This window comes from Podarcis muralis, chromosome 8 (genome assembly GCF_964188315.1).
Source record: "Podarcis muralis chromosome 8, rPodMur119.hap1.1, whole genome shotgun sequence".
Taxonomy (NCBI): Eukaryota; Metazoa; Chordata; class Lepidosauria; order Squamata; family Lacertidae; genus Podarcis; species Podarcis muralis.
This window is the reverse complement of record NC_135662.1, coordinates 59,480,244-60,026,558: the sequence shown is the minus strand read 5'-3', so window position 1 is coordinate 60,026,558 and position 546,315 is coordinate 59,480,244. Positions and strand designations below refer to the sequence as shown.

The 546,315-nt window shown below is 41.9% G+C and overlaps 11 protein-coding genes, 2 long non-coding RNA genes and 1 other non-coding gene across 40 annotated transcripts; 8 read left to right on the top strand and 6 right to left on the bottom strand.

Moving 5' to 3' along the window:
• The first annotated feature begins 10,091 nt into the window (after positions 1-10,091).
• RNF182 (ring finger protein 182) lies at positions 10,092-27,980 on the top strand. Of its 2 annotated transcripts, none has more exons than XM_028737635.2 (3): positions 10,092-10,942; positions 23,832-23,934; positions 25,178-27,980. In XM_028737635.2, exon 3 carries the CDS (start codon positions 25,412-25,414, stop codon positions 26,147-26,149), a length of 738 nt encoding a protein of 245 aa, XP_028593468.2. In that variant the 5' UTR covers positions 10,092-10,942; positions 23,832-23,934; positions 25,178-25,411; the 3' UTR covers positions 26,150-27,980. The 2 variants fall into 2 exon arrangements, with proteins under 2 accessions (XP_028593468.2, XP_028593469.2); XM_028737636.2 differs by lacking the exon at positions 10,092-10,942 and adding an exon at positions 21,449-22,781.
• Positions 27,981-47,207: 19,227 nt separating this feature from the next.
• On the top strand, positions 47,208-59,724 carry MCUR1 (mitochondrial calcium uniporter regulator 1). 3 transcript variants are annotated; one of them, XR_003707678.2, is made up of 10 exons: positions 47,211-47,729; positions 48,481-48,597; positions 49,188-49,291; positions 50,036-50,137; positions 50,599-50,640; positions 52,092-52,163; positions 53,520-53,573; positions 56,541-56,655; positions 57,206-57,447; positions 59,470-59,724. XR_003707678.2 is itself a non-coding variant. In XM_028737634.2 (9 exons), exons 1-9 carry the CDS (start codon positions 47,450-47,452, stop codon positions 57,259-57,261), a joined length of 942 nt encoding a protein of 313 aa, XP_028593467.2. In that variant the 5' UTR covers positions 47,211-47,449; the 3' UTR covers positions 57,262-59,724. The 3 variants fall into 3 exon arrangements, 2 of the variants coding, with proteins under 2 accessions (XP_077789371.1, XP_028593467.2); XM_028737634.2 differs by having other exon boundaries at positions 57,206-59,724; XM_077933245.1 differs by lacking the exon at positions 53,520-53,573 and having other exon boundaries at positions 47,208-47,729; positions 57,206-59,724.
• A 14,082-nt stretch (positions 59,725-73,806) lies between these two features.
• RANBP9 (RAN binding protein 9) lies at positions 73,807-100,067 on the top strand. Of its 2 annotated transcripts, none has more exons than XM_077933242.1 (14): positions 73,807-74,668; positions 79,820-79,931; positions 83,478-83,530; positions 84,551-84,718; positions 86,161-86,183; positions 87,399-87,583; positions 89,001-89,113; positions 90,625-90,733; positions 92,343-92,533; positions 93,151-93,298; positions 95,167-95,240; positions 97,733-97,884; positions 98,516-98,627; positions 99,103-100,067. In XM_077933242.1, the coding sequence occupies exons 1-14, from the start codon at positions 74,212-74,214 to the stop codon at positions 99,231-99,233; spliced, it is 2,028 nt and encodes a 675-aa protein (XP_077789368.1). In that variant the 5' UTR covers positions 73,807-74,211; the 3' UTR covers positions 99,234-100,067. The 2 variants fall into 2 exon arrangements, with proteins under 2 accessions (XP_077789368.1, XP_028593459.2); XM_028737626.2 differs by having other exon boundaries at positions 73,810-74,668; positions 95,167-95,288.
• Positions 100,068-100,260: 193 nt separating this feature from the next.
• Positions 100,261-107,277, bottom strand: NOL7 (nucleolar protein 7). Its single transcript, XM_028737633.2, has 8 exons — positions 107,056-107,277; positions 106,025-106,085; positions 104,769-104,827; positions 104,305-104,336; positions 103,555-103,636; positions 101,641-101,762; positions 101,487-101,564; positions 100,261-100,741 (listed from the first exon to the last, which is right to left on the bottom strand). Exons 1-8 carry the CDS (start codon positions 107,232-107,234, stop codon positions 100,674-100,676), a joined length of 681 nt encoding a protein of 226 aa, XP_028593466.2. The 5' UTR covers positions 107,235-107,277; the 3' UTR covers positions 100,261-100,673.
• Positions 107,278-108,002: 725 nt separating this feature from the next.
• SIRT5 (sirtuin 5) lies at positions 108,003-119,058 on the bottom strand. Of its 4 annotated transcripts, none has more exons than XM_077933243.1 (9): positions 118,833-119,058; positions 116,523-116,654; positions 114,934-115,067; positions 113,350-113,575; positions 112,106-112,193; positions 111,534-111,587; positions 111,246-111,363; positions 110,075-110,190; positions 108,003-109,732 (listed from the first exon to the last, which is right to left on the bottom strand). In XM_077933243.1, the coding sequence occupies exons 2-9, from the start codon at positions 116,635-116,637 to the stop codon at positions 109,657-109,659; spliced, it is 927 nt and encodes a 308-aa protein (XP_077789369.1). In that variant the 5' UTR covers positions 116,638-116,654; positions 118,833-119,058; the 3' UTR covers positions 108,003-109,656. The 4 variants fall into 4 exon arrangements, with proteins under 4 accessions (XP_077789369.1, XP_028593463.1, XP_028593464.1 ...); XM_028737630.2 differs by having other exon boundaries at positions 118,867-119,058; XM_028737631.2 differs by lacking the exon at positions 118,833-119,058 and adding an exon at positions 118,647-118,825.
• Positions 119,059-121,951: 2,893 nt separating this feature from the next.
• Positions 121,952-195,171, bottom strand: KIF13A (kinesin family member 13A). 12 transcript variants are annotated; one of them, XM_028737615.2, is made up of 40 exons: positions 194,335-195,166; positions 192,843-192,936; positions 180,587-180,599; positions 178,227-178,287; positions 176,387-176,479; positions 174,595-174,775; positions 168,506-168,593; positions 167,792-167,926; positions 166,395-166,507; positions 165,048-165,159; positions 164,273-164,485; positions 163,800-163,910; positions 161,753-161,887; positions 160,208-160,338; positions 157,112-157,198; positions 155,427-155,593; positions 154,768-154,978; positions 153,864-154,026; positions 153,291-153,431; positions 151,035-151,184; positions 150,228-150,392; positions 149,488-149,661; positions 148,211-148,362; positions 147,702-147,834; positions 147,472-147,618; positions 145,786-145,827; positions 143,799-143,898; positions 143,291-143,417; positions 142,414-142,469; positions 141,817-141,941; positions 138,857-139,033; positions 138,188-138,280; positions 137,843-137,995; positions 137,443-137,520; positions 136,973-137,017; positions 135,834-135,945; positions 133,863-134,011; positions 133,293-133,397; positions 124,965-126,030; positions 121,952-123,523 (listed from the first exon to the last, which is right to left on the bottom strand). In XM_028737615.2, exons 1-40 carry the CDS (start codon positions 194,387-194,389, stop codon positions 123,240-123,242), a joined length of 5,937 nt encoding a protein of 1,978 aa, XP_028593448.2. In that variant the 5' UTR covers positions 194,390-195,166; the 3' UTR covers positions 121,952-123,239. The 12 variants fall into 12 exon arrangements, 11 of the variants coding, with proteins under 11 accessions (XP_028593448.2, XP_028593449.2, XP_028593450.2 ...); XM_028737616.2 differs by having other exon boundaries at positions 124,965-126,027; XR_003707671.2 differs by lacking the exons at positions 121,952-123,523; positions 124,965-126,030 and adding exons at positions 130,333-130,477; positions 131,528-131,760 and having other exon boundaries at positions 194,335-195,171.
• On the top strand, positions 139,652-149,570 carry LOC114600866 (uncharacterized). The gene is made up of 4 exons (XR_003707673.2): positions 139,652-139,757; positions 144,596-144,656; positions 145,332-145,421; positions 149,466-149,570. It is a non-coding gene; the product is annotated as an uncharacterized LOC114600866 (long non-coding RNA).
• On the top strand, positions 193,901-197,660 carry LOC114600867 (uncharacterized). The gene is made up of 2 exons (XR_003707677.2): positions 193,901-194,239; positions 195,835-197,660. It is a non-coding gene; the product is annotated as an uncharacterized LOC114600867 (long non-coding RNA).
• Positions 197,661-204,429: 6,769 nt separating this feature from the next.
• NHLRC1 (NHL repeat containing E3 ubiquitin protein ligase 1) lies at positions 204,430-210,985 on the bottom strand. The gene is made up of 2 exons (XM_028737607.2): positions 210,688-210,985; positions 204,430-207,708 (listed from the first exon to the last, which is right to left on the bottom strand). The coding sequence occupies exon 2, from the start codon at positions 207,187-207,189 to the stop codon at positions 205,936-205,938; it is 1,254 nt and encodes a 417-aa protein (XP_028593440.2). The 5' UTR covers positions 207,190-207,708; positions 210,688-210,985; the 3' UTR covers positions 204,430-205,935.
• Positions 210,986-211,127: 142 nt separating this feature from the next.
• On the bottom strand, positions 211,128-224,652 carry TPMT (thiopurine S-methyltransferase). Of its 2 annotated transcripts, XM_028737612.2 has the most exons (9): positions 224,512-224,650; positions 221,933-222,088; positions 219,989-220,081; positions 218,277-218,406; positions 217,468-217,520; positions 216,368-216,442; positions 215,162-215,247; positions 212,816-212,860; positions 211,128-211,497 (listed from the first exon to the last, which is right to left on the bottom strand). In XM_028737612.2, exons 2-9 carry the CDS (start codon positions 222,070-222,072, stop codon positions 211,385-211,387), a joined length of 735 nt encoding a protein of 244 aa, XP_028593445.1. In that variant the 5' UTR covers positions 222,073-222,088; positions 224,512-224,650; the 3' UTR covers positions 211,128-211,384. The 2 variants fall into 2 exon arrangements, with proteins under 2 accessions (XP_028593445.1, XP_028593446.1); XM_028737613.2 differs by lacking the exon at positions 219,989-220,081 and having other exon boundaries at positions 224,512-224,652.
• Positions 224,653-224,836: 184 nt separating this feature from the next.
• Positions 224,837-250,314, top strand: KDM1B (lysine demethylase 1B). 3 transcript variants are annotated; one of them, XM_028737605.2, is made up of 22 exons: positions 224,838-225,014; positions 226,646-226,690; positions 230,687-230,780; positions 231,469-231,593; positions 232,259-232,348; positions 233,469-233,580; positions 235,289-235,405; positions 236,197-236,235; positions 236,899-237,103; positions 237,579-237,757; positions 238,533-238,709; positions 239,142-239,216; positions 239,689-239,826; positions 240,546-240,717; positions 242,225-242,352; positions 242,435-242,566; positions 243,566-243,640; positions 244,094-244,210; positions 244,732-244,857; positions 245,221-245,343; positions 246,657-246,809; positions 248,003-250,314. In XM_028737605.2, the coding sequence occupies exons 3-22, from the start codon at positions 230,691-230,693 to the stop codon at positions 248,084-248,086; spliced, it is 2,457 nt and encodes an 818-aa protein (XP_028593438.2). In that variant the 5' UTR covers positions 224,838-225,014; positions 226,646-226,690; positions 230,687-230,690; the 3' UTR covers positions 248,087-250,314. The 3 variants fall into 3 exon arrangements, with proteins under 3 accessions (XP_077789365.1, XP_028593438.2, XP_028593439.2); XM_028737606.2 differs by having other exon boundaries at positions 224,838-225,057; XM_077933239.1 differs by lacking the exon at positions 239,689-239,826 and having other exon boundaries at positions 224,837-225,014.
• A 708-nt stretch (positions 250,315-251,022) lies between these two features.
• Positions 251,023-267,570, bottom strand: DEK (DEK proto-oncogene). 3 transcript variants are annotated; one of them, XM_028737609.2, is made up of 11 exons: positions 267,430-267,570; positions 265,610-265,747; positions 264,012-264,113; positions 262,648-262,757; positions 260,540-260,634; positions 259,090-259,210; positions 257,407-257,592; positions 256,282-256,417; positions 255,235-255,383; positions 253,041-253,109; positions 251,023-252,660 (listed from the first exon to the last, which is right to left on the bottom strand). In XM_028737609.2, the coding sequence occupies exons 2-11, from the start codon at positions 265,734-265,736 to the stop codon at positions 252,649-252,651; spliced, it is 1,107 nt and encodes a 368-aa protein (XP_028593442.2). In that variant the 5' UTR covers positions 265,737-265,747; positions 267,430-267,570; the 3' UTR covers positions 251,023-252,648. The 3 variants fall into 3 exon arrangements, with proteins under 3 accessions (XP_028593442.2, XP_028593444.2, XP_028593443.2); XM_028737611.2 differs by lacking the exon at positions 267,430-267,570 and adding an exon at positions 267,193-267,312; XM_028737610.2 differs by having other exon boundaries at positions 251,023-253,109.
• Positions 267,433-341,963, top strand: RNF144B (ring finger protein 144B). 4 transcript variants are annotated; one of them, XM_077933240.1, is made up of 10 exons: positions 267,433-267,563; positions 268,759-268,878; positions 270,749-270,846; positions 310,955-311,142; positions 325,790-325,894; positions 332,893-332,953; positions 333,722-333,926; positions 335,055-335,199; positions 336,440-336,529; positions 336,638-341,963. In XM_077933240.1, exons 4-10 carry the CDS (start codon positions 310,978-310,980, stop codon positions 336,776-336,778), a joined length of 912 nt encoding a protein of 303 aa, XP_077789366.1. In that variant the 5' UTR covers positions 267,433-267,563; positions 268,759-268,878; positions 270,749-270,846; positions 310,955-310,977; the 3' UTR covers positions 336,779-341,963. The 4 variants fall into 4 exon arrangements, with proteins under 4 accessions (XP_077789366.1, XP_028593435.1, XP_028593434.1 ...); XM_028737602.2 differs by lacking the exons at positions 267,433-267,563; positions 268,759-268,878; positions 270,749-270,846 and adding an exon at positions 291,870-292,525; XM_028737601.2 differs by lacking the exons at positions 267,433-267,563; positions 268,759-268,878; positions 270,749-270,846 and adding an exon at positions 291,907-292,585.
• Positions 341,964-531,231: 189,268 nt separating this feature from the next.
• On the top strand, positions 531,232-531,305 carry TRNAK-CUU (transfer RNA lysine (anticodon CUU)). The gene has a single exon. It is a non-coding gene; the product is annotated as a tRNA-Lys (tRNA).
• The last annotated feature ends 15,010 nt before the right edge of the window (positions 531,306-546,315 follow it).

Below are 546,315 nucleotides of genomic sequence, written 5' to 3'. Positions count from 1 at the left end.
ACACTTTTTTAAAAAGCACACCCTCAAAGGACCTGACCATATGACATACCCGGTACTTAAAAGTTCTGGGACAGGGGTAGCCAATACATGCCTTCCATGTATTTTGGACTATTTTGGTATAGGGGGAGGCAGCGGCAGCGTGTAAGGGCAGCTGGCAACAGGATGGTGTGTGGGGAGGCAGCGATGGTGGTGCATAAGGACAGCCAGTGGTGGGATAGTGCCGGGGGGGTGAGGTGGCAGAGGGATGGTGCAGGGTGGCAGTGGCGGCAGAATGGTGGGGGCGGGGAGGTCATGTCCCGATTTGCCTTCCCAGGATGTTGGAGGGTATGGTAAAAATGTGCAGGATATTTCAGTGACTGAGTTTGGCCTATGTACCTACTGGTATGTACGGTGACAAGAGTTACCCACCCATTGGACAGAAAAACTGAACAGCAGTGAATAACAACAGTTACAGTTTATAACCAATGACACTGTTAGCGAAATTCTGCTTAAGTGAGTGGGTGATGTGAGAGTTTTAAAGGAGAAGCACTGACTGCTGACTACGTAGGTGGTTTTGGAAACAGAGACTGTGTGTGGGCGGATTAACATTTAATTTATAAAGAAGTGGGTACTATAAACACATTTTGTAATAAAAACAAAAAACCAACCAAGCATATGATCAGGACTGGAGTAAAGTAGTTAGAGACCTTAATCCAAACTACAATTGGGCAAGGAGGTTTGACTTGCTGGTGTAATCATTTGAATACAGCACAACCGCATCTTATGCAAGGGTTCTGCTCCTAAAGGTAAAGGTAAAGGTACCCCTGACTATTAGGTCCAGTCGCGGATGACTCTGGGGTTGTGGCGCTCATCTCACTTTACTGGCCGAGGGAGCTGGCATTTGTCCGTAGACAGCTTCCGGGTCATGTGGCCAGCATGACTAAGCCGCTTCTGGCGAACCAGAGCAGCGCACGGAAATGCCGTTTACCTTCCCGCCGGAGAGGTACCTATTTATCTACTTGCACTTGACATGCTTTCAAACTGCTAGGTGGGCAGAAGAAGGGACCGAGCAATGGGAGCTCACCCCATCGCGGGTTCAACATATGCACAAAAATAGCATAGAGGAGGGGAGAGAGAGTCCACCATACTCCCCGAAGCCCATGTGCCAAGCAAATTTCACTCTGGGATGCTCACAAGAACCCAAGTGGACCCACTGCATGGATAACTTTTAAGTTCTCCACCTTGACTGGATTTAACTTGCCCAATTTCAGCCAGCATAACTTCAACTGCATATGGTTGAAATTGTGCAAGTTAAATGTGCATAAGATGCAATTGTATTGTACTTCGTGTCTGCCTTCATACTTTGTGTTGGTAGTATTGTTATTTTTTAAGAAAAAGCTTTGTAATCTGTATTGGGCAAAAGTCAAAAGCATTTTCCCATTATAAAATGCCAATTAATAATATTAGTCTGAATTAATAGGAAAGATGACCCTCGGGGTCCCTTCCAACTCTATGATTCTATGTTAGCTGAGATATTTAAAAATAGGGGAGTTATCATCAAGATTCTTTTTTAAAAATACCCTAAACCAACTCTAGATGGCAACAGCACACTGTATACTTTTGCCATAATATAACAGCTGTCTTAAAAGCTGGAGCTAACAAAACTTTTCAGGAAAACCCCATCTTCAGAAGCTTCTGGTAAATAACAGTAGATTCTGATACTTTGCAAAGGCAGTAAAAATAGAATCATGTTTGATATTTCTCTGCAGTTCCCCCACATTTGGCATATAAATGAGAAGTACTGTAGGATTAACGTGTGATTATGCTAAGAACTCAAATAAACAGTAAATTTGGATCTGCAGTTCTTTGAGTTTGATTCAGTTCAATGGAGGAAGCACATATGTGTGTATGTATATGCCTTTGCCCATGCATGGAAAAGATATCTGTGCATATCTGAGTGCATATAGGGCTGTGAATAAGGGTGGTAATTTTCTCATGGTTTTACCTTATTTTAACACAGTTACAGTGCAATCCAATGTGTGTCTCCTAAGAAGTCCCATTTAGATATACAGGGTTTACTCCCAAGTATATATAGGATTACAGCAGCAGGGTATAGTATTATAGCCTCAGTATGTTTCAGACTACGTATAACTTCTATCAGCTCCAGCAGAGCTGTCTGAAGGGCACCAGGATATCAAAGGCTGGTCTAGACAGAGAAACTTAAATATGCTTTGTTTGTATAAGGATTGCTTTTTTGTAAACCAACTTGTTCCTTAACAGGCTGACCTGATTTTAAATAAACTCTTTAGAACTTCAGGAATTCAAAGCCAGCTCTGGTTAACTGAAAGGAGACTGTATGAGAAAGAGAACTTGATATCAATGTAGACAAAACCGGTTGCTGCTTTTAGAGGTAAAGGTAAAGGGACCCCTGACCATTAGGTCCAGTCGTGACCGACTCTGAGGTTGCGGCGCTCATCTCCCTTTATTGCCGAGGGAGCCAGCATACAGCTTCCGGGTCATGTGGCCAGCATGACAAAGCCGCTTCTGGCAAACCAGAGCAGCACACGGAAACACCGTTTACCTTCCCGCCGGAGTGGTACCTATTCATCTACTTTCACTTTGACATGCTTTCGAACTGCTAGGTTGGCAGGAGCAGGGACCGAGCAACGGGAGCTCACCCCGTCGCAGGGATTCGAACCACCAACCTTCGGATCGGCAAGTCCTAGGCTCTGTGGTTTAACCCACAGCGCCACCTGCGTCCCTTAGTTGTTGCTTTTAGGATGTGTATAACTCTTTACAAACCTATGAGTTGCGAAGACAAAATGAAAACTGATAAATTGGTGCCTGACCAGGAATGAGACCTTGTGTTGGTAGTGAATAGCATCAACCCAGTGTTTCAGCCGTGGAAAAGGCAAGTTCCATGTGAGGGATTATTAGGAAAGGATTGAATCATATTTGGCTTATCAAGAAAAGAAATTACTAGCTATAATGGCTATGGTTTACCTCTATTGTATACCAATTGCTGAGAACCACAGATGGGGAGAATGCTGTCACACAGGTCCTGATGGGTCTTTGATCTGAGCCAGTAAGATTGTTCTTATGGTCAGCTGAAGAAAAGAACTAATGACAGCAGGTAGAGTTTTAAACATGAATACAACGTAATGAGCTAAACATCAGGAGTTCACTTGTTTTAGCTACTTGTTGATGATCATTTGGCATTTATGTTACTTGTTTAAAAAATGTAAACCGTGTAATTGAAAATATATAAGCAGTATACATAGAACAGTATAAAACAATTATAAATAATACACAGATAAAATCAGTATTGAGGGCAATATTTATCAGGAAAGATTTGCTATGAATATTCCAAACCAATTTTACTTCCACCACTGCTGAGAAATTAATTTGTTTTTTGTAAGAGCATAGAAAAAGAAGGAATGTTTTGCATTTCTCATACAGCAAGCAGAACCAGTCTAATCATATTTCAAATCTCAATCACAAATCAACAGAAAAGATGTGTCAATCCTTGATTCTAGAAAAGGACTTTAGCTACCTGAGAAGTTAAGCTGCAGGTTGTAATAGGCTGTGAAAGCTTTCCATTCTTCTGGGGAATGGCACAGATAGCTCAATATTCAATTTACATAAATAATCAAAATGGTGTGACATTCTTTCAACCTGTCTGCATGTCTCATGGCACCGGTAATCTAGTTATATTATTATGCAGCCTGTCTCTTGATCCCAAAGTGTATGCATAAAATTTTATTTAACATCGGTGCTGCCTCCAAAGTTTACCACAGAATTTTCCAGAAGTCATGACATCAAAATAATAATAAAGGAAGAAAGGAAAAGAAAATTGAAATAGTCCAGCTTCTTAGTTACTACTCACTGAATTTTGATTTTTTTGGGGGGTGGGGGGGTGGGGGGGTTAGTTAAATGCACAATACCAGTAGATGTGGGCAAGATTTAAGGGTAGAATCTGGACTCAGATCTAAGGATAATTAAGGCAAGTGCCAAATTAGGAGAAATTGATTGTTTAGTAATTTTGGAGGTCAGATAAAATGCTTTCCCCCCCCCCCCCCCCCCGCCTAAAGTACCTTTTCTGCCTGCCTCTTGATTGCTTCTGTTTAAGTATTATCTGTAAAGGAACAGAGCATCCAGAAATAAAGACATTTGCCCAGGTGCAGGAAGAGAAGTCTGCATGCATTAGAAGTCTTCCCCTTGTGCTGCCAGTGTGGATCTGAAAATACATTGCAATGCCATTAGGGCCCTTCTTGAAGTGGTAGGATGAGTCTTTTGAGGTGAATGGGGATGATATATGCATCACGGGCCACCACTGGTTATGTCTGATTAGCTGCTAACAGCTGAATTGGGATAATTCATTGCGGTACAGCCAATTTCTAGGAGAATTCCACAGTAATTTCCCCAACACATTTATTCTAGATGTCTTCTAGACGCATACAAAAGAACCCACCTATCGTTCTACTATAATCCATCTGCCCCACAAATTTGGCCTGATTTCAATTAATTATTGTACAACCTTTTTTGGACCAGGGAACAGCTAGAAGGGAAACAATTTACTATTTTATGTTGAAAGCAAAATAGTCAAAAGATACTACTGTAGCCTAATATAAATTAGGAAATGATTTACAAATTAAAACCCACATCCACTGACAATCAGAATCCCTTCTGATGCCCTTATTTGCTTGCTAATAATCCACAGTTTGGGCAATGTGCAGCCCTGGGAGTGCAGCCCTAAGAAAAGATGGGAGGCAAATACATCCCAAATGGGGAAGAAGCTGGAACTTGCTTTACTATCCAATTTGCAATCTTCCTACATGTCTTCTCTTCGGCTTTCTAACACTGTTAAGAACAATCACATATGCAGACAAATACTGTGGGCCCTGTGTGAAAAGAAAATGCTTTTAATAGTGCAGACTCCAAGATTGCCTTTCCTCTCAGTAGATCTAGCCAGACGGAAGTGTCCTCAGCTTGCAGACAGTTCGACTCTATTTCGACCTCTGTGGAATGAAATTTATGCAAATGAGCCTCCTATTGAGTTTGTATCTAGCCTCACTGCCTTACAGATGTCACACGTGGCACCTACAAAATATTGCAGTGCAGAGTGCTCTTGTACAGGATATCCATTCCCTCTTCCTCCTGGTTTTTTTACACACACCTTACACAATGAGTCAGCATTTTGTGACCTTGAACACTGAGCATGCTGAGTCCTTGTGGCAGGAGAGGGTTTTTTACCCCCTTACTTATTTTATTAACAAAACTCAACTTCCCACCCTCCAGTGTTTTGTTTTTTCTCTCTAAAAATGTACTGCAGCCAGCATTTAATATCACTGGTAACTGTGGGATATAAGCCAGCCAGATGTAGTTACTTTATATGATAAAGAAATCAATGTTTATTTATTACAAGATGATGTAGTTACACAAGCTTATGTGGTTACTTGAATATACTGCTGTCTATTTAAATCAGGGGTTGGCAAACTGCGGGCTGGATCAGGCCCAATTGCCTTCAGGATCCAGCCCGCGAACTGTCCATGGATCGGTGTAGCGATACTGTTCGTTTGGGCTGCACCATTCCCCCCCCCCCCCGTACCATTCCATTTCCCCCCTTCTCCCCCACGCACACCGTGGTGGCGCCTCCACCCTCCCTCCTCCTGGCTTCTCCCCGCCCTGCCTAGAGGAGGAAGGGGGCTGGGCTGAGTGCCATTTTAAGCAGCCCCTCTCTGGAGCCAGCCCTTTCATGCTGCTCATCTTCCCTCCGCCGCCGCCACCCTGGTGCTCCTGAGAGCCAGAGAGCGGAGCGGACGAGCTCGTTCTGCCTACCCACAAGAAGCAGCAGTGGTGGCGGCAACCCCAGGGAAGGTAAGCGGAGCGGCTGGGGCTGGAGGGTGGAGAGGAGAACTACTTGCCCCCTCTCGCCTCTTCTTCCAGCTCTCCCCCCCATGCCGCTTCTCCAGCCCGCCACAAGGTCTGGGGGACGGTGGACAGGCCCGTGGCTAAAAAAATTTGCCGACCCCTGCTTTAAATAAATATGCACTTCGTTAACATGTTACTTAAATGCAGCTTATTTTATAGTATATGGTTTATTTACACAGATATGCAACATGAGCCTGCGATTGGAAGGGTTCACAACATGAACACCCCAATAAGGTCTTGCTTCTCCCACAGCCTTGGATCCCAGCAGAGATCAGGCCTGGCTCTCCCTCTGCCTTTCCAGGCTGCAGCTTTGCTTCCAGCTTCTAGCTCAGAGCTTTCCAAACTTTTCATGTTGGTGACACACTTTTTAGACGTGCCTCATTTCGCAACACACTAATTCAGTTTTACTAGGAAACTGGAGGTTAAATGAACCCCTTTCCGGTCCCATGGGGAGCATTTGCGCGGCACACCTACACACGCTAACGTGTCATGACACACAATTTGGAGAGCTGAGTTCTAGTTCGTGTAACTGAGCTCTCCACTCTGGCCTTTCTGTCTTCCTAACTACCAGAGAATTGAGAGAGGGAGGCCTATCCATTTGTTCTCTGGCACAGAGTCACTCCCTTTGTTACCTTAGTGACCCATACTTAGCTTGCCATTACCAGGGTCGCCTGGCTATTGCAGATTTTCATTTTCCTTATGTAAAAAGTGAGTTAGCTGCACAAAAGCTCCAAATTAATTTAAATTAGGTAACCTGAATTTGCTAGTATATGATTCTTAATTATTGCTTTGAATGTATACTTAACTTTCTTTAGTAATGTTCAATTCTGGATTGTTTTATTTGATCTTTTAATATAGGTTGCAAACCACTTTGAGGTTTTTTAATTAAAAATATAAAATGGTATAGAAATGAAATTAATAATAACAATCACCACCACCACCATCATCATCATCACTATTATGGGGTAGGGTCAAATATGGAAGTGCCCATAGTATAAACATTCTATATTTTTTCCTCTAGTACCGTATTGGCCTGAATATAAGCTTCACTTTCCCCCCAAATTATGACCGTGAAAAGTTAAAGTACAGCTTATATTCATGACCTTATGGTATCTAGCCATGAGTGTGGGCAAACAGTACCAGGAGTGCGGCAAAGCGGCGCCAGCCCCGTGTGTGGTTCCCCGGCCTCTCCCACAAGGGCGGGAAGGGAGAGAGCAAGGAAGGGGAAAGGCCGCTGGCAACACAGTGCACCCCCCCCCCAAAGTATGCAGCCAGGAGCCCCCCCTCCAATTTTAAAGGTGTGGCTTATATTTGGGTGCGGCTTATATTTGGGTCAATATGGTATTCATTCTGCTAATTCCCTTTTTGAGTAGAAGGAATCTCATAGATTCTCTCTCTCTCTGCCCATATGTTCGCCCTTCATTATTATCGGCCTTTAGTTAGTTGAATAATAAGTTTCTTCCCATTCTGACAGCTGGTCAGAGTAGGATCGCCTTCCTTGCTGCAGCTACCCTACTCACCCTGGCTGCTGCCACTTACAGGTATCTTTCAGGCTGTTCCTCTCTTTTGTAATATGCCAAAAGTTTTGTTCTAAGCCAGGTGCTGTCTAGAGGGCATGTGGAACATTCCTTATTTTGGCCACATGCACTGAAGGAATGCATAATCTACAGTCCGCAAGCAGCTTTTGGCAAAGAATCAATTCCTCTGCAGTGACTTGAAATGCTCCTACTTAACAGTCCCCACCAGTAACTGAGTTCAGTGACAGCAGCAGCTAAGATTTATAATGCACCTTGAGAGTTGTGGTGTGTGTGTGTTCCTTTTCTTCCCACTCTGATCAGTACAATGCTGAGAGAGCAGTTCATCAATATAAGCAAAGGATGCAGGAGAGAGAGGTATCAATCTTCCTCAAAGGATTATTATCAACCTCTATTTCGGAGAGAAGAAGCAAGGGGGAAGGGAATCAAACAGACCAGATCCTGATATGTAGCTGCCAGCATAAAATTAAGCAACGGTGAAGGGGAAACTAAAGACCAAAGAAGAAAAAATGTACTCCGTGTGCATTTGTACACACAACTGAAGAGCAATGAAATTAGGTAAAAGGAAGATACCTGACGGAAAAGCACAAATAACTCAGGAGACACGTTAGGTTACACTTTAAGTCTAAGCTATTCAGAAGTCTAACCCTTTAGGAGTTTGCCATAGCCTTCACACATCAGTTCCAGGTATTCCTGTGATTTTGTTTGCAAGGTACAGTGGCAGTAGCAGCTCCCTTAAATTAAATGCCAGCATATCTGCTTTTTATTTATTTGAGACATTTTTCATTATTTGTTTTATTTAGTTATTTTCTGTCCATTTCATTTTCTTTCTGTCTGTTCTGTGGGGTTTTTTTTTGGGGGGGGAGGGTTGCTTAAACTCCCTGTTACTTCTAGATATTGAAACTGATATCTCTAAGGTACATTTTGTAATTATTTTAATGAATATTTAAGTTGTAGTCTCACTTGCTAGTAAAGTTGAATGAATGTAAATATTCTATTGATATTTATTTCAGTAACTGTAATGGTCCAATCCACTAATTCATTATAAAATAGGTACAGAATAAATGTGTGATTTTCAGACACCAGCTTATAGTCAATACCAGGCCTCGTGTCAATTCAAAGCCATGTTTACATCACTAGCTCTGTTCGCTCAAAGAGTAAATGGATTCAAATCCATAAACCTGCAGCAAATGAGTGAAAATGTCTGGCTTTTTATTGCCCTTGTATGACTCTGATCTCCTGTACAAACAAATTAGTAAAGCACATTGTGAGACCTTTATAAATTAGTGGAGCACATTATGAGATCTTTATAAAATGTTATTGAATGGGCATCCTGTAGTCTCAAAAAATCGTGTGTGTGTGTGTGTGTGTGTGTGTGTGTGTGTGTAAATGAACCTACCTGCTTGGAAAGGGAGCATAGGAGGAGGGAACTGACTCATTTGTTTGCTTATGTAAATAAAAGTGCTTACTCATCAGTAGCTGCTGCTAGAAAATGTTGGTGGTTGTGAAGGGGAGGCGGGCAATCCCTTAATAAATACTATAGCACAGGGTTGACAGTGAAGTGACTGATGAAGAATTTGCCCCCTGGTGCATCCCAGTGAATTTGACAGGTAAGACACTTTTCCCTCCTAAAATATCCAGAGGTCCCTTAATATAGAGTAGTATGCACTTTAACATACTGTAACCACTTGGCATACTGGAATGCTTCTGGGTGGAGTGCCGTAATTCAAGTTAGTGGCTGTGAGTGTGAAACCAGAAGAGTTACATCCTGGATTGATTAGCAGGGTAAACCATATACAGAGCTTAACTATTTAGTGGTAAAGAGCCTGGGCTATGGTGTCTTTGGAAAAAAAGTCAAGCTCTCATGGTGCTTCTTAAGGCAGGTCCCTACCCCCACCCCACTTCCAGCGCCTTTGCGAGGAAGGACAGACGCAGCCACTGCAAGCATCTCCCCCGAGCAGAGAAGCTCCTCTCTCGCAGCCTTCTCTTCCGCTCTAGGAACGGCAACTCCTCTGCTGCTGTTAACCCTTACAGAGCCGAGCGGCAGGAACCCCTTGGCTGCTCCGGGCAGAGCACAAAGAGAGGCGCAACAGACACTGAATTTTATTGCGGGGGCCAAAGGTATCTGGCCCCTTGGAGTTGGTGCCTGTGCGCCAGGGAGCATACTGTATAGGCTATCCCTTCCCTATCATGCAGTATCTTACATGGTCCGCAGAGTAAAGGGGGTGGGGGTGGGAGAGGAAGAATTGATTCGTCCACTCTGCTAAAATATATGTGATTTTAATATCAGCTGATCTTGCTTGAGATAGGTTAAAACTGCGGGTATGTGACACTTGCCGGTATAGGGCGGTATGCAGATTAAATAAATATAATAAAAAGGGGGAAAACCCTTGAGGAACTAAGTAGAAGCATAAACTGGTGAAATTGGCACGGTTGGGATTGCAGTATCTGGAGACACTCAGTTATCAGCACATGAAATCGACAGCAGAGTAGGTTGAACCCAACCAAAAGAATATATTGAAAGCAATCAGAACAAGGCGCCTCGAAGCTTTTGCAGCAGAACGTGCCATTTACATTAGGATGAATTGTTGAAATTGTAAGGCGCTTTGAAGCCTATGTGAGAAGTGGGATGCCCCTCCAAAAAAAAGGTATATAATGGCTCTACATAGTGACGTTTTGGCTCACCACACTGGGCTGTGGGTTGTAATCAGATAGAGAGCACCAAAACAACAACAACAACAACAACTAGAGCTAACACAAACACATGGCGAGGAAAACAACTGAACTCCGCAGCATTGGCTGTTTGGGTCCTTAGGGCACCTCCAGTCACCTTCGTTTTTCACACTGCTTGTCAAGATGTGACCTTGCCTATCCATTGGGGCCGGGGAAACGACAAGCCGATACTTTTGGGGTTGAACGACAAGTCCTCTCTCTTCCCCATCACTGGGAAGGCGTTTGGAGAGCGTGGCGGGAGAGGACGGTCGTTTCCCCCCACCCTCTGCCTCATGAAGCGGCTGCTTCCCGGCACCTGCTGGACAAAGTACAGGAGGGAAAGTCGTTGGGGGGGGGGGGAGCGTTTCAAACGGTCGTGTGAGGTGCTTGTGTACGACAATATATAACGGGCGCGGGGGGGGGGGAGAACGACGACCGTTACCTCCGCCTCCTCTCTCGCCCTGTTTTGAGGGCTGGGCTGAGGCGGAGGGAGCGGGAGGACGTTTCTTCAATGAATGGCGAAAGGCCGCCTACCCCCCACCCACCCCCTCCCGTCAGCGTCGCTGGCGGCAGCGGGCAGGTTGCCATGGCGACGGCGCTGATCCGGGGCTCCTCGCGGTAGTAACGACAAAGCCTGGCAGCCCTCTGCTCTCTGCCAAACACTCGCTGCTGGTGGTGCTGCTGCTGCGGAGCAAAGAGGCGAGGGGGAAAGAGCGCCGTCTGCAGAAGAAAGCCCGCCTGCTTGCCTGCCTTCCCGCCCGCCCGCCGGCAGGGACTCAAGCGAGGTACGGTGCGGCGCCCTTCGCCCCGTCAGCCCCCCCCCCACTCCCCCCCCCAATTTCGCAGAGTCTGTCAACTCTGTCTGCTTTATTACTGCACCAGTATCTTGTCTCCTCGCGAAACGGGGCTGCTGCTGCGGGGGGGGGGGGGCGGGCGACGGCTGCAGAAACAGCCCTGCCTGAGGCGGAGGCTCCTTCAACGTGCAACCTGACACAGCCTCTCGTGCACTTTCTGTTGGTCGTCGAGGGGCAAACTCGTAGGGTCGCGGTGGGGGGGGGGGGCAGCCCTCCCCTCGGAAATAAATGTGACTAAGGCTAGGAGTGGGTGTGGGGAAGACGAAGCCTTGATGGAAAGAAGTGAGGAAAGTTTTGTTTTTGTGGGGAGTTCAAAGGCTGTAGCTCAGGAGAGGTGGGGTGGGTACTCCTCGCAGCCCCTCTCTGAAATCAGTGGCAAAACAGGAGCTGGGCTGCATTGCAAATTTGCTTTTCCTCAGATGTATCGAAAAGTCTACACAGGGGGTGCCTTGTCCAGGTTTATTGGAAGCGATGGTTGAACGGGAGCGTAAGGTCCGTTGTTGCTTGCTTTCTTTTTTTACTGTCCCTCCCAGAAGGGGGGGGGGGGGCGATGAAAGTGATCCGCCTTCAATTGTGCACTTCCAGCCCCTTGACGATGGGGGTCACTTTTTTTCTGATAGGGTTATAACAAGTTGATTTGCTGTCGTCCTTGCAATGATTTCAAAGATACCAGGGGAGTGATGCTGACGGGTTTGTGCCATTTTCATTGCCTGCAACTGGTGGACCTCGCTTCTCTCCTTTCTATTGGGAGCTATGTTCGTTTCTATATTTAAACATCCATGGCGGGGTAAGTTAGCGATAGACTGTCAAATGGGGGTGGGGGGACATGTTTTCCTCCTGGACGTTCTCTCCTGTATCTGGTTTGACTTTTGACCTTATGAAAAGTGTATTGTGGTTGGAAGTGAACTGTATAATCAAAACACACAGAGATATGAAAGGCTGAAACGTGATGTGCCTTATTACTCTGTTGGGTTATTGGGATTAAATATACACTTAGACCTATTTGGGAAGTTTATGTGAAATACCATCTTATGCATAAATTTAATTTTTATTTTAAAAAGGATGAAGTCAAACCAGAAAGGAATAACTTTGCCACCTGGAAAGTGAAATAGCTGGGTTATTTGTTCAGTGACAAAAAGGAGCAAAACCAGGAATGATTTACAACTTTCTACAAGTTTGCAGTATGTTAGTTCTGATAATACAGTTAACATTAATTTCTAACATCACTACTGTTTTACTCCTGAGAAAATCCCAGAGTGCTTAATTCTGGAAGCCAACTGGAACTGAATAATTTAATACTTCACTGGATCATATACCAAGTAGTTTTACATTACTGTGATCATTTATGACATGGTTCAGTGGTACTATGATTTAGGACAAGGGCAGCCATCTTTCTGCACTCCAGGTATTGTTAGACTCCAAATCCCATCAGCCTCAGCCAGCATGATAAATGATCTTCACTCATGGGAAGTGTAGTGCAACAAATATCTGGACAGCACTTCGTTGACAACTCTTGATTTAGGGGAGTTTTATTGGACCAGAATAAAATTTTACCAGTTACATACCTGAATATTTGGATGCATGTGGTAGATATAATATAGAAGAAGACAGCATGGGGCAAAAAGGATAGCTAATAGCAAATATCAACCCAAGAACCAGAATTCTGTGTACAGTAATTTTGTTCATAATCCAAGGCAAGAAATATATAATAATATATTTGTCAGAATTCCTTTATCTTTAAAGGTTGCATGACAACAAGCATCAGTTTAGCAACTGAAGCTTTTTCTAGTATGGAAATGTAGTAATGATGTAATATTTCACCTGTTGAATTTTGTTTGTCACTTGGGTATTAGAGGCTCTAATAGAGCTCTAATTTAGAACCTTATCCTCGCTCCTAAAAGTTGGCAACTAATATTTCTTTAGCAGTTAGTAGCATGGGCATCAGCTAAGCAGTGGAGTCCTATATATGTACAGTGGTACCTCGAGTTACATATGCTTCAGGTTACATATGCTTCAGGTTACAGACTCCGCTAACCCAAAAATAGTACCCCGGGTTAAGAACTTTGCTTCAGGATGAGAACAGAAATCGTGCTCCGGCGGCGCGGCAGAAGCAGGAGGCCCCATTAGCTAAAGTGGTGCTTCAGGTTAAGAACAGTTTCAGGTTAAGAACGGACCTCCGGAACGAATTAGGTACTTAACCCGAGGTACCACTGTACTTAAAAGTACTAATTAGAAGTAACCCCGCATTGTGTTCAGTTGGACTTTTTCCAGATAGATATTTATAGAATTGTGGCCTAAGAGTTTATCTGTTTCAATGAGATGCCAATCCTAAGTGAGTTTTCTTATGAAATAATAATTATTAGGGTTTATACATGAGTACACCCCAGTTTAAAGATGTCACATCCTTCCTTTAAATACGTATGAAATTATGACTGCTGAAATACTGATTAGTGAGAGAACAAAATACACTTGGTAAGATTGGTTTTGTGTTGTAGCATGCTCTATGTCAATGATAATTTTCTTTAATTGTCCATCATAGTGCACTTGGCTTGTTGAGAAAACTATTTCCTTTCCCGTGCCCTTTGTTCTTATGTAACATTGTGATACCTTTTGTGTTTGTAAAATTCATTGCAACAATGACCTGTGTTAGTATTGTAGCACAAAAGGCCATGATGTTGCTAGACCTTTTCCTAAAAGTGATATTAAACAGAATGTGCATATCTGGATGGTGAAAAAACAGCTCAGTGTATGTTTTTTCACTAAACCATGGCCCTCACCAACTGCATGACACAAATAAAGGAAAACGTAGGGACCTAATAAAAATTCAAATTTAAAAACACAAAAGAAAGTCACAGCCTCCCCTTTCATATCACAGCAGCCCAATTCTGTGCTTCTTCATCCAAATATAATTTTCATTGAGTTCAATGGGAACTTACTCAAAAGTACCGGTAAGTGTGCACAGGATCGCAATCTACCATACTGTAACAATTATATAGAGTAATAGCTCTGAAAGCTCTGTTGGTCTTAAAAGCAAGCATGATGAAAACCCAGAAAGAAAATGAAGCAAACCTTCAGTGATATCATTATAAGCTTATTGCTTGCATGTGTATAATAATTCATGTGTATATGAATAAAAGCAGATATTACATATATGGTAAAATTGCTAGTTGATATCAAGAACCGTATACAGTATGTAGGATTGTCCAATACTTTTTCAAGCTATAAGAACAATATGGTGCTCAGAATGTACCTAATTTCTGTACTTCACATTATTGTACACTATCTATATCTTTTAGAATACAAGTAAAATATCCATCTTATCCATGATCTTCTGAAATGTCTATTCTATACCCTCTTGACCCCATCCACCTGACAATCTGTTTGGGTGAAGATAAGAAGGCATGGCTTTGAAATGTCAGTAAGAAAGATGTAAAGTAGCTGTTAGAAATACAGTATCCTCCTGACGATTTGGGTACCTGCCAGAAGCGACTTCAGACACATATTCAGACACTTACCAATGACCCCCTAGAGACTGTGATTTCATTGTTGCTATGGCGCACTGATGGGACCTAGCAGTAGGTGTCTCAGGAAAATCTCCTGTGGCCATTATAGACATTCTGAAGAGTAGTTACTTCTACCTATTTATTTATTTATTTATTTAGTCAATGATGCTGCAGCAACAAGCTATTGATATACAACTGCATCATAAGGTATTTTTCAAATAGGACACAGAATCAGCTTGTGTCCCTGTTTTAAAACACTGCTCTGTTCTGATTTCATGTCTGAAACCATTTGTTCCTTGCTGAACACCAGATGTGTCTTAAATTTAGTGGCATCTCATATTTTAAGGAAATGGCCCTTAATGAAAAACATCACTGTTCCAGAAGAGTTCCATATTTCAGAAAATTACATCTCTACAGAACATCAAGTTCACAGTGTCTCTCATTTTTGACATTTTGATCTGATAACCGTAATGAAAAACAACAGAGTGCTTGACTAGTCTTGGGTATTTATGCTGCAATCCTAACTCCACTTACCTGGGAGTAAGCCTCATAGAATTCAGCAGGATTTACTTCTGAGTAGACATCGTTAGGCTGGTGCTGTTAGCTCTGCTTTTTCTCAATAATTCCTGCCCAGAAACCACTGAGCTAGTTCATGCGCACAAATGAGAACACCCCACCTCTAGCCAAGAGGATAAACTGACCTGATATTTTGGTTGATTGGTGCTCACTGTTGGCCATTACCTAACCGAAAGATGGGTTGCAACAGCAGCACTCCCACCATACATAGACATCTGTGTTTTTTTGTTTTTGTTTTACCATGTAAGACCCCAAGATGCACGTTCAGGCTAGAGATGGGTCTTGGGTCTGAAAAGACTGAAACTACTGAATATGATAAGCCACTTTAAGCAGCAGAGAAGTGGGATATATAAATAAATAAAATTAATATACAAATAGGGTAAAGAGTTGGTAGAACTTATTCTGGCTGGGCATTTGCCTCCATCAAGCTCCCCTGCAGTAGAGCTTATGTTTAGAAGAGATTGTTGAATATGTTCTTCTGTCTTTAAGGTGTTTTTGCATGACATGAAGTTATATGATACTAATATACTACATTCACAAGGGCAGGACAACCTAGTGAGTAGTATAGGTGGCTGGACAATTAGACTGCTCTGGAAAACCCTCAAGTGTGGAACACTATTGGCATTACCCTAGGATCTCAGAACAACAATCTGGTGCAGGTTTCACCCTGCAGTGTTCCCAGTTGCTGCTTATTCTGTTGGCTCCATTCACATACAGAGCAAGGAAAAGGAACAGAAAAGGAAAATCCTTAAGGGGAACACAGTCCTCCTTCATTACTAAAAAGCATGATATGGAGCATAGGCAGCAAAATTAATTTTGCCCTGGAGTGGCAATATAACTTGAGATAACTCTATATGTTAGTGATATAAACCCCCACCTTCCTTGAAAGATGCATCTAGTTTTGGTGAAAGATTTATTTGATGCTTTTCCTGAGTTGGAAGCTCCAAATTTGCATCCAGTTTCACATTAAGTTAAATTTGGCAGCAATGTTATGCACTAGAGCTGGCCTTCTTTTGTGTTTTCAAAGTTCTCATATCAGTGCAATTCAGGGAAATTAATTCCTGTGAAAACGAGCAAGTATACATCCAGGGAAGAAAAACAGTAGCCCATTATAACTCCCTGGGATCTCTTCAGAAGGGAATGCATGAGGCCACTGTGTGGCAGGTAGTGAATGGAATTGGGGGCGATATCTGTAAAAGACAATACAATCCTATCCATGCCCCTTTAGAAGTATATCATTGAGTCCAATAGTGCTTAATCCCAGGTAAATGACTATAGGATTGCCACCAGAGGCACAGTGGAAGAACTGATGTGCTGCATTACCTAACTGCTGGTTAAGAAAGGTGGTGTTTGCCACAAAACCACTTGGAAACCTAATCTTCCACACTGTCAATTGTTTCAAAGTAGTAGGTGTGTGATTAATGAAGTGCAAGCAACACATAATATTTGGGGTGAGCAAAAAGCTGTGGGAGGCAGTGTTTTATGGTATCATAATCAATGTCCTCCCTTTGACCCTGGCTATTTGTGAACCATGGCTACATGTTTGCATGAGCCATCCTGTGGTATTGTTCTCTAGGTACCTCTTGTGGTGCACCTGCTTGTTACAGTGTCATTTGAATGTCATAGGATGATTAGGTATGGCAACAGTCCTGCCTTTGAGCAGAGGTAGAGTTGCCAGCATTTTTCTGGCAGAACTGCTTTGCCTTTTCACAGTTGTGTAACCAGTAGAAATTTAACTGGCCAAGCTTTTCCCCTCACTGCATCTATGAGGTAGGAAAACCTTTTCCAGTGAAGTTAGTTTGTTACCCAACTGTTAATGGAATAGGAATCCCATTAAAAAGATTGTTAACCATAAGGAATTCCTTTAGACGACATTGTAGCTCCCTCCAATTCCGAAATGTAAATTCTTACATATTTATTAAATTTGTATATTATGTTTACAGAGATTATATTTGACACTTCTGTTAATGCATTATAGTATGATATTGTTCTTGACTATACATATATACTGTTCAGACTAAATTTAGACATATATCCATTTTTTTACTCTAAATTTAGTCTTGCATTGTGACACAGTCATGCACAGAAAGAGGCTACTGCATCTCAGTGATTGTGAGTCACTGCAGTCTTGTTAGTAAAATGCTATTAGGAAGGGACTGCCAAGAAGGCTTTTTTCAAATCATTCACCTCATGTTATATGAATTATAAGTTATGCCTTCAGTGCATTTTTAACAGAAGATAATATAAATTGTCTATTCTGGGGCAGAAGTGGACATCTACATACAAATCACTGGATTGTTCAGAAAGGAGGAATGGGGTGGGGTGAAGAAGTGCACAGCTTTTCACAAGTAGTTTTAATACAAAATAAATGTTTACTGGTAAGATCAGAGATGTAGCCTTGAGACTGAAATTTGCACACGTATCTGCCAATATATCTCATGTCTTTCAACCCTTGTATGCCTATAATATTTCAAGGTTGACATGTAATTTCACACAATGTGATAGATATCACAGTATATTTAGATACCTGAGGCCAGAAGAAAATACACACCACTACACAACTATAAAATAGTAATCTACAACTGGGAAACTGTTTAACAATACTTTTCCACTGTCTTCCCTGCCTCCCTAAGATCTGAATCTCCTGCTTTTTCACATCCTTAATGCATTTATTTTGACTGAGTTCACTGGTTAAGAGTATTAAAAATGCTGATTCAGAAAGGCAGTTTCTCTGCCTTGAAAGTGTTATTTTATTTACACACGAGCAATATCAACTGAAGCAAAATTGAAGGAAATCCTATTCTAAGCCTCTAATCCTTTCAATTCCAAATAGTTCTGGGAGGATTGTGGTGAAATTAGTTTGATGATATTACAGGCTTTGGGAATGGGACATTAAAGAGAGAGAGAGAGCACATTCTGGTCATTCAAGTACTATATTAAAAAGCCATAAATTATCACTATGCACATGGTTGAGTCAAAATATCCACTACCAGGGCAAGAAATGTAAAATATATAACATGTGGTTAATAAACTGTGCACAAGATGAATATTACCCAACCACTAACCTCAGTGTCCAAAAAAGTTTTGAAAATGCTTTGAAAGCTTTTTGATTTTAGAATATAACAAAAGGTGCTTATCAACAAAGGTCCCCATGTGACCCCCCCAATGCCCACCATTTTAATCAGGGGTGCCAACTTGAATAAAGTATTGTGGGGGCCCATGTAAGCCCCGCTTCACATAATCGATAACTTGATGCAGTGCACACACTGCATCAATGCCCATCAACTTAGTGGGGGCCTGGCCTCCTCAAACATTTTATTGTGGATGCCAAAAACCCCATGGCCCCTAGGAGCTAGTTCCTATGATTTGAATAATATTTTATTTCTAAAATCAGTTTTTCTTTGGTCAGTATGTGCTCCATGTTTTCAACATTTAAATGAATCCATAAAAATAACAATATTTTTTAAAGTGTGAACAGGAGTGAAATGGATTAGACTAGAAGATGCTTGCAGAAATGGCTAATCAATTTCTCTATTTGTAAAGAATGGTTTGTGTGGAGCTACATGATGTGCTGTTATGGGGTCTTAAGAAAATGGTTTCACTCTTACAGGATCTTGTGGTGCAGGAAGTATTATCCAATAAAACACGGAGACCTAACTGAATCTCAAATATAAATCATGGGATATTCTCTCTCCTACACCCTTGCCCTATTACACTTGTACAGTTATACAAAAGAGGTTATGAGGCCAGTCACCACTAGACCACTCAGGGTAAAGACCTCTACAGAAATTGGATGCTCTACAGAAATAATTGCCTCAGCAGATGCAATTCCTTGAAGAGAAAAGGTTTCCGTCCTTTATGATTGAGACTCAATTAGAGTTCCCTGTTTTACCAGAGAATACTCTGTGTACCGCATAACCTTGTAAGAGTGAAACTAGCTTCCTGAACAGGGTTTTCTTTATAACTTGCCTTTCTGTTCAACCCAACACTCCTATGGAAATGAGCTGCTAGTTCCCTTTTTAAAAAGCTAATTGGAATTTGATCCATGGTGTTAAGAACAGCTGACAGTCTGGAGTTTTTCTAATATAGCTGTTTTTAAATAACTTGCAGTATTCAGCCTTAAAAAATAATGAACACTAAAGATTACAGCAATAACCTTGCTGCAGTTTGCCATCAGTTGGATGCCTTTCAGACCCCACATAGCAATGGAATCACTGTATATTTCACATAGTGAATTTATAGATGTGTTTGAGGGTGTAGAATAATGGCTTTTTCAGGCACAATACAATGTCAACACGGGAGTATTAAATGGTTCATTTAGATGATACTGAATTGCAGAGTCCTTCAGACTTGAAGCCTTGCCAAAAGAGCTGCCACAATTCAAGAATTCATAATGATTTCACCAATCTCTTGCCTGTTGTGTTGCTTCACTCCAAATTATGAAAGTGAGAATCATTTTCTATAGCACATCCAACTCTGCAGAATACTGATGGAATAAGCAGGATTCCCAAAACTGATATTGTTGCACGCCACCCCAATCTCTGAGTGGTGGGATATTCCAGAGGTTCCAGGCACTTACATAGGGTTCAGTTTCCTTGGAATGAGCGACAGCAGAGACTGTGGTGTCTTTATGATATATGGTTTATTTACACATATATACAATCTCCCATAGCCACAACTGTAGATTTAAGCAGAAATCAAGTGTGGCTCTCATTCTCTGGCTTCTGTCTGCTTCTAGCCCAGCTTTCATCTCTCACACACTATTCTGACTTTTATCTTTCTCACTACCAGCCAGATGAGGGAAGAGGCCCACCCATTTGCCCTCTGGCACAGAGCAATTTCCTTTGTCAGACTTACAATCATACTTAGGTGGTAACTATGACCCTTGCCTGGCTAATTCAGCAATGGAATCCTACATTAGATTTTAACCCTTGCTGTATCCAGGACCTCAAGAATTAGAAGGGACTCAGGCATCATACAGTCTGACTCCCCAAACTCACACAACAATATTATGAAGCATGGAGTGACAGAGTGCAGACCAACATTTAACAGCATTTTAAACTGGAGTTTATGCTTTAATTTTTATTTTATTTTTAGTTTAAAGCCATCTAATCTAGTGGAGGACGCGGGTGGCGCTGTGGGCAAAACCTCAGCGACTAGGACTTGCCGATCGCATGGTCGGTGGTTCGAATCCCCGCGGCGGGGTGCGCTCCCGTTGCTCAGTCCCAGCGCCTGCCAACCTAGCAGTTCGAAAGCACCCCCGGGTGCAAGTAGTTAAATAGGGACCGCTTACTAGCGGGAAGGTAAACGGCGTTTCTGTGGGCTGTGCTGGCTCGCCAGAGCAGCTTCGTCACGCTGGCCACGTGACCCGGAAGTGTCTTCGGACAGCGCTGGCTCCCGGCCTCTAGAGTGAGATGAGCGCACAACCCTAGAGTCTGTCAAGACTGGCCCGTACCGGCAGGGGTACCTTTTAATCTAGTGGCCATCATCCACATATTGCGGAAGGGAATTGCATTGTTTAACTTCTTTCTTCTTTGTTGCTCACTCATAGCCAAGTAAGATTGTCTTCCATGAATATGGTCTTAAGTGACAGTGTCTGTAAGTGACTGTGGAGGCCAATTCTGGTTCCGCACATCCTTCCACAGTGGGAACATAGGTTTCCGGGTAGGAGCTGATCATGGTGAGGATTTGTCAAGCGTGCCTTACTCTTAGCACATATCTCCCTTTCATCCTGAGTTCGTGCTTTCATCCTGAGTTCCCTTTCATCCTGAGTTCGTTGTAAACCATATATTCATAATCTGTATCTGAATTAGCATAAAAATAAAATCAATGGGAGCTTTGCCATTGGCTTCAGTAGAGTGCAGACTACACCCTATGTCTGTTGTGAACCTGGAATTATAGGAAATCACAACTGTCTTTCTGTCAATACACATTCATTTAAACAAATGTCATTCCTGAACTGGTATGCCGGTATAGCCATGGGGGGGGGGGTTTAGAAATGGTTGAAGTAAACTAAACTGAATTAATAGTTCAAACCTTCATGCAACATATCTCCTTCAAAGCTTGAAAATCATTATATAGTATAAATTGGATTGCTATTTGAAACATGACACATTTTTAATCTTGCCAATGAATTTTATTGGCTGAGAACTGCAGACACTCCAAGTGTCCCTATTTTCCAAGCTCAGTACTGGATTTACAGAAGCCCCCCTGGTTTCTGATTTGATCCTGGAATGTCCTGCTTTTCCTAAGGATATCCCTATTTTTATCACATAAATGTTGGAGTGTATGGTAGGACCTTCGTATTTTCATTGAAGAAAAGTTGGAGGTAATTGAGTTATGTGACCCATGAGTCAAGGAGATAAGTAACTATAGAACCTTTAGAAGATATCTGAAGGCAGCCCGGGGCAGGGTATAATTAATAAAATTATCATTATCATTATCATCATCATGGAATAGGACGTTCCTATTTTCATCAGAGAAAGGTGGAGGGTATGGAACTGAATGCTTGCAAAGGTACAGTGATACTAATATGCCTATTTCTTTTCGTGTTGGGATAATGTGGGACCCAAACACACACCTCAATGAGGGACTAGTGACAAAGTTGTAAGAAGATGCTTTCTTGAACTCAAAAGTGCTAATTATATCTGAGAAGCTGGAAGCTGAAGAGGACTTCATTTGACTGAGTGTTCCTTACTCTGCTTTTTATATAATTTATATATGGCTCTTCCTTCATCTTGAGTATTTTTATGCTACTGTATAAAATAATATTTTAGGTTCCCAAATTTGATGAAAAAGGTAATATCAATGATGTATATGGTGCAGCTTTTCTTTAGTAAACTGCAGGTTAATTTTACCCTTATGAGAGACTGCCCTTTTTCTGACAAGACCATCAGAAAGTCATGTTGATTGGAATTTTTGTAACATACACATTTATTTTATTGACATAAGGATAATTAACCAAAATATTTTTATGTACCATGAAATGTCAGTTTCAATGCACTTAATATTACCCAGGGTGGTGTTAATAGCAATAGTTTGATCCATTGGGTAAGGGAAAGCAAAGGCATTGCTGACCATATCACCAAACTTGTTATCCATGCACCATAGACCATAGAAAATGGTGTGTTCTGCCAGTTCAGGTCCCATCAGATTTGTTTTAATATTTCAGTAACCTAGCAATATTAAGTATTTTTGACACAGTAATAAAATGTAACACTTCTGCTGCACACACTGCTGATGCTGCATTCTTCCACGTGCATTATATTTTGGGTGCTCTTTTGAAGGCATTAAAAAAATCCTTTACTGTTTTCTGCCAGTAAGAATCTGTTTATCATGCGAAGAATGTATAAGGCCATTTTCCTTCTGACTATGAACCAAAAGCAGATCAATATGCCATGTCCTGTAACTTTAGTGCAATGTAACACATTGATTAAAACCGACAGGGAAATGCCTATTGTTGAAAGCTGACTAAAGCTAGCAGAAAATGTTGCATGAAACAGGTTGAGCAAACACTTGCTGCTAGGAATGTGTGTATACAAGCATCAGGATGAGTAAAGCAGCTTTAAAAGTTAGTAACACAGTGTGGTTTTTTTCTTCTGAATCAGATAAGACTTTTGAACATGAATGCAGCAATCTCCATGTGCCCCAAACATATCAGACTTTGATTTTTATAGGCTTGGACTAAGGAGGTGTGTATCCTCTAAAAACAGAGGGTTTCCCCCCTTTTTTTGTTTAGAACCATTGGTTAATTTGTACAAATTTAGTCAATTAATCTATTAGACATTTGAAACCATCAACTAAGATTTCTTTAATTGGGTGATAGTCCTAACTTAAATGTAGTCCCATGACTGTTTCAGTTGTCAATGGTGCTTCTGATTACAGAGTTGAAGATGTAGGTGAACATCAAGATAATTGTATCCAGAGATTATTACTGACACAATAGATGTTGCACGATTTCTCCCTGAAAATGGGCTTTTTTCCATCATGGCATCAAAAAACCACACATTTTGGAGTGCTATGCAAGATCGCAGCCCCCCCCCCCGTGCTTTTTTTTGGGGGGGGGGGGAATCATAGTGCAAAATTGAGCAAGATGGCCATCATTCTCTCGCAAGAAAAATTTGGATGTCCCATTTTTTCTGGGACATTTGCAGGGTTTAGCAGCATGGCACATATGTATGGGATATATGTATGTGTGTTTATTTAAAGTACTTATATTCTGCATTTCAGGATAGGCCTCCCAAGGCAGCTTACAAAAAATTATCCAAAATTTCCATCTTACTATTTAAATAGTAAGCACTTCGTTCTCAGCAAACTCATGTGAAAGAAGAGGTTATTGGTTATGAGGTGATTCTGTGCTGGAAGAATATATATTTTTGGCACTTAATGAAAATGACTGGTTCTGCTATCTTAAAGAATGGGATTTTCTGCCAGGCGTAAGAGAAACAGCCATGGAAGTTAGAGAATGATTCCTGTCCTGCACTTACTGTGCCTTGGGGAGCTTCCAAATTTATGAATTTGTTTATGGCAATTTATATAGTCAAACTGCCTGAATCCATGTCACATCAAGAGAGTGGAAAATGTAATGGGTTAGAAAGGGGAGGGGAGCATGTAGTCCAGGGTGCCTGTTATGGTTGTCAATTCCACAGCTCCAATTGACCCATGTTCTGGTCTGCCACAGACACACATATTACAGCTCTAGGTGAAAGAACCTATTGTAAATGAATTGTTTTGTTTTGCAGATAGCAATGAGACTGGGATATCATCTAAAGAAGTGGCTGCCCACATGAGGACTCTTCTAAAGTTGTTCTTTAGTCCCTGCCCCATATCCATTCAGGGTCTGTGGTAAGACTTAGATTGCAAAATACAGTGCTGATGGCATTAGGCACTTACTCTTTTTTATTTTTTAAAAGTTGTAATCTTCAGCAGGATACACGTTGGAGATTTCAAAACAGATATGATGCACATATTTTAGAATGGTGCACAAGTAAAGCCATTCTGGAGATCTTAAATATAATAAATGATATATTTGGGAGGAATATAGCATTAAATCCAAAGCAAATGTTACTTGGTTGTTCACAAGGAACTGTTAATGATGTAGACCTAGAACTCATACAACGTTATTAATAGCAATGAAACTAGTAATATTGGGTAATTGAAAATCTAATAGACCATATATAATGTAGCGGTATATGAAAATCTGGAATATAGTTATTTTCAGTAAGTTAACATATAAATTGTGTAAGAAGTGATGTGCTAAGAAATTTATCAAAGTAAGCAGTTTGTTTATAAGTTACTAGAACTTGAAATATCAAGATAATTGTCAATCATATGTTTAGTTTAACTTAATTTAAACTGATTTGGATTCTTTTCTTTCCTTCTTCACAACTGATTGAGCTGCTGATCGCTGATATTCTCTTAGTTATTTGCTTATCACCTAGAATTATAAGCATCATCTTATGTAAATATTATATATAAATATAATGTGAATCTATATGAAACTATTAAATGAATATTTTAAACTCATATACCATAGGTTTTTTTTAAAAAAATCTCCTCTATAACTTTAAGAATTTGTGCCCGTGGGTTGCATCCCATTTGCGCAAGACATGTTTGTGCAACAGGACTTCTTTCACACCTCCACACGCACTCCATCCCTCAATCTGCTCCAGAGAGTTTGGAAAAACTGCAAAAGAATGTTGGAGGGTGGTGTGCAGGGGGAGGAGAGGAAGTTCCATTGCACAAGCAGAAGTATTTGCATGAACAGTATAAGTTTGCTGGATACAACCCTATGTTTGCTTGCTTTCATTTACCCACCTCAGCTCCATTGCCTTTTCCTAAGCAGTCTTTAAACAGAAATCAAATAATAGCAGCAGCAGCAACAACTAGGGAGACATGGGTAGAAATACCTACTCAGCCTTGGGACAGCTAACTGGTTACCTTGATCTAGTCACCACTTCTCAGCCTAACCTTACTCTGAAAGTTGTTTTGAGACTGAAAGAGCAAAACCTTGAAAAATAAGTAGCTAAAATATAAAATGGAACATCTTTAATTGAATTCGTGTATTTCTTTTTCTTCCCCTTTACAGAAACTATATATTATATGGAAGCTATGTATATGAAAGACACTGAAGAAAAAAGCAGATAGTCCTAGTAAGAGGTTGAAAATTATGACTGTTGGTACTCCTCCCATCCCTGATTGATTTGAGTACTGTGGTAATCTGAAAGGCACTCTAAACATCTTTCTTTTCACAAAGAAAGAAAGACAAAGCAACAGCCTTTGTCTGACATCACCACAAGTCTAAAGCACATTGAAAAGAAAAATGACCAGCCTACTTCCAGAAGATACTGTGGAGTCCCAGGGCTCAGATGAGCTTGAATGCAAAATCTGTTACAACCGCTATAACATGAGACAGAGAAAACCTAAAGTACTGGAGTGTTGCCACAGAGTATGTGCCAAATGTCTTTGCAAGATCATAGATTTTGGGGATTCTCCTCAGGGAGTCATTGTTTGTCCATTCTGTAGGTTTGAAACATGCCTGCCTGATGATGAGGTCAGTAGTCTTCCTGATGACAACAATATCCTTGTAAATTTGGCTTATGGAGGCAAGGTGAAGAAGTGCCTACCAGACAATCCCACAGAACTCCTGCTGACTCCCAAAAGGCTGGCCTCTCTCGTTAGCCCCTCTCACACTTCCTCCAACTGTCTGGTTATAACTATCATGGAGGTTCAGAGAGAGAGCCCTCCAACCCTGAACTCAACCCCTGTTGTGGAATTCTACAGGCCCACAAGCTTTGACTCTGTTGCATCTGTGCCTCATCACTGGACGGTGTGGAACTGTACATCCTTGCTCTTCCAGACTTCAATTCGAGTCCTAGTTTGGTTGCTAGGCTTGCTATATTTTAGTTCCTTGCCTTTAGGGATCTACTTACTGGTATCAAAGAAAGTCACCCTTGGGGTAGTCTTTGTCAGTCTTGTTCCCTCGAGTCTTGTTATTCTCATGGTTTATGGCTTTTGCCAGTGTATATGTCATGAGTTTCTGGACTGTATGTCTTCTTAATAGCAATTGAAACGAAACATGTGAAATTGCCATAGATGTAGCACTGTTAACTTAAATTTCTTGTTTGTATTTTTTATTTTTATCCTTCAAGGAAAATAGGAGTGCTGACAAGTTTTGTGGTCCTTTTATTATTTTAAAGGGTAATTGAATGGTTGGTTTCTTCTGCTCTAGCCTGTATTACCAATGAATAAACAAATATCATTTTTTTAAAGTCTAAGCAATAGAAAGAGGGTGAGGGAAGTACAACCACCTAACTGGGTGCCTGATCCTATGCTGCAGTAATATTTTTATTTTCAATAGATTATTCATATAAGAGAACAGTTAAGATTACTGGAGTCATTTCAGAAGAAATGCCTGTTAATATTTTAAAATGTCTCTTATTTACGTGGGTGAGTAACATTGCTCTGGGATTTAATCAGCTGTGACCCTCTAATAATTAAGTCCCATTGAAACGGGGCAAGAACAGAGATCTAACAAGGTAATTGGACATTTCATCGGTGCCTCTGATCTTTAACATGCACAAAGAAAATAGGTGCTACCATCACATCAGAACTTTTTGCCAGGCTTCCAGACAGTGAAAGAGACTGAGGAATGGATGGTTGCTTTTAACTAACCGAATAGGTAGAAAATTGTAAAGGAGGCATACGCGCCACAACAATACATGGATGTATCTTTGTTCACTGTTAACATTTCTTCTCAAATATGTTTTTGATTAAAAGCATTACAAAGCCTTACCTGTGACTATCTTCTGCATGCAGAAATATGAAGAGCTGCTATTTTCCTTGTGCAAGAAAAATCCAGCTGCATCCTGAAGAGTCTGTTCCTTGTGTGGTGACCTGTTTAGTATGCCCATAGCTTGTGCACAGTCTTACACAACCATGCACATTTCTTATTCTGCCACTTGTGGACCTCTGGATTGCAGTTGTGGTGTTGTAATATGCATAAGCTAAAATAATAATAATAAACAGATAGAGGGTTGTTATAAAGTGCTTGGGTTGGTTTAAACTAAGCTTTCCCTAGAAAACAGGTTGGAAGAGGATCACAGCCTTGCCTACTTAACCTAATAATTTTGAACTTCTTTTTATGAGGCCATACAAACCTCATGGTTTATACAATCGAAACCAAATCTCGTTATAGCAATTAAAACTGTGGTTTCAGTTTTGCAACATAGTCTCACTTTTGTTTACATCCAAGATGAATGACGTATTGAAGTGTGAAAATGCATTAAGCTGTATAATTGTTTGCCCTATTTTTTATTATAAGTAAACCAAATGATATTAACATTTAGAGATCTTTAAGGACTTCATAAGAGGCATATAATTTTGGGGATGACATGCAGCATGTCATGGAAGGAGAAAAGGCAAGTAGTGCATAATAGCTGATGCAGGAAATAACTGGTGGGATTCAATTAACAAGTCCCATTAGGACTCTCTCCCCCCCCCCCCAAAAAAAAAACACCCTGTATTTTACAAAAGAAAGCACTCAAAGCACATCTAAAGAAGTGTTACTTTTGTCCATTACTAATGGCTAGCATTGAAAACTTAATATTTCATAGAATGATCTGTTACTACTACTTTAAAGTGCTTGCAACAAGGCATGGGTAGTGGCATGGCCAGCACCAGTAAACCGCAAAGTGTAACTAATTTGTGACCCCATCAGATACGAAAAAGTCCATCTAAGAAAATATATGTTTTATAGTGTCTGTAACATTTGTATAATTTGTTTGTGTGCATACATGTTACAAGAATTTATATATTTGTAGGGAATTCACATTCAAAATTGTCCAAGCTGTACTATCTCCTAATAAATGAGTTCTTGACGTAGGATGGAATGTAGGTATAAATGTGTATCATTTCTGTACATGACTGTGTACTGTGCTTGTTGTCATCTCTGATGCTTCTATCAGTCTGTGTTTAACCTGTATGTTTTTTTAAGATCTGCTATTGATGTAGTACACATACTTTTTATGTTTTAACACATGTCAAATGTTTATAATGTCTACTCAGAAATAATACTTGATATTTGTAATTCATTTCAAGTGCTCAAAGTCTTCACATAGCCTTACAACAACTCTTTATGGCCAGCACTATCACAGTATTATACTGCAGATTGGGGAAACAGGCAGAAGCTGAGAAAATAACGACATGCCTAAGACCACCTCATCACCTTGTTATTATAGTTCTCCTCTCATTCTGCCCCAAATAGTTCCTGAAGCATTGTTTTTTAATACATAACAGTATCAGCATTCCTTTCTACAAACTGCATAACTAGTTTTGAATAGCAGAATGAGTCAAAAGCCCTTCCCTTTCAATTTCATGACATCCCGTGGGATGGCCTTTGGATTGTGTAAACAAATCTGAAGGCAGAGGTGTGTTCAGATGCTCCTATCATGAGATGCTAAAGTAGTCTTTCTCCAGCATCATAATCGTAGACACTGCACAGGTGAGACATACAGTGATAAGGGATCGGAATAGAGAGAAGGGAGTAAACTATTCTCTGTGCACTGAAGTCAGAAGTCTGATAATATGAATGTGAGTATAGGGGGGAATGCTCAGAATCCTTGATATACTGCATAGTCTTAAATATTTTGCCACCTATGACAGAATAGTGTTGCCATAGTTGCCACTGCAATACCAGCCTGATAACATACTCTGAAATTGCAGTGAACACTTGACAGAGCGAGCCTTGTTTGAGTTTATCACTCTGTAACTGCAATGTGAAGTCATGAGTTGGATCCGTAACACAACCACCAGAGATCCAGCATCAGAGATGGAGTTTTGGTTTCAACTCGCATCACCTCAAGCACAATTCTGCCTCCGTTATTAAATGCGTCTTATAATTGTAATGTATTTCTTCCTTTGCACTCATGCATCATCCACCTTTGGGTGCATACAGACATACCTTACAGGAGCCAGATTGTTTTTTCTTCTGCGGAATAAACTTGGCTCCTCCCTGGACCATACATCTGTGGTTCCAAATGCAGCGCAGATCCAGGCAAATTTTAGATTCAAAAAGGAAAACTCAGGTGCCTGGAATCTTAATCTAGTTGAATGTTTCTGCTGTCCTTTATGTAAATAAGAAAAAGAGCCAAACCATTTTTTTCTTGACATGAAACACCATTCTGTGTAGGGGTGGCGGGTGTAGCTTCAAAATTAAAGGATAACCCTTCAAAACTGCACAACAAGCATTGTGTTAGCAGGGGCCATGTGACATGAGATGCCAGTGGTATTTAACCCGGTCATATAAAACCACAGAGTCAAAGTATCTGATTCTGGTCCAGCTCTGCTTCAGATGGCCTTAGTCTACTTGCCAGTCTCTCAATTGCCTGGTTTATTGTTCAGATGTCTTGGTAGTTTGTTTTTCAGAAGTTTGTTCCTAGAGGGGCCAATTAGAAACAGAAAAAGGAAAGAGGAAGCAAGAGGAGGAAGAAAGGCGTTGGAGGGCAAAAGAAAGAAGACAGAAATGGTAAGAAACAAAAAAGGAATGAAAAAGCAACTTTTTCTGATTTCAATATCTGCCTTCTGGGTGCTTGTTATGAATAGGGAAATAAATTGGTATGTAGTAGAAAGTCATTATTTAAAATGTAAATAAAAATTATTGGTGGAGGAAGCTCATGTGTATTTACAATAACAAAGATCCCACTCCCACATAAGTGACTGATGGACAAAAGTGAGATGCGGTGAAATGTGCCTTAGGTCAGATTGGATATCACCAGTTGAGTTCTTCCCACAACACTGTACAAAAGAATTATACTCTCCTCAAGTACAGAAAATGGTGCACATCTTAGCTGGAAGTCTAGGAAAAAACTGAAGGGCAACAACATTGTGAGAGTGAGTAGCTTTTTGCTACTCCTTGTAGCACTGTGGAAGAGCAGAGTATTTATTTATTTACTTACTAACTAACTAACTAACTAACTAACTAACTAACTAACTAACTATAGCATATTTTTCTCTTGGTCATGTGTGGTGCATTTCCATCAACTGTGCTGATGTCATTATGACAGATTGAACAGAACTTAGCAAAAATAGAAGCAGATAATTCCTTGTATCCAGCTATGACAATTTATGTATTCTGCCACAATCTGAGTGTTTTTGCCTAGTCTGGTGTTTAAATAAAATAACTCAAGCTGTTGGCTTTCCCCCAGTTGTATGAAGAGATCTATGGCACAATCTTATACAATATTAAGTGACCAGAATATGCTATTCTTTTTCTCAATAGGAGGCCCATACATTCTAAGTGACACTGCTCATTTTATTTAAAATGAAATGCATTTTGTGCATTGGTTTTTATCTTGTTCTGATTCAGTGGTAAGCAGCAGATTTTCTCAGAGGGAAAGTGGTGCAACATGCAGAAGTGTGGACAAGCCCTAAAACACTGCCATCCTTTGAGGTGTGCACCTACCTGAAGTTTTCTATAGATTTCTCCAACCAAAAAAATGTTTGCAAAAATGCAAATATTGGGGAAAGTGTGCATAAAAATGAATATATTAGTGGAAATGACATCCTAAAATTGCATTATATTAGGAGACATTGCTTGCAAAAATAATGTCTATTACTTGAAACTGTATTCAAAATTGGGTTTGTTAGGGGCAATTAGCATTAAAATGCTGGAGAATTTTCATGAGGATTTTTTAAAAAGAAAATTTGCAAATTGCTGCCAAAATGTGGAGAACCAAATTTAAGATTGGAGAAATGAGAAGTTGATAGACCCTTCCATCCCCAGTTAGAACAAAGGTGAAGGGAAGTTAGAAAACAAATTGTTTATTTTTATTTATTAACATACTTTGTAGCTCATGCCATCAATGTAAATTTATATTCTCTGGGCAGCTAGTAATAAACAAAAGTCCTTTAAAAAATACAAGCAAACTAAAAACAACAGTTCATTCCAACAGATATTAAGATCAAAGCAATCCAAATTAAAAATGTTATCATTGGCTTTATGTTGACAGTTTCTGTGTGCATCTATCAATTTTTTTAAAAAATCCAATAATGCTTGTATCCCATCATTCCTCCTGGGACCCATGATGGCGTATATGGTGCTCCTCAATATTTTATCCTCACAATATATATGTGAAGTAGGTAAGGCTGAGAGATGGTAACTGATCCGACGACTCCTAGCAAGCTTCATGGCTTGGTGGGGATTTGAGCCTGAATCTTGCCAGTTAATGTCCAACACTAACCACCACTCCACACTGGCTAATAAGTCAACCAAGCATTGGCTTCCAGACAGCAGACCATAGGTTTGCCGTGCATCTGGAAAATCCCTGCCATGTCCTTGTTTTTGGGTGTAAAAATGGTGGCCAGGGCAGGGCAGGGGGCAAAATGTCAGGGAAAACCTGGATGTCTATTTTGGGTGGAAGTTCCCCCCCAAAAAAACTCAACAATTTGGGTAGGTTTTTTTTTACAAAGCTGAACACCTGTGGGTCTCAGGAATCTTACTTTTTGAAATATGGCAACCCTAGCAGACCATTGCGCTGTGATCCTTCTCCCCATACTTGCTTTTCTCGTTAAAGTCCCTTGCAACCCATCCTTCTATCTTTGACTGCAGCAGGGAAACAGAAATGAATAGTACCAATGCATAACCTTAGTGGCAGACTTCAGAAAGAGAGCTCTCAGCAAGGGAAACCAGCAGCAGCTCAAGACGTGCTCCCTTTAAATGATTCCCCCGCCCCTGGCTGGTTGACATTTAATCAAACTGAAAAGGAGGGGGAGAGCCTCTTACCTCCTACCTTGACTGACTTGAGGCTTGATTGTGCAAAATTGAGGAAATCATAGGGAACTGCAGGTGGTCAGTGCAACAGAAAATCAGAACCTGCTTAAGCAGATTCACCTGGCAACTTTCAAAATGCTTAGCTATTATGAGCAGCAACACAAGACACTAACTTCCTCCCAAAAGGTAAGCTTTGGCCAGGGGTCCAATTGGTGGAGCACAGGTTTGTCATATAAAAAGAGCCCTGCTGGGGTCAAAGGCCAAAGGCCCATCTAGTCCAGCATCCTATTTTTACAGTGGTCAAGCAGATGCCTATGGGAAGTCTACAAGCAGGACTTGGGCTGTCCAGCAACAAGCCTTCAACTTTTAGTCGTTATTTTTAAAAGATCTTGGTTGAAATAGGCCTGGGACTTTATTGGAGACCCTGGAAAGTTTCTGCTGCAAATAACAATGACCAGGGCAGGCAGGGGGACAGGTAGGTGTGTAAAAAAAATGAAGCCAGGAGAAGGTTTAACCTTCTTCCCCCTGTGTTGTGGTCCAGCTGGGGAATTTAAAAAAACAGAAGGTGAATCTGAGGCATGGAATTCAAATAAATATTTATTGTAACTCCAGTCAGACCTCATCAGAGTACTCATCAGGTGGACTGTTATGTACTAAGCTTGGATCCTAGAACAATAGGCAGGTAGGATCCTAGAATGCAACAGCTGATTGGCTTGCAGGAGAAGACCAATCAGGCTGCAGGAGGGAAGCAGAATCAGCCAGTCAGACGGGACTCATTGTGTAAATAATATATATATAAAGGCCTGAGGTTTGGGGGGAAATGCAATCACTGTTTTACAAGCTGCAATAAAGAGCATGAAATCACTGCAGGACTCCGAGTACAGTCATACCTCGGGTTGAAGTAGCTTCATGTTAAGCATTTTCGGGTTGCACTCTGCGGCGGCCCGGAAGTAATGGAGCGTGTTACTTCTGGGTTTTGCTGCTTGTGCATGCGCAGTTGCTCAAAATGATGTCATGCGCATGTGTGGAAGCAGTGAAACACGATGCGCAGACGCATGTTACGTTCTACTCAGGATGCGAACGGGGCTCTGGAACGGATCCCTTTCACATCCAGAGGTACCACTGTATATTTCATGGACCAAACTGAATCATCTGTGGTAAGGTCCCACAGTTCTATAAGGAGTTAACTAATCTGTATTTTACTGTCTTCCCAGGACTTCAAAAGCAAAACAAAAGACAGTGGAAACTGAATGGCTCGTTGAGCATCCAGCCAACCATACATGATTGGTGATCTGCATTCCAATTAGCAGGTAGTAATAATAATGCCACTTTTCTTCCATGAAGATCAAGGTGGCATGCATGGTTCTCCACCCCAACCCATTTTATTCTCACCTGTCCCAGTGGTGGCAAACACGTGCCAGAGGGGGCACTCAGAGCCCTCTCTGTGGGCACGCACTCCATCACCCCAGCACAGAGCCGGCAGAAGGCAAGGATGTTACGTTGAGTCCTCAGCTCAACTTGGGCAGCCGGAGTGCCATGTGCACAGGAGCAGAATGCGCTGCCTGTCAGGGCGCCAATTTTCTCCAAAACAGAGGTCGCAGCTATTCTTTGGCCTGAGTTCATAGTGCCCAATTGTGCAAAGGCTTCTGGAGCATATTGTGGCAATTAGTATTTTGCACGAGCGGGTTGTGAAATAGCGCCAGCAATGATTATGGTGGGCCCTCAGTTTCGGATGCAGGGCAATAAAGAGCCGAAATCCCCAAACTGGCCTGTCTGCTGCAGTGCCTTTAAGGCTCCTTTTGCTCAGCCGCTCAGCGTGGGATGCCCAGACCGAGAAGGCGCCCTCGTAGCCAGGGAGGCGCAAAGGGAAGCTCCGGGTGGGGCATTGGTCCCATTTGGATACGCCCCAAGCAGGCACTCATGTTGTTTTCAGAGGCTGGGCGTGGATCCTGGGACTTGTGTCCGAGTAGAAGTGCCTCGGATGGGTGCAAAATGGAGCCACAACCCCCAAGGTGTGCATTTTCCCTTGGGGAGCCTCCACTGTGGGTGAGGAGGGTGCAGCACTCTGTGCATGCTCAGAGCTGTGCTGCTGCGTTGGTGGTCCGCCGAGAGCTCCCAGCAGGCACCTTCCTCCTCCTCCTGCTGCTGCTGCTGCTGCTGCTGCTGCTGCGAGGTTGAGGTTTCACATTCAATGTTCAAAAGCATGCCAAATGCAAACTTTTACCTTTCAATAAAAAGTGGTTTGTATCATTGAAAGCTCTGTCATTGTGTTTTTCTTTTAAGACAAAAGATGTTAATGTATGAGTTGTTTTTTCTAAACTAAAACCTCAGTGTTCAGGTTAAATTGCCGTGTTGGCACTTTGCGATAAATAAGTGGGTTTTGGGTTGCAGTTTGAGCACTTGGTCTCTAAAAGGTTCGCCATCACGACCTATCCACTTTATCTTCACAACCCGGAGAGTTGGGCTAGGGTGAAAGACAGTGACTGGTCCAAGGCCACCCAAGTGAGCTTCATGGCCAAGTGCGGATCTGAACCCTGGCATCTCAGACCCCATTCCAACACCCTTAACCACTGCAACACATTGGCTCTAGGTCTGCAGACCTGAACAAAAGGCTTTTGGACACATTTGGTCACAATCCAGTGCACCCAGTTATGGAATCGATTGGGTTTAAACTTGTATAAGCCAGTAATGGTTTCTGACCATTCTATATTACACCTTGGCTATTGTTCCAAGACAACATGTTGTTCCAAGAAGTCAAGGGCCAAATTGCATGTTGAGACTCAATGCTCTTGCTTTCCTTTTAATTACATGTGAAAGGGTGATTGCTATTGGAATAACAGTGTATAAGGAGGGAGGTTTTTCCCTTCTCTACCCTGCCAGCAACCACCCCCTCTGCCAAAAACTGTGGTGTGCAGCTGTGTGGCTTTGAAAAAAATGTTCTCATTGGTGCCAACACAAACTTGTTCCCAAGTCTCATAGCCATACAGAGGGATTGGTTTTCAGGTAGTGACTATTAAGGAGAAGAAAGGGGCAATCCTCATCTTCTTGTGCACTCAGTCACAGTAATAATTGCCCCCCATGCTTGTAATTAATTAAAGAAAAACAAGAGCTATAGCTGCATGCTGTGTATTAAGCATAACATGTAGTTTGCCAAGGCAGAGGCAAACAGTAATCCATGGATCGTTCAAGTGTTTAACAATCATCTGTTTAAACAATATTGTTTCTTTTCAAAAATCAGCCAACTAGCAATTTATATATGAACACTAGTGTTACTGTTCAGACTTGGGCTGTGTTAATTTTTGATAGCTTGCCACCGCAGATGCTTAATTGCTGCTAAGCATAAACTGATTTTCTTAAATGAAACATGTTAATATTTCTAAACTCTTTCTAATATTGCATAAGCTTTTCCTAAATGCTAGCTGCTGTTGACATCAGTTTCAGCAAATATATTTAGCACAATACACTAATGTGTTGGCGGTAAGCCTCTTAATGAGTCTTAAGGGAGCTTTCTTTGATTTGTTTTAAACTGCAGTCACAACGAAGAGAACAATTACCTTTCAAAGATACGAGCACTGCAGTACTTCCTAAAACATGTTCCTTGCCACTTTAGCACAGCCGTGTAGCCCTTACAGCTCAATAAACAGCTGATTATACTAAGGATACAGTAAAACTAACCTGTACCCATTGCATTCTTGTACATTCTACACATTGGGCATGCCTAATCTAGCTGTTATTCAAGATGGAATCAGCTGTCTGTCCATCTTTTTAATCAAGGTGAATGAAAGTATATACAGTGGTACCTCGGGTTACAGACGCTTCAGGTTACAGACCCTTCAGGTTACAGACTCCGCTAACCCAGAAATAGTACCTCGCGTTAAGAACTTTACTTCAGGATAAGAACAGAAATCACGCCGCGGCGGTGCAGTGGCAGCGGGAGGCCCCATTAGCTAAATTCTTAACCTGAGGTACCACTGTAGCAAGTTGACAAACATGCAGCACCTATAGGCTTTAAAACAAGGGTTGCCTAAAATATGAAACCCCCTATGGTTCTCCTTCCTGCATGTTGTGAGTGGGGATTCTGTTGCAACAGCATTTCAAATAAAGATCTGGCTTACTAGCCGCCTTACTTGCTTACTTGGTTGCAAGTGTCTCGCTTCTTCCCAACTGGCAGAGAACCCTCCCCGGGAAATTCTGAGTGCTGGTAGAATGACTCAAATTGGTTCTCCCTGGTGAGTTTATAACACTCCCAACCCTACCTAAAGATTCCAGAGATTGAATATCTGCCTCTGTGCATGTATTTGGATATGTGTTTTTGAGAGCCATCTAAACAAGTCACTCCTTTAAATAAATACCAGTTCTTATAAATTGATCCTGACTGTGGTAGTTACAGATAAAAGCAACCATGAAGAGCAGGGGGTGGGGAATTTTTTTTCTGGCTGGCAGATCAGATGCTTATATCCTCCCCCCCCCCCCCCGCCATGGAGGCGGACAAGGGTCCCCACCTGTCAGTAAGCATCACACCTTCAAGTGCCAGTTGTGTGGACTTCAAAGCCAACACAGCAAAGGTTTTCAGACAAACGCTCAAGAACAAAAACTCCACACTGAGTCAATCAGGGTGATAGCAGGGACAGTAATAGTGGCTTTGGAATAAACAAAACCACACAGAGCACTGCAGAGTTCAAACCCCTTTGCAGCTCCTGGCCTTCCAGTTTTAATCAGCACCTGCTAAACACTTTCTGGTTCTTTGGTAGCAATCATCAGTTCTTGGGAGCTGAACTGAAATCAATAGGATTTAATTTCCACATGCATGAAGACACTACTACAGCCTCCACTTAATAAAGCTTATTGGGCAAACGAGCCGTGCTTCTTTTTGCTAGCTTGGAGATTTGGGGCCTGTGTTAGCCACACATTTTTTTTTTTAAAAAAAGGCTTTCCCTTCCTTTGTTATGAATCTTGCCTTTAAACCAGGGACAAGAGTGAACGCTGACAACTTGAAATCTGTCAGTGTTGGCAAGGTTTTGCCGATTTGGGAGTGCAGAGGGGAAAGTCACTCCGACACTGTTCCTGATCAGGCTGATGCAGCAGCAGTAGTAGAGAAAACTCTCTGTGAGCGACAGTGACAGCGCAGCGAGTGATTGGGTGAGCCGTCAGTTCATAGCCCTGCATATCTTTCCTGTGCTCCAACTGGTGACAAAGGGATTGTTTAGCAGGCAGGCAGCTATTGCCCACGGCAGAGCCTCCATTAGTAAGCTGCTGGTGACTTCAGCCTCATACTTCCAACCATCCAAGAAATGTAGAAGCAGCATTTTAATCATCACTCTAGTGAAGCAGCTGAGTGCTAATTAGATTATGGCTTATGAATTTCAAATTCAGGGAAGACTGCCTAAAGCTGTCATTCTCTCCCTGCATGACTTCATGTCTCCCTCCTGCTTCTGTCTGTATGCTCACCAGGCCCATTGCTGGGGCACTGACATTCAGGGGGCAGATGGCACAAAGGGGGTATAATTATATTGATGGAGCACATGCCCTTGGCTAACTACAAAGTCTCAATCGAAAATAATTGGAGTATTGTAACAAATATTTAACTGTTCGAAAGTTTTACATCTGAAATGCAATGGTTCACTTTAGGGGATTTTAAATTAAGAAATATATTATTTGGGAAGAAGGGTGGGATACATACTAAATAAAAGCTGCACCTGTTGACCTGCACATGACAATTGCCAACATATGCATGGACAGCACAGTCGTAGCATTGATTGCATTTGCATCCCACCATTTCCCCCAATGAGCTTATTGTAGTGTACATGGCCTGAGTTACACACACTGTCATTGAATTGCTTGAGACTACCCAAGCTCCAAGTCTGCAGGGATTTGAACCTGGTCTTCTAACATCCAACAACAAATGCCACCTCACCATTCCCCCCCCCCCCCCCGTAAAGGTGCTGGATTCCCCTCTGATACCTCATGTGGTCTGCCATCTGAACTAGTGCTAAGATCCTCGATCCTTTCGACACTAGACAGCAGCATTTTCCAGAGATTACATTAGTATGACAGAGCCATTGTTGCTGAGGTGTACATACTTGCTTCCCTTGTCCCACTATCATCTCATGTCAAACTGATTTGACTGGCATTTGAAGTACTTGTTGTTGTTTAGTCATTTAGTCGTGTCCGACTCTTCGTGACCCCATGGACCAGAGCACGCCAGGCACTCCTGTCTTCCACTGCCTCCCACAGCTTGGTCAGACTCATGCTGGTAGCTTCGAGAACACTGTCCAACCATCTCATCCTCTGTCGTCCCCTTCTCCTTGTGCCCTCCATCTTTCCCAACATCAGGGTCTTTTCCAGAGAGTCTTCTCTTCTCATGAAGTGGCCAAAGTATTGGAGCCTCAGCTTCACAATCTGACCTTCCAGTGAGCACTCAGGGCTGATTTCCTTAAGAATGGGTAGGCTTGATCTTCTTGCAGTCCATGGGACTCTCAAGAGTCTCCTCCAGCACCATAATTCAAAATTTGAAGTACTACAAATAGGCAAAACCTATTTGACGGAGACCATAGTGGCATATATATTGTTACACTCCACCCCATTGTCTGAGCAATGTGAAAATCCAGGGGTTCCAGGCGCCTACCCAGGCTCCATGTTTCCTTTTGGAAATGAGGCACAGTGAAGACTGTGGTGTCTTTAGGATATATGGTTTATTGACACTTATATACAACCTGAACCTGTGATGGAGGGGCTCACAGCATTAACACTCCAAGAGGGTCCTGTGTCTCCCATTGCTGCAGTCTTGGGTTAAAAAAGAAATCAAACATAGTTCTGACTCTCTCTCTTGCTTCCTTACTTTAACAGACTGCCACCCCCCCACCACCACCACCACCACCACAAGCTCTCATCCCAGCCAACTGCTATCCTAAACAACTGTTCTCCTTCAAACTAACTCCTGAGGAGGGGCCCCTCTCTCTGAAAAGATTCCTAATGGCTCATCACTTGCCTTTTATTCTCCTTCATGGTCCATCTTAGGCGATCTCTTGAAGCCAGTCTGGCTTGAATTTAGCTTGCTAAATCTAGTGTCTGACACCCAGGAATTAGAGCAAGGTCCAGGCACCCCACAACCCAGTGGCGTAGCGTGGGGGGTGCAGGGGGGGCCAGCCGCACCGGGCGCAACATCTGGGGTTAGGGCAAATCCACAGGTTAGGGGGCGCAAATCCACGGGTTAGGGAGCGCAAATCCATGGGTTAGGGGGCGCAAATTACTTGCTTGCCCCGGGTGCTGACAACCCACGCTACGCCACTGCCACAACCTCATCTCTCTCTCTCTCAATGTATACCATGAGCAAGGATGGCTCTCCCGTACCATGTTTGAGTATCTGAAAAATACCATTTGTACCAGCTAGAAAAACCTGGATTTGTTATGTATGGCTGTATGTATGCTGCACGTTCATATGGTTGAAATCTGCATCCTTAAATCACTTTCTAGACTCCAAATTCTTTTGTTATTCAGCTTTTCTTCTCCCCATCAGACACACTTGATGTTAAATGAAAAGCTGCAACATGGTTCATTAACAAAAGGCAGCCTGTTAGCTTTCCTCTTTCCACTGCAAAATCCATTAATAATCATTTAGAAATTGCCTTAGTGTGCTTTAGGGAATGTTTGTGTAATTTTCAGAGAAGCCAGGTTCTAACGAAAGCCATTGCCTAAAGAAAGAGCGGTTGCCAGTTAATTTTTGTTCCTCTTCTCGCTCTGAATAGTTACAGCCGTCTTGATTAGAGATTGGAGACACTTTCTCAGCAGGCTCTCTTGGCTCTGGTAACATTCATTTAGGAAGGAATTCTGGAGGTTTGCCAGTCAAATGGGAGGTTGTTCAGCACGCCGATTCTTTAACTGGTGGGTTTTGGTAGCCTGGGGGGTTTCCCAGTTACTTGCCAGTACTCAGTATTTGTAACAACAAAGCTCAAGGGAATGAGCTGCTTTTGCTTCTGGGTAGCAGTGGTGCATGCCTGCCAGTCTCAGACAGTGCTTGGTTGATTATCCTTCTGCAGAGACTCCCCAAAATATCCCAGACTTATTCTTTCCCTGACTCAAATTGGTAGTCAACATGGTAAGTGAAAGTGGACCGTCTCTACATGACATCCCCACTCCCTACAGTACATGCCCCCAGATCACTCATAATATATATTGCCATGTAGCCAATTCAGAAGGGATCAAGATAATCTGTTGTCATTGGAAATAACCCAATGACCATCTGGGGGAGCTTAATGTAAATTAAGGTGAGGAATCACTTATGGCTAGAAGGCCAGGTTCAGACATGGACCACTTCAACAAGTGGGCAGGGCCTTCAACCTTCCATCACCTGACATCAAGTGATTCTTTACAGCTTCAGCTTGAATTTGGCACTGTACAGGGCAGCAGAAAAAGTTCCCAATTCAAAAAGCAGCAAACACGAGCCATGGCCACAAAGGAAGTATTGGGAGTGGCCTTTAGCCCAGGAACATCCCCTTGTGTGGAGGAGCTCTACACACTCACCCTGGTGCATGAATAGGGTGGGTCCCTTTACACAATTATTGTGTGTGGTGCTTGGCTGGCAGGCACACTAGCCATGGGAGACCATAGCCAGCAAGGGCAGTGTTGCTCCATGCAACACATGAAGGTGAACACCAGGGCCAGCCTGACAATGAAGCGACGTGAGGCTATTGGCTCAGGCGGTGGATCTGCACGATGCCTCATGACACCACCCAACCACCGCCACTAATGCCCACCCCCTTTTACTTCCCGGACCGCCTCAGGCAGTGTGCATGTGGTGCATGTGCATACATGTAGCATTTTTAATTTTGCCTAGGGCAGCAAAACGTCCTGGGACAGCCCTGCTGAACACCTCTCTTGAAAATTCTCTGTTGGAGATCCATATTCCCTGTGCAGACTTACAGTTCCTAAGAGTCATTGGGGAAAGGAAATATTTCTTACACTAGTCACTGCTGTGTCTTAAGTACATGGAGCAGGTAAGCTTTTCCCCAACTTGGTGCTCTGGACTAAAAATCAGGAAGAACTTTCTGACAGTAAGAGCTGTTTGACAGGGGAACAGTCTCTCCCTTGGCAGGTGGTGGACTCTCCTTCATTTAAGCAGAGGTTGGATGGCCATCTGCCATGCATGCTTTAGCTGTGATTCCTGCATTGCAGGGGGTTGGACTAGATGACTCTCGTGGTCCCTTCCAGCTCTACAATTCTATGATTCTATGACTGCAGCATCCATCAGACCTGACCAACAAGGCCAATGGTCAAGAATGATGGGAGTTGTATTCCAAAACATCTGGAGGAGACCAGGTTGGGAAAGAGCACTATAGAGTCATCCAAAGATTTCTATTCACATGTCCCATATTCCCAGCAAAGCTGACTGTAGAGTTCCTAGCTCAGCAAAGCCAGCTGTGGGTCTCACCCAGTTGCCACAGACCTTTTGGCTTCAAACATTTTATCAAACGGCTCTTTTTAAATTTCTCTGTGATGGGCAACCAGCTGGAGAGAACATGAAAGTATCATCCTAATTGGCTTCCTTTTTCCATTTCCCCCTCTCTTTCAGCTATTTTCTGTCATATCAATTGCATCCACTCAGAGTACAAGGAACACATTACTGGATTGTGTGTAAGAATAACATTATCTCACAAATATTGAAAATGGAAAGTTTGCCTCTCTCGCAAGGTTTCAGAAACATGAATTTGAACTTCATTAATCTAAAACGATACATCTTGTCTTTACAGAATTGCTTTGGATGTGGTGAGTATCTACATTCTGGGATGTAATATGACAGGCTAAATCTCTGTTTGATCTGCCACATTCTTCCTAATAAAGATGTTCCTTGCTTTTAGTCAGCTTGAATTTTTTAGTATAAAACCACTGGCTGCCATCCAGCACACAATTACATCCATCAATTAAATGTGCATTAAGTTGCCGGATCATTCATCTACTATAATCAGGCTATCCAAGGAAAAGAAATCTGAGTTGGGTTGGAGGAAAGAAAATATATTTGTTATATTCCTGCCCCAAATTTCCTCCAAGGAACTCAGGGCAGTGTATGCAATTCCCTCATTTTATTCTTACAAAAAGCTCTGCAAGGTAGATTATGCTGAGTGTGTGTGACTTGGTCCAAGTTACCCAGTGTGTGTCATTCCTAGCTCTGGCCTGATGCCACACTGATTCCTTTGAGGATGAAGCAGACACTCCCTACAGGTTGATGACCTTGAGAAGCAGGCAGAGCCTCCTGAATTCAATGCTGATGATCCTTTGGGGGGACCTTCAGGTTACTATCTGATGAAGAACCCCTAGAACTGTCAGAGGTGAAACAACCACCCCAGTTCTTGAGAGCACCAGCAGCACCAGCTTTGGGTCCAGGCCAGAGAGCAACGACATACATACGTGTGTACGTGTGTGTGTGTGTGTGTGTGTGTGTGTGTGTGTGCATCTGCATCTTTCCAGAGTCATCAGCCAACTTGTGAATGAGCAATCCCTAATGCTCCTTCACTGTCAGCAGCTGTTGAAAGGGTGGGTTGAAAGGCTGGGTTGAAAGGGTGGTTTAAGGGTCCAAAGTATATAAGGCCTCCCTCCCGAGTCTCACAGTTGCTGTAAAAAGCACAGGTCTCTGGCTTCTTGATCATGCTTCTGGTTCCCCTGCCTTGGTGAACTGGGTTGTTTTCCAGGCCTTGCTTCCGGATCATGTTTTGGACTTGGGCTGATTCTGTGCTTGATCTCGGCTAGCTAACGTTGCATCTTGTACCCTGCTCTCTTGGGTGTCTCAGTAAAGGGCTTTTATCTCCTAGCCCCTGAATGTAAAGCTATACTAAATTTCATGTGCTGCTGAGCTAAACAACTGAACTATGCTAGCTTCTCCTATCATGCCTCGTGTGATGGAGTAACCATTTCTGAAGATGACTAAACTCCTGAACTGCTAAGATGCTCATGCAGATCTTGGGATCTCAGGATCCTTGACAGTAAAATGGATGGAGTTGTGTAATTATGCACTGTAAGTGTGCATGGACACTGTGCCATTATAACAGCTCTTTTAGCTGTTACTGACCATTTTGCTGATTTCAGGACCATTCCAGACTATTGTTCATCATCATTGTATCATTTATATAGAACTCCTGAGTATTCAAAGTACATTCTGTCCTCTGTTTCAGCTGTTCTTACAACAGTTCAATAGGCTGGCCAAATGAAAAAGAGTATAGGGTTCCTGTATCTCTGATAGTTCTGCAGCATGACAAGCTCCAACTCCTGTAATTTCCCCCCTCTGCACAACTATTAAAAGAGCCTTGCTCTCTTTTCCATCTGGCCACTCTACAGTGTTACTGTAGATTGCAGAGAGGGCAGTGATAGCAATAGTAATAGCTCTCTGGCATTGATGTAACTCAATTATTATGGAGAATCCAGAAAGATTTGTTGTCAAACTGCTGCATTCCCTTGACCCCTGCTGTTGGTGACCATTACTGTTTGGAATGATGTACAAGATGGTTAGAAGCTGTGTGAAGCTGACCAAACACGTTAGAGCACATTATTGTTGCTGCACGGCAGCAAGGACGGAAAAAAGACTTATTTTGCTTCCTCCAGCACATCTTCAAGTAGCTATCCAGCAGAGCTTTTGAAGGTGGACCATAGCCTACCGCCTGCTGTGAATCTTTTGTTGAACATTTTGAGGATAAAAATGCTCATCTCTACAATGATCTTGGTACCACGCTTGTCAGTGCACATGCCGCAGCTGTCAAGACAGGTGCCAAATGCTACATCTGGCCCTGTGTTTTGGGATCAGTTTTGGCTATTGTGGCCTGAGGACATGGTCTAGGTGCTTGCCCTAATATATCTGACCTGTGCTTCCTCAAGCTGTTCCTCTTGGTCAGTTAAAGCTAGCTGGGGTCGGCATGGCTGGATGGGTCCAAGGTGTGATAAATGCCGTGTTTCATGAGGGAGAGGTATCTGCTGCTTCCAAAGAGGTGGCAGTGTGCATCCTGAAAAAGTCCAAGCTGGACCCCCTTGCCTACAGCTACTAAAGGTAAAGGTAAAGGTAAAGGTAAAGGTAAAGGTACCCCTGCCTGTACGGGCCAGTCTTGACAGACTCTGGGGTTGTGCGCCCATCTCACTCAAGAGGCCGGGGGCCAGCGCTGTCCGCAGACACTTCCGGGTCACGTGGCCAGCGTGACAAGCTGCATCTGGCGAGCCAGCGCAGCACATGGAACGCCGTTTACCTTCCCGCCAGAGCGGTACCTATTTATCTACTTGCACCCGGGGGTGCTTTCGAACTGCTAGGTTGGCAGGCGCTGGGACCGAGCAATGGGAGCACACCCCACCGCGGGGATTCGAACCGCCGACCTTTCGATCGGCAAGTCCTAGGCACTGAGGCTTTTACCCACAGCGCCACCCGTGTCCCTCAGCTACTGCCTACAGCTACTACCTGGTTGTAAATGCCTGCTTTAGGGAAGGTGCTTGAGATAAATGTGGTGGAGCAATTGAAGGTATTCTCGGAGGGGGAAATAACAATATATGGTAAGAAGTACAGCAAGATCTTTGAAGAGATGTTAACAATATATAGCAGTGGAGATATAGGAAGTTGTGGCAATCAGCTCTAGGAAAACCAGGAGGTTTACCGTGCTACTGGGTAATGCTAAGGTAAAGGGACCCCTGACCATTTGGTCCAGTCATGACCGACTCTGGGGTTGCGGCGCTCATCTTGCTTTATTGGCCGAGGGAGCCTGCATACAGCTTCCGGGTCATGTGGCCAGCATGACTAAGCCACTTCTGGCGAACAAGAGCAGCACACGGAAACACTGTTTACCTTCCCGCTGGAGTGGTACCTATTTATCTACTTGCACTTTGACATGCTTTCAAACTGCTAGGTTGGCAGGAGCTGGGACCGAGCAATGGGAGCTCACCCCACCGCAGGGATTCGAACCACCAGCCTTCTGATCAACAAGCCCTAGGCTCTGTGGTTTAACCCACAGTGCCACCCACGTCCCTTGGTAATGGTAGCAATGGTCCCTGGTAATGGTAGCAATTAGGAAAATTATGCGGTGAGGTTATGCAGCAGTTGTTTGGTTAATCTATATATGAAATGTGAGCGGGATAAATATCTGCTTGGACAGCCCAGTAAGTGATGTGAACCAATGGAACACCAGTTTCAGGTGAGAAGCTACAATTTAGAAATTTCCTCTCAATGTTTGACTTTTTGTGTCCAAAACATTCATTGACCTGAAATAGCCTTAGGAGACAGCTTTGTAAGAAACTGCTGCCATCTATGGGTGGAATGATAGCAAACCGTATATATTCCATACATGGTTCACAAGTGAGTTACTTCATGAAGCATCAGTTTTCTTTACAGAATACCATGTGGAAAACCTGTTTGTTACAACCAATATAACAGTATGTGTTGAGAAGGGAGAAGCAGCAGAGAGACAGCATATAAACATTCTTTCTGAGGAAGGTGGGAAAGTTTTGGAACAACTGAATGCTTATACAAGACAGATTAGCACCAAATCCACTAGGTTTTGTTCTCTTCACTTGTCTCTTCTCTTGGAAAAACAATTGCATCTGGTACGTTTCCACTACAAATATTTCATCTGTGCTATATTTCTGCAAGCTGGGGTGGGCAGAATTCAGGCTTGCAGGATCTCCCTTGTTTTTACTAGAATCCTGATGTCCACCAGCGAGAGTCAGGGCCAACATAGTGAACCTCTTGGTACGCACCACCAATTTAGTTAAGTCCGCTATTCAAGAGAGCAATGTATGTGCTCAAAAGCAGAACCCAAATGCCCCCCTCCTCAAAAAGGTCAATAATCTAAAAAGTCTTAATATACTATTTAGATTCCTAAACAATAGAGAAGGTTTGCCTAAAGCAAACTGTTTCAACTTGCTGCATAGCAGGACTGGCCTTCACATTGTATTTCAATTGATAATATGGATAGTGATCATTATAATGAATCAGAATTTGAAGTTCTCTTTATAATTATTACATTTTACATTGGGGAGGAAGGGTGGGATATAAATTCAATAAACAAAACAGTAAGTTTCCCCTTTTTTCTGCACGATAGAAATTCAATAGATTGTGCTTTCCCTTCCTGGAAGTTTCACCTGTTTAACTTTTGCCTGTCACAAGTCCATAGAAACATTGGCCACCTTATGTTGCTGTTGTGTTTGTCATCTCTGTCTTGCATACAATCTGAGAGCATGCAGATGATGTGAGCTTCAGTCGTTGCAAATGTCTTTTTTATAGTCACAAGCAGTGAGTGATTCTTTGAAGACTAAATATCAAAGGAAATCTTCTAACATCTAGTAAAAGGCTCAGACTAAAAAGAAAACTACATGAAAACTCATACATATCAAAAATTACTGCCATTACTTAATGGTATTAAGAAATGTTTTAATTGAATATATACAAAAAAATTGTAAATTGTAAATTGGCAGGATTACTGCAACAACCTGCTGCTTCATGAGAGTAAATAAAGTAGATGAATAAAAGAATAAGTTAAGTTAATTTAGAATGTGCAGGAAATGATAAATATAAATTTAAGGAACTGCAGAAAGAGGAGGAAGGTAGTCGAGTTTTGAACTGTTAAAATGACTGTAAAACTATTGAAACGTTTATAACTGAAAATCACATTTTTTTTTAAAAAAATGTTTTAATTGTTTCAATATGCTAAAGAGACAATAAACCGATTCTTCCTCACACCTGTGCATATCTTTTTACCTTTGCAATATACAGGGGTCATGTTTGCAGTATGAAATAAGATCGAGTAAGAAAGATCATAAACTCCCATCCTCGTTGCCACTTTTCGCAGCAATTCACTTCTCCCCAATAACTGAACCCAGAAGTTACTTCTGTAGACTGTGTGTTCTTGTCTGTGTGTCTATAAATATGTACACATATATAACTGAAAATCACAAATAACTTTTTTATACACAGAGAGAGAGTGCATTCCCCCCCCCCTAAATTTTTTTTTAGGGGTACTCTCATTTTCCTACTCATATTGAAATACTGCCCCTCAATGAGGTCAAACTTAGATTCACAAAATGTTTAGGGGGTATGCGTACCCCCAGAAAAAAGCACTGTATACGAAAAACCCTGAAAGGGGAGAGGAGACGAAACAAACCAAGAAGACAGTGGCCGTCCGTTTTCCCTTCTGGAAAGGTTTAAGCCTTGCTGTCCCCCCCATTAAAGCTCATGGGAACACGGCTTGCACCTATTCCTGGAGGGGCCCCGCGGACGCCCCGGAACAAGCAGCGGGTTAGTTTTCTCCCTGGCAAACGTCAACCTCTGTCAGCGAGGCTGAGCGAGCTGAGCAACGCCTCCCTCCTCCTCCTCCTCCTCCCAGTCTCCACCCCTGCGAGGAGCGCCGTGTGTCACAGAAGCAGCACCACTTGAAGTGGGTGGCGGCGCGTTATCAGCACCCTCCGAAAAGAGCCCGTCTCCTCCGCGGCCGGCGAGGAGGGCGGAACATGTTTGTGCCGGAACCACTGCGCCGCTGGGTTGGGCAGCCAGACGGAGGGAATGACGCGGCTAGGAAACGACCAAGGCGAAGCAGCCCTTAGGCCTTGACCTCGAGCGGGAGGCGAAGCGGGGTGATGGTCAGAGGTCAGGCCGCGGCCGCCGCGGCGGTGGATAGCGCGAGGAAGGGCTTTTTGGCTCCGCGAGGGCCGCGCGGCTTCGTCCTCCTCCCGTTCCCGCCGGGCCCCGCCCGCTCCCGCCGTTGCCTAGGAGACTGGAAGCGCACCGGCTCCCTCGCGCCGGGACTCGGGCGGGGCGGCGGCGGCGCGAGCTCCTTCCCGGGAGGCCGGCGCGGGACGGGGCTTCGCTTCCTCAGCCTGGGCGCGGGGGGCCGGTGCCCAGCCGCTGGGGCGCGAGGTGAGAGCGGTCGAAAGGCCAGCCCGGAGCGGAGGGGTCGGGGAAGGGGCGAGGCTGGGGCTTCACGGCGACTTCTGGGACTCGGTTCTCAGGGCTGCTGTCAAACTCGAGAGAAACGTTTGCCTCTTGAGCGCCGCCCCTGCTTACTTTGAGAATAAAATACGTACATGTTTGTGAAATGTGTTTTGGTTTCAGGGCCTTGTTGCCCATCCAGTGCCGGATTTACGTATAAGCTCAAGAAGCTAAAGCTTAGGGCCCCACTCTATTGGGGGGAACTGGATGTGCATTTTCAAAATATAAGATAAAAAACAAATAAAACCTACATACAGCAACAGTGTTTTCCCATACAGTATTTTCTACATACAGAAAACAGTGTTTTCTGGGTTTCCCCAGATAGGGGAACCCAGCCAGATGGGGGGGGGGTATAAATAATAAATTGTTGTTGTTGTTGTGTAGGCTCCTATGATGTAAGTAATTTAAGAAATTCAACACAAAAAACAGCGACAATTCGTTGTCAACAAAGGACAGCTGGACATATAAAGGGCCCCATTACCTTCAGTAGCTTAGGGCCTCATCAAACCTAAATCCGGCCCTGCCTATGTTGGGTGTTTGTGGTGGGGTTGGGGTTGGATCCTGTAGAGTTGTTCAGTAAACCAGGGGAGGGATTTGTAAATTACATATATCAGTATGCTATTGTTCTACTGTTGACACTTAACTACTTTTATGCATTTTCCTTTTTTTTTTTAATTAGATGTGAATATCCATGCATCATATCCACAACTTGAAAACAAGAGTAGTTTTCCCCCATCAGGAAACAGGAAGCTTTATTTTGACACCCATGCCTTTGTATGCCTTCTAGAAGAAAATGGTAATTCTTTTGCAGTGATTGTTAATATGTAAATTGTAAACATTGATATTAGTAACTGTGGATCCCCCCCCCCCGCAAAAAAAATCTGTTTCTCTTTAATCAAAAGTGCAGTCACTTTCTATGCATGTTGTTTTGATTATGGGCATTAGCTCTAACTGAATGAAATGTAACTTCACAAAAATGTTTCCATGCAAAAACTGTATTTTCCTCTTCTGTCTGTGCCAGTACTTTCATGTAATTTTTGTGAAACTGTTGAATTTTCCTCATGTTCCAATATTGCAAAACTCTTTGGAGGACTAGATTTATTTATACTGCATTCCTAAACCCCTGCTAATGGGGGACTTCTGAGTACATGTCCGTGAGATTATGCTGTTAGATATGTACACTTGTATAGGACATCAAATCTTCATAGAGGCTCTAAAGAAGCTACAATCTTCCATTTTAAACTTCAGGCTGTTCTGTAAATAATTCCTACAGCAGCCTTTGTTTATGTGAATGTTATGTTTCTGTTTAGTTATATATGAAATGTATATAGCTAATGTTTAGCAACATATAGAGGTTTCTGAATTTTGCAATATTCTGTATTCTAGGATTCACTACTCAGCAGTCTGAGATTATTGTGTCTGCTTTAATAAACATCATAAATAACAACATGAATGTGATATACAAAGACATGGTCACAAAAGTGCAACAGGTATAAATGAATGTGGAAATTTCTTAAATATTTATTGTTAATTGCTGTTTTAAAAGCTGGAGCAAAAACAAATCCCTTTGTTGTTAGCAATTACGATATGTCCTTTCTAATAGTTTGATATTACTTCATTTTCTGTCCAGTGCTAAACCCCCTTACCTTTGCTGCGCTACACCCAGTCAGGCAATAAGATTCTGACAGCAGTAGCCTGCAGTGACCCTTGGAAAGGGGTGGTTTCAGGGTGGGATGCCAGCAGCTGTGGATCCTCTGAGGGGCTTGATCATTGGTCTCCTCAGCAACACCAGTGTATGGTCTGGCTACTGATGTAAAAATGTTCATGCATGAACTGAATAGACTGCCTGAGTGCAAGTAACCTGTAGCTTTCCGGATGGTGTTGGATTCAAGCTCCAATCAGCCTCCGCTAGCATGGACAATGATGAGGAACAATGGACATCTGGAGGGCCAAGGGTTCCCCACCCCTGACCTAGTTCATTGTGCAGTATGCTACTGCACAATAAAATTTCTACCTTTCCACCCATATTATCCCCATCCTTCTCTTCCTCTGAACATTAGCTGGGAAGACTGGGAAAAACAGGGCTCTCTTTGAGTTTGGTTGGGTGCTGGATGAAACCTTCAGACAGAGCAAATACTGGAGTACTAGTTGCTTAGAAGATTTGCTGTACAGTAGAGGAAAACATCTTATTGGCATTGGTGATATTAGACTGAAGTAATTTTTTTCTTTTAAAGGAAATTGCTCTTCAGCAGATAATGTCTCATATTGGTGGTGTGAAAAAAGACATGATTATTTTGGAAAAGAGTGAATTTTCAGCACTTCGAGCAGAAAATGAGGTAAAGGCAAGCATTCTTGGTAAAACATCCAGGTCTATTTATCCAACATGCATTGGATTAGATTGTGAACCCCCTCAACCCACATCTAGCAGTAAGGGGAAATATTGTAGTTACTGCATTTTAATTAACCTTTGATTTAGTAAAGCATTTGGGATGCTTGGAAGAGGAAATATCACAGTAAAAGCAAGAATAGAAACCAGTATGTGGAGATGGCTTTTGAATTTAACAGGAACAACTTATTGGGTACAATGTAGAGAAAGTGAGTTGAACCCAATCCTTGCAAAATAGGCAAAGTTGTTCACTGATGATGGAGATATTATCTTTGGAATTCCAAAGTCTCCACTTGCTTAGACCCTCTGTAACATCAAAACAACCAATATGTATGCATTAGTATTTTTGTATTTTGTACTTATGTAGTTTTAACATGTATTCTCTCTCTTTTTAATGCAAAAATAAAAAAGAAAATAAAACTTCAACTTTACCAGCTAAGAAAGCAAGTAATGGTAAGATTTTTTGGACTTGAATAATATAACTACACTGAACATAATATTCTAGTTAACCATGTCTGATCTTTCTGTAAGAAGATATTTTAAGACTACCACTGCTTTTGAACAAGTGTCAAAGGTGATGTTCTCGACTAGCTACCTGCTAATCCAGGAAGGAGCACAGCACATGCACAATGCTAGATTCAGGATTTTTCTCCTGGGTGACACCTATGTACAGCATTAGTCTAGAAAACTGAACCACATAAAAGACGACTACAGGGGATGGGCTTATGACCCATCGTAGCTGCTTTCTTTTGAGCCAACATACGAAATGGAAAAAATCTTATCTGGCTTGCTTTTTAATCCAAGCTGGAGAAGTTGGGTTCATAATACTTGTCTCTCCCTTTGAGACTAACCCAAGCTTCTTTCTGGGCCTGAGGCTGGTGAACTTCAGCAGTATCTCTATTTATAGTATTTTTATACTGATTTTCAGACCAGACCTTTCAGAGCAGTTTACATAAGGTTTTGATTGCTGTTTTTAAAGTATAATACAACAAAAACAGGATAATGGACATAAAAGAACTAAAAGCCTAATGAAATGGATTTTAAAGCGCAATAAAACAGAGCTAATTCTCTCATCCCTAGACACATGCAGTCCTGTGGCCTAAAGGTTTGGGGTAGTTATTGTTGAGAGGTAGAGCATGGCAATAGCAACCATCTTTCTTGAGACAAGCATGTGCATGAAGGGATGCCCTTTGGATGTGCTCCCTTGCCCTCTTTTAGTTCACTTCTTTGTCTTCCTTGCAGTATTACTGCTCTGCTCTTGTCACACCACTTTCTTCAGTTAAGTTCTCAATGTAGCCTGTATCCCCTTTGGGGATCAAAATGTGGGTTTTTTTGGAAATGAAAACACTTTAATTGTATAAAACAGTATAATTTCATGAACTCCTGTTTATGTGTAGTCTGTTGTGCACCTTTATGGTGGCATTGTCGGTTTGTTGGAACCATTGTTCAGGTGTTAAACTATAAAATACCATCTCACTGAGCTGAACCATTTATAGCTGCTAAATAAGTAACTCGCTGACTGGTGTTTCTGTAACTGAGGTAACAGGAAGTTGTATAATAGCTGCAGTCACTGTGTTTTGAGCTCAGAATTATGGCAGTTAATTTCTAAAGTTGGATCACTTTGTGTTAGAAAGATAGACCCTCACTAGCTGTATTGATACGAGGATCTAGAGCCACCCATACCCTTTATAAACATTTGAGTATAGTTCCCAGTTAGGCACTTTTGCAGTCCTTGGTGTTGTGGGAGTTCAGTTGCAGAAAGAACTTGGTAGGGCTAAATTCCCCCCCACTCCCAAACATCTGAAATAAACCAGTGTAGGCAAAGATGGACAGGTAAAATCAGTGGTGCTTTACTTAAGAAATTAAGAATTTGTATGTCTGTTTATTGTTTAATCTTTCTGTAGGATGAAGTTTCCAAAGTTCGTACAGACAGCAAGCTAGATTTCAACTTGGAAAAGAGCAGAACAAAAGAATTGGTATGTAGTCTTTCTTTAAGATGTATTTATGTATTACATTTATATTCCATTTTTTTCCACCAAGGAGCTCAAAGGAGGTGTACGTGGTCTCCTCCCTGCACACAGTTTATCTTCACAACAACCCTGTGAGGTAGGGTTAGAGTGACAGCAATTGACCCTAGGTCACCCAGTCAGCTTCATGGCTGAGTAGGAATTTGAACCCTGATCTCCCAGGTCATAGTCCAACACTAACCATTACACCACACTGGTTGTTCAGAATCTGCCATGCTGTATAGTTTAACTTTAGGCAAAGTATTATTTTTAATCTGTTAGCCTTTTTGTCTTAAGAGTTATAGCAGTCATCTGTGGGAATGGTGTAGAGTGATTAGACATAATGCTGGATTTAAAACCAGATTTGTTTGTAGAATGTCAGTATCTTGCAAAATATGAAAAAAAAACTTGATGTGTGTACATTTTAGGATCTTTAGGATGAGTGTTTTGTAACACTGAACTTTGTCAGTACTGCATTTTTTTTATAAGAAAACTTGTCTTTTGCTATCCTGTAAATGCTTCATAACAAGCAACGTCCAAAAATAACCTCTGACACATATTGAGGGGCATTTGTAATTCATTGTAGGTTTGTAAGCGTTGAATGTTAAATCTCAACAGCTGATATTTTGGGTGATGGTTAACTTGTTATGTTTGCATGGCCATCACATGGGGGTAGAGAAACACACACACAGGGTCAAATGCAGCCTTCCAGACCTCTTCATCTGGCCCATTGAACTCTGTCCAGACAATGCCCCTCTTCTCTCCCCCCCCCCCAGCCATACCTCTCATCAGCAAGCCTCCTCAAGTACTTTTACCTGGCTAGATTGTGTCCTTTAACTGTAGGTCTTCTTGCTTCTCTGGATGGAGGTGTGTGTAAATATAAACTTCAGATTTTCGTACAGCTGGGAGGTAGCCTACTGTATAAAAAAGCAAAACACCTGTTGCTCTGCCTGCTTTTGCCTTTGGCCATGCCACCTTTGTCATGTGAGTCCTGGAAGGTTTGCAACAAGGGAACATGGCCCTTGCTCTGGAAAAGGTTATCTACCCCGACACAAAAGAATCAGAGAATTGTAGAGTTGGAAGGGACCCTAAGGATCATCTAGTCCAACCCCCTGCAATGCAGGAATATGCAGCTGAGCCATACAGAGATCAAATCTACAACCTTGGCATTATCAGCACCGTGCTCTAACCAACTGAGCTATATTGCAATGAGCAGTAGAAGTTGTTCCAGTAATACTGGAAGGTGGGTTAACATTCATAGATGCGCATGAATGAAAGGTGTTGGTTATTTTACACGGAAGGTAATCCATTGTTCTTAAATTTCAGTATTCGCTTAATGAGAGGAAACAGTTGAAAATGAGAACAGAAGTAGTGGAATTGGTAAGAACGATGAACTTAATGCTCAATCAGGGTAATAGTCCTCTTCACATCTGTTGTATAGGCCTACATGCATACCACCATTATGGGAATGGCATTTAAATATCCATGTGGTAGAAGTAGAAATAAGTGCAAAATGGCAGTTAACTGGTGCTTAAAGTTTGATATTGAATTGCTATTAAAACCATGTAAGCACAATGGGTTGAATCCAGCGCTGCTGGGTGTGTGAGCAGAATGGACTTCTCCTAGGTCTATGCTGGATTCAACTCAATATGAAACATGAAGCTTAGATGGGTTTGAAACATGCAAAACTGGAAGATTAATTTTATGCACAGTCAGCCTTAATTTTTTTGTATATTTCAGAATTTTGGATTTGGACAAATAGCTTAGGTATTTGCTTGTGAATTAAGCCCAGTAAGTTAGTGCAGTACTGTACATGTTCAAGTATATTTTAACTCATCAGATTAATTCATAATACAAACATACTGTATTTTTCCGTCTGTATAAGACATGGGGGACTCCGATTTAAGAAAATGGGGGGAGATGGCCCCCATGTATAAGACACCCCCTATTTTGGGGGACTCTGATTTAAGAAAATGGGGGAGATGGCCCCCATGTATAAGACGCCCCAAAATTTTGGACACTGTTTTTTAAGAAAAAAAATCTAGTCTTATACATGGAAAAATAAGGTATATCCACTAGCAATATGAATGAAAACCTCACAGATTTTTGAGAGTTTCTAGTAAAAAATATTTGAAGTGAATGTGGCTGGTCACCTAACTACACACTTACCCTGAAGTCTATAAAAGATCCCAATGAAATATATAATTATTTGATGTAGCCGTATTTTGAGATATGAATAGAGAAAAAGCATAAGCCATCTGGTGTGCTTCTGTTGTCAGTGGCTTAGCTTCAACATGCTGTTTACAGTTCTAACTTTTTCCTCTTGGGAGCTACCTTTAGCCTGAATAACACCACCATCGTTCCTTTTGCATTTACTGAGCCTTTGGGGGCATATAGAAGGAGGCATAATTGCAGATAGTGTGCTTTACTTGGCACTGTCTCTGTTTGAACATGAGATGCTTTAAGTATGTGGGAAGGGTGCTTTTATGTGTGTGAAAATAAATCAAATTGGGCTTGTTTCTGCTTGTTCAGCATTTGCGTGTAGGAAGCATTTATTACAATCAAACTAGCCAACAATGAAAATTTTTAAAAAATCATTTTTTCTTTAAAAATCTAAGCATGCAGGTTCAGTTTTAATTACTTTTAATCTGAAGTATGTCCCATTTGAGATTAAAAGAGATTACATCCAAAACAAATGACTTAAAATTGCAGCCATAAATAAATGATCCACTGCATCTGTTTCAGACAGAAGGTGAGATTTGCCTAAGGAGCCCCGCCAGTGGAAGCTGTGCACACAAACTTACACAGCAGGGTTTCCCCACTTCTCCTCCTGCATTCCCTTCCCCCCCAAAAATTGGCTTGCAGGGATTGAGAGAACCCCTGGATCAGTGTAAAAGGGTGAAAGCTGGAATGCTTGAGCAGATGAAGCATTCATAAAAGTGTAACCTTTAAACGTGCCCAGAGAATCTTTTTTCAGCTCAGCTTGGCGATAGTGGAGGTTGAAGCAGGGGCATTTTTCCATGTGTAACATGCACCTCCATCCATCAGCTACAACCCTTCCCCTTAAAAAGTGCTCTTGCTATAACAGCAACATTCACATTGGAGTGGGGGTGTTACTCCATCCATATATAGAAACATAATAACTTCTTAGGTTCTTATTTTGTTTTTTGGGTATTCTCCGAGAAAGCTAATTAGATGATACTACTAGGTTAGGTGCTGTGGTCTAAACCACAGAGCCTAGGGCTTGCTGATCAGAAGGTTGGCAGTTTGAATCCCTGTGACGAGGTGAGCTCCTGTTGCTTGGTCCCAGCTCCTGCCAACCTAGCAGTTCGAAAGCACTTCAAAGTGCAAGTAGATAAATAGGTACCATTCCAGCGGGAAGGTAAATGGCGTTTCCGTGCGCTGCTCTGGTTTGCCAGAAGAGGCTTAGTCATGCCAGCCACATGACCCGGAAGCTGTCTGTGGACAACCGCTGGCTCCCTCGGCCTATAGAGCAAGATGAGTGCCACAACCCCAGAGTCATCTGCGACTGGGCTTAATGGTCAGGAATTCCTTTACCTTTACTAGGTTAGGCACACAAGCTATATAGTGTGTGGGGGGGGGGAGCCTCTGACCCATTGGCTAAAGGTGGTCTGCCCTACTGGACTTTCCCCAGCTCACAGTCCTCAGTGTCCCTGTTCTAACTATCATGCTGGCAAAACTGTGTGTGTTATCCCTGTTTTGTGAGGCCAGTCAGCTTCAGTGTTGAGTGGTAGAAGTGGCTTCACTCCTGCAGTGGCGTCTAGAAGTAGATCACATTGGTGAAGCAACGACAGAGTGCTTTGCTCTGCTTTGCTGGCCTGATTGCCTATTGCTTCCATCCCACAAGGTGAGAAGGAAATCCTGTTTCTTACTGCACAGCATGGAAGTGAGGTTTGTGTGTGCATTATAGTCTTAGCAGAAGTGACTTTTAAAGCTAATTCCCAAGTGGAGTGGAGAGAATCTACCAAAAAGTGTCCAACCATAATATAATGTTGGACACAAGCAACTGGCAGAGTATTGCAGAAAATAAAAACCTTGCCTTCATCAGAAAAAAAGAGTTTTGGGGAGGGGAAAATTGCAGAAGCAGCCCAAAGACGACTGAGCATGTTTAGTGGGCATGGAATACTGCCTGCCTGTTGGAGAGAGGGAACAGAAGATCATGGTGAGAGAGAGTGCAATGGAGGAGCTGGAATGCTGAAGGGGGAGCAACATTTTGTTAGATGGTCTCACTCTGTTAAAAGTTACAGTACTGTATTGCTTTTTAGAGATGTGAATGCAGTGTTCAAACTGTATTGAGATATTGTTCCCTTTTCTTCTTTTTTAAAGCATGCCCAACAGGACAGAGCTTTAACACAGACGTACAGGAAAATAGACACTGAAGTTGCAGGCCTGAAAACAATGCTTGAATCGCACAAACTTGACACCATTAAATATTTAGCAGGTATGTAGTTCTGTCATGGTGCAGATGCTTAGTAACTGTCTCAGTTGTCTGGTACTCATATGCACGTGTTTCATATTCTTTGTATCAAGTGTGATGGCTTTTGTGTCTAAGAGTTACTAATTATCTTGTGGAGTTGTATCCATTGATTTTAGAACACGGATACCTCTGGTTAGTATCTGGATATTAGCATCTTTTGCTGCTGTTGTGTGCACCTGGAAAGCTTGGAAAGCCAACACCACGCTGATCCTTTTAATCTTCTTTCCACACTAGTGCAAGGAAAAGTCTAGGGTAGGGGCACACACATAAGAGCAGGCACAGCAAGCCCCGCCACTCTTTTGCCAGGGGCACGTGCCCCATCTCGCCCCTGCCCCCTTGATCCAGCCTGAATCATGCAAATCCTATCGGTTTCCATGTTGTCTAACAGTGCAGGCAAGATCCAAGTAAAATGATTAAGCGTTAAAAATACTTTTCTTTAGCCAGACTTGCATTTTCAAAAGAATTAAAATCTGACAGTATGCATTCTTTTTTCTCCACCCTTATTTTCTTCCAGGTTCAGTATTTACATGCCTTACAGTCGCACTGGGGTTTTACCGTTTATGGATATAACAAAGCATCTCTCTTGAAAGGACTTGTACTATCTTGCCTTACCAAACAAAAAACAAACAAAAAAACCCTACAAAGAAGTATTGTCACTTTTTTTGAAATAATGTAGTCTTTACTTCAGAGTCACTGCCATTTTATTTATTTGTTTAGACTACAGAATGTAGCCAAAGAATGTGCCTCAGAACAAATGTAAGTACTGAAATACTGATAGAAACATAGCCTGGAATCACAGGCAACTGTATTTTGCACATCAGAGCCCACTCATCTAAATTTTTGTGTGTCTCTGGGCTATTGTAAAACTAAAATGTCAGGTTATAAACATATCAAGCATGATAAGTTATAGTAGAATGTACTAGGGTTTTATATGTCAAGTACCAAGGGAGGAAAAAATATAAGCATTCTTTTTGACACCATTCCTTCAGAGGTGAAAAATTATTTAATTAAATTGCGAGTTATCTTTCCACTAGTGTTGATAAAACACTATGGGTGGAATTCAACATCACACTTTTCCAATCGTTCTATCTACGCGATTGTTCCAGTCTGCCAGCTGGAACAATGCCTCCCCCTCTCCACCCCACACACTTACTGTTTGGGAATTCTCCTGGTCTCCCCAGAACCAATTTTGGGGATCACAGGGAGAGGGCAGGGGAAAGCCCCATTGTGCAAACAAAAATCCTAGCACAGGGCTTCCACAGATGGGGCTGGTTAGTTGAATCACACCCATTGTAAATATTTTATTGTACTTTAATAGATTGACAGGTTTTATTGTGGTCTGCTGTTGTAAAATTCCGTCCAAATAATAATGTTTTACGAGCAGATGTAGAAATATCATGTTCATAAGCAAATGCCAAAGAAACGATAGACTAGAAACCACCACATGCTAGCCGTTACCTTGATATAAAAGTGGAAAAAATAAAGCTCAGTGAGATACATGAGCTTTTTATATAGGCACTGAAAATTTCTTGGTTGATAGAAGAGAGTGGCCTCCATTCAAAAATTTAGGAAAACTAAGGTAGAGTTCATTGAGGGAAAATAAGAAGCAGATAGTGCAGTCTTATACATATCTACTTAAAACCACTTAGAAGGCATTTTGGTAAGTAAGCAGTGTATAAAGTAGTGATAATCATATTAATAGTAAGTTCTGATGAGATCATTGGAGCATGAAAGCAAACTCAGATGCAGCTCAGTAGTAGGAAAATTCACTAGAACGATTGTCTTTTGTGGGGTGTCTTGAACAGTTTGAAAATATTAATAAGTACTTCCTAGTGTTATTATTGAGGAATATCTATATGTAGACTAATGGCTGATGAATGTAACCTTTTTTTAGAGCAAGCCATTATAAATAAATAAAAAATGCAGTAGAACTGGGAATTGCAGCTAGAACATATTTTTTAGGTCACAGTTCTCAAATACTTACCTGAAAATTAGTTCCACTGAGATTAGGAGAACAGACTTGCATATAATTGCTCTGACCCCGAGACGCTTGTGTACAAACTGCCTGCAGAGACTTTTGGAATTTTTTGAAACTTTTGCGAAGAAAGCAACTAAAATATGATTAATAATAATAATTCAGTGCTCTGATAATCTTAGTGTTAGATTACTGCAATGCATCATACGTGGGGCTGCTTCTGAAAATGGTTTGACTGCATCATACGTGGGGCTGCTTCTGAAAATGGTTTGAAAACTTCAGTTAGTGCAGAATTCAGCAGCCAGGTTGCTCACCGGGACAAGATGGTTTGAGCATATTACTCTGCTCCTGGTCCAACTGCATTGGCTACCAATTAGTTTCTGGGCCCAATTAAAAGTCCTGGTTTTGACCTATAAAGCCTTAAACGGCTCAGGACCGCAATACCTCAAGGACCGCCTCCTTCCATATGAACCTACCTGGACCCTGAGATCATCTTCTGAAGCCCTTCTTCGTGTGCCTCCTCCACGAGAGGTCCAGAGGATGGCAACACGAGAACGGGCCTTTTCTGCAGTGGCTCCCCGTTTGTGGAATGCTTTCCCCAGGGAGGTTCGCCTGGTGCCTTCATTATACACCTTTAGGCGCCAGGCTGAAACTTTCCTCTTTAACCAGGCCTTTGGTTGACTGACGTTCAGTGCCCTTATAAAATGTGTTTTTTTGGGCGGTAGTTATTGGGTTGTTTTTGTTTTTATTTTGTTTTTGTTTTGTTTGTTATAAAATGTTTTATTAAATTTTCTTTCAAACAGTCAGAAATTTACAGAATAAAGAAAAAAGAAAAGAACAAAGAGAAAAAGAAATACATAAAAACCAACTTTCCAGAATATTTTTGCCATTCCAACTGGACTTCCCCACATCTTCCGAACCCTGCGTTCTTTGCAATAAAAACATCAGCAATTAGTTACCTTTTTTCATGTCTTACTGTATCTTTCAAATATTATGTTTCTAAAATCAAAATACTGTGTCTCAGTTGTTTGTACCTTAAAATAAACATAATATAGTTATTTCATGTTGTCCACCTCGTCTTTCTTATAGCTTAGTTTCCAATTCACCTAATCTAGTTGCTGAAGCAAAAGTTTCCTAATCATACACATTCTTAACATTCATACAGCTTATAGTTTTTGTTTTTATTTTGATTCTATGTTTTTATATTGTGATTTTAGCCTGCGAACCACCCTGAGACCTGCGGGTATAGGGCGGTATACATATTTAATAAATAATAACAACAATAATAATACAGAATAGATACATCCCCGAACAGAAAGAAATACATGGAATGGACCGTAAGAGTTTGCTTAGTGTTCTTCTTCAGGCTTTCTGTAGCGGCACCTCCCAATACCACTCATTTTCTATGCTTAACCATCCCCGTTTCAGGGACTGAAATGTTAGCACTGCCTCCAGAAAGAGTTTAATTCACATACTTAGTTTGCTTCAATACATGCCGCCCCGCCCCCCCAGTTTAGTTACTGTATAGTGACTTTATTGTTGGCTGCTACTTTTACCATTTTAATTAACATTTAAAAAGCAGTAAAATAGACAAGCAGAATTTGCTAAATAATACGAGTGAATATTCAACATGCCAAAAAAGTAAGCACTGAAGATATTGACCTCTTTTTTGTTGTTGCCAATATGCTGCATGCACAATGGGTTTCTTAAAAGAATTACGTAACTGCAACCTGATCCAAAGCCTCTTTATATTGTAAGCTGATATATTGTACAAGCACTTCCAACTAAATTCCATCTAATATAAACCAGTGGCAAAGAATATTTTGTAAACAGATATCTTCCTGGACCAAGATACCCTAAAAAGCTTACTTGGTTATAGTTCAGTTCTAGTTAATATAAATCCTCCATATTTAAGCTTAACAGTACCTGTGATCCTGTATGTAGCTGTTTAGAATTATATCCCATTGATTTCAGTGGAATGTACTTTTGAGCAAGATGCTTAAAATCACACTCTGGTGTCCCATGGAAGTTTGGGGATTTTGTGTGACCTGATTCCAAGTAACCAATTTTAACACTGGGATCTACATTGATTTTTAGAATATTGTACTGAATTACATTAGAAGCTTACTTTGTTATAGAGGGGTGGGGGAGATTAATATTTTTATCTTTAACACTGTCTTGGTGTGTGTATGTGTTAGATTACTGCATCATGTTTATTTTCTTCCAGAACCTTGTGATCCCAAGTAAGCATTGAGGTTCTGAGATATAAATGGGGATGGAAGGATAACAGTTTATTGCTTCATTGGCATTTTTAATGAGATCCTCTGTGCTTTCCCGCTCCTTTTCTATACTTTGCTTTCTGTGCTGATGCTAAAGCACCTTAATCCACATGGACCCAAAAAGTTTATCCTGCGTTGTTTGGATAATCAACTTAGGTTGCTTCTTTTCTCTGTTTATTTAAACAAGCTTTATTGCAAGCAAAGATCCAGGTACCAAGCCGTGATGTATTGTCTCTTACTTTCCAAAATGGTGTGTAAGGTTCATGTGTGAAAACCACAGGTTTAGTAAACAGATGTTTAATGGTTAAACCTGTGTTTTGAGAATTATACTGCATATATATATAGAGAGAGAGAAAGGTTAGAAACATGGATTGACTTGATGCCAGAATATTTCTTTGTGAAATAAACTTTTACACATGAATATATTATTATTCAGGATAATGTGGTCTTTTTGCTTAGTATTATATACTGTCTGTATCTTCCCCAACTTAGTGCCCTTCAGATCATTTGGATTACAGTATCCATCAGAACCAGTCAACATCTCCAATAGTTATAGGAATGACAGAATTTTTGTTGTCCAATCCAATCCACTTTTATTCTACTAGCCATTGGCCATGACAAATCCAAATCCAAAATAATGACAAGCAAAGGGATGCCTCACCAAAATATCTGGAGGACACCAGGTTGGGAAAGGCTGGACTTGATTTAATTTGGAATTTAAATTCCTTGTATCTATATCTCCCTAGAATTCTCATCACTTTGTGTGCATAATGTAGGTTTACATACTTCTACATACTTTTGCTGTGGTGAAATCTATAAAGTTGATTTCTATTCCTCTTTAATGCATATGTTCATTTTAGGAGAGCAAAGCAAAGAATTTTTTTTTAACCCAAGCCTCTTAAGTTCCCATTTAAATTTTCAGTACAAACTATTAATTTGTCTCCATTGAGAGCTGAGAGATGCTGTGGAAATGTGATGTTGAAGTCTTTCCCCAACTCTGGTGCTCATGCCACTCCTGTCCTTTACAGGGCTTGCATTTAACTTAGGAAAAATAGCGCCCCTGCAGAAAGGGCAGATAGACTAATTGCCATTTGGTGTGGAGCTTCTTACTTAGTGTTCCAGTTTTATCTCTTTGTGTTCCATTTGTGCTCCAGGATTATCATTTTGCTCAGAAGCAAGAACTGCAGAGGGGCTGGACAAGAGTAATGAATGCAAGTTGTGCAAGATCTATTCTGGCAGATCCTGTCTATGGTCAATTTTAGTTCAATTGAATTAAAGCACATGGTGGGATATGAAAGTTTTTCTGAAAAACTGAAGCATTGGAATTGCAATAGATAAAAGTAAGGATCAAATTTTCCAAACTGGTTAACTTGTTGGCTCAGTAGTGATGTGCTCCTCATTAGAAACATATGGGACTGTGAAAACTTGGTAAACACGAAGCAAGGCAGACATGGGGAACCTGTGTCCTTCAGATGTTGCTGGACTTCAACAACTCCAGCCAGCATTGTGACTGGTCAGGAATTACCAAGCCCAAGAGTAAGATGTATAACTGAATAGTGTATTCAAACATATTGAATATTGTGCAGTGCTGTATGTACATTATTACTCTGTTGACCTATTACTTGCATTTTCCATAGTAACACTGAAGACAGGAATGCTTGAGAAAATGTTCCTACACTCTATGGAGGGAAGGCGAGTATTGACTTGCACTGTAATAACAAAGCACCCCCCTTGGTTGAATGGTTCTACTTAATCTGTGCCACTGCCACCATTCAGACTCTCTCCTTTCCGCTAAACCCTTACCAATAACCTTGTAACTGTGGGGTACAAGCATAGTACAAAGCCTGTCATATACAAATGCTATATTTAACAAAGGTATGTATGTTTATTACAAATTTAGGACAAGCTTATCTGGCTATTTTAAATAGTACTGTATCATTAAATGAGTATGAACTATGTTAACTTGTTAATGTCAGTTTATATACCAACAGCTTCTATTCAACTATTAATGTTAAGCTAAGGTGGGACGTGGGTGGCACTGTGGGTTAAACCACAGAGCCTAGGACTTGCCGATCAGAAGGTCGGCGGTTCGAATCCCCGAGACGGGGTGAGCTCCTGTTGCTCAGTCCCTGCTCTTGCCAACCTAGCAGTTCGAAAGCACGTCAAAGTGCAAGTAGATAAATAGGTACCGCTCCAGCCGGAAGGTAAACGGCGTTTCCTTGTGCTGCTCTGGTTTCGCCAGAAGCGGCTTAGTCATGCTGGCCACATGACCCGGAAGCTGTACGCCACCTCCCTCGGCCAATAAAGCGAGATGAGCGCCACAACCCCAGAGTCAGTCACGACTGGACCTAATGGTCAGGGATCCCTTTACCTAAGGTGGTTTTAAGGAAGCAGCTAGTTACCCTATAAAATTTGCCCTTTCTACCCACCCCTCCACCCCAGTCAAGCCTCACCAACACTATAACTGAGGGCTCTGCTGGAAGCCTCTTTCCCCAACCCTTTACTGACCTATTGAAATGCAACTTTGCCTTTCTGTACTTGCCCTGGAAGTGGTAGTCATCCCTCTGGTGTTTCTACTGCCAGACACCAGTGACCTATACTCCAGACTGCTTCTCACTTCTCCTCTAAGCACTTCAGGTTCTCCCTGGTTTCTTCAGCCTAAAACAGCTTAGTCACTTCAGCTATACCCATCAAGTCTTAGGCCACCAAGCAACTCCACGTGCATCTTTAGGTCTTCCGTCTTCTCCAATCATCTTTTGCTATCTTCTTCTTCTGGCTGACTCCACAAGCACCAACAACACCAACTCCCCTCTGCTGACCAGCACTTCTTCTGGCCCCTCCAGTTCCAGCCAACCACACTGTCTAACTGAAAATTCCAAACCTGCCCCCAACAATCAAAATATGCAAATCTTATATACTTTGCATACTGAGAATTCTAATGCCAACCCTTCCTCACAGCTGTCAGTTAAGGCCCCAAGCGACAGTTAAACTTACATTCATCAGGCCAGACAGAAACCCTCCAACATCAAATACACTTCAATGTACATTACGTTACAAATGTCAGAGCACATCGCACAGTTTCCATTAAAACTTAATTCAGATAACAGGATTTCTTCACACGTTCATTCTGAAACTGTTTACTGTGCTTTCTGCCCTTCCCCAAACTTAACACGGAGATTGCAATAAAAATACAAATAATAATAATAATGGGGGGAAAAGTTACATGGAAAAAATACAAGAGAGAGACATTACACATACTTCTGTAAATCAAGAAAATCTTTAATAGAAATACAAAAACACAGAGATCGCAATAATATATAGTATAACAGTACAAAATAAATAGTCCAAGTAGAAACATGCTCAATGAAGCAGCAGACCCATAAAAGCAATTGACCAGACCAATGTAGTGCCAGAAAAACAAACTCAGTTAAGCCAACAGATGAAGACATTGGAAGCCAGGTGAAAAGAGAGGACTTCCCCTATCACCTGAAGAAGACATTAAGGCAAATTTCCCTGCCAAAGTTCAACAGGTGGGGCACAACTGCAGAAAATGCCCAGTAGCTGATGGTCACCCACTTAACCACTACAAGCATTCAAGTAAGGTTCCCTGATTACTGTTTTGGCTGCCATACAAGGTTCATGCAGGAATAAGTGATCTTCAGGGTGCCTGTAGTGAAAACCAGACCTTGAATTGGGCTTGGAAATAGCACAGTTTCTTTAAAACTAGTGTAATATATTCACAATGGTGAGTTCCTGCCAACAGCTCGGCTGCCATGTTCTAGAACAGTTGAAAGTTTCTGAACCCTTTTAAAAAGCATTCCCATAAATAGCACATTACAGTACTAAAGCCTGGATGTTACTAAAGCATGGACAACTGCCCAGATCATTCCATTGTTGAAGGGTATAAAGCAAGTGTACCAAGTTGGAAAAATCTTGGTACAAGCTCAGCATAGCAACATGAATTTAGAGACAGTAGAAATACTGGAAGTATTTTAACCATTGAGCTCTTTCACATGAGTAAAAACAATAATCCTGAAATGAAAATCAATTGTGTATTGAATATTTCAAGAAGTATTTACTATAACTATTTTTATGTTGCCTTTCAAGAATAATTCCTAGTTTGGGACAAATACATTCAGCGTCTAGATTCTTTTGTATTCACTTAGCTTTTTGTTGGGCCTGACTTATTAATAAACAAGAGATAGGGATTTGCTCCTAGAAACAAATATGGATCTCGTGTGCACATGGAGTGTATCTTCAGATTAGTAGGCAAAATCGATAATTGTATACAGTAATGTAATCAGGGGTTTCACTGAAAAGAAACTTCCTATATAAAAGAGTTTAGTTTTTGTTTTTGTTGAAAAGAAGAAACCAAGGCAACTGGTAAAGGCATGAAAATAGAACAGATGGGCCAATTCGCTGATCGGTTTAGCAAATCCGGTGTGTTGATGGTCTTTACCCATTATAGAACGACAGCACAGCATTTTGGAACTGACATGTAATGCAAGTTCCACTCACTATTCAATTGTAGTTGGTCAGCTTTCCTGCTAAGACTAAAAAACAATATGTACTATGCAACATTGAAATTAAACAACTGGTCCGTTTCCCCACTCTGATATAGCTACTCAAAATTAACATTACATCATGAAACACATTTTTATTTACTGTGCTTGGAAGATCTTGTCAGCAGCCTTCAATGATAATTATGGTATGTTACACTTACATCCCATTTTTCCTCCAAAGATCTCAATATTGTGTACATGGTTCTCCTCCCTGTTTTAGGCAGATGCATGGAATGGAATTTTGAATCCAGATTATGATCCAGAGCCAGTGTGGTGTAGTGGTTAAGAGCTTTAGATTCGTAATCTGGTGAACCGGGTTCGCGTCTCCGCTCCTCCACATGCAGCTGCTGGGTGACCTTGGGCCAGTCACACTTCTTTGAAGTCTCTCAGCCCCACTCACCTCACAGAGTGTTTGTTGTGGGGGAGGAAGGGAAAGGAGAATGTTAGCCGCTTTGAGACTCCTTTGGGTAGTGATAAAGCGGGATATCAAATCCAAACTCTTCTACTTGCGATGGCAGAAATATTTTCAAACTGTTATGGTAAGAAGCCCTTCAAAGAAGGATAGCCTCTTGAACAGACCAGGACTTTAAAAAAATAAAATATTTTTTTAGCAAGCTAATGAAAGAAGCAGGGAATGAGTGGGAAAACTGAGATAAAAGAACACAGTGTTTTTAATTATCTTAATGGGCATCATTTTTCACTCTGTGGGCTCACCAGTTTGCCTTCCATCTTTGTGATTACATGGAAGAACTGGGTCACTTGGCTGAGGTGCGGGTTTATTGTTCTAGGTCAGGCTGCTGGTTGACTTTTAAGTGTTTGTGTGTGTCTTCCTATTGGATGAGCAAGGGAAAGCAAAAGCAGACTTCAAAGCCAGGTCTAAGAGAAGCAGCATTGTTAAATATATGTTGATTTATAAATGTAGCTCACCTCACAGCGTAACCTTCAGAAAAATGATCACTCTTTAAATGGAGAGAGCAAATGCAAAACATTTTTTCTTGCTTTATGACGTTTTACGTTCAAAATGTAACTGTCTTTCCATGTGTGTCCTGTGAAACCTGAAAAATTTAGAAGTTGATGTGCAGAGGATGGTGACCAACTAGGCAATTGGAAGTAGTATTGTCCAGTCTTCTGTATTTTTAACAGCTGCATAGCAGCAGAAATGCGAAAGCTAATTTCTGTTCCCAGTCTTCCTATAAGCAAAATAGTCTTGCTGTAAGGGAAGAACCATAGTGCTTGAGGGGCAAAGGAGAGGATGTGTCCTTCAAAATGAAAATGAAAAGAAATTATTCATGAAAACTGTAGACCATTGCTGTCATGGAAGGGATAGTCTCACACTTCAGAAGCACTAAATCGGGAGTGTAGAATCAGCACCTACCACTGCAAAGCTCTGGATTGCAGATGGGAATATGAATTTAATGACACAATGATTTAATGATTCAAATGACCATTGGTCATGCTGCCTGGGATGGATAGAAGTTGGTAGCTGAACAACATCTGAAGGGCCACAGGTCCTACTTCCCTCCCACGTTGTTATGCAAAATCTTTTGCAAGTATTTCCCATGCTGCCTAGGCATGAGGGAGAGGGAGATTTGCATAATTGTTAACAGCATCAGTAAATGCTGTTAATAATTATTTATAATAGAAGCAATACTTGTTGCAGTTCTTGAGGTAGGGAAGAAAAGGATTGTAGCCTTAGCAGGAACCTCCTGAAACATTATGAAAATCAGAATTAGAAAATCAGCTGGCCGGTAGTGATGGATGTACAAGACAAAATTAAAAGTGTCATCCAGGCAGAAAAATGAGGATGTGCGTCCATTTAAAAAACTCTTAAATCTGGAGTACAGTAACTTGAAAAGAATTTACTAAGATTTTCAATTTCTATTAAAATTATGACATTGTGAGCTCTTTGTAGGTATTCTTTTTTTACTTTGCTCTAGATAACGTTAAAAAGAAGCCCAACAGTGTGTTAAGAAATACTTTCATCTCATCCCTGTCCTTCAAATTTGCAAGAAGGGGAGGGGGAAGTAACCCTCTGCTCATTAGAGGCTCTTAATATTTTTTTTGCAGCCTAGTTAAAACAGTCTGATATCGCTAAGAGAGGTGGTCTTTTATTCTGCATGAAAGCAATACTGTCCTTAATGCTCTTGCATGACAATAAAAGTATTGAAGCATGCAGGCGCTAGACTGCCATTAACTGTACATATTTTAGAATAGCATTGAACCTTTACATAATGCACCTGGAGAAATAGTTTGATTTTTGCGTAAAGGTATACCAGTGTCATTTTTAATGGCCTTTGCTTTATTTCTGTCGACAGCTTCCTTGCCACACTGCTGTTTGGCATATGCACATGCTCATGCAGAGATCAGTGAAATGACAGCTTCATATGTGTCTTTGGAATATGGGCCCATTCAGATGTGGTCCTGAATAAAAGCACACCAAAAACACATAACCATTATACATCAAATTGCTTGTTCCTTTTGTCTCTCTCCCCAAGTTATAATTGCTGGCAGTCTAGCGCAACAGACTGCTTGAGCATATTAGAGAAAAAAGGTTAAGAGCTGATAATTGTATGGTTTGCCTTTTGGAAACTTCCACTTTCACATTTTTTTATTTAAAAAAATGTTATTTTATGTATTCACAACCCCATTTTTCAGAGCTCAGAGCTCCTGAGTTAAAGTTTTCAATCTCAGAAATATTTCTTTATTAGATTTATATTATATGCTGCCTTAGCAAGAAGCATTTGTGGTTCTCTTCCCAGCCCTATTTTACCCTCACAGCAATCATGTGAGGAAGGTTAATCTGAGAGATGGTAACTGCCTCAGGGTCACCCAGTGAACTTTGTGTCAAAGGGAATTTGAACTTTGGTGTGATGCCACTGGAGTCCAACAACGATCAAGATTTTTAAGATAAAGGCTGCAGAATTTCCAGCTTAAGAGTTAAGGCTCAAAATCTGCATTGGATGGTGGTTTTGTCTTGATTAGAACCCTTGCCCATAAAAATGTCGCTGCTGCAGCTTTTTCTGGCAGGAAGAAAAGTAGTTGGAGAAACTTCTCTTGTTAAATTCATGTTTGTCAGGCTGTTGTTAAAGGTTAGGAGCCGCAATGGGGGTGATGTGGAAGTAGGAGTAAGTGGAACCCTATCTTTGAACCATGTTATAATCATGGGAAAAATCTGGGCTACAGAACCAGTGGTATTCCAGTTTTTAGAACAGGAGTGGGGAAACCAGTGGCACACTAGATGTTCTTGGACTACAATTCCCATCATCCACAAACAGCATGGCCAATGGTCACCAATGATGGGAAGCTGATCTCCATCCCTACTTTAGAATATCCTCCTTTCACCAATGCCACTTCCACCTGCTATGGCAGAGTAATGAACACCAGAGCCTCATGCAATCTGGTCCCAAAAGCAGGGCACAGTGACCCAACACAAATGATCATATGCACAAGCCCCAGCTTGACTGTTACCCCTCTATCTGTTGACAAGGTGTGAGGAGTGAATATAATCGTTGCTGGGAATATGCAGTGTTGTTGCACTCACATGCCACAAAGCTGGCATTGTACTTGTGCAGTGAAGGGAGAATATCTTGCCTAATGTACCAAGGCACATGATTCTACCAAAGCCAATCCCGTACTGGAAAGTTGTTTAAATTGTACGCTTTGAAAGTTGAAAGGATTTGAGTGAGAATGTAGCTTGTAGGGTGAGGCAAAGGGGTTGTTTACAGATGTGCGAGACCCTGCCTAACTTCTAGCTGACTCGCCATCTGTGATCGCCAGGCATCTTTGACAGAGTTTTCACAACAGTTGAAGTGTTGCTGTTCAGAAGGTGTGGTGCACATTCCCTTCTCCCTACTAAGCATAATGAGAGAAAGAAGCCTGCCCCCCCTCTTGAGTAGGTTTTTGGCAGTTACGGTAGGTAAATTTAGTGCCTGGGTTTCAGTCATCTAGGGGGCAGAATGGAATATTCAGCTCTATAGTATGTCCTAAACACATGACCAGGCATGCTCATTTGAAACAAAAGAACTTTGGCATTACACAAAAGGACTTTTCTTTTTTAACAGAATATTAAGCATATCAGAACACCTGAAGCATTTTTCAGATGGAAAAGATGTTATTTAAACTGTGGTTGGGATTTTGTTCTGTTGAGCCTAAGGAACACCCTGCTTCTCCGATCTGGGAGGAATGACAAAGTGTGCTATGATAGATGGGATGTAAGCTGGGTAGACTTTCTTGATGAGAGACAATGTCAGCTTTGCTTTCTGCCCGGGGTAGGTACCATTGCCCACTCTGTGTTAATGGGGTCAAACTCCAATCATCACCAGCCAACATCTGGAGAGCCACAATTTCCCCATCACTGCTTAAGTGGTCACTAACTTGGAAGCTGGTTACTACTACAAATCAGGCAATGGGGGCTTCAGCATTCCATATGGTTTATCATTTTGCTTTAGAATAGATTATCTATGAAACATGCAAGTGCCTCTATAGGCAGGCTGGAGGCAGTATCATTCTGAATACCAGTTGGTGAAAACTGCTGGAGGAGAGAATGCTCTTGTGTTTAGGCCCCGCTTGCTGGTTCCCCACAGGCATCTGATCGACCACTGAGAGAACAGGAAGCTGAACTAGATGATCCATTTGCCTCCTCTTCTTATGTTCTGGTCTGGACCACCTTGACTGATCCACCTCTTTTGTAATCTGTGCAGCTGCTGTCCATGAATGGACACTCGACTGTGACCACTGGTGGTAAGAGGAACAGCAGTGGGGGAGAAGAATTAACAACAACACCCTGCGCTTCCTGGTAATTCTAACTGGCTTATTGTACCACCTGCTGACAGAAGTGTCTGAGTAGAGGTGTTGCTGCACTCTGGGACTAGGACACCAGTATTTCCTATAGATCTATACTCTCTCTGTGGCTGTTCTTCCTAAATGGATACTGGACTGTTGCCAATGCAAGAGGAATGGGAACGGGAGAGAGGAATCACTCAGTCTTGCATTTGCTTTTGATACTTACCTAGGAGGCTGGTTCAGAGAACAGCATTTGGGAATTATGTCTTGGCCCCTGGTAGTTATCCTGTGTGGTGCCACGAGGCACTATTTTGTCCTCAATGCTACTTAACAGCCACATGAAACCATTGGGAGTGGTCATTATGAGATTTGAAGCAAAGTGTCATCAATATGCTGATGATGTTCAGCTCTATTTTTCTCAAACATCTGGGCCAAGAGGCCTGGATCCAGGACTGCACCTGATTTATACAGGGTTGCACTTCTGCTGAAGGAACAGGTACATAATTTGGAGTGCTCCTATTTCCATTGTTGTCACTGAAGGTCAAGTGACTTCAGTGGCTAGAAGTGTCTATTGTTGTTTCTGGAGAGGGTAAACTGAACTATTGTAAGGTACTTTATTTGTGGTTGCCCTTAAGATTGGTCTGGAAGCTGCAGCTAGTGCAGAATACAACAGCTGTGTTGCTCAGTGGGCGTTTCTACCGTATGCATATAACACATATACTTAAAAGAACTGCAGTGGCTGCTAGTTTGTTACTGAGACCATTTTAAGGTTCTTTTATCAGTTACAAAGACCAAATAGTTCACCAGGTTACTTAAAAAAATGCCTTCTCCTTTATATACCTGCTCTAGCACTCAGATCTGCAGAGGAGGCTTGGTGTTCATTGTATGATAGTACAGAAAAGTTCCTTCTTTGGGGCAGTGTCTACCCTATGGAGTGACCTCCCTGTTGAAGATGAGGCAGGCACCAACTGTTATGGGCTTCTTGCAGGCCTTAAAAACTTACCTATTTGCTTGGCCATTCATCCCAGTTTTTAGCGTAACTGATGTCAATATTTTACTGATACATTTTTCCATATATGTTTTAGGATTCTGAGGGTGAAAGGCTCTATAGAAAAAGTTTTATAGTGAAAAATATTCCTATAGACAATTATAATTTCAATTATAATTTGGTGTACTGAGTGCATGGAAGACTAGGCTAAGCATTTCCAGTTTCAAAACACAAATCAATGCAGTATCTCACCACATTAAAAACAACAACAAAACAGAACAGCACACACCCCATGTATACACACAATATCCAAAATGGACATATCCTAAATGCACAAAATCATGGTGTTTTGACAGTGGGGAGAGGGTTGTTGGCTGTGTCTGCTCTGTTTAAAAGGCCTCAAACTAACCTCTCTTACATAATTGTTACCTAATTGGAGCCAGCTGAATTGTTGCTCCCTCCCCTCCCCCCCCCAAGACGTTATTATCAGAACATGATACTTCAGGATGATTGCTCCCTAAGTACAATTGGCAAATTATTTTCAGTCCTTACTTTGCATATCCTCCCCCCCCCCCAAAAAAAATGCGGTAGCAGAAGCCTGAGTGTTCACAAGCCTCCTTTTAGTGTTTGGATGATCAAACAGGGCTCCAGCTTATGTTGGGTTGGGATAAGAGAGGCTTTCTTGTATCTTGGCTTTGAGAGGCTGCAAATCAATAGAAAGTAACACAGGCCAGCTGAGTTCTGCACTTTACCAAAGGAACACTTTGGAAGAGCTAGCATGTCTACATCTGAAATGTTATCATCCTGATATCGTTCCACAAACATGCATCCCTCTGAAAGGGATTCCAGCCTTCCAGAGGTGCACCTGGGTACAAAGGAGCTTCTTCCAGAAAGTGAGAGAGCTTTATTATTATATTTGCTTTAAGCAAGGTGTACTACATCATGCCACAGTTCACCAGAACAGGTCTAGTTGAGGTTGAGATCAATAAAGTAACAAACCCAGTATGACAAGTCGTTCTCCCTATAGGAACCATGACTTAAAGAGGCCTGGCTGGTTTCCCTTCTTTGGCCCATTTTTTAAAATGACATATGCAAGCATTTCAGGTTTTGCCTTTCACTGAATGTGCAATAAAAGGCAAGTGTCCAAATGGAGAGGGATGACATTTTCTAGCTGTGGAAAGCAGTACCTGTGAGAAAATATGTTTCTCTATTACTCATAACTGAAGGATTGGACTTGGATCTTAAAATTAGCCCACACCGGAGGTAGTGATTATCTGTATCACAGTGTTTTATACTGAACTCCCACGGAATGGTGCTTATCCAACTGAAGTGTGTTGTATGATTTATTCATTTATCTTTAGAAAAAAAATAATGAGTTTTATAGGTTTCTAGCTGTTATTTTTTTATTTTATATGGATATCATTGGGACCCACTCTATGTTTGTTATTTGTTTTAAACTTTGTAATATTGTGTTTTAGATTGCTGTGACCCATCCTAGGACCTTAGGGCTAATGAATCAAGTTAATAATACTAAACATATATTTTAAGACTGTGACATCATCATATTTTGCCTAGTATTGAAAAGATTGCTTAATCATTGATATTAGTCCATCTTTTGAGATCCCAGCTTAACTTGGATTTTGTGTTTTTGTTTTCTTCTGTGGGAGGAGAAAAATAAAGTAACAATAAACCCAAGCTATCTTCCTTTTCCTTTTAAGGCTCACCCTCTGTTAAGAGAACAGAACCAATTCTGACCCCTCCCTGCACCATGTTCACTATATAAAAGAATGTAAGTTTCCCCACCCCTCCTCTCTCTTCTTCCCTGACCACATACTGAGTACAAAATTAACGTCTCATATCAAATGTAACTGATTTGTAGAAAATACTTTACAACCTGAAAAGGAGACAATGCATGTACTTACGTAAACCAATAAAATATTTTTTTTTAAAGAACCGATTCACCTTTGGCAGCAACCTAGCACATTGAACAGCGATCTTTATTTTCCTTAAAATACCATTTATTGGCAAATCCTGCGAGAGGGAGGCAAGGAGTCTCCCACCCATCCCGTTGCTGGATCCTTATGGAAGTAATAACTGGATTGTAAATTGGAATTAAAATAAGGCTGCGACGGTGAGTAGGCATACTTTAAGCAAACGTCTAAAAATAATAATAAGCAGGGTTGACTGCAGAGAAAAATGTGTTCCGGATGGGAACGTTGATGTGAAATAAACACTTTAAGTTTCTCTTTCAAAAAGGAAACGCCGCCCCCCACTCACTTTCCTGCTCTGGCTTCCCTAACAGTTACGTCACTGGATCCAGCCCCCTTTTCCACAGGTGACACGGGGCTGGAGGGAGGGAAAGAGGGCTTTACGCACAAAGGCAGCCTCCCAGAAGCGCTCTGGGCCGGCGCCGTTTCTCCGGAGGCGCCTGAGGACCCCCGCCCTCAGGTTCTTCAGAAAAGAAGCTCCGCCCCTCGGCTCCTTACGCCGCCACGCAGCTCAGCTGACTGAGGAGGACGTTCTGCTGCGGCGGCCACCGCACAACCACCGCCGTTGCTGGCAGCGTCCGCAGCGCAATGTAACAGCGCCTGGTGCTGCCAACTCTTTCTCTCTCTCTCTCTCCCGCCCCCCCCCCGCCCCCAAGCTCTCGCGCGCCCCGCGTCAACATCGCCGCGCGCAGCTTCCCGAGCTCGAGGCCAGCAGCTGCACGCACGCGCCGGCTCGTCATCGTCTGTTTCCAACCCCCCTGCTCGCCTTCGCGCGAGCTCAGTCGGGTCGCTCAGCCGAAGAAGCGGAGCCTCTCTTCGCCGCCTCTTCCTTCTTCCCCGGGTCTCACTCCGGTTTGGGGCTTCCTCTTCCCGTTTTATATTATACTACACCTCCTTCAAGCCTCCTCTCAGTTCACTTGGGACAGCGGACGAGGAGGAGGCCGGCATGTCCGGGCAGCAGCAGCAACAACAGCAGCAGCAGCAACTCCCGGCGACGGCTCCTCAAGCCCCGGGCAACCCTACTCCCTCACCGGCCCCGGCCGCCCTCCTGCTCCACCCGCCGCCGCCTCCCCCGCCGCCGCCGGCCACCTCGGCCCCGCCGCCGCCCCCTCCTCCGCCCGCTATCGCTGCCGCCGCCGCCACCACAACAGCCGCCGCCGCCTCAGCTGGGCCCATGCCTGCCGGGAGCGGCGGCGGCGGCAGCAGCAGCAGCGCCCCGGCGCCCTTCCCTCACGGCGGCGACCCGGCCCTGAACGAGCAGGAGAAGGAGCTCAAGCGGCGCCTCAAGCGGCTCTACCCGGCCGTGGACGAGCAGGAGACGCCGCTGCCGCGCTCCTGGAGCCCGAAGGACAAATTTAGCTACATCGGCCTCTCGCAGAACAACCTGCGCGTCCACTACAAAGGTGAGAGGGACGGAGGGAGGGCGAGGCCGCCGCCGCCGCCGCCATCCCCAGGCCCCCTCCGCCTCTTCCTCCGAAAGGCAGGCTGAGAAACTCCCAGGGAAGCTCTGAACGTCTCCCCCCGTCGGGAGGCTTCGGTTGTTGCCTTTCTCCGCCGAGGTCGGTGGACCCCGAGCCTAGGCTTCCTTCCCGCACCCCGCACACCAGTTGGGCCAGTACATATTCCCCTCCCGTGACTGGAGCGGAATAGCCCTTTCTCTTCTTCCCCAACCCTTGTCGTTGGAGGAGTCCCTCAGTCCCCCCCCCCAAACATTATTTTTCTTTCCATCCCTGGCAGACAATGCTGACGCCAGTCCTGCAAGCTCCCCAACTCGCCCACAGATAGATCTGGTGGCACCTGCTCTCCCCCCTTCCCAGTTAACTCCTTCCTTGATCCTTTCTGTTTTTCTTTCTCTACGCCCCCCTCTCCCAATACCACCTCTTTGAGCAATCAGGCCTGTTCCGGAAGCTAGGCCTCGGATTACCTTTTAGTCAAACCTTCACTCCTATAATCTTAGGGTGGGGTGTATATATGTGAGTAAAGAAAGACATTTGGGACTTTAATTTGAGGTCATTGCTCTTCTACCCCACTCCCCAAATCTCACATATCCTTTCCTTAGTGGGGGAACAGAAGCATCTTGAGAAGGAACCATCATGGGGGAGGGGGAAATGTAGAAAAATAGAACAACAGGAAATAGCTCTCATTGGGTCTTCCGAAGAATTTAGACAGCCAAGTGGAGACAATCTGGCTTTATCCCTCCCTCCTTGCTTGTCTCTCTCCACTGGTCTCAAATGTGTAAGGGACACTCGAAGGATCCTTTGCTTTCTGGTTTGGGGGAAGAGGATAAACAAACTCAGCCGATCAGTTCTCTTGTTGAATAACAGCTTGGGGTCAGGGGAGGAGAAAAGCAAGTCAGTCACTGTGACGTGTCCAATTAAAAATAACCAGTTATGGCAAGAAATGTGTGTTTGTTTAGCAAAAGTGCAAAGGTCAATACAGGTTGGAAGAACAAATGTAAAACTACTGAGCATGTAAAAGTGAGGAAAATAGGTTAGAAAAACATTGTTAGTTTCCAGGAATTCAAAATGTTTATCACATTACAAGTAGCCCCAAAATATATTTTGACAGATTTCTCCCCCTTATGTTCACAAGCAACAGTGGGGTGTATTACTTTATCAAATAAAAGAAAATGAATTTTCTAGTAGGGTGGGGGTTTCTTGTAACAGATTGTTTTTTTTCTGCAGCTTCTGGAAATGGCATACAAAACCCAGATAAGATTTTAAATAGAGGAGGTGGCTGGTTAATGTGAATCTAGAAAAAAATATGCCTATTGTATATGAAACTGTTTTTAGAGTTGGCAATGAAAAGCAGGTTCTTCTTGTAAGATTAGAAGATGAGTATAGAAGGGCAGTGTGAAGCCTTCAGTGTAGTTAGACTTTGAAGAGTATAAAATGTTAAAATAGAAGTAAAATTACTGATGAACACAAAGGAATCTAAACCCAGAATCTAAAATTTCCCAAGCCCTCTGCTTAGGATGAGTGTCGTTCTGCTTTGGTTTTTGTGTGTGTGTGTGTTTGTTCATGCATGCATGCACTGTGTTATTTGGAAGTGCTGTGTTGTATGGAAACACTGTATATAAGAAAGTTGCAGGCATTACTTTGAACTTCCTGTTAGGTTCATGTGTGTAATGCTTTTTTTGCTTGCTAAGGTATGGTTATTATGTAGTGGCCTACACTTTGGGGATTAATTTGTGGTTGTCTCAACTATCACTTTTGTTGTTGCTTTGTGTTACCTTGTGAGGTACTTTCTTAGTATAGAATACTTATGTCTTATGGCTTGACTTAATGTAAAGCTATATTTAGTGGCGTCTTTTTTCTTGTGCTGTAATGCTCAGAAATAGTATAGCACTGCACTGCATTGCTCAGAAATAGTAGCATATTTCTCTTTCTTCAGAGCTTACAGTGAGCTGCGATCACAACTGTGGAGAAAAAGGGACAGCTTCATAACTTACTATTCATAGACCACTTTGTAATTACTGTTATTGAAAAATACCTTCAGTTTACTGAGAATGTGGAGGGAAGGTCTTTGAAGCTTTGACTAGCTGGGCAGGTAGGCATCGCTGAAAACCAAGGGCCTGTATCTGATAAGACTTGATTTGCTTGGACCTAAATAAGAAAATGGTGAAATGCTTTTCTTTTTCCATTATGTGGGATTGTGATAGTTCTCGTTAGAAAAGCAGTTTCTTCATGCAAGCAGCAGCCCCACTGTCATTTAGAATATTTAGAAAAATAACTTGCACAGTGACTCAAGTGTTAGAATAATAGAGAATATCTATTAGGAGAAAATGGTATTTGAGTTTTGCATATAATGAAATTTCTGAAAAGTTCAGTGCTTAATCAGTTATTGCTTTGGCGGTTAGTCATATCAACTTAAGGACAAATTTTCTAAAAGTAAACTATTATAACAGCATTCTTTGCTAAACTCTAGATAGGATCACATAAAAATATGAAATTGGTCAGTGGGTGAGACCTCTATTGCCAGGTTTTCATGTAGAATATGGCTGGGATGGATAGTAGTGCAAGAATTTATCAATCTGTTCCTGTGCAGCTATGTAATGTACAGTAGTGAGGAAGTTTGCTCATCTTTCAAGTAGTTAGTTAGAATTGCATGAGTTCTATATTTCATGGTGCCTACATTAATTTTCAGATCATTTAAGTGTAAATCCTGTTTGTTAAATCCTATCCATCTCAGCATTGACTCTTAATGAACTGATAATATAATTAGCTTTGGGACATTCATAAATAAAATGAAAACACTACTTAAAAATTGCATTCTACTTTATATAGTGTAGATATTGTAAATAAAATACATATATGGAAACAGGTGCAGGGGGACAAGTTTCTTCTGCATAACATAACATAAATAATGCATTTTAATACATAAATTACTAGGCCCTGAACTGAATGCTGATTGTTTTGCTGTAATTTGTGTGGGCTGCCTGCTCTGTTTTTGTTTTCTAAAGTACCCACATGCTATGTGCTTAATCATTTGGTGTTTTATTTTTCTTTTAGTTTGTTTTACACCTAATCGACTCCAAAGGGGTGGGGGGGGGCGAAGCTTTGTAAGTGTCACATGTCTCAACAAATTAGCCTTTTCACAACCATACTCATAATAAATGGAGGAGAGGGTCTTCCTAATGTGACACAAGAATTGACCAATCAGTGCTGTGTAATCTACCTTTAGCTCCAAACTAGAATAACAAGTTTGCTCTAAGAACAAGGTACATGTGTTTAAGTACAGTGATTACCATTCATAGTGGGCTTGCACAACCTATGCATGTCTTCTTGTACCCTCAAGTTGCAAACCTGTGCCTACTTACCTAAGAGTAAGTACCATGGAATTTTGCAGGAGTTACTACTTCTGAGTAAACATCCATAGGATTGTTTAAGTTGTAAATCCAGTAATATGCTTGTGTTAACATTTTCTAAGTTTGCTGAGACACAGCTGAATAACATATACAAAAATGCATCTTTGTTGGATGACATGCTGAAATATTATTTGATTGATCAAAAAATATATTAAAATAAGTATTTTATTTAACCCTTTCTTCACAGTAAATAAGGAACTCTGGAGAAACTTGATAATTCATTGCTGATAAACTAATGATTTATATCTGTTGAACTACTAATTTAAAAATATTTGATGTTCAATGCTGATGGAATATTTTTATATAGCAGATGTCAAAGCGAAAGATGATACAAAACTTAGTGGCAGTAGTCTTCTATGTTTTGCTTCGGACAAAGTTCCAGTTCACTCACGTTACTCTGGTGCAAAGGAAGAAGGGTTGCAATCAGATATCAAAATAATAAAACATTTCCAGACTGGGGCAAGGGTTGCCTATGTGGTGCCCTCTAGATGTTGCTGCAACTTCTAATCCCTGATCTGGGACTGATGAAAGTTGTAGTCCAACAACATCTGAATGACACCATGGTAGCAGTATTCTTAAGAGCATTTCTTCTCCAGTCTTCAGAGTGTAGCTGGAGGTGGGGAGACAGAAAAAGGTCCTTAATCTCAGGGTTGTGGGTTTGAGCCCCAAGTTGGGTTAAAGGTTCCTGCATTGCAGGGGGTTGGACTAGATAACCTTTGTGTTCCCTTCCAGCTCTACAGTTCTATGATTCTACGCAGTGCTTTTTTCCTGGGGGTACGCAGGGGTACGCATATCCTTAAACATTTTGTGAATCTTAAGTTTGGTCTCATTGAGGGGCAGTATTTCAATATGAGTAGGAAAATGAGAGTACTCCTAAACATTTTTAAAGAAAAACACTGATTCTACCAGAGCTTTTCATAATACTCTTGACAGCTGATGCTTAGGTTCACCTTTGAAAGTATATGCAGATGTGGGAGTAACCCCAAATTTCATTTTTAAGATTCTGTATTTCTGAGTGAGATGATACGCAGGTATCAAAGTAACTCCTGTGTCTGCAAATACATTCAGTGATCAGTCAAGATACTGGTCTGGGAAATACAACAATTTGCTTTTCTTGGTGGCAGGTGCCAATGCCTGTTTTTCTGCCAAGGCAACTTAAAACTCATGTTCTCTAATTTGACAAGTCCTCGATGCAGAAACCAAGTGTCACAATATCAATACACTAGGAGTGCAATCGTGTGCACAGCTGGGATGATTAAATCCTGTTGAAGTCAGTGGGATTTAAGCAGCATATGTGCACAATTGCAGCTCAGATTATTAAAAACCATGTTGCATAATGCAGATATGTGGTTAAGCAAAATGTATGATCAAACATGATGAAATTTGGACTAGAGATTGTCTGATGTGAGGCTACATATCAAGTGGGACCAGACTTGGAGCAATGGAACTCTGTAAATAAACTTTCAAATCTTACCAACCTGCACATTTTACTAGCCTGCTAAGAGGCTAGTAAATGGACCAGTCATTTGATCAGTTTTGCAATGGATTTAGTATTGATTCCTAGGCAGGTGCCAATAGGATGTCTGGAAATAGTTAAGTGGATGTTTCGTTTCCTAACTGTTTCATTTACAATCACACTTCTTATATTATATGAAGTAGTAAATGTGTATTTTAATATATTTTTCAGGCCATGGAAAAACTCCAAAAGATGCTGCTTCTGTTCGAGCTACTCATCCCATACCTGCAGCTTGTGGAATATACTATTTTGAAGTTAAAATTGTCAGCAAAGGAAGAGATGGGTAAGGTTTGAGTGCACCTTTGTTTCAGAAACAATTTAATTTATACATCTATTTCTGCTAAAACAATAATTTAGTGTTCATGTTGAAAAATGTCCAGATTCTACTTTCTGTTCAGATCTGGTAAAAGTAGTAGGTATTTAATCAAGCTCTCTCCACATGTTTAAAATTTAATCCTAGTAATTGATTTTAGAGTTGCAGACCCAAGTTTCCACAAATAGTCTAGAGAAATCAAATTCTCGATTCACTTTTGGCATGAAAGGTTACAATTGAATTTTAAGCAGACAATTCATTTCCATTGATAAGTATTTACTGTAACAGTCTGATGGAGTCCAGAATTGCTTGAGTTGTATTCTTTGCTGGCCTTTATGAACATAGGAGCAGCACTTGGGCACTCCTTAGAGTGTTAGTAAGCAGAGTATAGTATTCTTTGGGTTTCCTTTCACTGTGATAATATTTTAGTGAATTTAGATGTTGCCACTCCTTTTAAATAGTTTACTGCAGTGTAGAATGTGAAAATTCTGATCTCTGTGATTGGAATTGATATGTCTTACTCTACAATCCTGCTTATCTAGCATGCAGAAAGTTAATATCTAGGACACAAATTGATCATAGCTTTCACAGATTGTTTTGGTGGCATCTTTTTCTGGGGCACTGATGTTGAAAAGTCTCAATTGCTGCCTGATTTAAAGAACCAGTCTTAGAAATATTATAACTGGAGTGCAGAACTGAAGTTGTTGATAATTCCAGCATGGGCAACAATGAGTTTCAATTAGTAATTGCCTTTGGGAGAATCTCAAAGAAGTAATCTCGGAATAAGACTTATTCTGACTAAAAGGCTCTCTATGCCGATAAAGCCATTCGTACTGCAATGTTTTAACACCTTAATGTTTTGCATTGTTAGAGTCAAAACTTGCATCTGTGGTGGAGGCTATAATATGAAGTAACTGTTTTAGATGGATTTGGAAGACCTAAGTTGAAGTAGGGACGCGGGTGGCGCTGTGGGTTAAACCACAGAGCCTAGGACTTGCCGATCAGAATGTCGGCGGTTCGAATCCCCACGACAGGGTGAGCTCCCGTTGCTCGGTCCCTGCTCCTGCCAACCTAGGAGTTCGAAAGCACCTCAAAGTGCAAGTAGATAAATAGGTCCCGCTCCGGCAGGAAGGTAAACGGCGTTTCCATGCGCTGCTCTGGTTCGCCAGAAGCGGCTTAGTCATGCTGGCCACATGACCCGGAAGCTGTACGCCGGCTCCCTCGGCCAATGAAGTGAGATGAGCGCCACAACCTCAGAGTCGGTCACAACTGGACCTAATGGTCAGGGGTCCCTTTACCTTTACCTTTAAGTTGAAGTATGGGTCTGGTGACTATGGTCGATTCCAGATCTTCCTATCTGCAAAATGTGAACAGATAGGATCTGTTGCAATGTGGTTACGACAGTGGTTGAGGGTGTGACAATAGGTTTGGATTGTAAAGTGCTGTATGGATGACACAATAAGCACCTATGTATAATTCACAGCTTTTGTAGATATGGGCGAGTGCTAGAAAAGCTGAAAGTCAGTACAGTCATACCTCGTGTTGCGTCCGCTTCATGTTGCGTCTTTTCACGTTATTTCCCGCGGCAACCTGGAAGTACTGGAATGGGTTACTTCCGGGATTTGCTGCATGCGCAGAAGCGCTAAATCATTCTTCGTGCATGCGCAGAAGCGACAAATCGCAGGTGCAGCACTTCAAGTTGCATTTCACATTATGGGCGGGCCTCTGGGACGGATCCCATCCGTAACATGAGGTACCACTGTATGGCAATGCTGATTTTGGACTTGGATCTTAAACATTAACTTTGGTTAGCCTGGATTCAGTGGGTATACCTGGTCAGTTTGCTACCTTCCATCCTGTATTTGTCAATGGTGAAACGGGAATATGTGAACTACAGTGGTACCTTGGTTCTTGAACAGCTTAGTTGTCGAACAAATCAGTTCCCGAACACCGCAAACCTGGAAGTAAGTGTTACAGTTTGCAAACGTTTTTCAGAAGCCGAATGTCGGATGCAGTTTCCGCTTGAGTGCAGGAAGCTCCTGCAGCCAATTGGAAGTCGCGCTTTGGTTTTTCGAACGGTTTCGGGAGTCAAACTGACTCCTGGAACAGATTAAGTTCAAGAACCAAGGTACCATTGTATATCAAAGTAGCATTAAGAGGCTGAATAAGATATGGATATATTTTGAAGAGTAGAATTATTACTGAAATGAATTTCCTGTTCCTATAGTTTATTGCATTTATCTGAAGAAAATTGATTAATCAGACATGAATTGCCATAGTGATTGTATCTAGAGGTATACTTGATCAGCTATTGGAGCTTGATGTGTCTGATTCATGCCAGTTTTTACGTAGCTAACAGTATGTGGATCATAGACTGTGGGTTAGGATCTGGAAAGAACTACACTCTCAAAGGTTCCTGATGTTTTCTACAGCTTGTTAGAAATTGTAATAGGTTTGCCTAAAATGCCTTGTAATTGTGTAATCCTGCATGTTTACTCAGAAGTCAAACCCACTGAATTCAGTCTGGCTTACAAGAAAGTAGGTGTAGGATTTTAACCTCAGTAGTTTAATTTTTACTCCTTTTTATTGTCTCCTATTCATTGCATTTCACAATGTCGCTATACTTCCAAGAGGTATTACATAACTTGTTTTCTTCATGCTAGAATATGTTCCCTTGTTAGGAAGAAGCTCCTTTACTCTTTCTCTTCTTCCTTAGCTTATTTTCTCTTAAGCTATAGCCTTACCAGCTAACAGTCCATGTTTGATGATGACACTTTATCTTAGAAATGCTGACATGCTGCATTTCATTTGTGTATTGATCTTGCTGAGACATTAGGCAAGCTCTTTGAGGAAAATGCAGAAAACCCTGTTTAGCTAACAGAGTAGTGGGGAATCAGAGCTTGATGGATAGGGATGTTGGGGACCCCTAAACAGCTTTTCTTCTCCTGAAGGTATCAGTTCCTGTTGTGGATATTGAAAAAATAAAGTAACAGGTGGCTTTGTGCAATTTTTTCTTAGTGTTGGTTTGCATCCCGCTGGGTCTACAAAAAAGTTACAAGAAGGAATAAGCTTTCCATTTCCCCTTCCTGTTTGTAGTATAGCCTACTACTTTGGCCAGTCCAAAGAACATTTTGGCCAATCCATGCCCATCTACCAAATCAGCTCCTATTGGGTTACAAAAGCAGTGTAACCAAAATGCAAGTTTTTTCTCAATATTGTTCTTTTCACATGCATAGAAACATCCTGCATTTGCATTGGCCCAAGTTTACAGAAGCCAGTCCAGATTGCTTACACCACAAATCTAACTTCACACCTCTCAATGAAATGTGTATCTAGTACCTGTCAAAAGAGCATGTGTGATATATTGTGCTATATGAAAAACTGACTGTTAGGTTGTCATGCCAATCCATACCTCTTTAATTCAATAGTAGCGAATAGATTTTCTTGCAATGTTGCTGTTTTGAAGTGGTCATTTGAAATTCAAAAAGGATAAACTTTTTTTTTTCAATATTACAGTTATATGGGGATTGGGCTCTCTGCTCAAGGTGTGAATATGAACAGACTACCAGGTATGATAAGAAATCATTGTTTTGTTTTAAAACATTGCTTTATTCCTGTGAGATGCTGATCAGTACATCTTTTTTAGATACTAATCCAGATAACCTGTGAAAACCTTAAAATCCTGTCGCTAGCATTTTGTAAGTTACGCCCTGTAGGGTTTTGTAAAAATGCTCTCCAAAAAAGAAAAATACTCCAGCTGACACACCCATCACTTAATAAAGTTATCCAAACCTGATCCCACCCTCAAATAGTTTCTTAAATTTCCCTCCATAAGCAGTGATGGGAAGGTTTATCTTTCTCCTCACCCCAAGTTCCATTTCAAAACAGTTTTTATTTTCCTCCTCCTATCCACATTCCAGTACAATTCTATATATGTCTACTTAGGGGTAAAGTCCATTAAGCTTAAATGAGCTTACTGAAGGTGGTGCTGGCTGAAAGGCACTTTCCCCATCCTCCCAATCTAGTATCCCGACACTTCATGGTTTCATCCTCTATCTCTGCATCACCTATTGCTGCCCCAGGCTTTAAAACTTATTCTCTCCTCCAGCCTCACAAATATGCTACCAAACACTCCGAAGTCTCATCTCTGTGCTTCTTTGTATTGCTTGTTCTATGATAAGAGGCCTTTGGATTTAGCAGCTTGCTGCTGCAGCTCTAATGCTACTTTGTAGTCCTTCTAATACAGCAAAGCATTTATACTCTAAAATTTCATAAATATGCTGAAGTACAGTTTTATGTTCCAAGTCACATACCCATATATTTCATGTTTTTAAAGTAGTAAAGTAAGTTTTAGCTTGATAAGAAGATAAATATTGCATTACATCTGAATTTCCTTCCAGCATTCCAATACTCTTCTCCTGTGCTTGCCCCCCAGCCCTGAGGTTAAGCTGTGTTTCCAGTTTATGCATAGTCTTATGCTTATTTTAGGCATATGCCTATGGCTTAACCTTTTTGAATTCAGTTGTGTTTATTTTCAGATGCATCATCTGATGTGCTGCAAAGCTAAATGCTACATGTTTTGTTTTAAGGTTGGGATAAGCATTCATATGGGTACCATGGAGATGATGGACATTCATTTTGTTCCTCTGGAACTGGACAACCCTACGGTCCAACATTTACAACTGGTGATGTCATCGGCTGTTGTGTAAACCTTATCAACAATACCTGTTTCTACACAAAGAACGGACATAGTTTGGGTATGAAGAAGAGTCACTGATAATTAAATGTATATCAAGATACCTAATGAAATGGTGATAGTACTCTTTCCAAATCTAAGATGTTACGTATTACTTTGTTGTTGGAGCTCAGCACAGAAAGAAAACGTTAAAGAAAGTTCAAATACTGTTTCCTCAGTTCTAGGAGGACACTTGTCAGGGCTCTTGTCAGTAGCTCTTTGGGGTTTCAAAAGAGCTCCAAGTTTGCAAACGTTAATATACAAAATTGCTCACTTCAAAAGTGGAAGAAAATCAAATTTAAAATAAACATTCAGCCTAGAGGCAACTTACCGTATGACTTTCTATATCTCAATAATTAGGATCATATTTTCTTTCTATTCTGTTGCTCCCCAAGCCAAAATTCATTTTGCACAGTTCTTACGGTTTTTATCAGCAAAACATAGAACAAAATTAATATAATAATGAAAACTGTAAAAATATTGGTAATCTGGTACAGTCATACCTTGTGTTGTGTTAGGTTCATGTTGCGCATTTCTGGCTTGCTAATGCGGCAAACCCAGAAGTGTATACTTCCGGGTTTTCCTGCATGTGCATGCACAGAAGCATTCTGTGCGCTTTGCACATGTGCAGAAGCGCTCTATCGCGCTCTGCGCGGAAGTGCTACTCTAGTTGCGGACTTTTCGGGGTGCAAACGGCACCCCGGAACGGATCATGTTCGCAACTAGAGGTACCACTGTAATAGCTTTGCAGTTGTTTGTATCTAGGCTTCACTTCTGCTGTGGCAGAAGTTAGAGAGGTAACTTTTGCCAGTTTGCCTTTCCCCTTGCAGCACTGTGCTCCTTCAGGAAGTCTGCTCCAGAGGGTTGGAATACTCTGTGGAGCAGTGTGGGAGTTTGTGCTGGAGGCTGATGGGAAAATTGGCAAAAGTCAATGTGTTTCCCCTGAGTCAAAAGCATTTTGTGGATAGAAGAATCCCTTTTGCTCGTGGAGGTGAAATCTAGCTCTAACCCATGGGCTGGTTATTTTAAAGTAAAAAACAAATTCTCAAATAAGCTACATACTGTTGCCATCTCCCTAAAACAGATGCTGAAAGTTAACTTTTATGTTAGTTCATTCCTTGGCAATACAGGTTTCTTAACAAGTTTTCCTGTAAACTCTGTAAACTATTATTTACCTGGTAAAACAGGAGTTGATAACCCCCTTGCCAACTCTGCATCCCTGTTTTTATTGCCTTTTAATGTTGCATTATCATAGGTACACTCTGCCTGCTTCTTAACTGCATAAGAGTACACCTAAGTAAATTCTAAAAAGTGAGAATAACTAACCAGTAATATTTCCTGTCCTCTTGAGATCTAAGCTGCTCAACTTAGATTATATGAACACTAAGTATGTTGTATGATTAAAATACATTTTTCTATGTGACTGTGGCAGCACAAGTCTTAATTTATGTCTCTTGATTACAGGTATTGCTTTCACGGATTTGCCGGTAAGATAAACATACTAAAAAATTCAATAGCATTCCAATGTAAAATACACATTTCCCTACTTGTATAATATGTGTTTTTCCTTTTTTTGTATTTTAAAATGACAACCATGGTAGCAAAACAACAATTTGCAATTGGAACAAATGTTTCTCGTTTTTACTGGAGGTTTTTATGAAACTTCCAATTTTCACAAGAATATTGGCAAAATGCTATAAACATTGCCTTCCATTTGGTGTGTTAGTACATTGTGTTAGCATTTATGACTTTTGATGCTTCAGCAAATATTTAGATTACATAGGAGTCACAAGTATGGGGACATAAGTTAGTAGCAGAGCTCATCCTTTGCATGCAAAAGGTCCCTGATATAATCTCTAGCAGCAGAAGGTAAGACTTGGAAAGACCTCTGTTGAAACCCTAGAGAAGTGGTTCTCAAACTTTTTTTCTCTAGGCCACACTTTCAGAATAAAAATTTGCTCATGCTCCACCAATTTTTTTATTGATAAGAAATACATTGGAAAACAAAAAGAAACAACTCCTAGCAGTGCTTGATTTATAACATAGAACACAACTGCTTTTTAATATGATCATGGGGCATTCAGAATGTATAAAACAATGCAGCTATGTACGAACATTAATCATTCCCAAAATATAATTATAAATGAGCCTCTTACATACGTACCTTAAGTATATATTCAAACTCAGTGAGAGGTGTGAGCTTGCTTTTGCGGTAATCTCATTTATATTTGGTCTAATTTGAGTCAAACTCTCGTCTCCTCAACAACACAAAGAAACCTTTCTCTTTTCTGATTTTTCATATTTGTCAGTTGAAATCCCTGTTCACAACAATATGTTGTGGAGATGTAGAAGAAAAGGCAATGCTCTTGAAGAGAGTCGTGAATACTGCTTCTGGTTGTGTGTATATAAAATTTCTTCTCTACTAATACTATACTATACTACACTACATTGAAATGTTTAAATATCACTTAGATTGCCCTTGATTCTTCCCGCCACACTTGCCATCCTCTTCTGCCACACCAGTGGGTGAGAACCACTGTCTTAAGAGAATGGGTGGGCAAGTGTGATTCAGTTTTGTTTTCTGCTAGTGGCACTTGCAGTCATTTTGTTGCTCTGTATATCCAGTAATTTGCTTTCATGCCAGTTTAAAGTAGATTTGGATTTTGAGAGATTAAAGTATGTATTGCAATTATCTCTTGCAGCCAAACCTGTATCCTACAGTTGGTCTTCAAACACCAGGAGAAGTGGTGGATGCAAATTTTGGACAGCATCCATTTGTGTTTGATATTGAAGACTATATGCGAGAATGGAGAACCAAAATTCAAGCTCAGATTGATCGATTTCCTATAGGAGATCGGGAAGGAGAATGGCAGACTATGATTCAAAAGTAAGCATTTGAAGATTATAATAAGTCCTTCCTAAATTTCTATTCAAATTTAAGAGATTTGATTAGTCTCTTCAGTCTTAGAAATCCTAGTCTGCATATATGTCGTTGCATACTTTTATGTCAGTGGAGGTAAGTTTGCAATTGTTAAACTGTCATTTTTTTTGTCTGGTGACATTATCTTCATGTAGAATAATGTTTCTTCTTGTGTAGTGAAGGGGGCTAGAGAGAGGTACATGGATGTGAAAGCAATGCCTACTGGTAACTGCAATAGCTTTTTCTCTCAAACTTCAGCAATGCAAAAATCATCCCATGCATCTTGATTTTTAAAAATCTGTGTCATGACAGTCTCCTTCAATATGTGTAAATTTGGATTAAGTAATATGAGAAGTAACTGTTACCTTTTGTCAATCAATGATTCTAGGTCTGCTTCCTATATATAAAACAATTAAAAGACTTGCACACTTTGTGTCATGCCAGTATCTGACAATAATGATAGAATGATGACATGCACATTAATTTCTGATTCAGTGCTATCAGTTTATACTAGATTGTGCCAGTTAAACAACAAAAGCACCTGACAATATCTCTTTTTGCTATAGTAGTAATGATGCCACCATACAAACTTCAAATACTGTTGTTTTTTGTCTCTTGAGTAGCTTCTGAAAATCTTGGCCATGTGCATATAATTAATTGATTGATATATTTATTTGCCCTCCATTTTGTATGGACATGGTGCTCCAGTTTTTACTCTGTTTCTGCTTTGGATGAGGAAGGGAGGAATGATACTGCACATGCTCTCCGTTCTGTAAACACAAAATTAACATACCATTTATCAGCTTATTTATACCTTGCAGCTGAAGATGCTAAAGTTTGCACCAGCAACCTTAAGTGCAGTTTGTTTGCCCCTCCAGGGAACTGCTGATTGCTCCTCTTCTGTGTTAATATCCAGAACTGCCTTAGGTTTCAGAGCTTAAGAAATTTCCTATGCTCAGTGCTGCTTTGTATGCCTAAATTAAATATTTGATTTAGCAGCAGCATTAAATCACTTAACTCTTCTAGACTAGCTCCATTGTCTTGTATAGGAAGTAAGAGCAGGGGGTCTCAGGGTTGTTACCTTGGCCACTCTCATGTTTTGTATCTTCAGTATCCTAGTAACAAGCAGCCAAATAAATGTTGCTGCATACTTAAAATATACATAAGCATACATGTTTCATTTGAAAACATGAAAAAGTGGTAACTCTGCATGGAAGTTGCTTGTTTAAATTAATTTGTAGTGCTAAAAGTGAATATTAGAATATTATCCCAGGATATTTCATAATGTAAATTTACCAAAACCACTTCTCAAGGATTTTGAGTTCTTTGTTTGAAAAGTTGCCTCCAGGCTATGTATTTACTTGCATATGTTCACTTTTTACAGGATGGTTTCATCTTATTTGGTACATCATGGGTACTGTGCAACAGCAGAGGCCTTTGCGAGATCTACTGATCAGACTGTACTAGAAGAATTGGCTTCCATTAAAAATAGACAAAGTAAGTCTGAAAAATACTGTAATTTATTTTTTAAAATTCATTTTTATTGAATTTTCCACTTTAACAATCCAATCAAATCACATTAAATATTCCAAATTATACATATCAAATTGTCTGAATATTTTACCAAATTATAAATTTTTAATAGGACTTCCTATGCTTCAAGTTCAGAGGGTTCTGATCATCTCATACTTCTACTGCTTTTCATAGTAATTTCCAATGGTTCCTCTAATTCTTTCTGTTGTTGACCTTCATTCTTTCACAGCCTCTGAGTTGTTCCCACACGCGAGTTAAAACAATGATGTGTTTCTGTGTGGATTTTATGTCTATGATTCCCCTCTGTAAGTTCGCAGCGTCTCACACGCTGGTGTTTCTGCCGAATCAATCCGAAAGCCTTTTCGCTGCTGGCAGCCGCCATCTTTACTCAGTTCCGCTAAAATCAGATCTAAGCGTCTGCTTTTCCCAGACCGGTTGCAACAAACATTAGCCTTTCTAGGGGAAATTTACCAAATCAAACTGGAGAAACAAATATAATGACATATTAAAGGCTTGCCTCCCCCTATGACGATTTGTAATTCTGCAGCCCGGTCTTGACTTCCAATCATGGTGGATTTCCAAATTAAAAGTGTGACACAGCTCCCACACAGATTCCAGAAAACTGTCCAAGGTTTTTTAATGTCTCTCCAGCAGTTAATGAGATTCTGCTTCTGTCTGATGTCCACACGTTGGAGAATCTTTTATCCTCTTCCAATCAAATCAAAGATCAAAAGCCCTAATTATATAGTATTATTATTTTCACACAGTTTATATATTTAGATCCATATTATATTAACAAATACAAAACTTTCCAATCTCGCTTGTTATAGTTAATGTAAACGGTTCTTCGGGGGGGCGGGTTTGCCAAATAATATAATAAAGCAAAGTACAGTAATAAGAGAGGCTCCGCCCCCCCTTTTCGTTCCATTCCAACATACCAACTTAGATGTTCTGAAAAATACTGGATTTTGTTGTTGATTTGATTGATTGATTGATTGATTGATTGATTCAATTTATATACCTCCCTAAACTTGGAGGTCTCAGGGCGGTTCACAGTTGATGTAAAGTATTTGTTGCAAACGTGTCTAGCAAAACCTGGTGGAAGTTGAGGACTTTTAACAAGAAATGTTTAACTACATCAAGGGTGTGGAACTATATCAGGGGTGCAGGGATTCCTCTGCTGGCCAAATTTGACAGGTGAGTAGGACTACACACATCTGTCAATCACCTAATGCAACAGTGGCATCAGATGATAGACCACTGTCGGGTGATCTCCGTAACCACAGCGTAGCTTATGAATGGTTACATTGGTCTCTTTTGAAGGTACTCTCCCAGCACCATTCAGCTGATGGTTGGTGGAAGCGTTGCCTTCAAAGAGACCTGCTGCATTAGACAATGTGGGTTGCATTGAAAGAGCTTGCTAAAGCAGAGGGGGAATGTACAGTTCTTAATCTGTTTCTTCTTTTTCTCCACAGGAATTCAGAAACTGGTTTTAGCAGGAAGAATGGGAGAAGCCATTGAAACAACACAACAATTGTATCCAAGTTTATTAGAAAGAAATCCTAATCTCTTATTTGCTTTGAAGTAAGTCTTAAAGTAAATTGTTAGTACTGTAAATTGCTGTCTAATCGTTAGGAGTTTATGTGGACACCCTTACGACTTTCAAGCTTCCACAGTAGTGAATGATCTTATTGGTTATGTTAGTGCAGTGAATTGCAAAAAGTTACTTTGAGTATTAACTTTTATTCCTCAATCTTCAGAACCTCTTAATTTAATTTTATTTTTTAAAGAGCACAGTTATAATCCTGAAAGTTCTGTAGCAGAACTTTTGGAATGTGAAGTTAATATCAGATTATACAGTGGTACCTCGGGTTACAGGACGCAGGTGGCACTGTGGGTTAAACCACAGAGCCTAGGACTTGCCTATTAGAAGGTCGGTGGTTCGAATCCCCGCAACGGGGTGAGCTCCTGTTGCTCAGTCCCTGCTCCTGCCAACCTAGCAGTTTGAAAGCACCTCAAAGTGCAAGTAGATAAATAGGTCCCGCTCCAGTGGGAAGGTAAATGGTGTTTCCATGCACTACTCTGGTTCGCCAGAAGCGGCTTAGTCATGCTGGCCACATGACCCGGAAGCTGTACACTGGCTCCCTCGGCCAATGAAGCGAGATGAGCGCTGCAACCCCAGAGTCAGTCACGACTGGACCTAATGGTCAGGGGTCCCTTTACCTACCTCGGGCTACAAATTTAATTCGTTCCGGAAGTCCATTCTTAACCTGAAGCGTTCTTAACCCGAGGCACACATTCCCTACATAGGCCTCCTGCAGCCCCGGAAGCGGATTGCGTTTATATCCCGGGGCAAAGTTTGCAACCTGGAACACCTACTTCTGGGTTTGTGGAGTTCGTAACCTGAAGTGTTTGTAAGCAGGAATGTTATTACCCGAGGTAGCACTGTACCTGGTTTCTGTGAAACTGCTAATAACCCTTCACACATCCCTGCCTTGGACAACTCTGTATGCCTGTTGCCCAACAATCTCACAGAAATCTACTTCTTTTTTCCTTCTATAATTTCAGCTTCTAACCAGGAAAAGAGAGAGGGAGCAAATGCCCCTCCCCACCCCCATTATCTGAGAATGAAGTACATAAATAAGTCTGTGCTAATTTGAAATACCTGGACCGGATTTTTAAAATATGGTGAAGTGCTGTCATGTGGCACTTTAAGAATTAAAAATAGTCCCCCTATTACTGGGGATGAGCAATACAATTCACCGCTTTCTCCTTCAACACTGGAGTAGTCTTTTTCTTGTACACTAAGGTGTGTGAATCTCCACTACTGGCCATGTAATCCACTTAAAAAGGAAGAATTAAAAACCTGCTGTAAAGCTTATGGGGCTTGAGGAAGCAGCTGCAGTTAGGAATTGAGAAAAGGCCCTTCCTCTGCTGCAAAGCTCCTTCATTTATTCCCCAATCTTCTATTTTTGAATGGTTTCCAAGTGGCAGTTACTGTTACAGCTGTGGAAAGGCGGGGGAAGAAGTAGATGCTCTCATTCTGCAGTAACGATTATATGTTTCACTGACCTTCATTTGTATTAAACAGCATCCAAACTACTATAATGCAAATTATTAATAATACTGAGAGCAATTAGATTGTTGAAATTATATTGGCTTCATAAACTAACTCTTCTCTCACGTTTCCTAGGGTACGGCAATTCATAGAAATGGTCAATGGTACAGACAGTGAAGTACGATGTCTAGGAGGTCACAGTCCAAAATCTCAAGATAGCTATCCTGTTAGTCCTCGATCGTTTAGTAGTCCTAGTATGAGCCCCAGCCATGGAATGAATATTCACAGTCTAGCAACAGGCAAAGGAAGTAGCACACACTGTTCTGGTGAGTTTGAGCTGGCAGAAGCTGGTGTTATACAGAGGTGTTTCACTTCTGAATCTTCAGTTTTTCATCCGTCAGCATATGAAATGCTTTGTGTTGTGGCTGGTGTCCTACAGTGTTGCCACTCAGCTCCTTGCTGGCACTAACAACTTTTCTTCTGCACGTGTCTTATTTCTAACAATAGAGACAGACATGTCCCATAGTGTATGGACAAGTGGGCCTCTCTTTCAATTAACCACTGCAGCTATTGCCACTGTCATAATTTTATTTAAGAAGCAAATAAGGATCAAGCAAAGAGATTCTTCCAAAAGTTTAAACCTCATTACAGTTGTCTCGCAGGCAGAAGGAATGGTTTCTCTTGCTGCATCCCATGCTATCTAGACCACAGTAGATCAAATAATGGACAGCTTCTTCATACTACTGCTGGGGAGGGAGGAGAGATGATGGGAGGAGAGTCCTTTCAGGTGCCGAAAGACAGAAACCATATTGTTTTGAGGTTAGCTTGCCTTCTATGCAAAACCCATGTTGTATGGAATTATGAATATTCAAAATAAGCACACATTTGTAAATTCAAACACTAGATTATTTTTAAAAAGAATTTTTTGCTTTTTGGGTTTTAGGTTTTGAAAGTAGTTGCAGTAATGGAGTGATATCAAACAAAGCATATCAGTCTTACTGTCACAGTAAACATCAGTCCACCAGTTTGAATGTACCAGAGCTCAATAATATAAATGTAACACGATCACAGCAAGTTAACAGCTACTCCAGGTAAGTACACTCATTCCAACCTGATACCACTGTTCTTCATCCACCACTGTTCGTGATTTATGTATTGTACTGATTTTCTAGGACAGGTAACTTGCATCTTATGTGGCGGCTGCGTTCCTAGCCATCACGCATATAAGCGAAATTGCATAAAGCCAGGATCCCCCAGAACTGGGCTTCACTGCAAGGTGGAGAGTTGCTTGTCCAGCTTTGGGAAGGCAGCACAAGGGTTTGAGGATGCTGCCAGAGCCCTTGCACCATCTTCCCAAAGTTGGGTCCCACGATCACAGCTTTGCATAGATGCAGGGGAGTAAGTAAATTGGAGAGTGGGTTGTTTTCCCCACCCATGCAAAGTTGTGATCACATAAGTAAGATAAGTGCAAGTTGTGAGTTACCTGTATAGGCTATTAATACACACTTCAGTGCCTCCATATCACCCTAGTGGGTGGACTTCAAATATTTTTCTCTCTGCTTTTAGTATGGGGTATGCACTAATCAATCACTACTTTCCCCACGTCAACCACTTACTATTCAGGGACTTTTCTCCCCAGTCTCATATCAACTGTAGGCAGCCACCATTCTCGAAACTGCTGTACAGCACATACTTCTCTGTGAAATCCCTTTCCCTCTCTTAACCCCCTGTACAAAGAGAGAAAGTTTAGAGGAATCTACATACCACCTCTAATGTGAATATATTTCAGATGCTCCATCTGAGAGGAGAGAAACTGGACAATCCCATACATATCTATTTTTAAAAAATTAAACACACACATGAGCCACAAATAAAATATTTTTTGCATTTCTATATTTTAAAACTATTTTAATTCTTGCCTGCCTGGAACCAATGTGGATAAATGACAAAGTCTAGCCCTGCTGATGTATTATCCTATTTAGGTCCTATCTATGTTGATGTGGTGGAGGGTCATGCTTTTAGCATGGCTCCCAAAATATGTACGTCTTTTGTGTGGTTGTCTGCAGAGAAATCCCAGTGTTTGAAAATCATGAATATGACCAAAGGTGGGAATATACTGGATGTACTCTACATCTGAATGGGGCTTATATTTTACTTGGTGCACCAATTTCTGATAGACTAAGAAAATGAGCTGCATAGGTTAAGTGGTCAGGAGCAACAGGGAAAGCTGGTCCTGTTTCCTCTAGTTATGTATCGTGCTATTACAAGAATTGTTGCAGAATAAATAAAAAGTGGTGACTTTGGAGATTCACAGCCCACACTTAACTTTTTAGGAGCTCATGTTCTGGCTTTTAGACAGGCCTGGTGCCAGAATATGGCATATTTGGGCAACAAGTGCCACGGTCCCTGCAGGCTTCACCACCACTGGACTGCCTCCACCATGTGTTTCTGTGAGGCCCATGATTGCTTAGCTTGCTTTCTCAGCTTTCTGAATAGTACACCTACATACATACCACCCACTGCCATGCCACCCACGTGCTTCTGTCAGGGGCAGCATAATTAAGATGGCAGTGCCAGCAAGCTCAGGCTTATGGGAGCAACCTGCTTGAGGTGGGCTTGCTTTTATACTCTTTGATCCACGCTTTATTAAGGAATCTTCATAATGTATTGAATTCATAATGAAATTCAACTTTCTCATATTCCAATAGTAATGTTTCTTACAACACTTTTGGATGCACAAGCTCACACAGAGAACTAGACTATCCAAGGAAGAGCTCTGTCACCCCATCAGTCAAGTGATTATTTTATTTTTTTACCATAAGTCAGATGCAGATGTGTGGTAAAATAGGTTTTTATTCTTCCCCAGTTGCATTGTGGGACATAGTGAGGTGCACATTTAAAAATGAGACCCCCATTCCAACTCTTTATACACTTAATGATGCATTTTTCCTCTTCTCAGCAATGATGTAGACATGGAAACAGATCACTACTCCAATGGGGTTGCAGAGACATCATCCAATGGCTTCCTTAACGGTAGTGCTAAACATGATCACGAAATGGAAGAATGTGACACAGAAATGGGTCTGCAGCAAAATTTCTTACATATTTAATATTACTATCACCATTTTTTTGTTTTGTTTACTTGCAGTTATTTCCAAATGATATTTAGGCATACCTAACCTGTTTTCAGGCTGTTTATATAGCTCTGAAGTGCTATAGTCAGTGGAAAATCTTTATATGTAATGTCTGCATTTATAATTTACTTAGTTTGCATTGGATTATTTTCACTCTGCGGTGCTTCACTATGGCTTGAAAGACTCACACTTCCTTCCCATTGTTGTAAAATATCATATGAGTTTGCATAATCTTGGAAGAGATGGAATTGTCACACAGAAGTTGCTTGAAATGGCTTCAGCGTTACACCTTTTGCTGACAACAACTCCTAAGTGGTTCTTATTGTGTGGAATGTCTTCACACCAGCACCACACTTTTCCTGCTAATGAGTAAAGCCGAAACAACTACATCAGCTTTGCCTCAGCCCTCCTGATGTTTTAGATTACAACTCCCATGAGGCCGAGCCAACATGGGCAATAATTAGGCATGATGAGAGCTGTGCTCTAAAATATCTGGAGGGCACCAGGTTGGGGAAAGTTAATCTGCATAATGAGCTATGTTACTCATTTTCCCAGTGTCATAGACCAATGAGGTACAAGGATGCTGTCTGCATCTGCGTGATTGAGGTAGTGTGCAAGTGTGCTTTTGATGTCATTCCCCAAATCCTTCCTATCTTGCAGCCTTATAGAGCATTTAGGTACAGAACAAACTTAATTTGTTTAAATGGATCAGATAAAGGAGAACTACATGTAAAAGAGAGCAGAGCAAATTTAGCAAATGTCTGTGCTCCATTCTGGATAGTTTTTGTAAATTTTCATCATACTTTCCCAAGTTGTACCTTGAAAAACAAAACACACACCTACTAACACTACTGTAAGAATTTTTGATTAGCTATTGTTGTAGGTGTGTATCAAAAAGTGTCTGTGACAATTAATGTACCTCTTCTATCTACCCCCCCCCCTCCACAGTTTTGGCACTACTTTGTTAAAAAACAAATTCCTGGGAATATCCAAATATAAGATTCAGAAGCACTTTCATAAGAAAAAAAGATTGTTTTCCTTGCAAAAAGCAGTTACATTTCTATAGCTACCAAGCCTGAATCAGGTCTGGAGCCATAACCGTGGTAAAGGGAGGCATTTCCAAGAAAGGAATATATTTACTCAGCTGAAGTCCAAGAATCGGGAACAGTTAGTGAATATCCTTTGCTTTAAGAATTATGGGTGCTTATTTCTATAATTTTAGGGAGGGTGTACTGTAAACACATTCTGGTATTTCTCCATAGTGTGTCAAATTACAGACAGATGTTTATCAGGTTTTATTTAAAATAAAGGCCCACTTGTTTGTAATAAAACTTCCACCACCATGATTTGGAGGAGATCCAACCCAGCACAAGGACTTCTAGACTGAAGGGGAAATTGTCACCACTTTCATGCCCTGTAAAAATGTTCATGCACAAAAAGGCATCTTCTGTGAAACCCAGCGTCTGTCTACAAGATTAGCATGATGCCTTGCTATGTGGTGAGCCCAGAATATCTCATATCAAATACTTCTTTAATGCATGAGCAAGTTGCAGAATCAGTTGCATGCTTTAAGATAGCTTATCACAGAATAGTATATTTAAATTCATTTAATCAATACAAACTTGCCGAATGAGAAATGTTTATTACGACTGGCTAAATTTAAAAACAGAACACACACAAAAAACAAAATTAAGCTTGCTTCGTTACATTTGCAGTAATATTTACAGTGGTCAGGATCCAGTTTCATGAGCCCAAGAAAGTCTTGCTTACCTCATAGACAACTGCTTCTGAATTTGAGGGAAGTTTCAAAAGCAGTTGATATGACTTGGATGACTCTCTTCCCCTCCTCCATCCTCTGGGTTAGTATAGACACACTAAACAAACCTAAATTAGTTTTTATTTGAGTCAGCAGACCTTCCTTGTAACCAAAGTCTATCTTAGATACTTAAACAGCTCCGGCTTGTGTTTTTATTAGACCACTGCTATCAAGACTTGTCAGCTACTAAGAATAATGCACTTTTGGCATTGACCTCAGTTTTGTAGAACTTCTTCCCAAGGAAGCTTTCCAGATCCACATTCTTGGCTCCTTTGGAAGAACAATAAAATCATCATTCTGTCATACCTTTTGAATTTGGGTTCTGTGCGGTGGGTTCTGTGTGTGTGTTTTATGTGATTTTATCTGGGCTGTTGTCACTTTTATTGTATGCTGCTTTGCAGAGTTCTCAAAGTTGAAAAATGGATTAGAAATTAAAGTCTTAAATCAGAAGCCCAAACCCTGAAGTGATCAACCACAATTATTACTTTGACCTAATTCATTGAGTTTGTGTGTAGTCAAAGCACTGTGTTCTCACTGCTGTGCTGTTTAGTGATAGTGCCTTATCATTCTCACAGAGGTTGATTCCAGTCAGTTAAGACGTCAACTGTGTGGAGGTAGCCAAGCAGCTATTGAAAGAATGATTCATTTTGGCAGAGAATTGCAAGCCATGAGTGAGCAGCTAAGAAGAGAGTGTGGCAAAAACACAGCAAATAAGAAAATGCTCAAAGTAAGTTAAAAGGTCTTTCCAGTAAAATATGAGCTTGCGCTGATATCCACACTGATGTGCAATCCAGTCGATGCCAAGGAAGAGGGTGATGTTTGCAGTTCTCAGCTCACTAGCTTGTTATCTGTGAAACATTAATGTGCTTGCACCTATTTGTGTCAAATAGCCACGCAAATAACAAAACTAGTACAATGTGCAGCTAAAAAGCAGTTTGATTTGTTTTTGGTAGCTAGAATAGCTTTGGTTTTTAATTCTGTGTGGAGGAATGAATTGGATCGTACTTAAGGAAATGTAGTGGAAAATGACTAAATTAAACCAGAGAGTCGGAAACGATTAAACAACAACAAAAAACCAGTTCCCTTTCTCATAAGCACTTTCTGTCCCACCACTGCTCTGATAGTGAGCACTTGATCTCATATTGTGTAGTTGTTAGGAACTGTGGCTTTTTACAAATGTAACAATCATTTTCATGATTTTAAAAGAGAATTTGGAATTTACATTTGGCAAATAATAAATAGTGCCCTCTACCAAAAGCTCAATTTTTTTAGCAAGATAAAAAAATAATGCCTGTGTACTTGATTTTAATCGGATGATAATTTGTTAATGACAAAATTAAGCCCGGATTTCTCAACAGGATGCATTCAGTTTACTTGCATATTCAGATCCCTGGAGCAGTCCAGTAGGAAATCAGCTGGACCCCATTCAGAGAGAGCCTGTGTGTTCAGTTCTCAATAGTGCAATACTAGGTAAGGCTTGCCAATTTTTTTCATAGCACATTTATTATTGTAAGTTAACCTAAAGTAATTATGGTGTTGTATGCCAAAAACAGTATTGTTGAAATTGCAATGGCAATTTTTGGCACTTAACCAAATCCCTTTGCCGTAAATGTCAAAGTTACACACTCATTTTCATTGAAGGATTATTTTTTGTATGACGTGGTACAGCAAATGACATAAATCTTAAATTCGTCCAATTCTTAAATTCTTACCAATCTTGACTGGTAAGATTCACAAGGTTTTGATACCATATAATTCCTGTATGGTTTATGTTATGGTAAAGTCTTGTGATGTGAAATATTCAGTCTCTTTTGGGATGCTGGGAAGAATTTAAAGTCCAGTTTGGTAACTGCAGAGGCACAATATTTTTGTAGGAAAAGTATCTGATAAGAAAGATTTCCCCCTCCCCTGGTCTTAAGTATAACATATTATGTAATCTTTCCAGAGACACACAATCTACCAAAGCAACCTCCACTTGCTCTTGCAATGGGACAGGCTTCACAGTGTCTAGGATTGATGGCCCGGTCAGGAATTGGATCCTGTGCATTTGCCACAGTGGAAGATTATCTACACTAGCTATGCATATGATGATGTCCAAGGTGTATAATGTGGCTATATTCAACATGAAAGTAGACCAGCTCTGCTGAATGGAGTTTGGATTTTTTAAATTATGTACTAAGGACAGGTCTGTTGCTTTACATTGCTTCCTAGTTTACAGCATGACGCAAATGATTTTCTAACCTACTGTTAGGATAAATTTTCCATCTTTAACCAGAGTTAAGTATCATTGGTAACATCAGATTGACAAACCCTTGAATTGTTCCAGACAAACCAAAAAAGTCCTGCCTTCATGGAAGGTTGGACAAAATAGATGATGTTGTGGATGTGTTAGTATGTGGGTGATGTAAACTTCAAGCAGGATAATTTGCCAACTTCCACCCCCATTATTACATAGATCAATCAGTGTAATTTGCAAAATGCATAAGTACCTGACAGTTTGGCTGTATAGTATTGATGGGAAGAAATATTTTTAATGTGTACTGTAAAACTTGAAATACTCAGGAGCTGAGTGAATATGTTTGTTGCTACTTACAATCTCAACCTGTTTCCTAGTGGTTTTTGTTTTAACATGGTCTTTTCAACTCTGTTTCCTGTTTAACTGCAGACAACTTATGTTGTAGACTCACCTGTTTAACTGTTGTATTATAACAGTATTATATGTCAACACAGTGTGGTTATGGCCTATTTATATAAAAACCAAATATTTAGTCAATTTCAGTCTTAATTTAATCTTTGTACACCCTGCATTTTTAAAAGTGCTTAAATGAGTACTCTATTGCAATAAAATGTAGTGATACCATAATTAACCAGCCATTAAATACTTCTACATATGGTAGGATGGCTACCTTACTTTGCTTGTGTTGTGTTTTGGACTTGGGACTAGTTAATTAAACATCTCTAGGTTCACTTTTTGTCATACACTGCTTTAATATTAACTGAACACCAATGGGGGTGGCATAGCTTTATCAGAAGTATTTATTTTCACAGTGCAGCTTGTATGTGAAAGTTCAGGGCCAAGAAAAACTTGATTTTGTAATCCGTATTGGTTCTTTTACATTTTTATTTTAGCAATTGAGATTCCAGCAGATATTGTTTACAAGCGTATATGCAATTATTAACCTAGAGATTTGTTAAAATAAAAACAATTATGAAAAAGCTGTCCTGCAGAATTGTAACCCTGCAGGAGACATTCTAATCCTTTAAGGATTTAAGGAATAGAATTGCATTTCAGCATTAAATTTAGCTTAAATGTGGAAAGCTAATAAAGTACACTGCACCATTTAGAGGAGAAAAGCAGGATAAAAATATGACAGTGCCCTTAATACTTTATAGTATTTACAGAAGTTGGCTTATATGAAGCCTCTCTTCAATATACATGTAAGAAATCATATTGAACAGCTCTTACTTAGAAACTCCAATTTATTTTCCACAACTTGTCAAAATGTAGTCTGTCTTTCAGCAGCTTATCTTTGAAGAAACCCAGTGCTTTGTGAACTTCTTAGCCTTTTGCTTTTCCATTTCACCTGGTAGGAAAGAAAAAGATTTTATTAAGTAACAGCTCCTGCCAGGTCCCTTCCAAATTGTCTATGAAAGAAGCGCCAATCTGCCCCTTCACCTCTGGGTTGAGAAAGCCACAGCAACTGAGTACATTAAGGCAGACAGTTTTTGGCTTAAGTCTCACATCAACTTATCCACAGCACTAGGTGTGATACCATTCTCTCAACACAGTATCTAAAAAAACATTATCTTAGGAGGCCTGTTTGATCTGGCTAATAATACCAACAAACAAGGTGCTTTGAGCTCCATGCTCAGGACTATATCAACCCTTATTTATATAAACATGTCCAGCCAATCTCCCGCAAACAAGAAAGCAAACTTCTTTAGGAACATAGAAAGCTGAATTGTCTACCAAGATGAACCACTGCTGTCTAGCTCAGTATTGTTTACACTGACCAACAGCTCTCCTGGGGTTTCAGGCAGGGGAACCTTTCCCTCGCTTATCTTGAAATACTGGGAACTTCAGCAAATCGTGTGTTCGACCACTGAGCTAATTACACTTCATTCTGGCCGGGTTTTCTGCTTTTTTAAAACACTTGTCCTTTAAAGATGGATGAGTGTCAAACCTGAACATGACACTTACAAGCACTGTCCCAGGAAGAAAACCTCCTTTACATCGCTCCTACATAACAAACAGCTCCATGGGGGATTGTATCCATACCACATCTTCATTACCCACATAGGATGCACATTCAAAAAATAAACACTTACCCCAAGACTTATTCACAAACTGGAATGCAGCTTTTTTAACATCACTTCTCTTGTTTCCAACAGAAAAATACTGGTTTGCTGAAAAGACAAAGAGTCAATTAGCATAAGCTACATGTATAACTCTACAAATGTGTTAAGCAAAAGGCCACTGTACCTGTTGTTCGGTGGCAGCCTCTTCCATAGAGGTGTTTTTGTAGGAAGTCTTTGGCCACTTGCTGCTGCTTGTTGGTTAAATCCTGATCTTTTAGCTGCACAGCCATATAGCTTTCTTGGAGCCTAATGATAAAATGATACTTAGTTCTCTGTAATGTAACTTTTCTTACTAGAGCAGACCTACATTAAGAAAGTTTTAGTCAAATGATTTCCAATTTCCCTTTTTTCCTAGTAATCTAATGTATGTGATCAAGTTCTCATACATAAAGCTAATTTAAGTGACAAGTCAAAAATACCTAACAGGTATTGAGGTTATTACTTAGTGGGCAGTCCTACTTTGCGTACTATTGACAGTCTTCACAGGATACTGTTGCAAGTACAGAAGCTGCCTCTAAGCTTGGCTTTGTATTAACATGGAGATGTCTTTTGTGAAAACATACACTGTCACACGTGGTAGCATATTTTAAAGCTTGCATGATTTTAGAAATGGCTTGTGGGGGGGAAATAATGTTACAACTAAAACCTTGATTTATCAAAATAAAATTAAATAACTCCTCAGCTTCACTAATAATAATAATAATTCAGGCTTGTTCAAAATGAACAATGCTAATTCATCAACAGTATAAAAACCTATCGGGGTTATAAACTTTCCTAAGTAAATAAATAAAAGATGCCTTATATCAGTACTATCTATTGTGACTGGCTGTGGGTCTCCAAGATTTTTTAAAAGGCAATTGTAGTAATAAAACCCAGGATCATCCTCAAGCCAAGCACAGCAGTTTCCTGAGTCTTACTGAACTAATGGACAGAAATAGCCAAATCTTGTACATGGAGAATCCTGCAATACAATGGACATGCAACACTATCTGTGTACAGTACTTTAAGCGGCTGGACCTGAGATTTTGTGACCAAATACCGTATTTTTCGCTCTATAACACGCACCCAACCATAACACGCACGTAGTTTTTAGAGGAGGAAAACAAGAAAAAAAATATTCTAAACGAAACAGTGGATGTATGATTTTTGTGGTTCATGCTGTGGCCACAGACATGTGACCTGACGGTGAGTTTGGGGTAGCCCAATGCAAAAATCCTGAGGATCCATGTGGATCCATGCTTCGTAACCACATTTTTGCACCACTGCAGCCCCAGGCAACAGTGGGTGCGTGATTTTTTTGGTGCAAGCTGTAGCCATGGACATGCTATGTGATCTGATGGTGAGTTTGGGGTGACCCAGTGCAAAAATCCTGAGGATCCATGTGGATCCGTGCTTTGTAACCACGTTTTAAGTGGGGAGGGAAGGAAAAGCACTCAAGGGACAAGGGACAATAATGCAGAAGAGGGGTATAAGAGGAGAAGGCTCCTCACCTCTCCCACTTTGCTCCTTTAAAGAAAGCAGGCTCTGCTTCTCTCCCTCCTCCCCGGCTTGCTGAAAAACTTTGCTGCTATTTAGCCAGCTGAGTGGGGAGGAGAGAGGGACAGAGAGCCTGCTTGCTTTAAAGGAGCCAACCGGACAGGAGCCGCTTACACTCGTGTAAGCGGCTCCTCTCCTCTCCTGCTTTGCTCCTTTAAAGCAAGCAGGCTTTCTGTCCCTCTCTCCTCCCCACTCAGGGGCTCTTCTCCCGCTTTGCTGTTTCAAAGCGGGCCACGGAGGAGGGAAGGAAGGGGAACCATGGATCCTCTGCTCACGATTGCAGCAGATCCCCCCGCCATCCGTAGGCATTCGCTCCATAACACGCACAGACATTTCCCCTTACTTTCTAGGAGGAAAAAAGTGAGTGTTATGGAGCAAAAAATACGGTAAATGGTTATGGCAGAGCATGGAGCAATAAGAACATCATATGCACTTGCAGAACAGATCAAATAAATGGGCTTTTCTTACAACACTATGACATGTAAGAATCGCTCAGCCATACCTAGTTGCCAAGTTTTCTTCACTGTCTTCCTCTGTATCTTTTTGGCCATTCTCACTTTCAGAATCATCTTCAACATTCTGACCTGTAAAAATAATGGAAACTTTCATTGAAACTTTACACGTCAATGGATACCATGCAGGACTATACAGTGGTACCTCAGGTTACATACGCTTCAGGTTACAGACTCCACTAACCCAGAAATAGTGCTCTTCTAGAACTTTGCTTCAGGATGAGAACAGAAATCGTGCTCCGGCGGTGCGGCGGCAGTGGGAGGCCCCATTAGCTAAAGTGGTGCTTCAGGTTAAGAACAGTTTCAGGTTAAGAACTGACCTCCAGGACGAATAAAGTACTTAACCTGAGGTACCACTGTAATACTTTTCAACTAGTTGCAAACCTATTCCAGTTGTTTTTTTAGCCTCTTTAGCAACTAAACTATTCACAAATGTATGTGGTAAGAGAAAGAATGACCACTGTTATCAGACAAACAGGTGCAGCTAATTGGGGACCCAGCACATTTATGATGAATATGTGAATTAAAGAACAAAGTTTACTGCACTAATGCATTTTGTGAGAAGTGAAAGTATTATTTCAAACTATAAGATTAATGAACAACACAAAAATTGTTAGCATGGTCGTTATTATAATAGTCATAATATTTTATGGGCATTGTCAAGTAGATCCTAATATTTATGGCATGATACAAAGTACATAATAAATGCAATGTAATCGTGGGCAGAACCGTACACATACCTTGCTCTTGCATGGCTGATGGCTGATTTTTGCTAAGGAGAAATTAACATTGGAAGACATTTAGTAAGGAACCTTTTGATCAATTATTCACAAATACAAAAATGGCACATTCATATGGAACCTATTAAAATACGCACAGCAATTACTGTTAATAGCTGTGCTTACCTATCATGAATCTAATAGCAAAACTAAGATAGGAAGGCTCTGCAAGCACCCAGTAACTCAACTTTCCAATTCCCTTACTATTTAAGAGACATTTTTAAAGGTAGGGCATACACCAGCTGCATATTATGACACTTGATTCATGTGCTGCTCTCCCCGTTCTGGCCATTGGTGATGGTTGGAAATTATAAATTCATCAGTGTAGATGGGGGTTAGTCATTTATGGGTATTGCAGCCAAAGGAAGCATACAACCCAATCTCACTGAAATGTTTATTGGTGCTCCAGAACACACTTTGCTTACCTAGTCTGTGTTGATGATGCCAACTCCTCCAACACATTTTCAGGAAGCAGCTTTCTTTTCTAAAAGAAACCAACATTAGCAAATTATTAAGCAGCCCCTCTGATAATGCTAGCAGTAATGGTATACCATGCCTAGCTGACAGCTGAGTGGAAAGTTTGGTATCTAACCATGCATTAATTTGGGAAAGGGATAAATAGGCTTTGCCTTGATATCTCATTTGATCATTATGATTTTGTGACTGAATGACCAATGAGCTGGGCTATGTACAAGATCTTTAGTTAGGTTCAGTATATCCCAGATTAAACTTCCAGACAAGTCTTGCCATGGGAAGAGGGAACAGGACACTTTGTAACTTTTCAGAGGCATCTGATTGGCTGCTGTTTAAGGACACTGAACTAGATAGAGCTTTTGTCTGACCCAGAATGGTAGAGCTTAAGTCGTTAAGCTTGCATATTTATATCCTGCCTCCACTTTGTTCATGGGTCCTTATAAAACCATACAAACAGGAACCACGTAGGTTTGAGCAAAGCAGCCTATGCTGTACCCAAGATGTGCATTAAAAGGTATAGTGAAATAAAGGTAAAGGTACCCCTGCCCGTACGGGCCAGTCTTGACAGACTCTGGGGTTGTGCGCCCATCTCACTCAAGAGGCCGGGGGCCAGCGCTGTCCGGAGACACCTCCGGGTCACATGGCCAGCGTGACAAAGCTGCATCTGGCGAGCCATCACATGGAACGCCGTTTACCTTCCCGCTGGTAAGTGGTCCCTATTTATCTACTTGCACCCGGGGGTGCTTTCGAACTGCTAGGTTGGCAGGCGCTGGGACCGAGCAGCGGGAGCGCACCCCGCCGCGGGGATTCGAACCGCCGACCTTTCAATCGGCAAGCCCTAGGCGCTGAGGCTTTTACCCACGGCGCCACCCGCGTCTAATTTTCACCCCATGAAATAGTTTACCTCAATAGACTGCAATCATTAAGATAAAAAGTGGTGCAAAACTGAGTATGTGTAATATTTCACTTACATTTAAAAATGTTTGGGAACTCTAGAAAATTAGTTTGTAGATAACATTTGTATATTACACATGTAAATCCCTCACACAGGTATCTGCAAAATAACACATTGGGACTGAATTTTGATATTATTCATGGTGATTTTCAGTCTTATGGTGTGCAACTGCAGGGGCAGTATGGTACAACTGCTAAACATTTTCAGAGCGTGGAAGTTTGCTGGGCATGAAAAATAAAACTTCAACATTACCTTTTGTTCCTTAAATAGTTCTTCTTTCTGTCGTCTCTTTTCTTTTAAGGTAGCCTTTTCTCTGAGTAAATAAATAATAAGATGTTGTTTATGAAGAGAAGACATGGGCATGGGCACAAGAAGAATGTGTATAGTCAATTGTGAGTGTTTGTTCCAAGTGGAAAAGAAGAATGTATTCTCACAATGGCCACAATTGTCTACGTTTAGAAGAGAGGAGGGATAAACACTTAACTATTACGTGAACACAGTAAATTGTCCTTATAAATATGAATGACTGAAAATTTACTTTCAGTAGACAGCATTGTATTATCAAATCTACCAAGAAAAATCTCTAATACATTCCCTTAGTTTTGGACTAAGACCGTAGAAAATTCATCAGCCAGAGGCCTGGTGGAAGAGGATTAGGGAGCCGCAGCAGAAAAGCCCTCATGGTCCAGGTCAGTTTATATGGGGAGAGGTGGTCCTTGAGGAATTGCAGAACTGAACCGTTTAGGATAGAATGAAGAAAATTCAAGCGTTTCTCCAGGTGGAATCACACTACCAAATCCTGGCTCTTGTTTGTCTGAAGAACTGATACTCTCTTCTCTCTAGCATGCAGCAAACTATTCTCCCAGCAAACTCCACCTACTATTTTCCTACCGAAGTAAGGGATACTTTCTCACAGCTGAGGCCTATCATGGACAAATTCGACCTTTTACGCAAAGGCCATTTACAACACTAGAAAGGGACGAAGACACGGGGATAACAAGAAAAGAGCGCAGCAGCTCCTTGAAGCCCAAGATGCAGCTACGTCAGCTTCTCTCTTTGGTTCGGGCGCCTCAGTCCTGCCGAATGGCTCAAATTTCCCACAAAAAGGCTCTTGGCGTTGCCTCTCCCCCCCCCGCCCGCCCCATAGGAGGAGGAGGGAGGGAGGGAGGGCAGGCGCCGGTCAACTACGACCCCCGCCCTTCCCCGCCACGACGAGGCTGACCCCCGAAGCGCAAGGCGTCGTTCTAGGCGCGGGATGGAGAGAGTCCCACGCCGAGCTTTACCTGCGCACGCGCTCCCCCGCCAACCGGCGCGCCTCCTCGGCCGCGGCGCGCGCGCTCTCGAAGGTCACCTCCTCGGGAGCCTCGTCACTCTCCTCGTCCTCTTCTGAGGAAGCGGTGGCGGCGGCAGCCTCCGCAGCGACTCTTTCCCTAGCCATCGAGCGAGTCCTCCGCGCCACCATCTTTCTCCACTTCTCGAACTTCCGGCTGACCCTTCGTCCCTTTGACCCGGAAGCAGCCTGGCGGAGCGGGGACTTGCTAAGAGCGGACTCGGCGCGCGAAAATAAGCTTCCGGGCAGGCGGCGTTGGCCGAGCGGCGAGGTTCCGAGGGCGTTGGAGTTGCCCGTCGAAGCCAAAATAAGTCAATTAGTAGGGATGTTGTTCTTCCCTCGCTCGCCCTCAAGGGATGGCAACACAGTAATATATCTGTTACTCTTTCCAGCTTGGTTCTTATTTCTTGTGGAAACGTGATTTTTTTAAACCACGACAGTTGCAACGTTGCTGCAGTCAGTTACTGGATCGGGGCGGGTTTTGCTGCAGCTTAAGGAAAGTTTGCGCTGAGGATTTTATAAGTAAAGCAAACTAGCCTCGACTCTTTAATTTGCAACATTAAGGCTGAGTTTGCACAGCGAAGCGATCATAATCCCCTCTCAGCACAAGCTTCCCCCCACCCTGAAGTACGGGTGTATTTAAGAGTTTGCATCGGGATTGTTACAGCAAATGCCCCACCCCAACACACATGCCCACACAACAGGACCCAAGTTAGAAAGAACAGAAAGTGCTATTTGTTGCCAGTACATGCTTCTGGATGGACACCCTGGTGTCCAGTCACAGCTACGCTTAAAGCTTGGATTCCACCTCTGGACAGGGAAAATGCAGAAAGAGGTGAAAGGGGCAGTCTGAGTTCCATACGCAGCAACCAAGGGATTCGGTCAATTAGATACCAGTGATTCTGTTTTCGGATTAATACATAGTTTATTTTCTTTTGTGAAAGAACAGTACAAATCACATAATTTCCCCTCGCATTCTTAGGGCATAAGGCGTCTGCGCAGCAGAAACCACTCCATTTCTGATCCGCTGCCAAAGATTCCAATATCCAGAATGCAACTGCACTTAGGCACTAGCCCAAAGAAACATGTGGCAAAAGCATATACTAAAACAACACAAGCCTATCCATGCTTACCCAAATGTAAATTCCATTGTGTTTGCTCCCATATAACCATGTAGAATGCTGCCCAAATTGTTACGTTTTTAAAAGGCGCCAGTCCAGTGCCCTTCTACAGCTTTTGCTGCAAGAAGTTGCCATCTAACATTTCTTCAACATGATTGTTCTAAGATTGAGGGTGGTGCACATCTTTGAGCACCAAACTGGCATGAATGCACCATGTGCAAGGCTATACTCCTTTCTCATTCTGCCAGATGGTGCCCTGCTGGCTTCCCCTTCTAGGCCGTTTGTTTATGGGGGTTGGGGGATGTTAGCTTAAACTGACTTCAAATTTTGAGAGAGCTTATATTCCTTGCAGCTCCAGAAACTTTGCTCATGACAAAGCCTCTTACAATTGATGGATAATGATAATATATGTGAAGCACACTGATTACTCCAAAATTCTTCTATATATTATATATTAATATTAAATTTAAAAAAGAAAACTGCAGACCCATATTATAATCAAAAAGTTGAAAGTTCTGTTTCACAGTACTCAGCATTGCGTTCTATTCCATTTCCCAGTTACTGATGTTTTATCATAGTTGAGAGGAAGTGCAAACATGGTTAGTGTGGTATCTAATGCAGCACTAATTATATAATGAGATCTGCTAATATATATTGATGTTTTGATAGGAAAACTGCTTTGGAACAAAACAGACAAAGCATTGGTTTATCTTATCTTATCTTAGTGACAAAACAAGTAAAAGACTAATAAAACAAACCCACAGATACATTCATACAAGTCCAAGAGCGAGAAGAAATTAAGCATGTATACTTTGCACATGGATGCTGCTACCTATGTTCCTTTAATTATTTTCTCACACTGATCACCACAAAGAAATGTGCACCATCCTGGATGGAAGTAAACCTTTTAAGAGGATTGCACTGCTTCATGAAAAAGACCACCTTGTTTACCATTTTCCTACAAAAACTGGAGTGTAGACTATATGAAAAGCTGTCATTTGCCCCATCTGGTTACTCTTACCTTTCTCAGAATTTTACAGTTGGTTTATAAAATTATTTTGTGTAGTCACAAAGAAGTGTAACGTCATGATGAAGTCCCTCCCCATTATGATTTGCCAAATATGTAGTCTAATATTTCAGGGCACAAATGTCTTCTTTTGAACTGTTGGCATTTTTATGCTCTCATTTCACATAAATCGTTTTTGTCTAACAAAAATGTAACCGCTTATCCAATGTCCTTGACCATGACAACTCTTTTGCTTTGCTCATTTTTGTAACCAACTGGAAAATCATGATCTATTTTCTTCAGTGTCACCCTTAAATCCTATTGCTCACTTGCAGGCATGATGTTTTCTACAAGTCCCACGTTTCTCTTATGTTTGCACCCTGATGAATGAGCAGCTGGGTTTTTCCTCTGTGTTGCTGATAAATGTTCATGAGATTATCTCAGTTTCATGGCGTGCAAGTGCTGGGGGCAGCGTGGTTCCACAGGGACCTGAGAAATGAAACCTGAAACAGAATCGGGATATAAATAGTATTTAATCAAATATACTTGTACTTCAGCAAATAATTCCAAAACCCTAACCCTAAACAAATATCAGAACATTGTTAGTCCTTTTACCTATCCCCCCTTCCATAAACCAGTAAATCTTTTACATTTGTTTGATATCCCATTTATTTCTATGGAGTTTAAGAAGTTTAATGGCAAATTTGCAGGTCTGCAGATTAGGCTGCAAGTGAGAAAATTGCATTGCCTTTGCTAGCAAACATTTTAGATACAGCAGGTTTTACATTTTAATTAATTCTGCAGATAATGGCATTTACTAGTTCTAAAGAATATTAGGGTGCTACCTGAACCTATCTGTGGCCGGGGTGCTTTGCATGTTGAATTCTGCAACTGCCACTCCTCTGGCAGATACCTGGGGAGCAAACATAGCAGCAGGATATACTATAGAGGACGTTCCAACCTGAGAAAGAGAAGAAAATGCAGTGGTTCATTAGCATTAACCTAGCTGCCCAAAACTTTGGCTTGTTGCAGCTATCACATTTTTTCAACCAGACATTGGGAGCGCCCTACATTTTTCAACATTAATCATACTATAGCTTGAGGACTGCATTGATCTTTTTTTAAAAGGGTTTGTAAACCAGCTGCGGGACGCTGGTGGTGCTGTGGTCTAAACCACAGAGCCTAGGGCTTGCCAATCAGAAGGTCGGCGGTTCGAATCCCTGTGAAGGGGTGAGCTCCTGTTGTTCCTGCCCACCTAGCAGTTCGAAAGCACGTCAAGTGCAAGTAGATAAATAGGTACCGCTCCGGCGGGAAAGTAAACGGCGTTTCCGTGCACTGCTCTAGTTCGCCAGAAGAGGCTTAGTCATGCTGGCCACATGACCCAGAAGCTGTCTGCGGATAAACGCCAACTCCCTCAGCCTATAGAGTGAGATGAGTGCCACAACCCCAGAGTCGTCTGCGACTGGACCTAATGGTCAGGAGTACCTTTACCTTTACCTATGACTACTATTACACCATTGCAGACATATCTGGTTGGATCAAAGATTAGCACAGTTTAGGATGTTTCTGTGCGCCCTTAAAATAAGTATTGTGGGTAATGTAAAATAAGTTATACACATGCCACTGAAAGCCACTGGTATGTGATAACCTGCCAATTCTACTGGAAACTGTAAATTTCAAAATATGACAAGAGCCTCAATGCAAAGGGAACTTCACATTTATTGGTAATTAATTTCCTTTTGTAATCACCACAAGTTTAAACTCTGTTGAAGCTTGTTATTTTAATGAATGCTTTAAAAAGATCTGACCATTCGTTGACAATATTTGAGCCATCAACTGAACAACTCAATTGGACCACTCAAATGCCCAACCTTGTGCTATGTGAAAATATTGACATTTCATGTCTGTTATATTTGACAGTTAACTTCATGAATCCTTTCCTAGGAAGCATGAGCCGATACTAAGTTATAGGCTCTAACAAATTAAAGACAAAGAAACAGAACAAAAATCACTTACCACCAAACAAAGGTCACAAATCTCAAGTTCTTTTTCAACCTCTGTAAGAATATCAGAATCCAAAGTTTCTCCGAACCATACAACGTGAGGGCGCAAGAGGCCATTGCATTCTTCACATCTGCCAAGAAAAATTATGGAGATATATGTTAGACTGCCACAAAGCTGGGAAGAAAGCAAAGCAATTAAAAATCTTCATCTAGTTTATTACAAATTCTGCTGCAATAAGTTAAGTAACAGAGCATCTCCTTTGCATGCAATTTTTGAATGCTTCAGCAGCTCAGCACTCACCGAGGAAGATCTTCTACAGGAATCTGGCTGTCTTCAGCATCTGGATCTGGAGCACTATAAATGCAAATAAAAATTGTGAACATTGCAAGTGTAATAATAATCATCATCATCATCACATGGGGTGGAACTCAATGTCATGCTCTTCCAATTCTTTTTTCTGTGCAAGCACCACAGCTTGTGAGATGGAACAAAGCCCCATAAGCAAGCAGAAATAATTGTTCAAGGCTTCTGCTGATGGGCCTGGTTAGGTAAATCCTGCTCATCAAGTGGGATTCAATGCTGGTCCTACTCAGAGCAGACTACTTAAACTCTATTACTGGGATCCAGACTGGTGTGAAAGGCAGCTCTACTCCTGAGCAGGACAGGAGCTTTTAATCATTCCCTTTAAGCATCAGCCCCCACACCTGCAGGAGGAAAAACCCCTTCCAAAGGTTGAAGGGCCCTCTGGATCAGTAACCTATGAAGTATGCAGTATCTTACCTACTGAATGTTCACCTAATCTGACAGGAGAAAATGTCTACATTGGGAGCCAACAGACACAAACTGTAGGTAACACAGCACAGATCCATTACCCTTTCCCATCCAAAGCAGGACAGATTGGACTCTTGTGATTTGCTGTCACAGTTCCACAACTGGTGCATCGGGTTTTGAATAAGCTACCTGTAAATAACAATCCCATATTTTAAACATGGACTTCACAGTTGATAATACAAAACTTCTAACACATCATACCAGCAGTGTGATTCTCATCCCTCTTACAAGAACTGAAAATTGCCTAATTCAGCACTTTGAGCCTGGAAGAATATTATATATTTATTAGTGAAACAACCTACTGGCTATTTGTTCTTCTGACTACTTGTCATACACACAGATATTCTATAATTCTACAAAGTACATAGTCAACAGCAGATTTAGTAAGGCTACTTTTCTAGCTTCTAAAAATCATGCATTGTAGAAGCACTAAACAAACTTCTTAAAAGAAGTGAATTAAATACTACAGCCAGAATCTGCAGAATCCCATTCCTAAAGCAGGGGCACTGCTATTTTTCCCTTTCTGATGGAGCCCCTTGAATGACCTCCATCCTTCAAGAATAGCTCAGTCGGACAAAGGATGTTTCACTGGGAAAGGGAAACACCTCAACATGCTAGTACAGGCATAGGAAACTCGGCCCTGCAGATGTTTTTTGGGACTACAACTCCCATCATCCCTAGCTAACAGGACCAGTGGTCAGGGATGATGGGAATTGTAGTCCCAAAAAATTTGGAGGGCCGAGTTTGTCTATGCATGTGCTAGTACATATATGAAAGGCTGTGTATGACCTTCTGGGCCCTGATTTGTTTACTAATTAAGTTCCTACCCTCTATGGTAATTTGTAATGTGCCTTTCAAGGCTGATTTACACATTATACAGGAGAACTATTATTGAATTTCCCAGTGTTTTCTTTTTTAATGAAATGCAGCCATGCAATTTCTCAATTTGATTAAAGCAGCATTGCTGCTTAATACTTCCTCCACCACAACAAATATTGTTTCCCAATCAAAACCCCTCCTCTGCTTTTAATTCAGTAAAGGAAAAATACAGGTGCAATCCTTCTCTATCACATGTTTACTCTGAGTCTTCCAGCTGCAATTAAGCAAGTTCCATCTTATGAATGCCTTCAAAGAAATCTGAGAGAGGAACTGGGAAGGAAAATGTCCCATCATAGCTAATTCTCAGGTCTTTAATTTCCATGTCTTTATGATTGGAAATATCAATAAACATCTATAAAGGATAGCTGAATGAGATATCTGTAACACACTGCTGGGGATTCCTTACCATGGATTTCTAAGAGGTGCCTTGTTCCTGCTTTTCTGTGGAGCTCATCAATGTTCTGCGTGATAACCACAACACTCCTTCCTTGCTTGCTTAGCCTGGCCTCACACTCTGCTATGGCAGTGTGTGCGGGGTTTGGATGTTTACTCATCATAAGCTCTCTACGGTAATGGTAGAATTCCCACACCCTCGAGGGATTCCTTGCAAAAGCCTCTGGAGTAGCCAGTTCCTGTGGGGTAGAGGGGGAGGAATCATTGGTTGCTTTGTCAATAGAACGCCCATACCTGATTATAAAGCCTCACATTCATTTGCAAGCAGCCATAAGCACAATATTTGGCATTTATATACTGTGATTCAGTGTGTTCAGTACTTCACAGACAACAATGGCGTAATCTAGATCGAGGTAAGTCTTTTGGGTGGTATTAAATTAAGTTATACTCGGAGAAAACTCACTGAAATTAACAAACCTAACTTAGTTGTGTTCATTAATTTCATTGAATCTACTCAAAGTTAAAACTTAAATGAATGCCGCCCTTTATTTGTTTTATATCACACGCAATAACAAAGCAGAAACTCAATTAAACAATATAAAACACGGGATCAGAACACTACTTAACAATTCAGAACTGAGAAGCCAATCAATAGGGCCTTTATACAATGCAACATTTAGATCAGAGTGTCGCTATAACACTGAAATGCATTCAGCTTCACAAAATCCCTTCCACTGCCACTGTAAATATATCCACTTTGTACAGTAACTACTTTGTCTTTTATCTAACATGCCAACCAAAATCAACCCCTAGCTTGGCCAATATAAAGACTGCTAGTTTCTATTAATTTCTGCTCACTGCCTATCTGTAAATCTGTGTGTTTTGTTTAAGGTATGGGACCGATTTGGAATGCAGCCAGACTTTACATTCTTAAAAATAGGTTGTAGCCAATTGTTTCTTTATCCCAGAATCCTAGGTGTATAACCTGATATCTAGAAAACACCTAGCACAGAGCTTTCCGTGACACATTAGTGTGTTGGCTGCAGTGTGTAGGTGTGTCCCACAAACGCTCCCTGTACTCTTATAGTAAAGCTGAATTACTGTGTCACAAAACAATGCATGTCTAAAAAGTGTGTCACCAATATGAAGTTTGAAAAGCTCTGACCTAGCAGATACTTATTTAGCCTGAAATCACCATTTTGGAACCAAGTCTACAAGATGACTTTATAGCTACAATATCCAACCTTAACTAAGCCATAGTTTGGTTTACCATGTTGTGCAAACCAGGCCAGTATCTCCGAGCCTTAACTACCTCCTAAGGTTGTTGTGAGGATGAAATGAGGAAGGAAAGGACCATACACAATACCTTGGGCTCCCTGATGAAAAGGAGAGAAATAAACGTTTTAATAAACAAATAAAACTATGTCCTTACATTCCCTCAAAGCTACTAGGGTTGCAGTCCTATGCTTATTTGGGAGCAAACCTCATTAAACTCAGCAGGGTTTAGTTATGAGTAAATATGTGTAGAATTGCACTTAAAGGCTATTAAGTAGCAGTATTTAGCATCCTGGGGGGAAAACGGGTCAGTAGCACACACCTGAGCTTGCCATTTCCTCCAGTAGCCCCCTGCACCTCGGAAGGTCGGAACACCACTCTCAGCACTGACACCAGCCCCTGTAATAATAGCTATATGCTTTGCTTTAGCAAATACTTCTCGAAAATCAGCCATACCTTTAAAAAAAAAAGAGAAGATGAAAAAGTCAGATTTATTTCTAAATGACACATTTTAAGCACATACAAAAGCTATTTTTTATCTGAAAGTGGAAAACCAAAGTTTGAAACTCCTCAGCTTTAAAGATGTCTGGAATGGATGACCTGGACAAATCAGTCTCTCTGAGCTTGACTAGTTTTGCCTGTGCTTAAATTTTGTATCTTAAAACTTCTGCAGACCATAATCAGAAGACATGTCTGACACAAAATTATGTTTACGTGTTGACCCTGGAAACATTTAAGTTTGATGAGTCTTAAAACGGAGGGTTTTTTTTAAAGCAAAACTGTAGCACATGAATAATTTCATTCATGACGCAACTCGGTGTGCTGAAGTATATACCCTATTGATCTTTAAAGGATAGCCAGTTCATGATTAAAAATTAAATAAAATGGAATGCATGCTTTGCTTTATGAGGCCTCCATTTCAGCTCATTAAGGAATCTTACATAGCAAAACTAGAAAGTGCTTAGAAACAAGACCTGACCTGCTGATATTCAAAACTGAAGTACTTGGTTATACAGACTCTTGTCTAAACATAACAGAATACAACTTCTCATTTTATTTAAGGCGTTTAAATGTAAAAAATAAGTTTAAAAAATGAAAGTTGTACGGGTGAGCTCCTTTGTGTGGATCTAACTATTTTAACTGATTTATTCTTGTAAAATTAGTGATGCCTTCTTAGGATCACAATTTAGTGGCCTTCTGGGTTACCTCCCATTATGATTGCATTTCTATATTCATGGCTAACACAATGCAGTACAGTTTTAAGAAAAGTAGCAGGACCACAAATTATGTTGAACCATAAAAGCAAGACCAATCTCAAATGGATTTAGAAATAAAGAATTAGCAACTTACAGAATTTCCAGACATTGGAAAAAGTAAGCTGTCTCACATTGGTAATATCCTATTGCACATTATGAGGAACACAAATATTCTCCCTCCTCCATCTTTTTTTTTTTTTTGTTATTAAATCTAGCTGAGCTCTAAAACCAGAAGAAAGCCCAGCTGTTGGGAAATATTTGTAAGGGAGAATTTTTCCTTTTACAGAGTCTCCCTTACAATTACTCCCTTTTTCCACAGACGGACTTGAGGCACACACATTTGTAAAGACAGCATGCAGTTCTACTCTTAAACAGGAAGGTGAATAGATGTCTCCTTAATATCTCCTTAATGTCCCCTTATATTTAATAAGCTACATTTTAAAAAAATAGGAGTAATTAAACAAATCTCATCATCTGTACAATCATCTTCACCAACATAGCTCTCCAAACCCAAGTGATTCAAATGGAAGGTTTCAAACTTTTAAGATTTCAAGATTCATTCTTTACAACAGGAACAAAAACAATCAGTTCACAGAAATCATATTGTGTGTGGACACGAAAACAAATATACACCATGGGCAGAATCTTATCTTACTTGAACTTGGTCGGGCCATTTCAAAGCACGTCCTTTGTTTCTTGGAAGAAGCAGGTTTCAGTCCACAATATACTTGAGAAACCAGCCTTCTTGTGGTAAAGTGGAAAAGATTCATCAGGATTCCTTACAGTCCTAACATGGAAGAAAGTTAAATTAAAAAATCTGAATGTATTTGACAAGATGGCAAAGGAAACTCCATCTGCTGTCTGCCTCTGGAGTTATCCGGGACCCCACTTCCATTGTGATTAGTGTCCTGCTTCCTCATTGGGTTGTTTAAATACTTGCCACTGTGCTCAGAAAGAGAGAGCTATTTCTGCAATACACTTTAACACTTAACAGCTGGAGACTTAGCTGAGGGAAGACTCTAACAGGAAGGCCAGCATGAGTGGTAGAAGAGCAACACTCATGGTACTGACAACTTCTTTAGGGCTAGAATGGGAAGAAGACTACCTACACTTCTGTGTGTCTGTTGCTAGTTGCAATTGCTGCAAAATTGAAGAATGTGGACTTTGAATTGCAGGCCATAGCAGAAAGGCTCTGTTCTTTAACCTAGCCTTTGACAACAGTGGTGCCAAATTAACGTTTTGTCCGCGAGTTCTTTAATCAATTTCACTCTGGGGCATGGATTAAACAAAGTATATGAGATGATTCTCAAGTGCTTTTCTACAACACTTTACAGTATGTATATTATCTTCACTGGGACTATTAAAATTCCATTGTAAACAGGAATTCTCTTCTAGTCCTAAACTGCCTGTGTAAGCAAAGTTTTTAATTACATATACCTTTCAACTGGATATTCTCCAGGCATATTTGCCACATTTCACAGAAACTAAGAGTTGCAATTTCCCCATCCTGATTGATTCACATACAAAAACTCTACCAGGCTTCCTAACCTGATGTTCCCCTATCCCAGGAGTGAGCTGCCTTGTTCTGGAAAACCTTGTCTATTGTCTGAAGGCAATACTATTATGTACTGATTTATACAAGCTGCTAGAACATTTTAAAAACTATTAGTTGAGCCATGCAGGTCTCTCTAGGCTAGGCAAATTGGATCAAAACAAACTCTGAAGGTTTGCTTGCTACAAAGATCTCCAGCTAATGATACTTAGGATGCCAACTAGCATATAACAGATGAAAAGAGTTTCACCATATTTAATAAAGTCTCATTCACCAGGACTTGGGCATTTCTGCTCTCAAAACATTATGTACTAAGTACAGAGCACTTTTAACAGTAGCAAGGTTACATCCCAAACAGTTTGTTTCAAGTTTAGGGTTGGGTGGGGGGAGGTACATAGCAGAGGCCAGAGTGGGGCATATTCTGGACGTGAAACAAGCCACCGCAAGCCAAGTAAGCCTGAATCTACTTAGTATCTGGATGGGTAACCACCTGAATTATTTGGAAGGCAGGATATAAAAACATAACACTGCTAAGAAAAAAGAGAGCAATACCTGGAGATCCATGTTAGCACTGGTATGCTTGCCTCTGAAACTGGACCACAAAGACCTATGCTGAAATCCAGTCTCAACTCTCTATATATCGGGTTGGAAAAAACTCTATTTTGTACCTGTGCTAGTTTCCTTAGCTACATACACAAAACAGAAGTAACAGCAACTGGATCTGCAGAGCCAAGCCTACCAAGCCCTTTTTATTTTTACATAAGCGCCCCTTTATATTTAGGATCTATACAGCTGATGGACCCCTTTCGATGTAAAATGAGGAGAGGGGGTGGGGGGGTACACACAACGAGAAGCACCATGCCTTTTATTAGAGCAACTTCTGTTCCTGATGAAAGAGCGAAGGAAGAGGCCTGGGGAAACAACCCCCCCCCCCCCGCCACACATTCGGGGGTGCCAACTTGAATAAAATATGGGGGGGGAGGAAGGACAGGTAAGTCCCACCCCACATAATCGATTACATGACGTTGCACACACTATTGGAATGGCAATGCCCATCAACTTTAGGGGTGGGCAGCCCCCTCAAATATTAGGGGGGGGGGCGTAGGGACCTCAGTCCCTAGGGAGTATAGGCTCCTATACTCACAATGTGTGTGTGTATATACAAACACACACACACACACACACACACACACACACACACACGTATATACATACAAATACACATACACTTCCTGGTGGCTTCCGTGAATATCGGGGCGAGGAAACTTGTTTCCTCCCATGTGTTTCCTCCGCCCTGAAGGTTACTAAGGAACGGAGGGGAAAGGCGCGAGGCCCGCCGTCGCCACGGAGGGAAAGGCAGCTGGCCGAGGAAAGCAGCCGAGAAGCTGCTCTCCGAGGGCCTGAGACCCTCACCTGCGCCCCTCGCCCTCGGCCCGCCGCTACTCACCACCGCCAGCACCGCAACCCAGCCGCCCGCCTCGTGAGGTCCCGCCCCGCCAGGCCGAGCAGCAGGAACAGGAGCGGCGACGACGGGCGAGGCGAAGGGAGGGCCCAGCCGCCGGAGCGGCCTCCGAGGGGCGCGAGGAGAGAGGCCTGCGTGGAGCCCGGCACGTCGCCCTCTCCCGGCTCCGGGCCTGACGAGAGGTTACTATGGTGCCCGAGGCGTCGGGCGCTGCGGAGGCAAAGCCCACCCGCCCCCTCCTCTTAATTGGCACGTATAGGGTTGCATTGGAAATCGCGTTAGAACTCGCTCCCAGAGGCTTTTGAAATCGATGTGTTTTAGAGTTTAAAAAACACGTTTTACAATTACGTTGGAAACAAGCACATTGTTATTATTAATCCATCTTTGTATACCGCCCTATACCGCGCAAGTCTCGGGGCGGTTGCAACATAAAATCACAACGAAATGCGTAATTAAAGTAAAAACAAGAAACAAGTCAATGAATAAACCACTCCCCAGCACATTTTTAAAGTTGTCACAGCCAAAAAGGCCTGGTTAAAGATCTGAAAGTGTATGCAAATATAGGGATTCATATTGCTTAGCTCAATACTGAAAGATTTGCAGCCCGAATGTGTTGGTGAGCTGTTTACAATACATATAAACCATTAAATTATTGGGGTGTGTGTGTTAAAAACAGGTATTAAACATATGATTAAAATCAACAATAGCTATGACTTCTACATGTGTGGGTAGACTAAACAAAAATGTTAAAAGTGGGCACGTAAAAGATTACAGTGAAGATGCCTGCCTGATAACAATAATCCAGAAGCGCTGCCAAACTCCGTACCTGCTGCTTCAGGCGGTGTGCAACTCCATCCAGGACAGGCAGTGGACCAATTTCTCTCACATGGGAACCACTCTCTCATAGTGCCTGTCTTGTTAGGATTCAAGCTCAGTTTATCTTCTTCATCCATCCCACCTCCATGGATGTGGCCAGCATAAGCCGCTTCTGGCGCAACAGAACACCGAAACCAGAGCAGCACACGGAAATACCATTTACCTTCTTACCAGAGTGATACCTATTTATCTACTTGCACTTTTTTGTGTGCTTTCGAACTGCTAGGTTGGCACACAGCTGTCAACGTTTTCCTTTTTTAAAGGGAAATTCCCTTATTCCGAATAGGATTCCTCGCAAGAAAAGGGAAAAGTTGACAGCTATGGGTTGGCAGGAGCTGGGACTGAGCAACGGGGGCTCACCCCGTCATGGGGATTCGAACCACTGACCTTCTGATCGGCAAGCCCAAGAGGCTCAGTGGTTTTTATTATTTTTTACTTTTTGAAATATGGCAACCCTAATTTAGGGTAGTAGGTTACCAGACACCACATTTTAGTTAAAATGGAAGTCATCTAGTTGAAATGAATCTGCATTAGTCTTAGATAAACACAGCTAAAGAAACAGACTCCATAGTTTCAAGGACAGTGGAACATTGTTTGGCTTCTGCTGTCCCATAGCTGCAAATTGTCAACTTTTGCTTGAAAAGAAAAAAATGAAGAGGATGAAGTTCACAAAGTCTGTAAACTCTGAATTAGAATTTGTTGTGACATTATTTTTGAATTGTTAAATGGTCATATCTATTTTTTGTTAGCATGTCCCCCCCCCCCCAAACCTTTGCCCCCTAATGGACCAACAGCCTCAAGACTAAAAAAATTACATAGGTTACCTATTCCAACAAAACAAATTATTGTGTATGCAAAGTTTGAGTGCAAAACATAACTGGTGCATTAACTAAAAGCAATCTTTCATGTAGTGTAGTAATTTGACAATTTTTAATCTAAAGCTCTTAACAAAGTCCCAGCTCTGCATAATATAAATAGAATTGTGTGCACAAACTCTATGCCACTTTGAAGACTTCTGCCAAAATCAGGTTTAGAAACATGCTCAAGTAATCTGAACACTAAGATCACTAAAGCAGTCATCATTCTATAATTTGCAGTACTCTCTGAATATTTATTACAGATTACAAAATATTTTTGTTTCAGTAGAACTGTGCTTTATACTGATGTATTCATACCTACCTTCTCAAAAAGCAATCTATTTCAGCAATAAAGGACTTCATCACAGTATGCTTGACATCCAAATGCATCCAAGCTACACTGGTACCTCGGGTTAAGTAATTAATTCGTTCCGGAGGTCCGTTCTTAACCTGAAACTGTTCTTAACCTGAAGCACCACTTTAGCTAATGGGGCCTCCCGCTGTCGCCATGCTGTTGGAGCACGATTTCTGTTCTCATCCTGAAGCAAAGTTCTTAACCCGAGGTACTATTTCTGGGTTAGCGGAGTCTGTAACCTGAAGCGTATGTAACCTGAAGCATATGTAATCTGAGGTACCACTGTATAGTTTAGTAAGACATGAACAAGACTACAGTCTTCCCTCTACCCCACACATGGCTAGGAGGGTTTCAGAAACGTTCACTTCTACTTTCAGTTAACCACAGCTTGTTGAATTGTCTAAACTATGAATTATGCTTATCATTAATTTTGGTTTGTTTAAATAAACCAGTTTTACAAACATTTATTTGACATTTAAAATAAGCCAATTATCTAGAGTTTGTCACGTCTGAACAAGACAAACCATACTTAACCAAAACCAAAAGTTTCCAAATGCCTCCTGGCTGCATGGAAGGAGAAAAGAAGAGCATCAGAGTTTCCGAAAAATGTTAGAATTATTCAGGTCAGTTTAATGCAACATCCAAATATGACTAGTGTAATGAACAGTAGTAGTTTACTCCACATTACACTGATGTTGCAGCCAATATAGAAAAGAAGTATGGCTAAATTTATTGTTGGAATGAAGAACTGCTAATGGAATTGTAGCCATATTAATAATCTGAACAATTCATAAATTGAAAGTATCAAGCATTATATATTTCCCATAATTTATGTGAAGAACATTTACTACCTGGCAGGGGCTTTTGATGAGACCAGTGATGAATATACCTCATTTAATACTGTATTATCTTTTCAGTATGTATATAAAAGGTAAATACAGCATATGTGAAGCTATGAATTAGTAACCAATTAAGCAATATATCTGTTCAAGTCTTATATTACAGAATATGAAGTCAAATAGGCAGAAACATTTATAAAATCTGAAGTAAACCATCTGTATTCTAACACACAAATGTTCTGTACCAATTAAATACAGTATAGCAGAAATATAATATAAATTACACTTTACAGTAATTGCAAAATACTAGGAGTTAGCTTACTATACATATAAATCGAAGAACAGCAGCAACTTGTCTGTAAGGTCCCATTATCTCAATTTCTTTCTAAAATATAAAGAATACAGCAGGCCATTCTTATATTTCCTTTTTACCATTTTCTACTTTACAAATATTCAAGACAGTATCTATACATGGAATAGTTCCCCCACATTTCGAACACATAATACAAATCCACAATTAAAAATGAACTTTACAGATTAAATCACTTCTGAACATTTCATCTGAGATTGGTCATTGCCAGTAACAAACAGTGCATGATTTGTAGTTGTGATCCACTACTGCTGCTTTGTATTTCCCCCATTAAAAAAAAAGCCATTTGTTGAAAATTTTGTCCACCTTCTCCTTTGCAGTAATACTGTTTCTGCATCCAGATTACCTGGTTGGCACATGAAAAATGCCCAACACATAAACTTTAGGCATTGTTAATATTTTCAATAAATGTCAAATTGGCACAGTGGCAGGCCTATAGGAAGACAAAATAGAAAACAAAAATGATAGCAGTCTCTTCAGTGTGCTTAATAAACACAGGATATAAGGCAGCGTGGTGCCTGGTGTTAACTTGTAGAAATATGGCACCAAGCTATCAAGTAAAACAAACATATACAATACAACCCAAGATATAAACAGCAAGTGTATCATTCTAATACATGTTCTTTGGTAAGTAACAGCATATGGTAGATTTCCCCTCAGATACATATTTACATCCCATTGCCCTCCCACACAATATTTTGTATGATCTAATGTGTTAAGTAGCAAATAGTCAAGTACCTCACAGTTTTATTTACAAACAGCACAATCCTTTACATTTCAATTCAGAAGTAAACCTACTGAGTTCAATGGGGCTTGCTCCCAGGTAAGAGAATTTAGGATTTCAGCCTGACTTTAATTTAGTGTGCAGCCCTGTTTGCCTTTAGGCAGGCAAATGATACACACTCAATATATATATATTACTTATTTTTTTAAAAGAACCAGAGAATTATGCCCATGACTCAAACATTCAGTAACAAATTAAAAACTATACAATTACTTTGAAAATATGTCTACACAGTGATGTGTGCAGCAAGTGCAAAAACAAGAACAAAACTGCAGCTTCAGTTAATCCAAGACTTCCTGATCTCCTGTTTTCTAGAAAAAGCAGAAGCTGCTGCATCTCCTGATTGACAGAAGGATTCTGCCTCTGCTTTGGAAGAGGGTGACTTCTGCAGAACTGAACTCTTCCGTGTGTCCATGGTGGATGATACCTGAGATCGTGAACTGCTACTGCATATCTTTGTTGGAGCTGGTGTTTTAGTGACACATTCAGGACGAACAAATATCCCATGTCGTGGTTTGCAGCGGAAGTACTCTCTGCCTTTTACAGTTCCATCATGTTTCCCTTAAATAAACACAAATAATTCCAGTAAGAATTTAACAGAAGTTTGAAACCATGGGAGGAATTATTAAATTTTTATTAAAACATAGAGACTGATGCTAGCCTTCACCATGGTTAATGCTTACAAAGGCTCACTCTTTACTGTGTTGTACTAACCAGTTGGTTAAGAGGAAGTAATGGTAAGTGTTAATCATGGTTGATCAGATGTAAGCCTCAAGCATGGTGGAAGAACAAAAAACATCACAAACGGGATGAAGCATGTGATCAGAAAACACACACAAGAGCCTCAGTTAACTATCATCTGGGCACATTGAAATGGCACAAAATTAGATGCAACTGACATATTGTGGCACTCATATTTTCTGTAGTATGTAAAGTGGTTTGATCTGAAAAATGTGGAAGCTGCAATTCCTACTCAACTCCTTCATGAGCCAATTGATTGAACAGCCGCACTAAAATAAAATTCCCTGGTTGTGCAAGTATTCTGGGAGTATTGTGACATGCAAATACATAATATCTTTGAAAGTCTCTGATATGCAGTAGTAATCAATGGCTTCATTTGCATGACACAATAAGTCTGTTTGTATTGAACCATTGTTTAATTGTGAAAGTGCCTCTCTTCTGCCATGCAGGTCTTTATGCAGTTTCTTCCCCTTCCCCATACTTGGTATATTTCTGACTTGCTGCTGATGGTTTATTTTCTTGCCTCTGTTGTTTATCAATGTTTCCCTCTCATATGGTGAATTAAGGTCCAGAACATAAAGTGAGATAATCTTGATTAAATTCATTTATTTAATCATTAAAATTTGTAAGAAAAAGTGTTGGAATTAAAGATGTTTTAGAGAGGTATGGCTATATTTGATTATCTTATGAGAAGAGCTTGCAAGAAATTTGTGACTAGAGTCCAGTCTATTTGTGGTTTGTTTGAAAACACAATAAGCCATAGTATTCCTTGTTTGAAACAAGGCAGGGGAGACACATGCATCCAATTAAACCATGATTTAAGACAAATGAAGGCTTACTGTGACATGCAGATTGGGCCAGTATTGGAATATTTGGAGTATTTGACAGCTCCTCACTGCACATCAACACTCTACACCCACGACGATGGAATCATCTGCTTGGTCCTAGCAGACACGCGACAGCTTTCTCTATTCTTTATCAACCAGCTTTGATTACAACAGTATTTTTGTCCGATTATCCCAGGGTTTGGACCCAACCCCACTTTGCACCCCTTCCTCTAGGGTCCCCAATGAAATGCCTGTGTGTGCTGCCTTGAATTTCATGAAGGAAGAAAGGTGGGATGTAAATCAATAAAAGTAAACAGGCGTTACTAATTTCACCAGTTGGACTTCTCCAGTCCTAAAATACTGGGATATACAAATATCACCAGACGACTTGTATCTAGGATTCTAAATATATAATGGAAAGGACCATATCTTACCTGTTTGAAAATGTAATTCAATGCCAACCCAGGTACCAGATGAAAAATCAACAGGACCGACATATCTTACTATGCCTGGCTTGTTACTACCAATATACACTTGTTCCCCCAATTCCATCCAACTAGGGTGTTCTTCAGAAGTAACATCTTCACAATGAGAGACATTTAAATGATTTTTTCCAATGAAGTCATCTGCTAGGAAAGAGTCTGCATACATCTGACAATATGAAGCCTCTTTTATTCTGACAGACAATGAAGGATTCTCAGTACTGTTTGACCGCTGATATCCCACTGGTGCAGATTGCAAATGGCTCAAAGGATTGTCCTGGTTGTAAATATTATCTGAGAAACCAGAGGCACAATTCGTTCCAGCTGTTGAGACCTTTTTCTTTTGACTAGAAGAGCTGCTGGAACAGAACTGTGGACCTACAGAACATTCAAGTTCCTTTCCATCTTCAGCACCCATGAATTCTGTAAATGCGTGATCCTCAAAAACATTTGAAGTGTGTTCAACTGTTGCTTCTCGAAATGGAAATTCAATCCCATGTGGTGTGCTTTTATTAGCTGAGGAATCCAAACCTGTGCACTGTAACTGTGTGGGAATGGTAGTAGTACTTTCATACATTGGAACCTCTGCTGCTAAGGCACTGTTTTCTTTAACTGGTGACATGAGCACCTTATATTTTGCCAAGTCTCTTTCTGGTTCTGAAGTCTCCTTGTTTGAAGGTCTTAAATCGTGAGTTAGATGGGCTACAGAATGGTCATTAGAATCCAAATCCCTCATCTGATTGGCTAATTGATCTGTGCTATCACTACAGGGAACAAGCATATCAGACAAAGTAGCATTAGAGGCACTGTGGGAAAAGTAGCCACTAGTAATACTGCTAGTGGTAGGACTACGAGATACTTCTTTTTCAACAACACGAGAGTTTACAAAGTCTCCTTTAGAGGATAACCATTCCCTGTTTTCCAAGCTGGCATTGTAGACACTGAAGTCAGCAAATTCTTCGGGCACATAAGGCTTCTTGTTAATGGCCTCCAACTCATCGTCATCCTCAGAGTCCTGCTAAAATTGTAAAGATTTACAGTTACCACTTCTGCATTTTAAACAAAGGCATGACAAGTTATCACTGAAGGATAAATAAATGCCTGCCCACTTGTGCAATGAGTATTCCTTTTCCTCTTGCCTCCCCTGCACTCCCCTGTGCACCCCAAAGATATGCTCTGGAGGGTTTCACCAACCCTCCGGAGCAGATTTTTAGGGAGGGGTTGCAAGTGGGAGTAGAGAAGGGGAAGTTCTGCTGCACAAGCAAAAATCTGCTTGGGTAATGCTGAATGTTGCCAGAACTTGGCTATTTTAAGAACACTTGCCATTCACTTTATTCTAAGAGTTTGATTATCAAGGAAATTAAGGTGTGTGTGTGTGTGTGTGCGCACACACACACACACACACACACACACACGTATGTGTGTGCACCTTATGATTGGGATCCAATTTGCTACTTAAGAATTTGAGCACATCCAATGAAATGCTCTTACCTTCTTTTACTAGCCAACTCCTCATGCCATACCCCACACCCAGTTTTAACTGAGGTATGGCAGGTGGAAGTGGGGCTCAGTATAGCTGAAAAAACCCAAGTCTAAAGCTATTTTGGGCTAGTGGTACTAGATACCCCATTCCTACTAGATACCCCATTATCAAGGAGTTTAATCCCTACATTTTAAGCAACGATGTCTGATCCTAACTCAGGTCTCACTTGTTGGTCCAATATAAATATTGTTTCACTGGCCGTGTATAGATTGTAGTGCCAGTTATTTTTTCTTATACAATACAAATAATTTGTTTTTGTGCAACTCCATTTTTAGCCACCTGCACAGCTGTGTTAAATTGAATAAGATAATGATTAAATGAGCTTTATTAAAATTCCTGCCATGTGTAATGATTACAGCAAAATTCTGTCAGGATTCTAACTGTGGTGAAGCAGGATACAAAATATTTTGTAAAAGTCTGATTCAACTGCAACCCCGGTTTACATCCTAATCACCATACTGCCATATACACAATATTTAGAACCAAACATCTTTCTGCATCTATCATAAGATGCATGTGGATTTTAAATCTTTGATACAAGAAGGGAAGGTAGTATAGGAGTAGTCTATTAAACTAGTCCTAGACTATGTGTTCATAGACAAGGTGTTAAACAATAGGTAATACTGGCATAGTTGAAATAGTGGAGTTTATGAGAAATCTACCAGGCACTAGGAAAAACATGTGTCTTTCCATGGAACTATTGGTCTGCATTGCTTTGCTTTTAAAGCAATGAAATGAGTCCAAAGTCTGTACTGCTGAATTATTTGTCTTAGCCAATGGCTAGTACAATAAAGTTATGTGGATTGGATACTGCTGAAGTTATGTGTTATTTAAAGCAGCAGCATAAATAGTCGCTCTAGTTTTTTAGTTTTCTAGCAATGCAGAACAAGTAATCGGCTCTCATTAACATATGATGTCCTGCCCGTTCAAGTATGCAGTGGAATGCTTCTGCTCTTTCTGTACTACTTCTAGTAATGCATGTAACTTTTATAATATTTGTGTATATACCTTCTATTATCTAGCTAAAATTGCTATCTATCTGTGGGTGGAATTCAAAGTAGTGCTAAGTCACTGGTTCCATTAGTGCAAGGACTCCCCCCACCCTTTCCACCCCTACGTAAATGTGTTATACAAGTTTCCCCAATCTTTTGGAGATTTCAGAGTTCCATTATGCAAATGGAAATCATTCTGCTCATGTAATTACTTAGTTTAATACCACTCTATATTTTACCTTTCTTTGGATTTCTTTCTTTCTTTGAATTTCTTTCACCCACCTGCTCATTGCAAAGCTTCTTCTACACTTTAAAATTATGAGTATCTAGACCAGGCTTCCTCAACCTCGGCCCTCCAGATGTTTTTGGCCTACAACTCCCATGATCCCTAGCTAGCAGGACCAGTGATCAGGGATGATGGGAATTGTAGTCTCAAAACATCTGGAGGGCTTAGATTGAGGAAGCCTGATCTAGACAAGCCAACTAGTTCGTAATGGTAATGCAGATGAGCTGAAAATTCTTATTGCTGATAAGCAGTACACACCTGTGTGCTAGCCAGGATTTTTGCGAGAGCATAATGGGATTAAATAGAGCTTCCTAGGATTTCTATATTGCAAATAATATATACTAATCAAATATTTGTTCTTTAATCAAAGTGGGTTATGCAAGACTTCATCCTCATTGCAAGTAGACAGAAGGTGGTGATCCTATAAAATTACACCTAAAGTAAAAACAGGCAAACTATATAGAGGCACTCTAGAATTTGCATCCAAAAGGTATAGTGTACAAGCAGAAGGCACTTCCATTTAACCAAATAGTCATACCACCTGCTTCCTACTGCAGTCCCCTGTATCATATGCTATGCTGATTGGGAGAATCCCCTAAGCATCAGGAATAATTTTCAGGGGGCTTAGAAGAAAACCCACTCTGTGAAAAGGAACTCCATTCCATCCATGGAATTGATGTTAGGACCAAAGCCCAAATCTTTACATATATCACACATTTTCAGTTTGCAGAATTTGTTTCAGTAAATTATGTTGTCCATTTCTGTGTAACAGCAACTCTTAAGTGTAACCTACTTCTATCAGTTGTTGATGGGATTTTTTTCAGATAAACCATCAGAACTGGCCAGGCTATCTGAAAATGGTTATAGGAATTTCCTCTTGTGTTTAGTATAAATAACAAAATGAAGTACACATTGAGAAGCCTCAACAAGCTGCATTTCACAAATAGCAATTGCTCTGAAATGATACTTCTGATATAATTTCTCAAGACAGAGTATGCATGATTTGGAATCGACCACATACAGGACAAAATGTGTGAAATCATAGAAAATAACCTTCAAAAGCATGTTATATATAATCAAATATATATATAAAAATAGAAGAGTGGGGTGTTCTGCTAACTTTATTATAGAAATACACCCTTAATTTAGTTTGGATAATTGGAGTGGGGTGGTCATGGCAAGCTAAATATTAGTTCTTGGTATCGTGGGGGTTGATGTGACATTATTTGCACACAGTGAGCTAGTCAACTGTTTTTGCATTTGTGTCTGCTTTGCGCCAAGAATAATTTTTGCAATAGTGTATCACAATTTATTCTAAAGTACTTGTAATAATATACAAACAGCATGAGTGTGAGGAACTTTGCGGGCATTAATCCAACTTCTGCAGTAATACAAACTACTGGAGCACCATGTAGGGTTCTAAATGTAGATCTTAGAAATTCATTCTATGAAATTTCTACATGTTCCATTTCTGTTAATCTCCAAATCTCAGTTCAGTAAAACAGCTGGGAGGGGACTTCTGCATAACCAAAAACAGCATGCAGTGCTCTCCAAGCTTTATACTTAGTAGAGATTTATTCAATGGCTTCACTATCAAGTGGCCATTTATGGTGAGAGAGATATTTTCCAAAGGCAAAAATACTTGTTTTAGCATAATTAACATAATAATAATTTATTATTTATACCCCGCTCATCTGGCTGGGTTTCCCCAGCCACTCTGAGTGGCTTCCAACAAAATATTAAAATACAATAGTCTATTAAACATTAAAAGCTTCCCTAAAGAGGGCTGCCTCCAGATGTCTTCTAAAAGTCTGGTAGTTGTTTTTCTCTTTGACATGTGTTGGGAGGGCGTTCCACAGGGCGGGTGCCACTACCGATAAGACCCTCTGCCTGGTTCCCTGTAACTTGGCTTCTCACAGCGAGGGAACCGCCAGAAGGCCCTCGGCACTGGACCTCAGTGTCCGGGCAGAATGATGGGGGTGGAGACACTCCTTCAGGTATACTGGACCAAGGCCGTTTAGGGCTTTAAAGGTCAGCACCAACACTCTGAATTGCATTTGGAAATGCACTGGGAGCCAAGGTAGGTCTTTCAAGACCGGTGGTATGTGGTCTCAGCGGCTGCTCCCAGTCAACAGTCTAGCTGCCGCATTCTGGATTAGTTGTAGTTTCCGGGTCACCTTCAAAGGTAGCCCCACATAGAGCGCACTGCAGTAGTCCAAGCGAGAGATAACTAGAGCATGCACCACTCTGGTGAGACATTAAGTTCTTCTCACTGATATATCAATCTAAAGTTGCACAGCAACAATTTTAGCACTACATGGGCAGGATATAAAGTCTGAATATAATGATACGATCCAATTTGTGGAACAGTGCCAATACTGAAAAGTCGTTTGAGGTGTACTGGTTAGAACTTGAATGAAGTTTTACCCACTAAAAATTGATTTCTATGACATAGATTGAGTAATTTGTAAGATAGGGCTCACCATTCATTAGACATTTTTAACTAGTCCAATATGGTCTAATCATTTCAGAATCTTCTTGCTTATCCTCCACTAGCTCAGTAATCAACAGTCAGCACACTACGTCCAGTCAATGTCCTTGAAAAGTGAAAATTTCTTGCAACCTTTTTCTACACTGAAGGATCCTTTCAGAGAAAACATAAAAGCCAGGGGAAAATTAGGTTTGGGCAGTATCAGGTGAACACGACAATAAGTAACTACTCTGCCATCTATGTGGTTTCTATACCTTGAAGAAAACTGTTTGTCGACATTTGAAAATAACTGTAATTTTAACAGTGAATGTAACTGATGTTTTTATACCAAAAGAAACGTAGATAATTTTAAATATAATCTTCCACTAGTGAAGTGCAAAATCCTCTCAATGCTTTCTCTGTACATTCTTTGTATAGAAATGAATTATGCTGTGCAGTAAACCAGAATGTATTGCTGTTTATATCTACCATAATCAAGTTCACTTAGCTGTCTACAAACAAAGCATAACATAAAAGGATAGTGGCAGCTCCATGTATCTGCTCACAGACAAATCTGGGACCTAGGTCCACTGCACTGACACAAGGTAGTGGTGAAACTGGAATAACCACAGAATATTTGTTAATTAAATATGATTACATTTTGAGAAGGCTATGCTACAACTCTCTCATCAGGAAAAAGATAAAGGTAAAGGACCCCTGACAGTTAAGTCCAGTTGCAGACGACTCTGGGGTTGCGGCACTCATCTCGTTTTACAGGCCGAGGGAGCCGGCGTTTGTCAACAGACAGTTTTTCCGGGTCATGTGGCCAGCATGACTAAGCCGCTTCTGGTGAAACCAGAGCAGCGTACGGAAACACCATTTACCTTCCCGCCTATTTATCTACTTGCACTTTTTTGTGTGCGCTTTCGAACTGCTAGGTTGGCAGGAGCTGGGACTGAGCAACGGGAGCTCACCCCGTCGTGGGGATTCAAACTGCCGACCTTCTCATCGGCAAGCCCAAGAGGCTCAGTGGTTTAGACCACAGTGCCATCCGTGTCCCCTCATCAGGCAAACTTTAAATCAAAAACCCCAGAAAGAGAGATCCTCATTAATATAAAATAACACGGCACCATTTATAAGGGCAATAATTCATTTACAACTGTTCATGCCTATTAAGTGGCTAATTTATTAAGTGAAATAAGGTTAGAACTAAGGGTTACCAACTTTTTCCCCTAACCAGGCTCCTGTGTAATTTAGAGGGTTGACAACTTTTCTGGCTGCTTCTTTGCCTGCAACAACTGGTTCACTGGGTGCCATTAGCAGCGAGTCATATTGATTCCCATGCCCTACAATCATCCTGGCTGATTTCTCACATTGTATAGATGTTAAAGATATGAAAGCAGGCCTGTCTATGGGGTCTTCAGGTCAATTGGCAAGCCAAGCCAAGCCAATAAAGGCTGCAATGGAAAAAGAGGAAACTTAGAAGATAAAGCACACCCAGGCACACAATTGTTCCCTTAATCTCCCTCCACACTTCTCCCCCCAGGGCTGAAGGTTTTCCTGTGCTTTCAACAGCTAAATGTACACCTCAATATATATTTTTTCCTTGCTCCCACCACCCAAAACCTCTCAAATTATTTTTTTACTTATCTCTTCTGATTCCTACTCCTCATCTCCTTTTACACTTAACTTCAAACTTTCTGGCCTAGCTTCACTACATACCATTCTAGGCAGAGATCTGATCTCTAAGAATCTTGCCAGGTAACTGCAAGCTTATCTGCTTCCAGAAGCCAAGATTGGCCATAAATTGCTGTCAAGTAGCATCAGAATAAGCAAGTACTTTGACTATGAGTGGTATACCAATGTAGTTAAATTATCTTGGACTTAACCTGTTCACAGCTTTCATATCCTCACAAGGGCTTTGAACCTGGGCTGGTAGCATATAGTGCAAATGATTTAGCCTTCAATGACAAAGATGTATCCTAGAGCACCTCTTGATGTTTAGAGGGAGCATAACCCCAATCAGAAGAGGCAACTGGCTTATCATTTGGAAACGAGAACCACCTATTCAAAGAGCCACAATCTTCACAAGATTTCAGCACAATTTATTGGCCTGCATCCAGTCTCTGGTCCAGGGCTTGCACAATCTCTCCAGATTCAGATGTTATGGATAGAGCTGCATATGATCAGTGTACTGCTCCAAAACTCCTAACGACCACGCCCAACTACTTCATATAGATGTCAGAACCCCAGGGGATAAAGAACACTCCCCCAATGATATTCTCTGGACTTAGCTATGCAGGTAGGTGTGGAACCACTGTAATACAGTGCCTCTGATACCCACCCCACACAGTTTATCGTGGAGGATACCATGGTCACTGGTATCAAAGGCAGCTGAAAGACCAAGCAAGAGTAACAGGGTCCCAATTCCATCTACCTCTTGGTAAAGGTCATCCATCAGTGCAACCAAAGTTTATTCAGTCCCCAAACCACGCCTAAACCCAAGACTGCAGCATATCCAGTTCAGTGTCAACGCTAGGTATTCAACACTTTATTTTATAAAGTTGATTGTCTATGTGAGGAAGCCAAGAAAGGTGGACATTTCAAATATATGAAAATGAATGGCAAGTCTGTTTTGCTGTACACTTCAACATTTACATTTTTCAGTCTAAACCAATCTACAAATTAAACATGTGGAAGTACTGGAAAGTTCATGAATGCCGACATTCTGAATTTACCAGTGAATAAGCCCTACAAAGTTCTACCTTTTCCCTTGAAAACTTATATATGAACGATCATTTCAAAATATATGAATGATTAATTTAATAATTGTAACAAATTATGCATTTTGCCACATATCTAAAAACCAACATGTACATTGTATGCACATCTTGTTTTCTTCACTATTACAGTATAGCAAAAATTACACCCCATGAGAGGGCCTTAAACCACCACCAGGCATTATGACAGAAACCAATGCAAAACTTACAATATTTTCCTCATGTATGCTATTGTGTTCTACTGGCATGCTACTGGCATTACTTCCTGAGGGCACAACACAACCAGCGCTATGTACCTGAGATGATGGCATGCTCTGCAAAGGTTAAGACACACAAAACATCACACAAAGAAGGTATTTACAAACCCATGCATGTTAGTAAGACAGGAGGACACATTTTTAAAACAACTCAGGCAAGGAGGTTAAATGGCTTAATTACAGAAATCCATGCAACACCACATTTGTCTTCAGTTGTGGAAAACATGACACCGTTTCCCAAAATGGTGCTATAGCCTAATAAAAGAAATTGACAATTCAGGACAACTGTTTTACACAGACAATGATTAAGCAGAAACACACTCCATGCTGAACAAAAGGAGACAAAACTGAAATAGGATTATCATTCCAGTACAGAGAAAAGGAATTGCTGAATTTTAATGTAGGATTCCGAATTCTCCATATCACAAATGCAAGCTGCAAGTTATTTACTGGCAAAGACAATAGCTACTTGCACATAAATTAATCAAGATTAAGAAACTATAATAGTTCTTAACTACCTACCTCTTTACTAAGTAGAGGCCGACTTTCAAAGGAGATCTTTTTATGTTCTTCTTTTACTGGCATTAAAGGTTTGAAAAACTTGGGTGGCTGTGGAGAAAATGCTTTAAATGGGCTGACAGTTGATGCATGAGGATTCTCTGATACAGAACCTTGGATAATGAAAATAAACACACACAGAAATAGGTTAGTTATTCTAACATCAACTGCAAAAATAAGTAAAAAATGAAAAAGAAAGTGATATAAAGCACCACAGGAAATAACCATGATGGTGAGCATATTAGATCCTCATTTGTGCCATGTTATGAAATATGTTCATTTCCCTGCTTACCATTCATGGTAAATGCTGTTTGTACAAGGAAATAACAGTGGAGTAACAGAGCGGGTTGGACCCAGACTTTATCACCATGGAAAAAGGCTTTTAATTAAGCGACGGGGAGTGGGAATGGCAACTTTTGCTTATTTCCCTTCCTCCTGTAGCCACAGTGCCATCTCTCACACTGTTTGAAAGGTTTGCTCAAGGTATAGGATTATATGCAAACCAGTCCAGCATGTCTCAAAGCATGCTCTCTGCTATTTGTAAAGTAAACATACTTTATCACCTACAACTCCCTCCTTTTGCATCAAGAAGGTTTTGCTTAAACGAAGTTTAGCAAAAAGCTTGTCTGCAATTCAGAACATACTTCAAAGAGAACTAAATATGAGCTGTGGATGTCTCAAATGGAAAAGTCTGCCATTCTTTTGTAGAAGTAAGGTAAAGGTAAAGGAACCCCATACCATTTGGTCCAGTCGTGGCCAACTCTGGGGTTGCGGCGCTCATCTCGCTTTACTGGCCGAGGGAGCCGGCGTACAGCTTCCGGGTCATGTGGCCAGCATGACTAAGCCGCTTCTGGCGAACCAGATCAGCGCACAGAAACGCCTTTACCTTCCTGCTGGAGCGGTACCTATTTATCTACTTGCACTTTGACGTGCTTTCGAACTGCTAGGTTGGCAGGAGCTGGGACCGAGCAACGGGAGCTCACGCTGTTGTGGAGATTCAAACTGGCAACCTTCCAATCGGCAAGCCCGAGGCTCTGTGGTTTAACCCACAGCACCACCCGCGTCCCTTCGTAGAAGTACATAGTGGTAATTATTTACATATGACTCGTAGCATCACTAGAATTTCAGTGCAGCTGCTGGTTAATATAACCCAAGAGAGAATGATAATGTACCTGTCAGCATAAGGTAACAACTCATATGTAATTTGGCAGTTTGAAACAAAGTCACAAAGCTACAACATTAGTACTAAAACCAAATTTTAATCACTTGTTCCCTAAGCAGTTATTCTTTATAATAATAGTAACAGTAATATTAGTAATAATAATAATTGTACCCTGACCATCTGACTTGATTGCCCCAGCCACTCTGGGCAGCTTCCAATATAATTTTTTTCTTTCCTTCTTATCACTAAATCTCCCTCCTCTTCCTTTATGCTGTCATGAATATGCATGTGCACATTTTCTTTTCCTACTTCTCTTTCCTCTGTTTCTGTAAACTCCTCAGGGGAGAAACTGTCTTACTGCTCATATCACTACATAAAGCACTGTGTGCATTGATTCTACTATATAAAATAATAATGCTTGTTCTAGGAGATAAAACTTATTGGTATATGATCCGAAGTGCTTGGTCTGGAGAGGCACATCCCATTTTTACTTCTGAACCTTCTTAAAGGGTGCTGGGATAGTTGTTTTCGGCCCTTGCAGCACCAAAGCACCCACAAGCTAACCTTCAACATCATGGGAGAAGTAGCCTTTGCTAGCAGATTAAAACACTGTATCACTTAGGACTGAATGCTGCTTTACACATGCACATTTACCACAAGAATTTAAAGACAGTAAAACAGGGGGAAATACCCTTTGCATCACTGAGATATATATATATATATATAATTTCATATATTGACCCAATTAAAACCAAACACAATAAAAATCTTACCACCAGCATCTTTACTTCTGCGAGGAGAATCTCTGGGTAAAGTACCATAACATGATACATCTTGATAACTGGAAGAACAATCTAATACATCTAGATGACCTTCTGACCAACCCTAAAGTCATAAACAACCAAGAAAAGAAACAGGAAAATGTTCATTTTCAAGCTACAAAAAAAAAAAAAAAAAAGAGTTCAGATCCTTTCAAAATAGTCAATGTTCTCTCACACATACATGTTTTTTATTACTACCAAAACTTTTCAAATTTATTTTATGCAACTCAATCCTGGGCATTTTATTCAGAAGTATATCCCCAATGCTTTCAGTGGTACTTGCTCCATGGTGTGTCCAGGAGCAGTGTCTTATTTTGTTAAAATCTATTACAAAAATACCCCATAATCTCTCCTATTTCACAGGAAGATTCCTAGGACTTTTTTGGTAATTGATGCACTACTAACTACCCTGAGAAATTTATTGCACCCCCGCATGCCCCTTCACCAGAGAAATAACTGACAGTCTTTCATATTTTATTTTGTGAAGCACCCTGAGATCACCTCAACTTGATTTTCTCGAGTCAGTAATACATCAAATTACCGTATTTTTCGCCCCATAGGATGCACTTTCCCCCCTCCAAAAATGAAGGGGAAATGTGTGTGCGTCCTATGAGGCGAATGCAGGCTTTCGCTGAAGCCTGGAGAGCGAGAGGCATCGGTGCGCACCGACCCCTCTCGCTCTCCAGGCTTCAGGAAGCTATCCGCAAGTCTTGTGTGCCTGGCGGGAGGTCCCGCCGGGCGCGCGAGGCTTGGGACGGCAGCCTGCAGCCCGAAGCACGGGGAGCCCTCCGGAGGGCGCCCCGTGCTTCAGGCAGGCGTGTGCAAGGCTTGGGGCGGCAGCCGCGGCTGGGGGGGAAATAATTTTTTTTTATTCATTTTCCCCCCCAAAAAAACGAGGTGCGTCCTATGGGCCGGTGTGCCCTATAGGACAAAAAATATGGTATACATTCCTGTTCTAAACAACCTGTCATTATTACTGAAGACTAAAGTTAAGGCTTTCTTGTATCAAATAGGAAGGAAAATGCAATTGTATTTGACTACATTTTCAAAAAGGTGCCACCACATCTGTTCACTTTTCTTAATATTCATACCTTATCTTCATCACAGCCAGAAATATCTAATCGACTACAGGATACCTAAAACACAACAATAAATAAATATGAGCCCAATGAATGCTATTAGCTTGCTTAGCAGCAGGGTGGCCTTCACATGAAAACCACAGTCTCCTCACCCACTGTTAAGCCTAGGCTGCATTTGAAATAAACAAAAGACTGACAAACATGGCAATAGAACTTCATGAACACTCATGTACTGTATATCCTGCATTTAAAGGAAAGGAGGGTTATACTTGCATGTTGGAAAGGAGCATTAAACCTAAATTATCCCTGACAATTACCCCTGACAAATAACTACTGGAATATGTAGAATATGCCACAATTTCCTTTGTCTACTTATTCTACTGATTAATCTCAATTTCTCCAGGGTCAAAATGAATACGTTTGTCTACAACCTTAACATTTTTAGTAATATGTGAGTCTTTCACCTTGAAAAATTATCTTACATTGTGGACGTTTGGTGTACTGACACTCCGCTGCATGTGTCGAGTCTTAGTAGAAATAGCCTCTTTGACTGTGACTGCCTGTGTTAAGATAGAATGAGTAAATTGAAATCCCTAGTTTCACATAGAGATCTAGGCAATTAAAACTCACTTCAGAAAGTATATATAAAGGTATATTTATTAATACAGAAAAATCATTTTTACTTTAATCAGGTTTGATGTCTCTGAAGACACATCAAGAATGGAACATTATATCAAAATTGCATCCCAAGAGCAAGTTCACATTAAACGTTTGCCAGCATTCTGATAGTAAAGGTAAAGAAAATGGAAATATGAGACATCCCTTGTGGCAATTGTTTTACAATAACTGAACTAATTTGGCCTGAAGCTTTTTTCTACTCACCTGTCTTAATCGTTCAAGACTCAAAATGTTTTCTACCTGCAGCACTCCACGAGTATACTTCTCAATGTAAGTTTCACCATCAGATGCACCCTCATTTTCATTTCTGGCTGCCATCAGAGCCAGTGTCTCCCGATCTTCAATTTCTTCTGTGGCCTAAAAATTAAACTGTTTCATTTAATCTGTTTAAAACTGGGACACAAACAGAATGCAACGTTATGCAGTCCTTACACAGATGCCACTTCAGAATGCCTAAAACAGTATTTTGAGGATGCAGTTTACAGGAATCTCTTTACTTTGATTTTTTCATTTATTCTAACTTATTGAAAAAAGTACGGTAGAATTTACCTTTGGTATATTTGAAACTATTTCATAGGCCACACCACAAGCATACCATATATTCTTCAAAGATATTCTTCGTTTGAGACTCTGGGTAAAACTCTAGGGGGGAATTAAAGAATAAAGTATTCATATGATGAATAGTGTGATTAAGCAAGCTAAGAAAATGGTTTCTTGCAGGTTCATTTCACATGCAATGGGGTAGGGGCTAACTCTCATCCTGGCATCCCAATTCAGCCTCCTTAGCATATTTTTCAATACCTCACTGGGAATGGCAAAAAATTAAAAGAAACATGGTATTATTTTACTTTGTAAAAACAATTGAACATTGTTTTCACCCTCCATCAACACATGCAACACTATGAAAAATACCTTTATTTGATTGCATAAATTGGAATGTAAATTACTACAACCATAAGCTAACCTTTTTATTTAAACATTTATCAAGCTTTGTATACCTTCCTTTGTTTATGTTCCTTTTGTTATTCTGCATGTTACTTTAGTAACGAAATGAAACATCGATAAAACATTTCTGTGGTTTTTTATTTTTTAAAAACAGCATTGTATGTGCATACTTCCTGGTTTAGTTTATTATTTCTAAATTTTATCCCAACAGTTAAGTCAACAAAAAAGAAATACAGTCAAAACAAGATACATTAAGCAGAATTCACCCATCACCTGCTTATTGTAAATATTTGCAGCAATTCTTTTACGTAACACAAGTTCCATTGCAGCAGGGTGGCTGAGTTGGACTGTAATCTTCACAATCAAATAGATTCTCTCATTTTGAGGTGTTACCCTATTCAAGTGCACTGAATCATGCACAGAAGGGTCCCATGCAGCAGTGGCTGAAACCTAGGAGCACAATTTGGTAGAATATTATAAAGGAAACTGGTCTGAATTGCTTAAATGTTTACCCTACCCTTTTAACATTCCTGAAATACAGAAATGCTTAGACAATTAACACAACATTAACAGAAGCAATTAATGACCATGACTAAAGTCCCATGGTTTCAATACGTTTAAGTAAAACTGAGTAGAATAGTACCTCTGTCAATTTTTTTTTGTAATGTATTTGATGGGGAAAGTGCTTTGCCTGATCAGGTAGCAGTTGGTTTAACTGTCACTGGGGGAGCTTAACAGACAGCCAAGGAAGGGTTGGAGACAGAACTATCAGTATGCAAAAGAAGGATAAAACGTACCCACATTTTGATTGGTGGTTGCAGGTTTAGAATATTCAGTTAGACAATGTGATTGGCTGGGGCTGGACCAGAGGGGGCAGAAGAAGTGAATATATGGCAGTTAGGGTCAGTTAGGATTAGTCCATGTTGCTCAGAGAGGAGTCAGCATTTGTTGGTGCTTGGTGTTCATGGTGGGCAGCCAGAAGAAGAGAGCAGAGGAAGAAGATTAAGGAAGAAGAGGACTTGAAAGGAAGACTGGGGTAGCTGAATTGGCTTGGCTCAGGCTGAAGAGGGGAGAAGAAGTGAGAGGCAGTTTCGAATGCCAGGCTCTGCCTGGTGTCAGGTAGGAGAGAAAGATTCCAGGGCAGAGCAATGGAAACAGCCCTGTGCTTCAACAGGTCAGTACAGGTCAAAAGAGAGCCTTCAGTAAAGGTCCTTAGTTATAGAGTTGGTGAGGCTTAACTGGGGTGGAGTAAATAGAAGAACAATCTGGCAAAAGAATCTTAAATTAGGTCCTTCAAAGGTGACTTAGTTAGTAATAGTGTAAAATAAGCTGCATTTAATCAACATGTTAACAAAGTGCATATCCATTTAAGTAGGTAGTATAAAGTAACTGCATACACTTGTGCACCGCATAATGCAATAAATAAACATTGATTTCTTTGTCAAATATAATAGCTATACTTCATCTTCTTCGTACTACATTGATATCAACAGTTACTCAGGTTACTGATAAGTTAAGGGAACTAAGGGTATAAGTAATATTAAATGGTGGCAGGACTATGGGTTTGGGGAAACTGCTGGAGCAGAAGGTGGTTGGTTTTTTAAAATAAAGTGAGTAAGAAAATATCCCCTCCCTTCTCACATTAAGCAACCAAGAATAAAATAGCTAGGGATATCTTTATCAATCAATATTTCAAATCTATTATAAACCAACTGCTTGTCCATATTGGGACAAAGCAAAGAGGGTATGTATAGATTGGTAAAATTACTAATTTCATTGTCAGTAAAAGCAAACATTATAAAATGAAGATTCTGCCTAAGATCATATTTATTTTTCTATTGCTGATTTATAACATATCACTGAAGAATCTGAATAAGCTCCAGCCTGGATGATTGATCTGCACCAAAAATTAACCATTATCACCATGTGCAATATTAGTTGCACTAGTACATGGTTTCACAAGTATAAAGACATTTTGCCATGGAGGAAGAGGAGGGAATCAACTTGTTATTTTCTAATATGCTCAGTTTGCATAAAACAAACCAAATGCTAAATTGCCAGTCTAGAAGCCCAATAAAAATGTTATAAGAGGAACAAACATAAGCAGACTTCTTCCATATTTTGAATTATTATCAGAAATCTACAAGAAACAACTAATAAAACAAAATTCAGAGAAAGAAATCATTGTTAGAATGACAGGTATAGAATGGCATTATATATAGAAATAATGAGCCAAAAACGATTTTACTTTGTGTGGATTCAATAGAAACTTTTATAATATATTGTATACAGTAGTACCTTGGTTCCTGAACTCAATCCATTCTGGAAGTCTGTTCAACTTCAAAAACGTTTGCAAACCAAGGCATGGCTTCTGATTGGCTGATTGGCCCCAGAAACAATGCCGACAGTTGAAACGGATGTTTGGCTTCCAAAAAACATTTGCAAACCAGAACACTTACTTCCGGGTTTGCGGCGTTCGGGAGCCAATTTGTTTGGGAGCCAAGCTTTTTGGGAACCAAGGTTCCACTATACATGGAATTATATCCCTGTAAGAATTGCAAAAATATATCCCAGTGTACCTATCTGATTCATGTTGAAGAAGCAAGGAAATATTGGCCCACTTTTGGTAGAAATGTATCAGGTTAATAATGGATAGATGTTTCACAGGGTATCAAAAACATAATAAGTGAAGATATTAAATTAAATCCATAAACCATCCCTTTGGGACAACTAAAAAGGTAAGTGAGTGGAGCACACAGGGAGACAGCTATGGATATATTAACTAAGACATTTTTAATGCTAGCATGGAAGTCAGTGCATTTACCATTTTCTAAGGCTTTGGAGAAAGGGTGTGGAATATTACGTTACTAGCTGTAAGTATCTATGAGAAAGAAGGAACACCTACATAGAGACTTTAAGAAGAAGTTGGACTTCATTTATACAGTTCAAGAATATTAAATGTTTATTCTTCAAAATTTAAGTATTTCAACCCCACATGAATTAAAAGCTAATCAAAGATCACTTTGTTAAGATGTTATTCTGAATAACAATAAACTATACATACTTGTTCAACAAAAATCAAGTAGAAAAGAGTAAACTCTAATTCAAGGTTCCAAAGATATAATGTAGCATTAAATGTATTGAAAAAGAAAGAAAATGTATTGGCAAAATGCAAACAGTAAAAATATGATAGCCACATATCTACTGTACAGAATAGCTCACTAGAAATTTACCTCATCTTTGCTGTGTTTTATGATTGGCAGATAAAAGAATTGACTTCCATGCTCTTTTGGTAGTATTGAATTTACTCCTGATGCATGTGGACCTATAAGCTGTTCATTGGCACTGAGGTCATCAGCTAACAAAAAAATAAAATGAAGTTACAAGACATTTTTTTAGCTTTAATTATTTCCTATGTCCCAGTCTTAAACATATTACACAGAAATCGTGCATAATTGAAAACAATGCTTTGGATAGGAGAGACTTATACTTCTCATGTTACATTTGTATACATTAGCTTAATAAAGTTTGTTACCCCACAATGCAGCAAATACAAATCATTGCAAAATATCATTTTGGAACTTTTCATGAAGATGTTTAAGAATGTGTCTTTACACATGATGGAAGAACTCTAATGCCCAACAGCTGTGCTTCTTTCAATACATTCAATAAACAAAAAAACTGAATTATTTAAAAGCCATCAGATCCAGATCTGAAACACTTCAGATTCCCACACAGCAATAAAACACCAGCAATACGAAAGCATATAAACACGTCGAGCATATTCAACGGAATTCATACTTCCACTCCCTTCGTAAGCTGCAACTTACCATTCAAATCAAGGAAAAGTACAGGTATATGTGTTTCCATTCCAGAAGGTGGGATCCTAACAGTAAGGAAACACCCCAGTTAATAAAATAAACCATACCATGCACAGATATTTTAATGGAAAACTGAAAGTGTTTAAAAAAATGACATTAACTAGGGGGAACCTACAACAAAATGTTACAGTGTATCCTCGGATCCTAACAGGAGAGCTCCTAGTCCATGGTTCATAAAAGAGAAAAGAATTCACAGGGGTGGGGTGGTGATATTTTCTCCACCATATCTCCTAAACAGTCCCTAGTTTTATGGAAATGAAGTGTTTGGAGCTGGATGCAAGCCCTGAATCTAATCGTCTCAATGCATAATACAGCGAAATGTGGAGACAGGAGAAAGTGTGTCTTTTTTACTTCAGGACCCCAGTACAGGTGTTAACACCTACTACAAGCATTAATACAACAGGAAATGTTATGGAATCTGTAAATGAACTTGTATATAAGCCCCAGTTCTACATTATTACATGACTGTGCATTACACCACCAGAAACCATTTTTATTTCCTATTTATTAAAATATTTATATCCTGCCCTTAATTCAACCATATCTGGGTGAGATAAATCTTCAGGATACATAGACCAGCAATAAAACAACCAGTTCACTTCAGCAGTTTTATTTCTAGTTGTAATATGTTTCTAGCTGAACTAAGGGCACTAATGTTCTGTGTTGTGGAATATAAAGGTCAATTAAAAAAAAAGTGAACACACATTTAGCATTTTAGCAGCTTATTCTTCCCTCAGATCTTTACTATCCTGTTAACTGCATACAATATTCACTCAAAAGTTGTTTTGCAAGCAAGCTGAAATATAATGCATTTTAGTCAACCTACCAATTTGCAGGAGCACCTGGGATCCCACTGTCTGGTGCTGGGACTAGCACAGCATTTCTTTCTTCTGTTAGCCCTACCCACTGTTCTACAAGACGTGCTTCTCTCTCCATGTCATCGTCTGTTTTATCTATAATGTGATATGGGATATGAAGAGTGGAATATTGGTCACATATTGTGGAAGTACTTTTTCCAGGGGCATCCAGAAAACAATGGGTTAATAATACATTTTCCAATTATTTAAGAGTAGCAAAGTGACAGGTTGGTTTTGGATTCCAATGAATGCAGATTAGATCCAACAAAGCTAATGAAAATTCTGCTCTCAAAGGTGGATTCACTTTGTAATGAGCGAATTATCCTAATTTTTCACTTTGTAACAAGCTGAACATCACAAAAAGCCTTTCAAATACAAATAACTTTTAAAAATAAATCAGTAATACACTAGGCTAAGACTCTTTTTTGATAAAAAGGAATGCAAAGTTCTTATAATTAAATCACAAGATCCACAAACCTTGTTTATTGCTGATTTTTTTAATCTGTTCATCTAGATATTCTCTGCGTTTTATTAGTGCCTCTGACCACCTCTCTCTCACACAATTTAAGTCTTCTTCCTTTGGAAAAAGAGAATTTCTTTTTTTAACATATACAACATACACATTTAATTTTATGCAGTTTTCAACTTTGATTGGAAGATGTTACCCAATAGTGTTCATTCACATTTACATCAGATAGTACATAACCCAAGAAGGTAAGCTCACCCAACTTGCAAAGAGCATAAAGAATGAAAAGCTGAAATTGCACCACCCACTCCATAGTTAGAGCTCTTTGTGTATCTTGTCTCTTGCAAATTTGTGATTTAGATCCAAGCAGAAAAATAATGCATTGGCCAACAAACTATTTAGTAGCATATGAAAGTGAAAACAATTAAAGAGACATCAACATATATACCCTTAAACCTGTATTAACTCCATTATGAGAAGCTGTTACCAGAGTAACTAAATCATCCACATGCAAACAAAAACCCATCATGCAATCATGCTTTCTGGTATTAAAGGAATGTTTGATCCATTCTTCATAATTCATTACCAGGAAGTGCCATGAACCGCTTGAAGCAAGTTAGTAGCTAATTCAGGCTCAAACTACTGTTGACAGCAGGATGGTGTATTTAAATCTGGATCTGCCTAACTTATGGAAGTACTATAATTACGGAGGTGGGGGTCCTCCTGGGTGGGAAGTGCAAAGCCTTCTCTCTCCTTGTGGTTTATCTACTTGCAGTTTGTTCTCTGAAGCCATTTTCTCCTCATCCAGGCTAAATACCAGAAGTGCCCCTATGTGTGAGAAGAGTGCTTGGGGAGAAGGTTGCAAGAAGGTAAGCAGTGTGTGTTGAGTTGCCTCTGGTGTGTGGATGTGGGTGTTTAGCACTGCTCACCCATTTATTCCTTATACTCCTAAATTGGACTTCTAGTTTCCTTGTTTCACAGGACTGGGTCAGAGAGGAGCTTTAGGCATTTGAATCAGCCATCACCTGTAGTTTGAGCTGTAGGTTTTTGGAACAACTGTACAACTTACTAGGGTATTTGCATAGATACCTACATTTATACAACTGGTGTTTTGTTTTTGTTTTTTGCTGCTTGTTAAAATTTTTTTTTAAAACCCTTAATATTGGGAAGCCTTCATACAGAATTCATTAATTCATAAATCTATTAAAGCTGTAGGCATCAGGAAAGCAAAATTTACAGGACTAGCTTTTTATTATTAAAAAATGGTTTAACAGTACAGTACACACAAATATTTGATGCTTTTGTTATTGCACTGAACAAAATGTGATTTAATGAAACCTGTAAAAATTATGGATGACAAATAATTGTATGTAAAAATTATTATGATTTCAAACATTATTTAGTTTAAAAAATGAAGAATTCAGCTTTTGGCCTCAATTCTATCATATAAGAGATGTCTATAGATCTCTCTTGTACGTCTCCCTTGCATTACACCAACGTCTGAATTTGACACACAATACAACTTTCTCTGTTGCCCTGCCCAGGCTCTGCGGGACTTCCTTCCTAGGGAAGTCTGTTTTGTCCCCTTTTTGATGGACTTTCATGAGTGAGTGAAGACATTCCTTTTCTGGCAGGTACTTGACATGGTTTTTAATCCTCGGCTTTTCCCTCCCTGAAATTTCTTTGCTATTTTGTATCTCCTGCATCTGTTTTACATTGTTTTATTGACAGTTGTTTTAATTAAGTTGCAAGCCACCATGCTGTTTCTTAATTTTCAACAATCTAAATAAATCATTAATATATTGATCATTAGAAATGTCACATGAAAGAGCATAGTGTATTGTCAAATTAAGCTGAGATGCTTGTTCTTTAAATCAGTGTCTTTTAATGCATAAAGTTCCAAGAGCAAATTCTTTCAGTAACTTTTTGGAGTTGATAACTATTAGCATTAGCTGTGCCCCATGCTATGTGATTCGACAACAACAGCAGCAGCAATACCTGATAACTATCCATATCACCATCATCATCATCATCTCCTCTCTGGTAGAAAAAAATAAACTTTATAAACATAGAGAACATGCATTTTTCTTGCTAACAAACTCCAAATATGAGCACACATCATGGACACAAATTAGAACAAGACAGAACAGAAAGCATCAAACCTTATTTTATTTATTTTCTTTGTTTATATAAAGGTTTAATGACCCACTAGTATGTGCTGCTCCTCTTTACCACTTACTCTAAAACGGTTTGAGAGTCAGGACCTCCAGGCTAATACTTAATCACGTAGAAGCAAAATTCATGCAATGATGCTCCCTTGCTTTCTAGAGTCATAAACTATGTATATGATATCTTCATGCATTCAAGCATTGGGTTGTTGTTTTGTTTTAAATTAATTAGTTCACTTTTTGAAGCACATGACTGATGGGAAAAGTGTCCACCTGTTCTTCTACATGAGGTTTATCTCTGGTAATTTATGCTGGATCTTTATTATTATGCACTCCGTCTACACATCTTTGATATAACAGTGGGCATTCAGCAATCACATAGTAGCCAGGTTCATGTACAATGTTAAACTGTAGCTTAAAATAAGCTCTGTTTTAATGTGCACAAACATTTTCCTCCTTCCTTCACACCTGACTGTGCCATGCAAGAAAGGAAAGAAGCCACAATCTGTCTCGTAGTGACATGCAAACCTGGGCTCATGGCTTGTTTCTTTCCAAATAAATCATGAGTGGAAGCCAATATTTGTGTTTGGCTTACCACTTTTGATTTATACGGAGAGATACAAATCATGAGTCCAGCTTTGCCCACCACCACAAGGCAGATTCAGGCTTGTGTCCTACCACATATCACAGAAAGGAGGCTGCTGAAATTAGGCTTGAAAAGGGGGCGGGGGGGGGGGGGTTGCCAACAACTATTTGTCTGGTTTGCAAATGTGCCTATGGGCCCAAAAAGGCTGGAGAGCCCTTCCAGAGTTGTTGTTGTTGTTGTTGTTGTTGTTGTTGTTTTAACTATGATTTAAGGTTACATGCAAACAAGGCCATTGTGGGTGGAGGGAAGACTTGGATTCAGTCCCTCCAAAGCATATCATGTGTCAATCACTTCTTAGTAAACAAATGCAATTATTCACAGAGCCCAAGAGGTGAGCAAGTGGTTGTTGAGGGGAAGGACTGTAGCTCAATGGCCGAGCATCTGCTTTTGCATGCAGAAGGTCTCAGGTTCAATTCCTAGCATCTCCAGGTAGCCCTTTCAGTCTCCTCATCATGCTTACAAAAGAGGAAGAGATTGTACCTGAGGCTTGCGATGACTAGTTTACAATAAACTTTTAAAATCAGCCTGCTCCAACTTGGTGTCCTCCAAACATTTTGAACTACAATTCCCATCAGCAAACTTCATCTACTCAGCATTCAGTTTATGATAATGGCGAGCAAGATGCCCCTGAAAGATTACAAGCCCCTGAAAGTCACCAATTTGATATTGTTTCTGGCATTCAAGGGATACCAATTCAAGACATGATGTTCCATTTAACTGCCATTCCTAATGGTCCTTGAGAAGCTATCATCCATGCCTTGCTTCAAGTGTACATACAAATTCCACACAGTAACCTTCAAAGGCACAAGTGAAAACAACAAATCTGCACCACAATATAATAATTTAGCACTTTAAAGCCACTTATCCTACCTGGTAACTGTCCAACCCCCGTTGCAATTTGGTTGATCTGGCAGTCACACAGCCAATGGAGACAGACAGAATGGCTTCTACCATAAGTGGCAATGTTCCCGAATGCTGTACTGGTTTAACCATCACCTGAACTCTGCGAGAATGACCCTAGTCATATAAGTAGGGAAACATGTAAATTAATGTAAACACACATTGGTATTCTTATCTGGGAGGGATAAAATTAATTGTACCTGTCGAAGCTGGAAAATCCCTCCTGTATTTACATCCTTTGCCTGGTGGAGCTCCACAGCTGTATAGTCCCCCAGTTCATTCAGTTCTTGAATTGAAACCCACATTTCTATTCGACGTGTCACTTCATTCCACCTAGAGACAATCCAAAAAGCAATAAGAGCAGTATGAATACTCCTCCTTACACTTTAGTGGAAATTTGTAGAGCCATTCATTTTATCTACTTTTAGATTTTTATCCCACCCTTCTTCCTAAAGGTGCCAAGGGCAGGAAGCAACAATACAATTAAAACAATTTTTAGTAATTAACAAATCAAATATTCTTGCAACAAAGAAGACAATGAGAAATCTCTTCTTTGTACTCAATTTCTCTCTTCCCACCTCTACAGGCACACACACCCAACACCCTCTAGCTCTCAATTCATCTCTGGCACATGTGCTGTACTTCCTCCTTTCTCCCTATATTTGAAGTGAGGCTTCACTACTATAAGGAAAATACAACCTAGGTTTACCTGTCTCTCAAGGTCCTGGTTTTTGCATGAAGAGTATCCACCTCCCATATGGAACTGCCGTTTCCAGCACATCTGTGACCCCATACCTCAATAGCAAGTGCTCCATCTTGAATGAACTCCAGAAATTCTTCTGTTACATTCACCACATAATCCTAAAAAATTGGAATACTTACTGCAGAACACTTAAAGCATGATTTTTATCAGCTCTATGATTAAAAAACCAGGTGAATGTTCAAATGTTCTTGTGGGCAGAAAAAAACTCCCAATGAAGATATTAATTCCATGAACCAGGTAAAATGCAGAATTTTGTATAATACTGAACAGACCACTATTTTATATTAATACTTCTCTTCAGTTATATTTGCACAGGTAGTCAAAATTCCATATTTTGTGTTGATTACTACAACATATTTAATATTGTAGTCCCTATTCTAATGAGATATATTGAAATAAGCATAACCACAAAATATTTTAGGAATAACAAAGCTCCATTTTCAGAGACCAGAAAGTTTGCCAGACTAACTCACTCCTAATTAATATAAAAAAAAATTCCTTCCAGTAGCACCTTAAAGACCAACTAAGTTAGTTCTTGGTATGAGCTTTCGTGTGCATGCACACTTCTTCAGATACCTTCAGATACCTTTCGTGTGCATGCACACGAAAGCTCATACCAAGAACTAACTTAGTTGGTCTTTAAGGTGCTACTGGAAGGAATTTTTTTTGTTTTGACTATGGCAGACCAACACGGCTACCCATCTGTAACTGATCCTAATTAATATGTTTTTGTGAAAGAATGAATGTTTCATTTCCTTAATCCAATCCCATTTTCCATAACAGTGAATGGGCTGGTCACACCTTCTCTCTGACTAGGTTTCCTAAGAACCAAGTTGTATGTTCTGTCTTCCTTTCTCTTTCCACTGGAAATCACAAATAAAAGTAACAGGAGCAGGTTACACAACTCCAGCATTCAATGCCACTAATGACTTGCAGAATTCTGTTTAACCTATGCCAGGGTTCCAAAACTGTGGCCCAGAGTGTGTGTGAAGAACCTGGTGGTCTGCCGAAAAGGTGAGTGGAATGGACTGAAGGTAATTGGTGGGGGAGGCACTTGAAAGCAGTGGAAAGGAATTTTTGTTGTTGTTTAATGCAGGTATTAGAACCCCTTGTTTCATCTCCATCTCACTGTACAGTAGGATGGAATCATGTGTATGTGTGTGTGTGTGTATAAAATATGGACTCAAATGTATTTTTCTAGCATTCCAACCAAACAAAATTACCTTACAATGAGCAAAAGTCACTGTAAACTGGACATCCTTGGTCAGAGGTGAAGGCACATCTGGGTCTACAACTGGTGCTGCAACAGTTGACTCACACTGATCCCAGAAGGTGTATTGACAAAAGACAAAGTTTGAGAGATTCAAAGGTAGTCCTGTTGCTTCTTTAATTTTTACCTAGACAACAGTAAAACTGTAATTCAATATACTGGCATATTTATATTAACATATTCAGCTATATTCAGAATATTCAGTTAGACAATGGTTGACTAAGTAAGGCCAATTTTATCTCACAGCTAGGCTCATAAAACAACCTAAAAATTAACACTTAATATATACAATATGTTTAACAAACAAAAGCATTGTAAGATTATTTGGTAATCCTTGTCCACACACATGTACAGTACAATGCTGGACAAGCATTGAAAACTTCAACTGCTGTAAATTAACTAATTCCAATGAATGGCTTACATTTTTAAAATTGGTTGACTTTACTTGTAAAACAAACTTTAGACTTGTCTAAAACTTCCATCCAAGGTGCTGACTATAGTATGAACATAAGACAAATAAAGATGAACTAAGATCTCTGAAGCTGTATGAAAACCAACTGGAATTGGATGAGTGACAAGGTATTTCCCATTGCAGATTGTAAGACATGCAAAATGTTTAGAGTATTATATTGGTAAAATATACGTATACCCTATTAAAATATTAATACACACACACACACACACACTCCATACCCTGCAGGTGAGTTTTTTTGGCCTGTGAGTAATTTCTCCATTGTTGTCCATGATTTCTATGCTTCCACTTTCACTTGAGTTTTCAGAAGAATCATCTCCTTCCACTAGGCGTTCTGGGACAACACCAGTGACACGCATCACTTCAACATGCAGACGCCCTGCAACCTGCACCCCAAAAATATTAATATTGAAGACCTTGTAGTACTACATAGCACCAGTAATCCACATACTTACATATATAAATATAATTGTAGCTTCAACAGAACAGAAAAACAGCATGCAGATAACAATTGCACATTACATACGACCATTCTCAAATCTGTCTCAGATCCAACTTGACACTATGGAGGTTCACATGTAAGATGCGGTGCTCAGTATCTAACCAGTAAAATTCTCATTTCCTTGCTCAGCTATTATCCAAATTTACATATTTAAAAATAAAATGGAAGTTACTGATAGTTGTTTTGAATTGCCTTCTGTGTACTCACAACTTTCCCCTTTGATTTGACTTCTAGATTTAGAACACCGGGGGAACAAGTGAACTGCAGTCAAAAATTTGGTTGTCAGTACATGAAATTCAGTGGCTTGGTCATTTGCCCTCTACTCAAAGCATTTCTATTTAATGTTTCAGTGGCACCAATCTTTTCGTGTCCCTAGACTGTGTGCCCATCCTGACTGCTGTCTTATTGCAGGTGTATACAGCAAGACATCATTGATGCATTAATAGTGGATTTATCGTGCCTTTCCTTCCTTAATACATACGTGCTGCTCATAGCAGAATAGATGACACCAGAGACTGAAACTTACCTCCCCCTGCTGGCTAATTATTGGTACTGCATACTGAAGTTTAACATCACAAAAAAGGCACTCCAAAAAGACATTCGCCACACCAATTAAATTGTGGTTTTCTTGTGCTTCATAGAAAGGGTCACCTCTTTTTCCAGTGAGTCGCCTCATCTGTTTTAAAAAGACAATTAAAATTTCAAAAACAAAAATGATTTAGCATTGTGATCCAACATGGATGTGCTAAAAAATTATGAGCTATGTCCAATAAAGTCATATTCAAATCCCCATTTCACCACTGTGCAACATGTCTAAAAAAGGCAGGTCAGATGATAGCAGAAGACAAGAGTACATGTAGAGCACTAGAGTGTATATAGAGCACCTGCCCTGGGCCTGTTGTTGTTCAACCTATTTCTAAATTACTTGGATGAAGGTATTGAAGGGATGCTCATCAAATTTGCAGATGACACCAAACTGGAAGGGGTAGCCATTGCTGCTGAAGACAGAATCAGGATGCAAGATGACCTGAGGAGACTGGAGAACTGGGCCCAAACTAACAAAATGTATTTCAATACGGACACGTGTAAGGTTCTACACTTAGGCAGGAAGAATCAGCTGCACAAATATAAGATGGGGGACACCTAGCTTGCCAGTAGTACACGTGAAAAGGATCAAGGGCTCTTACTGGTCTGCAAGCTTAACATGAGTCAACAGTGTGATACAGCAGCAAACAAACCTACTGCTATTCTAGGAAGCATCAACAGAAGCATAGTGACCTGATCAAGGAAAGCAATAGTCCCACTCTATTCTGCCTTGGTCAGACCACAACTGGGGTACTGTGTCCAGTTCTAGGCACCATAATTTAAGAAGGATATTGACAAGCTGGAATGTATGCAGAGGAGGGTGACCAAGACAATCAAAGGTCTGGAAACCAAACCTTATGAGGAACGGTTGAGGGAACTGGGTATGCTTAATCTGTAAATGAGGAGATATAACAGCCATCTTCAAATATCTAAAGGGCTGTCACATGGTGGATGGAGCAAGCTTGCTTTCTCCGGCTTTGGAGACTGGGACCCAAACCAATGGTTTCAAGTTATAAGGAGATTCTAACTAAACATCAGAAAGAGTTTTCTAAGAGCTCTTTAATGGTGGAATGGTCTCACTCAGGAGGTAGTGGACTTTCCTTCATTGGAGGTTTTTAAGCAGAGGTTGGATGACCATCTGCCATGCATGCTTTAGTTGAGATTCCTGCATTGCAGGGGGGCGGATTATATGACCCTTGAGGTTCCTTTCAACTCTACAATTCTATGATTCTATTATTCTGTGTATACAAACCTAACTCTTATTAACACCAAAAGCTTATTCCTCATTTAAATACTGTAAATGAGTAGCAACACTTTCAACAAATTTGTGTTCCTTACAGAAGACCAAAATTAAATTCCCTGTGTGCAAAAATACTAACAAAACTGTTTGTACTAGTTTTTGATGCAGTCAATGAATACTACATTGCACGAAGTACTATGTTGATCATCATGTTCAGGCAGATAGCATTTCATGTTGAAACAACCATATAATTAAATCCTGAATTACATTAAGTTGTTATCTATTCACTTAAAATAGTAGGACTCAATGCTGATGTGCTTTGAAGAAACAAACTATGGAAAATCTGATATTCCTTATAGTAGGTCAAATATTAGCAAACATTTGCATTAAGATTTCTGATGAATACTAAAAATATTGCCTCACTTACACTAAAAAAATACACTTACCTGTAAACATGTCCAAAAGCACACTATTTTAAAATCTCATATGCAGAGCAAAATAAATTGCAGGACGATTGCAACTGACACAAGTTTAACATGTGTGATTTCAGCTTTACACAACTGAAGGCTGACAGGTTGAAGTCACTCAAATTAAATGCACAGAAGCCAGAGCGCTTAAAAGCACTTTTTGCACACAGTTTCGCCAGTGCAGAAAGAGCTTCTAAGCTCTCTGCCTTGCTTATTGGGCTCTGGAAGGCTTTCACATAAGCTGGCAGGAACACGGATGGCCTGAGAAAGAACCTCCCAGACCCTAGTCATTGTAGTCTGTTCCCAGACATGTATAAGGGAAATAAACTACAAATATTAGGATAAACATACAACTGAATGTAGCATTGCTGTTTGATAAACATGTACCCACATTAACATGCACAGCTGTGCTATATAATGTTTATAGAAATATTCTGTTTTTATTAAAATAATAACATTTTGGCCAAACTGAAAAACTGAGGTTAAGTACCTCATGGGCTCTTTCCTTCCATTCTTGATACAGATCTCTCATGTCAATTAACTTGTTTTCCAGCTTCTCTATGGTCCATACTTGAGTACTTTTCCCTTTTCTTCTTACTTGAATAGCTGGTTCACTTACTATTGCTCCTCTCTAAACAAAGACAAGACAAAGTATCTTAAGTAGATAAAATATGCATTTTAACAAAGTGATTCCATTTTTCAAATTTAAACTCAAACAACATATGCTACATAGCTATGTTAATATTTTGGTACTCCATTCTCTTGCATTTTCAAATTATTTATATAATGGTGGCTGAGAACTAAAAACCATAACTGACTGGAGACATATCAAGATAGCACAGGCATGAATGTCCTGTTTCTACTGTATGTATTACAGGTATTATAATATCGTATCAGCTCAGTGAGATAGAAAGTTTAGAGAAGCTATATCTATTCAGTCCGTACAACTCCTTTAATTTATGTGCCATTTTCTCTCTCTCATGCACTCGTTCATTCTCTACTTCTGGACTCAAATGACTTCCAAGGGCTTTTACAAAATAGTTTCAATTATCAATTTTCTTACCTTCCTATTGGCACTCAGGTTAGCAGCAGGAATCTGCAGTGTCACTTGATAATCTGTTAGTTTGCTCATTTCTTCAGCCAATAAATTTGCTTCCCTCACTAATGTGTTGGCCTTAACTATCTGCTCTCTTAATTTTGCTAGGCTCTGTCGAAATAACTCATCCCTAGGGGTGGGAAAGAAAAATGGAGAGTAGTAGTAGAATATTAATTGGGAAATTGAGAACTTGGTAAAAAGACATTGTCAGAAACAATGAACAAGGTTGTAAACATAATATTAATTATTCCAGATTTTTAAAATTATGTTCAAATATTTTAACAAGAGACAATAATAGCTTTAAATGAGAGAATGCTTCCTATTTTTTTAATACATGTCAAGGCTATCTTGGAAATGCCATTTGGTAACAAAACAAATCCCGCCATGCTAATCCATCTTTATAGGTATTCTGAGAAAAATTATATGTATACCAAGATGAAACCTACAAGTTATACAAGAGCTATAATGAGTTTCCCTTGAAAGCCCTGCAGTAATTCTGACCATATGGGCACTGCACAATGCCTGTGCTATGACATGATTGGTCCTTAACTGAGAAGACAATGCAGATAAGACCAAATCAGTCAGAATCACTAGATAAGCAGGACTACATTCTAGTTATGGAAGGTACATAACAAATGCCCGGGCCCCAAGGAGTCATGCGTTTGAAGAATTTAATTGGTAGTAAGTTTTACAACAAGCAGTTTGAGTACGGTTAGCTTACTCATATCACAAGTTTGCAGGAAGGATGTTCTAAAGTTATTTGGGATCTGGATGAAAGATTGTCCTGGACAGATTCACACACAGAATAGTATTTTTCTTCCGTCACTCATTCTCTCATAGTTACTTATGGTTTTAATATCAATGCTCTCACCTCTCTTCTGACCAGAGGTTCACTTTCTGCTGAGCTGTCTGGGCAGCTTCTGAAAGCCTGTCACTAGAATGCTGATACCGTCTTTCCGGAGAAAGCTGCTGTCGGAGTTGCTCCAGCTCACGCTCATACATCATCCTCTGCTCTTCCAAAGCGCTACGCTTTTCTTCCAAGTATTGTTTCTCCAAGACCTGGACCACGTTTTGTACTGGATCTAGATAAGGAAAGCACCAGCATATCTTAAAATTCATTATCTACATTGTTAATAATTCCGCTTTGTTACTTCTTAACACAGGAGAGCACACAGTTCTACAGCCACAGTGATCAGAAGGTGAAACAGACGGTGAGAGACAAAAGATCCAAAGTACCATTTTCTGCTGCAGGGTCTATATAAGAAAAGATGAGCATGAGGTAAATCCCATAAAACTCCACTTACTTCCTAGTAAATATAATTGGGATCAGTTGGTCATACTTGATTTACTCCTCCACAGTCTCTATTCCCAGAAAGTCACAACAGTTATTGAACACAACAAAATTATCCATTCCTTATTTACAACCATCAGGATAAGGGAACAGATTAAAAAAACTATCTATTGCCAGGACCTTGAAATTTATGTGCTCCTGTCTGACATTTTCAGTGATGCTGAGCACCAGCTTCTTACCATTGCTATTCAGTGTTTTCATTATGACTTCCATTTGTGCAAACTCATAGTTATAGTCTGGTTCCGAAGAAGCTTCGCTGGCTGCATCTAGATCATGTTCTGCTAACTGCTGCTCTTTTTCAGAGTCTTTCAACCAATCTCTTCGCTTTCTCTTAGGCAGATTGATTCTGTTAAAAAGTTGAGAAAGTAGTTATGAAATACCTTGGTAAATCCATTTTAAAAATGCTGGATTCTGTGGATAAGAACTTTCTACATTTAACAACCCATGAGCAGGGAGGAAAGGCATGCTGCAGGCTGTTCCAAAACAAAGGAAGCTACAGTGTTGACTGTAAATTAATAAGGAGACAAATATGTACAACCTTCACTGAATTTAATTTTAACCTTCTCTAACAGACAAAGCCAACTGACAAGTCTTGCTCTTAAGATTCTATTCACCTTAAAGGTACAGTAACATATATGTTTTATTTATTTATTAAATTTGTATACCGACCATAGATCTCATGACAGCTCACAGCATATAAATACAAGATAAAAACACAAAATATATAAGAAAAACAAGAACAAAAACAAAACAAAGCAAAACAATAACCTCCCGCAAAACACATTTAAAAGGATATAGGATGTTAGTCAGCCAAAGGCCTGGTTGAAGAGGAACGTTTTCACCTAGCACCTAAAAATGTAAATTGAAGATGCCAGATGAACCTCCCTGGAGAAATCACATTCCACAAACAGGGAATCACTGCAGAAAAGGCCTGTTCTTGTGTTGCCACCCTCCAGACCTCTCTTGGAGGAGGCACATGAAGAAGGGCCTCACGTGAGTATCGCAGGGTCCAGGTTGGTTCATGTGGGGAGAGGCAGCCCTTGAGGTATTGCAATCCTGAGCAGCTCAAGGCTTTATAGGTCAAAACTAGCACTTTGAATTGGGCCCAGAAACTAACTGGGAGCCAGTTGGGCCAGGATCAGTGTAATATGCTCAAACCATCTTGCCCCAGTTAGCAACCTGGCCACCAAATTCTCTACCAGGTGAAGCTTCCAAACGCTATTCAGAGGCAGCCCTAAGTATAATGTGTTGCAGTAATCTAGCCTAGAGGTTGCCAGAGCAACTGTAGTTCGGTTATCCCACAACTAACAATGAGTCACAACAGATTTATCTTTTTACTGAGACATTGTTCTCCCCATGTACAAGGGTACATATAACAATGACTTAAAAGCAACAAATTTCTACACTACAATGTAGTATTTGCCAAACACAATGCAAGCCAATTTGCTTCCATCTTCCGTTCAAGGCTGTTCATGTCAGGATGCATAGCTCCTGGTACTTGCTCTAAAGCAAGTGATTGGTATTTAAGGCTGGATTGATTTCAGTTTTATGAAAATATGCTCACAAATTCAAGTTCTATACAACAGAGTATCATAACAGGAGAAATATTATCTTAGAAGATACTGTGTGGACTAGATGGAAACCTAGACAGACTAGTTGCCCAAAAGCTAACACTAACGAAGAAGTTCATCTATTTAGCATCATTCTTTGGAAGCAAGATTCTTCACTAATAATATTTGGACATGGCTCTGTAAATAAAGAAGTGGGAGGGAGGGAGGGAGGGAGGGAGGGAGGGAGGGAGGGAGAGAGAGAGAGAGAGAGAGAGAGAGAGAGAGAGAGAGAGAGAGAGAGAGAGAGATATTACCTAAAGAAGTGGTTGTTTCCCCATAAGATTCTATCTCCATGCCACAACTGTGTCACAGAACACACCAACGTGCCATTTACACAGGATCTGAAAGCAAAGCACAAGATTGAAAAGACTGAAATTATCCTTTAAAACCTGAGTTCTCCAACAGCAATTCCCAGTAGTCACAAACCATTACTCACTCTGGTCCACGGGAATTGTTATATAAGACAGAGATGCAGAAGGGGACAAATTCTCTCCTACCCACTGGTCACTCTTGCTCTTTGGTCCAGCAGGGACAGTGAAGAGTGTGTATCACCTAGCTGCCAGGAACCATGTTATAAAATATATTCTTACTCACATGAAACACATCAGGAGAAGCAAGGTGGTTTTTTGTTTCTGGGCTCAACCAAGGCACATACAAATACTTTGTGAGAAGGGGCAAGCAGAAATATGCACATTCAGCAGTGCAAACACATGTGCTTTCTTCATAGCCTCTCATTTCTACGGTTCTCAAAGTGTGAGGTGTGCTTCTCTGAAGAGGCATGAGAAGTTTTAAGGATAGGAAAATGGCCCTTTACAATTTTCCATTCCAACCTGATGGTGTGTGCTAAACAGACCAGGTAGTGAAAAGTCTACATACTGAGCTCCAACAGTTACAGTTTGCAATTACTTGATTTTGCAGAGTGTGCCAAAGAAGTACCGTACTTTTCGCTCCACAAGACACACTTTTTCCCTCCTAAAAAGTAAGGGAAAATGTGTGTGCGTCTTATGGAGCGAATGCAGGGGGGAGGCAGGCAGGAAAAGCCCCCAAGAGCCGCGCACAAGCTCCACGCGGCTCTTGCGGGCTTTACCCCAGGAGGGAGAAGGGACAGATGTGGCCAGTCAGTCCCTTCTCCATCCTCATAGAAAAGCTTGCAGAAGCCGCACGCTCCTTAAAGGGTGCGCGGCTCCTGTGGGCTTTTGCAGGAGGTGGAGGAATTGCCATAGCCGCGCGCAGCCTCTCCCGGCCGGAGAGGCTGTGTGCGGCTATGGCAGAAGCCAAGACAGCCAGCAAGATGCATCCCGCTCGCTGTCTTGTCTTCTTTGCTCTTTGGGCTGGGGGGGGGCGGGCTTCTTGATTTTTTTCTTGATTTCCCCTTCTAAAAACTAGGTGCACCTTATGGTCAGGTGCGCCTTATGGAGCGAAAAATACGGTAATTGCCTTATGAGTCTTAGTGGGTGTTGCAGATACTCCAATAGACATGTGCTCTCTTTTTTCCAGCCAGCTTGTTCCTAGCTCACGGATAAAAGTGTCAATAGACACTTTTAATTTGTATCCCATCCTTCCTCTCAAAGGTGCTCAGGGTGACAAACACAGAAACAATAAAACAATTAAAACATATTTTTTAAAAACTCTTGCAATACAGATGCAGACTAGGAAAGCTCTCTACTTTTGGATGAATTACCTATTCATTTAACGTGGAGAAGAATGAAGAAGTGTTTTCTCTTGATTCAGCACCACAAAGGCCTACTAACAGAAACCCCTAAACATGCATAAAATGTGTGAAATAAAAGTCATGAAGGCTGTAACAAGAGCCTGATCTCTACTGACAAATTATTATTGCTGCTGCAGCACCTCTTTATTGTATACAGGACAGACAGTGGCTTGGTTTTAGCAATGCAACATGCAGCATATACGTTTAAGTAATTGGGTCACAGGCTGTTTACCGTAAGCAGTCTGCACAAACCCAGTTAAAACCTCCTTAATGAGACTTGTACATATGTTGCTCCCAGAGTTTAAAAAAAACAATCTTCCAAAACTAGGTTACTCTGATTAAAAGAAGTTTATTTCACATTAGCCACAGCAGAAAGAACACATTTTTGGTGCAGACCTTAGAGGAAACGTTAGAGAGGCAGCTTTGTATACGTTTTCACTGCCCTTAAATTTAGGCAAGCAGAAACAGGGAAATTAATCATTGTGCACCTAATTTTGTTAGAAAGGTAGCGTTTAAAACAGCTGTCTTCTATTTCTTTCACTGCTGAAAAAATTCTCTGGGTTCCAAGTGTAGTGAATGAAAGTGAAACAGTATTTTAATTCATCTCCATATCACAAAGAAGTTACTTTCAATCTCCATGAGAATCAGCAATGAAATGATTCAATGTACTGTCAGTTGTAACTTTGGTAACAAGGTTTGCGCCTATTAAGGCATTTTGGATGAAGAACAAATTAAACAAAGCCTATTTAGTTATAAATTTTTTCCAATGACATGCTTCTTTGTTCTTGCCAGTCAAAATGACTAACTCCTGGCAATGTAATTCTATCATAATAACACAGAACACCATCTGTTTGGAATTTTGTTCTTATGGCTACAGCACTGGAGTATAACACACTAAGGTATACCATGCAAAAAGTATAAATAAAGCTTATGTAGAATACACTGTGCTTATTTCTATACATTTACATTCCTAATTAGTCCTTAAAGCTGGCATCATGTCTTCAAAGAGATTTAGGGTTAGGTTTATTTGGACATGGTGATATTGGTAGGAATCCTTTACCTTAATAGTATTCAAAAAACTTACTCTTAAGTACTCCACAAATTTGTATTATTAATAATTGGTGTATGGAATCATGATTACAGGATATCTGTTGCACTTATCATGTTGCTAGTACTGGCATCAAGAAGTTATGGACACTCCTTTAAACTGACTGATTTTGTTGTGGTTCACCTCTATATTTAACATTTGTTTTTTCTTAGCATTCTTTTTTGGCAATGCTCAAATATTTCCAAAGTCAAACACCTAGAAAGAGTACAGAGAAAAATATTCTGGGACATAGCTTTGTTTTACCTTTTATTGTTGTTATATTTTTAAGGTAATTTATGTACTGCTCCATATTTCAAAGAAAGGTCTGAGCAGTTCAATTCTCATATGATATGAGAAGCATCTCTCCCGGTATGCTTATGCATCAAGAACAGCACAAGCACTTATTTTATTGCTCTTATCATTTTGACGGTATCAAAACTAAATATGTGAAGTTTTCCTCTTTTCTTATCAGGGTGCTTTTCCATAAATTTCTCTACAAACATGAATGCTGCCCTTTTTTGTAGGTTGAAACTGATTTTGCATTTCTCTTACCTTGCATTTTCTTTTGGTGAGAGAGAAACTTCCCCATCTGGTGCAATGTCTATCTCGCAATGCTCTGGTTGGATCCCTATCCCAAATAGCTGTATATCCTGAGAAGTATCTGCACCAACCCTAGTATGATCCTGGTTAAGACAATTACAATGAAAATAAATCTGCTGCTTCTATTGACATAGGCACATACTTATTCATCACAAAGTATGTGCAATCCACCCTGGAATCCCATGACCATATTCATTACACAGTGAAACTATTGCTAGCCTGGCAGAGGTAACAAGGCCCCTGTACAAACTCTCTAAAACTGATCTCACAGAAATATATGCCCACACTTAATTATTATGCAAAGATTGAGACATAATGCTTTACATGGGATTAACCTATTGCCTTTGCAAACTAGGAATATTTTCACAGCTTAATTGTTCACAGTAATTTCTGCTTATAACATTAGAAACATTTGGTTGCATTTATTATATAGGTCTAAGAAAACAGGTTCCTAAGAACAAAGATAAAAGAGCTAGGTTTAATTATTACAATAATTACCCATCTGAAATCTACTGATAGCAATCCAATTTAACTATAACAAAAAACCTGAATCAGTGCTGAGTACTATATACAAGAAAGAAAAACTTGGCTTGAATCTTAAGAGATAGAGGTCACTGAATGAAAAAGCTATCTTTATACATTTATTAGTATGCCTATCAATAAATTGAATACATACAGCAAACTATCTCATCATTTTATTTTTTTGCTGAGATATATGAACTGATTCTCAAAATTAAATTCACAGCAGTATGGACTATGTGCATAACAAACAGCAGAAGTTTACACAGAATCTAAATTTCTCCTTCCAGGACCAAAATTATGATAAAGCCTTAGAAGTAAGAGCACATGCTTACACAAGAATTCATATTAGCCTTTTTGACCACTTACAAGGATGGGTTAAACTGAGAGAAATCATAGTGAATGATCAGGTTAAAGAATGGAAGGAGCAACAGATTTTCTGCAATGTCTTTTAGTTTTTGCAAATAAAGTACTGACTAAAAATTTTTTTATTAAAAAAAAGTAAGGAAGTTTCAGTCCCACACTTTAAGAACCAATGTAGATATAAAGAGGTAAAGGTGAAGGACCCTTGACAGTTAAGTCCAGTTGTGAACGACTGTGCGGTTGCGGCACTCATCTCGCTTTACTGGCCGAGGGAGCCGACGTTTGTATGCAGACAGTTTTTCCGGGTCTGGCGAAACCAGAGCAGCGCACGGAAACGCCGTTTACCTTCCCGCCGGAGTGGTACCTATTTATCTACTTGCACTTTTTGGTGTGCTTTCAAACTGCTAGGTTGGCAGGAGGTGGGACTGAGCAACAGAAGCTCACCCCGTCACAGGAAATCGAACCGCCAACCTTCCGATTGCCAAGCCCTAAGCTCAGTGGTTTAGACCACAGCACCACCCGTGTCCCTAATGTAGATATAGTCCCACAAATTCAAATTTAGCACAATATTTCAAGGGAAGCTCCAAAACACTATGGAATTTAATGACTTTTTACCTTTAAATAGTAAACCAATAATTCATTGAGTGCAGGATCTGCATTTAGATTCACCAGGTAGCACTTATCTTCCCCAACCTTGATGCCAGAAGTTTCAAGGGAAATGCCCATACTCTCTAGCTGTCTTTGTCTCTCCTGTAAAATACACAGGAAAAAAATGAATACATCAGATCTAAGTGCCAATAAACCTAAATATTATGACTTGAGACATAATCACGGGCAAAAGAAAAACAGCTGCTGACACTGCTCTACGAATCTTTACACAAGAATTCGCATAGCACTATAATAGGTAGGTTCCATATCAGTTTCCATGCTTCCACTTTTCCAGAAGGTGGTACAAGGGGGAAAACCTATTTGGATTTAGAACTCACAAACTGCTCAACTCTGAGGCATAAAACAAACTCTTCTGTGAGCAGAAGCAGCCTTCCTCATGTGAAAGGGTACCATTGGAAATAAAAGCAGAGTTACCATTAATCTGCACCCAGTTAAAATAATAGGTCTAGAACAGATAACAAAAGAGGTTGCACAACTATGAGTAACACTATCCAGTAAGCCTTTCATCTATTATGACTCTTGATCATCAGTCAATGAAACAGACTAGTGAAGTCATGCATACAGTCCTATCAGTGCCTTTTAAAACAATGAAACATATTATTACAATTTATAACATTCTTATAAACTGTGGGTTGGACAACGTGCCACAATAAAAATATTTTTTAAATATGCATTTAGAATGTAAACTAATTCTTCTAATCTTTGCTGTTTTTTTCACTTTCCTTCACAATAACCTACAACAAAATAACTTAGAACAACAGAAGTACCAATGAACATACAACTAGATTCTGGCCGGAGGAAAATTAACAGTCATGAGAATGGTCCACTGAGCAGGAATTAATGGACAGTTGTTGCAGTGGCGCTAAGTAAGCAGTGGGTTCCTTCACAGACCTTTATGGAAATCAGTGCTTTTTAACTTAATCCAAAAGGATCTGGAGTGAGCAATAAGGTGGCCAAGTTTTCTGATGACACCAGTGGTAAAAAACGAAAGGGGACTGCAAGGAGCTCTAAAAGGATCTCTTCCGACTGAGCAAATGGGCATTAAAATGGCAAATGAATTCCAATGTGAGCAATTATGAAAAAACCTAACTTCACATCTATGCTAATGGGGTGGAGAAGGTGACTGCGGAAAAGTTCTCTCCCCTCATATAATACTAGAACCCAGGATAAAAGGAAGTACTACCTCACACAGGACACAATTACTTGCCTTACTTCATATTCTCTTGCAAAATTTGCTGATGAAACATGAAGGAATACAAAAATACACTGAAACACCACTCATTTAGGCCAAACTAAGCCATATTAATACCAGGCCCTCAACTTTAGAACTCCTTAGCCTTGCTTCAAGTGAGCATGCTCATAGCAATACAGTGACATGTGAGCTGTGACAATTATTTGCTGTAACAGGGAATGTTTGGGTAGCTGCCTACTGTGACTGTAGGTTTTAATCCAGCTGTTATTTCTGCAGCCACCTACAGAATGAGCAGCTTTGTTTAATACCTAAGTAAAGCCTATGCAACCACAGCAAGTATACTAGCATTGTGTGACATCAATATAAACTGTGTTAATTAACCTACTTCCTCGGGATTTTCTTAAACTTTATATTTTTTGGAATTTTCTTTAGTTTTCCAAGTTTTTAATTTGCATCTTGTCTTGTTGCATGTCACCATACATATTTGTTGGTTTGTTGCCTAGTTTTATTCACACTATTGTAAACTATAGTGGACTATTTTAATGAAGGACAGTAAAGAAATATTTTAAATACATAAAATCCAGGTGAATGGCAAGAGCCACAGATTTTCAGGAAACAGTATGTTGACAGCCAGATCACTTTTGGAAATATAAAACTTGTCCATCTCTGTTCCATAGACTATTATCTTATTATTATTTATTGAATTTATAATGGCCCTATATTCGCAGGTCACAGGCTAAGTACTGTAATGCAAACTTACACTAATTAAGCATTTAGCAGGAAAAGTACTTAAAAGAATACCTGTGCAATTTCTTCTGTTTTCCTTAACTTCTCCTCCCAAGTGACAGTCAGTTCTTTTATTAGTTTCTCAGATTCCTCCAATTTTTCCTTTAACTCTGGTGCCTTCATAGCCTTCATAGCCAAAATATGTCAATTACAAACATTTTATAATTCTCAATTTATCCACGACAAATTTTAATCCCGTTCCGCTAGTCAAACAAATTAGGTTGTGAACATAATCACATACATGGGTGCAAATACTTAGAAGCCCATACTACTCTTTCATTATGTTTAATTGTGCTCACCATTTGTATTTCCCCCTTCCCACAAGAAATTCAGATCATCAATTCATCTTCAAATAAATCCTGTTGTGATACAAATTTTATAGCCAATTCAAAAACATTAACCTCCCCGCCCCCCTTTGTAAAATGTGTATGGAACTAATAAAAAAGACAGCTCACTGAATCCCACCAGTAATATTACCATAAATTTACCTCTGCCTGAGAAAGTTGTTCTTTTAGTTTCTCTACTTCTTCACGTAGTTCTCGGATGACCCTGGCATTTGGATCTTCATTTACTATAGCATGATTAACTATCCTTTTAGCTCTGTCTGCATATCTCAGTGTGGAGAGTGTTTCTTCATAATTATCAGCTGCTGGACTAATTGTAGCTATCATAGCTGTTTGGCTGTTTCCTCCCAAGTTGTCCTAAAGAGTATATTAAGGAATTCATAAATATGTGAAGCAATTTGAAAACATAGCCCTTCTCTAAATGCACAATTTCACTACATTTAGCATACAAAGGTTTGCACTCACTGAAGTCATTGCACAAGCAGAACAACTTTCACTTGCACAAGGGAACTTCCCCTCCCCCTTCCCCAACTCTCCAAAGCAGATCTAGTGGTGGAACAGAGGGCACATGGGGGATGGAGAGGAAAGAGAAGTTCTGTTGCATGGGCGAAAGTCATTCCATTCACATAATGATTTAGTTGAATATAATGTACACTTTTAAAATCAAGGTGCATTGCTTTCAACTGCATCTGACCTACAACACAGCTCTCAGCATTACAAAGTATCATGCAAAAATCAGAATGGCAAGTAAACAGTTGTGTCAAAAGGTTAATATAGCAAGAGAAAGCATGTATCATACCAGGAAGAGGTTGCATCTGGAATATTTCTTAATTAGTCAAAAAAGTTTGCACACTGGTGTGCAAGATAGCATATCAGTCCATGACACTTACACCTAGAATGATGCAGTGCTATGTCTTACCTTGAGAAGCCAGGTGAGTACAGAGTCTCTGTAAGGCACAAATTTGTTTTTCCCCTTTCCTGCTGCTTGGTCTGCAAGTGATGAGATAACCAAACCTAGTGTTGAGAGTGACCTAGGAGAGCAGCAAATTGTTATCAGCTAGAACATGTAACATACAATTTGTCAAAAGCTGCAATGAAATTTAATCTTGAAAAAAAAAAAGGTAGCTTCTGTGGGGTGTAATAAATTCTAGAACTTGTGAAGATTTAAAAAGGATTTCAAGAGTAATAGAACTCTGTAGAAGAATAAAACTGCTCTGTAAAGCCTATGGAGCTAAATACTAAAAGGTGTTGCATACAGGTCAAAATGAGCAACAACAGTATTAAAGGGTGCTTTGTAGCACTACAGTCAAAAACACAAGCAAGCAAAAAGTGCAAGCATAGGAAAAGGCATATTCAATTTTCAGAAGGAAAGAGCACATTCGACTATGAAGCTATGTAAATAAGAGTTAATTATCTGCCATTTGTTTATTAAGAAAATAGATGGATAGCAAAAGCAAATTTACTGCAAGCAAATGAAGCAGCTTTTAGAATTCTTATTTGGGAGTCACTGTAACTACTTGTTGCATGATGATGATGATGATGACGACAATATAATATATATTATACCCTGCCCACCTGACTAAGTTTCCCCAGTCACTCTGAGCGGCTTCCCGCAGAAAAAATAAAAATAAAAATAAATCAAACATTAAAAGCTTCCTGAAACAGGGCTGCCTTCAGAAGTCTATGGAAATTTATATAGTTCTTTTAACTCTTTGACATTGGCTGTGAGGGCATTTCACAGGGCGGGTGCAACAACTGAAAAGGCCTTCTGCCTGGTTCCCTGTAATTCCACTTCTTGCAAAGAGGGAACTGCCAGAAGGCCCTTGGAGTTGGACCTCAGTGTCCAGGCTGAACGATGTGGATGAAGACGCTCCTTATCTAGTTAAGACCAATACACTGGAGTGTTTAAGAAAAGCAGCAAGTTTACTGAGAACTCTGCAACCATTAAAACCCTACTCTTATTTAGCTGCTGTTTAATGCAATATCCACAACTGCTTGGGAAAATGGGTGTGAAGAAATTACAATGTGCAAGCACCTTTTCATTCTATAAAGTGCTGCTGTCACTTCAGGTTAAAGATTTCACATTAGTCACATGCCTGGATCAGAAATGGGAAAAAAATGCAGAAAAGTAAACCTAATGTAACATTCAGAATTTTGAATGCTATTTGAATGTAGTCTGATGAGAAGCTTGATTTAAAGGGCCTTCTGATGAATACAGCTAAACTGAATGTTTATTTGGATAATTTAAATTCACTCATGCCCTTACTTGTTTATATTGCTGCCTTCCTTCAGACGTTCTCCTGCTGCTCCTGTTTTAGATACTCTTTCACTACCAGCCAAATCTACCAGGCTGACTTTGCTCACTTTCTCTCCAGAGTTCTAAGCAAAAACACAAACATACAAAAACAAATCACAGTGCAAGAAACCATAAAATACAGGCAAATAAACTTGAACAACAGCAAGAGGCAGTTGTTGTGATATTTTTAAGTCACTTTCATATTACTGTTTAGTACAGACATCTTTAGAATTAACAGTAGCAAATCTCTGTAAATACTAATAATAACTGTGCCCAATTTACATTTAATTATATACGCCATATTGGCCTCACAATTCCCTGTAAGGGAAAAGCTGAAAAACACCAGACAATCATAATAAAGATGCATGCTATTTCATTACCAGGAAATAGGGGTCTAACACATTTGTAAAAGTTACTCATTGTATATTCATGCAGATTCATGTGCAGGCATGATAAAGTCGGTAGAAACCTTTTTGGAGGTTTGGGATCTATATATAGCATCTCTGTCCTTCTACTTAGTGTAGACATCTCCAAAATATTTTAGTTTTCCATGTGTATGAAAAATTTCATGAGGACACTTCCACACAAATGATCACTATGTCCATTCTGATGAAATTTATTTGGAGAGTTCTGTATTACATACTCTTCTTCTAAGGATCCCTCAAGTAGCAGTCGATATCAGTCCCTAATAGAGGATGTTAAATTTTCTGACTTGCTGGAACCAATCCTAAATCTGGTTACCAAGCAACAGATCTCTGGTCGTGTTCTATTCCAATACCTTTATTGACCATATTACATTTCTCTCCCCGCCACCATACATAAGGTGGGGCAATCTGATATATATTGACTGTCATGTCTTGATGAACTACTTCCATAAGGTTTTGGCGGCTGGTTTGTACCTGCCCATTCCCATGTCTTTATTACCATGAAGACACATCAAACCAAAGGAACACAGGAAGTGCTGTACTGGATTTTTACAAACCTCTATAATCTGTAGAAGAATAACAAATACAGTGTCTAATAGTAATGTGTGTCTACAAATGACATTTGAAATTTCATGTGCTCTTTGCTGGAATCTGCTTGGCATGCCATCTTAGATCATCCACCATCGTGTTAGCTTCTCATTTCAGATTAAGGAATACTACTCCTATGTGTATCATAGATTTTAATTTGGGACTTAACCATATTTAGTACATTTCCATTAACATTCTTCTGCACTGTTAATCTGACATCCCTATTTTAAACACATGTGTCTGGGACTGGGGCGTCCCTGAAATCAACGGGGAGGAATTTACAAGTTCACATACTTAGAATCACATTAGTCACACAATAAAATTTCCAAAGGCCCTTAAACTCAATTCGCTTACGCCAGACTGCAGGTCATAAAGGGTCTGAGTTACTATAATATTAAATACAGCATGGGAGCGGCTGCTTTCCTCATTCATGTTGGTTGCTGCAACTGTTCGGGACTTGTTTCCCTCTGACATCAATGATTCAATATCCTGAAGCATAATGAAAACAATGGATGAAACAAAGAATTTATTCTTTCCATTCACAACATTTCCACTGGCTCAAAGAGTTGATTCACCTACTACCTTCTCCATATAAAGCCCAGAACCAATTACATCATCCTAATCACAGGCTTACCCCACCCACAAACAGTTTATAAAATATCTTCAGCTGATTAATATAATGTAATTCAGAATAACTGAAATCAGTCAATGGCTTAAAAACTGCTAATATGATTTCCATATTGAATTTCTTTAGAAAGTTCTTTTTTTACTTTAAAATACTCATCAGCCCTGAATATACACAAAGTCTCTCCTTTAAAATGTATTTCTATGCCACCTGTGCTTTTTCTTCAACCAATCTTTAATATTTACTTATGTATTTATTCAATTTTGGGTAAGACAAATTGTTTTCATCATATAAATTGTATATGCATTTGTTTCTTTTCTCAGCTCACAGTGCTCACAGCCTGTAACAAAGCAGTGTGCCATGGCTGCTGTATAAGCGCCATCCCCATCCCACCATACCCTAGGAATACTATTAATATCATTAGATATTTGGTTTTTACCTACCTCAAAACTAGTAACAGCGAGTTGAGACAAACCATCTACATATGGGCCCAAAACTTTGTGCTCACGAACTTTGAGGGACTGTCGACTCCTTTGAAAGAAAAAATGGTCTTAGTCTAAATTTTATCAACCAACTTCTAAAAAAGCTCATCTGCTTGAAATGTCAAGGGTAATTACCAATATAATTATTTAATCAAATAATTTTTAATAACATTATAAAAAGACTTTTGGTATTTTTCTCCCTATAACTTGTTTTAACCTCTAACTTGCCCTCCTCTTCATAGCCTCAATGTGAAAAGATTTAAGAAGAACCTGCTGTAGGACCCATATAATCCAGCAATCTGTCCTCATAGTGGCACATCAGAAACCTATGGGAAACCCAAAAGCAGAACCTGAACTCAACAGCACTCTCCCCACTTGTGATTTCCAACAACTGGCATACAATTATCCAAGGCTGGGGTAATACTCCCCCTGAAAGTACAAGTTCATACAGTGGTGCCTCGCAAGACGAAATTAATTCGTTCCGCAAGTTTTTTCTTCTTGCGAGTTTTTCGTCTTGCGATGCACGGTTTCCCATAGGAATGCATTGAAAATCAATTAATGCGTTCCTAGGGAAACCGACTTCAGACCAGGTCCGGGGACAGTCTGTCCCCCGACCTCTTCTGAAGGCTGGGGGGGGGGACAAGGGCTTTTCTTCCCACCCCCAGCATTTTAAAAAACCCCGGGACAGCGGAGGGCTTCTCCGCTGTCCGGGGCGATCTTAAAATGCTGGCGGGCGGCATTTTAAAATCACCCCGGGACAGCGGAGGACTTCTCCGCTGTCCGGGGCGATTTAAAAGCCCCTGGGAAGGCAGGCAGGGGGGACAAAGACTTTTGCCCCCCGCCAGCCTTCAGAAGAGGTCCTGGACCTCTTCTGAAGGCCAGCGGGGGGCAAAAGTCTTTGCTCCCCACGCCTGCCTTCCCGAGAGAGCGGAAAAACGCAGCGCGTTTCTCCGCTCTCCCGGGAGGGCTTTTAAAGGCAGGCAGGGGGGACAAAGACTTTCGCTCCCCCCCCCGCCTGCCTTCAAAAGCTGTCCGGCCAAGGCTTCGCGGACCTCTCCGCAAGCAGCGGCAGTGCTGCCGCTGCTTGCGGAGAGTTGCCGGCATGCCGAAGCCTGCGCGCGCTGAGATCAGCGTGCCCAGGCTTCGCGGCCCCGCCGCCCGGCTTCGGGGCATCGTCCCGATGCCGGGCGGCGGGGGGAGAGGTTCCCGCCCCGCCGCCCAGCATCGGGGCATCGGGGCATCGTCCCGATGCCGGGCGGCGGGGGGAGGCGTTCCCGCCCCGCCGCCCGGCATCGGGGCATCGTTCCGAAGCCCGGCGGCGGCGGGAGGAGGTGTCCCCGCCTTGCCGCCAGGCTTCGGAGGAGGTCCGAGGACAGTGGGGAAGACGCGCTGCGCTTCCCCGCTGTCCCGGAGATTTCCCTGTGGGCTGTTGTCTTGCGAAGCAAGCCCATAGGGAAATTCGTTTTGCGAAGCGCCTCCAAAACGGAAAACCCTTTCGTCTAGCGGGTTTTCCGTCTTGCGAGGCGTTCGTCTTGCGAGGTACCACTGTAGTCTGAGGGTGCTCCTGGGCCCATCTCTCTCACTAAGAGTCCAAATTACCTAAATGGTTGGAAGGCCCTTTACCAGCTTCAGTTGGTAAGACAGCTACAGCTATTCTGGCTCAGGATAGCCCAACTAACATAATCCATGCATTGGTAAACTCCAGATTGGATTACTGAAATGCACTCTATGTGGGGCTGCCCTTGACCCAGAAGCCATAGTTAGTTTAAAATATAGGAGCTCACTAGGATGGAAAAACACCATCACACTGCAGCACTACTGAAAGAATTGCACTCGTTGCCAATTAGCTACTGGGCTTGGTTGAAGGTGCTGATATAAACATCTTGAGACCAAGCTATCTAAAAGATTACCTCATTCCCTACATAACCTACCAATCATTCTTCAGGAGATGGCATATTGTAGGTATGATCTACAAGATCAACAGAAGGTTGATTTCAGGATGTCAGAATCAACTTTTGGTGAGGCAGCTCCTACACTTTGGAACCTCCTCCCATTGAATACCAGAGAGGTGTCTTCTCTATTTCCTTTTTTGTGCTTACTAAAGACATTCTTCTTTCAATAAGCCTTCTAAATCTTTATCCCAATTGGTATCTGTTTTGGGTTTGAGTTTATTTTATGAATGTGCTATTGCTGTTTTAAATGATTTTCTATTTATAATTAAATTGCAATTTAATATATCAATTTTACTAGTTTTCATAACTATAACTACTTAATAATATTTTTGTTGTTGTTGTTGTTTAGTCGTTTAGTCGTGTCCGACTCTTCATGACCCCATGGACCAGAGCACGCCAGGCACCCCTGTCCTCTACTACCTCCCGCAGTTTGGTCAAACTCATGCTGGTAACCTCGAAAACACTATCCAACCATCTCGTCCTCTGTCGCCCCCTTCTCCTTGTGCCCTCCATCTTTCCCAGCATCAGTGTCTTCTCCAGGGAGTCTTCTCTTCTCATGAGGTGGCCAAAGTACTGGAGCCTCAGCTTCACGATCTGTCCTTCCAGTGAGCACTCAGGGCTGATTTCCTTAAGAATGGATACATTTGATCTTCTTGCAGTCCATGGGACTCTCAAGAGTCTTCTCCAGCACCATAATTCAAAAGCATCAATTCTTCGGCGATCAGCCTTCTTTATGGTCCAGCTCTCACTTCCATACATCACTACTGGGAAAACCATGGCTTTAACTATACGGACCTTTGTTGGCAAGGTGACGTCTCTACTTCTCAAGATGCTGTCTAGGCCTGTCATTGCCCTTCTCCCAAGAAGCAGGCGTCTTTTAATTTCGTGACTGCTGTCACCATCTGCAGTGATCATGGAGCCCAAGAAAGTAAAATCTCTCACTGCCTTCATTTCTTCCCCTTCTATTTGCCAGGAGGTGATGGGACCAGTGGCCATGATCTTCGTGTGTTTTTTTATGTTGAGCTTCAGACCATATTTTGCGCTCTCCTCTTTCACCCTCATTAAAAGGTTCTTTAATTCCTCCTCACTTTCTGCCATCAAGGTTGTGTCATCTGCATATCTGAGGTTGTTGATATTTCTTCCGGCAATCTTAATTCCAGCTTGGATTCATCCAGCCCAGCCTTTCGCATGATGTATTCTGCATATAAATTAAATAAGCAGGGAGACAAAATACAGCCTTGTCGTACTCCTTTCCCAATTTTGAACCAATCAGTTGTTCCATATCCAGTTCTAACTGTAGCTTCTTGTCCCACATAGAGATTTCTCAGGAGACAGATGAGGTGATCAGGCACTCCCATTCCTTTAAGAACTTGCCATGGTTTGCTGTGGTCGACACAGTCAAAGGCTTTTGCATAGTCAATGAAGCAGAAGTAGATGTCTTTCTGGAACTCTCTAGCTTTCTCCATGATCCAGCGCATGTTTGCAATTTGGTCTCTGGTTCCTCTGCCTCTTCTAAATCCAGCTTGCACTTCTGGGAGTTCTCGATCCACATACTGCTTGAGCCTTCCTTGTAGAATTTTAAGCATAACCTTGCTAGCATGTGAAATGAGTGCAATTGTGCGGTAGTTGGAGCATTCTTTGGCACTGCCCTTCTTTGGGATTGGGATGTAGACTGATCTTCTCCAATCTTCTGGCCACTGCTGAGTTTTCCAAATTTGCTGGCATATTGAGTGTAGCACCTTAACAGCATCATCTTTTAAAATTTTAAATAGTTCAGCTGGAATACCATCACTTCCACTGGCCTTGTTATTTGCAGTGCTTTCTAAGGCCCATTTGACTTCACTTTCCAGGATGTCTGGCTCAAGGTCAGCAACCATACAATCTGGGGTGTACGAGACATCCATATCTTTCTGGTATAGTTCCTCTGTGTATTCTTGCCACCTCTTCTTGATGTCTTCTGCTTCTGTTAGGTCCTATCCACTTTTGTCTTTTATTATGGTAATCTTTATACGAAATGTTCCTTTCATATCTCCAATTTTCTTGAACAGATCTCTGGTTCTTCCCATTCTGTTGTTTTCCTCTATTTGTTTGCATTGCTCGTTTAAGAAGTCCTTCTTGTCTCTCCTTGCTATTCTTTGGAAATCTGCATTCAATTTCCTGTATCTTTCACTATCTCCCTCGCATTTTGCTTGCCTTCTCTCCTCCGCTATTTGTAAGGCTTCGTTGGACAGCCACTTTGCTTTCTTGCATTTCCTTTTCATTGGGATGGTTTTCGTTGCTGCTTCCTGTACAATGTTACGAGCCTCCATCCATAGTTCTTCAGGCACTCTGTCCACCAAATCTAAATCCTTAAACCTGTTCGTCACTTCCACTGTGTATTCATAAGGGATTTGACTTATATTGTATCTTACCGGCCCAGTGGTTTTTCCTACTTTCTTCAGTTTAAGCTTGAATTTTGCTATAAGAAGCTGATGATCTGAGCCACAGTCAGCTCCAGGTCTTGTTTTTGCTGACTGTATAGAGCTTCTCCATCTTTGGCTGCAGAGAATATAATCAATCTGATTTCGATGCTGCCCATCTGGTGATGTCCATGTGTAGAGTCGTCTCTTGTGTTGTTGGAAAACCGTGTTTGTGATGACCAGCTTGTTCTCTTGACAGAACTCTATTAGCCTTTACCCTGCTTCGTTTTGATCTCCAAGGCCAAACTTGGCAGTTGTTCCTTTTATCTCTTGATTCCCTACTTTAGCATTCCAATCCCCTATAATGAGAAGAACATCCTTCTTTGGTGTCACTTCTATAAGGTGTTGTAAGTCTTCATAGAATTGGTCAATTTCAGTTTCTTCAGCACCAGTAGTTGGTGCATAAACTTGGATTACTGTGATGTTAAAAGGTCGGCCTTGGATTCGTATCGAGATCATTCTATCATTTTTGAGATTGCATCCCAGTACAGCTTTCGCCACTCTTTTGTTGACTATGAGGGCCACTCCATTTCTTTTACGGGTTTCTTGCCCACAGTAGTAGATGTGATGGTCATCCGAACTGAATTCGCCCATTCCCGTCCATTTTAGTTCACTGATGCCCAGGGTGTCAATATTAATTCTTGCCATCTCAAACCTACCTATTATTAAATTACAATCATATTCTTAAATCTCCCCTAACAGAAAATATGGATTCGCTGAGTCTTGCACTATTCCCACACTTCTTGTGGAAGTGAATTCCATAGTTTAAGTATGTTTGTTCAAGAAATACTTTACTTTGTTTGCTTTCAGCTTCATTTGATGCCAACCTTTAGTATCATGAGAAAGGGAGAAAAACTTTTCTCTATGCACATTTTCCACATCATGCATAATTTTATATACCTCTATTATGTCTCTTCTTACTCACATTTTATCTAGCTCATAAGCCCCAAACTTTAATACACAGGACAATGACAGACTCCCCCCCCCAAAAAAAACACCCACACACCATGTTCTCTTATTCATTTCTGCTATTGTACAGATATCCAGTTACCATAATAGCCACGGAGCAGTAAAAGTCACTCCCATAGCTCATTTTGTTCACACTCCATGAAGTAAATTCTGAAAACCAGGTTCCTTAATGACCACCAATCATAGATGGTTGGCATTTCACTTTGGTAAATATAGCTCTCTCTAGTAAGAGCAGACTAGTTCACACTAACACATGGAAGTGACAGATGATAACCTTATGGGACTGACTGGATCTGCTTGATGGGTGGTGATGTGCTATTTGAAGCATGCAGATAAAGAGAGCTGAATCTCCTCTTTCCTCCCCCCACTCACTACTATTAATTCCAAAGTTGACCCCTCCAAACATTTTTATCTCTACTGAGCTCCGATAGCAGAAGTGAGCCTGGTTGGTGGTTGGGAGAGAACTCCTGGAGGAAAAGGGTTGCAAGTGGGAATGCTGTTGTCAGAAAAGGTTTCAGTACAAACTCTGGTCCTTTAAATCACAACCTTCACACACATCTGAAGCACAGTCACATTTAAAGCAATCATGTATAGTTTGGGTCTCAGTGCACAAAATATACTCTCATTCCTAACCTGTTGTGTTGATCAACATTGAAAACAAGTTCCTTACCCTTTAGGGTCCAGTAAATCTCTGACCTTCTCATTATAGATTTCCATATAGGACACTTCAACTTTAAAAGTATGTGAATCATTTTCTTCTGAAGTGATTCTTTGAAACAATGCACAGCAGAGCCGTGGGATCAGACCCAGCTGTTCTGCATTGCCCATCATTGAGAAGGATTTTCCAGAGCCTAAAACAGAATATAGAAAAGAAACATGTATTATAAAAGCTCTACTTGCATTTTCAAATTATTTCCTACAAAAAGTGAAGGCAGTTTGCATGTAAGTCAATGGAACATGCAATTAAGGGTTCTCCATGCAATTAAGTATTTGGTTTGGCCTAAGTGCTGGATTTGACCTGGGAAGAGGTCTGTGAGGGGCAGGTTAAGAGGTCCCACCTCTGGCCTACAACATTAGCAGTGGCCTACAGTATAAGGGCTGCTGGAAGCTGCTCTCTCAGCACAGCCCTGCAACCTACAACAGGGATGTTACAGTGAACTATGTCACAGGATTATTATATACTACTCTCTCAGCCAAATCTGCAATGTAGATAACGATTCTCAGCTTCATCCCAACAACCAACCTTCCATAGGGATCTCAGATTATTAGCCTTCAACTGATGGGTCAGAATCTATTATCAGGTCACACAGCCTGATGTAAGGTGGGTTGCGAAAACATCACAAACACTCTTTAAATATATGGCAAAATATTAAGAAATGGGTCCCCAAATGTATGTTTGGATTAAAGGTGGGTCCCAGGTCTGAAAAGATCAGAAACTACTGCTCTAGACAATACCATAAACTACTTAGAGGCTGAACTGCAGCATATAATATGAACTACACTGCAGGACTATCCTAAGCCATTTTTTCATATCTGCAAACCTTAGGGTTACTCTGAGCATGCTGACGCCTCTTCTTTTGTACACAGGTGGTGCAATTTTGACTCTAGCTCTACAAACACAAGGCAACTCACAATGGCATTAGTGTATACGATGATGACAGTACAGATTGCTTTCTCAACCTCATCTGTCCACCTTATGACTGTCAGGTTATTTAGTTTAACTATTATGTTGTGAAAATATATAGATGCTTCTTTTGTGGAAAGCATATGCAAAACAAGTAAAAGAAAAAGCTGGCACCTTGTCGTCTGCACATAACTTTGTGATTTTTCATCAAATGCATGTCTTGCTATATTTAATAGTGTTTAGAGGAATATTTCAAGTAGAGCTCTCAGTTCCTCTGACCTATTTGCAAGTGTACAAAAATGAACATGCAACTGTCTTAGCACAATAATTGGTGCTCTCCTCTTCTGAACTAAGTTCATTAGATTATACATACACAACCAAAGCATAATAGTTTGAGAAGGCATCTGTATAGTCTCAGATTTCAATGTTGTTATTAAGAACCTGTCTGTATAGAACAGTACTGATCCCACAGTTCAAGATTATCCTTAATGAAACTAGGCTTGTTTTTTCAGATTAAGGATGTGAAGCTTTGTCTATTTACTGATCATTTGTCTCAAAGTCAGAAAGATCTACAACCAGATCCTGAGTATATTTATTCAGGAGTATGCTCTATTAAGTTCAGGTAGATGAACACAGGAAGACAGTCATGAGTGCTATTAGGTTTTGAGTTAAGAGGTATTAAGAGAAAAGTGACTGGGATGTGATGCAAGAGAGAAAATATATGTGGCAAAGGAGAAGTCCAACACTGCACTCAAGGAGAGGTTCGGGCTGAAGAAAGACATTAGTTAAGTGGCACTCCTGGAACAATAAAAAATCCCCACTTGTAAAAACCTCTCACCTGTTTGTCCATAGGCAAAAATGCAAGCATTATACCCCTGAAAGGCCTTCTCAAGAATCCCTTCACCAAGGCACTTGAACACTACTTGTTGACCTACAAAATTTAATACACAATTGAGAAACCAAAGCCTCAAAATTAAATAAACTAAGTTTTATCACTACAAGCAATTTAAAAAGTGAATAATAAAGCAGTTGTGAAAAACTTTGCTTAGATTGCTTAAATATGACATCTAAATCTATATCTAGTTTTTAACACAATGATTTTCTAACCATATCAAAAGTAATTTTTGGCTTGTATCCAATGCATCACTAAGTGTTTCATCGGTGCAAGAATTCCCACTTGCACAACAAGACTTTCCCTTTCTCCTACCCCATGCACACCCCACAACCTCCCCAAGTCTGCTCCAGGGGTTGAAGCCCCAGAAGAGATTTAAGGGGTATATTGGGGGAGGAGAGGGAGGGGAAGTCCTGCTGTACAACCACAAATCCTTGCACTGGCAAACCACTTCCTTAGTGCTGCATTGGATAGAAGCCAGTGCATCCACATTGGCATAAAATTCATCATTTGGTTGAGTATTGGATATATGTGTACTGGTACCAATCACATAGGTTGCAATCACTTGATAGGATCCAGATACAAGTCATGCTGAGAAAAGTCCCACTGATTTCAATGGACCTAAAGTTAGTAATGATGAGTACTGATGTTAATATGTCTACTCCAAGCATGATTTACAGTGCAACCCTGGCCATCTTTACTCAGTGCTGCCAAATTCAATGATACTTACTCCCCCACAAATAAGCTTCTGATTACCATCAAAGTCTGGATTGAACCCTCTATTTTTATCAGTATTGTCTCGAGAGAGCTTGACAGCATTGGGTTGTCCTATACCAACTTATTCTGTTGTAGCACTGCCAGAACAGCTGCTTCTAAAATATTGATCCACTTGTGAGTCTTATGATATATATAAAATTGTGCTGTTTTGATAACTGTCGCTCTGTCTAAACCAGTATTTTCTTTCTCACATGCATACAGAAAGTGGATTATGTTTTTAAATTAAATAATGCTGATAATGTGTCTCCTTAAAACTCTTTTTAAACATTGTGAATGAACAGCACTAATTTGTGCATTCATGAAACATAAAAACTACAGGGCCCAAACCATTTTATTATATAACAAAACTAAAATTGATTTCCCTCCAATAACTAGCAACAAGAGAAAAATAGCTTTGAAATATGGGTCTAAATAAATAAAGGAGAAAGCGCCAGCTTCTAAAAAGCAGGTATTGTCAGCACTTTGAAGTAAGCATTTCAGATGCAGTATTTCTACCATCCAATTAATTTTTCAAGTAATCTGCTTTTAACAGAATCTTTGATGTATTTTAAGTGAATATTTCTAATACGATAGTCAGTTTTCTCTTCCCAGTCCTATTGAGAAGGAAATGTAGAAATGAACACAATCTGGATGGTTTCAGTGTTGCTTCATCCTGCTGTTTCTTTACTGTCTAAAGTCATGAGTTCAGTGTGGGTAAACCAAATAGAATAAATATAATTAGAAAATTAAGATGACTACAAGGAAAGGACAGGGTGTGTCGCAGTGAAAGAATACTCAGACATGCACTAATCAACCCACAGTGGGTTTGTCTACAGGTTCTAAAACACTAACAAAAACCATGGATTTTCTGTCAAGTACATAACCAAATCACAATGGACTTAGAACTCAAAATAAAATTAATAACTTTGTAAACAGAGAAAGCAAGAAAATGTGGGTTCCGTTAAACATGGGGAGGGAAGTAGAATTTTATAAATCATCAGCCAAGCCTTGTAGTAATTACAAACCATACCTGCATATTTTGCAGTATTTGATTCATCCATAGACCAGAAGCAGTAATCAAAGGCAAACACCTGCATATGAATAGAAAAAAATAAATTAAAAACTTCCAAAAAGTATGAAAACTCACACCATTTTGAACAGCAAACGCAACATTTGCAATTTGCAAAAGAAACCATTTATATTCAAATGTCTTTTTAAAAATCCTAGATCTTTCTGATTATTTGCAGTTAGTTTCTTCTTATATGAGGTACTAATTAACAACTTGTTAGTGGGCTTGGAAAGTGACCATCAGCAGCAGTAGCAAAAGTAATCCACAGTTAATTGTGGCATGCCATGACATACAAACTGAGCCATTGTGGACCACTCCCATAGCCTTTGATCATTGACCATGTGGGCTGGGGTGTATGGGAGTTGCAGTCCAAAGTATCTGGAGGGCACTGGGTTGGGGAAGGTTGCAACAAACTTTGTTGTTGTTGTTGTTGTTTAGTCGTGTCCGACTCTTCGTGACCCCATGGACCAGAGCACGCCAGGCACTCCTGTCTTCCACTCCCTCCCGCAGTTTGGTCAGACTCATGTTTGTAGCTTCGAGGACACCATCCAACCATCTCATCCTCTGTTGTCCCCTTCTCCTTGTGCCCTCAATCTTTCCCAACATCAGGGTCTTTTCCAGGGAGTCTTCTCTTCTCATGAGGTGGCAAAAGTACTGGAGTCTCAGCTTCAGGATATGTCCTTCCAGTGAGCACTCAGGGCTGATTTCCTGAAGAATGGATACGTTTGATCTTCTTGCAGTCCATGGGACTCTCAAGAGTCTCCTCCAGCACCATAATTCAAAAGCATCAATTCTTCGGCGATCAGCCTTCTTTATGGTCCAGCTCTCACTTCCTGAAACTGTTCTTAACCTGAGGTACCACTTTAGTTAATGGGGCCTCCCGCTGCTGCCGCACCACTGCCATGCGATTTCTGTTCTCATCCTGAAGCAAAGTTCTTAACCCAAGGTACTATTTCTGGGTTAGCGGAATCTGTAACCTGAAGCGTCTGTAACCTGAAGTGTCTGTAACCCGAGGTACCACTGTATGTTGTATATATTTAATAAACATTTTAAAGTGCTTCTTGCCATATCATTCTCTGTATGCACACTCTTTAAATACATTAAGAGGATAAAATTACTCAAAATTCATGTCAGTTGTGAGGTTCAGGTGTTTATTGTCTAAAGGTCTAACCTATTTCCCATCTTTTCAGGCTGAAAATGTATCAGAGCCAGACATAATGCAGGAAATTGGGCATTAGCTCTCCTGACTATCACTTTTTTAAAACACACAACATTTTCTTAAATGCAGCTTTGATGGGCTCCAATTTTTATCGGAGTACTGGCTCTAGGAAAATAGTGTTTATTCCTCTGCAGTATTTTCTAAACTAAATTCCCCCAAGCTGCTATTAGCCCTACTAGAGGAAAAATACAGGTATCTATATATTTCTATTATAGCAGGACCATTTTAGGTTTTGAAAACTGTGCAAAGGGAAGGGTTAAAAATTCCTTCCTCCTAAACTCATGCGTCAATAAAAACGGGAAATCCACTTTAAAGCTGTTTAAAAAACAAAATTAGTGTTGGGAGATCTGATCATGGATATCCTATATATTGTGTTTGACCCTCGGCTACCATTCTCACATAGAGGAGGGCGTGGACATACCGTATTTTTCCGTGTATAAGACTAGGGTTTTTTTTTACCCAAAAATTAGGTTTGAAGCTTGAATTGAAGCTTGTTTTATACATGGGTAGTGCTGAGGACTCAAAATTTCTTAATTTTGAGTCCTCAAAAACAGGGGATGACTTATACATGGGGGTGTCTCATACATGGAAAAATACGGTAGTTACTAAGATTATGTGAGCCTGACACTTCCTAGTGGAAGATGGCAATCTGGGATGGAATTCAACATCACACTAAGGTGATAGTTTCATTCATTTGAGACACTACTTCCTACACATGCAACCTTGGGTCCCAGATCTACACCACATGTATGTTACCACTGGGTCAATGAAATATGAAATGACCCTCAGTAAAATGTATATAATTCTGTATGTATGCCTGGCAAAGCAGGTCTGCTTAACATGCACCTCAGTCTTATGTGACTGTCAAAAATTCACAGTTGAATGTATCAAATTCATATTACAGAGACAGACCAGAGCTGACAACTTCCAAACTTTTTCTCTGCACCAGGTTGTAGAAGAAAATTAGATAGAAATAATGCAGGTTCTAAATCCCATTAGAAAGCAAAGCTATTGAACTGAATGTGGAAAAGCATGCTAGATACTGTAAGCAAATTATCTTTATTTTGATAAGGAACAGTATTTTAAAAGATCAGTCACTTACCTTAGGAGACTTTCTGAGGAATAGAAATACAGCAATGGCAGAAAAGGATTGTCAGTATATCATCCACAGATTGGAAAGCATTAAAAAGAAAGGGAATATATGGTTAGTGCCTGAAACTATTAGAACACTCTGTATACACCATAAATTATTCTGGTTGGAAAGATCAGTGAATTCAATATTTAATGACTTAGGAAAGCAATAATTTTTTCTCTTCCAAAAATAATGCATACTAACAAGATTTTAAGAAGAAACACACCTGTACAACTTACAGGAGAGAATGCAATTACAGTATTAATTCAGGAATTCCCCCCTTCATTCCCATGTTGTTGTTTAGTCATTTAGTCATGTCCGACTCTTCGTGACCCCATGGACCAGAGCACACCAGGCACTCCTGTCTGCCACTGCCTCCCGCAGATTGGCACTGCAAAGAACAGTGCTGGAAGGAAGAGGTGGTTTCTGCTTTTCTTTCACTGAGCAAAGTATGATGCTATTGCCCATCAGTTGATGAGCAGTTGGGAGTATGCCTTGTTCAGAACTCCATTTTGCTAAGGGAACTCTGAAAAAAGTCAGCATTTTAAAAGGAAGGCTTTCTTCCCTTACCTCCCCCAGCAGGAAAGGGGGACTGAAGGAAAGAAAGAATTCTCCCTTTCATACCCCTCCCATGCTGCTGCTTGAAGTGGCCTGCACATGGACCTTCAAAGAGCACTGTTGGGAAGGGGAAATGGTTTCCATCAAACAGAAGCTGCTTCTCCCTCTTTGAGCAATTTGCACTCCTCTGGCGGGAAGCACACCTTGTTCTATCAAACTGGAGCCCACTTTAAGTTCCTGATTGCTCTTTTGAAACCCCACCCTTACCTGCCCCACACCTGACTAAATGTATGACATCAGGTGTAGGGTGGGGGGCAGGGACATGGCTTCCCAAAATGGCTTTGGAGGCCAAGTGGGAAGGCCTGGTGGACCAGGTTTGCCTGGTGGGTCAGAAGCTCCCATTCTAGTTCTATACTTCCATATGATGTAAGTATCCAGAACTTCCCACAGCAAGTGCTGGTAGTTCCTGAACAAAATAGTGTTTTTCTATTAGATGGAAGGTAAATTTCACGTTGCTTGATTGGCAGAGACAAAGATACTAATTTTTAATGAAATTTAAAATTATATTAAATATAATTTCCATAGCTTAGTTAGGGGACATAAAAATGTAAGTGCTGGATAAATTATTAAGAGTGTTGGGACACCAGGATTCAAATCCCCACTCAGCCATGAAGCTCACTGGGTGACTTTAGGCCAGCCACCATCTCTCAGCCTAACCTACTGCTACCTCACAAGGTTGTTGTAGGGATTGAGATGGGGAAAATATGTGCAGCATCTTCAGCTCCTTGCAATAAACCAATAAAATAAAATATATATATTTTGATGCAGATGTCAATCTTCAATCCCATCTGAGGCCACTAGTTCTTCAAATAAGTAATTGCACATAATTAGAGAGCTGCATAAGGGTGAACAACTACACAATCAATTTATGACTTGTATGTACAGCATATAAGCAATATTCTTTTGTGGTTTCTAATTGAGATTGCAACATATTGCAAGCACATTTACTACAGTGTGTCATGCTTTGGTCAGTTTTGATCAAACAGCAGTCAATTTGCTCTGCATGCATCCATTGCGATCTTAGGCAGAACTGGTTTTCTCTGTACATAAGACTGTGCATGGTAGCTGGCTGAGACTGTTTCAAAAGTATGTGTTGTGACATGTCATGGTACCTTTCTACTGTCATTAATACATTGTATTCAGCTGATTGGATTTACTGGGCTAGTTATCTGTTGGGACTGTTCTATTTACCTTGGTTGTCCTAAGATGCTAGCATGTTTAACTGATATAAAATCTATTTGGTTTCATTTTTTAAAAAGTGACTTGTATGTACAAAACTGCCTTCACAGAACACACACCACAGGCAGAAGTTTTGTATCACCTCAGAACAGACACTTAAATTAAGCCAAATCAGCTGAAATATCTAGTGAGATATATGAATGCATGGACCAGCCTTTAATGATATTTCCAGAAACGGTGTTATAACCACAACAGAAGAAATAAACATTCCAAGTCTCATGTTTCCACACAACAATCTCAATTTCCTGAGCGATAATGGAAACAACACTTCATGTGTTATTCCGGATAGACACAGTGACTAGGAATTCTGCACTGACAAAGCAGAAGCATGTGAGAGAACTGCTTGAGATGAGCAAAACTGCTGTTTAGACAACTATTTCAATTACATTCACATTAATAAGCTAAATTCACTTTTACTGGTGGTGGAGTGCCAACAAAGGCTTGGTCTACTATTTGTCTATTCTTATACACTGAACATCTGAAAAACAGGATCTAAATGAGGAATGTATTCTCTAGTGGGATTAGATATCTATCTATGTAGGAACTATATCTGGATGCAACCACAAAAGGAGCAACCACCATAGGTGCCAACTCAAAGTGGTTCAGACCCCTCTGCCCCCGCAAATGTTTTGGCAGGCTGGGGACACCCAAAACTGACTGTGTTGAGCCACCTCAGCCTCCTTCTCCACCACATGAAAGCACAGATAAGGCACCCAATCACACACCTGTCTCCCAGGGTGCCCTCCCTCTGTCCGTCCTTCCTGCAACATTCCAGGGGTGGGCAGCCTCCCCAAATATTTTATTCAAGTTGGTGCCACTGACTTCGTCATAAAGCATATACTTTTCATGGACAAAATCCCAGTTCCTATATATATAAAAAAATCTTAGGCAGCATGATCTAATTCAGTATATGGCTGCTTCATAAGTTCAAATAGCATAGTTGATAGCTTGAAACTCTGAGTAACCATTTTCTATATTTATAAAAGCTTTCCACCAAAAAAGATATGACTACTACAAAACTGAAAATGCTTTCTAGCAGAACAATGTGAAGCTAACCTAAGGGCAAATTTTCCTGGTATAGTGGCAGCTTCCTGTGTAACTTTGTATAAATCAAGGATGGGTCAATCAAGGTCAACCAGTAGACAGATTATTCTGCCTCAGTGCCTAAAGCCTCTCTTCCCATTGTTATTATTAAACACTGCTCATTTTACACATGCATAGATGTGCATGTGTGTGTGCTGTGAAGCAGTAAACCTCCAAGTTGTGTATGCATGTGGAACTGCTTTCACAATTTTTGAAATAAATATCCCACCTTTATCTCTTTGATGCCTGCTTGGGCATTTCCAATCTATCTCTCACTTTCAGATTCCTATTTTGGGAATTTGGGGCAAGCAGCTCAGCAGTGGAGGTGTAGAAAGAAAAATAATGTATCTGAACCATGTAAGCAGGTGGGGCTTTCCCAGTGCTGGACCAAATAATAGTCCAAGCAAATGTGCACAGCACTACTGAATTTGCTAAAAACCAATGGTAGATATCTCAACAGTAGAAAGTTTCATGTGTACAATGTATTGCCCTCTGGTCCCTGTCTCCTCAGTGCTTCTTTCATGTTGTCCTCTGATGCTTCATCTTCTATGTGCTTGCTGTCCTAAGTTCTGTGTCCCTACCTCTCATACTTTCTGCTTTGTTGCCTGAGTTTTGTAAATTATTTGATGGTATGTTAAAACCTGCAGCCTCAATATATACATTTTATACATATTACTTCAATTGTAGTCTATATCCTGAGTTCTGTTCTGCATGTGTCTTGAGATCCCTGTGAAGATTTGCTGACATGGTCAATATGCTGAAATATGTGCATAATACCAAAATTATACAGGACCAGCTTACCTAAAAGACCATCTGTCCATCTACACACCTATTTGATTCCTACAGTCTGCTAAGGAGGCCCTTTTGATGATGCCATACACTTTATAAAACAGCAAACTATTTTTCTTTTGGCTTTTGCCTGGTCACTATTTCTGTTTGTCACACACAATCAGGCAAGTGCCTAGTTATGCCTGAATTTCATCAATATTCAGCAAGACCTAATGCCAAGACTAAAGTTGTACCAATGGCAATATACTTCACAACATAGATCACTCTGTTCAGTTGCACACCCAGTGTACAATCCATCAACAGCACAATGCAGATTGCAATGGATAATTTATATACTATTGTCCCCTGAATGTGGAATAAGCACATTGATTCTTATTTACCCAACATCCTTAGTTTCATCCCTCTATATAAAAAGAAGCACATAATTCAGGCTATGAGAGATGGCAGAGATTAAACAAAATCAGCTAAGGAGCTAGATCTTACATACGAAGAAAACCAAAAAAGGCTTCCTATGCATTTCTACAGCAAGCATAAAAATAATCTCCTTCTGGAAAATACAGAAACAAGCCAAACTACACAAAAACAGAAAGGATAAATAAAAGAATACATCTGTACACTTACTAGAGAAGCAAATCCAACTGAAATAAAATGGATTTGGACTTCCAACTAAAAAATGGATAGTACTACATTCCATGTTCAGTTATGACAAAAGTTCAATTCTACAGCAGCTCTTCTGTTTTTGTTCAGCAAATATCATTTTTTCTTGCTCCAGAGTGACTAGTGTGTTGCCTTGACACATATACTAAGAATCTCAACTTTCACAGTAACCCTGAAAGGCAATAAAAAGTCACGGAAACCACAAAAAGAAAAAATCCAGTTGTGGTTGCAAAAAACAAAAAAGAATTTTTGAGATATTATATATGAGGAATTGAAAAAAATGTTTAAGCAAACTTTCATAAAGAAACCAGAAGCCTCCCTCTTAGGCATTTTATATTCAGATATTTCAAATTTAAAAAGAGAATATTTTTATATGCTACAACAGCAGCAAGAATATTAATTGTCATAAATTGGAAAGGAGAAGTAGTACAAACAAAAGAGGAATGGCAGGATAAATTTTTTGAATATCTCAAACTGGCAAAAATGATGGAGACACTTAGGAGATAGCCAAACCAAAAGTTCAAAAAGGAGTGGGAAATTTATAAAGAATATTTTTAAAAAACAGTGCCTTCAAGTTAAAACCTGGACATGCTTCGATTAATTTTCGCAAACCACAATATGGATTATAAGTATAGTATTCAGATAACAGAAGAAGTGATGAAATGATTAAAGAAGCAGTTTATAAAACAGATAAGACAGACCCGCATTCAGGAAGATGGAAGTCTATTGGGTAAGATAAGGAATTGGGAATTAAGAACATGGTGGCATAAGTTCTTTTGTAAGAACGTATGGATTTATGGATGGTGTTTTTTTGTTTTGTTATTATATCGTTTGTGTGTGTGTGTGTGTGTGTGTGTGTGTTAAGTTAAGTAAGAAAACTAATAAAAAGCATATTAAAAAAAGAAAAAGGAAAAAATCCCACTGTGAACTTTTTTTATGTTCATAAAACATAACAGTGTTTTATGTATGGAGAGCCAGTGTGGTGTAGTGGTTAAGAGCTGTAGTCTCGTAATCTGGGGAACCGGGTTCGCGTCTCCGCTCCTCCACATGCAGCTGCTGGGTGACCTTGGGCCAGTCACACTTCTTTGAAGTCTCTCCGCCCCACTCACCTCACAGAGTGTTTGTTGTGGGGGAGGAAGGGAAAGGAGAATGTTAGCCGCTTTGAGACTCCTTAAAGGGAGTGAAAGGCTCTTCTTCTTCTTCTTCTTCAGTGCAATCCAAACCACATTTACCCCTAAGTAAATCCTGCTGAATTAAATGGGGCTTAATCCCAGGTAAGTAGGGTCAGGATTGCAGCCTGAATTATTAGTGTTACATCCAACACTGCCTATGTACTTGTACAATGGACATTACCTTTCTTTCTTTCCTTCCTCTTGCAGCCTTCCACAATCTGCTCTGAGAGGATTTTGGATATGCATGGGGAAGGAGTCTGCAGGGTGGTCTACACCCATAGTCTTGCTTTGAGTTTTTTCTTTTAAAAGCTTTCAGCTCTGATTAATAATTCTGAAACTGGTATTATGTACTAGTTTGGGTTTTTTGTGCAATGAGAACAATTCATCTAATAGTTGCAACCATTTTCATCAATTTTTAGAGTACCCCAGAAGACTAATGGCAAACTGCATGAACAGAATAAAAATGTGCAATTGAATTTTTCATAGTCCCTATTTTCACCCTGCAATGAAAGAAGGCATTTTCTCAATGTTATTTTATGGGTGTATACAGCAGCATGTAGACAGTATAAATATTTATATCTGGTTTGCTTAATCTTTTCATCAAAAATGAGTAACAAAGTAACAATTAATGCAAACAATAATCCTGAAGGATTCACAAACTAAAAATGTGTTTTGTAGGACATGAGGATTTTCCAAATGCAGAGGCTCTTGAGCACTAGAAGATGCAGGAAATGGAAATTAGGCAGGGTTAAATATATATTTAAGCTATGTTTGCAGCAGCCCATTTCTTCCTGGTGAAGGTAGGTGACACTTCATCAAATCTATGCATTCCTTCATCTCTCTCTATAATAAAAATTAAGTATGTCATAGTGCAGCCACCATTACAGGATTTGTAGTGCTGCATTACAATCCTGGATTTGCATTAAGTCCGAGTGAGATAAGGGAACAGAAGTGAAGGAAGGTTGCACAACAACAGTGGCCATAGCATGGAAACAAAAATGGAAAGGCAAGGGGGGGGGGGGGAGATGGTTTAAAACAAAAGTTTGAGTAAAGCAGGAATGGAGGGAAATGAGAGGAAACTGGCAATTTTAAACAATGGCAGAGGTTTAAATAAACTGCTATGGAAGGTTTGAGGGCTCCATATCCTGTGATGTACACATATGGGTGATTGCTAGCGAAAGAAATATGTATTTTAAATTACTACATTCAATAAGGAACTTCCATGCTTAAGAAGACAATGGATGTTACCAGAAGTGAAATACACTGTGTGAAGGACCTATGGAATATCTGAGGGCTCCAAATCCTTTAACTCTCTTACATGAAGCAACTGAGGAATGGAGGAGGGAGAAGTTTGACTATAGCGAGAAGGGAGAAAGCAGCTGTTTCAAACAGTGGCAGGGTAAAGCAGAAGTGGAAAGACACTGAAATGATGTTTTTAAAAAATGGTACAGTGTTGAGTAAAGTATGGATAGAGAAACACAAAAAGGGAAAGTGGCAAAGGTTTGAGTACAGCTAGGCAGACAACAGAAAACCAGGAGAAGGGAGAATGGAATGGAGTAGGAAAAGGACATGGAATGCAAGCTGCCATAATGAATAGGAAAATCTGCACTGCAACAATTGCAGTTGCAAATTGCAGTTGCAAATTGCCCTGGTAGAACTATAATTTGCTCACTTATTAAGCAACCATTTGATAATACTTTTGAAATTCTGTACACACAAATTTCTGATTACAGTGGAACCTCGTGTTACGTACCGTCCTCCTTGCGAACACTTCGGGTTACGACTCTGCTAACCCGGAAGTAGATGCTCCCGGTTGCGATCTTTGCTCCGGCAGTGCGGCAGCAGCGGGAGGCACCATTAGCAAAAGTGTGCCTCGGGTTATGAACAGTTTCAGCAGCAGGAGGCACCATTAGCGAAAGCGTGCCTCGGGTTATGAACAGTTTCGGCTTAAGAACAGACCTCTGGAACGAATTAAGTTCGTAACCGGAGGTACCACTGTAGTCCACTTTTCACAAACATGGAGGATGGGAAGTCTTTTCTAAAACAAATTCTATGACCTGTGATCTTCCTAGAAGGTCACCTGAAAAAATACTCCCACCATGTGAGAGTTGAAAGCCACATCACACTACTGACTTCAAAACCAAAACAGTCCAGTAAATATTATTTTACAGCTTCACTGCGAATATTTGCCTAAGCTTTCAGTACTAAAGATTACACAGCATTCCACAACTAAGAAAGGGGGGTGGTCCACCAGAGATGTATTAACACAAGGGGGGGGGGGCGTGAAGCTCTTGGCCTTATTTTACACAGATGGGGAGAGCTTGGAGGGAGAGAAGAGGGCAAGATAGGAAAACAAGGTCAAAATGAATGGAGAAGGGAGAGCCCTCTACAAGCAACTGGTTCAAACCTCTGGCAAGAGTCATCTATGCTTTCCCCAGTGGCCCAGTAAATGGGTAGGGATGTAGTTACCAGACGACCCCGGATTTGCAGATCTGTCCCCGGAATGTCCCTAGATTTGCAAATCTGTCCCTGGGAAACGTGGCAGCAGCAGCCTCAGCAGCCCAGAGCCAGCCTGTTAGCGCAGTTGGCTCTGGCTGGCTTCAGGAGCTGCTCGCTGCCATGGCGCAGGAAAAATGGTGGGCGCCAAGTTAGCAAGCAGCTCCTGAAGCCAGACAGAGCCAACTGCACTACCAGACTGGCTCCTCCTGGGCAACGGCCACCCGCCCGTGACTCCCAAGCCCCCCCTAATCTGTCAAAACAAAGGGGGAAGGAGATCAGGGAAGGCTCGGGAGTCACTGGCAGGGGGCGCACTGTTTCCCTTTTTTAAAAAAAACCTCTGAGCATTTATGTTTCACAGGGTGCGAAAGAAGGGCTTTGCACCTTTATACAATACGCATACGTGCTTGGGCCCAGGGTCTTTTGCCTCACCATCCCCACTACTGACTCCCTGTTGCTACTCAGCCAAAAAAAAAAAAAAGTGTCCCTGGATTCATTGAAAAAAATCTGGTAATGCAGAATGCAGAATGCAGAATGCAGATCACAATGGAAAGAAGGCTCCCCACCCTTGCACTAAAAACTATGAAGTGCTTTATAAATCAAAATCATATGGAGGTGCATATAGCTACTGTAACATTAAAACTTTAAAGTATCAGAATAGGTCTTTTCTTTTTTACTATTTACTATTTTTTACTATTTACAGTGCCTACGTAACAAGCAGAATGCTAAATTTAAAACTGTTCCACACCTCTAATGATCTGTCTGAACTGCAAGGATAATAATCAGGTATAGGTATAATCAACCCTTCTGTAGCCACATGTGTTAATTATATTAAAAGGTTTGCTAATCTCTCACTAACTACAACATGCTGCATAGTTGTTAACTTTGTAACTAATTAATGAAAACAAGATTCTTGTTAGTTTTCTATTTGTTTCTAAAGTTTGCAAAATTAATGTAATATTTCATTGGATCAACTTTTGCATGCATAGTCATGAAGATTTTCTATTACACAGAAGTATTAAGAAATGGTTTTAACTGGCTTATCACTTGACTGTTTTAATTGATAATGACTTAATCCATTTTAAACACTTAATTATTTATTGTGTCATTATTTTCTTTGCTCTGATATTTGGCCTTGTGTAAACACATAAACTATTTTTTAAAGGTTTTGTGCTCTCAAGAGCTTGCAGATCCCATTACAACAGAGAAATCTCATTTTCTCATTCAAAAACAACATGAAGAAGTCTTTGTCAGAAATCTATTCTCATATTTCCAAATCTGTAGAAGGAATGTGTCTAGTTTCTCTGAACAGAAAAAGAGCAGCTGGAAGTTTACTCATTGATATCTACAGACACATTTAAAAAGTATGCATGATACTTAACAAGAACAAGTGAGAGTTCATTCCACTTTGATTTCATATGTATCAGAAACACTACCACAAACCTGTAACCTGAACTCTGAGGTTTTAATAATGCACAGTTTTAGGAGGATAGTCTACTGGAATAGTATCTAGGTCACTAGCTAGAATGAGATTAGTGAAACACTGCTAAAGCAGTTCATAAATGTTTTTTGTCTATATCTATATATCTCCTACTCACATCAAAGCTAGCACTTCATAAGCTGAACAATAACTTCCACCAGGAAAGGCAATTTTTAAAAGATCAAAATCAGATTTCTTTTTTAGTTTCCTATAGACAAAGACTGTTGTCAGCTGTTATCCTATCTGCTACCTCATGCAGGTAATATTAAGAGCGCCTGCCTAGCTGTTTCTTTCCTGCTGATAATTCCTTTGGATAAAACAGACAACTGGTAATTGTCTCATTTCACTTGACACTCCATTTAGATAAGTTTCAGTCAAGGCTTTTGCAACAAACACTAACTCCCTGGAGTTGGAACCTTTCCCTCCTAACTTCCTCTAAGGCTTGAAAGAAAAGAACAAACCTCTTCAGCTATCATAAATGCCACTGATCTGTTTGCATTGTCATTAACAGCCTTTTTGTTCTTCGACAAAAACCAAAATATATCCACTACACAATATATAAAACTATCTTCCTTCTTCACAAAATAATTTATCCATATTAGGACAATCTTTTTCAATGTGTAGGTGGAAAATTGAAGAAGAAAAGTTAGAATCTTAATCCTAAAGGTGGGTGAAATGGGATGCAACAGTTGCAGGATCCTGATGGAAGTCCAGAAAGAGGTTCACAGATACTATACTGTATCTAAATTCTACAGAGTTCTTCCAAAGGCTTCATGGAAAAGGTGGGTTTTCATGAGGGATTTGATGGAAGAAGGGGACTTGTGGATGACATCTGGGAGGTAGCTTCAGACATAAGAAAGGAAGTGAGAGTGGGCATCATGTTTTTTGGGATGCAGCCAGGATACCTTTGGATAACTAAGGGTCACAAGCAGGGATTTCTTAGAATGCAAGAACAGAGAGATACAGGTTGTAGGGAAAAGTTTTCAAGATAAAGAGACATTTACACAGCATCAGAAAGTGGACTGCAGCCAGCACAGGGATTTAAAAGAGTTTGTACTGTTTATTGATATAAATTATACTTTTAGCATAGACAGTAAGCCACTTTGAGGGCTACTTGTAGGTAGAAAATTGATTATTTATAACTTTTATGTATATGGCAGACAACAACCAACTATATATAATCCAACATAAAAATACAAAACTGTTGTTTTTAAGGGATTTAATATACTTTCAGATTGTTACTTGACTGTAACCTTTGGGATGAAGTGATCAATGAATCTAACAAACATATAGGCATACAGCAACACGGGTCAGTTCAGTAAAATATCTTGTATGTGCTGCATATGCAAATAATCCCCAGTTCTACTCCAATTTTATTGCCACCAAGCCTTGGTTCTGTGCTGTAGAAGACATAAACATGACACCTGTCTACTTTATCTTAAGACTGGAGGCTGCTGTCCACTTGAAATTCTAACATGTCACAAGCTGCACTGGCTGAATCAGTTGTGGCACTTTGTGCTGTTTTAATGGCAAACAGGAGTAAGCCCAGGGCTTTTTTTCATCTGGAACTCACTGGAACTCAGTTACGGCACCTCTCAGATAGGTGTCACTGCCTTATAAGAGAACATGAGAGGTGTTCATGGTGAGTTCCAGCACCTCTTTTTCTAGGAAAATAGCACTGAGTAAGCCTATCTTTATTGTTTAAAAATGAAATTAACCAAGTATGTAGTTTCATACACCTTTATTTCCTAATGTCAAACTTTAAAATAAATATGCCAAATACAGGAATCTGTGCATCAGTTTGCAAGTAAAAGCCCGACAATTAGACAGCTCTTCAACACTATCATATATTCTGCCAACCTTCCTCCGTTCTCAGTAATGAATCCTGCTTCTCAACTAACTGTTTCAGTAGAATAGTACACTGGCACCTATACTATGTGAAACGTTTTCCTATTAAAAAGTAATTACAACACTCAAAGAAGACATTCAGAGTGAAGTACTTATGACAATCAACAGATCGTACCCACCCACCGAAAAAACACAGACAACACTAACTTTTCCTTCTATGTCTCTTCTGAACAACCTCCCTCCTGGCCCCTTATGAAGAAAAAAATCTGATCTATTTTTACAGTCCAGCACATTGGTATTTTGGATATTTTCCAACAATTTTTTTCCAGGCCTTTACAAATAAAAGCCAGATATGATTTAGTTCTTCACTCTTCATTCATTAAAATAAGCAGACTTAATAAAGAATCCAGGAAATACATCTACTCAGCTGTATGTACACTGAAATCAGTAACAATTTTCACTGCTGCCGAAGAATCCATAGTATTCTATCGTTCCTGAATCAACGAAGAATACTACATTGGGGGAGGGGAGTGTGGTTACAAGGTAACTGTACTTAAACCTACAGTGTTTTGATTTCCGACATTCTTAGTAGCTTATTTTACTAGTTTATCATTACTATTCTACATTAAGTCAGAATCCATAACTATTTTTCATGCAACTCAGCACTCAGCTTGTTGAAGGTTAATTGTAATTCTTCCTTTTTTATATGGTTGTGAATCAGAGAAGGATCACCTCCCAGAACTTTTTCCCATGAGTAGAGACAAGTTACAGAAACAGCTGGTGCTTCCTTAACAAAGCACACAAATCATTTATCTGAATTGAGAATATAGATTTGGATGTTTACCTGTTTTCTCCCTGCTTGTTGTTTGAAGGTGGAGGATGCAACACAGTTTGATTCCCTTCCATCTCCACAATGCACTTTGTATTCAGCTCCAGCTCTGAAACATAATGCAACTGAGAATTTCAGAACGTTCCCTTACAAAATGATATATACAGCTCATCCCAAGCCAGCAGGGCTTTTCCTGTTTCTTTCTTCTTGTGTCTAGAAAACAACTCCCTTTTGCTGCTAAGAGTGTAGGAAATGGCATGGGCGTTGCTCTCCAAAAAAAATGTGGGGGAGGGAAAAAAAAGGGGGGGGGGAGGACAATCCAAGAGCAAAAAGTTGGAGACCTACAGATTGACAGAGGCTTTCCACCAGTGCCCAGTCTCATTGCCTGGCTTGTATGTTCTCCGCATGTTACCCATGTGAAATGATACAGCCAGCCATGCACTAAAAGGGTGGAAAGAAGACCACTCTCTTGCTTTCATTAACCACCTTTTGTAACAACAGCTGGCAAGTTAAGGCAACCAAGTCACCCTGAGCGGTGTTGAAAATCTCCTCCGCCCCCCAAAAAGTGACCATGTAAGCCATTTCAGGGCACCATCTCCAAGACTAGGAGATGATAGTGTCAGATCCTCCACTGGAAGTGGGGAAGAGAGAAGAAGATCCACAGCTTTTAGTCAGCTGGGACAGCTCAGTCGGCAGATCATGAGACTCTTAATCTCAGGGTCATGGATTTGAACCCCACATTGGGCAAAAGATTCCTTCATTGCAGGGGGTTGAATCCTTGTGGCCCCTTGCAACTTTATGATAGGTTGCATAGAAGCCAACTCCTAGGGGCCAAAGTCCGTCTGAAAAAAATCCGGTAACTTTACTTGGAAACCCCCATTAAAAAAATCATATACCCCCTCCCCCCAAGTTCATGGGCATTGCCATTCAAACGGTGTGTGCTGTGTCATGTGATCAATTATGCGGGGCGGGGCTCATCTGCCCCCCCCCCCGCTCCATAAATGTTGGCACCCCTGACAGGTTTGAGAAATCGCCCCAAAGCCAGCCAGCTTTCCCCACCCACCCAGCGAGCGAGCAGCCCAGCTCCAAACAGATTTACAAGGAGCCGACGGGGTTTGCCCTCAACTCCACGCCCCTCGCTGCAAGAAAAGGGAGGCTGCGCTCCAGCGGAGAAAACCAAGGGAGCGGGGCTTCATGCTGCTCACCGCGGGGCTCACACCCCGAGCTCCCCGCTCCCGAGACTTTCGCCAGCAAGGGCTAGGCAAGAGCTTTGCTCAAGCCAGAGGGGACACCCTTCCCTTTTCCTCGCCCCGCCGCCAATCCAAGGGAGAGAAAAAAGTTCAACTCTGCAAACAAGTTGGAGGGGCGGAAGGGAGCGAGGGGGAAAGGTGCTTCTGAGGGGTGAAGACGGGGTTAGTGGGGACTGCTGAGAGGCGAGTGTGAGCCATCTCCGTCCCATTATTATTATTATTATTAATAATAATAATATTATTAATATTATTATTACCTCTCCTGTTCATGGGCCGGACTCTGACGGCCACTTTCACCTTCGTATCCGACATCTTCCCTGGCGGCGGCGGAGGCGGAGGCAGCGCCGGGTGTCCCGTCCCCCTCAGCAGCCAGCCAGCTCCCTCAGGGGTCGCCCTGCCGCTTCGCGACGGAGGGCAGAGAAGCGAGAGCGAGTCTCGCTCGCAGGCGGCGCACGGCGGAGCCCGCCTCTCCCCTCAGGACCGCGGCGGAGCCTCAAGGCGAGGACGACGAGGCTCCGTCGGCGGGGGAAGCGCGGCGGCGCCGACGTCCATCTCACGCCGGCGGGGAAGCGGCGAGTCGGGAGGAGGCGTACCGGCACCAAGCGGCGGCTGAGGCGGAGAGAGAGGAGCTTCCCGGGGACGCGGCGGCGGCGTTTCCCTCAGCCTCGCCTGCGCGAAGAGCCCCGCTGCCTTTTCCCACAGCCCCGTGCCTGCTGCTGCTGCCGCCTCCGCCTCCTTCTCCCCATCCCAACCGCCATCTTCCAGCCCCCGCGGCGGCGGCTCCTGCCTTCGTTTCCCTCCCTCCCTCTCTCTCTCCTCAGTCTCTGCTGAGATTCCTGGGTCAGGCAGACGGAGCGAGGGCGGGCGGGCGAGCGGGGGGGGGAGAGGAGGAGGGAAGGGGCGCGTCGGAAAACGACGGAGATAGCCGAGCGTCTTCGGCACTGAGGGGATCGGGAGTTGGGTAGCCGGGAGCTAGGCAGGTCCTCCTAACGGTCATGCGCGAGTTCTCTCGGGACCCTCCGCTCGCCAGGAATAGGAATTCGCGCAAGCGCAGATTGAAGCGCTGACGGGGAGGGAGGGTAGAGTGTGTTTCAGGCTTGCTTCTCCAGCGGCGGAGGCTTGTTTTCCTCCTGCTCCGCTTCCCCCGCCTCCACCCTTTCGAATTTGGTGTCAAGTTGAAGAGTGGGAGGAGGCGGCAAAAAGCGCACGAGCCCTCCGGGCAGCCGCCGCCGCCTCGCAAGGCTAAGTTTAAGGCAGCAGGAGGGTTGCTGAGGCAGCAATGGGTCGGGATGCGGCCCCGGAGGGAAGGAGCAGGTTGAGATGCAGAGGAATGGGAAGCCAGAGGATGAGAGCTGCCCATTTTAAGGACGATCGCAGCATCTTGAATTATAAAGCTACCCGAGATACTCTGCTCCACTCTGTGCTTTTCACTTGCGCCCTTTCTCAGCACGGTTTAAGAACTGTACTTTTAACATGAATGACAGGGGCTTCCCAACTTTTTGAATCTTTAGCGGTTTAAGAACTGTACTTTTAACATGAATGACAGGGGCGTCCCAGCTTTTTGAGATCTTTAGCCCCCTTCCTGCAACATTTAACCCATTTTTTTATCTTTCTATTTTCCTCCTTTCTCCCCTTTCTCTTTTAAATTTATTTATTGATACGTATTCAAAGAGATCCAAAAAGACATACCCCTTACAAAGTATCATTTTATACTGGTTATATATAATTTCAACACAATTCTCTCTGATTACTCCCAGGCCTCCCCCAAAATGTTTCCTGCTCCGCCAGCTTCCAGTCCCTATATTAAAGTCCTTCCATACAACATGGATTAAATCTTGCCCCACAGAGAAAGGTGGCAAATTCAAAAGGAAAAACTAGGAGTGCATTCAAATGTATTTTCCTTTTGACGATTCAGTCACTTGATAGCGAGGCCTACCCAAGACATTTTGCACCTGAGCTGAATTCCAGAATGATGGACCCCTCGCTCCCAGCCAAGGAAGAAGAGATCTACACTTTATTCTTGCTGAACTTCATTGGGACAATTTGTATCGTATGTTCTTTGGTGTTATTTTTTAAACTGTATATACAGATTTGAGTTTGACTATTGTAATTAATAAAAGTTTGTCTAATTGTTGGTGATTCAGAGTTCATCTACATACTCCGAAATGTTAAAAGCAGCCTTTTAAAGTCACAATAATTTTTGAGGTAGGATCCATCATTGCCCGTATCTTTCTGAGGTCTTGAGGCAATTAGATGTACATCTTTGTAACATCTTTGAACTAATCCAGCAATTGGAATGAATTTGATCTAATCTTAAATTTGCAGTTCTGCACACACGCAGGAGTAAGTAAAGGGATTTAGCACAGGATTAAGCATGTTAGTCACACATTAGTCCCATTTAAAGCAATTGGACAAATTAGTCATATAGCTAACAAGTCCTGTTTATTTCAGTGGAATTGATGACTAACAGTGCAGACATCTGATAGATCATACATAGATCCTTCTGAGTTTAATGGGGCTTTCCCCAGGTAAATGGGAAGAGGACTGCAGCCTCCTTTAGTCTGGATCCAAACCATTTTGGATTTTGTGGTGCATTCCAGTTAACATGCAGCGCAACAGAAAAGGTACATAAACATGTTTTGATAAATACCTCTGCATGAATTACTTATTTTAATGTTGTTGAATTAAAACTCTGTAGAAAATAACCCTATACTCTCAAAATAGTAAGAAGAAACAATGATACCCCCCCATTCTATTATTAAATCTGACAAAATGAACTAGCTAGTACTAAATTATTCTGGCACCTGCAAAGGTACTTGCTTCTCAAAAACAATGTTTTTCTCATTTGATCCCAGTGCCATAGGCAATGTAGAATTTGTTTTAAGTAGGATGTGAAACAATTTGAAAGCATTTCACATCCAGAGAAATGAGGTTTTACTGATGAGTAAGATGTCATGATAAAATTAAATATTTATTATAACCTTGTTTATCAATGGAAAATTTGTGACTTAGGCACTGGCCCAAACCATGGATTATTTCAGTAAGGGGCAGGGGGGAAAGTGATTTCTGTTTATAAGCAATGTACAATAAACTTATTCATATGCAATATTGATCACATATAGAGAGAACAAAGTTAAAGGCACAGTCCAGCTAAAGTAAAGCATGTTAAAGTTCAATTTTGATTCCACTTGTCTTGACTTTACTTGCCTTGTGCTACAAGCAATGGGGAATCACTGTGTATAGCTTTAAAAGTTGTGTGTTGTTATGTCATCAGAAGGTAGTTTGATAAATATAACTGCATTAACCATTTTGCATCAGGCACCCCTGATTTGCTTAAAGTACATGTTTACTTAAATGATTTCTTTGCTATCCCAGGGATGAAACAACAACAAAGCAATTTTTTGGCATCAAGTGGTGTTGGAAGGAGAATTGCACTGTACCTCTAAACCAGTGTTTCCCAACCTTTTTTGGGCAAAGGCACACTTGTTTCATGAAAAAAATCTCGAGGCACACCACCATGCCAGATGGGGAAAGGTCACTTTTTACTTATGTAAAAAAATAATAAAAAAATAGTAACTTCCAACGAATTCTGTAGGTCTTGTTTCTGAATCATTAAAGCTGCATTTGGGAAGGATTCGTAAGGGCGCGCAGCAACTCAGTCCCACCAACTCCACAGCAGGGTTCTCAGGTTCAGTGAAGGGCTCCCTCAGGGGGGCACATTTATACACCTGGGCTCCCGAAAAGCTACCGCAAGAGCCCTTCAGGAGTTCACATAGCGCAGGCCTGAAGGCTGCAGCTTCCCACTTAGCATCCCGCCAGAGGAGGAAACCTCAAGTGGTCGACCTGTTTTTTCCCCCTCCCGCCTCCCTTTTGGAGCGCAGAGTTTTGAAGGCCGGCATCAACTCCGTTTTCCCGGATACTTCCCGCTCGAACCGAGGGCTGGGTGAAGCAAGGGCGGCGCTGCGCGTTTTACCTCCACGGCGCAGGGGCTCTGGCTCGCCTTCAGCCACCGCACGACAGCGCTGGCTGCCACTTCGTCCTGCAGCAACAGCTCCAAAACAGCCGCCATGCCCACCTCTCTCCTCCTCTAGCACTACCGCGCGGGCGAGCCTCCGGGGCGGGCGCACAAGGAGCGTGGGCGCCACCCCTTGACGCCGTCCCAAAAGCCGCCAAAAAGCCCTAAAAAAAGAGGAGCAGCAAAAAAAAACACACCACACACGGGGGGCGTGTTCTAATTCACTTCTAACTCCGGGTTAGAGCGCAGCACGTGGAGGATGGGTGGGGAAAGAGAGAGGAGGCGCACTGATAGAACGCCAGGCACGGGGGCTGCCAGGGAGAGCCAGCGCGCGCCCCACCCCGGACGCTCGCGGCCACCGCCGTCCCTCCCTCCCAGGGAAGGCGGGATTAGAGCAAGCGCCCGGGCAGCAAGAAGCGCGCGCGCGCGCCGGCCCTGCCCTGGATCCCTCAGAACCGCCAGTCTCTGGGAAAGTGGGCGTGGCTTCAGAACTCTCAGGCAGCAGCGCCCGCTGCCCAGCAAGGCTTCCCATTGGGAGGCGCGAATGCTTTAGTGGACGGGGATTGGTGCAAATATAGGCAGGGCGGGCTGAGAGGAGGAGCCGCCGCCGAGGAGCAGCGGCACCAGCAGCGTTTCCTCTCCCCCCTCCCCTCCCGTGTCAACAAGCGGGGCGCCTGCGCCGGGGGGTTGCGCGTCAGGCAGGCAGCCAGGCAGGCAGACGGCGAGAGCCCCGCACTGGGCGGCCTCTCCTCGCCGCCGCCTCCCGCCTCTCGCCGACTCGCCCGCCTCCCTCCCACGGCACACCAGGCAACGTCTGGCGGCACACTAGTGTGCCGCGGAACACCGGTTGAGAAACACTGCTCTAAACTGTCAGATTTGTATAACAAACAAATGGGACCTGCAACAAAACGTTGCATTGGGGAGTGCTTGTATACAAGGTTTGCTTTGGAAAGCATTATGCCTCTGAATATCAGTTGCTGAGAATCATAAGCCCGGAGAGTGCCATTGCACTTCTATCCCGCTTGCGGGCATCCCATAGGCATCTGCTGAACCACCCTGAGACCTGCGGGTATAGGGCAGTATATAAAGGCAAATAAATAAATAAAATCTGGTTGGCCACTGTGAGAACAGGATGCCGGACTAGATTATATGACCTACCAGGGCTCCTCTTATGTTCTCTTTTTTCCTTCCTCCAGTCTCTCATTTCCTTTTAGTTTCTGTCCTCAATGCCTTTTCTCCTTGTCCTTGCTGTCTTCAGAAGCAACAACTTCCACAAGTAGGTTGTGCAGTGCGACCAGCTGCAACAGACTCAAAACATGCTTACCAACTCCACCACGGGCATCTGAATCCAGGGAGAGAACAAGGAGCAGTTGAGCTGTAGGACACCAGCATTCTTCCCTCTCCACTTTGACAGTGACTGGGTGGGCCTTGGGTGTTCCCACAAATAATTTCCCCAGGTGGTCGCAAAAAGTCAGGGAGGGGTCTTTTCTGGCCAGAGGTCTTCAGGCTAACCTTTATCCAAGCCACACTGCTTTAAACTATTTCAGGATGCAGCAAGAATGTTATTTAGGATTTAACAAGTTCTCAGATGGAAGCTAAATAGCTTTGTGGTGTTTGGTTCTTTTTAATGTCATTTGCCAAGCCATAAAATGAGGTTTTCTTGATTCCTGCAAATTACACATCAAAAATCTTCAAGTTTTTTTAGGAACTCCACCAACAAAGTTTTACAGTTTGTAACAACAGTCAGGCACACACAGTTCTCTCAGACAACAGGAGAAAAAAAGGACAGATTTCTTTTGTCTAATCAATAGTTTAATCAGTCCCGTAAATGCCACTGTGGTGGTATGTTTTATGATGGGCAGACAGGAATCATAAGTGAAGCATTGTGCGAGAGAGAAAGAGAAAGGAGGATATTGACTCTCAGTCGCCTTTTCTTCTAATGTAGAACACAGTGATTACCTTTGGAAAAGAGATTAGAGGTTCAAAGTTCCTATATTTGAGGCTCTTTGCCCTACCACATTCACTCTAAGTTCTCATTTCTGCACACCCAGCTCTGGAAAATGAATTGCTTACCCCCTAAAAAGCAATTAACTGCCACATTCAGTTTGTGACATGTACAACATAAATGAGCATGAGCTGCGGAAAGGACAAGCCTTCCATTATTCGCCCCTCCCTAAAAAAGCATTCACTCTCTTCATCATTACAATAAAGAATGTCTGGTATGCAAGTATGGCTGAAGCAGATCCCCACAGTTCTATTGTGAACATGAATCCTGAATTGAGATGAGGGGCTCCTGACAAAACAAAGCAGGAGGCCGGCTGGTAAATACTGTTAGGTTATTATTTATGTATTCGGGACAAATTTATTTTTTTTTAAATTTCATTTTCAGACAGCAATACATAAGGAAGGAAATTGTACAACTTTGCACTTTAAGAATGACCTGTGAAAAGCTGTAGATCATCCTGAAAGCTATCATTCCAAACTATAATGAGCAAGCACCAGCTTTCTATAAAATGGGCAGCCCATTTGCTTACCTTCCTGGATTAGCAAATAAGTAGTAAAGTTCACCATAATGGTAGCATCCCACAATCTATAAAGCTACTCCAAATGTGGCAGTATGCGTGCCAGTATCTGTCCACACACAGAGAGATAATACATACATTGCTGCTTCTAGCTACTTATAAACTTGGCTTGCTGATAAGTTCTCATAAATATCCAGATAGAGCATTCACTGGCTGTTTAGGTATTGTTTCTGTATCTGCCTCTTACTTTGAGTTATTAAAAATAAGATACCCCACACCTTAAAACTACAAGAGTTGTCAGGGAAAGCAACAAATACACCACAAATACTCTTTTCATGAATAAGGGTCAAAGTACATGTATAAGGAAGCCTGAATATATATTGGAAGGCAGTTTCAAAAGAGTGATTTTGAGCAAAGCAGTGAGAAATGAAAGGGTCTTTACCTAACCCTTTCCCTACCAGTCATTTTCTGTTCAAAAGCGTCTGGGCCATCCCCTAAGCAGCTCTCTGGAGATTCAGACAGGGGTTTGCCAAAGGAAGCCTGTTGGCATTCGTCCCTGATGGGTTGGAGACACTTGAGACACTTACACAATATCTTATTCTTCTAAAGGCCATTACTTGGCAACTAAGGATGAACTTACAAAATTAAATAAAAATAAAGGTCAATTGGCAGTCCTATTCCCAAATTCTATTTGGAGCTTAGATCTCTGCTTCTTGGAACTGCTGCCACCTGAGAGCTGTGCTGTAGAATTTTAAAGTCTTTGCATTTGTTAAATAAGTACTTTTATGCAGTATTCTCTGTGTAGAACACATCTTCTGTTTCTGATATAAAATTTGCACCTCTTAACAGCCTTCACGGTTTAAAGGATCATGGGGAATAGGCAATTGGTTTCTGGGGTGGTGTACTTCTTCTTGGAGCTCAATTTCTCCCCCTCTGAAGGATAGTTTTCGTGGCAAGGGGGCATGAGCAATAACACAATAAGTGCATCAGTGGTGGATTTATAAAGGATCCCCCCCCCACGCCAGTCCACTTTATTAGTTGTTCCACAATATCCCCTGATGTTCCTGCATTGCTGTCTGGCAAGTCACACTTGCTCTATAGTGCAACTAATGTGGGACTAAAGAAAATCCACAAACCATTTGTGGTATGAAATTCAGCAGAAAGCTACTGGTCATACACCAACTGGAAACAAAGGAGCTACGGCTGCCCCCGAACTTTTGTAGGAAGAAAGAGTATTGACCATCCCGATACCATCATAAAAACAAATCACTGTAAATGCACAATAGGAAGGACATCTGTGGTGGGGTTCTGAGACAGTTTAAATGACTGAGAGGCAAATCAGACGTGTTCTGTCTACAGTGTGTTGCTTTCAGCAGTTCTGCATTCACACTCTAGCTTGTGGATGCAAATGTGCATCAGGACATGCACCTGAGCACTGATTCCACTGAAAGCAATGCAGGATGTGCAAAACAGCATTCATACTGGGATGGGAAAGTGGATGCAGATCCCATTTTGAGCCATGGTTCCTGATCTAGCAAATAGTATGTGCAGGGCAAGAGATGTGCTTGCTGGAAAAAGCATGTTACGTTAGTTGGATCAGGTTTGCAAACATGGGTTTGGGTGGTGGGAGGCAAAATATCCTCTTTTCACTGCCCATCTCTTCCTCCTCCTCCTGCAAAACTGCAGATTCCTCCACTTGCGTTCAAAGCATAGTCAACGCATTAGACTAAGCCACTTATTTTCATTAAGAGTTGATGCGTTGCTATGCCTGCTACTAGCTCTTAACAGAAAACAATGTGATTTGAAACTCAGTGAATCATTTGTATGTGACAGGGTGATGAAGATAACACTCAGTGGGGAGGGGAATCACTGTTGTACATGTTGTCTTGCAACATACAGTGCTCACATTTATCTGGAGTTCCAACAAACTTAAATAGACCAATAGAAAGGCATGATAATGGTGTTTTTCCGATGTACAGAGAAAGCTGGCCATAGATGGAGCATCTGACAATACAAGGATCGAGGCAGCAGCATCCATCATTTTCATGGGGCATCCACAGTACTCCCAAATGCACTGGGAGACATAAAACATGGAAGACTATTCTAAGAAAACAGAACTGCACATTCATAAATAAAATTCATAATGTAGGTGTGAAGGCCTTACAGATTTCACGGCGGGGGCAGTTTTTAGTCGGATGCTGAAAGATTCAAGTCTTGGGGATTATTTCAAATAAAAACAAAAAGTCCTGCGATCCAGTTATAGATTCCCTCACATCAAGTATATTTCAGCCCTGAGCTACTGGACAAGTTGTATTAATAATGTTGCCATAGTTTATCTTGTGGGATATTTAAAAACAACTGTAACAAATCGGGGGAGGACTTTGGTTTTTCAAATTTCAGTGGAGCCCTGTGCAAGGCCAAAATTTGGTGCCCCCCACCAAATGCAACATAAGCCATGACTCTGTTCATCCCATTTTTTCAGTAGCTATTAAGTACAACTAACTTAGGCTCCAACTTTTAAAAAAAATATATAATTCACAGTTTAATCTTCCGTATATCCAAATCTCTACCCTTCCTACCACCATCTCAATGGTGTCTATTTTGGCTCTCAGTGTGTAGAAGGTGAACTGCTGAGTCAGCCAGAGAAAAGTGCTTCCTAATCAACAACAGCATGGCATGATACAGTGACAATTTCATCATTAAAAAGATCACGTTTGCAGATAAAATGGAAGATACACCCCAGAGTTCATTGGGTCCTTTCCACGCTAATGTAATTCCACAATTTTTTGCCACAAGTAAGTACTGGACTTCCAACATTTTCCCCACAACCAAAGGAAAAGAGAAAATGACTATCTTTATTTCATTATTAAACACAATGAGATTAAAAAATACCGTAATAATCTCACAAGGTCCTAAGTCATCAACATCTTGATGCATTAAACCTTTCCCCCCAGGAACCTGTAATGTTAAAACTTTTTTGTAGTATTTCAAGAGTTTTTAATTTATTTCTTCCTTAATTTATCAAAGAGTAAGGTAACAGTTCTACCAGAAAAACCAGTGGGGAAAAGGCACTGCATTCCCCCCCCCCCCCGTCCTAACAGCCTGATTATCCCATGCTGATTATCCCATGATCAGAGATTCTTTAAGCTCATCTCAATAACATTCTAAAAACACTTCTATGTTATATTTAAGAAAACAGAAATAAATTGTGTCTAGTGTTACTAGCAATACACTGGGCCTTCTGTTTCTAACAGCAACAAAAATTATGTATTGTAGTGGGGGGGGGCAAGATGCAACCAAAGGGATCTTTCTTTCTGATGTGTATGATTTTAAAAAACTAAAAACAGCCTTTGAGGCCACAAATTTCAGTCGAAAAATGGCAGGAAGGAGGGGTTATGTAACTTTTCTGCCAGCTGCCCCCCCCCAACTCAAAATTAACCCCAGGTGTGTTTCTCTGTACAGTGGTACCTCAGGTTACATACGCTTCAGGTTACACACTCCGCTAACCCAGAAATAGTGCTTCAGGTTAAGAATTTTGCTTCAGGATAAGAACAGAAATCGTGCTCCGGCGGCCCGGCAGCAGCAGGAGGCTCCATTAGCTAAAGTGGTGCTTCAGAGAACGGACCTTCGGAACGAATTAAGTACTTAACCCGAGGTACCACTGTACAGGAAATATTATATTGGCACCTGTATTTTTTCTTCTATGGAATTAAAGGGGATGCGGTGCAGAAAAACAGCCAGAAAGGAAATGGTTAAGCAGCCCTCCCCCCCCATTGTTTTTTAACTGAAACTCATAAAAAAGAAGCACAGCTGTGTGTAAGGCGCAGTTCGGCACTTTACATTCATCAAAATAAAGAGTTTTTACTTTTTTATATTTAAACAACAACCCAAAAAGTACAATTAAATCACAGTTTCTTTTAAATCTGCAATGGAAAAAATATATAACCAGCCAAACAGGCACTCCTTCTATAAATATGTGTAGTTGCAACGGTCACTGACAAACTCAGAGGTATTCAGAGGTATCCGATATAAAGCAGATGGAGATGATCTGTTCTATAAAATATACACCCAGCGGAACACCCTTGAAAAGGCAGGTTTGCACTAGTTTAACTGGCTTCAAGGTGTGTGGAAAAAGCTGGTTTAATGGCATGGCCATGAGTCATTCCCATGCCTCCACCATCCTGAACATGCCCCTTCTCTGCCCCGCTTTGTTCTGCTTAAATGCTGTGCAGAATGACCTGGCAACACATCTGGTGAAGGCATCTATCCCCAGTGTAGCAGCCCTGACTAATGCTGCCACAGTGTTGAATTTCTTGGGTCAGCTTACAATGGCCAGTGCAATGTCATAAAACATGACTTCCTAAATCTGGTATCCTCCAGATGTTTTGGACTGCAACTGTCATCAGTGCTAGATGGGAAGACGATGCAGCTGGAGTGAATGGAACCTGTGGTCCAAAAGACCCAGAGGGCACCAGGTTGGGGGAAGACTGCACTAACAGATGCTGTCCATTCTCTTAAACACTCATTTGCTTATGCAAAGGGGGGGGGGGCAGTCATACATTCTGGCTGAAGGTGGGCTTTCACATGTGCCATCGAAAATCCAAGGGAAACACAAGCCTGTCTACAGCCCAACATAGAAAGTTACCAGGATTATTCACATACAGCTTCTATAATACCCAACTGCAGTAACTCCTTTGGCAATGGCCAACATAAACGTCCAGCACCTTAGTTCAATGGGATTTCCTCACTAGTCTGTGGTTACAGTACGTATTACAGCCTTAAGTAGTCTAGTTCACATCCGCTGAACTGATTCCACAATACACAACATGGATAAGACTCATATCAGCTTCTCTCTCTCCCTCTCTCAATTTATTTATTTGGTTTTTCAGATTAAAATTTTGCCGTCACATATCCAACATACAACATAGAAACAAGATTCCAAAGAATCTCCTGGACTTCCCTCCTCCCCTTTGTGGGTCCTATTGTTAATCATTTCCTCCTGCATCTTTTATAATGATCCAAATCTTTTACCTCTCCGTTGTGTTCAAAATTCACCATTAAACTACAAACGTTACTCCAATCCTACTAACGATTTTAACAATGGCTTTTAAGATAAATTATAATTTTTCCCCATTCCTTATTAAAATTTTGGTCTTCCTGATTTCTAATTCTTCCAGTCATTTTAGCCATTTTGGCATAATCCATCAACTTGATCAGCGATCCTTAGAGAAGTTGGGGTGTTAGGCACAAAGAGCTTCCACATACTCTCTGTTAAGCTGTGAACTGGATCAGGCAATGTGAAAGCAGCACACCCCCATATTTCAGCTAGCCGTGAATACTTTCAAAGAATGATCTCCACCATCCAAGACAATCAGAGAACTGTCTGGTGTGAAAGCTAATGCCAAAGGGTAAGAAAGACCCTGGGTAATGATAGGTTTACACATAGGGAACTCTTCAGGTTTTCCAAGGCAGAAGACTGCTTGGTTATAGCCATCGGTTACTATTACTTGACCTTCCCTGCTGAAGGTCACATCACTGGCATATATTTTGGAAGGAAATACTAGATTCAGGCCAAAAGTGTCCACCTGGCTTATGAGCTGCATGTCTGCAGCAAATACTTTCAGCATGGTGCAGCCGCAGCTTGGTCCTTTCGCCATCGAATGCTCTATGACAGCAATGGCCCCCGAGGCCTGAGAAACAGCCACTTTCCTCGGGTTGCACAAATTAGAACAGAGTTTTTCCACCCCCTTTAATTCCCCCCGCTTAAAGTCCGCTGTCAAGCGATACAGAGCACCTGCCACTGAATCAGTCATGATCACATCGTTCTGAGGCGTGGTATCCAGACCCCAAGGTAAACCGAAGGACTCGGAGATAACTAGCTTTCCCCTGCCGTTGAAGTCGAACACTTTGACAGAACGATCCCCGCTGTCCGTGACTGCGATATGGCCATCCAGCGTGATGGTGACATCGGTCGGGTACCTGATGTCATTTCCTGCCTGCCCTCTTTCTCCAAACTGCTGTATGACGCGCCCGTTGAAACTGAACAACTTAATTCTCTTCTTGCCGTCGTGAGCCACCGCTAGGCAGGCAGACCTCTGGCACACAGCAATCCCTGTCGGGTTGACCAGGGTCCCCCATCCTCCAAAAGACAGGTGAAATGTTAAGACCTGAGATCCTGGCATCACCACATCCTCAGCTGCTCCAACGGTCCTTCCTGAAACCGGAACACTGTTGGATGAAGAGCTCAAGATCTCCATCAGGTGCAACAACGGCAAGCAATCGCTGGTCTCGGAAGATTTGCAAGCCCTGCGGCAGAAAGGGCACTCTAGCTTAAGACTCCGGGGATGGGCCAGTGATGTGACACACTCCAGGCACATGACATGTCCGCATGGCAAGTTCCTGGGCCGGTGCTTTTTCTGCTGGTTGTATTTTTCAAAGCACACTTTGCATTCGAGCAGACTGTTCTCTGTCTGGTCCAGCAGCTCTGTCGTGGTCTGCATGCTGTCACTGGCCTTGGCAGACATTTGTGCAACTCTTAAGAGGATTGTTGCTCTGCTGGTGGTGCCCTGTGCCATCTGGTCATGTGGGTGCAGTCACATGACCCTCTTACATCAGAGAGAGAGGCCTTCGTGCAGAGTGAGTGCAGTGAACTCGGCAGTTATATTCCACAATGGCAGCGTTGGTTGTAGTTTGCTGCCCCCTTGAGGAAACTTTACGATAAAGCAGCGGATTCACAAGGGCACCTGCCATTCATGTATTCGCCTTCTCTTTCCAGTGTTTATTTTTAGCTTGCGTGAAAATGGGAATAAATATGCTCCTGATTCAATTGCAATATGAACCTGAATACTGGTAAGGTGCCCATCTTTACCTGTATAAATTGAATCCAGCATGTTTGGGTTTACTGTACCATTCCACTTCTCAAGGAGCACTGTTCAATTAAAGCCCACAAAAACAAATAAATGGTGGGGGCAGAGGCAGGTTGTAAAGTTGGTTTCAAAGACTGTCTTGCGGACTTCAGCATGAGAAACATTTATAGATTTACTAGAGGCTCTGCCCTCAGGTATAACCAAAGCCAACCATTTTGGTAGTGTTTTCTAAAAAAATAGGGATTATTAATTATTTAGAGAGAGATCAGGTACACCATTGACCTAAGGCTGCCCTTGTGGCTGACTCCTATTTATTTTGCAAATTTGCTGTCTCACTTTCTTCTAGATCTACTTATATCTAACTCTGTCCTCTCTTTCCTGCTGCTGGTGCTTCCTCTCCCCCAGTCGCTGCCCCCCTTTGTCCTCCTGACTTCATTCTCCTCCCATCCCCATGGAGTGGCTCCTATTGTTCAGCCCGGACACTGAGGTCCAGCACTGAGGGCGGTTTCCTCACTGCAAGGTGAGAATACAGGGAACCAGGCAGAGGGCCTTCTCAGTAGTGGCTCCCACCCTGTGGAACTCCCTCCCATCAGATGTCAAGGAAATAAACAAGATGTCTTTTAGAAGACATCTAAAGGCAGCCATGTTTAGGGAAGTTTTTAATGTTTGATGCTTTATCACACTAATAATAATAATAATAATAATAATAATTCTATTCTTTTAACCGTTGCATAGCAGACAGAATATTTGTGTGGGTGTGAGTGCAGCTTGACATGTTCTGGATTGCTTCAGATATATTTTAATTGATTAAAAATCACAGAGCCTCCTCTGTGTGTGTCTCTGTGTGTGTCTGTGTGTGTTTTAACAAAGCTTTTGGGAGGTTGTACATAAGAACCCTAGCCATGCCTGTGTACCTTAAATTCCCACCCCTTTCCCATGGACAAAATACTATTTCCATGCCTTCTAAGGGACCTTCATAGTGGGGTTGAGTGATAATGGTTTACCAATCAACTGTTCTTTTTTTAAAAGAAGTCCTGCCCTGCCTCATTTAAGTTGCCATTCTTGACAAAATCTCAACTTAGTTTCTCCTTCAAGCCAAGTGACCACCCCAGGCACTGTTTTCAAATGACAGGCAGCCCTTTTTTTCCTCTTGCGAATGTTCAAACTGTTAAAAAAAGAAAATAGCATGAACACCATCCCGCCCTTGACAGAATGCTTCTCCACTTTCCTGTGCAAAAGCATCCGGATGGAATACAGAGGGGGGAAAGTTCTCTCTTGCTACATGTGCCACCAGCTGCTTCTCCTGGCTGGTGCCTCTCAGTTCCCCCTCCCCAAGCAAAAGAAAGGGTTATTGTGGCAGCAGCTGTTTCTTCAGCTGCAGGGTTTTCTTCACAGTATGGAAAAGACGCTTGTAATAAAGGTATGGAATGGCAGAAGCAGAGGGAACAGCTGAATCAGAAGAGTTCATATAGACACAAGGCAATTCAGGTAATGAATGACACCAGCCATTCTGGCAACTGAACTAATAATGCCTACACTGCCCTGTTCTATTGGTTTAAGCCAGTGGTTCCCAAAGGAGGCCGCTAAGAGGAAAGGGGACAGTGGGAAGGTGCCAAAGTCATTTTAAGGGGAAATCTGCAAGATCGGCACTGCTGACATGGGCTGACATACATCCAAATTTCCCCAGACATTTGACTGATTTCTGCAAGGACACTGCTGACAAATGCAGCATTCTGGATATGTCCAGATGTGTGGCAACCCTAGACTATCAGACTTTGAATAGCTAGTATCACTGGATCAAGTTAATCAATTTTAGTTTTAACTGGATTCTGAATCCAATGCTGCAATTAATTATCCCTGTTTTGAAGTTCATTGTGTTATTATCTTCCTAGTGGGATCCTTACAGGGTCTGAATAATGCTTTTTATAGGGTAGGGGGCAATGGGGATGAGTTTATGGAATCAAGCAAGTAAAAAGGTAAAGGTAAAGGTACCCCTGCCCGTACGGGCCAGTCTTGACAGACTCTAGGGTTGTGCGCTCATCTCACTCTAGAGGCCGGGGGCCAGCGCTGTCCGGAGACACTTCCAGGTCACGTGGCCAGCGTGACAAAGCTGCATCTGGCAAGCCAGCGCAGCACACGGAAACGCCATTTACCTTCCCGCCAGTAAGCGGTCCCTATTTATCTACTTGCACCCGGGAGTGCTTTCAAACTGCTAGGTTGGCAGGCGCTGGGACCGAACAACGGGAGCGCACCCCGCCGCGGGGATTCGAACCGCCGACCTTTCGATCGGCAAGCCCTAGGCGCCGAGGCTTTTACCCACAGCGCCACCCGCGTCCCTGTCAATCAAGCAAGTAGTGGGCCCCAAATAAATTGGGAACGCCTGGTTTAAGTGATAACTCAGTGAGGCAAAGGAGGAGTGGCGATATACCTCATGTGGTTTGATCCATTCAAGGTTTCTGAATCAGAAGCACTTCACACTTTTATATGGCTTTCATGTTTCCTATGGCTAAACTATTTCAGGAAACCTTAGTGAAAGTACAGTAAGAGGAGCAGACATACACACCAGGAAGCCTTGATTTGCTGCTGTTCCCCTGAAAATGCTCACTGTGTTGTCAAGCGGCTCTGCTGAGAGGCCAGCTCTGTTTGGCTCCTACACTCTCTTAACCATTGTAATAATGTTGTAACTTTAGGAGCTGGTGCCTGACTTTGTTGTCTCTTCCCCCCTCCCACCCTTTACTCCTCATCCATTTCTCCTTTTGTATCAGGTGCTTTCCACTGTAATTCTGTGGGAAGGAGCTACTTTTTATGATTAAGCTTATGTCTGCTGTACTGAGAGGCTTTTCTGACTGAAGAGTGGTGTAAAAAGGTTTCAAACAAGCAGAACTCTCTCTACCCTTACACATTACATGTTTGCTGTAGGAAACGCTCATGTACCCATAGCAGGTATGAATGCCACATAAAGTATGTATCTTGAGAAGTGTGCATGCACACAAAAGCTCATACCAATAACAAACTTAGTTGGTCTCTAAGGTGCTACTGGAAGGATTTTTTAAAATTTTGTTTAGACATAAAGTAAAGCAGCTTCCACTAGGATGTGTTCACTACGCCTAGACTGTACCCTGAAATTGACAGCTTGAAGTTGTCTCCATTGTAACCTACAGAAATCATACGAGTATAAAGTTTTCCACTGCTCTGCTAATAATTTACCTTCAGTATTGCTGATTTTGGTGGTGACATGTGGGGCTAGGAATTTCTCAAATATTAGGGATGAACTGATGCTGTCACAAAAGTAGTGCAATCTATCTGGGTGTGTGCTTGCTTCCTCCTGCTCAACCTGTACATTTGTAAACAAAAAACGGTACAAAAAACAACAGCAACAACAACAACTCTTAACTCCAGTATGTCACCAGTATCCTTTCCTTAAATTAAAGCAGACCTTGTGAAAGGATCTCCTAAAACTGGAAAGCTGGCAATTACATAACAATACATCTCTCTGAATATAGCAACCCTATACATGTCTGCTGATGAGCATTAATATGGCTAAGGAGACTGCTTCTTTGCATTATTTGAGGACTAGATAGAAAAAGGTTGAGGTTGGCAACTTTACAAAACTGTATTTATAGTGAAATAATTCAGAAGGCAAAACAGACAAAAATAATGTGATTTTTATATGGAAATTCACATAAAATGAGTTTGAAGTACAGATTTTATAAGTCAAATCTAATAGCTAGAGAATTATTCATTTTGAATAATGTTCAAATGTTTAGTAATTGAGCTGCACCCTCCCACCTTTAACAGGAAAATCTTATACATGTTTACTCTGAAGAGCTCTCCATTCAGTGGGACTTATTTCAAGGTAATTGAGTACAGACCTGCAGCCCAAGATGCTTATTATCTTTCTTGGCTATTTTAACACAAGCATGTATAGCACCTCCCAAAAGTAATCTAACCCCCACTTCTTAGGCCTCTCTGCTAAGCCATCGACTTTTTCAAGACATGTAATATCACAGGATTTGCCTGAAAGGAAAGTAAGAACAAGAAATTACTGATCTAGAGACGGACAAGTAAAGCTTGCTTTGTGCTTTGCCAGGGATAAATTTTGGTAGAGACAAAGTCTTCTCACTTGGGCCATTCATTCGTTTAAGCAAGTAGAAGTTAAGCTCTTGCAACAGCCATGAATGGTCTCATTTGGATGCCACGCTAAAACAAAGTTAGTCAATGTGGCGCCCTCCAGAGGTGATGGACTACAACTCCCATCATCCCATGCTGGCTGGAACTGATATGGGAGTGGTAGTCCACAGTACTTGGAGAACACCACACTGGCTACCCCTGAGCCAAATAATAGTTGAGCATGATGAGAATTAGCCACATCAAGTTTAGTGTGCTCCCCACCTTTTTCTTCTGTGTAGCCATGAGGAGTTTGGAAGCTTTCCCTTCCAGTTTAGATTAGCTGCTGCTTGTCAGGTCATCCTTCCCCAACAAACTGTGGTTAATCTAAAGGCAGGTGAAATATGTTCCTTTGCCTGCACAGTTTGACTCCAAATCACGCGAGCAAAAAGGCACGCTGCATTGCTCACGCATATGATAAAAGGGCTATGGGATACAAACACACACAGTGAGGCTGCATTTACAAACACTGTGATACTTGTATACAGTGATCACATTACCCTCTGTGCACATATTGTGCAGTAAGAAACCAGAGTAGGCAGCCACAGCACTCCTGGCAGTGACAGGGATAGCAGAACCAGTATTTTTATTAGGGTGTAACTCCTGCATCTGCTGATAGCAGTGGAGAGAATTGTGTGACGATGTGCAGATTGCACAGGCTGGAGCCAGACTTAGATGAAACTGAAACAGCACCACCATGCTCAAATCCACAGAGCAGGCATTGTCTAAAGAAATTAGGGAGAAGCAAGATGAAGGATGCCACCTTTATGTGCAGGTAGGCAATCTGAAACATTTAAAGAGAATAAGGAATGGTCCAAGAATTTAGGTTAAATTACTAGGGCTCCGTATTGAAGGTAACCTTGCATCACAAGGGGACAGGATCTGTTAGACTAGACGGGCAGGTTCAAGTTTCTTTTCCCTAGCACAAAATAATCAGCAGAAAAAAGAAATTGGGGAAGTAATGGTTTTTGAGGGCTCTGATACATTTCTGGTGTCTATTTTCAGACTCCAATGCCATCGGATTCTGCTTAGGAAGCAAACATTCTCAATCAGCGTCACTGTCTTTTGTCAGTGGAAAAACACCCAGTTTGCTCCTACATCGTGAATGCACGCTAGGTCTGCCACATGCATTTTGACAGAAGTCAAAACCATTGTTCAGCTGACTCACCAAATAAACGTTTCACTTCAGAATCAGGAACATAGAAGGGTGGACCTGAAAAAGAAACCAACCAATTAATAAGGAGAAATCAAACTAAGTATGGCTATAAACTCACTTTAAGAACCCTACACAAGTTTACGTATGCAACCTGTTCAATTTCAAGCCAGTTTAGTGAGGGCCACTTGTACCGCCAAACCTAGTTAAGAAGGATGGGTGCAATTTATGAGAAAGTGGGAAATTGCATGGGTAAGCCTTGTACAGTGGCTTGCTCCTAAATATTAACCTTAGTTGCATCTTTTTGAAATCAACTGGCAGTAGAAATCCACAAACACTTGGACTGTGCATTCTTTTATGTTGTTATCCCTTGACCTGCTATCTTGTTTTTGCATTGAATTAGGAACGTAGAAAGCTGCCTTATGCTGAGCATTGTCTACAACATCTGGCAGCAGCTGTCTAGGATTTCACACAGGGCCATTTCCAGCCAGGGATTGAACTTGGGACTCTCTGCATGCAACGCAGATGCTTTACTGCTGAGCTACAACCTTCTCCGTTGTATTTTAACTAGAATTTTTATAAGTTGCCTGGAGCCCAATTTTAGAATGAAAAAGTAGGCAAGTAATAATGGAGAAAATCAAATGTGCACTGGGGTCACAGACCAACAGACATTTGGGAAACCTGACTTTTCAGTCTTGCTGAACGTGTGCTGCCTCAAAATCTCATGTTGGGCCCATGCCTGAGTTTCATAATCATCTCTAGTCACAAAAGGTCACCCCTTCCCAAGAAACCAGGCTGCACCTCCATACAAACACCTTTCTGAGAATCAGGCTAGACAATAAAGGCCTAGTCTCCAACCCTATTACCACCACTAGAGGGGTAAGACAGGGTTGTCTATTGGCCCCAGCATTGTTTAGCTTTTACATTAACTCACTGGTGACTCACATGGCCAATGATGCTTTCCACCCCCCCAAATTAGCAGGCCGATCTCTGAATGTTCTTCTGTATGCGGATGACGCCGCACTTCTTGCTAGATCCCCTAATGGACTGAGGAGAATGTTGCAAGCTCTACATGAATACTGTGATCAGCATGAGCTCCAACCCAACTATGCTAAGACCAAGATCATGGTCTTCTCTGCCCGACCGAGACTCCATCGATGGTCGATGAACGGGATCCCCCTAGAGCAGGTTAACTGCTTTAAATATCTGGGACAAGTAATACGGTCAAATAGGTCTTTTCTGGCCCATAGAGACTATATAACAACTAATGCATCTAAAGCAGCCACCCAGATTAGATCTCTATATGCTAAGAATCAGGCTCAATCAGTGAAGATAGCTTTGAGACTCTTTCAAATGAAAGTCCTCCCCCTTTTTTTGGTGGGCATCTCTTTAGGTTCCCGTAGGGATTTTTTGAAACTGGATTCTATCCAAACGCGATTCCTTAGAGCCATCCTTAGGATTCCCCCCTCGGTAGCGGGTGCGGTTATGAGATTAGAGGTTGGCTGGCAAGCTCTACGGTATGTGGCCTTGAAGACAAAGCTCTGGCTATGGCTCAAGCTTTGTTTTAAACCAGTGGGTATTGCCCCCTTGATATTGAGGGACGATTTCCAATCATCGTGGGAAAGGGAGGTCATTAACGAGGTTCAATCCTGCGGATTGTCTCACCTTTACTTTGAGTCTATGACGTACAATCAAGCTAGAGCTGTGATCTCCCGGAGACTGAGTGATATTGCCAGACAAGAGGACATAGCCCAGGTAAAACCAGGGATGTTCCTAGGGGACCAGATTTATCGGACCATACCAGCCCCCTACCTTGCAGAAATCCACTATGTGGAATACCGCAGACTTCTTACAGCGGCTAGATTAAATGTCCTTGACTCCGCGATATTGTGGGGAAGGTACAGGGGCGTACCATATGCCCAGAGAACCTGTCATTGTTCCATGGGTGTGGTTGAGTCCACCGAACACATTCTCTTGACTTGCCCTTCTTATGCAGAGCTTAGACAAAATTTTATAGACCCACTCCTATGTCAATTTAGCTTCCTACCCGGAGAAAACCAGGTTTTACACTTGCTGAATAATGTCACTAGAGCTATACCTTCCTTGGTGGCCAAATTTCTTTTTTTAGCTTTTAAGCGTCGCAAGACTATAATTGACTGTATTGATATGGGGCTATCTGTTTAGCCCATTTTAGTGTTGGCTAAGTTCTAAAATCTTCCTGGATGTTTTAACTGTGTATTGACAAATGTACTTTTTTCTGACTGATGGTCGAATAAAAGGTTGATGATGATGAACCAGGCTGCATGATTCATAAGTAGGATTTTCACAATGTCAAGATGGAGTTCAGTCATAATATCTTACCTTTATGTTTGCTTGGGTCATATAAACAGGTTGCTAGTAGACAATGACACCTGCTGTCCATTAGTGATAATATCAACTGGCTATAGCTAAAAAGAAAATTAAGAAGCCCAAACATTGTGTCACTTCAGGCAGTGGATTTTAACACATCACACAGTTCCCACTTCCCCAAGCAGTAAGACCTTCCTGGATTCAGTTCCCTTTGGAGGAGAGGGAACTTGAGTTTTACAGCCTTTTCAAAATACTTGATTTATTTACAGAGAGATAAATGCTAACTGGAGAAAAGCAGCATTTGCACTTCTATGGAAGTAGTAGATTTGCTACTCCACTCAGTTTCTTCCTTGCAAACCTATCTGGGCATTTGTTCTCATCAAGGAAACATGCTCATTTTGGGCCATTAACAAGCAATCTCCCTAACAAAGAAAGGATTGCCCCAGCACTGTAACAAATCTCCATTGCAGGGCCACTGTAACAAAGCTCTATTATCTCCCAAAATCTAGCACAAAACTTTGACATTTGTGGGTTCATCTTTAGTGGAGCTCTGTAACAACAAAGTACAGAGTATTGTTACAGAATGGGAAATGGACAAACCTGGGCCTCTGCCTCCAATTCACCTCTCGTAGGCCCTGCCCCATTTGCAAAACCAGAGTCCCTTAAAAGGTCAGGCCTTCTGGCCTGAAAATGAGCACTTCACCCACACTCCATGTGGCCCCTTGCCTGTTGGATTGGTGTGTGAGGCAACTGCTTTAGGCTTAACTTCAACAAGCCAGGGATTTCCATTGCTATTCCATTTACAGTCATACCTCGGGTTGAATGTGCTTCAGGTCGAGCGCTTTCAGGTTGCGCTCCGCGGCAACCTGGAAGTAACGGAGTGTGTTACTTCCGGGTTTTGCTGCTCGCGCATGTGCAGACGCTTAAAATGATGTCATGTGCATGTGCAGAAGCGGCAAAACGCAACCCGCGCATGTGGAGTCGCGTCTTACGTTCTATTCAGGATGTGAATGGGGCTCCAGAATGGATCCCGTTCGCATCCCGAGGTACCACTGTATTATGGAACTTGAGTAGCCTCAAGTGGCAGAGTGGCTTGTACAAGTTATTCAATGATGCCAAAGAGGAAATTATTCTTTCCTTAAAGCCAGAGGCTTTAGCAAAGGACGGAGAGTAGCTCTCAACATCAACAGAGCATAAATTTCAGCGATAGTTACTAACCGTTCTCTGTCACAAGGGTTAACAGCTACTAGAGATCCCCTATCCCAAATCGCATCGAACTTGCCAGTGATGGTGCTACAAGGAGGAGGAGAGAGGGAGGGAGGAAGCATTGCATATCAGAAGCTGTAACAACCAGTGTTTTACGATCTAGACAGGAAAGACAGATGTTGCATAAAAAAGGCATGGGGTTTTAAATTACTGCACAGAGCTCTCAGTCTGCTTAAGCAAGAGCCACCCAGATGATGCAATTGGGATTTTCATCCAGAGCATTCAATGAAGCTGAAGGTCAAAATGAACAGGCTGCATCCTGTAAACATGGGAAAGCAACCGCCCCATATGAAAGTGTCCACGCCTTCCATGAACAAAAACAAGTTTGTGGAATGAACTTTTTCTGCTTTTGACTTATCCTTCCCCTTTCAGCAATCCCCTGTGTTCCACCCCACATTGTTCAAGAGGATGTCCAGTCCTCATTAGAGGCTTTTTGGGGTGTGCAGAGCATGCAGGGAGCTGCTGGGGTGAGGAGGAGATGGAAACTTTCATTCCAGGAATCTCCTTAAGTTACTAAATGGAATGAAGAGAGTAAAACTAATACAATGTTATTTAAAGATCTCATGTTGAAACAAAGGAGATGATCATATTTCGATCCACCTAATCAGTCCACTCTGTTTAGGAACAAAATTGACTGATCAGAGATTTAACCCCAGCTAGGGAAATTTGTCTATCGGGTCTGGGGGTGCAGGCCACATACTACTCAAGTCAACAGTAAGTTTTACAAAGATTATGGGCAGCACCAAGAATTCTTAGCCAATAGTATTGCAATCTGTGTACATGTAACTGCACTGAAGCACTTTCAGTGTTCACAAGAGATATTTAATCTTGCAAACTGGAAATTGAATCATAATTAATTTGAAACATACCTCCCTGTTCTGGAAATAATGATGCATCAGCAATTACCACATTAAGATGGAAAATATGCTCTATCCAGCATATTCTGAACATTTGTCCTTATTTCTTAGGAAATATTTGATGGGTTCAGATCAAACAGAGCTTAGCACCATTCTAATTTGCAGAAATATTTAGAGTCATCATTTTGTTTCTACCTGGTGAAGTCAAAAATACTGCAGCAGTACAAAGAAATATTTCCAGTTGTGCTCTACAGTGAGAAATGGGGATAACATTGAGTTAGCATTATTTAAATAAAACAAGGCAGAAAGAACAATTAGTAAGATATTTTAATTGAAAATTAACTGTTATCTTATTTGTTAGGCAACCATAAAACAATCTAATGCATGGAGTTACTTAAATCCATTTCACCTCATTTCTGCATCAGTTTGTGAATTATTTTTTGAAAAATCCACACAAAACATTGTATGCATTTTTGTTGGCATTTCTCCTAAAATTCATATTTTTGTGTGCACTTTTACCTAGTGTATGCATTTTTGCAAAAAATGTCTCCTGATAATGCATCCCTGTACAGTCATACCTTGGGTTGAATTAGCTTCAAGTTAAGTATTTTCGGGTTGCGCTCGCGGTGACCCGGAAGTAATGGAGTTACTTCCGGGTTTCGCCGCTCGCGCATGTGCAGACGCTCAAAATGACGTCACACGCATGCGCAGAAGCGGCGAAATGCAACCTGCGCACGCACAGTCGCATCTTACGTTTACTTCAGGATGTGAACGGGGCTCCAGAACGGATCCTGTTCGTATCCAGAGGTACCACTGTACTGTATATTATGTTTACTAATATATACATTTCCATGCATACTTTTGCTCCCACAAACTGCACCGGGAAATTTGGAGAAATACAAATTTTCAAAGAAAGTTGCATTTCGGTTCTTGTATTGATTAAGGGAGTGTGAATTAGGTATATTCACATTAAAATGAAAATCTCCTCGATCCCAAATACATACCTTCAGTAATTTACCAGGGATGCCTGGAATGGGTTCTTCCGAAAATGAAAGTTTTTGTTCTGTGAAAAAATCCTTCAGTGCACTTTCACTGATTTCCACACCAACGACTTGGTGCCCCATGTCAGCTAACCTACATGTTGACAAGACAGCAAGTTTATTTATTACTGTTTTTTAAAACAAAGACAAAGAAAAAATGGTCAAAGTCTACGTGGCTGGTGCTCTGCAGGGCCACACCTCAACTACCAGTGTCTGAGGATAGGCAAGTATGTGCAAGAGAACCCCAACACAGGACTGTTGCTTTTTAAAGCAAAGAAGTGTACCACTGGGAGTAGGGAATTTTAAGCAGAGAAACTATGAGTGATGGTGTCCACCTCCTTTTCTGTTCTCATGCAAGCTGCTTTTCTTTCTGAGATTATACTTTCTAAGCTGACCTCTTTACGCACTTGCTAGTCATGTTTAGTTAGCCCCCTGGGCATTCATGAAAATGATGCACACATCTATGACTAGGAGAAGACATGTAAAGGCAAAGAATCTCAAGACATGGGCTCTCCACGTTTCCCTGTGGAGACGGGAAGGCTCCATGTACAGAAATGCTTACATACAAAGTATGGTGGTGACATCTTTTCTGATTTAAGGACCACAATGAAATTTGGCTAAATCATTCTCTTTTAAATTTTGAAAGTCACTTCCCTATCATCTAAACCAGCTCTGTTCCATGAAAAAAGTGTGGATGCTTGCATTACTTTCCCAACAGTGGAAGACCCTGGGATGCCAAAATTCAGTGCCCCTTTGCCTCTCACACTCCATTCTAAATAACAGAACCTCCTGCAGTGCCCCTGGGCTCTGCACCTAGTGCGCACTCTCCTAAATCTGCCTCGCATCCCAACATCATGGATGTTCTTTCTGAGTGTTTGCCTATGCCTTTCAGATATAAAGTGAGATGTATAACAAGCTGTGCAAGCGTCTGTGGCTTACAAAATAAAATGAAGAGATTCATTTGGGTAAAAACTTGATTATGAACCCAACACCTTAATGCATCCCAAACCCATTTGCATCTGGATGGAATGAAAAAGTCCAGCATCACAACAATTCGCCATAGCCAAACTTACAGTTTTCAGGTTACCATTTGTTCCAAACACCAGGAATCATACCTATCTATGGTTGTGGAATGGTCAGCTGAGTCCTATGGATACCTGCTGAGAGCGTGGCCTGAGTGCTTATAATCTTGCTCATAATCTCATTCATGTCAATGGGGAATGCACAGGATTCCCTTGTGGATTGACTAGGCACAGCATTAAGGCATTTAAAATTGCAGCAGTATCCCCTCCAACTCAGTAAAGGTAAAGGGACCCCTGACCATTAAGTCCAGTCGTGGCTGAATCTGGGGTTGCGGTGCTCATCTTGCTTTATTGGCCAAGGGAGCCGGCGTACAGCTTCTGGGTGATGTGGCCAGCGTGACTAAGCCGCTTCTGGCAAACCAGAACGGAAACACCGGAATGGTACCTATTTATCTACTTACACTTTGACGTGCTTTCGAAATGCTAGGTTGGCAGGAGCAGGAACCGAGCAACAGGAACTCACCCGTGGTGGGGATTCGAACCGCCGACCTTCTGATCATCAAGCCCTAGGCTCTGTGGTTTAACCCAGCAGAACCCCTTTAAAAAGCAAGCTACTAAGATAAAGTTTCTGAAAGCTAGAGGTGTGTCGTTTACCATTTCATTTCAATGGTTTTGCCACAAAGTGGAAAAAATATCTTCAGTCCACTCCTGCCATCGAGAAATATATCCATATACTTCTTTAGGAGACTGCAGAAGAAAATAAATTATTTTAAGAGCATATCTTATTTTTACTGACTGAGTATACAAGTGGAACATAATCATAGCTAGTGAGGGGAAAGTTTAATTCTTTAACCACTGCAACTATTGCAAAGGACAGCTTCAAACAAACAATAAATGAAACCATCCAGGTTACTACAACGACTACTATGACTAATATTTAAATGCCACCCATATGACTTGAGTCATCCCAGCCACTCTGGGCAGCACCCAACAAAATATTAAAACATAATATTAAAAACATAATACAACATCAGACATTAGTGCCCCTCTGCCTCTCACGCTCCATCAGACATTAAAAACTTCCCTGTGGTTGGAGAACTACAGCCAGTTGGGCAGGGTATAAAAAATAAAATAAAAATTATTATATAGGGCTGCCTTCAGATGGCTTCTAAAAATCAAATAGTTGTTTATTTCCTTAATATGTGATGGGAGGGTGTTTAACTGGGCAGGCGCCACTACCAAGAAGCAGAACTCTGCTTGGTTCTCTGGAACTGCCAGAAGACCCTTGGAGCTGGACGTTGGTGTCTGGGCTGAACGATGGGGGTGGAGAGGCTCCATCAGGTATACAGGACTGAGGCCGTTTTGGGCTTTAAAGGTCAGCACCAACACTTTGAATTGTGCTTGGAAACAAGGATTGCATTTGTGCAATTGGGCTATTAGGAGAACACATTGCAACTATACTTGGGACACTCTGGAACAGGGGTGAACACAAGCACAGGAAGGTGATTTGAACTGAGCCAGACCATTGGTTTGTTTGGCTTAGTATTGTCTACACTGACTGGCAGCAGTTTTCCAGGTTTTTAGGCAGCCCTAACTCTAGATGCCAAGCATTCAACTTGGGAGCTTTATGCATGTAAAGAAGCTCCTCTACTGTGTGTGTTCTACTGATAGACCTCTCTGTGGTTTGTGATAGATTGGCATGAGTTCCTGACTTCTAATCATTTAATAATAGCAACAACAAAACTTTTTATTATTATTTTCTGAATGAGCCTGCTGATGTTATTGTTGTATAAAAAAAAGGAAAAGTCGGGAGTTGATTTTTGTTCAACAGGGGTGTGGGTGTGGGTGTGGGTGAGAGAGAGAGAGATGAGAGGGAGAAAAGGAGGGAGGGAAAGGAAGGGATGTGTGATATATGAGAGAAAGAGAAAGATATACAAACAGAAAGAGGCAGATATAAATGTATGGCTGTGTATATGTGTGAGAACCATGAGTATGAGCACATGGGTGAGAAATGGACACACAGAGAGAGAAGCAGAGATGAATGTGTGCCTATGGTCTGTGGTGTGAATGTGCAGTGTACAGCATTTTACTGTGAGTGTGGTGTGGTCACATGGCATATCTTTCTCTTTCCTGGTACAAGGGATAGACAACAACAGCATCTGTGTGTGGGTGTGTGAAATCAATATCTTATGATATCCACAGCTAGGACCAGCAGGACATAAGGACTTCCCCCTGCAAGCATGTGGTTGTCTAGGGCTGGGGGAGAGCTGTGGTTACAAGATTCTAATTTTGTGTTATGCCATGCCTCCAGGGCATGGCAGCCATTTTGAGACTAGTGTCCACAGAACTTCTTCAAAACTGAAGAAGTTTTGGCTACAGTGCCAAAAAAGTTGGAGTCCCCCTGCATCCTGTGATTCAGTGAAGCAAAAAAATCTGATTTGGATTAGTCACCTTGAATTAACAGACTTCAGAACAAATTGCTGTATTGCTCACAAACAAGTCCTCAACACAGTATTTTAAACAAGCCGTGTATGTGAGAAAGAGCCAAATACCTCTACAAACAATTTTTATTATAAAATGCGAGGATAGAATACATACGGATGTCCTTGCTCGTTATGAAATCCAATATTATTAGTTTCCCATTTCTGCAGCCATTCTTCTTCAGTCACTACTCTGGATTCTTGTAACTTGGCATCAGCAGAGTCATCCTTTCCAAATGTATCTGAAGAACTTTCCATGGCACAAGCAACCTTTCTACAAAGAAAAATGAACAGCAACTACTTGTGAATCATTGACTGAACGTTCCAGCCTTCCCATTAAGCCAGGAACTTTGTACATGTTTACATGCTTCCCCACCCCTTGCTTAAGTTCATAAAATAAAGTTTATGGAATGTCTGTAAAATATTGCATTGCACAATCTGCAAAGAAGCATCATTTGTACCATATAACAATAGCTTCTCAAAGCACAGCCTGAGTCTTCTTCCTAGAATGTGCCTTTCGAAGCAAAATACATTGTTTGAAAGTCCTGCACAATGCTCTGAAGTCCTGACAAGTGGGGCTGATGTTTGTATGATGTCAGGTAACTGACAGGTGGTCTCTTGCATATGCAGGAAGTGAGTGGCACTATTTTGCTTCCAAGCAGACATTAGAAGTCGGGCGTCAGAAGGAACAATGGGGACTTGCAGCAAAATGTTGCATTACATCCCCAACAGCCTTATAGTGCTGTTTAGGGTTCATGGGAGGGTGACACACCTCCTTTTCTTCTTCCTCACCCTCCTGAAACCACCTCATTTCATTCAACTGGCAACTTCAACATTCCATGGCTCAACTGCCCTTACCCTTCCATAGGTCCTAGTAGTTCATTGAATATACAGTAAGTCCTTCTTGGACTATTTTTTGACATTAAAAAAAACCTGCTTGCTATTTGCAAATGTTATAAGAACTTTAAGGTCTTAAATATATAATAAATGTTCATAAACGTACCAACCAAGCACATACATAGATCAGCACAGGAAGACGGACCTAAAACCATTTTTGACTCCCAAACTGACCAAATGTTTTCTCTGCAAGGAGGGAGGGGGTCAGGGAACCTTCCCATTGTTACAGGAATTTAGATAAGGCATTATCAGATAACCCGACAGACAGGAAAAACAACAACGTTCAAATTTCTGTTGTAGACCGCCTTTTCTGTGATGTAGGTATGATGTTTGAGGGGGGTGGTCTTGGGTTACACCCCTTCTGTGATGTATGCATGATGTATGGAAGGGTGGTCTTTAGCTCCAGGTCAGGGAATTTAAAATGTCTATATGAGGGCAGGCACACCTTTGTTTGGGGTCCTCCTCCTTTCCTGCGTGTTGCAACACATCAATAAAGATCAGGCTTACCAGCTGCTTTGCTTCTCAATATTCTCTGGTTGGCCTCTGTTATTTTTTCCTACCAATAGGGAACCCATGTAAGGACTCTATATGGGCTCTTGGACCTATATGGTAGAAGGGCAGATTTTGTTTACAACTGAAATAAGTCCCCCAAATTCAGAAATCACTACAGGGAGGTCCTGCTTCAGTTCTGAACTGATGCACACACAGGTGTAGCCAGAATTTATGCTGGGGGCAGGCTTTGTGTTGGGGGTGGTGGCAGAACCTCAGTTAGTAAAGTATTTTGCATTGATTTAACGTGATGGGTGGAGGCCCCTCCCTGACCCCCCTTGGCTATGATCATGTACACACATCCAACTTCATTATCAGAAGGAATGAGGGCGGTAGTGATAGTGACTGACTTGACTTGAAAGACTATAAACTCTTATCGCTGCCTTTGACGATGGACAACTGGATGAGCCCAGGGAAACTCTATGTCCCTAGGACAGGGGTCTGCAACCTGCGGCTCCGGAGCCGCATGTGGCTCTTTTACATCTTTGCCGCGGCTCTGGGGCAGATACTAGCGAGGGGAGGAGGCGCATTGTGCTCCCCGACACTCCCCACTGTGGCGGGTGCTGTACTGGCTGTGACGTCGCATGGGGGCGGTGCGTGCGTTAGTCACGCACCGTCCCGACGTCACCTTCCCGCCCGCTGTCAGATCGCGGCTCCGGAGATATATTTGTTTTAAATGTCGCAATGGTTTTGCGGCTCCCAGTTGTTGTTTTTTCTTCGGAAACGGGTCCAAGTGGCTCTTTTTGTCTTAAAGGTTGCAGACCCCTGCCCTAGGAAGTGGCAAGCACAGGTTCAATTATTGATAAGCATTACGCTGTCACAAGGCTGCACATGACATTTATCCATTTGGGGACTGGGGCAAAAGTAGAGTTTTTGGTGTCCCCAAATAAAGGAGCTAACTCCTAAGGGCCGTGGAGCCTTTGGCCCCCCACAATAAAATATTTGATGAGTCTGGGCCCCCACAGAGTTGATGGGCATTGCTATTCAAACGGCACGTCATGTGATCGCTCATGCCGTGCGCGGCTGACCTAGGCCCCCACAATATTCAAGTTGGCACCCCTGACCCCCAAATAGCTTTTTTTTTTTTTTAAAGGAAAATGCCACGAAATAAACTAAACCACATCCAAGTGCTGAGGGAAGAAGCAATGCCACGCTCAGGTGCGGAGGGCTTCTGCTTCACCATAAGACAACTGAGGGAGTTCTCCGGACAGAAAAACAACCACCACCATAATAATTTATTAAAAAATGAACCTTCACGAGGCAGGACGGCCCAGTCCAGGTGAGGGAGGGGCTTCGCCGGCTGCCGGGTTCACCGTCAGCAACCCTGGGAGAGCGACACCTGCTCGCGCCGCGGCTGCCCCCGTCTCTGCGCGCTCGCGCTCTTCTCTCCGCCTCTCCACGCGGCGCGGAAAGGAAACGGGAGCCTGGCTACATTGTCTCCTCCCCTCGCCCCACCCGCTACGCGCTGAGGACAGCGGAAGCTGCAGCTGCAGCAGCAGCAGCAAGGGGAGGAGGTGGGGAAGGGACCGACGGGAGGAGCCGGACGCTGGTGAGCTCGGCTCGGGGGCTGGCTCTCCTTCGGCCGGGCAAGGAAGCGGACGGAGGCAGGGATTTCCTCGCCTGGGGAAAGGGGGGCGGTGCTGCTGCGTCGCTGCTCTGCTCTCCTGGCTCCGACCTGCTGCAGCAAGTGGATGGCAGCCCGGGCAACAAAAGGAGCGGCGCCGCCTCCGGTCTCTCGTCCCCCCGGGCACCGGGTCAGTCGATGCAAGGGCGACTTGTTCCCCGCTCCTCCTCCTGGTGCGGGACTTGCATGTGTGAGCGTGCGTTGAGGGGTAGTAGGGCGAGGAGCGCTTCCTGGGGGGAGGCACACAGGGGAGGGGGGGTCGCCCAGCGTGGATCTGTAGGGAATCGGGGCAGGGTTTTATTTGTGGGGTGGGGATTTGCCCGTCCCACCCCGCTCCACTAGCAGCAGCCAGTTTTCCGGGCTAGGGTGCACATTGGAGTAACAAAACAAGCCCGTGGGACGCGCGTCCGAGCCGATGGCAGAGTGGCTTCCCAGCGTCAGGGAGGAGGGAGGAGAGAAAGGCATGCTGAGCAAATGTGCACAACGACGAGGAAACCCTACGGAGCGCTCGCCTTTTTGTAGGAAGAGGGCCAGAGGGTGTGATTTCAAGACGGGCTTGAGCCCCGCTACCTATTTGCTTTGTGGGTAATCCCACCAGGACCCTGAGTTCGTATCTTGGGGTCTGTTTGTTTGTGGGAGGCGCACGAAAGATGCCCGCTGCATAGGAAGGGGGTAGTTTGCAGCTTGTGCTAAGTCTTCCCTAACCTGGTGCCTCCAGATGTTTTAGAGCACAGCTCCAATAAATCTTCACCATTGGCCATCGTGACCAGGGCTGATGGAAGTTGCAGCCTCTGGAGGGCACCGGGTCAGGGAAAGTTGATCTACTGCCCAGCAATTATTACCTCCCTGTAGCACTTTAAAACCCCTGATAAGAAAAGGGGCTAACCCTGGATAGTGTAAGTAGTGTGTGCTGTTATTTTAAGTGGTATTTTAACTGCTGAAAGGTAGGTTAGTAGTTGGAGGGGGGGAGCCACAAACATAGTCAAAAGCTACAGCTAACCTCCAACCCATGGATTTCCAAATGCTAGGCCACACATTTGTAAATGACTTCTAGATGGCTGCACTCGTTTTATGGCTTTGGGGGAAGCTGTAGGGTGCTCTCGACGTTCATTTAGAACAGGGGTTCCATCTCCAGAGCTTTCAAGGGCCTTCTGCTTCAGAATTTGGATGTGCAAAATTCCAAATCTTGACTGTTAGGATCAGATGCAGTCTTTATCTTTTGTGTTACCACGATGACTGTATCCACTCTCTGCATTGTCAGCTTGGTGAATTAAATGGTACATCAGAAATGGGAAGTGCAGTACTTTCAAAATGTTAGTTACACATCGGAGGGTGGTTGTTGTTATTTTTGCCCTGAATTCCACTTGTGAGCCCAGTCAAGGTTGGATCCTGTGAACTCTCCAGCCTGCAGGTATCAAAATAGTTGCAGTAGAGCTTGTGGGAAGCTGCGTGCAACAAGTCAACACACTTCTGACAAAAGCCTCCACTTCCCACATAGATGGACTTTTGTATCAAGCTGATTGGGATACATGTGCATATTCCCCTGGCCTTCATTAGCCTTTAAGGGACCAAATATCTCATTGTGAAAAGTCCTGCTCTAGGGGGTAGTTTCTCTTACACCTTCCGTACAGAGAATTCAAAGGTTTTAGAAATAGACTCTTCCTGTGGAGACCATGTTGTTGTCTGAATCAGGAGGGTAGGATTCAGTGGCTAGAAAGATACCATTTTCTTACCATGTTTTCTCTTTTTCTATTATTACAGCTCTGTTTAGTTTGACATCTGAAAGCTGGGCGATTTGAGTCCAAGGTGAGCAGAAACCTACTCTTCCTGCGGTGGAAGTTACCCATAGTGAACATACCGTATTTTTTGCACCATAACACTCACTTTTTTCCTCCTAGAAAGTAAGGGGAAATGTCTGTGCGTGTTATGGAGCGAATGCCTGCGGGTGGCGGGGGGGGGGGTCTGCTGCAGTCGTGAGCAGAGGATCCATGGTTCCCCTTCCTTCCCTCCTCCGTGGTTACAAAGCATGGATCCACATGGATCTTCAGGATTTTTGCATTGGGCTACTCCAAACTCACTGTCAGATCACATGTCTGTGGCCACAGCATATATCCACTATTTCATTTAGAATATTTTTTTTCTTGTTTTCCTCCTCTAAAAACTACGTGCATGTTATGGTCTGGTGCGTGTTATAGAGCGAAAAATACAGTAATTATCTTTCTAGCATAATTGCAGCCCACATTCCTATCTGTAGCCTATGTGGGTTATTCTGGAGCTGGTAGCCTATACAGTGGTACCTCGTGTTATGTACTGTCCCCCTTGTGAATGCTTCGGGTTATGCACTCCGCTAATTCGGAAGTAGGTGCTCCTTGTTGCGAACTTTGCCCCAGGATGGGAGCAGAAGTCATGCTCTGGCGGTGCACGCACAACGGGAAACACCATTAGCAAAAGCACGCCTCATGTTACGAGCGGTTTCCAGTTACGAACAGACCTCCAGAACCAATTAAGTTTGTAACCGGAGGTACCACTGTAGCTGCCCCTTGCAAGCGTGTACTGTGTATTAAATCCTAAATATTCTAAATAAATCTAAATTCGCATTCAGGTGCACTGAATTGTGTCACTTCATTCCAGCAAGAGCTTAAAATACGGTCTTGATATTAGAGAGAAAAAGTTAATAAGTATGAATTCAAGGGCATGGAAATTTTGAAACGTTTTTAAAAGAGGCTCATATCTTCTATGTTAGTAGCGTTATATTCCAGAGGTGTGCTGCTGCACAGGCCCCAAGATTTGCCTGGTATTTGTGCATCCTGAAAAATCAAATATGCTTCTGAGTTGTTCTGTGCACTCACCACTTCAGTCTGTAATTTGGGTTCTGACCTCTGTATAAAATGAAGCTTTGTGTTATATTCAATAGAATATAACTTTGCCCATTTTGGCCAAAGTGAAGTAAATTTTCAGGTACAGGAGCACTTCTAGAGTGGACTAAGCCTTCCAAATTGCAGACAAGTAGGTCTGAGGCTTTTAGTGCAGGAAGTAAAAGGGATTCACTTTTCCCCAATCCATTATGGGGTAGAGAAGTGGGGTGTATCTCTTGATCTCTCTTGAAATAATTAATTTGTGGGTAAACATGGCATATTTTTGCCTGTACATTTTTTTAAAAGTCTGTGGCTTCACACATCTCTCTCTCTCTCTCTCTCTCTCTCTCTCTCTCTCTCTCTCTCTCTCTGGTGATTGCTTGTGTCTGTGGAGTCCTGAAGAGTTCTGGGTGTGTTTTGCTGAATAAAAGCAAATTAGGAATAATATATATATATATATTTATATACATATATATAAACTGCACCAGCCAATCCTTTTTTAACAAAGCAAGAAACAAAAAAGCAATTCAGAACCCACCAGCGTTCCACAGGCAAAATTTTAGGACAGCCTCACTTTTTGCAAAGTCCATGGATCTAGAGAAACACAGAGATATAGGAAAAGATAGAGCTATATGGGGTGGAAAAGCAGAGTGACATGAGGCTTTTGGGGAGCCTTGATCTGGCTTGGTGTTTATAGACATTGTGCTTCAACTTGGGAGGGGAATTTATCTCATGATCTGGCCCCCACTTGGAGCCAGTGTACACCTCTATTGTTTGCCTGGTTATACATTAGACAACTCATGTCTCAGATCTCAGATGAAATGGTTATATATGTCCCTTATGCAGGATTTAGTTCTTGACACACATTGGCACACACTGGCGGGGGGGGGATGTGATTTTATTCATGTATATGCTGAATTTTGCCTTATATGCATGGGTTGGAGAGTTGTGTGTGCTTTTCAATAGCTAGTACCATGTGTCCAGAACCTTGTTTATCTCACTGGTAGGGCAAACCTCTTGGGTTAGTATGTTAATAGGTTAATAGTTGCAGTTGTTCTTAACTTAAAAGCAAAGCAAAACTAGTAAAACCTAAGGAGTTAAAATGTTTAACCAGAATAAGCAGAAGCAAAAAGAGAAGTGAAATGGAATCTCAATGTACATTGTTGTTGTTGTTGTTTTAAAATCTGCTGTGATATTATGCTTATACTTTGTTTTTACATATGTAAATAGTTTCCCTAAATTTCAGTTTCATTTTCAATTTGAATATTCTTTTTTCTTGAAAAGTCCTGCATTTCAAAATGAAAAATTACTGCTTTACCTTCTATGCTTTTCAAATGAGCCCTTCCTAGCACGTGAAACAAAAGTGCATTTTAATGGGTTTAAATGATCCACTATCCTATGAAATATACCATCAAACATGTTAGTTGCTGCCTTTTGGAATGAAGAGATGTTTGCTCTTCCTGTTATCTGAAACCACCACTAACTCCACCCTGCAAGTATTAACAGCAGTTTAGTAAAGATGAGCAATTTAGGCAAGATGGCAATTGTCAGCAGATCTTGCATGCTTTATACTAAGTTTTGACTAGTTTGCATCCCTTCATTTTCTGTGTGTGGGCAGGGCAGCTCCCAAGCTATTGGCCCTTGTAACTTCTTTCTGGGAGGGAGTTTCATATCAAAATTGTTTATTCCCTCACCCATCCTCTTCTTTCTTTTCTGTTTGTTTCGCCTTACCTGCATTCATAGATGTAGCACAGCCTGTATTATGTTTTATTTCTTTTGATTTGTATAAAATATTTTAATGTCGTGCTCAAAGCGAGGAATTGAAGAGGGTCCCGTCCCCCCCAATATTTGATCTGTATGCTTGGAAATGTAAACAGCTTGTTCTCACTTCTCACCAGGACGGATAAGCAGCCGTGGGAAGGTGTGCTGAAACTGAGAGACAATTTGCTCACATATGTCTGCTGCAGCTGTGCTGTTAAGGTCCCAGAGCTACTGTTTTTACTATATAGTTCATTTGAACTATCAGAAGCATAGCTGAATCATGGCCTGAATTGTGCACAGTTCTGGGAGGGGCAGTTTGGCTAAGTTTCTCACAGTACATACCTATGCACATTTACACAGAAGTCAGCCTCTGTGTGTTCAGTGGGGCTTGCTCCGAGGTCAGCATGCATAGGATTGCAACCTTAAAACTGTAGGGTTGGAACCAGGGAAGCACATAGGGAAGGGGGCTGGTGGAAGATGACTTTCTCACCCATCCCAGTTTTGGGGGGTTGCTCTCAGCAACCCATGCTACAGACCATTCAGCAGGACCCCTCTGGGGTAGCATTCCAGTATGGGAGGCTGAGGGGATCCCTGAAAATTGCCTGGAGGCACTTTTGGTGAGTAGAGTGGAAGCTGCCTCTGATTGGGTTTTGGGGGTCCCCCCTTAGCTCTCCTGTATCACAACGCCGTCCTCTTCAGTAGCATCCCCTGAACCCCAGGGGAGATATTTTGGAGAACAAGAGGAATGCTTGGAAAGGAGACGGGGAGTCAGTTTTCTTTGGCTCTAACCCAGGATTATTTACTTACTAAATTTATATCCTGCTCTTCCTCCCAAAAGAAGCCCAAGGAGGCAAACACACAAATGATAAAACTGTGAAAATCATCTAGAATATTAATGAGCTGTTCTCTCTTCCTCCTTTCCCTCCCTCCTTTCTTTCCTCTTTTTGCCTCTTCTTCTCACGTCTACCATTTTGTCTAGTTCCTCACTTTAATTTCCTTTGTCCAAGATCTGGAAAGAGAGCTGGTTCAAACAGTGAAGCCACTAGTCTGCATGGGTGATGCTGGAAGGTTTAACCAAAGGGAAGCTTCAAGCTTGTTTATTTTGCCACCCCTCTTTGTGTGGGGAGACTCTCTGAACTTTAGTGTTGGAATACTGCCTAACGTCGTCCTGGTTTTTATCCTGCAGCGCCATGTCAACTGGGAGGGTCCGAACAAAGAAAAAAACACCTCCTGTTGACCATTCTCCCGATCATCTTCCTCTGAGAAGTTCAGGGAGACAGGTACCTTTCATCCATTTCATTCACAGGGTTGCAAGCAGGGTTGTGTATTATCTACTTAGGAAATGAAGAGTATTGCAGTCCTATGCATATTAGTCTGCAGTGTCCTGTTGATTTCACAGCCAGGCAGTGATCTTACTTACAAGCTGATGTGCATGACATTTCAGCCTTAATGTTGAATGCTGTTGAGTTTTTCCAAGCAAAATTGGGGCTCATCTTTGGCGCTATGTAATGGGCTGTTGTTTTGGACTCTTCCTTGTTTTGGACTGTTCCCTGTTCTCTGTGTGAAGCTAGTTATGACACTTCCTTGGTTTTTATTTTTTCTGCATTTCCATGTGAATGCAAGTTGCATGCAATATTGCTATCTTTTTGAAGGATTTCCCCACCATCCCTGGGTCTAGATTTATTTTGTACTGGAATACCTTTCTATCACGGATTGGAAATCCATGCCTCTCCAGAAGCTCAAGTTTCCATCAGTTCCAGCCAGCATGGCCTGTCGCTCAGAATTATGGGAGTTGTAGTTCAGCAACATCTGGAGGGCCAAAGGTTCCCCAGCCTTGCTCTGTAGGAAAACACAATCAGTGTAACTGTCCTCCATCACTATTGCAACAGAAAGCCTCACCAATAAAGACTGCTGAATATATCAAAAATCTGTTGTGACCTTTTCGTTCACACAGTTGTGTTCTTTTAGGTGAGGAGGAAAGCTGCAGAGGCAGCCGAGGATGATGAAGATACCTCAGAGAAGAAGTACAGAAAATGTGAAAAGGCAGGATGTACAGCAACATGTCCCGTTTGCTTTGCCAGTGCTGCTGAAAGGTTTGGGCTCCTCTGTCTTCCCCCTTCACAGTCCCAAGGTTTCAGAAAGTGATCTTCAGCTTGATAGATTTCATTTCTGGTTTGTCTGAGTGAATTCTTATGACTATTATTAATGGAGGGAAGTGGATGTACGCTCCTAGGGGAAGGTACAATAAAAGCAGCTTAAAAAGTAGTTAGAAACCAACCAAACAAAAAATCCCAGATATATATATTTTAAACCACACACAAAAGATACAAAACAGGCGGAGACCCATTCATCCTCCTGGGAAGTCTTGTTGGAACATTTTCCACCCCCATCATTCAGCCCAGACACTGAGGTCCAGCTCCGAGGGCCTTCTGGTAGTTCCCTCACTGCCAGATTACAGGGAGCCAGGCAGAGGGCCTTCTCGGTGGTGGCGCCTGCCCTGTGGAACGCCCTCCCATCAGATGCCAAGGAAATCAAGGAAACAACTATCTGACTTTTAGTAGACATCTGAAGGCAGCCCTGTTTAGGGAAGTTTTTAATGTTTGATGTTTTATTCTGTTTTTAATATGTTGGGAGCCGCATCATCATCATCATCATCATTATAAACTGCTAACGTGTGGCAGTCTACAGTATTTTCAAATTGCAGGACAAAGCGTATCCTTTTGATAAATGTAATCTTTTCTGATTTATTCTGTTTTAGGTGTGCTAAAAATGGCTACACATCAAGATGGTATCACCTCTCCTGTGGGGAACATTTCTGTAATGAATGTTTTGATCATTACTACCGAAGGTATTCTTTCTCTTTTTTGAAGTAATTGCTTTTTTTAAGGGGTGGGGACAGGATGCAACCAAAAGTGTGTTAATTCAATGGCAAAGCATTTTAATCTTGATCTGGTTAAAGAAATAAGATATGGAAGGTAATATACATAATTGCTGTGCTTTGCTACCCATTGTAATTTAATTTTGAAATGAGGCTGAAAACAACAGTGCTGCATTTATAAAGGCTATAAATTGCAGGGGTTTGAATTTATCAAGAAATGTCAATAATGTCTGGGGGATTGATACCCGCACAATAACCTAACAGCTTCCTTTTCAAAGCAACTCTGGGCAAAGGCAATGAATGCTTTAAAAGGCAGGGATGGGGGAGTGTATTCTTTTAAAAGGATACACAGTCGTGCCTTGGTTTTCAAATGGCTTAGTTCTTGAACGTTTTGGGTCTCGAATGCTGCAACCCCAGAAGTGACTGTTCTGGTTTGCGAATTATTTTTGGAAGCTGAACATTCAACAAGGTTTCTGTGGCTTCCGATTGGCTGCAGGAGCTTCCTGCAACCAATCAGAAGCCACACTTTGGTTTCTGAATGTTTCGGAAGTTGAACGGACTTCCGGAATGGATTCCGTTCGACTTCCAAGGTATGACTGTATTGGCAGTTTGTAGGAAGCTGGACCAGCTAAGTATCTCTTGATGACTTTAATAGGCCTTTCTGTCTGTTGTGAACTGCTGAACATTTTGACAAAATGCTCTCAGCTAGAAAATACGCAAAGCAACATCAGTAGACTGGGCAAAAACGGTTTCTTGGAACACAGCCTGTCTGCTAAAGCCAGGTTGCACAGGGAGACCAAGTTTTGATGGAGGGAGGGAAGCTATTCCAACAGTGAAGCCATTGTATAGATTTGGGTATCCATAATAAGTACACCTAATGTATCAGATTAAACAAAATAAAAATCATGCACAATATTGCCTTGCAGTTGAGCTTTGCAACTTCTATGCTTGCTTAGGAAAACAAATACTGTGGCCAGGATCATGTTGTCTTAATACCTATGTTTGGGATGAACTGTCTATTAAAATATACCAAACCATGTGTAGGCGATTCCTTCCCTCTACTTAACATTTCCTTTGTCCCTCCTTTTAGTCATAAAGATGGCTACGAAAAATACACTGCCTGGAAAAGGATTTGGACCAGTAATGGAAAAAGTGAACCCAGCCCTAAAGCTTTTATGGCTGATCAACAGCTCCCTTACTGGGTGAGGGCTTTATTTATGATGACATAACACTGTGAAAGTAGTGCATGTTCATTTTTTATTTCCCTTCGCAGTAAGTGTGTTTGAAGGAAGTGTTAAGCAATGGATTTGATTATTTTTGTTATTGTTTCAACCTTGGGGTTGAAAGTGAAAATAATATGAAGGAAGCATACAATATTTGGCGGCAGGCCACATGTCTTGTGTATGCTGAATGTACAGTGGTACCTCGGGTTACATAGGCTTCAGGTTACAGACACTTCAGGTTACAGACTCAGCTAACCCAAAAATAGTACCTCAGGTTAAGAACTTTGCTTCAGGATGAGAACAGAAATCACGTGGCGCCAGCGCGCCAGCAGCGGGAGGCCCCATTAGCTAAAGTGGTGCTTCAGGTTAAGAACAGACCTCCGGAACAAATTAAGTACTTAACCTGAGGTACCATTGTACCAGGTACAAACCCTGGCATCTCCAGGTGAGGCTGAGAAAATCATCTGTCTGAAATTCTGGAAAGTTGCTACCAGAAGACGACACTGAGCTAGCACATGAAAGAAAGAAACCATACCTGGTTTAGCATTATGCCTAAACCAGGGCTTTTCACTTATTTCACTCCAAACAGACCACAGATATAAGCAAAGGTTTTTTCTGGCTTACTGATTGTGATATGTTTGGAGCAAAGTGACCTCTAGTCTGGATGTAACTTTAAGCCAGAGATTGTGGTTCATTTCTCCCCAGTACTGGTAGGATGGACTGAAGCAGTCATAATCAGGTATAGATGAAGAAATATAGGTTATACGCTGATTATTAGAAAAGAAGGGGTTTTTGATTGGTTGTGGAGCTAACAGAACCTCAAAATGATTATCCTTCTTTCCTGAGATGGGAGTGGATCATGGGGTTCCAAGAACAGTTAGGATTTCAGTTAGGGCAGTTGGAAGCTACAGGCTGAGGAGAGAGAATCAGAAAGGTGAGGGAAGGAGTACAGTACTTGCTTAATAACCTTTATGACTGTAAGATCTGTGCCTTGCAGTTTAGGGAAGAAAGGCTTTCATAAATTAGAAGGCAACGTTTTGTCTACAGGCTGATCATCACAACAGTTAGCTTTTCACTTCCTGCTGGATGAGCTGCCATGCAGTCCCCCCTTTTGGGGGAATCAGTTGGTTCTGATTTACCTCTCCTGAGAAAGGAAGGGTAAAGGTAAAGGTAAAGGTACCCCTGCCCGTACGGGCCAGTCTTGACAGACTCTAGGGTTGTGCGCCCATCTCACTTAAGAGGCCGGGGGCCAGCGCTGTCCGCAGACACTTCCGGGTCACGTGGCCAGCGTGACAAGCTGCATCTGGCGAGCCAGCGCAGCACACGGAAACGCCGTTTACCTTCCCGCCAGTAAGCGGTCTCTATTTATCTACTTGTACCCGGGGGTGCTTTCGAACTGCTAGGTTGGCAGGCGCTGGGACCGAACAATGGGAGCGCACCCCGCCGCGGGGATTCGAACCGCCGACCTTTCGATCGGCAAGCCCTAGGCGCTGAGTCTTTTACCCACAGCGCCACCCGCGTCCGTAGGTCAGCTCAAAATGCACACTCATACGAAGTTGGTGGGGGAAACGCTTGCATGTCTGCTGCTTAAGAAAGTCTTCCTGAAATTTTGAGAGACCTGTCTCTGATCTTATTAGTGTGCCTTTGTTTCTGGATGTACTGAGCAACTTCGTCGTTTTATCTCTAGGTTCAGTGTACAAAGCCAGTGTGTGGGAAATGGCGGCAGCTGACAAAGGAAATCCAGCTTACCTGGCAAATAGCCAAAACATACCGCTGTGGCATGAAACTGAACAATTCCACCAAGGTACCTTCAACCCTCAAATGTACTGAAAATGCAGGTTGGTTTGGTTGTTTCTAGAGGCCAACGGGAGCCCCAGGCTTAGAACAATTGTGCAATGTTTGTCTGGAGACACCCTTGTACTGCTGCAGTACACACAAAAGATTTACATGATTTAAAACTCTATTTAAGGTAGATAAGGACAAGATGAAATTATACAATTGAATATAAACATAGATGGGAAACGGCTATGTATTGTGAGTACTTATCTACTTTTAAAAATTTTCACCTATGATCTTTTTCTTTTACTTCTTTATTCTTTATTCTTTCTTTGTTCTTTTTTCTTTTTTTCTGATATCTTATCTTTCATTTCACTGCTTTATTGTGAAGAGCATTTTATAGAGGTATAAATAACTGCAAATATGAAAAGAGACAAAATATTATCTATTTTTCCCCCTTGGTTAGATGTATTTCCTTTTTTTTGTATTTCCTTTTGTTGTGAATATGTATGTTGTCTAATTTGTACTTAATAAAAATATTTTTAAAAGATAAAAAAAACTCTGTGAGGGTGGCACCAGAAAACTGGCAGGTGGGTGGAAAAGCTTGACACCTTCTTCCCTGGCCACTTTTCCACTCCACCCCTTCCCAAAGCTGCCTTTCTCTTGGGGTTTTTAAAACATGCCATTGAGTGGAATGTGTAGTTTGGCCCTAAGTGTCATGGCTTTTATTAACAGAAGTCCTGCCATTTCTTCAGTCTTCCTCTTACATGCAAGTCAGAGAAGCTACCCTGTTGTCTGAAAGTGTTGTATTTGTTTCAGGTGGAAGGCCCAGACCATTGCTCCATGCCTGAAGATCTGGTAAGCAATGTTTTAGGAAAGTCCTGCATGTGGTATCAGAATGAATTGTAACTGTGAGAAACACAGAGGTGCAGGCTAAGTAGTAAATACTATTTGGGTAACATTCTGACTTTGGAACTGGAGACTTTAAGAAAGAGCCTAGCTGTTGCTTAAGGAAAAGGCCAAAGACATCTCAAGCTATTCAGCTTATTAGTAGGGTGTTTGTGTGACTAGAATTATTGTGCTGTGTTTAAACTGTGAGGAGCACCTGTATGTTATTTCTTTTTTTAAAAGGGCAAAACAGAAAAGCTCTACCTTGATAGTTGCCCTTGCAAAATCTCAACTCTCAGACCTACTGCTGTTTTGTTAGATTGTTAGCAGCTTTGAGACTCCTTAGGGTAGTGATAAAGCGGGATATCAAATCCAAACTCCTCTTCTTCTACTGCTGTTTTGTTAGTGCAAATCACCTCAAAGTGATGGATGGTTGAGAGCCGCATCACCTAGTCCCAATTAGAGTAAGCTACATTGCTATGGGAAAGGCATTCTCATGTAGAAGCTTCCCTACACTCCTGGTAGAGCACTCCGAAATGGCCTGTGTCTTTTAAGTGTCATTGGGACTGAGAGATAATATGATAACAAAAGCTTTAATTCTTCTTCCTGACTCTTTCCTCCACTCCTTCGTAGAGAGTTGCTGAAGTTTCAGATCACTGGTGGTATTCCATGCTCATCCTTCCACCTTTGCTGAAGGACAGTGTGGCTGCTCCTTTGCTGTCTGCATACTACCCAGACTGTGTGGGCATGAGCCCCTCTTGTACCAGTACTCACCGGTTGGTTGGTGAATCCAATGCAATAAAAATGGAGCACTTAAAGACTCCACCTACTATAGCTGGTAAGCGACGAGTACTTTTCTGCCTTCTTCTAGTAGCTATTGATAGCCTTATTTTCCATGGTACGAGAGTACTTTTTCTATATTAACGTGAATTAGAATGTCTTGTCTTCTCAAGAATGAGACTGACCATCAACCATGTATACTTTGTAATATTTGTGTCGTTTATATTTGTGAGCATGCAGTATAAGCATATTCTTCCTGTAAGCAACACTTTGGTGGATATGCTCAAGGTCCACTAAGGAGTTTTGGGCAGAGAGGAGATCTGTAAGCACCATAAGTAATTGTTGTAAGCAGAACCCATGGTTCTTATGATCCCTTCCTTGCCCAGAATTATCCTAGTATATGTTGCAGGCACCTGTAATCGAGTTCACATTTGTTTACATGCCCTAGAGCTTTGTGCCTTTTTATTAAGCTACCGTGATGGTTCACGGAGATGCTACACGCAGCTCATTCCGTGTTGTATGTTGCCTTCCAGGGATGAACAAGTACTTCCAGCCTTTCTACCAGCCCAACGAATGTGGTAAAGCACTGTGTGTGAGACCAGATGTAATGGAACTAGATGAACTCTATGAGTTTCCAGAATATTCACGAGACCCCACCATGTATCTAGCTCTGAGGAACCTCATTTTGGCTCTGTGGTACACAAACTGCAAAGTAAGCATGGCTGAATGTTTGCCCCCAAAAGATTATCATCTCACTTTTAAAATCTATCAACCTAAACTTCCCTTGTCCTGGTTTCCTTCTCCCACTTGCTCCATAGACAAGGCCTTTTCAGTCATTATGGTTTTTGCTTTTCAGTGGGGGAGGACCCTCCCCAACCCATCCCATTTCAGTCCTGCTGGCCCTGCAGCAACTGGGATTTTTTAGAGCAAGGATGGGGAACCTGTGGCTCTCCAGATGTTGGGCACCTATCTGTCCAAGCCAGTATGGCCAATGGTCAGTGATGATGGGAGTGGTGGTCCAGCAACATCTGGTGGGCCACAGGTTCCTCATCCCTGCTCTAGAAGTCCTGCTGCAGCGGGAGGGTGGAACTCTGCTCATGGTAAGACAAAAGGCTGCAGTGACTGACCAGGCCGTGCCTTTGGAGCAGATGAAATAAAACATCACAAGAAAACCTCCATCTGCTGAGGAAAACAAGGCTTCATGATGAGGCATGTGTTCCTTTCGTCCCTCCTTAAGTACGCCTTCACAATGTGATCCAGATTCCCAGGTGTGCAGGTGGGGCTTTTCCATACAAAGCTGCCCTGCTTCATGCTTTTCAGTACACAGGTACATGACTGGAAGTTTACTTGGATGGTTGTCACTTTGTTGATCTGGGAGATGTAAATCAGCTGTTGAGCTTCACCATCTGAAGGACAGTTTGCTATATTGTTCCAGCAGCAGTCAAATTCTTGCCTCTCCTCCTTTCCCCCAATCCTTCAATGCACAGGAAGCCCTAACCCCTCAGAAATGTACGCATCACATCATTGTTCGAGGCCTTGTGCGCATTCGCTGTGTGCGGGAGACGGAGCGAATACTTCATTTTATGACCAGGAAAGGTCTGATTAACACAGGGGTCTTGTCAGTTAATCCTGACCAACCTCTTCTGCCCAAAGACTACCATAATGTAAGTATTTTAAAATACAGAGTACTAATAAACTGGTTCTAGGAGATTCTGATGGGACAAGGAGGGTGAAGGGAGAAAGAGCTCCTTTTAAGGGTAAAAAGTGAAAGAGGGGTTGGCCTTCTAGGACCTCTTGGTCAGTGTCAAAACTCTTCTTCAGGGGCTCATGGCTTCTCAAGAACTGTCAAAATCGGCACAGACAAAATGGTCTGCTATCGTTCAGCTCAGGCTAGGATACTTTCTCTTCACTGTCCTCATTTTTGGTTGATATTGTAGCACTTGCTCAGCTTCTCCTAATGAAACCCTTCAGCAGGAACAGAATTTTATCTGAACAATGTTTCAAATTGTTCTGAGTGAGACTTACTTAGAAAAAACAGTCTTGCTAGTCTCAAAAGAATGCTAGCATCACTAGTTTACTTTTCTTCTTCATTTAAGAAATCTGTCATTGTGGTTGGGGCTGGTCCTGCTGGATTAGCAGCTGCAAGACAGCTTCAGAACTTTGGAATCAAGGTGAGACCTTTTCAAATAAAGTATAGCATTTCAACATTTCTGTCTCCTCATCTTCTGGCAGATCTACACTTTGCTGCTGCTACCTGAGTAAGAATAAGAAGGGGCCTGTTCTCAGAGTCCAGATGTCCTGGGAAAGTGCCTTAGTTTGTGTCAAGGCTGAGCTTGAAATAATTATGAGGCTAGGGTTTGTTGCATGATTTGTTGCAGCTTATACAGTATTTGGGCATGGAGAATGGTAGGCATAGCTCGTCTGCTCACGGTATCCACCTTTTAAGGAGGAACTTAATGTCTTCACTTGGTAGATGGATTTTCTGCCTCTGAGGTTTAGGATTCACCAATTAAAAACTTGGTGAACTCCTAGCATAATGTTCTATTATTGATTGACCACCTTGGCATTATTTGGTTAACTGTGGAAAGATTTTTGTTCCATAGCAGTGTTCCTTATCACCACTGCTCCTTTTGTATGTTGCAGGTTCTTGTGCTAGAAGCGAAGGACAGAATTGGGGGCCGCGTGTGGGACGATAAGACTTTCAAAGGGATCACTGTGGGAAAAGGGCCACAGATAGTGAATGGCTGTGTCAACAATCCAGTAGCGCTAATGTGTGAGCAAGTGGGTTTGCATTTTTATTCATGAAAACATTGTCCTTCTGAAGCTTATGGATTAATATACACTGATCCTTGTAAAGTTAACTTTCTTATTAGAGAGTTTTTTCAGGCAGCTCAGAATCCACATCCCACTCAAGCTACAGGTGTATTGGGTCACTTTGGGAAAGTAGCTGTTTTTCAGTTTTGTTTTACTATTTGTGAAAGAGATACATTAAAGGTCTAATTGTAGGGTTGTAAAGAGGAATGAGATAATGAAAGGTGGTTACCATCCTTAGGAGCAGGAAGGTCTACAAATAACATTTGAAAACTTTGCTAAGTGTTTCAATCAGGCTTTCTGTTCATACATTTTTCTTCTTCTCTCACATGATACTTTGCTTGAAATAATACAATGAGTTACCTCACATATTTAGGGAAGCTAGCAATTTGCTGTAAAGAACAGAATAATAGTCTTTTCAAGCGCTAGTCCACTTACTACTTAGAATGGTGATTCTTCAGAGTTGATGCTTACTATAATAAATGAAATAATTCTGATTCCTGTAATATAAAACCTTCACTGAAGATGTTTAGCTTTTATTGGTTGGTTGGTGTTGACATCAATGAAAATTGCGGTCCTTTGGGAGGGATAAAAAATTAACAAATAAACAATAAAAATTAAGGTTTGCATCCCATGACAGTAACTGATTATCTACTTCCCCCACGTTCAAAATCCCTGTCTTTTTAAAGCTGGGCATTAAAATGCATAAAATTGGAGAGAAGTGTGATCTGATCCAGGAAGGTGGAAGAATAACTGACCCTACTATAGACAAGCGCATGGACTTCCATTTCAATTCTATCCTTGATGTTGTAGCAGACTGGAGAAAAGACAAAAATCAGCACCAGGATATTCCTCTTGGAGGTAAGTAGAAACAATGAAGAGCCACACGACACATAGTGCAATAGGGATAAAGGAGCACCTGTAGAAGTCGTCTCAGATATTTTTGCCAGCTCAGCTTTCAGTTCTTGTATTTTGTTGCATTTGAATGACCTTTGACAGATGATTGTGGGCTGCTCAGAGCAATTTCATTAGGCCCAGGGGGCAAACAGGATTTCCTGGGCCTAGTACCCTGTATGTCGCTATTGGCAATGACTGTTCTTCTGTTACTAATATGAACAGTTATTTTTAATACATGGAAATGATTTAATAAGCATTTATTTAACAGATTTTTAACCTGCCTTTCTGAGTTCCTGCCCTCACAAGGCGTTTTGCAGCAATTGCAAATAGTTCAAATACCATAATTATATAACAGATAATTATGCAGTAAGTTTAGAACATTTATGTAACGTTAACAGACAGCAGCAGCAACTCAAATGGGGGAAATAGCTTTACGTCCTTTATGAACAATATCTCCCTGAAGAACAATAACCAAGTGACAGCAGTAGATGTAGTGACATCATAAAGTGAATAAATTACTTGGAATACATTTTCCTCAGTCCCTGTTTTATTAATATGCAAACTAGTTGACATTTTAAAAACTCCTACAACCAACCAACTTGGATTTCTTTAACCAAGTGACAGTCCCAGAAGAGATTATCCCAAATTGCACACAATTAGCAACATGCAGGAATTATTTCTGAGTATAGAATCTGGGAGAGTTGTAAAGAGTGTGCTGAGCCCTGAAAATAAAGTGTCTTGCTGTGGCCTAGCAGTGGTGAAGTTAATAGGCTGGTTTGCAGTCACTTTAAACCATAGTTGTGAATGAATGTGCAATGTGCTGGTGCACAGAATGAAAATCATTGCTGCTTAGCATTATTCCTGCTGCTGCTGCTGCATTGCTGGCAGCTAATTTGACCAAGCATTTTGTCCAGATACTCGTGGTTTCTCTCTCTCTAAACAAACAATGAACTGTAACCAAGGTTTGTCCTCTACTTACCATTTAAGTTTTGTTGAGGAGGAAACAAACCATGAGCCTAGGTTCAGATGCTAATGTTAAGCCAAACCATGGCTTAGCTTCCAGCAGTTCAGCAGAAACAGGGGAGGAATGAAGCAGTCATGTTTTTCCTCCGTGCCCCATCACCCTTTAAATCACAGTGATGTGCAAACCAGGCCGGTGTATGAGTATGTTTGCTGGTAGCCCACATGTTTGTGAGAAAAGTGCTGCCCGACAATTAAGGAAGGACAAGGACTTTAAAGTGCTATCAGTTTCAGTGGAAAATACGTTAAGCATGCATTCAACTCTATTTTGAAATAGTTGTCACTTAAAAGTGTGGAACTTCATGCCCATAATATTTATATTTTGACGGGAGCAGCGGGAACTATTCTGTAGAGCTTCATTTTAAAATTTAACAAGAACACTTAAAAGTAGGGTGAAATTGTAAGGAAAAAATGATTATTTATTGATAACGATTGGATATATTATTTGCAGATAAAATCCAGGAGATCTATAAAGTTTTTATTCAGGAATCTGGTATTCAGTTCAGTGATCTCGAGGAAAAAGTCCTTCAGTTCCATGTCAGTAACCTTGAATACGCCTGTGGCAGCAACCTCCATGAGGTGAGCATGGGATGGACTTGTGCGACACTCAGGTGTTGAGTGTTCAAACTGTTCAGTGAAAAGAATTCTGTTCTCCTTACAGGTTTCTGCACGCTCCTGGGACCACAATGAATTTTTTGCTCAGTTTGCTGGAGATCACGCGCTCTTAAACTCGGGATACTCAACAATAATTGAAAAAATGGCTGAAGGCCTGGACATTCGGTTAAAGGTTCCAGTAAGTAACAAAAAATGGACGAGAAGCCAGTTTGCTTTGATGTACCTTGGAGTAGTTCATCTTCCTAGTGTTTGGCCTGGTTCTCTTTGTCTTGGAACATACAGATGGTACTTAACCGCTTGAAATTTCCAAAGTTATTTCCAGTGGTGTCTCATTTATTAATCTGCTTTGGAACATATGAATGTTTCTTCTTATTGCTTATGCCTTCACTCTAGAACATTTTCCACATTCAGCATACTCAGTGTGTATTACAATATATCTATTGGATTTTATTATCTCAGGTAGTCAGAGAGAGATTTGCCAAAGATGACTGTATGAACTAGGTAGGATTTAGAATGCAGGAGCAAAACTTTAGAATCCATAATGCATAAAAGCAATGGAGTGAGTTTCAGCAATGGGGTGCTCAGATTCCCACCAGTACATAAAAAACTCTAGTGGAACATTGCTTGCATCATTCTCCTGATTGATCCTTCACATAATGAATTTACTCATGAGCAGTTAGCTTAACACTCCTTCCCCCATGTCTTTCATTGAGAACTCTTCTGCTATGAAGCTTACGCTAATGTCTTAGTGTTATGGATGATATTCAACATTGTGCAGGTGAAATTGCCCTTCCTGTTCTTCCACATGCACCCCCATCTCCTCATCTGCTCCAAAGGGTCCATCTTCAGAGCTGATTTGAGGAAAACGCAGGGGCTATAGGTGGAAGGAGAGGCAGTCATTTTGTATAAGCAGAAGTCTGTTCCACTTGTAGATGAGGCACCACCATAGACAAATACAGTGGTACCTCGGGTTAAGAACTTAATTCGTTGTGAAGGTCTGTTCTTAACCTGAGGTACCACTTTAGCTAATGGGGCCTCCCACTGCCACTACACCGCTGCCATGCAATTTCTCTTCTCATCCTGAAGCAAAGTTCTTAACCTGAGGTACTATTTCTGGGTTAGCAGAGTCTGTAACCTGAAGTGTCTGTAACACTCTGAATTACCTTCTTCTTGTCAGGTTCGCAGTATAGACTATACGGGGGAAGAAGCCCAAGTGACTGCAACCGATGGAACTCTCTGGAAAGCACAAAAGGTGACGTGTCTCATCTTTCTCAACTTCTGCTATATATTTTCAAACATCACAGTAAACATCTTGTTCAAAGTGTTGTGTACAACTGGCTTTTTAAAGACTTGATGCCTCATGTTAAGGGGTAGCTTTCGCTGCAGCAGCTAAACAAGGGGTGGAAGTGAAGTGAGTCAGAGCTATTTATTGAGTTTCAGATGCCATATCACAAGCATACCTGCTTCCCGCATCCTTACAGCTGTAATGTGAATTCTTGACAAATCTTTACATTTGTGCTAAGGAGCCGGTTGTGGGCTGAGTGCTGGGCAGGCGGTGAAAAGTGTGGGACAAAGTATCAAGTTGTCTTAAAAGCATGAAACTGAGGTTTTTAGTACCCACCAGGTGCCAAACTTTCCCAACCTGCCTGTGTTATGTTGAGCTACTTCAATTGTAGTATAATTAGGACTACTTTTCTCCCACCAGGTTTTAGTTGCTGTACCTCTGACTATTCTTCAAAAAGGCGCCATTCTGTTTAACCCAGCCTTGTCAGAGAGAAAAATGAAAGCTATCAATAGTTTGGGAGCTGGAGTCATTGAGAAGGTAAGAGTGCAACTTTTATATGACGATGTGAAGAGCAGTATGGGTGGCATTTGGTTTGTACCCTATCAGATTTGCTTTCCATAATCGGATCTGCTCAGAAATAACGAGATGACGAAGCAAGGGTACATAGCAGTCCTTCATAAATTGAAATAAATAATCTTCAGGGTTTGTGATGGGTAACCAAAGTCTGCCTGTCCACCAGCTCTTGCAAAACAGATTAAAATTATGCCCCATTAAAACTGAAAATTTCCTCCATTTTGCCAATTTGAATCTCAGGTCTTCCATCACCCAACTCCTCATTGAAAGAAATGCAACTTACTTTTGTTTCCTGTGATTTGCACAGACTATCTTGACCAGAGTCTACCTACTATTAGTTTACCACAATCAGTAATAGCCCAATCCTATTTATGTGCAATTGCAATTATATCCTACTAGGTTCACTGAGGCCTACTTCCAAGTAAGCGTGCATAGAATTTCAGCCCAAATCAACAATGAGGTCATTCTTGTCTTTTTTCCTCTAGATTGCACTACAGTTTCCATATAGATTCTGGGACAGCAAGATTCAAGGAGCTGATTACTTTGGCCATGTTCCACCTAGTTCCAGCAAACGTGGACTCTTCAGTGTTTTCTATGACATGGATCCACAGGTACACATTGCCTGAAGACTTAACACTGACCCTAATTGTTCTTCAAATAAGGAAACATGATGAGCTTTAAAATCACTTCTCTTCCCCTACCACCCTAGGAATTCGCCACCATTTCATAGTGCGATTAGTTTAAGATATATTTCTGGCAACTTTATCGTGTTTTTTTTAAAAATTGCTCATTACAAGACAGAAGCTTTGAAAAGTGATGTGATACACTCAGTCAAGGAGAAACCTAAAAGGTGCCAGGAATCTTTCTTGTTCTATGGGTTGGCTAACATTAGTTTCAGAGAGGCTGTTAGAGAGTCATTTAGCAGAACTACAGTAGATAAAATGTAAGTGTCCATGTTTGTGTCTTGTTCTCAGCGTAAATGCAGTGTTCTAATGTCTGTTGTTACGGGTGATGCTGTGGCAACTATGAAGAACTTAGATGACAAGCAAGTGCTGCAACAATGCATGATTGTGCTCCGCGAGCTGTTTAAGGAACAGGTAGGTCTGTTTGTTTTTATTGACTCAAGCATAGATGAGACACCAGTTTCAATTCTTTCACACTTAACTGAATTTATTAATAGTTGTAAATGGCTCTGATATTTGCATTATATGGATATATTTATTAACCAATATAATGTCTAATAATTATACTATATAACAGATAGCAACAAAAAGAGATTAAAGATGCGACTAAGCGTATTATCAAACTAAGTCACAGGAGTAAAGCAACTGAAATAGACTTTGTAAATGACTGTACAGTGGTGCCCCGCAAGACGAACGCCTCACAAGATGGAAAACCCGCTAGACGAAAGGGTTTTCCGTTTTGGAGGCGCTTCGCAAAACGAATTTCCCTATGGGATTGCTTCGCAAGACGAAAAAATCTTGCGCGTCCCCGTGGTTTTTTTCCGCTCCCCCCCTTTTCCTAAGCCGCTAAGCCGCCTATCAGCTGTTCCGCTGATAACCCGCTTAACAGCTGATCGCGAAAAGCCGCTAGACCGCTGTAGCGCTAATCCGCTAAGCTGTCAATGGGCTTGCTTCGCAAGACGAAAAAACCGCTAGACGAAGAGAATCGCGGAACGGATTCTTTTCGTCTAGCGAGGCACCACTGTACTTGGTATACGACTAACATTGGATATCACTCTAAATGTCATTAAATAAATCCGGATTTATGTATTCTAAACAATAAATAAATATTAAATAGGATGAAAGAACTGAAACAGCAGCTTGCTGAATTTTCAATAGTTTGCCTGGGAACCATGTTTGTTGTGGCTTCCATACACGGAAACATGCTTAATTCTGCATCAGACCACTGGTGCATATAGAAGCAGTTTTAGAATAGAATCACAGATTTGGAAGGGACCCTGAGGGTCATCTAGTCCAACCCCCTGCAATGCAGGAATCTTTTGCCCAACATGAGGCTCAAACCCATGTGCCTGAGTTTAAGAGTCCAATGAACTGAGCTTTCAGATAGGAGTTTTTTTCTCCAGTCTCTGGAGAAGCCAGGAATTGAACTTAGGACCTGTTGCATGCAAATTCATGACACAGGACTCTACACGAGGATCTACAAAACTGACTACTTAAAAAAGGAGAGAAAACTGTCCTGACATGTTTCACATGGCTAGGCCCCCTAACCAACACTTTGATTCTCTAGCTGTTTATAATGGGACTGTCCATTGACTTTAACAGAACAACTTCAGAGCATGTGACCAGTCACTTATAGCATCTCTGTGTGTTGACCTGGTGAATATATGTGTTCACAGATGGGTTGTATGCATTTCATAAGTAATTCTTTGCCTATTGTTGTAATCCAGGAAGTGCCAGACCCAGTCAAGTACTTTGTTACACGATGGAACAAAGATCCTTGGATCCAAATGGCATATAGTTTTGTGAAGACAGGGGGCAGCGGTGAAGCTTATGACATCCTAGCAGAAGACATACAAGGAAAAATATTTTTTGCTGGAGAGGTGAGATCTTCATTATGTACACTAAAAAAATTGAATTAAAATTCTTCTAAAATAAGATACAAGCTAAAATAGGATGGAATGTATTCAGGGGTATGTTCAACTTAGGTTCCATTCAGAATAGACCCACTGAAATTAATAAGCCTAAATTAACCGTGCTTACTTCAATGAATCTACACTGAGTAGGACTAGTGCTGGCTACAATCCAGTCTCTGAGGAAGCATTGTAGAAAACCAGTGAAATCCAGTTACTAGTGTGCTGATCTGACTTCAGATCCTTTAAGAATATAAACAGCTGTTAGACTGGTTGTTCCGTCATCTGAGTGGCAGCAACTCTTCAGAAAAAAAACCCTATGTAGGGGATTATACGTAGGACTATTATTACACACAGGGACGTGGGTGGTGCTGTGGGTAAAAGCCTCAGCGCCTAGGGCTTGCCGATCGAAAGGTCGGCGGTTCGAATCCCCGCGGCGGGGTGCGCTCCTGCTGCTCGGTCCCAGCGCCTGCCAACCTAGCAGTTCGAAAGCACCCCTGGGTGCAAGTAGATAAATAGGGACCGCTTACTGGCGGGAAGGTAAACGGCGTTTCTGTGTGCTGCGCTGGCTCGCCAGATGCAGCTTTGTCACGCTGGCCACGTGACCCGGAAGTGTCTCCGGACAGCGCTGGCCCCCGGCCTCTTAAGTGAGATGGGCACACAACCCTAGAGTCTGTCAAGACTGGCCCGTACGGGCAGGGGTACCTTTACCTTTACTTGACATTCACCATGATATTCCTGTTACTTCTCCTGGAACTCTTGAGGTGCAGGATACTACATACAGTGGTAGTATGTGACTGGGCAAAATAATAATCTGTTACGAAAATTCCCCAACATGGAAAAAAACATCATCATGGGTCGTGATTTATTTTTAAGGTATAGATACGTAGACTATTTCACATGTATCCTTGGTAAAATATTGACACTTCCTGTGTGGGTTTATACCAGGCTTCCTCAACTTCTGACCTCCAGATATTTTTGGCCTACAACTCCCATGATCCCTAGCTAGCAGGACCAGTGATCAGGGATGATGGGAATTGTAGCCTCAAAACATCTGGTGGGTCAAGGGTGAGGAAGCCTGGTTTATACGTATTATGTGTCTGATGAGTGCAGTTCTATGTTCATATAAGAATCCCTCACATTATGTTTCTCTTTTTAAATAGGCCACAAACAGACATTTTCCGCAGACAGTTACTGGAGCTTACTTGAGCGGTGTTCGAGAAGCAAGCAAAATAGCAGCATCTTGAATACTACACTACTGTTTACAGATTTTCTTTTAACAACTTCCTCAAATTCAAAATTCAAGTTTCAGGGTTACTATTATTGCTCAAGTGGTGCTTAATTCTTTGGTACCTAGAGACAATCCTTTTTTCTTCCACTTTTTTCATCTTTTCCATGATGTTGATGTTTTATCAGCACAGCATGCTAAAGGAACTGTTATTTAAAAACACTACCAGCAGATATTCAAGCTCATTAACCTCTGAACTTCATTTTTGTGACCTATTTGAGATAGATGATTTATATTGTCAAAGGGTGAAATGTCAAAGGGTAAACATGTGCTGCAAGGACTGTTAAATAACCCACGTTTTCAGATAGTGGGTCAACAAGATGGCAGGTGACTCCAATCATGTTTTGAAAAATGTATTCTTTTTAAACTAAATTGTTGGAAGTGTTCACAAACAATCATTGGGCTTGCTGGTGATTTTTTTTTTTTTAAATGAAAGAAGATATATAAAACCAACCCTAACCATTACTTTAGGGACGCGGGTGGCGCTGTGGGTTAAACCTCAGCGCCTAGGACTTGCCAATTGCATGGTCGGCGGTTCGAATCCCCGCGGCGGGGTGCGCTCCCATTGCTCGGTCCCAGCGCCTGCCAACCTAGCAGTTCGAAAGCACTCCCGGGTGCAAGTAGATAAATAGGGACCGCTTACTAGCGGGAAGGTAAACGGTGTTTCCGTGTGCGGCTCTGGCTCGCCAGAGCAGCTTTGTCACGCTGGCCACATGACCCGGAAGTGTCTGCGGACAGCGCTGGCTCCCGGCCTATAGAGTGAGATGAGCGCACAACCCCAGAGTCTGACAAGATTGGCCCGTACGGGCAGGGGTACCTTTACCTTTTTAACCATTACTTACCCAGAGGAAATGTCACAAAAGCATCTCTTAATGTGTATACTAGGATGAGGGCTTAGTATTTGCTGATCATGTAGATGGACCAGAAAAAAATGTTCGTTTTGTGGCCATTTCCTTTTTGTGTGCAGTGAAATTTCTAAATCATAGCAGCTGTATAGGTGCAGTCATTTATATAATTGTGAAAGCATGTTGAAGGTCAGGTAGTTGAGCGAACCATTCAATTTTCTTGCTTAAAAATGAGGTCAAATGATTACTTTTTATGAAGGGTTAAAATTATGTAGCCTCATTTTAATGGGAAAGATTTAAGTAGACTCTGAAATCAGTGAGACTTGAAAATACTTAATGAGGTTGGGTTGTACCCATAGTTGTGAAAAAGATGATTTAACTAAATAATTCAGTTTTAAGTAGTTGAAGATACTAATGTATACACATAGTTCATTCATCAGCTAACTTTTGCTTTTCATTATCAAAAAATAAGAGTGAGAATTTCAATATGGAAGCATGGGCAGTTTTACTTTCTAAAGAAAGCCTCAGAAGATGTGTGATTACTACCCCTGTGTGTTTTGCTATAATGATGATATATGGCCCTGAATATCTTACTTTGTAACATCATATTGAGAAAGATTTAAAAGTTATGCTGTTAGGAAATCATCAAGCTTTTCTTTATAGTTGAACTGCTATTATTTCACTAAGCTGCTTAATAGGAAGTATAACTCTCTGAGAGCTTAAATGTAAAGTATGAAAATGGAATGCTGATTTCCCCCCATCATTTACTCTTCTTTTCAAACACTGAAAACGTGAATACCTAGCTAAAATAAGCCAATTGGCCCATAGCTAGATGCACCAACAAAATTAGTTTTAGATGTTGTCTGAAGTGCAATTTTTATTTAAAAATGGAAACTTGTGCTTGGGAATAGTTGAAGGCGTGAGTTTGAGCAGAGATATTAGTCATGACTGTAAGGATTTTGTAGTAATCAGCATTAAGACAAGATGAAGAGTCATACTGTAAATGTGAAACCATTTACTGTATAAATACCTGTAAATTATTACATTACAGAAGTGTTTAAACAGCAGGACCTGTTGTCCATAAAAAGAAAAAGCTTAGTTAAGATATGGAAACTACTTTTTTTACATTTATTTAAAAATGTCAGAGTCGGTGGGTTCACTTTGAACAATTGATCCCAAAGAATTAAAAAATAATCATGTGAAGCTTATTTTTTAAGCATGGTCATTTTCTATTGTGTATATACAACTTATGCCTTGTACATCTAGGGGGGAAAATCTCCTTGCTGTGGAGCATGATGTTCAAAGTGACTTATTGGTAATGTAATAAACTGGAAAATGCTAAGTCAGTTGTGTTGCTAATTTCTAATCAAATAGTAAAGGCAAACTGTACCCATGTACTTAAAATGCATTTTATATGGATTTATAACTCATCCCTTCCTGGAAAATGCAGAGGATGTCAATCTCAAAACAATTACTTCAGTTATTAACTAGGATGACAAATGTCTACTCCACTGCTCCTTTCTGACGATCCTTTCAAAGCAATAGTATTCTGCTAGAGGGAACAGACTTTAGGGCCAACCACATTTCCTGGAACAGGTGAAGATTCCATGTCAGATGGCAGCAATATTCCTCAGCAAAGTTCACTTCCTTCCAATCTGATGGAAGAAGGTGGCAATAATTCTGAAATTGCCTTCCACACTTGTTCCCAGCCTAGCAGGTCATCACTTCAGGCCCACTGGGCCTTAAATACCATGCAATCACATCCATTGCCACAGCTCATCTGCCACTTCTGGGAGCTGGCAGCGATGAGCATGTGTGTGATTGTGCGTCAATCGGACACACATAAAACGGTCACTGTCTGTATAATAATCCAGACATACATCTGCTCAAGGTTAAGTAAGGGTTTGGTGTGTTCACACCTCTAGCACAGATTACGCCTCAACATTTGGGTTTGGAATACTCTTGTATCTTATAAAGCAAGGTGATACACAACAGGCACCTTTGTTTCTGTATCATTTTTTTACTGTACATGTATTAAAATATCAAAATATACATTTTTCTTAAAGACATTTATTGAATACAAAACTTAGTTACACTCAGCCTTAATATAAAGGATCACATGCAAAGAAAGCAGTAAAAATGATAGATTGATCAGCTTACTAGTTGCCGACTAGTTTCAGAACATAGGACTGTGACTTTTGACTCCTGAACAATACATTAGCAGAACTTATAATCAATACAGTAATGGAGGGGGTTAGTTACATTTCACATTATGACACATACTTGTTTGGCATTTATTGAGAGCTTTAAGTCATGATCATGTGTGCACATTAACAAAAAGTTTCATGAAACTTTTTATTAAATAAAACTTCATGAACAATTGTCTGCAAAACTGAGGTTTTAAATTTCAAAGCTTACACTGAATCAAAGCAGCAGGTGTCTATTAATACATTTAAACACCTATTCATTTTTCAATATAACCTAATTTTGGATACAGACACAGGAAACCTGTCCAGTGGATACCACAAAGATCATGAAGTTATTCCTTACCATAAGGGAGCTTGATTTTATAGGGATTCTAGAACAGCTGAACACCAAAAATTGCATATGAACTTAGCTCACATACCTTCAGAGAAGATTCTTATACTTACTGCAATTCTCAAAGCTGTTTTTCCTATGTATTTATTTCAGTATGTAGGCTCAATAGAACTGTTGGGAAATGTACTTCAAAGTGAAGGCTACACCTTTACCTGCCTCCCACTTGACATCAGTTATGTGTGGGGCTGGGCAAGTGGGCATAATTTGGAAGCAGTCCCCTGCTGGGCCAAAGGGTTTGTCACCCTTTGGTGTAGGGTATCAGGTCAAGCCTTTGGAACAAAATTAGCTGTAGTCCACTCTAGCAAGTTAAACACTGAAAAATATGAGTGCAATTATTCCCTTATAAGGCAAGAAACACCATCTTTTTAAATGCTAGTTAAACTTGTTTCCTAATTAATTTCAGCCTCATTCCTGAACACTGACACTGGTCATAAATCTTCTAAAACACACTGATTTTTTAAAAAAACACCAACAACCTGTTTTTAAGCATATATATACAAACAGAACGCTTTTAAAAGTACAAAAATAACAATTTGCAAGTTACTATGCTCTTCACAATTCTCAGATATCTTACACATGCAAGATAGTATAACATAATTTAGAGCATTCATGATCAGGACATGTGACTTCTTCCTGACTGAATGGTATGTATTCAAATTAAAAGTAATGCCCAATACTGCAGTATTTGACAGTCTTAGCATGTGTACTTACAGATACAACAGTTTTCGTATCAACTGATTTTTAAAAAATTCTCTACATTACAATGCACTAAAACCTACAATAGCTATATTAAATCTGCTTGTACAAAGAAATTCCATGATGTACAAAGTAAAAGCAGGGAACATTGATGGCCATGCAAAAACCTAAGAACTGCATTAAATGCAATTTTTAAAAGTTAAAGTAATTTCCATTAACACTCAGAACATTAAGCCAGTAGAATCATCCCTGACTAAATACTATGTTATGCCCACCCAAAAGGGTGAAACAAAACAAAAATTAAAAAAAGGTTTTGCTGGTGTTTGTAAAATATTTAAATCCACGGGAACAAGTCTGCAGCATTCGTTTTCTTCCCATTAGATCATGAAATGAGCTAAAAAGAGAAGAGTTTGTGTACTTTTAATCTTTAACCTACTTTGTAAATCCCACTTCCCACAAACACATTGCTAAGGCTGCCATTTTAACAGCTTGCTTGGAAGGAAGTTCCAGGGGAATTGATGGGACTTACTTCCAAGTAAATATGGCTAAGGATGGACTACAGGCCTTTAAGGGTACACTGTGAAACGTTAGATAAGGGGGACTATCTTAAAGTTACTTTAAATTTACTGAGTTGAAACTAAGCATAATAAATGAGTAAAATTTGGGTGGAATTTCAGGAACTGAGATCTTCCTAGGTACCCAACATTTCCAAATTTAAAGAGCAGCTTTTAAAATTTGGATCATCACATGATATTTCATGGATCAAGTATTTACCTCTTTCACAGTCTTTTTGATGAAGACTTTTCTGTCAGACAAGTCATAACTGGGATAGCTTTCATACACCTGCAACAACCGATTTAACACAAAGGTAAGTCAAATAGTACATTCTGAACATTCTCCCAATGACTAAGGGTCAAACTGGTTGTACCACAAACAGTATCTCATTAGTTTTTTAAATACATTGAGAGCAGGCATGAAAGGTATGAATCTGGATTGGGACTAGTGCATTTGGGGAGGCTGCTTTTTAAAGACTCATTAAAATTGTTCCCTCCCCCAGTTTGCACCACAGAAGTCAAATACAGTGGTGCCCCGCAAGACGAAATTAATTCGTTCCGCAATTTTTGTCGTCTAGCGAATTTTTCGTCTTGCGAAGCACGAAATCCCATAGGAATGCATTGAAAATCAATTAATGCGTTCCTATGGTCAAAAAAAGTCCAAACAAAGCCAAATTTGGTACAACAACAGTTTATTAACTACTCTTTAAAGTCACACATACTGTAAAGAGCAGTTCAAAAATTGAAGGGAAAATAAATTAACTTTATAAACAAAACATGTCTTTGTTTTTAGACAAAGAAAACAAAGTCGCGAGACGTTTTCGTCTTGCGAAGCAAGCCCATAGGGGAAATTCGTCTTGCGAGGCAAATCGAAAAAGGAAAAACCTTTCGTCTAGCGAGTTTTTTGTCTTGCGAGGCATTCGTCTTGCGAGGTACCACTGTATTCAAAGCATAGTTAACCATATCCTTTATATGTCATGTCTGACTCCACTCCACTTTTCCAACATAACATAAAGACTTATACTTACTTGCAAATATTTCTATTCTCTAACCTGACTCTCACCATGCATGTAGAAGTGTCTAATACACCTTTTGCAATTTAAATGTGAGTACCAGAATGGAGAGATTGCTTGTTTATTAAATTGAAGCATCTCCCTTGCCTTTGATATTGCAAGGGAGGTATAAAAGGTAGATAGACGTCCAAATAGACGTTTTTGTGTCAAAATTAGGACTGAGAAGACCCAGAGTCAGTTCTCTGGTCCATCTTGAAGAACCCTTAGATCACTCACAGTTTTTCAGTCTAACCTTCAGAGGTTTTTTTGCAAGGACAGACTAGGGATTGTTTATTGCCCTGCCCTGAGCCCCTTGGAGGCAAAGCAGGATCTGGAGAAACTAGGGGGTGACATGGGACCTATGCTAGTTATCTTTCAGGGGTTAACCTAGATATATTTTACTATGTTTAGTATAATTATACCATACTGTGATAATGGGATTATAACTGCCCCCCAAGGAAAATAGACAGCATAAACTGAGTTCACTTGTCTTTTCCTGCACCAACAAGCAGCATAAGAATTTATGAAATGTGCATGCATTTTTACATTTGACTCTAAAGGTTTCTAACTGCAAACCAGTGATGGGGGGCAGGGGGAAACAAATCTTCACCGCTTCATCTTTCTTCAGAAAGTTAACAATGTTAAAGTAGCAATTAATGGATACCAACTGCAAATCAACATTAGGCAAGGTTGGCAGTTTTGTGTCTATATAAAATGCAGTACAGTGGTACCTCGGGTTAAGAACTTAATTCGTTCTGGAGGTCCGTTCTTAACCTGAAGCACCACTTTAGCTAATGGGGCCTCCTGCTGCCGCTGTGCCACTGCCACGCGATTTCTGTTCTCATCCTGAAGCCAAGTTCTTAACCCGAGGTACTATTTCTGGTTTAGCGGAGTCTGTAACCTGAAGCATCTGTAACCCGAGGTACCACTGTACAAGGAAAACTAACATGGTAAATGAGATCACTCCCCAGGTATCTCCAATTTACTCTCCCCCAGACCACATCTTCCTCCAGTTCTTTTGAATATGTCCTTGAAATGTTATAATGTCCCTTGCTTGCCTGGATCAAGATATATGAGCAGAAACCTTTGAATTTTGTTTGGACAGTCTGTACCCTACCCTACTGTACAAATATAAAATTAGATCTATTGCACCATCCACCACTGGCAAGTGGCCCCCAAAAGGTTTCCCACTCGGAATATGGCCCTTATGCTGAAAAAGGTTCCCCATTCCTGCTTTTAGGGCCATGGGGAATTTTCCAAATTTCCCTAATTTGCAAAGGAAAACTTTCCAGAAAAACCCACATTACTGCTGTAAACTGCAAGCAAAACAACGAAAGTGGAAAACATGTCATAAATCTGTACCTCTTTACAAATTTGTTTCATTGTAACTTCCTCTAGGTTTGCATTGGCCAGGAGCTTCTTCACTGTTTCTTTCAGCTCTTCATCTGTAGGTGGCTTTTTCAACTTTTTAATTAAAGGCTCATCATCCGAACTATCCTCTGACTCACTTTCTAAATGTAAAGATATTTTTCAATTAAAATGTGGATAATGATTTCTTTCCAATTAAACATTTTCACCTGGACAAAAAAACTGAATGACTTAGTTGTGTTCAAGCACCTTTGAACTTGGGCTTTTCAAATGGCAGCTGCCAAGACCAGCTAGCAAACCTCTTTGGAAATGGAGAGAAGTTTCAAAAACAATATATGGGGTTGTGGTTTCCCTTCTCTCTGCTCACGTCCCAGCATATCCCCAATTTGTTACCTTTGATCTCCCAACTCTACCTACCAGTAAAGGTCTCCTGCTCCCTCAAAACCATTGGCCATTTCCCCGTTGCTGCCACCTAATTCCTCCCTGGGGTCCCTACAAAGCCATTGGCCCAGGGAGGTCACTAGATCAGTCACTCAGCTACTCTACTGAGTCCAGGCTTTCTATGAATAAGTGCATGCACTCAAGGTATGTAGGGTGATGTATATTAACCTTAAAATCCACCCAGACCAGAACAGGCAGTTAAAACACACACATATTAGGGAACATAATACCTAGAAAAAGCAGCCACTTAATATAGAACGCTCAGTTCTAATGCCCTATCTTAATAAAACTCTCTTCTCCTTAAAAGCCATGCTAACTCTAACCATTTCTTTCCTCTCATTTCCTCCTTGTCTCTTCAGCCACTCTTTTTAAACTGTTCTCAACTGACGCTCTTCACCTGCCGCTTGCTCTCACTCCTCCCAACATTCTACCACAATGCCCTGCTGTCAAACATTCTTCCATTCACTTTTCTGTCTTTGTTACAAAGCATCCATCTTTATGCCCCCCCCACACTTTATGTAAGTATGTATAATTGTATTTGCATATACTCTTCTGTTCTTGTCCCTGTCTGCTCAAAGGACCCCAGAAAGATAGGTTCACCTTTTTTGGAATTGTTCTGATTCTTCTTCGTTGTGCTGCTATCTGCTTTCTTGACATAAGCATTCTTTGTGCCCTTTTTGCTTTTCACAGCTGTCTTTTGCTTGGGTTTTTCTTTTTTGGATGACTTTTTAGGTGGCTGTGGTGTGATAAAGAGAGCATCAAAGTCTATTACAATATAAACCACTCCTAGATTGAATTTAATATACATATAACCCAAAACCGAGATGGAGGGAAGTCAATTGTTAATTGTTTGTAATGTTTGTGTGTTGGTTGGTTTGGGGGTTGGGATTTGGTTGATGGTCTTGTTTGTTTTTGATATGTGACTGTTACCTCATTCTTTCTTTTTATGTTGTTTGTTTGTTTGTTTTTTCCCTGTCATCATCTGGTAATGAAAAATGAATAAAAAAACTAAAAAAAAAAAAAAAAAAAACCAATATAAACCACTCCTAACACTATGAAGCTTCTTGCTAAAGCATAGTTTATTGCTAGAAAGCACTCTTTGCAGCAAAGCCAAAATACACATGCAAGCTATTTGTAACTGCATTATTTGTCTCTAGTTCTAATAATGCCCCTGCATTTTAAGAGAACGTGCCTTTCTGCTTTTTCAGGGATACAAAAAGTTACCTTGCATTATATAGTGAAGGTGGTGAACTGGCTAAGTTTGGACTGCTAACCATTTTTTTGTCACCCCCCCCCAAAGCCATCAGCAGATAGTGACAGTGTCCCATTGCTAGTATGCTGTCACTGTAAGGTTGCAATGGGTGATGAAGGTGTGAGGCTGAAAAGTGTTAGCTAGTTCTGTTGAGAACTGTACCTTTGTTTGAGGCGAGCACCAAGCATTTTTGTCCCTAAAATAACAAGTAATTATGCGAAGAACAATGAATCTATGGTACATTCCTATCCACACTTCTAGCAAACAAGTCTTTGTACTTTATCAGCATCTAGTCACTACTTTCAAGTTTAAGTCTGTTGATCACTAAGCAAATATCTTAAAAGTCAATAGGTCTATGGAATGAAAATATTTTTCTCTATAACCCTATCATCTTCAGCTCAATGCCCTTTAAGCAAATCAGAGAGCCTACTGTAGCTGGCCTTCAACATGGATAGTTTGCAAATAGATCCTACCTCCTCTTCACTTTCTTTATCTTCTTCAGATGATTCTTCTTTCTCTTTCTTTTCATCTTCCTCACTACTGGATTCATCTGACAGGATCTCAGGACATTTAGTGCGCTTGCCTTTCCGTGCCGTTCCAGAGCTACTGCGTTCCTTTTTCCCACTTTTGTTAGGTGTTCTCTTGGATTTTGGCAATGGCTATTAAATATTAAAAATTGAGGCAAACAACAAAATAGTTTTAAAACTCTCTATTTATTTATAAGACTCTATAGGGAATAAGTAATTGCTTAGACCTTAACCACCTTCAAAGTGTTATCCTTCACTATGGTCATTTTGAAAAGGTACCATGAGATTACAGGTTTCTTTTAGAATGAAGTTATAGACATTACATACATGTATTATTTGAGGGTAATTATTCAATTGAAGGTATTTCTTCTATTTAAGATGGTCATACTGTGAGTTCTATTTCTTAAGTAGCCAAAACAGTATCATATCTGTAGAAGATGAGGAAATAGCAGATCTGGAGGGACTCCAAAGTTTGCATAAGTTAAAGTTGCCACAAAAGTTGTTGAGTTTTTTATGGGGGGGGGCGGTTTAAAGTTGTTTATTTATATACCATCCTTCATTTGAAGATCTTTAGTAAGGGAACATCCTCCCAAAATAGCCCAATGAGGGGGAATGGAATTGCACAACAGCACTTGCAATGTTTTCTTGCAGATTCCACTTTTTATTTTAGCTATCAATCAGCAGTTTGAATATGGAAGACTGGCAAGTGCAATGTTGCCATTGAATTTTTGTTTCCCATGACAGGAGCCATGTTTGATGCCAAATATATGGGTAATACCTTCCACAAATGTGGTTCCAGAGGAAAATTCTGGAAAGCAGTGACAAGCTCAGGAAGGATTTCACTCCCCATTTGAAGAGTCTTATTGCAGTATTCCTGGCAGTGCTATAAATAAAGACATCTTTTTCTCTGTTTGTTTTCAGATGCCAGCCTCGCTGACTGTTGGTGTCTGTCTTTTCCAGAGAATCAGAAACACAAAATTCAGAGACATTGCTTTTCCATTTTTAATAAATTGTTAGGTAATATTGCCTAATACTGTAAGGCAATGAGAACATAATTTGTTATTGAGCTTTTTACTCCAGGTTGAATGCCTCAGTCTCAAAACTCATGGAAGAAAACTTGTGTTTTCATATAAACAGTTCAATAGAAATGGCATATTTGTTTTTAAAAGGGCCTCAGCTGTAACAAATGTTTAATAGCTGCTAGGCATGGTCTCTGTATAAAGAACCTCAGAAGAGATACTAACGTGCAATCAAACCCTAGTGCTCTTGTAGTACTCCTTGTAAGGAGAATGCTACGGTTCATTTTCCCCTTGAGCTCTGCCTTTGTTCTGTTTGACTGTCTTCTTCCATCTCTCTTATTTTCCACAAGAACAACATATAATATATAATAAAGAAACTAATAAGATGTTCACTAGTGGCTTAATAGAATTGTGGTCATATTACTTACATCTTCAAGAGCATATATGAATCAAGCAAAGCATATGTGTGATTTTGTGGTGGCGCAAGCCACACAAAACTCAACAACTGTTTGACGTGGGACAGCAATAGCAACTCTACATAAAAAGCATGATCACCACAAAGATGATAAATGTAATCTAAATATAGCTTCATTATTATGTCTTGTCTTACCTTGCCTGAAGGTTTTGGATGCATTAAGAAGTTTAGGATTCTGGCTACCAATTCACTATTAACTCCTGATCTTTCCAAATCAAGAACTTCACATATACTTTTCAGCATTGCATTTCTGTACCTAGAGAGAAATACCCTTTATTAAACATAGCTGATAAAAGTTGATCTTAATACACCAGAGCAAAGAGATAGTTTAGTTGACTACCTGCGCTTTCAAATAAAGCATACAATTGATGAATTTATTATTTATACTCCACTTTTTGATTTTTTCAAAACTCAAGGCAACTCACAAAAATTAAACAAACCACAGAAATGCAATTGACATTTTGACAATATTTCTTCAATTATTGCATGTCCCGTCTTATAAAAACAGTACTTATAATAAAACTAGAAATACCAACCAGGCAGGTAGGAAATATTTTACAGCTAAGGACAGAATTCAAAGATAGAGTTCAAAGGGTATAGGGATTCATTTATTTAAACACCTTCTCAAATTTTTGTCAGTAGAAAGAAGCCACAGTATAGCTTTTAGAGTTTATGCAAAGATCAATGGTGCAACAACTGAGAAACCTGTGCAGGCCCTCAGGAATAAAATTCACCCTTCAGAAGTTACAGCCAACCCCTATTTACCAATATGATTATACCACCATTATCTAGAAGAGTCTGCGTGATAATGGAAGGAAGGGCAGCTTCTATAGGTTGCCATCTTTACCACAAGTCAGCCTAAGTACACTGGTAGCAGCTTATGCCTTCTCCATAGAGGGAAGTGCTGGAAATTGCACTATAATGGAAACTGGAAATACCAACTGCCAGGAGGAAAAAGACATTGCCACATGTGCAACCACAGATTCTGAATACCTTAAAACACATCACAAAATACAGTATTCCTTGTATACTGTTTATAACTGCAAATTTATTTTGGATAAATTTAAGTTCTACAAAAGTACTGCACAAATATTAAGGTGGCAGAGAATTTTAAGTTTGAATTAAATGTTGGGGGCACAATTTAGCCAAAGGTATGCACGTTTAAGTGCTTTTCATTTCAAGGGGGAAAATTAAGTATGTGTAACTCAACTATTAGAAAAATCACCAATATTTATGTGCTTAAATTTCACAAGACCATACCTCAAGTTTGTGCATGAAAATAGCAGTATTTTATTGAACAAGATACTCACTTGTATCTTCAACTAAGTAGTTAATTAGAAACAATTCAGCACCAGTAAACCCATTCATTTTAGACATAAAATGTTCACATGTGTAATATAAAACTATCCTTCAGTAATGTTTATGGATATGGTTTGAAATAGAATACTTATACACTCAAGTTACTAACTGAAATGTGCAGGGATAGCAAACAGGGCTTAAGGCAGTTGCTCTGCTCAAGATTTAAAATGCATGTATTAACATAAATAATGAAACTTGATCATACTAAAAAGTTTTAAAATTTTACTTTTTCAACATCTCTTCCTTTTTCTTATATTGGTCACTTCCTTTTTCAAATGGAAAGCCACTGAACTGGCCCACATTCTTCTTTAATGAAGCAACCTAAAACAGAACACAATAACATGCATTTTAGAGCGGTATTTGCATTATACCAGGCAGGTCTTGATCCAAAGCAGTTCAACTAGGGCTTAGAACAAGTTTTCGTCAACAGAAAATTCAAGGGAAACAGGATGCAACATTTCCCAAAAACAAACTGAGTCTACTGTCAAATGTGTTGCTTCTCTGACTATTTGCAGCTGCAATGATCACCATTTTTCAGAAGAGTCTTCCAGTTACCTAGGCAACACTTTCCTATCTTTGAAGACCACAGTGCAGTACAGTAAGGAAAGAGAGGAAAGTGACCCTGCATTGTTGAGGCAGTTGTGATCTTCTGACACATGGTAATTATGGAATCAATTCAAAGGTAAAGCTGGAAAGGGTGCTCAGCCAGATAGCACAGTGAACATCAAGTTGCCGCTGAAGGAGCACTGCAAATTTGTAGCCTATAAACAAGGCTACAAGATTAGCACATAAATTTTTGCTCACCTTTGAATATAACTACCTAATTATGTATGAAATAAATAAGAGCAAATGTTAAAATAGCTCATATACCCTTATTTGATAAGGAATTTTTCAGGAAGAACCTCCCTCAATTTCTGTAAGACAGCAAGCTGCTACATGCTGCAAATAATCACATTCATGAGAAACAAAAGGTACACTATTTTTTTTAAAAAAACACTAAGTAAAAATATGTACTGAAATATTGGTAAGTTTGTATGGAATATGTTGTATAGAAGCTGTTTTCTATATAGACAGATTTGGATTCAATTGACAAATTATACAGGTAATTAAAGTATCTAAAAAGCAGTTCATAAAGCAATTTTGCTCTTCATAACCAAGATAAGCTTAAGCATTTTACAAATAAAAATGTTAGAATAGTAATAGACAAAGTATATTAGAAGGCCTATTATTTCCTATGTATATAACCCTTTCTATGCATGAGCAGAACAAACTTGATTTCAACAAGTTCAATTTCTTCTCTCCCCCTGCATGACCTTAAAATCTGCTCCAGAGGGTTGGAGGACAACCCAGAGTAGATTTTAGGGGGGTGCAGGAGGGAAGGAAGCTCAAGTGTCCTTGTGGAAGCAGAGGTCCACATGTGCAGTGCTGGATAAAGCCCTTAGCGAAATAATTCTTCTTGTAGATTTTAATGTAGTCAAAATGGTATCATTAATGCCCAAGAGGGAGGTATCAGCAGGCTTGGGAAAACCAAGATCTACATGCAAACGTGTGTGTGTGTGTGTGTGTGTGTGTGTGTGCGCGAGCGCAAAAGCAGACTCCAAAACAACCCAGTAACCATAGAATGCTGACCACTGGGAGGTTAGGTGGTGGAAGAAGAATGCAAATCTGAGGGAGAATAGAATGGAGTTTCCTGGAAAGTGATGTGGCTGCAACCCTGAACAGGAGCACTACACAATGCAGTATTTTGTTACAGGGCCACTTGTTTTAGCAGCAATTTCAAACAAAACAAGGATGGAATGTGAGAATCAAAAACAGGCTTAAGACCCTGAGCAAAGACAGGATTGTGCCAGTAACTTCTAGCACCAGCAGACTCTACATTTATCAATCTCAGGATTATTGAGAAAAAAATGAATATGCAAATGGGGGGTGGTGGACAAATTAAAGTATAAAGACTCCATTCCAAAGTCAACTGGATAAGACCCAAATGACTACATCTAGCTTTGTAAGGCAAAGAGCTATTTGGATTCACTTTATTTCCACTGTAACAACCACATGGCAAATTGTTTTTGAACAGATGGGAGCTTCAAATACCCTTTGTATAGGGTCAAAAGCTCAAAGAAAAAAGATAATATAATTAATAATTCCAGGAAGCACAAATAAGGCCTGGAAATGTAGTTTTCACATACAAACCAGCTATTGGAAAGCCCACTCCACTGATTTAAATGGAATTTATTTACATCTTAGGACTTCAAAGAGTCTCAGCCTTCAGAAACAAGGCCATTCTATATTTCATGACATTTTCAAAACAAATTTGATAGTGTTTTCTAAGCTTACTGTGCCTGGTCTGTTGTATAGAAGTTTGTGCAGATTTCGAAGTTCATCTGTTTTCTTCTTGCTTAAAAAGTACTGTATTCTTTCAATTTCACAAAGTTTTTGTCCCTTTCCTGAAAGGGAAAATGTATTACATTAGTCTATTTAACAACATTAATGCTTACTAATAGTTACTAGATTACACTTATGAGGTGGTTATAGTTATCAGTCATATATATTTAAATGATTGGTATTGTTGTATAATTTTTTGACAGGGGCTGTGGATATTATTATTATTTTTAAAAAAAAATTGTATGGGTCCTCCTTAAGATTAGCTAACATGCTTCTGCTTGAAAGGCAGTCAAGTGTTTGAATTAAATTTCAACATTTTGATATAATGGCTCCAATGCAACCCAATCAGATGGGAGGCATATTGTCAGGGGCTCAGGAGCAGAGGCACAGGGGAGAGAGGAAAGGGAGAGCGAAGGGGAAGAATCTGAGGGCAGCGTAGGGGAGTATGACAGTGACCCGAGAGATTCCATGAGCTTCTCCAGCGAATCAGAAGATTCCCAGAAGGGGGCGCCGATGGTCAGGGCAAGGGGGGTCCCAGGGGGGACGCACCAGAAGCAAGGGGCCAGCGGGGACTCCCAAAGCAGCAGCGGGAGATCAGGACCAGCTTCCCCACCAGAGCGTAGTGGGGGGGAAGAGTCCCATGTGTCAGGGCCAGCGTCTCCTCCAGCAGGGAGAGAAGATGAGTCAGGGCTGACCACGCCTCTATCGGAGAGTGGGGGAACGGAGGGGAGGTCAGGTCCAGCTAGCCTAGGGGAAGCAGTGACAGGAGCAGTGTAACGGTCAGGAGGAAGGTTGCCGGCTGGGCGCGCGCTCCAAGTTCGAATGTACAGGCGCGCGGGACAGCAGAAAACCTGGATTGGGAACCAGGTCCTAAAGCCCGCCGGAGGCAGGGGGAAGACTCAGGGGACTCAGCGTCAGAAGAGTCTAGGAAGGGCAAGACCCCAGCGGACAGGCGGAACCAGAGGAGGAAAGAGCAAAGGAAGAGGTGGAGCAAGGCTAGAGTCTTAAACTGGTGTCTGGGGGGAGGAGATTCAGACGGAGCTTCAGCGGTCTAGAGTTTGAGACGTAGAGCTGCGCGCTGCAGCTGTGAAAGCGAAACTGAACTTCAATAAAGACTTTTGTATATAACAACGAACTGGCGTTGGTCCTTTGTGAGCTGGGACCTCGGGCAGCTCTGACACATATGAATAATAAAATTGGTATTATTTTTATTTATTTGGAATTATTTGGAACAAGATGAGTTCTAAGTACTTGCTACTTAAAAACATGTAAAGATAACTCATGTTCAATATACAGTATGCAAAAAAATAACTTGCCTGGTGTAATTGTAAAAGGTTCTTTCTGTAATGAAGAAACTTGCATGGTCAATCTTTCTACTTTTTTCTTCTCTCTTTTTCCTTCAACAATGAGACTCTTTTCTGAAATAGACAATTATATATAAAATTTTGAAACACAGTTAGTTACCATATAGAAAAAAACAGACCTATAGATCAAAAGTACATATTTAATATTCTAAGAAACATTCTGGGAACACCCAAAACTGTAGCAAATTAGGGTTGGACTACAGATCTGCCATGGAGATCTACAGATCTGCCACCACACCTGTGGCAATTTTCACTCTGAAACTGGGAATTCCAGGCTGGAATATTTCTGAAGGTTCACTAAATGTTGTACTTATTTTACTTGTTAAAATAAATCTACAACAGCCTTTCTCTAGTCACGTAAGAAAACACAACCTCCCCCAAGCGCTGTGAAGGATTGTAACTGAGAAGCGTTGTAATGGCAACTTATGAACAAGTGTTCAAGCTTGGCTCTGGAAAGGAGACTTTACATACACACCTGACTGACACTACTTCATTCCTCATTCTCCAACTAACAAGAAATATTTGCTAGTTCCCACAGAAAGTATATGTTAATAAAATACGTATTGACCTCAAAAAACTAGTCCCTCTATGAACAAACATGTCTACACAGATTCTAATTAAAATAGAGAAACTAGATAGGAATAGTATCAGCAAGCCACTCATCATACTTTTCAATATCTGAACCCTGAAACAAAGGAAGTAACCACCAGAACTGGAATAATACAAAACACAATGAGGAAGAGAAACAGCCCAGGTCACCTTTATTTATACACAGAACTATTTAAACTCTAATTATCTAAAGCTTACAATCCAGTAATATATACGTATAAAGACTGTAAAATGACTATCAAACCAGATTATTGATTTCCAAATACTAAACTCACCATTTTGCCTAATATACAAGTAAATAAACATGTAACCTAGGTGCGTTTAAAACCTTACTCACATGCAACATAAAGTTTATACAAACAGATGGCTGTTCCTATATAAAAATAAGAGCAAGGTGAAGAAGTGCTCATTCTCCATCACCTATACAAAACTGTCCACTTTATCCTACTTGTACTTCTTGGCTTTCCTACCTTTTTCTGAGCCCCAAGCACATCTGTACTCTCTGCAGAGCTGCCCATAACTTATTAATGCTCTAAATTACTAGAGAAAAAGCAACCCAAACATCTTCTCAGAAGGTTACAGTTTGATCTCAGTTAGAAGAGCTATCATTTTTTATTATCATTATTAAAAACTGAGTGCGCATATAATTTTACAGAATACTCAAAGATTGTTTTTAACTAATTTTCCATAAATGCATCCGTAAAAATGTTTCATCTCCAGTGCCATCTGATACTGGACATTGAGAGGAAAGTGCCTTTTCTTTCCAGCTGCAGCTCTTCACATTATGTTGGACTCCATTCTAGAGTGTTTTTGCTTGGATGGGGGCAAGGGACTACATCTGGAGAGCTTTCTAAACCCTGCACATACAGGCTTTTTGATCTTGAACTAAATATTTAGCTTAGTGCAAGTTCTAGTGTTCCTTCACATTAGCGTTTTTCTACCTTTTTCCTCCTCCTCCTCGTCCTCCTCCTCTTCTTCACTATCTTCAACTTTGTCCTCAGTTTCCGGTTCTCTTTCTTCTGTTTGTTCAGCAGACAGTGAACCATCTTTTTCAGTTACAGATGACATGGTTGGTTCTTCTGCATGAAAACACAGGGGAAATATAATGTCAATATGACTTTGATATAAAATAACATTTGACCATGTGCCCTTCCATCATTCTTGCAACATAGAAAGGAATTCTCCTTAACAGCAAGTTCTCATATACCACATTATTAACAGTTGTGTGACTGTTTTACATATGTTTACATCAACTGCCTTATGTATCAGATACAACATATGACTAATAAATATGCCGCAAAGTAAAAGCTAGGTCTGAAGGACAAATGAAAAAACATTTACGGAAGTTGGGAGTAAGCAACTGCTTCTTCTGAGAAGGAATTTTCCCCCATACAACTGATTATACATAACAGTGTTTAATCCTCTGCAATTTTACACAAATCTAGCTATAGCCTCCTTTGTTAAAAAGAAACTTTCTAAAAACTAGTTTTAATGACATAAAAATACAGGCAGCATCTGAAGAAGGAAAGAGTCAAGTTCCTGTGATCTGTATGGCTACGTATTCCTCATGGTCTTCACACGCTTTGACACCCACACTTACTACCTGTAATCCAGTGAAATAGTTCTGGGGGCCAAGTTCAGAAGTATGCAAATATTGGACACTGACTAAAGCATGCAAGCTGAACATGTGCTTGCAAAATAAACTGTATACACTTTGCATAAATTATTTTGAGCTTTGGGTTTCAACACGGATTCCTAGTTATAAACGTCCCAAGTGACTTAAACAGAACAAGGCATGTCTTTTTGACAAGATTTCACAAAAGGAAGGAGGTAAACAATCCAAACAACTTGGAAATCTGCTATCCTACACGATCACACATTATGTTAATAGTGTGTGGTGCTGGCATAATTTGATGCCCCATAAATAAGATATGTAGTAGAATGACAACTGTCTTATGTTTCCATGCACCAACACTAACTTGGAACATATCCCCACTTCAACCAAAAATATCTGAAGCCCACCCAGAGGTCAAAACAAAACATGCAGCAGACAGTAGTGTACTGTTTTCACCCCATTATGTGAAGTTTCTATTTAAACTTTTACATACACCTATAAAAAACCACCAGCACACGGAAGCCACTTTATGCATCCGAACAGGTGGACTCTAATCCATTCAAACTCCTGCTGGTCTTTCTAGGACTGCCGTTCTTTCTTCTTCCTAAAACAAACTAAAGCAGTGACGTTTTTGGAATACGGGTTGTTGTTGTTGGGGGAATGTTTCCATTGGCTTTTGCTTTAGCACGACAGAAACTCCGAGCAAAACGGAACATTTTGAAAGAATAACTCTGGCAAAACAAACGCGACTCCATGCTCCAGCCATCTCTTCCTTAAGCATTTATAAGCTCCGGGGTTTTCGGGACCGAGGCAGAAGAAGACAGAGAAAGAGAGGTAGCCCTCATCCCGCCCCCTCCCCCTCCGTGTTCAACCTGCCCCTCACTATAAGTAAACGGTTAAGCCCCTTACAAGGGCAATAATGTCAGGCGAGAGGATTCCGGCGGGAAACGCTGAAGAGACGTCAAGGCCGGGCGGAGGGAACAGAAATCCTGTCAGGCTCCGAGCAAGGAGGCTCCCTGCCGCCTTAACCGTTTCCACAGAGCGGGCTGCGCGCGGCAAACGTCGCTTCCTGGGCGTTCGAAACCGCCACCCAGGCCGTTAGGACCTCGCCTTCGACCGTTATCCCGGGAGCAACGGAACACTCACCTCGTCGCGAGACGGACACCTCGGGGCACTTCTGAGAAAGTGTCAGCAGCAGCAGCGATGGCGGACAGCCACGGTTTTTCTTAAAAAAGAAAGAGAGAAAATATAAAAGGGGAAAAAAACAAACCACCGCTCAGGTAACAAGAGCAGCGGCTGATAAGAGACTTAAGGAGGGGGGCGGGACCAGACGTGAGGCTGTTGCTCACTCTTCCCCAGGAAAAAAAAATAAAAATCAACAACGTTTCAAAATGGCGGGTTGTCAAAGGGGAAGAAGGAAGCGGGAAATCGCTGGCCAATCGTCGCTCGGGACGTCTGGCGTGTGAGGCGGGGTTTTGAGAAAGTGACGGGCAGAAAGGAAAGGCCTCGCGCCGCGAACTGGGTGAAAGGGAGGTTTTGTGTTTGGCAGGGGATAAGCTCCACGGCGCATGCGTGCAACTGGGGGCGGGGCGGTTCGGAAGTTTCCATGGTGGCGCCCTCGAGCATGCTTGCTGCTGTGGTTGGGGGGCCCGTCCGAATGGTTTTTTTTTTTAAGCGGCCGCAAGACGAAAGCGCATTTGCAACTCCTGAAGGGGAAAGGGACCAGAGCGCAGCCCAATGAGAGCTCTGGTTCTTCTGCCAGCTCAGGCGCACTAAGCATAGAGAGAAAACCCCGTGTCCATATTGCCACCGATCTATAAAATCTACCAACAACAATTTATTATTTATACCCGGCCCATCTGGCTGGGTTTCCCCAGCCACTGGGTGGCTTCCAACAAAATATTAAAAATACATTAAATACTATGTTTCTCCTACAGCCGCGTTCAGGATTGGAATCAACTATTTATTGTATTTCTATTTAGATTTGTATACTGCTTTTTTACCAGAATCCCCAGTGTGACTCATAACATTAATAACATATTTCCGTTGAAAACCTTCCAGTTTCAATATTAAAAGACTACAATACAGTGATACCTCAGGTTACATACGCTTCAGGTTACAGACTCTGCTAACCCAGAAATAGTACCTCGGGTTAAGAACTTTGCTTCAGGATGAGAACAGAAATTGTGCTCTGGCAGCGTGGCAGCAGCAGGAGGCCCCATTAGCTAAAGTGGTTCTTCAGGTTAAAAACAGTTTCAGGTTAAGAACAGACCTCCGGAATGAATTAAGTACTTAACCCGAGGTACCACTGTAAATGGACTCTCGAGGAGAGATGGGAGCACAAGAGAGAAAACAGGGTAGAATAGATATAGTATATGGGTAAGTTATTGGGTGAATGAAAGGCAATGCACCTGTGTGCAATGTATGTCACTGAGTGTGTCTGATCTACTTGGGCACATGTGCTTTTGTTTACAGGTATCAAAATGATGCAGTCTTCAATATCCCTGCCTTCGAAAGTAAAATTAGATGGAAGATTCTACAATATGTACAGATGCATGAAATATCTTCAGCAGAATTGTAGGAAGTCTGTAAGAGGTACTGTGGGCTAGTGGTCATGTTAAAAACCATGTTAGTAATTCTTTGTAATATTTATTATTTAAATAATAAAACCTATGAAACTTGGCTCCATTCACACTGTAGTCTGATACCTACTTTCTAGGATTAAGTCCCTCTGAACTACATACCTCTGAATAGGATTGTGCTGTTAGAAACAGTTATTCTTTCCATTCGTGGTGAATTATGTCTTACAGAGAACAACAGAGATACATTTCTCATTGTTGGAATAAATGTGTTTTGTTTCCGTTGACATCCACTAAGTTTATAGAAATGTAATTAAAAATAAATATTACTTCTAACTATTGATGGATCAAGCACACACTAGCAAAAATTCCACTGACCTCCAGCTCCTCCTTCCAGTCCAAAGTGCAAAATACACATCAAGATGCGTATGTAAAAAAACTAAACTGAAATCTAAAACTGAACTATTCCAGATAGAGGCTGCTGTTATCTTGAATGCCAGCGTGCAACTCTGTAAATGGAGCTCTGCCTAAAGTAACAAGGACAGTTGATAGTGATTAGGTACTGTGGAATAAAAAGCTAAGCTAATAATTATGTTATCACATCTTCAAAGACTGAGGAGTATTGTGATGAAACAAAAGTTTAAAATCACGATACAAAGACTTAATATATTGTTACGTTGCTGGTCTCACATAATAAGACACAAGTCTAATTCAGTCATAGCTACAAAACATAAGAATGAGCCTGCATAATCTTTGTGTTTGCACACTCCCCCCTTGTCCCTTCCACATGTAAGGGGAAGATCTGGAAGCCTTTGCTTTGGAATTAACCACAGTTTTCCATTATGCCTAAGCTTTCAGAACTGCTTTGTTCTAATGGTTCATTGACGAGCCAGGGTATCAAATAATGGATTGCTGTTGCATCTAAGAACGTTAGAATGGTATTTATTTCATTGACTTTGACGGATCGGAAATGCTAACCTCTCTTCCAGGCTGGATTCATACAATGGCATCAGTCTTCATAGCATTTTGAAGTTAATTATGTATTTGTATGGTGTGCAAATCATGATATGAATTAAACCAAAAAGTGGCTGGCTTCTTTTATGTTAAAGTTCCTGCAAGCTTTATGCTCTTAATTCTGGGAAAGTTGCCTGTAAAAAATATGTAAACATTTATTTGTATCAAATCACCTGTGAATTGACTACAATAATATTCCTCTGTAAGTCTGGTTATATTTATAAACTACAGACAAAGAATATTTCAGATTTGTTTCTTTTATTTCAAAACAGAGAGAACTATGTTTTACAGGTCCACTCTGTTTTTCTGTGCAGTTCTTATGAGTACCCATATATTAAATATTTGTTGGATATATATTAAATGCAGTGAGTACACAGCATTCCTTTCTTTTTAGGTTGAGCTTCCTTATTCCACACCCCAACACACAGTAGCTGTGGCAGTCCTTAAGAGACAGACTCTTTCTAACACTCTACTCCTGAAATGCAGAATGAATTTGCCTTTTGTAGGAAGAGGAGGAGGAGGAGGTGGTGCCTTCTGACACAAACTGCCTGTATCAATTGCAGTGAGCAGACCGTTACAGTTGTAAAACCCCTCTTCAGACTAGGCCAGTTGCTGGAGGTGCAATTGCACTATTCACTACCCAAACCAAATATATGTGGCAAAGAAATCCCAGTAATAGGTTGCCTAAGACTGCTGAGGTATGCAGATTCTGAACTGCAGCTCCTTTGGAAAATATAGAAGGGTGATAAGTTAGGGTGAAAGGGAGTATAGAAGGCAAACAAGAGTTTAAAAAGGACTATGTAGTTGCAGAAAGAGATTTTTTGAGACGTTACCTGAAGCTGTCATTGGTTTCTTTATCTGCTGCATGGAAGAAATGGCTGCATTTCTGAAAGAAGAAGCAAGCTGTAACCAGTGAAAAGAAATCCTGGACTGCTTGCAACTCTATTAACTGCCAAAGCACAGGAGAAAGGTGAGATTCCCCTCTATGCATCTGGACAATGGTAAATATTAGGCTTTTTCCTATATATTGTCATTCATACTGTGGATTTAATCTTCTGTCTCCTGAACATTTCTGCCTGCAAGTTTCCTTCTGCAAGCCATCAGCTTTATACCATTATGGCGAGGCATTGCTTTCATACTTGTGGTGATGAGATGTGTGTGTGTGTGTGTTAGTTCAACTCTGCATGTTGGGCGTGATGCCTTCTAGAGGATCAGTTACTCTTTTACCACAGTTTTCTTGAAGCAGCTACACCCATTAACATTGCCAGTCTGCAAACACAGTAAAAACTTGTGGTTCAGTTGAAGTTAGTGAAAATTTGCCATTGAGTTAAAGAGATCCAGAAAGTTATTCGTTCAGCCCTAATCAGGACATCACGGATCTCCACAAGTTAAATACATTTTGGAACATTTTCCAGACCAAGCCATCTCCTTGCAAAATATTATCATACCCTAACATCTGACAAAGTAAATGCATACTGTACATTAGTCTTAAATCAGGTTTGTAGTGGGGAAACAAATGACTTCTCTGGAGTGTAATGGCATGTAAGATAATAGTTTCCAAATTTATATTTTGTTGTAGCATGCAAAAATACATGTTCCCGTTTAGGTGTTTATTTTTGTTATGTAGTTCTTGGGTCACACATTTTCAGAATTGTGGAGAAGTTTTGTTTGCATCAGAAGTGTTGAGACAAGAATGTTGGTTTCATCGTGGCTAACAGAATGAGATCAGGAATTCCCCGCTCAAATCTTGCTCTGCCAAGAACTTGTCTTAGGCAAGTCACTCTTTCTCAAACCTAATATTACAGGATTGTTGTAAGGATTAAACTAGATTTATTTCTTATTTATTTGAAGCATTTTTGTACTGCTTCAGTGAAAAATGCACTCAGAGCAGTTTACAGAGATAAGTAATATGGCAGTCCCTGCCTTCAGGTTCAAAATCTGGACGACAATTCAAAAGGAAAACTGAGGGGGAGGGAGAAGGAAAAAAGCAATTTTGTGCACTATTCATTGGTTACAAAGACCAGGTTTAAAGACCAGGTGAAATGGAAACAGTTTAAGGAGAGGAGCAACCAAAAGGTTGCTGGTTGCTTAGCAGGTACACTGGTGGGACTCTGCTTCCCTTCTCTTTGTCCATTCTAGAAATGGAGAGTATGACTGTTGATTCTTCTTGATCTCCCAGCAGCTTGACGGTGGTATCCTGGGGCAAATGTATGAGTTGGGTATTGGGGGTATTGCATTGCAATGACTCCATGCCAACATGATGGCTGGCTCCAGAAGGCAGTTCTTGAAACATTACTTGGCTCCATGGGTTCTCCAGTAAGGTTCTGTTCAATTAATTGGACTTTGGTGTATTTTTATTGATAGGCAGATCTTCTGGTATATCTGGTAGGTTGTTCTCTAGGCTTCCTATGCTAAAATAGCATTCCCACTCCCTGTATTCATTTGGGTTCCTGCTTTTTGGCTTCTATTCAGTTCATGGTTTTCAATCCAAGCTTCATTCATGTTCCCTTTGCTATTATTCAACTGGGTATTTTTATATTCTTTATTTTTATGTGCAAAAATGAGGCTATTTCCTGTTATTTTTAAAAGGAAGTCATTGAATCGCATGATACGTTTAACAGTCCCACGATACATTTTAACAGTCATTAACAAAAATCCAGTTTTCCACTGCCATTAACAATATTCTTGTTGCGTGGTTGATAAGATGCTAATTTCTTCAGGAAATACAGGATCTGTGGCAAACACAGCCATTGTTCCCTGCTGTTCATAGGGCAAGGTTTTCTCTAATCTCACTGAACCTCTACTTTTGTCCTTATTCTGCTTTATTTATTTTTCAAGGCTCCTATAACTTGCCAAATATTTAACTATCCAGGCTACTCTGTGGAAGGTATCAAATCCTTTTCCATCTAAAAGAAACAAAGTGAGAATATTTTTCTTTTTGCTATCAAGAGGATATTTAAAGTCCACTGTGGTAAAATTTTGGCCAGGTCAAAGACTATTCTCTAATTTCCCTAATTTATTCTTTATTTGTACTGGGTTTACCAGACAAGTCAGCACAATCATATGAACATCCACATGGTGGTGTTGTGTCAGGAAGAAGATCACATATACTTTGGTTCACATGCTTGGTCAGCACAACACAAATGTCAATGAATGAATTGTTTATTGTGGTCACAGGCAAATAAAATTTGGTATGGAAAGAAAACATATAGCTCATTAAAACAATTAAAAAAAGACAAATACAAACTCACATTTCTCCCTCTCTCTCTCTCTGAAGCCAATAGAAAGCTTTTCCTAATCTGCACTGAAGTCAGAAATTGTTTTTCCAACCCTCTCAGTACCCCAGGAGGAAACCTCCCTTAAACAGAATGATACAAAATCAGGACATATTCCCAGGGGAGTTCGGAGTAGAGGGAGAATTAACCCCTCTCACTACACAGGCTGCAGTACAGCATAACATGGTCAACAGGTTCTACTCCAGCTCCTCACAAATACAACCTGTCAAGAACTGAAATCTTGCTCACTTAACAGTGCAGAATGTAGCACATTAAAATAAGCAAGGATAAATGCTCTCCTATTTGAACGATGATTATATAGTTTAGGGGGTTGCTAAACAGTAATGAAATGCAGGGTTTGTTACTGTGTAGATGTAAGACGAGTAATTGCTGAACAACAAAAAAAACTGGGCCTTCTTTGACCTATAATTGCAGCAAAATTGAGGAGAGAAGCCCAGCCTAAATATCTTCTTCCCATTGACTAATGAAATAGTATGAGAGTATGAAAGAATATGCTTTGCAGCTACTGAAAAGCATAAATATAACCACCATTTCAGGACATGAACTCAACAATTCAGCTGACTGAATACACACGTCCAAATAAATAGCTGAGTTCCCCACACAAGATAGTAAACCCAGTATTTCCTGGAGGAAAGCAGACTGAACTCTTTCCACTTGGGAGTTTAACCCTGAAATCCAAATGGGAATGCTGTAAGTTGGGTCATGGACTTAGATCATAGGCTTGAATAACAGGAGATAAAGGGACACTTTGCATAAGGAAGAACCTTGAAATAACATGCCAGCTAGAACTTTACAATGTGACTGTGATGCCCTTACCATGTGCAGCAGAAGGGTTTTCCCCAGCAGCTTCACTGGGAAGGGCAACATTTGAACCAATCTTCTTTCTTGGAGAATGTAAGCTGTGCCTTTACCAGCAGCTTGACAAGAAGAAATTTAATAGGTGATTCCCCCCCCCCCTTCATGGATATAAACAAGGGAAATAGGTTCCCCAATGAAGTCCTTGCTTATTACGCTATAGGTAAAAGTACTGCAGTAGAGCCAGCTAAAAGGATGGCAACTCTGTTGTCTTGAAATAAAGGGATTAGGAAATAAATCTCCTAGTCAGCTTGGTGGATGCAAAACACTCAGTGAACAACTGAGGAGACCTATAGATGTGGCTTGTATTGAAGGAACATCCATTATTTCCAATGACAGTGTATGCTGAAGTGATATTCTCACAACATGTCAACTCCTAGGCATAACATACCAGCTGTAAGATGGAGTTGCAAAAATACAAAACACCTGGCCAGATTCAAGTTGTAGTCAGCATGCTATATGGGGCCCAGAGTCTGTACATGTGAATTTAACCAGCCTGACATAAAATAAGGAATACTGGAAACTCATGGATCCCCATATTTCCTTGGTTTGAGGCGGCCCACATTAGTGAAACCACAACATATTTTCCTCTTGGAATTCCTGACACTCCTTGAGTCTACTGGAATTAAGCAAACAGATCAGATTTTTGTGGCATGGCAGCTTTTTCTGACCTTATTAAAAACCCATGTTAATTCCATCCATGTCATTTCAGTTTTAAAGGCATGTAGCCTGCGTTGACTAGGATCTGTGCAGATCATATGCCAAAAGGGCTTGGCCTTTTCCTTCAGCAAAAAGGGCCTTGTGTTGTTATTATTTTTGCAACTTTTAATCCTCATTTGAAGGTCCACAAAAAGTACATCTGTATTACAGCGTAATCCTATACATGTTCACTCAGAAGTCAGCCCCATTAATGTAACTGGCACTTAAGTGTGTATAGTAAATTTATAGCCTGAGTTAAACTTCCATCACACTTGTTAGTCCTTTTCTGGTGACACGATAGTGTGCTAACATGCTAGGAGGGGTGGATGGGAGTTGAGTGTACTAACACCATCCCCTGTTGTCTTTCTGCTACCTTCAAACTTGTGGAGGGAGTGGGGAGTCTCATGTGCTCATTTGAGAATTGGGGGTTTTCAGGGTTTAAAATGATTGGGTAGCAGGTACAGAAAGCCCCCAGCTTCACAAGATCTGTGAGTTAGAGGTCGAATGGAAAGACAATGGCATGTGGGTGGCATGAAGTGTGCTAGCCCCTCTCACAGGTTAACTCAACACATTACTCCAAGACTTGAAGAGAAATTTAGTGTTGAGAGATTGCTGGGGCATGCATGACCTGAGTCGGGGGCGGGGCACAGCAGTCTACATACAGGGGAAAAAATGCTTTAAATAAGTCAGAAATTAAATTATTATAAGAAAAGAAAAAAAACCCTATGCAAAAACACTCTAGAAAGGTTTTGTGCTCTCTGGCACCATCTGCTGTTGCATGTTTATAATGTATTCAAATCGCTGCTTTTTTGACTAAAGTAGCTGAGTCCAGGGTCTGCAAGCAAAGGTCTAGCATATTTGCAAAAGGATTTACAGTGTAACCCCACAAGTAGTATATATAGGTAGTATACCTCCTGCCAAATACCTTCAGGCTTGCTCCTTTGAGTTTGTTTGATGACACCACAGAAAGTTGGGCTCTGGAAGTCCCAGTCCCTATTATATCACCAAATGTTCTGTCCCCTGGGAGTTCCACCTTGTTTATGATCCAGTAAACAGAAGTCATGTGTTTCTGAATCTGGACCTCATCATTCCATGGCGGAGGATGTTTGCAGATTCCCCTTTTGGATATTTGCCAGAAAAGCAAAATTTAGATGTACATTACTTGTGTATCTTAAAGAATCATAATGTGAATAAAAGCCAAATTGATTTGGTCTTACTCTAAAAGCCCTTGCTTCCACTTTCTGCAACACATTAATCATACTGGATACTAAAACGATGCTCTTACTCTGGTTTTCAGCAATTTTATGTTTATTTTATTCATTTATTCCAAAATATACTGCAATAAAGCAAATTCCGCAAACAGAGCTTTACATAAGAAATACAGAAGCAATATAATACTTGGGTCTTCAAAACAGAAATATTTTAGTGTCCGTTTAGAAATGAACAGCTTTATATAATCTCTGATTTTGCTAATCTAGGAAATAACTCTATTTTACCCAGTGACTTCAGAAGGCGAAGGAAAATGTACATTTAAATAGCAAGTTCTACAGAAACGGCCTGGCATATTTTCAAAAGGGTACAGTGTTACACAAAGACGCAACTGTGAAAGTAGCAAGCTTTCAGACCACTTACTGCAGTTCTCATTTCAAGGAATGGAAAAGTAAACATTAAGCAAAGAAGGTTAAATCTGTATCTAGAATAGCATAATAAACAAAAATTAAGATTGCTGGCTGGCCCATTGCTGTTGTGAATATATTTATTATTGTATAATGGCTAATTTCGCTTGCTTAGCACCTTTTCCCAGTCCCTGCACTGATAACCCAAGCAAGCGAATACCATTGTCAGTGTTTTAAAAAGAGATTTTGGTCTTGTAAAACAGTTTTAAGAATGCAAATGGCAGTGCAATACAATACGGAAAGCAGTCAACTGATCATGTATGTCTCAATTTCTCTTCTAATTGGCAGACTTTGGTACTTTTGCATCCCCTTCTAGTGAATGGAGTTTTCCCCACTGCTCTTCTGGGCTGTTTGGCTCCACATGGAATCAATATGCAGAAAGGGAAGGGAATCCCATAATTCAGCAGGACAATGCATTTGCTACCATTTGTCCATGGAACATACTTGCCCTTTATTGGTGCAAACAGTTTGGATGACAGTTAGAATACTTTCCATAAATCCTATCAGGTATGTTTGAATGACTACACACACACCTGGCAGTTGGCAATATACCATAGATAACTGCCATGGTTGTGGGCAAATATATCCACAACTACAAAAGCCTATGGCAATGGATTTTTTAATCTCATGGACTAAAACACATTTCCATTCCCCAAAATAAAAAGCAAACTGTTCTGAGCAGCTATCCATGATTTAGGTTTAGTTATACCTGCTTTGTTGGTCTTATAGAATATATTGGTTAAGTCTGTGCTATGAACTAATAGACTCTGAACACTAGAGGGATTATTTGTATTATAATACAGCAACAGTGACACTTTAATGCTTGGGCTTGTTTACAACTACTCAGTGCTTTTTTCCCTAAATCCCCCCCCCCACTCATATTGAAATAGTGCTCCTCAATGAGGCCACAAAACATTCACAAAATGTTTAGGGGTATGCGTCCCCCCAGAAAAAAGCACTGCAACTACTTATAAGACTGTAATCCTATGCACAGTAGAATCAAGGCCAACTGAACTCAATGGGACTTACGGCACAGTAAGCAATTATAGAATTGTAATGAATCCTTTTGCAAAAAAAAAAAAAAAACCATACCAATTTAGTAAAGAATTCAGTGAAGATACAATTCGCTGCTTGTATTGAAATATAGCAAACATTTCCTCTCCAACTCAGAGCTGGAGAGATCTTGTTATTCATTAACCCAGTGGTTCTCAAATTGCTTCTCTGGTCCACACTTTCAGTATAAAAATGTGCTCATGCAACACCAGTTTTTTTAATTGAGAAGAAATACATTGGAAAACAAAAATAAGAAACTCCCAGCAGTGCTTGACTTATAACACAGAACACAACTACTTTATAATATGGTCATGTGACATCCAGAAAGTGTAAAACAGTGCAGCTACACAAGAACATGAATCATTACATAAATATAATTATAAACAAGTCTATTAAGTATCCATACAAAGTCAATGAGTGGTGCGTCCTTGCAGTATCACTTGATGCTCTTGCTCTCATTTTGAAAAGGTATCTATCCATATTCTGCAAAGAAAAGAAAAGAAAAGAAAAACAATACTTTGCTATGCTATGCTATGCTATATTACACTGAAATGTTTAAATGTTTCTTTATTGTCCTTGAATCTTCCCGCACACTTGCCACCTTCTCCTGACACACCAGTGTTGCGTGCCACACCCTTTGAGAACCATTGCTATAAGCAAATACATTTAGGGGGAACAGAAACCTGCTGTTAGATATTCTAGTTCAATCAAGCTAATCCAGGACTTCTATGCCATCTCCTGGTTGCTGTGGGTTCCAAGTTTCCTTCGTATCACAGGGTGTGTTCATATTACCTACCACCTTAGAGTACAGTGAGGTTTTTCCGGTGCATTTCACACCTCGCCCTACCCCACCCATATGTTCACGGCTTGATTGGTGTCAAATTCGTTTCTGCTTGTGTTCATACCAGGGGGCATTGACAGGCCAGAGATGACTTTACCTTGCATGGCATGGGAGTGGGAATCCTCCTGGCTAACCCTGAAACCTGTCGCTAGCTCTCAAAACAAGTCGTTGGGGTGGTTTTGTCTTCCGTGTGGAGTTTCTGCTATAGACAGAGGCCTAACTTGCCTAATGGATGGGTGGCTGCAATTGCTAGCGCATCTCTAGGACCTTGGGACCCTGTAATTACATTCTGCTGATGGTTCCATGTTAAATTAATGAACCTGCTGTGCACAAATTATTTATCATGCATTAGTTAATGAGCTGTCTCCCTATAAAGAGAGAGAAAGAGACGTCCTCACCTCTCTGCGGGTCCCACAGGAGGGTAAACAGAAATGAACTGCTCCTGCTCCAGCCCCGTTACTTTCATACACAGAGAGAAGCTTGCTCTCCTTCCACTCGTGCCCAGACCTGTAGGAAGGATGTGTAGAAGTCCAATGTGCTCAATAATCTTATAAGAGCCAGTGTGGTGTAGTGGTTAAGAGCGATAGACTCGTAATCTGGGGAACCGGGTTCGCGTCTCCGCTCCTCCACATGCAGCTGCTGGGTGACCTTGGGCCAGTCACACTTCTTTGAAGTCTCTCAGCCCCACTCACCTCACAGAGTGTGTGTTGTGGGGGAGGAAGGGAAAGGAGATTGTTAGCCGCTTTGAGACTCCTTTGGGTAGTGATAAAGCAGGATATTAAATCCAAACTCTTCTTCTTTTCTATAATCTCATATACAGAAACATGAGAAAAATAGAAAGCAGGTACAGAGACCATAACACATTTCTTTTTTATCTGGGGTTGTAATCCTGAGTGCATATCATGGTTTTTTCTTATGGCTTTGTTTGATTTGCTTCTACTGTCCTCAACCACATTCATGGATAGAGTGGTGTGATTTAAGGATGCAGCCCTAATCCTGTTTACCTGAGAATAAGCCCCACTGAACTCAGTAGAACTTACGTTTTGAGTAGACATGGTTAGGAATTGCTTTGGAACACAGGTGCCAATCAAAGTGCAACACCTGCAGCATGTAAGTCTCAGCAGTGCAACAGATGTGTTCAAAGGGAATCATCCTGGCAGGTTGCCAGTAATACTTGAAGAATTGGTTGGGGGGTGGGGAGAGAAAAAGAAACCTACTATTATACCTACCACCAAGAGTGCAAAGGTTAAAGGAGTTGCATGGAGTTTCACAAGATCAGCATAAAATCCTTAAAAGGTATCTAGAATAATGTATGTTTGTGTGAGGACTAAACAATTCGGTTACAGGTCCGTGACTTTGCCTATACAGTGGTACCTTGGGTTAAGTACTTAATTCGTTCTGGAGGTCTGTTCTTAACCTGAAACTGTTCTTAACCTGAAGCTCCACTTTAGCTAATGGGGCCTCCTGCTGCTGCGCTGCCGGAGCACGATTTCTGCTCTCATCCTGAAGCAAAGTTCTTAACCCGAGGTACTATTTCTGGGTTAGCGGAGTCTGTAACCTGAAGCGTCTGTAACCTGAAGCATATGTAACCCGAGGTACCACTGTAGTAGAGATGATTCACACTGGATGCTATTCTCCTCTCCAAAGTCATATGGTTGCAGGAAGTAGAGTATGTGTTGTCATATTAGTGGGGTAGGAGAGCTGGAAAAAAATTTCACATCTGGCAACCAATGAGCCCCTTTGGTTTCAGATAGCACATGGGTAGACGAGTCTAAAAAGCCAGGGACACAAATTTTCACGGCCCTCTAGTGGCTATGGTCGCTCATTTACTAGAAGTAATGTATTTAAGCATTAGCTCTGGAAGCGTATACTGATTCTGACCAAACTAAGCCTTCTAGAGCAAAAGCCTCCTAAAGCAAAAGGGTTTGCATTTTCTCTAATGTGATCTGTGATTTAATTATGCATCGTGCACAGAAATACATTTACTTTTCTGTTTGGAATCCTTTTTTCTAGTAAATTTCACTTGATTTATTTTAAGTTCTGGTATTATGACTGTATGAAAATTTCACTGCACCTATCACAATTTTATAAGATTATCATGCCTTCCCTCAGCCATCTTAAAAAAACAAAAGGTTGGACCTTGTCCTAAAAGCCATATTATAAATATTTATTTTATTGCATAAAGTTAATACACTTTTGTCAAACACTTCAAAGTGGCTTACAAAGAGAAAATATAAATAAAATAATATAAAAACTAGTAAGGAAAGCAGAGGCCCTTGCTGGCTCTTAATAATGGGAACCACAGTTTCCATTCATCACCCACATTTTTCTTTTATTTGTTTCACTACATTTATATTCCTCCTTCAAGGAGCTCAAGACAGCTTTTACACTGCTTCCCCTTTATTTTTATTTCCAGAGCAATCCTGTAAGGTACGTGAGGCTGAGAGACAGCAATGTCTGGTCTATGCTCACTCAGTGAAGTTCATGGCAGAGTGAGGATTTGAACTCAAGTTTTCCTGGCTCTCTCATAACTTTTCTTAAAATAACTGAGCAATAATATTTTCCATTTATTTGGAATAACACCTTTGCAGCATTAATGGACACCAGGCAAAACACAATGCAATTTGGTTAAACCAGTTCACAGCAGCTACAAAGTTCCCTCAAATGCAACAGTCACATCTCAAAAAGTTGTTCAGGCATCCTTTTAGCAGGTAATAATGTGTTTGATCTTGTTCTTTGGCAGGCTTCTTTGTTAAACCTGTTTGAGTAGTTCCCCAAACTCCTCCCCCCCCCCCCCCCCGGCTCAGCAACATTTAGTTGTCTGTTTATTAAAACAAATCTAGTTTTGCAAATTACAAGGAACTTTCCTAGAATTATAGAACTAGAATGATAAAACTCTACAAGACCACCTTATGTTTATGACTGGAATAGATTAAGCAGATCAGGAGAAATGATTAAATATATTTAATTTGTATACTGAATTATAAAAGGAAGACACCTTTGTTATGTTTTATAAGAGAGAATCCACAACCCACCATGGCCACAGACGTAAAGAGACTCAAATCCTTGTGGTGTTGTTGTTGTTATTTATATAATATGGGTGAGTCACTACGTCTCATCCTAACCTATTTCACAGGGTTATGAGGGGATTAATGTGTGCCATCTTAAACTACTTAGAGAAAAAAGGCAGGATATAAACACAGTAAATAAAGTGAGCTGGGTGTCAGTTTGCTACTGCTAATCTGCCCCTTTCAGGGTGGTCACTTTTGGGGAGGGGCTGAGCTATGTGGATTGCTGGACTTTGGCCCTCATGCCCAGCCATAGCTGCGCTAGTGCTGTAAAGTCACCTGTTGCCATTAGCCCCATGTTAGTGTGATTGGGATGCAGGTGGCGCTGTGGTCTAAACCACTGAGCCTCTTGGGCTTGCCAATCAGAAGGTTGGCGGTTTGAATCTGTGCAACGGGGTGAGCTCCTGTTGCTCTGTCCCAGCTACTGCCAACCTAGCAGTTCAAAAGCACGCCAGTGCAAGTAGATAAATAGATACCGCTGCAGCGGAAAGGTAAATGGCATTTCCGTGCACTCTGGTTTCTGTCACGGTGTTCTGTTGTGCCAGAAGCGGTTTAGTCATGCTGGCCACATGACCCGGAAAGTGGTCTGTGGACAAACGCTGGCTCCCTCGGCCTGAAAGCAAGATGAGCGCCACAACCCCATAGTTGCCTTTAACTGGACTTAACCGTCCAGGGGTCCTTTAAAGGTAAAGGTAAAGGTACCCCTGCCCGTACGGGCCAGTCTTGCCAGACTCTAGGGTTGTGCGCTCATCTCACTCTATAGGCTGGGAGCCAGCGCTGTCCGCAGACACTTCCGGGTCACGTGGCCAGCGTGACAAGCTGCATCTGGCGAGCCAGCGCAGCACAAGGAACACCGTTTACCTTCCTACTGGTAAGTGGTCCCTATTTATCTACTTGCACCCAGGGGTGCTTTCGAACTGCTAGGTTGGCAGGCGCTGGGACCGAACGATGGGAGCGCACCCCGCCGCGGGGATTCGAACCGCCGACCATGCGATCGGCAAGTCCTAGGCGCTGAGGTTTTACCCACAGCACCACCCGCATCCCATAGGGGTCCTTTACCTTCACCTTTTTAGTGTGATTGCAGATCCTGTAGTTCTTTCAGTACTTGCTTCCAACACTGCTTGCACAGGTACTGATTTATAATCCACATTATAGCACCAGTCATGTCCACATGCCTCTTGGTAGATCTGCACATGACAGCATAGTGGGGTCATGCATTCATCTTCTCAAAGCATCTGCACATACCCACTCAGTGTGTTCATACAGTGAAAAGTGATCAGGGCTATATATATATATATTTCATACATCTTCCTACCAGAAGTTCTTTTTCTATGTGGGAAAAATGTTATGTTTTGAAGCGCCCCTGTGTCTTAACAGAAGCTTTCAGATGGAAAACGCTGACATGTAACTAGTACTGACTGCCAAGAAATTACTCACAAGTAAGATTTTGGCATTGTGGGTTGCGATTCCTTCCTGGACTTTGAAATGCAAGGGGTGGTGGTGATTGCATAAATGACATTTAAAGGAATTGGCTTATATCTGAGGAAAAACAACTCCCCCAAAGAAGTCAAGTTATCTGTATCTTTTTTTGTGAACAAATACAAGCACATAACACAGCAGTATGTGCTGAAGAAGTTAGAAATTTTCTCAGTGCGCCCCTCCCACACTGCCCAGTGGTACAGTTGAGACAATGGGTCTGTGGCTTGTGAAACCCTCCCCTGCTTCAGGCCAGTGTATATGGTGCAGGAGGGCCTGGTCTGGCCTACTCATGCTTGGCTTGCCTGACCAGGACTCCAGTGGGCATAGCATACCTGCCAAGAGACCCGAAAAAAATGGGACATCCTGTTTTTTTTTGCTTGAGATCATGGCAGCCATTTTGGGTGCCACAATATCACATGTTCCCATGCCGTGCTGTCGCTTTTTGTGTTTTTTCTGGACTGCAATCTCATGCAGCTCCCCAAAACGTGTTTTTTGACACTGCAGAAGATTGCGCCCTGTAAAAGAAATGCTTTGGGGGGGGGGGTCGAGAGTGCTGCGTGAGTCATGTGACTTGCCTGGGAGCACTTCCCTGAAGATGCGTGTCCTGGTTTTCAATCAGAAAAAGTTGGGCGGTATGGCATAGGTAAGTGGAAACTCTCTGAATCTTGACCCGTGACAGGATTGTGTTACTGTAGGAGAGGAACCATGTTGATTGTCTGCCTCTAGCACCAAAGTGTTTGGGGTTATCTCTGCCTGAAGCTATACAATGCACTCTGCTTATGCTGGATATGTTGCAGTGAGGTTATTTTATCGGTGGATGCCTTAAGCCAGAGCTTTCCAAACTGTGTGTCGTGACACGTTTGTGTCTTGGTTGCTGTGTGCAGGTGTGTCGTGCGAATGTTTCTCATGCTCCTCCCAGGGCTGGAAAGGGATTAGTTTAACCTCCGGTTTGCTAGTAAAACTGAATTACAGTGGTACCTCAGGTTACATATGCTTCAGGTTACATACGCTTCAGGTTACAGACTCCACTAACCCAGAAATAGTACCTCAGGTTAAGAACTTTGCTTCAGGATAAGAACAGAAATCGGGCTCCGGCGGCACAGCGGCAGCAGGAGGCCCCATTAGCTAAAGTGGTGCTTCAGGTTAAGAACAGTTTCAGGTTAAGAACAGACCTCCGGAACGAATTAAGTACTTAACCCGAAGTACCACTGTACTGTGTTGCGAAAAGATGCAAAACTGAATTACTGTGTCGCAAAATGATGCACGTCTAAAAAGTGTGTCACCAACATGAACAGTTTGGAAAGCTCTGCCTTAAGCAGTGGTCTTAACCACCGCTTTGCAGGTCACATTATTGCTTGTGTTTAGTGCAGAATAGTAAGCAGATGCCAAAAGTAAGCATGCAACTTAAGAAGACTGTACACTGTCCTTTGTAAAAGGGAGAACTCTACAGAGATACAGTGGAACTTGAGCAAAAATTAAGCTGTGGCAGCCAAAGGAAAAGGAAAAGGTCTGTATTTCAGTACAAGTGAAAGTATCTGTGATCCACCCGCCCTGCTTGTTTTGAATCTGCTATCTTAATCTCAGGAATGTAGCATTTTGGTATTGGGTGTGAGGTACAACATTCCAAAGGGATTATTCTTACTAGGCTTCATCCTTTGCTCTGAACTGCGGAGAAGCAAGTTTGCCACTAATCATTAGCGGAGCTAGGCAGTGATACACACCTATATTTTGTACTGCATATCCATGCAGACCGGAAACTAGATTTTCCACCCAGAAAGCATATATGTGTTGTGTGAGTATGCAGTGTACAGTGGTACCTCGGGTTAAGTACTTAATTCGTTCCAGAGGTCCGTTCTTAACCTGAAAACTGTTCATAACCTGAAGCACCACTTTAGCTAATGGGGCCTCCTGCTGCTGCTGCTGTGCCGCCGGAGCACGATTTCTGTTCTCATCCTGAAGCAAAGTTCTTAACCTGAGGTACTATTTCTGGTTTAGCGGAGTCTGTAACCTGAAGCGTATGTAACCTGAGGTACCACTGTATGTAGCAAACTCTTCTGTTATGCCCAGTGTAGAGCATGTGGTCAAAATGTGCTGCTTTGCACCCAAATGGTGAAAAGATCATTAAGGGGGAATATGTGAAAGGTCTTAAGGCAAAAAACCAAAATGGATAAATGTTTATTCCTGGGACCATAGTCCGTCCTGAATCAGGGACATATATACATTGGGCGTACACAGTGCATGGTTAATCTATGGAACTTGCTCTCACAGGAGGCAGTGATGGCTACCAACTTGGATGGCCTCAAAAGAGGAATAGACAAAAACATGGACGGTGGGGCTACCAGTGGCTACTAGCCATGATGGCTATGCACTGCCTCCATAGTCAGAGGCAGTAATGCTTCTAAATAGGAACGTCAGGAGGGGAGAGTGCTCTTGTGCTTGGGTCCTGCTTGCGGGTTTACCACAGGCATCTGATCGGCCACTATGCGAACAGGATGCAGGACCAATGGCCAGATCCAGCAGCTCTTTTGATGTTCTTATGGAGATGTTTAGTGGGCAATGAGCCTCTGTATCATTCCCACCCAAGCAAATGGGCAAGGGCTGTAGCTCAGTAGTAGAGCACATGCTTTTCTTGCAGAAGGTCCCAGGTTCAGTCCTTGGCTTTTTTGGAAAGGGGTGGGAAAAGACTTCTGCCTGAACCTTTGAAGATCTTCTGAACTGGACTGATGACTTAACTCTTAAGGCAGTATCCAATGCTTCTAGCAAAGGAGCTACTAGTAAAGTAGCTGGACAGCAAGGAAGCTTCACAGTTAGTAGGCCATCATCTTGACCCCTAGAAGTGCTCCCATGCCAATTTTCCAATGACTTCCAGAAAATTCAACAGGAGAAATCAAACAGATTGCGATCTGGAATACATTTAAGATGGGGCAAAACCCGCCTCTCTCCCTAGCTTCTGAGCTCACCAGGGTCAGATCCAGCCCATACCACAGTGGTGCCTCCCAGAGCAGCCCTTTATATTCTCCATTAAGTGAACAGCTGAGATTCCAAAAAAGAAGAATAAGAATGAAGAACTGCACTCAAATCTTGCTTTCATTGTCAGGTACCACAAATAAGTGTAATGAGAACTTTTGAAAATGAGATATCAGAAATAAAGATTGGCAAGATTTTGCTGTTTCCTGGTAGCTATTTTGTGTGTGTGGAGGGGGGTTGTACATTTATGCTGTCAAATGCTGAAAAATAGAACTGCTGAGTGTCAGAGCACCATGACTCACTTGTACTGAAGCTGAAATGCACTGCACAAGAAAGTACATTTCGGCTCTTCCAAAATAGCTTACATTATTGTTTTCATGAATGGCACCAGGTTCTGGAAGGCTGTATGAAGGGGCTGATGTAGGTCGCCTTTGAACTACCTTTCTCTGTAACATACAGGAACACCCCCTCAATATACCCACTCAGTCCATCCTACTGATGAGTATTTTGCTAGTTGGATGTACTACTGAAATATAATCCCCATCATCCCTTGTCATTGGCCGGGGTGGCTGATGGGAGTTGGAGTCCAAAACATCTGGCTAGCACCAGATGGATAGGCTATCTTAATAGTGTAAGATTCTTGTGTCCTGTTACATTATCCGGGGTCCCTAGTCTGTCTAAAATTCTTTTCAATATGTGACAATTTGCAGGAGTCGTCCAGGCTTACATTTATATTAGTTCTGTTTGTGCCAAGATATAATAATTGACACAGTTTGAGATACATTCTGAAGTAATATTTAAAAGTTGGGATCAAATCAATGCTCATACTGAAATATGGTCAGCAATATGCATAAAGTTATATTGTAATGTCATTTAGAGAGGTGTAGATGTGTATGTAGGACGCGGGTGGCGCTGTGGGTTAAACCACAGAGCCTAGGACTTGCCGATCAGAAGGTCGGCAGTTTGAATCCCTGCGACGGGGTGAGCTCCCGTTGCTCGGTCCCTGCTCCTGCCAACCTAGCAGTTCAAAAGCACATCAAAGTGCAAGTAGATAAATAGGTACCACTCTGGCGGGAAGGTAAATGGTGTTTTTGTGCGCTGCTCTGGTTCGCCAGAAGTGGCTTAGTCATGCTGGCCACATGACCCAGAAGCTGTATGCCGGCTCCCTTGGCCAGTAAAGCGAGATGAGTGCCGCAACCCCAGAGTACCGGTCACGACTGGACCTAATGGTTGGGGTCCCTTTACCTTTTAGATGTGTATTATTTAAATCTGAAGTATGGAGCAAGCAACAAGTGGGAACTCTACTGCATTTTAATGTGAAACTATTTTTACACTCTAGCATTAAAGTGAAGGGATGCGTGTTTAATTCACTTAATTTGAGTGCTGTAATAAAGGGGCAGCAAAAAACATCTGAAGGCATTGGTCCCAAGAAGCCGACATCTGTGATCTGAGAGTATTTCCTCTCCCCTGATTACAGGACTGTGTGTTTGTTCTTTATTACAGTGAAAATGATCTGTTTGCCCAACTCTGTCTTCCTGATCTTCCAGTTTTCAGTGCAATGTGTGCAATGTAACTTGACTGCCTAGAATTGTTGCAACGTTAGGTAGGTCATTAAGGCATGTAATTAATTGTAAAAAGATAGCATCACTTTTGGCACACAGCCAAAGCCAGAAAGTTATAGTCATATACAGTGGTACCTCGGGTTGCATACGCTACAGGTTACATATGCTTCAGGTTACAGACTCTGCTAACCTAGAAAAATTACCTCAGGTTAAGAACTTTGGTTCAGGATGAGAACAGAAATCGCGTGGCGGCGGCACAGCAGCAGCAGCAGCAGCAGCGGGAGACCCCATTAGCTAAAGTGGTGCTTCAGGTTAAGAACAGTTTCAGTTTAAGAACAGACCTCCGGAACGAATTAAGTACGTAACCAGAGGTACCACTGTAATCTGAGGACTATTCAAATTTCTGAACATGGCTAATAATAACCTGTTACGATTTAAACTGCCCAACCCTGGTATTGATTCTGCGTTCTTTGCTTTGCTGTATTCATTTGCCCTTATTCCCAAGAACAATTAGAACTGTAGCCTAATTGTACTGCTGTTTGTACAACTCTTACAGAGATAACTAGCTGCCCTAAATCTGAAACAAAACAAAATGCTAAATGCTTCCATATTGTGCTTTCTGAAACTGAAATGCTTTGGAATGAGTTAAAATGGTGTCTAGGAAAAAGTTTTAAGTCCTCTTGAGAATTTACAGTGACCATGTGGAAAGTTGACTTCCTGCACATAATCTGTGAATCTACCACTCATTTTTCTGTTTGCAAAATACTGAAAAAAACACACACACACTGAGAGAAAACATACAGTGATGCACAGGTGGGTTCTCTGTTTCCAGTCAACACATGAGGGAGGGGAAAGAAGAATCACACATCCCTCTTCATGGGTTTATTTATGCATTTATATATTATGTATTCAAAGCCATTTCTAAACAGCTTAATGTTTTCAAAATCTCTTTAGTAGTGCATGCTATGTACAATGTAAAAATATCCATGTGACTTGTGTTAAGTGTAGAATAACAATATTTTGAATACGGGTATGCAACTGGGTGTTTGATTTGGAGGTCTTCTTGAAATGTCACAGAAGCCTTCTTCAGAAATAATTAAATAAACACATGAGGAGGACAAGCAGGAGAAGCAGAGATGAGCGAACTAGCTCCTGCCCATTGCTGTTTTTGTTGCCCTCCAACTTGCGGAGGGTAATATCACCTATATATGTTTTGGAATGAATAGAGAAGGCACCCTTTGCTCTCCACTTGGAGCTGCCTTTGCCAGCCTGGGACTCCAGATGCTTTGAACTAAGGCCAGGGCTGATAGAAACCATAGTTCTAGATATCTGGAGGGCATCAGGTTGAAGCAGGTGGATTGGAGAAGGGGAATGGCAGCCAGGTGGGAGGGCAGAGCTAGTGTGTTGTCCCTCCCCCCCCTTCTGTGCTTGCTTGACTCTTGATGGTGAGACTTGAAGAGAGCTAAAGACATAATGCAATGAGGGTGGTTTTTGTTCAAGAAATTGCAAGTTTCCTTGCATTTCAGGATCTCTATGAGGCACCTGTATTGGGGTTTAGGAAGACATGCAAAATTTGTGTTCTTTTTAATTAATAAATAATTTGTAAGGCACATATTTAATTGGCCAAATACCTCTTGATAATAGGCATACAGTTTGACCTGCTTTTGATGTATGAAAGCATTCCCTCTCTTTGAAGATGGATGTTAACACCCTTCCTTTCTTGGTCAGCTCTAATTCATGGCTTGAAATGTTCCAAAGCTATTAGCTATACCAGTCCGAAATACACTAAAAGACATACGCTTGCATATAGTGATGGAATAAATGCTATATTTAAGGTTTAAGCAATTTGTAGCTAGTATATGTCTGGTAAGATCTACACTTTAGAACTATGTGACCTGATTACACAATCCTGAATAGAAGGCTTCTCTTTAATCTTAGGCTGCAACCCAATATTATACACACCTCCCTGTTTGGTAGAACATCACATTGGAGTTTACTTCTGAACTGACCTTTATAGGATTACACAGTTAGCTGGTTGGATTACATATGTATTCATCTAAAACCAAATTGGATGAGGCTGCTCCCAAGACCAACTTTGTGCTCTTTTTTTTTTTTAACCTATCATGTGGCAAGCACCCCCAGAATGACCTGGGTGAATGGTTGCAAGGGATGAACTTTTCTTAAATCAGTGTTAATCACTTTACTTTTACAAAGTGATTAAAGGTTCTTAAGTATTTGTACAGCATGTTAAAAAGCAGAGACATCACCTTGCCAACAAAGGTCCGTATAGTTAAAGCCATGGTTTTCCCAGTAGTGATGTATGGAAGTGAGATCTGGACCATAAAGAAGGCTGATCACCGAAGAATTGATGCTTTTGAATTATGGTGCTGGAGAAGACTCTTGAGAGTCCCATGGACTGCAAGAAGATCAAACCTATTCATTCTTAAGGAAATCACTGGAAGGACAGATCGTGAAGCTGAGGCTCCAATACTTTGGCCACCTCATGAGAAGAGAAGACTCCCTGGAAAAGACCCTGATGTTGCGAAAGATGGAGGGCACAAGGAGAAGGGGACGACAGAGGATGAGATGGTTGGATGGTGTTCTCGAAGCTACCAGCATGAGTCTGACCAAACTGCGGGAGGCAGTGGAAGACAGGAGTGCCTGGCGTGCTCTGGTCCATGTGGTCAACAACTAAACAACAACAACAACAAGTATTTGTACAACTATTTTGTGAAATGGATTAGTCAGGCTACTTGATGTGGTTGAGCTGGTGCCTGAATCAATCTCTTCGAAGTCCAGAAGCTCAGTCGTTGAATCATTTGGGACATCTATTTACAGATTGTTCAATGCCCCACCACCTATCAGATCTCAGTTTTAACACGTGGTCAGTGATGGCATTTGACACATAATATATATTTGTTTAAGGGCTATGCTGAGCTAGTTCAGAGCTAACAGAGCTATCTACATTAAAAAGTTATTTCCTTTTCTTCATTGTGTGGACTTCAGCGACATTGGATTGTTCATTTCATTCATCTTAACTATTTTTACTTATCTTATTTTATTTATCTATATCAGGTGAAGGAAATGTTTAGAGGAGGAAAAACCCACCAGTAACTTCTGTACAGTATTTGCTTCTGGTATGGGAGAATGAGAGATACCTGTGGTGACATGGTTTGTTGCATTCCTTCCCATATTGAAGAGCCCATGTTATCACTGAAGCTTCTTAAAAGAGTTTTATTAAATTCTGTTTGATAGGCTATATTCACAGCTGAACACCTTACATAAGATAGCTTAATTATGGTTTAGCTCAAGGGGATAATTAAAACTTCAAGTCTGCAGATCAAGACTGATACGTGAATAAAAGTAGACTGATTTTGATTTTTCTGGTAGCATGCTGAAATGAATCTTATATTTCAGGAGGTATCGGATAGCAAAGCAAGGATATAAAAAAACTGCATATAGAACCCCTGGGTTGTAACACAAAACTCCACTTCTCAATCTTCTTCATTCCTTACAAAAAAATCACTCTCTTGTCTCCCCATGCCAGTGGCCTCATGCAGCACATACATTCAGCATGAATTCATTTCCTTGTCAGTCCTTAGACTGTCTCTTCTCTTTTTCTTCCTTCTCCTTAACCTCCTCCTCACAACCCAACCTACATTCCTCAGGAATTCCCCTTCATGCACAACTTGTAATCTCTTTCCCTTTCTGGCTCCTGGACTCCTTTTACTAGAGTATGCAGCTTGGGGTGGTTGCAAAGGACAAGCCTCGGGGACAGTGTCATAGGTGACACAAAAAAGTTCCTTCAATCTGGCCTCGTGCTATTCCACCACTTGCAATTATCACCAATCCGGCACAGGGTGATGAGAAATTTGCTGTACATTCTAGACAAAAAATTGATTTGATCCTTACTTTTGTATAGTATAGTAGGTTACATTTTGCCTCTGGCTGCACCAACTACTGCCATCTGGTTCCCACAGAGTTGCCCATGGGGAAATGCTGCCTCATGCTAAACAAAGATTTTCCCACCCTGTTTTTTTTTAACTTATGTGATATAGTAGTATAAACACCGACAACTGGGAAACACTGGCCTGTGAGCGCTCCACTTGTAGAAAAGCCTTTACCAAAGGTGTCATGGACTTTGAAGATGCTCAAACTCAGGACAAAAGGGATAAACGTGTAATCTTACTCAGCTAGGAGTGATTGCCAAAGAAGAATGTGTGTGTGTGTGTGTGTACATATAACATACCACCACCCCTTTTCCAGTTACAGCCAGATTTGCCCTCCAGTGCCATATTTTTAGGAGTGTGCTCTAATTTTTTGCCATTATCCAAAGTAGTTTCCCTCCTACTATTCCCAGATTTTGAGGCAATTCTTAAAACAGAAGTATTAAAAAAATACTACCACCATATCATAGATATGAAGTGCGCAATCAATCATTTTCTCCCTGTCTCTGGATGGGGTTGCCACCTCCCCCCCCCCATTGGGTTCCTGTACCTTTAAACAGATCTGTCACAAGCAGAAATTAAACAGGTGCAGACCTTTAAGGCACCGCTGTTGTTTTTCTGCCTATCCTGCAGCTGTTAAAGGCACAGGAGCCTGCTGGAAATGAAAGGTAACAATCCTAAGCTGGCTATACGTGGCTTTCTGCCATATGAACAATATTGGGCGCATCTATCTGTATTTGAATATTTAGCCACACCTAAAACTGGGAGGTTGGGGCGATCACTCTCCTGCGTTTATCCACTCGGAGTTCAGCAAGAAGTTGTTCATTTTAACAGCAAAGGAAGTTGTGCTATGTAGCATCTGGGTTCCTGGAGGGTTAAAAACAATCACCTGCATTTGAAATGAGACTTGGAAGTAGGAAGTGTTGCTGTGGCTTGAGCTTCCTGTATAAATAAGTGTAGCTTTCTTACAGCTACTGCATATGTGCGCGACGTGCATTTTAAGAAATAATGGCAACATGCTCTTAATAGCTGGGAGGAGATTATTCTTCGGAGCGACGAGACGGTTGAGAGATGAGCCCTGCTCCAGACCTATAACGTGTGAAGCTTTCAGATGCTGGGAGAAGGAAGGAAGCGGCGAGAAATGAAACGCGTTTCTCCAGACTCTGAGCTTTTGCTGGCGGTGACATGTCTTGGAGGCGCTGAAGTGTGAGTGAAGCTATTGAAAAGTCAAACGTTTGGGAGCGAATCCTGCTCTCTTTTGGCAAGGTATGCTGGGACGATCTGCATTTCTTTATAGCGGGGGCAATTAAGTAAGGGCTGTCGTTTTCCTTTCCAGTTCCTAAAGGGGAAAAGGAGGTGAAACCCAATCATTTTGGGTACTTGGGTTTTTTTTAAACATACACAGCCAGCACTGTAGTTCATCTGAGGCAAAAATGGGTTTCTTAGAAATTAAATGCCAATTAACTGCAGTAACTTATGCACTTTCTTTGCTAGGGGTGGTGAACTATGTTGGTTTTATCAGTATAGCTTTGCAGAAATAAATGCTCACTTGTGTGGGGAAAACACTGAAAAGTCTTTAAGATGATTTCAAACCAAGTGATCATTTTAAATTTGTTCACTCCTAATGGAAACTTCAGTTCTGTTCTTTAAATAAAAGGATGATCTGAAAGATGCTAAGGAGAGGATCTTTTTGAAAAGATACATACTTTCTGTTTGTGTCATGTAATTTGCAGCACAAGTCCATAAATACCTTGCATGGTGGAACTATGTCTGACTATAGAGACATAGTTTTTTGTTTTCTCTAATTGTTTTTAAACTTCAGGAATAATATACAGAATATACATATTTTTAGTTCCTATTGTAGTTTTACTATTCTAGGCAGAAAATGAAAGCCACATGCTTATGTGTCTGCATATTTATAGTAATTTTGGATACAGTGTCTTGTTCCATCATCCTAGTGTGAAGTGCCTTTTGCACTTTTCCTGTGAATGACTGTTGCTTTAAGAGTTTGCTTCACAGAGTGTAAGTCAGTTATAATGCCCTGAACTCCAGTTAAATATCTTGGAAGGTTTAAAGAAATGGTGTAGTATGATTTCTCTGCCTTAATATGTGCCAGATATATTTCTGAAGATGCGGCTTCAGTATCTGTGAAGTTGTGGGGATCTACTATTGTGGAATTTCTGTTCTTCTTTATGCCACGTTCACCTTAGCTGATAAACTGGGAATAAATGCAACACATGGGAAGAGAACGATTATCATGCCTCCTGGACTTACACCTGCAGGGACCAGGAGGTCTACACTCATAGGTTCTGAATGTATGATTCCTATTTTCCTTTCCTGCAGGGTACAGGATATGTGTTCATAGCCTATGTCAGGTTTCCTCAAACTCAGCCCTCCAGATGTTTTGTGACTACAGTTCCCATCATCCCTGACCACTGGGATCATGGGAGTTCTAGGCCAAAAACCTCTGGAGGGCCGAGTTTGAGGAAGCCTGGCCTATGTGCATTGGAGGTATGCTTGTTTGGACTTTTGCACATAAATTAGTATCGGTGTCTGAGGTTCAGAGGCAGGATCTGCAGGTGTAAGCCCCATCCTGTCTTTCATGTGTACATGTATATTGAGCTTGGACACTTGTACAGGACTCTGAGTGGATACAGTCATGGAATCATAGAATCGTAGAGTTGGAAGGGACCCCAAGGGTCTTGGCTAAAGCATCCATGAAAGATGGCCATCCAACCTCTGCTTAGAAACCTCCAAGGAAGGAGAGCTCCCAACCTCCTGAGGCATTCCACTGTCAAACAGCTCTTAGTGTCAGAAAGTTCTGCCTGATGTGTATTCGGAATCTCCTTTCTTGTAACTTGAAGCCATTGGTTCAAGTCCTACCCCTCCAGAGCAGAAGAAAACAAGCTAGTTCCCTTGTGTTTAGCCTGGAAAAGAGGAAACTGAGAGGAGATACAACAGCCCTTTAGATATTTGAAGATGGCTGTTGTATCTCCTCTCAGTTTCCTCTTTTCCAGGCTAAACACACCCAGCTCCTTCATCCGTCCCTCATAAGTAATGTTGCTTGTACAGCAATCCCTTTTTAAGCTGAATGCTGTGGGTTTGGAGTTGTGATGAAGAGCGGCTGTTTCCATTGGGTGGCTTGAGCAAAGTTTGAGCAAATGATGTGGCAAAGTTTCTGCCAGTTACACTTTACAACATATCCAAAAGGTTTTCTAATAGCATCCTCTTTCACTGTCGATTCAGCTCCTTTTTATTCTTCAAACAACCTAAAGAAAGCTGGGCATGACTTCTGCGATTGCTTCCCCCAAAGTCTTTACTCATCAGGTGAAACCTTCCTTGCTCTGAGCTTGTTTACCTTTGTTTGGTGCTCTGAATGGAGCGGGCTCTTAAACTTGTGGTGCATTTCTGTTCTTCTCATAATCTGATAGCTAGAGTCAGAGGAGCTCTGGTTCTCTACTCTTGTCTCCAGAACGACCAGCATTATGTTCTTCATTTCTAAACTGAGCTCTTGGGGATGTGTCACTTAGTGGGTTTTCCCATTAACTACTTTGGGCAGTGAGTGTCTTGTCTTCTCCTCACCTCAGAATGAACTTCTGGTTTCCTGGAGCCTTGTTTTCAGTGGAAGGATGCCAGAGTTAGTCAGCAGGTACCAAACCACATGGTGACCAGAGTTAAACCACAAGGCGAAGCAACACGATGAAACCACAAGGTGCAGATACATTAAGGGCTTTAGTACACTCAGACCTGAAACTCTGCCCCTTTCTTGGCAAACAGCATGCTGATATTATGTGGCATGCGAAAGGTGCTGATCTTGGTTCCCAGTCAAGTTAAATGAGCTGGAATTGAGAATTGGATCAGGTTTGCCAGTTGTATATATCAGAGCTGGATAGGTTTTCTTTTCTTGCTTTGGTATTGTAATTTTGTGTTGTGAACCACCCTGAGATCTATGGGTATAGGGCGGTATACAAACAAACAATTTGTGATGGTGGTGTGAAGAGTTCAGTCCTCCCTCTACCTCCCAACCCCTCCAGCAGAATTAAGTTATAGGATGAGTAAAGGGGAACATGGCAGAAGCCCATTGGGAGGACTAGACAAGAATTGCTTATGGGAGCCACAGAATAACCATGATAACTGGAAGACATGCCTGGATGCCTGAAATGGTCTGCATCACCTCTCCTGGCTGTGCCCTTTTACAACCACGAGGGAAGCTTGCTCTGTTTTTAAAAAGGAAAGTTGATAGCCTTGCTATTTTTTCTAAAAAAACCCACCCAGTTCTACTGTTTGCTCTATTGCTTGCTCACCTAGTTTATAAAGTTGCTAGGTTGGTCCTGTATATGTGCCTCTGAGCATTGGACTTTGGCATCTTTGGGAGAACATTGTCTATGTTTTGAAAATAAACTGTAGCAGGCAAATAAAGAGAAGCCTGATGCCTTAAGGGACCATAGCTAAGAAGGCAGGTGTTCTTAGCAAGCAATGCATTCAGTGGCAACAAGCTCTTAATCTGTACTGGCCGAAATTGAGTAGAACACTAGAGTTTCTGACTGTAAAGATTGACTCCTACTAAAAATGCAATTTTTGAGTGCTATTGAATCACTGGGTTAAGGTTGCAGCATTTACAAATGTTTACTTATCTGCCAGTGCCAAATACCTTTGTTCTGAGTTTTCATTGTCTTTGTGTTGCATATTAGCTGGGCCTTGCATTAACAAGATATAATCATCACCATCATCACAATAATCATTTTAAATTTATACCCCGCCTTTTTCCCTGACAGGGACTCAAGGTGGCTTACGGATAGAAAATAATTAAAACATAGGAGGGAAAATCATTAAAAACAATTAAACATAGATAGAATTTAAAACTATCCATCCATCTACACACAATATAGATATTTACAGTAAAAACCACATTACCAGCTACATAATATGAAATTGATATTGCTGAACATTGCCAAACATGGGTGCACCTGCTTGTTTTTCTGTATTCCAATACACACAATTTCTGTGGTTTCATGGGAATAGGTTGATATGTGTGTGTGTGTGTGTGTGTGTGTGTGTGTGAGTGAGAGAGAGAGAGAGGGCGGGTGGGTGGGAGATCTTTTCCAAGTTTCATGTGATTACTAGGACTCTAAGCTGAAGCTCCAATGACCACAATAAAAACAACCAAGAAATGCAGGAAGGGACCATATAAGCAAAGTAACATGCAAAGTTTAGAGAAACTAAATTCCTTTATTCTGCTTGGGTCCTTTTTCTGTAAACAGGATCTTTAACTGTAGCAGCATTGTTACTTTTTCCTTTCTAGAACAGTAGTTGTATTGGTGTGTTGGACCAAAAAAATCCCTTGTATGCTTACTTGGGAGAGTAAACTCACTAGGGTGGGAAAGACCCCCATCTGAAATCCTGGAGAAGTACTGCCAGTCACTATAGACAGTGTTGTAGCGTGGGGGGTGCAGGGGGGGCCGGCCGCACCGGGCGCAACATCTGGGGTTAGGGCAAATCCACGGGTTAGGGGGCACAAATCCACGGGTTAGGGGGCGCAAATCCACGGGTTAGGGGGCGCAAATTACTTGCCTTGCCCCGGGTGCTGACAACCCACGCTACGCCACTGACTATAGACAGTACTGAGATTGATGGACTAATGGTCTCATGCAGTATAGAAAGTTGGAAGGGACCCCAAGGGTCATCTAATCCAGCCCCCTGCAATGCAAGAATCACAGCTAAGGAATCCCTGGCAGATGGCCATCCAACATCTGTTTAGGAATCTCCAATGAAGGAGAACCAACCACCCTCTGATGTAGTCCGTTCCACTGTTGAACAGCTCTTACCATCAGAAAGTTCTTCCCAATGTTTAATTGGAATTTCCTATCTTGTAATTTAATCCATTGGTTCAAATCTTGCCTTCTGGAGCTGCAGAAGACAAGCTTTCTCCATCTTCCACATGACATCCCTTCAGGGGATTTGAAGACTGCTATCATATCACCTTCAATCTTCTCTCTTCCAGGCTAAACATACCAAACCCCCTCAACTGTTCCTCATAAGGCTTGGTTTCCAGACCCTTGATCATCTTGGTTGTCCTCCTCTGCACGTGTTCTAGCTTGTCAATATCCCCCTTAAACTGTGGTGTCCAGAACTGGACACAGTACAGGTGGGGTCCAATCAAGGCCGAATAGAGCAGCACTATTACTTCCCTTGAGCTGGCCACTAGATGTCTGTTGATGCATCTTAGAATTGCATTAGCTTTTTTCTGCTGCATCACATTCATGTTAAGCTTGTGGTTTACTAAGATCTCTAGATCCGTTTTTTACATCTACTGCAGTCAAGCCAGGTGTCCCTCATCCTATATATGTCCATCAGATTACTCCTGCCTTACAAATGTAGAACCTTACATTTTCCCCCATTGAAATTCATTTTGTCAGTAGAAGGCAGCTTTATATGTTCTAAATCAAGTAGGGTTTATGTCTAAAATAATATATTTGTACCATATATTTAAATATGTATACAGTGGTACCTCGGTTTAAAAACAGCCCTGTTTCTGAAGTATTCGGTTTAAGACCTCCGCAAAACCGGAAGTAGTGTCCTGGTTTGCGAACTTTACCTCGGTCTAAGAATGGAAGCCAAACAGTGGAAGGGCACCAGCGGTGGGAGAGCCCTTGTTAGGGAAAGTTTAAGACCGGTTTTGGACTTCCGGAACGGATTAAGTTCATAAATCGAGGTACCACTGTACTATGATATATATATTCATGTTATATTTAAATAAATACTTCTAAGAAAATCTACACGGGGTTGGAAATCCTAATTTGAGGTACTCACTGTGGAAAAATTGAAGCAGGGTGGTTGTTATTCCAGATTAGTTAATCCAGAGCACTTTTGTCTCTGTCTCCACACATTGTTGGCTCTTACTCTGCCCACCATTGTCTTGTGACCCTCAACAGAATATTATTACCCTCAAGAGAATTCAGACCTTGACAGAAAGAACTTTTTGCTCTAAGCGTTTTTCTGGGGACATTGGATTTTGATATCTGCAAGATTTGGCACTGACAAGTGGATGACCTTGCACATGTTTCTGCCTCCTCACTATGTGTCCTTGCTTTCAGAAAACCTGGTCCTCATGTTATACAATATTTTTTGTTCCATACCCTTCAGTTATCTCCACTGCTCATTCCACTGAAGTTGCATCAAGGCTCTTTTTAATGGAGGCAAGCTTCCAGATTACTGCGGAGGTCTTTACATGGTTTTTGAGATGACAAAGTAAGGCAGGTTGCTTTGTGCCTTTTTGAGGAAGGAGGAAATGGTGATCAGAGTGAGGCACAATGCAGCCTTATTTTTTACAAACTAAAAATGAAAGCGCTGGCTGTTTGTGCCCACACTTACTCCCACTTAACAGTATTGACTTTTCAATGTTAGGAAGCTGAAGGCTAGTTTTAATGCTTTGCCTCTTTCCTCTGCGGTAGTCATGGGAATAATGAAAAAAAGGATTTATAAGTATATGGTATGAGTCATTGATATGGGAGATGGCAGTCTCTGTGTGAGAGGCATAAACATTTCACTGGAGTAACTTTTCAGCCAGATCAGAATGGAGTTGTAAACATGCTTAAGGATCAGGTAAGTGGTCTTGGATGCCCAGGTAGCAATGGTGTCCAGAAGAGGAGCCTTTTACCTTCTTAGTATGCCTTCCATGTCCTTTTCTGGGTGCAGAAAGGATCTGGCTGTTCCCATATGAACTTGCACAATTGACCTGGTCAGTTTTGTTGAAGGCCCTGCTTTCTGTGTCTTTACCGAAAGAGGTACAGTAGGTGAGTATGAAAAGCAGGGCCTTCTCACTGGAATTTTCCAGGCTGGAAGTCCCTCCATTAGGAAACTCACCTGACCTTTTCACTCTTAGGAGACTGATTAAGGCTGTTCTTCTGAGGAGATGGAGAACTTAGCTTTGATTCCCCCACCCCACCCCACCCCACCCCCGCCACTGCTTTTCATAGTTTTTTGCTGCTCATTTTGTTCCTACTCCAGCTGCTTTGCTGGTGAGTGCGACCTTGATTTTCTTAAAACATAAAACGTATTTCATAGCTGTTGCGAAGCACTTTTGTTGCAGAATATTACATGGGTCCAGGTTCTCGGGCACAGTTCTTTGCCAGACCTGCAACCTCAGCTTTCTGGGAAAGATTAGATAAAGTCTGCAAAAGAACTGCAGGAAAGGATGGAGGAGCTGATCATGCAGAGGCCAGGTGTGTGACCCACGTGATCAGAAAAGAACGTAACTGTGTGCATCCAGGGCTGGGGTAAAGTTATGGCGGCAGAAGGACTCAAGAGTCATGGGCTCTTGGGTGTGAAGGTGAGAAAACAATTACAGGAAATCAGCAGGGGGTGACTGAACAGCAGGGCTGTTAGAATGGCCGAGGTGAGCTGTCATGAATAGAGGAGTGCCAAAGTGCAGCAGTATCAACTATGGCCCTGAAAAAATAGACCAGGTTTTATTGTGGCTAAACCCTATATTTTGCTTTGTTTGCTATTCACCTATCTAGAAAATACTTAGATTTTTTTATACACAGTTGATGTACTGTACTTAAATGGAAGATAGTGGACTTTATTACAGGAGATGTAATAACCCTTTTAAAGATGAACATGGGATGATAGGAAATATGTATCTGGGAGGAAAAATGGATGATCCTGTGACCCACATGTATGGCACAAATACAGTAATAAAATAATCAGCTGGGTGCCTGAATTAAAAAATGTGGGGCCAAATTCATCCTCCAGCAGGAGAGAGCACCCAATAGAAGAGTAGTTTGGCAGCAGCATAATGTGAAGATATAGGTTGTTAGACCCTTTTATCCTGCTTGATTCCATACAACATTTCCCACTTTCTTCCCCTCTTGCAATGAACAGACCACACACTGTTAAGTTTAAAATGCTTTACTTACAAAATGTTCCAAAGGTCAGATATGTGCATTTATCCAAGCAGCAGCAAGGAGAACACATGCAAAATATCTTGGGTAGAAAATACAGTTCCAAACACCTGCTCTAAGCTTGCAGCTTGCTTGGACCCGTCTTTCTTGGTCAGTTACATGGTGCAGAGTGAGTGAGGAACAGGAAGAGAAGGCTTCACTTTCCCTTTTGCTGGAAAAAGGGGGCGTAACCTAGCTGAGTCTAGGAATCCAGCTCTTTTAAACCCTTCAAGTGCTAACTAGCACTCATGTATATTTATGTTTGACTGCACTATCCCACAATATGTGTCCTTTGCTTGGTTGTAAGTTAATACAGTGGTGTATTATGAAGAACCACCATTACCAAATGTGTAGACAAGCGACTTAATAGGACAGTGGCTTTCACATGTTCTGTCTTCAGGATGTGTTTGTCACAGAACCTCTGCAGCGACTCCCTGAGACATTGAATTCTGTGGCATGCTATAGGAGGCACAATGTAAACTGAATTTGCCCCCCTCAGCACTCTTCTTTTGCATGTAGAAGATGGAAAGCTTTCTTTCTAAAATGAAGCTGGTCTCCCTTTAGATATATTTTTCATGAACCTGGGGGTTTCTCAGAGTATAGTTTGCAAACCACTTCTATAGACTGAAACTACATACTCTGGCACAGAACAGCTATACAGTGGTACCTCGCAAGACGAATGCCTCGCAAGACAAAAAACTCGCTAGACGAAAGGTTTTTCCGTTTGAGAGTTGCCTCGCAAGACGAATTTCCCTATGGGCTTGCTTCGCAAGACGAAAACGTCTCGCGACTTTGTTTCCTTTGTCTAAATAATAATTCGCAAGACGAAAAATTCGCTAGACGACAAAACTTGCGGAACGAATTAATTTCGTCTTGCGGGGCACCACTGTATACACTTTGTGAAGCATTATTGCTCTCTTCAGTTAATCAGATGTTGAATTAATAAGAACTGAGTTCTATCTTTTGCTTTTAATGTCATGTGGAAGTATCACAACTGTCAATGAGTAATTTTTGTAAGAACCCATTATAGTTGAATGTTAACAAACATCTGCTCAGTTTGCCAAATAAGAGTTTAGCCTCATGAAATGTTAATCTTGATACTCTCTGTCTTGCATTGGGGAGGTGGGAACTATCCTGTTCAAAACACTGGGAAATGTTATGAATCTTGGCATACAAAAGAGGGTTTTCTTTTGTCTTGTTGGTTAATTTCACTTCCATGGTTGTTTCTGTCACTTGAAAATATAGGCCTTACTATGCAAAAGTGAACTAGTTCAGTTGCACAAATCTGAACTACATCTGAAACCAATTATCCAAATTTCCAGTTGAACTAAAGATGAATAAAATTCATTTTGAAATAGAATTTTGAACAATTTCTAGTTCATCTTCACATTGATTCTTTCCCATCCACCCCCAGCCAAAGATTCAGATTCTTAGCTTTCATTTTAAAAAAGCAAGTCAATTGAACATATATAAAAAAGTGAGTAATAAAAGAAGAAGCAGCAAAATTCTAAGGCTTATTAGGCAGATATGGAGGTGCTACCGTTTCCACTGTCACTTAGTAATCAGGAATGCAAGGAATTTCCTGTATCTTCCCTGCTGAAGAGATATTCTATCTTCCAACAGGAGTACCTTGCCGCAAGAAGTACTGGTACAATAACAAAGTGAACCATGCCTTGTGGCTGGCACATATTAAACTGGGCAAGCCTTTTCTATTATGGAGAAAGTGTCACCTGTTGACCTTTTATCTGTCAGATACCTTATTACTCATTTGTGGTCCCTGATTTACTTTTGGACCCTATAGCAGTTTGCAATGTTCTGAATGTTGGGGGGAGGGAATATTGGGGATGAACTTTTAATGAACTTGAACTGAAGTAGTTTGTTTTGTAAAAAAGCAGCCTTGAGATGGAACTAGTTCCTTATTAAACAGGATGAGCTTATACTACAATTGGTACACACACACACACACGTCTTGATGGCAAAATAACATCAACACCTTGTACCGTAGCTCCTCTTCCATCTTGGTTCTTTTTCCTTTCACTTGTGTTGAATTGGTTGCGAGAAATATAAAAGCAATCTGTGCATTTGGTTCTTTTAAACAGATGAAGCACTTGTTTATCTTCCCCACGTATTCTATGTTCCGTTGGCAGATTAATCTTTGAACATATTTTCTTAAAGTGTATACGAGATGGTAATAAAAGATTAGAAATCTGTTTGTGGTATAGTGCCATAGATAGACAGGAGAACGTTTAAAAGCAAACAGAGTAAAGGTTTGCAAAGTATGAATACTGTGCTTGCGTGCTTTCTAAAGGTTCCTGGTCTAATAGATTTTAAAGGTTAAGTAAATGTAGTCCAACTTTAGTTTCCCCTCAATATTAGTCTGATATGTTTTTCTCTTGCGAGGTCTAGTTTTCACTTAACATTTGCGGTACTTAGAATTGCACCCAGACAGTAATCTGAAGATGCTTGATATTGTTCTGTCTCTGACATGAAGCTAAGCTGGACTGGTCCAAGTCAACCCCTCATGGGGGACCATCACATAACTCCATATGTACTTGGAGAAAGGGCTGGATATAAATGTTAACAGATTTAAAGTTAAACCAAACTATTCTTATCTAATACCTTTTTCTGAGGAAGAAGATAGGTAGTTAGTCCCTAATGCCTTGATTTGGCCACAAGATGATGATGATGATGATGATGATGATGATGATGGCGATTATTATTTGCACATATAGTCTACCTTCTTCTCCAAGAAGTTCAAGTTGGTGTACGTGGTTCCTCATCCTCTTCATTTTATTTGCACAACAACCATGTGTGAGGTAGGTTAGGCTGAGAGGCAATAATTGGCCTAGTGAGTTTCATGGCTGTGTGAGGATTAGAAGTCTATTCTCCCAGACCCTAGTCCAGTACTCTAACCACTACACCACAGCTGGCTCTAAAAAATTGGTAATGGCCAACTAATGTCCCTAATTAATCCTGATTGTGAATTCCACTGTGTCTGGAATAATAGCAAAAATGTATTTAAGCCTCTTTATTCTGTTGTGTTCCTGGTTAACAGGTTTTTGGATGAAACATCTTTTTGTGCTTGGTGGGGTGTTTGTGTTTTTGTGTGGAAGACTGTGGATTTGCACTGACATGCAGCATGATAACTTTTAAGTGCACTATTAACTTCTTTTTAGTTATTACTTCAATCCCGGGAACCCTAGTTCGTGGTCCTTCAATTATATATTATAGTGTATTATATTACAGCAATCAGGCTTGAGACCCTTCAGGTTATAACTATGTGCCTTTTCATGTTATATCTAGGACAAGGAAAGATCAACAATTTCAGTTGGCTGGCAGTTCTCTCAGCAATAAATCCTTGTTTGTTTGAAGAGGCTACTCCCAGTAATGTATTATGCAACCTGAACTTACGTGTGTGTGTGTGTGTGTGTGTGTGTGTGTGTGTGTGTGTTGTGTGTGCGTGCGTGTGTGAGAGAGAATATTCACTTTGAAAAAATTCTTTCCTTGTTTCTGTGATTGTACTATGAAGTCTCAGGGCTACCTCCCACATCAAGCTTTAAAGATATAGTGGGTGAGAACAGATTCTTACAGGGAGTGCTCTTCGCTCATTTTGTTAATTGTCTAACATCCTGTTTCCTGTGGCAGCTAGCTGTTATTCCTTGAAACTGCAAGAAAATAATACAATATGGATACTTGGGCCAAGATCCAAAGGAACTGTGCAGCTAGTTTTGTGAGTCCAAAACTGTTTTGGATTTGTTTTCTGGAATAGCCATCGTTAATAGCACATCGCAAGCCATTTTTTAAATTGAGGGGACATTAAAAGCAACTTATATGGTGCCAGAGCCTGCTTCGAGAGAAGAATAACCCTTCAGGTTTGCAGCAGCATTTGGCTATGCCCAGAATAGATTTTAATATTATTTTATGAAAGCCTTACTCTGTGTTGTGTCAAAACAGCAGCTTGCAACAGACACGTGGTAGGCATCTTAAAGCCAATTTATGTGTCATCTGACATTATTACGGTTTGGTGGTACACTCAAGGGCACGTTGATGTTTTGGCTGCTTGGGAGATGTGTTAGGGACACTTTACCCGGGCCGGAGACCACCAAGACAAAGTAGCAGAGCTTTTCCATCGAATGGAATAGACAGAAATGCTGATTATACTGTGGACAGTGCTGAGGCTCTGCAAACTGAATTTGTGACAACTCTTCTGTTTTCTTCACCTGAGGCTGACTCCATCTTCTATCGAAAGTCTATTTAGATTGAGTCAACTCTGGACATAATACTGTGTTGTGTTACCGTTTTGCTGCTTTCAAAGTCCTGTAGTAATAGTGGATAGCTTTATAATAGCAGACAGAGGAAGAAGAAGAAGAAGAAGAAGAAGAAGAACTACTTTGTAAGACAGTCTTTTAAAGGAACCTGGTCCTAAGCCATTTACTTCCTTCCATGGGTGTGTGGTGCCTTTACATTGATTATTTGTGGTTAAGTGGTGGCTGTTGTAGGGAAGAGTAGTTTTCTTTTGCCTTTCCAGCTGGGGCTGTTTTCCCAGCCAGTTTAGGCAGCATTGAGACATTCCCAGCCTGCAGTGTTCCCTTTTGTTTTGACGCTGAGCGCCCCTGAATGATGACCTAGTTGTTGTTGACCTTTTGTGGTATAACATTGTCAAATGGCATTGTCTGAAGGACAGTCCTTTTGCTTCTCCTCTGTGTAAACCCCAAGTGAGCAGAGCATTTCCTGAAAGGAAAGAGATAGCCATGTTGGGAAATGAAAGGATCTGTCCCATAAAGGCATATCCTACTTTTTTTAACACCTAGAATTCAGAGATGCCTGGGTTTACTGAGGGCCAAACTGGGCATACAGTGGCATACGTATCTCTTTGTTAATTTGTCTCCCTCATTCACACACAAAGCAGTGGGTAGGAGGAACTAGGTGGACATAGGGGACATACCCTGAGCCTCCTCCCTCCACTGCTTAACTTCTTCAGGGCTTTTGAAACAGATACCTTTCCTTTCAGCCTGGAATGCTGAGTGAGGCTGGGGGAGAAAAGACTCAGGGATGATGCACTTCAAGGAGGTAAAGTGGACAGGGAAGGAAGTGTTCCCTTCTGTCTCTTTGATAAAATTGAAACCTCCACCTTTTCACTTGAAAAGTGAATAACATGTGGTTGCTGCTGTAGTGTCTAGGCCTTAAGCCTCCCTAAACTTAAGGAGGTTTACTCACACTGAAACACTCATAGTACCGCCCATCCCAAGCAGAGATGTCTCCTGAATACTACATTTTTGATACTTGAAATAAATTCCTGTCTATTTCATACAGGCTGAAAATATTTCTCTGTAAATACTGGAGTGCATTATTATTATTGTTACTAATTAAATTTGCATCCTGTCCTTCCTCCAAAGATCACACGGTGGTTCTCAAGATAAAAATGCAAAATGAGAACACGAAATACATAATAAAATAAAAACAAACCAATAACCACCACCCCCAGCCACATTTAAAAGGCCATTGAAGGTTAATCAGCCAAAGGTTACAGAGAAACCTTTTCGCCTGCTGCTTAAAGATATGTAAAGAAGGTGCCAGGCAAGCCTCCCTGGGAAGAACATTCCACAAACCGGGAGCCACCACAGAAAAGACTCTTTCTCTTGTTGCTACCCTCTGGACCTCTCATGGAAACAGCACACGAAGGGCCTCAGGTGGTGATTGCAGGACTTGGGTCGGTTCACATGGGGAGAAGCGCTCCTTGAGATATTGTGGTCCTGAGTCGTTTAAAGCTTGTGCCTGATGTGTATCTAGGGAGGTATGCAGAAGGCCCTGCCATTTAACCTGGAAAGCAAGCTCTACTCCTTCATGCCAAGTATACTAAAAGGGGCCCTAATTACCCAGTGCTTCTTTGGCGATCACTCGTAGCCGAGTAAGATTGTCTTCCATAAACACGGTTTTAACAATGAGTCCGTAAGTGACTGTGGAGGCCAATTCTGGATCCACATGTCCTTCCACAGTGGGGACATTGGTTTCCAGGTGGGAGTTGATCATGGTGTGGATTTGCCAAGCGTGCCTTCCTCTTAGCACGTTTCTCCCTTGCGTCCTGAGTTTGAGTGTCTTCAAAGCCCATGACACCTTTGGTAAAGGCTGTTCTCCAATTGTAGCCCTCGCAAGCGTTTCCCAATTGTTGGTTTTTATACTACATCTTTTAAAAAATTGCCCTAAGACCACCAGCATTACGCTTTCCATTTTTAAGTTCGGAATAGAGTAGTTGCTTTCAAAGATGATTATCAGGCATCCGCACAACATGACCAGTCCGACGAAGTTGGTGTTGAAGAATCATTGCTTCAAAACTGGTGATCTTTCCTTCTTCCAGTACACTGGTATTAGTTCGCCTGTCTTCCCAAGTGATATGTAAAAATTTTCGGAGACACCATTGATGGAATCTTTTGAAAAGTAGGAGATGGCGTTTATAAGTGGTCCCTGTTTCACAAGCATACAGTAAGGTTGGTAGTACAGTAGCTTTGTAAACAAGCATGTTGGTTTCCCTGCAAATGTCCCAGTCCTCAGTACCTTGTTTTACTGCGGACCTCTGTTTCATACTTGACTCAACCATTAAGAATACTGAATGAGGGGGTGGTTGTAGCTCTTCAGGTTCATGAATGTGTACATAAGTGTGTGTGATCACCTATGTTTAGGGCAGGGATAAGAAGGGCCAGTGGACCTGCAGAAGATGTTGCTGTACAACTCCCATCAGCCCGAGCCAGCAAGGCCAATGGTCAGGGATGGTGGGGTTGTAGTCCACCAACATCCAGAGGGTTACAGGCTTTTGGGATGCAGCCAAGGAATTGGGGGCAATTGGCAGGCCTCCAGCTGGCCCCAGCCCACTGGCCAATGTGCCAGGTGATCTCCAGTCCTTGGATCAGCATGAAACTGTGACCCTAGCTTCAGAAGCCTTCAGAAGCTGGGCACACACACTCAGCAAATAACACTGTGCAACAGAAGTGGCAGGGAAAGGCTGTGTTGAGCATATTTACAAGCAGTTTATTCAGCATACAGTGGTACCTCGGGTTACATATGCTTCAGGTTACAGACACTTCAGGTTACAGACTCCGCTAACCCAGATATCGTACCTCGGGTTAAGAACTTTGCTTAGGATGAGAACAGAAATCGTGCTCTGGTGGTGCGGCGGCAGCGGGAGGCCCCATTAGCTAAAGTGGTGCTTCAGGTTAAGAACGGACCTCCGGAACGAATTAAGTTCTTAACCCGAGGTACCACTGTACATCCGGACAAAAGGAAAACATGACTTCTCCCCTTCATGTCCAAAGCAAGCAACTTAAAAGCAAAAATTATACACAAATGGAAGTTCCCAGCAAGCTGTGCTGGAGTGTAAGCAGACATGTGACACACAACAGTCTCATGCCTGTCCCTTAAGGTGGAATGGAATATTCTAACACAGGCTCCCTATCCCTGCTATTGGGCATAAGTGGCACACTTTGGCTGTCTCTGCACCACCACATTGTCCTGGCATAGCTGTGATTTGAGTCATAGAATTGTGGAGTTTGAAGGGATTCAAAGGGTTGTCTGGTCCAACCCCCAGTGCGTGGCCACCCCACCCAGTCTACATTAATCTGCACCTCAAGGCCAGATAGTCTATGCCGCCAACTTTGTAGGTGTAGTCCAAGTGGCAAAACATTAAACCCATTTTGCTGCTGGCAATATACAGAGCTACGTGGGGGAAACTAACCATGTAGCACTTCTTGGCATATGGTGGCAGCAGGACTTTGTCGCAGTGCAGCTGAAAACAATATGTATATTTATATTCTTAATGTAGCAGATTGAGAAGAAAGGCATAGACGTATGTAAAGGTAGCCCTAGATGCGTCATTGCATTGTTGATGATTCACTGATAACTATAATTGCTGCAGCAATTATGAAACAGCACACTGTGGGTTCTGACTTCACTAAAAGATATTGTTCCCAAAGCTTTTGGTAATAGCATATTCCGGCTCTTACCCATAAGGAATTATTTGCTGCTAATGGCATGTCCAGGGTAGATGGTTTCTTTTCATAAGTCTTCAGAAGCAGATGGTTAGTTACCTTCCCGGGAACAGACTGTGCAAGTCGATAACCCTTTGTTGTGTAATTCATTGTTCAGCTGCAGGTTGAAGTACATGTGTCTTAGAGTAGATGCTTTTATGTGACTGACTTACACCAGAAAATAAATCTATAGGGCAAATCTGGAAGAGCCACTTCACTCATTGCATTTTGGTTACATGAGAATAGTTCACAATGCAGAAGTGTTATGTGTTTTGTCTCCCAGCCATCTTCACATAGGTAGAAAACTGTGACGCAGTCCTGACATGAGGGATTAAATAACTGAAACTGAACAAGATGCATTTACACCAGTGTGTCCTGTAGAAGAGCAGCTTCTGTGCTCTTGTAGCATTTCCCTGCCTTGGTCCTTTGTCTGACTCCCATACTGTTAGCATCAGAAGAAGCTGTTCCTGCTCCGTTCCCACCTTTCCCCAGATATAGGTGAAGGCTTGATGTCCAAGGTGCATGGCTCTGCCTTGGTGTCAGGCCTTGAGCTCCAAAATTAGTTTGGAGCTTAGATGGGTCTGTTGGCAGGTCCAGGCTCATATATTACCTATTGGCATTAGGCTTGCAAATTATTAGGAGCATTGCATAACAGAGAAATAAGCAGGATTCTGAAAGTAGAACAGCAACAACCATATGCATTGGAAAGTACTATCACATGAAGGCTCGATGAATCGAGTAAATTGCCCTTTCAGTTCTTTCCCCTTGGAGAGTTGCTTCATCTTCTGGTAGCTGCTACTTCTGCTTCCTCTGATGTTCTGGCTTAGGTAGACTGAAGTGCCTCACCTTGCTTCTCATCAACCAGATGATCCTCAATGCAAATGACACAATTATGTTATAGATACAGGTCATACCTGTGCTAGGCAACTTGCTGCAGCCTATTGTGATCATTCCTATGATCAAGTGATTCAAGATCTTGGTAACAACATGTACTGGTGCTGCTTGTTTAGAGATAAAGTATCCTTTAAAAATCTATCTGCTTCTTATGTTGTGAGCAATTCCTGCAGTTAGAAAAACTCCTAAAACTTTATCTAAATCTGCCTTCTAGTAGTTAAAACCCTGCTGCTTGTCAATGGGTAAGATGGTGGGGTTTGCCCTTCTTTTCGATACCTTGCTAATAACTGGAATTTTGTCTAATTTTGTCCAGTTTTCTAATCTTCTGCTTTCCCCCTTCCCCTTGCCTCTAAGTGAAAAATGGAGTCCTTGCACCTAGTCCAGGGTTGCTATCAAATGCAGGTGCCAAGTTTCCTGCTGTGACTATATCTTTGGTTATAACCGACACCTGTCCATCCCTGATCTAGTACATAGCAAAGAGAATTTGGAGGTAGCAGGAGTGTCTAACGCTTGGGAATGGGGAGGAAAGAGAAGGAAAGGCACCTGTCCCCTGTGTGCCTCTGTGTATCAGGTTCTGGAGGAAAGGTGAGTCTTGTAACTAATCTCTTGGGGTTTTAGAGTTGGTTGGAAGCAGAAGTACTTTCAATGATTCCAAGTACTTCTGAACCTTGGTGGGGAAATTGAGAGTTGTGACACCTCCCTGAGGGGTGCCTGAGAACTTAAGGGGAAGAAGGGTCATACCACAAATAATTGATGGTTACTATGGCCAGCAAAAGAAGAAAGGGGAAATATCCTGGCCTGTTTCTTGTAGTTCTGTTTGATTCCTTCTCTGATAAAATCAGCCTTGTGTTTTGATGTCCAGAACTGCACACAGGGCTCCAGGCAGCATGGTATGCAGCCTGACAAGGGGTGGTTAATACTACTTCCTGTCTCTTGACAGAATTCCTGTTAATATATCCAAACATATGTTTGGGTTCGGTTTTACACCGTGCCCCCTAAACTGTAGTGTTCACAATATCGCAATGGCTGTCCTTTGCAAGTTCAGCTAATGTTTATTAGGTACTTTGTACATGCTCATTTTGGTCCTTGTAGTTGTGCTTCACTTTGGTTCTTCCTGTTTGGCTTGATGTCTTGAATGTTTAACTTAACTGCTAAAGATGTTTGCAGGTCCTTCCTAGCTTAATATTGCCCATTAATTTGATAACCACACTGCCCAAGCAATTATTCAATTAAATATACTGAAGTGCTGCACTTTGCAGTGACCTCTATGGGATATTTATGAATACTTCTAGATAGAAAATGTTTCTTCTCAGCCAGCTCATGTTACTTGTTTCTCTAACATAAGGAGTACAAGTAGTTCTTTTAATGCTCACATACCTGGGTCATCTCCTCATTGTGACTGGCAGGCTACACTGACAGGAAAAATTTTATTTATTAAATGTATTTCCTGTACCTTCCTTCAAAGGAGCCCAGGGCAGCAAGCATGTCTATACTAAAACAATTTCTTTAATACTGTAAAAAACAGTTAAAAATCCTAAAAAACAATCACCTACTCACAAAACTAAGAATTTCAGGGTTGCCAGGGACAGAACTTTCAACCATCAAATGCCTGAGAAAAAGGGAATGTTTAAATTTCTCTTAAAAGTTACTAGTGAATATAGATTAGAAGCTAGAGCTGTGCTGGAAGATGGTGACATGAGATTGTTGAAAAATTCTGTTGTGTTGAACGTCAAAAAGGAGAATTATCCTCACTAGCTTACTCCTGTTTTTATCTTTTGTAGAACTGGTGAGCCTGGCTGAGCTGATGGCATCTGCTGCTGAGATTTGTTATCACACCATGACGACCAGAATATCGGAGGTTGGGGAATTGTCCTTGGAGCCTTTGATTACTTGCAAACTATGCCTGTCTGAATATTCACTGGATAAGATGACGACTCTCCAGGATTGCAGCTGCATCTTTTGTACATCGGTAAGTGTTGACCGTGACTTAAGTAATAGTAAGGAACAGTGTTGAGAGCAGTGATGTTGGAGCAATCTGTGAAAAACAGGTTGCCAACTGAGTTTCCTTCCTCCCGGCAATGAAAGCTTTTTTGCCTTAACTCTCTACAACGAAAGTGTTTCTCCCCCCCACAACATGTACACATTATACATAAATAGAAAAGTAAATTGTTTTGCAGTGTACCTTATCTGCATATTCTTCCTGCTGCAGTCCTGACAGATGCCTAAATGCTTTTCTTTTTTCTGAAGTGGTGTTTGACTCTGTGTGTGTATCTAAATTGTTTGTTACGCCCAGGTGTAAATATGTATAAAATAAACCCATTTCTTAAAGATGCAACAGTCTCTGCTGCGCCTTGACTCCCAACGGAAACATTATCTGGATAAGCTCCTTGTTACCACTCGGCAGAGATTGGGGGTGGTGCGCAATCTTCGTAACAGTATTTAAGATGCCCACAGGAATTCATACAACCCAAGACACAAAGAGAAGCTATCAGCAGGGTTCTAAACTGCCCTTTCCTTATGCCTGAGGTAGGATTACAGTGGTACCTTGGTTCTCGAACTTAATCCATTCTGGGAGTCCATTCGACTCCCAAAACCATTCAAAAACCAAGGTGCGGCTTCTGAGTGGCTGCAGGTGCTTCCTGCACTCAAGCAGACGCCGCGTCGGATGTTCAGCTTCCAAAAAACATTTGCAAACTGCAACACTTACTTCCAGGTTTGCGGTGTTGGGGAGCCGATTTGTTCGACAACTAAGCCGTTTGAGAACCAAGGTACCACTGTAATTGATACTGAGTTATAGATTCAAGGGAGTGAAACTGTAGGCCTAACCCTGCTTACTTGGGAGTAATTGAATTCAGTGGGACTTACTAGACATGGTTAGAGTTGCAGCCAAACATGGCCTCGTGATGGGTCACTGGCCACTTCATTAGCAGTTTTTAAAGGCACTTTGTTGTTTTTACTATAAAAGACTAACAGGGCTCCCTCTCTGGAAATTTATTAACTTTGAAGGGAGCATCCAGGGAAGGTAATTGATTTGTACATATCTGTTGATGGCTAAGACATACATGCTGGGATGGCTGTCCTACAGTTTTATTAACCTTTCTTTAAAGGCTAACTTTTCTGCTTTGCAGGGCTAGAGTGAATATCTTTCCTCCATTTTTTTTTTTTAATTAAAGTTCTGGGAACAGGCTCTCCTGCACCACCATGTTACATAGGGATGAAGTACTATGTTAGCTATGTTGGGTTTAAGAGCATTGGCACTAAAGTCCCCAGTTAGACTTGTTGTTTGGAAAAACACCAGGACATAGTAAATCTATGTCACCAAGTTCAAAAGTCGTTCACTATGCAAGGATAAGCGGGTGCACCATATTGTGGAGACTTTATTGCATCGGGTGTGATGATAAGGATTACTGCAATTTCCCAGAGCAATATAGGTTTGCTGTCTAAAGTACACAGGGCGCTGTTTGTTTTACTCGGTAAATATTAGTGTACTAACCTTTAGCTTTGTGATTAGGAAGTGGTCTAAGAATAGTTTGTCAGCATCTGTACATTAAGAAAAGAATTTAAATATCAGTAGTTTCCAATCTCTCTTGCCTAGAGTACCAGGGCTGCAAACTTGAATAAGATATTGTGGGAGCCCAGGTAAGCCCCACCTTGCATAATTGATCACTTGACGCAGTGCACACACACCATTTGAATGGGAATGCCCATCAACTTTGTGGGAGCCTGGCCCCCTCAAATATTTTATTGTGGGGGCCGAAGCCCCCATGGCCCCAAGAGTTGGCTCCTATGTACAGTACTAATCATCTAGCATGGTGACAGAGTCCAGTCTGTACATTCTAGCCCTGAGTGCACTCCATGGCACATATCATACTACCAACTAAGTGATTGGCACCTGCAAGGTATCTGCTGGAAAGTTTGGTGTGACACCTGTCACTGCATGAAAAGGTGATCAGAGAGAACCTATAATCGGCACTATTTTTCTAGAAAAAGAGGTGCTGGAAGTCACCACGAACACCTCCCTCTCTCTCTCAGATTGGCAATGGCGCCCTCCTGAGTGGTGCCAGAACTGAGTTCCAGCAAGTTCCAGCTGAAAAAAGCCCTGCCTGTAATGTAGGCTCAATGTTAGCAGCATTTCCTACTATTGATAGAGATTTCTATGCTTTTTCTTAACTCTGTTACTGTGTCTGTGGCTAGCTTTTAACCACTCCCCACTAAAACAAACAGACAAGCAAACACAAACAAACTGATATCTGATACCATATGATAAAGTTATGATTGCCACATCATTCCTAGTCTTCTTGTCTTTACTCTTCTGCTGAGGAAGAAGAAGAAGAGGGGTTTGGATTTGATATCCCACTTTATCACTACCCTAAGGAACGGCTAACAATCTCCTTTCCCTTCCTCCCCCACAACAAACACTCTGTGAGGTAAGTGGGGCTGAGAGACTTCAGAGAAGTGTGACTAGCCCAAGGTCACCCAGCAGCTGCATGTGGAGGAGCGGAGACGCGAACCCGGTTCACCAGATTATGAGTCTCTTAACCACTACACCACACTGGCTCTAGGAAACTAGGTTGATCTCACGGTTGCATAGTTTGAGTCAAGCCTTCTTTCTGGGGCTTCCAACATCTCCCTGTAACACCTGTGTGTGAAGTCAGCAAGTGGAACAAAAGCACTGTTCCACATGAGTCATCATATTGTTGCATGCCAATCTCCAAGCGTTGCAACATTCCAGGCACAGTGGAGACTATGGTGTCTATGATATATGGTTTATTTACACATATATGATATGCAACCTGAATTGAGGAGGAAGAGTACAAACAATTATTATTATTATTATTATTATTATTAGTAGTAGTAGTAGTAGTAGTACCATTATCTGATTTCTGTGTTTCACTGCCTGTATGCATACTTTAATAATAATAATATCCCAGGAAGTGTGCAAGAATTCAGATGGTGGTGGTAATAATAATAATGTTTGCCCTCTTCCTCCTCATTTCAGATGGTTTAGCTCATTTTTATGCCATATGGACAACTGGGTCTTGATTGGCAGATATTGGGGGTGGGGAGGATGCAGTTTTGGGGCTTTGTAGGTCTGGCCATGGGTGTAGCCGTGGGGGGGGCAGTTGCCCCCCTAAATCCTCAAAAACTATTGAAAAGCAATAAAAATACTAAATTAACCTCAGTTTTGCCCCTCCAGCAGAAGCCTGCCCCCCTCAACAAAAGCCTGCCCCCCATAATGCCCTCTTATGGGGGGGGTTACCCATGAGCTCTCCCCAAAAGCTCAACTTTTAGGGGTGATCTCCCCTAAAATAACTTTTTTGCCCCCCATGGATCAAGCCCACTGATAACAACACTTAGAACCTTTCTTAGCCCAGGGAAGCATCCTAGAAAATTTTAACCTTGAGATATTTCTCTTCTTTCCCTGGTAGAAATTTCTAGTGTATTTGCAAGTGTGGGTAGCAAGTTACAGCTCAAATCCTCTAATCTTAAAATTGCGTTTGTGAATATGTTTTTAAATATAACTTTATTAAATTTTCTGTTTTACAATTTCAAATAAACAGTTTACAAAGCATTTGTGAATCTGTTTTGATAAAGGTGAGTAACATTTGTCATTTTCTCCTCACTTGCTTGGTCATCATCCATCAAGTTGTGGATTTTTACCCCAAGAAAGAAAAGAAAAAAGGAGCCCTTTCTACAGAAAGTTGATGCACGCCATGAGCTTGTCTTTGATGCATTTCCTCCATCTAGGTTTTGTTGTTGTGTTTTGAAGATTGCTTTAGGAAAGCCTTATTTACCACTTTCTGAGGAAATCATTTGCAGAAGTAAAACTGCTGCAGCAATATGTGGTTTGGGGTATTGAGACACCCCCTCGATTGCCACATACTTGAGGGCAATGTGAAGCAAGGCAGTTGGATTTTGTATATCACCAACCGCCTGGTTGTGTAGTTAAAATAGAGGATTAAACTCTGGCCTTCCCATTCCAATGTTTCTGATTTCAGCATGCACATCCCATAATGACAAGACAGCTGGCATAGGCAGCTCTGCTTTCTTTGAACATATATTTGCTACTTCATACTGTGGGGGGTGGGTCAGTAGTTGTCAGCAAAGGTATTGATATTCAGCTTCATCCTACCATTCCTGGTAAAGGTCATTTGTGAGGAGTGGTTGTAGGAATCATTATTAAAATTTGTATATGGCCCTTCACCTGTATATTTCACGGGAGGGGGGTTCACAGCATAAAAATACAAGATAAAAACACAAAATGCGTAATAAAAGCAAGAGAACAAACCAAACCAATAACCCCGTCCCACAAATGCATTTAAAAGACATAGAATGTTAGTCAGCCAAAGGTCTGGTTGAAGAGGAACATTTTCACCTAGTGCTTAAAGATATGTAATGAGAGCGTCAGGCTAACCTCCCTAGGGGAGTGGCTGGGGAAACCCAGCCAGATGCACAGTAGTAATAATAATAATAATAATAATAATAATAATAATAATAATAATAATAATAATTAATAATACAAAAAGGAGGAGCCTTCAGAAAAGGCCATACTCATGTTGCCACCCACCAGACATCTCATGGAGGAGGCCCATGGAGAAGGGCCTCACATGATGATCTGAGTGTCTGGGTAGGTTCATATGAATACTCCTTGAGGTATTGCGGTCCTGAGCTGTCTAAGGATCATTGTGGCCGATGGTCAAGGATGACAGATTTCCGTCCAGTAACACCTGGAGAGTCAAAGGTTCCCCATTCCTGTTTTTTCAGGCACGTATATGGTCATCTTGAAAGGGATGTGGGTGGCACTGTGGGTTAAACCATAGAGCCTAGGACTTGCCGATCAGAAGGTCGGCGGTTCGAATCCCTGTGACGGGTGAGCTCCCGTTGCCGGTTGCTCCTGCCAATCTAGCAGTTCAAAAGCATGTCCAAGTGAAAGTAGATGAATAGGTACCGCTCCGGTGGGCAGGTAAACGGTGTTTCCTTGCGCTGCTCTGGTTTGCCAGAAGCGGCTTAGTCATGCTGGCCACATGACCCGGAAGCTGTACGCCGGCTCCCTCGGCCAATAAAGCGATATGAGCGCCGCAACCCCAGAGTTGGTCACGACTGGACGTAATGGTCAGGGGTCCCTTTACCTTTACCTATATGGTCATCATACTGATTCCTGCACTCTATGGCTGTTACCAACAATTAAAAGAACTCCTTTGTACTAGCTGAATCAATGTGATAAACACTCCTCTTGAGTTTGGATCAGCAACGGGGGAGGCAGTCATGGAAAAATGGTCCTTGCACAACTAGCATAACATTTTTTGAGTGACCTTTTATTATTTGATTATAGAGCCAGAGCCAATTAATTTCATAAGCTGAAGCTTAGAAGTACCATTGGAAAGGATTAACAGCACCCAAGGTGAACAATGAATGGTTTTTGCAGCTTGAAAAGTACCTGTTGTATCTAGAACTTCATTGAAAATATGATTCCACCTTTCCAATTTAATGAATCTCCAAGGTGGCTTCCAAACTATCATTTAAGATAAGAACATTAAGCAATTAAAATAACAACAGGAATCCTGGGAACAACAAGGAAGAACCCTTACCTAGAATGTGGTTTTTAAAAATACCATTAAAAAGTTTGCACAAATAGTGTGGGCTTGACCAGGTGCCCAAGTGACAGAAATGGTGGCTCCATGTGAATCTTTCCAGTGAAGGAACTCCAGAATCCCACCACAGAGAAGGCACCCTACTCATAGGAGCAGTACTTACACCATTTCTAATCCCTATATGGGACAAATAGTGGTCTGCAAATCTCAGCTGCAAATCCTGAGAAATCTCTACCATATGCAATTTATGTCACTCTTGTATTCCTGTTGAACTGGTGACCTGGCTTGCATGCCAAGGCACCTGAGCCACAAAGTTCCCAGGAGAACAATAAATCACACTGACATGGAATGTTTGGTTTATGGGTTCAAATAGGCCTCAGCTTTAGTGGTTACAGATGTGAGTGGTTTGGCTTAGGCCTTGGGAGAAACTGGACTATATCTTGGCTCCTGTTCGTCTGCAGGGAGTCCACGGAAGGGTAAATCACCAATAGGAGGTGCCCTATAACTTACGTCAGATAGTGGCACCCCAAGGATTCCCAGTATGGGCTGTGACATAGCTCTAGCCCACACCCAGGCTTCGGACAGTATTCACATCCCGGATCCCTTTAACAGGATACCCTTACTGAGGATGGGCAGGCAAGGCAGCAACCTCCCTTTCAACCAAACAAAGGCTTACCCAATGCCTAACCTCACAAAAGTTGTGACGATTGCTACTAGGTAGGCGAAAACCAAATGGCCAGTGCCAATTTGCCAAGTGGAAAAAAATCCTACCCTGCCCAACAACATGGCGACCGACAACTGCCATAGCAAGGTCATATGAAAGGAGGGTGGGTGGGTAGGGTGATCTGATGAAGAGGCAAGAAAGAGGGAACCAGCTGGCCACGCCGAAATTACATGGCCCATGGCCACACCCACTCTGGTCGTAGATTGGCTGGAGCTGTCCCCAGGGCACAGTGATGGCAGCGTACCTCCCCCTATGCCGGAAAACTGTTGAGGCTCGGTTGACTGGCTGCAACGCTGTACACTGGATAAAAGGTGAACAGACTTGCGCATCACTCTAAGCCAAACTATGGTTTAGTGCAAACAAGCAAATTCGTGGGTTCCCAGAAAGAGGTTTGCAGCCCCTTTGCTCTTCCTCTGGTCTTGCTGCTGTCAGCTAATCCAAAATTTGGCTTAGCGTGGCATTTGAACTTGAACACAAGGTTTGTTTTGCTCCAGATAAACAGCAAGCTGTAATGAAAGCTTCTTATTTACTCCTTATGGTTTGTCTGGGGGAGACAAAACAATGAGCCTGGATTCAGATGCAGGGTCATGAATTAGCTCAAAGAAGCAGGGCCAGAGGTACAGTGAAGCGACGGTGATCTTCTCCCTGGGAACCTATGCATTTGCTTATTCGCACCAAGCTACAGTTTAATTTAGAATTGTGTGTAAGCTGGCCAGTTGTTGTGCTGCATAAAACAGTAGGCCATTCTCATAACAGATAGGCAGTGGGTTTATATCTACATGGCAGTGGAATGATTCATCATTTTTGGAATGGCCTGGGTGCAGTAGGATTTTAGAAGGTTGTAAAGTAATTGCAATAGGAAATGTGGCAAAGAGGCAATTATGGTCAAATTGGTGAATGCATGTTTGTAAAAAAGCATGGGTTATTTCCCCCCTTTGCTGAATTTTGCCCACAATACCTAGATGAAAGCACCATTGAGTTCACAGGAGTTTATTTATCCAGGTCACGACTGGACCTAATGGTCAGGGGTCCCTTAAAAACAAAACAAAACAAAAAAACCCTCCAGGGATTGTACTGATACTCTGTGGGTGGATCCACACCATACATTTAAACACATTCAATACATATTTTAAACACATGACTTTCTCCAGAGAATCCTGGGACCTGTAGTTCCCACCTCACAGAGCTACAATTCCTTGCTGTCTTATGTAGGGAAAATTGGATGAACAGGACCATATAAGATATAGGCACTGGGTGAATCGTGTATGTAAAAATACCCGAGACTCTTTCAAACACTGTGGGCCACGGTGCTGTAGTTAACTAATGTAGCAAATATCAAACTACAGCTTGTGGGTGTTGTGTGCTGCTACCTTATAAATAGCCATTGCCATTTGGATAAGCTGTGGAGCTGGCACAACTTTTTATATGAGCATCGGCTTTCATTCAAAAGCTTATGGCAATAATGTCAGTAAAGGAGGGAGACTGCAGTGGAGCACAGCTCTGGGACTTTTTTCAGAGCAGGAGCAGTGATGACCTCTCTGCTGGAGTGCCAAGGTAATTTACAAGTGAATGAGGTGATGAGGCTTTTAAGTTTTGCTGCTGTGACAGATTAGCATAGCAGTTTAAATAGTAACATGTCCTTGCAAGATTGTTTTGCATTTCTAATTAAAAGCTAGAAGTTGCATTTCAACTAGCTGATGTTCTTCAGTTAAAAGCTCAGCTTCCTTTTCAATACATCATCGTTTCCTGTTTATTTGTCTTCCACTCACCCACAGAGTTGTGCCCAGAGTGGCTCACAGCAAAATAGTGTTCATTTGATAGAAATTCAGAAATGTATTGGGAACCAAATTGGAAAGAATCGTAAAATCAGTAAGTAAATTCAAAAAGATTGCTCCATGCACCATTCAGTCTTCAACCACTCAGAGACCATATCCAATCTCACTTGTGGTAGTGCAAAGTCCAGTCCTGGTTCTCACCCAGAGAAGTGGGAACCCATGCAGTCAGAGGCAAGCCCCAATGGGTTCAGTGGAGTTTATTCCCTGGCATTGAGTTTATTTGACCAGGAATTGTGGTCATCCTGATGCTCATAAATTGGGTCTTCAGCTATGTACTGTTTTCCCCTGCCTGGCGGGGTTGACTACAGGGGCTGTTATGAAAACTGGTCAACCTGGATAGCGCGGTCTGGCCATAACAGCTTTTCTATTTAGGGACTAAATACCCAATACTTCTGTTTCAGTGCTTGACACAGAGACCACTCTGCAACGTTCCTTGTGGGGAAGCCAGCATAGCTTTCCATCCCTGCAGCAAAAGATGATTTAATAGATATCTGTATATGTGTGCATGCAAGGAACAAAAGGAACAGAAGCAGGTTGGTACAGTGAGCCAGAGAAATGATGGTGTTGGGAGGAATTCAATATAGCACTATGGCAGGCCTTTCCTCAGCGCAAGCGTTTCAGTTTGCCAGCCAACATGTTGCCCCTCTCCTTCCCTGTGTTGTACTGACACCCCCACCAGCCAGTTTGGAGGGGTTTGGGGCAGAGGGAGAGAGGGGGAAGCCCTGACGCCCTAGTAGAAGTCCTTGCACAGCCTTCCACTAGCAGGACTTGCAGAAATCTTTTAAGTCTCCACTCACCTTTCCTTCCAAAGGGAAGCAACCCCAGCTTCAGTCTTTAAATGTACTGTACTGATAATTCTCACTAGGGCTAACATTCTAGAAAACGTGTTTAGGTTTGTAGCTAGAGATGGAGGAGCAATTCAATTCAGCTTGCATTTCATCATCATCATTTTTAATTTGTATACTGCCTTTCTATCTTGCAATACTCAAGGCGGTTTACAAGCTGAAGAAACAAAAGATGTACATCTTATAACAATTTAATACAATACAAAAATGTGATAATAAAACATAACTTTAAAATAGGCAACCTACATCAAAAAAGTAACATTCAACAATCATTAGAATAGTATCAAATAATATCACCATATAAAAGTTAAACAGAAATCCACTCAACAGTTACAATAAATAATATCTAAACTGTAATCAATAAAACAATGGCAAGCCACAGTATATAAAATAATACAATAGACATTGAGAAGCAGAGACTAGAGGATAGAGCAAGGCAGGTGGAAGGAGGCCTTGCCTGACAAAGTCTCTCTCAAGGCAAATCAACTTCCTCCACTCTTTCCAAAACAATGTTTAAACCAAAACTTAGCGAATAAGTAACAATGTTCTGTGTAATGGTTTTTCAGAGATCTGAAAGGTAGCTTGTAAGAGGGGTTTTGGCTGTACTGTGTACACTCAGTACACAAAAGCAGGTTTTACCTCCCTTTTCAAAAGCAGGTTTTACCAGAAGCCTGTGTGTGTGTGTGTGTGTGTGTGTGTGAGAGAGAGAGAGAGAGAGAGAGAGAGAGAGAGAGAGAGAGAGAGAGGCGGGGGGGGGGGGGGGAGAGAGAAATGAATTAATGTATACCTTGGGAAACCTTGCTTTGTCTTCAACCACTTTCAGCTGTTCAGAAAACATTTTCTTTCATTTCGAACTTCATATGGATACGTCAGCCCTTGACAAATTTTGGAGAGGCATCGAGATAGTAAGAGCTGTAAGTCATAGTGAGCTTTGAGTTTCTTTTGACCTGGTTTGTAAATTGAGAACCTGGAGTGTTTATCGCTGAATTTTCTACAAGCAATAAAAACCTATAAAGTTTTGATTTCCCAGAGACTGCAGAAGTGGCTTGCATGCTACAGGCAGCTTACAGAATGTGAAGAAGTCGCCTTTTTCCTTATTAGTGAAGGTGAAACCAAGAAACGGCTAGGCACCAGTATTTCCTGGACTCTGGATTAAGTGTGTGGTCTAGGATGGACCTTGTACCTTTTGGAGATGAATAACCTGATTTTTGCGGGGAAAGGTCTCCTTAACAAAGAATGTGCTATTGTCTTGGGCAGACATCTCCTTCCTGACATGTTGATGCAGGAACAAGCAAGAGCTATGCTCCATGTTCCGACTATTGTTTGTTCAAAGAGCTTTCAGGTTAGCCTTGAGGACTTGGCTGATAAGTTGTTTCCTTAGAAACCACTCTTTTGTCCTGAAGATAGCAACAAGACTGAGGGGTGAGGGGGAGAGAGAAACTAGTCCGCGGAAACATAACTATCTGCAAGGCAGTGGCGTAGCGTGGGGGGTGCAGGGGGGGCCGGCCGCACCGGGCGCAACATCTGGGGTTAGGGCAAATCCACAGGTTAGGGGGCACAAATCCACGGGTTAGGGGGCGCAAATTACTTGCCTTGCCCCGGGTGCTGACAACCCACGCTACGCCACTGCTGCAAGGAACTTGCTATGTTTCTACCTGTGCTTACATTGTAGCTTTTCAAATGAAAAATCCTGGTCCACACCAATAACTATACACTGTACGCTCATGTATAATCATAGTGCAATATATGCTTGCATTACTTTGTTACAGATTACAAGTCTGCATGGATGCATAATGTTTCCCTGTGTAGGGAAACCATGTGCAGCTCAAAGCCGTAATGACACAAACACACTGTCATACTGCTTCAGTGATTTTAAATAAGGCTTATCCCAAATTCTTTCCCCCACCCCCTCACTTTGTTACAGGTAGTCAATTGCCACATTTGGGTAGCTTGAGCTTAGATTTTGTTTTTAAAAATATAACCTCTCATCTGTAATATGACTTTATAGCTTGGAAATGTGCATTAGTAACAAGTATAAGGAGCACACCCATTATATGCTGGCACAAGAGCATACTAGTGTTTATGGCCTCATGGAAAGGTGTATTTTCAAGACTTTAAAAAAATATGATGGAATTTTGCACTAGTGTGCTTCAAGAAGTTAATTTAATTGTTACTTACCTAGATAGCTATCTTTGATTAACTTGTGTGTGTTCACAAGCAAAGGAAAATTATTCTTGGCCTTTCACGCCATCTATGTAGGAGTGGGGCTATTAGGCTATAAGAAGGAAGAAAAGCTCCTTGAGGTCTTTCCATGTACAGTCTACCAATGAAGGACCTAGTGATGAAAAATCATTTGAAAAATAGAGGGTGTGGCCTCTGAACTGTCAGTTGATACTCAGTCAAGCAGGGGAGGGCATCCTTTTTTAGCCTTTAAAGTGTGATAGTTCAGTGAAGTGCAGTCCCCCTCCTCACATGTACCTGAGAGGTCTTTTGCTGAGTTCCCTTGCAGTTTAAAATAATCTCTGCTTAGCATCACATCTTCACTTCGCCTTGTTTACAAATGAGTTGGGAATCCTTTTTACAAACAATGGTTAGTTGCTAAACATGTAAATTTCACAACCCAGGGTTTGAAGTTCGCTTGCTTAGCAACTAACCATAGCTTGTTGTAAGCCAGAATTCCTGGTTTGCACACTATGCTAAGCCCAGAGGCTTTGAAACAAAAAGTAAATTTGACAGAAGGCTCTTCCCGACTGCAAGTGGGAGTGAAGTAGCCATTGCACATGCTTGCTGACATCCATATAGTGCTAAAACATGCTTTAGAATTGCCTACAAATCAGACCAGTGACTCCTGGTCACCTCACAACTCCCTGTGCATACGCTATGTATTTATAACCACCATTTTACAGAATTATATTTAGCATAATGAATACTGATGTGAATCTGGGGGTTAGTAAGCAGTGTGCTGGAGAGAGAGATGCTGATGTCTGTTCTTGGAAGCAATGCTATGTGTATGAGAGGGACAGAATCTATTTGGCAAGAATGCTGTGGACCCCTCCATTGTACACTTAAAGTTCTATACATGTGTAAATAAACCATATAGCATAAAGACACCACAGTCTCTGTGGTGTCTTATTGTCCCAGAGGAAACACAGACGCTCGTTTAAAATGCGTCTGGTACTCCTGGAATCTCACACCGCTGGAGTGTTTTTGGCTAAGCTGGAAGATGAAGTTTGCAGGTGGGATCAAAATTCTTGTTTCAAGTTCTGGTTATCAGAAGATCCCTTCTGTCAAATATGCAAATATCAGCTTGATTGACTTTGATTTAAAATAATGTGCTTTGGATTACAATAATGTGCTTTTGTAACATATAACTCTAGACACCCTAGGATATTTGTTTATAGTATGTATTGATTTTCTATTCTTGGCCTATGGTTTACTCAAACTCCCTCTGCCTTTCCTGGTTAAAATCTAAAATTGGTCATATTTTTCGTTTAGTCATTTGCTTTCCAAATAATAAGGGTTGCAATTAGTCAGCTGGAAACCTTTTAAAGTATTGAAGTAGAGAAGGTGAAATGGAACGTGTTGAATAAGGAGGGCTGGGCGTCCTTGGGAAAAGCCATGTGCTGTACTGTGATCAGCTTCCTTTGCTTGTGGATGTGGGGAGAGATTATCCACAAGTGGTCTTCAATAATGGTGTGACCTTGCAGTGAGAGGAGCGCAAGTGCTTCGTTGAGCCATTACCTAGCAACGTGAGATCAGAACAAACTTCTTGACTGGCAAACTATAGAGTTATACACACGTGAATTCCCAAGGCTTGCTGTAATGAAATTTTGAGCAGAAGTGGCAACAATATGTGTCTTAACTCTTTCCTTGACAGCCATTCTTCACACTCTTAAGTAGCTGCCCAATTGCTTTCCCTTCTCATAGCATTCCAGATGCATAATAATTCGTGTAAACGTGAACTTGGAACCCCACCAAAGAAAACACAGCTTGGAGAGTGGGGTGGATTTCTGGACAGAAAACAGCTAGGAAGGAAAAAGGGCTAAGCACTTTTCAGGGGCTCATCTACAGGGGAGCAGGCATCTTGCTCCAGATCCACTGTTCCCCCATTTGAATTGGATCTTAGAACACGCATCCGCATTTGTGTTTGTATTTTAGTTTACAAAACTGCTGCTTCCTGCCCCTAGTTGTGGGCATTTCCGTGTGGTGGGTCAATTCACGTTGTGTGATTTTGACTCCACCTTCTAATTTGCTATTTCCACTCCCTCTGTTTGAGCACAAACTGAGCTTGTATGAAGGAAGAAGTCAATGAAACAATCCCACTCCCACCGGAGTAAAACAGGGGCTCGCCGAGCCACCTGCCTGGCCAATACGGCCCTTGGCGTGTGGAGAGGAATACCGGGCCAGGCCATGCTGCAGCTGCCTGCTTGGGGGACCTAGTTCATTCACCCTCAAAAATTGTGTGCATGGGGACACGGCCCTCCTGGAACCCCCCACGCTACGCCCCTGATTCAGAGTCCTCATGAGTGTGGACCGGACAAGCGCTTGAAAGGGAACACTTCTTCCCTGGTCTGCAGCTGGCCTATTGTAAGACCACACAGTCTGCAATGTTGCCAGTGCATTGCCAGTGTGGTCTCTCCCCTCCTGCCACTCCCTTAGCTTTAATGGTTCTTGTGGGCCAATGGTTCCCGCTGTGAACTCCCATTGGTCGCTGGTTAACAGGACTGAGAAGGATTGTACATCACAATTGGCCTTTGGCGGTCAGGTTTTCCCCCTTCCTCATATCACGGGGAACATGATTTGATTTCATTTGTTCATTTGTGGCCAGGGAGAGCATAGGGCAGGATCAATAGATAGTGAGGCAATCCCCATAAGGGGTCTTGGGGTGGCACCTGAATGTTTAGGTTCTAGCTTGGGGGCCTGGGGCAGGCTGTTACATGCTCATGTTGAGCAGCCTGCACGGCACTGGTATCAAGAGTCTGGCAGCTGCTTCCTGGGAGTAGGTCTGGCGGGCAGGCTGGGCCTGGTATCAGCCAGCAAGACTTTCTGTCCAACAGATCCTTGCTCTATGCGATGCCAAACTCTGATATATCTGTAACCAATAAAGTTGCAGTCAGTTTTGACCCACACGCTGGTCTCATGTACAGTGGTGCCTTGCAAGACGAAATTAATCCGTTCCGCGAGTCTCTTCGTCTTGCGGTTTTTTCGTCTTGCGAAGCACGGCTATTAACGGCTTAGCGGCTTTAAGAAAAAGGAAACAAACTCACAAGAACTCGCAAGACGAAACGTCTTGCGAAGCAAGCCCATAGGGAAATTCATCTTGCGGAACGACTCAAAAAACGGAAAACCCTTTCGTCTAGCGAGTTTTTCGTCTTGCGAGGCATTCGTCTTGCGGGGCACCACTGTACGTTTGTTGCGCCTGGTTGCTGACTCTGAGCCTGTATGCTTCTGGGACACAATGAAGGTTTTTGTAGTCAGTTGTTTAATCTTTGCTTTGCAATCGCAATTGCAGTTCTTGGAGTACTGAAGCTCAAAGAGAGCCAATTAAAGAAGTGAAGGTATACTGTTAGTTAAGATACAGTTTGTAACTTACGTTTTCTCCCCTTTCTTCTTCTTTTAGTGCCTGAAACAGTATATGCAGCTGGCTATTCGTGAGGGGTGTGGTTCTCCCATCACTTGTCCAGACATGATGTGCCTCAACCATGGGACTGTGCAAGAAACTGAGGTATCTCCATTTGTCACTTCTTTTTCTTTCTAATATTCTTTGTTCATTTACATAATGAATACATTAGAATGTTTCCTCCCCTTAATTACTCTAATGACTACTTGGCAGGAGGCCCACTTGACAGGAGAAACTAGAAACAAGCAGATGGTTTTCTTCTTGTTTTTCCTTTCCTGGGGAAATGTTTACTTGGCATCCAGGCGGTCTCAAAATTGTCTGCTTAAAAGCCAGAACATCCCCAATCTGAATGTCACCAGCCCTCCTTTAGAAAATGAATGTTGGAATATGTATGGCATTCCAGGTTGTAAAACACAAATCGTAGAGAGTTTTACACATGTCGCTTGCTGCTTAAATTGTGAACTGGGGGCAAGTGTGAATAGAAATTAGAAGGTAATCGTTTTCAGGAGAAGTGATGGTACTTATGTATACATATAATGGTTGTGTGTGTGTGTGTTGGTTGGGACACAAGCTACTTATTTTATACTGACAAGATTTCTGAAGAAAGGCTGGACAAACAGCAGGTGAAATTAGAGGTGAAAACATGAGCATTGGCGTACCTTGACTACCGAACTTATTATAGCCTAAGCTTTTGTAGACTAGACTCCATGATCCCTGTTCACGTAATGTCTTCAAGCATTTTGCAGTCTGCTCCTTTACCTGCCCTGCCCTTCCTCTCTGTCCACCCTTTTCTCCATCTGTGCGTCCCACCACGACATCCCAGCACTTCCTCCTCAATGCTAGAAGGAACATTTGCCACAACAGCAACTTGTAAGGTGAACTACAACTAACATGCACAGCTGCAACACTGCCAGAGTCTGTTTAACAAGTGTTTGTGGTGAAACTATCATGTGACCACTTTATCACCGGTACAACCATGAACTCTTTCCAGTGGTGGTCACCTCACATTTTTCACCACATCTATGAAAGCACTTAATTCACCAGAATGTATGCCACACAAGAGAGGGACCTGCGATTTCCCACAAGATTCATATGATTTTTAAGGCTACATTTGAAAATGGTGCGAGTCAGGTATTCAACTCGGATTTCATAATTGGCAAATACGTGTGGGTAAGGCCACTTGGTCTTTTGCTCGGATAACATGAGCCTGGATTATTCACAACCTTTCACTTTAATGTTTTGTCTTGAGTGTGTGACTTCAAAGTTTGCACGGAAAACACAAAGCAACACTGGAATATGATAGTAGTGTTCATAAAGCTTCTGAAATCTAAAGATCCATTTCAATTAGCTAAGCAAGAGGGCACATGAGGGTATGCATTAATGGGCCATTAATGTTTTCCTCTGTACTCTGAGGGGCAAAGAATTGAATGAATAAACAACGAAGAATGTATTTAATGGTCCATGAATGATGGAATGCACTAAATTCTGTTCAGGGTGATTATTAATTATATATTTATGATTTTCACTGAGCCATGTAAGGAATAATATCTCCTGAACAGAATAGGAGCAAGGACAAGAAGTGATCTTAATTGCATTAAAGTTTTAACAACCTGATGCCTCTCTTGATTAACATATAGGGCAGCTTCACAGCCCTTCCTACTGCTGCCTATTGCTTTGCCAACAGAGTTCTGATCACATTTCCATGCTAATCTTTCCTTGACTACATTAAAAAAAACAAACCAGAACCATGACCTTAATAGTCTGGGTCAGGCTTCCACCTCCTACCGGGAGCTAACCAATGATTTTTGGCATATATTGTTCCAGACTGAGTCCTGATATTAACTTAAAAGTGAGGTATGTATGTCCTTTTAGGCTGTTTCTATTGTTGGGCTATTTGCTGGGCTATGGTGAATACAAACTCATAAGTGTACTGAAAATCATTGGAATTTCTGGGCTCATCACTTGTTTTCCCATCATGAATCTGTTACCAGTGGTAAGCACCCACTATCTGTGCCAGAATAGATTGGCAATAAAGAATGGGAGTCCCAAACAAGTCTCACTTAAAAGGGCCAAAGGTTCTATTACATACAAGGACATAGCTATGTTACTAATAGCCTACCTACAGATAGCAGGTATAACCAGCAACCTTGGTGTGTGGCTATTGACAGTTCCTGATTGGCAACTGACCAATGTGCTCAACTCCTTAAGGCCTCTTAATGGTGAGTTTTGGTGAGCACACCCTTACTTATCCCCTTAAACCAAGGGTGAGAAACTTGTAGCTTACTTTGATGCTGATGTTGTAACCAGTTCCAATCTAAGAAGATCATGACATTGTATGACGGAGGCTTGATGTGAGGCTGAGAATCTGACAAAAAAACTCTTTGCTGTTGTTTGCCAAGATGATTTCCTGACATTTGCTCTGTCTGAAGATATACCGTTATGAGGCATATTGATTCCTTGCCTGGGAGGAATCTGTAATTGAAATGAAGCTAACCTTATTCATGGCAAACAAGGTTGTCTAGGCAACTTCAGGAGGAGAATGACGGGATGTAGAAAATGTTCTGTACACTGTGCATGTATGGAGGAGATACTTGAAGAATCAAATTAATTTATCTGCTGTTTGTAAAAAGGATCTCATATTCATGTGTGTGCGCGCACGCATAGGATCACCCTGTGCACTGAGGATTTGCTTAGTTTGGTGTGTATATATATATAAACATAACTGCAAGTCAGTAATGGAAGCAAGTTCCCATCCTGTAAAAAAAGAAAAAGAAAATGTGGGCGCAAACAAGCCACTGTCTCTTAACAGAGTAAAAATGTAATTAAATCTGTTTATTTCACCCCATCTTTCTATCCTGACTTAACACTTGAGTCCTAAAAGTCAGTCCAAGAAGGTGGCCTCATTCAGCATGTTTCAAAAAGATGTTCAGCCTTGGCCACAATTTGCCATTGGAGTGAGTTGCATAGTGATTCGTAGATGGCATCAAAGAGCCACAAATGGAATCTTTTAAAATAAATTGTTTTATAGGAGGAGGTAGTCTATAAGTGTTTGTGTTTCAGAGTGCTGCATTTCACAAATTAAATTTGAAACTATAAAGTTGTGGTACATGCTTTCTTGTCAACACAACAGTCTCTCGCATGGTAGTCCTCCTAAATTCCATTAAATGTTCGGGATTTGTTTGTTTTGTTTTTTTGAACATTGGCCAAATATGTTTACTTTTGAATATATAATCTTTTCATTTCTCTCCGCATACATTGCTGTTTTTAATAAAAACCCATAAAGACTTGTTCTAAGTGGCAAGGGAGTTCTTTAATGGAACAAATGAATATTTTATGATGGATATAATGCACAGGCTTTTGTTAGAATAGGGGCGGTAATAATGTGACATGCTATGGAAGCCAAAAGTAGTGGGGATATTGGAGGGAATATAAATTAAATCTGTGTTCTTGATTTATAGAAATGTGTTCCCTGAAACCATCTTCCATTATGTGGTATGCAACATTACTGGCACTTAAATATCTACAGCATGGACTAGGTGAAATATCCATAGACCATATATATACATGACAACCTAAAAAGACTTGAGAAATTATTGTTTTAAACTTGCTGCAATAAAAAATGCATGGTACTATTTTTGTCCCAGAACATTTACTAGCTAACATTTACTAGCTTTTGTAAGACAGTTCTGTTTGTCATACAATGTACACTATTAGAGTACACTCAGAAAGCAGGTATCGATAAGCTAACTTATCTGTGTTAGTAGCTGAATAGGTTAATGGAGCAGGAAGACTCTTTCTGAGCTGCATTAAGAGTAACATGTGAGAGGGCTTTCTTTGTGGCTGTGTCCCAGGTGTGGAACTGCAAGCTTCTGTATATGTTGATAATGTTCCTCTTTGCTTGTGTTCTTCTGCAGCAGAGCTGCTGTGCTGGCTTCCCTTCACATGGGTCACTTTTGCGTATCAAGAGGGAGAGGGGGAAGGTGTCTGAGAACTCTGTTGTTGTTTAGTTGTTTAGTCATGTCCGACTCTTCGTGACCACATGAACCAGAGCACGCCAGGCACTCCTGTCTTCCACTGCCTCCTGCAGTTTGGTCAAACTCATGCTGGCAGCTGGCCAAAGTATTGGAGCCTCAGCTTCAGCATCTGTCCTTCCAGTGAGCACTCAGGGCTGATTTCCTTAAGAATAGATAGGTTTGATCTTCTTGCAGTCCATGGGACTCTCAAGAGTCCCCTCCAGCACCATAATTCAAAAGCATCAATTCTTCGGCGATCAGCCATCTTTATGGTCCAGCTCTCACTTCCATACATCACTACTGGGAAAACCATAGCTTTCACTATACAGACCTTTGTTGGCAAGGTGATGTCTTTGCTTTTTAAGATGCTGTCTAGGTTTGTCATTGCTTTTCTGTCTGAGAACTCAGCGCAGTGCAAATGCACCAGCAGAGCCAATTCAGGGCTACTGCCAGTGCATTTGTACTGCACCAAATTTTGCAATGCGGTTCTGCAGCCAAGCAATGCATGCCAAAATGCATGTACTGGGGCAAAGTGTGCATAAAAATCCATAGATTAGCAAAATAACATAAAATGCATTATATTACAGAAAGTTGCTTTGCAAAACTGTATATATTAGGCGAAATGGCATACAAATGTTTATGTTAGAAGTGATCAGCACTAAAATGCTGGTGAATTTTCATTATTTTATTTTTTAAAAATGCAAACGGATGTGGAAAAAGACTAGAAAAAAAGGGAAAACTGAAATTGGCAGATTCATCCATCCCTACTGCTGACTACACAAGGGATTTCTTGGGACTCCTTTTGCATTTTTGAGTTATTAAGTTTATTTTAATAGTTTGGCTTTTCATATGCTATATTTTTCAGCTGCAATGATATGCACTAGTAATTGAGCTAGTAGAAAGCCACCCACACCTTTCATTGCTTCTCCTCCCCCAGTTCGTTTATGACAGTTATCATGTTGTATCTGACAAATTAATGAAAGATAGAATGACCTGAGAAAGAGTGACTGTTCCACCACCATCCTGACTGATGGCTGGTAAACTGAGTCAAGGGTTTGAAGACAACATGACTGGATTCGACAATCTAGTAGTTTTTGGTGACTGCTCTTGGTTTATTTCCATCTCCAAGACCTGGCGGCGGCATCATTGACATAGGGAACTGGGTGGTTGTGTTTCTGGCGCACAGGGTTATGAGCAACAAACAGGATTGGATCAGAGTTGTTTATCCTGCTATTTCCTTACCGCAATCTGTAACCCTCCATTGCAGTGATTTATGATGTGCCAAAATTCTCTGCTTAATTCAGTGTATCTAGCAGTTATGAGCTAATCAATTTCCTAAAAAGAAACATTTGGGTTCATCTTAGGACAAGAGGAGAAAAAATAGGTCTCTTTTGTGCATGCTGTTCCTCTATGGCTGTTCAGCCATAAACCTAGTACCTTAGATACGGGAGAGATCCTATTTATTTATTGAATTTATATCCTTCGCTTCCTCTTGAAGGAGCCTGGGGTGGCAAACACATCTTTTTTTTAAAAAAAGAAAGGTGTTCTAAAAACAGTTGCAGTTAAACACATTATAAAAACACGCTCTCAATTCAATGATCTCAGGGTTGCCAGGAACAATGTCCATTTATCAGACGCCTGGGTGAACAGGTATGTTTTCATTAATGATGGAGAAAGGCACATTTCACCAGGGAGGGCATTCCACAAATGGTGAACCACCACTAAACAGGCCCTGGCATGAGACAACACCAACCAGCTAGTCCTTGAAGGTGGCACCACCAACATGGTCTCACATGCCATTTCAGGGTCTGAGATGGTTTACAGTATATTGGGGAAGGTGCTCTTTTAGGTCAATATGTAGGACATGGTTATTCATAAAGAATGCCTGGCATATGTTTCCTTCCTTTTTTTTTAACATCCTCTTTAAATATTTGAAAAGTGCAAATTTCCCTGTAGCCTAATCTGTTCTTGTAATTTTTCTTTATTAAAAAAATCATTGTTGTAAACCTTTCCTGAACTTCTTATTGGCATCTTTTTGTGAATTGTCTTCTGAAACATCATTCAGCATTTGAAATATGAGCTAGACCGGCTATCTGGAATTAAATACAATGGTACAAGTACTTTCCAAATAATTTTAAAATATCAACACAAACTTATTAAGTAATATAAACTTCAACTTTTTCTGCTACAGCATCATATCATTGGTTTATGTTCTGTTTATTATCCCATGATCTAGTGAGTCATACTGTCTTCATATTATTTATTTTCATTTTGTTTTGTTTCCTGTTCTCCCTGTAGTCTATTTTTATTGGTATTGGTCCAATATTATCAAAGTTGCTTGTGAATTCAAAGTTTGTGCAATTGAATGAGGAACACTGCAAACCTGAGATTGTCCTGGATTACTGAGTGGTGTGAATCTATATAGTAGTGGCAAGAGACTGTAAACTTGGCAGTAAAATTCAAAGAAAGTGCTTTTTATTTTGAGAAACTTAATTCTAATTTACTCTGTGTCAAATCTGGGTATTTGAATAAAGGTTTTATCACAATGGGTTGAAAAGTGCTTTCAGTGATGATATGACAACAATTAAAAAATCAAACAATTCACTGGAAGGTGGGTTTTGTGTGTGTGATTTTTGGACATTTCATTGTATTGCCACTGATGCCAAACTTAGTGTGGATGCCCAATCAGCATAGCCCAAAGCAGCTCCAACAAGTTAACACCACTAATTATTCATTTCAAACTATGCTGGCAGTTGTATGATGAATTGTACCCGAAATTTCTAAGCTTACTCATATTTGTTTTAGCAGAATAGAATACTGTTTGCAGTTGAGTTCTTGTAAATACTAACCAGCTTTGGTTTTGGCAGTTTACTTTTTAACATTTGTGTCCCTCTTAAATTGCCAAATGATCTTGAATTCAAAATTGAAGCCTTGTTGTGATTGCTTTCTCTCTTTCCCCCTCTCTGAACTTACGGACCACGGGAGAAATAATGGAAGCAAATGTCATCAGACATTCTCGTTTGACTCATTTTTCGGATTAGTTAACCCCCCATCTTCCATCTTAACATCTTGTCTTCTTCTTTCTTTCAGATCTCCAGGTTGGTACCTGCTGATCAATTTCAGTTATACCAGCGATTGAAATTTGAAAGAGGTGTGGCTCTTACATTGATTTAGGGGGGGTTAATACCAGATATACATGTATACCGGTAATTAAACTCACAAAACAGTTTGAATAATAGGTTGAAGGACTTATTAGACTAAAAAAATGCCTTTTTTAAAAAAGGAAGTGCAGGAATATGAACACAGCCAATGCTTCTGCATTGAAAAAGAAAGCAATAAAATACCTGGTGAATGTTATCAATTATGATGCCCTCATACTTTTATCACAGATACGGCTCACAGCCCATTGGCTGCATCTAAGCCCCCCTCAAGTTTTTTTGTGTGACTGTCCAAGAAATCCTCTCCTCCAATTTGCCTTTGTTAAGAAAAGTGGATCCTCCACTATGATGGTGCCCCCTCATGTTTTTTTCTATATAAAAACACATACACCCATTTGGTGTGTTGTTGTTTTTTAAAAAAAACCTTGCTGCTCCTATAGGCCTGCTGCTATGATACTAAAATATTTTTTGTGTCTCCCTATGCTCTCAACTCCCCCCCCTTTAAAAAAAACAACTTTAAGAATATTTTCACTTCTTAAAATTGGCTGTGATGCTGAAAGGTTTCATATGCCCCCACCAAAGCCTTCAGAATTTGACATTTTGTGGTTTATAAAGAGGCTTGTCAGATACTATTGACCACAGTACAGTGAATTGGTTTCTGAAGCCAGTGACAATGGAGGCTGAATATGAATCAACAAATGGCAAACGAAGTACATAATTTAAAATGTTGTGTTTTTGGATTTCTAATAAACATTTTTTAGAAGTGCATTTGGATCCCCTGAGAACCTGGTGTCCTTCTGCTGACTGTCAGTCCGTGTGCCAAATTGAACCAAGTGAATCTGGACTCCCCGTGCCTGTAAAATGTCAGGCTTGCTATTTGACGTTCTGTTCATCATGCAAAGAGCCTTGGCATGTGGAGAAGCTATGCCTGGAAAACCATCTTATTGTGACACCAAATGAGCAAGGGTAAGAGAAGGATTTCCTGAGGTGCTGCAAATCTTCCATATCGTAATTGCAATAATTTCAGCTTTCCTTTAGTTGAAATTGGTAGATGTAGAATTAATTCATTGCCAGTTGTCAGGGGTAGGAAAGCATTTTCACTAGATTGCCAGAACATACCTGCACCATGCTTTGAAAGCACTCTTGCGCCACTTTAAACAGTCATGGTTTCTGCCAAAGAACCCTGGGAACTGTAGTTTACCCTTCACAGAGCTACTGTTCCTAGCACCCTTAACAAACTACAGTTCCCAAGATTCTTTGGGGGAATCCATGATTCTGAAAGTGATAAGAGTACTTTAAATGTTTTCTGTGGCTGTGACCCAGGTGCAGTGTCTTAGTTACAGTGCTAGCTGCCCCCAAAGTGTACTGATGTCTGATGCCATGGTGATATTGCACATGTATGTGTAGCTACATGGATTAAGGATGCTCCATGTGCTACTTGCCCAGACGCCACAACCTGAACGACAGTGAAATAATCATGGAACTATTACTATCCTTTTTTTTTTATTATTATTAAATATTTTCTTGATTTACAAAAGTGTGTGCAATGTCTCTCTCTCGTTTCCCCCCCTCCCCCATGTAACATTTTTACAAATCGGTTTCATTTGTTGAGACATTAGGAAGAAAAGGGGGAAAGAGGTGGAGGGGGGGAAAGATGGGTGTTGTTGGGGTTGGGTGACGATGTTTCTATTTTACTATATGTAGGGTTTGGTGTCAGTGTTGCTTGTGCAGGTTCTCTGCTGTTCACTTATGTTCCTTTGGTGGTGAGAGAGGTTGGGGTTGGCCTAGGGTGATCTTTGTTTTCATGTGTGAGTGGGGTGGGTGGGTGTTTTGGATCAGGTTAGCCATATTGATTTGTATGCTGTTGGTGGATTTTTGTCATTGTCTTGTTGGGCTGTGTGTGTGTGATAAAGGGGAGCCATATTTGTCCCCATGTCAGTTTCAGTTTATTGGTTAATTTTTCTAGTAAGGCTGTTTCCCATACTACAGTATTTGGTACCATTGGTCCATGCTTACTTCTGACAGGTCTCTTCAGATTACTGTCCTTTGTTGAACTACCATCTTTCACAGGATTTTCCCCCTCTACTTTTCTAGAGTACTTATCAAAACCACCACAGAAGCTCCAATTAAGCAGTGCCCAGTTTGCCGAATCCACATTGAGAGGAATGAAGGCTGTGCTCAAATGATGTGTAAGAACTGCAAGCACACGTTCTGCTGGTACTGTCTGCAAAATCTGGATGTAAGTGACCTGTGCCAAGGGCTTTGGGGTGGGCTTGTCCAGGTTTTTGCCCTCTAATTCCTTTAAAATGGCTTGTAACTAGGGGAGGGAACCACCTTATTGGCAACTAAGAATTTTAGAAGAGCACTGCTATATCAGATCAAAGATTCACCCAGTCCTGATTCTCAGGTTGCCCACTTAGATGTCTATGCGAATTCTACAGATGGGGCTCAAAGGCCATACCCTTCCCCTTCTCTTGCTCCCCCAGCAAATTGGTTTTATCCTATCCTCCATCTTTACTTGAGTAAATCTCTCTCTAACTGAGGTTAGATTCACTTGTTATGCTACTGTGGATATTGCAGCTACTACCATAAATTCTACCTGTTTAAGTTATTGGGTGATGAGCTGTCATTGCCCATTATCTTACTGAGCCGCAGGCTGTCCTCTGTCACATAGTAGCTGTCGCTTAAACAGAACGTGTGCACTCAACAGGGAGTGTCTCTTAATGGCATCAAAGGGGTATTGTGCTAATATGTTTGCCTTGCCTATAGTAGCAATAAATAGACACTGCATGATATGTTTTGGAAGAAACTGTCAATTGAAAAAGCTGCTGATTTAGTGAGGAGTCCCCATTCATCACTTAATCTGTCCCTGATTGTTCCTGTTTGGCTACTGCCCCCGCCCCTCTATAAAAGTTGGGTTCAAAGGTTGCAATTCTCTTCCCAAGCACCTCATCCTGAAAATACCTGATTTTGCAATCATTCACCAATAACTAACACACTCTCTCTCTCTCTCTCTCTCTCTCTCTCTGGAGAGTAATGTTACTGGCCTTCGCATAATTTTCATTTTTCATGATCACAAATCTGGTTTCCCTCTCCCTCTTTTTTTGGAATGTCTCAAAGTTATAGATGCAACTCTCTTTACTGCAACATTTGATCACATTAAATGGGTTTGGAAATGCTGATGACTCCTTTGTGTTCAGTTTCACTAGCTGACTTTCCACATTTGTGGGTGTGTTTTTCCATGTCCGCTCACATGTCTCCCTTTCTGTAAAGCATACATTTTGTAGAAGAGCAAGAGGTGTCAAATTTTCTGTGGCAATCGCGCTTGAGAAATTCCCATTTGCAGCAGGGTACTGCTGGAAGAAAAGTCTTGGCAGGCCAGAAATACCCACCAGACTTTGCGCTGCTGCGTTGCCACCTGGGCACCTATTTCAAGGCAGGCCCAACTACTAAACACACTCTTTTCTTTCCGCTTTCAGAACGATATCTTCCTAAGGCATTATGACAAAGGCCCTTGCCGAAACAAACTGGGTCATTCCCGTGCCTCAGTTATGTGGAACAGAACGCAGGTAATGCGGGTGACCCAAACTTGAGTCTGTATCAGGATTTGATGTTTTCCATCTGCTCCCACACAGCTTTCCCGTTCCTTATCACATTTCTCCTCCTGCTTTTTCCAGGTTGTTGGGATCCTTGTGGGCCTGGGTATCATAGCCCTGGTAACGTCTCCCTTGCTGCTCCTAGCCTCACCATGCATCATCTGTTGTGTCTGCAAATCGTGCCGTGGCAAGAAAAAGAAACATGACCCGCCAACAACCTAAAGCTTTTCACCCTATTGGCTGTGAAGACCTGCATCTTGTATGTGATGGAGAAGACATGAAGGCTGACCTCTGGTGCCAATGCTTTCCCAAGCAATTCTCCTTCTCTTTGCCAACTTCTGCAAAAAGTGCCTACAGTTTCATGGGACACAGTGTTGTTTGCAAGTTGCCGTTCCGCAGTGGGATAGGTGTCTGTTGTGGTGTTTTCAGTTCAGCTCTGGCTATTTTCTTTTTTTAAGGAAAAGAGGCAGGGGTTCTAAACATAGTTTCAAAGGTTCTTCAAAATGACCCACCTCTGTTTGGTTCTACAGTATTTTCCAGAGTCTGGATATGTGCCCATTTTTGAGCAACTTTAATTTTGCAGCTCATGGAGCAGTCCTGCAGCTAAGTGAGGGAACACAGGTGAACAAAGCAACCCCGTTGTAAGAGATCTTTGGATATTATTGAGTTTTCACTTCCCAGGGGCAGATTTCAGTGTTACTAAAAAGATATCCTGTAAAAAATTTATATACCTGAAAAGGGGAAGGTAGTGGAAATGAAGTACAACTGAAATGGGATATTGTTAATATACATTTGCTAAACGCCCAATCAAAACTGGACCAACAACGAGTTGTATCAGCCTTGGTACAGCATCAGAAAGAATGATCTGAAGCAGCTGTTGCAGGTACATAGCACTGGCACAATATGCCAAGTAAATTGCTCTACCTGAGCCGCTAATTAGGACTGGGTGTGAATTATTGTCAGGCGTTTTGCAAAACATATGTTGCACTGGTGCAAGAAGTGGCAAGTGTAGGGGAGATTTGTGGTATGCAACAGGATCCAGTTGACCTGGTATAATAACAACACCCCCCTACACACTCTGCCCCAAGCGTTGTATTGCAGTGGCACTAGAGTGCTGTGCATCCTTTGGCTTCACTTCTGGCAACTTGTGGTGCACTTGCCAAAAAGGTTGGCCATCATTGATGCAAACTATAATTTCAGGTGAAAATTAGAGGGTTACATGTACACTTAAACACACGCACAAACATACACAGCACCAGCAATTTGTTCAGGTGTATTACACTACACTGGGCAAATATTGCCCTATTACATTATTTCACTGAGTTAGTGAGGAGTTGTAAAAACAGTATAGAGACCTTGAGCAAGTCCTATATAAAAACTTAGCTAATGGCTGCAAACTTTAAGATGAACAGGCCTACTTCCCCCATTAATGAATTCTAGTCTTCTATAAGACAAGCCCATAGCTAGATTGTGACCGAAGGAGCTGCACAATCTGGAAAACAATGGATGAGGTCGAAATAGTGGGATAACCACTTTATCTAGTGCTGGATTACAAGGCAGCGTAAGAGGAATTGTGGTGAAAAATGGTGTTGCATAACAAACATATAGCAACACTTTCTTGAAATATTATGCTTATATACACCACAGTCTTTAGCTTTGGGCTGACTATCTGGTTGTGGCCTCATGTTGTTTTGTATTGAGTACTTTAGAGGTAGAGTACAAATGTAAATAAATATGATTCTTCAAGGCAAGGTGTGTATGTTTCATGGTATATACTGTGTGTGCACATTACATTCACACACAAAACAAATATGCATTTGAGCGTGTACTATAGTATAGCCTTTCCCAGCTTGGGTTGTTGGACTCCAACTCCCAGTCAGCAAATCCAGTGGTCAGGGATAATGAGATTTGTAGTGCAGCAACATCTGGAGACTGAAAGTTGGGAACGGCTGCTATAGTACATAGTATTTCAGCTAAGCAAATTCACTCCACAACAATCTGAAGTTGTTGGACCATCTAGTTTTGAAAGGTGATTGCCATCTTGGCAAGGGATTCCTTAGAATTCTGCTAAAGGATCCCTCTATCTTATGCAGTCCTCTTTAATCAGCAATATCTGGTTCAAAGTACAATGGACAGACATGTAGTCAAGTTTATTTTTCTCTTGCCATTTTTAAAAGAAACAAGCTTTCAGGAGGCTTTAACTAAGTAAGTTGAACTTGGGTCCCATTAAAAAAAGTTAATGACTTCTGTTTTGTAGAGCCTAAGTTCAGCTAACTTCATATGGCTACAACTGTATGACCTTAAGCAGAGAAATAGAAAGGAGGAGGGGCAGATAGATACTGAAGCAGAAAAGGTAAACAGATTTAATTTAAGGAAGCATAGTTCTCATGAAAAACTATTGGAAATCAAGCCTGGAAATTTCGTCTTTTCATATATAAAAAACAGCAAAAACCTCATACCTAAGAGTTTCTAGAGAACTTGGAGAAACAGCCAGGACACCTGAATTAGGCGCTACAAAATGGACAGCAATGATGGGTGTTTCCTTTTCATATCTGAAAATTGTAGTCCAAAGTGAAAATTGTAGTCGAAAGAGGATAGTAATATAGCCTCATTAGAGTCAATAATAGGGGCTGGGGTGTCCTAAACTGCCAGCTGAGCCTGCTTAGCTTTGCAATGCAACTGTGCCCTAATACTGTACAACCTTGTATGCTGGCTGGGACTGGTGGGAGTTGTCCGAACCCCCTGAAGGGCACCAGGTTAGTGAAGGCTTCTTTAATACCAGCCAGGGCTGTCACCCAATTAAAAACCAAAAAACCCCTTGGTTGTATTATTTTCAGTTGACCCAAATCTGCATACATTAGTACTGAAGAAAAAAGAAGTCTTATTTGGGGGTCTGGGTGGAGGAGACGGAACAATGCCAAGCATTATTTAGTTACAGATAGGTAGCCGTGTTGGTCTGCCATAGTCAAAACAAAAAAAATTCCTTCCAGTAGCACCTTAAAGACCAACTAAGTTAGTTCTTGGTATGGGGCTTTCGTATCTGAAGAAGTGTGCATGCACACGAAAGCTCATACCAAGAACTAACTTAGTTGGTCTTTAAGGTGCTACTGGAAACATTATTTAGTTCTTCTGCAACTAGGATTTTAAACTGTTGCTCATATTCACATAAAGTAAGATTGTGGACGATGTGGATTTTCATCCCTTTTTGGAAGAGAATGTGTGTGTGTTAGGGAGAAAATGAATGCCGACTTGCCTTCTGTTTCCCTTTCTGGCTGGTTCAATTCTTAACATACTTTTTACTCCCTGCTGCTCCCTTTGAATGCTGGGTGTGAGCTCCTCAGGGCGCATGGCAGGATAAATATGTTTATTAAAAAATCTACCACCCTAATTGCTCAGGGGCACCTTCTTAATCAAACTGATTAGTCAGCTAAACATGGTAGCTTGACCTAACCACCGTCCTTACTTTCACTAGCAAATGGAAGGGAATTATGTATGTCTATGAAGCGCCTTTTTATCTTAGTCTCCCTTTTATGATGGGAAGCCATGTGTGATGATAACGTTGAATTCCGTCCATGTCCTTGCCAATAAGAATTTCATAATGTATGTTAATTGTATGAAAGCCATCCCTCCCCCTTTCTGCCAAGGTTGTGTTATTTAAGGTTTGCTGTTTTGTTGTACAAACATTCGCTGTATCAGACTAGAAACCAAATCCTTAATGGACAGTCAATGAGTAGAAACACAGGAACTTAACCACAGTTTCTCTGTTATCAGATTATCATCACAGTTCTGAAAATCAGATGTACATGCCCTGTCATGCTTTACCACTGTCTGCTATGAGATCAGAAAGAACCAAATTGCACCACTTGGATGTGGTAGTAATAGGCTTGTGCGTTTGTGATCTTCCTCGTTAGCTCCACTGACTTGCCAGACAGCCAAATTTACTACTCTTGATTGGCTACAGGAGAAGGATTTGGAATTGTACAGTGGTACCTTGGTTCTCGAACTTAATCCGTTCTGGAAGTCTGTTTCAAAACCAAAGTGGTCCAAAACCAAGGTGCGCTTTCCCATAGAAAGTAATGCAAAATGGATTAATCCATTCCAGACTCTTAAAAACAACCCCTAAAACAGCAATTTAACATGAATTTTACTATCTAACGAGACCATTGATCCATAAAATGAAAGCAATAATCAATGTACTATACTATAAAATAAATAAGACAGTATTGTAGATTACAAAAAATAAAATTATTTTTTCCCTTACCTGCACTGATGAAGGTCATTGTTTGGATGGGGGGCTTTTATCTATTCCCACAGTCACACAATCAGTAGCTGAACTGCATTCCACACAGTCACAAAAACAAATTAACCGAAAAAGCCGCAAAAATAAATAGCAAAAACAAAAGCACCAAACTTAATCCGTTCTGGAAGTCCGCTTGACTTTCGAAATGTTCGAAAACCAAGGTGCAGCTTCTAATTGGTGCGGGTGCCTCGGAAACAATAGGCGACAACCACATCGGACGTTCAGCTTCTGAAAAACATTTGAAAACCAGAACACTTCTGGGTTTTCTATGTTTGAGAACCAAAGCGTTTGAGTACCAAGACGTTTGAGAACCAAGGTACCACTGTAATTGCTTTCGTTATTTTCCATGGCACTTTTAATTTACAGTAAGACCATGAAGCATCACTTGGAAGAGGATAGGAAATAATCCATAGATCATTGTATCACTGGAAATGTATTAGAGAAGAACTGTTTTTATTTTGGAGAACTGGAGGAAAACCTAGGCCTCTGAGCCCTATTTACATGTGCCTATGCATTTGATAAGAATTGCACGAGGGGTGGAATGAGACTGGGCTCAGTGGCCTCACCCCCTTTCTTACAACTCTGTTGGCTTGGCTCTACTACTCTCCATGAATTGGGGCTGAAGGTCTGTGGTCTGCTGCACATGTGTCATTTATGATTAAGAAGGTGCAAATGGGAATTTAGTACATCTTACATAAGACTTCAAAATGATGTTGATGTAGGGCTTCAGCTACCCCCTACTCAGGTAGTCAAGGTATTGGATTGTCTACTGGTACTTTTTAGTTCTTGGTTTTAATTCATTTTCCATGAATACATTTTCTTCACCACTTTCCTAATACGGTGAAGGGTCAAGGCTGTGATCTTTGTAAGATTTAGTAGAAACTCTTTTCTGTATGTGTTCCAAAGAAAGCAGATGTGTATGAAGAAATTTTAAGTGCTCTTGTAAGTTTTATTTAATGAACCAACATTTGGAAATGTACTTTGCTCTGTGTGTATATATTCATGCAATATATATTTTCAGCCTCTGAGATTTCCTTCTCTTCCCCTGGCTTTCCCTCCTAACATTATAATATGCAACATGTGCAAAATTAAAAATTCAGCAAAAGCCGTTTGTCTCTGTTTGTCTTCAGCAAGCTGCTTTTAAAACAGATTGCAGACGTTTAGTGAAGCTTTGTTACCAACAGAGGACAATTCAAAGCCATATGTCACATTTTTAAGGATCATTGGGGGGCAGGGGGGGTGGCGGAAACGGCAGCGGAAAATCTGCATTCAGTTTGGATTCTTAGTGGACTTAAATAAAATGATGCTGTTATCATTTTTTTGTACAATGCTTCATAACATCATTTATAAACTCTCGTGGAGCCATTCATGACTCTCCACAGCAACAGCAGACTAATAATAATTGTTGTTTAGTCGTGTCCAACTCTTCGTGACCCCATAGACCAGAGAACGCCAGGCACTTCTGTCTTCCACTGCCTCCCGCAGCTTGGTCAAACTCATGCTGGTAGCTTCGAGAACACTATCCAACCATCTCGTCCTCTGTCATCCCCTTCTCCTTGTGCCCTCAATCTTTCCCAACATCAGGGTCTTTTCCAGGGAGTCTTCTCTTCTCATGAGGTGGCCAAAGTATTGGAGCCTCAGCTTCACGATCTGTCCTTCCAGTGAGCACTCAGGGCTGATTTCCTGAAGAATGGGTACGTTTGATCTTCTTGCAGTCCATGGGACTCTCAAGAGTCTCCTCCAGCACCATAATTAAAAAGCATCAATTCTTTGGCGATCAGCCTTCTTTATGGTCCAGCTCTCACTTCCATATATCACTACTGGGAAAACCATAGCTTTAACTATACGGACCTTTGTTGGCAAGGTGATGTAATAGCACCTTGCAAAAACAGGTAAGTGTTTACCTGGTGCTGAGATGCCAAAGCATCAGCACCTGTCATGCTTCCAGTAGAAGGTGCCACCACAGTGAAGATCCTGGCTTGTGTTGTTACATGACGCATCTTCCCCAACGGTGGGACCAGAAGGATGGCCTCACCCCTGGATCTAAGAATCTAGGCAAGCTGATAACAGGGAGGAGTGGTTCCTCAGATTCTTGAGTCTTGAGTTGTTTGAGGCTTTATATAGGTCAACCCCAACACCTTTAATTCAGCCTGGCAGCACATTAGCAGTTAATTAAAATGTTTCAGGATCACTGTTGTGTGATCTCTGCCCGCTGTCCCAAACAACACACAGGAGCTGCATTCTGCACTAATTGTAGCTCCAAGAATGATGTTAAGGACTACCCCACGTAAAGTGCACTGCAGCAATCCAAATGGGACATTGCCAGAACATGGGTCACTGTAGCCAAGTTTTGCTCTCTCTCTCTTTCCAGGAACAGCCATAGCTGGCAAACCAGCCATAGCTGGAAAATAGCACTGAGGCCACCTGTGCCTCTAGTGACAATAATGCTGGATTAAGGAGTGCACCCAGATGACACACCTGCTCTTTCAGGTGGATAGCAATAAGCAACAAACCCAATGATTGGATCTGAGAACCACCTATCACCATAACTCCAATCCTGTTTGCAAATATATGTGGATATTACAAAAGCAGCCCAAGTCCTTTCTGTTTGTTTAATAATAATAATAATAATAATAATCCCTAAATGTGATAGAGCAGGGGCATATGACAAGCTATGCCTTCACTATGTTGATGGCAAAGCAGGTATTTGGTACTCTGCCTGAGATCTCTTGGAGACAGTAAGGAGACAGTGATGCTCTGGGTGGTTTGTATATTAATGAAAAGGACAGAGTAAAATGTCCTCAGGTTATCATATATGTAGCACATTTCAAACCCTATTAGCAGCACAACATTCATCTATATTCTAAAGTAGCTAAAAGCTTGTCATTAATTTGAATGGTTGGCACTTACCGTATTTTTCGCTCTATAAGACGCACCAGACCATAAGACACACCTAGTTTTTGGAGGAGGAAAACAGGGAAAAAAATATTCTGAATCTCAGAAGCCAGAACAGCAAGAGGGATCGCTGTGCAGTGAAAGCAGCAATCCTTCTTGCTGTTCTGACTTCTGTGATAGCTGCGCAGCCTGCATTCGCTCCATAAGGCGCGCACACATTTCCCCTTACTTTTTAGGAGGGAAAAAGTGAGTCTTATAGAGCAAAAAATACGGTATATTTCATACCATGTCTTTAAACGAAGGCGGCAATAAGCTTGTTGCTTGCTCACAGGAGAGGTTCTGCTGTTCCTAATGGCCGAGTCAGAGTCTGGACCAACAGTAAGGGCAGAAAGCTGAGGATAAAAATATTAAAACAAAATGATACAGTGTTTATCGTGTGCCTCAATTCTCAGCTGCTTGCCCTGTCCTAATGTACAGCCTGATTTTGTATTCCATTGATGACATCCAGATTCCGAAGTACAGTACTTTGGATACAATAATAGTCTCTTTATTGATTCTGAGTCACAAAGAAGCCAAACTATAATAAGTCCTGTGCAGAGGGACTCCCGAACCATGGTTTGTAGGGCAACTTTGCTTTTCACCTAGCATTTGTCTCTATTTAAACTCAAATTAAATACCAAAATAAAGTATGGTGTGGTTAAGAAAATGAGTTATGAACTAGAAGTCTCAGGCATCAGATTAACGGAAGTATCTTTTGGAAACCCAGTAAGTGATGGTTTTGATTACCTTTAATATTTCATGCATGGCCCTTTGCAAAATTACAGAGACCACAAGAGCCATGTGTGCGCTATGGTGGAAGTCATTCCCTCTCATAGAATTCTGGGAAATGTAGTTTGGTGAGGTGGATGGTAGATCTGTCCCAGAAAATTCTCAGCATAGTCATCAAACTATGGTTTCCAGGATTCTTTGTGAGAAGCCTGACAGTTAAAGAATGACGAGTATTATAATAAAGCCAATATAGACTTGGAGTCTCGATATACCCAAGGCAAAGTATGTGCCAAAGGTGTGATTGGTTTTGTGTGAGGTTTGCTATTTTGGGGTATTTTTCTGTTTGCTTCTGTATTTACTGCGGGGAGAAGGAGCAGGACTGGAAGTCTGGATGGGCAGCTGCCAGTCGGTGTGGACCACACGGAACTGGTCGGATCCATACAGCTGCTCCCAGTCAGTGTGGTCAATTGTGAGTTGGATTTGCAAGCTGGGCTGCTGCATGTCTATGTCGGCAATAGTGAGTTGGGCTGCTGCCAGTAGGCAATATTGGGTTGGGTTTACAGCTGGGCTGCTGCCTGTCAGTGTAGACACTACAAGGCTGGGTGACCTGACTGTATAATGCAGCTCCTTCATTGTACCATCTAGTGGCAAGGTATTGTCACTGCTGTTTGGTTTGCTTGTGATTCAAATTAATCCTCCCATACATTGATAATACTACCTGAACGGCAGTTATGCCACGTACCAATCAGCCCAAGCTGTATGTAGATGGGCACATCCTGCATGCCATTAACAGCACACGGGCAGGCAGCAAAGCTGCTCTTGCCTAGAATGGCAGAGTCAGACCAATCCCGCATTTTCTTGTCCCCCTCCTTCCCCCAGATATCATCATTCCTTCCTTCTGCTTTCAGTCTTGGATGGGATGTGCAAAATACCTCAAATGAGAAATGGCGCATACAGGGGCTCTCATCTCACAGTGATGCAATCTTCACTTATCTCGGCAAACAGCAGTTTTGTAACTTTATATGCCATCTGGAAAAGGTCCTGGAAGCCACTGTGCTCCCCAAGCCACAAAATGCAGTGGAAAGTAAACTCATTAATTGGTTCCCTCTGCTTTTGGGTGCCCAAATCATGTTTTCGCTGTGCATGACTCAGAAAGGATGACTACCCTTGTTTTATCTAGCCCATGAGAAAATCTTGTGATTTTGTTCATTGCATGACTGAACAATGTTGTTGGTATAGGCCGGTTTCTGAAAATTAAAGCATTTGATGGCATGCAAGCAGCATCTTAAAAATACAGCAAAATTATCTGAAAGCTCTTCTCTGGGGTGTTTTGTCTGCAATGGCAGTTTCACACATGCAAACCATTCCTTGGTAACAGAATGATCATGGATTTGGAAACTTGCCCTGAGAGAAGATTTAAAGGGTGGAAGCAATGGGAATGTGGATCCCTCTTTAAAGAGGAGCAATGCCTTACCTTGCATAACCTGCTCCTGAAAGTACAGCCACATTAGGCAGGGTGAGGCAGTGATCTCTGGGTGACAGATGAGAGGGCAGAAAATTTCCCACTGATTTCATTAATAGTATATATTTACCACCAGGAGGAAAGGCCATGTGGATTTTGGGCCTCTAGCAACAAGCTGCCTCTGTTTACCGCAGAAACAAAAATGGAATATCTCTGAAGGTCAAATAAGATGCAAGTACATTTAACCTTTGCATTTGGTGTGCAGTTTTAAAACACACAGAAATATTGACTGGGGGCGGCGGGGGGGGGGGGGAGACAACTCTAATAATTATTGGGATGACAACCCATGTGGACAGAGTGCTTAGCCCTTTGCTTCCCTGCTGCTACCCTTAAGCAAATCCCTCATTTGAAGCTGGAGGGTGGAATCTAAATGGTGAAGAAGTCCTGGAAACTGCAGTCTCTTGCCCACTCCAAAGCAGAGCGAGATTGTTTCTTTCTTTTCGCACTTTGGCCCATTGGGGGGAAATGTTCTTTTAGTTTCAAGAGAGTACAGTGCCAGACATCCTTCTGTGCAGCGCATGAAGTCCGTTCTGCAGTTCGTGCAACACATGGTGCTTTCATTTCTGGTATCTGCTATTAGGGTGAACTGACAGGATTCTTGTATGGGGTTTGGATGACAGGGATCAAAGTAAGTGCTGAGAAAGTGTACCTGATCAGAAAGATTAGAGCTGATGATGTACCTTTCATACATCACCTAATGCAGCTCAGTGCAATGCTGTTTTCTACCAACTGTATTATCAGAGTCGATGGTTTTTATTTCAGATATCTACAGCTAAATTCCTGCTTCTGTTGGAAGTCAATTGATGCCTTCCAGTTTAATTCAAACACAAAGGGCCCCTATTATTAGATTTGAACACCTGAACATTAGATGTGTAGACCTAAACATGACTACAAGATTAGATAACTGTCACATGACTACAAGATTAGATAACTGTCAGCATAGTGTCTGCAGGATACTGAAGCAAAGTGTGTTTGCATCACCTAGTGGCAGCACTATGGAAAGTCAGACAACTGCATTTTTATTTTTTATTTTTTTCTGTTTCAATGTACGTACACAGAGGAGTAAGAATCTGGTAGAAGCAGGTTCTCCATAGATCATCAATATGCTATATTCATATTAGGTCCATGTACTGTTTCAGTTTGCCATGTTCAGTAGGATTCCCATCATTTAATGTCTGTAAAAGTAACGGTGTGCTTATATCTCATACACAACTTGGGATGATCTTTTATTACAAAACCAACTTCAGAGCGGATTGCTTGAGCCAAAACGTTGTATACCACTCTTCAGTTTTAACAAACCTATACTATAGCAAAACAATTCTACAAAGTTTAAGAAATAACAGTGACACCACAGGCTTGCGTGTGTAACATGAATAGAAGCAAGATCAATGCAACCAAGTAACATGCTGGAAGGCCTAGACAAAGGGAAATGTATTTACCCTGGTGGCGAAGAAGTCTGGCACCAGTACAGCCTCCGCGTAAAGAGCATTCTACATGAGGAGGTGCCACAACTGAGAAGACCCTGCCCTCAGTCACCATTAGCCTAATTTCAGAAAGCAAGGTGACTCAGGGGAGGAAGGGTGTCTAAGGAGGGACAAATCTATCAGTTTTGGTTTCCCAAGTTATTCATCTTCCAATCTTTAATTCAATTCTCCACATTTCCACAGCAACTTGCAGATTTGCTTTTCTTTTAAAATCCTCACACAAATGTATTAGCATTTCAGTGCAAAGTTCTCCTAATAAACACATTTCTATGCAGTTTTGACCAGTATACAGGTTTTGCAAGCAATTTCCCCTAATATAATGTATTTTCTATGATATTTCCACTTATATGTGTTTTTCTGCACATCCACTCCCCCCAGTGTATATTGTTTGGTTGGAGAACTGCATCGTAAAATTTGAAGAAGTGCAAATTTTGAAGGATAGCTCTGCGTCACTTTGGATAAATTAGGTAGTTTCTCATTAAAATGCATACATAATAGATTTTATCCTCCCATGACTATGCAAGACTATGGTGGCTATATGACATGCCCCAAATCAGATGTGATATGCCTCTGAATCTGTAGCAGTAGGGCAGCTAAGGCAGGGTGATGTTGCACACCTGGCTTCGGGATGGTGAGCATCACTGCTCTGAGAGAGAGAGAGAGAGAGAGAGAGAGAGAGAGAGAGAGAGAGAGAGAGAAGGGGCAGGGAGCTGAGCTCACTGCAGGCACAACAGCAGAGTGAATCTGCTGCTCTTGCCACTGCTGTGCCTACCACTTCCTGAGCTCCCTGTGTCTCTCCCCACCCCTTCTTCGCAAGCGGCAGCAACGATCACCATTCAAAACCCATATGTGCAGTGCAGCAAGTCCTTTGCTGGCCCACTGACCGCCACTGCTCTAAATATCAAAGTGTTGGGAACAACAGGCTATTGTTCTTATATCCCACTTCCAGGCTTCCCAAGATGCATCTGGTTAGCCACTATGGGAATCTGAATACTTGACTAGATAGCACGCCCTCCAACATTCCTCAGATGAAAATAGGGACGTTTCTCACTCTCCCACAACTGACTCTCCTCAACCCCCCCTATTTTTGTCCCTCCCCCAAGAGCATTTCCTATCAGGGCAAGTGCTGCCACCACACCACCAATGGGACACAGCACACACACCCTCCACCGCCCTGAGAAACCCCCAGCTTTATTTTATTTTATTCTTTGGTAGATTTACAAAAAGAAAAAAACACATCAGTAAATGCATTTTAGAAAGGAGCAAGATTAGACATGGATGCACAAAGCATTCTTCTTTTTTTCTTACTCCTCAATGGTGGCAGATTCTCCCCCTCCTCAGCTGCTCTCCAGCAACTGCTATGAGCTGCCCAAGGGAGGAGGCAGGGCCGTCTTTAGCATATGTGGCGCCGGGGTGCAAAGATCCGTCCAGTGCCCCCCAATTTTTTTGGGGGGGGGGCAGGTCAAAGTTGTTGAGCTTTTAAGGAGGGGAACAGCGAAAACTGCTAACATGAAAAAAAAAAGTGGCAGCGATAAGTCCGTCTTTCCGTTTTTGCGATCATGCGAAAATGAAATACAGCACTAGGCGGCGGCGGATATGTTGATTCTGCAGCTCTTCTGCAAAAGACAACAGAAATGACCCATTGACTGCAATCACCCGGGGATCGCGATTAAGAGCTTAGGCGGCTTTAGCAGCGGGCGCCCCCCAGAATTCGGCACCCGGGTGCAACGCACCCCTTGCATCCCTGGGTAAAGATGGCCCTAGGAGGAGGCCCGCAGCAGTGGCCATGGAGAGGCCATGGGATGCTCCTTTGCAGCCACTGCTGCCATCACTGCCACTCAAGACAAACACAGGCTCATGCAGGAGATGGGAGTCTCTTCATAACCAGGTCCCAAGCTGTTTAGGGCTTTAAAGATTAGTGGTGCGGAAGCTGGTCTTGCTACTGATTTGAAAAAGTCACGTCCAACCTGGAGTTTCACATGAAGCCCATCCAATGGAATTTGAAGAAACATACATTTCATGTGCTACATTACTATTTTTATTGCAACAAAACACACACACACACACACACACACACACACACACACCGCTGTTCATCCTAGCCATCTTATAGAGTTAACAACTGTTCTTTCCCTTTCCCTTGGGGGAAAATGCTTCTTGGTGATGGTCACTGCTTCCATTTTTGTTCTCCCCACCATAATTCATGGTTACTTCTATCCTTAATTTATCTTGAGTGGGTACCGCAAAGCGAGATGCAGCACCATACGTCATTTTGCCATTGTGTTGCCAGGAGAGCTCTAAAACAAGGTTAAAGAACAAATGTGCACTTGTAGGATTCTTTTTTCCTTAAAGAAAAGGTTATTACTTACAAAATCAATGCTTGTCCCTTTAGAGAACTGGGCACTAGAGACTATTTTTTCACATATGCTAGAGACATGCATGTTTGGAGGGGGAATTTATAAGACACTTCAGTGGAACTGGGAACCATGTATCAGGGATGTTCTTTGAGCAGATAGCCTCATAATAAGGCAGTAAAGCAATATTGAGAGTCTCCAAAGGTGTATCCATCTTCTCTGTGATAGGCTTCTGGTCGCTTTTGGATGCCGGGAGTATGCAAAGCTTGGATAGATTCTCAAAGTCAAAAAGTCCCTGTGCATTTCCCCAACGACCCTCAGGAGGTTAAAGCCAGTGAGCGAGCGAGAGAGCACAGTCTAATAGTCTTCCCTGATGGTTAATACCTTTTGTATTGTTGTGTTCAAGCCTTCTTTTGCATTTAAAACTTCTGGTTAGATTTTGCCACTAATGGCCAGATCGTCCTTGTCACCTCCAGGAGACAGCCCCTCAAGGTAATACACAAATAGACAAGGCTATTCTGGCTTGATGAATTCCTGCCTTGGCCTAGTTTTCCTCCCCCAGCAACAGAAATAGCACAGTATGGCAAGCACTCCATCCCTTACGTTCTGCCAATAATGTCTAAGTAGATAAAATTTAGCACATCTGTAATCAGTTGGAAAAGAAAATGTGCAGGGAAACTTGAATCCCTCCAGGTATTTCAGGTATAGGAAACTGTTTCCTGGCTGAGGGCCACATTTGCTTGTAAGAAACCTTCTGGGGGCCACATACCAGCAGTGGGTGTGGCCAAAGTGAGCATGAACAGACACACACTAGTCTCCATCCAGGCCAGCAGAATGCATTATAATTAGTTTCTGGGCTCAATTCAAAATGCTAGTTTTGACCTATAAAGCCTTAAATGGCTCAGGACTGCAATACCTCAAGGACTGCATCACCCTCTTTGAACCAGCCCGGACCCTGCAATCACCACCTGAGGCCCTTCTTCGTGTGCCTCTTCCAGAGGGTGGCAACACTAGAATGGGCCTTTTCTGCAGTGGCTCCCTGCTTGTGGAATTCTCTCCCCAGGGAGACTTGCCTGTCACCTTCATTATACAGCTCTAGGCACCCAGCAAAAATGTTCCTCTTCACCAGGCCTTTGGCTGATTAACACATAAACTATTGTTTTTGTTTGCTGCTATGGTATGTATGTTTGTGTTTTTATATTGCAAACCACCCTGTGATCCTTGGTTGACTGGTGGTATAGAATTGTTGTTGTTGTTGTTGTTGTTGTTAATGTTTACTAAGGAGTAAGTCCTGTTGTTTCCAGCATGTGTGTGTAGGATTTTAGCCCAAGTTTTTAATATACAATGACAGCCTGCATTTGATGGGATGTGCATCAATCTCCTTTATTGCCAACTGTTAGCATGAATCATAATGAAAAGGTTAAATAAATGTACAGCCTAGAATGTTGTTTTTGTTTCAGACCTTGCAGATTCTTGACAAGATGGAATGTTTCAAGAGGTGGCAGAAAGATATTTCGAAATTTGTCTGGCAGGGCAAAAAGCCCAGAATTAAATTTAAGATATTGACAGATGCTAAAGAAAGAGGGGGGTTTGCCCTGCCGGACTTAAAATTGTACTATGAGGCAGCAGCTTTCTGCTGGCTGAAGGAATGGATGCTCCTCGAGAACACAGACATTTTGGATCTGGAAGGTTTTAACAATGTTTTTGGTTGGCATGCATATTTATGGTATGACAAAATTAAGCAGCATAGTGCCTTTAAAAATCACATTGTTAGAAAAGCATTGTTTAATGTATGGATGAGATATAAAGATCTGATGGAAAACAAAACCCCTAGATGGGTGTCACCAGTCGAGGCTAAAGCAGTAAAGAAACTCAATATGGAGGTCGGATGGCCGAAGTATTGGGAAATTTTGGAACAGGATGGAGAGAAGTGGAAACTACAAAGCTATGACAAATTGAAACATAAAGTACAAAACTGGCTTCAATATTACCAAATAATGGAGCTTTTCAAACAGGACAGGAAAATTGGCTTTCAGGTGGAAAAATCAAAACTAGAGATTGAACTGCTAGAACCCAACACTAAGAATTTATCAAGAATGTATAACTTGTTGCTGAAATGGAATACACAGGATGAAATGGTGAAATCAGCTATGATTAAATGGGCACAAGATATTGGTCATGACATTATGCTCGCTGACTGGGAACAGTTATGGACCACCGGTGTTAAGTTTACGGCATGTAATGCCCTAAGAGAAAACATAATGAAAATGATTTACAGGTGGTACATGACCCCAGTCAAGCTGGCAAAAATTTATCATTTGCCCGATAACAAATGTTGGAAGTGTAAAGAGACTGAAGGTACCTTTTACCACCTTTGGTGGACATGCCCGAAGATTAAGGCCTTCTGGGAAATGATCTATAATGAAATCAAAAAAGTACTTAAATGTACTTTTTCTAAAAAACCAGAGGCCTTCCTCTTGGGCATTGTCGGCCAATTGGTGGCAAAGAGGGATAGAACTTTCTTCATGTACGCTTCAACAGCAGCAAGAATACTCATCGCAAAGTATTGGAAGACACAAGATCTACCCACTCTGGAAGAATGGCAGATGAAAGTGATGGAATATATGACATTGGCCGAGATGACAGGCAGAATCCGCGACCAACGAAAAGAGACGGTGGAAGAAGAATGGACAAAATTTAAAAGTTATCTTAAGGACTACTATAAACTTAATGAATGTTAAAATGTTGTGGTTCCCAGAAACAAAGGGGTACAGGATATAAGGTTAGAATTATAAAAGAGGACTAAGATGAGACAGAATGGAAAGTAATAATGGGGAGTTGCTAGTTGAACTATGGACATTGGGATGCAGAGAGGGGGGGTATGGGGAAGTCCAAGAAAAGAGGTTTATGAAAATATGTTTGAAACTATACGTGTATGTTTGTCATTTTTAGTGTTTGTTTGTTTCTTTTAAAAACTTTGTAAAACCAATAAAATTTTTTTTTAAAAAAATAAATAAATAAATGTACAGCAGAACTTCATGCTCTATATGCATGCAAACACAAAGGCATTAATTTATTTGGAAAGTCGACTTCTTTCCCCTCCCCACCCCCAGTAACAGCAAGGACCCCATATTATGCTGAAATATTTTTTAAAAGAGAGGGAAAAAAGATCCTTCAGACAATTTAATGAGATATCCATCTGGAATAAATAATCCGTATTTGGCTGCTTACTTATACAGTTGAACAGTGTTGAAAGTCTAAGAAAGTTTTAGAAGTTAATGGCAAAAACCCAGGAATTCCAACTGGCAGAAAGCCTGGTGACTTTGCGTCCAAGGACTTAGCAGCTGTAGCAACATTAATACACATCATAGTAATGAAGGTGACTTATTTGGGAGAGAGCTGAGCTCAGAATGGGGAAGCCTGATGAGCATATACAGTAATGATCAGAGAGTTATGGTGCTGAAGTCTGAAGAGTTGACTTTGGGAAAGATCTATACACTCATAAGTTCTCTGAATCCCTTATCACACAACTGAGGAGGAAAATAGCAAAACTGGGCTTTTGCAGGGTCCTTCCTCCCAAGCGTTTTTTGTTTTTTAATGGGAACACTCCCTTCCTTAGGCAGCTCATGCCTTTGCAGCTTTGATCTCCTTGCCAAACACAGCCATCCAGGCATGAATGGTGACCCACCAGGGACCAGATGCCTTCATCTGCCCCAGCTGCAACAAAACATGTCTCTCCTGTATCGGGTTTCTCCAGCCACAGCAGGACTTGCAACCTTCCAAAAGTTTGACTTCAGCCCTGAAGGCGCACTCCTCCATCGCTTCCTGAGACAGACAGGCGCCAACAACATACAGAGATGGGAGAGAAAGATGAATGATGGGAAGAAACAATGTGTGTGGTACAGCCGCAACATTTATTAAGAGTTTCCCCAGCATTCACCAAGAGTTGAAAAGTGTTTATTTCACCTCTAATTCTCCCACCATAAGCTAATGCATTTGGATTTTTGCTCTTTTTGACATAAACTAGATTCCACACGTGGGTGGCGCTGTGGGTTAAAGCCTCAGCACCTAGGACTTGCCGATCGAAAGGTCGGCGGTTCGAATCCCCGCGGCGGGGTGCGCTCCCATTGCTCGGTCCCAGCGCCTGCCAACCTAGCAGTTCGAAAGTACCCCCGGGTGCAAGTAGATAAATAGGGACCGCTTACTAGCGGGAAGGTAAACGGCGTTCCGTGTGCGGCTCTGGCTCGCCAGATGCAGCTTGTCACGCTGGCCACGTGACCCGGAAGTGTCTGCGGACAGCGCTGGCCCCCGGCCTATAGAGTGAGATGGGCGCACAACCCTAGAGTCTGTCAAGACTGGCCCATATGGGCAGGGGTACCTTTACCTTTACCTTAGATTCCTTTAATCCATTTAGGTTGCAATGGACTAATAGATTAAAGGAAGCTACTTTGTTTAGGGGGACATTGACTGCAATCCTATACATATTTATATGTTGTCTACTGTTTCAGCATCCATCCTGATTTATTTGCATGGAGTTAAATGCCCTCCCACCAATTGACCCTTGTTCCATCCTTTCTAGTGTATTTTCCCTTTCCTTACAGCAAAAGTCCAATTAGTTCTTTAACAGTAGGTTTGTTGCATCACAGCATTTCAATCCACTTTAATTGCACCAACCTAAATTTGCTGGTCTGTGACTGACTCTCTCCTGCTAAATACGGACAGTCTGATCGTGGCCCAAGACACACACAGAGGGCATCTATCTAGGGATCTGTTGTGGGGCAATGGGGTTGGTCAACGTCTTCAACTCTGTCACCCCCTCTGCTCAATTGGTATATTTGTAAATAAACTCGAATGTCACAGAAATGCCACAAAGTCTACAGGCACCCTTCCTTCCAAAGAATATCAAAGCCAGGTGAGTAGTGCATCCTTGGAACTTCTCACAGCTAGCTTGAGCATGGACCATCAGGATGAAAGACTATACCAGAACATTTAAGCCAGGAATGGTGGCTCTGTGGGAATCCAGATGTTATTGTGCCTTCCAACATGGACCATTGCCCACGCTGTCTGGGGCTGATGGGAGCTGGAGTCTAACAACATCTGGAACAAGTTCCTGTTCCCTTATGTAAACTCATATTATTCCACCAGACCTCCACCTTGTTATCTCTCCCCATTTACAGCTATTCTGTAACATGCCATTGACATGGATGGCATTTCAAATTCCAAGTCACTTGTTGTCATAGTAGTGCACAGAAATTAAAAACGCCCTGCTAATTAGGTAGAGGTAGTTGGCAAAATGTCACCCCATCATCCATTCTGCATCTCCTTATGGATCTTCTCCAGTGGCCTCTGCAGAGGGAAGAACATGTCTCTTCCACCTTGCACAGGAAGGAGCTCATTACTCCTTATTAATTAGGCTTTCAGTCCCTAATCTGTTTGTGTGTGTCTCCAACAACTGTTTACGGATAAGTGTTGTAGGATCTAATTGATGGGAGATAATTAGCTCCTCCCTAATTAGAGTGAAGTATGTTCCCTTCACTCTGTGGATTATCACTTACGGATGAAGGGCCACAGAGGGGAAAGCCAAGGATGTACAATATGTCTGATCTTAATTTGTTCAACCTGCTTTCAAAGGCATATTAAATTGCTAGTGAAGTAGCAAGCTCGGACATGCCTTGTCCACCCTCATCATGCCCTTTGAGCCAGAACAAACACATTCCCCACAAAGACTTGCATATATATCTGCACTATATATTTAAAGCAGTTTCATACCACTTTCAACAGTCATGGCTACCTCCAAGATCCTGGGAACTACAGTTTGCTAAGGGTGATGAGAGTTGTTAGGAGACACCCCCGTTCCCCTCAGAGAGTTACAATTCTCAGAGTTCCCTGGAAAGAGGGATCAACTGTTAAATCCCCTCTGGGAATTGTAGCTCTGAGAGGGGAACAGAGGTCACCTATCAACTCTCAGCATCAATCATAAACTACAGTTCCCAGGATTCTTTGGGGGAATATGTGACTGTTTAAAGTGGTATGATACCGCTTTAAATGCATCATGCGGATGGGAAAATAATTCTAGAAATTCTATAGCAACTTTGCACTGAACATTGCCATGACGCTAGCTGCTCAAATCCTTTCAAAATGCGTAGCACGAGAATTTAGGCTTGCTAGGTCAGAAAAGTCAGAAAAACAAGAGGGAGCAGAATGGAGATCTTTGTTTTCCAGGGAGTGTGCATGACTTACATTAGTCCTGAACTGGACTACCCAGATTCCCATCTCACTATCACCCTTGCCTGATTCAGGAGCCCCAGATCTCCTATATTGATGTCTGTGCTGCTTCTTTTATTTTACCACACAGGCAGCTGTACAATAACTTAATATGGGTCTGAGTAAGATACTTGTCACAGAGAAGTTAATGTATATGTATCCTATGAAGCTGCTGGGACCCTTCAGATGTTGTTGGACTCCAGCTCCCATCAGCCCCAGCCATTACAGTTAATGCTGAGGCATGATGGGAGTTGTAGTCTACTCAAAAGACCACTGGTTCCCCATCTCCAATTTAATCCATGAGATTATCCAAGGAGAGCAGTTTGTTATACCCTGCATTCCAGAGGCCCAGCTGGCCTCACCTAGAAGTTGGACATTTAGTGTCATCAGTCCAGTGATGTGGAACACTCTCCCGGCAGAGATTTGGCAGGCATCCTTACTTTTGACTTTCTGATGTCTCTTGGAGTCTTTCACGCCAACAGATCTATGTAGTTGTTTAATATTTTCTTGAGTACTCAGTCATTTTAATAATTGTTCTGTAGTACTGCTTTTAATGGGTTTCCAAGTGCTTCTATAGTGCTGTGCACCACCCTGATATTTCACGAGAAGATCATCATATAGAAATACTTTAACAAGTCAAATAAACAGGACTTTTAACAGAATTTACTTCAAGGTAAATGTCCATAGGGTTGCAGCCTATACAAAATAAGAACGCTAATTTCTTTGCCTTGAAAAGCAAGTGGAATCACAAGTGAACTCTGGCTAATAATAATAATAATAATAATAATATATTAAATGTATATATTGGTCTTCATCTGAATATATCAGGACAGTTTATAAGATAAAAATACAGAGGGGGAAAACCAAAATAAATAGTTAAAGCAAAACAAAACAATAACCCCCACTTCCCACAAACACATTTAAAAGGTCATAGAATATTAATCAGCCAAAGGACAACGATCTGAATTATTCCTTGAGTATGACTTGGGTTCCTTCCTAGTGATAGCTGATATGGATGTAATATTCCTCCTAAGCAGCCAGTCACCTGAGCAATCTATTCAATGTACTCTTTGTAGATTCCCTTCTTGAGCTGTTAGAGCTGAGGCAAACATTTCAGTTGGGGAAAAACACAACCCCCAACAGTCTCATTTGTTATTTCTGACCCAAGATTTCCCTCACTCATTCCACCCTCCTTTCTTTGTGACATACAGTTCAGCCTTTAGTAAGTTATAGGATGCTAGTTTCCAGAAACAAGATACGCCAACAGGGATGATAACATAAATTTTCCCGTCTCTCTCATGCCATTAAAAAGAGAAACACTTTCCCCCCTCACAGGTTCCTCTTGGCTCAAAAACACAAATCATGACATAAACAAGAGAAAAGCCCAAGTGGGGATTCCATTTTTTTGTGTATTAAACAACTTATGACTTCTTCCGAGAACCATTGGGAGTCTCTGCAGTGAAAGGTAACACCTTTCAACGCTTTATTCATCCCCTGCCACGCTGGGGGAGCCTGTTTTCTTAGCCTCCTGACTTCTTGATGTCAGTGTAACCAAACTAATTGGAAAAGGTTATGAACTTGGTCACTGTAGTAAATGCACCCCCCCTCTCCCCGCTGTCTGCTACATAACTATTTGCAGAATGGAAGAATCCAGATAAAACTGCAGAGCTGGTAGAAAATGAATGCTTAAAAACAGAACAAAAAAGAGATTAAAAGCCGGACCATTTTTGTTTACTCTGAGCTTCAATGTCCTGTCACTTCCAGACTGCCAGTATTTTGCAAGAGGGATACCAGAGAGCATATGGCGAACTTAGGTTTGCTCAGTTGAAGTTCTTTGTCACCCTAGCACAACACATCCACTTTTTTTTCTGTAAAAGAATTTTTGTAGTTAGGAAAGTGATGGGGAAGATGCACTGGAAATTGTGGGACAGATGAATGATTAACAGGAAGATGTATAAATGCTGCACATTTAAAGCAGGATGAATGCTCAATGTTGTTTAACCAAATAATTAACTTTAAAATACCGTACACATGTCTAGAGTTGGGCTAAATGATACATATCACCAGGAACGTATAACAAATCCTCACATATATATAAAATATAAATATCTTATTATTTGGGCTATGAAAGAGAAGGAGAGGAGCTGGGAACAAACAGTATTTTATAGCAGTTTTGTTTTAATAATAACTGAAATAATTAGAAGTTTAAACTTGCAGTCCTAAGCACACTTATGCTAAAGAACAAATCCCACAGAGCTCACTCAAAGATTGCAGCTCATCAAAGTGGTTGCTCATTGCCATTAATTTGGGATGCTTTTGGGTTGCAGAAATCTGACTCGTCTCTTCCATACTCTACATAACAATCTCTCCTTTTACCAATGCACAGGGTGTTTTGTAGTCTGGAGAAATAGGCTGAGGAACACTGACTTGTCCAAAACCATCCACACTAAGCATTACACAATTTTTTCACTGCACCATACTGGTAGTTGGCTGTAAATATGCATCCTGGTTAAGAGAAGAATAGTGAAACATGGCTTGGTCTTCTAACAGTTCTTAAGCTGATCCCACAATATCCCCCAAATTGCAAATAATTATATTTGAAGAGATGACAGCAACAGTAATTTGCATTGGGGCTATGCTACATAGTCTCCAGTTTCAGTGGAAATGGAAATTCCTAGCAATTTCAATGGAAATTCCTAACAATTTCAAAAATTATGTCTTGGTTCCACTAAACTCCATTTTATTGCTTTAGCTAGAACATGTTCTGCTGGCAAAACAAATCTGTGATCTGAATTGTGACAACTCTGCCATAAGAACATCCTTCCAGGACTCAGCAAAGTTTAGATGGCTCTCTTTGGTCTTAGCAAGATAATTGGCTTCCATTTATTCGTCTCCGAAGCTTTACTTTTAAACATGCAGGCTACCAAACCGAAGGCAAAGAGGGTGGTCAGGTGTGTTGTAGTCTTGGATAATTAACAGCTGGAAGTCATTAGCTGATAGATACCAGCAACAGAAATGATGGCTGAGAGGAAGGAACAGCTGCTCCAGGCCTTGAGGACCTTTTGGCTGTCTTGAAGGTAGCATATAAATAGAATGGAAGGAAGAATGAGAAAATATCTGCAGGAACTCTTCTGTAGCTGCAAAGTGTGTTTTGGTGAAGATTTGGCTACAAAATGGTTTCTGGAATAGCATTCCCAGCACTTATGATTCCAAACATCTCCTTGCTTATTGTAACTTTATAGTTGCTTTTTTATTTTAAAAATGTGCTTTTTAAAAAAAGAACCAATCTGCCTATTTTCATGTAAACATAGATGTTATTCACAGTATTTCCCCCCTACATTCTGTGAATGCAGTTTCTGTATTAGTCTTACAAGGAATCTACAAAATGAAACAACTCACCTGACTGTACCTTGGGCAATATGGGGTTTAACAGTTTTCTTTTAACATATATTGTAGCACTGGACATGTGCAGTATACAATTTTTCTTAATGCTACTGTGGAAAGCCCATTCAGGAGAGAACTATACTATTGCTCTTGTATATGCAGAATGGGTACAGCATGGGTGAATGACAGGCTTGCTCATAAGTGGCAGAAAACAGCCGCCTGTGTGGAGCATCTAACACCCTCTTCTTTACTGCTATTTTATTTTATTCTTTGGTAGATCTACAAAAAGAAAAACACAGACCAATACAGTGGTACCTCTGGTTACGAACTTAATTTGTTCCGGAGGTCCGTTCTTAACCTGAAACCATTCTTAACCTGAGGTACCACTTTAGCTAATAGGGCCTCCCGCTGCCGCTGCACGATTTCTGTTCTCATCCTGAGGTAAAGTTTTTAACCTGAGGTACTATTTCTGGGTTGCGGAGTCTGTAACCTGAAGTGTTTGTAACCCGAGGTATTTGTAACCTGAGGTACCACTGTAAATAAATTTGAGAAAGGGACAAGATTAGACACGGATGCACAAAGCATTTTTAAATAAAAAAATCAAGACTCCTTGCACTCCACTCTCCCTTTCTTCCCGCCCAGGACAGACTTGCCCTCTGCCTGCCCCTCAGAGCCAGTGCTTCACTCAGGGATGTGGCGACAGCCTCTCCTCTTCCTCCTCAGCTCTCCTGCAGCCACTATGAGCTACTCAAGGGAGGAGGCTGGTAGCAGAGGCCACAGAAAGGCAATGGGATGTTCCCTCCCTGCCACCATCGCTCAGAACAAGCACCTGCTCATCCTCCTCCCCAAGTATGGTGGTGGCAGCACTGGCAGGGGAAATAGGGACATTCCAGGATCAAATCTGAAGCCAGGATGGCTTTTGTAATTCCGGGACTGTCCTCAGAAAATCAGGACACTTGGAGGGTATGCAGTCTCCAGGATCAAAGGCAGAAGTCTTTGATACTTCATCTTCCCTGTCATTTAACTGGCAACTGAACCTGTTCTGGGCCCTTCTTACTGCAAGGCATGTGATGTTCAGCCACTGAGCAGAGGCAAAAGAAGGAATATCCATCAGAGGCGGTGGCATGCTCTGAAATAAAGGCCATCCCCTTAAAAGAGCGGGAGTCTTTTTATTTCTTCTAAGTAGTTAAGGGATATCTGGAAATGTCCCTTTCTGTTCAGTGGGATTTCCATCTTTTTGTCACTGGCCTCTGGGACTGTGCTCTAACAGCACTTTAGTTTGCGAGAAAGAGCAAACGGTCCGGCTCCACAACTTTGCCAGCTGATTTCTCTAGACCGTGCTGCTGTTCAAAGTCCCAGGCCGGCACTTTGCTTCTGGTCAGCTGGCGCTGCTCCTCGCAGTCACGCGTGGAAGAGTTTTCAAGCACTGGGCCAACAAATTTTACTTCAGAGCACACAACTTCCATCTTGGACATTTTTATAAAAAAAGCTTCTGGATGTCATTTCTGGAAAAGCATGGTTTTTTTTTGAGGAATCGCTATTCACCTCAAACACAGGAATTTCCCTAAGCAGTAGGTCGCTGATGATCCCAGGGACCGGTTCCCCTTAAATAGTTAAAGGGCTGTCCGCCTCTCTCTCGCCTCGCACAATGTCACATTGAATTTGAAACAGGGAACTTTTTATATCTCCCCTCCCCCCTCCAATTGTGCTGGCACCTGGCAGATGCCTATTTACCACAGGCATCAATACACATAGTAATCAAAGGAAATCAGAGGCACAGATTAGCAACAGCTGCAAGTCATTAGTGGCAGACATGGGAAAGCACAGCTCTGCACCCAACTTTGAAATAACTAATAGGAGCATTTCAGAGCACAAGGGTTACCGCAGGGCACATCTGAACATGAGAGGCGGGAAACAATTGCTTTGCTTGTCTGGCAAGAGAGCCCCCTTCCTCCCTTCTGAAAAGGGGAGAAAAAGGGGGTTTGATTTGCTCTCTATTGTAGGGTTGCCAGATCAAGTTTCTTGGTGGGGGGAGAAGGGCACAGAGTGGAGCTGGTGGGGATCTGGTCTTTGGCATTTAGCATAGTTTGATAGCAGAAGCGTTGGAAATCAGTCAGTCAAGCTGTATTGTGGATTTCAGGATGGGCTGCTGTGCCAAAGAGGCTTCTCCTTTGACATGGCCTGTCTAGTTACCTGGCTAGATGCCTCTGCAAGCGCTCCTGGGTTTCTGCAAGGAAGGGGAAGAAGGTGGGCTGAGAACCAGCTGGATTCCCCAGAAGTCAGCCAAAGAGCAACAACAAGAGGTTTCCCCCTTCAGTGAGCCTCAGTTCAAGCTAGGAATGGGTGAACCTGTCAAATTTCAGTTCCTCATTTTTCCAAGCTTAAGTTCAGTTTATCTGCATTTTCATATCAGTTTGTGATTTTTAAAAATCCTCCTGAAGATTCATTAGCATTTTAGTGCAAATTTATCCTAATATATGCAGTTTTGCCTAACATAGACATTCTCCCCACAACACAATGCCTTTTTGCATGTCACTTTCACCAATATATGCATTTTTGCACACATTACATGGCTGGCAAACTGCCTTGCAATATCTGGAGAAGTGCGAATTTTGAAAGACTGCTGCCTTCTGGTTTGTCTATGCCCTCCTAGTTCAAGCTGCACTCAGTCTTACCTGGGATTCTTTACCAGCTTTTGACAGCTATATCTAGCTTGCTGCAGGCCAGTAATTTGGCCCATCCCTTTAAAATGAAAGCAGGATGGAGAGCAGCTGTGGCCATTGCTTCCCCAGCCCTTTTGCCTGCCATTGTCTGCTTGGCATCATCCTTCAAGTCTGGTTTGCTTCAGCTTGGGTGAGAGAGGACGGAAAAGCATACTGGGATGAGCCTATGAGGTCTCAAGACTTATCTGTGACTATTCAATGCTCCCAGGTTCCTGACACACTTCTGTCTTGATCATTGTGTTGGAGAACATGACCAGTAAGTCAAAACTCCCTTCCCTTCTTCTTTTCTCCAACTTTTGTCTTTTCTTGACTTCTTATAGGGTTGTTTGGATTTCTACCTTGGCTATCACTTGTATACCAAGGAGTATGGCTACCCCGACCCAATGTGGAACAGGTTCCACATGTCATTGGCAGCCGTTTCCCCAAATAACCCTCATGAGGGAATAGCTGTGCATGTATCCTGGATCATGATAGCTGCATAGGTCAGTTGTGCCCATTCCCAGTGTGTCACATTTGGCAATGGTGGCTGTCCTTTGTTTACTGGTGCTGGTGTGTCTTGCTTTGCCAGACTGATGTTTCTCAGTCATCTTGCAACACCAGTGAAGACACAACAGTCATTATGTTCCCAGACAAAGCATTTAGGTGCATAGTTTAACTCTTTCAATGCAGCCTATTTTTCTCCTAACAGATTTTAACAATGCAATGTTCAGCACCTGTTCCATATTTGAGCAAAGCCTCAGCAAAGTGTCCTCCAGTGGGCAGGCCTTCTCCTAATTGGTTGCTATCCCTGGTGGGCAACACCACCAGCAGTGCACTGATTAGCACTGGTTGGCTGGCTTGAAATGGTGCCCCACAGACGCCCACTGGGGGCTGCCATTTTAATTTCGCTCCGGCGGGAAGGTAAATGGCGTTTCCGTGCGCTGCTCTGGTTCACCAGAAGTCATGCTGGCCACATGACATGGAAGCTGTCTGCGGACAAACGCCGGCTCCCTTGGCCTATAGAGTGAGATGAGCGCGCAACCCCAGAGTTGTCCGTGACTGGACCTAACGCTCAGGGCTACCTTCACCTTTAAAGGTGGTCCCAGGACATGTGTCAGTGGAGGAACTTGCAGGAAATTGGGGTGCCAACAGCTATCCTAGGATGTGACATGATTTGGCCTTCATTCCAATGTGTGGAATTGGTGGATAGCAGAGCTGCAGAAGCTTGTTTGGAGTGGATGTGTATGGTTCTTATTAAATCACACAAAATTCATTGGCAAAAGATAAACTGTTTACTAAAGGTTTTCCAGCTTTGTTACACACAGAGAGAAAATGCTTCAGAAAACTTAGCAGATGTGTGAAGGGTTAGAAAACAAAAGTAAGAATGAGAAACCAGTCCACTAAGCTCACAGATTCATCTTTCTGGCTCAGCATGACCTTGAGATAGCAAAATGTAAATCATAATATCTCCAGCTGCCTCAGCAGAAAAGAACAGAACCTTCCAGAATGAACCAGTATTTTCCTGTTTCTGCCCTCAAATACTTTAGCCACAACAGGATGGCAGGAACTTATGCCAGCGCTGGTTGTGCTGGATTAAAATATGCTTTCCTCTCTGCTCTTTAAATGTCAGCTTATAGTTGAACTAGGAACTCTTAAATTATGGCTGTAAAGCCTCAAAGTGGTAGCCATTTCACTTTAACTAATCTGAAGTAAAAGAGCATCTTCTCCCATATGTGCCATGTTTTGCAGTTGCACTGATTCATAGTCCAGGGCTGTAAAACAGCTGGAGAGACCGATCATGGCTTTGCTGTGTTCAAGGCTGTGGGGGAACTTTGGACGTCACACTCTGTTCTAAGTCAGGGTTTCTCTGCCTGCATATGTGCGCCATTAGAAAGAGGCTATATTTCTGGTGGCCCTAGAGGCCTCATTAAATTGTGATGTGTGGTGTCACATTTCAAGCCTTGGCAATTTCTGTTGTCCCTTGTTTAGAATGAGAGATACATTTGCCTTAAGTGTGGCCCAGAAGCGGTTTTTGACACTACATGAAAACAACTCCAAAAATTATCAGCAAGTTTCAGATAATGATGTGTCTGCAGCACCTTCTGTCTGAATGTTTAGACAAGCTGAATATGCTTTTCTTCCCACCAACGCACCCATTTTTTACTTTTTAGTTTTTAACCGTAAAAAAGCAAGGACATAAATCTTGAGCAGTCAGTGGATAGTACTAGTAGTGATTGTAATTCCATATTTTCAAAGCTCTTTCTGTAGTTGCATCAGCCACAAAGAAGGAATAGATTGTGTCTTTTAGTTTTGTGAATGATTTGACTAAACAAACACGATCATAATTTCAGAATAATGTTTGGATCCTTTTCTTTTAGTGAGTAGCTTGTTTTATTTCCTTTCTCCCATTGTCTTTATTAAATTTGCTTGTATTTTAAAGAGCATATACAAATCTCTTAATTATCAATAACCTCATTTGCATGATTTGCATATGCAGGCTCACCTTTTAGAGTCAATAGTATAGTAAGAATGATAGTTGGAACTTTCCTTAAATGAAGTAACTTGGGCAAATCCATTGTAAAAATTTATTCGTTTGGATGATTTATACCCCACCTTTCCTGAGATTTATTTTCCTGCCTGAGGTGGAATCACAAATGGTGTCCCATGCATGGCCCAAGTTAAAGCTACATAGTGCCCAGTGCTGGCCAAGTTATGTATCTGAGGAAGATAATGCACCTTCCTGGGAGTAAAAATACAGCAAGAATAAAGTAACGATGCAACCCTATGACCCTTGGGAGAGCATCCTGGGGTCATGGGATTTTGTGGATCTGAATCTCTGCAGGTGGAGCAGGAGGCCCATCCATGGAGACCTCCTTGATGCAGCCACTGAAATGCTTGCAGAGGTCGCTTCTCCGCTGTCAGTGCCCTAATGATGGAAGGGGCAAAACGGAAGCATGGGGAGGGGAATGTCAGAGGCAGATCAGGGGATGTTTTGTATCTGCTGGATCTAAAGCCATCCCAATGCACCCCAAACTGAAGGAATGACTGCCAGGTGTGGAGCACACTTCCACCCACCGGGTGTGGAGCACACTTCCACCTGCAGACAAGCCACAGCTGTCTGAACATCATGTCCTCTATCTAACTTTTGCTCTCTTAGTGGTCTGCCGTGCCCTGTCCGTGACCTTTGTCTCCTTCGTCATACATTGTTCAAGGGGAAAGTGACGCGTTGGAAACAGGTGCCAAAATAACTTTGTATCACCCCTCGATCTCGGGATTGGAAGATGTGTAAAGGTCACAGTCCAAAATGTATCTGACTGGTTTTGCATATTGTGCTAATAAAAAGAGCCTCAGCAGAGCTAGCTGGCAGCTTGCCTGTGCACAGCTCACCTGCATTACCAACTCCCGCCTCATGGCCTTCACTTCACTGAACACGATGGTCCTGATGCTCCAGTCCTGATGCTTCTGTACTGACTTTCCTTCCAGATTCTCCAGCACTATTCCCGCCTTAAAATGGCACCATTGGGAAGAGAAATACTTACTGGAGCTAAGCCTACCTTTCCCCCTGGAAAACACTTACAGCTCTGCATTTTCAGACCATGAAGTAATTTTTTCTGGGAGAAAAAAAATCTTTCTGGGAGAAAGAGCTGTTCGACAGTGGAACAGACTCCCTCAGGAGGTTGTGGACTCTCCTTCCTTGGAGATTTTTAAGCAGAGGTTGGGTGGCCATCTGTCATAGATGCTTCCAACTCCTTGATTCTATGATTTAAGAAAATTTCCCTGGGTAGAGGGCACCATACACTTGTATGTTATACTGCAAACTGTATGAAAACACATAGGCTAAAATATGTAGAGAAACATTTTGTGGTAGTTGCTATCCTCAGTAATATGGATAAGTTTAAATACCTGTTGTCTTGCCCTCTTTGGGCTGATCTGCAATGTTTAAAACAGCTAAAATTCACATTGAAGGATGTTCAGCTTAGACAAAGTCATGTAGCCTCTCCCGAGATTTATGATTCTGTTTTTTAATGTATGTTTTATTTATTGTATAGGTCAAGGTTCTATTTTTTTTGTACAATTTTCATCTTTTACTTTATGTTCATGCGTTTCTGTATGGCTGCAATGTGTATTGGGTTGCCTTGTTAAAAAAATTGTCATTTTGTTTCTCCACCTTCCGCTCTGCTTGCATGTACCTGACAATCCTCTGGATTTTGCAGTTTCTCTGCCTTTGATGCTCCCTTCTTCACCACAGCTGATAACTAACAATTTGCTTACCCTTTTGTGATACCCAAAGTCAGTTGCCTGAGGGAGCCACCCTCTCTCTTTGGCTAATGGTAACCCCACATATACCAACATAAAGCACTTAGATAAAGATGTTTGAAAACAATAGATCTAACGCAGATCCAACTGGCATTCCCGCTCTGTTGTAAACAATTGGCCTGTAGTTCTCATGTCCCTTCTGAGAGGTTCCTCATAAGCTATGAGAGTTCCTCTGAATTCATCACATAGAGGAGAGGAGAAACATGTAACTTGTTTCCTCAGATGTGTCCAGTACCATCTGCTTCAAAACTGTGTTAGGCCTTGGACAGATCTGCTCCGAATTCTGCTTCAAGTTGTGTGGCAGTAGCATATCTGAAAGTCAGAGCAGCAGCTTCTTGAAGTTTCTGCCTGTGACTTGAGGAAGAAAGCAGGAGTCAAACGCACAGACTTCTGGTACACAAGATAAGGAAAAATATCTTTGAAATATTGGACTGTTGGGTGCGGATAGTCTTTCTATTCTCCCTTGCACATCTTCCATTTCCACATCCACAAAGAAAAAGGAACTGTCTGGAGATAATAGAAGCCTGGGGTTGGGGAGAGAAAGTTGCTTAGAAAATCTGGAATACTTAAGAAGCATCTTACTGTCCCTTTCTGGCCTTGAATTGGGCCAAGAGTTTCTGTGGGACCAGCCATGTTCTTCAGAAGAGCCTTGCCTTTTTAAAAACTGAATAATTTTGAGAGGATTTCTGTGAGTTTATCCAGAGGACTGTGTTATTTATGTATTATTATTTTATTCAGTTTATATACCACCCTTTATCAAAAGATCCAAGGGCAGGGTGCAACGTTAAGAACACATTTTATGTAGCACAATAATCAAAACATAATAAAAAGCATAATAAATAAAATAATCATAATAACAGCCCCCCCAGCACAGAGGTAATAGATTATTGAATAGCCAAAGGCCAGGGTTAAGAGGAATGTTTTTGCCTGGTGCTTAAAGACATGTAATGATGATGTTTTGGGAGAGCATTCTGCAGACGAGAAGCCACCACTGAAAAGACCCATTCTTGTGTTGCCAACCTCCAAACCTCATGGGGGGGGGGGCGACACAGAGAAGAGCCTCAGGTGACAAGCCCAGGGTCTGGGTCAGTTTGTATGGGGAGAGGTGGTGTTTAAGGTGTTGAGGTCATGAGCCATATAGTTAGGGATGAGTGGCTTTCCCCCATTCCATCCCTTCATTGTTGTGTGAATGTGTTCTAACCAGGGTTGGCCCTATCCTTTGGCAAGGTAAGGTGGCTGCCTCAGGCAGCAGATACAGAGGAGACAGGTGTGGGAAGGGCAGCAGCAAAGAGTTGGAGGTGTGCATCAGTTTCCCGAAGTCAGCCTGTTACCCTCAGGTGTGCTGTCCCATAATAACCTTAAAATGCTGGTGGTGGTAGGGCTACGACTGCTGCTGAATTTATGTCCAGCCCCCAGAAAATGAAATTAAGTAAAAGGTTCTCTAATACTTAGGACTGCAGAGATCCAACTTCAAGGAAGAAAAAGGAGGGCATTGGTTTACATAGGTCTTTAGTTTTGCTTTTTATTTTTTTAAAAGTGCTTAAATGATACAATTATTATGATATTTATAAATTATGTATGAAGCCTTTTTTGTTGATTTTTTTAAAAATAGAATTTACTGAGTAGTGAATTTCTCTTTTCTCCAGATTACTCTTGCTGTGAAGAGACTGCTAAAGGAAGGGTTCTGTTTTTTCCTCATTAGCCCACTCTTGAGCATCCCAGCTCTTGAGAATCACTGCTAATTGATACTTTTTCCATTTTAATTACATATAATTTTTCTGTTTTGCTATTCAGGGAACAAGAAGAAGAAAACAATACTCTGCATGCAAATATTCCAATCAACAGTTTAAAACCCTTTTGCTCTTGAATTTGCTCTTTATATTTTAGAAACGAAAATGAAGTGTTTATACGTGCCCTTTACAAGTTTTCAACATTTGGGAAATCTTTGCAGTTTAAAATGCCTAGAATTAGTTCAAAATGAAGGGAGGGGACCCTCCTTCCTTTTCTCTGTGCTTAATGGGAAAACGGCACATTTACAAAAATGCCTTTTGTTTCAAACTTCCTTAGTTTTTTTGGTTGTTGTTTTTTTAAAAAGGAGTGAATTAAATAACACCTGACTAGCTGTTCTGGTGCTGGTGCTGGTGCTGGTGCTGGTGCTGGTGCTGGGAGAAGACATTTGATTGAGTTCACATTTAGAGGTGAACCAACCTCTACTGGTATTTTCCAAAATAAGATGAGAACCAAAATACAGCCATCCTTTGAATTTGCCCATCTCCGAATTTTCCAATGCAGGTCTCCTATTAAGAAGAGCGAATAAAGGTGCATGTGTTGGGGGTAACGTGTGCCTATAAATGCATGTGCGAAAATGCATTTCAACAGGGAAAAACTGCTTTGCAAAAATGCATATAAACAAACATGTATATTAGGAGAAGTTTGCATTTTCACAGGGACTTTTTTTTTTAAGCCCACTGATGTGGAAATGTGGAGAACTATGGAAAAATGTGAGTAAAAATGAAATAGGACAGGTTTGCCCATCTCTACCTAAGGCTCCATTGCTCAGTTTACAAAACTCTGTTGTGACTTCCTTCCAGGTAAAGCGTTGGCTCTCCTTACAGAGCTGCAGATCACCATTTTGTGCTCCAGGTTGAACTACGTATTCTGAATGGTGTTGTCAGATACCTCCTGTTACGAGTTGCCCTTATTTTGCAAAAGATGCTAATTTTTCTAGCTTATCCAGAATTGGAAGGGGGCTTGCAGGTTATCTAAATAGTCTAACCCCATGGAAGATGAGGGCAGGAGAATTATAGAAGATAAAGGGTTGGATCCAGGGAAGATCGAGTGCCTCTTGTGCAGTGGGGCTTTCTTTGGTTCTCCTGCAGCTCCTTAAAAGTGGTGACTATAGAACAGCATGTGAAGGGATACAATGGGCTGGAGCTGGAGCTCAATGGGGAACTCTGGGACATCACTTCCTAATCATGACATCTTGGTACAATAATTTGCAAAGAGTGGAGGGAAGATGCCGCAGAAGTACATTGTGGAGATCCAAGTGCCAAGGCCCATAGGCTTTGTTTAGCAGCTTGCTGTGATGTTAACATATGAGAGTGCTGGAGGTGAAATAGTTAAACAGGTTACCCAATCAGAACCCAGGGGGTGGAGTCAGAGGGACTATAAAACCAGCTCTGGGAGGGGCGAAGGGGGGGAGATTGTTGGGAGTTGGGTGGTTGGTTGGAGTGGGAGTGAATTGGGATAGAGTCTGTGGGTAGGTTGAGTTAGTGTAGTGAAATAAGCTGAGCCAGGAACAGTTGGGGGCTAGGAAGACAAGTAAATATCTCAGAGGTGGTTTAGTGAGTGAGAGCAGTTAGCGGAAGTTATAGGTCTGGATAGGCATCCCATGATTGTAATTGACCGATACCGTTTATGAAACCACACGCTTGTTAAACTGCAATAAATAAACAGAAGTTTATGTTCCAATTTAGCCCTGACTGGACTCAGTATTGTACTAGGTAGGGCCTGGGTGGTGGCAAGGAGAAATAAAGTGGTGGCACAGGGATCAATAGATGGTAAAACGTCTGGGGACCCTGTGTGACCGCCACACTTGCATGTATGATTATGGTTCCACAAGGCTTTACTCTGTAGGCAATGGCAGCCACTGTCAGATAAAATCTGTGTGGGGCTGGTGTTCTTTCTTTGCCAGAAATTCAGAACAAGGCAGGGTTGGAAGGTAGTACATAATTTCTGGTCACCTGCTTTGGCTAGTGGATGTCAGAGCTGTCCACTACAGGTCCATAGCCCCTCTCTTTCCTCATGGGGAGGGCAATGAGAATGAGCAGTAAACACTTGCTAAATTTTCAGACTTCAGAAGATGAGCTCTGGTCATCTTTACAGAGGAATCTTTCCACACCATGCTGATGTGAGATGTATCACCAGAAATTCTCTGTGTACAAATGCATTTCCGCTATGAAATAGATTAATGGGCTAGTCTGATGAGACTCCAGGCATTGCTCGAAATGTAATTGCAATTATTCCTTAGCAAGTTTGACTCCATTTTATGAATCATCATGACTTACTGTAGCCCCTGCTGAGCACACAGAATTGCCAGTCTGGGGAATGTGAACAGTAACTTCATCATATATTTTTTTAGTGTTATAATGGCTGGACCTAAAGAACAACAATAACATAAATACACACATGCATGGAAGCTTTCTCTTCCTCTGGTCTCAGTTAGAACAAAACATTCCTATCCTATTCAATTGGCCAGTGCAGCTGTCCAGCTGGCTGAAGCTGAAATGTTAATGTCAGCAAGCAGATGATGAGTCACTTTGCAGAACTTTTTTAGGACTTTTCCTTCCCCATTTGGACTCATCTATTTCTGGTGTTTTTGCTGTTCCATGCCGCTAGCACATCATGTGGGGCCTTCAGGCAGGAGGGGAGCCCTTAGGAATAAATGGTGGCACATATAAATGGTGGAATTTCAGTGTCTTGTCTACAATTCCTCCCTCTCCCCACGACTTATTCAAGCGAGTGTGGCAGGACTGTCTCTCCTCATATGAACCAACTCAAGGACTTGCAATCATCACCTGAGGCTCTTCTTTGTGTGCCTCCCTCCATGAGAGGCCCAGAGGCATGGGGGCAGCCAGGATTTTTGTTAAGGGGGGGCAAGCCTTTTGTTAGGGGGGCAGAACCTCAGTTTGCTATGTATTTTATTGATTTTTATTGATTGGGGGGCAGCTGCCCCTCTCTGCCCCCCTCTGCCCCCCTCTGCCCCCACTTGGCTATGCCTGTGTCCAGAGGGTAGTACGACTCATGCAACACGTTGGCGACTAAGATACATACAATAATTACCAAAATAATTATAAATTCTTTATCAATCTTCTGAGAAAAATATAAAACCTTGTGCAAAGCCACAGAAACTTGCGAACTACCCAGTCTAAGATGAACTTAGAATGTCTGATTTCAATAGATTTTTCAAATGCTTAACTCAGTCTTTTGTTTTCTTTATCTTTTTAGGTAAGTTCATGAAGATACCAACCAAAGGTACGTTTGGTGCTGTTCACAATACTGAGAGATGCTAGTGAAGTTGTAGATGGACGTTAATGAAGTTGTAGACAGGGTGCCAGCGTTTTGCACCTGTTTCGCCCTGGCAGTCCAAGTAATCAAGAGGCCGCTGTTCGCCCCTGATGGGGCCCTTTTACTGGGGCTTGCAGGTAGCACATCCCAAGGTAGTTTTCTGGGCTGCTTCAGTGGTCTAATCTCAAAGCCTTGATACGTATATTGATATTCAGTTTCATAGAGAATACTATTTCTTGGCTTAAGCTTAAGAGACGGGTTTGCTTAGCCTGTTTCCAGAGGGTGGCAACACGAGAACTGGCCTTTTCTGCAGTGGCTCCCCTCTTGTGGAATGCTCTCTTCAGGAAGGCTCATCTGACACCTTTGTTACACATCTTTAGGTGTCAGGCAAAAACAATCTCTTCTCCCAGGTCTTTGGCTAATTAAACAATCTATGGCCTTTTGAACTGTGTGGGTTGGTGGTTTTTGTTTTTGTTTGTTACTATGGTATGTGTTTTGGGGGTTTTGTATAAACCTCCCTGTGATCCTTGGAGGAAGGGTGGAATGGAAATTTAATACATAAGTAAAAAGAAATAATAATTACAGGATCATCACACCGTTTTCTCTGTCTTTGTATATCCCTGGGACCTCTTCACCACATTCCAACATCCTGCTTTTTACACAGTATGTGTGCAATGCTCCACAGCTGCTGCTGTCCTGATGCAATATTTCTAGCTCACCTGTGTCTTCATCTGAGCTAGCAGGGAGAGAAGCACCATGGAAGGGAAGTAGCATGGCAGCTTGATTACATTTTCCTTGCAATTGTTCCCTTCCCCCCAAGATCATGTGCTAGGAAATGCACTTTAAAAACCCAAACACTTTCCCAGTGTTTCTTTCCAACTTTAAGAAACAATAAATTAGCGAATTTGGGACACAAGAAGCACACTCTGTGCTGTAATCAATAGGAATTTATTTTACCTTCTATGGCATTTATTATTGCTTTCCTCTTATTGACTTTGTCTGCTATAAAGCAATTTCTTGCTCGCGTTTCCAAATATTCTAGAAATTGCATTGTTATGTATTTCATTGGAGAGACATTGGTTTTTCTGACATCTTGAACTATTTAAGAATAGTTTGTGCAAAAAAATAAACAGAGTTTGTTTACATTGCTCAAGTGGCATGAGAATAATCCCCACCACAAAGACTTCCACACTACAAATATACTGTGAGAAAATGCAATAGTTTTGATTGCTTTATGCTATCCCCAGGATCAGAGGTGGATTGCCTCTGAAAACCAGTTGCTGGGAACAACAGCTGGTGAGAGCTTTTGCCCACTCCTCTTGTTGTGGGCTTCTCATAGGAATCTGGCTGGCTACTGTGGGAAGCAAAATTCTGGACCGGATAGGCCTATGGTTTGTTCCAATTGGGTTCTTATGTTCTTAAAGAGACTATAGAAGCTGAGTACTTCCATTTTATAGTACCACTCCAGATAATAATACTGTATTTTTTTTTAAAGCAGTGAAATCTCACAAGCTCATTCCCTTCTCACCCTTTCCAGCCAATGCCCTTCTATTCCATTACTCTTCCGCTTTTAGCTTTCTCTTTAAAACATAATGTACCTTATTTAGTTTTAAAAAGATGTCGTGCTTAACTTCTCCAGTGCTGGAGTGCTCATCAAATAAAAAAGGAAAAGAACTGGCACATATCTGTTACCTTTCACTCCCTGTTTAAGTATATAGTAGATTGAATACCACACCATTTGACATTGAATGCATTTGCAGGATTAGTGCACAAAGGCTAAAGTGTGGTTAGGACAATGCTCTTCAGGTCAAGCCCTTTCCTGAAATACTAGGCTAAAGTTGCCTTGCTGGAAATCTTTGAGAGAAGAAACAGCTAAAGACTAAACCCTACACAAATCCAGAATTGAGACTCTGAGATGGTTGGAGGCCTCTTGCACACCTCCTTCTGGCAACTCCTGTAGCTAAGTTGGTGCCAAATGTACAGTGAAACCTCGGGTTACGTACCATCTTCCTTACGAACACTTTGGGTAATGAGCTTCGCTAACCTGGAAGTAGATGCTCCTGGTTGCGCATTTTGCCCTGGGATGTGAGCAGAAGTCACGTGGCGGCGGCAGGAGGCCCCATTAGTGAAAGCACGCCTCATGTTAAGAATGGTTTCGGGTTAAGAACGGACCTCTTGAATGAATTAAGTTCGTAACCAGAGGTACTACTGTATTGCTTTCCTATCCTTTGGACCACACCAGAGAGACGGACAGGGTGTGTGTGTATCTTGTAATCTGGGTATCCTAGGACCTCCAAACACACTGCCCAGGCTTGCACCCCGGAGAGGTCACTTTAGTGCTGCAAACGTAGCAAAAACAACACAGGAGGCAGCAGTTACAAGTTATCGGTCTCTGCAGCCACTGGAGGCACTGTGATTCTCCTGCAGTTTGACTTTGCCCCCAGATGTGCACTCCATTGTCTTTTGAGACAGACGGGTGCCAACTCCAACAACAGGCCAAAGCTTTCTTAGCCTTTTTAAATCTCTCTCTCTCATCACCGTGACACCTAGCTAACAAACTACCCATCCCTTCTGCCCTGCCCTTTTCCAAATATTCTCTCTCCATTCACCGAGCAGTTGAGGGAGGAAAGGAACCACATCCTCTGCTCTAAACATGTGCAGGACACTCTTGTGTCTATCTGGAATCCCTCCACCTCCCCTGGTTAGTGCTCCTTCTATTAACAAAGATATGCTTATTTGACTAAGGAGCCTGAACGCTCAGACTGACACTGTGCCTGTGCATAAAGATGAGGTGTAAAAGACTGATATAAATCATATGTGAGCAGGAATCCTCCTCCTCTTCCCGGAGATGGCCTCCTTGTTGTTTTGTGGTATGCTTTTCCGAAAGGTATATTGATGAGCATCCTTGGAATGACTGCCAGCTTGTCCTTGACTAGCGGCTTTGGCTGGCTTCAGTCCAGACTTCCTGGAGCCACAGGCTGCCCCCATAAGAGCTGCCTTTGCTACTGCTGCTGAGCCCTGGGGTTAACACACCTGGCACTAAGAGTCTCCGGTTCTTGCCGAGGAGCCTGATGCTGTCACATCAGAGGCAACCTTCCTCCTGTTCGTGCTCACGCTCCCACCTGCCCACTCACCTGTAGAGGAAGGTGACACAGGACAAGTCACTTTCAGTGGATATAAAAAAGGAAAACTTTTCCGGGTGTGCCACACTGCCTTCAAAAGGTCTGCTTTGCATTTTCACATTTATGCTCTGCATTTAATTTACAACTCAAGCACGGTTCTTCGAGTTATGGCCATTAAAAAACAACAACATTCGCTTGGTTTTCTTTAACACGATTATTTTCTTTATTTACCATTTAATATTAAAAATGCTCTATGTCGTTAACATAAAATAATACAAAATATTACTTTTATATGTTTTAACTGATTTTATACATTTTAATGTTTTCAATAACTGTGCGCCGTGCTTTATGGGTGCTTATGGAAAGTGGTGTAAATAGAATAGAATATGCTAGAGTGACTCCATCAAATGTGCTTTCACATGTTATAGGGATCATGCGCTAGGGAAATCTATTTTGGGCAGCCTACTTGTCATGAAAGTAAATAAAAGTTAGGTCCATCTTCTGCTCCCTCCACCTTTTTTCTGGTAGCACAAGAAGATATTAGGGTTCAGTTCATTTTTGGTGTAATGCTTTCCTTAAACAATTTCAATCATTATTGACACTAGGAAACCCTCCCATCAGGTGTCAAACAGATAAACAACTATATGACTTTTAGAAGACATCTGAAGGCAGCCCTGCATGGGGAAGCTTTTAATGTTTTATGGTGTTTTTATATTTTGCTGGAAGCTGCCCAGAGAGTGGCTGGGGCAATGCAGCCAGACGGGTGGCTAATAATAATAATAATAATAATAATAATAAGGGGCTTGTGTATCACAGTGGCTCAGAGCTGCAAATCAGAAAGTCCTTGGTTAGAATTTCCCTTTTGCAATGAATTTACTACATGGCATAAGGACAAACCATCTTTGCTCTTGGTCCACTCATCTGCAGTATGGGGTGGGGGCAAGAAGTAAGCCCCTGAGGTAAGGCAGAAGCAGCAAACTTCAGAGCTGGAGGCAGAATGTGGCCCTCCACATCCTTCTGTCTGGCCCTCAGAACTCTCCCCAGGTCACACACCCTCCCTGGACCTATTTTTCACCTCCCACGAGTACTTTTACCAGGCTGGAATTTGTCCTTAGACTCTGGTAATACCTCTTGCTTGCCTGAATGGAGGGTAAAGAGGTGTGTGTGTGTGTGTGTGTGTGTGTGTGTGTGGAAACTAGCCTACTGTCTGGTGTTTCCCAAACTTGGGTCTCCTGCTGCTTTTTGGAGTACAACTCCCAGCATCCCTAGCTAGCAAGACCAGTTGTTAGGGATGATGGGAACTGTAGTCCAAAAACAGCTAGAGACCCAAGTTGGGGTCCAGATAACGATTGTTTGGCACACTTTTGTCTCTGGCTCCGCCCACCAAAGGCATGTGGCCCCTGGAAGGTTATTCAGAAAGGAATGTGGTCCCCGGGATGAAAAACATCCCCCATCCATGTTGCAAGCATTATAACCAGCTAATTCATTTTGAACACATTAAAGCGCTATACAAGTGTTCGGTAGTATTAATACAGCCGTACATGACAGGGTGGAACTATGGTGTCTGTTTTGGTGAATGCTGCAGAACAAATTTTTTTTTGTTACATGGAACATCCTTTGTGCTCTTGTGTAACTGTGATGTTTATTATTTATTATTTAGGAATAATAGGACATCTGGCAGTCCGAGCTACAAGGCCAATTCTTAGGAAGAAGACAGATGTTATTGTAGGCTTTATGGCACAACAAGAATCCCCTTGTATAGCAATCATGCCAGAGAACTGAGAGGGTTAGTGTGTGTGTGTGTGTGTTTGGCTGTTGCACGGGCCAGGAACTGATATACAAGATATAAAACCAACTAGAACTTCAAGTTCCAATGTGCATCGAAGCCAAGCCAAAAACGATACTTCATTGCTCAGCATGGAGCTCACTGGCTGCCCTTGCATCGCAGGGCAACTTTACTATACAACTGCAAGAATTCCCACCTTGGCATCCTCTGTAGAGGAACCTAAAATTGAGACAACCATGCGGAACAAGCAAAGAAGTAGTGAAATGTGTATGTGCACCAACAACTTATGCAGCAAGGCAGGCTATCGTGTGATGTTCAGAATTCAACGCCTACACAACTCCCACCCCCCAGGGTCACGATCATTAGTCCATATAACGTCCTTCTTGAACCCAAACATGGCACGAGGGAACCACAGCCAAGAACTGACAGCAAAGCTTGACTTGTATACTTGGAATGGTTACAGACAGAAGTTGGGCGCCACCCCAACTCTCTGCCGAGTTACTTGCAAGATTCCAGAGGGTTCCAGGGGCTCACCCAGGTTTTCTGCTCCTTTGAAGAATTGAAGATGTGGCAGGGACTGTCATAGCTTCAAGAAGTATGGTTTATTCACCTACTTGCACCTCCACTCTACATGCAGGGAGTCCAAATATTACAGCATGGCCATTTCAAAAAGGGCTTGTTCCCCTCAGCAGCGCAGCCATGGAGCCCAAGGCATCTCTCCCAGCCAGCTTCCACCCAGTCTGCCCAAGACGGATCTCCCCCATTGTTCTCTCTCCTTCTTCTTCCTGGCACACCTTGATCCAAAGGTGCCCTGGAGAGAGTTTTGTTGCTTATCCTAGATTTTCTTTTGCCTCCTGACACAAATGCATTGAGGTTGTTTTGCCATCTCTTTAGCTGATGAGGAAGGATGGGAATAAGCAAAACATGAAGGGGAAAAAAAGAAAAGAAACTTAGGTAACACTGCCATTTTAACCCAAGCTAGCTCAGGCTGATTGATTTCCATGTCCTAAGTTCTTGTTTAATGCACTTATACAGCCCCCTATAGTTTCTATGTCCCAGTTGTCTTCTGTCCCCAGAACAAGTCTGATTTTACAGTTTTTACCATTTTAAAAAAGTTTTCTGTATTGCATTTCTTGTACATGACTTAGAGCATACCCACCAACATTTCTCTGATGAAAATAGGGGCCTCCTATTCGATGATGATGATAATAATAATAATAACAATAATAATAATAATAGTTATTACTTATGCCCCACCCATCTAACTGGGTTATCACAGCCACTCTGAACATATATAAAAACATAATAAAACATTAAAACACTTCCCTATACAGGCCTGCCTTCAGATGTCTTCTAAAGGTTGTATACTTACTTATCTCCCATGCTCAGGGGTTGGATAACTCCATACCTTCCAATATTTCTCTGATGAAAATAGGGATGTCCTAAGGAAAAGGACATTCTAGGATCAAATCAGAAACCAGGATGGCTTCTGTAAATCTGGGACTGTTCCTGGAAAATAGGGACACTTGGGGGGGGGGGTCTGTTAGAGATGTTTGTAGTTAAGCAGTATATAAATTGTTTGAATAAAAAAGTGCATCATTGCAATTTTTATATTGGTCACTAGAGGGAGGGCAACTACATGGAATTTTGCACCTATCTTGCATCTCAAGCAAGATCACCAAGGACTTTTTATTCTGTGCTTGTCCACATGCTACGTGAAAATTGGTGTTTGGGAGATTGGTCGTCATGTTAGAGACATAATTCCTGATTCCTGTGATCTTGAAAAGTAGTGGCAGAGTTTTTTGCCAGTGCCACAAGTATGCTTTGTCTGATTTCAGGAATAGAAGAAGCTGCATTCTACCCAGCCAGACTGTTGGTCCATCTGGTTCAGTATGGCTTACACTTTACAAACAGTGGCTCTCCAGAGTTTCAGGCAGGGGTCTCTCTCAGCCCCACCTAGAGATAGAACCTGGGACTTTCTCCATGCAAAGCAGATACTGTGCCACTGATGGGTGATGGAGAGGAGAACACTGAGCCCTGTTTTAAACAGGTTGAAGCATGACATGGATCTCGCAGCAACTGTGCAAGTACAAAGGTCAAGGACAAAGAGGTCCAGACATAGTGTGTATAAGATCTAGTATGACGGCTATCACATCATAGCCATAAATGCTTATATTTTTTATATTATGCTTTATATTGTTTATGTTATATCCAATGCTCTTTTACATGTGGGAGGGTCTGTTTTTGTATCTTGTGTTTTTTATATTGTAATTTTATGTTGTGAGATCTATGGATGAAGGGCTGTTTAATAATAATAATAATAAAGCCAGGGAGGGGGAGAGTTAGGAATAATTTTATGCAAAACACATATGATTCAACTGTTCCTCTTTTCCTGAGTATCTGGTATTTGTCCTTACTAAACCATTTCTCCAATTTTATCCTTAATTCTAGATTTGGGGGATGCCTTGTTACCCTTCTTACTTTTTCAGGTTCCTTCCCAGGGTCTCTCAAAATTAAATCTTAAGAGTGAGAAACAGAGGCAATAACCTATGTTTCCCTAGTATATCTCTTCCTGCCTTGTAAACTGGTGGAAAACATACAACTGAGAACTAAATGAATTCAAAATACTGAAGCAGACCTCTTGGGCTTTAAAATGTTAGTGGTGCCCTGTCTGACACCAGAATTTGGTACCCCCACCTCTTGCCTTCCGTTGTTTGTCATTGTTGGCCCCTACAGTGCTCTATTGATTTGGGGCCTAGTGCGGGCGAACTGGTTGCGCTCCCCTAATCTGCCTCTGGACAGGGTTACTGCACCTTTAGTAGTTGTCTATTCTGCTATTAAAGATGCCCTCTTCTCTTTTGTACCTGACACATATGATGTTACATGTTCATCCAATAAGACTATGCTGTCTGAGTTGGGTTAATGTGTTTTGTTTTGTTTTTACATTTACAAAATAGATTTACATATCTGTCTGTCCATAGCACATATGAAATTAAAAGAAAATATTTATTATTATTATTTATTACATTTGTTATTCATTTTATCTTACCCAGGGCAGCCCGAAGCAATATGCAACCAAACACAGACATACACACCTTGTATAGATACATTAAAACTAAGAGGAAAAAGAAATACAACAAAAACATCCCTCCCACTTCAGACAGGTAGTTAAAGGCCAAAGGCCTGATTATAGAGGAATGCTTTTGCCTGGCATCTGAATATATATAATGATGGTGCAAGGCGAGTCTCGCTGAGGAGAGCATTCCACAAGCAGGGCACAAGCCACCACAGAAAAATATCTTGTGACCTTTCCAGAGAACATATGGCTGGACTATAGAAATGTGTAATAAGCAACAACACACCCCTCCTAATACTTTTAAATAAAATTGTTTCTCAGCATTGTCCAGTGATAAGTGGCTGTAAGAAGTGCAGCAAAATATGTGAGCAAATTCCTTCATTTTTGTTCATTCATTCATCCTTCTTCCCCCCCTTTTTTAAAAAAAGAAGAAACCCTTGAAGTAAATGGTCCACGTCTGTGTTTAATGAATGAAATGCTGTCTGGATTCATTTCCAGAAGAAAATGAAACAATACATGCAGAATATGTGGAAGAGGAATATGCATCATCTGGAAAGATGAAGGTTAGTACAAGAAGAGCCTGAGATGGGGCCTCAGGGACGCTGCATTCCCCTTGGAAGCCCTCAAACATCTGTACCACTCAGAGAGAAAGAGAGAGAGAGAGAGAGAGAGAGAGAGAGAGAGGAAAACAGCAGTGGGGAGACTCAGAGGATGAATCTCTGTTTCCAGCTCAGCCAGAGCCCGAAGCACAGACCTTGGCCGTGAAGCACAGGTAGCATTTTAAAAGAACTGCTTAAGTGAATAAAGTCCGCAGTAGAAGGAGGCAGATGAGTTGGCTGGAGGCCTAACTGAATAGCAGCAGTGGTCTGGAAAAGGAGATAGATTCCAGGAAAGGACGGGTGCCTACAAGGAAGATGTGCCAAGAAGATGTTTCTGGCGATGGAGCAGCTGGCATCGGTGGCTAATGCAGATTGGCCAGCCCAAGAGGATCCTAATTGCAGTACAACTGCTGCCTTCATAATCACTGCGACAGAAGCAGTGCGGACCAGAAGGCATGGCAGGGACCTGGATGCAGCTTCAGAGGATACTGGACCCTCTGTGCCTTGCCTTGGCTTTTAAGTCGCGGAGAAGCTGACAGATGTCAGGAGGAAGGAAACCTTCGTGAGAACAGGAGAGCAGAAGTCCATTTTATTTAGGGGCATCCAATGCGCTGGAGCTTACATGACAGAATTTGGCCGGGTGTTGGCATATAAATCTGCATGAAGGGGCATAACAAAGTGCATTGATAGATTACAGGTCAACCTGGAGTATTGGGTAGGCACAAAGGGGTGCAGTGAATGCACAGCAGTGGCCACAACCCTCCTTGCCTACCATTGCAGCATACAGAGCTGTGACTTGGTGGCATGGCTAAAGGAAGAGAAGATAGTGTGAGGTTGGAATGGAAGCAACTTTGTAAAGGCCTCTCTGCCAAGGAAGCAGCTGTGTCCGTGTAACCCCACAGGCCAGATTTAGTGTACTAAGCTGCAAGATAATAGGATTTGCAATTGGCATGCAGATGATCAGGATGGGCACATTCAACGTGCTTTGCAGAAGAAGTTCCTGTAGCTCCACTTGAAACATGTCTCCAGGTGCACCATCAGAGTTGGCCACCAAAGCAGCATCACAGTCCCAGGGTTCTTCAAATGCTAACAGTAAAACACCACCACCACCACCACCACCACCACCACCACCACACGGTGTGATTGTAAGGGGATTAGACAAATTCATGAAGGATCAGTCTGTGAATGGCTGCTTGTCATGATGGCTATATAGCCTTCAGTACCAGAGGCAACAGGCACCTGAATTCCAGTTGAAGGGCAGAAACAGAAGGAGAGGGCCAGTGTCCTCCTCTCCTACTTTTGGGCTTTCCATGGGTTGGCCACTGGAGGGAAGAGGATGCTGGACTCAATAGGCCTTTGGTCTGATCCAACAGGGACTCTTCTTGCGTTCTTATGGAGGTGCATCTCATTCCTCTTTTGGTACACAGTTCACAGTGTCACATCAGAACTATGAAACTGCTAGCTTTCTGGGTGAAGGATATGTGAAGGCTACCTCCGCATGGAGACAGGGATTTAATAGCATTGCTTCCATTAGTCTTGATGCTTCTGGCCTTTGCTATAAATTTTTATTATACTCTTATCCTCTGAGTTTTCACAAAGCAATTTCTGGAGCATATCCTCTTCTTAAACAATCAGTGCAGGGATCTAGCAGTATAAACAAGCCTATTTTCACTATTGATTTATCTCTTTAAAGATAATGCTTCAGAAGACTGTTCCAGGCACATATGGTGACTCCTTGGGAAATTCTTCTCCGGCTTCTAGGTGCAACACAGACAACCCGTGTAGTGTAGAGGCCTTCCTGGCTTGACATGAACCTCAAAACAGATTTAAAACTTGTATAAAAACATTAGTCGGTGAATGTGAGGACAGTTTTGTTTTGTTTGGTCTAATCTTACTTGTCTTTTATAGAAGTATTGTGAAGGTGTGAATATGTTTCATGAAGTATTGGACTTCCCCTTTTCTTGGGTCAGCCTTCTTGTCTTTTCTCAGATTTTCTTTTTTCCGCTCTTAAGTCAGTTCGCTTCAGTTCCACATCAGTTTGTGACTTTTTTTTTTAAAGCCACACAAAAAGCCTGTACTCATTTTTGTCTATGTTTTTTCTTATATATATTTCTTCCCCACCTCCCCAGCAATTTTGCAGTTTCTGTTTGTCATTTCCCCCAATAAATATATTTTTGCATACATGGTTTGGTTGGGAAAACTGCACTGGAAAACTCAAGAGAAGTGCAGTTTTTCAAAAGACAGCTTGAATCTATCATATTTGCACTTTCCAAAACAATATGTGAATCGAAACACAGCAATCCTTTGAAATATGCACTTATCTGAATTTTGTTATGCAGCTTGCCAATCATCCAGTGTTTACAAAAATGCATGTATTATGGGAAAGTGTGCATGAAAGTGGATATATTGAAAATACAAGACAAAAATGAATTTTATTAGGAAAAATTGTTGCAAAAATATACATTAGTCAAAATTGCATATAAAATGTATTTATTAGGAGACATTCGAAAGAAAATGCTGATGTAGTTTCATGAGGTCTTTAAAAAACCACAAAAATCCCCCTCCACAAACTGCTGGAAGAATGTGAAGAACTTAACCAGAAACTGAGAGAACAAAAACTGACAAATGCTTCCATCCATATTAGGTAGGTCCACATTTAAATGAATTTATCCCAATCCTTGCAGATCCTACTGAAAAGCCTTTGCACTTCAGATGAAGGAGCTGCATATCTTTATCCTGGAAAAGAGAAGACTGAGAGGAGATATGATAGCCATCTTCAAATATCTTAAGGGGAAGAGGGAACAAGCTTGTTTTCTCCTGCTCTGGATGGTAGGATTCGAACCAATGGTTTCAGGTTGCAAGAAAGGAGATCCCAACTAAACATCAGGAAGAATGTTTAGTTCTGACAGTAAGAGCTGTTTGACAGAGGAACAGACTCCCTCGAACGTGGTGGACTCTCCAACCCTTGGAGGTTTTCAAATAGAGGTTGGGTGGCCAACTGTCATGGATGCTGTAGCTGAGATTCCTGCATTGCAGGGGTTGGACTAGATGACCCTTGGGTTCCCTTCCAACTCTACAATTCTAGGATTCTATGAGCTGGAATATCTACTCATGGTGTTATGGCCTATTCACACCTATAAATCCCATCCCTTGGTGCTGTTGCCCTCAAGTGTCAAATATGCATGTGTGAACCTGCCCTTACACAGAGATATTTTGGGTCTTACCAAATGCAAATGCTTTGCTGAGCTAAAGAAGTTTTGCGCCATCTCTACACCTTTCTCCCGAAAACCCCGTGCTCTCCAGTCTTGTCATAAAAGCATGTGAAATACCAGCCTTACTTTTTGACAGGAGAGGATGTGATACTGACTTTTCTGCTAATCAAGCTATTCCCCTGTGGTGTAGTCTGTCTGGTAGCCAGGCCAATAATATCGATCTTTAAGTACTGCGGCATGGCTCATGTTTGGCTTTATGTAGACGTCGTCACATTGCTGAAGCTTTCCTTGCCAGAGAAAGCAGAGGCAGAGGCATAAAAGGAAATGTACTGTGGCTTAGCCAAAACGACAGTCTCTTTAGCGCTGCCATCTGATGCTGCTAAGGTATAATGATGCTCACTAGAAGGTGTCCTCAATAACATCCTTTCATAATTGAGTCCTCGTATTTTCATAAACCAGGGCATATAATTTGTCTAAGGATTACAACCCAAATCTTGTTTTAGGCACCTCTGGTTTCTGACACGGGGGCAGCTTTTGAATCAGCGAGGATCTCTTCCTGCTGCTTAATCTCCGAGGCAGCCAATTTGAAGACAGAGGGATTTCCCCCGCCCCTTTATCTGCTCCAGCCACACTTCTTGTGGCTTATTCTTTCATATCGGGAAAATGGCAAAGTCTCTGTGTGCGCACACACATGTATACATATTAGGAAAGGTGTTGACAAAATTGCTTGGGAGAGACAGATCCCACTGACCCACTTGGCAGGCTTGCAGGACTAGTATTAAAGCATGGAATTGTTTTCCCGTCAGGGACCATAGTATGACTTGTCGGGCAATCCAGACCCTTGACCCATTGTACTTGGGGGGGGGGAATGAGGCAGAGGTGTCCCTTTGCCTGAATATGCTGACTTCCACTGGTGAGGAAACTCCATTGCCAGTAGGTGAGCCCCGCCAGTGAGGAACACCCAAATGTGTCCACCCATTTGGGTGGGTGGAAGTTACCACAAGTGTTATCCCGAGTGGCAGAAGCCACAGTTAACTGCCCCAAATGGGATGGTTTTACGGGATGTTAGCATCCAAAAGGCATATGTAAAGGGTTCGTGTTTCAAAGGGCTGCAAGACCCTGTGATGTCATACACCTGAGGCAGTTATTTTCAGTTGGTTCAGTTATTAACAGTCTTGTGAGTCTTAACAGAGCAGCAGGCACGTTGCGTTGTGCTGCCGCCTGCCTCCGAGACACAGTACAGTGGTACCTCTGGTTACAAACTTAATTCGTTCCGGATGTCTGTTCTTAACCTGAAACCGTTCTTAACTTGAGGTACCACTTTAGCTAATGGGGCCTCCCGCTGCCACCGCACAATTTCTATTCTCATCCTGAGCTAAAGTTCCTAACCTGAGGTACTACTTTTGGGTTAGCGGAGTCTGTATCCCAAAGTGTTTGTAACCCGAGGTACCACTGTATCAGTCAGTCTCTAAATGTTAGTTAGTCTGTAACACTTTAATCTATGTAAGATGTTTTAGCAACTGAAAAAAATATCCACCTGCAGAGTGTGTGTGTAATCTGCAACTGCAAGTACACTAAGTTATATGTTCTTTATTTTATTTTTTTAAAGATATTTATTAAAATTTTACAAAATAAAAAACGTAAGTTTACAAAATAGAAAAAATTATAACAACAATTAACAAACTAAAATTATAACAACAGTTAACAAACTAAGAAAAAAGACACATAGAAAAAAGAATAGAAAAAGAGTACAAAATGCAAAAAAAAACAGGCAGTTGAAAAGGAAATTTAAAAAGAAAAAATATCCATTTATCAATATCTTTGGACTCGTTTACTTGTTTCCTTGACCTCCTCTCACCTCCCCTTTTTGTATTCCCATTCACAAAGACATTTCAGCAAATCCTTATCCTCTTTCAACCATCTTTACTCTATATCTTAACCTATTCTAACTATATATTTTCATTCATTATCAATCCATATTTGCATATTCTTGTTAATCTTAATACCAATACCACATATTTTCAATCCAACATCATTTTAACATTCATTAATTTTACAGTATTTCTGCAAATAGTATTTAAATTTCTTCCAGTCTTCTTCCACCAACTCTTCTCCCTGGTCTCGGATTCTGCCAGTCATTTCTGCCAATTCCATATACTCGATCACCTTCGTCTGCCACTCTTCCAGTGTGGGTAAATCTTGTGTCTTCCAATACTTTGCAATCAGTATTCTTGCTGCTGCTGTTGCATACATAAAGAAAGTTCTATCCTTCTCTGGCACCAATTGGCCGACCATGCCCAAGAGAAAGGCCTCTGGTTTCTTCAGGAAGGTATATTTAAATACCTTTTTCATTTCATTATATATCATCTCCCAGAAAGCCTTAATCTTTGGGCACGTCCACCAAAGGTGAAAGAATGTACCTTCAGTTTCATTACATTTCCAGCATTTATTATTGGTGAAATGATAGATTTTTGCAAGCTTGACTGGTGTCATGTACCACCTGTAAATCATTTTCATAATATTCTCTCTTAAGGCATTGCACTAAGTTATATGTTCTTTAAACGAGAGTGTCTCGTGTAGTTTTTATAGGAGGGAAAAGAAAACTAAAGGGTCAAGCGACCCAGGGCTGTCTTTCTCATTCTCTACAAATGGGAGCTACAGTCTAATTCCCACAGTTTGGGTGCAGGGCTGACCCGGCCCAGGATCCACTGCTTCTTGACCTGGCCTTCTTGCCATCAGCTGATGGCAACAGACCTGATCTGGGTCTCTTTGCTATCATGCGAGCAAAGAACAGTCGTCCCCCCCCACCTTCTGCCCTGGCTGTTGCAAGTGATAGGGCTGTGGGGAGGGGAATGACTGCACTACTCTATAAAGCCCTGTCATTGTTGGCCAGGAGTTTGGCTCTCCCCTTAGACAATTAGCAATGTCTAAGACCAGTGCTTTTTTCTAAGAAAAATGTTTAGGGGTACTCTCATTTTCCTCCTCATATTGAAACACTGCCCCTCAATGAGGCCAAACTTAGAGTCACAAAATGTTTAGGGGTGCCCCCCCATGTCCCTCCTGAAAAAAGCACTGTCTAAGACTGAGGTCCACTGGTCTTATGCATGTTTGCTCAGAGATAACATCTGCTGAGTTCAGTGATGTCTATTGCCCAAATAACCGTGCCCAGGATTCCAGCCTTACCTTTTCATGCATTGGTGTCCACCCCTTGCCTTCGCTTATAGCTTCCACCTTTGCATTTTTCTATGTACCCGAAAAAATACCTAACAGAATATTACAACTGCAGCTGCAGTTAGTTACCAGCCTACAGTAGGTGTGCTGCTCCTTTTGTCAATATCGCCTCCTAGAACGTATTGAAGATTATTTGAAAACAAACAGGGAGTAGGAGAAACTTTCGAGAGTACTGTACAATATGTGCAAAAGGATTGCGGACTTCAGTGTGAAGCGCATGCAATTTTGACATAAGCTCCCTTGAAATCAACAGGACTTACTTCTGAGTAAACATTCACAGAACCAGACTGCATGTGTAATAAAGAGAAGGTAGGTAGCTTGACCTTTCCTTTTTGAGAGTTATAACAGGAATCTGGAGAAATAGCAGAGGGAAAAGGTTTCTGCTGCTGAATTCCGGCAGAGTTCAGTTCGACATTTATAATTGCATTAGAGTAGAATAATGCTACTAAATACCTAGCAGACGTGCAAAATCTGCAGTTTCAGTCAACTCTACGGCGTGGTCATTCATTCAGTGCTTCGCAACATTTCTGTATAATTGCGATAGCTTTCCCCTTGCAATATGTCAGAACCTCCTGAAATCTTTCTGAATGTCATGATAATCTTTCTGTCAAGACTATTTCTTCTTTGGCTTCCTTATATAATTCACGCATGAGCATGTCTGGTGTACTCAGGAGGAAAGTACATGTGTGTGAGAGCAATGTCACTCACACCACTTTGGACCACAAACCCCCAATGGAGTATAATAACTGGGAGCAAGACATACATGTGTGAGAATTAGTATGGCGCTGAAATGGGTGGGATGTGAATTTTGTGGACACTTTCTTTGTTGTGAGTTATGCCCTTTATTTTGCCAGGTTGTAAGGGGGTGCATGAAAGGGAGTTAAATGTTCACTCCTGTGGCCCTGTGCTAGTTCCACCCCAATGTGCGCTCTTTTTGTATCTGTATGCTCAGGGCTGTCTTAAGCATATGCGGCGCCGGGGTGCAAAGATCTGTCCCCCCCAGGTTGCCCAGTCCCAGGCGCGCAGGAGGGTGGAGCCGGCCAGCTGCCTCATCATGTTGCTGGCTCGGTCACCCCCGAACTCACGGTGCAAAGCCGCCTGCAGCAGAAGAGCTCGTTGCGGTGCTCTAACCGATGGGTGGGCTCTTCCCCGGACTCAACTCTCAGGCCCCGGACTCTCGGCCTGGCATCCCTGAGAGCCCAGCGCCAGGATGCCCCACACACCTAGTGCCTATGGGTAAGACGGCCCTGCGTATGCTCTTCCTTCAGTATCTTCCTCCCTGGTACCCTTTTCACCTGTTTCCAGCTTTGATGGGTACTATTAGGGTACTTAAAGAAGAAGAAAAGATGGCCCGTGTTGATGTAGTGGCTACGGTGTTGGACCAGGACCTGGGAGATCAAATCCCACTCAGACATTATGCTCAGTGGGCAACATACATACATACATACATACATACATACATACTTTTATTTGTATGCCCCCTTTCCACAATTCAAGCCATGCTCAAAGTGGTTTACAACATGAAAAAACACATAAACAAGTAGTCATAAACAAATAAAACATTAAAAATGCACAACCCAACTAAATAGTTTCCACATAAATGGCAACAAGATCTAAAATAAATATACAAAAAAATAACAGCAACAACTTCCCTCCGAACAAAAAACCCCCAAGAGTTTGTTCAACAGCCCCAGCTTTTGTAGCTGGAGTCAATTAGGGTCCACCCTGCTAGGCTAGGTGGAAAGACCTGCTAGGCAGGGAGCTGGTCTTCCAGGACTCACAGCCAAGATGGCCTCTGGCCTCTTCAGTACCTCAACCTTTGTAGCTGGAGTCAATTAGGCTCCACCCTGCTGTGGGTTAAACTACAGAGCCTAGGACTTGCCGATCAGAAGGTCGGTGGTTCAAATCCCCAAGACGGAGTGAGCTCCCGTTGCTCGGTTCCAGCTCCTGCCAACCTAGCAGTTCGAAAGCACGTCAAAGTGCAAGTAGATAAATAGGCACCGCTCCGGCGGGAAGGTAAATGGCATTTCCATGTGCTGCTCTGGTTCGCCAGAAGTGGCTTAGACATGCTGGCCACATGACCCAGAAGCTGTACGCCAGCTCCCTCGGCCAATAAAGCGAGATGAGCGCCGCAACCCTGGAGTCAGTCACGACTGGACCTAATGGTCAGGGGACCCTTTACCTTTCCCTTTTACTGCTAGGCTAGGTGGAAAAGACCTGCTAGGCAGGTCTTCCAGGACTCACAGCCAAGATGGTCTCTGCCTCTTTAGTACCTCAGCCTTTGTAGCTGGAGTCAATCAGGGCCCTGTCCTCCCAGACCAGGGTCTGTTTCTCAGTCTAACTTACCTCACAGAGTTGTTGTGAGGAAGAATTGTGGAGGGGAAGAGCCATGCACGCCACTTCAAGCTCCTTGGAAGAAAGGTGGGATATAATATTAATCTTAATAATAATCTTAATAATAATAGTTATTTTCTTATTTATTTGTTGTTAGAAACATTGAGTTTAGCCAATCAACATTGGCTATGTGATATTATGACTGAAACAATGAAACTAATGGGCAATGCCCTCGCTTTGAATTAGCTTGTTTGCCTTCAGAAATGTGATTGTGTAGCAAAAGCTGATTGACAATGTGAAGGAGACCTCATTTCTTTTTCTGTTAAGGAAAATGATATTTTAAAAGTCATTGCCTTTTCACACTTAGTCCTTTATTTTAAATGTTTTCATGTTTTGGTTTAATGGCTCATTCCTAGGCTAATACCTCCAAAGGAAACCAGGGAGTTAGAAGCATCTAGTACAGCTCAAATACACACATAGGTCTAGCAATCTGTTTTCACACACAAGCCTTAATTAAATTCTAACATCTATTAGATCCAATAATGTCTAGCACCCACAAATTCATAACAAACTTTGTTTAGTGGATATAAATCACTTCACAACACAAAACCCTCAAAGCAATCTACAGGACATAAAAGGGAAAGTAAATAAACACCATAGGAGCCAACTCCTAGGGGCCAAGGGGGCTTTGGCCTCCCAGTAAAATATTTGAGGGGGCCGCCTCCCCCTGGTGATGGGCATTGCCATTCAAATGATGTGTGTGCACTGCTTCATGTGATCAGTTTTGTGGGATGGGGCTTACCTGCCCCCCAATGTGTTATTCAAGTTGGCACCCCTGAAAAACACAATACTGAACTTGCCTTGATTGTGCTGAAACCTAAAATTGAATCCTTTGTCCAGGTATGTACTTATAGGCTGTGCTGGATGCATTGATATATTTCTTGGAGTCAGTCCTATGCCATAGTATGGACTATATTTGGAGATAGATGTCATGACAGCAGACTGACATGTGAGGGCTATGACCAAATAATAATAATAACATTAATAATAAAATTTTATTTATATCCCGCCCTCCCCAGCCGAAGCCGAGCTCAGAGCAGCCGCAGTAAAATAATACAGCATTCTAAAATCAATTCATTATAAAATCAGTTCAAATCAAATTGATGGCAACCATTGGGCTAGAGTTCTGTGAAGAATTACCCTACAAAGCAACACTGATGGAAATCTAGGCCTGGGAAGTTTAAAGTGCATGTTTGAATGGGAGGGGGAAGCTGCAGCTGTTGCCCCCTGCCCCACACCAGCTTTTCACTGCTTCCCCCCAGTACAGCTCTAAGATTAAAATAAAAACTGCTGGGAAAAAGAGACAGTTTCCCAGGGAAGGGAAGAATACCGTTTCTTCATCCTGCAGCCTTGCACCCTGCTGCTGTTGCCGTTAGACTGTCTTTGCACCCCCCGCCCAATCTCTCTTTCTAAGCATTCAGCAGGATCCAGGTTGGCTCGTGCCACGTTAGGTCTATTCGGCTGTCGAAAGTCACGGACGGAAATAGAAATGGGCTTTGACTGAATCGTAGCAGACGTTTGCAAAGGATAGAACAGACGGCGGCATCGCCAAGCAGAATGGGACGTACTAAAATAACCATGGCACCACATGGTTACACAAAATAGCCACATGCACGAGCGGCAGGTTTCAAAAGGAGTGCTTTCTATGGTAATGAATAAATGAAATTTGATGAATATTTAACAAGCCACCTGCTTAGCTATGGTAATTAAGTAGTTTACTGTAGGCACCATGGTGCAGATGGATCATTAAGTGATGTGAGAGGTGACCAGGTAGGGATATTGCAGTCAGAGTTGGGAAGATGGCGGGCAGAGCGAGTGAACTGTGGATTAGCCACCAAAGAACGCAAGGGCTCCCCCCCCCCGTCTCTTTGTTTGAGGATATGAGACACCATGGGAACCTGATCTGAATCCTGGAAGGGTCTGGTACCCTCAGCATGAGCCCTCTTCACAGAGGATAGTACAAAGTCACAATGAGGTCTTCAGATCAGCCCAAATGGCACATAGGTATGGTGTCCCCAAAAGCAACATTCTAGCCCTTATTGTGCATTGTGGTGCTGCTAGGAGCTGGAGGCAACAGACAGTAGATCTTCACTCACCCCTTCTTTCCTATTGGGGAAGAGGGCTGCATTTTGTGGTTCGCCCCAGGTGTTAAAATGTATTGAGCCAGCCCTGCCAAGGGTAAGTTATCCAAGGTGTCTTTTCTGGAGATGCTTAACAATTGTACTGTGTTCTTTGAGTTATATTTACAAATGTGTACATTACATGCAGGACTAAGACACAGCTGTGTCTTTGAAATGCAACATGAGAAGTGGCCCAGAGTCATCTCCCGCTTGTGCTAATGCGTTCTCTTTCAGTGTTATCGTGACTTTTTTTCTGGTACAAAATGATCTTCCTATTAGTGCAGGGAGCTGGCAGGTGCTAATCTGAAGTTTTTTCGATAGCCAACTCATTAAGGAGAAAGCAGGTGTGAAGGGATACATTTGCTTTCTAAATAAGTTAGAAAAAAATAACATTATTGGCCTCTCAGTTCTAGCAGACGGAGCCCCTTTTTATACCTTTAACTAAGGGCAGGGTATAAGGTGGGAGACTTTTCTTCAAAATTTATTGTGACTACAGTGCAGGAGTGACCGCAGATGTCAGCATTCACTATTCCTTTATGTTCCCCTACCACCACAGAAAATTCTTGCAAATCAAATGTTCTATGTTAAATGAACTCCAAAATGCTTCAGCTTCATTTTTTGCTGGTCAAAAATAGCAGTTTCACTGTTAGGCAATTGAGATGTGCCATACAAATCAATATTACAGACTTTGAAGTTCCACGTACAGAAATATTGCGGGCTACAGAGATTCAGAAGTGCTACTGGCAGAAATCAATGCTCGAGAGTTGTTTGTGAAATAAAATGTACTTTTCAGACAAGAGCCTGTGAGGATTGGAATCCTGTGGTGAGATTTATTGAAGAGATTTTATGCAGATTTCCACCAAAGTAAGTTTGAGGTTTTCAAGGATGCATTTATTGTGCATTTTCACTGTAGTTTAGGCAGGCAGATACATCAGGTGTATCCCTAACCAGAGAGGTCTGATCTTTCCTTGGATGTTCATGTACCAGTGAAGCCCAGGTTAGATGATTGCAGTGCATTCTGTGTAGGGCTGCCTTCAAAGTGGCTTGGAAAATTCAGCTAGTAAAAAAAATGTGGCCACTTGAGCCCTGGTGGGAGCCGAAAGGTTGCCCCATATGACATGTATCCTATACCCTGCGCCAGTTGCACTGGTTGCCTGGGTGTTTATTAGCACAAATTAAAAGGCTTATTTTTAACCTTAAAAGCTTTAAACGGCTTGGGCCTGACTTTCATGAAGGACCCTCACCCATATTAGCCTTGTCTGCATGTGGAGATCATCATGTGCCTGCCTCTTAGAGCAGTTAGGTTGGAGATCACAAAGGAAAGGGACTGAGCCTATACCCGACCAGCTTTCCTACTGGCTCTCACTGGCCTTTGCTTGAGATTGTGCTTTGCTTTGTGAGATTGCTGCTGAATTTTAGTCAGTGGCATAGGAAGGGGTTTGTGGTGGTTATGGGTTGCCCCGGGTGTCATCACTGAGGGGGGTGACAAAATGGCAAACATTTATGCTTTTAAAATAAGAAATTCCCATCGCAGAAAAAAAGGTTTTAAGTGCTTATGCTCATGATGTTAAGTAAATAAACCAGAAAATAACACTTGCAACTGTAAGTATCTTATTTTTCCTTCTTTTAATAATTTCAGTGTGTGTGTGTGTGTGTGGGGGGGGTGACAAGAAATTTTCCGCACCGGGTACCACCTGACCTTGCTATGACACTGATTTTAGTCTGTATTTGAATTGCTTTGTTTTGGGCCGTCTGGGTGTTCTTTCTTTTAGTTTAGCTTGGCATTTATTAAATATGCTTATTGTGCTTGTTTTGTACATTTAACGTGTAAGTTGCCTTGATATGGCTTTTGCCCTTAAAGGCATTCTAGAACTATTTCAAATAAAAATAAATAGATAGAACCCCAAGGAACATTTCAACATGTGGGTGCCACCAGTGAGAAAGCCCTGCTATTAGGGTGAGCAGTTTAGCTTCACCATAGAAGAAGGAATGCATTGCCAAAAAAGGGATTCATATTTGCATATGCATATGTGTGTGTGTGTGTGTATGTATATGCAAATGTAGAACTACATTTCAGCATAATGGAGTAGACTGTGAACAGGTGACCTCTATGCTTCCTCAGTCTGCTGTCCAGGTATGAAGTGCTGGTAGGTAATTTCAGGGCCCCTGTTCTCTTTCTTTTGGTCCTTTATTTTTAAAACTGGACATAGAGATTCCCTTTAAATGGAGGCCTACTCACTGACAACCTTCAAATAGAGGAATATCCTTTGTGAAGTAGGTGGCAAGCAGGGGTGGAGAACCTTTTTGGCTGCATGTTAGCTTTTTCTGGCCCCACCCCTGTGGAACAACTTGGGCAGGTGAATGGGGCAAACCACCTGTCAGTCACCTGATGTCATGATCATCCAAATCTGCTCCCAAGTGCCCGGTAGGCAGCTGGGGACTGATAGCTGAGTGCTTGGAAGCCGCAGTACAAGGAGCTTTGCTGCTCCAGTAGCACCAAGCAGTTTGCATGGGATCCACTACTAAAATGGAGGGAAGACTCCATTTTAGCAGCGGTTTCAACAGAAAACCCTTGGTGCTCTTGGAGCAAGGTGTACTCCAGCTGATGGGCAGGGGGAGTGTGCCTTGCTCCAGCAAAGGAACCATCAGGATCTCATTTTAAGCTGCTTCTTCCTTTGTAGTTTCACCTGGATTCAGTTGAAAAGGACCCAGCAAAAGACTGAATTGGACTGAACACAAGAGGAGCCAGTATTTAAATCACAGTAACCTTGTATTTCTTTTTCTCGCTCCTCAGGATCTCATTTTAAGCTTCTTCTTCCTTTGTAGTCCCACCTGCCCACACCTGATAGTGTAGGTGATATTTAGGGGAAATGGCCTTGTGGGTCAAAAGGTGAGGTCTGATGCCCCAAATGTGGTCTGTGGGCTGAAGGTTCCCCAACCCCATCATAGCAGATCGCACATGGGTGAAGGAGGGAATGTGGAACAAGGCTTCTGGGGAACCAAGTGAGCTGCGGGTGAATGTGTTCCCCATGCAAGCTATTTAGAAAAGCTATACGAAATCTCCAAGAACTGAAACGGGGGTTGAAGGATTGACGATGGAATGGCGCCATTTGCATTGGTGCCAAGCATTCTTCTCTGCAAAGTTTCAAATAAGCTTCAAGAGTTCACTTAAGGATTGTTACAGAGGGGAGCGCAAGACCCAGCAGAGAAAATATAGCCTACCTATTGGGATTTCGTGATCTAGGGCTTGCAGAACTCTCTAGAGAAATGAATTCCTAATTTGCAGTAACAAGCTAGCTAATGTGTTCATTTCATCACATTATGGGGAAAACACGCTTTGTACTTGGAGCCATTATTGCTGCTGTTGACCTGCTCTCCTCAGGGAGTGGGGGGTGAATAAAAAGAAGGTGATCTGAGGATCAGAAGCAGCTCGGTGACATTAGCCGGGGGACCCAGAAGTTGCAGAAAGGGAACTTGCTGCTGCATCAGAGACCAGCCTGCCTAAGAATAATATTGCTGTGTTTTAAAAACAGCCATAGTTTGGTAGGAGGGTTGTGTTGGTAGTTCTGCATCCTGCTTTGGTACCTTGATTTCAAGCCTTTATTTATCCACCTAATTGTTGCTATGGAAATTCAATATTTAAAGAGGTAATTATTGCTGATCTTGTTGCATGTGTCCATTGCTGATGTCCAGCTGTTAGCTCTTTAGCTCCAGTCTAGCAGATTAATTACTGCTATTGATTACTTTGAGCTTCTCTCTTCACACCTGCAGTTTGTGTAATTAGCAAGTGGCCTCCTCCGAAAATTAGGAGCAGTTTCATCCTGGCACTTTGCCATTTCCCAGCCATGTGCTCTGCTCTGCTGAACAAAAGCAAATCTCCTTTAAATAGAGATATCTGGGCAATGAACTCCTTTGCCCCTTTCAAAATGTACATGCTTACTGCAGATTGCCCTGGCTTAGGAAATATTTCATCTAATTAGAAAAACACCCGTAATCACCAGATTCCTAAATGTTGGTGGGAGTGGTGGCCGTGCATGTGAGCAGCTTTTAATGTATGATACAGTTTTGGGAAGACCACAGCCCTAGTTGAGTGTTTGTTCTACTTGTGTGTAAACAACCCCTCCAGTGCATTGCCATTACAGTACTTAGAGTGCCCCATGAGTGAAGATCTGTATTGGGGAACCTCTCCATGCTATGTAGAACCCCACAGAACTCAGAGATAGAGGAATAGCCTTACTTCAGACCTTCACCACTCTCAAACTCATATCATGGAATTGGTACTCCATTGGAGGGAGTGGGGCTTGGCAGCGACCCCCTCCTCCCACTTCTAGGTTAGTTTTTATGCTGGTAGAACTAAAGCTTTCATTTCCCCTCCATCATCATGGGGACTTCCATAAAATTAATGCCACCAAATTAAAATGGCTGAAGAAACTGTTGCCGGTGTGAATGTGAAAATGTGTTCTTATCAGCAACATACAGACATTACTTTAAGTGTTATTCCTGCTTGTTTTAAAGAGTGCTTGCCTGGAATATTCTTTAGTTCAGGGGCTACCAATATGACACCCTTGGGTGCCTCTGCTCCTGCTGAATTTAGACTTGAAAGAATTCTGTTGTTGTCGATAGGAAAGGTTGTGGGGTGTGCTTGGTTGTAGTGCGTGGGGTTCCCACAACAGTTTCTCCAGCTGGCAAATGTGCCCACGGGCCCCTAATGGTTGGACTCTCCAGTTCTAATTCCTCTTTCAGTGTTTCCATAGAAGCTATTTCTTCATATGGGAAGACATATGGGAAGAAGTTCCAAGATGGCGAAGAAACGCAGCTGAACACTACGTCAAAACAGTTATAATCTGGAAGCACCCCCGATTCTGTTGTTTCATGCTGCCTTTCTTTGTTTGTACATACACCATCATAAATAGCATAATTCCACATTTATTTTCCTGTGGTGGCCATGCACAATTCTATGCATGGGCATATGGGCACAACAGCATGACTGATGGTTACATTCTTGAAGCCATTCACCAGTCCTGAGAACAGCTTCAGAGATGATGCTCAGAATAGCCCAATGTGGGTTGTGTGAATTTCCCCCAAAGCTCCATGTGCAGCCTTAACTTCTAGGCTGAATCTTCTTTGTTTCCTCTGATGTTCTTTTTCAAAGCATGACTTACATCCATTCAAAGCATCCATCCCTAGACAATACAAAGTCGACACCCTAACAGAACTGGGATGCTGTTGGGATATGGTCAAAGGTACAGGAAAGATGGCTGAGTTTGTTGTTTCTGCTTTCTGTTTCTGCATTTTATAGCAATCCATGCAGAACCAACCAAATGATCCAGGTGGCCTGCAAATTGAGATTCCCATTTCCGCTAATTCTCTGTGTGCCTTATTATATATCTTTCAGATGCATTAATATACTTGTGAGCAGTTCCTATCAGAGTCAATAGAACAGTTTCTGCTGGTTCATGCCAAAGGAAATTCGGGGTGAATATCTGTTACAGAGATGGTTAGAAGAGAGTTGTGGGGTGGGGAAAGCATTTATTTTTGCTGGCTTGTCAAAATTGCTTGCTTTGGGGAGTTCCGTCTTGGACCTCAGAAGGACCCCACTTGGAATCTCATCACTGTTGCTGTTTCCAGATTAAATTCTAAATTGTGCTGGGTTGTTTGGAGACCTTTTGTGCCTCGTATTATTGCAATCCTAAGAGCTATTTGAACCGCAGCCCAATGCCACTCTTGCTTCCAAGTCCCATTTGCCATTATTGCCGCTCTGTGAGCAAGAGAAGCAAACCTAAGTTGCTTTCACAGAGCGCAGAAAGGTCCGTGTCCTCATTGCAGCTAAAGCAGCCGAATTCTGTGATTTTCTTCTCCCTCACCTCCAGTTCAGTTTTGACCTTTGTTAAAGAACTGGGTTGTTTCTGTCTGAAGCTATTATCCTGTGCTGCCCACACAAGGACAGAGTACCCAGAGACAGTGAAATGTGTTTCAACACCATTGGATGTTATGATGAATGTGCTATCTGGGAGGGATTGTTGCATTTTTCCTAGGGACAGAAAAGTGCAATTGGAGTACTCAGAAAGTGCATTAACCCCACAGCAGAAACCCAGCCCAGAGGGATGATGAGATGACAGTGAGCAACACTGGAGGGTGTGTGTGTTAGTTGGGGGTTGTCTGTATGATTTTTAGACAAATAAATCCATTGCGAAACTGATTCTCACTGTGGTGGTAAATAGAACCTCCAAGTTCAGAGGCAGACTATCTTCAAGGTAGCTGGGAATAAACAACAGAAGTTAACTGTTGCCTTCATGCCCTCTTTGTGAACTTTCCAGAGACATTACGGCTTGTGTATTTTAACAGCTGATAAGCTGGTGGATTGATATTGTGCTTTTAATAATTTATAATGCCTGTTTCTTGCTGAATCTGAAATCTTGTATTGTTAGCATTGTTCAAATGGGCTGTTTATTTAGATTGCTAGATTGTTTCTTTAAAAGTAGATTTGTTCTAAGCTGTTGGTTGTACTGATGTTTTGATATGTATTCTGGCCCTTGCATTGCTGTCTGTGTATCACGTGAGCCGCTACCAGCACATCTGTGTGGGAAAGCATTGGCATTAAAATTAAAATTATAGAGCTATTGTCATGGTGGCCCTATATTAAGGGTGAGTCAGCTGAATTGCAATGCCACCACTGCAATGAGAAATCAGGGGAGGGAGTAGTAAGTTCTGCAACTTACAGTTAGAAAAATGGTCCAGTGGGCTAAATTGAAACTTGGCAGGGTAGGAAAGGTAAGTTTGAGTATGGCTCATGCCAAACTGGGGATAGAAAGGATGATAAATGGCTTATTTTGAATGAGTTGAACATCTCAGATGAGAGAAACTGGCATGTTCACAGGTGCTGTGTATTTTTCTTCCATAGAATTTGCTTTACCCTCCAGAAAGAGTTATCTGCATGCCCTGGGCCTTCTGAGAATTGTGTGTGTGACGCGGAGGAATGACTAATATGTGCTTTTGTCTAATAGTAGTGTATGTCATCTGTTGTTGTTGTTTAGTCGTTTAGTCGTGTCCGACTCTTCATGACCCCATGGACCAGAGCACGCCAGGCACTCCTGTCTGCCTCCCGCAGTTTGGTCAGACTCATGTTTGTGGCTTCGAGAACACTGTCCAACCATCTCGTCCTCTGTTGTTCCCTTCTCCTTGTGCCCTCCATCTTTCCCAACATCAGGGTCTTTTCCAGGGAGTCTTCTCTTCTCATGAGGTGGCCAAAGTATTGGAGCCTCAGCTTCACGATCTGTCCTTCCAGTGACCACTCAGGGCTGATTTCCTTAAGAATTGATGCGTTTGATCTTCTTGCAGTCCATGGAACTCTCAAGAGTCTCCTTCAGCACCATAATTCAAAAGCATCAATTCTTCGGCGATCAGCCTTCTTTATGGTCCAGCTCTCACTTCCATACATCACTACTGGGAAAACCATGGCTTTAACTATACGGACCTTTGTTGGCAAGGTGATGTCTCTGCTTTTTAAGATGCTGTCTAGTTTTGCCATCGCCTTTCTCCCAAGGAGCAGGCGTCTTTTAATTTCGTGACTGCTATCATCTGTAGCTTATTTATTTATTTAGAAAGCATATTTTTTGCGGCCAATGTTAGTCAATGGCCTTTCATAAGACCATCTCCCACACATACACAGTATGAACCTACTGTGAGAGAAGATGACGTGGATTGGGACTGGGAGGGGTGAATGCTGCAACAATAAGGGAAGCTCAGTCCTGAACCCACCACAATTCTAAAGGAATTCTAAAGCAACTTGAGAAACAGGAAGAAAAATGGAAGCCTACTTAGCAGTGGAAGGAATTTTTTTGAGAAATTGATGTGCATGTTTTGGCAAAGCATTAATTGCCTATTATATTTGGTTTTATTGTATCTTTATTCATCCCATAGATTAGATTAGTTGGCAGGATATACAAACTTGCATACATAAATAAATAGCTATTTTGGCTATTGTCGCTGAAATGAAACTTTCGCATTCAAGGGCCAAGTGCATTTGGCATATGCTTTGACTGATCATGCAGGAAGCACCTTACATGTCTTTGATGAACACTTGAGATCTGTCAGAGTATGACATAAATAATGGCACTCTTTAAGAAGATTATAAAATCCCCCTAATGTTTCTGAATGGGTAATATGCACGATGCACATACATTGTCTAATTGGGTGTTTCTTTTTGGTGGGTGTGGAACAAGCAGTCTTGTTTTATTGTGTGTGTTTATGTGTGTAACAAAGAGATCCAGAATCTCTGCTCTCACCTTAATGAGTGAAGGTTACTTTACTGAAATCTTTGGCAGATGAATTGATTTCAAACCCTGGCTTGATGATCCTACTAAGACACCCAATTAATTCTATTTTGCTACAAGCTAATTTATGGCTTTGTGCTTATTAAAAAAAAATCCTGAACATACAAACCAGTAGGAGACGAGGTAATGAATAATTCTACCTTTTTTTCACGCTCTTGTCTCGCACTCCACTACAGTGAGAATGGCAGAGGAAATATGAAAGGAGTGGCTTTTTGATGTATGAAATGTGGGTATTTTCTCATAGTGAGCAGTATCTGGCTGGTATAAACAAACACATAATCAGTCCCTCTAGGAAATGCTTAATTAGTGCAGTAAACATACGTTTATTAATTGCTGTTACTTTTTCCTCCCTTTGTTTTCCAGGGTTGTTTTTTTTGTTTTGTTTCCGCATAAAAACTGACTTGACACTGAATGTATGCAGAATTAGTTTCTCTTTGCAGTTACGGGGGGGGGGGGGGGGGGCGAGAAGCCTGATAAAATCAAGATGTTTCTTTCAGTAGAAGCCTGTGTGATCAATATTCCAGTAACTGGGTTTGTGCTAAACATGTTTTTTCTTCTGTATGAAAGGGAAAGAGGAAAGGAAGAATGGCTTGTTCAATAGCAATTTATTGCTTCTTTCTGCTTACTGTTCTTAAAAACAACAACCCCAAACCTCAAAAACACAAACCTTTCAAAATCATTGGTAGTAAAGCTTTCCCCTTTGAAGTTACAGAATAAGTTGTCAGGATATACTAGGGAATAAGCCATTCAAAAGCAAACACCCAGGTAATAGTTATTATGGCTACTGTATAATTTTCACACTGCTTTTTGGTGAAGTGATAGAAAGCAGAGTTGAGAGGAAGCTGTAAGTTAACAATTTCTCCTTCCTACTTTCCTGTTTTCTTAGTTGGAATCAATAAACCCCATGTGCTATTTCTACATTTGAAGTATAATGCAATTATCTGAAAGCCTGCCAGCATAAGATCAGAGCTAAGGCTATCATCACATGCTGACTCAAACTCCACAATGCTGGGAAACTGGAAGCTAAGGCTGATGCCTTCACAAATGTGTGCCAACAGGGATGTGCAATCTCACAAATTGTGCTTGACTATTTTATGTGTGCACTTTGCACCCGCTCAGAAGGCGGCAGTTCTATGGGGTGAGTTTCATCACAGGGCAGTGTGTGTGTGTGTTTCAGTCTCTGTGTATATGTGTTTCTGAGGGGATTTGGTGTGAGCAAGGTATGCATGGTGTATCTCTGTGCGTGCACTCCATAATTTTGCATGTGACTCTATCAGGTCAAGATTCTAGTCAGCTATGAGGAAACTTTTCAGCTCAAGGGCCACAAATTCTTCTGGACAGCCTTTTGGGGGCCACATGCCTGAGTGGGTGGGGCCAGAGGTGAGGGTGGGTGGAGCAATAGATGAAAAGTTTACCTTTGTACAGTAGACTAGTTTCCACACACCCACCCACACTCACATACCCACACACCCCTCTACCATCCAGGCATACTAGAGGCATTATCAGAGTTCAAGGATGTATTTCAGCCAGAAAAACACACAAGGAGGTTGTAAAAGCATGACAGCAGGGGGTGATGTGTGTCTGGAGGGGGCTTGTGTCCTGAGAGGAGTCCCACTGGCCAGAAAGAGAGGCCTAACAGACTGTTTTTCACCCCCAGGCCTCATTTTCTGTCCCCCGCCCTAAGGTAGATCTATCAAGCCTAAAGTCTGTCCCCACCACTGGCGGAGGAAGAGGGGGCGGGGAGAGCACACTGCCCCCCCACAATCCCGGTGGGGTGCCATCGTGGCTACCCCGCCGCACTGGGTGCCACGCCCCCCCGCAGGCAGCGTGCCACTCCCCCATATCTCACGCCACTCCCCTTTGGGTGGCATGCCATGCCCCTGAGACGTGTGCCATGCCCCTACGGGCAGCGTGCCACGCCCCCAGGACACGTGCCATGCCCCCCCAGGACGCGCACCAGCCATGCCCCTGCCTGCTCTCTGCCCCTGGTCCGCCACTGGTCCCCACCCCGATGTCTTGTATTGGGCACATAAACAAGCATCCCATGGCAGCTGAGTTACACCATTACTCCAAGAGTACTTCTGTTATTACAGTCTCCCTTGAAGAGAAATTCATGGCTTCTGCTCACAGAATTGAAGCTGAGTCTGGTTGAGTCTGAGGTAATGATGGTTGACAGGACTTGTGACCTGAGGGAACCGGGATACCAACCGCTAAGGGTTCAGACAGGCCCCATGTCTGCCCCAAGGGGGAAACCACACACACACACACACACACACACACACACACGTGTAAGATTGGTATTGTAAGTCATATGCAACACTCTTGCCATACGAATGCTTTCCAGTTTTCATGGCTCATTGCTGACATTTCTCACCTTTGCTCTCTGCCAATATATTTCTTGTCACAGAGGTCCCTCGTTCTGCCTTGCAATGTGCTTGGAGACTTCACAGTGAATCTTAGAATGGCAGTTTATTTCATTCCAGGAGAGCACAGGCAATGTAAGCAAACAATGGAGAGCAAATAAAAAGGGTATGGCAAGTGTGTGGGAGAATATTGTCATCTTTCTAAGGACGTGTGCAATGTTGGATGTGGTTAGTGGTTTGCTGATGTAGGAAGCCTGTTGGGTCATGTTGTCCCTGCAAGGGATTCTACAATGCATGTAGCCAGTAGGTATGCATTTATACTACTGTCAGAAGCAAGAGAATCTATTTTCTCCTCTTTCTGATTTATCCTCCTTTTAAATCAGGGCAGGGCAGCCACTTCTACACAGTCTCCCCCAAAGTTGTGCTGCTTTGGATTACAACTCCCATCCCTGACGACTGGCCATACTAGCTGGGGATGATAGGAGTTACAGTCCAAAACAATATGGCAGGCACTGGGTGAGGGATCCAAAACATCTGGAAGACCCCAGGTTGAAGAAAGCTGCTTTACAGCATAGCACAGCTGTGATGTATTGTATGCTGGAATTGTTGATACTGGAGTAAGAGTCATTTCTCAACTGCGCTGAAATGCACTAAACTGCAAGTCTTTGTTGCTACTAAGAACTACAGTGGATGCAATGGTAGAGATGCAGGAAAAGGATTTCCTGCAGGCTTTTCAAAAAAAAAAGAAAAAAAAGAAAGAAAGCAGCTCTGTGTTTGTGATTTGGATCAGAACTATGTATTCTGTCCAGCTAAAAATGCCATGAAGCCCTTTGGGGAAATGCGAGTTTTTGTCAGGGATGAGAAATCTGTAGCCCTCCCCCTTCAGATGTTGCTAGACTCCAACTCCCATCAGCCCCAGTCAGCATGGTTGATGATCAGGGATAATGGGATTTGTAGTTGAATAGCATATGGAGGGCCAGTGGTTCCCTATCCCTGTTTTACTCTTTGCTTCATTAGGCAAATTAGGAGCTGTCAGGGGCTTATTTAATTCAGGACGTGTTGACACCCACCTCATGGTCCTCATCTCAGTCTCCCCCACTGCTTGCTTTTACATTAAGGAAACCACAGGAAGCCCTGCTCACAGGTTTCCCACATCATATCTCGGCTTGGCACTAAAAGTGACAAGGTGGATGAAACATAATCATCTTGGAATGACAGCTGTGTCATCATGTTTGAATTACAATTGCCACCTTTGTATCCCTGGCAAGTTATGGACAGTTCAGCTACCCAGAGCATCAGTGGGAACTAAAGGAGAAGGACGTCAAGAGGCTCATTGCATTCGTGGTATAATCAGGAGCATTTGGTTGCATAATTTTACTTATTTTTTTAGAGTTGAATGCAAAATTGTCCTGTCTTACCATTATTTTTTTTACTGGTTGGTAACAATACTATGCATTCCTGTTTCTACATTATTTAACAATGCTTTGTTGTTGCTCTCTGTGACACCAGAAGCCTTTTTACAAAATAAAATAAAATACATATTTTTGAAACTGGAGGAAAGGTTACCGTATTTTTCGCTCTATAGGACTCACCCGACCATAGGACGCACCTTGTTTTAGAGGGGGAGAACAAGAAAAAATAATATCCCCCTCTCTGCTCAGTGCCTCTTCAGCGAAGTGGCAGGAGAAACGGAGCCCCTTCCATTTCTCCTCCCGCTTCGCTGAAGGGGCGCTGCACAGCTCTCCCTCTCTGCTGAAGCCTGGAGAGTCTTGCTCTCCCGGCTTCAGCAAAAGGAAACCGAAGCCTTTGGAGCACAGCGCGAGGTCCCGCTGTGCTCCAAAGGCTTCAGGGATAGCCACCTGAAGCCTTTGGAGTGCAGCGGGACCTCACGCTGTGCTCCAAAGCCTTCGCGTTCCTTTCGCTGAAGCCAGGAGAGTTTTGCTCTCCCAGCTTCAGCAAAAGGAACCCGAAGCCTTCGGAGTGCAGCGCGAGTTCCCGCTGCGCCCCGAAGGCTTCAGGCGGCTTTCCCTGAAGCCTGGAGAGCGAGAGGGGTTGGTGCGCACTGACCCCTCTCGCTCTCCAAGCTTCAGCAAAAGCAACGCGTAGCCTCCGGAGCGTGGAGGGAGCACTCCCTCTGCGCTTCGGAGGCTTCGCATTGCTATCGCTGAAGCCAAGAAGCATTCGCTCCATAGGACGCACACACATTTCCCCTTAATTTTTGGAGGGGGAAAAGTGCGTCCTATAGAGCGAAAAATACAGTAATTGAAGTTTGGGATGCACAGTTCTACCTTTATGCCAATCCTAATTGGATTTATTTGCCAAAAAATCTATACCACTGATATTAAGGAGAGAAAAATCATGGTGATGAACAGCATAAAATCAACAATAAAAGTACATTAATAAAATCAATGAAAACACATACCACAAATCAATAGAACAGATTAATCAGAATATTAGATTAATATAGCTGGATTACCTCTCAGGAAAAGCCTGGGTGATCAGATGTGTTTTAAGCAGGTGCCTAAATGACAATAGTCTGGGTAATTGAGTATTGGGGGGAAAAAAGGAATAATGTACATTTGTTGCAATCAATCGAAAGGTCAAGTGTGAATGCTGCAAAAATGGTCAGTGGCTTCAACTGAAAAATTATCTAGCAATGCATTACAGGAGGCACTGTGTTTTTGCTCATTTAATCATGCCTCTGAAGGGCAAAAGTTTCAGTTCCCCATGCAGGAATCAGATTTAGTATCAGAAACCATAGAGGCTAGAGTTAGGAACTTGGGGCTGTGGACTGAAAGGTTCCCCTGCCTATGATAATCTCTCAGATTCTGAGTCGTGTCTGTTTATCAAGGACCATTTATGTGTTTGACCTGACCTGGTGGGGCTATAAATACTTCCGGATCAAACCCTTTCTGTGCTTCTGCAATAGCCAGTGTTGGCCCGGAAGCCTCTTGCAAAGGCTTTTTTTAAATCTGCCCACTAACTCCAAAGGGCCGCCTCACAATTCAGAAACACATGGACACCTATAATACATGCACAACTCAAGGATGCAATTGAATGTTATAGATAATGATGGATTATTTAGGACTAAATGACCCTCAGGCTCCAATCCAACTCTACAATTCTATGATAGTCTCACAGCAATTTGAAAAAGGGGTCTTGCACTTTGGACCATCAGAGAGAGTCCCACGTTTTAAATGCTGGAATGATGACTGCAGGAAGAATTCAGAATTCTGTTGGTATTCTTCTTTTCAACATTTAAAGGAGATGTAAAAAGGACGGGTGCTCCTTCCATCTATTGACTGTTGTCACATTGCGTCACAGAAATGTGACAGGGGGTGGACAGAAAGCTTTGCGGTGCCTGGAAATCTGGAAAACGGAGAACAACACATCCTTCGGAGATGTACTCCCATCTATGCAAAATCCATCAGAATAAATGAGCCCCTTATTGAACTGGGAGTGCACTGTGCTTCCCATCTGCAAACTGAGTGATTACTCCATTTCAGGCCTCCTGACTCCCATGGAGCCATCTGGTATGTGGTACTTTGTTCGAATAGGTGAGGAGGATTCCGGCTACGAAGCAGCTTTCCAATGAGTCAGAGCTTTGGTATTTAGCACTTGGCTTCACATCTGTATGCAAAGGCGTTAAAACAACAGCAACCCAGCCCTTTCCCAAATTATTATGTAAATAAAATCTCATTTTCTTCTGGAAAACCAGTTAGGGCTAGGATAATTAATTCAGTGACATGGGGGGGGGGCACCACCACCACCACTATTCAGAGCTCTTAACTAATCCCAGTGATTTCAGTGCTATTCTGATACTATGAATTTATCTAAGCTGCAGCTTGTTCAAGGATGCAGGGTATGGCTTTTGTGTTAAAAAAAAAAAAGTACTGGGAAGTTCACACTGCCTTTATAAATACAGTGGTACCTTGGGTTACATACGCTTCAGGTTACAGTCTCCGCTAACCCAGAAATAATAGCTTGGGTTAAGAACTTTCCTTCAGGATGGGAACAGAAGTCGCGCGGTGCGGCAGCAGCGGGAGGCCCCATTAGCTAAAGTGGTGCTTCAGGTTAAGAACAGTTTCAGGTTAAGAACGGACCTCCGGAACGAATTAAGTTCTTAACCCGAGGTACCACTGTACCAGTTTATGCTGTATATAGAGAGGCCACAATTTCTGGATACTATTGCAGGAGATGGCTGCAGCAATCTTTTATTGCCAGCCTTCTTATAATGTGAGGCTAGACTGGAAGTGCCAGAAATAAAGCAGGGACAAGTAGAGACTTGCATTCCTTACTTAGGGGATTTGAAGCTCTCAACTATAGTGAAACTTCCACATATACACCAGAAAGGTGTATCCTAAGCTCTTGGTCCTCACTGTGAACAAAGCCTTGGAATATGTAGCTTGCTAAACAGAAGGCTTTCTACAGGATTTTGTTTGCCAGTGTAGTGCCATGGGTAAATGACTCTGGGAACTCTGCTCACTGGACCTGTTTTGCACCCTCCTTGAGTGTTTTTGCCTGGCTGGAATGTGCCCTGAACTCTGATAATGTCTGCTGCTTGTCTAGATGGAGGACAGAGAGTTGTGTGTGCATATAGACTAGCCTACTATGCAAACATAACATTTGCGGTAATCGCGCCACCTACTTTGCCTCTTTCAAGAGGCCCCTAGAAGGCTGAAAATGGTTCTCCACCCTTCTGCTAGAGGATGAGTGGCCAACCCATGGGTGTCTTAGATCAGGCCTTCAGCTGGCAGACTCTATCCCCTTGACTGCTGTGTCACTTGCACTCAGGTCCCTTGAGAAACCAGGCATTGCCTTGAAGTGGTAGTTTAGGCTAAAGACAGTCACATCACCCCATAGCCTGAAGAACATTTACTGACCTCATAAGCTGACTGGGACTGGCAGGTTTTATAAAGGCAATCTATTTAAGCCAGCTCCTCAGTCTGAGCAACTCATCTCATGAGTAGCTGGCAAGATTGCCACTCTTTGTGCCCACTCCAAAACTTGAACACCAGCCTGGCCCTTTTGTTGCTAGTTTGCTTGTACCACAGCAGGACCACCTGCTTGCTGTGACCTTTATCAGAACTCAGTCGAGGCCTGACAAATGTGTCACATGTAGTAGAAATAGAGTAGGAGGGTTCAAAGGATAGGCATGGCCAGCCTCTCCTGGGTTGAAGTGCTACCTGTCAGCTCCCAGGAGACAAGAGGTAATATTTATGGGGTCATCTTATGTACTCTAGTTCACACTACCTTATATTCTCTGACCTTGACTGGTGGCACACTTGTCAAGTTGGTCACTGCTATGTAGAGCAGGGCTGGGGAACCTTTGGCCCTCCAGATGTTGTTGGACTCCAATTCCCATCAGTCCCAGCCAGCATGGCCAATTATTATGGATGATTGGAGTTGTAGTCCAGCAATGCCTGAGTGCCAAAGGCACCACAGTCCTGATGTAGAGCTTCGTGCCAATTCCCATTAGCAATAAAACTCCTCTCAGAAAGTTGCTGTGAGGATAAATGATTTGAGAGCTGCCCAAATAATACAGCCATGATCATCACATGCACAAGGTTTTTTATGTTTTAAACACATACACAGCCAAAATGTTTTCTGCTTTAAGGGAACTGCTTTTCTCAACATTATCTAGTCCATTTATCTCCTGCCTTTCCTCCACCTTGGCACTCAAGGTGTTGTACACTGCATGCCCCAGTGATCTCTCATGCAGGCCCTGACCAAACCCAAATCTACTTAGCTTCAGCAAGGTGGCTGCACCATGAGCTCTTAGACTACTTGCTGGGACCACATTAGTATCAATAGTTTTATAATATATTTACTTACTTACTACTACTACTACTACTACTTTTTATAATATATATTTACCCCGTAACTCTGTATGGTATTTTATTGTTTGAAAACGACATTTCTGCTTTGTAAGTCCATTGGAAACAAATATTTGGCCCTGCTTCAGAAAGATACATTGAAAACATCTTCTGAATTTGGCAGAAACGATAATATGTACTAGTAATTCGCAGTGCACGTTGTTTACCATTATTGCATGTAAGCATATTGTCATAATATACTCCAGTGCCATTTCACTTTTAAAATAAATTGTTGACCCCACAGAAACAGGATCCAACTACTGCATTCATTATACCATATGATAATAAAAAGAGAGAGACCGCAAGTAGCTCTCTTTGTCTACTTGGGATTCTTCACTTAAGTGCTTGTGGTGCCTGATTAAATTAGTAATCAGGGAAATAGTCCTGCAATTTGGGGACTGAGAGCCTTGATTGTGGATTATATTTACAGACTACAGATTCTTTCTAAATAGGGCCCTTTGTCTTGAAGGACCTTAAGGGTCTTTTCAGACTGTGATGCAGTCCAGTGTATTTCACAAACAGGCTTTGGCTAGAACACCAAGATTTCAGGCAGGCAAATGGCAGAAAATAGCTTGAAGTTTGAACAACAAACACAACTTGGGAAAATCCATGTGGAGCGCATGGTTTTTGTTGAAGCTTGAACGATGAAAAGCGGCTCTGTGTCGAGTTGGCTGGGGTACCCAAGCCCCTTGACGTTAATGAGGCCACAGACATTTCTCTTTTTTTGCACTGGAGACAGCACTTAGTTAGGGTCAATGTGACTCAGCTCTAACTTTGAAGCAGGGAGGCATGTTGGGGTTGCGACTGGGATGATGGAGCAAGGAAGGGTCAGGGGTAGAGCTCAGCAGCTGTTACATCCTTCAGACACTTTCCAGGGCACTGCCGGATGGTGCCCTGGGTAACTGGAGAAATGCAGTGAGTTTTGAGTTGCATTCTGCTCTATCGCAGGGGAAGCTCTAATCCAAGATGAAACGGGGTACAAAGTCACTCAGTTTCACGTAGTTATTCTGTGCAAACCTGAAATATTTTGGACAGGAGCCTTGCTCAGGTGGCTATTCAGACAGAAATGAATGGATGGCGCTGGTGGTGACATTGGAGCCGATGCAGTGCTGCTGCTGGTGTGTTTGCACTGCGCCAACTTTGCCACTGCCTCCCCCATCAGAGTCCCATCAGCTGGGACTGCTTTTGCAGTGGAGGTGCAGCCAAGAAAAATGGATGCATCAATCTATGCTGTAGAAAGGTCAGAACAAACACAATACTGGGGATTTGACACTTTGCACTGCAACCTGAGCAGGTTTGGCCGAGTCTACACATATCCTCCTTTTCTTCCCTTTTGCCATGCATGTCTGATTAACCTTTATAATACTTCGTACCTGCTTCCATCGTTGCAGTTTTACTTCCCTGTTTGATATCCGCTGTGATGGGGCAAGTGGGACTCATCGAGCTCCTTCAGAGTGGTCCCAAGAAGCCATCTGACCCCCTTAAATCTTCCAGTGGGATAAATTCAAGGCATCCCATGCTCTATACTGCAGTAGACCTGAAGGAAGAAACAGCTCGTCCTAAATCACTCATTCAACCTTTTCCATTGTTGCTTTATACTGGGCGAAGAATGTTTTACTCATACCAAAATATTGTCAAACTTAGATAGCAGGTCTTTTTTTAAAAAACAACAACACAAAGACAATAAGATTTCAAAAACATCTGCAGCTTAGAAACCAATGCATGAATCCTGGAGGAAAGTGTACATAGGGTGATCTAAACTTGCAGTTCTTTTTCTAGTTTTTAACAATAAAAAATATTCCACTATTTTTTCCCTCCCTATGGACCATAGATCACAATATGCGCAGTTCAGGGTGGTGATGCTCTGCGTTATTAACTGCCTTATAAAATGTCTTCAAGTGAAGGGCTACCAGACTGCTGCTAAGTGACTAATAAATCTGATTCATCCTCACTCCCTACAGGGTCCTCCTCCTTCTTACTAATGTTTGACATTTTACAGTTTAATTAAGAACACCCTCCAAGCAGGGGGAAAAATCACTCTGAAAATGGCAGGTTTTCTTTCTAGATCAAGATATCAACAAAAGGGCAATTCAGCAGCCAACCAACTACTGGTGCCATTTATGAGACACACTATTTGCATCGTTGTCAAACATCCTTGAACTTTCCAGAACAACGAAGGGTGAAGACACAGATACATTTCCACCTGCAATAAAAGCCATCTCTCAACCCACCATTCTCTACCCAGAAAAAATAAATGCCCCGGAATGCAGTGAGTGTACTTCAGACGTCCCTTTTGCTGCACACTGGCATGTTTTTTAGCCAGAAGATTACTCTGAAAAAATCAGAAGCTAGGCTAGACACAAGTCGTCTGATGGCATATTGAGTTGCAGTTCAACAAGCAAGCAGCAGGTCCTTGATCTGTAGGACATTTCATGTGTCTTGTTGTATTTTATTTTTTTTAATGAAATAAGAGGCCTGATCAAGACCAGGAGGGAGTGGGTTCACCCTTCCTCCCACACGGCAGTTCTGATAACAACCCACCTCTCCTGAAGTTAACTGTTTGTTCCAGGGGAGAAGCTGCCTCTGACACCAAAGGCACCATTTCTCTTGGACAGTGGTGCCATCGGAGTAGAACTTCAGGGCAGAAGTCCAGGGCCACCATCAGAAGAATGAGCAGGAGAGCCCCCAAGTGGCTTATCACATTTGTAATAACTATACAGTGGTACCTTGGGTTACATACGCTTCAGGTTACATACGCTTCAGGTTACAGACTCCGCTAACCCATAAATAGTGCTTCAGGTTAAGAACTTTGCTTCAGGATGAGAACAGAAATCGTGCAGTGGTGGTGCAGTGGCAGCAGGAGGCCCCATTAGCTAAAATGGTGCTTCAGGTTAAGAACAGTTTCAGGTTAAGAATGGACCTCTGGTTAAGTACTTAACCTGAGATACCACTGTAGTAGGCAATGTTTTCTTCTCTCTGGGGGAACTCAAGGGAACGCAGCCCCAGCACCTTTTTCTTCTTCAAATGTTAAAAAGCGTAGACTTACTGTAACAACTTCATGGCAAGTACCAGCACCATTTTTTCTTAAAAAAAGAAAAAGCACTGATAGTAGGACATATCACTGCACATATCATCTCCCCAGGACTCAGTAAAACCATTAAGTGCAGAGTCAACTGAACTACGCCACTGATCTCAGAGCAATGAGCCGCTTCATGGAGTTGATTTTCATTGGGATCATGACATTGGGGAAAAGAATAAACTCTCTCCTCATGTTGTCTCCACGCACCTGTTTTTCTTTTTCTTTTCTTTTTTTAAAAAAAGACATGCCCCCATGCACCTGTTGTTGTTTTTTAAAAAATATGCAAAATGCAATAATGTATTTCTGATATCCTCTGATATCATAGTTGATTCGATCAGGAGTGCCCTTCTATATTTCCATTGGTAAGCGAGGGAGGACAAGTTTCTCAGTAAGGGGTGTGTGTTGAATCATATATTAATTTTTAAATCTTGAATAGTGAACCTCATCCAGCTAAAGTTACCCCCCTAAGGTAATGGAGCTTAAGTTAACTATGGCTGACCCGTGCAATCCTGTGCCTACGTACTCAGGTCTACTGAATTTTGCATAGGATTGCAGCATCAGTCACGACTAACTTTAGTTGGACCCAGGGTCAAACCATTTCAGTGGCATTCATTGCGACTTCTTCATATATCTCAAAGTCTATGCAATTCTATTCAGAAGACCTCTGGGATTCATGGAACTTACTCCCAGGAAAATATATTTATAGATTCTCAGCCTATCGCAACATTATCCACACAGCCCAGGCAATCACAAGTTTTGTTCAACAGTGAGATTTCTGCTTTTGTCATGTATGTATAGTAATAATAGTCATTCATTGTCCAGAAATGGCCAGACATAAAGGGGAAGCACTGGGAAAGCCCCTGTAGAAAGCAAGATCAGGCACATTCACTCCACCTGCTAGCAACAGTTGGTCTTTGGATTGGTGAACTTACCTATTTTCAAAGTAGAAAAATTTGGAGTTCTCCTTCATCTCCTCCTTCTCCTCTGATTTTTACAATGAAAATATTATCAACAATAATGCGGACAATGGAAGGTCATGAATAAGTAATGAAATCACTAAAGCATAAAGGGGAAATAGAGTGGAATATAAATGTAGTTAGGAACTTGGCCATACAGTAAAAGACAGCGTCAGGATGTAGATGACTAAACTAATATATGTGCAAAGAAATAACAACCCACACTGAATTAAAATCTGATGCTCAATAAGTCTAAATTGCTTTTACTACTCTGGGTATTTCATTTAAATGCCTAAGAGACATCAGGTACGAGTGGTAAGATTTATTTATTTTTTGAACACATGCATACGCAACATTATTATTATGGATTTCTGGGGGCCAATACTTGAAACTTTCTCAAGTCCCTTGTTTCCAATTTCTTTCCTTATATTTGGCATGGTAAACCAAATTAATCACTGTTAGGGTTTTTGTTTTTGAAAAAAAAAAAAGAAAATATGACTGGAAGTGTTTTGAAAAAACAGCAGGTTAAAATAGGCCTTGAGCTCAGTTGAATTCCAAGCACAGAAAGTCATTTAGGAGCAATGAAGAGATATTTATGGATAGATACATTAAGAAAAATGAAATGTAAGATTGAATAATAGCCCTCTAAGACCCAGTACAAATATATTGCTGCCAATCTCTTAACCATGGTTAAGTGTTTGGGCATAGCCCATAGACTTCCTCACAGCCTCTCTCCTCCCTTCCCCTTCCAAGGAGGCTTAACTGTGACTTACAGCAGAATCCTACACAAATCTATTCAGAAGTAACCCCACTGAGTTCAGTGGGACTTATTCCCATGTAAGTGGGTATTGGACCAAAGCCTTAGTTTTACAAATACAAGGTTCCCTGTTAACCAGGGTTTGCAAAACAGCTTCAAACCTGGGTTTCGAAACACGTTTTACAGTCAATGTGCCATTTACTGGTATCTGCCAAGTCTCCAGGGGATTCCTCAGAGACTAAATGGATTATTATTGTAAAATTGACCTCTGATAAGACTAGCCATTATGGCCATATTGAATTTAAGTGCAGCTCTGTGAAACAGACCTTCCGATACGGAATGCATCCATTTTGAACTAGTTAAGAGAATGAAGTTAAAAGAACATCCAGATGGCCCTTCTGATTCATCCCACCCATCATGATAATCTGACAGAATCAAGTGGAAAAGCTTTTCCTGGATGCTATTGTTCCACATCTGCAGGAAGGGGTTTCATGTTAATAATCTCATATTGGGGCCAGGGTAAGTCCATGATTACAAAAAGATAGCATATCGGAGCAGGGCTGGCTGAAGACATTTTACCGCCTGATGCAGAACAGTAAATGGCGTCCCCAAGTCAAGGTGCATAGCAAATTTCATAGAATCATAGAGTGGGAAAGGTAATTTCCTGTTGATACAAGAAATCTACTCCTACAGCATTTCTGCTTGAAAACCTCTAACAAAAGGCTGTCTGTCAAACAGATCATACTGCCAGGAGGTTTTTTTTTTTCAATTTTTTGCTCCAAATCTTTGGAGCAACATCTAATGATGACTACCTACTTGCACAATGGAAGTTTGCTTCTGCAAATTCTCTTCTCTCCCTAGGCCCTCTTGTATCCCCCACAAAGCCCCACAAAGCTGATATAGGGAGCATGCAGAGGGAAGGAGAGGAAGGAGAAGTCCCATTTTATGAGCAGAGGCCTGCTTGTGTTACCTGTTGACATTTCTATTCCACCTTAAGGAGCAGACGTGTGGAATTGTTGCGTGTCACAACTCTGTTTACATTCCAGCACAGCTTGCTGGGAACTTCCGTTGTGTATAGTCCCCCCCCCCCCCCCGTTCTCTCTGAGATGACGAGAGAGAGAGATGACATGTTTCTTTGTCCTGATTTATGATGAATAAATCTGTAGTTATAGTATGCTTCCACAAGCCTCACACCTATTCTGTGTGCGCAGTTCACTCTGCTGATAGTGTGCCCTGGCTTTAAAGCCTGGGTCGCTGATTTATGTCGGGCAGAGGCCGATGGTCTTCGCAGCGGGACGACTGGAAGGGAACGGCTCAGCTGGGGCTAGCCAGCTGGCCTTCCGGCCCTCTGCATGCCAACAACAAGGTTATGGGGCCCAGATCTGAGGAGTTTACACTGGAGTAAACTCGGGACGCGGGTGGCGCTGTGGGTTAAAGCCTCAGCGCCTAGGACTTGCCGACCGAAAGGTCGGCGGTTCGAATCCCCGCGGCGGGGTGCGCTCCCGTCGTTCGGTCCCAGCGCCTGCCAACCTAGCAGTTCGAAAGCACCTTCGGGTGCAAGTAGATAAATAGGGACCGCTTACCAGCGGGAAGGTAAACGGCGTTCCGTGTGCTGCGCTGGCTCGCCAGATGCAGCTTGTCACGCTGGCCACGTGACCCGGAAGTGTCTGCGGACAGCGCTGGCTCCCGGCCTATAGAGTGAGATGAGCGCACAACCCTAGAGTCTGGCAAGACTGGCCCGTACAGGCAGGGGTACCTTTACCTTTACCTTTAAGGCTGCTCCCACTTTTTCTTCTTTGGGTCTCACCCTTAGGACCAACAGAAAACTAACTTGCTTCATCATCTATGTTGGCAACCCTTCAAATGTGTATCCCCAAGGTGTCCAAGTTATCTTGGGACCTAAAAGAGAAGAGCCCTACAAGTTCTTATTCACTTCCTTGGCAGTAAGAATGCAATAATAATTGGCTTGATACATAGCAACATGCTGCCTCTTCTTGACACCCAAGGGCTCAGGGAAATGTAAAGACCCAATTCTTCTTCCTGGCTTCTGGCTGCAAGTTTTTGATTGTTCTGAATTTTTGTATTATGTAAGTTTGAATGTATTGTATCATGCAGTGGCTAGAACAGGATTTTCTCCAATGAAAACAGGGTCGTCATATCATACCCTCCAACATTTCTCTGATGATAATAGGGAGGTCCCAAGGAAAAGCGGGACATTCCAGGATCAAATCAGAAACTGGGATTGGTTTTTGTAAATCGGGCACTGCTTCTGGAAAATAGAGACACTTGGGGAGTCTGCATCATGCATTGGAGGTCTATCTGTCCAGATCAGACTGAACCTGACTACTGTTGGTGAATAGTGGTCAGAGAAGCATTCAGAGATGCCACCCCAACTCTATCCTCAGCTGTGTAGTTGTTCCAGTCAAGACCTTTCTTGCCACTTGATTCTGCTGAATGTACGAATCAGCCCTGCCCCTCTGTTGACTTTGTATGTTTGCGTCTAGACATATGCTCAGTAGGAAGGAGCAAAAGTTTACATTTCTGAGCAAAATGAAAAAGCATGGGTGTCGGGATGTAAGCACTATAGCCCCTAGTCTAATGGGTAATAGAGTCATTAATTCTTCTGATTAACTTGGCCTTGGGGTTCATGAAAATGACATCCACCTCTTCCGCTCCTCTTCCCCTCTCCTCCTCCTCCTAATCTCAAACTGTGGAACGAGGGAGCATTAAAAAAAATATATCAAAAAACCCAAGCTAATTAGAGAGAAACCAGGAGAAAAGAAGCAGTGAGAGACAGTTTTGAGCATTAATGAGACTTGTTTGGGGAGAGGATGTGACAAGCTCTTCAAAAGCATTATTGTCAAATGTGTCACTGTTTCATAGATGGCTAGAACTACCTTTTGAGCTTCACGCTGATAGTTAATGATTTGAAACTATAAAAAGATTGAAAAGGTAAAGGGGAAAATGTCAGCCGCAACTGGATTTTAATGAGAAGCTGCTCCCCACTCCCCCATGCAAAAAAACCCCAGGATTGGAAAGTAGCAAAAGTTCACTTTCTCTCCACCCCCCTCCCAGCTCTACGGCACATTTTCTTTCCTTCTCATAATAACTGTTTACAAAGAAACAGTAGGGGAAAGAAAATCAAAGCTCCATCTTGTCTTAACTGCTGGAATAAAGCCTTTAACACTGTTGACTTTACTTTTGTGGGAAGACTGGTGGTGAGCAAGGGCGGGTAGGTTCTGCAAGGATGTGGATGACAAAAATAAGCAGAGATTGATGGGGGAGACAGCAATAGCTCTTGTTTGTTGTTTTGTGACGTGCTGAGCCGAAGCCATCTTCACACTGTGAGATGTAACAAAGAAATCTAAAGTGATTACACAGGTTCATTTGTCAGTATCACAGCTCCAGCTATATTGCAGGGCGCCGCAATGAGATGACAATGCATTTATTGCCGTTGGTTGGTTATTAGTCGCATTATAGGGAGCATTAACGCAGCCTAGGATGCATAGACCGGGGAGACAATAGCTTTCTGGGCTTCAAACTCAGCGGGGTGTCCTTGTCATTAAATTGGGTACTGCCAATTTAATTTTTTTAAAAATAAATAAATAAACCGACAAACAAACGGGAAAGAAACTTCGATGAAACTAAAACTGAAAGGCACGCTTAAGGATGATCAGTAGGTTCCCTCTTATCGAGACATTTCAGAAAACAAAGCACATAAAATAGATATATATGGCTCTCAATAGTTCTTGCAGCTCCTCACGATGATCTGTACTGCATGCTGACTTCCTTATTACCACAGTGTTCTTCTCTCATAGTGAATTTGATAGTGAAAAACATTTTTACTTTCCTGATTTTAGCCAGTGGACACTCTAGGTGGCAAGCCATACTGGGTGTCACCTGTGGCGAAAGGTTATAAGCTTTCCCTGTGGTGTAAGGTGTTGTATTGATCAAATGAGTATCTTTCAAATTCTGTTGTGATGTTGATATTAGATGTTAGGCAGATGCTATTTAAATTTCAGTGGCTACCAGTGTGTTTCCAAGCCCTCTTCAAAAAGACTTGGTTAAGGAACCCCTCCACCCAAAATTCACCCTTGAATTTTGAGATCAACCTGTCTGTTCCCAATATGGTCTACACAGAGCAGAGCCTTTTCTGTGATGGCTGAATCTCCTGAATCAGGATAGATTCCTAAATCTGAATTCTTTACTGCATGGTTCAGAGGTAATTCAGGGGGAAGGAGAAGACATGTGCAATAATAAGTCACAAACCATGACTCATTATTGCACATGTCTTCTCCTTCCCTCTTCCTTCTCAAAGCAGCAAGCAACTGGAGGTAGTTTAAAAGCTGAAGTTTTATCTCCTCCCCCTTTATATGCAAAGGGGAAGGTGAGGGCATGAAGGTTCATATGAGCCCAAGGTTCTAATTGTTAAATGTATTTTTTTATTAGTTTGTATACATTAGCATTGTTAATCGTTTTAATTATTTTTATTATGCAAATTACACTATTTCCCATCTATAAGACGCCCCCATGTATAAGACGCCCCCTATTTTGGGGGTCTCAGATTTAAGAAAGTGGGGGGGATGGTCCAGTGTATAAGACGCCTCTTAATTTTTGACATTTAGGGAAAAAACCTAATCTTATACACAGAAAAATATGGTAAATTATTATTATTATTATTATTATTATTATTATTATTATTATTATTATTATTAATAGTGGAAGCTTGGTCTTGTAACAACAAACCATGGATTGTTCTTACAATCTGAAGTGGAACACAAATAATTTAGCTTTATGAATACAGTGGTACCTCGGGTTACATACGCTTCAGGTTACATATGCTTCAGGTTACAGACTCCGCTAACCCAGAAATAGTACCTCGGGTTAAGAACTTTGCTTCAGGATGAGAACAGAAATCATGCTCTGGCGGCGTGGCGGCAGCGGGAGGCCCCATTAGCTTAAGTGGTGCTTCAGGTTAAGAACAGTTTCAGTTTAAGAACGGACCTCCGGAATGAATTAAGTACTTAACCTGAGGTACCACTGTATATCCTGATTCAGAGAAGCATGGGTTTAAAGCAAGCTCTTAATCTAGAACTATTTAGGGGGGGGGATGGATATAAGCATATGACAGGTAGAGTCATATAGCTCTCTCAAGCCCTGCATCCAACAACCCTGTCCTTGCCCTTTGACTTTCTTTGACTTTCCAACATTTGAGGGGAATGCCTGAAGTTGAAGGAGAAGCCTACACATGATTAGGAACTCTGGTTTATCAATGCACCGAGGGATCTGCACATGTTCAAGCAAATGCAGGCAAATAGTTCCTTTCAGACCTTTCTCCTTCAACATGGGAAGGTCAGGAACAGAGATTGCATGAAGATATTGAGTGGATGCCTCCTCCATGGGCAGCTCTTTCCCGTTCAGGAAATAATGCCTGAACAAGGCTTAGGTCAGTGGTCAGCAACCTTTTCCAGCCATGGGCCGGTCCACCATCCCTCAGACCATGTGGTGGGCCAGACTCTATTTTGGAAAAAAGAAATGAACGCATTCCTATGCCCCACAAATAACCCAGAGATGCATTTTAAATAAAAGGACACATTCTACTCATGTAAAAACACGCTGATTCCCAGACCGTCTGCGGGCCAGATTGAAAAGGCAATTGGGCCACATCTGACCCCTGGGCCTTAGGTTGCCTACCCCTGACTTAGGTTGCCTCCAGATGTGTAGGATGCCTGGAAGGTGACTAACAGAATAATGTGGACAAATCAATACTGCCAGTGAACTACTTAAAAAAGATAATTCTCCCAGGGGGAAAATGTGCTTTGGATAACGTGGAAAAACCTGAGAACTATTGGCAAGGCAAAGCTGCCATAAGATAAAAGTAGTTCTTTTGTTGCAACTGAAATCCCAGAAACACAGTATGTATGTGGTTGAACGTGTTCAAAGAAACTCAGTAGGAACTAAGCTTGTTTTTGGACATTAAAATCTACCTTTGTTCGGTCTTGGCCAAAGGCCTGATTTGTACGTTGGGCTACATTCAAGGAAGTCTTGGCACTCATGTACAGTAATAGTTTTGGATTCCATCATGGAAGTTCTTCCCTCTCTCCCCACCATACTGCTCAGATCTACTCTGGAGGGTTCAGCGGAATTATAGGAGCTGTTAATCTGAAAACATGCATTACCCCCTTGATGTCAACATTATATCCCAGCTTATGTCCAAGTTGGGGACCAGACTTCAGCACCAAAGTCAGGGGCGTAGCTAGGATTCTTGTTGGGGGGGCAGGACTTTGTTAGGAAGGGGCAGGACTTTTGTTGGGGGGGCAGAACCAACGTGATTGGTCAGTAAAGTATTTCTATTGTTTTACTTGATCGGGGGGGGGGAGCTGCCCTCCTGCCCCCCTTGGCTACACCCATGACCAAAGTCCTAATGGGGGGGAAATGAAATTTATGCTTTACATAAAAAAAGAAAAGAAAATCCCATTTGAATTCTAATATAGAAAAAATGGCTTTCTTAACAGCAGTTGTAGAAGTGGTCTTTGCTTTCAGTGCTGTGGTTAATGTTCCAACCAACTAAACTTGTTCTTTTTGGTGTTTTTCAGCTACATCACTTATTCCTGATCATTTATTCTCCTTGCACTTTTGTCGGCGGCTTTCCCTTTTGACCCTTGTTGATCTCCTTTCCCCATCATTGCTATTTCATTTCCCCAATGGGGTCCTTGATGTTCTGAATCCTAATCACCCTGGAACATCGTGCCCTGCCTCTCTTAATCTCAGTGTAAGATTTTGTTTGCATATTATTTCACTAGCTTCTGTTCTAAGGCAGCTCTGCTGCCTTACTGTCAGCAAAACCATGTTGGAAGCCTTGAGTGAAGCCAGTCCACTGGAGTGTGCAGTAAGTTGAATTGCCACTACTTCCTGCTGTTCCTGTGATAGATAGTACCATAAAATGGATGTGATGTGGTTATTAGGCTGTGATTCGGTTCATACTGAGCTGTATTGATTGGTGTTGGTTCAGTGCTTGCTACACATTTTATCAATTGACCTTCCAGACTGTATTCCTGCTTGGCTTCTTTTACCTCTAATTCTGCTTTATCGCCAGTTTCATAGCCCCTCGTCTTTGTTTGGTTGATTTCTCGCCGCTCTTCTTAATGGCATTCTCTTTCTCTCTTTCCCCACTACTGAAAATGACTTTTCTAATAAGACCATATTTCCACACACCAATACAAGCAGGCATACACCCACATACCCATTTATTTAGATTTTTCTTCATTTGTATCTAGCACCCTTACTTTTATGCCATGTCAATTTCCTTATCAGTCTGTTGTTGTTGTTGTCCTTATCAGAATGATATAGGAGAGGAAACCATCACTATTATGAACAAAACAACAGTCAATTCATTTAATTTGTTTGTTAATCAAACAAAAGGTTAGTAATACACTATGAGTTTATTCCCACTTCTGTGATCTTTTGTGATTTCTAGACTGGTCTTAGCAAATCAGAAACATGGAATGAGTCTGTTGGGGTTGGGGTTTTTATTATTATTATTTTAGCAGCCGTGCAAACAAGTTATGTGGTTTAAAGTACAAACCAAAGGCTGTCATCGACACTTTTTACTGTCAATGGAAGTAGGATGGCAAGAAGGTCGTTATTCCTCTTTGCATGCATATCTCTTCATTTGGTGGGAACATGATGCAGGAGAAAGGGTCAAAAGTGACTGTGCAAAGTTGTCCTTTCACTGTAAGTCTGGAATCGTGCCTCCTGTATATTCTGCGCGGCACCAGACCAGGATGATGCTGATAAAGTCTTCTTTTTCTGTCTCTTAGTTTTCAGCACAACTGCAAGTGGATTGAGACAGAAGCATCCCCACCCTCCTGACTAGTTCCCATCTTACGGCCGCAACAGAAAGGCCATATTAAATCCCTCCACATGGTGGCAATTGTGTGGCAAGTCATTTCTATGCAGCAGCTCATCACAGGAACAAAGCACTTTTCACTGTAGTATTACAAGCCTCGTTTTTTTGCACCTTTGTACTTGAGAACGAGTTCCCATTCCATGTGCTGAGATGTTGCACACAAATATAATAACAGCCTTGTAGCAGCACTTGGGGTGATTTAAAGCACAAATTGTCCCCTAATATAGAATTATATATATTTTTCCATACATCTATACAGGTGCTGTTGAAAGCATCCCTTTCAAAATATGTCTCAAGAGATCAGGATTACTAGCACTACATAAGGACACCTGAAGAACTCTTCGGATATTTCAGAGAAACCATACAAGGTCAATTGTCTTAAAAGCACCTTTGTATGATAAATGCCATTTTAAATGTCTAGGGTTTTGTATGGAAGGCAATTATTATCATTATCAAACAGCTTTTAAATTGCTATTATAATGCACATCTGATGATTTTCTTTTAATTCAAAAGTATTTTTCTTTTACATTTCCAGGCACACAGAAACCCCTTTCCTGTCTCCCTCTGTGCAGTAATTTCCCAAGGCTGATTATCTTACACTTTCATAATTTGACAGTGCTTCAAATGTGTGCCTGCTTTTAAAAATACTTCATAACATATTCAGATTTATATGGTTGCAAGTAGCCACCAGTTTATCAGCACTGACCTCTACAAAAGAGCTGTAGGATTTCAAACCCTATAAATCTATTGGAGTAGAACCCACTTCAGGAAAAAGGTTCTTACTGGACCAAACTGTAGTGGCGGACATGTGTTTCTTTTTTGATCAAATGTCCACCTCTTTTGCAAATAAAGCAGTGACCTTTCTCCATCATGTCAGAATTCATGGAAATAACTTCAGTATTAATACACCCTTCAATTACATTTTTATTCCACTAAACCCCCAAATCCTATTCCTGCTTAGTAAATAGGGGCAAGCACAGTTTGGCTGGCATGATTTGCTAGCTGTCTTGAACCTGAAAAGAAAAAAGAAGAAGAAAATACCCTTACCTGCCACTTTACTTTTCTTGATAAGTGTTTTGAGAAAATGAGAATAAATGAACAGTTTTTGCAAACTGGTACCTTATGAGGCAGTGGCAATGTAATAACTGCAAGTGTGCACCCAGAATTAAGGTAGTGATGGCCACGATACTTGGCTGTGGCCTTCTCTGATCTAATGGTGAAAAAAAGTGGCAGATGTCCCAGGCACCCCCAGCCAATGAAGGCACATTTCTGATAGTTAATTCTTTTAAAGCATGGTGCACTGGATACATACACACTCATGCTTCTAGCCTCTAAGCAACTGTCCCCAGGCCTGTGTCTTGTGGAGCAGTTGCAGCAACAGTGGGACCATGTGCCCCCAACCCCAGCTTATGTATCCACATCTGACAAAAATTTACCATTTGCCCGATAATAAATGCTGGAAATGTAAGGAAAATGAAGGTACATTCTTTCACCTTTGGTGGACGTGCCCTAAGATTAAGGCTTTCTGGGAAATGATCTATAATGAACTGAAAAAGGTATTTAAATATACCTTCCTGAAGAAACCAGAGGCCTTTCTCTTGGGCATGGTCGGCCAATTGGTGTCAAAGAAGGATAGAACTTTCTTTATGTATGCTACAACAGCTGCAAGAATACTTATCGCAAAGTACTGGAAGGTGCAAGATTTACCCACTCTGGAAGAATGGCAGATGAAGATGATCGACTGTATGGGATTGGCAGAAATGACTGGCAGGATCCGAGACCAGGGAGAAGAGTCGGCGGAAGAAGATTGGAAGAAATTTAAGGACTATCTACGGAAACATTGCAAAATTAATGAGTCTTGAATGATGCTGGATAGAAATTAAGGGGTTTATAGCTGTAATGTGATATGGGGGAGAGAAAAAAATAGGGTATAGAAACAGGTTAAATTTATGGATAAGGATTTGCTGAACTAACAATTTAAATTGGAATACAAGAAGGGGAGGTATGAGGAAGTCAGTGAAATATGTTATTGAAAAATAGGTATTGTGAAACTTATGTGTTTTTAAACCTTTTTTCTTTTTTCTTTTTTGATTCTTTTTTATTGTATTAAATTTGAAAACTTTAATAAATATCTTTTAAAAAATAAATAAATATGTATCCACATCTGATGAGGGGCTCACGTGCAACCTGAGGTTTGTCCTCTTACCTCTTCTAGCCCCTCCTCGTTCTAGGAGACAGTAGGGCAGGGGGTGGCAGGAATTAGGCTGGCATGTCCCTCACCTGAACACCCTCTTCCTCCAACATGTCCTGCGCACCCATCTCCATCTCTGATGCCTATCTCCCCATAAATCACCCCCCCTCCTGGGTGAATCCTCTCACCTCCTGTCTCAGCAACACACTTGTCAGAGCCCTGCCAGTAGATGAGAGAGTGCAGGATATTATTCAGAGCTGAGGACTTGGGTTTGAGAATGGCAAGATTCGTCTTGAATCTCACAGCCCTGAGAAGGTGGCTTGCTGTAGTAACATGTGGCTTCCCAGATGCTGCTGAACTACAACTTCCATTGCCCCTGAACACTGGCTATGCTGGCTAGGGATTGTGGGAGTTGGAGTCCAACACCATCTATATGGTCACATGCTCCTCACCCTTGCTGTAGCAGATGGAAAGTCCATCACTTCCAGTATTCTGTTTCCGATAGCAACCAGAGAGATGCTTCTGGTTGGTCTACTCAGAAGTTGACTGGACATGGAGGTTCCATTTATCTAGCATATTTACTATTAATCCTACCATAAGGCACAGGATCAGTTTGGCTCATCATTAAAGGATGTTAATTATCGCTTATTTATTTATTCATTATGATTGTTTCAGCTAGGGAAGGGACAATTAGATTTTCTGCCTCCTGTGCCAGCATGTCTTGGAAAGGTCACCTCTTAAAGATCTGTGAGAAATCTAGCCTCTCTCTATTAAAGGCCCAATATTTTCCTTCATAAAACAGATGTGTGTTGTGTTATGGAGTGATCAAATGCTATAATAATACATGTTTGTGTGTCTTTAATATAGTAGATGCCTAAGGGTTGTTGTTGTCTGCCCATAGTAGCCCATCCCTCCTTAAAAACAAACAAACCACTTTTAAAGAGAATAGCATATTCTCCATAAATCTATTCATTAAAGGAGAGAAATTAGCTCCATGCAGCAATCTGCTTTTATACGCAATACATTTTGTTTTCTCTAGATGGCAGGTAGTATAACCAATGCATGTACAGGATCAGGAAATAGGCTTTTAGTGATGAATGGTCAAATTTTCAAAAAACATCTCACTTCATTCCATTTGTTCATAAAAGTCATTATGGGAACAAATAGCATTTTCCTACCTCGGGCACTCTGCAGCTCTTCGTCACAGGATGATGGTTTTCCACAATATCTCTAACCGTGGATTAAAAAAAAAAAAAAGAACCCAACAAACAGAGCATCCAAACAAATAGCCTGAACAGCAGGGTGCATTGGAGGAGACGGGGTGGGGGAAATAACTGGGAGAGGGTGGAAAGAGGAGAAAAGGAAAGGAATACAGTGGCCTTGGACAGTCCTCAGCATTATTCTACAGTCAGGAGTTAAGTTTAGGTCAGTGATTCATATGAAGACTTACTGACCTATGATGTATTTAATAAAGAATAAGAGGAACAGGAACAGGAAGGTGAGTGATGGAGGGAGTGCATTATACAAGTCCAGGCTTGAATCAGTGAGATCCATTCATTTTTATTTCCATTTGCTGGAAACAAACAAATCCTCCCCATGCTTTAAGTTAGGTAGCCTTCCTGAAGGGGTTCATGACATTTTGCCACGTGCAAGCTTCTCAGCTTATTATTTTATCTACCAGGGCTTTCTGTGTACTGTATCCGCCTCCACTGTTGGAGGAAGTGCACCCCTGAATGCTGGTTGCTGGGAATTGCAAATCAGGACTGCACTCAAGTCCTGCTTGCGGCTGTAAGCATAAGACTGGCCATTGTGAGAACAGGGTGCTGGCCTGATCCAGAGAGGCTCTTCTTATTTTAACAGCTCCAGGTTGTGCAGATTTTATAGCAGGTGTAGTCTTTCCTCACATGCTTCGCCTGCTGAAGGCGTATTGATTGGAGAGCTGTCAATGGTGCAAAGGTCTTTGAGGTGTTAGCTGGTGCTGTGAAACCCCAAGGTTTCAGAAAGTACAAAATAATATTTGGGGAAATAAACTAAGAGGGGACACACTCCCAAATAGCTCGATGGAGACTCAGCATGCTCAGTGCCAAGAGAATGATGGCTGACTGTTGTGGTGGTGGGGATGGAAAACCAGGAAGGAGGGGGAATGGAATAGAGCAGCTGGAAGCCTAGAAGCACCCATGCTGCAACACTTTGTGGCAGGACCCCACATGAAATCCAGCATTCCACTGCAAACACTGGCCCACTGGATTCCTCTGGGAAGCTTACAAGTTGAGCATGAAGGTAACAGCCATTCTTGTTTATCTGCAATCAGCTTCTGGTGTTCAGGAGTATATTGCCTTTAAACATGAAGGTTGAATTCAACTATCGTGCCTGATACCTGTTGATAAGACTGAATTTTTCAAAACCATTTTAAGCCAGCGGACAACACTACATTTTGTGGCAGTGAATTCCATAAATTTAGTATTCCTTGTACAAATAAATACTTTATCTTGTGCATTCTGAGCCTACTGCCAATCTATTGTGTTGGGTGATTCCAAGCTCTCTCTAGCATCATGTCTTTGTGTTCCATATCTCTCACCTCTGAGCAATTTTTGAAAACCCACTATTGCGTGTGTCAGAGCTGCCCTAGGTCCCAGCTCACAAAGGACCAACGCCAGTTCGTTGTTATATAAAACAGTCTTTATTGAAGCTCAGTTTAGCTTTTACATCCGCGGCGCGCAGCTCTACGTCTCAAACTCTAGACCGCCGAAGCTCCGTCTGAGTCTCCTCCCCCCAGACACCAGTTTAAGACTCTAGCCTTGCTCCACCTCTTCCTCTGCTCTTTCCTCCTCTGGGTCCGCCTGTCCGCTGGGGTCTTGCCCTTCCTAGACTCTTCTGACGCTGAGTCCCCTGAGTCTTCCCCCTGCCTCCGGCGGGCTTTAGGACCTGGTTCCCAATCCGGGTTTTCTGCTGTCCCGCGCGCCTGTACATTTGAACTTGGTGCGCGTGCCCAGCCGGCCACCTTCCTCCTGACCGTTACACTGCTCCTGTCACTGCTTTCCCCTTCGGGGATGCTAGCTGGGTCTGACCTCCCCTCTGTTCCCCCACTCTCCGACAGAGGCGTGGTCAGCCCTGACTCCTCTTCCCTCCCTGCTGGAGGAGACGCTGGCCCTGACACATGGGACTCTTCCCCCCCCCCACTACGCTCTGGTGGGGAAGCTGGTCCTGATCTCCAGCTGCTGCTTTGGGAGTCCCCACTGGCCCCTTGCTTCTGGTGCGTCCCCCCTGGGACCCCCCCTTGCCCTGACCATCGGCGCCCCCTTCTGGGAATCTTCTGATTCGCTGGAGAGGCTCATGGAATCTCTCGGGTCACTGTCATTCTCCCCTCCGCTGCCCTCAGATTCTTCCCCTTCGCTCTCCATTTCCTCTCTCCCCTGTGCCTCTGCTCCTGAGCCCCTGACAGCGTGTTTCATGACTGGCCAACAATCTCAGGAAGAGATGTCGTGTGCATAGAGATGTTCATGTTACATGCAAAAACCATGAAAAGATTATGGCAAAAAGCCCTTCTCCTAAGATTTGTTTTGATACTGTGGGCCACCTATTGAAGAACAGGATGCTCTGTTTACATTCCAGGAAACAGCACAAGGTGTCTCAGAGCCAGACTAGACATGGCATTCAATGTGTATTTGCATGTAACGTGAATATTTTTTATTATTATAAAAAAACATGTAAATGGTATGAGCTTTGGTTGGTAATTATCTGGATCACAGCAGCAGAAGATAGGGGAGTTTAACCCTTTGTTCTCCTGTCATGGTCCTGAGGAAAATCCTTCCTAGACCTACATCTAGACCTGGGGACAAGTTACATCTGGTCCAATCTGAATATGCAGCTGTCCCACGCGGGATCAAACCTGAAACCTTGGCATTATCGGCACCATGCTCTAACCAATATCTGCTAGATTTGCTTACTGTTCATCATGCTGTTGTTAGAATCCAACTCCCATCAGCCCCAGCCAGCATGGCCAATGGTAAGGGATGATGGGGGTTGGAGTCCAGCAACAACTGGGGAACCATAAGCTCCCCACTCCTCTTTTAAAGATTTGCATATACATTGTAACAGGTCATTGGACAGACCTACTTTGGGTTCTGCTTACCAGTACAATATATCCAGCAGGCCTCAAAAATCAGATGTACCAAATGGGTCTTCCACATGAAACACTCCCGCATGATTTGAAAGTAAGGGCCATGGGAATCTAATACCTCCTTGGGGTTAGAGGACATAATCCACAGGCACATCTCATCTGCATTTCATTACTGGAAACAAGATCCCGAAATCTCTTCCCATCTTTGTGGTCCAGTCGTTGAGTTGTCAGAAGTGCTGAAGATAATAAAGAAACCTGCCTCATTAGCATTCTCCATTCTTGATCAGTATGCTGTTCACTAACAAAACTGGAATCTCTTTCAGTGGTATCTGAGCAGGCTAAAAGTTCACGTGGTGGCTAATTATATTTTGCTTTTTTAATATAGGAAGGCAAGATAGATGTGAATAAATTGGGGGAAATGAATGGGGAGAACGCTGATTAATATTCATAACAGGAAAGGTGACAAGAAGCCAGGTCCTCTGATAGGCAGTAGATGAGAAATTGCTTTTCATCGTAGTACCTTTTGGCTGAGCATCTTACAAGCTTGTTGAAAAGTATTCTGGGCTTTGGGAGAGATCCAAGAGTTAAATTCAAAGTGAAAAATAGTTCTTGCTTTTGCTGCTGCAATTTTGTGTATGTGTGTTGAATTTTAGTCTTTATTTCCTAAAGATAATTACAGAAATCCATCCTAGCAAGAATAACATAAAATCAAACAACGTGAGATTATCAGTAGAGGCGACCAGCGCTATGTAATGGAGAGAAGAATAGCCACTTTCCCATTTTCACTTTGGGTAGGGAGCATTATTAAGGTCTCCATTTCCATCTTGATTTCCCCTATAGATTATCCATTCCTTTACAGCTTTCAGTGTTTATTATTACTTTAGCTCTACAAAGCTTTTTGTGTGGGATTTATTCAACTGTAATACTTTGTGGATTCTCTGCAGAAACTCTGATGATAGTTACCAGTGAATTTTGCCAAAAGCAGGAACAGAAAATGTGGAGGATCCTTTTTAAAAAATGAAAACATACGTAGGAATTTCAATGAAAGATAGATCATAGAATTGGGATGTAGGTCATTGAGCCCAACTGCTCAATGTAGAAAATCCTAGAAGACCCCCAACATATGACTGCCCAGCTTCTGTCTGAAGACCTCAAGAGAATGAGTTTTAGACCACCCCTCTAAATCATTGGCTCCCTTGTCAAACTGTCCTTACTGTCAAGAGGTTTCCCCTACTCTCCAAACAAAATCGATCCTCTTGTGGTATAAGCCTGCTAAATCTAGCACTTCCCTCTAGGGCAGTGAAGAACAACAGTTTGAGGTATCCCAATAACATTTGTGAATATTTTTGGTGCATACGTGTATGAGTCGCATATCACAAATTTCATATGACGCAAAACTGGTGGTGCGCTCCAGCAGAGGGGTTTTTAGAGTGGCGCGACTGGTGCAGTCTCACTGGGGGCCACCCTGCAGGGGGCTCCAAAACAATGCTGCAGAACGGAGCATGATATGTGAATTGTAGTGTCACTCATGGCTCCACTGAAATTTGAGAGCCCAAAGTTTGCCACTGCCTCCAGATTGCTTTAGTCAGCCCATCAGCCCCAGCCAGCATGATCAACTGGCAGGGATGAAGGGATTTGCAGGCCAACAGCATCTAGAAAGCACCACATTGGCTACCCTTAGTACACATACAGAGAGATATACACAAGTGTGTGTGTGTGTGTGGATGTGGGGTGTGTGTGGGGGTGTGAGAGAGAACACAAATGTGCTCAGTATCTGCTCACTGAAGGGAAACTGGCCATGACAGCTGATTTTTAACAATGCAGAAGAGAATACACTTTCCACATGTAATGGCAGGGACATTTGCTATTTTTGCCATTAAATTTTCAGTATAAAAGGAAAAGGAAATGCTGTGCCCGGCTTCATTCTACCACCACCACCCTGATTTTCCCTGTCTGTGCTTGGTAATTTTCACACCGTTGAAGGAGCTCTGCTCTTAGCTGTGTGGCAGGCAAGTCTCTTTTATCCATCCCCATCTTAAGGATCAGATTGCTAATTCATGTACAGGATAAGACAAGTGCCAAATTATTATAATACTACAAAGGGAAGATCTGCAGACACCTGTCATCTTGATGAAAGCAGCACCACCAGATGACCTTTGCCAGTTCAAGGCCAATAATGAGACAAGTCAGGCAGGGAGAGCAGTGTGTGCCGGCTCCATTAAACGTTAGCGGTGTTCGTGCACTCAGAAACGCCGTGTCTCCTGTCAATTAGTGTGGGTAAACCAGGGACTGCTGATTACCAGAGACATGGCATAGTGAGCTGTGGCAGCTACCTTTACTTCTACATCCTGCTGCATTTTAATTAGCCGCAGTCCCCTGACTATTTCTTCAGAGCTTCATTACCGCTATCTTCAAGAAATTCAAGGCAGGCTTTCTTTTAAAACACACACACACACACACGAAGATTTCACATCGTTAATGAGGAGAAATACTGAACACATAACAACAGAGTTTGATAAGGTTGCATTTTGCGTGTTGAGGGGGGGGGGAGGGATTTAAAGAGAGAAAGAGAGAGAGAGAAAGAGAAAGAAAGGGCTTCCAGAACATTCTGTACATCGTAGGCCCAAGTTCAGGAAGGCCAGCATGAAAACAGAAGCCGCATAAGCTCATGCAGCAGCATTTGGGTTGAAATCAAAAGCGGTGGATTGAAAATGTGACTGAAATAAATGCACAAGATGGGTTTTTGCATGTCTGGAAGATATGAGGGGCACAGCAAGCTGGAGAAAATGAGATCTGAAGAGCTGTGTAGGGAAAAATAAAATGGAGGGAGGAAGCAATTCAGACAGAAAGACTTGCTTCAAAGGTGAGGCTTGTGCCTCATGAAAAGTCGGGAAATTGTTAGGTATTTAATGTATTATTGTTGTGTTTTAACTGTCAGGGAGGTGGGGGAAGCACTTGTGGGATTTTCTGCTTCAGGTGCCAGAATAATTTGACTAGTCTTGGATGCTATGCACTTGGCGTTGTAAGGAGGGTACCATGCATTGCTCCGCCTGAAGGTGGCAAAATGTCTTACACTGGCCATGAAGATTGCAAGGTGAAATGAAATGTATGAGGCATGCAGGTAAGATCCGTTTTGCAGGGCAGAATTTGGATAAGTTCATATTTCAAAGAATGGCTGTGTTTTGGTTCATGTATTGTTTCAGAAAGTATGTACAGATTCAGTAAATTTGTCTTTCAATGTGAACTAAATTGAATGCCCTCCCTCTTCCTTACTTATGATATGGTGATGTGTAACATAACGCTAACCACCTACAAGAGGAAATCTGAGGAAACTAAAAAGAAACAAACCCAGATACTTTGAGGATTCTAGAAGATCCTGCCAAAAGGATTAGTTTTGTGGGATGATAGCCCAAAATCCAGACAAACTATATTGTACTGCTATATGGAAATAACAGCACTTGGCTGGTGCAAAATACAAAACAGAGTATAGACACAATTTTTGCTGTTGCAGCTATGAAGGTGGACATGTCGGTTCAGATGTGTAGGATTGCAGAATGAGAGACAACAGTACATCTACAGTACATCATAATGCTGCCCTTAACATAGTATTAGTAGATTGAGAGGGACACTGCTACTTGCCTAGAGTCTCTGTAAATATATTTTTATCAATATGGAAAATTAATCTAAATTATAAACCAAATTTGCTTCCTAACAGCACAAATCTGTGTACCTTTACTTGTGAGTAATTCTTGCTGTGTTCCGTGGGAATTACTCCCTAGTAAGTGTGTTCAGAATTGCAGCCTAAGTAGTGCACAAGCACAGAGGTATATTGGCTCCTTACAGCACTTCTGAAAAGCAAATATCACTAAAAGTCCCTTTGAGAGGTGTACTGGCATTACATCATTGAACCATGACACATAACTGTAAAATAAAAATGGAAATGTCCTCAATTGTTTCCTACTTTTCCAGTGCTGTGCAAATCACAGCTGTATTGAAGAGCTCTCACTCCTGCACGCCATCATATGTTCAATTGTGTCTTGGAAAGGACGCAAAAAGGTCTTCCACCCCACAGTCTCAAATGTTTCGTAATGGCTAATGATATAAAGAAAGAGTGAGGCCTAATAGACTGGGTAGTTTTTAAATGCAAAATAAATGAATCGATCCCAGATGTTGCAAAATCATAATCATATGGCCCTGAAAGTATAAGAGGCCTCAGGGGTTATCTACACTTAACTTTTGCCCTTCTCTTTCTAGGCACAGGTCCACGTATTGTAGTGTGCTCTTATTCAGCAGTAAAGAGCAGGTTTTCACAGGGAAAGCTCTGGGGTAAAACAAAACAGTGTGTGGACAGGGAGCTTTAAAGCATGGACCATGGCTGAAAAGCGTGGAGGAAAGGTAAGTGGAGATAAGCCCCCAGTTTAGTTCTAGATGTCTTAGAAAATGTCTCTCACTTGGAGCTCTCCAATGTACTGCAGTACTGTCCTGTCTTGCTGTATTTTGCCTGGTGAGCTTCCATTCAATGTCAGGACACAGCAATCCAGGTTATACAGTGGTACCTCGGGTTAAGTACTTAATTCGTTCTGGAGGTCCGTACTTAACCTGAAACTGTTCTTAACCTGAAGCACCACTTTAGCTAATGGGGCCTCCTGCTGCTGCTGTGCCGCCGGAGCACAATTTCTGTTCTCATCCTGAAGCAAAGTTCTTAACCTGAAGCACTATTTCTGGGTTAGTGGAGTCTGCAACCTGAAGCGTATGTAACCTGAAGCGTATGTAACCCAAGGTACCACTGTATTTATATTGCAGTGTACAGACATCCATGGTTCCTTGCCATATTGCAGCCCAAAGTTACATCCACATGATTTCACTGGCATTTAAGCTTGTGCTTAATTATTTCCTGTTGGAATCAACAGGATTTTAAAAATGACTTTTGGCTGGACAATACTTTTGTTCTTTTGTAACCCGGCTAACAGATGTATAATTTACATACTAAAGAATCACAAGATATTTGCCATGTGGTTGAAATAAAAATGGTCCTATTGCCAGAAGGGTGGAGCTTAGACTATTGTCAACATCCTGCAAGTGGATAGACACAGTGGTGGATGAGGGCTGGTCCAGTGCTGAATGTGCTAGTCCAAGGCTGGACGGGGCTCACAAGGTCAATCTTTCCTGTTCATTCATGGTTTTTCAGTTCATAAAATAACCATTCACTTGAAAAGAGATTAAGCCTTGGAAGACCACCCCCCCCCGCATTATTATAATATATTTTTTTGCTCCTCGGTCGTCATCTGCTTTTGCCAGAGTTCAAAAATCTACCGTATTTCATTTTTTCCCTGGACTTTTTTGTAAAGATTTTTTCACTTCATAGACTTAATTATGTAATTACACATCAGTCCAAAATCTGTTTCAAAGCAGCCATTTTAATCTATTGGGTGCCTAAAACAGTCTTTAAAAACTGCCTAATTACATAATTACAATACCTGATAGACTCAAATAACAAGCACAGAGAGCATCTTTGGGGCTGGAAGTGAAGCCCCTGTGGTCTTTTGAGCATATAATACCTGTTAGAAAAATAGCTTTGCCATTATGTAGTTAGATGATATTTTGTATTGCAAAGGAGCAATTACTGACTATGTGATAAAGACTCCCTTTTCCCATTTGCTTAAATTAAGTGCATTTATGAGAGGTTCTTTAGCACTGTGAAATGAAACACACACTTTGATTAGTATTAATACGACACAGAGTTTCACAAGCTTCAAGAAATTCATAGAAAATCCAAGGACTGGTGTGATATTGTGGCTAAAAGTGTGAGTTGTGTGTGTCCCAGACAGAATCCCTGGCTCATATTTTATCTTAGTCATGAACTTATTAGGTGGCCTTAGATCAGCCTCTCCCTCCCACCATGGGGTATTGTCCTGGCCTGCTAAAGAGGGAAAAACTACACATGTAGAAGAATTTCACAAGCTGGCTATTAAAGCAGACTTGCTTTGCCCCAGTTAGAAAAAGGAGCAAGGAATTATTAGGCTTAGGGCCTAACTACACAATACATTATTAGCTAAGTATCTGTGCCAGTTCCCAGGGCCATAAAGTAAAGGCTCACAGTATGTGACAGACTTTCAGTGTTCAGTTCTTTCATTTGGTAAGATTTTCTGAGGAAGCATTGCTTCAAATGCTACGTTCCTAGACTAATAAAGGAGTGCTGAAGCAGGCAGGGCCAGCCCACCCAGGAGGCAAAGTGAAGTGACTGCCTCAGGCGGCAGGATCCATAGGGGCAACAGATCCCAAATGCAGATATTTATTCTCCCTTATTTCTGATGTAGATCTTCACTCACCCCTTTTTCCCTGGTGGGGAGGGGAGACGCTATTTTGTGGTTTACCTCAGGTGCCAAAATGTCTTGGACTGCCTTGGAAGCAGGCCCGGGTGGAACCCTCAAAGAAAAAGAATAAGAATTTCAAATGCAATTTAAAACCTTTTTATTCAAAGTATTTAATGTAACTTTTAAGTGAGCTTATTGTGTGTGTGTGTGTGTGTGTGTGTGTGTGTGTGTGTGTAGTATTATGAGTTATAGCCAATTAAATTCTACTTAGTGTAGACCCATTGAAATTAATGGATCTAATGTCTTTTAATTTCAATGTGATTACTCTGACTAACATTGGATATAACCCTTTATTTTGCACATTTTAATCTTGGTAGCCACCAACATTTCTGGAAGAAAGGTAGGTTAGTTGTTTCTGAATATCTAACTATATATTGGCTAAGAGAGGAACATATTTTAATTTAATTAATACATTTCAACTAGTTTAACTTAAATACACTTTAAATGCTGGCTAAGCTATACTAGTGCTACAAAGGATGTCAGGAGTGGGGCTTTTAGAATGGGGAAAAAATGAAGACATGGGAAACAGGACAATTTCATACATTATGAGAGACCTAACATGTGTCTTTGAAGAACAAGTACTGTACCTGTAGTAGTCCCAGCCAATGACTGGCTCCATGTGGTGCATGTGCAGTATTTGATATTAATGTGTAAGACTATCATTCAAATATGTTAGTGTTTTGTTCACATACCATGTATGCATGCCACATGTTAATGCTAAAAATGTAAAGTGTGAAGAAGTCCACAGAGAACGTGTGTTTTCCTCACAGACCGATGTGTATAAAGTGTTTTGCACACATATTATATTGTCATCTCATGTGTACATATGCCTTGTGTTCCCCACCCATTTCTAGCTGGAATGCTGACTAGATCTTGAACACTTTTTACCACATTTTTTTATTATTCCTAAAATCCTTACTCATGAACTTGGATAACTGCTCCATTTATATACTGATTGATTTCCCTCTCAGGAAAAAGGCTGGGTCATTGAAGAAGTCAGTGCTGAAGAGCTGTTGCACATGTTGAAAACTGCACAATGGGGCGGGTCTACATTACAGTCGATTCAGCGAACCAGATTTTTTTTTAAAAAAACTGTGAATTGTTACAACCACCTAATAGCCTAAGCTAGCAAATAGTAATACGTTTGCTGGAGACAGTTAATTCCTTACTGTCTCCAAATGACAAGTTCATCTTGCAAGTAAATGCCTTAAGCTTCTATTTTTTTCTGGAACAAAATATGTAAACACCCACAACTTTGGCAAAGTTCTGAATGCTTCAGCTGGGTTAAAAATTAATACTTCAGTAATTCATCTTAAAAGAGAGAGAGTAATGTTTGCAAAAGGCAAGCACCTGTGTTGCTTTGGGATTAAGCGGCCCCCCAGTACATATTTTATTAGCAGTTTCTCCAGTGTTGAGAGAAACTGATTGAAATTTGCAGACCGCTCTTCTTCATACTATTCCAGTATTGTCTACACAACGGCCTGTCAGAATCTTTGTTTTAGGCAAGCCTCCATAGAAGTGGGAATACCTTTGATGTTAAGTTCCAGTCATAATTTTTTTGTGACATTTGATGACATTTCCCGACTATGCAGATCCTTGGGGGATGATTGCAAAACACAAACTAGGATAAAAAGTTTCAAGGAGATAGTTGTTGTTCCTGTATGCAATGTATAGTGCACACAATTCCTGCAAATAGCATTTCCACCCCACCCATGGTAGTTTTGGTGGGAAATGGTATGCGATGCAAAGACCCATGTGCCCAATCTGGTCTCCTGAGAGCAGTCCCGCTTGCTACACTTCAAATGTGCCACCATTTTCTGCCCCGTGCCACTTTAAAAATCTTTTTTGTTTTGCATTTTGAGGATGCTTTGTTTAAAAGGTGCTTGTACGAGCTGCTACATTTTGCAAGCTGGCGAGGCTCCTATTGGTAAAAGAGTGTAGAACACCCCTCTCTCTGCAATTGCAGAACCCGCCACTGTCTAACGGGTCTATGGTGAAAGGAAGTATGGCGTCCCGTGCGCAGCCTCTGCCTGTTTGTTTCTGGGGTGAATTAACAGCACTAACTCTGACCTTCAAATCCCTTATCCATATGTTCCTGCCTATACACTAAGATATTCAGTGAAGGCCTACAGGTGTGGTGGAAGGGCCTGCCTAGTGATGGCATCCCGGCTACAGGATGCTCTTGCCAGTGAGATTTGTCTAGTGGTGGCTTTTGGGGGTTTTTTGTGTTTGTTTTTTTAAATCTTCTGATTGCTGTTAGACTGCTTTATATAGTGAGGTGTTTATTGTTTTTGTTTTAATTTATTTTATTGCAATTTTTAACTTCCCATTGGCCACCCTGGGAACATTTTGAAGGTTAGAGAATAAATCCCTTAAATAAATACATAAATGAATCCTTGGCAGATGTGCACAAAGCTTTCGATACATCAAAATGGCCTCTTAACATCCTGTTCTATCTGAGATCTGAAGCACACTTACTAGAAGGAAAATTCTGCTGAACTCTGTGGTGGGTAAAACAAATCCTGAGGATGAGGCCGTATCGTATGACTTTTCCTTCTGGTGTCATATCTCAGTGGTACTCTCTGATGTGAATATCTTTGTGTTGTGTTTGACACGGTTTGCTCTGTTAAGTGTAAATTTAGATGAGGCATTAAAGCATTGGGTTTTTTTAAAACTGAGGGTGGGTAGGCGGTTTCGGGGGCTTGTGATCAATTTTTGTTCTTTGGGTCTGATTGTCTCTGTTTGTTTATGACTGTCACTAATTTGCTCATTTGCTTGCTGGAAAATAGCTAATTAAAACCCACTTCAGCTAACAAGCTGACTGGGACCATGCAAATGTCACTCTCTACTGTCTGCTATTTCCGTTTATACTTTACATTATTAGTGTTGTTTTCCCCCCCCTTCCATCGATAGTAATAAATGCAAGGAGAGATTTAGTGCCCTCTTCACAGGTGTGTGCTAGCACATCAGTGTATCATCCCCAGAAAAGTGCTGCTGTTTTACTGCACTTCAGTATTTTGAGTGTTATTACCCCTGACAGTTAATGGTTTCAGACTGCATTGCTTGTTAGCGCTAGATTCTGAACAGCTTCATCTATCTTTTTGTTTTTACAGTGACTGGTCACATTAAGTATATGTGTCTGAGCTATTAGTCCCGTCTGTTCATTGCGTGCATTTCATTTGGTATGGGCTCCTCCCCGCTTTTCTTTGCTAAAATTAGTATGTATTGTCATCTGTATACTTCAACACATAGACTTTTGTTATAATTATGCTGTCATCACTGCGCTTCCACACACTTGCTAATTTATTGTAGCTAAATTAGACCTAATATTAGCAATTTTGCAGCTGTTCCCATATACCCACGCACAGCAATATATTTATACATTGTTGGGTAATTGGCTTTCAAGGCCAATTAATGGACAATGGCACTCCTAGATAGAAAGAGGGCAGCACAAACATTTTGGGGGGCTCTGAGGCAGACAAGGTGACTTCCCAAAGTCTGGAATCCCAGGATGACCATTTTCAGAACAAAGCAAATCAGAGTGCAAGACTAGCAGATCTGACTTTTTCCAAGGGAGAGGTGGCTTGTCTGGGTAGACAGCTTAAATTGTCATTTCCCTTAATTTGTAGTGATGTTTTTAGCCAGTGGCTGAGCAATGCATATCTCTAGGAACTGAGGGAAGAGTTTGGGAAAGTACTTCATGTTAGACTTGTGTATCAATGGTTTGTGGCATGAATGAGACACATTTCAAATGCTAGCGTAGCCTGTGTATAAATGTACACAGAGGAGGACTACATAAGCCTGTTTCAGGCTTAACGCTAAGCCAAACTATGGCTTAACATGAATGGACAAGTGCCCTGTGGCACAGAGAGAAAACGGGCTGCTTCACTCCTCCTCCTCTGCTATTTATTTATTTTATTATTTCAGTTAATATCCACCTTTGCACACCAGGCTCTTAAGGTGGCTGCTGCTGCTGACAACAGCAGCAGAAGCGATAATAATGCAAAACCAAATCTTGAAAAAGTCAAACCCAACCAATGAAAGTATGGGGTAGATGACTTCCACTGTGGATGGAAACCAGGCACAGCAGTGAGTAAGCAGGCGACAGGTTAAGCCCGTAAGGACTTTTCTGAGCCCTAGAGCTTTGGTAAGTGTCTGAGCTGGCACCAGCCTTCAGGGTTGGGAAGCAGGGTGGGATATACAGCCCCACCTCCCATTTTTGTTGGACTATTTTAATTGAATTGTTTTGTATCATGCGAATGAGACGTACTGGGCACAGACACCAATAAGGCTAACAACAACAACAACAACAACAACAACAACAACAACAACAACAACAACAACTGTACCCTGCTAATCTGACTGGGTTGCCCCAGCCACTCTGGGGGCTTCCAGCATATACAAAAACATAACAAAACATTAAACATAAAAAACCTCCCTCTACAGAGCTGCCTTCAGATGTCTTCTAAAGGTTGTATCTTATCTCCTTGACATCTGATGGGAGGGCAATCTACTTCTGAGAAGGCCCTCGCAGTGAGGGAACTGCCAGAAGGCCCTTGGAGCTGGATTTCAGTGTCCCGCCTGAACGATGATGGTCGAGATGCTCCTTCAGGTATTCAGAGCCAAAGCCATTTAGAGCTTTAAAGGTCGGCACCAGCACTTTAAATTGTGCTTGGAAACATACTGGGAGCCAATGTAGGTCTTTCAGGACCGGTGTTATATGGTCCCGGCAACCGTTCCCAGTCACCAGTCTAGCTGCCACATTCTGGATACATGTTTACCATAAATATCTTTGGCTTAAAATGGGAAGCTACAAATAAAAGATGTTCTGTAAATACCAGTTTCTCAAGCTATTCTTCATGACCAGAGGCCAATGACTGCAGGCATCTAGATTCTGTGCCAAGGGAAATTCTGTGCTAGCTTCTTTCTTGAATTAACAATGCAAATGTGTATCATCAATCAAATGCAAAGGTGCCTTATGGTGAGCCAGACCATGAGTCCTTCTTGCCTAGTATTTTCTAACTGGGTCAGCTCTCCAGAATCTCTGGCAGAGTTCTTTCCCAGCATCGACTGCCATATCCTGTTGAAATTGTAAATGCCTGGAATCAGTTATGGAAGCTCTATCATATAAGCATGTGCTGTACTACTGAGCTGCATCCTCTGTCTATGAAGTTTCCTTCTACCAGTTCAGTCCCATTGGTCAACCTCCCCATGTCCTGTGCTCTAACTGTTAATAGGGCCTTAATCCAGCTTTCACAGCCCAGCTCAAATCCATTAACTGGGGTTTCTGGGAATTAAGGTTGTACCTTCTGCATACAATGCATGTGCTTTATCCTTGGGTTATGGGTACTTTTCTCCCCTGCCCTAGTCATGCTCCCACTACCAAATCCACCTCCAACCACCATTTAAACCCCCATACCCTAGCAAGAATGGCAGGTCTAAATCTTGGCAATGCTTTCTCGGAAATTGATCCTGCTGCTGCTCAACATGGGGGCAGGCAGATACAAAAGGACCTAAAGACTAATTAAGGGCTGGTGTGATGCAACTGCAGATGCACCAAGTGTGCAGATCACACACACACACAGAGCTCTTCATGCCAAACCATGCATGCCATGGCTGTTACAGAGCAAAAGTGATTTCACTTTGTGTCTGGAATAAGAAAACATATTGTTTTACCTGCTGTTTCTGGTTAACAATGTCATTGGTGTTCTCATCACAAATAGTGGAGCAATATTAGTGCTTTTATTGCCGATTTAATTGTAATGTGAAATGGGTACATGAAGTGTTTAATAATACAAAAATCTTGTTTGGTGATATCAATGGTGTTACATGATATTCTTTTAAAATAAATCCTACCCAAACGTCTAAACCGGTGTACTTAATTAGAATTGATCTTACTTTTTAGCATCAGGAAGTGCATAATGGAAGATAAGATTAATTGTAATGTTGTATCACTTCATTTAAAGACCGCTAATAGGCAAAAATGACAGAACCAATCTGAAATTATAATTTCAGAATCAATATAATTTTTATAACCTTGTCAAATGTGGAAGAAATCATCTAAATTTATGCTCGGAAGGCTACATATCCTTTCCAGTCATTATATGCAAGCAAAACATTCAGTGCTATTAATTTCCATTCTCATTGCAGAAACAGAGAACTGTATGTAGAGCTGATAGGATTATATGTGTGTGTGTGTTTTGTTCCTTATACAACTAGGGAAGTGATCTAGGCAATCATGGTAGTAACAGGGTCTGCAAGCCTATACACACCTGGGAGTAAGTCTCATTGAACTCAGTGGCACTTAATGTCTGAGGAGACAGGCATAGGATTGCGCCGAGAGCATTTTCATTTATGAAATCATAGATTCATAAACTCATAGAATTGTAGAGTCGGAAGGGACCACAATGGTCACCCAACCCCCTGCAATGAGGGAATCTATTGCCCAATGTGGGGTTTGAACCTACAGCCTTGAGATTAATGTACTAAGTAGCCATGGAATAACTGCTTTTGCATAGAAGCACCAAAACATCTCCTAGATCAGAGATAGTAAGCCATTTTGTAGCCAGATTCTGAGTGTTCCTGTACTAAAGTAGCAGTGCATAGGGTCCAAAAGCAGTGTATACAACCCAGTTTGTAACTGTGCCAGAGCTGGCACAAGGCAGGACAACTCACTTTCCTTTTGCAGTGCCTAGATACAACTCGACCAGTGCAGCACCATTCAACCATTCAGATTAGTCGATATTATTTCTAAGCCACTTAAACCTGCTAGGCTCTTTTGTTGAGCTACAGCTCCTATCATCCCTGGCCATTGGCCATGCTTGCTGGAGCTGATGAGAGGTGTGGTTCAGCAACCTTCAGAAGGACAAAGCTTTACCACAATTGCTCTACAGCCAGGGAGACCAAGATTAGATTCTCCTCCTATGCGACAGGATGGATGGAAAATCCCTTCAGAACCTTCAAAGAAGTTGTGGCTCTTTCCTAGCCATTCTGGGTGATATGCCTGGATTTCCCCAATGATAGGTGTTGGTCCCTAACCATTAAGTTACTTTAAGGCTGCAACACATAAGAATTAGCTCCACCAAACTCCATGAGATTTGCTTCTGAATAGACACATACAGGATCGCGTAGCAAGCTGTCCTTCTCACCCCTTTTCTTTCCCAAACCAGATTCCTTCACAGCAATCACATAGAAATCCAATAACAATATATTTCTGACACTGCCATCAGCAGCAAATGTATTGTCCACCGCTGCGTTAAGCTCTTCAAAGCAGCTTACCCCACAGATGTCATCTCAGTTTGAGGATCAGTGGCCTCTTTCCCCTACAAATAACACTGAACCATTGGTTGAGAAACCACAGGAAAAATGCAATGGCCTTGTTCTTTGGACAGAAGGTTCCAATTGTCCTAAGATGGCAACAATCCTCTTCAGGCTATTCTTTGTGATCCAGAATTTCCCCTTTATTATTAGATACCATTGTAAAAAATAAACCAGGGCTGTGCTTGATTCTGCTTTATTGGTACCTTAACAACTCTTCTTACTGTCACTTTTTAATGAGAGAGAGAGTGAGAGAACACAGGTCTAAAACCCCCCAGAGAGTATTTCTAAGTGCTTTGTATTTTTAAAATATATATTTAATGTATTATAATATAATTTGACACCAAGAAGTTCGGGAATAAGAGAGAAATGCAGAAAAACTAATCACTGGAGGCAGAGGGAAGGAAACAGCACTTTAAAGTTTGTGGCTGGAGAGCAAAATACTTTTTTGTGAGTGGGGATGCAAGTGAAGGCACACAAAAAAGACAGAGTAAAGGAACACTTTAAAAGGGTTTTATTCCCTTCTTGAGTCTGTCTTTTATTTTTTAAACATCCCTGAGACTTATCAGGGAGAAAACAGACAAAACCTTTAGATTAGGAGCCTTCAGCAACACTCCTTGACTTGAAAGACTTAAGCAGAACGTGAAGGAGGGAGGAGGGAAATCTTGCAGCAAGACAAAAGTTAATGGTCTTGCTGTGAGTGCTGAGTCCATGGAGGCGGCCCTGAAGTATCAATCAAATGGTAGGAAGAAAAGCAAACTTCCTGCCTCCGTTGCTGCAGCTGCTCGCTACCTGAATGTCAAGCCCAAAACTTGGCAGGAATAAGATGAAACTTGCTTCAAGTGCTCCCAAGTTTTAGAAACGGAGGAATGTTTCCTTATTCTCTATTTAAAAGTAGGTCTCCAGCCGTGGATTTGACTACAAGCTTTGTCTTCATGGATTATCTGAGAGAGAGCTGAGGCTTTGCCATCACTAATGGCTGCTGCTGAGCTATCGATGTGGGGGAAAGAGTCGTAGTATGCAAAGCCCCCAAAGAGTTGAGATGATCAGTGTCTGACAAGAGGCCCCTGCAAACCTGGATGAGTAGGCCTGTAGGCTGGGTATGGGGGAAGTTTTGGCTCTCCAGATGTTGTTGAACTACAGTTCCCATCAGCCTTAGCAAGCATGTCCTTTGGCCAGGGATGAAGGGAGTTGCAGTTCAGCAATGTATTGAGAGCCAAAGATTAACCACACCTGCTGCTGGCCTTCCCAGTTGGATTTACTGGTAATCCTAGGGCCAAGTAGGTGCATTATTTGTACCTACAATGCATAGTGATACATCTCCAGATGTTTTGGGCCACCCTTCTGTCCATGCTGGCTGGGGCTGATGGAAGCCCAGCAACATCTGGGCAAACGCACGACATTGGGGAAGGCTAGTTTAGACATATGTTTTCCCTATCAGGGTATTTAGCAAGAGGTGCCCTGGTAGATAGAACCAAGCAGGAGAAAGGCTTAACCCTTCCCCTCCTCCTTAATGTGTAATCGTGATCTATAATTCACCCTATTTTAATGTATCAGTTCTATGTATTGATTTTACTGTATACCTCTTAGATCAGTCAGCTTGAAGTGGTACATCAATAAGCAAATGCTGACCTTTGCAAATGGTGCCATTTTCTTTTTAAATAGTCTTAAAAGTCTAATCCAAAACCTCTTTTACTGTAACTGCATAAGACCAGACCCCACAAGTTTGCCTATTTTCCAGGGACAGTCCTGCATTAACAGAGGCTGTCCCGGTTTCTGATTGAATCCCAGAATGTCCCACTTTTCCTTAGGGCATCTTTATTTTCATCAGAGAAATGTGGGAGAGTATGGTAGGATGCAGCGGTGTCAACCTGAATAAAATGTTGGGGGGGGGGCAGCTAAGTCCCGCTCCACTTAAATGATCACATGACGTGATGCACACACACCATTTGAATGGCAATGCCCATCAACTTGGGGGGTGGCCCCCTAAAATAATTTACTGGGGGGCTGAAGCCCCCTCAGCCCCTAGGAGATGGCTCCAGTGGTAGGATGTCCCTATTTTCATTGGAGAAACGTTGGAGATAAGGAGATAACTATAACTATACAACCTTTAGAAGACACCTGAAGGCCAATTCACAGTTACCTGGAAGTAAGCAGCGGTATGGAACACAGAGGGCCTTCTGAGCAAGTATACTTAAGGCTGGGTCACAAGTACACAGTAACACAATGCTAGCCTGCTCCCAGAAAGCAACCCCCCCCCCACAATCTACATGCATCCATTGAAGCTGTGTGGAGCCTTAGCTTCGCTTCAAAAAGGATCAGTCTCTAGATCAGTCTTTGACAACATGATGCTCTCCAGAGGTTTTTAAACTACAATTCCCATCAGCCCCAGCACACATGCACACTGACTGGGACTGATGGGAGCTGTACTCCTGGAGGCCACCAAGTTAGTGAAGGCTGCTCTAGAAGAAAGACATTATTTCCTTCTTCATAGCTACCTTTAAGGTTCCCCTCGGAATCACTGTCTAGGGATGGTATCTAACACTGCAGACTTTATTAAATTTAATTCCTCCTCCTCAGGAAGTTCTGGGAAGTCTTGCTCTGTGGCTTGCTTGCTTGCTTGCTTATTATTTATTTATTTATTTATTATTTTTGAATGCATGTCTTTCTAATTTAAATTTTATTGATTCCCCCCCCCCCCAAAGTGGTTAAAATACCAGCCGGCAATAGTGACAACCCATCCCACTTCCCTCCTCCCTACCCACCCATCAACCTTAACAAACAATGCTAATTAAGTTAAATTAAATTAGACGAGATTACTCACATATTCTCAGCAGCACCAAGAGCACAAGTAAAAAAGCAAAGCAAAATACTCAGGCATAATAAATTTTTAGAACACCAGGGCCAAGCAGAATTTAAACAGTTGCTTAAAGGTGCCTCTGAAAGGCCTGGACAAATCTACCTGGAGCCAAAAATATAACCCACAGTATATAGTACACTTAAAAATAAATAAAATAATCATGGGAACTGTAGCTTGTTAAGGGAGCTGGGAATTGCAGCTTTGTGAGAGGGTAAATTACAGATCCCAGGAACCCTTGGGAGAAACCATGTGCTTTAAATGTATGGTGTAGATTATATCAAAGCTGGCATAGGAGAGCATCTCTCTCTCTCTCTCTCTCTCTCAAAAAAAAAAAAAAAAAAAGCCCCTTCTCGGGTCACTTCTTCAAAGGCAGGACCTTTGGACAATGAAAGCATGTTTAGGCAGCCCTATCCAGACATATAGGTTCTGACATAGAATCATAGAATTGTAGAGTTGGAAGGGACCCTGGGGATCATCTAGTCCACCTCTGCAATGCTGGAATATGAAGGTGTCCCATATGGGGATCGAACCTGCGACCTTGGTGTTATCAGCATCATGCGGTGTTCCCCAACCTTTTCCCGACTGTGGCCCCTTCCGGACTCGTTTCCTTCCTATGACACGTACATGCACGCCCATCCTACCGGTAGAAAGGTAGCTACTCTAACGTTTTGTTTGAAAATGGAACATGTTTTAATTATAATTTTTATAATTTATTCAAAATACAATTACATAAAATGATAGGAACACAATGAAATATTGTTGAAGCAGAAAAACATAGAACCCTAGAGCTGGAAGAGACCCCAAGGATCATATTTCTAGTGGAATCCCCTGCAATGTAGGGAACTTAGGTGAAGCACTCATGATACATTGAAGGAACGATCACTGGGTGTGGAGCACACTTCCACCCACAGACAAAGCCACAGCTGTCTGAACATCATGCCCTCTATCTAACCTTTGCTCTCTTAGTGGTCTGCCATGCCCTGTCTGTGACCTTTGTCTCCTTCGTCATACATTGTTCACGGGGGAAATGATGTGGTGGAAACAGGTGCCAAAATAACTTTGTACCACCCCTTGATCTCGGGATTGGAAGATGGGTAAAGGTCACAGTCCAAAATGTATCTAACTGGTTTTGCATATTGTGTTAATAAAAGGAGCCTCTACAGAGCTAGCCGGCAGCTTGTCTTGGAACAGGCTTGCCAGCGTGCTTCTGCACAGCTCACCTGTATCCAAATTCCTGTTGTCCTCCGTTATTCCTACAATAGATGGCCACCCAACCCCATCGTGTAGCTAGGGAAGTGGGATGCCCTTGGCGGCACTTACTTTGGGGGCGGCATGCCAGAGCCCAAGGTGAAGCTGGGTTGGTGCACGCACACCACTTTCCCCCCAGGTGGAGGGCACTGGGAGGACACAGTTCTGGCAGCACACCCTTCCCCAGGTGCTCCAGCTGCTTCCTATGCTGCTGATCCAACCTCTGCTTAGAATCTTCCAAGGAAGGAGAGTCCAGAACCTCCAGAGGGAGATCCGTCTTCCATGTATTATAAAAAGTAAATAACACTTATTTGATCCCAGTTATTTGACACAGAGGGGCAAGCCTACAGATACTGTCCAAAAGGTGCACAGGGAGTTCTGTATATATGGGAGAATTTTAAAAAGCAAGTGGTCCTCACTGATCTTGTGCAAAAAGATCTTGTCATACAGAGGAGCCCTGGCTGCCTAGATAAAATGCTATAGCCCCACACACCCTTACCTGGGCCCACTGAACTCAGGCCCACTGAACTTAGTGCGGCTTTCTTCTGAGTAGACGCATTGTGATTTACTAGATGCAAGTCAGCGGCACCAGACGGCCCTGCTCAGCTAGGCTCTGGGAGGGATTGTACCTCACACCTTGCAGAGTTGGGCCGATGCTGCCCACAGGCCCTGTGCCCCTTGGCAATATTTGAAGGCCCCAATCTGCTGTTGTGGATTGCACCCTTTGCCTTGTAGAGTCAGGCCTAGGCTGCTATCAGGCCCATCATTTTCGCAGCAGCAGCAAGTATCTCTGGCTCTCCCAGTGTTGTGATGGAGAGCATGGCTGGCTGATTGGAACAGTGAACAGGGGAACGCCACATGCAAGATAGTGTCGCAGGTTCTATTTGTTGCAGTCCTGTTGAAGTCAGTTGCCGCTATGTTCCCATACAGCCAAGGCACCTTATCTTATTTCTGAATGTGCCAAAGTACCTCAGAGTTCCAGCTCCTGGTGTCTGTGTGGTTCTTATGCCTTCAATTAAACCTACACCAAAGAACATATTTGATTCTCATTCTGAGGTCTACGCCATGTGTCTTTTCCAAATAGAGAGGTTACATATTTGCTCTAGTCTCCTGGCATGTCAGCTGACTTTAATGAAAGGCTGCATATTTTTTGCTAGCATTTAGCCGCTTCATTCTGAAGTTCCTTCAGAGGAACTCTCAGATGTATGCCATCTGGTCTGGGTGACTTGTTGCTCTTTAATTTGTGAATTTGTTGCATCACTTCCAATTCTGCCACCTCAATCACTGACACTCATCTTCACTATTAGACAAGAATAGATCAGAGGTAGCTCTTTCTTTCCACAACCTCCCTGAATGAGAAAGAGGAAAGAGGAATCAACCAGAATTTGCAGCCTTTCTAAAGTGGAAACATATATAGTGCAGCCCCTGAGAATTGCAGTCAGATTCTTCTTCATAATAGGAAATAATAATAGGAAATGCTACGTGTATAGGAATGGGAACACTATTCCAAAACTAGCATGAATAAGAAATCTTTGCCTTCACGGTGCCTACTTTAAAAAGCTGTGTGAGAATTGCCCTTGAAAGATGAGAGCAATGAATCTCAGTCATAAGAACCAATGGTAGCTTCCTAAAGATTCTCCATCATGAGCCACCCTATGTTGCCATTCCATTATGGGCTAACTATTACTTCCAAATACACTATCTTAAGATGGAGTTGGCTTCATGGGTGCAGAAGTACTTCTTCCTAATGCAGAAGTGGGGAACCAGTGGCCCTCCAGATATTGATGGATTTTTGTATTTATTTATATTTGTGATATTCTGCTATGGTATATGGACTAATGCAATACATGATATTCTAGTCTATATTTGTAATAAAAATAATAATTTTGCAATCACAGTTCTACGTTATTTCATTTTGTGTGATTTGGATATTTAGATCACAGTTTGTTGGTAATTACCTTGTTTGTTTTACTGAGACTCATTTCCCCTTTGCCTACTTCCTTAGATGACTTAAGTCCATTGATTTCAGCGGGTATAATCTGAGTATGAATACTGTTGGATATTGCCCTAAATAGGCATCGTTCCTAGAAAAGGGCATTAGGGAATATCACTGCTTTTGTCCTCCTGACAAATTCTGGATATTTGCAGACACTGAGCTCTCAATGCAAAATGGATAGGAAAGAAGGACTCCAGGCCACAAGGAATATTTTTGTGATAGGCCACCCATGGAATAAAGACAGGTGTCAGGAGAAGTACTAGGTTTAAATATGGGGCACATTTCAGTGAGATCTATTGGGAATATTTGAGCTCTGCAGATCTTGGTTCAGTCCTTGTTTGACACAGAACATTCTGGACCAGTTAGCAAATGAATGTAGCTGAAAGTTATCTTAGGCTGTTAGCATCTGTGGGTTCCCTGAAGACAACCTAATAAGTCTGGGGTTCACCTGTAGCCCTCCACTACAGTTCCCATTATCCCTGATCATGAGCCATGCTGGCTGGGGCTGATGGGAGATGGAGTCCAACGACGTCTGGAGGGACATTGCTTCCTCATCCCTGTAATAGTTTGGTCCAAACTTTGAGAGAGTTTTTCTGACATCCTTTATAAACATTAAGCCTGGCTGAGAGAAGGAATGTGCAAGGACATTGGACAAAATGGGGATTTGTGGTAAGGGACTGCAGCAATTTAGAGGCAATCTTCCCTTCCTCATCGCACCAGCACAGTGACAGACGCACATGTCTCTCCTGACAAAGTGTGAGTGTCTCTAGCGACGTTTATGTCACTGGAAAGGCCTATAACATGTACATTGTGATTTAATTTTATCTTAATGAAACAATATACATATAAAACTATCCATTAAATATAAAACAGTGAAGTAATTTGCAAATTTTCCTACGGCATAATAAATTAAGCATGGAGAGCACTAGGAATGCAATTTGCAGTCATTTATAATGCAGTATTTTATGTTAATAATTCAAAATCACATGCTATTTGGAGACACTTCTAATTAATGTATTTATGAAATAGTGAACTGTGACTGTTTTGGTTCCATTTAGCTAAACATTTCAACAGAATGTGCTTGTTGTTGATTTGTGTTTGCTTGATGGCACCAGCAAGCATCAAATGTACAACTGGGGAAAGTTGTGGGAGGTTGAGTTGTTGCTGTTTTTTAAAGGTGGGTAACACTATTACACTACACTGATTGTGCTAAAAGTGTACGGGGGTGGAGGAAAGAAGAAACCCTTTGATAATTTGTTTGGAATATTATGAAGCAGGAAAGTTTTGTGAATGAATAATTAATTGGAAGAAAAGTTCAGAGCCTTGTTAAAGGCTCCCTTAAATATTAAGTACTTTTTGCATGGCAAATCTATACGCACTGACATGTCTCCAGAGTAGTCAATCGTAGCGCATATTACTAGCGCATTTGGCTTCTTATTTTTATTTAGATTCTATTCAGCTGAAGTGCCAGACTAAATATTTATCAGGCTTCTTCCTGATCACAGTTTCATAATAAGAGTTTGAGCCATAATTATACCTTCCCATTCCTGCAATTAATTGAAATATCCCACAGATCTGATTTTCAGTGGGGACATTGAGGGCTACAGGGAAAAGGGGGAACTGGCAAAAAAAACCCCAAAAAACAAAAACCCTTCCTCTCCTTTTCTGCTAGTGGATGCCTTACATTAGATCACAAATTGGATACAGTATTTGGGATGAGTTTGTGCTCAATCTGCAAAGGATCCAATTAATCACTGTATACCATAGATTTATCAGAGATATTAACACTGTATGGCAAAACTTTGGCCTTCTTTAGCTGCCCTGGATGACACTGTAATCTCTCTCTCTCTCTCTCTCTCTCTCTCTCTCTCTCTCTCTCTCTCTCTCTCTCTCTGTGTGTGTGTGTGTGTGTGTATGTCTTGTCTGGTCCAACCCCATGGATACATTCAGGAGCCAGACTTTTTATTTAGCTTAGCTAGATCTCTTCCCCTCGCCTCCCCCATCTCCCTAGTTCTCAGCTGTTTATCTTGGGATTAGTTAGGACCCTTGGAGGAAGCACAAACCAGTGTTCTACCAGAAGAAAATCCTTTGAACTGTATTAGAAAGGTTCGGAGGAGCACAGGATGCTAAGTGGACTTAGCTCAAAGCTGACCCATGAAAGCTAGTCTGCCTTCAGCCAATACATTGTACCTTGATGTTAGAAACCCTTTTCCAGGATGCTTGTCGATAACAAGAGATATGCATCTTAGTATCAAAGACTAGGAAGGTTTTCCCACCACAGTATGTGATTTTCACTTAGCCTCTCTCAGAATTGCCATATCTAGTTGGGATCATGTACCTGCAGGACATGGTGAATTGAACTGATTGCTTTTCTTTGCAGATCCTTCTTTGGGACAGGTAATTATCAGTGCCTCACTGCCTATGCCTGGTGCAGATTGTGGAAAGGCCAGAGCTACGAGGAGAGGAAAAACAGGGGCTCCTTCTATCAGTGCTGTGCAGTTGCACACAATTCCACCCTATACCTAAAGGCGAGGAGCTGTATCTTATACTCTGCATTTAGATATATTTAGGAATTTATTTACATAACCTTATTTTTATACTCTGTATTTCAAGTGTTTTAAAGTTGTCCCGGGTCCATTCGGCAAAGGATGGGATTATAAATCGATTAAACAATCCAATAAAAAATAATGGTAAAAAATAATATAAGGTTGATTTTTTTATGAGCAAGCTAGGAAACATTCCTTCAGAATCAAGATCATGTTCCTTGCCCTCCACTTCAAAAATGCAGAGTGTTCTTCTTAATGAATCGAGTAATAAAAGCTAGAGGTTATTCATTTTATCTCATAACGCTCCTTGCTCATTTCAACACCATCCATTGGAGACAAAGAACGTGCATAATATGATACTCTGTTATATTAGTGGATTATGCTTTGGTTTAGCAGAACTGAAAGCCTAGCTTTTGTGGTCTTATAAAAGTTGTATACAGAGTCTTACAGCAAGGGCATAATGTACACAAAGATGAAAATATTCCTTTTGTGTAATTACAAGTCACAGTGGTAGAAAAGTCCTGGTAAGGAAAAACAATGCAGGGCTTGTTCCAGAATGAAAACTATGGTGATGCTACATTTAACCTTGTATGAGCTAGCATGGGCTGGCTAGGAAGAAGTAGGGAAGCAAAAAGTCTATATCTTTCTGCTCATATTTAAAAAGGAAAGAAAAAAAAGAAAACCACCTTTCATTTAAATCACACGATCAAGGCCAAACAGCTTTATGTTCCTTTCATTTGTCTCCCCAATGGGAAAATGAAGTGTGTGCTTTTGCCATATTCAAGCAACATCAGTTTAAAAGTGCCCAATGTTTATTGTATCATGCCAAAAGGTTTTGAAAATGTTTAATCCCTCACCTCCAAACTTTCCATTTCGCCCTTCCCACTTTTTCCTTTCCTGCAGGTATTGCTGTTACTTCATTCTACTTTTTATTTATGGTAGAGGGTTTGTATTCTACCCCGCTATCAAAGCCTTCATAACAGTAGGCTATGTTCTTATTAGTAATAGTCTTCCAACTTTCTTTAAACTCATGGATATGCACAGCTACCATGGTTGGCATCTAAGACTTGACACTTGTGGACAGATTCATGTGATATTCTTTCGCATGCCCATTGTAAACCTATTTAATCAAATGTGTTACAGTACATCTGAAATGTAAGCATATATCAACATGTTTAGCCCCATCCCTGTAGTCCAAAATGTATCCAGGTTGCTACATAGATAGGCTGTTCCTCAACCTTCCCACGCCTTGCCCCTCTTTCCATTTGCTCAGCCTCAGTTCTGCAAAGTGCCATTGCACCAGGCTTAACAATGTTGACTGACATTAGAAAAGCAAGCGAGTACTAGTTTGCATGGTGGGCACATGTGCTACTGATGCAGCTCCTTGTTTGTACCATATCCTGAACATTTATTTGCCAGCTCAGCAGCAAAACAGCATATTCAAAATACCAAGTTGCATATATGCACAATTTTTAGCACCATTTCCCCACATTTGTGTTATTGGGCTGTCAGCATATTTTTAACAACTCTGTTCATTTGCGCAAATGAAGCACTTTGAGACACTTAACAGGCAAAGGAGATTGTTCTTGATTCATAGAGTTCGGACGAAACTTTTTTCAGGCCATACATTAGAGAATTGGCTGCTGCCAACAACACTGTAACACAGCTTGTTTGGTTAAGGAGGCTTTTGAGCGGCTTGATAAATAGTCTTGCTGCTTTTGGATTAAACTACGATATATCAATACTCTTTGTTATGTTGACCCAAGAGGGCACAGTTGATGCTACTTAGAATATTACAAACCCTCTGCCATATGCATGTTGTCTAGCCTAGACTTCAACCCTATCACTTTTCAACAGATTGTTTTAGACAACAGATCTCATGGGCAGGGAATCTGCAATGCATATAAGCTTCCTTGCTCATTTCATACAAAGGAGTCCTAGACGTTGACCTTGTCTGCGGAATCCAGCTTGGCAGGGATGTAACATTGCAAAGACCTGCAAATCCCTTTTTAACAAGGCTACCTGAACCCAGTGGCCAAGTCCAAATAAATGAAAATGTAAAGATGCTCAGTAGATCTGTTGTTGCTAAAGTCAGGGGAGGAGGAAAAAACGAGAGCTTGCGTCTGCTAAAACAGGAGTACCATTTTAACACAATAGGTAATCAGCAATAAAATACTGTGCATATGGAGGTTTTGTTATTAAACCAAGGAATGCCATTTCACTAAAAGAAGGGCTTATCTAAATATGTGGCTATCCAGAACGATACTTCATTTCTAGCTACATTTTAATGTTAGCTGTTAGAAAATGTAAACCAAATTTAAAAATACACTGAAATGACCAAAGGACCTGTTGAGACAAATGACATCCTGTCTATTGTGTTTCCGATCACTGTGCTATAAGTGTTTGCTATTTTAGCAAAAGAAATGAGAGCCGGTGTGTTGTGGCAAGGAAAGATAGAGTCAGGCTGTGGTCCTAAGCATAGTTATCTGGAAATAATGTTAAAGGAGCAGCGTGGCTGATTTCTCAGAAATCTTGCTGAGAATTGTGCTGCAAGTTACAGTATCCCCCTGAGCAACTGTCTGCATTCCGCTTCAGGATATTGTTTCTTCCCCTTTCCCAAGAACCACTGTGTGCATAATGAATGGAAGAAGGGAATTAAATCAATTAGGTGAAAATTTGGGAACAGACTAACTTGGCTGCAAATCTAGATGTCATTAAGATTTAAAGCAGTATGTACACTATGCAAGAAAGATACAGGCTGTCCGATAGACCCATATATTAAATGGCTCGCAGCTGTATCCTATGCATGTTTACTTGGAAGGATGCCCCACTAAGTTAAATGGAACTTGCCCCTAAATAATTATGCATAGGATTGCAACTTTAGCAAATATGTTTACTGGCAGTGCAATCAATCAATCAATCAATCAATCAATAGAAAAAAGGTACCAGTTCTCACCATGAAGTTGTTACAGTAATTTATTGGTATGGTTTCACTATATAGAGAAAAAGAAATAAATAGCCAGAGATAGTAACAGATATAGTAAAATAGATATAGATGTGCACTACCCCATATAAAGTTTTTTAGGTTCATGTATAAGGCAGAACATTTCGTAAAATTAAGGTTTAGGTTTAGGATTTCTGCATTCTCTCTTCCCTTGCTGTTTGTGGCATCAAGGTCACCAGAGTATTTGTGGGGAGTTGGAGTTGATAAAATATGTAGCTACTCACAGAAAAATTAAAATAATAATCATCAGATGTTTCTTTGATTGGGAAGAGAGAAAATTCTTCCTTGCATGGTTTCTTTTGCAGTAGCAGCAGCTAAGGCCAGGACATTCCACGTGAAACCTGCTTAACATTTTTCAGTCTGAGGGTCACAGTTCCTTCTGCGCAACATTCCGGGGAAAACATGCCATTGATTGGTAGGCAGGACCAGAAGCAAAAGTGAGCAGAGAAATGAATATGACTTTACCTTTTGAATGGTAGGCTAACCTCTTTTCACACACCCTTGTCTATCCCCCATCCAGGCATGTAAGAAGCATGATCAGGACACATTCCAGCCGGGCAAAAACACCTAAGAAAGTTTCAAAGTGGGACTAGTGAGGAAAGTGGCTTGGCAGGGCATGTGGCTGAGCAATGGAGGAGGAAGGTGGGTGCGGGGGGTGCGGTACACACTGGGTGTCAGCCGTGAGGGTGGATGACATCACCACGCCACGCTCTCCGCACGGGCGGCTAGCCCCACCCATGCGCCGCTCCAGGAGCTGGGGCAGGTAGCTCCACCCCTGTGCCTGAGGGAGAGTCCTGAGGGCGATAGAGTGAGGACTGAAGAGTCACATTTTGCTTTCAGGCCTGAGGTCTCCATCCTGGAAATATTTGCAATTCTTTGTTTGTTACTTTTATCCTTTACTGATAGACATTTACAAAAGTTGCAGTTGCTTTCCCCTTCTAGTAATAATTGTATTTAATAGAACAAATACAGGATCCTCCCGACTGTAAGTGGCGGCTGAAGGAAGCAAAATTGAGCCCAGGTCTGGACATGGAGGCATGCGAGGTGCTTCAGGTGTAAATGTGTTATAACAATACTTTAAATAGTTTGTTCTTGTTTGGATAATATATTTTGAAAACCACCTTGGGATGGTTTGCGCTGAAAAGTGGGGAATAACTATATTGACTGACGTCCAATGTTAATCATGCTCAGAGCAGTAAGATACAAGTCCATTGTTTACAATGGATCCACTCTAAATATAACTAACCTTGGATATTATCCATTGAATAAATACAATTATACCCTACCCCTGAACTTAGGTGTTTGCTTGCTTAATAAATTTAAAGACCACTTGCTGTATAAAAGTTCTCAAAGTTGTTTACCGTGAAAAATATCATATACATTAAAACAAGGTTAGTGATTATTTGTTTAGTGATCAAGGAATTGTTATTCTAAATACCAGTTCAACGTAACATAATTGTATTAACTAACTGGAAATATAAATGTTTTGTGATGGATGACCTAATGCGTTTGAAGGGAAAAGGCAAATGTGCACACGAGCTAAGCAAATTGTCTTGAGATAAGAGATCCTTCTTTGTTATTATGTATTACAGTAACTTTAATTCAAGCAGCCACAGTGGGAATAATTGGATCTTTAGGTACAGGTTAATGGGACAATTAGGCAAACCACATCGCTCTTGTATTCCACGCAGAAATGGATGGTTCTTGTCTCTCAGCAAGTGTAACCTCTTCTTTATGTGCTTCTGTACTCATGTAAAATAGGAAATGGATTAACTGGAGGTGAATATGCCCATTTGTAGTTTATAAAGTGGAGCAGTGCTGGAATGAATTTGCATAGATTCGAGTACTCCTGTAATGCTCTTGGGGTATTTCCAGTGGACTGAGCAAGCAACCCTTTAGAGTCCTTATTGTGTTGTGGAGCAGTGAGACTGTGGATTTTGAAGTGCACCCTCTCCAGCACCACAGAGCTCATTCTGCCTGATAACTGTTGTCCATGTGTTGGTAACCTCCAGAATGGGCTACTGCAATATGCTCAATGTCGATCTGCCTCTGAGGTTGGTCTGGAAGTTGCAGCTAGCGCAACATGCAACAAATGGACTGCTCACTGGGACAGAATATTCAAAATGCTGCTGTTGGTGTACAAAGTCCTATACAGCTTAGGACAATAATACAGTACTTAATAGATCGTCTTACCACTTACATGCCAATGAAGTGATCAATTCACTCTGCAGGAGAGGGTCTCTTGCAGATACCACTGATATTATTTTATTGATAAGCCATATGATTTTGTTGGCTGAAACATTTATTTTGTTATTTGCACTGCTGGTGGTATTTAAAGTTACAGAATATTTTAGTAAACACACTGCAGCAATATAGAGGCCACCCCAAAGGTTCCTTTTCCTAATCCACAACTTTTGCAAATTACATGAAGCATAAAGTTATTTACAGCTCATAGTTAAAGCAAAATAAGCTTGTAATTACAATTTAGCAAATGCATGCAATGTAACTTGAGCAGAAACATTAAAAAAGACACTCTGTTGCTGAGGCTGAAAAATCTGTTTGCCAGCAAAAATAAATGTGTTATTTAATAAGGTTAATAATAGATAAAGTTGCCTAAAGATGATTTGTTATCACTGACGACCATTTTATTAAAATATTAATGGCCCAAGGCAAAAGCAAACTGTTTCCTTAATCTGCCAAAAGAACTACTTTCTCAGGAATTACATACACCAGAATGCTTTGGGATATGTGACAGATATAGTAAGCACAATGAAATTTGGACCATGACTGTACGTGAGATCTTAACTTGATTCAAATGGGATTCATTTCACCAGTTTGTCAAATAAATGGGTGTTCTCTTCCTGAAAAGAAAAGAAAAAGCAACCCACCCAACAATGTGCATACAGATTCTTTAAAAAATGAACATCCATTGAATAGCGTTTCTGCATGCCAAATGACCTACAGTTTTAACAGCTGAAGAAAAGAAAAAAACCCTACATTAACCATGTCCCATATGATAAGGAAGTGAAAATTATAGTCCTATGAAAGTACGTAATACATGTAGTGGAATGCACTGGTACAACAGCAGCTGGAAAGGAAATAAATATCAGAATCTTTAAGCAATGTTATTGCTTGAGGTAAAATACGGTAGGTTGAGCAGGTCCATTGAATTGCGATGGAGACCTCTGTGATTTGGTTAGGAGTGCTGCAAAAAAGGGGGGGGCGGGGAGAGGTGTATAGAAAGAAAAAAGCCCACAGATGTACCCAGATTCATTTTCATGGGTGAATTTTAACTCAAAGCAATAGCACCCTCTCAAGGTATGGGGGGGGGGGGTTGTAGAACAAATCATTGATATGTGTGGGCCACTACAGTATTTTTTTTTAAAAAATGATGATGATATATACACATGCAATCAAATCTATGCAACCAAAAGTTCAAATGAGAAAGTTATGTGCATGATGAAAGGCAGTTCAATGTAACACTGATTGCTTTGGCCTTCTGGAGGGAAGGTGCACTCTGATTTTCTTGCACAAGTATTGTGTGGATAATTGAAAAACATTTGGGTAAATAGTTTATTTTTTATTTTTAGCATGGTTGATTGTTTCATTCTGACTTATTCTAGTATAGATTTTCTAGACCAATATTATCCTGTATCATTTCATATACCACCTCCCTTATGATGAGAAGTTACCACTTTTCTTCGTACCATCAGATTTCCATAGAGGATTGCAATTTGCCCAATATAGAGGAGGTTTGCATTTGTTTTGTTCCACAAACATGAATGGTTGTGGGAAAACCACTCGGTTTTTTTTTACCTCTCTTGAATCTTCCATTATTAAAGATAATTGAACTTCAAGTGTGTACACACCTCTATAACATCCCTACTTGCTTTCTTTTACTCTAAACTAAAATGTTCTGGAAGCTACCAACATGAGTCTGACCAAACTGCGGGAGGCAGTGGAAGACAGGAGTGCCTGGTGTGCTCTGGTCCAGGGGGTCACGAAGAGTCGGACACGACTAAACAACAACAACAACAAAAATGTCCTCAAAGTTGTATCCTTTCCTCATACGGGAGTTACTCCACTCCCTTGATCATTTTGGTTGCACCTTTCTGAACTTTTTCTGACTGTACAGTATCCTTTTTGAGGTAAGGCAACCAGAACTGTACACAGAACTCCAAGTGTGGTCATACCATAGATTTGTTTAATGGGACTATATTGGCAGCTTTATTTTCAATTCCTTACCTAATGATCTCCAGCATGGCATTTGCCTTTTTCACAGTTACCACACAATGGGGCAACACTTTCATTGAGCTGTCCAAGGTCCTGTGCCTGGTTACACGCTGCCATTCAGGTCCCATGCATGTATATGTGAAACTAATACTTTTTGCCCCAACATGCATCACTTTACACTTATTTACATTGTGGGGGACTCCACTTTCTACTTTGCTCCACTGAGAGAACTGTCAATTTATTCCTGCTCTCTGCTTCCTGTTTCTTAACCAGTTACTGGTCCATAAGAGAACCTCTCCTCTTATTCCATGACTACTAAGCTTACTCAGGAGTCTTTGGTGAGGTACTTTATCAAACATATTTTGAAAGTACACAGTGTTCTTGTTCTGGTGCTAAACTACTGAATGTTTGGGTGATGGACAGTGAAATTACATACTGACAACTTTTTTTACCATTACATTAAAGGACCCATTCCATCTACTCATATTTTCATTAGTTCATTTCAGAATATTTTCTCATGAAAGAGTAAGGAGTAAATTGGTATGCTGCCATTATCTGTTACACAATGAACTTAGGTCACCTTCACAAGTACACTTGTTGCATTCATTGCATTTGTGGATCAGTTGAAAACCCTGGCTTACAATCTATGAGACAAGATGAACTGGCAATGGAAGTTGTAGGTATGTATATCAAGTCACTCTGCTAACAACCTGCATTATTTTAAAGTGACCTCTTCTATATTGACACCTGCTTCCAGTTCCTTTTTATCTGAGCCTAATGTGCAAGCCTAAAGCTCTTACAAAACACTATATGTTTTAACCTATTGATCCTTTTTTAAAAAAAAGGTAAAAAGAATAGGGTCAAGGGGGGGAAATGTGCCATGAAAATAATGAAGAACAGTGAAGAGAATTAGTTTCCTTTGTGAGAAATTCTCAGTGCTTGTGGGAAATGACATCCTTTTGATGGGGAATAGGGCTTCTAGTGCTTCAGTCACAATGGCTCAATTAGTATGGCTCTTCCCTCTAGTTGTAAGACTCTCTTAAGGATGTGGCCACCTGCAGACACCACAGTGCAGTCTTGGGGGGAACTGCAGCAGAATCATAGGAGAACTGAGATGTCCCTACTGCCTCTCACTGGCTGTTATCCAACTGGAAAGTTTTACTCCCCTGATGGCACTGTGGAAAAAGTACTTCTGTAACCACTGAACCCTGGCAGATATCGTATCTGCGGTTATTATTACTGTTACTCTTAAGATTATTAACTGCATTTCTAAAGCGCCCTTTGTCAAATGAGCATCTCAGATAAAAGTCCATGTTTCACAAAATGGATATTAAAACATTAAAGCCTCACTTAAAACCAATTACAATAATAAGAAATTTCAGTTCCACAACAAATCAAATATCAGCTGCTGAACTTCAGTTAATATTTAACTTCCAAAAGCCTTAACTCCTGAAAGCGTCTTCAATTAATTATGAAACGCTACTGAAGCGACGGGCAAATGCATTTCCATGGGAATGGAGTTCCACATCTGGGGTGCCATGATGGAGAAGGGCCCGCCCTGTTTCACTACAGAATAAATGATGCTCATCAATGGGACTATGAGCAGGTTTTCCACTGAAGATCTGAGGTCTGGGGTCAACAGATATTGGATAAAGCACTCTTCTAAGTACTCAAATCCCAAGCTGTTCAAGGCTTTATACACCAGTACCAAGAAAACCATTGAAACAGGCCTGGTGACAAATGGGCAGTTGACAGCAGCTGCCATGTATAAAACACCATATGATCTGTTTACCAGTTCATAATAGCCGGATTAATGGGATGCCAATCACTGTATTGGAATACCCAGATGATGCAATGGGAGGTCTGCCCACAATGGGTTCTAATTCAAAGCCCACATTCACATTAGATGTCTTGTGTCTCTAAATAGGAGTTTAGATTATGCTGAAGGTACTATGGACTGAAAACTAGGAAGCTTGTGGTATCTGGAACTTCTACTAGTACAACAATCTCAAAGGTGGCTTTTGACCCACCTCCTTCCAGACCTTGTTAGAACCTCCAGAAGCAGAAATGCAAAGGCAACAAAGAGCAGTAAACACTGGCTACACTTTGCCTTTAGGAAGCCAATTTTAGAAAATTGGAGCTATGATTTTTGAAATTTTGAGCTTGAGCCTTTAGCGCAAAAAAAGAAAAAGTTTTGCATTTGTGGAAAGCCCTGTGACACAACATCAGTTCCATCTTAAAAAGGTAAAGGGACCCCTGACCATTAGGTCCAGTCGTGACCGACTCTGGGGTTGTGGCGCTCATCTCGCTTTCTTGGCCGAGGGAGCCGGCGTACAGCTTCTGGGTCATGTGGCCAGCATGACTAAGCCACTTCTGGCGAACCAGAGCAGCGCACGGAAACGCCGTTTACCTGCCCACCGGAGCGGTACCTATTTATCTACTTGCACTTTGACGTGCTTTCAAACTGCTAGGTTGGCAGGAGCAGGGACCAAGCAACGGGAGCTCACCCCATCGTAGGGATTCGAACCGCCGACCTTCTGATTGGCAAGTCCTAGGCTCTGTGGTTTAACCCACAGCACCACCTGCGTCCCCAGTTCCATCTTATTCCATTGTAATTCCATTAAAATACAGGTTTGTGATCAGGTTATAAGTAAGAGACAACAGGTACTGTTAAACAAGGTGTTCAGAAAGGGACTAACAGTGAGCAGTGGAAGCTCTACAATGGCTACACTTAGGAACTCATGATGCAAACATGAAGAGGTCATGAAGGGGTTGATAGCTGGAACTATGGATCTCAGTAAATCTTAGAAGTGACTGTGTATTAAAACTGTTCCTGATTTTCCAGGTTCGCCTTAATCATGATCGCCTTGTTGTAGTCCAGGTCACCACTTATGCCAATGGGGGTTTGTGTGTGCTTGGGGGAGGGGAGCTATTCATTGAAACCTTCCCATTACTGCAGTGTAAGAACTTAGAACAGGCTTCCTCAACCTCGGCCCTCCAGATGTTTTTGGCCTACAACTCCCATGATCTCTTACTAGCAGGACCAGTGGTCGGGGATGATGGGAATTGTAGTCTCAAAACATCTGGAGGGCCGAGTTTGAGGAAGCCTGACCTAGGAGGTTCTCAAAGGAACTGCCAACACAAATAGGATGTAATGCAATACACCCATTGCTTCTGAAGAAACAAGTTTGCCTCTAGATTGGGGCATTTTGGGAGGGTAGTAGTAGTAGTAGTAGTAGTAATAATAATAATAATAATAATAATAATAATAATAATTTATTTATATGCTACCCATCTGACTGGGTTGCCCCAGTCACTCTGGGCAGCTTCCAGCAAAATACAAAAGCAGCATAAAGCAACAAACATTAAAAACTTCCCTATACAGGAAAAGCCCTGATCCCTGCCCCACAAAAGGTGGCATAACTATATTACTGTAAGAAATTGCCAGTCCCCGCTCTGCAGATGTCTAGCGTGGTTTAAGCTGTGAGATTCAGAATTGGCTCCATTTATCTTTCTAAGATGTCCCCACTTCTGAAATGGAGAGAATGTGCAGCAAAGCAGTTTAGAAGCACAGCACCACCACAGAGCTGAGCTGTGTCCTTCAGTCTTCTGTGCTAGGCATCCTTTTTTTTCATGCTCAAATGCTCATTTGCCCTTTGAGATTATGTGTCCTTGCAAAAAGATGTGTGTGTGTTGGGCAGGTGTGTGTGTGTGTTGTGGCAGCGGGTGTGTGTGTCCTTTGTCTAGTTCTTTTTTTTAAAAGAACAGACTGCGAAAAGGGAGTGATGGGTCTCTTAAGGAAACATAAACACTGTGTACTCATTAGAAGGCTCATTATAAATAAAGTGCAGAGAAGGTGCCCTAAGAGCAAGCTCTTTCATGGGTGTTTATTAGGACAAAGAGCTTCTTTAATAGGGCAACTGAAAAGAAAAGCAACCATTAATAAACATTGCCACTTTTACTGACTTCTTGGGAACAGCTTTGCCCTTGCATCTTTGTTTTTAAAGGGGCAGGCACCTATTTCCTGTGTGCCAGTGTTCGTTGTGTTATATATATACACACACCGTCAAAATTCTGCCACACACTGTTTCCGAAACTCTCACTCTGAAGTGTGGTGACACCTTGACAGAAATGCCTTCATCGAAGCAGTCTGGATATGCCTGTAGGTGATAGCAACTGTAAATGCAAACGCCATTGCAGGTGGAAATAAAAATCAAGATCACCTTGACCGTTTGGAAAAATGGGCTGAAAGACAAGTGCAAAGTGCTCATTAAGGGGAAGAAAAATCCAAATAGCAACATGCAAAATGGATGCAATGGGTCTAGGTTTCAGCACTAGTGACAAGGGACTAGGGAGTTTATACAGCCTTAGTTAGCAGCATATTCTTCTTCTTGTTTCTTAAAAATCTTACTATATCTGGGTTGCATTTGTGCAAGCACAAATAGAAGTTATTATTATTATTATTATTATTATTATTATTATTATTATTATTAATTTATATGCCACCTATCTGACTGAGGTGCCCCAGTAACTCTGGGCAGCTTACAGCAAATATAAAAACACCGCAAATCATCAAACATTAAAAACTTCCCTATACTGGGCTGCCTTCAAATTTCTTCTAAAAATCATATAGTTGTTTATGTGTTTGACATCTGACGGGAGGGCATTCCACAGGGCGGGCATCCTGCTCTGTTTGTAACAGGTTAGGGTTCAATTAAAATGCTGCCTTTATCTATGGACCAAACAAAAGCACATCGTTGCCCTGGGGATGCAAGATTTTTCATTCACAAATTGCTTAGGGATGAGACTGATCTAGAACACACAACCCTGAAGTTGGACCCTTTGTCTCTCCTTTCCCCCACCGCAGTCCTGATCAATTTGTTTTGGGGGTAAAGCTCCTATTCATTTAAATGATTTATTTTCCAACGGAAACTGAAGGGGCCCAATCCAGTATGGGACCACATTGGTGACAAAGGGGTTTAAGATTCCCTACCTTCCATGTCAGGGTCCTGGTCTTGCGTTTGTGTTCTCACAATTACTATTTGTGAAAGAAAATGTGTATGATAAAGTAAGAATGTCATGATAAACATCTCGTGAGTTTGCGTCTAACTGGGGAGGATTTGTAGAAGAACTGTGAAAACTATTTCTTTTATTAAATTATTAAATTTGTATTTGTTAATAATCGGCCGTGGTTCAGATGTCACACCAACCCATAGTTTAGTGTGATGAGAATGAGCTACAGTGAGCCTTTGGCATGTAGACTGCTCCCACTCTAGCACATCCTGAAGGAGTTTTTGCTTCTTCTTCTTCTTTGCTTAACCACAGCTTGTTGTGTCATCCTAACTGACAGACTGTGGTTGATCTTCACCGTGTCTTGTTTGAAACAAGCCAGCTTCAAATCATAGATTATAAAGCTGGCTTGTTTAAACAGGCTATACTTAATGCTAACCACAATTTAGGGTTTGGCTGACATGCTAAACTGAGGTTAATGAAAATCGGAATCGAAAGCTTCTAATACCCTCCTCACAGAAGAGACGGAAGGTGGAGAAGCCCGTGAGCCTGCGCATCACTGCGGCTAAATTCTCATCATGCTAAACAATGGTTTACCCATGTGGCATCCAAACATGGTCTTTGTCTATGGGTTATTATATCTGACAAAATGGGAAGCCTAATTCTTTCCACATAAGCACGTTTTGTTTCTGCTGCTTTTCAAATTACAAGGATTGATGTCTGGAAATTGCAAACACTTTATTTGCTTGGCTGGGTATTTCTCTGCTTGGGATGCGACAAAGCCAAAGAAAAATGGCAGAGCTGATTTTACTTTCTCCATGGAGGTCTCATAGGATAAAAAAAAAGAGGATAGCGTTCAGCTGAGATTTCTTTCTTACTTGGGATAAAAATTAACAAGCTGCACCTGACCGTGTTTGTGAGAGAGCCTGAGCTTAATAGATAATTCAAATCCCCTGCATTTTGATCCTGTTTGTGCCCATGTAATAAGCACTTAGAAATGAGGGCAACATAAATAGATTTTTCTAGACAGCCAGATAAATAACTGAAGGCTACTTGGGCATTTTGCACAAGTCTCCAATTTAATTCCTTTCACACATACACAACTCCTGTGCTGGGGTTTTTGCTTGAAGACCTGCAAAATAAGGGGCATATTTTTGAGACTGTAGGGAAATGATGTATTATGTGCATCAGAACATTAATAGTCTTTTATTTGAATATATCACCCTTGGAATGCATTAAACGAAGGTTGCTTTTTGCAGTGATGGTGTATCATATGCTACCTTATGCAAATAAGGTTCATAGTTAAGGAAATGTTCCTTGAGACCAAATGTGAGTGCAGGAGACAAAGAATTCACACAAAAAAAGACATCATGGTTGGCAGGTGGAAAGAAATTAAGCACAGGAAATTGGACAACAAAAAAGAGAAATTCTGTGAACCAGGAGAAGGAATGAAAACTGCTATGAAAGTGAAACGTAGTTTTCTCTACTGCATTTTACTATGTTTTACCACCACCCATACTTTGTATAAATTGTAGAAATCCTCCCCATCTTTCATTCACAAAACATGTCTCTCTCCACTTCTATGGCCTCAATAAAATTGTGTCCAATTTCCCCCTCATCATGTCCCATTCCTTTTCCGTCTCCCTTAGAATATTACAGATTCCCTATAGAAAACATCAATAGTTTCCTGATACATCAAAGTGTAAGCATTTTTTAAGCTAATGTACTTGAGGATTTGGACAGTTCATATTAGTATCAGTGAAAAGCCCTGAAATCTCTGACCCCCTGAAGATATTGCAAAACTCTGGCGTTTGGCTCTATTTTGTCCAAGTGGATCTATAAATTATTATCTTCCACAGCCAGCATCAATTATATCATATAGGCATAGTTCTCTCCTCTCATAATTCTTTCCACCCTATATCCCATGATGAAAAGTATGCTTTCTTACTTGCTTTGAAGTGGAACACAACAGTCTACAAAAGTAACAGAGACCATCTTTCATCTGTGACTTTTAATTTCCCTCTAAGGGGCACTACATCTTTAATAACAGCTTTAGCTGTAGCAAACCCCTGGATTGTTTAGTGCAACCTTTGCCAACCTGCTGCGTTCCAGATGTTTTGGACTACAACTCCCATCAGCCACAGCTAGCAAGGCTCAACTGGAACTGTGCACATGTCCTATTGGAAAGGAGTTAGAGGGTTAAGTGAAGGACCCCTGACAGTTAAGTCCAGTTGCAGACGACTCTGGGGTTGCGGCGCTCATCTCGCTTTACAGGACGAGGGAGCCGGCATTTGTCCGCAAACAGTTTTTCCGGGTCATGTGGCCAGCATAACTAAGCCGCTTCTGGTGCAACGGAACACTGAAACCAGAGCAGCGCAGGAAAAAGCCGTTTACCTCCCCGCCACAGTGGTACCTATTTATTTACTTGCACTTTTTGGCATGCTTTCAAACTGTTAGGTTGGCAGGAGTTGGGACCGAGCAATGGGGGCTCACCCCATCATGGGGATTCGAACTGCCGACCTTCTGATCGGCCAGCCCAAGAGGCTCAGTGGTTTAGACCACAACGCCACCCATGTCTCCACTAAGTGAAGTAAATACTCCCCCAATGGTGAGTCCCACCAGACATCTTCCTATAACAGCAATCCTCACATTGTCCACAATATAATGGCAAGTCTAAATAGCCCCCAGAACCTTTGCTATATCCAATACAAGCATTTATATCTATACCACTATATATTAGCACTACAGTGGTACCTCGGGTTACAGACGCTTCAGGTTACAGACGCTTCAGGTTACAGGCTCCACTAATCCAGAAATAGTACCTCGGGTTAAGAACTTTACTTCAGGATGAGAACAGAAATCGCGCGGCTAAAGTGCTACCTCAGGTTAAGAACAGTTTCAGATTAAGAACAGACCTCCAGAACGAATTATGTAAATTCTTAACCTGAGGTGCCACTGTATTAATTATCCCTGGGAAAGAAACAGATTGGTTTTCCTAGAAAATGGTAAGATTACCTGGGGACAAATGAGAAAATATATATTTATTCAAACTGGACTGGGCCACAGCAGTGGCAGTCTCTCTTCCTCTGCTCCTGCTCTCCAGCAGCCCAAGGGAGGAAGCCAGCAACAGAGGCCATGGACAGGCAACGGGAAGCTCTCTCGCTGCCGCCATCACTTGGAACAAGCGCCTGCTCATCCTCTTCCCTGAGCTCAGTGACGGCAGCACCAGCAGGGGAAATCGGGACATTCTGGGATCAAATCAGAAGCAGGGACAGCTGTCACAATTCCAGCACTGTACCCTGGACACTTGGAGGGGATGAACTAGGCATGTTTGGATTTTCATGTCAGGGACATAAAAGCAGCGATCTATTGCCTATGTGAGGTGGCGCTGTGGGTTAAACCACAGAGCCTAGGACTTGCCGATTGGAAGGTCGGCGGTTCAAATCCCCGCAATGGGGTGAGCTCCCGTTGCTCGGTCCCAGCTCCTGCCAACCTAGCAGTTCGAAAGCACGTCAAAGTGCAAGTAAATAAATAGGTACCGCTCCGGCGGGAAGGTAAACAGCGTTTCTGTGTGCTGCTCTGGTTCGCCAGAAGCGGCTTCGTCATGCTGGCCACGTGACCCGGAAGCTGTACGTCGGCTCCCTCGGCCAATAAAGCGAGATGAGCGCCACAACCCCAGAGTCGGCCACGACTGGACCTAATGGTCAGGGGTCCCTTTACCTTTACCTTATTGCCTATGTACCACTTGCGGTCAGATAACATGGGCATTCTTGGAATAGGCTGACCTTCTCAACAATATAAACTACTGCACATTTCTCAAAGAAGCTCTTGAGTGCAGCTCATTTTAAAGATTTCAGAACTGTTGATGTTTTGTCACGAGACATATCATTAATATTCTTTGTTTCACTAATTAAAAAACAAACCAACTGAGTTTAATATGGAAGATTATACAGTCTGACCACCCTTTTTTGGTGTCTTCTATTGTAGAAAGCTCAGTCAAGGCCTGACCTTGATCATGAATTGGGCGCTCTGCTCCTCTCTGTATGCAAATGACACTAATTAATCCAACACAAACATCAATATTTTTGCAAAGCATAACCCCAAGTGCCGTTTTATGACCATGTAATTTACAAGGCCTTAAACTACATTAAAATTACCACATACAGTGTTTACAGTTTAATTACACGGCTATTTGCCTTACCCAATCAAGTGTTATTCATATAGTCCTTATCCACTGGCCCTAATCTTACCTAAAAAAGAAAACAAACCTTTTTGCGGGCACAATAAGAATAGCAAATATTTAGCAAGAGGAATTCTTCCAAATTGCTTCTTCTGTTTTAGTGAACATAAAAATTGTGTTTATTCTAGCTAAAGTAATTGTCATCTGTCCGTTTGCACTATTTATGGATGTCTGCTTCTTCTGAATAATTTCCAGTGTGTAAAAATGGCACTAACAAAGGATTTTCTAATTTGAAAAGCGTTAAGCCTGCACATCTAGAAGAATAAGGAGTGAATAACTTGGTGCTAGAATGGATTGTTTTATTGCAGATTTGCAGGTGGGGAATCACATTTTAAACTGCTCCTGAAGTGAAAACATGCTCTGCCAGTATAAACTATCACAGCAGGGAACAGGCTAGGCCAGAACCATTCCTCTTGCCATTATAGTGTTTTACTTGCAGGGAGTTTTGGGTCCATCTGCACTATACTTTTAAAGCAGTATTCATTATTCAAGTACTAACCTTACTTTTATTCTCCAAGATGACACCAGTGCAATAGACCAGGAGCTGCTAACACAGTAGCTGCAGGCATCTGCAATGGCCTTCATTAGCGCCTCTTGGCCCAGAACTTCATACACACACACACACACACACACACACACACAAAATTCCCAAGCTCTCTTAGAAAGAATGTTTAGAAATAAAATGTTCAGGAAACTGTCTAAGCCAGCTGGACTACAGACCCTCCAAGGACTCAGCTGTAGTGCTGCAAATAAAACATATTAAGTGTGTTTTAAGTGCAATATACAATGTGACACTAGATGGTGATGGTGAGCCTTATGGAAAACACATTTTCAGAACAGTTTTTAGATGTGTGTAGATTCCACCCAAGAGTCCCTATTTGCCAGGGACGTCCCTGATTTAGACAAGCCGTCCTGGTTTCTGATTTGATCCCCGAATGTCCTACTTTTCCTTAGGGTGTCCCTATTTTCATTAGAGAAATGTTGGAGGATATGGATTTATCTGACCCCTGAGCTGTCTGAAGGCAATCCTATATAGGGAAGGGTTTTTTTATGTTTAATGTTTTATTATGTTTTTATATATGTTGGAAACTGCCCAGAGTAACTGGGACAACCCAGTAAGATGTGTGGGATATAAATAGTAACATTATCATTATAGAATAGGACGTCCCTATTTTCATCAGAGAAATGTTGGAGGGTATGGGACTGGTCCTGCCTCTCAGTGTTTTTAGCCGATGAGTGAAGTAAGAGCTGTGATTGATAGGTGAGTCATTTGGACACTAAGCAACAGGAATCCCTAGGGTCCTGAAGAATTTCCACTTCCCCCTCCCCTCTGGTGCACTGTCCCTGCTTCAGTCTTATTTTCTACTGCTTAGAGCAGGCATAGGCAAACTCAGCCCTCCAGATGTTTTGGGACTACAACTCCCACCATCCCTAGCTAACAGGACCTGTGGTCAGGTGTTAAATGTGCGGAAAAAGTCAGAAATCTAAGGCAGTATAAGTTCCTCAACTACATTTATTTAACATTTGTCAGTGACAACAGCTCACTCATAAGAAAACAAGAACCAAACTGACTGGACAACACAATAATAATCCTGAGCATGAACTGACCGTTGACAGTTGACAGTTGAAGGTGCATGCATTTACTTGCCATTAGAGCGTTCATCTACCAACGCTTATACGATTGGTTAGAACGCGCCTTGTAACATAAAATGAGTTAACCCCCCCAACTTCCTAACAAAAGGAACAAACAGTCATCAAGGTGTGCCAGCCTTTTCCGCTCCCGCTGGGACCATTGCGGTTCCTGTGCCCGCGGTCTGAGCGGTGACCCAGGAGGTTCCTTCAGTACCCGCGGTCTGAGTGGGGTGGTCAGGGAGGCCGGCTCCTAAGGGGTTACTTCCGATGGAGCCACTGAGGATTCCAGCCTGAAGTTGCCCTGCTGGGGTAACTCAGTCACTGTCAGCCTGTCTGGTTTCCACCCTGGCCTGGGCACAGAATCTCCCGAGGTACCCATTTCTCTGTCCTCTGGTTCCTCTTGAAGTTCTGTGTTTGGAGGTGCCCTGGCTCTGATCTGGTCGAGGTGTCCCTTCCAAACCAGTCCCCCCTCCAACCCTACCTCGTAGGAAACCAGACCTGTACAGCGGGCAGTGATACCAGGGACCCAACCCTGTCCGGGCCCATAGTTTTGGATGTACACAGTGTCCCCCGGGGAGAACCCTCTTGGAACCCCCTGCACCACAGTGGATGGCCGTTGCTCAAGAGCCCAGTCAGGGTGCATACGATCAAGGAGGGTACTGAGCCTCCTCCCCATAAGCAACTCTGCTGGGCTCCGGCTGGTCACTGCGCTTTGGGTGATGTGTTAGGCCAATAAGAACTCCGCTAACCGGAGAGTCTAGTCTCCATGCACTATGCACCTAAGCGCATCTTTGGTAGTATGGACCATGCGTTCAGCTTGGCCGTTAGTGGCCGGGTGAAAAGGAGCAGAACGAATGTGGCGGATTCCATTCTTGGTTACAAATTCTTTGAATTCTGCCGAAGTAAAAGCGGTCCCCTCCTTCATGGATCACTGCCTTGCCGTGGCGAAGGGGCTTGAATAACTCAGAGAAGCTATGAGCTATGCCGTGCAGGGCCACCCAAGATGGACAGGTCATAGTGGAGAGTTTTGACCAAACGTGATCCACCTGGAGGAGGAACCGGCAAGCTACTCCAGTATCCCTGCCAAGAAAACTCCATGGACAAAGACAACAGGCATATAAAAGTTATGACACTGGAAGATGAGCCCCTCAGGTCGGAAGGTGTCCAACATGCTACTGGGGAAGAGCGGAGGACAAGTACAATAGATCCAGAGCTGATGAAGCGGCTGGGCCAAAGCCGAAAGGACGCTCAGTTGCAGATATGCATGGAAGAGAAAGGAAAGTCCAATGCTGTAAAGAAAAATATTGCATAGGAACCTGGAATGTAAGAACCATGAACCTGGGTAAGTTGGATGTGGTCAAAAATGAGATGGCAAGAATAAATATTAACATCTTGGGCATCAGTGAACTAAAATGGACGGGAATGGGCGAATTCAGTTCGGATGACTATCATATCTACTACTGTGGACAAGAAACCCGTAAAAGAAATGGAGTGGCCCTCATAGTCAACAAAAGAGTGGTGAAAGCTGTACTGGGATGCAATCTCAAAAATGATAGAATGATCTCGATACGAATCCAAGGCAGACCTTTTAACATCACAGTAATCCAAGTTTATGCACCAACTACTGGTGCTGAAGAAACTGAAATTGACCAATTCTATGAAGACTTACAAGACCTTATAGAAGTGACACCAAAGAAGGATGTTCTGCTCATAATAGGGGGTTGGAATGCTAAAGTAGGGAGTCAAGAGATAAAAGGAACAACTGGCAAGTTTGGCCTTGGAGTTCAAAACGAAGCAGGGCAAAGGCTAATAGAGTTCTGTCAAGAGAACAAGCTGATCATCACAAACACTCTTTTCCAACAACACAAGAGACGACTCTACACATGGACATCACCAGATGGGCAGCATCGAAATCAGATTGATTATATTCTCTGCAGCCAAAGATGGAGAAGCTCTATACAGTCAGCAAAAACAAGACCTGGAGCTGACTGTGGCTCAGATCATCAGCTTCTTATAGCAAAATTCAAGCTTAAACTGAAGAAAGTAGGAAAAACCACTGGGCCGGTAAGATACAATCTAAGTCAAATCCCTTATGAATACACAGTGGAAGTGAGGAACAGGTTTAAGGATTTAGATTTGGTGGACAGAGTGCCTGAAGAACTATGGATGGAGGCTCGTAACATTATACAAGAGGCAGCAACTAAAACCATCCCAATGAAAAGGAAATGCAAGAAAGCAAAGTGGCTGTCCAACGAGGCCTTACAAATAGCGGGGGAGAGAAGGCAAGCAAAATGCGAGGGAGATAGTGAAAGATACAGGAAATTGAATGCAGATTTCCAAAAAATAGCAAGGAGAGACAAGAAGGCCTTCTTAAACGAGCAATGCAAAGAAATAGAGGAAAACAATAGAATGGGAAAAACCAGAGATCTGTTCAAGAAAATTGGAGATATGAAAGGAACATTTTGTACAAAGATTTCCATAATAAAAGACAAAAGTGGAAATGACCTAACAGAAGCAGAAGACATCAAGAAGAGGTGGCAAGAATACACAGAGGAACTATACCAGAAAGAAATTGATGTCTCGTATACCCCAGGTAGTGTGGTTGCTGACCTTGAGCCAGACATCCTGGAAAGTGAAGTCAAATGGGCCTTAGAAAGCATCGCTAATAACAAGGCGAGTGGAAGTGATGATATTCCAGCTGAATTATTTAAAATTTTAAAAGATGATGCTGTTAAGGTGCTACACTCAATATGCCAGCAAATTTGGAAAACTCAGCAGTGGCCAGAGGATTGGAGAAGATCAGTCTACATCCCAATCCCAAAGAAGGGAAGTGCCAAAGAATGCTCCAACTACCGCACAATTGCACTCATTTCACACGCTAGCAAGGTTATGCTTAAAATTCTACAAGGCAGGCTTAAGCAGTATGTGGACCGAGAACTCCCAGAAGTGCAAGCTGGATTTAGAAGAGGCAGAGGAACCAGAGACCAAATTGCAAACATGCGCTGGATTATGGAGAAAGCTAGAGAGTTCCAGAAAGACATCTACTTCTGCTTCATTGACTATGCAAAAGCCTTTGACTGTGTCGACCACAGCAAACTATGGCAAGTTCTTAAAGAAATGGGAGTGCCTGATCACCTCATCTGTCTCCTGAGAAATCTCTATGTGGGACAAGAATTTACAGTTAGAAATGGATATGGAACAACTGATTGGTTCAAAATTGGGAAAGGAGTACGACAAGGCTGTATATTGTCCCCCTGCTTATTTAACTTATATGCAGAATTCATCATGCGAAAGGCTGGGCTGGATGAATCCCAAGCCAGAATTAAGATCGCCGGAAGAAATATCAACAACCTCAGATATGCAGATGACACAACCTTGATGGCAGAACGTGAGGAGGAATTAAAGAACCTTTTAATGAGGGTGAAAGAGGAGAGCGCAAAATATGGTCTGAAGCTCAACATCAAAAAAACGAAGATCATGGCCACTGGTCCCATCACCTCCTGGCAAATAGAAGGGGAAGAAATGGAGGCAGTGAGAGATTTTATTTTCTTGGGCTCCATGATCACTGCAGATGGTGACAGCAGTCACGAAATTAAAAGACACCTGCTCCTTGGGAGAAAGGCGATGGCAAATCTAGACAACATCTTAAAAAGTAGAGACATCACCTTACCAACAAAGGTCCGTATCGTTAAAGCCATGGTTTTCCCAGTAGTGATGTATGGAAGTGAGAGCTGGACCATAAAGAAGGCTGATCGCCGAAGAATTGATGCTTTTGAATTATGGTGCTGGAGGAGACTCTTGAGAGTCCCATGGACTGCAAGAAGATCAAACGTATCCATTCTTAATGAAATCAGCCCTGAGTGCTCACTGGAAGGACAGATCGTGAAGCTGAGGCTCCAGTACTATGGCCACCTCATGAGAAGAGAAGACTCCCTGGAAAAGACCCTGATGTTGGGAAAGATGGAGGGCACAAGGAAAAGGGGACGACAGAGGATGAGATGGTTGGATAGTGTTCTCGAAGCTACAAACATGAGCCTGACCAAACTGCGGGAGGCGGTGGAAGACAGGAGTGCCTGGCGTGCTCTGGTCCAGGGGGTCACGAAGAGTCGGACACGACTAAACGACTAAACAACAACAAAAAGCGGTCCCATTATCACTCACCAGTGTGTCTGGCAAGCCATGTGTCTGCTCATCGAAAGTGCATGCCCCTGTGTCCCTGGGTGCCATCAGACCTTCCAGTAGAGTGATGGCGGAACTTCCCAGCACCATCAGTAGCACATCCACCTTGTCTGCCTCCCTAGTGAAGCCTCGTAGTTGGACGTAGCTCCTTATTTGGCAGAGCCACTGAGACCATTCTGCAGGATGGCTCATATCGAAGTCCGGTGGCGGCCGACTATAACTGGTGGCCGTCCTCGGACTTGGAGCAGTTGCTTGTGCGATTGTGGGTGGTTGCGAAGACGCGGCAGGTGCAGTCTCATTTCTGGGACTATTTGCTAAGTCCAGCGTGGCGGTGAGGTCGCGCTTACTGCGAGGTGGGAGTCGGTGGTGCTGCAGTGCGGTCTTGGGCCTCTGGCAGCCGGTGGGAGCTCCTCAATCCCATCCTCATCGCCAATGTTAAATGTTCGGAAAAAGTCAGAAGCCCAAGGCAGTAGTATAAGTTCCTCAACTACATTTATTTAACATTTGTCAGTGACAACAGCTCGCTCATAGGAAAACAAGAACCGAACTGACTGGACAACACAATAATAATGCCAAGCATGAACTGACCGTTGACAGTTGGCAGTTGAAAGAGTATGCGCTTACTTGCCATTAGAATGTTCGTCTACCAACGCTTCTGCGATTGGTTAGAACACGCCTTGTAACATAAAATGTGTTAAACCCAATACCATCCCTAGCTAACAGGACCAGTGGTCAGGGATGATGGGAGTTGTAGTCCCAAAACATCTGGAGGGCCAAGTTTTTCTATACCTGGCTTAGAGCCTCCATAGTTTGCCCTTCCTTTTTTTCTTAGTAACTATGATGCATCTGTCCTGTGATGGGTTTGTCTGAGATCAGGTAGTCCCTAGATGTTATTTTCTCCAAATACTACCACACAATAAGTGGGTGTGGATGTTAAAGAATCCCCATTTCCCCCAAAATAGCAAATGTGAAAACTTTAATGTTGATTCTTGCTCTGGGATTGTGTGGACAATGACAAGGAGGTTATAAGTAATTTAGATAAACAAATAGTATATATTAGCAATAGTTGGGGCATAATAATTTTTGAGTGTCTGCATACCCTCCAACATTTCTCTGATGAAAATAGGGATGTCCTAAGGAAAAGTGGGACATTCCAGGATCAAATCTGAAACTGGGACAGCTTCTGTAAATCCAGGACTGTCCATGGAAAATAGGGACGCTTGGAGGATCTTTGTCTGCCACTATGGAAGGGATTGCTGTGTCTCAACCACTGCTGACAGATATCTTCTGATTCTACTACATTTGCAGAATGATTTTGAGATTACCAGATTGTAATGTATACAGAACAAAAGAAGCAAGCATTTGCAAAGTGCTGTTTCAGAGCAGTGATTTGCTTGCAAGTCCCCCCCCTTCCCATTGCATTTTAAGTGCCTTTGCTTGCCCTAATGCTTGCCCTATCAAGGGTTTCAAGTAGGTCCTTTATCCTCTATCTATCATCTATCTATCTATCTATCATCTATCTATCTATCTATCTATCTATCTATCTATCTATCTATCTATCTATCTATGAGAGAGTGCAGCACAGAGCCAGCAAAGGTCAGCAGTTTGAATCTGCTTGATGGGATGAGCTCCCATTCCTCTGTCCCAGCTTCTGCCAACCTAGCAGTTCGAAAGCACACCAGTGAGAGTAGATAAATAGATATTGCTGCAGCAGGAAGGTGAATGGCACTTCCGTGCACTCTGGCACTTGTCATGATGTCCCGTAGCGCCAGAAGCAGTTTAGTCATGCTGGCCACATGACCTGGAAAGCTTTCTGTGGACAAACGCCAGCTCCCTCAGCCTGAAAGCAAGATGAGCGCCGCACCCCATAGTCGCCTTTGACTGGACTTAACTGTTTAGGGGTCCTTTACCTTTTAGCTTTACCTTTTACCATTGATATGCAGTGATGGTGAGAGATGAGGAAAAGAACTCCAGTATCAAGTAGCTTTGGTTTCTATGCAGGCTTGAGGTGGTGGTTTGTCTTAAATTTAATGTGCCTTCGAAGTTGGCAGTCATTTGTGTGCTTATCTCCCAATATCTTATGTATCTAAAATTGGATTTTTGAGTACAAAGCTGACATGTTATGTATAGTTGCATATAAAATATTCATTCTCAAACTCTTGCTGACACAATGCTTTCATTCTCCATGGGTCTTGTGGAATGTGGTCTCAGATATTGTGGCAGATTAGAAATCAGCCTGCCTCAACCGTTGTGTCCTTTACTTCAAGGTCTCCCAGGGCATCTACTCATGTGATAAGGCATGAGAGACCAGTTTTCAGGACGGAATCCATGCATGACACAGCCTGCCTAAACCAGAGGGCAAGGACTGAAAGATTAGTAATATGCGGGAAGATGAAACATTAATTTGATGGAAAGGGCAATCAGAGAAACCAAACTGTGAATTGATCTGTTTATAGTTGACTAGAAGGGGGGGGGGGGGAGAGAGAAAAGAAAAAAGGTGGGCACTGATGAAAGAGCATGCTTTTCAGAGTGAACTGCTTTTGAAATGAATGTCAGCTCCTTGATTCGTATTGAGAGGTATCCAGAAATCCTTTACCCGGGAGGCTGATCAGATGTGGCAGTTTCTGCAACAAGCAGCTTGCCCAGTGCTATGAAGAAGAAACCGCTGACAAGAGTGTGTCTGCGATGGTCATTTATGCTAAGAGTCAAAGTGGATGTCCTCATCAATGAGCAGATGACATGTTAAATAAGTGCTAGGGTCGAATGACTGGCAGGCAGGAAACAGGGCATGAACGCGATTCCAGATTGCTAGTTTCTAAATTCAATCCAGCTTCTTTGAAGCTTCTATGGCCAACGCTTATTAAGCACTATGCTGGAGCAGTAGGGGGTTTATTCTATGGGCGTAAAAGCAAGGAGAAGGCAAACAGACATGTCACCTCTCTGCCAAGGCGTAGAATGACACCAGCACTTCCTTCTCCCTCAGGATCCTCCAAAAACCCAGAGAGGTCGTCTCCCCTCCCGTGTCCCACAACAACTGCCCAGGCAACGCATACCTTCCAACATTTCTCTGGGCAGCTTCCAACCCATATAAAACATAATAAAACATTAAACATTAAAAAACTTCCCTATACAGGGCTGCCTTCAGATGTCTGCTAAAGGTTGTATAGTTACTTATCTCCTTGGACAAATGGCCTAATTCTGTATATGGCAGTTTCCTGTGTCTTACTTATTTACTATGTCAGCTGGCTACTTTTTTCCCCTTTTTAATTGTTTTAAAGCTTTTAATTATGGCTTGGGAGGAACTTTGCTCTGTCCTATAGCATAACAATATCTAAGTACCGGGTATATAAGATAAATATATTTCCTTAAAAGCAAATTTGATTATAAAAAATTCACAAATCAGTCAATGGATATTACAAGTTTAGGGCAGATATATTGGGAAGAAACATATAATGTCCATTCTAAATATATTCTGTGAATATATATTTGAGCGAGAATGATATAAAATGTACAGTAAAGGCTATAAATTCTAGAACAGGTGTAGCTGGTGTAAATATATTTCTTTATCTCACTGATTGGATTTTGCACCTCCCTGCAAGATTTCTGTGTACCGGGAGAGAGAAAGAGGTTATGTGTACAGATGGTTAACTGCTGAAATGCCCAGAAGGTTCAACTCATCTGCGCTTGCGAAGATGAGGAGAATTTTCCACTGACTAATTCACAGGTGTTTTGAAAGCTCTGGATTGCATTCAGGTTTTGCTGTTCTGTTTTGTTTGATCAAATGCCTTAGGTTAGATGTTGAAAATGTGAATATTTTATTATTATTATTATTATTATGTCCAAGTGGTTATAAGAGCATCAGTACTGCTCTCTAGAGAAAAACGGGGTTCAGAGAAACCTTTTGGCATTTGGACCTCACAACCATTACAAACCAACGCCTTGGGCTTCCACTGTCCCTGGGCTGCCTCTCCTTTTCCATGACACATTGCATCGCCTCAGGTCAACGACTTAGAGCTCGCCTGCCCATCGTCATCATGGTCATAATTTGGCAAGCAATAGTAATTATTTTCCGCCTTATGCTAGGCCTTTCTCTTGCTCTGTCCTGCACTCTTTTTAGCCTACAACCAGAATGGCAGCAAAAACGAGCAGGTGTTTAGGAAGCTTGGCTGCTGAAAAGCGATGCGCAAGTGTCACTCTCCACTAGAGTAGGCTGTGTTGGCACTGCACTCTGGCTGCTATCTGTCGACAGTGAGCAGGAAGAGGTAACACAATGCTTCTTTTAATAACAAGTTTAATAGTGAGCTGGATGAGTAAAATTAAGGGCTACACTCAACAGCACGGCACGATTATGGGCTTATGCAGATGAAGGGTGAATCTGTATCTCAGGTTATTATCCTATGCATGCTTACATGAGATAAATCCCTGTTTAACTCAGTGGTCCTTATTCTGAGTAGCCATGCAAAGGTACAATACTGTAGAACACCGTCTACCTACAGTGTGTGTGTGTGTAGATACACCTGTGTTATGGTTTACACATTTTTAAAACCTAGGTAGATGTATACTGAAGAAGCGGTGTGTGCGTGCGTGCACACGCACAGTCTTTCTAGAACTAAATAAGAACCAACCCAGTTGATAAATGTTAATCTTTTTGGTTTTCATGTAGAAGCACAACGATGGTTTTATATCTTCATATAACTAGAGGCGGAGGAAGGGGGGAGGTGGGGGTGGAGCGCCCCGGGTGTATTCGCTGAAGGGGGTGACATTCGGCACACTGCCCACCCGCGACTCCCAAGCCTACCCCAAAATGTTGGGGAAGGGAGGGAGCTGCGCTGCGTTGCCGGTGGCATTCCCCCCTTCCCCCTTCATTTTGATGGCTTGGGGGAGGCTTGGGAGTCGTGGGCAGGCGGCACGCTGAATGTCCACCATAGGTGGCTTGCTCCGCCCCCGGCTGCAGGGCGCAAATATCTCTCCATGTACCCGAGTGGCTATCCCACCACACCCCACACCCCTCGGGAGCACGCCCGCCTTGGGCAGTGCAGGCATATGCTCTGCCGCTGCATATGACATCTTCGTGTCTGGAATTTTATAAAAAGCTTTTATTCAAAACATTTAAATTAGCGCTCTTCCACTGGAAGAGTACAGTGGTACCTTGGGTTAAGTACTTAATTTGTTCCGGAGGTCCGTTCTTAACCTGAAACTGTTCTTAACCTGAAGAACCACTTTAGCTAATGGGGCCTCCTGCTGCTGCTGCGTTGCCGGAGCCCGATTTCTGTCCTCATCCTGAAGCAAAGTTCTTAACCTGAAGCACTATTTCTGGGTTAGTGGAGTCTGTAACCTGAAGCGTATGTAACCCGAGTTACCACTGTACAGCGGATGAATTCTTAACTTTCAAAAAATTGTTTCGCATAACAATTACTAAGAAAATTTGCTGCTTTTTTGCCTTTCTTTTTAAACATAAGATCACCAGATGTATAGGATTGTCTATCCTATACATTTCTACTCAGAATTAATTTTAATTGGGTGGTCCAAACATAGAAGCATAGAATCATAGAATTGTAGAGCTGGAAGGTCATCTGGTCATCTGGTCCAACCTCCTGCAATGCAGGAAAATCAACTAAAGTATCCATGGCAGATGACCATTCAACCTCTACTTTGAAACCTCCAAGGAAGGCGAGTCATCTGAACATGGTTTGCTATGGGAATGTGGTCTACAAATAAACAGTGATGACACTGAGAACATACACATATGCTAATAATGACTAAAATAAGACCCATTGATTTCAATGGGTCTACTCAGAGTATGAGACACTTGGATGCCACCCATAACTTTCAGTGGGTATTTAGTCATTCATTGGGCACTTATTCAGCCCACTTCACAGTACAGTGGTACCTCTAGTTGTGAACTTAATTCGTTCTGGAGGTCCGTTCTTAACCTGAAACTGTTCAGGCATGCTTTCGCTAATGGGGCCTCTTGCTGCTGCGCCACCGCCAGCACACAATTTCCGTTCTCATCCTGGGGCAAAGTTCTCAACTCGAGGTAACTCTTCCAGGTTAGTGGAGCTTCTAACCTGAAGCGTTTGTAACCTGAGGCGTTTGTAACTCGAGGTACCACTGTACAAGATAAGGAGAAGGAGAAGGAGGCTCTGGGGCTCTGTGGGGGTGGGGCAGTGGACTCCCAGATGGATGAGGTTGGGGCCCTCTGGAAAAGAGGCATTGGTAACATAGAAAAGTATCCTGGCCAATGTCAGTTTCACAGATTAGAAGACAATTGGAGGCAGGACCATGCATGGAAATGCTTTTAGGAATCTCTCTTTTAATTGTCACGTTTCATTGTTAGAAATGGAAGCCGGGCCCAAAGCCTAATGAACAGGGGTTCCTGTGTGGAAAGTGAACTGGGAAGGGGCTGCGACTGCTTTGGGGATTCCGCTTTCCCATTCTTGTGCAAATGGTGAGGACAGAGGTCCCCTTCAGTTTCTCATGAACGCACCATCAAACAACTCCGAGCTTCTCAAAACAGCAGCAGCAGAATCTTATTTCAGCAAAGAAGGGGGACAAATAATGAAAAACAGCTTCCGAAAGGTTGCTCGGCAGTGTGAGAACTTGGCCCTGCAGTTCACAGCATTCCAGTAAACAGAGTGCCAGAAAAATAATAATCGGGATATACTGAGCTGAGGTAATGCTGGCAAGAAGCTATGAAAGCCTAACAAAAGACCTCTCCCCCTCCCCACCCGCCCGCAAAGAAGCGCTCTTCATTGCTCCTTGTGTTTTCCTGTCAGAAGAGGCTGTGGGGCTTGTTTCCTGGCAACGTGCCCCAGCTCCTTCTCCGCTGAGACCCATCTACCCCTAGGGGGAGCCCATCGGCTGTCAGCCTCCAGCAAGAACCTGTGTTTAACTAGCTCCTTCTGGGATGCAGGCGAGCTTTCTGAGAGCACAATTAGAGCATCTGTCATGAGCAGCAGAACCAGTGCGAGGTGGCGAAAGGTTTTGGTGGCTGCTGGAGTCTTTTAGAGCTAAATCATTGGGAAGTGCATAGAGGCTAGTTTGGATGACCTGTCCCTCTTCCTCACCTATCTTTTTTATTATTTTAAAGGGAAGGGGGAGTTGTGTAAAAACCCACGCGATAAATCTTTCCCGCTTGTCAGAGATTTCAAGTAAACAAAATAATAGTTCTCAGGAGAGGTTTATGCTAAAACATAGAAATTTCCTCCCCTTTTAAGTCTGCGGGTGTTTATTGCTTTTTCAATGTACGTTAGCCAACGCTGCACTTTTTCTTTTTAACAAAAATACATCTTGGAGATTCTATAGGCAACTTACAGCCTAAATTTCTGCAACCAGCTTCCCAAGCCTCCACTGATTCTCCATTTCTCCCTCCACTTTTCTTTGGATCATGTGTTCGCCAGCGGGAACTGTGACCAGTGTCGACTTTTTACCTTTGAGAGTTTTGTAAAAGAAGGAATATACAGGTGCAGATTACAATGCTGCCATCAACAGAGGTGAACTTGCTGAAATTCCCTCTTCTGCAGCCCTGGCCTGCATTGCATCTGATCACTGTGCATATATCACTGTCCAGCCAGCCAGATTTGCGTTAGAAGGAACCATTGCTGCAGAAGCACAGACACATAGAACAGGTGATAACTCCCTGAAGTGCATAGCCTACAATTCAACTGAGTTACATTTCTATGATTGAACAACGGAGAAGGGGGGCATAGCATAGAAGAGGAAAGAAGTGCTTTCCTTGAACAAAACAAGAATCCTCCGTCTAGGATGCACTACATTTATTTCAGGATTTATAAACTGCTTCCCAACATGTTTTCAAAGTAGTATACAAGAGAACTACTTATATACAACATATATAATAAAAATGAAATATACATAACAATCTAAAAAAAATTTTTGAAGCATCAAATTACAAAATTCTATATAGCATACAATATAAAATGGCTGAGTCACTCTTCAGGGAAAGCTCTCTTAGATAATTTATAGTGCTGGGTGCTTGTTGAAGTTCAGTTGGAATCCGAATCCACAGATCAGCTACCGGTATATGCATGTAAGAGGCAGGGCCGGTCCACCCATGAGGCAGGGTGAAACAGTTGCCTCAGGCAGTGGAAACTCCCGAAGTGGCCCCTCCATGAGCACCCCACCCACCCTGCCACCTCCACCAGTGTCAGAGAAATGGGGCTAGCATTGGCACAGATTTCTGGCAAGTTCTCAATGGCAGAGTAGTGGCAGCAGGGCAGCACTTCTCATTTCGCCTCAGGTGGGATGTGCCAGCCCTGTGAACAGGGCCTTATGCTAGAGCTGGATGTGCTGGGTTGCTCTTGAAGAAGGATTCAGATCAATAAATTTGGAGGAATTCAATGTAACTCCCAACCCACCAGAGTGGATTTAGAGGAGGTGCAGGGGCACACAGGTAAAGGCGAGGGGGAGAGAGCCCTGTGGCGCTAGCGGGAATCATAGCTCTGGCTTCCACTATCAGAATGGGTTTGTTGAATCCAGCTCACTGTATCTTGGCATTCATTATGGACCTGTGGGGTTTTTTTCTTCTATCCAAAACAACTCCTTTAAGTGTTTGTTGTGGGGGAGGAAGGGAAAGGAGATTATTAGCCACTTTGAGACTCCTTAGGGTAGTGATAAAGCGGGATATCAAATCCATACTCTCCTCCTCCTCCTCCTCCTCCTCCCTTTAGGCATTCACCTCCACGACTTGGTTGCAACGCATGCACAAGGTTGTACCTTTGTACTTGTGTTAATTTATCCAGCATGGTTAACTCTCTATAGTTCAGCACCCACAATTATTAAATGGAAAGCTTACGTCAGCTGCAACTGTGCAATAGGAGAGCCAAGGTCATCATTTAAGTAACCTATTGCATTTCCATTCAGATATAATAATCAGACCAAAATATGAAGCAAAGTGCTAAAAGTCACCAAGCATTTCAATGGCAGAGTTTCAGCAAGAGGCCTTATTTTTCCTCCTGGCTGTGTTTCCTAAAGATTCAGTTATGTATGTTACATATAAGTTTACTTGTAATGCTGATATATAAAATGGGTAGTGATTTATGATCTTCATAATATATTACCCTCAGCTGCTGCCAAATACCACAAAAATTTCCCAACACAGTAATTTGATTAGTAGCTGATTTGACAATGCAAAACACAAGCAGATACTATATAAACATTGGGCAACTGAACAATAAGGTGTGCACAGTGGCCCCCAGTTTGGCTGGAATACTAGCCTGTGGATGATTTTCCCAATACTGAAATGCTTTAGTCTTCAATGAGGGGAACTGATGTAATATCTTGTGAAGTTTGCCAGAGAGCTGTCAGGCTGGACTGAATTTGTGATCCAGAGTATATATTGGCACATAAAAAGGCATGAGATCAAAATGCTACAGTGCATAGAATAGTTTCAATGTTCTGAAGTAAACTCATTCATGATGCTTAAGGGGCAGTTTATCCAGTAACCAAACAACACATATAACATTTTCTCAGAAATTATTTACTTTTGTAACCACTTTGGAATCTTGTTTTTCCAAGAAAGGATGAGAACGTAGTTGTATGCTACAATGTGATTCTATTACCAATAATAAATATTAACTAGAATCTATGTTCTTCTACTTGCCAGACATATTTACTATCTGGGAAGGCAATGCTACAAGTTGACAATATTTTGTAGGAACTTTAATCTCTTTCACTATGTAAAAAACAAAACACCAAACACCTCCAAACTGAATGACTTACAATGAAAAAATGTGTCTACAGTGAAAGAAAAGGCCCATGGGATGCAGATGTTGGGAATAGATGCCGCAGTGTGGAATGGCCTTGCTGCATAAAAAGAAAAAATGGAGAAGTACTTAAGCACTGGCGAGAGTGAGTGTACATCCTTCACACAAACAAAGGCAATCTTGTGTAAAGACAGAAGCTTTAATATAGGGGTAGCCAAAGTGCTGCCCTCTGCTTTGTTGGACTACATATCCCATGATGATCACTGTTCATGTCCGCCAAGACAGATTGTTGCTGCAGTGTCTACCAATGCCTGCAGTGCACCATGTTGGCTACCCCTCATTTAACATAGCAGGTTTTAAAAATCTAGAAATTTATTAAGGTAAGTAATTGAATGACTGCAAGGGCTCAGTCTGCAGGATGCAGAGGTAGCCTTTTTTAAAAGGGACATATAAAAATAGGTAAATTGATGAAGATTTACAGGTGCAAGTCCTGGGGGAAAAAGTATATCAGATATAGCTGGCTTGACAACCCCATTTAGAGAGCAACCCAACAGGGAAACTATGGCATTGTGAATAAAAGCCTTCAGAAACACTAAAAGCAGCACTCACAGGCAGAGATGAAAAAGCTCTAAATTGCTATGATATGTCACAGCCTGTCAATGTATTAATAGATGCTTCTAAATCAGGCTTGGGAGTGGGGCATAAAAACTTCAACGGAGCCAAAATAAAATTCTGCTCAAAAAGAAAAGAAAGATTAAGTACAGAATATTCACTAGTGTGTAGTAGGGTGCTGAGACAACGCAGATCACAAACATCTGGTGTTGCTGTTGCTTTGTAACAAAACAATTCACTAATGGCATTTGGGGAAAGAGAAATGAAGGGACTCTTGGAGAATACACTTCTGTCGTGGGAAATCTAAACTGGCAATGGGAAGTACAGCTCCATGGCTCCTCGGACTTTGGCCTCCATTAGCTGCATGTACATGCTGTGTGCCTTCTTCATAAATATGCAGCAAGGCCAACCAGTGTGAATCAGAGGGAAGGCACATGTGCCGTTCAGGCTATCAGGTAAAGTTTCCTGGGGCAAAAAGCAAGAAACAGGTATTCTCCCCTGCTTGCTGCCAGTCACAAATGTTACTGGAGTGGTTTTGGAAAGCAGCTGTTGGGAAGGGATCCTACAAATGATCTAAAATAAGGCCAAGCTGGAATTTGGTCATGATGATTGAAAAAGTTTAGTTTGTAGGAAGAGGAAATAAATAAAGCAGCTGTTTTCTAGCAGCAGATTCAACAGACTGAAAAGAGCTTTCCATGTAAGCGAAGTTCCTCCAACCATCACTATCAAGTTTACTTTCAAAGAAAGGAAACCTATTGGCTGCAACTCTCAGAAAATATTTATCCTTCCAATTCCTATTGGTTTACCTTAGGGCTTATCAACTCTTACCTTTCCTCTGCTGTTTCCAGGCATGATATGTGCTTTAAAGCTCTGTGTCCTAGCACCCTTTTCTTTTGCTCCAGACCTTCCATGCAAAAACCCACTCTTTAAGCTCAGTTAGAGCAAACAGCAGTCTGTGGAGAACCCCAAACTGATGTTTGCTGTGACCGAGCGCTAAAGAGTGGGTTTTCATGAGAAAAGATCCACACTCAGACATAGAGCTTTTAAGTGTGGACCTGTGTTTGGAAAGAGTGGGGCAAAAGCTAAGTGTGGATAAGCCCTTAGTCTTAGGTATCACCATTAATCCCTCTTTGTGACATTGTAATTACAGATCATTAAGAAGCATTTTAAAAGCGGCAGTGAGAAACTCGGATTTGCCTATCCAGTAAATGGAAAGGAAGTAGGGGTTCTCCCCCCCTTCCCTCTCTTTTTTTCTCAGGCGGCCTGAATGTGTCGCTAACTAGCAATTTGGCAGCAGACTTTAGCAAATAGCTGCACACTAAATGGGTTTATCCTTAAACATAATGCTCTTTTCCATTTTAACTGAGCATAAAATTGTATCTTTAAAGGATCTTCAGGCAGGGAAGCTTGATGCCTCTTGAGTAGTTCAGTGTGACATATGGTCCGTCTTCCCAAGCAAGGGTTTTATCTGCCACATATAGTTTCTGCAAATTTGAGCTAATGTTGCTGGGAAAACAAGAAGGGATTTATGCCCAAAAACTAAAGAAGGGAATAAAAATAATCTTTCCTCTACATACCTCATGTACTTACCAAAACATATTGGCCGTGTTCCAAGGGACATGGAACTCTGTTCTAGCAAGGACTTTGCCATCATCAGGGAATGTTCCATCAGCACAAATCTTCCTAAGTAACAGGATAATTTCCTGTATGTAGATGCTTCCATCACCTTTTTGCACTCTATAAGTCAGAGCTTTGTTCATGCTCCAGGTTTGTTTGTTTGTTTGTTTAAACTGGCTCAATCCATTCTTTTCTAGATGCTCACTTCTCTATAGGACACCTTAGGCACCTTAAGCTCATCCCAGGAATCTGACCATGTGGACAGGACTGGAATTATTGCTCTGGCCCTACCGCATGCTAGCTTTGTGGGATGGCAGGACCTAATGGCAGAAGCACTAAAATGTACTTGACACTTACCTCTTCTCTCATCCCTTGTTGTTGTCACCTCTGAATTTCTGGCATTGAAAATACTTTGTTTTTGAAGTGATGCTAGTTGATTTGAAAACTCTAGAGATGTGGTCTGGAGTTAGGGATGAGCAGGAATGTGGCCAAGTTGGTGGGTTAAGCCAAAGATTCTACAAGAGGATAAGGTTGCATGGAGCCTGACAAGGAGCTCGTGAAACCGAGTGAACAGGAAACAAAATGGGAAATGTGGTTCAATGTAAGTAAGTGTAAATTGGGGCACTGATGGGATCTGAGATGGTGGTGACTGATGAGGAAAGAGATCATGGTGTCACAGTTGGTAGATCAGTGAAAACATCAACCCAATGCTTGGCCACCATGGAGAACAGAATGCTTACAAAGCCCCTCCCCTGACCCATCAAGGCTCTTCTCTTGTGTTTTCTGTCTGTGATGTTTCATCAGTGATGGCTCCTTCACATATGTCCTACATTATTTGGACTTGCAGCCATCAAATAGTGAGCATATGACATATGGATGTCTGGATGAGATTTTGGGAACCAAACTCTAAATATCACACACACACACACACACACCCTACTGTGTTCCTTTTATTTTGTAAATTTTAGCATTCAAAGTCAACTGCACTAAAATACCAACTAATAATAATAATAATAATAATAATAATAATAATAATAATACCTTTATTACAATTCATCATGCTTTCTCAACCCTTTTCTGCCTTAAGTAGTGACCCATTTGAGTTGAATTAGAGAGACAGAAGGGGAAATGCTTTCTGCAAATCTTTTCCTTCTCTTTACCTCTTCAGTCAGTTGTGCTTTGTTCGTAGATAATTTATTTAAGGAACAGATGAAGGCAAATTCAGTTCTAGCTGCTTTTAACAAGGAGCAAGCTTTGACAATTTGAATGAGAGTGATTTTTGAGGAGGGGAGGCAAAAGATTATTTTTTTTAAGTTTTCAACAAAGATAAAGTAAAATCTACCTCTGTCAAGCTACTGTTCTTCAGTCAGCCACATGGTAAGTAAGTCTGAAATGAAAGAAGAAACCGTATTTTTAAACACTGGAATAGGCATGTGAAAACATCTGCTTTTATTATGCATGTATGAATTTTCACTAGTTATTTCCACAACTAAGCCACTAAAAAGTAGCACCGAACATTCAGGGCACTTAGACTGCATCTTATATCACCCCCCCCCCCCTTGAATACAATGGGGTTCTGAGTAAACACACACTGGAATGCACTTTATAAAAAAACATACCAAAAACAGCAGATTTCCATAATTGGTATTTTGCACATGTTCAGCAGTTTTCTAGCTAATGCACAAACACTCATGGGTTTTCTATTGTGACAGGCTATGTCCTGTTCCAACAGATGACTGGCTTGCCTTTGAGCAAAGTGCTGAGCTGATGTCAGTAGTGGCCAGAGTATCAGTGGTCAGAGTATTGGGGCAGCAGTACTTACCTGACTTTTCATCACCACTCTTGCTGTGCCTTTCCAGAAGAGGGAGTACAAGGAGTTTGGTGCAGTACAGATGCACTGGCAAGAGCTCCAGATTGGCTGCTGCACACTGACTGCTACTGGCTGTTGTATATATTTGGGTGGAACTAACTGAATTACACAAAAGCTCATACGACATCACCAGTTTTTTCCTTTTCTTGGCAGATCCCTGATTACAGCCAGAAAGTGTGTAGCTGTATTCGGAACACTTATGCACAAATTTGTGGTTTTCCTGGCCAAAAATTAAAATCATGGATATTCATTTACTTGACACAATCATAAACTCGGGGCATTCCTCGATAACAAAAACTCAGACATTATTCTTAGCACTGTCAGCGCAGATGCAGTACTAGTAACAGGTTATTCTGTCTCAAAAAATGGGTGTGCTAGCAGGACACATCTGCCCTCAACTGCTGGAGAGCTAAAGTACAAATATGACAAAAACTACATCAGGGGTGGGGGACCTGCTGGGAAGGGCTCTAGCTCAGTGGTGGAGCATCTGCTTTGCAAGCAGAAGGTGCCAGGTTCAATTCCTGGCATCTTCAAGATGCGCAGGGAGAGAACCATGTGGGATGTGAAACACAAGAGCAGTCAAGTACAACATTCCTAGAGTGAACATGTTTACACATGGGGAGGAATGTTTGTCCTGCCAGCAGGTAAACTTCCTGTTCCCTTCTGGGCTGGGACAGACTTCCTCTGCACGTGACTAGAGGTGGGGGTGGCCTCACCTGTGCAGGTAACAACAAAAGCACAAGGCAGGGCAGCCATCTCTCTCTTTGACTACACGCATTGAAGAAGCAACATCTGCTTAGCCAAAGATGCTCCCTTGGCTTCCAGCTTCCAGCCAAGAGAGGACAGAGGGACTGTCTCCTTATGAGATAGTTTCCAGGTGTATGGAATTTTTCTAAGGTAAGTCTGCCTTCTGGGATCCAATTGTGAACAGAATATGAGTAAACTCTTTTTATACTTTTATAGAAGACTGTGTCGTGTTTTATATTTTATGAGGGAATAAGGGGAAAATACCAGAACAGTTATTATAGAAGCTTTAGCGAGCCTGAGCAAACGCATCCATTGCAAGTTTAAAAATGGGAATGTTACTCTGCTAAATGGTGAACTTGTTTACACAAGTTGGAAAGGCTATAATTCAACAATATATCCTCTCCTGCATCCCTGAACATTCCCACAAACCATGCTTGAAACCTCGGAGGACCATTGCCAGTCAGAGGAGACAGTTCTGAGGTAGGTGAACCAATGATCTGACTTGGTATACATCTGCTTCCTATATTCTTATGAACTCCAACTCCCATCAACCTCAGCCTGCAGGGTGAGTGATTAGGGGTGGTCAGAGTTGTACTTCAGCAACTTCTGTCAGGCTCCAGGTTCCTCACCCCTGAACAAAATGAGCAAAACAAATAAAAGGCCGGGGGAAAAAATGACATGAAATAAGTTTGTGAAACAATAGCACATTGCTGTTTCTATATGCACACCCTAGTTGTAAATGGCTAGATGAGTGATAAGTTGAGAAAGCATTCAGTCCATAAACGGCTTCAATAAAGAAACTGTAAAAACAGTCCACGATGCGGCATTTATGAGCAGGAATTGTGGCGCTCATCTTTAGTGATGCCATTGGCATTATCCCATTATTTGTGAGAAGATCTATAGAACTGTAGTCTTTCTAGTGCACAGCACTTGCAATAGCAGTGTGCTTGCAATCTGATGGAACAGAAGAATAGTGTTTTCCTTGGGATAAAATTTTGCTGATTGAATGATGGGGAAATTCTGCTACTAGCGAGACAACGTATATTTCCTTCAAAGAAGACACTTGCTTCTAGGGCCAGAGGGTGGTGGCAATTTCACATCTATTGTGTGCGTACACACACACACACACACACACACACACACACACACAATCATTCTAGAAAAGTATAGAGTCTTGTGTGTGTGTGTTTGGCAGCATATTTTCCACAATTGCAATTGTTAAATTATTAATACCAATTTAACTTTGCAATATTTCAACATACTCCATTGTTTTATATTGGTCATTAACTGCCAAATTAAATTAGTACAGTAAACTGCTATGAGGTGTGTCTTTATCATATGATGGAAACTACATAATAAAGGTGCCAGATGCATCTCTGTGGAGAGAGAATTGCACAACTTAGGGGCTACCACAGAGAATGCCCACTCCCAGGCTACCACCTACTGGCCCTTACATTGCAGTAATCCAGTCCGGAAGCCACCAGAGCACAGAGTTAGGTCTGAACTAGACTTGGAATGGAAAACCCTTCAAGTAAAGGGACCGTCCTCTGCGAAGTAGGACACATGGCAACACTACATCGGCTCAGGTTTAGGAATTTTTTAAGAACCCAAAGATATTTTAGATTGAAAACCCCTCAGGATGACATCTCAAACAACACTCACTTTAAATACCCTTGCACTAGCTTAACGGCCTGACTAAATTCTGAATTCTGAACACTTGGAGGTGGCAGCGGTAGGATATAACACCCCCTTGCTTGACTATCAGATATGAGAATCATGCCCTCCCGCCATATTTCATGGCCCCTTTCTTGCCATTGTTTCTCAACTCAGTTAGGAGCTTGGTTTCTGTAATACAATGTAAGTGTATCTGCCACACACAATTCTGCTTTGAGCTGTTTTGTTCTAATACTCTTGACATTTAAGCATGGGCACTTTAAAGGGTTTTTGTTTTGTTTTTTTGCTTTACTTTACCCCAAACGTTATTGATTGCCTCTAGCTTTTGTGTTTTCCTAAGTCAATTTTGTTACATGTTCTCCCTCCTCACCCCCACTCACCCCTTAGCTTAATGCATACCACTCTAGTGACTAACATGGAAACTGCACATATCTTCCTCTCTCACCAGTTCAGAAAAGCAACAGGAGTGACCAACGGCATTGTAAATGATTACAAGAGGTCACTGCTGCATAGACATAAGGTCATGAGCTCCCATGCACTACAGGAATAATGAATCACAACAGTGGAGCAACTCACAAACCTGGATATTTGTTGCATGAAAGCATTAGCGCTGCAAGATGCAGCAGTGTCGAGATATATTAATAAAAGCAGCGATGAGGAATTTCTTTTGAGCGCTTGGATTCGGTAATGCAGTTGTACTTCCTAATCTCTGTGCTTGGCACAGAGGGTTTGAATAAGCCCAAAGCACACACAGCCACAGAGGAGGCAGCTCTCTGCATGATTCGCTCTTCTTACCTTACATCTTTCTCAAATCAGCTTCCAGTGGTACTGTCAGAGTAGACTTTGGGCAGATGCTCAAGGTGCCAATCAGCAGAATATGTGGGAAGGCCCCCAAAATGCCACAGGCCTGGATGACTACATTTGAAATAAATGAAACACAGTATCTTCTAATGAGTCCATTAAGACTGTTTTGACTCCCATTATGCTTCCGAGCACAATTCAAAGTGTTTTAAAGCCCTAAATGGCATCAGCCCAGTATACCTGAAGGAGTGTCTCCACCCCAATCGTTCAACCCGGACACTGAAGTCCAGCGCCGAGGGCCTTCTGTGAGAAGTGAGGTTGCAGGGAACCAGGCAGAGGGCCTTCTCGGTAATGGCACCTGCCCTGTGAAACGCCCTCCCAGCAGATGCCAAGGCAATAAGCAACTATTTTACTTTTAAAAGACAACTGAAGGTGGCCCTGTTTAGGGAAGTTTTTAATGTTTGATGCTGTATTGTTTTTAATATTTGGTTGGAAGCCACCCAGAGTGGCTGTGGAAACCCAGCCAGATGGGTGGTGTATAAATTATTATTATTATTATTATTATTATTATTATTATTATTATTATATCCTTATGTATGGGAGTAAGTGTCATTTACATCAATGGGACTGAAAACATCAATGGGACTTCTGAAAACTCACATGCATGATTCTGTAAGACCATTAAGTCTAGAATCTAAAATTACCCAGCTACACCATTCTCAGCCTCTTTGGGAGATGGGTAGAATCTGTAGCATCTCTGCATATGGTGAGATTGGATGAATTACTTAAGTTGGAGAAACGAAACAGAAGTAGCAGTCTTTATAGGAGGTTTGCTGATATGTCTCTGCGTGAGTTGCTGTTTTGGTCATGTCTCTTCTCAGACATCTTCTGACGGTAGTGTGTCATACTGTGAAATTTCTGCAACTAAAGCAATAGATGTGTTTGGATCATTAACCAGTAATTCAACAGAATTATTTGTCCTCAGAGGGGATGTTCACTGAATCTCTGCATACAGTAAGTCATAGCTCTGGTTTCATCTCTTTCCAAATCAGGAGGCTTGTATGAATGTCACCAATTCTAATTCTGAAATAATATGTGACTTGACCATTTGAAGTATGGAAACATTGCAGGAGTAGCATTGTGTATTTCATCAAGTTCTGCTGACTTGTTCATGTGGGTAGATATGAAGAATATGATACAATTAGAGGAGGTATATCTGGATTGACCTCGGAGCCAATAGTTGCCGCAGCTATGGCTCTTACTGATTGTTCCTCTTCCCACTGATGACTTTGCCCAAACAGGCTCCCCTGTCATTTAAACCTCTCATTATAATATGATAAAATAATCATTTCTTCTCCTCTTTGTTTCCTCTATATGCTGCTCTTTTATGTTTCATGTTGAAATGGCTATAGTCATGGTGGCATGTCATTTTTAAATTTTTTATATTATATATTTTTAAATTATATATATATTTCTTCTTTTTTCTTTTAATTATGTCCCCCTTTCCAAATGTGGTTGGTTCTGATAGTTGTAATGCCCTGGAAAGACCCCTTCAGATGTTCTTCAGAGGGTCAGCCTTACCTGGTCAACACCAGCTCTCAGTAAAGTCAGAAGAAAAGTTTGCTATGCAAAACCATGGGAACGTCACCTCAGGGTCTTTTTTAGGTGCTCTTATCACGGGACAGATGTATTTCTTCTATACAAGTATGTTTATTAATTAAGCTGTGTTTATCAGAAGGATATGCTAGATATAGGTCCTTTTTATTCCATGGCTTTTCTCAGTTGATCAATTTTGCAGGAGTGTGTGTGTGTGTGTGTGTGTGTGTGTGTTTTCCAGAGGGTTTCCCCTCAGGGAGCTGCATATCAGCTCCACATTATACACCAGGTTTCTGCCCTAGGAGTGAGGTACAAGAGAATAATTCAGAACGTGGAACCAAAGGCAGTGTTTTACACAAGTTTCTGCTGTGTTATTCTATGCCAAATTCAAGTGGAATGGATTCTGGAAGTGTTAAATGTAAGTAAATATCTTACTGAATAGCCTGGAGGAAGGAGGGAGGGAGGGAGGGAGGGGAGAGAGGAAAAAAACCACACCATTTGTTTGTGTCCTATTTATTCTCTAATTTTGCTTCAGGAACTGGCCAGCATCTTGTGCTCTTGTGTTTTTGTTTTCAAACTTCCCACGGATGCCTGTCATTGTCAGGTGCTGGTTACTCAGAGGAAGAAGACAGTCACTTGAGATCATTACAGCAAGCAGATCCCCAACTTCATTCTCACACACCAATGGAGTTCTGGGCAACAAAAGGTATCAGTTAAAAGTTCTTTTAGTGTAAAATTTGGAAGAGATTAAAAGAGGGCAAAAGTTCAAATGAGAGCGAACCCACTGCCAAGCATCTTGGCGAAAGGCAGAAGGGAGGGGGGGGGGAAGCCATTGGTTTAAAAAGACAAGTAACCATGGCAAGACAGGAACTCCATGCTAGAATCTGGGTAACAAGTATGGAGCCACACAGAGCAGCAATTGTTTATTCAAGACATGAGGATACAGTTGTCTCCAATGAGTGTTCTCACAGATCTCACACACCCCCTCAAAAAAAACCTTGAGTACATTTTTTAAAGACCATCCAGCACTTCTTCACAACCCATTTGGGGCTGGACAAAAGGGAGAGAAAGTACAAAGTTTATTCTCAGTGTTCCTTGTGCCTTGAAGACAGCTTTCCAGAAAGGGAGGAGGAACTCTCACACCAGCTGTTAAGCAGGCCATCAGGCTCTTCTGCTGCATCCATCAAAGGATGCTGTCATTCTGGTTGTGGAGACACTCGAGGCACTGACTGGTCCATCCCCTGGGCTCAAAGGAACCGGAAGCAGAGGGCAAGATGGAGAGGGAGGGAGAGAGGGTTTCGATTTGCTTTGGAAACGGCTTTTCTGCCACAGTCATCCTTTAGAGAGAAAACAATGGATTGCAGCAGCTAACAGCTGTGGGAATTATGAGGTTAGGCGGGGAATAAAAATAATGGCAAATCCCAAGCAAAGTAATAACTCACTAAAGAGGGTTCTGCAAATATCAGCAACCCACACCCACACACCTGCACGCATTGTACACCTGTTGTCCTACATGCGCAATGAAAGCTCTCTTTGTTCTTGTGTAAATGAAGGAGCATTTTCGCGTACAGCAACCCTGACCAAAAGCTATTGACAACACTTGGCATAAGGAGAATTTCCATCAGGTGCCTTAAAATAAAGTGCAGAAGGGAATATTTACTGTCTAATGAAATGCAACTGAAGGAAAGAAAAGGGTAGATCTACTTACTTAGTTAAAATGAGTCGCTTGGGGTCCATTCCTAAGCCTGGAAATTTTCTGATCTCTTAGACATACGGTTATATCTAGAGTGAAAATTTTGAACCATGGACATTCTCCTCTTCTCTGTATTCAGAAGAATGCAGCTTCTGATATTGCATTTGCACAGGCTAATGAAACCATTCCACTCCTTGCCCTTACCTACTTTCTCAACATCGCACAGAATTTGATGTCCCGCCCCTTATTCACTTCCCCCGCTACATTAAAAGGCCCCCAATTCCTCACAAAGGAGTTGCGCTAGCCCCGTGATCATTTTTGTTGGCTTTTTCTGAACCTTTTGGGGCTTGAAGATTTCGTGTACGACCTCCCCATATCCAAACACTGGTAATCGCCACTCATGCAAGTGCTGATGGAAGCTGTGCATTATTACACTCGTCCCTTGCCGTTTAGGATGGTGACCTTAGTTTCTTCTCCTTGCTCTGCCAAGAAATATCGCTGAATTTATTGGACATTTACTGCCCAATCTAAAGCACTGGAGCATGCAGCGTGCACACAGAGTTCTATGCGAGCAAGAACATCAATAGCGTTGACAGGGCTGTGATGCTGATATACACAACAGGAGTGGGCTCTACTTGCACAGAATTCTGTACATAGGCTGGAGATCCCATGTATTCCCCAGGGTGTTATTTTAACTGCATCTCTTCTTCGCGGACTACTGAGCCAATAAGATTTTGCTACATTATATATATATATATATATTTAAAGCATGAAAACTCTCTTCGTAAAAAATGATGCTCTGGCACTCTCCCTCTTCTTCTCTTCCCTTTGCTGAGTTAGCCAAGATATGAGAATAAGAAAGAGATTTGCATGCAACAACCCGAAGTGAGTTGCCTTTCCCACTGATTTCCCTTCTTGCAAACAATCCCTGGTGAGCTGACAGCATAAAATGGGAATTTATGATTCCTCATCTGTTTTCTATTTCCATTTTTTGCCCGGTTCTCATGGTAGCTTTTCCTCTTGAATTGCCCTCTGTGTTTTAGAGAGGCCTTTCTTATCCTCAGCCATAGCGTCACTGTGCAGACCGTTGTAAAGGGAATCACAATAAGGAGAAAGGACACACATTTTGGTTATATGGGAAGCGCTGCAAGAGCCTTCCATGGAGCATTTTGTTTGTATTTGTAGTGAAGAGGAGAACAGCTGCAGGAGAAGATGACAAATTTTTATCTTAGGCATATGGACAAAGTAATAATTATGATTCATCTGGAAATTAGAATCTGCAAGAAAGAGCAAAATAGGAAGGGAAAAGATCGTGTGGGGATTTATTTTATTTTTTGCAAGAGATGTCATGTAGATATTTATTCCTCTCTTCCTTCAATGTTTGCTGAGTTTCAGGTACATCCATTAATGAATTGCATATGACTCTTTAAAACACAATTTTAACAAAACGTTGTCTTTCTCTATTGGATAGATCTTTGGATGATTTGCATTTAAGGAAAAAGAACAGTTGCAACAGTATTGAGATCTTTCAATTTTAAGATGTTGTTAATTTAGATGATGAATAAGTTCACAGTTTTCAGTAAAGAAATGTACAAGCATACCTTATGCACAAAGTAATTATTGACAGAGTTGTGTCATATAGGTGGATAGGAAGGGAAAACCCACACATCCAACTTCTTCCAAAACCCATTTAAAAACCTTCTTTTTTGGGGTAAATGGAGGTTTTTACTGGCTTTGCTGACGGTAAGCAATTATCTTAGCATGAAGTTCTCATTAATTTTGCTAAATCCAAATATTTTTGCAAGAGGGCTTGTCTCAGAGCTTTAATTCGCCCTTTCTAATAATAAGCAGTGATGTGTTTTTGCTGCATGTGAGCCACCTGAGGCTAGAGAAAGCTTTGCCATTGCTGCCCCTGCTAGAAGGAAGTGGGGAACCGTGGGCTGATCTGGTGGTTTTTCTGAAGACTTCCTGCTTTGGCATACAGCTGAACCTATTCCTGTGGAAAGATCTGGTGCATACATTACCCCAAATTTCATCTTACCAACTGAGCTACCCTAAACAAGTCATTCTTTCGTATATTAAAAAAAAAGCCTATCGCACAACACCTACAGCATAATGTTGCATTTTCTCATATATTTAATCCAGTGGTCTTGGGTGTTTAGCACTTGCTCAGTTACGTAAAACTGGATTTTTACGTCAAGACCTACGTTGGCTTAGATGCCTTTATTACCTCCCCAACCCACAATTTCTGTAAGACAGGGCTAAAGAAGCCATGTTTTCCAAATGTTGCTGGCTTGCATCTTTCATTAAAGGTACCCCTGACCATTAGGTCCAGTCGCGGACGACTCTGGGGTTGCGGCACTCATCTCGCTCTATAGGCCGAGGGAGCCTGCTTTTGTCCGCAGGCAGCTTCCGGGTCATGTGGCCAGCATGACTAAGCCGCTTCTGGCGAACCAGAGCAGTGCATGGAAATGCCGTTTACCTTGCCGCTGGAGCGGTACCTATTTATCTACTTGCACTTTGGACTTTGGCGTGCTTTTGAACTGCTAGGTGGGCAGGAGCTGGGACCGAACAATGGGAGCTTACCCCGTCGCGGGGATTCGAACCACTGACCTTCTGATCGGCAAGTCCTAGGCTCTGTGGTTTAGACCACAGTGCCACCCGCGTCCCGCATCTTTCATTACCTTATTTATTTATTTTGTTAGTTTTATCAATAATTACAGCCAATTGCAAATGTTCTGAGTTTAAACAGAGCACAATAGTTGTTGGCTTATTTATTTTTAAATGAAGTCAGTTATGTCAATTCGGGTTACATTATGAAACTCCTGCTATTATTGACCATTGGCTATGCTAGCTGGGACCAATGGAGTCCAGTAACATCTGCAGGGCCACAGTGGTGAGGAACCTCAAGCTTGTTCTGTTCTGGCCACTCACATTCCACTCATTTCAATGAGGCCAACAACTCATGTGCTGCACATGTTGGGCTCCCCAGTAAAGACACTGAAGGTAAATGGGACAACTTTTGCAGGCAAACAAGATCCACGAACACATTGGCCCTCTTCACCTTCATCCAACTGAAGGATTGATTCACACACATTTTGTTTAATATTCTAACTTTCAATCTTGCAGAGAAAACATTTTTAAAAATAATTCTGGCTGGCTTCTTCATAACCTGATGCCAAAAGGATTAATGACTGGCAAATGTACCCTTGCCAAGAAAATATGCATTTACAGAATCTTTACAAAAATATCGTATTCATGTTGCAGTTATTTATTTCCGCTGGCAACCAGGAGAACATCTGCCAGACTCCAACTGAAGGCCAGAACATTTGCTTGTCCGTTGACATTAGTAGAGTTTGAATTGTTTTTGTTTCTTCTTTTTTTAGTATTCGTTTGTACATGATGCTTCCAGTATTGATCCTGGAGGAAAGGGGCAGATGCTAGGAAATGTCAAACTCTACCGAATCATTCTAAAAATTGAAATGTTGCGCCATTTCCCGAAATGTGATATGCAGGAAGTGAGCTGGCATAGGAGTGTGTGGTGGGCTTTTGATTTAAAGTCAAGGATCAGCTTAGTCATACCCATGTTGTAGTTCTATCTCAGCATTTGTTCCCTCTTACATAGGAACAATAGAGAGGCACATCATTATGTAATCTAATTGATATCCCTATGGAGCGGCTTATGAAGTAGGCACATTCTCAGCATGCCAGTTTGACTGCCTTGAATTAGTCTTATAGATGTCAGAGTAGTATTTTGCTTTCTGATGCCCACGAAATATGGATAAGGATCTCCGCAACACACACACATACACACAAACGAAATCTTAGTGTTTCCTTAACAATTCATTTGCAATTATTCATTTCTTACATGAACTATTTTCCCAATTGCATTTTTTTAAAAAAATGCAATTATTAAATTATTCACTGCCATCGGGTTGGACCGCCATGAGAACAACATGTCCCCCAAGCAAAGTCGCTATTGGACCTTGACATTTGGAAATGCTTTTCTCTAAATTGTTAACAAACATATTATGTGCCTGCATTCTTTAGCATTCTTCCATTAATGAGATTATAAAATGCTACTATTCCAGCCCTTTGTGTGATATTGCAGGTTTTCCTCCCTTCCTCCCCTCACCCTGGTCTATTCCAAAGTGGTGATACCAGTAGGGGGTCCTCATTAAAATTCACTGTAATACATGCATGTTTGCCCCCTTAGCCAATCCATAAATTACAGTACGTACGGATGGGGTGGGGGGCAGGGTGCAACAAAATTCTCTTAATGTTTTTTGCCAGCAATAATCCTGGTTCAGCATTCCGAACTGTTCATACCAGTCCAGAAGTGGTTCTATATACGTCGACTTTCTCTAGAGAGATACTGCTGATTCTATTGTTAAAAGTCATGAATGATTATCAAGGAGGAAGATTTTATTTTTAGTTAAGATATCGCTTAGGTTCTACCTTGTGCCATGTCAGAATAATACTTCATATTCATTTACAGGACCATCTGGCCAAACAATAGATTGAGCATTTGAGTCAAACAATATGTTTGCATCAGTAGATAATATAATGCATTATCACACAAGGCAGAGAGGAGCAATTTATTAGCCTAATGTAAAATACCCTTCAGCTACAGAAAAGAAAAGAAAAGAAAAGAAAAGAAAAGAAAAGAAAAGAAAAAGGCATCTTCATTTGTAGGTCTGGAAGTGGCAACACCATCACTCCTTGATAAAATGCAAAGGTTTGGGTTGTGACATGGTTCTTCACTTTACCACAGCTATTCTCTCTTTATAAAGCCCCTTTTTAAAAATGTGTTGTTAGTCCTCCCTAAAAAGGAAAATGGAAAAGAATGAGAAGTTCAAAGTCAATCCAAGCGCATCTCTAGTGATTCAAAAGGTGAGGTCATTGTGAGCGGAAATGTGAAGGAAAGGGATGCAAGTAGGAGTGACCTTTCTTTTGCATTAAGTTTGTGATTTGAATGAAAGGACTGCTCAGAATGCCTTAGCAAAGACTTGGGGAAGTGGGGAGAGCAAGAGGCTGTACTGGAGAAGACATCTTTACGTGTACCTCAGGCATTCCACCCCCCCCTTTTTTCCACAGGAAGAGCTTGGCCAATATAAGTAAAAAGGGAATAATCACACTCCTCTGACTGTATAAGAATATTTATGGTTTCTTTCCCAAACAGAAAACAAACCAGCATGGAGATAGTGGGGAGGTTGTTTTTTTGGGGGGAGACTATTGTAACAACACACACACACTAGATCACTATAGTTTTTGCCCTAAGCAATTTTCATCTGAGGAACACAAGGTGTTTCTGGCTGGGGGGAAAGTGTGGTGGTGGAAATACACATGTGTGCACTCTGTACATGCTCAGAGGAGCTACTCCCACCATATTACCAGGTAGGACCTTAGGCTGGGCAGCAGCCCTCCTTCCCTTCCCCTCCAACCTCTCCTCAATCCTGCTAGCTGCTCAAGACTCACCCACCACCACCACTGGCTCCAATCTGCACTGTGGATCTTTAAGGCCCATGCCCCCACCTCACGTCTCTCTGCCTCCGGCTCCCAGTGGTTCCATGGCCAATGACATCATTGGACTTCACAGCCAATCTCGGAGTTGGCTGCCATGTTGCAAGAGGCAGAGAGGCAGGATCCATGCGGATTGGATCTGAAGCAGCTACCTTGGAGAGTCCAGTCCACCACACAGACAGCAAGTGAGCCGCAGGCCCCGTGTGGCCTCCACAATCTCTGGCTGCCGCCACTCTCACTCGCTGGAAGGGCAATGCTGTGAGGCAGAACAAAGCCTTGAAATCAGGACACCCCAGCAAAATTGGGGCAGTTGCGGAGTATGTGCCATGTGACCTCTCCTTCAAAGGAAGCCAAACTGGATAGCCCCTTGAACATCTCACTTGTATGAGAAACCGGGGAACGCATAACAATACAGATGTAATGCATGTTTCATTATTTGCTCAAACACACCAGTGCCCAAAGAGTGGACATAGGTGGAGGTGCATCATCATCATTTTGTACCCTGTCCATCTGGCTGGGTTGCCCCAGTCACTCTGAGAGGCTTCGAACATATATACAGCGGAACCCTTGGGTTACGTTGCCTTCAGGTAATGTAACTTTCAGGCTGCAAACGTGACAAACCCGGAAGTGTACACTTCCGGGTTTCGCCATGCATGCATGCGCAGAAGAGCTCTGCACGCTTCATACATGTGCAGAAGAGCTCTATCATGTCATGCACATGTGCAGAGGTGGCGCCTCTAGATGCGGACTTTTCGTGGTACGTACAGACCTCCGGAACAAATTAAGTTCGTATCCAGAGGGTCCACTGTAAAAACATAACAAAACATTAAATATTCAAAAGCTTCCCTGTACAGGGTTGCCTTTAGATGTCTTTGATATCTCATCTCTTTGATATCTGATGGGTGGGCGTTCCACAGGGTGTGCGCCACTACTGATAATAGTATTCCAGTTAAGCCAGGTGGAATCCCCACGCAGATCTTCAACATGCTACACAGAGGATTTGTGAGGGATGCCCACAAGGACATGGGAGTCTGCATCCGTCGGTGCGCTCAAGCTAATGGTCAAATGGACCATTACTAAGTTCAGATACAGGGAGGAAGCAGATAATTCCAGCTCTGTTCCCTGTGTTGCTGGCACTGGTGGACTCACAGTCCCTTTAAGTGCCTTCTGCAGGCTTGGTAGGGTGGCCTTGCACTCTGCCCACCAGACAATGGGCACCAGCTGTAATATATGAACCACAGCCAAGGCTTCAGACAACTCTCTAGTCAGCCAAATATTTGATAATCAAGCTGGGCAGCTACATAGGTTGCCTCACTATTAAGTCTGGCGCCTGGTTAAGGACATTCTAGACAATTAATCACATGCATTTTAATCAATTAATTGGCTCGATCTGCATAGGAGTCGTTCTGAAGAAAGGTGGACCGCCTTTGTATTTAGGCTGTTAACAAGCCATTACTGTTTTAAAAAAGAACAGCGACATTTGGCTAGTCTTCTGTGCCCTGAGTTTCAAGCAAACTAAATCGCTCAAATCTGCGGTGCCAAAAGTTCTTTTTTGGGGGTGTGGTGTGAAAATGGCATCCTTCCACCCTCTACAGCTGCCAATGCTACTGTGCTTCTTATCTGGGGCAATTCCTGTCCTCCCAAACTTTGCTGCTGCTGCTTGTCTGTCCACCTTCCACTGCAGGAACAGGGAACCTCAGACCAGATGCCTTTCTCTCTGGCTCGCAGAACTCTCTCCCTCTCTTCTAAGGCCACACCCTGAACGGTCTCGCCTACACGCCTGTTTCCCCCTGGCTGGGATGTGTCTTTAATACCTCTTCCTTCCTTGGCTGGAGAACAGAGAAGGGTGTGTGACAAAATTAGCCTGCAGTACCAAAGCAAAATTTACATCCATTGTTTTGCCCAGTTTTGCCTGTGATCCCACCCACCACTGCCATGTGGCCCCTGGAAGACTGCCCAGGAGAGAATGCGGCCCTCGAGCTCCCCCACCCCTGCTCTCCTGGTGCCCCTTCCTAGCTGAGCAGAATCTCCAAGATCTCCAGGCTCTGGCGCATGGGACTGGACCTTAAGGACTAGCTACCTGTGACGTTAAAGATGCGATTAGCAATCTTGCTGCAGGTTTAAAAGAAATAAAATGTTGTGTGGGGCTGTGTGGGTGGGTGCAGTGGCATAGCATGGGGGGCAGCAGGTGCTGTTGCCCCAGGCGCAAAATTGAATGCACAGTTGAATGCACATGATTATTCCACCCATTTCCCACCCACCCACCTCCTCTGTGTGGCCCTGGGCACTGGCAACCCACGTTATGCCACTGGGTAGTGGTGTTATTCACCTGTGGGGAGAGCAGGTTTAAACCTCCCCTTCTCATTGGTAATCTCGGTAAAAATCAGCCCCATATGGTGATTGGCATTAAGGAAAAAACTCCCATTAGTAGCCTAATTATGGTGCAAGAGGACTTTTGACCCATCTTCCCCGCATAGTGGCAATACTGGCCCCTGTCAAAGTCTCCAATTTAAGTTTTGAAAACCTCCCATGCGACTGCTAATCACATCATTGACTTGACTTCTAGTTATGCCTTGACTTTCCAGGTAATGAATCCTCGGCTCAATCCAGAGCTGGGCTGACCCCTTGGCCGTTCCATAAAGATGTCTACTCCTCTGAACTGGATGAGAATGCTATTGTGCCTCCGAACTGGGGAATGCTGATCCAGTGGAAAGTAAGAACGAACAAACCTCTGTAAGTGTTCTTGTAAAAGCCAGAAAAGAAGAAAGGAAGGTTGGCTATTGTTGTTGTTGTTTTTTTAAAAAATGTTAGAAAACCTTTAAAATAAGTGTCAAGCTAAAATGGTGAGAGTTTGGGAATCCTTTGTAGCCCTGAACAATTTCATCGGAGTGATGTTGGGGAAAACAGGACTCTTTCCTCATTCATCCTCTGTGGCGCCAGCCCTGTGTTCGAGGCAGCAGGGCAGAGATTTCAATGTCAGATGGCCTCAAAAGCAAGTAGCTTTCTTTTCTTTTCTTTTTTCCAAGGTGTCTGGAAAGCTTCGGAACATCTGAAAGAATGAAAAAGAAAGACAAAAAGAAGAGAAGGTGCTTGAATTAAAGCTGCCTTCGGGCACTCGCAAGTTCTGGGTTGGTGGGTTTTACAAGACTACTTACTATGCTATTCAATTAAAAAAAAGAGCAGTTACCATAGCAACACCCACATCTAATGGCTCTTATGCTACCTCCGAGATACAAAGCACCTTCTTACAGCGATGCATTGACCAATACAACACCGTTGTGAAAAGTTTTATGCGCCTAGCAATGTTTTAAAGGCGAAAGATACATGCTCCAACAGCCAGACGTACTTATGTCCCCAGGTTGCAATATCCATTTATAACAAATTGTTTTCATTTCTTTGTTATCTATTTATTTGTTTGCCATTTTCTTTTAAATGGATTTCCTTAAAATGAGTGAGTGCAACTGTTTCTTTAAAATGGGAAAAGGTTCATATTGGGGAGATTGACGGAAAAACCCTGGGCAGGTTTCTTCATAAGTAATTCCCACTGTGTCCAATGTAGGGGTTACAATGCACCCTAGGTGCCATCTGGGGGAGGGGGCAGGGCTCCCCCAAAACCCACAGCAGCTGTGCCTACACACTGCATGACATGCTCACCTTAATCGCACAGCCTGTGTGGCATGCCCGTGGCATGGCGCATGCCAGCATGTCGTGCAATGTGCACGACTGATACCAGCACGTTGCGTGATGTGCATGCAGAACACAAGCACATCACACGCTGTGCGCGCATGATATCGGCACATTGTGTACGTGCTGACACCACTCACATACGTTGCATGGCACTGGCCCCCTCAACTGTGGGGGCAAGGCAGCATGCTGGCAATGTAGTAGCCACGATGGGTGTGCTCTGACTGTGGAGGGAGAGTAGTAATGTGTCTGAATAGCAGTTGCAGGAGGGGAGACTGCTCTTGTGCTCAGGTCCTACTTGAGCGTGTCACCTAGGCAAGTGGTTAGCCACTGTGAGAACAGGATATTGGGCTAAGATGGACCATTGCCTCTTCTTATGTGGCTTCCTCCCTAATGCAGCAGATATGGGGAAGCAGTGATGCTCTCCCCGCCGCCTGCCCGATGCTCACCACATGATTGGCTGTTAATCCTGTGACTGCTACCAGCACCACCAGTCATCAGCTCACTCACGCACCTAGTAAGGTGAGTCTCTGCTACCCAGTGGTGGAACATATGTCCACACTACCCAGGACAGGCGAGTTCCCAAGGGGTGTGTGGCACGGAGGGTGCCTTCCCAGGCATGGGATAGCCGCTTGAGTGCTCCGATAGGCAGCGTGAAGCTTCCCTTCACAGCTGAGATATCCCCATCTCACTCCTGCTTGCACGCAAGTAGGAGTTGGGATCAGGGCTGCTCCGATAGGCAGCATGAAGCCTCCCTTCACAGCTTAGTTGCTGGGGTCAGGGAAGGTGGAGGCAGACCGGAAGCTGTATCTTAGAGCCCCTGCACCACCATCATATGGGGACTTCCAGCGAGGCAAAATGGTGGGCGCCATGGCAGTGAGCAGCTCCTGAAGCCAGCCAGAACCAACTGCGCTACCAGGCTGGCTCCGGGCTGCTGAGACTGCTGCTGCTGCTGCCATGTTTCCCGGGGACCTTAGATGAAATCCGGGGACATTCTGGGTATGGAATTTGTCCTGGGACAGATTCGCAAATCCGGGGACTGTCCCCGGGAAACAGGGACATCTGGTAAGCCTAGGATAAGAGGGTCCTTCTTCAGAATGACTCATTGCACAGGCTCCTGCTAGCACAACTATTTAGTTAAATCTGGCCTGTAGGAAAGGAGCCCCTTAATCCTTTCCCTGAACTGGGCCATTTGTGTACAGTTCTATCAAAAACGTTGATAATGCTCGAAACATTTGAACCTGAAAAGCCCAAACAGAAATACAAAGGGGTTGAATGGCATACTTAAAATTCAAGCGCTCGCTAAAATTATCATTTGCATTAATGTATTCTGAAATATGAATTATTAAGTGATTTGCATTGGCACAACAAAAGCCAGTTTAGAGAACCAGGTTTACCCTGAAGCATTTGCCACCCTTTCTTCCCCCTCTATTGTAAACACTGCTAAATATGTAAAGAGATTTTCCCCCTAATTGCAAAAATATGTACACAATACCTGCACAGAGAGTGCTTTTTAAAAATACTTCTCAAATGATCACATTCAAGTATTTGCTTCTGTTCAAATCTTTTCATGGTCTACACTTTCAACACTTTTGTATTTTGTATCCTTTCAACAACAACAAAACCCAGCCACCTCCATTTTGCCCTTTATCTCAGCAATTCCATTTTATCACCTGGTTTTAAAAAAATATGCATTGTTTAGAGGTCAAGGAAATGACCTGCTAGATGGAAGAAAGAACATTATCCCTCTCATTCTTTCTCTCTTTCTCTCCCTACTTTTCTTTTCTGAGAAAGGAAGAGCAGAAAAGAGAGAGATAGTTGGCAGTGGTCTACTCTTCAAAAGTTTACCTTTACCAGTATGTTACCTGGGCAGAAGGTGGATCAGGATCTCAGGGTGATTTTCAGCAGGTGCTCAAAAGTTTTTGATTCCCATTGCTTTAACAATATCAGAAACAAAACAACCCCCCCCCCTCCAAATTAGGCTGCTGAACTGAAGAAAGCTAACTAGGAATGGTTTGCTGGGGGATAGGTCTGGGAGTTCAGCTCAGTTCCGATACTGAAAACATAACTGTAGGTTCAGCATATACTCAGATGCACCCCTTTCTGTCATCTTAACGTTTGCATCTGGCTCTCTTTGGTCTTTGTTGGCATCTGCCAGTCTCAAGAGACAATGGAGTGCACCTCCATGGGTGAAGTCAAACCGCTGAGTTAGCAGTAGCTATGTGAACTCCCTGGGATCCTGGGTTTCCCAGACTACAAGGCACACCCCTCTCTTGTCCTAAATGTTGTGGTCCACAGGAAAGCAGAGCAATACATTTGGCACCAGCTTGGCTGCAGAAGTTGCCAGAAGGAGGCCTACAAAAGGCCATCAAACCATCTTAGGGACTCTGCTCTGGATTTGTGTAAGATTTGCTCCTTAGCCTTTTCTTTTCCTGAAGATATACTACAAGGCAGTGGAGATTTAGGATCATATTTTTCCTTCTCCTACATAAGCTACCATCTGCCCCTCACTTCCCTCTACAGCAGTGATGGTCAAACATGGCCCTCCAGCTGTTTTGGGACTATAATTCCCATCATCCATGACCACTGGTCCTGTTAGCTAGGAATGATAGGAGTTGTAGTCCCAAAAGAGGGAGAAGAAGAAGAAGAGTTTGGATTTGATATCCCGCCTTTCACTCTCTTTAAGGAGTCTCAAAGAGGCTAACATTCTCCTTTCCCTTCCTCCCCCACAACAAACACTCTGTGAGGTGAGTGGGGCTGAGAGACTTCAAAGAAGTGTGACTGGCCCAAGGTCACCCAGCAGCTGCATGTGGAGGAGCGGAGACGCGAACCCGGTTCCCCAGATTACGAGACTACCACTCTTAACCACTACACCACACTGGCACAAAACAGCTAAAGGGCTAGGTTTGGCCATCACTGCTCTACAGCATGTGCAGAAACCTCCTAATGGACCATTGTACCTACTATTGATGTCATCCACTCAATCTGCTGGAGCTTGTCTTCACATGCAGGGGAAATCCCTAACTCACCAAGAGTTTTAGACCATTGGGTACCCTCACCTGGCTTAGCCAGCCAGTCAAAGCCATTCCCTGGATGTGGCCGCTGTCACATGCTACCAGTTTCTAGGGACCACAAGTGAGATCTGAGTGCAGGGTGGGGCCCAAAGGTGGACAAAATACCCCAGAAGAAGCACGACATTTCCTCCATAAGAGGAACTACCACATATACCCTGACTCTTTTTGGTAGATCTTGGGTGAAAAAGCCTGAAGTCTGTCCATCCCAGGGAGAAAAGAGTGACAGAATACAGAATGCCTGTTTAGTAGTAGTAATACAGAAAAGCTTAATCATCATAGGTATGCAACAGAGCTATCCAAATCAAAATGGGATAAGGTGCTTATGGTTTGTGCAACTTGTTTACGCAGTTAAGATTCAGAAGAAAAATGCATGCATTGTACAACTTCTCTGTACTTCCAGATTCAAGGATGCTGGAGGATGATTGGTGAGTTACTTTCCATTTTGGCAGCATATCTAGAAGCTGCATACATGACTCGTGTGTCTTCTTTGAGGGCATTTTCTGATGATGGGGAATGCTACCTGTCGTTGCTTCCTATATTTTCCCCCACCTTGGGCCAGCCAACTCCACGGTGTTTCTCCAGGGAACAGGGAACTATCTGGCCAACACAGGTAACGTAGAATACCATGAGGATACACATGATATACAGATAAATAACCACTGTCTGCAGAAAACGTGAAGCAGCTTTTGGAAGCAAGGAAAGAAAAAGGATGTCCATAGCTGTGTGATATTGAATAGGAACAGGTATTCACCAGCATTAAGACTCTTGTTCTCCATAGGTAGCACCCTGTCTCTAGTCTTCCTTCCCTGTAGAGGTGCAGTTACTGCCTAGGTTCAAGTTCCTCTTGGGACCATCTGCTAACTCATTGGACTGTTGCATCTTTCATTGATTTAGTTTAGGTAGTTATAGTAACCCTTACGTAGGGAGATTTCTGTTCACTTTATGAGTGTAGAAAAGGGTGTTTTAATTTTTTTTTTTTTGCTCTCGTGAGTTTATTATTATTACTTTACTTATTCAAAAGCATTTCTAAACTGTTTAATATTTCAAAAATCTCAAAGCAGTGTGCACTATGTGCAATATAAAAAACAGGATCCATTAAGACAAGAATATAACCTAAACCCAATAAAACGACTCTATAAAAACATATAAGAGCAAATAAATTGGGGATTCGGGGGAGCCATACACATAAAACAGACTCCAATCTTATGGGTCAGGGAGTGCCTGGGCAAAAATGCAAGTCTTTACAACACTGATAGTTGCTACTCGACGTATGGCAGAGGAGAAAGCATTCCATTACTACATTTGTTTTGTTTTGTTTTGTTTTTTACAGTATTTACATTATTACAGCCCACTATTCATTGCAGGAATGCGGGTGGCACTGTGGTCTAAACCGAGCTTCTTGAGCTTGCTGACCATAAGGTCAATAGTTTGAATCCGCGTGATGGGGTGAGTTCCTGTCACCCTGTCCCAGCTCCTGCCAACCTAGCAGTTTGAAAGAATACCAGTGCAAGTAGATAAATAGGTACTGCTGTAGCGGGAAGGTAAATGGCATTTCTGTGCACTGCTCTGGCTTCCATCACAGTGTTCCATTTAGCCAGAAGCGGTTTAGTCATGCATGTGCACTCATAGATGGGACAGACCAGTCTTCATTGCAGGCATGTGCAAAATGGATACAGACCAAATTTAGACTGTTCTAAATCTGCAGTGGCCCATATAATTGGGCTTAAATCTTGCTTGTCTCCCAAAGCACAGGAAACCCTTGGATCTTCTGCCAATTGTTTCTCATCATTTACTCATACTCACTCAATCAAGTAAGATAAGAGAATGTGTCACATCAATGTCCTACCAAATACTCTTCACAAGAAGCTGAGAGTCGTTGATGATGCCACACCCCAAAATTCTGGATGACCTCTCCCAAAGATTTTGGGTAGATGCTAAACAGGATGGGCAACAGCCTTGAACACTACAGTGGTACCTTGGGTTAAGAACTTAATTTGTTCCGGAGGTCCATTCTTAAACTGAAACTGTTCTTAACCTGAGGTGCCACTTTAGCTAATGGGGCCTCCCACTGCCGCTGCGCGATTTCTGTTCTCACTCTGAAGCAAAGTTCTTAACCCGAGGTACTATTTCTGGGTTAGTGGAGTCTGTAACCTGAAGCGTATGTAACCTGAAGCGTCTGTAATCCAAGGTACCACTGTATATTGTTCAAAGACCAAGAAGAAGAACAGTTGTCTCCTTGTGCTGGGGTAGCCAATGCGAGGTCTTTAAGATGTCATTGTGAGCATAGCCAATGGCTAGGAATGATGGGATTTGTGGTCCAACCACATCTGTAGTGCACCAAGTGGCTTAGCCCTGCCCTAGAACCCCCTTATGTTTTGTTCTATTGTGAATTGTCTTGATATTGTTCATTTTATGTCAAAAGTGTGAGAATGCATATTAGTATAATTTCTGTGCAATGTCTCAGGACCCTCACGCATAAAGACCCAGGTGCTAAACTGTAAGATTGACAAAACAAAAAAAATTCCTTCCAGTAGCACCTTAAAGACCAACTAAGTTAGTTCTTGGTATGAGCTTTCGTGTGCATGCACACGAAAGCTCATACCAAGAACTAACTTAGTTGGTCTTTAAGGTGCTACTGGAAGGAATTTTTTTTTTGTTTTGACTATGGCAGACCAACATGGCTACCTATCTGTAACTGTAAGATTGACAGCGTCCTATCATTGCTAGTGCATCGGCACATCGTTGCGAAGCAGATCCGGTGCTGAAAAGCACAAATTATTACTTCAGGGTCCACATAACCCCACAATGTCTTTGAAGAAAAATCACCCTCTCTACACAAAACAGGTAGGGAACAAAACAAACACTGAAAGATTGTTTGCAGGACAATGTGAGGGGAAACAGCCTTTGATTTCAGTATTACAATTATCCATTCAAAAAATCATGTGTGCCTAGAGTAATTAGGGCCTGTTCTCACAGCTCTTGCCAGCAGGGATGCCACATGCTGTGATGGTTGTGTGAAAGCCAACTCTGGATTAGCTGTTTGTGCACTCCATAGAAGTGCTCAAATGCTCTTCTTGCAGCTGTGTCCAAGCCGATCTGCCAAAGAGGATCATGAAAAGGGGCCCTTCGGACTCAGTGTCTTAAAAATTTGCTATTTTCATTTTGCTACGTGAACTGATCCTCAGACTCTTAATTGACGTTTTCTGCTGAATTCAACAGCACAGAAAAGGCTAGAAAAATCAACTCAGAACTAATGGATCTCAGCCTGACTACAGAACACCAGGAGACTGAAACAGCACAGATTGCACAAAAGGATTTCATTTCCTGTGTTGCGTCTTTTGGGGTCATAAGCTACTTTTTACAGGGAGTCCTCACAACCAGGTGCCAAACTGAACCATTAACTGCTAAATAGCTTGGGTGTGTATGTGTTAAAAAAAGCAAACCCGAGCACTGGGAAATTTGAATTGACTAGTCTGTTCAAAACTATTTTGGCTTCCACTCATGATCTCTCAGACTTTTCACCTGAGCAACATCCTCCAAATTTCCAAATGTCACTTGAGGTGAAGTTCGGTGACATTCTAGAGCAAAGGACTAGAGCAAAGAACTAGCTTTTGATGCCTGCAGACACTTTTGCAAACCGGACAAATGGTTGTTGGCACCACACTCACACTACAACCCATTATATTGGCTGGGTCATTCCATATCAAATGATCCAACTTTTTTACCTCGTGTCATCCAATTTTCTTAATATTTTGTACACTTGTACAAAACTAAGTTAAATCTGAAATATTAATTTTTTATCTCATCCTGTTTGTGAGTTATGAGGGTTTGAAATTTCAAAAAATTGTCAGTTTTGGCCTTGACGGACTACACAAAAACCTTAAAAGCTCAGCCCAGAACTAAGATACGTCAAAACTAAAAATACCACTCTCTTCAGAACTTCATGGGCTTTAATATGATATGTCACAAGATGGATTTACATTAGGTTTTAAATTTATGCTACAAAATTGATTTTTAAAAAAGCGATTTAAAAATATGATGAAATATTTCCAAAAGAATTGTATTGATTATTTAATATTTCTAAGAGCCACCTGCAAAATTTCATCTTGGGATCGCAATGGGATCATATTTTTACAAAACATTTTGTGGGTTCTATTTAGGATAAGTGGGTCTTCTTGGAGTAAAATATAACAGAATAAACAAGACTTCAAACTGTAATATCAGTTACTTCAGGCATTTCTTTAGAAAGTTATTCAATTAAAAGGTGTCTGAAAAGCTGGTCAGGCTTTTATTTTAAACATGTGTTCCAAAGCCGAGTGATAGAATTAGGCAAGATTAAATGGATAGGAAACAACCCTTTAGTTCTTTGAGTCTTGGTGCCAAAGACCACTTTCGACAGAGATGACTTACAGTGGATTTCAGAAAATAAAAATTCTAAGGATGACAATGAGTGCTCAATGAGACAAGCTGCCAAGAGAGACTGGCAAGTGTCTGGAGTTATTCAGTGGGCAACCCTTCACAGCACGGAGGGCCAGTCAACTTCAGGTATGACTGTTCATGACCGCAAGTGTTAATTCGCATGTGTGAATGAGTTGCTGATTAAACACCACACAGAGAACTTTTATATCCTCTCAATGTGCATCAGCGGAATGCGTATCAACATTTATCAGTAAGTCACCATGCATTGCACAATGAACTGAGGAAAAATCAGGGGAAGTATATTAGCTGTTCAGAGAACAAGTCACCTAGGGACCCTGCAGTTGGGTGAGTGTGTATCAGGTGCCCATGTGTTGAATCTTGGATCTGAGCCCACTTTTGGCAAAGAGGCAACCAGCTGCTACCCGCTTTTGTTGCACAAGGGCAATTGATGCCACTCAGCTGGGACATTAACATGGCGAGCAGAAGGAGGGAAGGTGATCTCTCTCTTCCTCTTGTGCGCTGTTTTATGCAGACTCTCTGGATCCTGGAAGGAGGCACAAATGTGAAACAGGCAAATGGGAAGCAATGTTGGTAATGGGAAAGAGTGTTCTTGGCAAGCAGGTCAAAGTCAGATTGCTCTGCCAAGCATAGACAACGCCATAGCTAAAGCCAGTTCATAGGATCAGGCTTCCAAATTAGCAGAACATGCCAACATAGAGATTTGGATTACTCTTAAAACCCTGCTAGTCATCTCATGCAATTATCTCAACGTGGATTGTTTTCACCATATCACACAAAAATGTTCCCATTTTTATATTATTATTTTTCACCATTTCTATACCACTTAATATTTAAAAAATCATTAAGCTGGCCCACATTTTCAGAATAAAAATTTGCTTGCACCCCGCCAATTTTTTTATTGATTGGAAAACAAAAAGAAACAACTCCTAGGAGTGCTTGATTTATAACATAGAACACAACTATGTTATAATATCTTGGGACACCCAGAAAGCACCAAACAATGCAGCTACATAAGAACATGAATCATTCCCAAAATATAATTATAAACGAGCCTCTTACAAACTGAATGAGAGGTGTGAGCTTGCTTTTGCTGGGTAATCTCGTTTATGCTAGGTCTAATTTGAGACAAACAAACTCTCATCTCCTCATCAACGCAAAGACGCCTTTCTCTTTTCTGATCTTCCATATTTGTCAGAGTTGAAAATCCGTGTTCATAACTATATGTCGTGGAAAACTGTAGAATAGCCAATACTCTTGAAGAGAGTCAGTGTTTCTGGTTGTATACCCATACTATGAAATGTTTAAATGTTTCTTGGATTGTCCTTGAATCTTCTTGCCACACTTGCCATCCTCTCTTGCCACACCAGTGTGGCACACCACACCCTTTGAGAACCGTTGCCTCAAGCAGTCAGCTGCACTCCCCACAACCAGGACATCTGCTTTGGTGAGTTTCTTAGGGGTCCCAAGGATCGGGGAGGGGGGGAGGACATTCCTCCACCATTGCTTCTTTCTCCATTCTCTGCCCACTTTTTCTCCAGCTATTTTTTATTGCACCACATCCCATGATCTGCCATACTGCCGCATGCAAATATCACAGCATGTGAAATAACCTATGTGCCAAGCGTCAAACAGAATTTGCCAGAACTCCTTCAGCTAGCAATTCTGGAGAATTGCTTTTATGAGTAACCATGAAAATTGCTGTAGACAAAAATCATCTGAATCTGTTATTTGTTCTTCACTCTCCATCCGGCATGTGAAATTTCACACTGATTTCCTGCTGGTTGCGGTCAACACAGGTAGCACAGTTACATTATATATACACACACACAAACACATGCGCATGGAGTTAAAGATGTTCTCTTACCCCACAGTAGCGGGGGAAATATTAAGTGGCTTGTACACTTGTATCCAGCCAACACATATGTGAGTCTTCAGCTAAGAGTCACCATGGTGCCAATTAACACTTATATAAGGGGGAACTAGCAATAAGAAAACAAACTAGAATTTAAAGTCAAAGATTAATGTGGTTTATTACAAAAATAGTAGGATTACTTACACAAGCAGTCCTCAGATTGGGCCAGCAATTTGGTTAAATCTAAGGGAAGGTAGAAAAGAGAGGGTGCTAATGTCCGATTGCAGATATATAAGTGAGCTTGTTCTGCCATGCAGAAACCATAACCAAGCCCTACACATCTGGGTGTCAGGGCTGGAGTCAGATGCAGGTCAGCAAGCAAGAAGCAGCATTTGTCAGAGAAGTTAACTCTTTATTCAAAGAAATGGCTTACAACTCAGCGACGCTTCTCAGTAAGTCTTGCCGCTATAGAGCAGTTGCCAGGACTGATGGCCCTTGCCATCGACCTTCTCTGCCCAAGCAGTCTCAAACTCCGTATGGGCATTTCTAATCTCTGTTCTGCTCTACACATCACTGTGTGTCCTTGGGAGACCAGCGGGGAGGCGAGCTTGTCACAATAGGAGAGGCAGATTCCCTGCAGCCTCTTTTGCAGCCTCTTGCCCCTCCTCCTCTGCTTCAGCCTCTGAGTCGGAACTGCTCCCTGTCACAGGCTCTCCCTGTTCACTAAATCCTGTTGCCCCTTTAGCACATAGCTGTCAACGTTTTCCGTTTTTTAAGGGAAATTCCCTTATTCCGAATAGGATTCCTTGCAAGAAAAGGGAAAAGTTGACAGCTGTACTTTAGCATTCATCCCGTCCTCCCACTCTTCTCCCTCTGACTTCTCCTCAGTACCCCACCACCAATCCCCTGGCTCTGAGCCTTCCTCTGCTGGGGGTTCCCTAGCTGTTGCCTCTCACCGCTCCTCATCACCCAGCCAGTCCCTGACATCAGATTAACACTTTCTTCCCTACCCAATTTTCTTAAATGAGATTATAGTTGTTTAACCAGCCCGGCAGTCATGTTTTCTAGTCTGTAAGAAGCAAGGTCTAAAAGAACTAGAATCTCATTTCAAAAAATGAGTCCGGGAGGAGGGGGTTGAACCCCCTCCCTGCTCACTGTGGTCCTGGTCTGGGCTAGGGCCCACATTGCCTGCTTTCTCTATATTCCCAGAAAGAAGATACTTGGTAATACTTGGTGTGGGTTGTTGTTTTGGTAAAGTGTCCTGAATGTAATGTGTAGTTTGCCCCTAAGCAACAGCATTGGTGTCAGAGAACTAGCCTGAAAAGACCAGGGCAAGGCTGAAAGCAGACAAAGCTGTTGTTTGTGGGTGCGTACAGCAAATCAATCAATCAATCAATCAATCAATCAATCACTACGGGTAACTGGACTGAACAAAATTAACCTGCCAGGGTGGTCAATTTGATGGGGTGAATATAATTATGGATGAAAGGTAAGCACCTTTGACTTGTCAGTTTTGGCAGTCTTACACCTGTAATTGCAAGGTTTTTATCTATTTTTATAAAACCCTCTTTCCAATTTTGCTCAAGGTGTCAGTCATAACTCTCTGCCCTTTTTGATCACCACTCAGCTTGCAGCCTACTTTGCATTTGTCAACTCCAGCTGTTTTCTTTTAGATACATGGAATTTGTGTGTGTTTTAAGCATCTCTATCCACTGCCAAGGATAGTTCTCTAGATGAGCAAGAACTGTTGTTGTTTCTTCCAAACAGATGAGACCAATGATACTAAGAGCAAGGAAGCATTGAAGATCTTTCAAGGCATTAATGTTTGGATTTTTTTAGTTCTTTGCTAAGGGATTGTCAAACACAACAGAACTCTTCCACTATTTTGAGATGTCATTGTGAGCATTTAAGTGCTTGCTCAGTTCATCAGCAAAGCTGAAGCTGAAAAACAAATTGCACTTCCTCTTCCACCCAAAAAACGCTTCCTAAGAAGCACATTTCCTCCTTTCTTATTCACAGACATTCCTCACTTCCCCTTGCTGGGAAATCATGTTCAGTGAAGTTATACTAGACTTGTCCTCTGCCTTGTTTCCTTTAACATTCTAAGGATGCTACCAGACTGGGGTTTTCCTGGTTATCAGGAATGCCAAGACATGCAAATAAACAATTTCTAAATATTTGCCCATTTTGGTGCTTTTCAGCACTCTTTGTATGAACATTCATTTATGCTCCTTCCCAGTGATGTCATCCTGTGGTCAAATCTGCTTGGTTGTGTCAAGACCTCTAAATTTATTTACTGAAGTCGAGTGATGCTTTCCTATTGTCATGCTGTCCTATTGTGATGTTGTTCTGTTAGCTGTGTGACCCCAAGTTGGGTAGGAGATCTTGCTGTCACTAGCTGGGGGAAGGAGGAACTAACCCTAACCCTATTTGTGTGCTACTCACATGTAGGGCATACGAGTGCAGAGTGAGGAGCAGGCCCATGCCTTTTAGCCCCCCCCCCCCTTGAGTCTTTTTATTGTGCTCATTCCTTTATAAGTGCTGCACACTTATAAATAGGGCTTGAGCTAAAAGTGTAGCCCTGCTCCTAGCTATACACACTTATGCCATACACACGAGTAATGCATAAATTGGGCTACTGTATTGGGCTACTAAATATTTGCCCAATCTATGTGCTTTTAATACAGAAAAGAAATTTCTACGTCACCAGTATGGCTGGTTTCAGAACTTGATGATATTTGCATGCGGGTCAGCCCCGCTGGCGTGTCTTCTATCACTCTGGGCAATACAGCCTGCAAACATGTATACTCTGCATGGGGAAAGATCCAGCTGAACTTGGGACTGAGGCTGCATATTGAGGCAGTGTGGTGTAGCGGTTAGAGTGTCGGACTAGGACTTGGGAGAGCAGGGTTCAAATCCCCACTTGGCCACCGTGAAGCTTACCATGTGAATCCTGGGCCACTCACTGCCTCTCAGCCTAGCCTATCTCACAGGGTTGTTGTGGAGATTCAGTGAGGAGAACTATGCATGTACAACTTGGAGTTGCATGGGCAACTTAGAGAAAAGGGTGGGATATGAATGCAATCAATCAATCAATCAATCAATCAATCAATAATGTACCTCCCTCCCTCAAAGAATTCTGGGTGCTGTGGTTTGCTGAGGGTTGCTGGGAATGGTAACTCCATAAGGAACCCGGAATTCATTGAAAGGGCTCTGGTCGTGCTTTAAAGATATTGTGTGTACGCAGGTTGAGACTGCATGCCTTAAGCTGAATTGAGGATGAGCTTGCCCATGAAATGGAGTTGATCCAACCCAATCCACCTCCTGCGCTTTGTTTTCTCGTGTCTTGCTACTGCAACAATAAGAAATGAAATGCTGGGGAAAGGAGGACTTGATTTCTAGGCATCACACTGACCTTGCAATAAATAAATAAACAGCCCACCCTTCTGACAAAGTGATTCGCTTTATCACAAGGACACTTGGGCTGTCACCCATTATCCCAGTCAAATAGAAGAGCTCTGCTCAGTTATCTATGCTCCTCCTGAAGGTGATACATAATGTATGTTCCATATGAAAATGCTTTTTTAAAAAAAACCTCTTCAAGTCCTTTGTATTTATAAATTCTAGGCCCGTTAAGTCTCTGGATGGCTCCTTCTCCAGCTCCTAGGGAATTCTTTTGGGTGTCAAGCTGTAATCACATACTAATAGATGCAAGCTACTAAATACAACAATTGCTATACATTTTACTGGGCCTTACATGGACACAGCACTTAAGTCCTCCTCAGCATTACAAATATGGCGAGTTAAACCCATGAGTGAGTCAGCATCTCCTGCACCATGTTGGTCACCTTTCTGCACATGAAAGTACAGCTTTCCCACTGCCCCTCCAATTGTCACATGTTTCCTTCATTATATCTGTAACAAGTGAATAGGGCTTCAGTGGAATGCAGAGTGGCATTTATTCATTTAGTGAAGAGTTTGTATACTGTCAAGAGATCAGTCTGAGGAGTACTGCTTTGATGAGAATGGTGGGAGCCTCCACCTCCACCTCCGCCTGCTCCTGACCAGGATGCTGAAGCTGCCCAGGAGCAGTGGAGCAGTATAGATTTGGAACAGTGGTTTGCAGAGGGGTATAGTTCTGAAGACAAAAGTTGGGAAGAACTGGGGGATGAACAGCAAAGTGAAGAAGAGAGAGAGAGAGAGAGCTAACAGACTCTCTCTCTCACTAGAAAGTGTTCAGCCTATCGGTCCAAGGGCACATAGAGCAGATAAGGCGGCAACACAAAAGCAGGGTGGTTGCGAGATCAGGTTGCAAGACGGAAGTGACGAGGGGGAAGTGGGTGGAATCCTTAATTGGGAACACCTTTATTCTGAGAATGGATGCTTTGTTCTTTTGCTGTGATCATTACAGACTCTTTAAATGGTAAGGGACTCTTTTCGCTTTGTCCTGCTTATCTACGACCAAAGGGGAGGGAGGAAGCTTAAAACAAAACAAAACAAAACAAAACCATAGCATCATAGAGTACCCAGCCAGATGGGCAGGGTAGAAATTAAAAAGTTGTTATTATTATTATTATTATCAGTTGGAAAGGACCTCTAGGAATCATCTAGTCTGACCCCATCCAATGCAGTAATCATAGATAAAGACACCCTGACAGGTGGCCATCTATCCTCTGCTTAAAAATCTCTCCAACAAAGGAGAGTCCACCACCATCTGAGGTAGTCCATTCCACTGTCAAACAGTTTTTTACTGTCATCCAAAGGCACAGAGAAGCAGAAAGTTCATGACCATTTCTCTAAAGGCCAAAAGAGAGAGGTCAAATGGTTCTTCTAAGGGACAGCGTTGTGTAATGTTGGTGCTACTACTGAGTAGGCCTTGTACCACATTCCAGCCAACTGAACCTCAGAAGACAAAGGGACACCAATCAAGAAGTCGGGTGATGAATGTGAAAAGGATGCAAGATCGTGTAGAAAAAGACAGTTGTTCAAATAGTCTGGTCACATACCATTCCAGGCTACAGTGTTCATAATCAGCACTTTGAATTGTGCATGAAAATAAATTGGTAATTCAGTGCAAGTCAAATAAGACCAGAGCAACATGCTCCACAGCAACCTGGCCACTGAAATTTGCACCCGCTAAAGTTTCTAATCGCTTCTGAAGAGCAGCCCATCTGCCCTTGTATTTACTCCTTGCTATGGAGGAAAAATATTCCGAGGCGAACCAGGTCCAGTTTCCCCAAAGTGAGAGACAGAACAGACACATAACCATCCCACAATCCAAAGCCTTTCAAAATCACAAAGCATCCAGACATTTACTTCTAATTCCCAGCTCTATCGTTACGTGCTCTTTGGCCCTTTATGTGGACTGGTTGCTCCAGACATCTTTCCTGTGCTGTTATAGGGAATGAAAGAATGGGCATTCATTAATGTCCCTGAAAGTTCCAGGAGTGTGTGTGTGTGTGTGTGTGTCCTGCAAACTGCAGATGATTTCAGCTTTTGGGATCGCATTTGTCATTTAGATTTATAGGTGAATGCAAGGCTTAAATAGCAGATGTTTCCCCCTTATTTATCTCCCTGGCAAAGATGTGAGATTCCTTGTTCACGGGGCCAGGCTCAAGCACTAGCACTCCAGGTCTGTCTTTTACTTATGAGCTTGTAAAGCAGGGGCCTAGATACCAATAAAAGAAAAGTAACCTTTTACCCTTCTAGGCATGTCAAGAACTATTCACATTGGTAGGTGTTGTTTATAGGCAAATGAATGTTACCTTAACACAGCAAGATTTGAGTTTTCCTAAAAGTCAAACTACAACTGAATCCAGGCTCATGTACACATATTTCAGTCTAATCAAATTTTCATTCTCTCTCTTTTTTTTAACAGTGTTCTTCATGAAAGGGGAACTGAAGTGTGGAAGGAGCAATATTTCATTATTTGTTAGACTTATTAGTCACTTGTTACAGTAAGTTCTCCAAGCGACTTACAGCCTATTCAGAAACATTATAAGTAAGTAAAAAGGCATTATAATATTAATACATTCACACAAAACCGCATACAATTCATAAATATCACACAGACACGGAGAAACACACACAAATACACGAAGCAACCCTCTACCTAAATAGCAGCAGAAAACTTAGGCAGCACACAACAATGTTACCATCTCAGTCCAACAAAAGCCTGGGGAAAAGGTAAGATTTTACCTTGCACCAAAAATATGTCAGAGAAGGTGCCAGGTTGCAGTGAGCTCAGGCATTATCTAGTCAAGCAAAGGTTATGAACTCTCTTCAAACCTGAAAAACCCTCTTCAGACCTTCACACCAAAGGTCTGAAGAGCAGTCTCCATGTTTGGGGAAATGTATGCCCTTGCCCCCATTTACTCTTTGAACATTGTGTGCTCACACAAATGCTGGGGAATTCTTTCAAATAAGGAATACCTTTTTCCTGAACTGGAACCCATAGTGACTGGCATGGTAGGGCTATTCCAGTCACCTGACCTCCCTCTGGCTGAGTCACTGATGTACATATGTTGGGATGGAGAGAGGCTGGGGTAGTACAAACAAGCTGGTGGGAGCACCAGATGGTCTCTGACAGCACATTGGCACCATGCTGACCTTGCTGCCAATGGACTCCTGTCCCTCTCAATCCCAGTACGCAGGAGTAACTTAGCCAGAAGGAGGTCAGAGAAGTGAGGCAGCTCCACCACACCATCTGCTACTGACTGGAACACAGGAAGCTGACTGAAACATAGGAACTGGCCTTTACTGCAGTGGCTCCCCATTTGTGGAATGGCCTCCCCAGGGAGGTTTGTCTGGCACCGTCATTGTATATTGTTAACATTCTTCTTCGACTAGGCCTTTGACAGATTAATATTCTACAACTGTTCAAATGTCTTTGCGGGAGGGGGGTTATTGTTTTGTTGTTTCTGTTTTACCTGTTTGCTTGTGCTTTTGGCTTGTGTATTTATCTTGTGAACCGCCCTGAGATCTTTGGATGAAGGGCAATATATAAATCTAACAAACAAACAAATCAAGCTGCCTTGTACTGAGGTAGACCATTCACCCCTTTAGCTGTCTATTGGTTACTCTGAAGGGCAGCAGCTCTCAGGGGTCTCAGTGAGGAGCCTTACCTGGAGACAGCAGGAATTGCACCTGGGCCCTTCCAGGAAGACGCTCTGCCACTGAGCTGTGGTCCTGTTTGTGCCTGCGAACTTTACTTAAGTAGGTTATCCACCACTTCCTAGGTCTCCTCTGTCCACCATCAATGCTACAAAGCGGAGCTGGGAAGAATGTCCTGTGGTCTTTGAGCCCCACAACAACCACACAGACCTGTCCTTGGATGCTGTAGCCACACCTTGACCCCACCATGATATCTGTACCACTTACACTCTTTACAGGAAGACATGCTATTTGCTGTGGGGTTGGAACCTGGAACTGCTGTACAGTATAGCCCTATTTGGAAAGCCTTTTCTGTGGGTATGGTTAACAAATGGAGGGGGAGGGACCCCCATCTCCTGGTCCCTGACATGGCATGTCCCTCCAAATCCACCTGCGCCCTTCCTGGTCCTGCTCAAACATTGCATATACCCTCGCAGCTCTACCCCTACAAGCCAAGCTCAATGCACAGGACGTAGGGAATGCAATGCGGAGGGGGACACCATGTAAGCACTAAGCGCTGAGGACAGTTCCTGAATTTGCCTTAAGCAGGTTACCACTTACAGGAATCTGCTGCAGAAACAATATTGACCCAACTCTGTTGTAAAGCCGCATCTATCCAGGTCTGAAGCCATGTCTTCCTTGTGCCATTATGAATATTTAGACCATTATGTGCAGATATATGATGGCAATCTCTGGATTTCCTCAAAGCTCTGCTGCTTTTAATTTCTCTAAGGAGCAAGGGATTTCCCCCTTTGTGGCAAAAAGGTTTGACTTAACTGTTCTTGTTGGTGGGAGGAAATATTTGCGCAATTAATTATTGACCCAAATGCCCCTTCGGCGGTTTCTGTGCTGTGCCTAGTGCTCCAGAACCCCCCTCCCCTCCCTGCCTTGGACATTTTACTGAGAAAAACATGCAGTTAACATTCATATGAGCTGGAATCCAATAACCCAGAGCCTTGTGTATAAGAATAAAATGTTAAGAAAGAAAAGAAACCCCCCCACCACACTCAGACTTTCTTTTAAAAGGGGAGCAAACACAACTGTTTCTTATAATGTTCATGTTACATAAGTGATCACCCCAGCTCCTGAGAAATTGTTATAATATATGCAAAGTTTACAGTACAACAGCAATACTCGTAGCTGGCTACTGACTTCAGGGTAGGAGGAGGGGAGCATGTTCATTTGAAAGGGGTCAAGGAGTGCCACGACTCCAGTCTTCCACACCCTGGTGCCTTTAAATACATTTTTAGAAGTCTTATCATGTTTAGTAACCAGCATGTTCCGGTTAAAATCCTAAAGGAGCTTAAGGGGAAGTCTTTTAATATTAGAATTCAAAGCCATGCATCAAAGTGAAGCGAGATAAAATAATTAAAGAGAAACTGCTCTCTGATTTAGAGTTAAATTGCAGCTCTTCCAGGAAGAATACGGAATGAACAGGGAGTTCTCTGGATAGGATCACAACTGTCAGAGTATTCCTTGGCATAGGCACCCCAACTTTCTAGCTATGCCTTCAACATCCCACTGATCAAAATAGGAGCGCTCGTTTTTTTGTGTCCAGCCAGCTGACTCGCGCCAGAGCGCCAGGCCAAAAAATGGGACATTCCAGGATTCAACCAGAAGCCGGGATAGCTTCTGTCATTCAGGGGTGTCCTGCTCAATTCAGGACGGTTGAACAGCATGCCTTAGTAGCAGGTTGAGCTGCAATAGTTCTCAGCTGAGGATGATTCTCACAATGCTGGGAGTGCCTCGTGTGCTCATTCTTGATTAACATCAGGACAACCCTCGAAGGTAAGTAGGGTTGAAGTCTGAGACCATCCTGTAAATTTCATAGCTGGGAAGATTTGAACTCAGGTCTCCCTGGCTCAGGTCTGGCATTCTGTTTATTTGTTTGTTTGTTTAACAGTTTAAACAATTTGCACACTGCAAATTTTCGTCTCCAAGTGGTGTACAGTAGTACCTCGGGTTACATACACTTCAGGTTACACACTCCGCTAACCCAGAAATAGTGCTTCAGGTTAAGAACTTTGCTTCATGATAAGAACAGAAATCGGGCTCCGTCGGCGCGGCAGCAGCAGGAGGCCCCATTAGCTAAAGTGGTGCTTCAGGTTAAGAACAGTTTCAGGTTAAGAACAGACCTCCGGAAAGAATTAAGTACTTAACCCGAGGTACTACTGTACAGGAACCCCAATACAACGAGGCTAAAAATGAGTTAAAATTATAAAATCAAAACTCAGTGAAGAAGTCTGTTGGAATAACAACAACAACAGAAGTATTTAGTAGGCACTGGGAGTTCAACAGGACATCAGCTGGAAGGGAGTTCCATAAAATTGGGCCCATGGTAATGAACACATGGCTCTTTGTGGATATGAGCTATGAGGAACAACTACCAGTGACTCCCCCAAAGACCTCAGTGACTGAGCAGGGATACAACGGATCGGGCTTTGACATGTTGTTTGGCCTTCTTCAGTTAACTATACAGTAAATTCCAATAGCTCCAATCAATGCATTATACAGTGGTACCTCAGGTTACATACGCTTCAGGTTACATACGCTTCAGGTTACAGACTCCGCTAACCCAGAAATAGTGCTTCAGGTTAAGAACTTTGCTTCAGGATGAGAACAGAAATCGGGCTCCGACGGCGCGGCAGCAGTGGGAGGCCCCATTAGCTAAAGTGGTGCTTCAGGTTAAGAACAGTTTCAGGTTAAGAACAGACGTCCGGAACGAATTAAGTACTTAACCCGAGGTACCACTGTACTTTTATAGATTTGAGACAGTTCCTTCATCACATTTCAATAACTTTCCCCCAATAAACTTTACAAAAACATAGATTTGACATCAGTTACACAAACTTTAATGTAGGGAAATGTAAATGGGGCAACATTCTGCTGATACTGCCGTAATGCGTATCTGCCCTTTCGCAAGAGGTCTTCTTTATGGCTTTGTGTGTTGGTGTTAGTCACTTCACAGATGTCAGTCCACAGCTCACAGTGTAAAGCTGATGAGTCAGGAAGGAGTTTTACTAGCAGGCGGCATTTGGAGTATTTAAATAAATGAACAGAAGAGATGCTTGTTCTGTGCATTGGGTTGATAATAAGAAGCATTAATTTTTATTTCACTCTCTGTCCAAACATAGCTTTTATGGACTAATAAAAGGCACATTTTATAAGTTCACACACACACAAAAACAGAGCACAGAGAAGCTGAAATGCCCTTACCCTGTAGGAAAGATTTACACATTCGGAAGCAGCAGGATTTTCGAAATAAATGCAACATGTCAGAGTGATGCTGATAACCATTTTGCCACACATTTTCTCGCATGGTAAAATTGTCCTCACTACTTGGCAGCTTAATACACTGAGTTGATGCAAATGGCCATTTTGCAGCACAGTCGACCAGACATCTGCACCTACAGCTAACTTGCAGGTCTGGGCTCAGGCAGTTAACTTACTAAGGGTGTTGTCCTATATCCCCCTGTACCTGAGAGTCAGCTCTATTGAACCCAACAGTGCTTACTTCTTTGTCCGGAGTGGGGGGCCCTGGGGTTTTCCAGTTGTTACAGGGCTGTAAATCCGACCATCCCTTCTCGTTGGCCATGCTGGCTGGTGGTGGTGGGAGTTGGCATCCAACAGCATGTGGAGGGGCACAGCTGTCAGGAAAAAGCAGCAATGCAAAAGCCAGCTGCAGGTGGCTGGAATGCAAAACAGGATGTTGCTGTCTGGAGCTGTACTGTTGGAGAAAAGGGGCAGTCTTTTCTCTGTACTGAGCACCGGATGTTAGCTCAGTGTGTCATCTGACCTGTGCTAGAAGTGCAGGGGCGGAGTGGTGACTCTTCTGCTGGAGTCTGAAGGGTGCAGTCACATTTCTATGTACTGCTGAATGACAGGAATAAAAGACATGTAAATAGTACTCCTGTCTGTCTCTTTTCCCCTCCCTGGGGGAATGCAGGGAGGGAGAGGAGGAGGGTGTGTTCTCTTCACGTTTGAGGAGGATCGCCGAGTTGTGACCTTGCCTGTATCCTGCCGGGGAAGCAGACGGGAAGGTCATCAAGGATCTCGAGCCGAATGCCTGGTGTGAGGCCAGTTCCCTCTGACTGACGGCTGAGAATCCTAACAACAGCTTCCCTTTGTCACCTTGGTAAATGGTTGCCTGTGGAAAGATCCTATATTGGGAAGTTTTAATGTGTAATGTTGTGTTGTGTTGGGGTGTCAGGGGCTGGGCGGAGGAGGAATGGTGGAGACTGCATCCCCATCCTGACCCTTCCAGGAGGAAGGAAGACAGTATAGATTTACAAGAGGGGTTTGAGGGAGGTCACAGCTCAGAAGCAGATGAGGGGGAAAGTTGGGAAATCATGGGAGAGCCAGAGCTGACATGTTGTCATTAGAGAGCCAGAACCCGGCGAGCCTTAAAAGTAGGAGAGCAAAGAGTTCAAAGACACAGAGCACATAGCAGCACCCGTAGAGATGATGATGATGATGAATGAGGAAGTGGGAGAGATGGGTGTGGGGTGGAGATTCACTCGGGACAATGCCATTATCCAAGAGACTGGGTCCTATAGCCTCGCTCTGTAAAGTCTGAAATAAAAAAGGACTGTAAGAAACTTTTCCTTGTCTTTATACTTTCCTGGGCAACCAGCCAGGAGCCGCTGATAACATCCTGACAAGGGAGTGAGGGCTGGGTGAAGCACAGAGGGTGCTCTTCTCCCTTTGTGCTCACCCAGCCCTTGCTGCTGGAGCCAGGCAGGGGGCGACGGGCATCTCTGCAGGGAGCGCCTGGTTTATGCCCCCCTCCCCATTGTGCACCCGAGGCAACGGCCCCCCTGGCACCCTTGACGCTACACCAATGGCACCTCCATTTTCAGAGTGGTTCTAGGGTTGTAGCTGGTCCAGCACAAGCACCTTTTTTCGTCAGGGAAAGTCTGGTGCTTTGGTGACCAGCTGTTAATCTAAGTAAGTGGTTTTGGCACTGTGGAAAGGAAACAGGACCGCACTAAACTCACTGCGGTCAACTTGCAAGCAAAGATTCATCTCAGGCGGTTACTGCAATACTGGTACTAGTAACCACAGAGAGATTTCTCCTCCTCCTGTGACGCTGCCTTCAGTTCTGCAGATGTGTCACTATATGGCTTCATGGTGAGCTCAACATCCCTTTCTTGAAGGTCACAAATTTGTTAGCAGAAGTAGCAGACATCCCTTCAACTGAAAACTCCCAAGCACAGCAGATTCTTCGTGTTCCCCTCAAGAATACATCATCAGTGAAGGCTGTATGGAACAGGGGAGCAGTAGCTAGGAAAGGTGTGGCACAGTTGGTTGTAGAAACTGTGTCCCTCCTGGGCCTGGCTAGGACTGTAGGAGCTGGAGTTCAACAACATCTGAAGGGCAACAGATCCCTCAGCCCTGGCGTAGCACTGACACAATGACTGCTTGACCTTGGGCCAGTCACTGCCTCTCAGCCCAACCTACAGAGTTGTTGTGGGTATCAGATAAGGATGAGGAGACCCATGCACACCACCTTGAGCTCCTTGTGGGGGGGTGAAGATGGAATATAAATACAATAAATAAATAATCAAGAGTCTTGTTTATAAGGGCAAATGGATTTATTGTGGCAGCAGCTTCTGTAGAAAAGATCTTACTTCATTAGATGACCCCACTCAAAAAAATAATAATTAGGTGCCACAACAATTTGGTCTTTTTGTGCATCAGAATTACGCCCCCCACCCCCGGAAGTGGAGCGATCTATGTATTCGGAGGTTTTGCTCATTACAGTCACTAGATGGCGCTGCATGTTGTTTAAGGAATGGGGATACCTCGCTTTTCCGGGCTGTGCTTTCCTTTTGGGGTTTTGTACTGGGCTTATGGGGGTGGGGGGGGGGAGGACAGATTTGCAAAGATGGGATTTGTTTTGTACTGGAACCTCCAAAGTGGAAAGGTTGTTGTCCATTAAGAGAACTGTAATATAGACAGATCAAAAGGATGTGAAACTGTGAGGTGGGATTATTGTTTGGTTTGCAATTATGTTATACAGTGGTGCCTCGCAAGACGAAATTAATTCGTTCCGCGAGTTTTGTCGTCTTGCGATTTTTTTCGTCTTGCGAAGCACGGTGTCGGAAAAGTTTTGGAAAAGCTTCAAAAATCACCAAAGTCTTCAAAAACCTCCTCGAAGCCAAGTCGCAACTGTATTAACGGTGTTAAGAAAAAGGAAACAAACTTGCAAGACGTTTCCGTCTTGCGAAGCAAGCCCATAGGGAAAATCATCTTGTGAAGCAGCTCAAAAAACAAAAAACCCTTTCGTCTTACGAGTTTTCCGTCTTGCAAGGCATTCGTCTTGCGAGGTACCACTGTATATCTTTGTGTTTTTATATTGTAAACCACCCTGTGATCCTTGGATGAAGGGTGGTATATAAATTTAATAAATAATCACAATCATAATCATAATCATCAACAACATTCCTAGCAACTTGAACCAACTTAGTCTGCCAGCCTTACCTAGCAGTGAACCTCTTTTGCATTCAACAGGACTTCTAAGTAGACATGGTTAGGATTGCATTCTTTGTACAGTTCCATTGTGGTCCCCTTCCCAGTTATGTTTTCAGCACCAAACAACGGCAAGATTAATATTCCATTAATGGTTCATATGCGCATCTGAACGCAGACCAGAACTGATCGCCAAGGATGGAAACTGTAGTGTTAAGCTTTATGAAATGAATTAGAAGGGGCAGTTTACTAGTACTGTGCAGAAAGGTAGCTATTGAGGTTGAAGTCCTAGGCACCCTTACTTTGGTTTAGGGGTGGGTGAATCTCTCGATATGTGTTCTCTCCCTTTCTCATTTTCCCCCCCAATCTTAAATTCAATTTCACACATTTCCAATAGCAAGTTGAGAATTTTAGTTAAAATAATCCCCCTGAAAATTCATCTGCATTTTAGTGCAGATTTCTCCTAATAAAAACCTTCCTTGAGTTCCAGTTCTAAATATCCCTCAACTTGAAATCCAGGTCTAGATCTATTCTGAATACCACAGAAATCCCAAGAGTCATTGTTTTCTCTTATGTTCCCTTAACAGACTGTTTGTGTAGCTAAGCCATTTATAAGTCTATATAACTTGTAAATCTCCAGTGCCAGATGAGATAATAGACATAATCCCACTAAAGGATTTGGGTTATACCACTGCTTCCATCTGAATGTCATATGTGTTTTTAAAAGTCATTGAGTCATGATGGAACAGTGAAATGTGACCCTGGCCACCAGGATGGAATATACCATTGTATTTAAAAAAGGCTTACGAAACACCCCCCTATCCAGTATAATCCTATAATCCTTAAATGTTACAATGACCAGATTCCACTGTGGTCAATAATATTTTTGTAAACTGAGGTCAAAACGACCAAATCTATAAAGTGTCAGTTGCATTATACGACGATGTGTTCTAGAACAAGGCAGTACTTCTCACAGGTAATTATAGTTTACAGTGCTGTAATTGGTAACAGACTATTTAAAAGATTCTTTCAAAAATATAACAAAGAAAGCACCACTGTTAAGCATAGTTAAGGCAAAGGGAAGACTAGGGTATTTCAAACAACAAGAACAAACAGTGCCAACCCAAGATGCTATTCTGCCCTAAGCAGAACCCAAATGTCCTCTGTCCTGCTAGGGCCAATACTTTAAAGCAGCCTTTGCCAACATGGTGCCCTTCAGATTGTTGTTGTTGTTTAGTCGTTTAGTTGTGTCCGATTCTTTGTGACCCCATGGACCAGAGCACGCCAGGCACTCCTGTCTTCCACTGCCTCCTGCAGTTTGGTCAAAGTCATGCTGGTAGCTTCAAGAACACTGTCCAACCATCTCGTCCTCTGTCGCCCCCTTCTCCTTGTGCCCTCCATCTTTCCCAACATCAGGGTCTTTTCCAGAGAGTCTTCTCTTCTCATGAGGTGGCCAAAGTTTGGAGCCTCAGCTTCAGGATCTGTCCTTCCAGTGAGCACTCAGGGCTGATTTCCTTAAGAATGGATAGGTTTGATCTTCTTGCAGTCCATGGGACTCTCAAGAGTCTCCTCCAGCACCATAATTCAAAAGCATCAATTATTCAGCAATCAGCCTTCTTTATGGTCCAGCTCTCACTTCCATACATCACTAGCCCTTCAGATTACTGGACTATAACTCCCATCAGCCCCTGCCAGCATGGCCAATGGTCAAGGATGATGGAAACTGTAGTCCTAAACAACTGGAGGGCACCAAATTGGTGAAGTTTGCTTTTAAAACTCTGGCTGCACCACTGAGACTCCAGTTCCTGCCTTCTTTCATGCTGCTGCCCAAATCAGATAGTTTCAGCCTGCGAAATGGCAGAGCCAGCCCTGAAATGGCAATGAACCATTTCTGCTCTAAATTGCAAGCATAGGAGCTTGAATGCTATGCTGCAAGTGAAAAGAGCCAAGGGCAGAACTACACATTACACACACATGCGTGTCTTCAACATATGTGGCCCATTCAACGGGGTGGGGGGATGACGACGACGACGTACTACTGCCTGCTTGCTTGCTGGATCTCTGGTTGGCAAGCAAGCCGACAGTTAAAAGCAAGGCTGAGGAAGGAGAACAGCAGAACGTGAGTGCTGGTGAGGAAGCAGATTTGCTGAGATGGGGGCCCCAAGGAAGACGTCTTCCCCAATGGCCCTCCAAAACTTGTGGCTGATACTGGGTGGGTTTTCACTGCAGGAGCCACTGGGATTTGAGACTTGTATGAAGCTGAAAAATGGGAGAGAGGGAGGGAAGAGGCAGGGGTTTATATAAAGGTTCAAATGAGGTACTGGTCGAAGGTGAGAGTCCTAAGGGACAGAGCCAGGGAGAGATGGGAAAGGCTGTTCGAGGGCTGTCTACTCGCCTATGCCTTCAGCTAGACTCTGTTTTTTGCACGCATGTTCCCAAACTGTGGTGAGCTTCTTTCTAAGAATAAAGAATACCCCTCATTACCATTTGGGTAATAGTAATTTTAGCAATCCCTGCTTAGTTGTCATAAGCCGCAGCAGCATAATAATAAAGGGTATTTCCAGTTAGCTTCTCTAGATCTGGTGTTTACAGGAACATTGGCATGATGTACGAGTGGAACGTTTGGCTCCCGCGCATCACACAGCATGTTTCCAATATCAATGACACCCAGTTGTGTGATACAATATTTACACAAAGACATATCCTGCTTAGCAGACACTGAATATTCATTGGAATAACACAGCTCATGATGAATTCAGGTGACATTACCACAGATGTCACGTACAGTGTATTATTGTGAAATTATTAGTGTATTTACATTCTATTGAACCCTGCAATAATCATCTTTTTTAATTTCCTTTCCTGTGAGAATAACCAGTAGAGCAGTTAAAATATATGTGTTTGCTCTGTTTTAATGACACTCCGATCTCCATAGAAAGGGGGGTGGGAATCTATGTTCTCAAACCTAACCTGAGCTGACATATTTTCTGCTTCAGTTCAGTTATTGAATGAAAAAGCAGAGTTCAGCTAACAATGACTTTTAGTACTGCGATGAACTAAATATTTCATGCCCCCTATAGTTTAGATTAAAATAGGGCTAAACCCAGCATTGAAAAGCATTCCCCATTTAAGAGAGGTTTTTTTTTTAAAGCAATAGCTTCGAAGGTAGTTGAAATGCTTGAGCTATTTAGGATGCATCAAGCCTTGCTTAGAATGGCCTTTGTTCACCCTCAGTGATATCAGCAAATAGCCAGTCTCACTGACAACGCACAGTTTCGTGATATCATAACATTTATGGTGTGAGCCTTGATTGGCTGGGATCACTCCCAGAAGAAGACGAAAACAAACCATGACCTAGAGGGGAAAGGTGCCAAACACCAGCAGATATGCAGAACAAATGGCAGCAGACAGGACTGAAAAACTTCTTTAAAATATCTGAATTGACAGCTATCCCCCCCATCTTGGAGAGGACCTTTGACCTGAAAATCAAAGCAAGAGACTATTTGGTGCACCTGTAGATAAAAAAGGGAAAAGGCTACTGTATTACATTTACCCCCCCCCCCAAAAAAAGAGAGAGAGAGAGAGAGAGAGAAAGGAAATGGGTGGGATGAATACAGAAAACCCCCAAATAAACTAGCAACTCTGATAAAGGAACAACAGACAAAAGAACATTCTGCTTTGCAGAATATATTTAACAAAACAAAGTCCTGCAGACACAGTTTTTCATTTTCAAAAGAACACATAATCTTTCTAAGCCTTTCCCCAACCTTTTAACATTGGATTCAAAACTTAACATGAAAACAAGACGATGAATGAAGTTTTCAATTTAGTTAATTTTTACTGTGAAAGCAGATTTGCATGTTCCAGCAAACCTCAACAAGTCCTGCTTTCAGTTTCTGAAACTCATGTGGTTGGATGGGATAAGGATAAAGATGTTGTGTTGTAAAAAAAATTATCAGTTACCCTGCAAGTGTCTGCAGAATGCCACTCTCAGTTAATATCTCTATAAATGGTGGTGAACAAATTGAACATCATATCTGCTGATTATATCTGCTGATCATATCCGCTGATGACAACGTAGTTGATGGGCCAGCTAACAAAATGAACTTCAATAGATATCAATGCAAAGTTCTACATTTAGGTAGGAGGAATCAGTTGTGCATATGCAGGATAGAAGCTGCCTGGCTTGACAGCAAAACATGTGGAAAGGATGTAGGACGGGCTTTCCCAAACTTGGGTCTCCAACTACTGTTGGACTACAACTCCCATCATTTGTAGCTAGCAGGACCGGTGGTCAGGGATGGTGGGAATTGTAGTCCAATAATGGTTGGAGACCCAAGTTTGAGAACACTGATCTAGGTTTTTTTTTAAAGACCACAAGCTAAAGATAAGTCAGGAAAGTGATGTGGCAGGGGGGGAAAGGCTAATGAAATTCTAGGTTGCATTAACAGAGCTATAGTGTCCAGATCACAAGAAATTTCCTTACTGCTCTATTCTGCTTCAGAGTACTGTGCACTAAATCAGTGTTTCCCAACCTTTTTTGGGCAAAGGCACACTTGTTTGATGAAAAAAATCTTGAGGCACACCACCATTACAGCCCCGTGACGTCAGCGCGCAGCGTCACGCCGGGAGGGAAGGGCGCCGGGGCGCTGCTGCTGCTGCTGCCGCCACCGCTCCCGGCAGGCATGGGCCCAGCTGAGGCGGCGGCGGCTGTTGTGGTGGTAGCGGCGATAGCGGGCGGAGGAGGGGGCGGCGGCGAGGCCGGTGAGGGAGTAGGGTTGCCTGGGGCTTGAGGAGCCGTCGCCGGGAGTTGCTGCTGCTGTTGTTGCTGCTGCTGCCCGGACATGCCGGCCTCCTCCTCGTCCGCTGTCTCGCGCTCCTCCCTTTTGCGCGCGCTGCCCCGCCGCCGCCCCATTGGCCGGGTCCTGTCAGCTGATCCTGTGTTATTTCCTGTGTGTGTGTGTGTGAGGGGAGAATGGAGAGAGAAACCTCGGCACCACCACCGCGGAGCCGCCCCCGGCTCGACGCGGATCCTCGCCGCCGCCGCCCCGCCTCTCGCCGCCCGACTCGCCCGCCTCCCTCCCACGGCACACCAGGCAACGTCTCGCGGCACACTAGTGTGCCGCGGAACACCGGTTGGGAAACACTGCACTAAATCACAGCCTAGTCCTGCTTTGCATATAACTTGCTTGCATGGCATACAGCACAGAGATGCCCCATGTCCTGTATGTTGGTTATAATACAATGCTACTTACTTTCATGTCTCATACCAGCAGGGGGAGGGGACCCTGTGGATGCCAGGAAGGCCTCTGCAAGTTTGGGTGTGCACAGGTGCCTTACTGGTGTCTCCCGTTATAGCACCTATTTAATCAGACACATCCAAAGACAGATAAATGCATGCATAAGATTTCCTTTGTGATTTCTGATCTGCCTGATTGACCTTGATTGGAATGCTTCCTTTGTTCACTCTTGTCTTTCTTTCATTTTCCTAGGAGCTTTCTTTCTTCTTAAAGAAATTGCATAAATAAAGAATAAAAAGAGAGAGAAGTGGTTTGGATTTGAAGGCTGCGAACCTTTCAGCCGCATTCCTCACTCATCCCTATTAATGGCAGAGTGAGAAGATAGGAGAGGATGTCTGTCGGCACGAGGAGTAACTTTTTGGAGGGGTTGCCTTCTGAAATTCTCTGCCCATATGAACAGACTAAAGCAAAGAGCCAGAATCCCACTCTCCGAATGTCTGAATAATTCATGGGCATACTCCAGTCATTGCAACTATTCTGTTTTCCGTTCTCCTGCTCCTCTCTCTGCTCTTATTTACTCTGTCTGATTCCTGCTGCCTGCGACTGTCTGATCCACACTCGCCCCGAATACTGAACAGAGAATACTAATATTGTTGAGAAATGTTCCTTGCATGAATGCAGCCGCAGTGCCCTCATATTTTATTGATTTGAAGTGGGCGTGGGCGTGCATGTGTATTAGAGGTTTGCTCGCTTTTTCCATAGTGCTGCAAAATATTATTCACATTTGTAATACTTTTGCCGTGCCGTCTCATTATTCTCCAATCCTTTCCCCTCTCCAGGTTTTGCATATGGATGCAAGATTCCAGGGCAGCTCACATTCCAAAGGTGCTAAACTTTTGCAGCCCCCTCCGAGTTTCCAAAGGGGGCTAGCAAACTGCCCACCACCTTATTGCTTCTGGCAATAATAGTATAATAATTCATCATCATCATCATCATCATCATCATCATCATCATCATCATAGCAGCAGCAGCGGCAGCAACAACAACAGCAATAGCAGCAACAACAACAATAACAACAATAGCAACAACAACAATAACAACAACAATTTTATTTGTACCCCACAGATCTGACTGGGTTGGCCCAGCACGTTGGGTGCCTTCCAGCATACACAAGAACATAATAAAACATTAAACATTAAAAACTACCCTATACAAGGCTGCCTTCAGATGTCTTCTAAAGGTATGGCTAACACACCCTTATCCAGTAGCATTGCCGTGGACAATGAACAGTCTGAGTGCGCACACTCCACAAATTGCTGCTCCATATGCACACAGATGCTTGCTCCACTTTCAGAGGTGCATATCATGTTCCTCAGTTTTTGCAACCGAGAAGATTTCCAGAATACTGTCACAAGGAAGCCAAGGAAGCATTCACAGCATCTTTATTTGATTTAGCCATTAAGAGGTAGAACTTCCCTTTCATAAGTGACTTGCTCCTTTAAGAACCCCTTTGAGATCGGCTGTTACAAATAACTAGTGTTGTGCCTGGTAGGACAACCCTGAACCAAGAAAGGAAAAGGAAACCAAATTCTGAGCCATGAGCAGAAGTGAGGCAGTGTCACAGGAGATAATGTGAACATACAGGCATTCTAGAGCAAATCACAGGGAGATAGGAATACTTAGTATATACTCAGTCAGATCACTAGTGCATCTTGCTTAGTGTTGTCTACACTTACGGACAGCAGTTCTCTCAGGTTTCAGACCGAGGTTGGAGGTGTCGGGAACTAGGGACATCTTTCTATGCAATTTCTATGCTCTCAATTTCTCGTTTTCCCCATCTGATATTCAGTTCTCCACATTTTGCAGCAATCTGTGAATTCTGGGGCTTTCCACTTGTGAATGCCAACCGTAGCTTTCAACCTGCCTGGGTGCAGCTGGGGGACTCCGCCTTGGCAGAGCCTCTCCTCTACCCACACTGCCTGTGATCCTCTCCCCTGGTAGATGCCAGCAGAGAAACACCTAGGCACCATCCTAGGCTCCCCTCCAGCCATCAATGTCAGGGGGTTATGAATGCACTTAAGACAACGACTGAGATAGCTCAGTCGGTAAGAGCATGAGACTCTTAATCTCAGGGTGGTGGGTTCAAGTCCCACGTTTGGTTTACATAGTATGTATTCGACCTATCAAACATTCTGTGGTTATTGATGCAGTTCTGTAAGACCGAACGAGAGAGCTCAGCAGAGAGAAGTCAAAATTCCATCACTAGTTTGGCCTTCCCAGTGGAACATACTTCTGACAAGACATAAACAGGATTGCACAGAATGTCTTTGTGCACTTGCATGCACATTGCACTGGAGACAAGACACATCTGCCAATACCCCCTTCAAAGAGATTTGATGTCTAGAGACCTGAGGGATACTGACTCACTATTGAGCTAGATGCACCAAGGGTCTGACTCAATATGAGGCAGCTTCCTATTTCCTAATAGAGGTGAAGTAAAGTTTTCCTAGGGACAAAGATAAGAAAAAAGGGACTGTTCCTGGTAAACAGGGCCACAGGAGACTATCAGCCTGATTCTATATATGCCTACTCAGAAGCAAGGCCCAAGGACTGCACCTTGCAGAAATCATGTACAGTGGTATCTTGGGTTAAGAACTTAATTTGTTCTGGAGGTCTGTTCTTCACCTGAAACTGTTCTTAACCTGAAGCACCACTTTAGCTAATGGGGCCTCCCGCTGCTGCTGCACCGCCGCTGCGCAATTTCTGTTCTCATCCTGAAGCAAAGTTCTTAACCCAAGGTACTGTTTCTGGGTTAGCGGAGTCTGTAACCTGAAGCGTATGTAACCCGAGGTATCACTGTACTTTTATGTCTTTAACTTTGCAGCAAGGATTTGCAGTTGTAAGAGAGTGGTGTGCTGATTATTGGGATGCAAATGAAGCCCACTAACACAAGCCTCAAGTTGTGGGAGTGGGAGGGCCAAAAAAAAAAAAAGTGGCAGGGAGGCAAAAAGGGCTGGGAGTCTTGAAGGCCAGTGCGCAGAGTCAGAAAGTCTAGACTCCAGATGTGAATGTACAGCCTCCGAGAGCGCAGCACCATAAATATATCAGCCAGATGTCACGAGGCCCAAGCTACAAATCTCTGTGAGTGGTGACAAGCCTTGGCTTTTTGCTCTTTGCAGTATGCAGCTCCTCCCAGCATTACTGGTCACTTGGTCGGAGGCAGCTGGCGGAGGCTCTGCCAGGCTGGAGAGAAAGGCAGCTAAGAATTGCCATCCAGCTTGTAGCTGGGTGGAGACTGTTTGGTCTCCTGCAGGAGTAACAGTGACTCTGAGAGAAAATAATGTTGAGAAGTATGCAGGGATTGGAAGGGGAGGTAGGAAAAGATTTGGGTTGAAATGCTTCCTCTGAAGAGAGGCTTCTTTAGCACTACGGTTCCTTCCAAATTCTGCTCGCTTTGCATGACCTTTCTTAATTGAGTTCAGATTCTGACTTGTCAGTGTCAGATCCAGACATGATCTGCCCATCACACCCATCTCAACTTTTTTGTAACCATAAAGCTTCACACAGATTCAGAGAAAAGGATGTGCCCATGTCAGGCCAGCTTGACCAGGCCTTCACATGCGGGAAATAGTTTCATTTCAAAAACTATGAAACTAAGCAGACTGTTCTGCTCTTTATGCCAAGTGCACTTCCATCATTCCAGAGAACAATTAATGCACAGCCTCCCGATGTCCGGGAGTCAGCAAAGATATTTCTTCCAGCATTATCCTTGGGGCCTTTTAGGCAGACTCATCCAAATGTTGAGCTGGTATCTTGGAATTTGTCCCAGGATCTTCCCAGGCCAGAGATGCCACCGGCAATTTGACTAAATGTCAGTGGCCATTGCTAGTTGGCTTTTGAAAAGCTGTCAAAGAATCACCCCATAAAATTGTCTTGCTTCGCAGAGCATGCAAAGTACCATCCATTGAATTTTGACAGTAACTCTTTCATTAGGAGCGAAATATTGTTTTATTAAATAGCAATCAACCAACGTCAATTTTTTCCTGTTACTTTGGAAAGTATTGTCCGTAATTAGTGTAACAGTTACATTAATAATCAACATTATTGCGCAGAAGATAGGGAAGGAAGGAAGGTGCTTGACGTTAACATCACAAACCTGTTATGTTTGGACAGAGCTTTGCGACCTATAAAGCAAAGATGGTAGATCACATTTAAGTCTTTCCTTGATTTGGGTGGTCTTCAACAGTATATAATACACAAGCAGTCACTCTTCACTGTGTTCATCAGAAAGCAAGGGAAACGAGAATGATCGACAGAATTTTATGACAGAATAAATTTCAGAATTTAAGGATGCTTTGGGGCTTCTGATAATGAAATCCCCTGGCACCAAATGGCTAAACTGGTGTGAGAGCCTAGAATGTTCCAGCTGCAGAATGCTTGTGAACATCCCAACTACTTGGAGAACAAAGCTTTCAAGATCTTTGAAGTCCAGCTTCTCAGAGGACAGAGAAAGTTAATTTGTGTTTGTTGTATCTGTAGACCAATTTCCAGACTGGGCCTACAAGCTTGGGGTTTAAGTAGGGATGGAGGAGAGTTTTGTTCAGCCCACATTTTGAAGGAAACTGACCTAACTTGCACCTTCTGGATTAATACACAGGCCAGAAAACAGTTATGCTTCAGGTTTCACAGTTCTTGGAATTTTGCAGTGCGGTTCTCAACTAAAAATGTACCAAATTATGTTTTCTAAATGTAGGCTAAAATACCTTTAGAAATGTATGCATTTATATAAAATATGAATGAACTGAATGTATACATTGTGATAAAATACATATAAAAGTACATGTAGGGAAACTGCATTGGTTGCTGTTTGCAATTCCCTGTGTCAGGAGAGAGACAGGGTGTGTGTCACTGTGCTGTGTTGATTCTCCTTGATCCCTCAACAGCTTTCCATAGCATCTGTCCGAGTTGGGTACACCAAACTGCAGTGCTTCAACTCCTGTTTAGATGCCTCCCCAGAAGGTGGTTCTTGGGGAGCCAGTGTGGTGTAGTGGTTAAGAGCAATGGACTCGTAATCTGGTGAACTGGGTTCGCGTCTCCGCCCCTCCACATGCAGCTGCTGGGTGACCTTGGGCTAGTCACACTGAAGTCTCTCAGCCTCACTCACCTCACAGAGTGTTTGTTGTAGGGGAGGAAGGGAAAGGAGAATGTTAGCCGCTTCGAGACTCCTGGAGGGGAGTGATAAAGCGGGATATCAAATCCAAACTCTTCTTCTTCTACTACTCAACTCCATGGGTTCTGCAGTATGGAGTTCCACAGGGATCATCTATATGGAGCCACTCAGTTGGGGTCATACCGAATTTCAGGATGTGTTGTTGATGACATATGCCAGGCATAGGCAACTTCGGCCCTCCAGATGTTTTGAGACTACAATTCCCATCATCCCTGACCACTGGTCCTGTTAGCTAGGGATCATGGGAGTTGTAGTCCCATAACATCTGGAGGGCCGAGGCTGCCTATGCCTGGCATATGCTGATGACACACATATCTATTTCTCCTTTTAATCTCCTTGCTCTTCAGGGCAAGATGGTTGTCATTTTGGCTGGGATTAAGCCTATGACAGGCTCAGGGCAGGAGTAGCTTGGTTGGGAAGTCTGAAGTCTGGGAAGAGGCCCCATAAATCAGGACGACTGAAAAGTAGAATGGCAAGAAGGGGGAAAGAAGAAGCAATGGATTAAAACACAGGAACCTGTGAAGGAGAAGGAAGCTTGAGGAAAGGAGCAGATGTGAAATGGAACTAAGGCAATTCCATTTATTAATGTGTATGAAACTGGAAGTTCTTAGGTTACTGTGTTACTTACGCACACACAGCCTGAGATTTATCATTACTAGGCGAGAAACATATGCTCGCCAGACCTCAGTTATCAAGACACCTGATCATAGATGGCCCAACAGAAGTTGCGCACTATATAACCCTGCCAACAGAGCAAATTGTTCCAGGTGACTCAAGAAGAAAGCCCACTTCTATGTAACAAGGAGAGTAATAAAATATGTTGAAGTAATAAGGGCATGTAACCAATATTTTATTAGTATGTTCTGGATTCATTGTAACAAACCTATAAGAACGTCCAAACAGCACATAAGAGCACCACATCATGTGTTCGCCTGAGCATAAAAAGTGACATGTGGGTTCTCTTCCCCACGGGCAAATGTCACTGCTAAGACTTAGGGGGTTAGTACTAATCTACAGTTATTATTATTTTTTTCTGAATTTACGGCAAGGGTATCCCAGAGGAGAAATGTGCAATTGCTAGGGGTTGTTTAGTGATACGATTCATCTAACCTGAATCTGACCAGCAATGCACTGCCTTGATTTGCTCAGTATCTTGAAAAGTCAGTTGCTGTATTGCACTTCTATGGCAAGATCATGCCCTTAGCTGATAATGTAGCTGATGAATCATCGGTGCTGAAGAAAATTGGATAATCTACCCAGAGCAATCCGATGCAACGCCATTCGCTTTGTAATAACACATAATGGGCTTTGAGGACAGTTGATTTTTAATCAGAACAATTGATATTTGCAGAATTCGACCTCACTCAGCCATTTTTGGGAAAATAAGTTATTGCAATCAGAAAGTGACTTCTTGCCATCAAAGCAGCTTATTTCAGTCACCGCCGCTCACATCAAACCTTGCATTTCTTCCACCCTAACAACTGACTATGATCATCTTCCTACTAGCTAGGGGCCAAGCTAGTCTTTACACTGCAGACTCCTCAAGAAGGACACGTTACCCTTTTATATCCAGAAGTTTTGGATGCAGAATAATTTATTTGCTTGCATTTTATGTAAATCCACCTAATTGGCTCTCCCTGAACCAATAAGCAAACCAAAGCACAGTTACCTTTCAACGTCTACGCTTCTCCAAATTTTGCGATTCAGTTCTTCAAAAAGTGTGCATTAAAACGCATATATTAGTGAAAACAAGGTACAAAAATGCAGTACATTGCAGGAAATAGCTAGCAAAAGTGCATATGTTAGGACTGATGCACTATATTAATGTTCATGCATTACACTTTTCATGTGATTTTTTGTGTGCTGTTTTTAAGCTGCTTCTTTTTTTTAACATTGTGCACATCCTATTGAGAAATATATGTGGAAGGTGATTAATAAATAACAATAACAACAATGCTTCAATTTTTTGAAGCGGATTGTATATATTAAGGTTTTGCGTAAGCCTGCCTAAATATTTACTTATAATTCAGTTTGAGAGTGATACAGAATATGGAAGCGAGGGGGCGGGGGGGCTAAAGAGAGTTGAGGCTGATAGCATCACCAGGCTAGAACAGCAACGGAGAGCGGGTTGTGTTTTTTTTAAAGAAAACATATTTTTTGAAGCACAGAATCCACAAGCTTCCACTCTCTTCAGGAGAAGGAACATATTGCATCTCATTTCTGTACTTCCTGGAGATAAAAATCTACAGAAAATCCATCACCGACTGAAAACGGGTTGCATTTATTATCATCGTATTATCCTGACTTTGCTGCTCCAGCCTTCATGGATTAGTTGTATGCACAGTCAGGGACGTTTTCTACGAAAGACAATGCCAACGCTCTCATTGTTGCCATGCAAACCCAATTAGGGGATATTGTACCTTTATATACTGAGACGGTTTCCCTTGGGTTATTGTCTCGATTATCAATAATTGCTACAAGCCGACTTCAACATCCGGCATATATATGAGACTCTCAGTGAATAGCAGGTTTTATTTAGAAGCAAGAAGTAGCTGGCATTATATTTTGAAAGAGAGTGCAGACACTACAGTATGGGTTTTCAAATAGGCAGCGCTTTTCCTTCAGCTGTAATTAAACTTGCCAATACCTTAAAGATATTCACTTGCAAATTTAGCATCTCTAGTAAGGCCAGCATTGGTGAGGATCGACAAAAGCAAGTGCATAAGGCTCATATTTTAACTACGTTGTTTTGGAGTAATATTGCAGAATGAAGTGTGAATGGTTGGTGACCATTAGGGCACAATTTAGAGCATTTGCAGATGCCCTCAATTTCAGTGCTTTTGTTCCCCGTTGCCTGGGCATATGAGGTGCCTAAACTCACTGTTATGGTGCATACCACTGTCAGGATTGTACAATAAAGACAACAGTTTGGATGCTTTTTTTAAAAAAAAAGTTTGGAGGTCCCACCTGCGGGGTGGCATTGACCTTTTCTACGCCTCTGCAGAGGTTTGAGGAAAAACCAGGAAGGGCCAATAAGAAGTACCTGGATAGTTATTTCATCACCCCAGTTAAAAGAACAGAGGTGTTACCTTCAACAAGTATACACATTTGATGAGTGTACGGTCCCTGTACGTCCCTTGGCCCAGTATACCTGAAAGAGAGTCTCCACCCCCATCGTTCAGGCCTGACACTGAGGTCCAACACTGAGGGCCTTCTGATGGTTCCCTCTCTGCGAGAAGTGAGGTTACAGGGAACCAGGCAGAGGGCCTTCTCGGTTGTGGCGCCCACCCTGTGGAATGCCCTCCCATCAGATGTCAAGGAAAAAAACAACTATCTGACTTTTAGAAGACATCTGAAGGCAGCCCTGTTTAGGGAAGTTTTTAATGTTTGAAGTTTTATTCTGTTTTTAATGTTCTGTTGAAAGCCGCCCAGAGTGGCTGGGGAAACCCAGCCAGATGGGTGGGGTAGAAAGAAAGAAAGAAAGAAAGAAAGAAAGAAAGAAAGAAAGAAAGAAAGAAAGAAAGAAAGAAAGAAAGAAAGAAATATTATCATCGGTGTGCAAATATTGTTGTGTTGTATACTGGAACAGTTATCCACATATAACATTCAACAAGTGTACAGCCCATGTACACAGTAGTAGAAATCATTAAGTGTCCTTTCAGACAAACACTTGTGCATGTGGAGAGACAGCTTGTGTACCTGTGTTCAGGATAATGTGTGAACAAGCCTACTATATACATGAAAAGAGGGATAGACTTGGCTAGGAGTTTACTTCTAGAAGACGGAACACTAGAGAGTACAGCATTAGTCACAAACTTTTGTGAGGCAGCCTACAAAACATATCAGTTGCTTTTACCTATTGGGTTTACAAAGACTTTCTATCCTTTTAAAAATTATTATTAAGTTTTAATTTTTGTATACCTACCATTTTATTCGACTTCCTTTTAACCATACTAGCACTTGTCAGATTTGTTGTATTAAATAGAGTGTGCTGGTTTTTAACTATATAGTAAAGATATATATCACTTCCCTGAGAATCTTGTTCCAGTGTTCAACCGTCCCTTAAGATGCAGAAGTATTCGTAAATAGCCATGGCACATCTGTGCAGCTGCAATGGAATATGTTGTGACTTGCCCTTCTCCTTTTCTTCTTCTTCTTGAAATGTGATGAGAGGGATTCAAAATACAAGAGGACACTGAGGCTACAAAAAGGTGTTCATTTTCTTGGTACCAAAGCATTGCCACATCCATGCTGCCTTATTTTGCCAATTCAGGGTTCAACCCCTTGCCGACTTTGATGACCAGCATCCATTTACAATTTCATGCCAAAGAGATAAGAGGGCTTAGTTCCATACATTTCTGTAAGGTTTTCCAGGCGTTGTCCTCTTTTCCCTTATTAGGAATTATCGGGTGCCGCAAGGGTCTTATCATAATTTCTCAGTCCTAGCATATTTACTGGACGGGGGACGGGACACTAGCTCTGAGCACTAGCCTTTTGATTCTGCTCTCCACCCTCAGGTGACCACACCAGCTCCAGAGAACAGGAGGAAGGATGTTGCTCTTGCTGGGCAAGTTCAGAAAATGTTTCCCAACCCCCAGAAGCAGGCAGGACAAATGTTGGCTGGTCTAACGCTGATGTAAATTAATGGAGATGGTGTGGTCAGTATGAAAAGCCACAGAGCTATGTGGGTAAAGAGAGGTGGGTGAAGTCAGGTTGCCAAGGGAAGGGAAGGCTGAGGCACACAGCTTGTGCCCAGTGAAGAAGAAGAAGAAGAGTTTGGATTTGATATCCCGCCTTTCACTCCCCTTCAGGAGTCTCAAAGCGGCTAACATTCTCCTTTCCCTTCCTCCCCCACAACAAACACTCTGTGAGGTGAGTGGGGCTGAGAGACTTCAAAGAAGTGTGACTGGCCCAAGGTCACCCAGCAGCTGCATGTGGAGGAGCGGAGATGCGAACCCGGTTCCCCAGATTACGAGACTACTGCTCTTAACCACTACACCACACTGGCTCTCCAGTGCCCACGCAGGAGAGAATTCCTGGCAGAACTTCTGCTCCTATAAGATAGGCTATGGCTGTTCTTAATCTCTCCGGTTGTCTCAAATCTGTGATGACAATTAATATTGTGACCTCTTGTTTAGGTTTTCTGAAACGTACAAGTTTGAAAAATCTAAAGTTTGCAAATCTCAAATGGTTCAGAGCGCTTAAGGGGGAAGGATCCCTGTCTTTTCTAGAATATGGCAGTCCTGATTTAAGGTGTCAGAAACTACAACTGTTATCATGTTTTTAGTATATGCCCCTGGTAAAACCAACCAACCAACCAACCAACCAACCCTACTATTTTAATTCTGACACTGATGTGCCTTTTGAAATCAGGTTAGTGTGAATTCTAGAGCACTAGAATTCCTTCCTGACCTGGTTTTGTTTGGAAACACCAGAGTAGGTGCATCTTGAAACTATTACACCATTTCTGCAATTATTAATTTTTTTAACAAAAACTGGGCATCATCTAACCATAATCTCCCTTTTGATCCCTCTCCCACCAGCTGCCATTTCTTCAGCAGGTGAACTGATAAGTGTCATTATGCTGGGGTCAGATTTCCTTGGTTTGTGGACTCAGAAAAAAGTTTCCGAGTTTATGAACTCAGAAAAAGTGGGAGAGAGAATTGCCCTTAATGCCAGGCCTGGATGGCCCCACATTCGTGGAAGCCCCACAATGCCAGGAATATGTGCTGCTAACTATTCTCAGGAAGTCATGTTATCTTGACAATCCAAGGGCGAAGACTGAGAAGAGCATGGCCTCTAGAGTCTATAGGTGCTGAGACAGGCAAGGCCCTTTTAGCTGGAAGAGACTGCTCTCAGACAAAGTCACCGAAAGGACTTAGGCCCGTCTGCAGTTGTCAGTTGCTGAAGGAATATGGGAGCCTGCTTGTATGAATCTCCAGCTGAGCTCCACACGGAGCTATCCAAGGTGCTACCTGGGACATCATTTATCTACCCTGCTTCACAAGCTGGTGAACCTATTGTAAACTGAATGCAATAGCATTTGGGCATTGTGTTAAACTTGACACAGAAGGCTGTGGGGATAAGCATTAACAGCTTGCCTCTCCGTTCTTATTCTGGTCGCCATCCACCATTCTAAAACTTCTCCTGGGTTCTAAAACTCCCATGAATACAGAAGGTTCCTGTATTCATAACTTCACAACTTTAAAAGGTTGCCTTCTATGAGTTGTATGGAAAACAGAACTCATGCCATCGCAGCCATGCCCTTCCCCTGTGTGATACTTACCACACCACCCCAACACATGAAGAAGGCTGTTTTTTATCAGGATCAAGGCATGAACTTAAGTTGCATCTTGTTGAAGTTAAGCAGGTCTGGGTCTGATCATTGTCTGGATTTAAGAGTGCCCAGAAATTCTACCTGTGTCCTTATCTCCATGAAGGAAAGGTGAGATGACATTAAAAAATCAGGATGTGGGTTATGGCAGTGTTCCTTAATGAAAATCTGCATCATCTGACTCTGTGTACTTACTGTATTTCTGTACCACCTTTCTTCCAACATGGAACTCATAGGTGGAATTCCCAGGCAGTCACTCACCCAGGCAGTGACCAAACTCAAATGCACTTTGTACTAGCAAGGTGGCTGTATCCTGTCCTCTCAGCCTATGTACTGGCACATCTCTATGTTCATTTGCAGCTCACTGCAGGCTGTGAGGTACCTCAGTTATTAGGGCTGAGCCACTGTCACAAAATTTATCAGGAATAGACAGTTGCACTATACATATACATACAGTCCAATATACATATATATTTCTAACTGTGTTATGAATATTATTCTGGCATGAAGTGTCAAGTCATTAAGTGTTCATTTGAGGTGGAAGGTATTCAATGGTTAAACAGCACACTATAAAGGTCTTGGGGCTGACAATAGGCCTGTGTGTGTCAAAGTGTTTCAAAGGATTTACTGCCTGTTACTGAGAAGCCATTGTGGAAAGGTTCAAATATTTCACTTATTGTCAGATTATTACTATAAAGAGGTCACTAGTAAACTCCCATAATTCAGAGTGATTCTGGGGTGGAAAAGGCCTGAGGGTTTGATGGATCATCTTGACTGGGAGCTTTGAAGTAAAATATCACCTGCTGTTTTGATTGTTCCCATATACTATCTGATGTTTCATTACTTCTTCTTTTAAAACAGAAAACACACACAATGTCTCAGACAAATGGCCTCTGAAAGACAAAGAAAACACATAAAATGTACAAGGAAGTCAATTGCAAAAAGGAATATGAGCATAAGCCAAGTTTTCATTGGTGAAACTCTAGGGGGAAATTAGTGCCTTGTCTGGGCCAATCTACCATAGCCAGAATATGGAATGGCCACAACTTGAGAGGACTCTGTTTTCAAGGGGAGCCTAGGAAATGTCATAAGCCACTTCCACTTTTCCGATAAGCAATAGCCCTGGTTCAAGGTTTCACTTCACAATGCATGGAGGGCAAAATGGGGCAGTGTGTGCTAGCCATGGCCCAATGTCCTCATCCATGCCAGCTTTAACCTCCCCAAACTCCATGTATTCAATGAAAATGTCCAAAGGAGGTATCTTCAAGTGTGAATTTAATGCACTTAGAGTCTTCCATCCCAACAGGAACTCCAGGTGGTTGTGCAGGAGTTGCCCAGGTGTGAGGCAGCAGCTGGCAGGGACCGGATGAATATGTGGGGCCCACTTCTCTCTCCATCCATTCTGAGAGAATAATAATAATAATAATAATAATAATAATAATAATAAATTTTATTTATGCACCACCCTCCCCAGCCAGAGCCGGGCTCAGGGCAGCTAACACCAGTAAAATTACAATAAAACATATTGGGGGAAAACAAACAAACAAACAAACAAACAAACAAACAAAACCAGTTTATTAAAATATGGGTTAAAATACAATTTAAAATGCAGCCTCATTTTAATAGTAGCCCATAAATCAAAACCATAAGGGGAGGGAAACATAAGAGTCAAACTGAGTCCAAACCAAAGGCCAGGTGGAACAGCTCTGTCTTGCAGGCCCTGCAGAAAGATGTCAAGTCCTGCAAGGCCCTAGTCTCTTGTGACAGAGCGTTCCACCAAGTCGGGGCCAGTACTGAAAAGACTTAGAGTTGAGTCACACCAGTACTATTTTTCTAGAAAAAAGAGGAGCCTGAACTTACCATGAATGCCTCCCTTGTTCTCTTATAATGGCAATGGCGCCCACCTGAGAGGTGCTGGAACTGAGTACTGGCAAGTTCCAGCTGAAAAAAAGCCCTGGCTCATACACACCTGGAGTTGTCCTTTCATACAACGTTCTAGTCTCCTAAGAAGCAAGGACATGCTGAACTGCATTTGTGTCTGAAAACAGAAAAGCGGCTCTGCCCCCCCCCCCTTGCCTCCTGCATTCTTTGCCTGTGTGCTGCTTAACACCACTGATCCATAAAGATTGGTGCCTCAACCAGTGAACACACAGTGCTAGCAACCCTGACCCTGCAAACATGGCTTTCTTTCCAGGAATAGACCATTCAATAAATATATCTTTGTAACTGTGATTTATTGTAAATCACGGGCTGATTTGCCTCTAAGGGTAAATGCATTTTTAATCAAGCAGTATGCCCACAGTATGCAAAGTTCATCTTCATTTGTGTTTTCCCCCCGGTGAACAAACCCCTCATGGTCTTCAACCTTTCGCTACTTTCGCCTCTGCCAGTTTGCCCATTAGAATTGCTCTTAATTACATGCCTGGCTGCACTCTTAACTCTCTTGGGGAACAGTAAACTTTGAAAGCTTCCCTGTCCACAAAGGATATGAGCAAAAGCATATTCTATTTTCCGAAAGTTTAATCAAGCTTAATGTGTAGGATTCTTCTTTCTTTCCCCCCATAATTTGTAACAAATTCATCATGGCTATTACATTGAGCATGGTAGCAGATAGATTTTTGGACTTGGCCTAGGCCCTTTAGGGCGGCAGTCTCCAACGTGGCACCCTCCTGATGTTGTTGACTACATCATCACTCACCATTGGACTCAGTTCTCCCTTGGACAGCGGGGGTCCAACAACATCTGGACACCACCAAGTTGGGGAACGCTGTCCAAGGGAGAACTGAGTTTCATTCAGCCCAATCCAACACCCCCAGTCAGGACAGAGGCCAGTGCACAGCCGCAGAAATAATTCGCTGTGGTTGAAAGCTAGATCTGTTCATCAAAATGGATGAACCCTTCCCCTCCCCTCTCCTTCCTTCTAGGTGTTTACCCAGTTATCTTGGTTTCATTTCTCAGAAAAGAAAGAGGGGACGAATAGCTGTGCATTTCACTTTATTGGAAAATGGAGGCAACAGGGCCATTGGGCGGTTGGGCATTCTCTGATCCACCTTGATATGACTTGTTAGTCCTGAGTTCCAACTCTGCAAGGACTACCTTGAATCACCCCCGTTTGCCTTATTTGGGATGCACAGAGAGCTGATCCATACCCTTAGCAGAGGCCATTGCTAGAACCCCTGACCCTGACACTACTTCCCTAGCCTCTTGTCTCCCGGTGACATCTTTCTCCTGCATCTCTCCTCCCATTTCCACCAAGTCCTCACAAAAGAGTGACAGTTCAAACCTTAGGTGGTAAGGCAGGGCTATGGTGTTAAAAAATCCTAGTTCTGCGGCTTATTATGTGGCTATCAGCTATCTTGGAAGTAGCAGAGGAAGTCTGATTCACAGTTAGTGCCTTGGTGGCTGAATGGATGCACAAACTCATTGATGCAGTTCTGTAAGGGAAGCTTTCTGTGTAAAGTGTGTCTGTGCATTGTGAATGGTGTGTGTGTGTGTGTGTGTGTGTGTGTGTGTGTGTGTGTGTGTGATTTCCAATGGCTTTTCTGAATTGAGTGCCAGAATGAGGCCGAGTAGGGTCCAAAACATGGTCAATCTCAGGTGAAGGGTTCATTAGTGCTAAAGAAAATGGGGAGGAGTGTTTCATAACCACACCTGTATGGATTTCCAACTGCTTCCCTATATCTGTACAGTTGTATCTCGGGTTAAGTACTTAATTCGTTCCGGAGGTCCGTTCTTAACCTGAAACTGTTCTTAACCTGAGGTACCACTTTAGCTAATGGGGCCTCCCACTGCTGCTGCACCGCCGGAGCACGATTTGTGTTCTCATCCTGAAGCAAAGTTCTTAACCCGAGGTACTATTTCTGGGTTAGCGGAGTCTGTAACATGAAGCGTATGTAACCTGAAGCGTATGTAACCCGAGGTACCACTGTATTACAATGTCAGGACAAATATATTTTGGCTCATGCGAAAGCTACAGATAATTGTACCTGACCCAAGTAACATTGCTTTCTGTGGAACTCAATCATGACTAACTGTAGCTGAACTGGGGCCAGAAAATCGTATTTTTGAACCAAAAAGAAATGATTGAAGTTGCAAGAAATACTATCAAGCCAAATATTTGCAAATACATTATTTCAAATGTCCATTTTTTGTACTTTTCTTGAGGAAATATTTCCTTCAACTCTGGAATGTTTTGGCGGAATCTTGGAATGGTAACTTGGAGAAAGCTGTCACTTGTGTGAATTTGTTGCGTGCAACTCCTGAATGTGAGGCTAATGCCATATTATATGTTCAGTATTGTAAGCGCATTTGTGTGTTATGAGAATGTAGTAATAATTTTGCAGCAGCCGGTTTATTATTATCATTTGTCTTTGCGGTTGTTTTGAAATACCTTGCTCTTTCGGGAAACTGTACCTTAACAGCACCACACTTTATTTAAGCATCTTCTTCACACCTGGAGAAGTACAGAAAACAGGTGTCTCTCTCTACTGGTTAATGCCTGGCTCCAGAGAGTCTAGCCAAAATCTGATTTGGATATTAACAGGCCCTGAGAAGCCAAACTCAGTATAGGGTTTTCTATGTGTGCTGTTTGACAGCTCTAGAAGTTAAGAGAGGATGAATGTGGCATTATGTGTCCATGCATGCCAGCATGGTTTTTCTGCTTTTTCACAGAGTTTCCATCCTTTCAAGAGTTTAAACTAGTACAGAAGCACTTAAAATAACATTAGGACCCAGTCCAGATTTCTCTGCCAGTCAGAACGTGTGTGTGTGTGTGTTTGAAACCATGCATCTGAGCACCCAAAGGGCTTTATGATTTGTTAGGTTTAGTAGTTCAGAGGATTAAAAAGACAGGAATATTAGCCGGGGAAAAAGAAGAAGGAGAAAAGTCAATGTATTCACTGAAGCAAATCTAATGGGTTGCTGGGCCAGAGGAAATTAAAAAAAAGGTTCCACCTACCACCTGAGTGAATCTTATTTATAATTCCTAATTCACTATATATATATATATAAATAAATTCCCAGGCATCTTTCTTTTTTCTTCTTCTTTTGCTATGCTAGTCACATTTTCTAAATCCTTTATCAACGGCTGTTCTGCATATGAATGGGCTGTAATTGAACTGTCACATTCATGAAGGTCAGTAACCTTTCATTAGGAAGAATGTGTCTCTCTTGATAAATTGGAAAGTCCCTGGGGATTTGAAAGCAGTTTTTTTTAAAAAAAAAACCCCACTCTTTCAAGTATACCTAAAAATCTAATACAGATCTTTCTTTCTTTCTGTTCCTTTCACGGTACTCTGACAAACCTTTCTTCTTTGTCTTTTTCATAGTCAGCATTGTTCAAAATATTCAATCTCTGTGCTTTGCCATGACCAGCTTGAGAGCCAAAGAGAAAATGTCTAACTCCTGTCCTTTAAATTGCAGATAGTCAATATGTCTAGGTCTTTGTTTTTAATAATAAACCTTGAAATTACAGCTAATACAGGGCTTTCTGTTCTCTGGGGCTTCTTTAGCAATCCCAGTGAAAATTACCAGCAAATCAAGGAAGAAACAAATTCATCAGGGAAACGAGTAGAGGAGTTGATGGTTGGTCCCTGTGTTTTACCAATC

What these genes read in the sequence shown, in the direction of transcription:
- RNF182 (XM_028737635.2), top strand. Translation starts at nt 25,412, where the DNA reads ATGACCAGCCTACTTCCAGAAGATACTGTGGAGTCCCAGGGCTCAGAT.
- MCUR1 (XM_028737634.2), top strand. Translation starts at nt 47,450, where the DNA reads ATGGTCAGAGGTCAGGCCGCGGCCGCCGCGGCGGTGGATAGCGCGAGG. An exon ending in AGCTAAGAAAGCAAGTAATG is followed by an intron (nt 50,641 to 52,091) that starts GTAAGATTTTTT and finishes ATCTTTCTGTAG; the next exon opens with GATGAAGTTTCCAAAGTTCG. An exon ending in AGAGCAGAACAAAAGAATTG is followed by an intron (nt 52,164 to 53,519) that starts GTATGTAGTCTT and finishes CTTAAATTTCAG; the next exon opens with TATTCGCTTAATGAGAGGAA.
- RANBP9 (XM_028737626.2), top strand. Translation starts at nt 74,212, where the DNA reads ATGTCCGGGCAGCAGCAGCAACAACAGCAGCAGCAGCAACTCCCGGCG. An exon ending in AAAGAACGGACATAGTTTGG is followed by an intron (nt 84,719 to 86,160) that starts GTATGAAGAAGA and finishes TCTTGATTACAG; the next exon opens with GTATTGCTTTCACGGATTTG. An exon ending in AGAATGTGACACAGAAATGG is followed by an intron (nt 95,289 to 97,732) that starts GTCTGCAGCAAA and finishes TCATTCTCACAG; the next exon opens with AGGTTGATTCCAGTCAGTTA.
- NOL7 (XM_028737633.2), bottom strand. Translation starts at nt 107,234, where the DNA reads ATGGTGGCGCGGAGGACTCGCTCGATGGCTAGGGAAAGAGTCGCTGCG. An exon ending in GAAGAAAACTTGGCAACTAG is followed by an intron (nt 101,763 to 103,554) that starts GTATGGCTGAGC and finishes TTTTATCATTAG; the next exon opens with GCTCCAAGAAAGCTATATGG. An exon ending in GTTTGTGAATAAGTCTTGGG is followed by an intron (nt 100,742 to 101,486) that starts GTAAGTGTTTAT and finishes CTTTCCTACCAG; the next exon opens with GTGAAATGGAAAAGCAAAAG.
- SIRT5 (XM_077933243.1), bottom strand. Translation starts at nt 116,637, where the DNA reads ATGAATCTTTTCCACTTTACCACAAGAAGGCTGGTTTCTCAAGTATAT. An exon ending in GGAGGAAATGGCAAGCTCAG is followed by an intron (nt 113,576 to 114,933) that starts GTGTGTGCTACT and finishes TCTACCCCACAG; the next exon opens with GAACTGGCTACTCCAGAGGC. An exon ending in CCTGTAGAAGATCTTCCTCG is followed by an intron (nt 111,364 to 111,533) that starts GTGAGTGCTGAG and finishes TTTTCTTGGCAG; the next exon opens with ATGTGAAGAATGCAATGGCC.
- KIF13A (XM_028737615.2), bottom strand. Translation starts at nt 194,389, where the DNA reads ATGTCGGATACGAAGGTGAAAGTGGCCGTCAGAGTCCGGCCCATGAAC. An exon ending in CCGGCCCATGAACAGGAGAG is followed by an intron (nt 192,937 to 194,334) that starts GTAATAATAATA and finishes ATTATGTTTCAG; the next exon opens with AGCTGGAGCTGAATACAAAG. An exon ending in AAACAGAAGAAATTGCACAG is followed by an intron (nt 161,888 to 163,799) that starts GTATTCTTTTAA and finishes TGTATTTTACAG; the next exon opens with GAGAGACAAAGACAGCTAGA.
- NHLRC1 (XM_028737607.2), bottom strand. Translation starts at nt 207,189, where the DNA reads ATGGCACAGGGCACCACCAGCAGAGCAACAATCCTCTTAAGAGTTGCA.
- TPMT (XM_028737612.2), bottom strand. Translation starts at nt 222,072, where the DNA reads ATGGAAAGTTCTTCAGATACATTTGGAAAGGATGACTCTGCTGATGCC. An exon ending in TCCCTGGTAAATTACTGAAG is followed by an intron (nt 217,521 to 218,276) that starts GTATGTATTTGG and finishes TTCTCACTGTAG; the next exon opens with AGCACAACTGGAAATATTTC. An exon ending in TGACCCAAGCAAACATAAAG is followed by an intron (nt 212,861 to 215,161) that starts GTAAGATATTAT and finishes TTTCTTTTTCAG; the next exon opens with GTCCACCCTTCTATGTTCCT.
- KDM1B (XM_028737605.2), top strand. Translation starts at nt 230,691, where the DNA reads ATGTCAACTGGGAGGGTCCGAACAAAGAAAAAAACACCTCCTGTTGAC. An exon ending in GACTCCACCTACTATAGCTG is followed by an intron (nt 237,104 to 237,578) that starts GTAAGCGACGAG and finishes GTTGCCTTCCAG; the next exon opens with GGATGAACAAGTACTTCCAG. An exon ending in GTGGCAGCAACCTCCATGAG is followed by an intron (nt 242,353 to 242,434) that starts GTGAGCATGGGA and finishes TTCTCCTTACAG; the next exon opens with GTTTCTGCACGCTCCTGGGA.
- DEK (XM_028737610.2), bottom strand. Translation starts at nt 265,736, where the DNA reads ATGTCATCTGTAACTGAAAAAGATGGTTCACTGTCTGCTGAACAAACA. An exon ending in CGAGGAGGAGGAGGAAAAAG is followed by an intron (nt 264,114 to 265,609) that starts GTAGAAAAACGC and finishes TGTCTATTTCAG; the next exon opens with AAAAGAGTCTCATTGTTGAA. An exon ending in TGAAACAAATTTGTAAAGAG is followed by an intron (nt 253,110 to 255,234) that starts GTACAGATTTAT and finishes CGGTTGTTGCAG; the next exon opens with GTGTATGAAAGCTATCCCAG.
- RNF144B (XM_077933240.1), top strand. Translation starts at nt 310,978, where the DNA reads ATGGCATCTGCTGCTGAGATTTGTTATCACACCATGACGACCAGAATA. An exon ending in GTGACACCAAATGAGCAAGG is followed by an intron (nt 333,927 to 335,054) that starts GTAAGAGAAGGA and finishes CTACTTTTCTAG; the next exon opens with AGTACTTATCAAAACCACCA. An exon ending in TTATGTGGAACAGAACGCAG is followed by an intron (nt 336,530 to 336,637) that starts GTAATGCGGGTG and finishes TGCTTTTTCCAG; the next exon opens with GTTGTTGGGATCCTTGTGGG.